The 540,683-nt window shown below is 43.2% G+C and overlaps 13 protein-coding genes and 11 non-coding genes across 37 annotated transcripts in view; 7 read left to right on the top strand and 17 right to left on the bottom strand.

Moving 5' to 3' along the window:
- SLC2A8 (solute carrier family 2 member 8) overlaps positions 1-545 on the bottom strand; it is a 24,394-nt gene extending 23,849 nt beyond the window's left edge. For 2 of the 3 annotated variants that reach the window (XM_040324013.1, XM_040324015.1), the window contains exons 1-2: positions 391-545; positions 1-29 (exon numbers count right to left, since the gene is read on the bottom strand). The exon at positions 1-29 is cut by the window's left edge and continues 55 nt beyond it. In XM_040324013.1, the coding sequence (XP_040179947.1) occupies positions 1-29; positions 391-464 (103 nt within the window). In that variant the 5' untranslated portion in view covers positions 465-545. Of the gene's footprint in view, positions 30-156; positions 370-390 lie in introns of those variants that run through there. The other variant, XM_040324014.1, reaches the window with a different exon arrangement.
- A 341-nt stretch (positions 546-886) lies between these two features.
- FBXW2 (F-box and WD repeat domain containing 2) lies at positions 887-25,711 on the top strand. Of its 3 annotated transcripts, none has more exons than XM_040324012.1 (8): positions 887-992; positions 3,360-3,414; positions 8,910-9,419; positions 12,764-12,958; positions 13,918-14,051; positions 14,956-15,042; positions 18,692-18,861; positions 24,778-25,711. In XM_040324012.1, the coding sequence occupies exons 3-8, from the start codon at positions 8,930-8,932 to the stop codon at positions 25,064-25,066; spliced, it is 1,365 nt and encodes a 454-aa protein (XP_040179946.1). In that variant the 5' UTR covers positions 887-992; positions 3,360-3,414; positions 8,910-8,929; the 3' UTR covers positions 25,067-25,711. The 3 variants fall into 3 exon arrangements, with proteins under 3 accessions (XP_040179946.1, XP_040179944.1, XP_040179945.1); XM_040324010.1 differs by having other exon boundaries at positions 12,749-12,958; XM_040324011.1 differs by lacking the exons at positions 887-992; positions 3,360-3,414 and adding an exon at positions 6,576-6,617 and having other exon boundaries at positions 12,749-12,958.
- A 9,375-nt stretch (positions 25,712-35,086) lies between these two features.
- On the bottom strand, positions 35,087-43,506 carry SURF2 (surfeit 2). Its single transcript, XM_040324009.1, has 6 exons — positions 43,372-43,506; positions 42,549-42,697; positions 40,466-40,569; positions 38,406-38,579; positions 36,188-36,300; positions 35,087-36,073 (listed from the first exon to the last, which is right to left on the bottom strand). Exons 1-6 carry the CDS (start codon positions 43,444-43,446, stop codon positions 36,002-36,004), a joined length of 687 nt encoding a protein of 228 aa, XP_040179943.1. The 5' UTR covers positions 43,447-43,506; the 3' UTR covers positions 35,087-36,001.
- Positions 43,507-43,528: 22 nt separating this feature from the next.
- On the top strand, positions 43,529-68,806 carry LOC120913793 (surfeit locus protein 1). Its single transcript, XM_040324008.1, has 9 exons — positions 43,529-43,635; positions 50,042-50,117; positions 52,431-52,555; positions 53,162-53,244; positions 54,626-54,817; positions 61,008-61,080; positions 61,367-61,529; positions 67,880-67,961; positions 68,421-68,806. Exons 1-9 carry the CDS (start codon positions 43,585-43,587, stop codon positions 68,485-68,487), a joined length of 912 nt encoding a protein of 303 aa, XP_040179942.1. The 5' UTR covers positions 43,529-43,584; the 3' UTR covers positions 68,488-68,806.
- A 9,256-nt stretch (positions 68,807-78,062) lies between these two features.
- LOC120913792 (sulfotransferase 1C1-like) lies at positions 78,063-91,747 on the bottom strand. Its single transcript, XM_040324006.1, has 7 exons — positions 91,545-91,747; positions 87,113-87,235; positions 83,209-83,306; positions 83,004-83,130; positions 81,672-81,766; positions 79,218-79,398; positions 78,063-78,332 (listed from the first exon to the last, which is right to left on the bottom strand). Exons 1-7 carry the CDS (start codon positions 91,669-91,671, stop codon positions 78,220-78,222), a joined length of 864 nt encoding a protein of 287 aa, XP_040179940.1. The 5' UTR covers positions 91,672-91,747; the 3' UTR covers positions 78,063-78,219.
- Positions 91,748-122,216: 30,469 nt separating this feature from the next.
- LOC120913791 (60S ribosomal protein L7a) lies at positions 122,217-127,821 on the bottom strand. Its single transcript, XM_040324005.1, has 7 exons — positions 127,680-127,821; positions 127,304-127,453; positions 125,900-126,040; positions 125,639-125,718; positions 124,305-124,435; positions 124,054-124,123; positions 122,217-122,373 (listed from the first exon to the last, which is right to left on the bottom strand). Exons 5-7 carry the CDS (start codon positions 124,400-124,402, stop codon positions 122,269-122,271), a joined length of 273 nt encoding a protein of 90 aa, XP_040179939.1. The 5' UTR covers positions 124,403-124,435; positions 125,639-125,718; positions 125,900-126,040; positions 127,304-127,453; positions 127,680-127,821; the 3' UTR covers positions 122,217-122,268.
- Positions 124,190-124,264, bottom strand: LOC120914794. The gene has a single exon (XR_005743801.1). It is a non-coding gene; the product is annotated as a small nucleolar RNA SNORD36 (small nucleolar RNA).
- On the bottom strand, positions 124,514-124,587 carry LOC120914789. The gene has a single exon (XR_005743796.1). It is a non-coding gene; the product is annotated as a small nucleolar RNA SNORD36 (small nucleolar RNA).
- On the bottom strand, positions 125,783-125,857 carry LOC120914792. The gene has a single exon (XR_005743799.1). It is a non-coding gene; the product is annotated as a small nucleolar RNA SNORD36 (small nucleolar RNA).
- On the bottom strand, positions 126,106-126,177 carry LOC120914797. Its single transcript, XR_005743804.1, has one exon. It is a non-coding gene; the product is annotated as a small nucleolar RNA SNORD24 (small nucleolar RNA).
- A 52-nt stretch (positions 127,822-127,873) lies between the features above and the next one.
- Positions 127,874-127,940, bottom strand: LOC120914800. Its single transcript, XR_005743807.1, has one exon. It is a non-coding gene; the product is annotated as a small nucleolar RNA SNORD24 (small nucleolar RNA).
- A 1,872-nt stretch (positions 127,941-129,812) lies between these two features.
- On the top strand, positions 129,813-168,762 carry MED22 (mediator complex subunit 22). 5 transcript variants are annotated; one of them, XM_040324003.1, is made up of 5 exons: positions 129,813-129,887; positions 153,049-153,178; positions 154,606-154,686; positions 156,546-156,754; positions 166,134-168,762. In XM_040324003.1, the coding sequence occupies exons 2-5, from the start codon at positions 153,056-153,058 to the stop codon at positions 166,306-166,308; spliced, it is 588 nt and encodes a 195-aa protein (XP_040179937.1). In that variant the 5' UTR covers positions 129,813-129,887; positions 153,049-153,055; the 3' UTR covers positions 166,309-168,762. The 5 variants fall into 5 exon arrangements, with proteins under 5 accessions (XP_040179937.1, XP_040179934.1, XP_040179938.1 ...); XM_040324000.1 differs by having other exon boundaries at positions 166,128-168,762; XM_040324002.1 differs by lacking the exon at positions 129,813-129,887 and adding an exon at positions 149,925-150,128 and having other exon boundaries at positions 166,128-168,762.
- Positions 141,380-149,746, bottom strand: RPL7A (ribosomal protein L7a). Of its 2 annotated transcripts, XM_040323998.1 has the most exons (7): positions 149,729-149,746; positions 147,341-147,446; positions 145,914-146,057; positions 142,908-143,048; positions 142,647-142,726; positions 141,820-141,950; positions 141,380-141,638 (listed from the first exon to the last, which is right to left on the bottom strand). In XM_040323998.1, exons 1-7 carry the CDS (start codon positions 149,729-149,731, stop codon positions 141,395-141,397), a joined length of 849 nt encoding a protein of 282 aa, XP_040179932.1. In that variant the 5' UTR covers positions 149,732-149,746; the 3' UTR covers positions 141,380-141,394. The 2 variants fall into 2 exon arrangements, with proteins under 2 accessions (XP_040179932.1, XP_040179933.1); XM_040323999.1 differs by lacking the exon at positions 145,914-146,057.
- On the bottom strand, positions 141,705-141,779 carry LOC120914793. The gene has a single exon (XR_005743800.1). It is a non-coding gene; the product is annotated as a small nucleolar RNA SNORD36 (small nucleolar RNA).
- On the bottom strand, positions 142,026-142,099 carry LOC120914790. Its single transcript, XR_005743797.1, has one exon. It is a non-coding gene; the product is annotated as a small nucleolar RNA SNORD36 (small nucleolar RNA).
- LOC120914791 lies at positions 142,791-142,865 on the bottom strand. The gene has a single exon (XR_005743798.1). It is a non-coding gene; the product is annotated as a small nucleolar RNA SNORD36 (small nucleolar RNA).
- Positions 143,114-143,185, bottom strand: LOC120914796. The gene has a single exon (XR_005743803.1). It is a non-coding gene; the product is annotated as a small nucleolar RNA SNORD24 (small nucleolar RNA).
- Positions 145,327-145,393, bottom strand: LOC120914799. Its single transcript, XR_005743806.1, has one exon. It is a non-coding gene; the product is annotated as a small nucleolar RNA SNORD24 (small nucleolar RNA).
- On the bottom strand, positions 147,520-147,586 carry LOC120914798. The gene has a single exon (XR_005743805.1). It is a non-coding gene; the product is annotated as a small nucleolar RNA SNORD24 (small nucleolar RNA).
- A 5,528-nt stretch (positions 168,763-174,290) lies between the features above and the next one.
- Positions 174,291-189,919, top strand: SURF6 (surfeit 6). 3 transcript variants are annotated; one of them, XM_040323996.1, is made up of 6 exons: positions 174,292-174,454; positions 175,968-176,035; positions 178,432-178,531; positions 179,362-179,508; positions 182,566-182,645; positions 189,075-189,919. In XM_040323996.1, the coding sequence occupies exons 3-6, from the start codon at positions 178,432-178,434 to the stop codon at positions 189,753-189,755; spliced, it is 1,008 nt and encodes a 335-aa protein (XP_040179930.1). In that variant the 5' UTR covers positions 174,292-174,454; positions 175,968-176,035; the 3' UTR covers positions 189,756-189,919. The 3 variants fall into 3 exon arrangements, with proteins under 3 accessions (XP_040179931.1, XP_040179930.1, XP_040179929.1); XM_040323997.1 differs by lacking the exon at positions 175,968-176,035 and having other exon boundaries at positions 174,291-174,456; positions 179,365-179,508; XM_040323995.1 differs by lacking the exon at positions 175,968-176,035 and having other exon boundaries at positions 174,292-174,456.
- Positions 189,920-199,339: 9,420 nt separating this feature from the next.
- LOC120913786 (histo-blood group ABO system transferase-like) lies at positions 199,340-233,910 on the top strand. Its single transcript, XM_040323993.1, has 7 exons — positions 199,340-199,690; positions 205,981-206,056; positions 214,014-214,070; positions 214,412-214,477; positions 216,318-216,353; positions 221,062-221,196; positions 232,919-233,910. The coding sequence occupies exons 1-7, from the start codon at positions 199,390-199,392 to the stop codon at positions 233,649-233,651; spliced, it is 1,404 nt and encodes a 467-aa protein (XP_040179927.1). The 5' UTR covers positions 199,340-199,389; the 3' UTR covers positions 233,652-233,910.
- Positions 233,911-241,593: 7,683 nt separating this feature from the next.
- On the top strand, positions 241,594-308,185 carry ZDHHC15 (zinc finger DHHC-type palmitoyltransferase 15). 2 transcript variants are annotated; one of them, XR_005743573.1, is made up of 12 exons: positions 241,594-241,801; positions 244,844-244,870; positions 247,847-247,941; positions 256,253-256,373; positions 258,975-259,044; positions 266,547-266,579; positions 272,746-272,866; positions 277,494-277,626; positions 299,158-299,284; positions 300,015-300,136; positions 304,766-304,860; positions 307,448-308,185. XR_005743573.1 is itself a non-coding variant. In XM_040323992.1 (12 exons), exons 1-11 carry the CDS (start codon positions 241,666-241,668, stop codon positions 304,807-304,809), a joined length of 1,029 nt encoding a protein of 342 aa, XP_040179926.1. In that variant the 5' UTR covers positions 241,594-241,665; the 3' UTR covers positions 304,810-304,846; positions 307,448-308,182. The 2 variants fall into 2 exon arrangements, 1 of the variants encoding a protein (XP_040179926.1); XM_040323992.1 differs by having other exon boundaries at positions 304,766-304,846; positions 307,448-308,182.
- Positions 308,186-321,385: 13,200 nt separating this feature from the next.
- Positions 321,386-335,935, bottom strand: UPRT (uracil phosphoribosyltransferase homolog). Of its 2 annotated transcripts, none has more exons than XM_040323990.1 (7): positions 335,579-335,935; positions 329,904-329,946; positions 328,714-328,783; positions 328,556-328,618; positions 327,297-327,458; positions 323,463-323,561; positions 321,386-321,841 (listed from the first exon to the last, which is right to left on the bottom strand). In XM_040323990.1, exons 1-7 carry the CDS (start codon positions 335,788-335,790, stop codon positions 321,735-321,737), a joined length of 756 nt encoding a protein of 251 aa, XP_040179924.1. In that variant the 5' UTR covers positions 335,791-335,935; the 3' UTR covers positions 321,386-321,734. The 2 variants fall into 2 exon arrangements, with proteins under 2 accessions (XP_040179924.1, XP_040179925.1); XM_040323991.1 differs by having other exon boundaries at positions 335,560-335,708.
- A 51-nt stretch (positions 335,936-335,986) lies between these two features.
- Positions 335,987-455,390, top strand: ABCB7 (ATP binding cassette subfamily B member 7). The gene is made up of 16 exons (XM_040323989.1): positions 335,987-336,216; positions 353,939-354,019; positions 355,482-355,568; positions 371,186-371,305; positions 409,331-409,463; positions 423,054-423,322; positions 425,691-425,779; positions 428,439-428,526; positions 430,274-430,448; positions 431,298-431,455; positions 433,681-433,844; positions 434,289-434,418; positions 436,573-436,744; positions 440,000-440,103; positions 447,014-447,121; positions 452,904-455,390. The coding sequence occupies exons 1-16, from the start codon at positions 336,076-336,078 to the stop codon at positions 453,120-453,122; spliced, it is 2,238 nt and encodes a 745-aa protein (XP_040179923.1). The 5' UTR covers positions 335,987-336,075; the 3' UTR covers positions 453,123-455,390.
- Positions 455,391-540,683: the final 85,293 nt, after the last annotated feature.

Genomic DNA, 540,683 nt, shown 5'->3' with positions numbered 1-540,683 from the left:
GGGGTTGGAGATCCTCGCCGTCCATCTTCCTGAAAAACAAACGTGCCATTATTAGCTGAATATGAACCCCCCTCCCCCACACACCTCAGTGTATTTATCAGAGATGTAGTCTCTAATCTGATTGGACAGAGACTGAACAGTTTGGATGAATAGTACCTGTATTCAGAGTAAAGAGCAGAGCACTGGATCTTAGAGCACAGCTCGTCTCATGATGTCACCATATCACTACGCTGTATAACACCCCCGACACACACAGATCATGTATCCTACAATCACCCCGATCCCCACTGCACTCCTCTAAATTGATGTGGACATACAGTGATCACATGATTCCTTTCACTGGCCAGCACGTGACACTGATTGGCCCCTCCCTGGAGATGGGACTCGTACCGCAGGCGCCATGTTGTTGTAGCCGCTAGGATGATTCTTGCGATAGGCTCAGTGTCATTCTGACGGGTCGCCATATCTGACGGAACACTGGTGTTCCTCACTTTGGGCGACTGCGGGGTGTAGCAAGATGGTCGTGAAGGAACGTCACATCCGTTACAAAATTAGACAGGTCGCCTAATCTGACGATTTTGTAACGCAAGTGACGTTGCGTCACCGCCATCTTGCTACACCCCACAGTCGTCCACAGTAAGGATCGCGGACATCTTGTTACACCCACCAAAATCTTGCATTTCACGCTCATTTTTAGCAGTAAACTCAGCTTATATATAGTGACATTTTGTATTTTGAAACCCGTAAGACTGTTCTGATGAACAACTCCACCACGACCCGCCCCATCTGATTACCCTAAAGCCAACATCAAGAGCCCTGCCCTCACCCATCATGGCGGATCCAGAGATTCTCGCGACATTTTCTCAGTCAGCCTTGAACAGAAGCAACGAGCGCGGGGAGCGGCGGCAGGGGGGCGGGACAGGCGGGAGTCAGAGTCTCCGCCTCCCGGTAAAGATGGTGGCAGTGAGGAGGACGAACCCATGGGGAACCAGGTACATTGACACCGGGGCCCTCGCTTAGGGCCCCAATACAGTGACAGCTTATTGGAGTCTCCGCCCACTTCCTGTCATTTCCTCCACACAACTCTGTAATTACGACGAGTGCCGCCCTGTGCCCTGCACTTCTCCCTCCCGGGGGACAGAGGCTGCGACAGTACATAATACACTATATACCCCCTTGTACTACACCACCCCCCCCAGATCATTTCTATAATTGTGTACACACAGTATATGCTCCCTTGTATATATCTAATTATATACCACCCATCATATATCTAATATACTGCCATCATTTATATGTCTAACAATGTACCCGCTCAGTTATACGATATAACCCCATAATTTATACTTAATTATATACATGCACACTATACTCCCCATCATATATATATATATATATACTTGTGTATGTACACTATGTACGAAGGTGACCAGATTTTTCAAATGAAATCTGGGGACATATTTTTTTCTTTTTTACTAGTAATGGTGGCAATCAGCGACTCTCTGCCCATCGCCACTGCCACCCGCCTCACAGCCTGTAAAGTCTCACTCTCCGGGCCCCGGCTACTACTGGGTGCGGTGCGGAGGGAGATCACTCCGCCAGGGAAGGCAAGGAGATAAGCAGGCAGGCGGCTGATCGGGACTTGTGCCAAGGCAGAAGAACATGCGAGCGGAGCTGGATGGGCATGCACCCGAAACTGAAGAAATATTCCCTCCGCTCCGACCAGCACATGATCATCAGAAAGGGGCACAGATAATGGAAAAAAAATAAACCCTCACTCCTACTAGCTAGGGGGTGTATTTTTTTATTTATTTTTTCAATTCTGCACTTAGGGCTAGTTCACACCAGACGCAGTTCAGTGTGCTTTTTTTCTGCACAAAATGCATGCACAGTGTTTTCCATGTATTCCAATGGCTCTAGTTCACACCATCCACCTTACCAACCGCTCTGTCTCTGCTACTCCTCTCTGTCAATCCCTCCACTGGCTTCCGCTCGCCCAACAAATTAAATTCAAAATACTAACCTACAAAGCCATCCACAATTCTGCCCCCAGCTACATCACTGACCTAGTCTCCAAATACCAACCTAATCACTCTCTTCGTTCTTCTCAAGACCTCCTGCTCTCTAGCTCTCTCATCACCTGCTCCCATGCTAATCTACAGGACTTTTCCAGAGCCTCTCCAAGCCTATGGAACTCCTTACCCCAAACTATCCGTCTATCTCCTTCTCTATTAGCTTTTCGAGGATCCCTGAAAACCCTCTTCTTCAGAGAAGCCTATCCTACCCACATCTAACAACTGTATTTTAACTTTGCCCACCTGATCACCCCCCACATCTACTACCCTCTGTTCCACTTGACCCTCCCTTCTAGATTGTAAGCTCTAACGAGCAGGGCCCTCTGATCATTCCTGTATTAAATTGTATTGTAACTATAATGTCTTCCCTGATGTTGTAAAGTGCTGCGTAAACTGTTGGCGCTATATAAATCCTGTATAATAATAATAATAATGCAGTCAGTTTCTGCACTGGAAACTGACTGCATTGGTGTGAACTAGAGCCATTGGAATACATGGAAAACACTGTGCATGCATTTTTAGTGCAGAAAAAAGCACACAAAACTGTACGGAACTGCGTCTGGTGTGATCTGGCCCTGACTGTCTTTGAAATTGCTGCAGCCCCTGTTCAAATCCAACCTGGGGACAGACTTGGTCCGGGGACAGTGTCCTCAATCCGGGGACTGTCTGGTCACCCTACTATATACCCCCTAAATGTAGATTTCCAATTAAATAGATACACTATATACCCCCTTCATACATATTATGTACACACACCTTACACAGTACATAGATTTCTATACTGTCCATATATGAAAGGCGTTCTATTATCCATTCCTGATCTGTAATGACGATTGCTGACAGATAAAGATGTGACTCTTCTTCATAATGACAATCGCTGGATTGGTATATTGAGTATTTCTCCATATTCCGTCACATATCATCTCTTCATAATCAGGAATTATTATCACACATTTATATCGTATCGCTGTGACTCTTTTTTCTTGAGTAAGCGAGTCGGATAAAATTTGCACCAAAGGAGCTCACATTCTAATGACCCACACTTATTATTCATTTATTAATTTTGTTCTGTCATTTTCTGCAGCACTTTACAGGGAACCCCCAAACCATTCATGTTAGCCTCTGAGCCTCCCCTTACACTGTAATGTCCCCACCACATGTATTATTAATATACATTTAGATAGCTCTGTCCTATTCTGTAGTGTTATAGAGAGAACCCCAAGCCATTTTCCTGAGTCTCTTTATCAGAGTGTTTATAATATGCCCTTTTGTCATTCTGTCCAGGCATCATCTATGCTGAGTCAGCGGTGTGCCGATTAGAGGAGACATTACTGTGATGGTGCGTATTGCTCCCCTGTTATCTATATGTTACTTGTGATAGTATAATTCTTTTGTCATTTATGCTGTATTTTTATGTACATGGAAACCAAAAAAGGGGGTTGGGACTTTGAGTGAGGCCTGTGGGTGTTTGTAATAATACGTTTATAGCGTGAAGCTAACCTGAGTGTCACAAGCCCCTAGGGGTGATTCATGGTAGTGATATAAATAAACATAATTAAAGTGGAGGTTCACCCTCAAAAAAATTTCTGACATCACATGGAGTCGAGCCATCCTACCGACAGAATGCCGGTGTTTTTTTTTTTTTTCTCAGCACATACCTCGTTATCACGATTTTCACCCTCCCCCCCCCCCCCCAGGCAATCCCGCAGGACTGGGCGTTTCAAAGCACTGCCTGTGATTGACAGGCTTCCAAACGGCGCATACTGCGCGTCACAGGTTGCCGACAGAACCCGAACGTCGGTGCGCAGGCGCCGTATAGAGCCGCACCTACGTTCGGGTTTTTTCGGCAACCTGTGACGCGCAGTATGCACCGTTCGGAAGCCTGTCAATCACAGGCAGTGCTTGGGAACGCCCAGTCCCGCGGGATTGCCGGGGGGGGGGGGGCGGGGGAATCGTGATAACAAGGTATGTGCTGAGAAAAAAAAAAAAAACACCGGCATTCTGTCTGTAGGATGGCTCGATTCCATGTGATGTCAGAATTGTTTTTGAGGGTGAGCCTCCACTTTAAGCAATATAATCAGGCATTTATGATGTAAAAAAACATTCATAAAGTTCACCAAAAGTTGATATAATCATAATACATTTATTGATAAAGGAATTGATCACTAATGTCGCGTACACACGACCGTTTTTCATGATGTGAAAAATGCCATTCTTTTTAAATGTCTTTAAAAACGATCGTGTATGGGCTCCAGAGCATTTTTCATGTTGTGAAAAATGCCCATTAAAAATTTAGAACATGCTCGCTTTCGTTTTTCATGTCGTGAAAAACGGTCGTGTGTAGGCTTTAACGACGTGAAAAAAACACGCATGTTCAGAAGCAAGTTATGAGACGGGAGCGCTCGTTCTGGTAAAACTAGCGCTCGTAATGGAGATAGCACATTAGTCACACTGTAACAGACTGAAAAGCGCATTTTTTTCACGATTGTGTGTAGGCAAGGCAGGCTTGACAAGAATCACGTTGAAGAAAAAAAAAACGTTGTTTTTTCTAGAGACCATTAAAAATGGTCATGTGTACGCAGCATAAAACATGATATGTGACAAACAGTAAAATTCACAGCATTCAATAAGTATATATACATTTAAACATATATGATATATACATAATTCACATGATTAATACAGACAGAGAACATAATTAGTTGAGGTTATTGGAGCAAGCGTGGCATCCCTGGATGAACACTCTATGCATTTCATGGCCTTTTGCCAATCGTCAGGAGTTGGATGCGTGTATATTACTATAAAATAATTGGTAATTATAATGGGTATCTAGGTGTTTTGCCCTGAGGATGAAAGATAAGGGTAGTTACTTTATTACTTACACAGTTGCCCATAGGTGGAAATGAGCTCCAGGGGTGGGATTGAATAAGGGACCGGTGAGAGTAGTAGGCTGTATATTACTGCGATGAGGAGTCCTGTATAAACTCCATACTACTGTTATGCAGGTATCACTCATCTGTAATGCTGTGTCAGCCAGCCAGGAGTTGCATGCCATGTTATAAAGTGACCACCACATCAGATAAAAATAAACGGGTTTCATAATGTGAAAATATAATAATGTTAATTTTTCTTTCTTTTGATTAGCAGACAGTCCTGTGCAGGGAATTTGTGGGAAAAAAACATTTTTGATTTTGGTGTTTGATCTGTAGAACAATAATATTTAGAGGGGTGCCAGTGTGGTATATGGTCCTCTCTAAGGCTTCATTCAGACAAAGTGGATCTGTCACTACAGAGTCCACCAGCTCAGCAGGAGATCTCTCTGTGGATCTCCGCTAAGCCGGCGGATGACAGGTCCCCTCTCTTCTCGCTGAGCGGGGAGGGGCTTGTCCAGCGTCGCTGTCTCCTAGATCGGATGAAAACAGACAGCATGTCCGCTTTCATCAGATCTCATCCAATCCGCCATGGACGGATGGCGAAGTATCGCCATACGTCTGATTTTAGCGGATGGGAGCGGACATGTCACCGCTGACATCCGACGCTCCATAGAGATGTATGGAACGGCCGTTCAGGTCCGCCGACAAAACTGACAGGCGGACCTGAACGGTCTGACTGTGTGAAAGGGGCCTAAATGAGGCCTTGTTTTTGTTTTTTCTCTTTTGCTATTATATTTTAATAATGGGGTTTAGGAGTTAGGTTTTTCAGATCAGACATATTTGGTTCCTGTAGGCATGCTCAGGTTCAGGATGCCTTGGGGGTTAAAATATATCTAAAGCAATATTTATTCCTTTCTTTCTGGATAGATTTTGAAATAATTAAAACTCTTGTCAAATTTTTATTTTATTTTTTTCAATCTGTATCCAATTTGGGAGATTTCCCTTCACTTTCTGTCATATTGGTGCAACAAGAAGTTGGAGAAGTTCTCTCTAAAGTGGGAGAAATAATCCCTTAGACCAGGGGTCTCCAAACTTTTTAAACAAAGGGCCACTTTATTGCCCTTCAGACATTAGGAGGGCCGGATTGGGGCCAGCAAGGGAAGAAAATGTCACGGACCCGGCATCAGTGAGAACAAATATGGCTTCAGGGTTGGTGGTCACTTGGAAGAGGAGTATTCCCTCTGTTACTAGGAGGAATAGTATCCCATCATTGGTATCAGTGGATAATATAGTGCCCTTTTGTTGGTGTCAATGGGAGGAATAGTGCCTCATGTCGGTGGAAGGAATTGTGCCCCAAGGGTCGGATAAAGGCTAGCAAAGGGCCACATCTGGCCCTCGGGCCGCAGTTTGGAGACCCCTGCCTTAGACCGTTGTCACGGAAACATTGGAACATTTCCTTTTTCATCACTTCCCTAGCACACCTCCATTATGAAGCTGCTCTGGCAATCTCTGTTCAGTTATGCAAGATTTCAATATAGTTAAAGCGGAACTAAACCCTCCTATCATTTACAGCTGAGGAAGCTGCCATCTTAGCCTCTGATTGATCTGCAGTTGCCATGGTGTTGCACATGTGATCAGCTATGACACCAGCCATTTGATGGCTTATCAGGTCAGTCAAGAGCAATTGTGACAGTTATCATTCATGGCATGCCTTCAATGTTACGGTTTTTTGAAACAAAGTTGGAACTAAGCTGCATTTTCCTTGAGGCTTGGTTCACACTGCCACATCCTGAAAGTGTGAACCGAGACTGACAGCCACGGAAGCTACCATCTTGGCCTCTGTTTGATCTACAGTTGACATGGTATTGTACACATGAATAGTTATGCCACCAGCCATAACTGATGGGACAATTCAATTGAGAGCACAAGCAAATGTGACAGTTATTCACAGCATTCCTTTAAAGTGGAACTAACCCTGCCTATCCTTTTCAGCCAAAGAAGTTGCCATCTTGGCCTCTGTTTGATCAACTGCCATGGTGTTGTACATGTGATCAGTTATGACACCGGCCATTTGATGGTTTGACAGTTTGGCTGAGAGCACAACCAATGTGACAGTAAGCATTCCCGGCATGCTGGGAAGGTAACTGTTTTTTTTTAAACCATTAAATTGATGGGTTTAGTTCTGCTTTAAAATAAACTGTTTTGGGAAATGGTTGAATCAGTGGATTTACTTACACTTTAACCTCTTCAGCCCTGGAAGAATTGGCTCCTGAATGACCAGGCCATGTTTTGCAATAGAGCACTGCGTCGCTTTAACTCACAGTTGCACAGTCGTGCGATGCTGTTCCCAAACAAAATTGATGTCCTTTTTTTCCCACAAATAGAGCTTTCTTTTGGTGGTATTTGATTATCTGTGCGATTTTTATTTTTTGCGTTGTAAACAAAAAAAGAGCGTCAATTAAAAAAAAAAAAAAAACACAATATTTTGTACTTTTTTCTGTAATATATAGCCCCAATTAAAAATAAATACATTTCCTCAGTTTAGGCCCCAAGACAATGCCTTTTGGTCTAGAATGGATTTTGAGGGGAAACCCCACGGCAATAATAAACGGCGTGCGGCCCTCTTCAAAATCCATACCAGATCCTTATCCGAGCATGCAGCTTGACAGGTCAGGAAGGGGGGAAAGGGACAAGCAGAGACACCGCTGCCATCATGCTCTGGGTAGTGATGTCACAAAGGGGTCTCCAGACGACATCACCAGATGGCCACGCACCATGGCTTTATAAGTAATGGCACACGCCCGAGCTAATACAACAGTGGGAGCTAGCGGAGGGAGGAGACAGCGAAAGGAAAAGAACCGGAGGGAGAAGACACATTGGAGCGAATTTAATAAAGGACTGTGTTAAAAATTTATACTGGTTTAATTTATTTTTGACAGTTTTTTGGGTGAATGAGTAGGGGTAAAATGTACCCCATACTCATTCACATATTTTGGGGGGCTGGGATCTGAGCGCTCGCTCGCCCAACCCCCCCTCCTGACCTGCTGGGCAGCGTGCTCGGATAAGGGTCTGGTATGGATTCTGGGGGGACCCACGTTTTTTTTTTTTTTTCTTTCGGTGTGCTGTTTCACCCTTAAGATTTATTCCAGACTCAAAGGGCCTGATATTGTCGGATCCTGTTTATGGAAGTCGGATAGGAAGTCGTCTGACTTCCATGTTGGAACAGTGTGGACCCGGTCTTAATCACATCTACCCAAGTTGTTTCTGCCATTATTTCGATTTGTGGATCTGGAGGTGTGGACTGCAGCCAATTGTAGTATTAAGAAAAAAAAAAAAGCTTTAACTTTAGCTACTGTTTCCCCCTACCCTTTCTTTTAAAAAAAAATAATTGTTTTTTCTGCACGTTGCTCTATTCTTTTGCTAATGTTCACCAGTTTTTGCTCTAGAAACTACAAGCTTGACATGGAATTTAAATAACGGGGAGACAAAAGAGCATACATGGGGATGGGGGGGATAAAACTGGAGTACTCAGAATCTGGTGCAGCTGTGCGTGAATGGTGAAGGCATAGAACACTTGTAAGGTTTTTAATGCAGTTTATATCCCACCATGGAGAAAGTTCAACATTTGACCTGTCACCAGAACAGAAGTAAATATCCAGTTACAATCACTAAACAGAATAATATTTAATCCAAAGGACTGACCTTGGGAGGGTCAGAAAGGGATTTTGTTTTCTTTTTGTGTGGCAGAATTGGCAGCAGTTGCCCTGGGAAGGGGGTGATATTTTCTTTCCTATGGACAAAAGTTGCAGGAGTTGAGAAAAGCTGAACTTGATGGTCTTTTAATCCTCATCAACTATGAAATATAAATTTGTATGTCTTTAAAATAGAAGCCTTTGTGTAAAATGAACTGCCTGGTTTACTAGATGACATTTTGGTTATTTTCCATCTGTTTTCCCCCCAGCCTGCTACTACCAGAAACCTATGGAGAAGAAGGATTTTGAGACATGGCTTGAAAACCTTTCCGCATCCTTCTTCACATTGACTGACCTGCAGAAAAATGAGACTTTGGATCACTTGATCAGCCTAAGCGGGGCGGTGCAGCTGCGGCATCTCTCCAATAATCTGGAGACACTTCTGAAGAGAGATTTCCTGAAACTTCTTCCACTGGAGCTCAGCTTCTACTTGCTAAAGTGGCTGGACCCGCAGACCTTGCTTACATGCTGCCTGGTCTCCAAGCAATGGAACAAGGTGATAAGTGCCTGTACAGAGGTGTGGCAGACTGCATGTCGGAGTTTAGGCTGGCAGATTGATGACACCGTGCAGGATACTCTTCACTGGAAGAATGTTTACCTGAAGGCCATCTTGCGGATGAAACAACTGGCCAATCATGAAGCATTCCAGACTGCGTCACTGATTGGGCACAGTGCCAGGGTTTATGCACTTTATTATAAAGATGGCCTCCTCTGTACAGGTGAGTGTCTGCTGTAGCAACATCCTGCAGGAAGAGAAATATTTTGTCTGGGAGTTGTATTATGTTCCTCCTCACATAGTCAGCAGTTCCTTGCAGCAGTATTGGTACTGTGATCCCCTTATGGCCTATACACACGATCAGAAAATCATACAAAAAATACAGTTTTCAAAGCCATCGTATGATTAACTGATCGTTGGTACACAGCTTTCGAGAGCCAATCACGACAGTTCATCCAGTATTATTTTATGGGACAAGCACAACATTTTTATTTTCTCCTACGATTTTGGTTTAATCATTGGTGTTATTCGAAAATACAAATACGCTACAACACATTACATTATTTTTTATTCTATCATACGAAAATGTCCATCGCTTTAAAAAATAGGCAATCATTCATCTGATAATCTTATCGTTGTGTAACAGGCATTGGAGTGCATTTCTTGTTCCAACATCTGTTCACAAGATCAGTGCCTGGAGCATGATATTCCCTAAATTAAAGATCGTTCAGCGTATATGAACAGAGGGCCGCTCCAATGGGTCCATACCACCACGTCTTCCAACAAAATTGTCCAGCCTTCGCTGTACTAGAGTGCACTGGCTTGTTAGTTGTGTACCCAACTGACCAAATTCTACAACATTTAAAAGCATAAAAAAAAAAATGACATTAGATGACTGTGCATTGAAAATGTAAACTTATTGAACACTTTTTAGGTTTCTTGTTCATTGAGCGACAATGAATTCAGAGACTGTTGAGTTATTCTTCTGCCTGCAAGAGAACTGGACACTTTAAACCAAAAAAACATCCCAGTATAAAACCTCCTACGCTAAGCACGCCTTCGTTTTTTAGCTAGTGGGATAGCTGCCGTTCTCTGCTCTGCTGAAAAAAGTCTAACCTCCTTGCTAGCTTCTCCTCTTGTTTTTTCCAAATCAAAAATAATTTCTTCAATTTTAAGATTCCTGTACAATGCTTGAGCTTCCTGTACAATATGCTTGAGCTTGTCTATATATGCAGCTATCTAGTCTGGTGTATCTTCAGCACTAGTCTCGGCACTAGTTGCAGAGACCGTAACCCAAACCCATTGGACAGACAATCGTGGGGCTTGCATGAAATGTGACCTTTGGGCACTGGGCTCTGCATTGTAATGCTTTCTGACCCTCTGTGTACTGTTATTACTTTCTGGGTTCAGGGCCATAACACAGACTGGGAGACTCTTGAGAAGCTGGGAGACTCTTGAGAAGCTTTTTTCACCTCCCAAATGATTGAGAGCCCTGTATCCATTTTGTTAAGAAGTGAGCAATTCCCGCTGTGGATCCAGCAGTAACCCATCTTAACAATACATTCAAGATCCCCGTGGAGGATGTGTCTGTTTTTAGGATTCCATCTTTAAATACTTGGAAATTCTTTCCAAGACCTTGATTTCTCTGGCAGGCCTAGACCTGCAACCTGCCTTTGCCATGATTCTAGTCTGTCAAACTATAGTGGACTGCGCTAAGGCCACGAGAAGGGATCTGGTCTTCATCCAAGCCAATCCCTTGCTTGTGTAGCATTTAGGTCTCATGTCTGAAGCCCTATGCGTCAAAGGATTTCTGGATGTCTCCTGACTCATTTTCCTTATGAGCCTACTGTTTGTGAACATGTGGAGGAATTTTTGGTTAAGTGTTGGAGTTTGGAGCAAGCATGCAAATAGTGGTTGCTTTGAAGGGATACTGCATCTTCGGAGCTGCGTCATCAAGAATCCCGGGTAAGTATAGGATCCCGGGTAAGCCCCAGCCCAAGAAATCTAGAGCTCAGGTTGGAAAATGTAATTCATAACCCTCCAATCCTTCTTTGGAGATCAAGAAGAGTTCCCTTTATTACTCCCAGGCCTCAAACTCAACAAACCAAGCCCCAGCCAGGGACCTAATTCAACTGCAAACATTGGGCTTCCAAGTCCGACAAACTAGCAGATGAATGCTCTTCAGCATGAAGGGTTGTCCCTACTTTCTAAAGTGGGAATCTGTTAGTCTGTGCAACATCTGGAAAGATGGCATTGCAGACCATGCAGCCCTTGGGGGTCTTCTGGACCAAGGGGGCATCTGCTCAACTACAGTGGCAGAATATTTCCAGGGGTTCTACTCAATCCTATTCGCGCAAATAAGGCATATGGCCCAGTTTGGATCTCAAGGCCCTAAATATTTTAATTCAAACCCATAAATTCTGCATTGACTCAGTCAGTTTTTAGCTTTGCACTGGGCTTTCAACATTTTCAGTTTGTGGCCTTGCTATTTAGCCTTTTCATGATGCCGAGGGTGTACACCAGAGTTCTGGCTCCCATGCTAGCCTTGCTGCATTTTCAGGTCATCCCAATTGAGGAATATCTGGAATATCTGCTTTTGATGGAACAATCTACACAGGTTCTGACTCACAACGTAGCTTGAACTGTCCAGACCTTGCAAGTTTCAGCTGGGCCCTGAACCTTCAGAAGTCCATGCAGGAACCACTTCATCATTTGGAGTATCTGGGGCTCATCCTAAATACAGCTCAGCCAGAATTGTACTTCCCTCGACCAAACATTAAACTCTCCAGATTCGGACTCTTCAGTCTAGGATTCTCTTTTTCTGCAGGAGAGTCCTGGGGTTGTTGGTAGCTTCCCTTAAAGCCTCTGCAGAATATACATGGAGTCCATTCTGGACGGGCCCAGGCAGATGTGGTGCTCTGATCTGATCAGACTCCTGGCAGATGCTCTGTAGGCTCTACACTACATTATCCAGGTTTTCTCTCTCGAGGACGGGTTTACCATCCTGCTTAATAGCTTGTTAAAGCCCACCATCCACCTGGTAAAAATTCTCCAAGTTTTACCAGATGGGGATGTTAAGGCCTCATATGATGGCAGCTTTGGGTATAAGGTCGTTCAGGTGGCTCTTTGAACTGCAGGCAACCCCCAGTTGTTTTTTTTTGGGGGGGGGGGGGGTTGTATGCGCCTGTTAGCATTTTGTTGCTTTTGCCCACCCCTCACTGGAATACTTGCTATAAAACTCATGTATTTTATTTTGAGGGACATAGGTGCACTTCTCTGTGTATGTTCTGTAAACTGATATGTACCAAATTAGGACATATTTGAGTGTAGGAGAGTTTACATTAAGCTGGTTTGTTTTTATATGTTTGCCAGTGTCCAATTCTCCTGTAGGTGGCAGTATAACCCAACAGTCTGAATTCTTGTGTCACTCAATGAACTCCCAAGAAATGTTTTTTTTTTTTTTCAGTAAGTACAAAAACTCCATATTCTTGTCTATCAGTCACATATGGATCTTTCTCGTACATGGATGTTTTGTCTATTGGCTACACATAGATATCTCTCATTCAGGCTCAGATGACTTATCCGCCAAACTGTGGGACGTGAGCACTGGTCAGTGTATATATGGGATCCAGACACACACATGTGCTGCTGTGACCTTCGATGAACTGAAACTCATCACTGGCTCCTTTGATAATACAGTGGCCTGCTGGGACTGGAGCTCAGGAGCAAGAATTCAGCACTTCCGGGGTCATACAGGGGCAGGTAAGTAGCTTTTACAGAGATACATTCAGGGAGGTAGGTGGAGTGGTTGTCACTTGTGAGTGAGGTGATTCTGTAGGCTGTACACAGGGCAGCACAGTGGTGTAGTGGTTAGCACTTTCACCTAGCAGCAAAAGGGTCGCTGGTTCGAATCCTGACCACGACACCATCTGCTTGGAGTTTGCATGTTCTCCCTGTGTCTGCGTAGGTTTCCTCCGGGTACTCCGGTTTCCTCCCACACTCCAAAGACATGCTGGCAGGTTAATTGAATCCTGGCCAAATTGGCCCAGTATATATATATGTGTGTATGACTGTATCCCAAGCGTGTTGAGATCCTACGGGGTAAATGACCGCACCAGCCAGGAAGACACTGGCTGCAAAAAGCGCCTAGAGGCGATTCAGTTTGCATGTGTAGCGCTATACAAGTCATCCATTCACACAAAGCTTATGGCTGGGGGGAAAAAAAGCTCCAAAATCACAGATTTTTTTCAGTCTGTGAAAATCTGCACTTCTATCTATAGGTGGGTACTGGTTGCCTGTATGTCCCAGGGGCTCTAGAAGATCATACAAATTACAGATAGTTACCCTCATAGGTATCTGTTACAAAAAAAGTGCTGCAGGGCCAGAGATATAAGCACTTATTTACTGTGCATGTAAAATAAACATGGGGATTGTGATTCCTTTATAATATGTGCACTAAAAAAGGGGGTCAGAAATTAGAGTGAAGTGTCTAGTGCTAGAACCAGGCTTCCAGAATTTACCCACAGCGTCAGTATAACTCAAGGCTTGTTCCATATAAAAAATTTTGGACATCTGTGCTTGTAATTGATATCTATAGGAAGCAAAGCGTTTGTATTGCCTTTAGCGATTAATCAGATTAGTGCACTGATGTGGGTTAGACTGTAAAAGAAATCGGCTGATTTGTTGTTATTTACAGAAGTGCTTTTCTCCATTCTTTGCAGTGTTCAGTGTGGACTATAATGATGAACTGGACATTTTGGTCAGTGGCTCTGCGGATAACACTGTGAAAATCTGGGCCTTATCTACCGGATCATGCTTGAATACGCTCACTGGACACACTGAGTGGGTCACCAAGGCAGGTTTCTGCTATAGTTATACTGGCAGACTGGTATCTGCTTTTACTAAAGTTCCTAGAAGGATTAGTACATTTGTGTCTGTTCCATCTAATGTGTGTATAACATTTTCTGCTGTGTAAGTTCAATGTGTTCATTCTATTAAGTAATAGAGTATGAACATCAACTGTCAGTATTAAAATGCATATCTAGAAAGAAGGGATAATGGGTGCTTTAAATCCTGCTTGAAGTGATTGTAAAGGTTTGGTTTTAAAAAAAATATAACAAAAATGTCATACTTACTTGCTGCAGGACCACAGATCTAAGAATTTAGCCACTATGCATGTAAAATAAATACGAGGCGTGCAATTCTGTCACGGTGGGGTTTATTTATTTGCAAAATCAGTCTCACTACTGCATAGAAACCAATTAGCTTCCAGATTTTATTGCCAAAGCTTAATTGAACAAGTTAAGGTTAGAAGCTGATTGGTTTCTCTGCAGAAGTGAGCCTGATTTTGCACTCTCCAGCTTTATTAAATAAACCCCATTGCATGTAAAATATTGGAGTCAGAAATAAGGTTGCAGTGTTCAGTGTTTTACAGACTTCCAGGATCCCCGCTCAACGTAAATGTATATCCAGCCTTGTTCCTGATAAAATATGTCGGACATATGTGTTTGTTTTTAACAACTGTTACTTGTACTTATTGTTTGAGGAATGCTGACCTCCGCTAGTACTGCGCCATCCACCAAAACTGACATTAATAATGGCCGCCAAACGTTCCCCCTCTCATTGAGTGTTCTTTGGGACAACCTCCAGACTTGGCTCCCAGTATTTATTACATGTGTGCTGTTCTCTATATACACCTTAAAGGAATATACAGCTGTATGTGTATGCTTAGCTAATGCAAATATTGTGTGTACCCATAGGTCGTCTTGCAGAAATGTCAGGTGAAATCTGTCATGCATAATCCTGGAGATTACATCCTTCTAAGTGCTGATAAATATGAAATTAAGGTATTTATGCCGTGTATATTTGATACTGTTTTTCTTTTCAGATATTTTGTTCCTGTGCAAACACCCCGTGTTGTCTGGATCTTTCTAATTACATATTTTCAGACTTTTTATGTTTTTTATCTTATAAAGATATGTTGAATTTCTGATATTCATTTTTACAGTTTACATTTTAGAGTTTTGGATAGCATGGGGAAGGATTAAAAACCCAGCTGAATTTCTATTGCTGTCTCTGTCCTCCTCTCTATTTGTCATCAAGGCTGAAAGTGGGAGTTTTCACCATAATAGAAATACAGGTGACATCTTCCAATAGTATCACCTATTTGTTTCCAGACCATGCATTTCAACAGCAATCTTCCCATTAGATTTTATGTGAATTTTTTTTTTCCCCCCAAAAAAATTCAAAGTTTATTGAGATGCAATCCAAGCACATACATCAAAGTGGACCAACAGTTTCCAATTAATCAACAGATACATGTTACATTTTCGCTTAATATACCTTTTCAACCTTGTAGCATGTACATACTCAGAAAAAAACATGGGTATAGCAGTAACTAATTAAGAACAGATAGGTACACAATCTATATCCCAACCCAACTGAAATCGGACAACAAGCAGTGACCTGCGCATTTATATAGAGTGGATATCATTCCCACCCTTCATGTCTATTCCGCAGATTTTATGTGAATTTAACATTTTATTTACATGTAAAAGTCTCTTGTGTAGACATCTAAAAGCCCTGAGATGGGTGCTGGGTGCCAACATCTTGGATTTGTTGTCAGCATTCCATCCCACTCAGATATCGCTAAAACTACTCAATAGTATTCCCCTTCACTCTTTCCCCATCACCTACGTACAAGAATATGTAAGGACGTGAAGGGAGGGGTGGAGATGCTGGACCAGCACAGGAAGTAATTGGAAACTCTAAGGCTGCTTTCACACTGGAGCGAGCAGGCGTTGATGGTAAAACGCTGCTAGTTTTAGCGACGCTTTACGTCAATTTAACGGCGCCATTCGGCTGTTAGCGGGGCGGTTTTAACCCTGCTAGCGGCCGATGAAGGAGTTAATACTGCCGCTGCCGAAACGCTTTGAAGGCGATTCTGCAGCGGTGCAGATTCATTTCAATGGGCAGGAGCGGTGTATTCACCTCCTTCACCGCTCTAAAGATGCTGCTTGCTGGAGTTTTTTTAACCACTTAAAGCGGGGGTTCACCCCAAAAAAATGTTTTACCATGACATTCAGCCAAGTTGTCAGAATGACAATCGGCTGTTTTCTTTTTTTTTTTCAGTGCAGCACGGGTATGTAATCTGCGGCACTGGGCGTCCCTAAGTGATTGACATCCTTCCGACCGTCGCATACAGCGCGTCACTAGTTGCCGAAAGAAGCCGGACTGCGAGTCCGCTCTATACGGCGCCTGCGCACCGACGTTCGGCTTTTTTTCGGCAACTAGTGACGCGATGTATGCGCCGGTCGGAAGGATGTCAATCACTTAGGAACGCCCAGTCCCGCAGATTACATACCCGGAAGCGGCGGTGAAAATACGGTATGTGCTGCACTAAAAAAAAACAGCCGATTGTCATTCTGACAACTCGGCTGAATGTCATGTTAACATTTTTTTTTTTTGGGTGAACCCCCGCTTTAAGGACCTTTGCTGTTTTTCAGACTTGGTGTTTACAAGATTAAAAAAAAAATTTGTTGCTAGAAAATGACTTGGAACCCCCAAACATTATATATTTTTTTCTAACACCCTGGAGAATAAAATGGCGGTCATTGCAATACTTTTTGAACTTTTTTGAATTAAAAAATAAGACAACAGTAAAGTTAGCCCAATTTTTTTATACTGTGAAAGATAATGTTACGCCGAGTAAAATGATACCCAACATGTCACGCTTCAAAATTGCGCCGCTCTCTGTGAATCTGGGCCTTAGTCGATAAACAGGAACAAGTATGCATACCTGTCAGGTTAATAGATGTATTTGTTATGATTTCTGAGTAGGGTTGTCCCGATACCGATACTAGTATCGGTATCGGGACCGATACCAAGCATTTCCCCAAGTACTTGTACTCGGGGGGGGGAAATGCTCCGATACTTTACCGATACCTGACTCTCCCTCCGTGCCGCTGCTGTTCTGCTCTCCCCCTTTGTGCCGCTGCCGTCCTCTGCTCTGTTCCCCCCCTCCGTGCCGCTGCCGTCCTCTGCTCTGTTCCCCCCCTCCGTGCCGCTGCTGCCTCTGCTCTGTTCCCCCCCTCCGTGCCGCTGCCGTCCTCTGCTCTGTTCCCCCCCTCCGTGCCGCTGCTGCCTCTGCTCTGTTCCCCCCCTCCGTGCCGCTGCCGTCCTCTGCTCTGTTCCCCCCCTCCGTGCCGCTGCTGCCTCTGCTCTGTTCCCCCCCTCCGTGCCGCTGCCGTCCTCTGCTCTGTTCCCCCCCTCCGTGCCGCCGACATCCTCTGCTCTGTTCTCCCCCTCCGTGCCGCTGCCGTCCTCTGCTCTGTTCCCCCCCTCCGTGCCGCTGCCGTCCTCTGCTCTGTTCTCCCCCTCCGTGCCGCTGCCGTCCTCTGTTTTGCTCTCCCCCTCCGTGCCGCTGCTTCCCCCTCCGTAATCTGTGTCCCCCCTCCGTGTCCTCCTCCGCCCCCTCTGTCAGGATGGAGAGCGGCGGTAGGAGCCGCTAAACCCGGCTCCTACCTGTTCTGAATGAACAGAGTCAGTGATCACTGACTCTGTCCATTCATATGACTGAGAATTGTAAACTGTGTTTACGATGCTTCAGTTTATGAATGGATAGGAGCCTCTGTTTCCTGTTCATTCATTTCCAGTGCAGCTGAGAAAGGGACTGGGCAATCTGTGTCCCTAGTCCCTTTCTCTGTCTTAAAGGGGAGATGTCAGAGGTCTGATATCCCTGATATCTCACCAAATATTTCACCTGATATCTCACCAAAGCCCCCCAACAGGGCTAATTAAAAAAAAATGTTTTTGTTTGCAATAAATAATTAAAAAAATAAAATGTAAATAATAATAATAGAAAAAAAACACACACTGACAATCCACTAACCCCCCCCCCCCCCTAAAAAAAAAAAAAAAAATCACTGTAAAAAAAAAATACTGTCACATGACATTTAAAAAAAAGTAACGGTATCGGCGAGTACTTGAAAAAAAGTATCGGTACTCATACTCGGTCTCAAAAAAGTGGTATCGGGACAACCCTATTTATGAGTGATTTATTTGCATACTTACTTGTTCCAGTTAGGGAAGAGAAAATATTGAAGCCAAAAGGTAAACACAAGAACCAAGAAAGCAGCATTTGCAAAGCTAAGAGAGAGACCACTATTTCCTACCCAGGAAAAGTTTCCTTTATTGCTATAGAGAAAAAGCCAGGCTCAGTGCAAATGTGACCCTTTTCTCGCAACCCACAGTCACTGTAGGAATTACAATTAAATGACACCCCACAGTATATTATAAATTATTAGCTAGATTCAGAAAGAGTTAGGCCGGCGTATCAATACGTATCAGCAGCTTTTTTTCAGCACTGGTGGCGCAGTAATTTTTTCACATTTCTATTTCAGAAATGTCTGACTGATTTGGTCACAAAGCTTCATATTTTTTCTGTATGCTGACTGTAGAGGTTATATTCAGGTTTATATTATGTTTGTGTTGCAGATTTGGCCTATTGGCAGAGAAATCAACTGCAAATGCTTGAAGACACTGTATGTGTCGGATGACCGCAGCATTTCACTGCAGCCACGCCTGCACTTCGATGGCAAATATATTGTATGCAGCTCCGCATTAGGACTCTACCAATGGGACTTTGCTAGCTTTGACATTTTAAGGTAAATAGATGTCTCTTCATTTCTGTTCAGATGTGATACAGCGCATCTGGAAAGTATTCACAGTGCTTCACTTTTTCCACATTTTTGTTATTTTACAGCCTTATTCCAAAATGAATTAATTAGTTTCCTCAAAATTCTACAAACAATACTCCATAATGACAATGTGAAATAAGTTTTGAATCTTTGCACATTTATTCAAAATAAAAAAAATCACATCCTTTGCCATAACATTCAAAATTGAGCTCAGGTGCATCCTGTTTCCACTGATCATCCTTGAGGCTGGGTTCACACTATACTACACGATATAGTAGGACTTTAATCCTACTTTGCTGTGCGACATTGGTCCTACATCCATCTGACTTGAATGAACAGGATACTACTTTGATCCGACTTTGTGATAGTCTGACTTGTTCTTTGACCAATCAAAATAATCCCAGTGTGAGATAAATTCCTTTTACTGCTGCTGTAATCACATGTCGGATGGTAAGGACAAGTAGTACAGGGAGCATTTTCAAAGTCGGACCGACTTGTGTCCGACCAGTTAAGACGGCTCTCTTAGCAAAACAATGATTTTCACACATCATGTGACATGAGCTCCCAATGTCGGAGCAGTGTGAACCCGGCCTGAGATGTTTCTACAACTTGATTGTGTCCACCTGTGGTAATTTTCAGTTGATTGGACATGATTTGGAAAGGCACATACCTGTCTATATAAGGTCCCACAGTTAACAGTGCATGTCAGAGCACAAACCAAACCATGAAGTCCAAGGAATTGTCTGTAGACCCCTGAGACAGGATTGTATCGAGGCACAACACTGGGGAAGGGTACAGAATAATTTCTGTAGCATTAAGGGTCCCAATAAGCACAGCCTCCATCATCTGTAAATGGAAAAAGTTTGGAACCACCAGGGCTCTTCCTAGAGCTGGCTGCCTGGCCAAACTGACCGATCAGGGGAGAAGGGCCTTAGTCGGGGAGCTGAACAAAAACCTGATTGTCAGTCTGACAGAGTTCCAGCATTTGTCTGTGTAGGGCAGAGGACCTTTCAGTAGAACAACCATCTCTGAAACACTCCTCAGTAAAAGACACATGACAGCCCGCCTGGAGTTTGCCAAAAGGCACCTGAAGGACTCTCAGACCATGAGAAACAAAATTCTCTGGTCTGATAAAACAAAGATTAAACTCTTTGGCCTCAATGATAAGCATCATGTCAGAGACATCCTTGATGAAAACCTACTCCAGAGCGCTCTGGACCTCAGACTGGAATGAAGGTTCATCTTCCAACAGGACAACGACCCTGAGCACACAGCCAAGATAACAAAGAAGTGGCTACGGGACAACTCGGTGAATGTCCTTGAGCGACCCAGCCAGAGTCTAGACTTGAACCAGATTTAAACATCTCTGGAGAGATCTGAACCCAATGCTCCCCATCCAACCTAATGGAGCTTGAGAGGTCCTGCAAAGAAGAATGGGCGAAACTGCCCAAAAATAGGTGTGGCATCATACTCCAAAAATACTTGAGGCTGTAATTGGTGCCAAAGGTGCTTCAACAAAGTATTGAGCAAAGGCTGTTACATACTTGAATACTTTGCAAAGATTTCAAGCAAATGTCTTTCGTGTTTTCATTATGGGGTATTGTTTGTAGAATTTTGAGGAAAATAATGAATTTAATCAATTTTTGGAATAAAGCTGTAACATAACAAAATGTGGAAAAAGTGAAGCGCTGTGAATACTTTCCGGATGCATTGTAGACCGTAGAAACCTTTTCTTTAGTGTCACAGTACACCATGCTACCCGTTCCACAGCTTAAGAGGACAAACGCAGGGTTTTACTTGTTGATAAACACCCATGTTCTACAAGGTTAGATATCGGAAGCCATAAAAACCATTAAATTGACTAGATCTCGTAGATGGATTTGCAAGTTAATCCATCACATTAAAAGACCATTGTATATTGGACATAGGCTGGCCATTGCCAGTCCTATTGGACAGCCCTGTGTGATATCTGGGCAAGGATGGGGGCTATTCATTGGTGCCTCCTAAGACCGGGGTCAGAAACCTGTCGACCACAGGTAGACCGAAAACAGGTCTGCGCCGCCGACCCAGCTACTGCTAGTGCCGGTCCTTCTTTTTCCGCCCCCAGCCTCCTCCGCTGCGCCTTCAGTTCTTCTCTCACCCTCCTCCCCAGCCTCCTCTGGGGCTGTGAACAGCAGAGAGCGAGAGGTAGCACGGCTCAGGGCGGGGGAGGAGCTAGCCAAGTTAACTTTTCAAGGTATCCCACAGGTGATTGGTTGCTAGGTCCTAAGCAAGCAATCACCAGCTTGTTAATATTAAAAATCACTCTGCCTGCTCCTGCCCCCTGTACAGAACTGTGCTGCTTCTCAGTCTCCTGTGTGCACAGGTAGGATGCTATGGGAGGGAAGGGGGGGGGGGTTATGTGAAGGGGGCAGTGGACACCCCCATAGCAGTGTCCTCTACCACACTTCACATCACCCCCCACCCAATCCCTGCCTTCTGAGCGCAACGCACTCCTGATGCCTGCCTTCTGAGCGTAACGCACTTCTGATGCCTGCCTTCTGAGCGTAACGCACTTCTGATGCCTGCACTCTTTTGTAATACTCTTTTTGTGTCCACTGGATCTGGGATCTATTTTGGGGTTAACAATGTATCGTCACTCGCAGTAGATCACAAAGGCCGTGCGTTTTGAACACTATGCAGGAAACGCACATGGAACATGCCTTTCTGGCATCACGTTCTGTGTGAACCGGCCCTAACAACAGGACACTTTGCCCGGTGACCTTTGACCTTCATCAATGTTGTTCAAGTAGATCTTCATCTCTCTATGGTTGCCTACCCCTGCTCTAAGATGTAAAGTATTTTCAATTCCATCAGAGCTTATTTTTACTCACAGACAAGTAGCAGTTCTGGGTGGTACAGACAAAAGGCAAACAATTCTTTGAAATGCAACATCCTGTCAATAGCAGCCCAAAGAATTGAGGTGACATTATCTGGTCCAGTTCTTTTTATCCAGATTGGGCAATATCTGACAACTATGGGACAGGCATATGCATGCTGGCTGGGAGCTCCTGGCAGAATTTCAGCCTGTCCTTGCTACTATTATTCCCTGAGATAAATTACCTCCGTCTACACAATTGAGGTCCCTGCTGAAATGGCCTGCTAAAGGCAAAGAGCAGATTGCAGCAACCAAGCAGCAGTTATACTTCAAGCAGTATTAAACCCAAAAGCAAACATTCATTCAATTTCACCTTACCAATTCGTTTCCTTTTTAGGCTTGCTTTCTTCTGTTTTCATCTGATGATCCAGCCAGTAAATCTGTTGTTTTTCAACAGAAAAGCTCTGTTGCAGTTACAGAGATGAGACAGACCAGGGGTGCTTAAAGTGGTAGTAAAGTCAATTTGTTAATGTTTTACCTACAGGTTAGCCTATAATAAGGCTTATCTATAGGTACTGTATATATCTCCTAAACATGCACCATTTAGGAGATATTTACCTGTGTAGCAGCCGGCGACGTCACAGCTCATGTGCTCTGAAAGAACAGCATACCAATGCCATTCCTAAATAAACAGTGACTCCCATGTGCATGCGCTGGATTGACGTCATTACGGCTCTGCCATTCAAAAGATTAGAGTCTGCAAACCTGAAAGGAAGACCGCGTGAAGATGAAAACCCTGTCAGCAGTGATAGTGCGCCTCTGGAGGGCTTAGTTTTAAGGTAAGTTTCACGTAATGTGCCAATATGCGATCCATACTAGCACATAATATTTTTTTGTAGGGGGGAAACGTTTTTTTTTTTTGTTTCGTTTTTGATTGTTTTTTATTAATTTTTTATTATTATTTATTTATTTTCCCGTTTCCTACTGCTTTAAAATGATAAACTTTTATTTACTTATGTAAAATCTTTACCCCAAAAATAACAAAACAAAAAAGGAATTGCTGCAAATAAAAATAAGCCTGGCAATACTGCTGTCCAAACCTGCGCCCTGTGCTCCTTCATTCAGAGTAGGGGCACTCAAATACAGGCGATGTATTACTGACCAGATCATCAGGTAAAAACAGAGGGGAAAAGCTTGCTTGCCTGATACAACCACTACATCTAATGATTGTAAGCTGCAATATATTATATTTTTGGTTTTGGATTTAATACTGCTTTTGCAATGTGATCTCAGTAAACTGAAAGTTTGGCTGCCACAGGCTTTAGCTCCACTCCTTAACCTTTGTCGAAACAAATAATTTAATAACAACCATAAATCAATGTTGCATTTTGTGTGAACACATCAGAGGTCTTATTTCTGTACTAATATATAAAAGGTAAACACAAATGAAATGTGTACAAAATTTGTCAGGGAAATCCAAGAAGTGCAGCTGTCACTCACACTCACCATGGCGAATTCATGCTAATCATACAGCCTCATTATAGTAGGCTTAACATTTATCAGGTGGTCAGTGTTAAGACCCCTTTCACACTGGAGGTGTTTTTCAGGCACTTTAGCGCTGAAAATAGCATCTGTAAAGCACCTGAAAAATTCCTAATCTGCAGTCCCATCTGTGCTGGCAAGACCTTAAAAAAAAGTCCTGCAAGCAACATCTTTGGGGAGCTTTAGGGCTCTTTCACACGTCAGCTCAGTTTTTTAGAACAGTTTTTTTCTTCATCAGTTGATCCGTTTTTCCATCAGTTTTTCGTCAGTTTTTCCATCAGTTTCTCCATCCGTTTTTTTGGGGGGGGGGCTTTTTACATATTTTGATGAAAAACGGATGTTAGCGGATCGGATGGTAAACGGATCATCCGCTAACGTCCGTTCCGTTTTTTTGACGGAAGAAAAATAGGGTTTTCTTCCGTCCAAAAAAACGGAACTTAACGCAGACGGATGCTAACGCGCTAACGGACGTTAACCCATAGGGAAGCATTGCGGTCCGTTAACGGACGAACGGAACGGACGTGTGAAAGAGCCTTTAGGAGCGGTGCATGCACCGCTCCTAAAGCGCCTCTGCCCATTGAAATCAATTGGAAGCGCCGCCAAAGGGCCTCGGCAGCGGTGCTTTGCGGGCGCTTTTAACCCTTCATTATTAAAAGCGTCCGAAGAGCGCCTCTAAAACGACAGTAAAGTGCTGCTAAAACTAGTGGCGCTCTCCGCTAATGCAGCCGTGCTGTCAGTGTCAAAAGAACAAAAAGCGGCGCCCTCTAAGCGTAGTATAGAGTTTAATAGAAAACACAAACAACAATAATTCTTATGAGGGGTTACTCACAAGACTGCAGGGGGTACAGGCAATAAAAATACTGGTGTCATCTGTGGCTGGCGTCCGGAGTACATGAACTCTGCTATGTTGGTCTTATCGCAGGCTTCAGGCAATCAGCGTGATGGATTATCCACAGGGTAGGGGCCGGGTGCGGCGTCTCTGAATGTCCCTGGGTGGTGACACAGCGCTGGTACGAGGGGAGAAACAGGAACGCCACATTCGGCGTGGTGGAACGCAGCCGTGGAGCGCAAGCAGCAGAGCGTCACTTCCGGATTCAGTCTCAGGGCGGTGCACGCGTTCGAGGCATGCGTGCCTCGTCAGGCTCTGTCAGTGTGAAAGGGCTCTTAGTCACTTAATTTTAGCTGGAGTCTGTTGGGCTGCTGCTTGCTGCATTCTTTGAAACCTCCGCGGGGAGATCTCTACGCTTTAGTTCCTGAAATGGATTCTACTATTTATGTTGCATTCTTGCCAAGCAGGCTGGGAAGCCCTCATAATAGTGTGTTAGATGTGAAGACCCAGGAACTCAAAGCAGAGATCTAACCGATGGATCCCTCATTGATGTAAGAAATTGTGGCGTTTGGCTGTCCAGCATCAAACCAAACACTGAAATGTTTGCATGCTTTAATGTGTATATATATATTATAATTATGTTTGTTTCTTGTAGAGTTATAAAAATGCCAGACTCCACCAGCCTCTCGCTTCTCGGCTTTGGGGACATTTTTGCTCTTTTGTTTGACAACCACCACTTGTACATCATAGACTTACGGACTGAGAAAGTGATCAGCCGCTGGCCCCTGCCAGAGTATAGGAAGTCCAAGAGGGGCTCCAGCTTCTTGGCCGGAGAAATGGCATGGCTGAATGGCTTGGATGGTGTTAACGATGTTGGCTTGGTCTTTGCCACAAGTATGCCTGACCACAGTATCCATTTGGTATTGTGGAAAGAAAATGGCTGAGAGCAGCGAACTGGAATCAGGTGTTTTTATCGGGACATTCAGACTGAAGTATCAGCAACCACTTTCAGAGCATAACTTGCATGAACCAAAGTCTCCCATCATGCACTGCACAATCATAGTTTTTTTTTTTTTTTTAGTTTGGGAAGGAAAGAACCTTTTATTGCCACAATAGCATTTTGCATGCTTTAAGGATCTCACTGCCTATTTTTACATACATCCCATGAACTATGTGCGTGATTAATGTCCAGCCACAGTCCTTCCTTTTGGATTGCTTTTAAAGAAAACAGGAAAAGAACGCTGTCCATGTATTTTCTCCATCACCCATTTGTACTATAGATTTCAGTCTTCAATAGTCTTTATACATGTAATCTATTTTATTACAACATAGACTAAATGATTTGCTAGTTTATCTATGACAGAAATTTCCCCATCAACATCACCACCAGCTTTTGCGTAAAAGCACTTAAACCCTGGACAAGTTACCTGTACGAGACTGCGTATGGATGTTGCACCTGGGTTTCTCCCACCACAAGCAATTGTGTCCAACTGTTAAATCGTGTAATGTCACCTGTATGCTGATTGACAGAGCAGAATCCACAGCCTTTTCTCTGCTTGTCACAATAAAGCTCCATATACCCAAATAAAGATCTCCGTATTCATTATTTCTTGTCCCAAATATATAAGCTCTGCCAGGAAAGAATCCTGAAGGGGATTTCTTCAGTGTTCATTATTTTTAGAACCCAACAACCAAAGGATTTAGACGTAGTTAGGGGAAAGTGGTCAAGCCTGAGGTTCATTCTCACCCTCCTTTTTTTTCCAGACCCACATGTCACAGAAGATCCAGGCCCAACCAGTTTAAAGTCGTTCATTGGGGGTCACATGAAACTGGGCTGTATGTACTCTGCTTGTTAAGAGGTTGGACACTAATGCCCCGTACACATGGCTGGGATTACCGACGGGAAAACTGCGATGAGAGCTTTTGGCCAGGAATTGCGACCGTGTGTATGCGCCATCGCAGTTTTTCCGGCCGTGTGTACCAGGGGCGGATCCGGGAGGGGCAACGGGGAAATTGCCCCCTTCGAGAAATTCATGACTGGCAGGAAAGTCAGTAGATGAGTGAGTGGACGGGAGGGCGAGTGTGCGGGTTAATGAGCGGGTGGGCCAGTCAGCGGGGGTCGGCAGCCGGCAGGTGAGAGAGAGCCTGAGCGCGCTGTGGGCAGGTCGGCAGATGAGTGACTGGGGGTCGCCAGGTGAGTGTGCAGGGCAGACATCGAGTGAGGGGGCTGGCCAGTCCACAGTGAGCGGAGAGACTGGCCAGTCAGTGAGCTGGTGGGTGGGGAGCAGAGAGATGACATCATCTCTCACCGCCCGCCCTGCATCACTGCAGTTCGGCTCTCACTGTACAGCCATGGGCAGTGTGAGTGCACCATTAGCCTCCATTAATAACTTAGAAACAGTTAGGCCTCATTCACACGGACGGACCGTTCGGGTCCGCCTGTGAGTTTTGACGGCGGACCTGAACGGCCAATCCATGCATTCCTATAAAGCGTCGGATGTCAGCGGAGACATGTCTGCTGACATCCGATCCGCTAAAAACAGACGTATGGGGGGCACGTCCCCATCCATCCAGTCGGATCGGGTAAGATCTGATGAAAACTGACATGCTGTCCGTTTTCATCAGATCGCTCCATAGGAGACAGCGGTGCCCAAGCCCCTCCCTGCTCAGTGAGCAGAGAGGAGCTTGTCATCCGTCGGCTCAGCGGAGATCTGAGGACTGATCTCCTGCTGAGCAGGCGGAGCCTAAGTTTGTGTGTACAATTCATTCTGCTCTATATAAACTCACTTTGTAGTCACCTATTCAGATGCATCCAAATACACAAAAGAATCACTGGCGCTAGATGAGGATAATAGTAACACAAGAAAAATAATAATAACTCATGTGAGATAGTCCGGTGCTGTGGAAATCGTGGTACCCGGAAGTACCAAAAACACAGAAAATACACAACAAATACGTATTTTCTATTCAGATGCATCAAGAGCAGAAAGTGGTGACGAGTGCAAGAACACATCCCCACAGTATCCCTGCTTGACACTGGATGCAAACTTTAGCTGTGCTGTGGTGACCAACTGCTTGATTACGGTTTCAGAAGCAGGACTGAAAACTTAATGAAGCAACCGATGTGCAGACTGCATAGCTAAAGTCTACATCCAGTGGCCAGCTCCCTCTCTCTCTTGCAAAGGATTTTATGGTGAGTACAAAATCCTATTGCCTCACCCCTCCAAAATGCGTTCTTAAAGCAACTATACTACCTTCCCTCTCACGCAGGGCCGTGCAAGGAGCTGGCCTGTCGCGTGACTGCGAGCGTGCACCAGCCTTGCTTTGTGCTCAGCGGCTTGACATCTTAGGGAACGAGTGTTATGCTGCAGCCAATACTGCCCACACTGCGAGTCAGCGTTGGAAGACTACACTAACCGAAATATCACAATCAAAGGGGTGTAATGCTTTATACAAGTCTCATTTTGTGAGTGTATTTTAATTTGTTTTTATTTCAATATTAACCACTTGCAGTATTACTGCAGCACAATGGCATGGCTGGGTGAAAAGACGTTACCTTACGTTGCTTCGCCTTTTAACCACTAGGGGCGTGTGCCGCCGGAGGCACGCTCCCACAACGTGTACACTGAGCTGATGCGAGTGTCTGGTGGGGGCGCAATGAACGTCGGGCACCGCGATCGCTCGTGACAGAGCGAGAACCGGGATCCATGTGTGTAAACACGCAGATCCCGGTTCTCTCAGGGGAAAGAAGACTAACTGTGTGTTCATACAATGATCTTTCTCTTCCCCTAGTCACTCCCATCCTCCCTACAGTTAGAACACACCTAGGGAACACAGTTAACCCTTTCCCTGCCAGTGACATTTATATAGTAATCGGTGCATTTTTATAGCACTAATCTCTGTATAATTGACAATTGGTAAAGTCTTTTGTTCTGTCTCTATGTATGTGTGTATATATATATATATATATATATATATATATATATATATATATATATATATATATATATATATCTTGTATAGGGCTTTACATGAGAAAAGAAAAAAAAAACATATAACAAAATAGCCATCCCTTTAGGAATATAGGGGCAGATTCACAGAGCAAGTACGCCAACGTAGCTACTGATACACCGGCGTACTTTCAAATTTCCTGCGTCGTATCTTTAGTTTGAATCCTCAAACCAAGATACGACGGCATCTGGGTAAGATCCGACAGGCGTACGGTTTCGTACGCCTTCGGATCGCAGATGCAATACTTTGGCGTCTGCTGGGTGGAGTTTGCGTCATTTTTTTACGCGTCGGGTATGCAAATGAGCTTTTTCCGACGATCCACGAACGTACGCGCGGTCGTCGCATTCTCTTACGTCGTCTGTAGTCGGCTTTTTCCGGGGTATAGTTAAAGCTGCTATTTTGTGGCGTATAGATAGACTTGCCATGTTAAAGTATGGCCGTCGTTCCCGCGTCGAAATTTGAATTTTTTTTTTTTTTTTTGCGTAAGTCGTCCGTGAATAGGGATGGACGTAAGTCACGTCTAAGTTAAAAAAAATGACATTGTTGCGACGTCATTTAGCGCAATGCACAGCAGGAAATTTAGGAAAGACGCATGCGCATTTCATTTGGCGCGGGGACGCGCTTCATTTAAATGAAACCCGCCCCCAACCCGCCCAATTTCAAATACGCCGCCAGAAAAACACTATGCCACCATAACTTACGATGCGAATGCTTCCTGGATTCGAATTTAAGCCAGGTAAGATACGGCGGCATAGCGTATCTCTGATACGCTGCGCCTGTCCAATTGTATGTGAATCTGCCCCATAGTTCTTGGTGCGATAATTTAACTACTTGGGACCCACTAGCCGTCAATTGACGGCTACAGCGCGGATCCCAAAATCCAAGTGGACGTCAATTGACGTCCGCCCCTTTGGGCAGTCCCCGCGCGCAGCGGGGAAAATCTGTGTTGGCCGTGTCCCTTGGACACAGCCAATTACAGATCGCCGCGAACGGCCAATCAGAGTGGCCGTTTGCGATGCGATCTGTGCGGCCAATGAGAGATGATCTCATATGTAAACATATGAGATCATCTCTCATTGCCGTTTTACACAGAGACAGCGGTGCTGTCTCTGGAGAGGAGACCGATCTGTGTCTCTTGTACATAGAGACACAGATCGGTCACCCCCCCTCCACCTACAGTTAGAACACTTTATAGGAAACATATTTAACCCCTTCCTCACCCCCTAGTGTTAACCCCTTCAATGCCAGTCACATTTATACTGTAATTAGTGCATATTTATAGCACTGATCGCAGTATAAATGTGAATGGCGCCAAAAATGTGTCCGATGTGTCCGCCATAACGTCGCAGTCCCAATAAAAATCGCAGATCGCCGGCATTTCTAGTAAAAAAAAAAAATAATAATTCTGTCCCCTATTTTGTAAGCCCTATAACTTTTGCGCAAACCAGTCGCTTATTGCGATTTTTTTTTTTTTTACCAAAAATATGTAGAAGAATACGTATCGGCCTAAACTGAGAAAAAAAATGTGTTTTTTTTTTTTTAAATTGGGATATTTATTATAGCAACAAGTAAAACATATTGTATTTTTTTCAAAATTGTCGCACTTTTTTGTTTATAGCGCAAAAAAAAAAAACCGCACAGGCGATCAAATACCACCAAAAGAAAGCTCTACTTGTGGGGAAAAAAGGACGTCAATTTTGTTTGGGAGCCACGTCGCACGACCGCGCAATTGTTAGTTAAAGCGACGCAGTGCCGAAAGCTGAAATTTCACCTGGGTAGGAGGGGGGTATATGTGCCCAGTAAGCAAGTGGTTAAGTGACTTATGCATAATACCTGTCAACCATCCACTCCTTTGCGCAAGTGCAGCATTACCTTGGGCAATACCAACAAAAACCCCAAATTTGTGCACAAAATATAAAAGATATGCACGGTCTTGTGTAAACCAACAAAAATATTATATTGTCACCCAAAACAGAATATTTCAACATGTGATTATTCCAACCTGACAACACAAATAATAAAACCAAATTCCACAAATTAAGTGTCCATGTGTATTTATTAAATCAATGTTCAAATCTTGCTCCAATAAATAATGTAAACCAATTCCAGTGACACGGTGATATTCAATCCGTTTTCCAAATATAACATTAAATGTGCCGCTTACCAGATTCCCGATGATCTCTAAGTTAAAGGAGATCATGATACCCATGAGGTGAAGTATGGACTCCTCCAGTGTGTAATCCAACCTCCGCGATGGATCAGTCAAACAGCCTGCTGATCAGCTTCCCAGCCCAGCACACTTCAATCTGGTTCACTCTGCGCTCAACACTCTGTGTATGTGTAGGGTTTAAAACAGGGAATGCTCATCGCGTATTATATAAAGAAAAAGGATTTATTGGGCTAAAAATATGCACTTACAGCATTGTAAATAAAAACAAGCGGTGGAGAGAGGGTAATTCAACCCAGGGATCATCAACACGTATGGATCATGTTCACGTCACAACTTCCGTCTCCTTCCAGCACTTTTCCCCCATAACAGGCTACGTCTGGGGAGTAGCGATGTCTGGCACTAATTTTAAAGCAGCTGAGACACCGGCAGTCAATTGTATAACCATGTTGACCAGGGTCACAACATATGATATCAAAAAATGTGTTTACCAGACACATTTTTGTTGCGTTATCTCCTTGGTTGCATGCTTCACACAAAATCCCAACTTTTCCCCTTTGTCTAGTTAAATACAAATTCTTATATAAATGATTTAAACAACCAGTTAGAACAGTAAAACGATATAAAAAAAGAATTTGATTACAACATTTAAAAGAAATTATTAATTTTTTTTTACCAAAAATAACGATCACATGGTTAATGCTTCTCTCAATAATATGGTACATACTAATTGCATATCTAAGAAAAGAATGTACCAAGATATATAAAAACTGTAATTGACCAAAACATATTCCATATGAATGTAGAAGCTGAATATAAATAAAAAAAAGCCAATTTAAAGGAGTAGGAACTCTAACTATATTATACTATTAAAAAAGGAATTAATATCCTACTCCACACTGAGACCACATGGACGGAAACTACAGGTCAAAAATCCAGCGGGTTTCACGTCTGGATATTTCCCTCTTGACATTACTTCCACGCCAATGTAGAATGTATCTCTCAATTCTAATTACCTCCAATGACTAGGGATTTTTCCTATGACAATAGGCAAAATGTTTGGAAAGACTGTTTCTCAAAACCTTTTCGTATGTTGGCCAGGTGTTCACCAATACGCACATTTAGTGCCCTGGTGGCCCTGCCAACTTATTAGAATGCATATGTACACCTTAGGAGGTAGATAACTCCTTTGGTGCTATATGTGATGAATTATTTTATCTTGTACTCTTTTTTGTGTGAGTGGATATAAAAGAAGTGGTACATAACGTTTTTGAATTCCTACATAACTGGATTCTTTCCCTGTAGAAGGTGCAAGGTATGTTCCCCAACATATTGGGTAAAATCAACAATATCAGGGGCCAAAACATTTCTAAACAAAAATCTCAGATTCTTAGAAATGTTTTGGCCTCTAATATTGTCAATTTGTCTCCTAAACCTAATATGTTTGGGAACCTAACTGGATTATTTCCCTGTAAAAGGTGCAAGGTATGTAGGCATTTAAAAACTTTACGTACCACTTCTTTTATATCCACTCACACAAAAATGAGTATAAGATAAAATAATTCATCACATATAGCACCAAAGGAGTTATCTACCTCCTAGGTATGAATTCCAATATGTTGGCAGGACCACCAGGGCACTAAATGTGTGTAATGGTAAACACCTGGCCAACAAACATTTTACCTATTGTCATTGGAAAAATCCCTCGTAATTGGAATTGAGAGATGCAATCGTAAGAGGGAAATATCCAGATGTGAAACTCGCTGGATTTTTGACCTCTGTAGTTTCCATCCATATGGTCTCAATGTGGAGTGGGATATTAATTCCTTTATGATGAATAGAGTTCCTACTCCTTTAAATAGTATTTTTTTTTAATTAAATATTTTCAGTTTCTACATTCATATGGACTATGTTTTGGTCAATTACTGCTTTTATATATCTTGGTATATCACCATTTTTGGTTAGATATGTAAATATTATGTACCATATTGTTTCTTGAGGAAAGCATTAACCATGTGATTATTATTTTTGATAAAAAAAATTAAATCATTTTTCTAATAATTGTTTTATATTGTTTTACTGTTGTTTAAAGCACAGCATACTAGCTCATTATGAAATACTTACCTTAGAACGAGATGTTGGTAACTCACCTGTTCCACGCCAAGGTAGCTGACATGTTACCTCGGTGTGTCTTCCGCGTATCGCGGCTCCAGCGCTCTGAGTGGCTGTAACCACGATGTCGTCACTACTGCGCATGCACGCGGGAGATTTCTTTCCGGCAAGATCCAGCGTTTTTTGGGCTTTCAGCCAAAAATCCCCTGTGCACATGCGCCGCTGCATTTAGCGGCTCATTGCGAGGGGAATAGCTCCAAAACCATACAGGTTTAGGAGATTTTTTTTTACCTACAGTTAAGCCTTATTATAGGCTTACCTATAGGTAAAAGTAAAAAAAAATGATTATACAACCACTTTAAATAATTTATATAAACAATTTGTATTCAACAGCAAATGATTCAGTATTTTGACATCATATGACCCCGGTCAACATGGGTATACAATTGACTTCAGGGATCTCAGCTGCTTTAAAATTAGTGCTAGACGTCCCTACTCCATCCTCCATTCCCAGATGTAGCCTGTTACAGGGAAATGAGTTGAAAGGAGACAGGAGTTGACTTGAACATGATCCACGCCTGTTGATCTCTGGGTTAGATTACCCTCTCTACTGCTTGTTTTTATGTACGATGCTGTAAGTGCATATTTTTAGCCCAATAAATTATTTTTGTTTATATAATACGCATTGAGCCTTCCCTCTGTTTTAAACCCTACACATACACTGAGTGGAGAAGGCAGAGTGAATCCAGATTGAAGTGTGCTGGGCTGGGAAGCTGATCAGCAGGCTGTGTGACTGATCCATCGCAGAGGTTGGATTACACACTGGAGCAGTCCATACTTCACCTCATGCGTATCATGATTTCCTATATCTCAGAGATCACGGGGAACTGGTAAGCGGCACATTTAATTTTATATTTGGAACATGGATTGAATATCACCTTGTCACTGGAATTGGTGTACATTATTTCTTGGAGCTAGATTTGAACATTGATTTAAATTAATACACATGGACACTTAAAGAGGAAGTAAACCCTGATGGATTTTACTTCCTCTTTATTTACCTGTCACTTACCTGAAACCGAAGCCTGCAATGTTACCGCTGTCCCCTCTGGCACGAAGTGTCCATCTTCACCCCCTCTTCCTTCTGGGGTCGCGAATTCCGGCTCTGTGACTGGCTAGAGTCGTGTGACGTCACTCGTACATTGTAAATATCTCCTAAATCGTGCAGGTTTAGGAGATATTTCCAGCACCTACAGGTAAGCCTTAATATAGGCTTACATGTAGGTAAAAGTAGCTGTACTGAGTTAACAACCACTTTAATTTGTGGAATTTGGTTTTATTTGTGTTATGTTGGTGTAATCATATGTTGATATATTGCTAGGTCACAATATTACATTTTTGTTGTTTTACACAGGAGAGCGCATATCTTTTGTGCGCAATTTTTCACCTCCGCATATTCAAGGAGTATTATAAGTGCAGCAGTCTTTTATTACGTGTAGGGCTGCAACGAACGATTATTTTCATAATCGATTAGTTGGCCGATTATTGTTTTGATTAATCGACTAATCGCATAATAGCCTTAAAAAAAAAATTGCATTTTTTTTTTTTTTTTTTGGGCCAATTTGTTGTCGGGCAGATTACAAAACACAAATTGCCACAAAAACACATGACATGCTTTTCTGCAGATTCTCTATTGAAGTATATTGAACCAAAAAAACACGAAATGGCACCATTTTGCGTTAAAAAGTCCTTGTCCTTTCCAAATACGCAGCAGGTGAAAAAAAAATCATGGATGTGAACGTGTCCCATAGGAAAACATGTAAATGAACTGTAGTGTGTTTCTGCAAAAAGCACCAAAAACACAGAGGTGTGACCCCGGCCTGAGATGTTTAGTAACATAATGGGGTTAAAAAAAAAAAAATAAGTACAAAAAGAGCAAATAATCGCTACTGTAAGAGATTTATTTTATTACTGTGGGACAGTGAAAGTAATATTTACAGTAGCAATTTGCTTTTTTGTACTATAAAGGGCTAATTTTAGTTTTTTTTAACCCCATTATGTTACTGGCCGATTAATCGGTTATGAAAATTGTAATCGATTCATTTCATAATCGATTAGTTGTCGATCAATTAGTTGTTTCGGCCCTAATTACGTGAGATTTCCTTTTTTTTTGTTTGAATAAACCATAAAGTACCAAGTGCATTTGATTAAAGCGGAGTTCCACCCAAAAGGGGCAGGGCTAGGGGGCTGGTCAGTGTCAGAAGTGTTTTCACCTTAATACATAGGATGCATTAAGGTGAAAAAACACATTTGCCCTACCCACTGAACATATCCAATAATTAAATGCTATCAGTATAATAGACCTGATGTTAACTGTTGGATAAGTATAAAAAAAAATACACACTAAAGGGCACTTTCAAAACAGATCATCTCAATCATACATTAGAAGCATTCCAAAATAATCAGAGCAAATACCATTGAAGTTCTTAAACCAGTTCATGTAACCTTGCTGGCTAGTTTTGGCTGGGATACTGTTTGGTAGGTTTATGCTTTCCCAATGTGGAAATCCTCTTAATTTTTACACAAGACAGCCTCACTAGTGCTCTTCATGGTTCCACCAATGCAGACCACAGAAATCATCATTTTGACCAAAATATTATGACAGACACGAGCACAAGGTAAGTGATTTTTATTTGGTACAAAGTATTTTTACTGGGGCAAAAATCTTCCTTGACTCCAACTTTAGGGAAATCTGTGATATTGCAGGCAGCCATTGCTGATCTCTTCTGAAAAAGTTAGCTGCATGGTCATACTGACCCAATGGTTACAATATTTGCATCGCAGACCTATAATAATTGGGTAGAGCAGGACTTCTGACTCCTGTTATGCAAAGTTTTCCCAGCTCAGAGACTCCAAAAGGATCAAAGCCAATGAATCAGCACTACAACCAGGCAACTGGTATTTTCAGAAATGCATATTAAGTTTCTCTGTGAATGAAGCCAGTACACAAAAACCGCTGTTCACCTCCAGGATTCCGCTTCTGTGTTCCAGTGCTGAATGGAAATGTCTGCAGATAATATAATCTACTTATAGGTCAATGGATCTCTGCAGGAAAGAGCTGGGCCTCTGTCTGGGTACCTGAAACCCCATTATGGATGTGCAGAATATGTGAACAGCATAATACTGCACAGAAAGTGAGCACTGAAGTGACCCCAGTATGTGAGTGAACACCCTCACCCTATGCACGATGCTGGAAATGCCACTTCCCTGCTGTAGATAGAGAGATAGATATATGTATCTCTATCTCTCTATCCAACTCTCTCAGCAATAGACATGTAAATATTTATCCTAAAATGGTTTTAAAGTTTGAGAGATTGGGTTCCTTACAAAAATGTACTGTATGCCACAGTACTTTATTTCACAAGATGGCAGCATAGAGGGCTAATCTGTAGATTAATGCCAGCTCTCACCTGGAATTTCTATCGTCTTCCACAGTATTCATAAACGACAACACATCATTCTGTCACCAGTAATATAAATGACAAAGGGGGTGGAGGAAAAAAAGTTAGAAAATATGATGAGATGGAATTCATTTTTTTGAGGGCTTCTTGACATTTTTATGTTGACTTTTTAACTTCTTTTGGGAAGGCCCTGCCTGCTTCTGTGGGGAGAAAGAGAACATCAGACTGACAATTATGGCATAATATATATATATATATATATATATATATATATATATATATATATAATGCTCTATAACCTAACACCTTAATACCTGTGTCCGTTTCCTGTGGCTATTAACAGTCTCCTCCACTTCCATTTCTTCACCGCTGTCTGCTTTAAAGTCGCCATTTTCTACCGCTATAGTTTTCTTTGTAAACATTTGATCTGCAAGAAGGAAAAAAAAGTTTTTTCATTTGAGAATAATTTTATATAAATTCCAAAGTTTAATATTAACACCCCAGCAGTAGAACAGAACAACAGTGTTAGTAAATTTCCACCTAGTAAAGGCAATTTAAAAGGGTAGCAAAGAAAAGCACAAGACAAACTAGTGATCAGAATTACATATTTGGTATATCCTACATAGACAGCAATCTATGTTCAGATAAGGTGTTGTACTGCAGAATGGGGATAGGAGAAACAGTATGGTCAGGTTTTGTGCTTCATATTGGATACAGGATAAAAAATAAATTAAAAAAGTATTCCATAAAATATATTTACGATACGGACTATAGGCCCACTGCGCCCACTTCCCTATGGAATACATGCCCTGTCCATTAGGATCCTGCAATCAATTACCAATCATGATCAGCTGGTCTCACGTAAGATCACCAATCAAATGATATTTAAGCACAGGGGAATGTCTGGCTGATGTATGCCCCAGTTGTGTTTTAACACGAAACCGGTCGGGCACATACATTGGCCCCAGCCATTCCTTGCTGTGCTATTTTCTTTGAATACAGGGTTTTTAATATTTTTGCATTTTTGGCTTTTTCCTTTGCTGTTGTTTTTACACATTTTTATTTGAGTGTGTTCATGTTTGGCTAATCGCCTTTTTTTGGACAATACATTTTGTACTTTTTACACTATGAGGAGGCGTCCTCTTTTGTTTTTTTCTTCTCCTATGGTGAGTCCATCCTATGCCTTATAAGGAATAGTGGTTTTCCACTTCCACGTCCAGGATCGAAGTCATTTTCGGATCACTACCAACGTGGAGAATCACGGTCCAGAGCCACTGAGAGAAGCCATTCCCCATCCACTGGGTTGATTAAGCGTGTCTGACCCACCACCGTACGGTGCTCCTGGGTCCACCACATCTGGTAAGAGTATTTAATCTCTTCTCACCCTGTTGATTGAAAACCTCTCTGAATGGTTCCATCGGGAAATTAACAGACATTATTTCTCTCATAAGCTCTGATGGCTGGATTCATGTGGATGGACACTATATACACAATTTGATTGTGTTTAACAAATTTCATTATTCACTAATGAACTTTATTATTTCTTGTGCTATTTTCACATGTCAGATGTGTGCTTAGATATATCGCATTAGCGTTTTATCCTCATAACCTTACCTTTACATGGTTAGGCTTCATGCTTGGCGCTGCACTTTTATTTTTTATTTGTTTACACAATTTATTCCTTTGTTGTGTTGGCTGCCACTTTTGACACTATATTGGATGAGCGCAGTATATATTTTTTATATTAGTATTTTCAGAAGCAAAAGAGGGAAATGGCAGTCTCCATAAATCCTGCCCGTCTCTGGTTACAATAATGTGTCAGTCACCAACCAGGATTTGTAAGCAAATGAGGAAAGTCTGAGTGAAGTGGGCAAACCTGATCTGTCAGTGACTCTACTGAATCCTTTGCATCACATTTAAAACCAGAAAACTAATATTTTCAAATGCAGAGGCAGGACATGGCAGCCTCCATAAATCCCCACTACATACAGATTTTGAATTGTTAAAGAATATGTGGACCTTATAAAATGCACATTTTTTTTTTTTTTTTTTAGGAGCCTGGAAGGCATTGCACCAGTAATCAGCAGATTTCAGGTCTCCTACAGACTGTCAGGTGTATGGACAGACAGTTTCACACTGACAAGAAGAATCAATGAACACAGCGCCATGGTAGTTCATGGAGAACCACAAGCTGAGGGTCGCAAAGGATGTCGGAACTTGTAGTTCATTCCTTCACAGAACTCATTGAATGAATGACGTGGGCGGAGCCCCCCACGGCTGTGCTCTTTAAAAAGTGATAGCATGTAGGGGGAACTCCACTGCAGGAACATGTTACGTATTCTACATCAAAATGGTTGGAACAAGCAACATGTTGCCAAAGCTGAACTTATCCTTTAAAATACAAAAGGAGCCACTTTAACATCTGATGCAAGCATTACTACAAACACGGAAGACTACAGCTTTTTGTTCAATCTTGTGGCAAATAAGCTGGCAGTGGATTCATGGGCTGCAGTAGCAAGTGATTACCAATACCTGGATAAAGGTCACTCATACTGTCGCCAGAGTCGCTATCTTCACCACTTTCATCATCTGGTTCCCACAGATCTTTTTTGGCAGGTTTTCGCTCATCCGCAAATTTCCGTTGCTTGGTTTTGTTCTGGAGACAAGCAGGCACATATTCCACCCCCAGCTTCTGGCATTCCTCATCTGAAAAGAAAAGTCAGAGACTGATTTATCAAACGCTAGCTACATGCATTATGCTCTGTGAAACTTTCCTGAATCCAGTCACATCTCATGCTTCTTGTAGAGTGTGTGGTTGGCTTAGGATACAACACACCCCAAAAAATATATAAATTTATGCACTGTATGATGTAATCTTCTAGTCCCCTATATTCAGAGGTAGTGGTGTATAGTGGTCATCAGCAATATTGAAAATAAATTGGTGAAAGAGTAAACTATTTTGCAAGAGATCACTGGAAAAGTCTGATTGTGTAGAAAGAAGGCATTCCCAGTGCATGAGCACAGTGGGAATGAAGATTTTACATGACAGACCTCATCATACTGCTGAGCATTATTCTTGCTATGGAGCAGCAGTCTAGGGCTGCAAGTAAACGATTATTTTCATAATCGATTAATTGGCCGATTATTGTTTCGATTTATCAGATAATAGCCATAAAAAAAAAAAAAAAAGCATTTTTAATTTTTTTTGGGGCAATTTGTTGTTGGGCAGATTACAAAACACAAATTGCCGCAAAAACACATTACATGCTTTTCTGCAGCTTCTCCATGCGAATATGTTGAACCAAAAAAAAAAAAATAGCACCGTTTTGCGTTAAAAAGTCCTTGCCCACCACAGCTGCGAGGTGCCTGATAGCACTTTATTGGAAGAAACCAATACCCCCACCCCAGGAAGCCCTGTATGCTAGGGTCAAGGATGTAGAGCTTATGGAAAAAATGACAGCTAGGATTCGGGATAGGCTGGAGGACCATGATCTGGTCTGGGAGAGGTGGCATTCGGTGGAGGACCCGCCGTAAGCTGACAACAGACCACCAAGGTACACTACCTCACCCGACACTCCTGCCTGCTCCCCCCCCTCCCCTTCCCCCAGTCTCCCCCCTTCTCTTTCTTTTTTCTCTCTTTCCTCCCCCCTTTTTTTTTTCTTTTCTCTTCCTTCCCCATCTTCTTCTTCTACTCTACCCTCTCACCTCTTCTCCTCTCCTCTTTGTTATCTAGTTGTTTTATACGTTACTGAATGTATAACCAAGAATGTGGCCGCTGTGTAAGCACATTCAGCTGGAATTTTTGTATTACCTCTATTATCTTACACTTGAAATGCTGCTACATTTTGTATTGACCTTTTTTCAAAATAAAAAATTGTTATTTGAAAAAAAAAGTCCTTGCCCTTTCCAAATACGCAACAGCTGAAAAAAAAATCATGGAGGTGAACATGTCCCATAGGGAAACATGTAAATGAACTGTAGTGTGTTTCTGGAAAAAAACAACAAAAAAACAGAGGTATGAACCCAGGCCTGAGATGGTTATTAACATAATGGGGTTAACAAAAAAAAAAAATAAAGTACAAAAAGAGAAAATAATCGCTACTGTAAGGGGTTCATTTTTTTATAGTGGGACAGTGAAAGTAATATTTACAGTAGAAATTTGCTTTTTTGTACTATAAAGGGCTAATTTTTGTTTTTTTAACCCCATTATGTTACTGGCCGATTAATCGATTATGAAAATTGTAATCGATTAATTTCATAATCGATTAGTTGTCAATTAATCGATTAGTTGTTTCGGCCCTACAACAGTCATTTAGATGGCGTTCTCTAGTGCTAGCTCCAGAATGTCGGTGTGCACAGCAGAGGAGTATAAACAATGGGCAAAAAAAGCTCTGCATGCACCTTCCACAGAGAGCAAAGAAAGAAATCCCGGCAGGAGGCCATATGCCCAGAAAACACAATCAGGAAGTCATCTTCTGCCAGTTCCTATAAGCAGAAGGCTGTGGACAATGCAAGTGCTGAAGAGTGTCGTCATGTCACCATTGCTCATTTATTCACAACTAGAGCTGGTGAGGAATCTGCATGGAACTCACATTTAAGTAGCGCTCGCTGGTAGCGTTTTCCATTTACGTGCCTCTCAACTTCTTCCAGGCGCTTTGTGATGTGACGAAGTGTCAGCTTACAGAACAGCTGCCCTCTGGAAGGAAAATAGCGATCATTTAGTCACATTTACAGTATTTTCATTAGTCTAACAGATAAAATCAGCCTGGCTATCAACGACAGTTATACCTAAAGATTTTTTTTATAACAACCCGCCAAATTCCACCAGTGACCTTTCTAGGTTAATAAAAAGTAGAATCTGACTTGTATCTGTGGATGGTTTCCTTCCGATGTTCAGCCATATCCAACACACTGCGATTTTATGGGCACCATGTCGGACATGCTGGAAAACCGTTTGATGAATTTTCTTGGGAATTTCTTTTTGTTTCTTTTTTCTAACCCTCAGTAGGTGTTTGGAAGGAAACCTTCTATTACACAGTAAGACCATGCATATGGTATCCTGGCCAAGATTCAAGCCAAGGACCCGAGTGCTGCAAGGCGTTAGGTGCCAACCATTAAGCCACTGCTCTGCCCTCCCAACCTACAGCAACAAGTTAAAGTGGTTGTAAATCCCTGTCATGAAATTTGAACTAACCACGTATATCTGTGGTGTTTGTCTATCTACAAAGCTGAGTGTCATTTCTTTCTAGTGCTTCGTTCCCGTGTTATCAGCATGAGTCACTTCTGAGAAGTTTTCGTGACACATAAATTTGTGACAGGGAGGGAGCTCAGCACACAGCTCTACATGTTCCTTTATTCCTGTGCTTTGTGTGAGGGGAAGGGGAGTCCTAACTGCGGCTCACCGCCCCTGACAGAAGAAGGATTTTATCACAATTGTGTACTTTTGAAGGTATGTAGGCTGCAGATAAATAAGTAAAACTTATGTAGGATGTTTTGGTTTCATCTCTGTGTATCAACCATGTCTATTCACTTCACTGGGTATATGTCAGGCCCCGTACACACGTCCGAGGAACTCGACGGGCAAAACACATCGTTTTGCTCGTCGAGTTCCTTGTGAAGCCGCCGAGGATCTCAGCGAGCCAAGTTTCCTCATTGACTAACAAGGAAATAGAGAACATGTTCTCTATTTTCCCCGACGAGATCCTCGTCTGTTTCCTCGGCCAAAAGTGTACACACCACCGGGTTTCTCGGCAGAATACGGCTCCGATCGAGTTTCTGGCTGAATTCTGCCGAGAAACTCGGTCGTGTGTACGGGGCCTCAGGGTTTACAACCACTCTAATGTAATAGAATGTCATTATTTTCAGCAAGTGCCTAATTTCAGAGTGTGTTTTTTTTTTCTTTTTTTGCAGTTTAGTTTTTAATATGGCTTCAACATTTTTACAAGCTTGTTCTTACAAATTTGTTACTGAATTGAATAAAAATAATTGTATTTTTATCCCCTGGACATCCCCATGAAAGCCTTAGTCGAAGATCCAAGTGCAGGAAAATCAGATAATATAGCAAATCCCCAAATTATTATCCAGTAGGGGTTTAGAAGTATAAACTCAATAGAAAAAATAGCCATATGCATTTTTTTGTCAGAAGAGATAGGGAGGATGCAATATTTCACAAACTATAGACTGTGCATGTATATCAGCTGGCTGATATGTCACCTGTTTAAGGGATTCGCTCTCTGTACCTGTCCCAGTGACACCGTGACAGCTGAACAGTAAGGCCCCTTTCACATGTACCGATCTCATTGATCCCCGCTGAGCCGGCAGAGGTCAGGGCGGTCCCTGCACATTGTGCAGGGACCGCCCTGTCAGATCTTCGCTCTTCCCTATGGGGGGATCGGATGAACACGGACCGTCTGCTCTGCAGACGGATGGAAAAATAGGATTTTCCTCCATCTGCAGAATCGGAGCACAGCAGACACCGATGAGATCGGGTGTCAGCGGACCCGCTATCTCATAGGGATACATGTATGTCCCTTTTTCATCCGGAAACGGATGGATGAAAAAGCGGACATACGGTATGAAAGGGGCCTAAGGTGGAAATCACTCCCCCAAGTGGAAATTGTAGCAACAATAAAAATACTAACTCTTCAGTACAAAATAAGACACCAGTTGACCTACGTGTTCTTGGTGCTGGGGACAATGTGGGGCTCATATTTGCTGCCATCAAATGATACCTCCAGCTTATTTTTGTATTTCTTCCCAGCGGTGAAGTTCTGCAGTTCAGGGAGTCTACATGGCAGCTCATGTCCAGTCAGAGTGAAACGGACCTGGGGAGGAGAAGATCAGGTTAGTGAACTACACAAGATGGACACGGCAGGAAGCCCCAAAATGAACCCCTACTAGGCGGATCTATTAATGCTGTAGAGTGCAAAATCAGGCACATTTCTGCATAGAAATCAATCAGCTTCCAGATTTGAGCCCTCGTTCACATTGAATGCGGCTTTGAAATCGTGCAACTTCATCTACAAATCGCACAATTTCAAAGCCACGTCATTGCAACAACTTGGAAAACACCAAAAGTAGTGCAGGAACGACGTTTTAAAATTCATGAGGCACTGAAAAGTCACACAGATTTGAACAGTGCCATTGCAGACAATGGGGCGCGACTTGACACGGCAAGTCACTTCAATGTGAACGAGGGCTTATTGTCAAAGCTTTATTGAACAAGCTGAGGATAGAAGCTGATCGGCTAGCATGCACAGCTGCACCAGAATCAGTAAATCTACCCCATGGTGTCATGGAGATGCAACACATGAGAATAAATCTTAGCTATGCTATGTCCCTTCATTTCATCACCTATTCATACTGGAGGATTCCTCCTGGGTACAGGACACATCTATGACATCATACATGTCCCATGTAACAGCCCTGGGCCAGGTACTCCTTAATATCACCAAACTCCCCCCTCCCTGGGACAGGCACTCCCCAAGCAGTTGGTCACCTTGTTTCCCGGGACTGGCTGCAGCTCAGGGTGTTGAAGAAGAAATCCCCGCACATCCTCCGCCAGCTCCTCCATGCTGTCAGCACGTGTCCCCCGTCCGCAAGAGGAAGAAACCTCTCATCTGGACTACGATAAGATGGCCGCCACACAGCTGCTTCTCGCCTCCATGGTGACCGGTGCACGTGACCCGGAAGTGGCGGAAGGAGGAAAAGAATGGCCGCGGTGTGGTTGTCACTTTGTCGGCGGGGCGTGAGAGAGGGGAAGGTGAGGGTCAGGGAATGGCTGAGTGGGTGTCGGGGGACTACTTACCTCACATGCAGCCGTCATTAGATAGGTAAATGGTCTCAGCAGTCACAGGCACCTTTCATCATCGTGCAATTCCTTCCCAATACACTTGACCTCTGGAAGATTTACCCCCCCCCTTCATGACCAGGCCATTTTTTACAATCTGGCACAGTTGTTCATGTGTGTTGAAGTGGAAGCAAGTGTAAATGAGTCCTTACTGATAATTGCGCGGTCGTGCGATGTGGCTCCCAAATAAAATTGATGTCCTTTTTTCCCCACAAATAGAGCTTTCTTTTGGTGGTATTTGATCACCTCTGCGGGTTAAATTTTTTGCACTATAAACAAAAAAAGAGCGACTATTTTGGAAATAAAAACTTGGCGTGATTGTAGCCGTGTTAGTGCAATTGTGACAGAGAAAATTGAGTACTGTCCGTGGTACTTTTTTTATTTGCACTAACATACAATTTTTCAGGACAAGCTTTTGGGGTGTTTCCCCTTGAGTACTGCTTGGACCTTGAAGAAGGGGAAACACCCTGAAAAATTGTATGTTGGTGCAAATAAAAAAAGTACCACGGACAGTACTCCATTTTCTCTGAAAATCAAAACAATATTTTTTACGTTCTGTTATAGAACATATACCGGTACAATAAAAAACAATCCAAATTTATTCCAATATGCATTCTGTTACATATTTTTGCTTAAAAAATTCCAATAAGCGTATTTAGATTGGTTTCAGCAAATGTTATAGCAACTACAAACTATGGGATGGATTTTTTTTTTTTTTACTAGTAACTGCGGCGATCAAGGACTAATAGTTGGACTGCGATATTGCGGCGGACATTCGGACACTTTGTGGGAACCAATGACACCAATACAGTGATCTGTGCGAGAAATATGCATTGTACTAATAACACTGGATGGGAAGGAGTTAAACATCCAGGGCGGTCAAAGGGTTAACTGTGTGCCTAACCAGTGTTTATGTCAGGGGTCTCAAACTACCTGAGGGCCACAAGACAAGTTTTCATGGGGGGCCGCATGCAAACTTTCAAACTTCAAAAACAACAGTACTGGTGTCAGTGAACACATTATTAACCCCCAGCACTGGTGTAAGCGGACGCATTTTTACCCCCAGCACTGGTGTCAGTGGATGCATTATTAACCCTGACCACTACACACTGAACACTACACACCCCACTGACCACTACACACTGACCACTCACCATCAGGGCACAGCACATCAGGGTACATGGGGCACATCAGGGTACATGGGGCACATCAGGGTACATGGGGTACATGGGGCACAATCAGGGTACATGGGGCCACAATCAGGGTACATGGGGCCACAATCAGGGTACATGGGGCACATAAAGTCACATCAGGGTACATGGGGCACAATCGGGGTACATGGGGCACAATCGGGGTACATGGGGCACAATCGGGGTACATGGGGCACAATCAGGGTACATGGGGCTACAATCAGGGTACATGGGGCTACAATCAGGGTACATGGGGCACATTAAGTCACATCAGGGTACATGGGGCACATCAGGGTACATAGGGAACATGAGGTCACAATCGGGGTACATGGGGCACAATCAGGGTACATGGGGCACAATCAGGGTACATGGGGTACAGGTCAGCGTTTACTTGTTGTCTTTTTCCTTCACATGCAGAGTAGCGCAGGAAGCGTCTCTGTCATAAGTTCACTTCTCTGTCTCACGCTGCGGCTGCTCCCCGCCCCCCCCCCTCTCTTCTCGTCCTCCCCCCCTCTCTCTTATGACAGAGACGCTTCCTGCGCTACTCTGCATGTGAAGGAAATCTACTCCCCCCCCACTTCCGCGGCACCCTCCGCCCTGCCTGCGGGCCATTTATAACCGGTCCCGGCCCAAGGGCCGGTACTTTGAGACCACTGGTTTATGTGAACTGTGTGAGGTGCTTTTATTGGGGGAAGCGCAAACTCCATTCTTTCCCACCTGTCAGAATGGCAAACTGCCCAACGATCGGCAGGTGCCATAGAACTTCGAGTACCATGCACCTGCCAATCGGCTTACGCTGTGCGTAATTACAGCGGAGGCAAGCCGCCAGCAGCGCACATGCCTGCCCTCTACCCAGAAGTGTCAGGGCTCTCTCTCTCTCTCTCTTAGCTGTTGACTTTACATTTTTGGAGGGGACTAGAGCTTTAAAGCAGAGTTCCACCAAATTTTTTATTTTTTTTTAAAAGTCTGCAGCTGCTGACTTTTAAAATAAGGACACTTGCCTGTCCAGGGCGTCCGCAATGTCAGCACCCAAAGCCAATCTGTCCCTCGGGTGCTGCCTCTGCCATCTTCAGTAAGGGGTTCAGGAAGTGAAGGTTCCCTACTGCGCATGCTCGAGTCACGCTGTGTGAACTGAATGGTCCCTGCTATCTTCTGGGACCTGTGTGTCTCCCAGAAGACAGCGTGGGGTGAGGAGGAGGCACCAGACGTGGCATAGATATCCGCAGATAACTATGCCTGGAGGTGGGAGTAAATACCTGTATTACACAGATATCTGCTCCCCCCTGAAATGTGGCAAATATGACACCAGAGACGTAATCAACCCTTTAGGAGTGTCTCACCAATACTGACATTTTTGTTGCCGGGGATGCCAAAAACGTGACTTGTATCTTGGTGCAGACTTTTAGGAAAATCACTGCGCCAAACAGAAGCAGGAAATGAAATTTCTGAGGCTATTCCTTACAACGCTGTATGGGACACCTCCAGGTTGCCATACTGCATTGAATGGTATTGCTTTATACACACGGGCAGAAAAAAATGCTGCGTTTAGATGCGTAAAGCAGATAGTTTTGTACACATCTAAAGGCATCACTATAGCAGTCGGTGAGGCCACACACAACTGTGTCTAAATTTTAAAATGTGCGCTGTGTTTAGCCAAGCAAAAAAAAATAAAAATTGGACATAGCAGCTGATATTATGCGCATAGATCTGCAGATTTTACTAAAGTACACACATAAACACACGTACTTTAGGCACATATTTTACACAGGATCTTTCTTTCATGCAGAAAATACACATCTAAACGCAGCATTTTTCTGCCTGTGTGAATGAGCCCTTACAGGCAATTATAGAGCTGCAGATTAAAAAGAAAAGGTAATTTTTACATTCAATTACAGAATGGCTTGTGTAGTGATTGTATATGCTAGATCATTGTGTTTTTTTTTGTCTTCTATATTTTTTCCCTGCATTGGAGTTTCCCTTTAGGCCCCGTTCACACCATGTCGTCAGTTATTCTGCAAGGGCACTATAATAGCAGGTGTTCTCTATTTGTCCTGTTTACACCACAACACAGGTATCACCTGCAGGGTTTTTCTGTGCAGGAATCTGCATCTGCAAACATTTATTTTTTGCTATAATAAATATCCCCCAAAAAATCTATAAAAAAAATATATATTTGTTCCACAGTTTAGGCCGATAAGTAGTCTTCTACATAATTTTTTATAAAAAAAATCGCAATGAGCGTTTATTGATTGGTTTGCGCGAAAGTTATAGCATCTACAAAATAGGAGATAGATTTATGGCATTTTTATTAATATTCTTATGGCAGCGATTTTTATTGTGACTGCGACATTATGGCGGACACTTTTGACACATTTTTGGGACCATTCACATTTATAGAGCGATCAGTGCTATAAAAATGCACTGATTACTGTGTAAATGTAATTGGCAGTGAGGGGGTTTATCAGTAGGTCCCAGGGAAGGGGTTAAGTGTGCCCTAGGGAGTGATTCTAACGCTTAGGGGGCATGGGTACGAGTGGCACGTCGCTGATCTCTGCTCCCGATGAGAGGGAACAGACGATCCGTGACAGTGTCACTAGGCAGAATGGGGACTAACTTGCCTCTCCCCGTTCTGCAGCTCTGTGACCCGATCGTGGGACACCGGCAGACGAGTCCGCGGGTCCCGCGGGCAGGGTCACGGAGCTCACGGCAGGGGCGCGCCCGCCCGGCGAGAATTTTGTGACTTAAATATACATTAATTTGCCCAGCCGTGCCGTTCTATCGACGTATATGTAAAGGAGTCGGTCGGAAACCGGTTAAAGATCCATGGTGTGCTGGCAAATCCCTACACTGTACCAGGGCACATAACTGACACACATGAAAACTGATGTCCAAGTGCATAAAAACTCACTGAAATGCACATGTAAACTAATGTCTTTGCAAGTAAAATCTGCATGGTTTTCTCATCAGATTTCTTGCATGTATGGTGTGAAAGAGCCTCTTTAGAACAGCGACCCTCAGGTCTTCTATACTGCTGTCAGGGCTGTAGAAATGTTCTGCCATGGGGAGGTCCATCTTGCTGTTATTAAAATGTTACTAAACCCACAACAGTAAAATCACTGTATATGCAGTGAAGCATGCTTGTTATTAGGGTTGTCCCGATACCACTTTTTTATCACTGAGTACAAGTACCGATACTTTTTTTTATGTACTCGCCAATACCGATACTTTTTTTTAAATGTGCCCACATATACAGCCATGTCCCCAACATATGCAGCCATGTCCCCAACATATGCAGCCATGTCCCCAACATATACAGCCATGTCCCCAACATATGCAGCCATGTCCCCAACATATACAGCCATGTCCCCAACATATGCAGCCATGTCCCCAACATATGCAGCCATGTCCCCAACATATGCAGCCATGTCCCCAACATATGCAGCCATGTCCCCCACATATGCAGCCATGTCCCCAAACATATGCAGCCATGTCCCCCACATATGCAGCCATGTCCCCCACATATGCAGCCATGTCCCCCACATATGCAGCCATGTCCCCCACATATGCAGCCATGTCCCCCACATATGCAGCCATGTCCCCCACATATGCAGCCATGTCCCCCACATATGCAGCCATGTCCCCAACATATCCAGCCATGTCCCCAAACATATTGCAGCCATGTCCCCCACGTATTGCAGCCATGACCCCCACATATCCAGCCATGTCTCCCCCATATCCAGCCATGTCTCCCCCATATGCAGCCATGTCCCCCACATATGCAGCCATGTCCCCCACATATGCAGCCATGTCCCCCACATATGCAGCCATGTCCCCAACATATGCAGCCATGTCTCCAAACATATGCAGCCATGTCCCCCACATATGCAGCCATGTCCCCCACATATGCAGCCATGTCCCCCACATATGCAGCCATGTCCCCAACATATCCAGCCATGTCCCCAAACATATTGCAGCCATGTCCCCCACGTATTGCAGCCATGACCCCCACATATGCAGCCATGTCCCCAAACATATGCAGCCATGTCCCCAAACATATGCAGCCATGTCCCCAAACATATGCAGCCATGTCCCCAAACATATGCAGCCATGTCCCCAACATATGCAGCCATGTCCCCAAACATATTGCAGCCTTGTCCCCCGTATATCCAGCCATGTCCCCCGTACCTACTGTTATGATGCCGCCACCGCGCTAATCACCGCGCAGGGAACATTACAGTCAGCGTTCGTTTGAATAGCTGTTTTCCCCGCCGCGCTGTGTATAGAGACACTCCCCCTTGCTCGCGATTGGACAGATCCGTCCAAGGGGAAAAACAGCTATTCAAACGAAAGCTGACTGAAATGTTCCCCGCGCGGTGATTAACGCGGCAGCGGGGGGGGGGAGTATTCTATTTTAGCATTGGCGGTATTAGCGGGAGTACGAGTACTCCCGCTAAAACTCGGTATCGGTCCCGATACTGGTATCGGGACAACCCTACTTGTTATGATTACAGTGGAACCTAAGGGGTTTATTCTGCGCATTGTGTAAAAAGGCTGTTTGACCCTGTCTTCTCTGATTTTCCCCTTCTTCCACAGTCCCCAATCCATCTCCTGATAGTACAGAGCCTTGGGGGCACTCTGAACATGCTCAGTTTGGTGTGTATTGCTAGAGTTTTTACTTTCTTGTGATCAACCCAGTGCCAATCGGCACTACCCAGACAGAGGATCAGGGGTCATGCAGCCTCATAGGACAATAAGGAGAATGAAAACTCATACACGCTTTAACTGGACATTGATAGAAGTCAGAAGACTGCTATATACTGCTGATGAGGAAAGGTATTTAGCAGGTTAATATTTACTAAAATTATTGCATTTTCATGTACTGTGGGAGACCAGATATAGTGAATGCAGGGTCCTGGGTTTGGTAGCAATTTAATGGTCGGTGGATAGGATAGGAGTTTATTCACTGCTGAGGAGCCATCTTCCCCACTCTGTATGGAGGTGCTATGACTATCTGCTCCAAGTGCTGGCAGGGCTTTCCCATCTTCTCTGCATCATCTTTCAGTCAGATCCGTAACACTCCTATCATGTCTGTGTGTAATTCTAATCTGCTGCACTGTTCCTTCTTCCAGGTCCTCAGCTCTGCCCTGTCTGTCTCCCGGGCGATTACCCCCCATGTCTGCTCTGGTCCACTTTATTTAAAAAGGGGTAAGTGACATATACTTCAACTATAAGGGGGACACAACCTCAATGTAACCCACATATTGCAACTGGAAAAACAGTTACTTCTTCTTAGTACAGGATTCTGTTCCTCATCTTGCATCACTGAGGAAGTATGAATAGTCAGTGTGTCGCCCCACAAAGAAATACAGTATTCTTGGAGCATGTTATCACTAAGGAAAGAAAAAAAAAGGGGGTTACATCAAGTACTTGGGTTTAGTCCAGGGGGGGGGGGGGGATAGTGGCATAATACAATTAGATAATACTAAGGGAACTAGGAAGAGAGATCAAAAGAGAGAAGGGGTAAAAAGGGAGGTTAGGGTGAGCCTAATTTCTTCATCTGAGTATAGATACCCCAACAATGACAATTCCCATCTCATTTTCATCCCTTAAAATGTTACATTAGTTCAGCCATCAGGGATTTGCATTCACTAGAGAGCTCACCAACAGAAGGAAGGGGGCCCTGTCTTTGTTATATAGAGCTTACGTTAGACCTCATTTAATACAGTGTGTCCAGTTCTGGAGACCCCCCTTTACAAAACAATATTGATAAAAGGTAGGTAACACACTGCAAGAGTTAAACGCTCATGAGGTCCAAGGATAGAAGAATAAAGTGTAAGACATAACCCTTATTCCTTACTATGGCAGACTCACTCCTGTGTTCCAAAGCAGCCTTTTTCAACCAGGATGCCTTCAGGTGTCCTCAGAGGGGTCTTGGCAAAATGCCTAGAAACTGCCCAAAAAATTGTATACAAGCCAGCAGGTGGGTGAAGCCTGCCTATTAGTTACATAAAGCCAAGGGTTTTCATTGTGCACTATTACAACCTTCTAGTTGCCAGTGTCTTAACAATCAATGACATCATCGGTTTATAAGGAGGACATTTGGCACCTGCACAGCACCCTTGTGTGCCCCTCTCCTTCCCCTCTCCATCGGCACTGGTGTGACATTAGCTGAGGGAGAAGAGAAACATTGGAATACTAGTCCGTACCAGTGGGCAAAGGTGTTTGCTTTGGAAGAATATATCAACGATAATGTTGGGTGTCCTACGCATATGGGTGTTGCTGCATTATGTAAAACTATTAATTTTTAGTTTTTTTATACATTTTAGAATTGACTGCCTTGAGATTGTGTGGAATTGTAAAGGGTGCCTTGACTTAAAACAAAAAGGTTGAAAAACACTGGGTCCAAAGACTTTTCTCTAAGGTGCTTGGTGGTCGCATCAAGTGCAATGCAGGGCTAAAAGTCTTGCATTGTATGTAAGGATGTTGGAGAGAAGAGCTGACCAGCAGCCAAGAGAGCGAAGATTAGGTCAATATAACAAAAGGTAACACGTTTTTAGTTTTGGATAGAATGGAGAGGGATTAGAACACCAGTCAGCTTTTTATTGCTGTCTGTGCCCCCATTAGGGAGAGTCACCCTCTGTGTTTGTTCTGTATACTGTTATCACTGGGAGAGAAAATAAAAGGAAATCCCAAATTGAGGGTTGTCACCAGAACAAGAATAGAGTGAAAATTTGCTATTGGGGCTATTGATTTGTTGACCCTGGTGACAACAAGGGATTCACTCACTCTGGAATGTTTGGCTATGGGACAGAAAGTGAAGAGAAATCTCCCCAATGGCAAAAATGTAACTTGGCAGAGGTTATAACCCTCCCTTGCTCTTTCCATAATGTGGAAAAAAAACAAAAGTTTTGCCTTTAGTACCACTTTAAGTATTACAGACTCTTTTTTTGACCCCCCTAGAGTTATCAAGCACTTACCCTTGCAGCTCCCCCTGCTCTGCAAGAGTTATTTTTGTTTATTTAGGAAATCGGCTTTAATTGTATGAACAACAATCTGGAGGTCAATATTTTTAATAGGGCTGTTACTGATTAAAAATTATCGATTAATTATAATGCGCATTCATTTTCGGTGCTTGCTTAGTCTTACCAGAGAAGCCAGGTGATGACGTCAGCGCGTCGCTCTAGGCTCACCTAGGCCGCCGCCGGGTGGACCAAGATGGCCGCTGCTCCGGGAGCTAGGCCGAAGCTGTGGCCTTTCCTATGGCCGAGGCAGCAGCGGAGCTCCGCGGATCAGGTGGTGTGCCAAACCTGCATATGGTGACCCGTTCGGATGACGGATCAATATGTTTTGTAGTAGAAATGGCTTCTGACATATTTTGCATGTCGTTTCCACCGTGGGATGTGATTTAATTTTGTGCGCGCTTTATTATTTATCCCACCAGCTGAAGATTTCAGTTTGGTTAATGTAGGTGCAGATCCTTTCAGGGACAGAGCCATTTATTTTCTGTGTGTCTTACAGGTCCTGAGCCCCAATCGCACAGACTCTGCACTTCCTCCGCATCAACTGAATCCAGTGAAGACCAGTTTTTGAAATGGTTTCTGCTGCTTATACCTGTTGCCACCTTTAGCCTGGGCACCTGGCAGGTACAGTGTCTGACTTTACAATACACCAACACTCCTAGCAAGGAGAAGCAAGCCCCTGAAAACACCCTTTATAAACCAGCCTAGAAGTGTCTGGTTTGCTTCACTGCAAGGGTTAACTGTTTGTTTATGTCTGGGGGACCAGGTACAGCAGTTTTACTTACCTGATCTTCTGCTCCCATAGGCTACTCTGCACTGCTAAACCAGCCCCTGTGGCCTCCTACGCCCTGCCCTTTGGTGATCATATGCCTCTCATGTTGTCAAGATCATTGCAGGGACCATCACTCTGCAATGGACATGAGGTCGCCGAGGCACAGTCCACTGCTAGAGCGTAGAGGAGCAACTTCTGCTGGGGAAGCAGAGGATCGTGTAAGTAAAAGTGCGTTTCCCCTCCCCTGGACAAAAAAAGCTGTTAACCTTTGCATTGTGGATGAGGTCCCACTGCAAATGAGGACTTTTAGTTTTCCTGGAGTTGGGCTTTAAAAACATTTATGATTACTGAGACATTCTATTTCATGAATGCAGTGTTTTCCTATACTGCAGTTTTGGAATCTGAATGGGAAAAGGGTGATTGGCCACTGTAGCAATTTACCATTATCTCTGTTCCAGGTTCAGCGACGGAAGTGGAAGCTGAAACTCATAGAGCAACTGGCGTCTCAAGTTAACGCTACACCAATCCCTCTTACAACTGAGTGAGTCTTCCTGACTTTGCATACATAGTTAAGTATGACTGGCCTGATGATGCTAAAAGGATGATTACTTTCCTTTCCTTTTACAAGCTTCATCTAGGCCAATGTCTCCCAGATTGTTGCCCTCAGGGGGAAAACACAGGTGAGGTTCTTCAGACTTTCAGGTAGCAAAATTTCTAAGATAATCGGTAACAGGTAATGCTCTTCAGATAGCGGCAATGCTGTATGCTGCCCTAGGCCAACAAGACCCAGGCCTAGGGCAGCACTTTGCAGGGGGGCAGCACGAAAAGAGTCCCCGCCGGCTTGCGCTACACTGTTAGTATAACGCAAGCTGCTTTTAATTTTGACTGTCCTATCATCCTGGACCACAAACCTTCCTCACTGTGCTATATGTTTTCTGCTGCACCATTGGCATGGTTATATCTTAGTCCTCTCCATAAAATTATCAGAAATTTGTACTTAAAGTAGAACTATAGGCAACCCCTTTTTTTTTTTTTAATTTTGAATGAATGACTTGTATAGCGCTACACATGCAAACTGAATCGCCTCTAGGCGCTTTTTCCAGCCAGTGTCTGCTTGGCTGGTGCGGTCATTTTACCCCATAGGATCATGACACGCTTGGGACACACAGTCATACACACAGATATACGTGTATATATACTGGGCCAATTTGGACAAGATCCAATTTACCTACCAGCATGTCTTTGGATAGAGTAAGAGCCCATGTCAGTTTATTTTTTTACCATCCCTGTCCCATTGCAGAGATTTCCCTTCACTTCCTACCCCATAGCCAAACAGGAAGTGAGAGGAATCTATGTAAATTAAAGTGGAGGTTCACCCTAAAACAATTATATACCATTCCAACCAGCATACTGTCGACATGTACAGTATGCTGTTTGTTTTTTTTTGTTTTTCTTTCGCTGTTCATACCGTTTTATCGTTCTTTTTCTTTTCGGACTCCCGCGGGGAATAGGCGCTCCTATGAAAAGGCGTAGATGATTGACATGCGGCTAAGGCATGTCACGCGTTCCGAAAATAGCCGGACTGGGACTCGGCTCTATGCGGCGCTATACGGCGCCTGCGCACAGACTAGGAGCTGACTGCGCAGGCGCCGTATATAGCCGAGTCCCAGTCCAGCTATTTTCGGAACGCGTGACGCGCCTTAGCCGCACGTCAATCATCTACGCCTCTTCATAGGAACGCCTATTCCCCGCGGGAGTCCGAAAAGAAAAAGAACGATAAAACGGTATGGACAGCCTTGGGCCTTGACAGGAAGGGTGGGTCATATTTAAATTAGTGACAGGACATTACTAATGTAGCAACTACTAAGGTCACAACTCATTGTCTCTGTTTCTATTATTGGCTCACTTCTATGTGTCTTTAGCCCAGCAGAACTGGAAAAATTGGAGTATCATCCTGTGAAGGTGAGAGGTTACTTTGATCACTCCAAGGAGCTGTATATACAGCCCCGCACACTGATGGACCCAGCGAAGGAGGCTCGAGAGGCCGGGCAGATCACATCAAACACTGAGAGTGGGGCCCATGTGATCACCCCATTTTACTGTACTGACTTAGGGTATGTCATTTTATAGCTCTACCAGAGGGGGATTGATATGTCGGGAAAATAATAGTTGATCTAAGACTGTATAATACTGGGAATATACAGTGCATCCAGAAAGTATTCACAGTGCTTCACTTTTTCCACATTTTGTTATGTTACAGCCTTATTCCAAAATTTATCAAATTCATTATTTTCCTCAAATATTTTAAAACAATACCACATAATGACAATGTGAAAGAAGTTTGTTTGAAATCTTTGCAAATTTATTTAATAAAAAAGGAAAAGAAAAATAATCACATGTACATAGGTATTTACAGCCTTTGCTCAATACTTTGTGGAAGCGCCTTTGGCACCAATTACAGCCTCAAGTCTTTTTGATTATGATGTAACAAGTTTGGCACACCTATTTTTGGGCAGTTTCTCCCATTCTTTTTTGCAGGACTTCTTAAGCTCCATCAGGTTGGATGGGAAGTATTGGTGCACAGTCATTTTCAGATCTCTCCAGAGATGTTCAGTTGGGTTCAAGTCTGGGCAACTCAATGGCATTAACAGAGTTGTCCAATAGCCATTCCTTTGTTATCTTGGCTGTATTCTTACGGTTGATTTCCTGTTGAAAGGTGAACCTTTGCCCCCGTCTGAGGTCCAGAGCGCTCTAGAGCAGGTTTTCATCAGAGATGTCTCTGTACATTGCTGCATTCATCTTTCCCTTGATCCTGACTAGTGTCTCAGTTCCTGCCGCTATAAAAAAAATTCCGACAGCAGGATGCTGCTAACCCCCATGCTTCACTGTATGGGTGGTACCTGGTTTCCTCAAGATATGGCACTTGCCATTCAGGCCAAAGAGTTCAATCTGTGTTTTATCAGACCAGAGATGTTTCTTATGGTCTGATGCAGCGTACATACGATAATTTTTCGGCATGAAAAAAAACGTTGTTTTTCAGCATGTCCAAAAAACAACGTTTTTCCAACTTCATCATTAAAAACAACGTTGCCCACACACCATCGTTTTAAAAAAATGATGAACAAAGCGCAGTGACGTACAACACGTACGACGGCACTCTAAAGAGGAAGATCTATTTGCCTTTTGGCTGCTTTAGCTGATTCCGTGTTAGTAAAAGACGATTCGCGCTTTTCTGTCTGTTACAGCGTGATGAATGTGCTTACTCCATTATGAACGGTAGTTTTACCAGAACGAGCGCTCCCGTCTCATAACTTGCTTATGAGCATGCGCGGGTTAAAAACAATCATTTTTTCAACCCGAAAAACAACATTTTTTTAAACAACGTTAAAAAATGCAGCAGGTTCGAATTTTTCTTGGTCGTTTTTCAGAAGCCGAAAAATGATGTGTAGCCCACACACGATCATTTTAAATGACGTTTTTAAAAACGTCCTTTTTTTCATGCCGAAAAATGATCGTGTGTACGTGGCATGAGAGTCCTTCAGGTGAAAACTCCAGGTGGGCTGTCATGTGCCTTTTACTGAGGAGTGTCTTCCGTTTGGCCACTCTACCATACAGGCCTGATTGGAGGAGTGCTGCAGAGATGGTTGTTTTTTTGGAAGGTTCTCCTCTCTCCAAAGAGAAATGTTGGAGCTCAGAATGACCATCGTGTTTTTTGTCACCTCTCCGACTAAGGCCCTTTTCCCATTATCGCTCAGTTTGGCCAGGCGGCCCGCTCTAGGAAGAGTCCCGGTGGTTCCAAACGTATCCATTTACGGATGATGGTGGTCACCGTGATCATTGGGACCTTCAATGCTGCAGAAATGTTTCTGTACCCTTCCCCAGATCTCTGCCTCAATATAATCCTGTCTCGGAGGTCTACAGATAATTCCTTGGACTTCATGACTTGGTTTGGGCTGTGACATGCACTTTTACTGTGGGACCATAGATAGACAGGTGTGTGCTGCGTCTAATCAACTGAATTTACCACAGGTGGACTCCAATCAAGTTGTAGAAACATCTCAAGGATAATCCGTGGAAACAGGATGCAGCAAAACTCGATATTTGAGTGTCATGGCAAAGGCTGTGAATACTTACAGTATGTGTATGTGATTTTTTTTATTTTATTTTCATCTTTTATGTTTAATAAATTTGCAAAGATTATAAAAAAAAAAAAAAAATCTTTTTACGTTTTCATTATGGGGTATTTATAGAATTTTGAGGAAAACAATGAATTTAATCCATTTTGGAATAAGGCTGTAACCTAACAAAATGTGGAAAAAGTCAAGCGCTGTGAATACTTTCCAGATGCACTAAACATGGATCGGCCATAACATTATGACCACCCACCTAATCTTAAATAGGTCCCCCTTTTGCTGTCAAAACAGCCCTGACCCATAGAGTTATGGTCACCACTAGGGATGAGCCGAACACCCCCCCGGGTTTGGTTCGCAGCAGAACATGCGAACAGGCAAAAAATTTGTGCGAACACCGTTAAAGTCTATGGGACACGAATGTGAAAAATCAAAAGTGCTAATTTTAAAGGTTAATATGTAAGTTGTCATAAAATGTGTTTGGGGACCCGGGTCCTGCCACAGGGGAGATGTATTAATGCAAAAAAAAGTTTTAAAAACTGCATTTTTTTCAAGAGCAGTGATTTTAATAATGCTTAAAGTTAAACAATAAAAGTGAAATATTCCTTTAAATTTCATACCTGGGGGAGTCTATAGTATGCCTGTAAAGTGGCGCAATTTTACCCGTGTTTAGAACAGTCCTGCACTAAATGACATTTCCAAAGGAAAAAGTCATTTTAAAACTACTCGCTATTACTACTACTTCACTATCATGAATTGTCGTGTCCCGGCAATACAGATAAAAGTAATTTTAAAAAACGGCATAGGTTCCCCCCCCCAGTCCATTACCAGGCCCTTTGGGTCTGGTATAAATATTAAGGGGAACCCCAAACCAAAATTAAAATAAAAATTGCCTGGAGGTCCCCCCCAAATTCCATACCAGGCCCTTCATGTCTGGTATGAATTTTAAGGGGAACCCCGCGCCAAAATAAAAAAAATGGCGTGGGGGACCCCCCAAAAATCCATACCAGACCCTTATCCGAGCACGCAACCTGGCAGGCCGCAGGAAAAGAGGGGGGATGAGAGAGCACCCCCCCCCCCTCCTGAACGGTACCAGGCCACATGCCCTTAACATGGGGAGGATATCTCCATGTTGATGGGGACAAGGGCGGGGGGCTTATCGGAATCTGGAAGCCCCCTTTAACAAAGGGGACCCCCAGATCCCGCCCCCCCCCCCATGTGAATTGGTAACTGGGTACATTGTACCCCTACCATTTCACAAAAAAAAGTAAAAAATTGTAAAAAACACACAGACGCAGCTTGAGACAAGTCCTTTTTAAAAAAAATTCAGCGGGGGTTTCCACGGGGCATTCCTGTGTCGTCAGAGGGGGCGGGGGACACCCGTACACGTCGCGGGTGGCCCCGCCCTCAGCTATTTAAGCGCTGTCACGGCGGGTGTAGCGTCATTCGGTGGGGGCCTCCCATGGAGGTGAAATTGGATTGTGGCGGCATGTTTTTCCGTATCCCGGGTCGAGGAAGGATTACATCGCTGGAATATTTTTTTTCTTTTTTAATAAAGGACTTGTCCCAAGCTGTGTTTGTGTGTTTTTTTTACCATTTTTGACACTTTTTTTTTTTTTTTGTGAAATGGTAGGGGTACCCCATTACCAATTCACATGGGGGGTTTCCAGATTCCGATAAGCCCCCCCCTCCGCCTGCAGACCCCCACAACCACCGGGCAAGGGTTGTGGGGATAAGGCCCTTGTCCCCATCAACATTGGGACATCCTCCCCATGTTGAGGGCATGTGCCCTGGTACGGTTCAGGAGGGGGGCGCTCTCTTGTCCCCCCTCTTTTCCTGCGACCTACCAGGTTGCGTGTTCGGATAAGGGTCTGGTATGGATTTTTGGGGGGACCCCCAGGCAATTCCTTTTTTTTTTTTTTTTTTATATATATTTTGGCTTGGGATTACCATTAATATTCATACCAGACTCAAAGGGCCTGGTAATGAACTGGGGGGGGGGGGGGCATGCCGTTTTTTCCAATGACTTTTATCTGTATTGCTGGGACCCAACAATTCATTATAGCCGCGAGTAGTTTTAAATTACTTTTTTTTTTCTTTTAGAAATGTCATTTTGTGCAGGGACTGTTCTAAACACAGGAAAAATGCACCACTTTACAGGCATACTATAGACACCCCCCAGGTACGAAATTTAAAGGAATATTTCACTTTTATTGTTTCACTTTAAGCATTATTAAAATCACTGCTTCCTTTTTTAAACTTTTTTTTTGCATTGATACATGTCCCCTGGGGCAGGATACAGGTCCCCAAACACATTTTATGACAATAACTTGCATTATTAACCTTTAAAATTACCACATTTGATTTCTCCCGTAGACTCTTAAAGGGTGTTCCGCGGCTTTCAAATTTGCTGGGAGCACCCCAAATTGTTCGCTATTCAGCGAACAGGCGAACACCCAATGTCGACTTGAACATCGGGCTCATCCCTAATCACCACATTACCTCTGATAGTATGGTGTGATATCTGGTAGCAAACCATCATTAGCAGATCCTTTTAAGCCCTATAAAGTTATGATGTGAAGCCTACATGGATCTGACTTTTTTTCAGCACATCCCACAGATGCTCAATTTGATTGAGATAAGGAGAATTATTTTATTGCTCCGTGGTCCAGTTTGATTGCTCACATGCCCATAGTAGGTGCTTTTGGCTGTGGACACGGGTCAGCATGGACACTCTGACTGGTCTGCAGCTATGCTGGCTTTTATACAACAAACTGCGATGCACTGTGTTCTGACAACTTTTTATCAGAACCAGCATTATTTTTTTGTTAGCAAATTGAGCTACAGTAGCTCTTCTATTGGATGGGACTACACAGACCAGCCTTCACTCCCCATATGTATCAGTGAGCCTTGGCTGCCCACGACCCAGTCGCTATCTCACCAGTTTTTCTTCCTTGGACCACATTTGGTAGGTCCTGGCCACTGCACACCTTGAACACTCTCACAATGGCTGCAGTTTTTGAGTTTCTTTGACCCAGTCATCTAGCAATTACAGTTTGGCTCTCGTCAAAGTTGAATCCTTGCGCTTGCCTATTTTTGTCTGCTTATAACACTTCAACTTCAGGGACAACATGTTCACTTGCTGCCTGATATATCAACCTACATTCAGATGCCATTGTCACAAGATAATTAATGGTATTCACTTTACCTGTCAGTGGTCATAATGTTTTGGTTGAATGGAGTATAAGGGGTGGGGATTATAGTAATGGGAATTTTGGTTTTAATACAGAGTGGAGGGGGAAGTAATGAGAATTTTGATTATATGTGGGGACGTATAGTAATAGGAATGTCATCGTATATCCAGTGGGAGTATAGTGTTTGAAATTTGGTTGGTATGTGGTGTGGAGGGTATGGTACTGGGGGAGTTTGGTTATAAAAGTGGTGGGTCATAACTTGGTTATACATATTAATAGGGATATGGTTATAGTAATAGGGATTTGATTATATATGGGATGGGTGGCATAGTACCGGAATATTGGTTATCTATGGGTTGGGGTTGCTATTACTGAGGATATGTTATGCAAATTTGATTATATATGGGGAGACGGTGTAGTAATGGGATAGTATATGGTGTGGGGGATATAGTACTGAGAATTCCGTTGTATATGTAATGGATGGGAATTTTGTTGAATATAGGGTGGAGGTATAGCAAGGAGGATTTGTTTAGTTTATGGTGTGGAGAGTATAAAACTGTACATTTTTTTATTTTTTATTAAAGGATTGGAGGTTACAGTAATTTGGATTTGTTTCCTGAATTTGGCTGTATATAGGGTTTGAGTCTAATAATGACACTTGCATTACTGTATATATGGAGTGGGTGTTTAGCAGTAGGAATTTTTTATATATTAAGTGGGGAGGGTACAATGATGGGGATTAGGTTGTATATAGGGTAGGCATATGGTAATAGAAATATAGTTTTATATTTTGTAAAAGTTTTATAGTTCTGGCTTTTGGTAAAAATAATTTTGGGGTGCAAGAACCCTTCCACACTCTAGCGCGGCCATGTTGGCGGTACAGTGCTGCTAGTTTTAGTGGTGCTTTACCGTCATTTTAGCTGCGCTTTTTGGGCGCTAGCTGGGCACTTTTAATTATGTCTCTCCTTCTCTTTCTCCAGAGTGACAATCCTGGTAAACCGGGGTTTTATCCCCAGAAAGAAGATCAATCCTGAGACACGGATAAAGGGGCAGGTGAGAAAAACAATATAAAATGCAGAAGGAAAGGACAAGTGAGGCGTACAGTATAGTTTGTAGGGGGAAGTGACAGAAATGGTGTACAGTATGCATTGAAGGAAATGACAGGGAGAGATAACAGTATGAGTACAGTATACAATGCAAGAAGAAGGTACTGGTGACATTTACACTAGACATTGAAGGGGGAAGGCAGAAGTGCCTTATGCTATATACAATAAAGTGTTTATCGTATATACAATGCAGGAGGAGAGTAAGTTGCTGTCCTGTGTCTATTTTCCTGTAGGTAGAAGGAGAAGTGGATTTAATCGGTATTGTGAGACATTCAGAGAAGCGCAAGCCATTTGTTCCAAAAAATGATCCTGAGAGAAATAGATGGCATTACCGGGATGTGGAAGCCATGGCAAAACTGACTGGGGCAGAGCCTATACTTGTTGATGCCAGTCTGGGTAAGACTGACAAGATTTTATGTATGCCAATTAATCTGTGTTGTGTCATTACAGGAAATAAAGCCCTTCTTCCTCCCCTCCCCTCCTCCCCTCTCCCCCCCCTCCCCTTCCTCCCCCCCCCCCCTTTCCTTCCTTCCCCCCCCCCCTTTCCTTCCTTCCCCCCCCCCCCTTTCCTTCCCCCCCCCCCCCCTTTCCTTTCCTTCCCCCCCCCTCTTTCCTTTCCCCCCCCCTCTTCCCTCCCCCCCTTCCCTTCTTTCCTCTCCCTCCCTCTTTCCGTCTCCCTCCCTCTTTCCCTCTGCCTCCCTCCCTCTTTCCCTTTCCCTCTTCCTCCCTCCCTCCCTCCCTTCCTCCCTCTTTCCCTCTGCCTCCCTCTTTCCCTCCCCCCTCCCTTCCTCCCTCTTTCCCTCTGACTGCCTCCCTCCCTCTTTCCCTCTCCCTCCCTTTCTCCCTCTTTCCCTCTCCCTCCCTCCTTCCTTTTCCCTCCCCATCCCCATGCTCGAAGCGGGGACATTGTACACTGATCACTGTTTATAAACCATTGTGGTGTTAAGAGAAACACACAGAGCACAATGGGATCCATTTACTAAAACTGAAGCGTGCATAGTCTGGTACGGTTGTGCATATTAGCCAATCAGATTCTAACTTTAGCTTGTTCAATTAAATTAACAAAAAACCCTGAAGGTTTTACACTCTCCAGTTTTAGTAAATCAACCCCATTGTGTACTTTACTTTCCAGCATGTTGTAGTTAAGTCTTATAAGAAACTTATTTTTGTTTGTGTAGAAGTGTTAAAGTGATTGTAAGGCTTCACTTTTTTTTTTTTAAATAACAAACATGTAATACTTACCTCTCCACTGTGCAGTTAGTTTTGCACAGAGTGGCCCCGATCCTCGACTTCTGGGGTCTAGTTTCTCCCCCGCATCTTATAACCCCCCAGGAGAATCGCTCTCCTGGGGGGGGGGGGGGGGGTTACCTTGCGGGCACGCTCTCGAGTCCAGCATTTGCCTCCATAGAAGCAGAATGCTGGACTCAGCCCCGGTGCCCACGTTATTGGATTTGATTGACAGCAGCAGGAGCCAATGGCTCTCCTGCTATCAATCTATCCAATCAAGAGCCGAGACAACGGGCAGAGGCGTGTCTCCGGCGCGGGAATTACAGGACTCATATATGTCTGTTTGTTTTTGTTTTTTATTTCTTTCTGTCTCTTTAGGAAATGTCTTTGCTATGTTCTGGTGACCGTTGTGCCTGGAATAGAAAATGAAAAGACAATTTTTCTCTTTCGTTCATGGACGGACACAGCCTTAATCTTGACAAAGTGGGTATTAGCCTTCCTTTAGGAGTGATTAGGCAGAAAGTGTTAACAACTTCAAAGCTGAACAGCCCCGTCCTACTGGCTATGTCCCCTCAGCCTGCACTAAGCAGCTGTTTTTTTCTGCCTAGCTAAGGAGAAGACATGGCTCCCTTCGGGAGGCTTTTTATTCCAGATTGAAATTGTATTATTTTATTTTTTTTGTTCCTGTGATCTTCGATCAACTGCCGACTGGGCGACAGGCTGGATCCCAGGTCCTTGTAGTCCCCCCCAGTTTCGGCCATCGAGCGTGTGCCGACCATAGTACGCAATGGGTCGTCCATGACATGCCCGTTTCTCTACGGGTGGCCGGTGAGCTATACGCTCCAGGGCTTGCATAGGACCGGTCTACAGGGCCGAGTCACAGTAGCCTGGCTGACAGTCACTTCCGTCACCATGCGAAAGATGGTCTGTCTGAGATGCTTCCAGCACAATCCTTAGGAAGGGTAAGTATAATCCCCTGCTTCGGCAGGAAGACAGAGCTGGGCATTCCTGGAGAGGTGAGTAAAAAGGTTCTATCCTTCTTTTCTCCCCTCCCTTCCTTCCCTCCTGTCCAGGCTCTCTGAGCTAGCATATACAGTGCCTTGCCAAAGTATTCGGCCCCCTTGAACTTTGCGATCTTTTGCCACATTTCAGGCTTCAAACATAAAGATATAAAACTGTAAAAAAAAAATTGAAGAATCAACAACAAGTGGGACACAATCATGAAGTGGAATGAAATTTATTGGATATTTCAAACTTTTTAAACAAATAAAAAACTGAAAAATTGGGCGTTCAAAATTTTTCAGCCCCTTTACTTTCAGTGCAGCAAACTCTCTCCAGAATTTCAGTGAGGATCTCTGAATGATCCAATGTTGACCTAAATGACTAATGATGATAAATAGAATCCACCTGTGTGTAATCAAGTCTCCGTATAAATGCACCTGCACTGTGATAGTCTCAGAGGTCCGTTTAAAGCGCAGAGAGCATCATGAAGAACAAGGAACACACCAGGCAGGTCCGAGATACTGTTGTGGAGAGGTTTAAAGCCGGATTTGGATACAAAAAGATTTCCCAAGCTTTAAACATCCCAAGGAGCACTGTGCAAGCGATAATATTGAAAAGGAAGGAGTATCAGACCACTGCAAATCTACGAAGACCTGGCCGTCCCTCTAAACTTTCAGCTCATACAAGGAGAAGACTGATCAGAGATGCAGCCAAGAGGCCCATGATCACTCTGGATGAACTGCAGAGATCTACAGCTGAGGTGGGAGACTCTGTCCATAGGACAACAATCAGTCGTATACTGCACAAATCTGGCCTTTATGGAAGAGTGGCAAGAAGAAAGCCATTTCTTAAAGATATCCATAAAAAGTGTCATTATAAAGTTTGCCACAAGCCACCTGGGAGACACACCAAACATGAGGAAGAAGGTGCTCTGGTCAGATGAAACTACTTTTTTCGGTGGCTGGTCCCATGAAGGGCCCAGTGGTCTCATAGGCCACCATTTCGAGGTGGATCCGACAGATCGTGATCAGGCTTGTCACGATGCATTCGACCAAGGCAATTGGTGCCTCTTGGGCTTTCTGACATCAAGCGTCTGTCTCCCAGGTGTGTAAGGCGGCGACCTGGTCGCCCGTTCACACTTTCACTAAACTTTACAAGTTGAGGTGAGTGCATCTTTGGATGCCTCTTCGGCCGCAAAGTTTTGCAGGCGGCTGTTTAGAGTTACAACTCAGTTGAGGAGCTCTGTTTTGTTTTGGGGTGAAGTTTATTTTCATGCTGTTCCCACCCCTCGTTTTTGACACTGCTTTGGGACGTCCAACTTTGTCAAGATTAAGGCTGTCTGTCCATGAACGAAACCGAAAAATAGGATTTTTGTACTCACCGTAAAATCCTTTTCTCTGAGTTCATGAACGGACACAGCACCCACCCCTCTTTTTTTTTTTTTTTTTTAGGGGCTGTTCAGCTTTGAAGTTAACACTTTCTGCCTAGTCACTCCTAAAGGCTAATACCCACGTTGTCAATATTAAAGCTGTGTCCGTCCATGAACTCAGAGAAAAGGATTTTACGTTGAGTACAAAAATTCTATTTTTTCAGTAGACACTATAGTAGGAGGTGAGAGGAAAACTGAGGCTTTTTTGTGATCGCCTCCAAGGATGGGATTTTCGGCTTCATTTGAGGAGATTTCCTAGGTCTTCCGGTTGTGTCCTTAGAACAAATTCCCCAACCAGTGACAAACACTGCAATAATATCTGACAGAGGTCCTCCTAACCCTTCTCCACTTCCTCCAAAACTGAAAACAATGTCTTGGCTTATCTCCATTTTAAGGAAAGCTTCTTATACAACAATCCTACATTAAATATTAACAAAATCCAATTTTCATGGTGATTGGATCTGAGCCATGTGTTCATTACTTGATTCACATATCTGTAGGCGTAAATTTACTTCATGGTATCATTATAATTGGATTATGTTAATTAGAAACGTGTTTTCACAACACAAAAATCTGCCTTCACACATTTAATGACACCATGGTGATTGGATTAAGGTGACTAAGTTACGTGTGTGCTTATAAATGCAGGGGTATGTTCCCAAAATTAATTAAAAGTGAGGAAACTGCATAGATAAGTTGGCGGAACATCTTCAGCATTACAGAACAAGTCCAGTGAATGTGACTGACTACTGCTAGCTATAATGTGTCCTGTATAAATTATACTGGCACACACATACCTTTCAGATGCATCTTTTGAAAAGGATGTTTAGGCGATATTCTGATTTATTGACTATCAGCACTATGAAAGCTTCTTTCCTGTAAAGTTAGAATTAGCCAGGCAGATTAACTTCATAATGTCATTCTCTCCTGACCCACTGGGAAATCTGTCTTTGTAACCAGGATGTGCTGCAAATCATTTTTTTTTTATGCCGTAATATATTGCATTTTTGGAAGTTTTGTGGGCACTGTGCGTTTTTTACATATAGAATTATCATCCAATTTATTTCACCTGCTTAAAGTGGATGTAAACCCAAATTTTTTATTTTTTTTTGCTGTCACAATGTAGAGTATAAGATTTCCTATCATCTGTGCCGAGTCTTGCCACAAAGAGTTAATCCAGCTCTAAGCAATCCTCCTTTTCTTTTTTCAGTGAGATAAATGGACAAACAGGAGAAAACTTTTGTCCATTCTTCCCCCTTGCTGTGAATGACAGGTTATTTACATATCTCATGCACTAGCCTAAGACGGGCATTATTTTTTAATTCACACCCCCACTTTTCTGAAGTCATGTGGTTACTTTTCTGGGATTTGCCTGGATGTTGGTGATCATAGCAGAATTTAGTGTAAGGAATACATAGGAGAAAATGCATGTTGACAAGGGGAGTGTAGAGGTGGGCGGGGAGTCTACTGACAACATCACAACTCCACCCACAGAGCTCCAGACAACAGACCCACCCACAGAATCTGCAGTTTTTCAGTTCTCATAACAGACAGAGGGGAGACATTTGACAGGTAAGGATACATGCAGGAGTAATGTATATCCTTATAGATCAGCACTATGGCAGTAGTTTAGAAAGGATGAGAGTGGCTTTACATCCACTTAAATGTGGCTGTGATATTAAAGTGGTAGTAAAAAATAAAAAAATAAATCAAGGTTGTGAAAAGTAAACATCTTCATTTTTTTTTGTTTTTATAAATAGGTGGAATCGAAAACGTGCCATAAGTGTCAGAATTTTCATGTAACCTTCAAGCCAATTTATAATCCTGAATGCTCTGTCCAAAGACATAAAAATTCAAAAATCTTCCAGAGTTAGATGGAGGGCAGAAGCCTTTTATTTTGTATGTGTAAAGCTGCTGCCTTTCAAAGACTGGACAATATGCATGTGCATAGCCACTAGGTGGGGCTCTGCCTCTTCTTTTTTTTTTTAAACAATTCATTTTTTATTGAGATTTTCATAAAACAAAAAAAAAAAAAAACAATACAAAATTAAGGGCCTATAACACGTGTTCAAAGTTATACATGTTATATATTATAGGTACAATATAACACCATGAAATAAGTATGTTTCTGAAATACAGTGTTCAAGATAGACCAAAGATCATTACACAGAGTTACTTGATTGTTAACAGTTTTCTCATTTCACATAAAGAACGACGAAGACGTGTAGTATGCGTCACAGAAGAGTTAAGTGTGACACGTATATAGGCCACAACCTTTCCCCTGTTCCCCATAAATAGGGGGGGGGGGGAATAGGTGAAAAGAAGACAAAAAACAGCCAACATTGTAAAGACGTAAAAACAAATACACTGTTTAAAACTACAGTGCAATAGGAACACAACAACACGCCTCTGTATGTCAAGGTATAGTAAATACACAATTGTAGTAAAGTTTATTATTACACTAGACCAGAGGACACTCCTCCACCTAGAATTCTATCTTTGACTAGTTGAAAGGGAGCCAGACGAAAAGTTCCCAGCCAATTGGGGCTCTGCTTCTTTTGATTTGCATACTGTACAACCTCCTTCAGCCAGCAGCTATACCCATAGCAATGACTTACTGGGAAATGAAAGTGCATTAAAGTCCTGCATGCTGCAGAAACCACACAGGGGTTGATTTACTAAAGGCAAATCCATTTTGCACTACATGTGCACTGCAAGTACACTTGGAAGTGCAGTTGCTTTAGATCTGAGGAGAAGCTCTGAAATGAGGGGAAGCTCTGCTGATTTTATCATTCAATCATATACAAGCAACAGTGCTGTTTTTTATTTTTCTTGTATGTCCACTTCAGATATACAGCAACTGTACTTCCAAGTGCACTTGTAGTGCAACGTGGATTTGCCTTTAGTAAATAAACCCCATTGTGTAATAGTAGTCAATGGGATCCACCTAAAACCGTGTGTAGAAAGCACATACAATTGCATTGCACCCAGACCACAGCTCACCAATTTGAACATGTCCTAACAATATTCTGTTTGTGTATAATGCAAAGGGGCAACTGTGTAATTAACTGTTTGCATCTTATCACAGCCAACACAGTTCCTGGTGGACCCATTGGAGGACAGACGAGGGTAACATTGAGGAATGAGCACATGCAGTACATTGTTACATGGTAATTATATTTCCCTTTTTTATTAAGGAAGCATGGAAAAATGAGCGCAGAATTCATGGAGTCAGCCCAGTGTAGTACCGTAAAGAAGAATGCTTCCATTGGCAGCATCAGAAATGACTTTTAAAAAGTCAGGTCCCGTATACAAATCTGTAAACCACTGACAACTGGGAGTATGTTTTCTCCAGAACTGATAAAGCAATAGTTTCTTAAGAACTATTGTACTGGTGCAGAACCCTGGCACCCAGCAAGTGCAGCTTGTGTGCTGGTTATAATTGGAAAAGTGTGTCCCCCTGTCAACCCCCCCCCCCCCCCACACACACACACATTTTTAAAAATCTGCCCATAGTATCAGAATAGAAAGGCTTTTTCACCAGTAGCTTGTTATTAGTAGAAAGAATTTTTTTTCAATTTGGGGCCAGTCAAACTGATTAATTGTGGAATGATCCTTTTCTTTTACAGGTATGGTCTCTCTGCTGCCACTACATTTATGTGGTTCAAGAAATTCATACAGAAAGTTCCACTTTAGCTGATGAACATTCTAAAAAACAATCATAAATACAAGACAGTATGTGGCTCTGAACTGACATAGATCACTGATGTGTGGTTAGAATGGACAAGGACTGACTGTTGGAAGGAGGCAGAGAATTACTATTATGTATAATTTCTGGACGTTCTAAATTATATATTCTGTCATTATTAAGATCTAACTGAATTGTGCTCATTTTGGGTTTCAGTAAACAGGTGTATGTATAAACATGGGTAAGGGACAATAGCAACCTTTATTTTTGCAGTGTGTGAAATGAGTATGCCCAATTTATATTAAAGTATTTTACTTTCCTATGAAAGGGTGTACAGTTCAAAAAGTTTATGGTGGTAGAGATTGGCAAAGTGGACCTACAGCATAGGGTAAAAGAATGTGTAAACATGGCAGAGGGGTGGAGGGGGCAGAGTTTCCCATCTGTTCATGTGGCAGTGCGAAACTGATAGTGGCAGAGACCGACAGTCTGTACTTATGCCAATAAGGTGATGGTGGTAGAGGCCATCAGGGTTGTGTGCATGGGGCAGAGAGGTGAGAGACTGGTAGTGTGTGCATAGGGATGATGGGATGAGTTCCGATGTTTCCACCTTTTGCTGTTCTGTTTGTTTGATACATTCTAACAGATAAAATCTAATTATGGGGAAAGTCTGTAACCAGTGTTAACACAGCAGTTTTTAAATTAATCATTACAATATAAAGAAACACATTTTGGTGGCATATATTTCAAATGGCCTCTAATTGGTCAATGGGTGGCAGGCCCAGCAAATTCAACCCAAGAGATGGCTGTATCATTCTAAACAGACTCTCAAAACAACCCTAGAATGTACTGTAATTTACTGTAGCAGAGTCTGCAGATAATGCTTGCTATAGTATCAAAGTGAATGTGTCCACAATCAAAGGGCGCACCAATCCAATATGCATGGGAGGTGTGCCAGGAACAAGCTTTAACTGTCCAAAAAGAACATTAGGGCAAGACCACTGTTTACCACTGATGGGCATAGACCAGGCCTTATGGAGCAATGTGTTGTGGAGTGATAAAGCAAAGATAGGGTCGTTTGGCCACAGTAAGAATAGAGATGTTTTTGCAAAGCAAATGTGTGGAGTGTTTTGCCGCTTTGGGGCCTGGGCAGCTTGCAGTCAGTAAGATACATTCTGCATAATATCAAAGTGTGCCTAATGAAAAGTTGAAGTTGAACTGGAAATGTATTTATCAACATCATAATGATCCAAAACACATTAGCAAATTCATCAAGGAATGGCTAACAAAATAAAAAGAATGGTTATGGACTGCTGTGGTCAAAGCCCTGATTTGAATTTAATTACGTGCCGTGATTTTGCACAGAGCAGCCTGTATCCTCCTCTTCTCGGGTCTCCCGCTGGCGCTCCTGGCTCCTGCCGGGTGCCCCCACAGCAAACATTTTGCTATGGGGGCACCCGAGCCCCTGCTCTGTGTGTCCATTTAGACTTGGAGCCACGGCTCGGCCCCACCCCCTCAACTTTCTCTTTGGCTCACTGGCTGTGATTGACAGTAACTGCCGCTGCTGTCAAAAGCCAATCAGGTTTTTGACTTTCATGCATCGAATGCATGAGGGGTAAAAAAAACTGTACCTTTCCAACCACTTTTAAATGTCGAGGAGGGAATTTGAAAAGGACATTTCATGCAAGTCGATGTCAGAGACTGATAGCCAATTTATACAATAAATACAATTTAGGCTTAAAGGCGTTCTTCAGCCTAAAAAAAAAAAAAATTAAAAGTTAGTAGCTACAACAGCTTGCAGTCGGTAACGACCCTATCTTTGCTGTATCACTCCACAACAGCTGCTGACTTTTAATAATATGACACTTACCTGTCCAGCACTGCCCCTTCAAAACGGAGGTACTCCCGGTATGGGAGGGGTTATATAGGGGAGGGAACTTCCTGCCTTAAGGGCATGCCAGTGTCCATCACCTGAAGGTAGACTCTATAACCCACATAGTAATTACTATGCTTTTCTGTGTCCCGTGATGTACTCCAAGAAAAGGATTTTTACAGGTAAGCTGTTATAAAAATCCTATTTTTCGCCTAGTGCCAGGAAACCATAAAGAAGTGACAACAAATTTTGTTTACAGATTTTGTGAATACCCTGGAGCCTCTCCACAGTTTTTCATTTTGGCTTGGTTCCTAAGTGATTCAAGGTTACAGAACAGCTGAGCAGCATTGTGTACAATGGTCACATAAGGTCACTGTTTGTTGTGTCATTTTCCTTCACAGCATGTGACAGCTGAAAGCTGAGCCAGCAAAACGAGCAGGAACTAGGTGAAAATAGATGGCTTGTAAGGGTGTCAGGTATAGAATAATAGGATTTTTAATAACGGCTTACCTGTAAAATCCTTTTCTTGGAGTACACCACGGGACACAGAGCCTCTATTCATTACATAGTGGATTGTATGGTCACCAGAGGTGATTGGACACTGGCACAACCAATTGAAGTCAGTACCCCTCCCATCAGGGAAGTACCTCAGTTTTGTAGCAAAGCAGTAAGGTTCCCATAAGAAGGGGGGGACCTCTGTGTCCCATGGTGTACTCCAAGAAAATGATTTTTACAGGTAAGCTGTTATTAAAAATCCTATTTTCTTTATCATACACCACGGGACACAGAGCTTTTATTCATTACATAGTGGAACGTCCCAGAGCAATGCTCAATGAAGGGTGGGAGACATAGATCCAAGCAGGCCATAAACAGACAAGAAGCCCTAGACTGCTGCCTGCAGCACACTACGCCCGAAGGCAGAATCCTCATGTCCTCTTACATCTATTTGATAGAATTTTGTAAATGTATGGACTGAAGACCAAGTTGCAGCTTTACAGATCTGAGCCATCGAAGCATGGTGATGCACTGCCCATGAAGCACTCATAGCTCTGGTTGAGTGCGCCTTAACAGAAGAAATAGGAATCTTGTTCCTTAAACCATAAGCTTGAATAATTACTTGTCGAATCCACCGAGAAATGGTGGATTTTGATGCCACTTGTCCCTTCTTGGGACCATCTGGCAAAAAAAACATCTGTTTTGCGTATCTGAGCGGTTGCCTGCAGATACGTCTTTGCTGCTCTCACCACATCTAGAGAGTGAAGTAACCTTTCCTCCGCTGTCCGCGGATCAGGAAAAATGACAAATTAAATAAGGCTCTTTACAAGAAAGAGCTGCTAATTCTGATACTCTTCTAGCAGAAGAGATAGCAATCAAAAAGGCCAGTTTCCTGCTCAAAAGAATGAAAGGAATATAGCGAATAGGTTCAAAAGGTTGCTTTTGCAACACTGACAATACCAAATTCAAATCCCATGGGTATAAGTGAGACTTGACTGACGGATTGATCCACTGTACTCCCTGGATGAAAGCCCGAACTAGGGAATGAGATGCCAGCGGTCTTTGAAAAAAGACTGATAGAGACGATATTTGACCCTTAATGGTACTAAGGGCTCATTTCATATCCACTCCTAGCTGGCAAAAGGCGAGAATCCTACTTATGTCATACTTCTGAGAATTCCATTTCTTAGTTTCACACCATGAAACATATGCCTTCCAGACTCTTTAGTAGATAAGCCTGGAGGCTGGCTTTCTAACATTAATTAGTGTAGAAAGCACTGGACCCGAGATCCCTAGTTTCTTCAAAATGTGGGTCTCAGCAGCCAGACCATCAAATTTAGCTTCTGTAAGAAGGATGAAACACTGGACCCTGCGACAGCAGGTCGTGACAAGGTGGAAGTTTCCAAGGTCTTCCTACCACCATCTTTATGACCTCGACGTACCAGGGTCTTCTGGACCAATCTGGGGCCACTATGATTACTGGAATTCCCTCCTTCTTGATCCTGCAAAGTAGCCTTTATAAGAGAGCGATCAAAGGAAATGCATAGATCAGTGAGAACTGATTCCAGGGAATTATTAGAGCATCCGATCCGTAGGCCAGAGGATCTCTCGTCCTGGATACAAAGTTGACTAACTTCCTGTTGAACTTGGAGGCTAGCAGGTCTACATCCGGGGTCCCCCATCTCTGGCATATGGCCTGTAAGACATCAGGGTGGAGAGACTACTCTCCTGGTGATAGTTGCTGGCGACTCAGATAGTCCGCTTGCCAGTTTTCTACCCCCAGAATGAAGATTACAGAGAGGCAAGGAACATGTTCTTCTGCCCATGCCAAAATCCGATTTCACCTCTTTCTGAGCGCCCTGACTGCGGGTGTCTCCCTGGTGATTGATGTAATCTACTGCAGTAGCATTGTCGGATTGAATCCGCACTGGGTGGCCCTGTACCCTTTAGTGTCCAGACTCTAAGTGCTAAGTATACTGCCCGCATCTCCAGTATATTGATGGGCAGGTTCCTTTCGCTCTTGGGCCAGGTTCCCTGGGCTGAAGCTTCTTCTAACACTGCTCCCCAGCCCCTTAGGCTGGCTTCCGTAGACACCACCTTCCAGGTGACTGGGAGAAAGGATTTTCCTTTCCGCAAGTTCTTGGTTTTTAACCACCAACTGAAGCTTTGGCACACTTGTGGAGACAGACGCATGTGTAAATCCAGAGCTTGGATCTTCCTGTTACAGGTGGCTAAGATACAGCCTGAAGTAGTCTTGAATGAAACTGGGCGAAAGGGACCGCCTCAAAGGAGGCCACCATCTTAGTAGCCTCATGCAAAGGCGAATAGACAGCCTTTTCTTTGCCTTGACCTTGTGGATCAGGTCCTTTTAGAGACTTGATCTTTGGCTCTGGCAGGAATATCCTGCTTTGGGCTGTGTCTATAATTACGTCCAAATACTCTAAAAAATTTTGGGCTTGTAGAGAGGATTTTTGTAGGTTTACAATCCATCCTAAATGCTCCAGGTATTTTTTTGTGGTGAGCACAGCGTGATCTAATCCTGACTCTGACTGATCTATCACAACTAGATCATCTAGATAGGCCATTATCGCTATGCCCTGTGCCCTCAGATTTGCCAACAGAGGGGCTAGTACCTTTGTAAATACCCGGGGGGCGGTAGCCACACAAAAGGGCAAAGCCACAAACTGGAAGTGGAGATGTTCTACCGCAAACCCTAAGAATTTTTGGTGAGCGGGATGGATAGGCACATGTAAATATGCGTCCTTGATGTCTATAGACGCCATGAATTCTCCGCCTTGTAGGATGAGGACCACTGATTGAATAGTTTCCATTCTGAAATGGCGAATGTTCAGAAAGTGATTTAGAGATCTTAGATCCAGCTTGTTTTTCTTCTTCTCTGGCAGAAGGGTAGTTTTACCGCTCGATATTCTTTGGATATACTTCTCCAAATCATCCCCAAAGAGGTGTTCGCCATAGAAGGGGAAGCTGGCCAAAAGCTTTTTGCATGGGGCTTCTGCTGACCAATGTCTTCGCTAAAGAATTCTGCGCATATGCACCAGCTGGAGCGTGAGGGCGGGATGCCTGTTGGATCGAATCTCTAATGGCATCCACTGTAAAACATAAGGCCCTAGGCATATTCTACCAAAACTTGATCTGTTCAAAAGTCAGATCTTTCATCCCCTGTTTCACCTGGTCCTTTAAGACCTGACACATACCCACCGCCGCTACAGCAGGTTGGGTTACTGCGCCTGCCAGGAGGAAGGAACATTTTAGTAAAGATTCCAACTTCTCAGAAGGATCTTTAAATACCTGGGCATTGTCCACTGGACAAGTTAGGCCTCGTACACACGACCGGTTTCCTCAGCAGAATCCATCAAGAAACTTGGTGGGAGATTTTTTTTGCAGAGGAAACCGGTCGTGTGTACATTTTTCAGCGAGGAAACTGTCGAGGAACTCGACGAGCCAAAAAGAGAGCATGTTCTCTTTCCTCGACGGGAATGGAGAAAATTGGTTCGTCGAGTTCCTCGACAAGCCTAACAAGAACTCGACGAGGAAAACTATGTGTTTCGCCCGCCGAGTTCCTCGGTCGTGTGTACGAGGCCTTAGGCTTTTATTTACACAAGAAATAGCTGCATCAACAGAAGGCAGACTCCACTTCTTGGTAAACTTCTCCTCCATAAGATAAAGCACTTCAGACCTCTTAGGAGGATAAAAAAACGCTTATCTGGGTGTTTCCAGTCTGCGTAAATCAGATTCTCCAATAAAGGAAAAGGCACAATCAGCCTGTGGGGATTTTAAGGAGCCCAGAGAGGAGACAGGTGATTCAGTTAACTCCTTAGAGGGTAATCTGAATGGGGAGCGCACTGCTTCAGTATAATATTGCACCTGTAACTTTAGAACCTGGGAAGCAGAAAAAGGTTCCTCTAATAGCTCGGATCCCTCCGAATCCTCCCCAGATGGGGCCTCATCTTCCTCAGATCTTTTTGCAAGGAGATCTAAAACAATAGGAGATCTGCTTCGCTTTTTGTCCTTTTCTGAGGACTTTGCGATTAACACAGCGATTCTCCCTTCTAAGTTGTTTAGGGCTGTCGCCAAAGAGTCTTCAGTGACATATGCAGGCATAGGCACCACAGGAGAGGCTGCTACTCCTGATAGAGGTAATGGGTCATCCTGTATAAATACGTCAGGTATTACAGGAGAGGAAGGTACCGAGCAGGCGCGGCTAGCTCCTCCTGTCATAGGCGGCGATGCTTTTTTGCTTCTAGTCCTAGAGCCCTTTCTTTGGGAAGACATATTGCCAAACAAAGCCAAGGTACCAACAAATGCATATACTACTGTGCTAGTTTAGCAATCTACATATAAGTATGCAACTAATAACGCACAGTTTCATGCCAGAGTGGGTGTCTTATCCTTTGGGAGTGCTCAGCCAACCACATGGAGATCTTACGTGCCCTTCAACGCGGCTGTGTTCCTTGCAGGGAAGCTCCAGGCATGTGAGGTTCTTCCTTCTTGCCTGTTTGCCGGTTATTAGACGTGCCCGAGCCCGCCCCCATGCCTGTCCAGGCCTGCCCCCCCCCCCCCATTGCAAATGTCATAAAGCGCGCACGCCCTAGGGAAATGCACCTGATATTCCCGGGCGGTTAATGGCGGTCTCCTAATGTGAGGGAGATCCTCCAGATTATTGCCTGAGAGGAGGAGGGCAGTGTCTATGGCAGAGCTTATGCAGCGGAAGGAGTGTGCTGTCCGAGGGAACTGACACTGCTTTGGAGCATGGTGAGTCAAAACTCAACTCTTTACTCCTCCCAGTTGCGGCCAGAAAAATGACACCCACTCTAAATAGGAAAGGTCCTTAACCACTTCCATACAGGGTATTTTCACCCCCTTCCTGCCCAGACCAATTTTTATTTTTCAGCGCTGTCGCACTTTGAATGACAATTTGCGCAGTCTTGCAACACTGTACCCAAATTAAATATTTTTGTGTTTTTTTCCCCACAAATAGAGCTTTCGTTTAGTGTTATTTGATCACCTCTGCGGTTTTTATTTTTTGCACTATAAACAAAAAAAGAGTGTAAATTTTGAAAACAAAAAAACAATTTTTTTTACTTTTTGATTTAATAAATACAACAATTTAAAAAAAAAGTTGTTTTCCTCAGTTTAGGCCGATACGTATTCTTCTACATATTTTTGGTAAAAAAAAAAAATCACAATAAGCGTTTGATTGGTTTACGCAAAAGTTATAGCGTCTACAAAATAAGGGATAGTTTTATGGCATTTTTTTGTTTTGTTTTTTTTACTAGTAATGGCGGTGATCTGCCATTTTTATTTTGACCATAACATTGCGGCGGACATATCGGACACTTTTGATACGTTTTTGGGACTATTCACATTTACACAGCGATTAGTGCTATAAAACTGCACTGATTACTGTGTAAATGTGACTGGCAGGGAAGGGATTAACATTAGGGGCGCTGAAGGGGTTAATATTTTCCCTAAAGTGTGTTCTAACTGTAGGGGGGAGGGGACTCACAAGGGGAGGAGACCGATGAGTGTTCGTCTGTACTGGGAACACAAATTGGTCTCCTCACCGCTGACAGGACATGGATTTGTGTGTTTACACACACAGATCCGTGGTCCTGCCATGATTGCGGCGAATTGCGGGTGCCCTGCAGACATCGCGGCCGCCGGGCACGCGCACCGGGTCCCAAGCAATGCGGCGGGGGCGCCCCCTAGCCGCCCGGGAAGCCAAGAACGTCATATGACGTCCACCCGGAGGGGGGGAGGGTTCCCGACGATGTCATTTTACAATGACTCAGCAGGGGAAGGGTTAAAGGATCACTAAAGGATTTTTTTTTTTAGCTAAATAGCTTCCTTTACCTTACTGCAGTATTGGTTTCATGTCCTCATTGCTTTGATGTTGCTGTAAAACTGCTCTGATATCCACACTTCCTGGTTGTCCGTTTCCTTATAACCATCATACTGTGTGTAAAAAACTTAACAGAACCAATCAGATTAATTTTAAAAACAAAACACTGCCCTGGATTTGTTTGTTTTTGTTTTGTGTGTCTCTCTAGTTCACAGGAACATGAAACCAGTTTAAAAGTGAAACTAAACTGCAGGCACATTATATGATTGATTTTTATCTATTTGTAATCATTTTTAAAAGGAATCAGTTAACTTTTATGTCTCTATACCCTGTAAACAGTCATTTCAGCAAAAAAAAAAAACATTTCCTTTAGTGACCCTTTAAGTTTAAAACTTAGGACCTTTTTCCTAACTCACCTTGTCCCCGCCGCAGGTTTTCTGGCAAGCAGAACCAATCTTCCCCCATCACGGGCGGGGTCTGCGTGCCAACCTTCAAGGGTATGGGTTCCTACTTAAAGGAGACCTCTTCCCTGGGCCTTGTAAAAGACTCTGCCAGGACTTTTAGCATATAAAGCGAAAGTGCTGGACCCTAGAGCCCAGTCTTCCGAAGAGAGACATTACAGGCGACACCTCGTCCACAAGGCCCGGATACCATCCAGTTTTGGCGTAATAATATAAGCATCTTGGATGGACCCGCAGTGTAGCTCTCTACCCCATAGGGTCTCTTTGGCAGAGCTTCCTTCAGCACATCTTACTTGCGTCCAACACCTTACACACTGGCGAAAAAACTGAGGTACTTTCCTGATGGGAGTTATATGGGTTATATGGAGGGGAACTGTCTTTGATTGGTTGTGCCACTATGTAATGAATAGCGGCTCTGTGTGCCGTGGTGTACGATAAAGAAAAGCTTTATTCTCTTTTTGTAATTACATGGAAAGTAAGGAAACACATTGGCGTTGATTTTCTAAAGGCAAATAGTCTCAGATCAGTTGCGCTAGATCTGAGGGGAAGCTCTGAAATGAGGGAAAGCTCTGCTGATTTCTATCATCCAATCATGTGTAAGCAAAACATTTTTTTTATTTTTCTTGCATGTTCCGCTTAGATCTAGTGCAACTGCACTTGCAATGCACAGACAATTTGCCTTTAGTAAATCAACCCCATTGTATGAATTTTCACAATTTGTATTGATATTTGTGTTATTCACTGTATTTACTTTTGTATTTTTCTAGTATTTATTTGTTGGTCCAGGGTGCACGGTCTTAGGAGGTTTCTTTCCTTGTATGAATGTATTTAGTGACTGCAATTCCTGCTTGTATGAGAATGGAATTTGCTTCAATAAGACCAGAGATAGACACATTCTTAAAACCATACCTATGTTTTATTTCCATGGTGTAATATGAAAGAACATAGGACTTTATTAACTAAACTGAAGTGAGGGGGCATTGAAGGTAACCGATGTCCAGGCCCAAAACAGGGACTCATCCTAATTGCTAGCAGCATCCATATACATTCTTCACTTCAGATCTGGGAATTTCAGAGTGGTGTCACTCATCTGACGTTCATAATCTAATTGAAAGCTCTTGTTCTGTTCAGTGGTGAACGATGTCTTCCAATCTCCAACTTTACCTGTCGGCACAAAAATATCTGAAAATGTCAGTAACAGTTTTCTGCTCCCCCCCCCCCCCCCCCATTTTAACCATCCTGTAGAAAATGTAAGTATGTTTATGCGATGATTAGGGAGCAATCCACCTAGACCCCATCTTCTGTTCTTCATTTATACAGTAGTTGCACCCAGCAACCCATAATTACACAATGTTCTAGGAAGATTTTCTTACGCCACCCACGGCAATAAGACCCCTTTCACACTGAGTCGGTTTGCAGGCGCTATAACGCTAAAAATAGCACCTGCAAACCAACCTGAAACAGCCGCTGCTGTCTCTCCAATGTAAAAGCCCCAAGGGCTTTCACACTGGGGCGGGGCGGTGCGGTGCGCTAGCAGGAACGGTAAAAAAAAGTCCTGCTAGCCGCACCTTTGGAACGGTGAAGGGGTATACTTCTCCACAGTTCCTGCCTATTGAAATCAGTGGGGCACCGCGGCTATACCGCCTCTGCAGAGGCACTTTGCGGTGGGTTTTAACCCTTTCTTGGCCGCTAGCGGGGTTAAAACCGCCCTGTTAGCGGCCGAATAGCACTGCGAAATTGATGGCATATCGCAGCTAAAAAAGTGGCGCTTTACTGTCGATGCCACCCCCCACCTAAATGTGAAAGGGGCCTAAGCTATACATGAAGGGTCCAGCAGCTGCAAATAATTCCCACGATATCCCCTTCTAGAATTCATACCAACCCATTGAATTCAACCATGTTCCACACTACTTCCCTTTTTGTAGATAAATGATGCCGTTAATATAAAGCACTGATGTGTATTTAGGGCAGCACTTTACTGGCTGCACACAGTCTTGATGTTCAAATTGATAAAATCATTAGTACCCATTTATCAAAGCTACAGCCTACCTTTTCTCATGAAGCCTTTCTCCGATTGGTCAAGAAGTTCCTTAGGGAATTCAGAATAATTGGCCATGGGGTTATTCTTCATGTGTTCAAAGGAGCTGAGTTTCACAATTTTGGTTACTAAATCTTCTGACAGTTCTTTACCTAGAAACTTTGCCACTTTCCGAATCTCCTGTGAGGGGTTCTGAGAGAGAGCAATCAAAATATATGAAGAAAATTAACTACATTGTTGTACAAAGAACAGGATGATATCAGTATTATCTTGAATTTGGGATCAGTGTTAATTTTGGCAGCAAATTTCGATTTAGTTTTAGTCTTATGCCGCATACACAAGACCGTTATTCATGTCCTTGAAAAAAACAATGTTTTTCTTGATGGGATTCCTCTTAAGCCTGCCTTGCATACACACGATGCAAAGCACGGTGACGTACAACACGTACGACGGCACTATAAAGGGGAAGTTCCATTCGAATGGCGCCACCCTTTGGGCTGTTTTTACTGATTTTTTGTTACCGCGTGTTAGTAAAAGTTTGGTGAGAGACGATTCGCTCTTATGGTGCAGGAATTCGCCGGCTGAAGGGATGGATATCTGAATGATGCCTGTGGCTGCAGGCATCTTTCAGATATCCCCACTGAAAGTCCAGGACGTCATATGACGTCCTTGGGCTGGAAGTGGTTAAAGCCTACACACGATTGTTTTTCACGACGTGAAATAAAACAACGAGAAAAAATAGAGCAGGTTCAACGTTTTTAACGGACATTTTTCACGTCGAGAAAAATGCTCTAGAGCATACACACGACCGTTTTTCACGACCAATTAAAAAAATTGCATTTTCTTGTCATGAAAAACAGTCGTGTGTACGCGGCATTAGTCTTGGGATTAAAATGGCATTTTAGTTTTAGTCCCAATTTAGTCTTCTGCAATTGTTTAAGTTTTAGTCGTATTTAGTCGACTAAATCTCCAGTACATTTTAGTCGACTAAAATGTAATAAGTTTTAGTCTACTAAAACTAATTTTAGTCGTCTAAAATGGGAATGGGTGTAATTAAATTGTAATGCATTCGTTAATGCCGCGTACACACCATCACTTTATGTGATGAAAAAAAATGACGTTTTTAAAAACGTCACTTTAATTGACTGTGTGTGGGGGAAAACGTAGTTTTATGTCTTGTAAAAAACGACCAAAAAAAATTTAAGCATGCTTCAATTTTATGTGTCGTTTTTCAAAAGTGCACTTTTTACTTCACAGAAATTGACCGTGTGTAGCAAAAAACTTCGTTTTCTAAGACGTTTTTTCATCCACGCATGCCCAGAAGCTACTTATGAAGCAAGCTTCAATGGTAAAACGTGGTGGAACGTAACCTCACTTTGCAAGATCATTGTGAGAAAACGATGGTGTGTAGGCAACTTCGTCTTTGAAAATTGAAGTTTCAAAAACGTCATTTTTTACTTCACAGAAAATTTCGGTTTTTTTCATCACATAAAGTGATGGTGTGTACGGGGCATAAGATTTCTCTACAATTTCCAAAAGCATTATACACTGCTGGAGTGAAAAATCGATGTTATTATTTATGGTATTTAAATATGACCAGTGTTAATTTTGAAGTCAAATTTCAATTTAGTTTTAGTCTTTTCATTAAAATAGAATTTTAGTTTTAGTCCCATTTTAGTCTTTTGACTAAATTGCCATTTTAGTTTTAGTCGTATTTTTGTAATTTCAGTTGTTTTAGTTTTAGTCGTATTTTAGTCGACTAAAGAAATATTCATTTAGTCAACGAAATTAACACTGTTTGGGGTGATTTTACCATCAGTATGGAAAAGGTTTCTTGGATATGAGCCTTTAAAGCGGGGGTTCACCCAAAAAAAAAATTATTTTTTTTTTCAGTGCCGTACATACTGTATTTTCACCGCCGCTTCCGGGTATGTATTGTGCGGGACTGGGCGTTCCTAATTGATTGACATCCTTCCGACCGGCGCATACAGTGCGTCACGAGTTGCCGAAAGAAGCTGAACGTTGATGCGCAGGCGCCGTATAGAGCCGACTAGCAGTCCGGCTTCTTTCGGCAACTCGTGACGCGCTGTATGCTCAAATCAAAAAGGTTAAAAAATGTTGCGTGGTTTTCTTACAATGAAGGCTAATCAGTTATACAGAATGGCATGGGAATATTCTGAGCCACAGCATTGATCCAAAAGCCTTTGTAGGATCAGGAAGGGTTATTTATTCCATTTAGCCTAAACTGTCCTACATTACTTTGGAGGTTTGTTTTGCCAGCACTTGACCTTAAATGGCTGGATTTTGTGTGAGGTTGAACCTATAAGACATTAATTTAATTCTCTTTACTATGCGAATCCAGCAGAAAGTAACATAAGAAAAGAAAATCTTTATATACCCAGGTCTCCTCCCATTCAAAATCAGGTTGTTCATTTCATAAAATATATGCCTGTTTATGTGCTCACCTTTTTGAGATCTTCAAAAAAAACATATAAGATGTTGTGTTTGTCTTTCGCTGCCCAAAAACCTTTCACGTGATCATACCAGGAGCCCCAGCCCACTGCGCAGATAGAAAACAACAGGTAACGGACACAAAAGAACAGATAAGCGAAATCTTATAACCTATCTACACTACAGTCTTTACTTGCGGGATCCAGTCTTAGGTGTCCTTCTACAAAGCACAATTCTTCAAGACACAATTGACATTACAGTGTTCACTGCAGTATTCAATCTTAGCTGTCATACTACACCGTTTATTTCCTCAGAATACAATCCCACCTGTTCATTCTTCCCTGTGGACTCCAAATGTGACCCTTGCTAGGTTTTCTTGGAAATGTCTCAGGATTTACATAATGGCTGCACGTAATATTTACTAAGGGATTATATATATATTTTTTTAAAGATATTTTTATTGAGTTTTGTACACAAAACACCACCAAACACAAAAAAGAAAACCACGACAGTACATACAGTCAAACAGACAATGTTCTCCTACATCAGTCTATACCAGTAACAGCAACGAAGGGATTATATTAATAATATGTATTAGTAATAATAGTATTAGTATAATAGTCGCCACATGATACAGCCACACACTAAACTGTAATCTCACTGGAAAATCCTGCCAAACAGGCGCAAGCCTCTAGGAGCTTTTAGCTTTGAGTTACTTCATATACGCACCATTTCATCTACAGATGGTGAATAAAAGATCGTAATTGGGAATCAGAAATAATTTAATATATAAAGATATTTTCATTTATCAAATACAAAATATTTCCCTGTAGTTACCAGATAGGGTTCACATACTTTTTAAATCAATGACTGCTGATTAATGTTGTTCATGCTTTGTTTTATTATACCTAGCTGCAGTTCTTTATTGTAAGTTCTTTCATACTTGGTGTTTTATGTCTCACAGAGATCACATTACTCCCCCTTCACCTTCCTTTCTGTAAGGATAGCTCCATCTTTTTTCTGGTTTTATCCAGGGTTACTATCTACTCCTTGAGTAGAGATGCCTCCCATAGATGATACAATGATGTAAATCTCAATTTCTAGAGGAGGGGAGACTAAATTAATTATTTCACCTGCCTTTTTTTTTTTCCTCTACAAAAAAACTTTTTTTATGTCAAAGTTCTAACTAGGTCAGCTTTAAATAAGACTACCTCTATTATGGATATGCGATCACACCCCATGAGCCATCAGAAAAATTCTAAAAGGGTCAAAAACATTTTGTCACCTGCTGCCTTGTGCCTACAGATTTAACCCTAATAGACCTTAATGTAGTCTTTCCCCCTCACCGTCTCCCTTCATAAACCTCTGCACGTAGTCCTCAAACAGTCCTGGATCTGGGTGGAACTGCACAAGATGGTCAAAGTGGTAGAAGGAAGTCAGAGTATCTCTGGCATTGCGCGCCACATAAATGACCTGTGAAGAAAATACTGTGATTCCAGTTAATGTCGCTTCTGCAGTGTAGGATTCATCAACATTGCCCAGTGCAACTACCTTGCAGTTGTGTTTCCAGAATGATGGTGGAACCAGCTGGTAGGGCAGATGGCTCTTCAGTACTCGTGGTGATGGCCTGGCATTCACCTCTTCAATCCCTGCAATGTAGTCAGAGATAGATGTTTTACTGCCTGAGTTGTCTGCCTTTGCAAAATATATCCATCTGATGGTGAAGCAAGAGAATATTTCCTATAGAGAGCAAAATATGGCAACCTCCAACTGCTTATTACTTTATTATGAGAATCATCACATGGCTACAAGCAGCCATCTATTCCTTGTTAGCCTGACGTCACATGGGTGATCCTGATGCTATAGCGGCACTTTGCTAGTGTACAGATCGCCAAGAGACCATCTACTAGTCTATATGGAATTGCCCTCTTGCTAGCCAAACCAGCGAGATGTTCTTCCCTTGTTCGCAATAGAGAGATCCTCAGCAGCCAGGGCTAGTAGGAGTGCGATTTCAAAGAGGTAAGTGGAAGGCTCTCCTGCGTGACCCTGCCACTGGCAATTTATTGCTAGGGGCACAGTTACCTAAGTGTCACCAATCTTAGGGCCAGATTCACGTAGAATCGCGGCGGCGTAACTTATCCTAGATAAGTTACACCGCCGCAATTTTTCATCGCAAGTGCCTGATTCACCAAGCACTTGCGATGAAAACCTACGTCCGCGGCCTCCGGCGCAAGGCGGGCCAATTCAAATGGGCGTGTGCCATTTAAATTAGGCGCGCTCCCGCGCCGGACCTACTGCGCATGCTCCGTTTCCTAACTCCCGCCGTGCTTTGCGCGCCGTGACGTCATTTTTTTGAACGGCGTACTTCCGTATTCCCGGACGGCTTACGCAAACGACGTTGATTTTTAAATTTCGACGCGGGAACGACGGCCATACTTTAGACAGCAATGACTAAAGTTAAGGCACCAAAAAAAAAGTGTAACTTAGCGACGGGAAACTATACTAGCGGCGACGTAGCGAACGCGAAAAAACCGTCGTGGATCGGCCGTAACTCCTAATTTGCATACCCGACGCTGGTTTACGACGCGAACTCCCCCCAGCGGCGGCCGCGGTACTGCATCCTAAGATCCGACAATGTAAAACAACAACACCTGTCGGATCTTCTGGCTATCTATGCGTAACTGATTCTATGAATCAGCCGCATAGATAGAAACAGGGATACGACGGTGTATCAGGAGAAACGCCGTCGTATCTCATTTGTGAATCTGGCCCTCAGTTTTTACAGCAACATGTGCAAGGATCAGATTGATGCATGCAGGCCCTGAAGGGTCAAGTACTGACCCCACACAGAAGACATAAAGTTGTTGTAAACCGCAGACATAAAGTATGAACAAAGCATATACCTCTACAGTGTGTACTTGTCTCAATTAAAGTGGAGGTCCACACAAAAAGTGAACCTCCGCTTTTCAGAACCCTCCCCCCTCTGGTGTCGCATTTGGCACCTTTCAGGTGGGAGGGGGTGCAGAAACATGTATAATACAGGTATTTGTACCCACTTCTGGGAAAAGACTGCTGTGGGAGTAACGCCTCTTCGTGTCACCCCCGCTGTCTTCTGGGAAACACACTGATCCCAGAAGACGGCGAGGACCAGTGAGGGAGCGGATCGCGCATGCGCAGTAGGGAACCGGGCAGTGAAGCCGCCAACGCTTCACTTCCTGATTCCCTCACCGAGGATGGAGGCGGGGGCAGCTGAGAGACGATCGATTGCTTGGCCTCGGCTGCCGACATCACGGGCACGCTGGACAGGTAAGTGTCCATCAGCAGCTGCAGTATTTGTGCTGCAAAAATTCGGGTGGACCTCCGGTTTAAGAGCACTGTTATTTCCGTCTACTGCTTCATTTCTCCGCATGAGTCACGTCTGACAAGTTTTTCTGACACCAAGAGAAGAAAGGTGACAGGGGAGGAAGCTCCAGCTGATTGACAGCCTCAGCTCTGTTCTTGTGTGCTGTTTAACCACTTCAATACCCGCATGTTGTCATATGACGTCCGCAGGTGGGATCTCTTCCCGGCAGCATTGGGGGGGCAACCCGCGATTGCTAGTGACAGAGCAGGAACATGGATCTGTGTGTGTAAACGCACAGATCCATGTCCTGTCAGGGTAGAGGAGACAGATTGTGTCTTCCTAGTATATAGGAACATAGATCGGTCTCCTCACCTAGCCAGTCCCACCCCCCCACAGTTAGAATCACTCCCTAGAAAACACATTTAACCCCTTGATCGCCCCCTAGGGTTAACTTCTTCCCTGGCAGTGACATTTACACAGCAATCAGTGCATTTTTCTAGCACTGATCGCTGTATAAATGTCAATGGTCTCAAAAAAGTGTCCAATCTGTCTGCCACAATGTCACAGTCACAATAAAAATGCCATAAATCTATCCCCTATTTTGTAGGCACTATAATTTTTGCGCAAACTAATCAATATACGCTTATTACGTCTTTTTGTACCAAAAATATGTAGAATACATATCGCCCCAAACTGAGGAAAATTATTAAATAAAAATTGGGATATTTATTATAGCCAAAAGTAAAAAATATTGTTTTGTTTTTTTTCAAAATTGTTGCTCTTTTTTTGTTTATAGCGCAAAAAATAAAAACCACGGAGGTGATAAAATACCACCTAAAGAAAGGTACAGTGTTGCATGACCGCGTAATTGCCATTCAAACTGTTACAGGAAGGGGGTGAAAATGCCCAGTATTGAAGTGGTCAAGAGGGGGATTCCCTACCAATCAGCTCTCAGAGCTCTCCTCACTGATCTCTGCAATGTGTTATTTTAGCACCCTGCCCCCTTTTTTCTGACATCTCAGACAAGCTTTATTCATTCTGGACTTCAAATGGCTGTAGAGAAAGAAAACTGCAGATAAGCAGGTACAACGTATGTAGTAGCATTTGTTTCATCTCTGTGTATCACCTGAGGCCAGTCACTTCACTGGGTATATGTAAGGGTTTACAACCACATTAAGGCTCAATTCACTAAGCTCCAACAATTGTTATTTGCCGTTTAATTCATTATTTTCTGTAACATGGGTCAACGAAAGCTGAAAATAATATGCCAAATAACACATGCCTTATAGTTCAGAAAATTGAGTTTACACCTGAAAAATGACAAACATGGCTCACAGTTTATCTGGGGATAAAATGCACCTTTATTGACACATTTATTGATAGAATGCCAAGTGTAATTTCACCTACGTCTGTTAAACCCATTGCTGCTGTGTGGCATAACTATCCTAAGCCTCTGGGCTTTTCTGTATTACATATCAGGAAGGGAAATGATGTTTGCCATAATAACCAATGTAGCATATCTTGTAAGAGAATGCTCTTATATCCAGTATTGTTTAAATTCGTTCTTTCAATATGTCTTAGGCTTGCAAAAAAGGCCTGATGGACAAATGCATAACAAGTAAATGATTAACAAGATTACTGGCTGCTTGATGCCAACCTGAAATAACCTGTGCCATGTCATCAAACCCATGGAAACATCCCAACTCTGGGCAGAGAGTAATGAAAAAACACCAGATTTCTCTGATAGTACAGCTTGTTCTGCCTGGTAATATGATGAAGCTCTCAGCAGGATCTCAAGGATTTTGTCTGGATGTGCCTGTAACCATCCAGATATTCATACCCACATTTTTATCGTAGATAAAGGTTCCAACAGCTACAGCATCTGGTTTTCATGTGATCACAATATTTGAGCCCCCTGCTTGATTACTGGGCAGGCATTTTGAGCTCAGCATTTAATAAATTGTTCTTCACAGACCACTCTCCCTTTACTTATCTCCAAAAACCCACCTCTGCTAGTTTTTGGTCTGTAAATGGTCAACCACCCTGCTATGGTGGCACAATGAGGATGTGTGTACATACAATCATCGGTATAGTCTCACAATGTCTCCTGACCTGGCTTCATCAGATGAAGGAGTTCAATGAAGGGAATTCTGTCATATACTGGTGCTCTCATGCATATCTGCTCATCACCGTCATGTAGGATCAGATCCACCGTCTCCTGCATCCAAGTGGTCCCTGAAATTCACATGTTCTCTTATCAAAGACTGAGACATAGCAAGCATCACTATATATACAAAGAGATGAATCTGCACTATGCAATAGTTATCCTTGCAGAGGTTTCCCATAACAATAGACATCATATAACAGAAATGGGTAAAGGGCTACTCCACCCAAATGTGTCACATTTTGCACCTTTCAGGGGGGAGAGGGGAGCAGATACCTGTGTAATCCAGGTATTTTGCACCCACTTCTGGGCATAGATACCCGAGCCATCCGCAGGTATCTACGCCCCTTCTCCACCCCCCCCCCACCACTGTCTTCTGGGAGACGACACACAGGTCCCAGAAGACAGCAGGGACTAGTGGGATAGCGCAGCGCAAGTTGTGCATGCTCAGTAGGGAACCAGGAAGTGAAGCCACAAGGCTTCACTTCCTGATTCCCTTACTGAAAATGGCGGTGGCAGCACCCGAGAGCCAAGCGATAGCTCGGCTTCGGGTGCCGACATCGTGTGCGCCCTGGACAGGTAAGTGTCCTTATTTCAAAAGTCAGCAGCTGCAGTATTTGTAGCTGCTGACTTTAAAAAAAAAAAACGTGGAACTCTGCTTTAAGGAAGGTGAGGGGATTTTCCATATGTTAACCCCAGCAGTTTCCCCATCTTCATTCTCCTCCTTAATAATCATCTCCCCTTTAAGGTGCGGTTCACACTATGAACCACATGTAAATGTGCACAGGAACCGCACTGCTTTTCTGTTCAATTCACATGTGATTTAGTGAGGTGTGATTTGAGCTCATTCATTTTGAATGGCCTCATAACACACAGCATCACATGAAATAAGTACAGGGAGCAATATTTTAGCGCACTGCAACCAAATTGCATGGTTGTTTTGTACCATGCAATCTGGTGCCAGCAAACCCACTGTGTTTATGACCTGAATTTAGGGTGACGTTAAGATTGCGCTGACACCCACTGTGGATTGCAAGTGCAGTGTGATTTGAATGCAGTGAGAAAGATGCACATGGATCGCAGTGTTTCCTGCACAGTATTAGTGTGAACATAAACTAAATGTTACATTCCCCATTTGTGGCCCCTTCTCCTGTCTGTCTGCACCCCAACCCTGCTCTGCTCCTTTCCCTAGTGTCATTAGTGCCCCCCCTCTTATGTGCCAGCTCTGCTCCATTCCCTTCTGTCGGTGCCTCCTTCTTCTGTGCCCACTCTGCCTCTTTTGCCTTATGTCAGTGTCCACCTCTTCTGTGCCAGCTCTGCTCCTTTGCCTTCTGTGCCAGCTCTGCTCCTTTCCCCTCTGTCGATGACGACCTCTTCTGTGCCAGCTCTGCTCCTTTCCCCTCTGTCGATGACCACCTCTTCTGTGCCAGCTCTTCTCCTTTCCCCTCTGTCGGTGTCCACCTCTTCTGTGCCAGCTCTGCTCCTTTCCCCTCTGTCAATGGCCACCACTTCTGTGCCAGCTCTGCTCCTTTCCCTTCTGTGCCAGCTCTGCTCTTTTCCCCTTGGTCGTTGTTCACCTCTTCTGTGCCAGCTCTGCTCTTTTTCCCTCTGTTGGTGTCCACCTTTTCTGTGCCAACTCTTCTCCTTTCCCCTTCGTCAGTGTTCCCCTCTTCTGTGCCAGATCTGCTTCTTTCCCTTCTGTGCCAGCTCTGCTCTTTTCCCCTCAGTCGTTGTTCACCTCTTCTGTGCCAGCTCTGCTTCTTTCCCCTCTGTTGGTGTCCTCCTTTTCTGTGCCAGCTCTGCTCCTTTCCCCTCCGTCAGCGTCCACCTCTTCTGTGCCAGCTCTGCTCATTTCCCCTCTGTCAGCGTCCACCTCTTCTGTGCCAGCTCTGCTCCTTTCCCCTCTGTCAGCTTCCACCTCTTCTGTGCCAGCTCTGCTCCTTTCCCCTCTGTCAGCTTCCACCTCTTCTGTGCCAGCTCTGCTCCTTTCCCCTCTGTTTGTGTCCACCTCTTCTGTGCCAGTTCTGCTCATTTCCCCTCTGTCAGCATCCACCTCTTCTGTGCCAGCTCTGCTCCTTTCCCCTCTGTTTGTGTCCACCTCTTCTGTGCTATCTCTGCTCTTTTCCTGTATCATCTGTGTCCCCCTCTTCTGTGCCATTCTGTTCCTCTCTCCAGTTGCAGCAGTGTCCCCCTCTTTTGTGCCAGCTCTGCACGTTTCCCCAGTGTCATCAGAATAGTTAAAGTAAAAAAAAATGCTAAAGAAAAAAATATATATGTAAGTCCAATCTTGAATGGAAATCAACAATAAAAAACAATAAAGTGAAAAATATAGATTTAAATGCACAGTCCTATGATAAGAGGCTGTTGTTACAGCAGGTAAAAGTACATGATTTTGCGCTGAAGGGCCACCCTGCCGCAGTATATATGCGTGGGGCAGTCCGGAAGCTGTTAAATAATTTTCTACCATGTTGCACCTCGTTCAGTTCCCTCTCCTTCAACCTCCTATCCACCATCAATTACCGTTCCTTCTCCTTCCTCCCTTATCCCTTCTTCCACCATTAAAGAGGAAGTAAACTTCCTCTGCTGACATTTACCTATAGGTAAGCCTATAATAAGGCTTACCTATAGGTGGTGTAAATATTTCCTAAACATGTATAGTTAGATTCAGGTACAGTTACGACGGCGAATCAGTAGATACGCCGTCGTAACTCTGAATCCGCGCCGTTGTATATTTAAGCGTATGCTCAAACTGAGATACGCTTAAATGTTACTAAGATACGACCGGCGTAAGTCTCCTACGCCGTCGTATCTTAGCTGTCTATTTACGCTGGCCACTAGGGGCGTGTACGCTGATTTACGCTGAGAATATGTAAATCAGCAAGATACGCCTATTCTAGAACGTACGCTCGCCTGTCGCATGTAAGATACGCCGTTTACGTAAGGCGTTTTCAGGCGTAAAGATAAACCACCAAAAAGATGGAGCAGCCAATGTTAAGTATGGACGTCGGAACTGCCGTCGAATTTCACGTCGTTTGCGTACGTCGATTCAGAATAGGGCTGGGCGTAGGTTACGTTCACGTCGAAAGCATTGACTATCTGCAACGTGATTTGGAGCATGCGCACTGGGATACGTCCACGGACGGCGCATGCGCCGTTCCTTCGAAGCGTCATGTACGCGGGGTCACGATTAATTTACATAAAACACGCCCACCTCTGATGGAAAAACGGATCAACTGATGAAAAAAAAACTGATCTAAAAAACTGAGCTGACGTGTGAAAGAGCCCTAAAAACTGAGCTGACGTGTGAAAGAGCCCTAAGAGCCCTAAGCCCTGGTTCACACTGGGTACGATTTGGAACGATTTGAGATGCGATTTGACATCTCAAATCGGCGGCAATTGTCGGCAATGGCACTGTCCTAATCAGTGCGACGCCGCATCTGCGATTTCAAAAAGTAGTTCCTGTACTACTTTTTGCGATTTCGGGCCGCGATTTAGATTAAATTGCGGCCGAAATCGCGGCAAAATCGCGGCCGCGAAATCGCAGTAAAATCGCGCATTTTACCGCGATTTTGAATTCGCAGCAGTGTGAACCTAGGCTAAGGGCTCTTTTAGCTCAGTTTTTTAGATCGTTTTTTTTTTCATCAGTTGATCCATTTTTTCCATCAGTTTTTCGTCCGTTTTTCGTCCGTTTTCCGTCAGTTTTTCGTCAGTTTTTCCATCAGTTTTTCCATCCGTTTTTTTTTTTTTTTTTGGGGGGGGGGCTTTTTACATATTTTGATGAAAAACGGATGTTAGCGTTTTTCGTCCGTTCCGTTTTTTTGACGGAAGAAAAATAGGGTTTTCTTCCGTCCAAAAAAACGGAACTTAACGCAGACGGATGCTAACGGACGTTAGCGGATGCTCATCCGCTAATGGACGTTAACCCATAGGGAAGCATTGCGGTCCGTTAACGGACGTCCAAAAAACGGACGAACGGAACGGACGTGTGAAAGAGCCCTAACTCTTACTGACACAGATACCAAGCAGGGTATACTGAAAATATTTCCCACAATAGTCAGCATTGGTACTGCATACACAATAAATTGTCATCCAAATGTTTGCTCTGGGTGTCTTATTATAAAAGGGCGCACTAAGGTTAGCCACATAGCATTTAGATATTCCTCAGCTATGATCCAAAAACATGCTGTGAATTATGGAAATAGGAGGACCTTCCTAAGTATCTAATTACTTCCAATACACACAGTATTTTGTAAGTTTCACTAGTCTAACAGCTCTAATTTAAGAAATAAATCTACGCTCTGAAAGTCTTCTCTATGCAGTGTTAAGTATAAACCTAAGTAGATATCTTCTAGATTAAATTAGAGTTTGCTATGTGCTTACCAGATTTTGGGTAAGTGTCTATCAAGATGTCCCCAGGTCTTGCTTGGAAGTTGTAGATTTGCTCCCAGTTTGCAGCAATAACTTCAGCCACAGCCATGCCCTCTACAACAGTTAGTTTGCCTGCCATGGGGATGCCACGTCAACAAGTAGACACAAGTGAAAACTCAGCCTCGGTCGTGCTTTGCACTGGACTGAGCACAAGTTCCAGGGAACTTTATATACAAAGATAAGAGGGAGTGGCAGCCTCAGCATTATGAAGCAAAAACACACATTAGGCAAGCTTTCCTCTCAAATATTAAGCTGATCCTAAAACTTGGCACAGACACCCAGTTTATATATGTGTGAGGAATTTGTGTTAAGGGGAAGGAGTGTAACTATATTGAAAACGTGAACACAGGGGTATCATCCCCTATATAGTAGCAAAAAGGGAGAATGGATGTTGGGACTTTAAGTATACCCCTGTGTGCATAATAACATAGAAACAGATACTAAGAACATACACTATTTCTAAAATAATTTTGTCTTTATTTTACACAATATAAAAAGCATATGTTGCTATCAATAGAATACATTACAAACATATCTGTGCATAAGGTCTGCTAGAAGGGTCAACGCGTTTCACGGATTATCCGCTTGGTCAGGACCAGTAGAGTTAGGCACATTGAGATTGATAAATCAGACAATTTAAAAACAGATCTATAACAAAAACAAAGAAAATCATACATCATATTAAAAAACACAAACATATTATTAGAGTGTTGGTACAGGTCAGATTATAGCATTGTGTCCACAAATAGCTATTCTTCCCATTCCTCTTTAAAAAATTGTTTGTCGTTATTGCATATCAATTCAACCCTCTTGGAAAAAACAAGCACACTTATCCCAAATTGATGTAGTATAATATACTAGGTGTCCATGGAAGATAAAGGGTCAATGATCTCGAAATATAGCCTGCCGGCCCATGGAAGGGCAATCATCATGGAATTGGAAAAAAATCCTGGACTGCCGCACTCTGTTAAACGACTTTATTATTGGATAAAATCAGATCAAAACATAATCCAAAATGGTGCAGTCAAGATTAAAAAAAAGGGGACAACATGACAAAAAATGTCTAACATGTTTCACATCGTGAGATGCTTACTCATAGTTATGAGGGCAATCATCAGGTTAAAGTATCAAGGCCAGGTAAACTATATCAACCAAAAAAAAGTAAAGGTATTAGCTAGCAAGAGGGTTCATTACTGTATCAGAATAGACCAAGCTAGAGATGTACTACATGGCCCCTATTTGTCAAAGCCTGTATTTCCTGACAGACTCCATGGCAGCCTACGTGTGGGTTAATCCCGCCTCCTCTCCAATGTTAGGGGAAAGAGACCGCCGCTCCAGATGAGTGCACCTCGATGGTAAGTATGGACTTAGCATAAATAGAAGCAAAAAGGTATGGACAGCAGCACTCCGATAAATGTAAAAAACAATAAAAGCCTTTAATCCAGTAAAAAAACACTGCACAAACAGAGAAACAGCAAACGGTGGTATGATATAGCTGACGCGTTTCACATTGTTATACAATGCTTAGTCATAGCTAAGAACAACATAAAAAACAATCTCATTTATAGTATTCCAAAGAAAAAAGAAAAAAGTCATGTGGTGAGTCCAGTTTGTGATTGGTCCGAACTGATTGCAGTAATCCCATACATCTGTGGATAGACACAGCGGAGAGAAACTACACCCATTAGAACCAGGTGGAAAGGAATTCAAAGATCAGCTGACAAAAAGCAAAAAAATTATTATGATGGATAAAAAAGAGAAACCGTAAAAAAGTAAAAAACACACGATTAAACATAGGTCAATGGAAGTAAAGTGACAACAATCATAGCATCTGCTCATGTAACCAGGTATAGGTGTGAATGTGAATGTGGGATGGAGTAAATAATAAAAAATAGTAGTGAAACCATCCGATTGATATGATGTGTTTGTATGTGGAACCCCAATATCACGATATATGTAAAAATATGCTCATAGATCATGCTGCTAGCCAGCATACTGACAATTTTTTACTACTGCTGGTTCATAACATGGACAGTCATGCATATAGTTTCAGTACTATCTTTCACAGCGAGTAAACTTGTCGTGAAATGGATCATTCACTTTGTATGCTCATAGATTGTGTTGCTAGCCAGCATACTGACAATTTTTTAGCTTTCCGTGATTCACGGTTTTCACCTTAGCTCTTACACGTTTTTACCTTATACCCACATTAATCAGCCCTTTCACTGATCACCACACCTTGTAGCAATCCTGCGCTCACATATTTTTCTCTTCTTCCTGCTTGTTACACATTTACGCACTATTTCAGTGCTTACACTTGGTCACTCTTTCTCACGCTATTATGTTAGTTCAGTGAGTTCACACACTGCAGTGAAGTATACTACGTGTTTATTATCCCCCATTCACGACAATTTCATTTGCAGGATACTATATCATCCAGCATTTTTTTACATATATCGTGATATAGGGGTTCCACATACAAACACATCATATCAATCGGATGGTTTCACTACTATTTTTTATTATTTACTCCATCCCACATTCACATTCACACCTATACCTGGTTACATGAGCAGATGCTACGATTGTTGTCACTTTACTTCCATTGACCTATGTTTAATCGTGTTTTTTTACTTTTTTACGGTTTCTCTTTTTTATCCATCATAATAATTGTTTTGCTTTTTGTCAGCTGATCTTTGAATTCCTTTCCACCTGGTTCTAATGGGTGTAGTTTCTCTCCGCTGTGTATCCACAGATGTATGGGATTACTGCAATCAGTTCGGACCAATCACAAACTGGACTCACCACATGACTTTTTTCTTTTTTCTTTGGAATACTATAAATGAGATTGTTTTTTATGTTGTTCTTAGCTATGACTAAGCATTGTATAACAATGTGAAACGCGTCAGCTATATCATCCCACCGTTTGCTGTTTGCTGTTTCACTACAGCCACTACAACGGTCACAGCTACGGAACCGGGATATAGTGGAACACTTAAAGCACCTTCGGACAACCCTTTAAGAATTAACCCTTTGACTCATATTCCATCTACTAGCGAGGACAGCAATGCATCTATGGCTTACATGTTTAAAAAATTGGAACAATTAATGGCGAAAGAGATCAAATCGTATCGGGACACACATTTTCTGACAGAGTACATCTCTTTATCCCAAATCCCCCGGGGGCTACGAATTAAGAAGTTTCCCTCCTCTGAGCTTTTCAATGATGATCTCAAACAGGAATGGACCAATACTTTAAGCACCTGCTCTCTCAAGCTTATGGACATTCTTACACAGGCCAATCAAAAGCAAATAGAGAAACTACAAGGAGAAATGGATTCTCTGCAGAAAGATCTCACTCCGCTACAGACCCACGTTACATTTGCCACACTAGATGGACATCTCAATAAAAAATTTGACAGATTGGAGAAATCTGTCATTGAAAACAAAAAAAATAAAATGAACCGGGACAACACGGATTATGAGAATGGTAACGGGTATGTGTGGAAGAGATCACATTATCCATCAGGTCGTCCACACAGAAACCGTGCACTTAAAGTCAGCTTTTCTGACCCTGAATCTGAGTATGCATACGACACCCTGGGCACTACTGGTTCTGATTCGTCTCCTGAACAACCAGCTACTTCATCCACACAGGGTTCCAATGAAGAAGCCCACCCTCATGTACACCCTCACGCACCGGATCAAAGGTCAAAGAAGAAAACATCTCTTTCAAAAAAACACGGAGGGGAGGCAAACGACAAAAAGGCATCAAAGAAACCTCACTATACTCTCTGGGGACGGATGAAAAGATAATATCCAATGTTTTGAATATTTCAAATAGGAGTCTCAGCTCTGAAGAAACTAGTCTACTATCGAAAGGACTTAATTTTTGTCCCACGACACATTTCAATCTGTTTAGCATTTTTTTAGATGTTAATACATTTTCAAGGAGCCTCACCCTAAAGCAGTGTTTCTCAATTCCAGTCCTCAGGCCCCCCCCAACAGGTCAGGTTTTCAGGATTTCCCTCAGATGAAAAGGCTGTGGTGATTACTAAGGCAGTGAAACTGATCAAATCACCTGTGCAAAATAATGGAAATCCTGAAAACCTGACCTGTTGGGGGGGCCTGAGGACTGGAATTGAGAAACACTGCCCTAAAGAAATATTTCTATTCAACTACACCTGAAAATACATCTGCCCGTTCTGAAAGTCCGGATGTCGGTGAGTTTTTACCCCCTCCCCTATTTTGTTTAAAGACGTCTGTGCATTACAAGATCTCACTGATTTAGCCTCTGAATCTGATCCATGTGCCATTGACCCCATAGATTCCAATAATCTACTGACATTCAAGTCACGGTCTGAATTTTATCCTGTGGGATCTAGGGGTAAAGACTTGGATCTTTTTCAAAAGATGGTTGAGAAGGACTTAGTCCGGTTAGCCCAGAATTGCCATAAAGATACCTCCCCCAACAATTTATCTAAAGAAGAAATGCTTGCATTCAAAGCACTGAGCTCTGATACCAGCATCACTATTAAAAACTCTGATAAAGGGGGCACTGTGGTGATTCTGGACTCTCTCACATATAAAAATGAGGCTTTACGACAACTGTCAGATGTGCACACATATCAGCTTTTGAAATCCAGCCCCACTGTTCCATTCTACAAGGAATTGGTCATACCTCTGGATCGAGGTGTACAAGCAGGCATTTTCTCTAGTAAAGAAAGAGACTCTTTCATTCCCACCAATCCTATCACACCCATTTTCCATCATTTGCCTAAGATCCACAAAGGTCTATGCCCGTTGACTGGCAGACCCATTGTGGCAGGCATTGGGGCTTTAAATGAAGACCTTGGTGAATGGGTTGATAGTCAACTTCAACCGTTGGTCATAGAACTCCCCAGTTATCTCCGTGACACTAAGGATTTACTCACCAAACTTCACGACTTTAAATGGGGTGTCAATCATAGATGGATCAGCTGTGACGTCACCAGTCTTTATTCCTGTATTCTCCATCATTTGGGGATTCAGGCAGTTAACAGCTTTTTGAAAGACTCTGGCAAATATTCACTGGTGTTACAGGAGTTCATATTACAAGCACTTGAATATCTCTTGACCCATAATTTCTTCATGTTTGACGGGGGTTACTACCTCCAGAGATGCAGGGCCTCTATGGGAGCCAAGTTTTCCCCCTCCCTTGCCAACCTCTACATGGGCTGGTGGGAGAGGTCCCGCATCTATGGATATGGTAGCCCCCGCCGTATGGATACCTCTTTTTACTGTCGGTATATTGATGACTTACCTGTTCATCATTTCAGATGATGACATTAATTTGAACAATTGGCTCCTGTATCTCAATGACAACAGTCTTAATCTCAAATTCACAGGAAACCTACAAGACACAGTCATTGATTACATTGATGTTAAACTTACAGCAATTGATGGTGGCATCACTACCAGTCTTTTTAGGAAAAAAACAGCAGGCAATGCCCTCCTTAGGGCAGACTCTGCACACCCTGGGCACACCATCCATAGTGTACCATATGGACAGTTTTTAAGGCTTAAACGCCTCTGCAGTTCACCGGACGATTTCTCAAGAGAGGCTGACAATATGTCTCATAGATTTTTGGATAGGGGTTACCCCACTAAAATCATTAAACGAGCCCTCTCTAAGGCAAATCTTGTCCCCAGGGAGTCTCTATTGGGCACTTCCACCCGTGATTCCACTAAGAACTTCAAAGACACTCCTGTTTTTTCCACTCCGTATAGCCTCGAGTTTAATAAGATCAAACACACCATTGATAAATACCTGCCCATACTGTATAATGATGCAACATACCAACAGATTTTACAAAAAGGCATCAAGACAGTGTCTCGCACCTACACTTGGTGGTAGACTATCACCTAGTCTATTTCTATTTCAAAGCCAACGTGCAGGCATCAATTGGTTGCAATTCCAGGGCACTTTTAGATGTGGCACCAAAGACTGTCGGTATTGCTGCCACATTAAAACGGGTCAACATGTACATTCGTATTCTTGTGAAAAAAGTTTTGAGATTAAACACTTTATCAACTGTAACACCAAGCACCTTATATACGTAATCAGCTGTGATATTTGCCAACTTCAATATGTAGGACGAACCATCCGTAGGCTCAAAGACAGACTATCTGATCACTTATACGATATCGAGAAGAGCCACAATACCAATGTTGCCAACCACTGGAATGATAAACACTCTAAAAATGTGTCCAGCCTTACCATCCAGGGCATTGAAAAAATTGTTACGTCCACCAGGGGAGGAGATAAGTTTAGGATCCTATGCAAGAGGGAAGTATACTGGATCTTTTCTCTCCACACCAGGATCCCCAAAGGAATGAACTTTGAATGGGATGTATCCCACTTCTATGAATAAGGGGACAAACATCACATAAACAAAATATATATATATTTTTTTGTGTTGATGTTTTTCATGTCCCTTCCCTGTGGTTCACCCAGTTGGTTCCACTCTTATCCCTCTTGATTTAATCATGCTAGAGGTTATACCATGTATACACATTGATGTACCTTTCATACATGCCTGTTCTCTATTCACACACTGAAGCCTGTCAAATTTTGGTCAGACCGTTTTACTATTGTGTGTGTCCGAGATTACAACCCTCTATTTAGCAGACACCTGGGAGCCATTCGATTGACCTTTTAGAATATTCTTTCAGTCCATCATTTTACCCTTCAAGTTTGCCCCATACTTGAATCTTTTTTGCAGTGTCCCACTTAACCTTTTGGGTTATCCATGCACCTTACGTTTGTCAGGACAGTCTAGTCACTATACACTTTTTTTTTTTTTTTATGTCCTAGACACACTGACATATGTGCATCATTTATCATACAGACCGTATGAATATAATTGACTTTATTAAGGTTCTACTATTAACAACTTCTAAATTAAGCAATTTCTACATTAACAGCAAATATTGCCTAGAATTAATAATGGGATTTTTTGGCTTCATATTTAACATTCACATGTGTACTCCTCTATAGGACACTTTTCAGTGAAATGTTTTTTGATTATAATTATATTTATCATTATTTACACCTGACTTTATGTACGAGGGGTTTTATACTCTATCGTGCACAAGCTTTATTCACATATAATCCCTCTCTTACTTTTTTCTAAATTTTTTCACATTTCCAGTTTATTTTCTTTCTTTTTTACCATATTTTCACTTTTATTTTCCATGTTCATGGCATCCAGCCGGGTGTTCTGCATATTTTCCACATATGTGCATGGTAGATCCACATGCCCTTTTATATATCTGTCTTTAGTGACATGTTTTCATTCATAGATCTCTTATTTATGTGTATAATTTTTTTTACTACTGCTGGTTCATAATATGGACAGTCATGCATATAGTCTCAGTACCATCTCTCACAGCGAGTAAACTTGTTGTGAGATGGATCATTCACTTTGTATGCTCATAGATCTTGCTGCTAGCCAGCATACTGACAATTTTTTACTACTGCTGGTTCATAACATGGACAGTCAAGCATATAGTTTCAGTACTATCTTTCACAGCGAGTAAACTTGTCGTGAAATGGATCATTCACTTTGTATGCTCATAGATTGTGTTGCTAGCCAGCATACTGACAATTTTTTAGCTTTCCGTGATTCACGGTTTTCACCTTAGCTCTTACACGTTTTTACCTTATACCCACATTAATCAGCCCTTTCACTGATCACCACATCTTGTTGCAATCCTGCGCTCACATATTTTTCTCTTCTTCTTCCTGCTTGTTACACATTTACGCACTATTTCAGTGCTTACACTTGGTCACTCTTTCTCACGCTATTATGTGAGTTCACACACTGCTACGCCCTTGGATTGCTGACCCGTCATCAAAACAGAATTGGTGCAAAATTCCCTTTGAGGGATCGCCTCTGTTTGGCAACAAGCTGGATGACGCCATAGCTAAGGCTACGGGTGGAAAATCGGGCTTCCTCCCCCAGGACAAGCGTCAGCCTGGAAGGAAGAAACCTAAATTTTGAAGACGTAGCCCGGAGCGTTCGAGGGAAGCTCGCTTCTACAGACCCGGCAGGAACTTCAGGAGGAATTGGAGCAGAGGTCAGACGTCCTTCTGCAAGCCAGTGACGAGCCAGGCGTCAAATGGGCACGAACAGGCAAAATCCTTTTGAGATTGCGCCCTCCCAGGCGGGTCGGATGGGAGCCCGCTTGCTCCTCTTCTGGCACGTCTGGGCGGCCTCGATCTCGGACTTTTGGGTCGTCAGGACAGTGTCATCAGGTCACGCATGGTCCTTCTCCAGCGTTCCTCCCCCTAGATTCATCTCCACCCTACTCCCAAGTACGGGAGAACAGAGGCAGGATCTACTGTCCTACGTGGACTTGTTAAAATCCCAGGGAGCAGTAGTATGTGTCCCAAAGGACAAACAGTTTTGAGAGGTATACTCCCCCCTTTTCTTAGTGCAGAAGAAAAGCGGTGCCTGGCGTCCAGTTATAGATCTAACTTACCTGAACAGGTTCATAAGGCATGGGAGGTTCAAAATGGAAACCCTGTCAACAATTCAACAAGCCATACAGCCAGGCGACTGGATGATCTCGATTGATCTAAAAGATGCTTATTTCCACGTTTCAGTGGCAGAGGAGTTTCAAAGGTACCTCAGATTCCACGTCGTGCAGAAACACCTACAATTCATTTGCTCACCCTTCGGGTTGACGACTTCTCCGCAAGTTTTCACCAAGACTCTATTGGCAGTAGTGGCCCTCATCAGGCTAAAAGGGGTATGCCTTTTTCATTACTTGGACAACCTCCTTGTCTTGTCCCAAGACAGAGCTCATCTTCTAACGCAAAGAAATCAAGTAATTTCGACCCTATCCGAGTTTGGATGGCTCCTGAACTTAGAGAAAAATCAACCTGGATCCAGCCCAAAGTTTAAGATACTTAGGGGCTCAGTTCGATACGGTGAAGAAAACTATCTCCCTTCCGTTAGAAAAGATTCCTGTGATTCGGGAGAGAATCTCTCGGGCTCTGGATACCCCTCACGTGAAAGCATCACAGTGCCTAAGAATTATCGGCACAATGGTCTCCACGACCCCCATGGTGAAATGGGCGCTGTGGAGGTTACGCCCTTTCCAGCCCGGCTTCCTCAAGCAGTGGAAGTCAGGGAACAGGAATGAGCTTATTCGCATATTGACAATGATGAGGAACAGCCTCTTTTGGTGGCTCCAGCAGAGGAACCTGCAGAATTTCAATTCCATCGCCCCCGTCTCCTGGGTCACAGTAACGACCGATGCCAGTGGTTCCGGCTGGGGGGCCCTCTGCGGGGCCAACATAGCGCAAGGAAAATGGGATGCTCGCCTACACAATCTGGGGTCGAACGTCTTGAAGCTTCGGGCGGCTTGGTGTGCCCACCAGTCCTTCTCCAGGCTCCTGAAAGGGGAATCGGTGTTGCTGAGGATGGACAACACCACGGCAGTGTCCTAAGTGAAGAGACAAGGGGGGACACGGAGTTCAACACTTCTGCAGGAGGTCGAACCCATCATGAGGTGGGCCCAGAAAAAGCTGGCCAACATATCGGCAGTTTTCATCCCTGGGGTGCAGAACTCCCAGGCGGACTTCCTCTCGTGCACTCAGTTGGACATCAACGAGTGGTCCCTCCACTAACAGTCATTCAGATGGATCCTGTCCCTGGGAGTCAATCCCCAAGTGGATCTTTTCGCTTCCCCCTACAACTTCAAGGTGGAGAAGTTCTGTACAAGGGGTCATTGCGATCAAGCGGTCGGGACGGACGCTTTGACGGATCGATGGAGGTTCAAGAGGGCGTATGCCTTTCCCCCAATCCCAATAATTCTCAAGTTCCTTCGGAGACTTCAAGCAGAGGCAGTCGAAGTAGCAGTGGTGGCCCCCTACTACCCGAACAGGCCGTGGTTCCCTCTCCTGGTCCAGCTGAGCTATCGAGACCCAGTACCTCTACCTGTCAGACCAGACCTTCTCTCTCAGGGGTCATTCCTACACCCTTGTCCGGCTCTGATGAGACTGACCGTTTGGTTTTTGAGAGGCTGGAATCCCTCGGTTGCGCCTCTAGAGTGATTTCCACGCTGATGAGCTCGAGAAGAACAATATGTATATGGCACAATCTGGGCCAAGTTCGTAGAGTTCTCCTCTGCTTCGGGCAGGTCCAACAGAAATCCAGAAATACAAAATATCCTCCGCTTCCTTCAAATGGAGTTAGACCTTCCCCTGTCCGTCAGCTCTCTGAGGGTTCAAGTCTCGTCTCGGCCCTGTCAGCCTTCTCTGGGATCTCGTGGGCAGTACACCCACTAGTCAGGCAATTTTTTCGAGGAGCGCCAAGAATGAAGCCTCAAAGGAAGCCAAGATTTCCCAAGTGGGATCTTCCCCTTGTTCTCGATTCTCTGAATGGACTCAGTACAACGGGGCCTTCTCCGTCCTCCATAAAGGACTTTTCAGCTAAAGTGGCCTTCTTAGTCGCAATTACCCCGGCCAAGAGGGTTTCCGAGATCTGGTCTCTTCGTCATAAAGAACCTTTCCTGACGTTTTATCCGGATCGGGATACTAGGGTTGTCCCGATTCTGAGTATTTGCGGGAGTTCTTGTACTCCCGCAAATTCCCCCGATGCCTCATTCGATACCACAAACACCCCCCCCCCCGCCGTTACGCCGCATCCCGCCGCCGTTACGCCACATCCCCGCTGCCGCCGACTGGTTAATACGGGCGGGGAACATTACAGCTTTCATTTGAATAGCTGTAGTGTTTCCCGCCGTGCCGCGTATAGACACTCCCCCTTGCTCGGGTGAACTGTCCAATCCCGAGCAAGGGGGAGTGTCTATACGCAGCGCGGCGCGAATCATTACAGCTATTCAAATGAAAGCTGTAATGTTCCCCGCGCGTATTAACCAGTCGGCGGCAGCGGGGATGCGGCGGGATGCAGGTAAGGGGGACATGGCTGCATATGGGGGACATGGCTGGATGGGAGGGGACATGGCTGGATATGGGGGGGAGACATGGCTGCATATGGGGGACATGGCTGGATATAGGGGGGAGACATGGCTGCATATGGGGGGACATGGCTGCATGGGGGGGACATGGCTGGATATGGGGGGACATGGCTGCATATGGGGGGACATGGCTGGATATGGGGGGGACATGGCTGCATATGGGGGGGACATGGCTGCATATGGGGGGACATGGCTGCATATGGGGGGGACGTGGCTGCATATGGGGGGACATGGCTGCATCTGTGGGGGACATGGCTGCATTTGTGGGGGGACATGGCTGCATTTGGGGACACATTTAAAATAAAGTATCGGTAATCGGTATCGGCGAGTACTTGAAAAAAAGTATCGGTACTTGTACTCAGTCCTAAAAAAGTGGTATCGGGACAACCCTACCTGATACCCATGATGGGTTCAAATCCAAAGGTATCTTCAGTTTTCCACGAGAATCAGGAAATTGTTCTTCCTACCTTTAAGTCTCCAGAGTCCAACGAAACTCACTCCCTGGATATAGGCAAGATTCTTACTGAGTACCTTCTGGTTACTTCTCCCTTTACGCTCCGATCATCTATTTATCCTGCACTCAGGCAGTAATAAGGGAAAAAAAGCCTCATCCAGGACAATCGCTTCTTGGATCGTCCAGACAATCCAGCAGGCATATAGGGCTAAGGGCTTGGCTCCCCCACAGAGGCGGTGACGGCACACTCCACCAGAGGGATGGCCGCTTCCTGGGCAGCGGCTCGCCATGTGGCCCCGGACGTCATCTGTAAAGCGGTCTCTTGGTCCTCCATAAATACATTTATGTCTCATTACTGTATTGAGCCTGCATCTCTTTCCTCTGTGAATTTTGGTTTGAGAATCCTGTCGGTTGACGGGACAAATTAAAACAATTTTTTGTTCAGCATACCCACCCGTGTGGTCTGGCTAGTTATTTCCCACACGTAGGCTGCCATGGAGTCTGTCAGGAAAAAGGAAAATGTATTATCATATACTTACCGTAATTTTCCTTTCCTGATGGACTCCATGGCAGACTGAGTTCCCACCCTAAAAGAAAGTAGTTGGCTAGTTACGGAACACAGTACTGGAAGGTGAGCTGACTTTTATGGGTATGGGGTCCTATAGCATTGGAGAGGAAGCGGGATTAACCCACACGTAGGCTGCCATGGAGTCCAACAGGAAAGGAAAATTACGGTAAGTATATGATAATAAATGTTCCTTTATATAGAAGGGGAGGGAATGCTTAACCAAGATCTGAGTTGATATGTATATGATATCGTAGTGAATCAAAGATGAAGTCCAAGTAGATTGTAATGCATGTACTGTGATTGAGGGCCCACCACATTATACTGACATGAGAAAAATCCAAGCTTAGACCACTCATATAAATAAAATGATAGATTGATAGCACTTTCTCAAAAAAAAAAAAAAAAAAAAAAAGGTAGGTAACTATGCTTACCCTTAGGTGTGAAAGATAGACGTATGACACATAAAGCGGCAATAATTCAAAATCCCAAATAGGGCCCAATTTGGGATTTTGAATTATTGCTGCTTTATGCAGATGTGTCCATCTTTCACACCTGAGGGTAAGCATGCTTCACGGTTCGGATGGTGTTCTTGGGGTTGTATTAATCCTTCTTCCTCCAAACACGAGTGGAGTTTAGACCAAAAAGCTATATTTTTGTCTCATAGACCACATGACCTTCTTCCATTCCTCCTCTGGATCATCCAGATGGTCATTGGCAAACTTCAGACGGGTCTGGACATGCGCTGGCTTGAGCAGGAGGACCTTGAGTGCGCTGCAGGATTTTAATGCATGACGGTGTAGTGCGTTACTAATGGTTTTCTTCCCTCACCTTCCTCATGATCATTGATGCCCCGCGAGGTGAGATATTGCATGGAGCCCCAGAACGAGGGAGACAGCCAATTCTAATGTTGAGGACAAGCACTGTATTGTGGAAATAATGGCCCAGATTCAGGTAGAATCGCGCAATATTTGCGTGGGCAAAGAGCAAAAATTTTTCTCTGCGCCCACGCAAATATTGCGCTTTGCCCGCGATTCACGGAGCAGTTGCTCCGTAAATTGCGCGGGCGATATGCTAAATAGCCCTGCGTAAGGGCGCCTAATGTAAATGATCCCGCCGGGGGCGGGAATCATTTAAATTAGGCGCGCTCCCGCGCCGAGCGAACAGCGCATGCTCCGTCGGGAAACTTTCCCGACGTGCATTGCGGCAAATGACGTCGCAAGGACGTCATTTGCTTCTAAGTGAAGCTTCACGGTTCTAAGCTTCACGGTTCTAAGCTTCACGGTTCACTTACGTAAACGACTTAAAATTTGAACGTCGCGAGCGGGAAGCGCAGCTATACTTTAGCATTGGTTGCGCCTGCTATTAGCAGGAGCAGCCTTATGCTAAAGTGGCCGTACGGAAACTCCGTACCTTGCGTGCGCAGGGCCCGCGCAACTTTTGTGAATCGGTGGTAGTATGCAATTTGCATACTATACGCCGATCACAATGGCCGCGCCCCCTAGCGGCCAACGCAAGAATGCAGCCTGGGATGTGAAGGCATAAGGAGGCTTATGTCTGTCACATCCTAGGCTGCAGTCGGTGTAACGAGGTTCCTGAATCAGGAGCACTCGTTACACCGGAGCAAGTAAGCCCTTGCGCCGCGCAACCATAGGGCGCAAGTGCTTCTTGAATCTGGGCCAATATGTTTTACATACTGCATCTGTAATTTGAGTGCTTCACACACATTTAGCCCCCATTCACACCTAGGCGTATATACGCCTGTAGTGCGACGCCGATGCAGCCCCGAGACGCCAGAGGGATGATTTAACATGCACCTCTATGGAGATGGTTCACATCTCCACGCCGAACGCCGTATGCCTGCCGCCTGAAAAAAAGTCCCGGACCTTTTTTTCAGGCGACTTTCGGCGTTCGGCATAGGAGATGTGAACCATCTCCATAGAGGGGGTGAAGGCTGCATTTACAATCGCGGCGTTTTGTCGCCGCAAATCGCGGTACAAAACGCTGCTATTTGTCGCCGCAATTCGCGGGACAAAACACCGCAATTTTGTACGCCGAGGTGTGAATGCAGCCTTATACTTCAGGCCTGTAGTGTTTTCATGCACCCAAATATCCCATATATGGACATGCACGTATTTCACTATAGTAGGGGTGACAGCCATCACAAACTTTAAGGCTCCATGCACACTGGGCTTAAAAAAACATCTGTTCCCTTTGTATAAAAAAAATGCTCTATATGAGCGTTTTTTTACTCCAAAGTCTAGACGAGTTTAGGAGAGTTTTACGTTTTTTCTGCCAGTAAGCTCCAATCAGAAACGCGAATGAGTTTTTTTTTTCCTGCCTCCAAATGTTGATCTCAAAATATGCCTGTAATCGTCCTAATGTGCATGGACACATAGGATAACTTTGAGTTGCTTCTACAGGCAGAACACAAAACTCCTTTAGAAGCAATGGGCTAGATTCAGCAATGATTTACGCCGGCGTATCCATAGATACGCCAAGTAAATTCAAAGCTGCGCCGGCGTATCTTCTTTCTGTATTCAGAAAGCAAGATACGCCGATATTAGCCTAAGATCCGACTGGCGTAAGTCTCTTACGCCGTCGTATCTTAGGGTGCATTCTCACGCTGGCCGCTAGGTGGCGCTTCCGTCGTTTTCGGCGTCGAGTATGCAAATTACCTAGTTACGCCGATTCACAAACGTACGTGCGCCCGGCGGTAGTTTTTTTACGTAGTTTGCGTAAGGCTTTTTCGGCGTAACGTTGCTCCTGCTTTTATGAGGCGCACGCAATGTTAAGTATGGACGTCGTTCCCGCTTTCGATCTTTGAATTTTTTACGTCGTTTGCGTAAGTCGTTTGCGAATAGGGCTGGACGTAATTTACGTTCACGTCGAAACCAATACGTCGTTGCGGCGTACTTGGCAGCAATGCACACTGGGATATGTACACGGACGGCGCATGCGCCGTTCGTAAAAAAAGTCAATCACGTCAGGTCATCACACATTAGCATAAAACACGCCCCCCCCTTCCACATTTGAATTACGCGGGCTTACGCCGGCCCCATTTACGGTACGCCGCCGCAACTTACGGAGCAAGTTCTTTGTGAATACTGCACTTGCTCCTGTAAGTTGCGGCGGCGTAGCGTAAATACGATACGTTGCGCCGCCGTAAGTGATTAGGGGAGATGTATTTAGTCAGAGCTAGGCAGAGTAGAAGCTCCAGTGATTGTATTGTTATATTGTAGTGTGTGTCTGAGGTCACCTGATCACAGTTGCAACATTGCTTTCCATCACCAGGATGTGTTATGTGGGGGAGGGATGGATTTCTCCCTTTTTATAATTACACCTAGTAAGGCTGAATGAGCTTAGGGCCAGTTCACACTAGTGGGCTGTGCGAGATCGCATGTGATTCGCACCGCACTGCAGCGCAAATCACATGCGATGTCCATGCAGTGCGATTTCAGCCAGATAGTATGGCTAATATCACGCTGCATTCGGACCAAACTCGCACAGGACCCTTTTTTGGTCGGCACCAGAATCGCATAGGTGTCCACACCTATGTGATCCGATTCATGTCCTGTCAGTTCGCAGTGCGATATGCGAGCTGAAATGGGGGTGTCGTTAACATTGTATGACAGTGTGAACTGCTGTGTGAGTCGGATGCGATGTGGGAACCCGCAGTAGATTCTCGCACCGCATTGCTGTTTAGATCACATGTGATGTCTGTGCGATGCAATTTCAGCCATACAAACTATGGCTGAAATCGCATCACATTCGGACCAAACACGCGCAGGACCCTTTTGTTTGGTTCACACCTATGCAATCCGACTCATGTCCAAAAAAAAGGGTCCTGCGCGTGTTTGGTCCGAATGTGATGCGATTTAAGCCATAGTTTGTATGGCTGAAATCGCATCGCACAGACATCGTATGTGATCTAAACAGCAATGCAGTGCGACTCACAGGAATGCGGAGTGTACAGTGGTGGGTAGTGTGACGGTATCGGTATGATATCCCCGTCAAGCATTCCCTCCTCTCCATACAAGAACATCACAGGATCCCCCACACATGAGTCAAGACTGGATGCTGGAACCAAGACTCTTTATTGACACAAAAACTCAGCTTATATGTGGTTACAACCTGTTAGGAACGCCCCCCTCACACAGTGGGGTTTCCCATACAGATTATAGGAGACAAGTCGGAGCCGACCATGCAGACACGTTTCTTTAGATAAAGACATCAGTGGAGTTAATTAATACACTGAAGCAATCAGAATAATTAACATACTACTTCTCTAATCATTTAGCCTGATGATACAATACACATCTTTTAAGGGTAAACACAGATCTTCTTCACACAACACAATAGATCAATTAACCTTTAGAATAGTGAGGGGACATTAGCACGTCAATAACCTGTCAGAGGAATGAATCACACATGAAATTCCTTTCTACCTCTACCCATATGGCTAGCAGGGAGCAGTAAACTGAGACATATAGGCAAATGTATCACAGGTAGTATGTGCAGGATTGTGTCAGGATAGTGGACAGTGTCAAGATTATTTTTTTATTTTTTTAATAAAAAAAAAATTCAAAAGGTTTTTTGGGACCAGTGGATTTTTTTTTTTTTTTTGATTTTTACAATTGAATTATTTTGATTATTTTTTTTAATTTTGTACTATTGATGGGAGGGTGAGGTTTTCTTTTTAAAAATATTTTTTTTACAGTGCTTTTGGGAAAGGGGGTGGGGGGATGGGACAGTGGGGGTAGTGGTCGGTGTCAGTGGGGGGTAGTGGTCGGTGAGCTCTGGACCGATGTCGGTATTGGGGGGGCGGTTGTGGTGTCAGTTTTTTGGAATTTTTTTTATCAGCCCTGTTGGGGGTGTTGGTGACATGTCAGGGGTCTAAACAGAGACCCCCGACATTTCCCATTTGAGAAAGAACAGAGGCCCCAGCCCTTTCTCTGCACAGAAGATGAATGGAGAGAAGACAGCGGCTCCGCTGTATTCATAAACTAAAGCACATCGGTAACGAACGCTCTGTGTCCCATTCAGAAAAGAGAGGGGCTGGTAATTTACATACCAGACCCCCTTTCTCCATCCTGACAGATCAGCCCCCCCCCCCCCCTCGCAACCCATTGGAGTGGAGAGGAAAGCCGGCAGCTGCCGAGGACTTCACAGCGGCGGGATATGGACACACGGAGCAGGACGAGATGAGCAGAGGATGAACACACGAAGCAGGACGGGGGGGGGGGGGCGGAGGAGAAAAACACAGCAGCAAGGGGGGGGGGATGTGGACACAACAGAGAGGGACAAGGAGGGGGGCGGAGAACAGGGCGCTGGAGGAAGACACGTCAGCTGTGAGCACCAATCTCCCTGCATGGCTTTTCAGGTGTAAGCCGCGGGAAGGAGGGGTGGGTGGGGAGTCTGCTGACATCATGACTCCACCCACCAAGCGCCGATAACAGACCCGCCCACTGAATCTGATGTTTTGGGGGCTTCTAACTGCTAAACGGGACACATTTGACAGGTAAGGATAAATGTATATCCTTATAGTTCAGCACTATGGCAGTACTTTATAATTGATGAGAGTGTGCTTACATCCACTTTAAAGGTTGGAAGACAACCTTTATTACCCATATATAATGCACTTAACCTTTATTACCATTATATAATGCACTTTACAATGTTCCTGACATATTTTGGCTTCCTGGATTTTTTTTTCCATCTGGCCTTCAGATGAATTTAACATCCATGTGTCGAAATGAAAAGTATGCAGTTCGCAATAAACTTCACATAAAATAGTTAAGGGGTTGTAAAAAGGTACATTTTTCCCCCCTAGTTTCTTACCTCAATGCAGGCCTCCTTCACTTACCTCATCGTTCGATTTTGCTTTTAAGTATCCTTATTTCTTCTGAGAAATCCTCACTTCCTGTTCTGTCTAACTCCACACAGTAATGCGAGGCTTTCACCCTGGGGTGGAGTGCTTGTCCCCCAGACTACAGGAGACTCAGGGTGCTCTCTACGTTGCAGATAAAGGAGCTGTGTGGTAGTGGGTGTCCTGACTCTCCTGTAGTCCAAGGGAGGGGGGTGAGCATGACACTCCACACCAGGGAGAAAGCCTTGAATTACTGTGTGTAGTTACATACAGAACAGGAAGTGAAGATTTCTCAGGACATTTAAAAGCAAAAATCGCAAGGTGCATGAAGTGGTGACTGAGGTATCTTCGCTTGCTTTGGAGTTCTCACCAGCGCAGTACCTACTCTATCTCTCAAAAATTCCCCGTAAGAAATACTACAGATCACTAGCTATGCATATGGTCAATGCTGCCAGGCTTTGCCTACCAGTACACTGGAGGTCCCCTTCCACCAAAGAATGGGTGTTGCGGGTTAATCAAATAGCAGCAGTTGATTTGTACCGCCCAAGACAGAATAGAGCATTTTCCGGTAACATGGGCACCTTGGCTGGAATACCGAAACTCACAGCGGCTTCAAGACCTTATCAGAGGCAACCCTTGAAAGGCGTACTAGAGGTCACCAAACCTCACATCACTGGGTGTTTATTGGGTAAGGCAGTTGGTGACGATTCCACCCCCTCCTCACATATTTCCCCTGTAGTGCCTCCCTCGTCTTCTATTCTCCCCTCAATCTGCTTTCTCTTTGCCCTACTTCTCTCTACTGTCCCCCCCCCTTTTTTTTCCCTCTCTCTTTTTGTTTGGTTTTATGTTGCAAAATATGGGCGGTCAATTCCCGACATAGCTGTCAGGCATTACTCTTACACTTTGCATGTCCCTTAGTACTTACAAAAGCTGTATTTAGTACCTTGACTGGCAATTTCCTATCCTTGCATGAGTCCAACGGGCCTTTAGTACACTGCACTATGTCCTCGATTGATGATTCCCTGCCACTTCTAGGTTCCTTATGTTACCGCGCCCCCCCGTTTTTTTTTACTGGCGTGACCTGGAGGCAGTATCTTTGGGCTCATTCTTTGCTGAATATTGAACCTAAAGCCTTCCCTTTGGTTGGAACTATGTACTCATACCTTTTGCTGTATGTTTTATAGTACTATGTATACAATCTATGAAAAATGTAATAAACATTTTGTGAAAAAAATAGGAGTTTTGTACTCACCGTAAAATCCATTTCTGAGTTCATGGACGGACACAGCAGCCTTTGACCTTAGGGTTATATCCGCTTCCTTCCAGGAGAGTTAGGCAGAAAAAAAGCACTTTAAGTGTTAACACTTTCCTCAGCACAGCTCCTCCCAGGAGGCGTATAACCCACACACTCTGCCTCAGCAACTCCAGTTCGTAACAAGCAGTACAAACAGAGGGGTGGGCGCTGTGTCCGTCCATGAACTCAGAGAAATGGATTTTCTCTTCTGTTCATGGACAGACACAGCAGCCTTTGACCTTAGGGACGTCCCCAAGCAGTGTCAAAAAATTTGAGGGGTGGGAAAACACAGCAAACCAAGCTACACCCCAAACAAAACCGGAGGAGTTACTCAACGGAGTAACCCGATAGGCCCCGGTCCTTCAACACCTGGCTCTCAACAGCCACGCCGTTAAAGCCAGCGACTGTAAAGCAGGGTGGAAGATCGGACCCTGCGACACAAGATCTTCTCTCAGAGGTAGACGCCAGGGGGCGTCTGCCACCAGACGCATCAGGTCCGCGTACCAGGAGCGGCGCATCTTGGGCGATCAGGATTGTTGGAATCCCTTCGGCTTCCACTCTGCGCAGGAGGCGAGAAAGAAGCTTCAGAGGAGGGAAGGCGTAAATTAGGCAATGTGTGGTAGGTAGGGGGCGCTAGTTTACCACATTAATGTCTAGGCTAAATGACAAAATAGTGTTAAACAAAAAATCTTATCAATAAGTGATAGCAATTACAAATTCATGTGATATCAATTAAAAAATAAACCAACACGTATCAATCAAAACTAAATAGCAAAGACCCAGTTGGATCAATAGTGAAAGAAAAGATTCACGAGAGAACCTCTATTGAAAGAGTGATGTGCTCCCAAAACCATAAATCAAGAAGAGAATAAATTCTTTAGTGATAATGTCCATATATTTCTGTAGTAGTAGTGAGCCACTTAAAAATAACAGAGTAAATCTTGCAATGGACCAGAGAATAAACATGCAATCTTCTCAAGAACAGCAGTGCTTCAAAATCCTTCCACCAATTCCGCCAAACGACACCCAAAAGTGTAAATAATATATGCGCTTACCACAGCGCTTTGACTCCTTTAGCTAAAAAGAGAGTCAAACACGCTTGTGCAGTTGTGAATGTCTGCAAACATATAATGCGTCCTCCAGTGGTTGACACAGGCAAATCTTCTCCCAGTAATCTCAGGAATGGAATACAAAACAGAAAAACTCCATAGTGCAACCGGTTTTTAATAAAAAGTAGTAAAACAAATCATGGGCCAAGTGGCCACTTACATTAAAAGGTGCCCATCCCGGCACTGGGTCTGTGGGCCTTTGAATAGAGGAGGTAGCACCTCAGTTAGCGTGCGGCGTGTGTCTCCTCTTGCCTCGCCAGCTCACATGGGTCGGATGATGGGGGTAAGTAAAAAGCGTGACCAGGCTACGCCGCCGACGATCGTTTCGTGTAAACGTCTTCAGGGGGGCGTGCCTGGTCACTGGGGTCACGTTTACTTATTTTGGAGCAATCGGAAGTACTCCGCTTGATTGACATGCAATCTGGCCAGTTACAGCACAGTTGCGGTCTGGATGAAACCCGGAAGTGGCCAAAGCTAATGGACAAATGCTGCAGCCAATTACAGCACAGCATCGGGACACTGGGGGCCGGATGAAAAGAAGAATGATGGACACAGATTCTAGCCAATCACAGCGCAGTCCCAGTGTTGGCTTCAGCACTTACATATAAGAATTTGTTAATTAAAAAAACGACATTGCCTAACAACATTCTCTACTCATCAACAACCTAATTTCTGATGATAACCACATTTACTCCTAAATCTCTATCTAGGAAAAAATGAGAATGTAGTTTAAACATAAAACGGCAATTGTATTAGAAGGATATAAATAATAGGATATATATAAATATTAAATGGCTGTCTTCTAATAAAAAACCACAAGATGGCACCCTATATTTAATCAGAAGAAAAACACCAAATAGATGACACAAAATGTTGAAATGGTTTAAAAATTATAAGACAACAAAATCTCATTAGATTTTAATGTCAAAAACGACAAAATATATATAACTAGCTAATTAACTCCATATAGGAAAAGGATATATATATATATATAGATGATATTGCACATATGACTATATTATATATATGTGAAGAGAGATTAAGGAGGCCCGCTCAAAGGCTAATTTGGCCTAACAGACTGACTCACATGATGAATGTGGTAAATCTAGACATTGGCTTAGTTTGCAAATTAATAGCACAAACTAATAATAAAAAAAGGGATAAAAAAGATGGACCTAATGAACTGTGTACATATCAAGGAAGAGGCACACACAAAGCTCAATCATTGGATAAAAAACAGTTAAGGTCGAGTTCGATGTTCAGGCCCAAGGGCTGCATACTTCTGAGCTTATGTATCCACATGGTCTCATTCTGAGAGATAGCTCTTCTCATATGAGTACCCCGCCAGTGGTTCGATATCTTGTCAATTTCGTAGAACTGACAAAGAGATGGATCACTTTGATGATATTTTTCGAAGTGTCTAGACACACTGTGGTTAGGAAATCTCTTTTTAATATTCGCTAAATGTTCATTTACCCTCACTCTGAGTTTACGAGTGGTACGGCCTACGTACTGGAGCGAGCAAGGGCACTCCAGGACGTAGGTAACATGATCAGAATTGCAAGTGATCAATGGTTTCATTTTAAACTTTTCTTTAGTTACATTAGACTGGAAATGTGTTCTTTTCTTTATGGCTCCAGGTTTTCTTGTAATCTGGCAGGCCTTACAGCGTGTACAATGATGGAAGCCAGAGCCATCTAGGAAAGCCATTGCAGACACTTGGGTCAATACTTTATTTAGATTTACTTCAGAGTAGCCTTTTTCTAGAAATTTATTTGTCAATACTTCTGCTTGTGCTTCAAAATCCCTTTGTGTGGCACAATTGCGTCTTAAACGCATGTATTGGCCTTTTGGAATGGCTCCTACCCACTGGGGGTGGTGGCAACTAGTAGTTGGCACGAAGCCATTCCTATCGGTTGCTTTGAAGTATGTTTTTGTTTCAAATAAAGTTGCATTTTTTGTGATGGTGAGATCTAGGTAGTTCACTGTCTCCATACTCGTCTCAGCTGTGAATTTAAGGCTATACTTGTTGGCATTCATCTGGGCAAGAAAAACTTTTAAACTACTTTCTGGACCTTCCCAAAAAAGGATCAAATCGTCTATATATCTCCGGTAGAAATACAAAGACTGATTTCGGTTGGAAAAAATGCTTTCGTGTTCCCATTTATTGAGAACTACACTGGCTACACTGGGAGCATATCTAGCTCCCATAGCCACTCCGCTGGATTGATTGTAGTACTGTTGATTTGCCCAGAAGAAATTGTTAGTCATAGCTAATTTAAGACCCTGCACCAAAAATCTAATCTGCGCTTTTTTCAGGACAGATTGTTTGGTCAGTGCCCATTTTATTGCTTGAAGTGCATCTGAATGCGTAATATTCGTATATAACGATTCGATGTCAACTGTCACTAGAATGGTAAATTCTGTGGCTGGAAGGTTTTTAAGTGCAATTATAAGGTCCTTGCTATCTTTCAAGTAGGAGGGATTTAATGGGACTAGTGATTTAAAAAAACTATCTAAATATTCTCCCAATCGGGAGAAAAGCGATTCTATGCCACTGATTATTGGCCTGCCGGGAGGATGTTCTCTGTCTTTGTGCACTTTGGGCAAAATATACATGACAGGAACTTTAGGTGCATGGATTATCAAATATGCTGCCTTTTTCTGATTAAGAATTTTGCGAGCCACTCCTTCTTCAATCCACTCAGAAAGTAGATCTTTTAATTTCATTGTAGGGTTCCCATACAAAGGTTGATACGTTGATGTATCCCTCAGTAATCTTTCCATTTCTGAATAGTACATTTCTTTATTCAGGATCACTAGCCCTCCGCCTTTGTCGGCGGGGCGTATCACAATTTGTTTGTTTGCTTCCAATAGTTTAATCCCTTCCCAAATTTTATTGTTAGATGCATGTTGGGACACTTTTAATTCTCGTACATCTTCTTGAACCATAGTTCTAAAGGCCTCGATCTGATGGTTCATACCCTTTTTAGGATTGAACGTTGAATTATTTTTAAGTCCACTATGTTGATAGATGGGGTCCTCATTATTTCCCTCGTTCATAGTGCTCTTCCCAGCAAAATATTTTTTTATGTTTAATTTGCGAATATATTTTTCCACATCGATAAAAATTTCAAACTTATCGATGTTTTTTTCGGGTGCAAATTTTAATCCTTGTTGTAGTACTTCTAATTCGGGTTCCGAAAATTCTACCCCTGCTAGATTGAAGATACCATCACTTAGTCCACTTACTCACTTACTGAGGGATACATCAACGTATCAACCTTTGTATGGGAACCCTACAATGAAATTAAAAGATCTACTTTCTGAGTGGATTGAAGAAGGAGTGGCTCGCAAAATTCTTAATCAGAAAGAGGCAGCATATTTGATAATCCATGCACCTAAAGTTCCTGTCATGTATATTTTGCCCAAAGTGCACAAAGACAGAGAACATCCTCCCGGCAGGCCAATAATCAGTGGCATAGAATCGCTTTTCTCCCGATTGGGAGAATGTTTAGATAGTTTTTTTAAATCACTAGTCCCATTAAGTCCCTCCTACTTGAAAGATAGCAAGGACCTTATAATTGCACTTAAAAACCTTCCAGCCACAGAATTTACCATTCTAGTGACAGTTGACATCGAATCGTTATATACGAATATTACGCATTCAGATGCACTTCAAGCAATAAAATGGGCACTGACCAAACAATCTGTCCTGAAAAAAAGCGCAGATTAGATTTTTGGTGCAGGGTCTTAAATTAGCTATGACTAACAATTTCTTCTGGGCAAATCAACAGTACTACAATCAATCCAGCGGAGTGGCTATGGGAGCTAGATATGCTCCCAGTGTAGCCAATGTAGTTCTCAATAAATGGGAACACGAAAGCATTTTTTCCAACCGAAATCAGTCTTTGTATTTCTACCGGAGATATATAGACGATTTGATCCTTTTTTGGGAAGGTCCAGAAAGTAGTTTAAAAGTTTTTCTTGCCCAGATGAATGCCAACAAGTATAGCCTTAAATTCACAGCTGAGACGAGTATGGAGACAGTGAACTACCTAGATCTCACCATCACAAAAAATGCAACTTTATTTGAAACAAAAACATACTTCAAAGCAACCGATAGGAATGGCTTCGTGCCAACTACTAGTTGCCACCACCCCCAGTGGGTAGGAGCCATTCCAAAAGGCCAATACATGCGTTTAAGACACAATTGTGCCACACAAAGGGATTTTGAAGCACAAGCAGAAGTATTGACAAATAAATTTCTAGAAAAAGGCTACTCTGAAGTAAATCTAAATAAAGTATTGACCCAAGTGTCTGCAATGGAAAGAGAATCTTTACTTATCACCAAGCCGAAAAAGTTATTTGAGAGCCAAGTTCCTTTCATCTCAGGATTTCATCGACAATATCGTCAGGTAGAGACCATATTTAAAAGGCACTGGCCACTACTTCTGAAAGATCCTGATTTGATGACATCAATTACATCAAAACCAAAATTCATATACAGAAGAGCGCCGGGGCTTAGAAATCGGATAGCCCAAAATGTACCAGATCCCCCCAAAAAATTGAGTACTTTCCTAGATGGCTCTGGCTTCCATCATTGTACACGCTGTAAGGCCTGCCAGATTACAAGAAAACCTGGAGCCATAAAGAAAAGAACACATTTCCAGTCTAATGTAACTAAAGAAAAGTTTAAAATGAAACCATTGATCACTTGCAATTCTGATCATGTTACCTACGTCCTGGAGTGCCCTTGCTCGCTCCAGTACGTAGGCCGTACCATTCGTAAACTCAGAGTGAGGGTAAATGAACATTTAGCGAATATTAAAAAGAAATTTCCTAACCACAGTGTGTCTAGACACTTCGAAAAATATCATCAAAGTGATCCATCTCTTTGTCAGTTCTACGGAATTGACAAGATATCGAACCACTGGCGGGGTACTCATATGAGAAGAGCTATCTCTCAGAATGAGACCATGTGGATACATAAGCTCAGAAATATGCAGCCCTTGGGCCTGAACATCGAACTCGACCTTAACTGTTTTTTATCCAATGATTGAGCTTTGTGTGTGCCTCTTCCTTGATATGTACACAGTTCATTAGGTCCATCTTTTTTATCCCTTTTTTTATTATTAGTTTGTGCTATTAATTTGCAAACTAAGCCAATGTCTAGATTTACCACATTCATCATGTGAGTCAGTCTGTTAGGCCAAATTAGCCTTTGAGCGGGCCTCCTTAATCTCTCTTCACATATATATAATATAGTCATATGTGCAATATCATCTATATATATATATATCCTTTTCCTATATGGAGTAAATTAGCTAGTTATATATATTTTGTCGTTTTTGACATTAAAATCTAATGAGATTTTGTTGTTTTATAATTTTTAAACCATTTCAACATTTTGTGTCATCTATTTGGTGTTTTTCTTCTGATTAAATATAGGGTGCCATCTTGTGGTTTTTTATTAGAAGACAGCCATTTAATATTTATATATATCCTATTATTTATATCCTTCTAATACAATTGCCGTTTTATGTTTAAACTACATTCTCATTTTTTCCTAGATAGAGATTTAGGAGTAAATGTGGTTATCATCAGAAATTAGGTTGTTGATGAGTAGAGAATGTTGTTAGGCAATGTCGTTTTTTTAATTAACAAATTCTTATATGTAAGTGCTGAAGCCAACACTGGGACTGCGCTGTGATTGGCTAGAATCTGTGTCCATCATTCTTCTTTTCATCCGGCCCCCAGTGTCCCGATGCTGCGCTGTAATTGGCTGCAGCATTTGTCCATTAGCTTTGGCCACTTCCGGGTTTCATCCAGACCGCAACTGTGCTGTAACTGGCCAGATTGCATGTCAATCAAGCGGAGTACTTCCGATTGCTCCAAAATAAGTAAACGTGACCCCAGTGACCAGGCACGCCCCCCTGAAGACGTTTACACGAAACGATCGTCGGCGGCGTAGCCTGGTCACGCTTTTTACTTACCCCCATCATCCGACCCATGTGAGCTGGCGAGGCAAGAGGAGACACACGCCGCACGCTAACTGAGGTGCTACCTCCTCTATTCAAAGGCCCGCAGACCCAGTGCCGGGATGGGCACCTTTTAATGTAAGTGGCCACTTGGCCCATGATTTGTTTTACTACTTTTTATTAAAAACCGGTTGCACTATGGAGTTTTTCTGTTTTGTATTCCATTCCTGAGATTACTGGGAGAAGATTTGCCTGTGTCAACCACTGGAGGACGCATTATATGTTTGCAGACATTCACAACTGCACAAGCGTGTTTGACTCTCTTTTTAGCTAAAGGAGTCAAAGCGCTGTGGTAAGCGCATATATTATTTACACTTTTGGGTGTCGTTTTGCGGAATTGGTGGAAGGATTTTGAAGCACTGCTGTTCTTGAGAAGATTGCATGTTTATTCTCTGGTCCATTGCAAGATTTACTCCGTTATTTTTAAGTGGCTCACTACTACTACAGAAATATATGGACATTATCACTAAAGAATTTATTCTCTTCTTGATTTATGGTTTTGGGAGCACATCACTCTTTCAATAGAGGTTCTCTCGTGAATCTTTTCTTTCACTATTGATCCAACTGGGTCTTTGCTATTTAGTTTTGATTGATACGTGTTTGTTTATTTTTTAATTGATATCACATGAATTTGTAATTGCTATCACTTATTGATTAGATTTTTTGTTTAACACTATTTTGTCATTTAGCCTAGACATTAATGTGGTAAACTAGCGCCCCCTACCTACCACACATTTACTAAAATCTAATGAGGTATTGTCCTCTTATATTTTTAGGGGAGCAGCTTTCCATTATATATAATTTTTATTTTATTATAATAAGTTAAGTTTATATGTTCCACACTTTTTTTGGCGCGAAAATCAATCCTCAAGTAAATTAGGCAATAATGACCCCAAGGTGCCACCAACGCATCTGCCCACGGGACTTTTGACCTGGCCACGAACCGTGGCACCTTCCGATTGAGACAGGACGCCAGAAGGGCCACGTCTGGAGTGCCCCATTTCCGGCAGACTCTGAAACACCTCCGGGTGGAGTGACCACTCTCCTTGGTCCAATGTTTGGTGACTTAGGTAGTCGGCTTGCCAATTCTGTACCCCCGGAATGTACACTTCTGGATATTCAGAAGCCAGCCGAACTCTGAGTCTGACACTTGATAGACACGTCCTCTTCTGAGCCTGGTTAAGCTCTCAGGAGAAGGTCATCCAGGTATCCGATAGCAATCCCTCGCTGCCTCAGCAGGGCTAGGATGGGGGCGCGAGCACCTTGGTGAAAACCTGCGCTGCCGATGCCGAACGGGAGGGCCACAAATTGAAAGTGGTCCTCCCTGACCACAGAAACCTCTGGTGCCTTGTGCATATGGGAACATGCAGGTACGCGTCCATATCAAAGGACGCCATAAAGTCCCCCTGATGGAGCGCTGCTATTACTGAGCGAACCGACTCCAGCCTGAACTTTTGCACCTTGACAAAACAATTGAGGGCCTTGAGGTACAGGATTGGACAGACCCCTTCCTTCTTGGGGACTACAAGCAGATTGGAGTAAAACCCCTGAAACCTTTCCGAGGAAACTGGTACAATCACTCCCCAGCCCCTGACAGGTAATTCCTGAAGCTCGCACTGCTCCCAGCCTTTTCACGGCCGCCCAGCTGGTCTGTTCCTGGAGCCTGCAGCCGCCAACTCAGCCTATTCTGACTGCTGAGGAATGTGAAGTGGGAGAGGCTGGGGAAGACCCCATCACCTGATTTTGGCATAGGTGTCACTGCTGCGAGACGCCACAGAGCTGGAGAGACAGTGATTATAGTTGCCATTAAAAGTCCCCACTACAGTTCTCAGATCAGCAGATGACCTTCATCAAGAGCACCTAAGCTGGCTATTCAGAACCCCCAGCAGCGCCACTCATCCCATTCCCCCACCAAGGAGTAAGGAGGAACAACAAAAAAAAAAAAAAACACATGGGAGAGAAAAAGAGAAAGAATTAGAAAGCACAAGAAAGATGGCCAGAGAGGGACAGGGAGAAATAAAAAAAAATTAGGATAGAGATAAAAAGAAAGGCGAACAGAGAAATACATGCTAAAATGTACCATAAGTAAGGGGTTTTAATACTGTAAAAGTGGAAGGGACATGGGAGCGCTAAATGTCCACGGGTTAGGGGCGAAAGTCGCTTGTCTGTTCTTGGATGCCAACAACCCACGCTCCAAAAATGTTGCTGTTAGGGGTCCCCACAACTTGGGATATTTTATCAAGAGGTCACAACACTAGTGAGGTTGAGGACCACTGTTAAAGAAATTGTTCTAAGAAGGTATTGTACCAATCTCCCTAAAGCAAGGCTTAATCACACCCATCCTAAAGAAACCCAACCTCGACCCCAACCACCGCAGACTGATAACAAGCTTTAAGATTATCTCCAAGATTGAGAAAGCAGAAGAAATCCAACGCCATTTGGACACCCACAAACTCCTGGACCCACTACAATCAGGCTTCCGCCCAGGCCATGGCACTTCTCAAAGAATGGGATGACTTTCAAAGCAGCATTCGATAACAGATCACAAAACTCATTTATCTTAAAAGTAGCCGGAGTCACAGACTCAGACCTACCCTGGTCCACATTCCTAGAAAATCGTTCAGAGAGTGAAACTAGGAGCCTTTGCTTCGGAAACACGGACCATTTCCTGCCGAGTGCCTCAAGGACCACCCTTGTCACCTGTGCTTTTCAAAATCTACCTCTGCCCACTCCTCAAAAATCAGCGAACAGGACCTGTGCTACCACTCCTACGCCGATGACACTCAACTTGACTTTCGCATCACCAAAAAATCTGACCAATATCAGTTAGAAAAATGCCTGGCATTGATTGATGATTGGATGACAGAGCTCCCTCAAACTCACTGGATCCAAAACAGAACTTCTCCACGCAAACCAAAAGACGAAAGCTAGGACCTCATGGACACCACCCACCATCCTTGGACAGATCACCCCCCCCCAGCACCAAAGTCAAAATCCTCCGAGTCATCTTTGACTCAGATGTCAATGGATGCACAAATAGGATCAGTAGTCAGTGAATCCCACCATCTTCACCTACACCTCCACTTCATTACGGCAGAGGATAAGCGGGAGTAGTCGGAACAAATCAATTCTCAACTACACAAACTCCCTCTACTTAGGACTACCTAAATACCAGATTTCATGACTACAAGTCTTCCAGAACACGGCAGCCCGACTGGTAACAGGGAAAACCCTGGGACTCATCACCCCGTCCCTGAGGACCCTCCATTGGCTTACCGTAAAGCATCAGGTGACATTCAAGACCCTCTGCCTCACCCACAAATGTACACAAGGAAAGGCCCCTCAATACTTATGCGAGAAAATAAAAAACTACCCCACCAATCGCAGTCTTCGATCAACCAACCAAAACCTCCACATCCCCAAATCCCACCACAAATCTAAGGAAGATCGAAGATTTGCAGTCCAAGGAACACGGCTATGGAACGCTCTTCCCACAAACATCCACATGGAAGAAAACCAATCAGGCCTTCAGGTGAAAAAAAAAAACACTTCAATACCCACCTCTTCTGAAGTATAAGGACAACACATGGAAATAAGCGCCTTGAGGAAATTTAGTTTAACATTTGTAGCGCTAAACAAGTTACTATCAGACTGCATGGTATAGTATTGCTAACAAGATTAAATATGCAACACTCCTAGAAGAGTGTTGCAGACTACTCCATCCCTCACCCGCTTGCGCTGGCACCCTGTCTGCATGCCATTAACCCACATTTTTATCTGGTGTGAGGGGGGCTCCCACCTGAACACAGGGCAGGACTTGGGAGCTTGACCAAATGTGAGTTATGGGACGGCTCCACTAGAGCCTCCGCTACCACAGGGATAGTTGCTTTTCCAGTGGAGGAGCCTTAGGGAACACCAAAAAAGGTTATGGGGAGGAAAGGTCCCTAGTATGATAAAACACCCCCAAAAACTGCGTGGATCGCCTTGGGCACAATCAGCAGGTCAGATTATTAGAATGCTATAGCCACTAGCAATGATTACTGTGTTCTCCCAGGGTGGACAACTGGCCCTTGGGCCCCACCCTGCGAAGGCACAAAAGCAACACAGGAGGCATTCTACCCCCCCCCCCCCATATCAACTGACTATTGATGGGGATATAAAGCAAGTTCTAACATCTATGGCCAGCTTTACTTGTACAAATCTTTCACAAATCTTAGCCTTTGTGTAAAAAAACAAAAAAAAAAAAACAAACACACATAAGCAACATTGAGGAAGTTTTATTATGTACAGAACAAGACACACGCCCAGTACATTTAGCCCAGTTTTGTGGCCAGTTCCCTGGCCTTTGCCTTCTCCAGCTTGGCAATTCTGGCCACAGACTTGGGCCCCAGGATTCCTCCGCCCCAGTGACGACGGATCTGCAGGAAGAAAATAAATATGTTATAAAATATAATTAAATTCCGAATAAGATTAAACACTACATACAATAAAGTGCACCAGAAGACAATTTAAGTTTACAAACAGCACAGACAAGGATAAAGGCATTTCATGGTTTTATTGCAGTCTGTGGCCCCCATTAAGGATATTTACAGCATTTGTCCTGCTGGGACTAAGCAATTGGTACTTCAAAGTTTTGAGTTGTCGCCAGAAGGCGAGGGGGAAACACTTGACAATTGCTCTGGGATTTGCCTCATTTGAAATATTTTGTCTACAGGACAGGAAGCAAACCTCTACATAATGGGTCACAGATTGCAAAATTGGCAATGTTTACGTCAATTTTTTATTTTTTAAAAATTTAAGACATTTAAGATATGCCTTAGCACAAAATACAAGAGCCAATGTGAATTTACAGAGCTAGACCATATCCAATAAATATAAAGTTATAGAAATACATAGACTGCTCGGTGCCTTATCTTCTGAAAATACTAGATGACTGGTCACCATGCTGACACAGCTTTAGTGCAATTGACCCAGAAGTAAACAAACAGATTGGGTGATATCAGCTCACCCACTTTCCTGGTCTGAATATTTAACAGTCAGGCAACCATGCTTTTAAGAATTAGAATAGGTCTGCAATGGCAGACAGGCCTAGGGCTCATGCATTTGAGCAAATATAAATAATGTATTGTACATTCTATGCAATCATCTGAGGAAATTTGTAGCCCACAAATTGTGCTTGCTTTTACAAACCAACTTGACACATTTATATGCTAGAAGCAGATTTCATCCCCAGAAATTAACTGACCGAGCAAACATCTTAAAAAGCAGCAGAAAGGAATTTAATGTGGAAGTAAACCCTCCTATTGTTTTCAGCCAAGGAAGCTGCCATCTTGGCCTCTGTTTAATCTACAACTGCAATGATGCTGCACGTGATCAGTTATGACACTAGCTATTGAATGGTTTAACAATCTGGTTGAGAGCACAACCAATAGGAGTGTTACATTCCAGCATGTGCCGGAAATGTGACTTATTTGAAACGGTTAAATGGACGGGTTTATTTCCACTTTAATGTAGCAATGTAAGCAATCCTTTAAGATCTTTGAGTAACCAGGGAATTTAGAACACTTGCACAATTTGATTTTGTGCATCACAAAAAGTGCCAATTCATCAGCAACTTGCCTGTGTAAAATGTATTCAAGCGCATTGATTGGAACTGCAGTTCTCCCCAAAAAATTAAAGTGGTTGTGTTTGGATGGAAAGACTGACACCCAAGCACATTCAGATGTCCGGCACACAATTCATATAAGCAGTAACAGTTTAACACCAAGAGGAATTTTCCTGCATAAGGAGCTCTAGTCAGTGCAGGCAGCCATATATAGGACTGCCACATGCTTATGAACAGATTACAACATAATTCACAATTAGATGTGAGGGGCTGTGAAATAAAATTTCTTCATATCTAGATTACACATTTCTGATGAAGAAAAAGCTTTTCTGTATAATACACACTGTTATGACTAAAAGATTTTAAGGCAAATGCGATTTCAATCATCCCAGCAACAGACAAGCATGCACAACAGAATATTTATAATATATATATATATATATATATATATATATATAAATAAATAAAAATGTCACTTTAGCCCAACTTTTACCTCATCATGTCTGTCATTGTAGTTGGTCTTTACTGCTTCCACCAGTTTGGCAAGAGATCCTTTGTCTTCACTGTAAAAGGAAAGTAAGTGAGTGTAGGTCTACCACACAGGGTTTATAATTAAACACAAATCCTTGGCTGCTCAGGGTTAAAAAGCTCTAAAACCACACGGTGAGATTTCAGGTGAAGAAATTCTAGTTGCATCATTGCCAGAAACATGCAAGACTCTGCAAGCAAGAATACGATACTTACGGATTGACTTGTGTGAAAGCGACGCTGGTGCACGTCTTTCTGTGTACTAGGCGGCCCAGCCTGGCTTTGCCCTTGATGATGCAGTAGGGCACTCCCATCTTCCGACACAAGGCAGGGAGGAAGACCACAAGCTGGAGGACAAAAAAAAGATTACATGAGACCATGCTCTAGAAGACAGCGCTGTGACCACCCAGAAGGCTGTGACCACAATTGCTCAGGGTTAAAAAGCTCAAATTTACTCTTCACAGTAGAATCAGGTGAAGAAATTCTTACATCATTGCAATCTATGGTCGCTAAAGTCAAAGCACACATTAAATGTCAAGTCTCAGAACTCAAACCTGAAACTCCGAAATTGATATTCACATTTTTAGGTCCACTAAAACAGATGTACCAATTGTGGGGGGGGGGGGGGGGGGAAGGAGAAGTGGGAATTTTATCGATTCCCAAAATTAGGGTATTTAACTCACTAAAGCCACAGTTTAAATATTAGTAGAGCCGTGTTTTGTATTAACATTGTAGACTCAGTCAGCCCCTTTTCAGAACAATTCACAGAACTAGCACTTGTAATATATGCCGTCTTGGCAGGCCTTTCATATAAGGTTAAAGTGGAGGTTTACCCAAAAAACAAGTATTTACCATTAAATCCAGCATACTGCCGACATGTACAGTATGCTGTTTTTTCGCTTTACATACCGTATTATAGGTATTTCTTCCCCCGGCTTCCGGGTAGTGAATCCCACGGGACTGGGCGTTCCTATTTAAGACTAAGTTATTGACGTATGACAAAAGCTTGCCCCCGGCGCGTCACCAGTTTCCGAAAAAAGCCAAACGTCGGTGCGCAGGCGCCGTATAGCGCTGTCTCGCAGTTTAGCTTCTTTCGGCAACTCGTGACGAGCATTAAGCGCAGTGGAAAGCTTTTGTCTTCACGTCAATCACTTAGCCTCGAATAGTAACACCCAGTCCCGCAGGATTCACTAACCGGAAGCCAGGGGAAGAAAATACCTATACTACGGTATGTAAAGCGGGGAAAAAAAACAGCATACTGTACATGTCGGCAGTATGCTGGATTTAATGGTAAATACTTGTTTTTAGGGTGAACCTCCACTTTAAACCCGTTTATCCAAGTGCAAATAGTTTGTGTCTTTTGCATTGACCTTAAACAAAAGAACTTTCCACTGACCTTCATTTGATTTGTTTATGTATTAATGCAAGCTGATCACTACACCCACCCCCTTTGCCAAAAGTTGTTTGCGCTTTGTGACAATCATTGCTCGAAGTGGGACAACTGTCCAGCTACAAATCAGCCCAGAATAGCAACCCAATGTTGTACACACCTCAATGGGATCCACATCATGGGCGATCACCACCAGTTGGGCTTTCTTGTTCTCCACCAGAGTGGTCACTGTGTTGACACCTGCAAAGATTGACACGTGTCAGCTGGTCACATGTTAAAGGGCCTAGCATCAGAAATAGCAGTCAATGCTCAGGGTTAAAAAGCTCATGTTAAGATCCACATAATTTTTTCAGGTGAAGAAATTCAGACATCATTGCAGTGACAGAAAAACAGCATCCCACATGCAGCCAATACAACCCACCTGCTCTGACAACCGGGGGCCTCTTGGTAGGAACATCTGGTTTACCAGCAGCTTTCTGCTCTGCACGGGCCAGCAAACGTTTCTTCTTCTCTTGCTTGGTTTCTGGTCTGTACTTGTGTGCCAGTTTAAAGAGCTGAGTGGCTGTAGGAGAAAACAATTAGTTTTCATTCACATCAGATGAACCCTCACCTATAGGCCTCAGTCTGTGCATCAGGGATCTTGGTGGAAGAGTGTAATCACAGCTCTCAGATAGCAAATATTATGTATCATCATGTGCACAGACCCAATTTAATTCCCACAAGCAAACATTTGTTACACAACTACTTTATAAAAATGTTAAAGCAGAATCAGACATGTGCAGATCCTTCCAAGCCATGATTCCTGGAAGAGTAGAAATAAGTCAGCAATGGCAGACCCATCTTCAGAAAAGTTTCCAATAAAGGAGAACAATCTAAACCTCTAGGAGTTGGCATATTGCTAAACAAAAAAGGTCTCCTGTACCTAAAAACACTGATGCCTTTTTGGCAATTTTTAGCTTTCAGCGCTGTCACACTTTGAATGACTATTGCGGTCATTAAACACCAACCAAATTTTTATAATTTTCTTCCCACAAATAGAGCTTGTTTGGTGGCATTTGATCACCTCTGCAGATTTTTGCACTTACCAAAAATAAAAAACTGATGGGCAGCACCGAGGGGCATGCACTGATAATCAATGTGCCGATTATCAGCACAGAACCCCAGCCCCACACCACGATCTGTGTTACAGTGTGTGGGCTCGGGCTGGCTTTTTATCCTGATCAAGTCATGACATCCATTTAGGATAACTAAACCACTTTGCTGCCATCATATTGCTATATGGCGGGTGGCAAGTGGTTAAAGGATAAGACCACCTTTTGTAACATGTTACTCCCATAGTCAGGGTGCAACATGTTACAAATGCACCATCCCTCACCTGCATGATTCAGTGCTCTGTGAATGGGAAAACTAAAAGTACCGACAGCCTTTGCAGCTGTGGGTTTGTAGTTCTAAACTACCACTGCATTGTTAAGGACTCTGGTAGGCCATTGATTCTTCCTGTCAAGAGTAAATGCCTGCCCCTATCAGAGGTAAGGACAAGCAGTCTCTGCAGGACTGTGGCATTACACCCATGTCCTGTTGATCATGAATGCAATGCTTTACATGCCAAAAAAAAAGGGGTGGGCCCCCCCCATTATTTTTGTAAAAGTGAACTTCTCCAAATTCTCAGTACATGTCATCTAGAAAATATTCAGCTTATGTCCAACAAGGATGTGGGTTAAGGGTCTTAGGAATCTGGTGTCCTAGGCCCAAAGTGTCTTTAGATACTATACGCAGCCACTGTAAACAAACCCTCATCCTATCTGCAAGCAGCACCCTCAGTCACCTGTCTGTCGGTCCAGAGCCTGGGTGAACTGGTTGATTGCTGGTGGGACCTTCAGGCGTTTGTACAGGATGGATCGCTGACGCTGAAGCCTGATGTAGCGAGGCCATTTCACGAAGCGGGTGAGATCTCTTTTGGGTTGGATGTCTTGGCCTGCAGGTAATAAAAACGGATTAACAGTGTGGAAATACTACTGTACCTTCAACAGAAGCATCTAGGACTACAGAGGACTTAGGCTCTCTGGTCAAGCTGAATGCAACGCTATGGCGGAGCATCTCACAACACTGAGTAGCACAGTAACCTACAGCAAAACCCTACATTTTCCAGTGCGATGACCCCTGACTGGCCGTCGCCATGGATTCTCAGGCAACTCACTCACCAATGCCGAAGTTCTTGGGCCTCTTCTCGAACAGAGGGTTCACCACCTTCTTGGCTTCAGCCTTCTTGACCACAGAAGGGGCCGGAGCCACCTTCTTCCCCTTGGCCTTCTTTCCTTTAGGCTGGTGGAGGACAGAGATGGACAATTAGTACAACGATGGCACATCACCCTACCAGGGGCACAGCACCTACAGACGCATCAGTGATCTTGGTGGGTAGTGTAATCACAGATCAGATAGCAAATATTGTGTCATCATTTGCATCTTTAGGGACTCACCCAGGAAGTTACTACAAGGAGCTAAAAAACATGACAAATCCCAGTCATTGACATGAACCCAGGATTGTGTTGGGGCAGGATGAGGGTTCATCACCAAGCATCCAAGGGTTAACATTTTCCTTTGAAATTCCTTTTTTTTTTTTTTTTTTTTAATAGTGACCATTCACTCACATGTGCTACATAAATAGGTGGACTTCATTCTAAAGCGGTGGTCTCCAAACTGCAGCCCGGGGGCCAGATGTGGCACTTTGCTTGTTTTTATCTGGCCCTTGGGGCACCATTTCATTTACCGATAGCAACAGGGCACAGTTCCTCCCAACAATAGGGCACGATTCCTCCCAATGACACCTATGATAGGGCACAATTTATCTCAATGACACCAAAGATGGTATACCATTACTCCCACTGAAATGGGGCATTATGTTTTTCACACTGTCAGGACCTTTTCTACTTCCAATAGCCACAGTCTGACCCCCCTGAAGTTTAAAGGGCAGTAAACTGGCCCTTTGTTTAGAAACCCCCTATTCTGCAACATAACAGCACTATACAGGCAGACTTAAACTGCAGACGACAACAGGAAGTGAGAGGAAATCTACCCCTAGGAAGGGAAATTCACTCCTGTAAGAGTTATGGGGGAAAAAAAAGTGTCTACTGAAGGTTCATCACCAAGGCTTGTTTCCACAACAAACCAAAGTTTTCAAAATCCAATTGTCATTGGGACAAAGTGAGGTGTAGTCTTCTGAACGGGGCACAGAAATGCTACCCAAAAAGCTTACAACTTTTTATCGCTGGAGCCACGCTAAATTGTTATTCTTGTTCTGACTTACAGATTCAACCTAACAAACCTACTACTCCCCCCATCATGTATGTAACCCGGGACCACCTGTAGTGTGATCTGGGCATATAACACTGTATTGTCTACACACTGATCATGTGCAGATCAATGGACATGGTGTGATTAAACCCTCAGCAAACCTAGAAACGTCACCAACACAGTCGAACCCTAAATCCCCGTGTACAGAGCCTACAGCTTCTGGGGGAAGGCCCAGGCATTAGTAGCTGTATAAAGGAACCAGATCTAGGGAAACATCCCGTGATTTAAAGAACAGCACTGTACATCACACACAGCAGAAGGCCTGATCACATACTGACACACTGCAGCAACCATACACACACTGCACAGACCACCATGTGGAGGAGAGGCAGCACACTGTAGAGTATACAGAGAACACACACAATGCCTGAACACATACCGTCACATATAGCTGACTGCAGCCAGGAACAGACTATACAGAGCACACAATGAGGGGGCCGTACACAGCCCTGAGCCGGGCGCCATCCCTCATTGCCGGCACTGTACAGCCCGCTCTCCTCCCCATATCCCCGGCAGTGTGGAGGAAATGACTAGGAGAACACAGCAGCCCAACGCTAAGCTCCGAGCCGGGCACAACAACAGAGGATGGCGGCAGATAGAGAAGGCCGCAGAGGCGCACAGCACTCACCATGGCGGACGGGGGAGAGAAAGGAAGAGGAGAGAATTCTGGGTAATATAAGTATCCCGGACCGGATGACGCGATATCTCGCCTACATCACTGGGAGGAGCGCCATCTAGCGGCTGATGAGTGGGGGAGCAGCGCTTTCTCTATGGCCGTGGGGTTAAAGAGCGCCATCTGCTGGAAGTTGAGAGGGAGTGCAGGTTCAGGACACTGCTCTCAGCGCAGCGCCGATGTCACACCTGGACGCACTCGAGTCTAAACCAATCACCTTCTTTCATGTACAACTGCTGCACAAAATCTGCGCTGCCCCTTTAAGGCTCTATGCCCGCCTGTTCTGGTGAGGCAATAGATCAGCGCGGAGAGGGCGGGGTTCCGGGTGGTGAGTGTCAGTGCGGCTGTAGTCGGTGGACGGAGCGAATAGAAGGGGTGTGAGGAGATCTGGGCACAGCTTCCATCCTAAAATGCTATAAGGCAGTGGTTATCAACCCTGTCCTGCAGGGCCCACTAACAGGCCAGGTTTTATGTATTACCTTGGGGAGATGCAGTCTAGAATACTGCAATCACTGAGCAGCAAATGATATCACCTGTGATGTATTTCAGTTATCCTGCAAACCTGGCCTGTTAGTGGGCCCTGCAGGACAGGGTTGATGACCAATGCTATAGTAAGGCATCAGAGCTGTGTTATAGTGTTTGGAAGTATAAGAGTGTTGGGTCACTACACTGCCCAGCATCACCCGCTCTGTACACCGAGAACGCTGTGCGTTATCAATTGCTGCAATAGCGCGCCAATTCTTACACTTTTCACATACATGTAAAAATCTACATTTATTTTTTTGCTAGAATATTGGTTAGAACCCCCCAAACTATATATATTTATATTAGCAGAGACCATAGGGAATACAATGGTGTTTTTTTAAATGCAATCTTTTGGGGGAAAAAATACACTTTAATGAATAATAAAAAAAAGTAGGGATGCACCAATGCCGTATATATATATTTTTTTTCACCGAATATGAGTACTGATATTTTTTTGCAGGTATTCTCCGATACCTATTGCCTAGGAAGAGGGGTGGTTTGGGAGGTGGCAGGGGGTTGTTGTTTGGGAGTTTGGTAATGACAGGGTGAAAGAGGAGGGGTAAGTGAGAGTGGGGTGAAATAGGGATTGTGAGGTGGGAGCTTTGGTATGGAAAAGGCTGTGATTGCTGGGTGGAAGAGGACGGGGATAGGAGAGTAAGGCCCCTTTCACATTGGGGCGTTTTTCATGCGGTACAGCGCTAAAAATAGCGCTGCTATACCGCATGAAAAATCATGCCCTGTAGTCTTCAATGTGAAAGCCCGAAGGCTTTCACACTGAAGCGGTGCGCTAGCAGGAACGCTCCAAAAGTCCTGCTAGCCGCATCTTTACCGCGGTATAGGAGCAGTGTGTTCACTGCTCCTATACCGCGCCTTCCCATTGAAATTAAAAACTCACCGCTAGCGCCCGAATATCGCGGTAAATACGACGGTATAGCCGCGCTACAAATAGCGTGGCTATACCGTCACCGAGGCTGCACGCCTCAGTGTGAAAGCAGCCTTATAGGGAGACATGGGAGCAGAGGTGACAGCTGGTAGCGGGAAGGAGGAGGAGGCAACAGGCAGAAATGACTGCAGGGATGGTACAGGGAGAGAGCCAGAGACTGCAGGCATGGTACAGGGCGAGAGCCAGAGACTGCAGGCATGGTACAGGGTGAGAGCCAGAGACTGCAGGCATGGTACAGGGCGAGAGCCAGAAACTGCAGGCATGGTACAGGGCGAGATCCAGAGACTGCAGGCATGGTACAGGGCGAGAGCCAGAGACTGCAGGCATGGTACAGGGCGAGAGCCAGAGACTGCAGGCATGGTACAGGGCGAGAGCCAGAGACTGCAGGCATGGTACAGGGCGAGAGCCAGAGACTGCAGGCATGGTACAGGGCGAGAGCCAGAGACTGCAGGCATGGTACAGGGCGAGAGCCAGAGACTGCAGGCATGGTACAAGGCGAGAGCCAGAGACTGCAGGCATGGTACAGGGCGAGAGCCAGAGACTGCAGGCATGGTACAGGGCCAGAGACTGCAGGCATGGTACAAGGCGAGAGCCAGAGACTGCAGGCATGGTACAGGGCGAGAGCCAGAGACTGCAGGCATGGTACAGGGCGAGAGCCAGAGACTGCAGGCATGGTACAGGGCGAGAGCCAGAGACTGCAGGCATGGTACAGGGCGAGAGCCAGAGACTGCAGGCATGGTACAGGGCGAGAGCCAGAGACTGCAGGCATGGTACAGGGCGAGAGCCAGAGACTGCAGGCATGGTACAGGGCGAGAGCCAGAGACTGCAGGCATGGTACAGGGCGAGAGCCAGAGACTGCAGGCATGGTACAGGGCGAGAGCCAGAGACTGCAGGCATGGTACAGGGCGAGAGCCAGAGACTGCAGGCATGGTACAGGGCGAGAGCCAGAGACTGCAGGCATGGTACAGGGCGAGAGCCAGAGACTGCAGGCATGGTACAGGGCGAGAGCCAGAGACTGCAGGCATGGTACAGGGCGAGAGCCAGAGACTGCAGGCATGGTACAGGGCGAGAGCCAGAGACTGCAGGCATGGTACAGGGCGAGAGCCAGAGACTGCAGGCATGGTACAAGGCGAGAGCCAGAGACTGCAGGCATGGTACAGGGCGAGAGCCAGAGACTGCAGGCATGGTACAGGGCCAGAGACTGCAGGCATGGTACAAGGCGAGAGCCAGAGACTGCAGGCATGGTACAGGGCGAGAGCCAGAGACTGCAGGCATGGTACAGGGCGAGAGCCAGAGACTGCAGGCATGGTACAGGGCGAGAGCCAGAGACTGCAGGCATGGTACAGGGCGAGAGCCAGAGACTGCAGGCATGGTACAGGGCGAGAGCCAGAGACTGCAGGCATGGTACAGGGCGAGAGCCAGAGACTGCAGGCATGGTACAGGGCGAGAGCCAGAGACTGCAGGCATGGTACAGGGCGAGAGCCAGAGACTGCAGGCATGGTACAGGGCGAGAGCCAGAGACTGCAGGCATGGTACAGGGCGAGAGCCAGAGACTGCAGGCATGGTACAGGGCGAGAGCCAGAGACTGCAGGCATGGTACAGGGCGAGAGCCAGAGACTGCAGGCATGGTACAGGGCGAGAGCCAGAGACTGCAGGCATGGTACAGGGCGAGAGCCAGAGACTGCAGGCATGGTACAGGGCGAGAGCCAGAGACAGCAGGCATGGTACAGGGCGAGAGCCCGGATCCAGTGCTCTGTGTGGGGAGACAGGGCTTGTGGGCTGTTAAGCTGGGGCAGGCCTGCACCTTGCGATGCCACTGGAAAGGGGGGGGGGGGGCGGGGATGGCACTGTCCGGAGGGGAGGAGGAGGCGGTCCTCTTTCAAGCGACGTCACTTCCGGTACCGGTTTCCAGAATCAGAGCATTTTCGTGAGTAACGAAACTCGCGAAAATGGCTAGTATCGGTGCTTTCCTAGTATATACCTATATTTTTTATATAATATGAAAGCTGTTACGCTGAGTAGATACCTAACATGTCATGCTTTGGAATGACAACAAACGATGGTACTTTAAATTATCTATAGGTGAGGCTTTAAAAGCAGGTAACCAGTTTAGATTTACACAGGAGATCTGGTGCTAGAAGTTTAGCTCTCACTCTGAGGATTGCGGTGATACCACACGTGTGGTATGATCGCTGTTTACATATGTGTGCGGGACCGATGTGTGTGTTCACCACTGCGTGTGAGCACAGGGTGACGGGTGCTCTTTATACATTTTGTAGTTTACATTTTTTTACAGTGTTTTGGAAAAAAAAAAAAAATATATATATATATATATTTTTTTTTATAACTTATTGCTGTCACCCCACTCTCTCCTTTGGGTGGGCCCCAGTGAAGCTGATCAGACACAGATCGGTCACTTCACTGGCCGCTATGCAGCCTGTAAACAAAGAACCAGATGCGGCTGTGACGAAAAAGGTCGCTTCCTGGTTCTGACGTCACACAATGGACAGAACACTTTCAGTTCCTCTCACTGTGAGGCTGGAGATGGATGCCGTCGGCCGCATTGATACCGGGCTTCCCGTTCACCTTACCGGTAATGGTGTCGGGAACGGGGTGGGACCCCATTCTGCTACCGGTTAAAATAAATTCAGTGGCTGCCCAGCCACTTGGGTTACTTCTACCTGAAAGAGAATCACCAGCTGTAAAAAATGACACCGGGGTCATGGTTGTAGCCTCAAACATAATCCCGGTATAACCGCTTTCCTGCCGCAGTGTATATATGCTGTGGCTAATAGGGAAGCAGTTAAAATGTTATTTTGTGTACAAAGTTGCATTTGCATGCATTTATGGTGTGCACACATTGATGTGTGTTTGTGGTGTGGGGAAATGCAGTATTCTGCACTGGCTGGTTCACATTAGGAATTGTACAGAAGCGCGCTGCATGTTCCCAGTGTGGTGCCATTTCAGCCCATTCATTGTGAAAGAACTTAAGTCACACTCACTGCACCAAATGTAATGCATGCACTATGTTTGGGAACACACTGCAACTGGATTGTGTGGTACTTCTGTACCATGTGATCTGGTGCAGATAAACACGAAGGGCCAATTCACACTGTGATGGCCTGTCTGTCGCCACAGGGACACACAGGAAACAGCTTTTTCCTATGTGTCCCATTCACACTGCAACGCAGCCTAGTGCTGTGCTAAAATGCATACAGGTTGCATTTTATCGCAGCGCACCAGCTCAAATTGCACTGCAATGTCGGGCAGGGCTGCCCGGCATTGCAGTGAATAAAGTGTACATTTTGTACACTTCAAATAAAGCTGGTACAAAAAAAAAAGAAAAACAGTGATGATGCAGTATGCTGAATCGTGAACCACACTGCCTCCTAGCCAGCTGGCAAAGCAGAGCTGCTGGAGTGCTGAATCGCTTTGGCTGCTCTGCAATAACGGTGTGAACTGGCCCTCAGGACTCTTTCACGCGGGAATGCAAGGCAGTGAACCCACATTCCATGCACATTTCTTGTGTGATCTGCAGCGGGCGCCAATATAATCCTAACAAATGCAGATCACAAATGCCATGTGTTTATCTGCACCAGATGGTATGGTACTGCAGTACAATGTGATCTGGGCATACACTTTGTGAGAGCTGATTGAAGGAAAGGCACAAACTCCCCTCCACAGAGGCAGAGGAAATGAGAAAATTGCAGAGCAGTGCTTGGAAAATAGACAAGCTCTCTGTTAATCTATTTATAGCAACCTCCCAACACAAATTTTCAGCTGCTTTTATCTCCTGTGTCTGAGAACTTGTCAGAAGTTATCATGCTGATAGCAGAACGGAGAAGCAGAAAGACACGACACTTAGTGCTTTGTCAAGAGATAAGTAAACACTGCATATATATGTGCCCAGGTCAAATTTCATGAATGGATTTACATCCACTTTAAGCTTCGGAAAATTTTAGCCCCTTCAAGGCCAGACAATTTTTTTCTTTTCAGCACTGTGCTACTTTAAGTGGCAATTGCTCAATCATGCAACACTGTACCCAAATGAAATATTAATATATTTTCTTCACACAAATAGAGATTTCTTTTTGGTGGAATTTGATCACCATCTGTACTTTCTTTGTTACAATTTTTTTGGAAAATGCAGAAGTTAAATAAAATGTTCAGTTTGTTTTTTTTATTTTGTTTTCTTTTAAATTTTTTTGTTTTTTTTTCTATCAAAGTAGTTCAATGTCCCCATATAAGCACTGTACTACTCTGGGGGGGAAGATCAGGGATTTTTTTATTTTATTTTTTACATATTACATATTAGATTTGAGCAGCATTTTGGTTTTACGCCAGTTATTCATTCACTTTTCACTGTTGGCTAGCGCTGTAGTTCATTCTTAGAATAAAAAGATGGTGTAAAGATATTCCTAATATCTCTAACCAAAGTTGGCAGGGATTTTTATCTCCTATTTTGATAGTTATTTCTTCTAGGGAGAAACATATTGAAGTGAGATACTTTCTAAGAATAGATGGGGAAGGGGACATAAGGAGTCTATTACAGCTTTTTCATCTGCGGTCCTATCTGGGTTCTTCAGGAGTGCTGTGACTAAATGCCTAAAATTGCCCAAGTATTTTCCATAAGCCAGTGGGTGGCTCAAGTCTAACTTTTTTTGGTGACACAAAGCCATGGGTTTTTATTTTGCAGCATTAACAACCTTGGGCACTGTGCAGGCCAGCCACTGGCATTCTAACAACCGATGAGATTATCTGTTGATGTGGAACAGTGGGAGCCTGCACATCGTCTTAGTTTGCCCCTCTCTGTCAGCATTGGGGTTGTATTATCTGTGTGAGGGAAATAAATTGAAGAGAAATGCTGTAGCATAATAGCCAGTACCAGTGTGCAAAAGGTATAACTGCGTTTTAAAAATAGGTTGCTTTTAATGTTTGGTATCCTACTTTTGTGGATGCTGCCGTGTTATGTACAACTATTACTTTAGCTTTTTACATTTTAAAGTTGTTGTAAAGGCAGAAGTGTGTGTGTGTGTGTGTTTTTTTTTTTATTAATGCATTAAGATAAAAACATTCTCTGTGCAGCAGCCCCTCGAATACTTGCCTGAGCCCATCTCTATCCAGCGATGTTGCAAGAAAGACTTGGCTGTCCTGAACTCCCCTCCTCATTGGCTGAGACAGCAGAGGAGCACCATTGGCTACCGCTGCTGTCGGTCAAAGTCATTGAGCCAATTAAGAGGGAAAGGGGGCCGGGCCGCATCTCTTTGTCTGAATGGGTACATGGAGCAGTGGCTCGGCTCAGGTGCCCCATAGTAAGCTTTGGGGGCACTCAACAAGAGTGAGGGGCCAGAAGCACCAAAGAGGCACCCGTGAAGAGGATGATCCAGGCTGCTCTATGCAAAACCACTGCACAGAGCAGGTAAGTATATTGTGTTTTTTTTTTTAATGAAATAAAAAGCAATACTTAGGGTGTCTCGAGATTGTGCATCATTTTAAGGGTGCCTTGGCTGAAAAAAGATTTAGCAACACTGTTTTCCACACATACCTGCCTGCTTAAGATTGGTAAAAAAATCCTGGCATAAATTTCAAAAACATTATGGTATCTGCAGCATATGATACAGGCATGTGAGACGGTCAGGCCTTTCAAGACACAGTCAAACTGCTTGGCGATGGTCTTGTAGCCCATTCCAGCCTTGTGTAGGTCTACAATCTTGTCCCTGACATCCTTTGACAGCTCTTTGGTCTTGTCCATGGTGGAGAGATTGGAATCTGATTGCTTCTGTGGACAGGTGTCTTTTATACAGGTAACAAGCTGATATTATGAGCACTTCCTTTGGCCGGGTTCACACTAGTCCGACATTGGGAGCTCATGTCGCATGACGTGTGAAAATTAATGTTTCCCTATGGGAGCCATCTTAACTGGTCCAACACATGTTGGAGCGACTTTGGAAATGCTCCCTGTACTATTTTGGTCCGACTTTGATCCTACTTCACTCCATTGAATATCATTGAAGTAGGATCAAAGTCGGCTTGCAGTCTTGCACGCTCCGACTTTGGCATGCGACTTGTACTCTGCTGATCTTGAGGGGGAATTCCACACCAAATTTTAACAAAAAAAAAACGGCATAGGTTACCCTCCAAGAGCATACCAGGCCCATGGGTCTGGTGCGGATTTAAAGGGGAACCCCCTACGCAGAAAAAACGACGTGGGGGTCCCCCCAAAATCCATACCAGACCCGTATCTGAGCAGCAGCCCGGCCGGTCAGGAAAGGGGGTGGGGACGAGCGAGCGCCCCCCCTCCTTAACCGTGCCAGGCCGCATGCCCTCAACATGGGGAGGTAGGTGCTCTGGTGCAGGAGGGCGCCCTGCCCTCATGTTGATGAGGACAGGGCCTCTTCCCGACAACCCTGGCCGCTGGTTGTCGGGGTCTGCAAGCGAGGGGCTTATCGGAATCTGGGAGCCCCCTTTAATAAGGGGGCCCCCAGATACCGCCCCCCCCCACATGAATGAGTATGGGGTACATCATACCCCTACCCATTCACCGGGAGGAAAAGTGTCAAAACAAATAAACACACTACACAGGTTTTAAAAATATTTTATTAGTCAGCTCTGGGGCTCCTCCGACTTCTCCGCACTCCCGGGCTCTTCTTCGCTGTCCCGGGGTGGTCTTCTGTCTTCTCCGCTCTCTTCTTCTGCTCTCCGTTTCCCGGTTCTTCTCCCGCGCTGCACCTCCACTGCTTTCTTCTTTGTAGCTCTTTTACTAGCGGCAGCGGCCAGCCCAGGCTTCCTTGTCGCCTTCTTCCCTCTTCTTTTCTTCCGGTGTTGACTCAACGCTCCCTCCCGCTGTAATGCCGGGTGCGTGGCTCGCACCGATTTATATAGAAAAAAAAAAAATATAGAATGTTCTTGATCCCTTACCTACTGAATGGAGCAAAGGCAGTAATACCAAAAAATTGGAAGAAAGAAAGCGCTCCATCGGTGGAGGAATGGCTTAGAGAGATGGGCAGAATGGGGGAAATGGAGGAATTACTCTCAATTCAAAATTAATATACACCAAACTTTGAAGAGACATGGAGAGTTCAGGAAGACAGAAACCTTTATCAACACTTTAGGTGGGTAGGAGTAACAGAGAAGCATGGCTTTCTTTTTTTGCACAAGTACTTTAGAGACTGGAGCACGGAGGTGGGGTTGGGGCTGTTGCGATAGTCCCCTAATTAGTGCCCTATATTGGGCTAAAGTCTAATACACTCTAACTTTTGCACAAGCACTTTTGAGATTGGAGCGCGGGGGGGGGGGGGTTTAGGGGCTGAAGGTATAGTCTCCCCCCCCTATTAGAGCCCTATATTGGGCAAAAGTTAGGACACTTTGTTAACAATGTTTTTTTTTATCCTGCACAAGTACTTTAGAGACTGGAGCACGGAGATGGTGCTGTTGGTATAGTCCCCCTATTTAGTACCCTATATTGGGCTAAAGTTAAACACACTTTTTCAACAAGGAGGTATTATATTTTTTTGCACAAACACCTCTGAGATTGGAGCAGGAGGGTGGGCTAGGGGCTGAAGGGATAGTCCCCCCCCCCCCCTATATTGGGCAAAATTTAAGACACTTTGTCAATCATGGGGTTTGCTTTTTTTTTTTAACGCACTTATTGAATACTTGTGAGAGGTTTAAACCTTGGCACCATAAATAAAGCATTACACATGGAATAATTTGGGGGCATCATTATGGCATGGGGACAACACAATTCACTTCCCCTTTTTTTTTCTCCTCTATACTCTTTATTTCTTATCTCCCCAGTTCCTCCCACTTCCCTATAAGTATGTATTAAGGAGATCTGGACTGTTTGGCAGAAGAATAAAATTTGGTGAACCCTAGGCCTAGACTGGGGGGGGGGGGGGGGGGGGAAAAAAAAAAAAGTACCCTAGAGTAGATTAGGAGTTCGGGATCAGGAGGCCTCTTACATGCTTTGAATATAGTTAGATAAAGAAAAATACATTGAGACTGGTTTTTAAATTGGGGAAGGGTAGGATATGTATTCGAAGATGTATAATATATATGTATATAAGATGAATGTTTGTTATGAACTGAAATGAAAACTAATAAAAAGAGAATTTATAAAAAAAGTGGGAGGGGCTGGGGAAGACCCCCTCATCACCTGATTTCAGCATAGGTGTCACTGCTGCAAGACACCGCTGAGCTGGAGACAGTGATTATAGTTGTCATTAAAAGTCCCACTACAGTTATTAGAAAGCTTTAGCCACTAGCAATGATTACTGCGTTTTCCCAGGGTGGACAACTGGCCCTTGGGCCCCACCCTGCAAGGGCACAAAAGCTCCGCAGGAGGCATTTCTCACCCCCCCCCCCCCCCTATCAACTGACTGTATTGATGGGGATATCAAGCAAGTTGTAACATCTATGGCCAGCTTTACTTGTACCAAAGTTTCACAAATCTTAGCCTTTGTAAAAAATAAATAAAAAAAAAAAAAAAACACGCAATCAACGTTGAAGTTTTATTATGTACAGAACAAGACAACACACCCAGTACATTTAGCCCAGTTTTGTGGCCAGTTCCCTGGCCTTTGCCTTCTCCAGCTTGGCAATTCTGGCCACAGACTTAGGCCCCAGGATTCCTCCATCCCAGTGACAGATCTGCAGGAAGAAAAAAAAAAATATATATATATAATTAAATTCTGAATAAGACTAAACACTACATACAATAAAGTGCACCAGAAGACAATTCAAACAGCACAGACAAGGATAAAGGCATTTCATGTTTTTATTGCAGTCTGTGGCCCCCATTAAGGATATTTACAGCATTTGTCCTGCTGGGACTAAGCAATTGGAACTTCAAAGTTTTGAGTTGTCGCCCGAAGGCGAGGGGGGGACAATTGCTCTGGGATTTGCCTCACTCGAAAGATTGTCGACAGGAAGCAACCCTCTACATCAGGGATATGCAATTAGCAGACCTACAGCTGTTGCAGAACTACAAGTCCCATGAGGCATAGCAGGACAGCCACAAGCATGACACCCGAAGGCAGAAGCATGATGGGACTTGTAGTTTTGCAACAGCTGGAGGTCCGCTAATTGCATATCCCTGCTCTACATAATAGGTCACAGATTGCAAAATTGGCAATGTTACATCAATTTTTTTTAATTTCAAAATTGAAGACATTTTAGATATGCCTTAGCACAAAATACAAGAGTCAATGTGAATTTACAGAGCTAGACCATATCCAATAAATATAAAGTTATAGAAATACATAGACTGCTCGGTGCCTTATCTTCTGAAAATACTGGATGACTGGTTGCCATGCTGACACAGCTTTAGTGCAATTTACCCAGAAGTAAAAAAACTAATTCGGTGTTAAATATTCAGACCAGGAAAGTGGGTGAACTGTTAACAGCAACAGTCAGGCAACCATGCTTTTAAGAATTAGAATAGGTCTGCAATGGCAGACAGACCTAAGGCTCATGCATTTGAGAATATATCTCCATCATAATGTATCGTACATTCTATGCAATCATCTGATGAGGGAATTTGGAGCCCACAAATTGTGCTTACTTTTACAAACCAACTTGATACTCTATATCAGGGATATGCAATTAGTGGACCTCCAGATGTTGCAAAACTACAAATCCCATCATCATGCCTCTGGGTGTCATGGTCGTGGCTTTTAGAGCCTTGCTATGCCTCATGGGATTTGTAGTTCTGCAACAGCTGGAGGTCCGCTAATTGCATATCCCCGCTCTATATGCTAGAAGCAGATTTCATCCCCATAAGTTAACTGACCGAGCAAACATCTTAAAAAGCAGCAGAAAGGAATTTAAAGTGGAAGTAAACCCTCCTATTGTTTTCAGCCAAGGAAGCTGCCATCTTGGACTCTGTTTAATCTACAACTGCCATGATGCTGCACGTGATCAGTTATGACACTAGCTATTGGATGGTTTAACAGTCTGGTTGAGAGCACAACCAATGGGAGCGTTCCATTCCCAGCATGTGCCAGAAATGTAACTTATTTGAAACGGTTAAATGGACGGGTTTATTTCCACTTTAATGTAGCAATGTAAGCAATCCTTTAAGAAGATCTTTGAGTAACCAGGGAATTTAGAACACTTGCACAATTAGATTTTGTGCATCACATGTTAATCTGCATTTTTTTTTTAGGCAGTTTTAAAACAAAAAGTGCCAATTCATCAGCAACTTGCCTATGTAAAATGTATTCAAGCGCATTGTTTGGATTGGAACTGCAGTTCTCCCCAAAAAATTAAAGTGGTTGTGTTTGGCTGGAAAGACTGACACCCAAGCACATTCAGATGTCCGGCACACAATTCATATAAGCAGTAAAAGTTTAACACCAAGAGGAATTTCCCTTCATAAAGAGCTCTAGTCAGTGCAGGCAGCCATATATAGGACTGCCACATGCTTATGAACAGATAACATGAGAATTCACGATTAGGCGTGAGGGGCTGTGAAATAAAATTCCTTCATATCTAGAATACACATTTCTGATGAAGAAAAAGCTTTTCTGTATAAAATACACACCGTTATGACTAAAAGATGTTAAGGCAAATGTGATTTCAGTGATTCCAGCAATTACCTCATCATGTCTGTCATTGTAGTTGGTCTTTACTGCTTCCACCAGTTTGGCAAGAGATCCTTTGTCTTCACTGTAAAAGGAAAGTAAGTGAGTGTAGGTCTACCACACAGGGTTTATAATTAAACACAAATCCTTGGCTGCTCAGGGTTAAAAAGCTCTAAAACCACACGGTGAGATTTCAGGTGAAGAAATTCTAGTTACATCATTGCCAGAAACATGCAAGACTCTGCAAGCAAGAATACGATACTTACGGATTGACTTGTGTGAAAGCGACGCTGGTGCACGTCTTTCTGTGTACCAAGTGGCCCAGCCTGGCTTTGCCCTTGATGATGCAGTAGGGCACTCCCATCTTCCGACACAAGGCAGGGAGGAAGACCACAAGCTGGAGGACAAAAAGACGACATGAGACCATGCTTTAGAAGACAGCGCTGTGACCACCCAGAAGGAGGTGACCACAATTGCTCAGGGTTAAAAAGCTCAAATTTACTCTTCACAGTAGAATCAGGTGAAGAAATTCTTACATCATGGCAATCTATGGTCTCTGAAATCCAAGCACACATGAAATGTCTAGTCTCAGAACTCAAACCTGAAACTCCGAAATTGATATTTACATTTTTAGGTCCACTAAAACAGATGTACCAATTGTAGGGGGGGGGGGGGGGGGGGGAGAGAAGAGGGAATTTTATTGATTCCCAAAATTGGGGTATTTAACTCACTAAAGCCACAGTTTAAATAGTAGTAGAACCGTGTTTTGTATTAACATTGTAGACTCAGCCAGCCCCTTTTCAGAACAATTCACAGAACTAGCACTTGTAATATATGCTGTCTCTGCAGCCCTTCCATATGTTAAGGTTAAACCCGTTTCTCGAAGTGCAAATAGTTTGTCTTTTGCATTGACCTTAAACAAAATAACTTTCCACTGAACTTCATTTGATTTGTTTATGTATTAATGCAAGCTGATCACTACACCCACCCCCTTTGCCAAAAGTTGTTTGCGCTTTGTGACAATCATTGCTCGAAGTGGGACAACTGTCCAGCTACAAATCAGCCCAGAATAGCAACCCAATGTTGTACACACCTCAATGGGATCCACATCATGGGCGATCACCACCAGTTGGGCTTTCTTGTTCTCCACCAGAGTGGTCACTGTGTTGACACCTGCAAAGATTGACACGTGTCAGCTGGTCACATGTTAAAGGGCCTAGTATAAGAAATGTCAGTCAATGCTCAGGGTTAAAAAGCTCATGTTTAGATCCACATAATTTTTTCAGGTGAAGAAATTCAGACATCATTGCAGTGACAGAAAAACAGCATCCCACATGCAGCCAATACAACCCACCTGCTCTGACAACTGGGGGCCTCTTGGTAGGAACATCTGGTTTACCAGCAGCTTTCTGCTCTGCACGGGCCAGCAAACGTTTCTTCTTCTCTTGCTTGGTTTCTGGTCTGTACTTGTGTGCCAGTTTAAAGAGCTGAGTGGCTGTAGGAGAAAACAATTAGTTTTCATTCACATCAGATGAACCCTCACCTATAGGCCTCAGTCTGTGCATCAGGGATCTTGGTGGAAGAGTGTAATCACAGCTCTCAGATAGCAAATATTATTTATCATCATGTGCACAGACCGAATTTAATTCCCACAAGCAAACATTTGTTACACAACTACTTTATAAAAATGTTAAAGCAGAATCAGACATGTGCAAATCCTTCCAAGCCATGATTCCTGGAAGAGTAGAAATAAGTCAGCAATGGCAGACCCATATTCAGAAAAGTTTCCAATAAAGGAGAACAATCTAAACCTCTAGGAGTTGGCATATTGCTAAACAAAAAAAAAAAAAAAAAAAAAAAAAGTCTCCTGTACCTGAAAACACCGATGCCTTTTGGATCAGTAAAACTGTCAGACATTGCATTTTCTATAGCTTCAAAAATTAGGCACTAGCCCCTTGCCATCAGGGCAATTTTTAGCTTTCAGCGCTGTCACACTTTGAATGACTATTGCGGTCATTAAACACTAACCACATTTTTATATTTTTATTCCCACAAATAGGGCTCGTTTGGTGGCATTTGATCACCTCTGCAGATTATTGCACCAACCAAAAATCAAACATTTAAAAAAAAAAAAAAAAAAAAAAAAACTGATGGGCAGCACCGAGTGGCAACTGAAGGGACACATCTTATGGGGGGCTGCATCGATAATCAATGTGCCGATTATCAGCGCAGAACCCCAGCCTCGCCCCACCCAATACCACGATAGGAGTTACAGTGTGTGGGCTCGGGCTGGCTTTTTGACTGAATGAATGACTTGTATAGCGCAACGCATGCGTACTGAATCGCCTCTGGCCGCTTTTTCCAGCCAGTAACTGCTTGGCTGGTGCGGTCATTTTACCCCGTAGGATCATGACACGCTAGGGACACACAGTCACACACATATATACTGGGCCAATTTACCTACCAGCATGTCTTTGGAGTGTGGGAGGAAATCGGAGTACCCAGAGGAAACCCACGCAGACACAGGGAGAACATGCAAACTCCAGGCAGATGGTGTCTTGGTTGGGATTCTAACCAGCGACCCTTTTGCTGCTAGGCGAAAGTGCTACTCACTGCACCACTGTGCTGCCCTTTTTATCCTGATCAAGTCATACGACATCCATTTAGGATAACTAAAGCACTTTGCCAACGTCATATTGCTATATGGCGGGTGGCAAGTGGTTAAAGGATAAGACCACCTTTTGTAACATGTTACTCCCATAGTCAGGGTGCAACATGTTACAAATGCACCGCCCCTCACCTGCATGATTCAGTGTTCTGGGAATGGGTAAACTAAAAGTACCGACAGCCTTTGCAGCTGTGGGTTTGTAGTTCTAAACTACCACTGCACTGTTGAGGACTCTGGTAGGCCATTGATTCTTCCCGTCAAGAGTAAATGCCTGCCCCTATCAGAGGTAAGGACAGGCACGGTCTCTGCAGGACTGTGGCATTACACCCACGTCCTGTTGATCATGAATGCAATGCTTTACAGGCCATTATTTTTGTAAAAGTGAACTTCTTCAAATTCTCAGTATATGTCCTCTAGAAAATATTCAGCTTATGTCCAACAAGGATGTGGGTTAAGGGTCTTAGGAATCTGGTGTCCTAGGCCCCAAGTGTTATTAGATACTATATGCAGCCACTGTAAACAAATCCTTATCCCATCTGCAAGCAGCACCCTCAGTCACCTGTCTGTCGGTCCAGAGCCTGGGTGAACTGGTTGATTGCTGGTGGGACCTTCAGGCGTTTGTACAGGATGGATCGCTGAAGCCTGATGTAGCGAGGCCATTTCACAAAGCAGGTGAGATCTCTTTTGGGTTGGATGTCTTGGCCTGCAGGTAATAAAAACTGATTAACAGTGTGGAAATACTACTGTACCTTCAACAGAAGCATCTAGGACTACAGAGGACTTCGGCTCTCTGGTCAAGCTGAATGCAACGCTACGGCGGAGCATCTCACAACACTGAGTACCACAGTAACCTACAGCAAAACCCTACATTTTCCAGTGTGATGACCCCTGACTGGCCATCACCATGAATTCTCCTTCCACTTACCAATGCTGAAGTTCCTTGGGCCTCTTCTCGAACAGAGGGTTCACCACCTTCTTGACCACAGAAGGGGCCGGAGCCACCTTCTTCCCCTTGGCCTTCTTTCCTTTAGGCTGGAAGAGGACAGAGACGGACAATTAGTACAACGATGGCACATCACCCTACCAGGGGCACAGCACCTACAGACGCATCAGTGATCTTGGTGGGTAGTGTAATCACAGATCAGATAGCAAATATTGTGTCATCATTTGCGTCTTTAGGGACTCACCCAGGAAGTTACTACAAGGAGCTAAAAAAACGTGACAAATCCCAGTCATTGACATGAACCCAAGATTGTGTTGGGGCAGGATGATGGTTCATCACCAAGCATTCAAGGGTTAACATTTTCCTTTGAAATTCATTTTTTTTTTTTTTTTTTTTTTTTTTTTAATAGTGACCATTCACTCACATGTGCTACATAAATAGGTGGACTTCATTCTAAAGCAGTGGTCTCCAAACCACAGCCCGGGGGCCAGATGTGGCCCTTTACTTGTTTTTATCTGGCCCTTGGGGCACTATTTCATTTACTGATACCAACAACGGGGCACAGTTCCTCCCAACAATATTCAAATTCTCAGTACATGTCCTCTAGAAAATATTCAGCTTATGTCCAACAAGGATGTGGGTTAAGGGTCTTAGGAATCTGGTGTCCTAGGCTTCAATTGTCTTTAGTAACTATACGCTGCCACTGTAAACAAACCCTTAGCCTATCTGCAAGCAGCACCCTCAGTCACCTGTCTGTCGGTCCAGAGCCTGGGTGAACTGGTTGATTGCTGGTGGGACCTTCAGGCCTTTGTACAGGATGGATCGCTGGAGCCTGATGTAGCAAGGCCATTTCACTAAGCGGGTGAGATCTCTTTTGGGTTGGATGTCTTGGCCTGCAGGTAATAAAAACGGATTAACAGTGTGGAAATACTACTGTACCTTCAACAGAAGCATCTAGGACTACAGAGGACCCAGGCTCTCTGGTCAAGCTGAATGCAACGCTATGGCGGAGCATCTCACAACACTGAGTAGCACAGTAACCTACAGCAAAACCAGGGCTGTGGAGTCGGAGGAAATTTTGGGTACCTGGAGTCAGAGTCGGCAAACAATGCACCGACTCCTACTGAAATTTAGATTGGAAAAAAAAAAAAAAAAAAGCAAGTTTAAATGTCCCAATTCACAAAAAGTTATAATTAATGACTTCTCTACTGTAAGAATAAAGACCAATGCATGCAGTGCCTCACGTAACCGCAAAACGAACAGGTTAAGTGACCGTGAAGAAGCATGCTTTTCATGTGCTTCACTATATGGCACGCAGCGCACAATTAGGAGCTGCAATACTTATACTTTCCATAGTGTTGTGTTCTGCTTTTACAGGGAACGCATGTTAGAGAACCAGTAAGTGTCCAAATAAAAAAATTCCAACAGGAGTTTTATAACGCACTAAAAGAAGTTGAAAAGTATGATCGCTCATCAAAACGTACTGTTGAAGAAGCCATCCTTGTTTATCCAGAGATCGTTAGTGATGTGGCCAGAATAGTTACTGCAATGCCACCCACCCAAGTCAGTGTCGAAAGATTATTTTCAGCCCTAAAAATAATAAAGTCTGACTTAAGAGCCTCTATGAAAGAGGATCTGGCAGAGGCAATTCTCTTCCTTAGAACTCTACATTGAATTGATTTGCATTTGCTAAGCCTAGAACTACATTTCAAGATTAATATAAACCATTTCTAGGTTTTACAGATTTTGTTTTTGGTTCATTATAGATAAGCTTTGTTTTTGTTCTAAAACAACCAAATAATGTGGTTTGTATTTTTGAACTGGTAAAGATCCTGTTCCTGATGTTTATGCCTGCTGCTACTATCCAGACACTTGATTGATTAATATATTTTTTTTTATAAAACTTTGTTTTCATTGTGTTTGTCTTTTGCTTAAACTGTGCAATACAGTAGACTGTTGGCTTCCCAGCCAGTAGTCCTGTGGTAGGTTGCGTTTCTTTCCCTCAAGGAATGTATAAAATACATTTGCATATTAATACAGAGGAGTCGGAAGTACATAAAACTGAGGAGTCGGAACATTTATCTACCGACTCCACAGCCCTGAGCAAAACCCTACATTTTCCAGTGCGATGACCCCCGACTGGCCGTCGCCATGGATTCTCAGGCAACTCACTCACCAATGCCGAAGTTCTTGGGCCTCTTCTCGAACAGAGGGTTCACCACCTTCTTGACCACAGAAGGGGCCGGAGCCACCTTCTTCCCCTTGGCCTTCTTTCCTTTAGGCTGGTGGAGGACAGAGACGGACAATTAGTACAACGATGGCACATTACCCTACCAGGGGCACAGCACCTACAGACGCATCAGTGATCTTGGTGGGTAGTGTAATCACAGATCAGATAGCAAATATTGTGTCATCATTTGCGTCTTTAGGGACTCACCCAGGAAGTTACTACATGGAGCTAAAAAAAAGTGACAAATCCCAGTCATTGACATGAACCCAAGATTGTGTTGGGGCAGGATGAGGGTTCATCACCAAGCATCCAAGGGTTAACATTTTCCTTTGAAATTCATTTTTTTTTTTTTTTTTTTTTTTTTAATAGTGACCATCCACTCACATGTGCTACATAAATAGGTGGACTTCATTCTAAAGCAGTGGTCTCCAAACTGCAGCCCCGGGGGCCAGATGTGGCCCTTTGCTTGTTTTTATCTGGCCCTTGGGGCACCATTTCATTTACTGATCGCAACAGGGCACAGTTCCTCCCAACGATACCAATAATAGGGCACGATTCCTCCCAATGACACCTATGATGGGGCACAATTTATCTCAATGACACCAAAGATGGTGTACCAATACTCCCACTGAAACAATGGGGGCATTATGTTTTTCACACTGACATCAGGACCTTTTCTACTTCCAACAGCCACAGTCTGACCCCCCCCCCCTAAAGTTTGGAGGACAGTAAACTGGCCCTTTGTTTAGAAACCCCCTATTCTGCAACATAACAGCACTTTACAGGCAGTGCCCTAGTTACAAACATCGGACATAAACTGCAGAAGACAACAGGAAGTGAGAGGAAATCTACCCCTAGGAAGGGAAATTCACTCCTGTAAGAGTTATGGGGGAAAAAAAAACATGTCTCCACTGAAGGTTCATCACCAAGGCTTGATTCCACAACAACCCAAAGTTTTCGAAAATCCAACTGTCATTGGGACAAAGTGAGGTGTGGTCTTCTGAACAGGGGCACAGAAATGATTACAGGGGTGATAACCCTTCCCTATGCTACCCAAAAAGCATACAACTTTTCATGGATGGAGCTACACTAAATTTGTTATACCTGTTCTGACTTAAACAGATTCAACCTAACAAACCTACTCCCCGCCCCCCATCATGTTTGTAACCCAGGACCACCTGTAGTGTGATCTGGGCATATAACATGGTATTGTCCACACACTGATCCTGTGTAAATCTATGCAGATCAATGGACATGGTGTGATTAAACCCTCAGCAAACCTAGAAAGGTCACCAACACATTCCAACCCTAAATCCCCGTGTACAGAGCCTACAGCTTCTGGGGGAAGGCCCAGGCATTATTAAAGCAGGGGGGGGTTCACCCGGAAAAAAAAATGTATCATTAGATTAAGGCTAATTACAGGAAGCAGAATCGGGTGTTTTTTTTTTTTTTTAAATCAATGCAGTACTTACCGTTTTAGAGATTGATCTTCTCCGCCGCTTCCGGGTATGGTCTTCGGGACTGGGCGTTCCTATTTGATTGACAGCCTTCCGACCGTCGCATACAAGCACGTCACGAGTTGCCAAACGTCGCTGCGGCTCTATACGGCACCTGCGCACCGACGTTCGGCTACTTTCAGAAACTGGTGACGCGCTGTATGCGACGGTCGGAAGCCTTTCAATCAAATAGGAACGCCCAGTCCCACAGACCATACCCGGAAGCGGCGGAGAAGATCCCTCTCTAAAATGGTAAGTACTGCATTGATAAAAAAATAAAAAAAACACACACACACACACACGATTGTGCTTCCCATAATTAGCCTCAATCTAATGTTAAAAAAATCGTTTTTCGGGTGAACCCCCGCTTTAATTGTATAAAAGAACCAGATCTAGGGAAACACATCACGTGATTTAAAGAACGGCACAGTACATCACACACAGCAGAAGGCCTGATCACATACTGACACACTGCAGCAACCAGTATACACACACACGTGACATGTATACACTGCACAGACCATGTGGAGGAGAGGCAGCACACTGTAGAGTATACAGAGAACACACACACACACACAATGCCTGAACACATACCGTCACATATAGCTGACTGCAGCCAGGAACAGACTATACAGAGCACACAATGAGGGGGCCGTATACAGCCCTGAGCCGGGCGCCATCCCTCATTGCCGGCACTGTACAGCCCGCTCTCCTCCTCATATCCCCGGCAGTGTGGAGGAAATGACTAGGAGAACACAGCAGCCCAACGCTAAGCTCCGGGCACAACAACAGAGGATGGCGGCAGATAGAGAAGGCCGCAGAGGCGCACAGCACTCACCATGGCGGACGGGGGAGAGATAGAGAGGAAGAGGAGAGAATTCTGGGTAATATGTTCCGGACCAGATGACGCGAGATCTCGCCTACATCACTGGGAGGAGCTTTCTCTATGGCCGTGGGGTGGGGTAAAGAGCGCCATCTGCTGGAAGTTGAGAGGGAGTGCAGGTTGAGGACGCTGCTCTCAGCGCAGCGCCGATGTCACACCTGGACGCACTCGAGTCTAAACCAATCACCTTCCTTCATGTACAACTGCTGCACAAAATCTGAGCTGCCCCTTTAAGGCTCTCTGCTCCGCCTGTTCCGGTGAGGCAATCGATCAGCGCGGAGAGGGCGGGGTTCCGGGTGGTGAGTGTCAGTGCGGCTGTAGTCGGTGGACGGAGCGAAAGAAGGGGTGTGAGGAGGTCGGTACAGGGTGGGAGGAGATCTGGACACAACTTCCATCCTAAAATGCTATAAGGCATCAGAGCTGTGTTATAGTGTTTGGAAGTATAAGAGTGTTGGGTCACTACACTGCCCAGCATCACCCGCTCTGTACACCGAGAACGCTGTGCGTTATCAATCGCTGCAATAGCGCGCCAATTCTGACACATTTCACATACATGTAAAAATCTACATTTATTTTTTTTTTCTAGAAAATTGGTTAGAACCCCCCAAACTATATATATTTATATTAGCAGAGACCATAGGGAATACAATGGTGTTTTTTCAAATGCAATCTTTTGGGGGAAAAAATACACTTTAATGAATAATAAAAAAATAGGGATGCACCAATGCCTTTTTTTTTTTTTTTTTTTTACAGTGGGGTGAAATAGGGATTGTGGGGTGGGAGCTTTGGGATGGAAAAGGCTGTGATTGCTGGGTGGAAGAGGACGGGGATAGGAGAGGTATTGGGAGACATGGGAGCAGAGGTGACAGCTGGTAGCGGGAAGGAGGAGGAGGCAACAGGCAGAAATGACTGCAGGCATGGTACAGGGCGAGAGCCAGAGACTGCAGGCATGGTACAGGGCGAGAGCCAGCGACTGCAGGCATGGTACAGGGCGAGAGCCAGCGACTGCAGGCATGGTACGGGGCGGGAGCCAGCGACTGCAGGCATGGTACGGGGCGAGAGCCAGCGACTGCAGGCATGGTACGGGGCGAGAGCCAGCGACTGCAGGCATGGTACGGGGCGAGAGCCAGCGACTGCAGGCATGGTACGGGGCGAGAGCCAGCGACTGCAGGCATGGTACGGGGCGAGAGCCAGCGACTGCAGGCATGGTACGGGGCGAGAGCCAGCGACTGCAGGCATGGTACGGGGCGAGAGCCAGCGACTGCAGGCATGGTACGGGGAGAGAGCCAGCGACTGCAGGCATGGTACGAGACGGCAGGCATGGTACAGGGAGAGAGCCAGCGACTGCAGGCATGGTACGGGGCGAGAGCCAGCGACTGCAGGCATGGTACAGGGAGAGAGCCAGAGACTGCAGGCATGGTACAGGGAGAGAGCCAGAGACTGCAGACATGGTACAGGGAGAGAGCCAGAGACTGCAGGCTAGTATCGGTGCTTTCCCATTCTGCTACCGGTTAAAATAAATTCAGTGGCTGCCCAGCCACTTGGGTTACTTCTACCTGAAAGAGAATCACCAGCTGTAAAAAATGACACATGATCCTGGTGTAACCGCTTTCCTGCCGCAGTGTATATATGCTGTTGCCAGTAGGGAAGCAGTTAAAATGTTATTTTGTGTACAAAGTTGCATTTGCATGCATTTATGGTGTGCACACATTGATGTGTGTTTGTGGTGTGGGGAAATGCAGCATACTGCACTGGCTGGTTACCATTAGGAATTGTACAGAAGCGCGCTGCATGTTCCCAGTGTGGTGCCATTTCAGCCCATTCATTGTGAAAGAACTCAAGTCGCACAAACTGCACCAAATGTAATGCATGCACTATGTTTGGGAACACACTGGGTGTGCGATCTGCAGCGGGCACCAATAAAATCCTAACAAATGCAGATCACAAATGCCATGTGTTTATCTGCACCAGATGGTATGGTACTGCAGTACAATGTGATCTGGGCATACACTTTGTGAGAGCTGATTGGAGGAAAGGCACACACTCCCCTCCACAGAGGCGGAGGAAATGAGAAAATTGCAGAGCAGTGCTTGGAAAATAGACAAGCTCTCTGTTAGTCTATTTATAGCAACCTCCCAACACAAACTTTCAGCTACTTTTATCTCCTGTGTCTGAGAACTTGTCAGAAGTTATCATGCTGATAGCAGAAGAACGGCGAAGCAGAAAGACACGACACTCAGTGCTTTGTCGAGAGATAAGTAAACACTGCATATATATGTGCCCACGTCAAATTTCATGAATTGATTTACATCCACTTTAAGCTTCAGGGATTTTTTTTTTTACACTTTGATATTTGTGACAATGATGATCATTGACACAGCAATTTTTTAAACTGTCATGAATGAGTTTCGTAGTGATCTGTGATTGGCCACAGTTAATCACATGGTACAGAGTACTGTGATTGGCTCACTAGGCAGTGTGCTGTTAAACGAGCAGACACAATGACGTACTTGTACATCATTGTGCCTGCATGAGCTGACGCCCACATTAAAATTACAGTAAGCACCTGACTGTGTCTGGTGTCAGTAAGTAGCTAATATGTGTACTCCATATCAATGTGTTGATGTAAGCTGCATGAAAATAATACAGGCATGAGCTGAATGGTGTCATTTTGTGATACTTCACATAAAGTTGCATAAAAAAAAGGAAAACCACTTGATGTGCTTTAACAGTGCCTAGCACCACCTCTCGCTACTCCTACACAGCGCACACCAACGGCCGCACATTGTAGCTGGTTGAGCTTAGCAGTAGTGCTTGGGGTTAGGAAAAATACACTGCAATACAAGCCCTGGACTGAGTATCCATTGCATTGTTTTAGGAAAAATAATGTAATGTCCAAGCTTAGCCTTAGTCCACCGTTTGCAAAAAAAAAAAAAATACGTGTACGCATATTTTTTTATGTAAAACATAATTTTTTATTTTTGCATTGGAATCTGCAATCATTACAACTGTGATCAGTGGTTTGGGGTTCAATGTTCTGGCTTCTGCAGACTGTTCTTCCAGCTCAGGTGTAAGATCATTCACAGATCTGACCAGCTGTGGAGTCACACACAACTGTACTTAATTCAAATAATGACTGGAACTGGCAGGGATAAGAACCACCAGATGATGGGTTCATGAGAACCCAGGTTTTTGTTCAACTCCTGTGATAAGCCTGTGACATCGGGGGGGTATTTTTATGTGGAATGAAGTCATGCTTTTCTCTGCTCTTCCAGTGACATCATGTCTCAGCAGCGGGCTTTACCTCAAAGTAAGGAAACTTTGCTCCAGTCCTACAACAAGCGACTGAAAGATGATATTAAATCCATCATGGACAATTTCACAGAGATCATCAAAACTGCCCGGGTGAGTGTTTAACTATAACCATAAATAATGATAAAGCTGAAAGTGGTTGTAAACCCATTACAACCACTTTAACCTACAGGTAAACCTAGATTAAGGCTTACCTGTAGGTGCAACAAATATCTCCCAAACCTAAAAGGTTTAGGACATATTTGCAGAAAAGATTAGGAGCACTTCCTTTGGCCGGGTTCACACTAGTCCGACATTGGGAGCTCATGTCGCATGACGTGTGAAAATTAATGTTTCCCTATGGGAGCCGTCTTAACTGGTCCAACACATGTCGGAGCGACTTTGGAAATGCTCCCTGTACTATTTTGGTCCGACTTTGATCCTACTTCACTCCATTGAATATCATTGAAGTAGGATCAAAGTCGGATTGCAGTCTTGCACGCTCCGACTTTGGCATGCGACTTGTACTCTGCTGATCTTGAGAACTCCACGCCAAATTTTAACAAAAAAAACGGCATGTGTTCTCCTCCAAGAGCATACCAGGCCCATGGGTCTAGTGCGGATTAAAAGGGGAACCCCCTACGCCGAAAAAACGGCATGGGGGTCCCCCCAAAATCCATACCAGACCCATATCCGAGCAGCAGCCCGGCCGGTCAGGAAAGGGGGTGGGGACGATCGAGCGCCCCCCCCCTCCTTAACCGCGCCAGGCCGCATGCCCTCAACATGGGGAGGTAGGTGCTCTGGGGCAGGGGGGCGCCCTGCCCCCATGTTGAGGACAGGGCCTCTTCCCGACAACCCTGGCCGTTGGTTGTCGGGGTCTGCGGGCGGGGGGCTTATCGGACGGCCTAAGGCTGGGTTCACATTACTACACTACTTTCATCCTACTTTGCTCTGCTACATTGGTCCTACATTTATCCTACATTGGTCCTACATCCATCCTACTTTCATGAACAGGATACTACTTTGGTCCGACTTCAATGATATTCAATGGGCTGAAGTAGGATCAATGTAGGACCAAAAGTAGTACAGGGAGCATTTTCAAAGTCGGACCGATTTGTGTAGGACCAGTTAAGACAGCTCTCATAGGGAAACATTGATTTTTACACGTCATGCTACATGAGGCTCCCAATGTAGGACCGTTTGTCGGACAAGTGTGAACCCAGCCTAAGAGAGTGCTCCTAATCTCCCGCTAGTTACCTGTATAAAAGACACCTGGGAGCCAGAAATCTTGCTGATTGATAGGGGGTCAAATACTTCTTTCACTCATTTAAATGCAAATCAATTTATAACTTTTTTGGAATGCGTTTTTCTGGATTTTTGTTGTACTGTCTCACTGTTAAAATAAACCTACCATGAAAATTTTAGACTAATCATTTCTTTGTCAGTGGGAAAACGTACAAAATCAGCAGGGGTTCAAATACTTTTTACCATATTGAAACAAATATCAAATTCAACTGCATTTATTAAAAAATTTTTTACAGATTGAAGAAGAGCATCAAGTGTCGCGCTCAACTCAAGGAGAGCAGGATAACTATGAGATGCACGTCCGAGCTGCTAACATAGTGAGTATGGTAGGCAGTGGTAGTGGGTGATGGGTAATGTACCACTGCTGAAGTTTATAGGGCTGAACACCCTATATCAGTGTTTCTCAACTGGGGTTCCGCAAAAAGTCCCCAGGGATTTCGCCACAATCTGCCCATCAATCAGACAGCTGACAGGTAGATCGAGTCTCGGCCAGCATGCAGAGTAGCCCTGTAACAAAAGCTCTCTCATAGCACGATACTTCCAGCCTGCTCCTCCTTTCCTCCCGTCCACCCCAGTTGATGTCATATTGGAGCGCCTGGGGTGGACGGGTGGAAAGGAGAGGGCCGGCCAGAAGGATCGCGCTATGAGAGAGCTCTTATTACAGCTGCTTCCCGTGCTACTCGGCTTTTAAAAAAAACTCCTGTACCCTGATGTGTGCTGGATTCCCTATGTGACATGTACCCTGATGTGTGCTGGATTCCCTGTGTGTCATGTGCCCTGATGTGTGCTGGATTCCCTGTGTGTCATGTGCCCTGATGTGTGCTGGATTCCCTGTGTGACATGTGCCCTGATGTGTGCTGGATTCCCTGTGTGACATGTACCCTGACGTGTGCTGGATTCCCTGTGTGACATGTACCCTGACGTGTGCTGGATTCCCTGTGTGACTGTAGCCTGATGTGTGCTGGATTCCCTGTGTGACTGTAGCCTGACGTGTGCTCCATACCCGGTTGTGTGCCCTGTACTGTGTGTGTGTGTGTGTGTGTGTGTGTGTGCGCGCGTGTGTGTTTCAGAAGAAAAACCACACACGTTTCACATAAAATAGGTAAGTCCTAATATTTCTATTATTTAATGCTATTTCTTAAAATAATTGTTTTGTTCTATCACAGCTCGCTATTCACATCAATGTTCCGTGAGCTGTAGATCTGAACGCTATTTTCAGGGTTCCCTGAAAGCTCAAACCTTTTTCCAGGGGTTCCTCGATGGTAAAAAGGTTGAGAAACCCTGCCCTATATAATGGCCTATCCAATGCCTGCATTGCCAACCAAACAGTATTTCTATGTTCAAAGTGCATCACATTACCCTTCCTGTACTATGCGCAAATCTTTATTGCAGAGAATGCCTATAATTCATGTATGTTATGGCGCATGGTCTGGTTGGCATCTGTTGTTGGCGCTAATACCTGAGTGTCATTTTAAATTGGCTGCATCATTTGCAGTATAGAGTAGATCATCCAGGTTATTTGGGTTAATAGTAATAATATACATATTAAAAGAGATTGTGCAGATCAGCTTTATAAATAAGAAACTATTCCAATTTATATTTTCCTAAAGAGACAATAACCAGTTTGACTTTGAGTCCTAAACTAAGGTCCCTTGTGCAGTTAGGGGTAAAATGTTCCTTTTAGATGGGTCTCTATGGATCACTGTTCTGGGTCAATACTGATCTTGCATAAGGTGCCCCTACACAGTCTGGTAAATCTTCTTGGGAACATTGTTTTCCTGAGCTGTCATTCTCCATTGTTTTTATTTAGTGTCGGAGAATATAGTTTCCTGGAGAAATTCAGCTGAGCCCAGGTGAAATGCATCCCTTCTACAACCTTTTGCAGCACAGAGTACAGCATCTTTTTTTAAAGGGGTGCAGAGTGGTAAAGTCACTACCATTTTCGTGCCAACTAAGAATTATGTTTGATACAGATCCTTGTCCACAGTAGGGCATGTTTTGAAGGTAACCCCCCCCCCCCCTTTGCACATGTGGGTTGTGTCCCGACATACTTTTGCAGATACCACAAAACCTAATCGGAGAACAAAACTCCCAACAGATTTGGGATCACCAGTTTACCATTCTGAAAAGTGTTGTTGGTAGATGAACCAATCACTGTTCTTCTCATGCATTTTAGGTGCGTGCAGGTGAATCTCTCATGAGGCTGGTCTCCGATCTGAAGCAGTACCTCATTCTGAACGATTTTCCTTCTGTGAATGAGGCCATCAATCAGAGGAACCAACAGCTGCGAACACTCCAGGATGAATGCGACAAAAAGCTCATTTCTCTACGGGACGAGATTGCCATCGATCTTTATGAGCTGGAAGAGGAATATTACTCCTCCAGGTATAAATAGGGGCCTGGGTGCAGCTCCAACGGAAAATGGCATTTTGCAGGAAGCGTGCCTTTTGTCAGCCATCTTGGACTATGTAGTTTATATTGGTGGCTGGAGTGACGGCAGACATATGTGCCTTAATGAAATAACAGATGGCTTTAGCCAGTGTTTTGGGTTATCTATTTGCCTATGGACCCTGTAGAATCACTGTTGTGTGCCATCTTGTAATACATACTAGATAGTAAGAATTACAAAAGTTAGGCCTCAGTCTGGGTAAAAAATACACTTTAAATTACAACTATGGTCTCAATTTAAAATATGAAAAAAAATGTGCTGCAGCACTTCATTATAAGTGCATATGTACTTTGTTTTCTGTTCATCCCCATGAGAAGTCCCATAAATAGCTGTTAATCCTGCCATTGAAGTCCCTATAATGTAGGATCATGTGATGGTGTGACAATGATGCTGCACTACTCCTGAAATCAGTGAGTTGGAGAAATGTTGCAAGAGATGTGGTTATGAGCATTGTCGCACTAATTCACAAACCTGTAGCTTGTCAGTCAACACCTGTCCACACCTAGTCCTGTTCACTGCTTTCAGGATTGTTAGCCCTGCCTCTGTTACTGAAACTCTCCCACTGTGATATGCAGTCAGGGAGGGAGAGCGTGACGCACATATTAAAGGGGATTTTAGCTTAGCAGGGAAGGTGAAGCTTTTTACTTTGTGCACCTCATAGTAACTGGATTTGAGACTTGTTCGTTCTTTCCTTCATAAATTTGCAGACTGGGGCCCAGGACACTTTATTCCATCTGTGATATTCTGCTTGCTATTCATGGGGATATGTCATTTATAATGTATTCAGGGATTGTGTAATAATCAGACTGATATTCCCCCATGACCTTATAATACACATGGGGTTTGTTTTCTAAAGTTTGAATTTCCTAATTGTACATCACATGAAACCATCATGGGTCATGCTGCTAGCGTCTAAAGGTGATGCGTGCTTCTGTGAGTCTCTTCGAAGATGGTTTTTTTTTTGGGGACTTCGTTCCTATTTTCCTGGGCCTGTTTCTTACACCCCTATTTGGGAAGGGATGGGCTCTATCCGTATCAGTTGCTATAGCCAGCAGGCCAAGAGTGAATGTACAAGGACCCCACATACAAGACTGGGGATGGTCAGGATTGTCGGAGAGGGAAGAGGGAGAGGGAATAAGGACAATGGAATCCCTAGATTCCCCTATTGGGTAGGGAGGTCCCCTTGCAAAGTTTTTCCTACAATGGCTCCCTCATGGGTCAGAATAGCTCTGATACCCTCCCCTTATCTGGTACCTGTGCTGTTTCAGGGGCACAATCCTCCACTTCCTTTGTGTAAAGGGAGGAATTCTCTGCAGTCTTAGCTGGACTGCGAGATTGGCTCTCGGTGGTGCTCACTCTCCAGGAATGCCTGGGACACAAACATGAGTGTTCTTCTTCCCTTCCCCTTTTTGCTGGAGTATGAAGCGTCTGAGGAAGTTCCTCTGGACTTGGAAGGAGTAGAGGGTCAGAAACGCTGTATAGATTGGCTTTCTGGCAGATGTGGTTCACACTAACCTTCAGTTTCCTGCTACCAGAATTCTCTTCCCCTAAGGTCAACTGGTTTTGGGGCCTGACCCCAAAACAAATTCTCAAGTGCTTTCCAGTGTACCCTGACTTTCCGGAAGGGAAGTATGCTGATTGGCTTCACTCACAGAAGGTGTTTTCGCCACTGAAACGGTTAGCTTACCAGAACCCCATAGAGAAAGAAGATGGAGAATTCTACAAAAAATGGGGTTTACCTAGCCCTTTCCTATTTGAGAAACACCCTGATGGTCCCAGTTAAAAGATATCTCAGTCTTTAAAGACGCCACAGATAAGTGGATTGAGACCCTCTTTGAGGTGTTTTTCTCAGCTGGGAGCTGCTTTGCAGCCTGCAGTGGCTGCAATAGAAGTGTGCTATGCCCTTAAAGTGGTTGTAAACGCACTTAAAAAAAAAAAAAACCTGCAAGACAAAGGCATAGCATACTAGCTCATTATGAATTACTTACCTTTAGGGCTGTGCAAATTAACTTTTAATTAATCGATTAATCTTTAATTTTTTTGATCGATTCAAATTCTTTTGATTGGTACTCACCTCTCCGCCGGCTTCTGGGCCTTCAGGGAGTTCCGTCGGAGATGCAGTAACGTCACGGACACCGGCGGGGCTTGCCGTGTCCATCTGAAGGGCTCCTTTGCTGTGCCTTCATATCTGCGGGACCTTACTATCTGCCACACGCAAGGGCTGTTACACTTCCCTCTATCACTTCCCTCTATCAACCTGGGATTATACAACCATCCACTGGGAGTTGTGATAGTTCCCTTCATGGGACATCTACATGCCAACGGACTGATGTTAACCTCTACTCATCTGGATTCAGCAGTGGTATCGTTGTACACATTTTTATACCAGTATCATACTTGGCTACATGTTTTTATCACTGCTTTTGGTACCGTTTGGTATTATGTGCACCATTTTTACAGTTTATGTAGCTACATCGATTTTATCTCCAGTGCAAAAATTTTTTTGGTTACCTACTTGAAGACTATAAAAGTTTTAATGCTATCCCCATCGAGCGCTGCCTTTGTGTGTTTTTTGTATCTTGCTATCCATTTTTCCAGTGGTTGGTAGCTGCACTGGGAATCAGCCTGCAAGGAGATCAGCAAAAAGTAGTTGGATCTGTATGTGCGTTATAATTAATCGAAATTAGTCGATTTATCGATAAAAAAAAAAAACGATTAATCGAACAGAATTTTTTTTATAAGTAACAGCCCTACTTACCTTAGATTGAAGCCCCCCTGCATCGGTCCTCGTACAGCGCTCCAGGACATTGCTTCCGGAGTTACCTCTGGCTTCGGTGTTGTGATTGGCCGGAGTCACGATGATGCGCGGGAGCCGCTGGTAACAGCATACTAGCTGAAGCAATGGCACGGACGTGACATTGCTTCAGTGCGCATGTGCCGATGACCTCGGCACATGCTGATACATGTCTGAAGGAGTGGCACGGGTGCATGTACAGTAAATATATGCATATACATCATTGGCTACATATATAGTGTATATATATCTCCTAAATAGGACACATTTAGAAGATATTTATAGTACCCATAGGTAAGCCTTCTTTTTTTTTTTTTTTTTTTCCTCCCTGAAGTCAACACTAAAATATAAGCCAGGTTTTAGACAACCATTACAATAGAAATGTAAGAATTGGTGAGATACTCCCCAAGGGTTAATTACTTCTGACAGAATACAGACACTGCAGCTTTCCTCATTCGAACATTCAGCTAATTCAACCAGACCCCCCCCCCCCCCCATTCAGAATAAATATGCGATTAGTTGGGTGAAGCAAATGGCTATTTCTTCACAACAAGAAAAGGTAGGGATTTGCTACACAGTTTATTAAAATTCCTGCAGTGTACATTGATCACCCAGAGGGGTTTATTTTTTCTCAACAAAAGTGTTGTTACTCTTTTAAGTGTTGGTTGGCAGAACTTCTATCCAAGAAGCAACCTTAGAGGCTGCCCTTTTGAAAGCAAATGTTTATTAGGACTGTCCTTGGATGCCAATATTCAGAAGATAACTGTAGGGAAGAGTACTCTGACCTCCTTAAGAAGGCTAAAATTACTGGTCAGAAGTCAATAATGTCTTCGGAGTCCAAGAAGAGTTATTTTGTAAGAAACCAGTATTGGGCTCAAAACAGAAGCCCACATCCCAGTTTCATGGAAAGAATTGGAACCCCAAGCACCTCCAGTTGTGGAGACAAACCCTGCTTTAGATAAAGGGGTGCTCCAACTCGCTCAGGTGGTGGGATGTACCTTTGCAACCACGCAGACTTGAGTTAAAAAATTACTGCATGGTATCCAGAAGAATACAAACATTACTTTCCCTCTTCATGCTTTTTGCTTTCTGATCCACAAAAAAACATGTTCCTTGTAGCTCTGGAAAGACTACTGTCCCAAGGGTTCATTGCACTTTTTGCCAGTAAAGGGCGGTCTCGAGGTTCCCAAGCCAAATAGAAATATCTATTTTGTACCTTAAGGATCTCAAGATCCTGAAAATACAAAAATTCAGAATGGAGTCCTCCCACTCACTGATTGCTTTACTTCATCAAGGGACTCTCTGGTGTCAGTCAGCAAGGATGCCTACCTACATGTTCCAGTTTTCCAGCTTTACCAACTATTTCTGAATTTTCTGGTGGAAGATCCCTTCAGGCTATCCAGGGTCTTTATCGAGACGTTGGTTCTAGTTTGGTTTGGGATACCTGGAGGGCTTGCTCAGCAGTTGCATTGAAGGCTGACATGCTACATTCAGATGACAGTACAAGTCCTGGAGAGGTTCGGCTGGGCGCCAAACCTTCATAAGTCAGCTTTGGTTGCAACCCAATGCCTTAAGTATTTGGGTTTAGTCCTGGATATGACTCAAGCTTGCGCAGAAAAAATGCTTGTGCTTTGAGCCCAGGCGGGAGTCTAAGGACATTCAAAGAACCATCAATCCAGACAACATGAGTGTTGTCTCAGGATCTGATACTCCATCTTGTTTTACAGTCGCTGGCTTTGCTAGCATGGCTGTTGAACCCCAGGTCCTAAGAGGCATGGATGTTTCTGACTCTACAAAGTTGATGTCTAGAAAAGTGACATTGTACATGAAAGGCATTTTTTTACTTGGCGTGAAGTTCAAAAGTTCCATCACGTTTTTTAGCTATTCTCTAGTCTGTTCTGAAGGTGTCCTTTGGCTTAAATTGCCATCAAATGACAAAACTCAGACTGACTATGCTTTTTAAAATGCTAATCTCTCTTAAATCTGGCTGAGAGATTTCCCTTATCACTTTTCTACACAAAATAAGGCAGTGTTGCTGCCTCCATCCTCTTTCCTGTCTAAGGTGGTTTAATTTGTTGCCATCCTTTTTGTCCTACTGCTAAGCATCCAAAAGAGGGGGTACTTCACGCTTTGGATGCTGTTTAAATTTATCTGCGACTTCATTTTTGACAGTCTGATTTGCTGTTTGGTCTGCTTGAAGGACCTTGTAAGGGTCAGGCTGCGTCTAAATCCACTTCTAGGTGGATGTGTCTGCTCATTTCTCAGGCCAATGGGATCAGAGCTGCTCTTTCCCAGTTAAGGCCTATTTCATGAATGTATGTTCTTTCTGGGCCACTTGGCACCAAGCTTCTATTGTACAAGTTATAAGGCTGCTTCCTGGTATTCTCTTCACACATTCTACCAGGTTAATGTTTTTTCCCTCAACTAATGCCAACTTCGAATAGAAGGTCTTACAAGCAGCTTTGGAGGGGGGGGGGTTTGCCTTTTCTGTTTTGAGATTGGCCTTGTTGCTGTGTTGCCCTTCCCTCAGGTGAATTGCTTTGGGACATCCCTGACTATTAACTCCTCTGTGATGTATGATTAAGAAATTTGGGGATTTTTGGTATTCTCCAGGAAAAGGATTTTACAGGTAAATCACTCACAGGACATGGCGATCTCTCCCTTCAGGCTTGTGTTTCCTCATTGCTTACTACAAAACGGAGGCTGGGCTGGGAAGGGTTATGCCCTGGTGGGAACACCTGCCTTTTTTTTCTGGCCACCAAGGATGGGCTCAGGCGTGTTCACCGCTCCACATGCCTAAGCTCTGCGCAAACAGTTGGCGCTATATAAATCATATATAATAATGTCCGAGCCTGCTAGGAAGCTGACACTCCACAGCGCTAATTGCAGGCAGTGAGACATTTCCCGATCTTTGCAGCTGCGGATCAGGAAATGTGTCCCTGCCTGTGATTAGCACTGCGGAGTGTCGGCTTCCTGGTGGGCTCAGGCATGTGGCGTTGTGAACATGCCTGAGCCCATCTTTAACACTGTCCATTCACCTGAAGGTGGCAGCATAAATTATGTATTAATGATTATTAACTACTGTGTCCTGTGATGTAGTCCAAGAAAAGTTTTTTACAGGTAAACCAAAAATCCTAATTTTACACTGTTTTCCCGCAAGAACTATTTTTGCTGCCCCAGGATTATTTTAAATGTAGTTTGCAGACAGACACATTTTATGAAAACTTTATCAGCACCATGATCCATCAGTTTGAGTTTAGTGTACAGAAAGGAGGACCTTTTCTCAGGGTGGTGCAATGTGTTTTTTCTTTGACCCTTATAAATAGGCCCAGTGTATGGATTTTTAATTTTTTTGTATACGTCAGTCAAGTTATGCCTGTGGCTTTTAATGCATATATAATTGGTTTATATTATGATAGTAATATATGAAGAATAAAGCTGCGTTGACCTCCCTAAGTGTTTCCATTTTGCCTAACTTGTCTTAAGGTGGCCACACACAACCATTCTTCTCTTTCATAGTATTGCCAATATCTGCATGCTGATTAGAGTGTTTAATACAAGTTTAGAGGAATGTCGGGAGACAAGTTGTCCAGGGGTTGGCTTTAAGTAGGAATTGAGTAAGGAAAACTTTGGGGGTGGTTAGAACACAAATGCAGTCTTGCACAACTCTTCTAAATTTTGAACATGGAAAGTGGAACTTCCGCTTAAACCACTCCTTGCCCCCTTACATGCCACATTTGACATGTCCATTTTTTTTGAGGGGGGGAGTGGGGGCTTCAGTAGGAGTGAGACTTCCTGTCCCACTTCCTCCTTTCGCCCAGGGACTGCTTAGGCGGCCCGTCATATCAACTACGGCGGCCCCTTCCTGTAGGCGATCGACTGGGACACATGACAGGTCCCAGGAGATCGTCTGACCACTCAGAGCGCAGCGCCACTCGCGCATGCACAGTGAGTGCCCGGCCGTGAAGCCGAAAGCTGTCACGGCCGAGTGCCCACACTAGTAATGAAGATGCCGGCCGGAGCTCTGCTCCTCTCTCCGGCCGGCGCATCGCTGGACCGTGGAGCAGGTGAGTGTATGTTTATTAAAAGCCAGCAGCTACACTTTTTTTTGTAGCTGCTGACTTTTAATAAACATAAAAAAGCCTGGAACTCCCCTTTAATTATCAATTAGAATTATAACAACTGTTGAAATATGACAGGAGTGATACATTTATTTACACAGCAGAATTTAAAACGCCTGCCCTTACACACACGTGAACGTTAATGGCATCAGTGAAGCGAAGCTGGCCCCCCTACAATCGGCACAAATAAAAACTCAAGTGTGTTTCTTTAATGCTACGTTTGTGCTGTTTTGTGCCACAAAAATTTACATTTGTGCTGCTTTTATTTTGAAGATATAAGCAATTGTTTTTTTTCCAGACTTTGACATCACCTAGCCCCCTTACAACAGCCAAATGGCACAAAACTGGTCTCATTTGTTAGTGCTACGTTTGTGCTGCTAAAATTGCCAGTCTATCTTTTATCGTTTTTGCATTTATTAATAATATATTAAAGGTCACTCAGCCCCCCTACAACGCCCAAATGACACAAAACTGGTCTCGTTGGTTAGTGGCATCCAGTCTTGGTTCGTAGGGTTCAATATTGAGTTGGCCCACCCTTTGCAGCTATAACAGCTTTAACTCTTCTGGGAAGGCTGTCCACAAGGTTTAGGAGTGTCTATGGGAATGTTTGACCATTCTTCCAGAAGCACATTTGTGATGTCAGGCACTGATGTGGACGACAAGACCTGGCTCGCAGTCTCTGCTGTAATTCACCCTTAAAGGTGTACTATTGAGTTGAGGTCAAGACTTTGTGCAGGCCAGTCAAGTTCCTCCACCCGGAACTCACTCATTCATGTCTTTATGGACCTTGCTTTGTGCACTGGTCAAATCATTTGGTGGAGGGGGGGATTATGGTGTGGGGTTGTTTTTCAGGGGTTGGGCTTGGCCCCTTAGTTCCAGTGAAGGGAACTCTTAAGGCATCAGCATACCAAGAAATTTTTGACAGTTTCATGCTCCCAACTTTGGGAACAGTTTTGGGATGGCCCCTTCCTGCTCCAACATGACGGTGCACAAAGCAAGGTCCATAAAGACATGGAAGAGCGAGTTTGATGAAGAGAAACTTGGCTGGGTCCTGAACTCAACCCGAACACCTTTGGGATGAATTGGAGCAGAGACCGTGAGCCAGGTCTTCTCTTCCACATCAGTGTTTGACCTCACAAATGTGCTTCTGGGACAATGGTCAAACATTCCCATAGACAGACTCCTAAACCTTGTGGACAGCCTTCCCAGAACAGTTGAAGCTGTTATAGCTGCAAAGGGTGGGCCAACTCAATATTGAACCCTACAGACTAATACTGGGATGCCATTAAAGTTCATGTACATGTAAAGGCAGGTGTCCCAATACTCTTGGTAATTTAGTGTATGTGCATGTTTCTAAGAGTCCACAAATGAATGGGCTCATCTACACAATCACTGGGGAAGGTGTCTTTCTACAGCTTCTTTCTTCTCTATGTACACATGCTGTCGGATATGAAAGCATATACAGTATAGAATCATTTTATTTAAAAAAAAAAAATCTCTTGTATGTCTTAGGATTATCAGACTGGGAGCAATAGAATATTTAATGTTAGATCTTTTAAAGTTGCACTTCTCACCAACTGTTTCTTCCCATATTTGGTTCAGTTTGATTCTTAAATCACAACCTCCGTGTGCAAGAGTCCTGCGATAAAGACCGCAGTTTCACAACTTCTCTAGCCTGCCAATCTCAAGGCACTGGATGACAGTACATGTAATCTTAAGTGGTGTTGCTTGTTAGTAGAATGCAGCACACAGGGAATGGCAGAAGCTTAAAACTGTGTTATATTATATAGGTACACACAAACCTGACATGGCACTATAGAAAATAAGGTTTTGTTTCAATGACCAGTCGGTAAGTTTATAGAGTGTAAGTATTGTGTATCACCATAGGCAGCTGATGCTGGGAGATGAGGGCGTCCCTTCTGGCAGAGTTAAGCCTTTGCATTGAACCCATGTGATGTATGGCATGCCCATAGATGATCCAACTTCCATACTATCCATTGAAAATAGTATTTCTACATACAGCATATGATTGTGTTGTTTTTATCTTGTATTCTAGCAAAAATGTAGTTTTTATGAATAACGGGAAGTAAATATCTCATGCTCATAATATAATAAAGATCGGCCATATATTTGTACTTGACCTTTTATAGTGACTATTTGCATCTTCTCCCAGCACAGGGTGTAAACTGGTGACATATAAGTGACAGCACTCCCATATGGCCAGCTGCTGCTCCATGTAGTTATGGCATATATGAGGATCGTTATCTCAGTCCTTAATGAAATGAATTCTTGCTGCTGTTTTCTTAACCCTTTACTTCTGTCTTACTTTTCTCTCCACTTTCCTTTTGCTTCCCGGACACTCTCTGCTTTACCTGTTGGCCTTTGTGTTGTAAGCTACAGTGTGTGTGAGCCAAGTGATCTCCCGCTGTGTGAAGCCTACTGGAACTGCGACAGCCTGGACTCCTCGCCTCCGGATTTCTCTTCGCCATTGGTATTAGAGGAGACCGCTTCCAGCAATAACCAAATTCATGCATCTCCTCACCTAAATGGCGGAGGCATGGTGGAGCACAGCTGAGTGTTATTTGTCCACTTCCACATCCAGGTCCATCATCAGCATGTACATAGATGGTCACTAAAGACTCACAGCTGCCCATTCTGTTCCACATTTACACATAGGTAATGTTCTATATTCACTTGTAATCGGGTGCAATATCTGCATTTTGGAGGGTGGGGGCAACCAGGTGCTTAGATCTTCCATTGCCAACATTTCTCCTGAGAAGCTCCCATGTCTCCCACTTCATTGTATTTGGTCATACAAAGAGAAAAGATCACCCACGCTCCATATTGTTGCCCACCTGTTTCCCCAACTGGTAGTGGAGTATCAGTTGGTGAGTCTGCTGATGTTTTTGTCAGGCCTCAAGCTATATCGGCCATCATGTGTATTTTGACTCTAGATCTTGGATTTCATACAGAGAAAGGCAAAGTCTGGCACAATCACTTGAAATCGAACTTTGTGGTAGCGCCAACTCTATAAAGGTGGACATTTTCCAGAGTGAGTGCTATATGTCCTCATGTTCAATACAGACAACAACTTTGTGCAAAAACCCAGCTTCACTATAGACTGTCATTAGAAATGTTACATTTGGATGATGTTGGGCTGGATAATCCTTCCCTTGATAAAGGGTTTGGGGTGTCAGACGATATATGGCTCACCCCTGCTTTATCTTTGGCCTTCTACATGAGAACCATGTGTGCAGCAATCTATTACAAAGCCTTTCCAATTGATGTCATGGGGCTTTAAGCCATTGGGCTCCAGTTTGGAGAGGCTAAACTGAGTGCTGTCCATTTAAACAAGCGGCTAGCTGTCTTCCATAATTTTCAATGCTACTTGAATCTTGAGAGCCCACTGAAGCTTGATGGCAGCCTGTTTAAGGTGACAGTCTGCACTCGCAGTAAAATTTTAAATGTCACCGTACTGCAATTGAGATACTTTACTTAAAAGGAGAAATACAACCAAAGCTCATTTGGCTGGCCTTCTCCTGTGGATCACAGGAGTGCAGTTCGTTCACTCCTGTGAACAGTTTTTCAGCAGACAGCAGGCTGAAGCCCACTGTCGGCTGACGTCTCAGAGCCGGTCCAGGTTTGGGCAAGATCACAATGGAGTTGCGATATGCCCACTTGCCTGGACCAGCACCTGACTCAGCCTCTGAGCTAGCCACTGAGAGTCTGAGCTGACCGCTCTCGCCCCCTGCACAAGCCCAGCACTCCAGTCAGCAGCTCTCTGCTCACGGAGCTGTGAGAACCGAGGGATGAGCAGTTTTTGATCGCTCAATTCTCAGTGTCCGAGGTGCCAGGGGACAGATGCAGCATCCACCTAGGTAAGTATAATTCTTAAACAAACCCATACATCTTTTTTAAAGGTTAAAATAAAGCTAGCTTTAATGTTGCTTAAAGCTTTGTCAAAGCTTGTTGAACACCTTGCTATTTCGCATACTGAAGCCGGTGTGTACAAGGACTTGGGTTCCTTTTCACACTAGCGGTATCCTGTAATGTCCCGCTGAAAAACCATCTGCAATGAATGGCTTTTCAGAGGGCAGTGAAAGGCCTTTCAGCCTAGTGTTCAGTAGGCAATACTGATATCTGTTGCCTTTTTTTTTTGCTGCTGAACGGCAACTTTACATTGTGGAACTGCACCGCAACTGTGAGCCAGTTGTTTGGCTTGTGGTTGCGGTGTAATCCCAGTCACTTACATGGGAGAGTTAAACAGGCAGAAATGCTGGTCAAACTCTGCATGTAGCATTAAAATTGCGGCAACACAATGCAAAGCATCACAGTCACAACAATGTGTGTTGCTTTGAGCGGCACCATGTCTGCTTGTAGGTTGGGTGGTGGTAAAACTGCAGTTTAACCATCTGGTTTTACTGCCCTCTGACTGTCCATGTGAAAGTAGCCTAAATGTTACATTTGATAATGCAAATCTGATGAAGCTGCTATTTGTTAAAGATAGTAGGGTGATTGCTCTCCTGTGATGTGTGGTACACAGGCTTTATTCACTCCTGCCCAGGGACCCCTTGCCTCATAGAATGCTGGGAATTGCAGTTGGGCAGCACATATGGTGTTAGTAAATGTCCCCGCATGGGGGATTGGAAATGGTCAGTATTTTTGTAACTTTCAGTGAACAACCAGTAGGAGACGCAGCTTACCTGTCTGGCTGTACAGACTCCAAGCTGGAGATGCTTCCTTTTTTTTTTTTTTTTTTTTTTTTTTATTGTGATAGTGTCTATGTGATCAGTGCTTCACTGAGCTGTGTGCTCTGGGAAGAGAAGGGTTAACTGCCAAGTGTGAATATTTAAACTTTTTATTTCCAGACTGTCGGTAAAGTGCAGTGCACTACGTTTTTGTTTTGTTTTTTTTATATATTTGGTTTCCATGTAGACAAGTAACACTGTTGCTTGACAGTCGAGTTTTTTGGTTTTGTTCTGTATATATTGTAGAAGGTAAATTAAAAATTAAATACTTTTTTTTCTAACATTGTGTTTTGGATTTTATTTTACACAGTCTGTATCCCTGCTAGGTGCAGATATACGGCTTTTATATTTATAGACAGGGCATTTTACAGACCACATATAGAACATAGGCTGTGTAATTGTAGCGTGCATTAAATGAAAGCTGTGTCAAAACTTTCTGTGTCAAAAATTCTGTCTTCATACAGCGAGGTATATGGTATACAACCTCCACCTGTCCACAACATGCATAGTACCTAATCTAGCAACCTTATTCAAAAGCCAGAAATATGGTAATATGAAATGTGCTTGGTTGCTAAGCCTTTAGCCCTTTATGTTAAAGTTCATACGTATGAGTCGACATTTAACCACTTAAGGACCGCCTCCTGCACATATACGTCGGCAGAATGGCACGCCCGCGACTCGGTCCGAAGCTACGGGACTCGCGGACCTGATCGCCGCTGGAGTCCCGCGATCGGTCCCCGGAGTTGAAGAACGGGGAGAGCCGTGTGTAAACGTGGCTTCCCCGTTCTTCACTGTGGCGATGACATCGATCGTGTCATCCCTTTTTATAGGGGGACACAATCGATGACGTCACACCTACAGCCACACCCCCCTACAGTTGTAAACACACTTCAGGTCACACATAACCCCATCAGCGCCCCCTGTGGTTAACTCCCAAACTGCAACTGTCATTTTCACAATAAACAATGCATTTTAAATGCATTTTTTGCTGTGAAAATGACAATGGTCCCAAAAATGTGTCAAAATTGTCCGATGTGTCCGCCATAATGTCGCAGTCATGAAAAAAATCGCTGATCGCTGCCATTGGTAGTAAATAAAAATAAAAAATGTATAAAAATGCTATAAAACTATCCCCTATTGTGTAAACGCTATAAATTTTGCGCAAACCAACCGATAAACGCTTATTGCTTGTTTTTTTTTTTTTTTTACCAAAAATGGGTAGAAGAATGCGTATCGGCCTAAACTGAGGACATTTTTTTTTTATATATATTTTTGGGGGATATTTATTATAGCAAATAGTAAAAAATATTGAATTTTTTCAAAATTGTCGCTTTATTTTTGTTTATAGCGCAAAAAATAAAAACCGCAGAGGTGATCAAATACCACCAAAAGAAAGCTCTATTTGTGGGGAAAAAAAGGACGCCAATTTTGTTTGGGAGCCACGTCGCACGCCGCGCAATTGTCAGTTAAAGCGACGCAGTGCCGAATCGCAAAAAGGGGCCTGGTCTTTTACCTGCATTTTGGTCCGGGTCTTAAGTGGTTAAACAATAAAAGCAACAATCGGCGCACAAATAATACAGTTAAACTAAAAATATTGCAAGCTGAACACAAAAAAAGGTAATCACGACCTCAAATGTAGCAAATGAAAAAAGTATGTAAGTGCAGCGCAATAAAAAAAACATAAAAGTAACTGAAGATGACACCCAGCGATACAGCGAAAACTCTTCAAACGAAAGTGATGTAACCGCCACCAACAAGAGAAATGCTTCCTTACCAGATGGGATGGACCATTTGCATTAACAACTGGTCAAAACAGCTTGGTCTCGGCATAGGAGAGAAGATGCGGATGGATCCAGCAGAATGGTAGGTAATCCGATCAGATATAAAAGAAACAGAAAACACGATCTCAGTGTAGACTGTATTTTATTCCAAGGGTAAAAAAGTTCACTATACAGCAAAAATCCTGGACTGGACAATAGGCACAGGGAAATCCACTGGAGGACTACCGTCTGGTATAGCGAATGAGATTAAAATCATAAAGCATGGCATGTAGCCGTGGTGTACAGCTGCAAACAGCAATCGAAAGGATGCGGGTGACGTCACAAAGCTCCTCCCCCGTACGCACGTTGCGTCCGATTGGACTTCGCTATTTTGACCAGTTGTTAACGCAAATGGTCCATCCCATCTGGTAAGGAAGCATTTCTCTTGTTGGTGGCGGTTACATCACTTTCGTTTGAAGAGTTTTCGCTGTATCGCTGGGTGTCATCTTCAGTTACTTTTATATGGACTTCTTAAGTGGTTAAAGATTACACTGAACTGAGTGTTTTTTGGTTTATGGGAAGTGATCACCGGTGTTTAGCACACACAGCCCATTTGGAGCTTTGACGTGGATGAAGAGGGCTGCCATACATGCAGGAAATCCTGGTCACTGATCAGACCAATGTCCAGCAGCTTATTTTTAGTCATATGGCTAGATCTGTCCCTGAGATTGGTGGGTGGGGTGACTTTTTCTTGCACAAGTTATCTGAGTGTTTGGATTCTTAAAGTGGATGTAAACCCAATTTATTTTAATTTTTTTAATTAAGGCTTGTACAGTATAGGTTTGTATGTCATCTGTGCCCAGTCTTGCCACGAAGAGTTAATCCAGCTCTGAGCAGTCCTCTTATCTTTTTTTTCAGTGAGCTAAAAATGGTCAGAGAAATAGGAGTCTGGTTCTCCGCCTTGCTGTGAGTGACAGGTGAATTGCATATCTCATGCAAGGAGCCTGCGAGAGACATTCAGTGTACTTCAGATCCCCCCTCCTTTCTTCTCCAGCTCTGCCAGGATTGGCTGCTCCACACCTCAGCATGATTGGGCATGAGTAGATGTTAGTGATCATAGCAGAAGTTCAGTGTAAGAAATACAAAGGAGAAAATGCACGTGGACAAGTGGAGTGTAGAGGTGGGTGGGGAGGCATTTGACAAGTAAAGAGGCATGTATATCCTTTTTAGATGACCACTATGGCAGAAGTTTAGAAAGAATGAGAGTGGGTTTACATCCACTTTAAATTATACGTGTGCTTCTTGGAATGATTGGTAGTTTTATATAGATAATGGGATCAGCCCTGCTTGAGAAATTGCAACAAAATGTAAAAATCTTTATGGGTGGAATGACTTTTTTCCCTGTTTTACCATCATGTTAGTGCGATTGGAGACCTTCTAACCTCTACTGCTGTCCAACCATACAGCTAACAAAGAGATGTATATCTATTAAGCTAGGATTGATGGTGCTCGCTGACAACCAGTGTCACTAGCATAGGAGGGGGTGCATGTCAGTTTGCCAGTAAGCTCCCCTGTCCCTCGGACACATAGGGGTTGATATACTAAGGCCTGTTTCACACAGGCTTTGGCTTGTATAAGGCTTGGTTCACACTAGTGCAAATTATGCTTTCTGGTTGAATTGTATTGACAACCACAGCTGAATCCCACTGCTCCTGCAAGACGCGTGGGGCTGCCATTCATTCTGAATGGCACCCAACGCATCTCTGCTGCAGAGCAATGGTAGGTGCAGGAACCACATGGTCAAAAAGACTGTGGCCAGTGGCCACATTTAAAAAAAAGGGCATGCACCTTTTTTTTTATTGTACATTTCACGCCATTTAAATGAATGGGCTGCCATGCCTGAGCAAACGCGGGATGCACGGCCTGCACTAGTGTGAACTGAGCCTAAGAGCAGTGTGAACAGCAAGTTGATAAAGTATTTGCAGAGCTTTTAAAAGGAATCACAAATCATAATGGGAGGGTTGATTGCCACTTTAAACAGGCTTCCTAGCAGGCTTTCAACAAGCTTCAAAAGATCAGAAGTCTGCTAGCAGCTTGTTTAAAGTGGCAATCAGCACTCGGAGTGCTGCATTTATATTTTTTGGTTTATCACTGAAGGATATACAAAGGCAATATACTTCAGTAAATTGCCTTTGTATTTGCCAGAAGCGATCTTACTATTTAGGTGTATAGCGCTGACTTTTTAATGTGTTTTGGAACCAGCATTCAAATTGGGATCTGTCTTCAACATTTACAAACTGGAGCTGAAAGCTAAATGCTTCAACAAAGCTTGCTAAAAGCTCTGCAACTGATTTATCAAAGCTTGCTGTTCACATTGCACTTGTATCAGCTGAAGCTCATGTGAAACAGGTCTAAGGCCAGGTTCACACTTGTCCGACAAACGGTCCTACATTGGGAGCCTCATGTTCTAGCAATCGCACTGTGTTTTGCAATCCTTTTGTTGGGGTGTCGTTAATCTAAAATTGACACCCGCAGCAGCTCGCATGGACGCCATGCTATTACTATGTAGGGAAACGCAGCGGATCTTGTGTGTTTCCCGCATCCCATCAGAGTGAAGCAGGGCTTAAGGCTCATGAGAGTTCTTCACTACACATAAGCCAAACTGCACTGTCTCCATAGCAACCACAAGACTTAGGGCCTGGGTTCATGTCAGATGGGTTTTGTATTCCCACACAAATCTAAGGAGATACAAAACCCACCTGGCGCAGGTGAAATGCAGGTCCAGTGCACCTGTCAATGAGTTCTGATCACATCTCACAGTGGGGGCTCTTTTCAGGCACTTAATACTTGCTGCACTCTAAAAAGCATTGGTAGTCAATTGCTTTTCAAAGGGGTGTATAGAAGCGGTATTCAGAAGATTCAACTGCCACCTCCTGGGGCAAGCTTTTTCCCCACATTAAAATTACCAGGTGCCAATCAAAATCGCAAAGCATTACTACAGCCGTGGCATGTATAGAGCCGGTGTATTGTCACATTCTGCTGCCTATCGTAGAATGCTGCGGAAGTCACGTGGCGGACAACTGCGCATGCGCAATGCGCTCCAACCGCAAGTGTGATGCGTTCCACAGGATTTACGACACTACCCTTTAGTGAAGCCATCACAATTTGTCACGGAAGTGACGTATTACCATAGACGGAGCGGGGGGAGAGAGAGAGAGAGACACACATTCAGAGCGAGAGAGAAATAGAGATACTGAGAGAGAACCGGGCTCAGGGAGGGGATTACCTCCTCTATGTGCATTACTTCCGTTATATAAAATATATGTACACGATCTCTCTCTTGCTCTGAATGTATCTCAGTATCTCTATCTCTCTCTCGCTGTGAATGTATCTCTATCTTTCTCTCACTCTGAATGTATCTCAGTATCTCTCTCACTCTGAATGTCTCTCTCTCTCCCCCCCCGCTCCGTCTATGGTAATACGTCACTTCCGTGACAAATTGTGATGGCTTCACTGAAGGGTAGTGTCGCAAATCGCACTTGTGGTTGGAACGCATTGCGCATGCACAGTTGTCCGCCGCGTGACTTCCGCAGCATTCTACGATAGGAAGCAGAATGTCACAATACACCTGTATAGCTGTAATGTTGGCAAGACCACAGTCTGGTGCCTGTTTTTACTGCCCTCTGGTGGGAGTGTGAAAGTGCCCTCATGCCACTGACATGCTCACACACCCCTCTACAGAGGCCCCATTGACCTCCTGCAGAAATTGGTTGACTGTCTGTCTTGCTGATTTTCCAATACAAGGCCATGACGCCTCCTAATCCTAATCTGCATATTAATCCCAGGTCACAGATTCTCAGTACTAAAGCTAAAGGACGGGAGCCAGCACTTGATCTGCGGCCTTCCATCACACACAGGCTCCGCTCTGACCTCTACTTATCCTGCCTGAGTGAGTGCGGGACAGACACGTCACTACATGGCGGGGGGAGGGGGCGCGCTGACACACCCGTACACCAATCCCCGGACAGATCGGCGCTCCGATAGTCGGGTCTGGCAGGCCATGTGCGGCGCAGAGGGGGGACCGGAAGTAGTTGCACAGCAGGCGATGAGGGCTGGAAGTGGCTGTGCATCGGGTTCTGCTTGTAGCGTGTGTGAGGTGATGATTCCTCATATACATCGATAGAAGGGGGGCCGTGATCCGTTATCCTTCACACGGTATGGTGTTCCCGGTAGATCGCTGTTTGTAAATACCTGTAAATTGTACTCCACTCTGTTATCGTGTTGCTCTCCTGACACCTCCAGTACCATGTGGTCACAGCTACCATCATCTGAGGAGAATTAGGAGGAACATCTACAAAGAGTTCAAGAGGAGAATGCAGCGTACAAAGTGCCCCCCGTGTGTTCATAGTATCGTTTATTTTTTTTTAGGGGAACCTTTTTCCATCTATTTTATACAGAATCGGGCCATGGGGTACACAAGCGACAAATACCCCATATCCTGTATATCGGTGGGATCAAATAATCCTCAAACTGATTAAAGTGCTTGTAATCCCAGTTACACCACTTTTACCTCCACATAAGCCTACAATAAGGCTTGCCTCAAGGCACCGTGAATTTCTCCTAAATGTGCACCGTTTAGCAGATATTCACTGTATCCGCATGTGCTGATGTCATCGACACAAGAGCTCGCTTGTGCCGTTTCTTCGTTAGTCGTATCATGACCAGTGGCTCCCGCGCGGGAGTGACGTCATCGCGGCCAATCACAGCGCCCGCGAACCTGGAAATAACTCCGGGGCCGCTGCAACAGCTTTGATCTAAGGTAAGTATTTTCTGAGTTTACAACCACTTTAAGCCCCCATTCTCATTGAACGCGGCCTTGAAATCGCATGATTTCAGAGCCGCATTTCAGTGTGACTTGAAAGACAGCTGTGCCTTATGCACACATGTCTATTGAAGTCGTAACCGAAATCGGCAAAAGTAGTACAGGAACTACTTTTGCAAATCAATGCAGCACCGTAAAGTCGGCGTCCCACCAAGTGCCATTGCCGGCAATAGGCTGCGGCTTGGCAAGTCGCTCTGATGTAAACAAGGGCTAAAACGCTATTAAATCCCAAAAATGTAACATATTGCAGATTACCAGCCATTAGATGTGGTGGCTGAATACTGTGTGTTTTTTTTTTTTTTTTCTAACGGCTTGAGCTGGAGATCTGGCCAGTAACACACCTCCTGTGTTAAGGCCCATACACACGATCGGCCTTTTCAACAACGGTCCAACAGACCTGTTTTATCGGACAATCTGACTGTCTGTATGGCCCATTGGACAATTGTTGCTTTTTCAACGGACAAATGTTCGCTGTGCATGCTCTCAAACTTTTCAACAACAAATGTCCGATGGAGGATAATCCGATCGTGTGTTCACAAGTCCATCGGACTGAAGTCCAAAGTACAAACACGCATGCTCAGAACCAATGCTAAACATCAGCCAACAATAGCAGAAGTTGCCCAAAGGGTGGTGGTAAAGAGCTGAAAAAACACGTAATTTGGTGAAAGTTGGCTGAAAATGTTCTGCCGTGCGTATGCATAACAAGTTCACAGCCAACGCCCATTCAGACAAAAATCCACAGACGGCAGCATTGTCAATCGGGAGGGGGGGGAGGGTGGTGTTAGATGTACTAGCAGATTTAAATACACTAACAAACTCCAGCTCACATTTTTTATTTTTCAACCGAAAGGCAGTTCTGTGTTAACAAGACGATAATAAAGAAACAGTGGTATACCAGTAAACAAAGCATAGGTACATCTAAGCAATAAGTCGAATCAGGACACCAAAATGTAACAATAAGCATTTAGGTTGCACCTATGAGATATAAGTAACACTTTGGGGGTTATTTTCGAAAGGCAAATCCTTTTTGCATTAAGGCCCCTTTCAGACTGGGGCGGGAGCTGCGGTGGCGGTATAACGCCGCTAAAAATAGTGGCGCTATACCGCCGGAATTGCCGCGGGTATCAGCCGCTAGCGGTGCGGTATTAACCCCCGCTAGCGGCCGATAAAGAGTTAATATCGCCCGCAATGCGCCTCTATAGAGGCGCATTCGCGGGCGGTATTGCCGCGGTTCCCATTGTTTTCAATGGGAAGGAGCGGTATACATGCCGCTCCTCTCACCGCTCCAAAGATGCTGCTGACAGGAGATTTTTTTGTCTCCCGCCAGCGCATCGCCTCAGTGTGAAAGCCCTTCGGCTTTCACATTGAGGTAGCTGGGCAGGAGTTTTTCAGGCGGGATAGCAGCGCTATTTTTAGCGCTTTACCGCCTGAAAAACTCCTCAGTGTGAAAGGGGCCTAAGGCTTCATTTCCACTGGCGTTTTTACAGCCACTGTTGTTAGCCTTTTTTACAGCTTAAAAACACCTGTCCATGTTTATTTTCTAAAAAAAAAAAAAAAAAAATTCTTTTTTGTGAGCTGCAGCTTTAAAAATGCCGCGGTAGCGTTTTCGCGCGTTTTTTAACGTCTGGCGTTTTTACAGCTCTACTCTGGAGCTTTAGAACGCCCTGGTCCTGCGTTTTTTTTACAGCTCGAAAACGCCAATGCCATTTGCAGCTCAAAAACGCCTATGTGGGCATGATGCCATAGAATAACATGGACAGGCGTTTTTAAGCTGTAAAAAACGCTCAGAAAAGTGGCTGTAAAAACGCCAGTGGAAATGAAGCCTAAAAGTTCACTTGAAAATGCATTTGGATGTGCAGTCTCTGTAAATCTGAGGGGTAGATCTGAAATTAGGGGGAAGCTCTGCTGATTATATTATCCAATCATGTGCAAGCCTCCTTGGATCTACAGTGACCTCACTTCCAAGTGCAATTTCAAGTGGACTTTACACTTGTAGTGCAAAGTGGATTTGCCTTTAGTAAATAACCCCCTCTATGTCCGTATAGGACTAGGAATGATCGTAAAACTGGATTCTCTAGGAATCATGGACTACCCAACTCATTTTAAGTATGTTTTAGAAGGAGTGCAGAAAGATGGGCGAGGTAGATCAGCCGGTCAGGAGGAGGGTAGAGCGCTCGTACACATGATCAGATTTTCAGACGAACGTTATTCCGTTTGTTTTTTTTGCATTGCTAGTCTCATGTCGAAAGGGAAGAGTTTACTCACAATACGAAAATTCTCGTACGGCAGACTTCAACATCAGAAGTTACCTGTTTTGTATGTATTCTTTCAATTCTGAGCATGCGTAGTCTTGCTCTTACGATTTTTTTATAATTTTTTTGGACGAAAACTGTACTAATGAAACGAAAATCGAACGTCGAGTTCACTCACGACAAAAATTTTATAGTCTGCACATCCAGCTTTTGTCTGAAGAACCAGAATTGACTGTTAAAAGCACCGTACTAGCGATCCAAAAATTGGCAGGTCGTTCGGACGAGATTTTACTTCCGATTTTCATATTGTGTGTACGGGTCTTAAAGCGGAGGTGCAGATTTAAAAAAACTATTTTTAAGTCGGCAGCCACAAACACCTAAAAAGCACACTTGGTGCTCGTGATGTCAACCGCCCGAAGGCCGATCCGTCGATCGTGCCAGGTCCCGGCGCTGCCATCCTAACTAAGGGTAACAGGCAGTGGAGCCTTGCGGCTTCACTGCCCGTTTCCTACTAAATATGTTCTGTCAGCTGGTATAAGTGATTTTTATTCCCATATCAGATCCTTAGCCTAGCTATATCATCCTGTATGGGTGAATGTTATCTCTGTATTAAATAATTTGGTATCAGTGATTAAGGAAAAAGGGAGTAGCCGCTCCAGGTGGGAACCCAGATGAAAATCCTCCGCTGCAGATAACTCAGGTGCAGGCAATGCACTTAACAAAGCAGGAACAAAAGTTGTTTCTGGACAGCCGCACTCTGAACAAATTGTAGCCTTTATTAAAAGAAGGACAGCACTACAAGTCACAGCAAAATAAAATAAAACCCGACTGCTGACACGTTTCACACTGAAACTAGTGCTTAGTCATAGCTGAATCAGTGATTGTTACACCTAGGTATATCCTGTATAAATGATTGTTTCTATTGTGTCCTTATTACACATGCATACATACATCATCCAGTCATTATTTACATATTGTATTGTTATGGCTCCCATCCTAAATGATGCCATTTTACAGTCAATCTGTATCATATGACAATATTACTTTTATTTTCAGATGGCAATGTCTTCTCTGGCCAGCAAGGATTCCTACCTACAAAGTCTGGGCAGAAAGGTTTGTGCTCAGGAAGCTACAGAACCTCGCAAACGCAAAATAGGTGAGTCAAACTACCATAGATGAGCAGACATGACCTTGGCCATTGTGAGCAGCCAACTGCTGTTAGAGTTGGAACATCCAACCCATTACAAAGGACAATAGACTGGTCTCCAAGTCAGTGCTGATACCACAATGGTGGAGGAGTTACAGTTTATATCATTAAATATTTAGGTATTACAGAATGCTTGACCTCCCTCTGTGATGTATACATTGTTATAAGATAATCATGGAGAAATCCCCACCTGAGCAGCCTGCCATACATTAGTAAATTTTTTTTTAATTGAACGGGAAAAAAATTACATGATTCTCCATCCACACACTCAAGGTGAATGGGGGAAACACTCCTGCTGAGCTGTTGTGTTCCAGCACTTCTTCTGTTTATAATAATCACTGGTCCCTCCGCAAACAGCAGGCTAGGCATTACAACTGTGCACCATGGTGGCGACTCAGGGCCATTCAAACTCTGCGTATGCAGTGTGCTCTTCCAGTGTCGGCTACGGGAGGAGAGCGGACTGCACAAGCGTACATTTTGAACAGCCTGGAGCGGGGAGAGCGCACTGTACAGGCAAAGTTGAAAGGGTCTCAGGGGGTTGCACAATTATAATGTCCTGTAGACTGGATTGAGGGGCCAGCAGTTTTTGTGGAGTAGCCCCTCCAATGGCTGCATGTGTAATGGGTGGATGTCCTGGTATGTGCAGTACTGTCTAAGAGCATATGGAATTGCATAGGGGGATTTGGGGGAAATCTTGTAAAGTTGGGGATTTTAAACAATGCTGAAGGATGTGTTTTAGCAGACAGTGTGCTATAATATGTCTCCCACCTCTTCTATAGCAGTTGCTGTTGATGGCACTGAGAAGCTTGCTACCGCAAAGAAGAAAAAGAGGAATAGAAACCCACAGAACCTCAGACATGATATCCGCATGCAGAGATTTCCTCCCAAATTGTCTAATCCCGTCTTCCCAAAATCCCAGAGGAAAGGTGAGTAATGAAATGGACTATGCCAGGCCTCCCTCATCTCTTCCCTATGACTGTAGCTTTTATTGGAGGTAACTTATTGCTGGAGTCTTTCTGGAAATGCTTTTTGCTGGCTGATCCAGATCACGCATGCTATGAATTAGAGCTGCATGGTTAATTATTTAAAAAAAATTGCGACCTCGATTCAACCCCCCTCACAATCTTAATCTGGCATTTCCATGATTGATTCATGTAACAAGTGCAGAGCTGTTCTCTGCTCATTCACAGCTGTCAAAAAATAAATAAAACGGCTGGCAAATGTTTATCAACATTGCTAAGCGCGGAGATGCGATAAAAGGAAACATTGGGGGTTATTTACTTAGGGAAAATTCACTTTGCACTACAAATGCAAATTGCACTGAAAGTGCAGTTGCTGTAGATCCAAGGGGGACATGCAAGGAAAATAAAAAACAGCATTTTAGGATAATAAAATCAGAAGAGCAACGTGCAATTTCATGTACACGTTGCACTTGTAGTGCAAAGTAGATTTGCCTTTTGTAAATAATCCCCATTGTATAATTTTTGGTTCTTTTCGCTCAAAGGGATGAACTTGGGTCTGTAAATGAGGTCAGCTTAACCACTTAAAGACTAAGCCTTTTTCTGACACTTGTTTCTTACAAATTAAAATCAGTATTTTCTGCTAGAAAATTACCTTGGACCCCCAAATATATATATATATATAATTTTAGCAGAGACCCTAGAAAATAAAATGGTGGTTGTTATATTTTAGTCACTCTGTATTTGCGCGATGGTCTTTCAAATGCAATTTTTGGAGAAAAAAATACAATTCAATAAATTAAAACCCAACGAAACAGTAAAGTTAGCCCAATTGTATGTATAATGTGAAAGATGATGTTACACAGTGCGAATTGTGATCTTTATTCTAAGCAATCGTGCAGTTCTAATATGAATGAGTGCGAGAGATAGAGTAGGTATAGAAAATAATATTTTATTGCTTTGCAGCCTTAAAAGAAGACAGGCACAGTTTTTGTTTTATCCAGCTGTATTTACACATTGCAATTTATAACATCAAAGTGAAAGATATAACACCAACATGTCAGAATAAAAAAAATCCCAAAAGAATCACCCCCTTCCTAAAAATGACTTGCAAACTCAATTAGGTGTAGCTAATCACCTTCTCAATGATGCACAAAGCCATTTGACTGTCATCAGCTGTCATTTTGCTTAGCTCAGCATGAAAATAGCTTTCCTGGATAATTTCAGTCCTTGGTAATGCAACTGAAGCAAACCATCTATTATGGGTGGAAAGGTGCTGTCCTCAGGATCTCTGGGATAAAGTTATGGACAGGCACAAGTCAGGAGATGAATGCAAAGTCGAAGGCTTTATGCTTGCCTAGAAGCAAGAGTGAAATCTTTTATTAACCACCGAAATACTGGGCACTTTCACCCGTTTACTTTTCAGGCCAGCTTTCAGCGCTCTCGCACGTCATGCAACACTGTACCCAGATTAAATTTTTATAATTTTTTTTTCACACAAATAGAACTTTCTTTTGGTGGTATTTATTCACAACTTTTTTTTCGCGCCAAAAAAGAGCAAACATTTTGAAAAACGATAATTTCTACTTCGTTTTAAAAATCCAATAAAATCTAATTTTGTCATAAATTTAAGCCAAAATGTATTCTGCTACATGTCTTTGGTAAAAAAATAATATCCCGTTACGTGTATAATAATTGGTTTGTGTGATCACGGACATATGTACGCAGATGATCATTGGGACAGATGATTTTACTGGGACATATGTGGGGGACAGGTGTTTTTACTGTGTGTTTTAACACAGTTGTGGTGACACTAGGCCGGTAAACGGTGTGTAAAAGCTGTAAAAAAAAGCTTATACTCACTGATCGCCAGCTGCAACGATCCACTCTCCCTCTCCTCATTGACAACTTCCATGTGAGGAGAAGAGAGCTGATCGCCTAGCAACCGGCTCTCTATTTGTCACATGATGGCTGTGATTGGACACAGCCATCCTGTGATCAGGAGAGCCAGTCACACAGCCGCCCTGACGATCTGAGATGCACCGTGTCCGGGTGCCGCGAGCGCATTGCGATCCCTCTTTCTGAAGGACATTCCTGAACATTCACTCAGAAGGAAATGCCCACACAGCCGTATATATGCAATGGCCGGGTGGGAGGTGATTAAGAAATGGAAGGTATTTGGTACAACACACTCTCCCTGGATCAGACCAAATTGGATGAAAGCCAGGAGGAATCTTGTCAGAGAGGCTACCAAAAGGCCTACAACAACTCATTGAGCCCATTGAAAATCTGTGGAATGACTTGAAGACTGCAGTCCACAGACAGTCACCACTAGGAATGAGCTCTGGCGTGTTCGCACAGGCCATGTGCAGAGCCCGCCAGGAAGTTTGCATGGCGCTGCGCTAACCACATGCAGGGAGACACTTCCCGATCTCTGTAGCCGAGCATCGGGAATATGTCTCCCTGCCTGTGATTAGTGCAGCGCCGTGCAGACTTCCTGACAGGCTCTGCACGTGGACTGTGCGAACACGCCGGAGCTCATTTTTAACTGAACTTGAGCAGTTCTGCAAAGAAGAGTGGGCAAATATTGCAAAGTCTGGATGTGCAAAGTTAGTAGAGACAAATCCCAACGAACAAAAGGCTGTAATTAAAGCAAAAATAGTTCAACAAAATACTGACATAAGGGGTGATCCTTTTTCCAACTCTTCAATTCTTGATTTTTTTCACTTCGATAGTAAATACAGCTGAATAACGCAAAAACTGTCTCCATTTCTGGCTGCAAAGCAACAAAATGTCAATATTTTAAAGGGGGTGATTCTTTTCTATACCCACTGTAAATGTAAAACTCTGCAACAAGTGGGGTCGCCCTGTCATTTGCAGTTTTTGTGGTTAAAAAAATATCAAGCCAATTTTTTTGTTTTACATAGTGTATGGATGAGTTTAAATCTAGGATTTAAAAAAATAAATTAAACATTTTCGTTGTTGACCTGTAATTTTTTCATCATACTTGTTTTTTCTTTGTAGATACCCCTCTGAGCTCCTTTTCCACAGTTAATTTATTAAAGAAACGATTACATGAGAAGATTGAGGAGTCACGTGGACAGGTGAGGGCACAGTACAGACAGCATCCATATAAATACGTTTTTGTAATGGGTTATTATATGGAAACGGAATACATTTTAATGTCAATAGCTTCAGTTTTTTGCTTTCTTTGGCTTGAATTATTCTACAGCAGAAACGCAGCACTGCCATTGCAGGAATTAAAGTGATCTTAATCTTTTTTTCATTTAACTATAATAAACATGTTCTACTTACCTGCTCTGTGCAGTGGTTTTCCACAGAGCAACCCAGGTTCTCCACTTCTTAGGTCCCTCCCAGGCACTCCTGGCCCCTCCCGCCGAGTGCCCCCGCAGCTTGCAATGGGGGCACCTGAGCCGCTGCCCCGTGTGTTCATTTAGACATGGAGCTGCAGCTCGGCCCACCCTCTCTTTCTCCTTATTGGCTCACTAACTTTGACAGCAGTGGGATCCAATGGTGTCTGCTGCTGTGTCTCAGCCAATCAGGAGGGAGAGTCCCAGACAGCTAAGGCTCTCCTGCAACATCGCTGGATCGAGATGGAGCTCAGGTAAGTATTAGGGGGGGCTGCTACACACAGGTTTTATATCTTAATGCATTAAGATAAGACACCTTCTGCCTTTAACAACCACTTTAAAATAGAACCATGGGCAAAACGTTTCTTTTCATTTTTGGATAGAGTAAGGGAGGGTTAATAACCGCTAACAGATTATTTAATTTTTTTCACCATCTGCAGAGATTTCCCTTCATTTCCTGTCCTATAGCTAAACAGGAAGTGAGAGGTAATCTCTGAAAATTGTATGTAATTCCTTGGGGACCCCCAGGTCACCAGAACTAGTGTCCTTATTGAAAGACTTCCCCTCTATTACTTTTCTGGGGACAACCCAACATTTGGGACAAATAGAGAGGGTGAATAGCCTTAACAGAGTGCACTGACGGCGATAAAAACCTGACACGTGTTTATAATTTCTCTCCACCCTATCCAAAAAAGGTTTTCCTTTTAGTTGGGAGCAAAAGTTTTGGTTGCACTTGCTTTGAAAGCTCTCTGCTCTTGTAAGTCAAGCTCTGCAATGGACTAATTCTGCGATATCGGTTTATTAAACTGCAGCTAATTGAACTAGTGAAATTTAAAAAGTAGGATCCTGTATTCCAGAATCAAGTTCTGGCGGAACACTTACAAAGTTTGCCTTCCACTCTACTTTTTTTTTTTTTTTTTTTTTTTTTTTGTCTCTAGGACTGGGTGCACACTGTTGCACTGAGGTAGTGTGTGCATTTTTGGTAACCTTCATTCTTTTTTTTCTTCCTATTCTTTATTTTAATATTTTTTTTCACAAGGATAATCGTAATACATCTTTACAAATAAACCAACTTATGCATACATTCTGCTTATGTTACTCTTGAACACATTTAATTTCTTCTGTCCCCCTATTTACTACTTTATATTTAAACTTATATTGTTTTAATTATATCCTTGTAATTTGACTATCCTTCTTGCCCTTCCACTGCGTACTTCCCCCCCCCCCCCCCCCCCCCAAGAAAGAAATAAACTAAAAATATCGGTTTAATCTTATAATAGTTAAACAAAAAAAGGGGGGGGGAAAGCACAGTCTCGCCCCTTTCCCCCCTTGCTCACCTTAAATCTTCTTTTCCTGTTCCTACCTCCACTCTCTCTTCTCTCCTCACCCCACCCACTCCCTATATGCGACGTAAGGAGCCCAGATCTGTCTATACTTGTCCTCCTGCTCTTTCATACTCCATAGTAAGATTTTCCATTAATTGTACTTCTGATATTTTTGCCATCCATTGTGCTTTACTTGGCACAACGTTACTTTTCCAAAGAGCTGGAATGCATGCTTTTGCCGTCGACAGCAGATGTCTCAATCGAGAATTTTTATCATTTTTCCACAGACAGGAGAAATATCAAAAACAAGGAAGGCAGCTGGATTATCTCCAAGTGACACATCTATAATTTCTTCTATTGTATCTGAAACCATTCGCCAAAAATCCCTTATTTTTGAGCATTCCCAGAAAATGTGTATCATAGTGCCCACAGTCTCTTGGCACCACCAGCAGAGATTCAAAGTCTGTGGATATATCCGCTTGAGTACTTCTGGTGTTCTGTACCACCTGCTCAGAATCTCATAGCTTCCTTCTTGATACCTAGTTGCTATTGACACCTTATGTGTAAACCTAAATATCTTATTTTTTTTTGTACTTCTGAAAAAGTGACCCCCATCTCTCTTTCCCATGTCTGTATGAAACCAAAGTTCTGCGGGGTCTTCAACTCGATCACCCAAGTATATAATGTTGATATTGCGTGTTTCACTGACTCTCCTTTTAAACATACATTTTCGAACTTAGACGATATAGCTATTTCTCTTTTTCGCATAGAGATTGATCAAAGAAATGCGTTTAACTGCATTCTGCTGAATAGGTCTAAACTTTCTCCAAACTCACGGTTCAACTCTTCTCTAGATATCTACTGTGAAATGGATAAGTCTATTTTTACCCTGTCGATTTAGAGTCATAAAACTTTTATCCTTTTAGGCCCATTCCAAACTCTGGGTTGCCCAGGATAGGAGTCATTGGGTTCAGCAGGTTCGACATCTTAACTTTTTTTTGTAACCTTTTGACTACACTAAGTGGCGCTCCTACTGTCGGATGTTACTTGCGGTATAGTCGTGTTTTTAAGCCAAATTAACCCCTCCAGGGGTATCTCCACTATTGCTTGTTCCATGTGTACCCATGGTTTTTCTTTTTTAGATGCACACCAGTCCAATACTCTTGCTAGGTGTATTGCCTCGTTATACCCCTCTGGGCCTGGAAATCCTACCCCTACCTCTTTTGGTAAAGTCAAAATATCTCTACGGATTCTGACAGGTTTTCCGGCCCATACAAGTAACCTTCATTCTTAACAGTACCCCAAAGCACCTTGCTAATGGACGTGCATTGCAACGTACCACAACTGTACATTGTTACAAAATATATATAAATTACACTTTTTTTGGTACTTTAGGCAGACCATTTAGATTGGGCCACCTTGGTGCAACTCTGTGCATGCATTGCCACACAAAAGCTGTGTGAGCACAGTCTAAAAGTCCATTCTCAAATATCACACATGTTCACTGGTGACAACTGTTTTTACGCTAAAATGAGAGCAGGAAAAGTGCTATTTGAGGAGATGGTTAAATTGGTTCTAAAGGCGTGGGGTGTGTGTTTTTTTTTTTTTTTTTTAATATATCCTTATGCATTAAGATAAAAAACCTATGTACAGCAGCCCCCCTAGTACTTACCTGAGCCCCATCTCGATCCAGCGATGTTGCATGTGAGCCTTGGCTGTCCTAGACTCTTCCTCCTGGTTGAGACACCAGCAAGCGCCATTGGCTCCCGCAGCTGTCAGTCAGTGAGTGGAGAGAGAGGGTGAGTCAGAGCCGTGGCTCTGTGTCTATATGGACACAGCAGTGGCTTGGGTGCCCCTATAGCTAGCTGCTTGCTGTTGGGGTAGGAGGGGGGAGGGGGGCTTGGAGTGCCAGCGAAGGACCTGAGAAGAGGACGATCTGGGCTGCTCTGTGCAAAACCACTGCACAGAGCAGGTAAGTATAACATGTTTGTTTTTTACTTATTTGTTTAAATGCAAAACTTTAGTATAGCTTTAAATAATTAATCAGAGAATAAGGCTTTTATTCAATTTAATGTGATGATTCAAAATTTAAGCAAAGGTAATGTTTGCAATTCGAACATATTTGTCTATTGTGGGATAAAACATTTTATTCATGTATTGTGAGATAAATTAGGGAACTTACTCAGTCTATGGCCATGCTGTTTACATTAAATTATTTGCCATGTTCCTAACAAAAAGTTAAATAAGCATGTCCTCACTGACCTCTGGAACCGCAGGCATTGTGGAGCAATTCAAGGAGTAAATCTTTTTTTGGGTTCTCTGATGAGGTTTTAGCCAGGGTAAAGATGTAAGGCCTGGAGAAATGAGGCCATTCTCCAGATGGGTCCATAGCTGGGTAGAATGGCCATGGTACCAGTCAACCACTTTGAGCAAAGACGCTGCATATGAAGGTACAGATAGCCCTATTTAGAGTTCAGAAAAAAACAGACTTTGGGGAACAGGGATGGCCTGAAAGGTGTACAATAATTTTGGTAAGGTGTTCATCTTAAATGGCACTTATGCGACCAAACCACAAAATATGCAGTTTGTCGTAGGATGTAAGACAGGTACGAACCATTGAAGAAGGGGGGTATAATTAAGGTCTGCCATAATGGGCAGTAGAGATGGAATTTTAATGGCAAGATATTTGATGGTTGTGTGTTGCCATTTTAAGGCAAAGATACGTCGGAGGTGAGATAGACGATTGGGATAGAGAGATATTCAAGGCCTCCATCTTATTATAATTAACGAATTGCTCAGTGCACCAAATTCCTCAAACGTTCGTACAAGAAATGGAATAGAGATAAGAGGGTTGATGATGTATAACAGGACATCTGCATACAGGGAAAGCTTTTACTGATGGTGACCTACTGTAATGCCTTGAACATCAGGGTGTTGATGTATGGCAATTGCAAGATGTTCCATGGTGGGTATATATATCAAGGGATATGATGACACCCCTGACGAATACCAGTGCAGATTCAAATAGGACCTGAAAGAAGGCCATTGGAGAGCGGCTTCTCACCAAGGGGCATGTTTATAAAGCCAAGATTTTAGCCATCAACTTGGGGCCGACACCAATCTGTTAAAGTGTGTGTTGTAGAAAGTACCAGTGAACCCCGTCAAATGCTTTTTCAGCATCAACCAAGAGTGGACGGGCTGGAATATGGCAGTTCTGGGCATTTTCCATTAGGATGATTGTTTTAAGGGTATTGTCCCCAGCCTCCCCACTAGAGGTAAACCCCACTTGATCAAGATATACAAGATCAGGAATCAATGGTTTAAGCTGGTGTTCTGTCGGATAGTGCCCGCTATGCAGTAGTGCCCGAATAACATTTTATGTTGGATTGTGTCCTGCGCTGGCGAGGGTGTGCTCGTAGCCGTGAGGGGCGGATTAGTACACGAGGGGGCGGATTTTTAAATGAAGGCCAGTGCTGCAAAACACATTTTTCAAATAGAAATATCCGCCCTTCAGTTGACTAAACGCCCCATAAGCGAAGAATAGCAGAAAAATGTGTTTTGCATCACTGCCCATCATTGAATAATCCGCCCCCATCATGTACTAAGACGCCTCGCCAGCGTGAGGCACAATCTGACAGAAAATTTTCTTCTGTCGGCCATTGTGCGCAGGCGCCGTCTCACCAACAAAAAAGCTGATTGTAAACTCAGCTGTTGTGCTTTTCCGTATGGCACGTGTGCCATTCTTCCCGGGCACTTCTCGATAGAACACCGGTAAGTAATAATTTGAGTACAATCAAATGTCTGTTAGGGAGATGAGATCTTTACCCGGTTTGGGCAATACAGTAATGTGTGCTTCAAGTGCCTATGTCAATAAAGGGTAGTCATTAGAAAACGCATTGGTCATAAAAGGGGTAAGGTTTTATAAAAGCAGGCAGAATACCCATCCTGAAAAATATGCAAATACTTAAAGTGGTATTGAATCCAAAAACAAAAATGTAATATGTTGCAGTTTATCAAAGTGGCGGCCGCATTTGTTTTCTTTTTTTTTTTTTTTTCTGCTGATCTGGCCAGTGACACACTTCCTGTCTTTAGGAGCAGCGAAGACACCTTTGGACAGTGCAATTGTTGGTCTAGGAAGAGGTTAGCGTTGTATGCGCTAGCAGATGTAGATAAACTTAACTTAAAGAAATAAAGCTGAACTTCAGCTAAAACTCTTTAAGCCATTACAAAAAGTTCTTTTTTTTCTTTTGGGATAAAGGATTTACAGAAATGAATAAACACTGACCATTGTAAGTACACCTGTCAGTGTTTAATGGTTTTTCATGCCTCTGCCACTTTGCTGGACAGCTTGGTCTGTTAATGGATGTTGAAAAAGAACAGACTTGCTTGCTGGATCACCAGGTGAAAATAAAGAAATAAAAAAAATGCAGCTACCACATCTAATTGGTAACTTGCAATATTTTTTGAGTTTACTTTAAAATAACTCATCCATCTTAGTTAAATGAGCATGCTGGGTGCAATAAATGTGGCCCAGAGCCTTTCCTGACACAAGCTAAACTGAGATTTGTGTCTGATTAGTGTGCTTTTAGGGGCAATATTCAACGAGCTTTGCACATCACAGCCTTTTGGCTGTAGCTCTGGACACTAAGGAAATGGCACAGGGATGTAGAGCTTAATTATTAGCACGATAGGAGGGGAGCAGGAGGTATGAGGCTGGATGCTTCTGTAACAGAACCTTAGTAACTTATCATAGTCAAGTTGCTTAGTCTCCTTCTTTCTATAAACAGAACCCTTCTAACCAATAATGGCAATCATCTAACTAACTATTTTTCTACAGTTTTCCAACAAATCTCTTTCAGTAGATGAAATTGAGAGAAGACGCCAGAGGAGGAAACATGAGAGAGAAAGGAAGAAGAGAAAAAGGAAGGAGCTGAAATTAAAAGCTTTGCAGGAGCCAGAAGAGGGTGAAGCCACTAAAGTGGAGCAAACTGTAGCAGAACATGTAGAAGAGACACATCAGGTCCCACTAGTTTTTAACAAGGTGGAAGTCCACGATGAACCTCTCAATAAAATCATGCAGAAAAAAGAGAAAAAAGAAAGGGTAAAGGGGCAAATAACGCCCATGACTGGCAAAAACTACAAACAGCTGCTGAGCCGCCTAGATTTGCAAAGGAGTAAGTTGGAAGAGCTAAGGGCCAAAGACCAGGATAAAGCCAATGAGTATGAATCTAAAATTAAATGGACTAATGTGTTGTATAAAGCTGAAGGACTGAAGATCAAAGATGATGAAGGGATGTTAAAAACTGCCCTGAAGCGCAAGGAAAAGCAGCGGGAGCAGAGAAAGAAGCGCTGGGACAATCGAATGCTGCAGACTACGGAGAGAATGCAAAAGCGGCAGGAGAAGAGGAAACGCAACATCAAAAAGAAGAAAATGGGCAAGATAGAGAAGAAGAAAACCAGAGCACGCAAGAAAGGGCGTATAATGCCCGAGGACCTGGCCAAATCTAATGTCAAGTGATTTTTCTATTACAAAGGTTTTTTAATGTCTTGTGTGTAAATAGTCCATGCTTTGTAATATGTACTATGTGATAGAGCACTGAGAGGCCAGAATATTGATTTTAATATTATGAAAGGTGACTCCGTAAAGCAAGCCCTGCTTTGAAAATAAACTGAATTACAGAAGCCTTTTGTGTGTAGAATATCTACTTTGAGTATACCCGTGTCTTTAGTGCATCAGAAATCTTTAGAGTATACAACGTAAAGTGATTGTAAAGGTTAATTTTTTATATATATATATATATATATATATATATATATATATATATATATATATGTATATATATATGTGTGTATATATGTGTGTATATATGTGTGTGTGTGTGTGTGTGTATATATATATATATATATATATATATATATATATATATATATATATATATATATATATATATATATATATATATATATATATATATATATATATATATATATATATTCAAACATGTCCATACTTGCCTCTTCTATGCAATGGAATTGCACAAAGTGGGCTTGAATCTCTCCTTTTTTTTTTTTTTTTTTGGGTCCCCCATCAACGCCGCTGGTCCCTCCCCTCTGTCTGTCCAGTGTTCGCACCTGAGCCCCGCTGCTGTGTCCATTGGCACAAACAGCGGTATTCGACCCCGCTCCCTTGTTACTGGCTTTGATCGGCAGCACTGGGAACCAATAGCTCCGTGTGCCCCAGCAAAGCCAGTGAGACCTGGAAGTGAGGTAAGAGAAGAGCTGCAAATGTGCACAGCGCTGGATCAAATGAGGGCTCAGGTAAGTAAAAATTGGGGGGGATGCTGACGCCTAAACATTTTTTACCTTGATGCAAGGAATTCACTCAAGCGGAGTTCCACCCAAAAATGCAACTTCCCTTTAAGCATGTCCTTTTTTGGGGGGGGGGGGGGGAGCGGGTACTCTGTTTCCTCGTTAATTTTCCATTGTGTTTTTAATGTAACACCAACAGTTGTATCTTTGATCCTAAAAACTCAGGGATAATAGTGTTGTGGTAACTTCCCCAAAAAGTCTAACAACCATAATAATATTCATATCTCTACAAAACAAATGCCTTTTTAAAATAAGTTTGGCATAACTACATCAGTATCACCAGCAAAGCAGCTCGATTATTACCCCATTAAAGATGAGAATGTGCGCTGCATTTTGACATTTCGTAAATTAGCGTGTCACGAATGTTAATTCTAGATTATGAACAGTAGTTTACAAGACCAAACTCTTCCGGGACTTCTGTGTGACGATTTCTGTACGTTGAGCTGTCGTTCCTCAAAAAATTACTAGTCTGCGCATCCAGCTTTTGTCTTATGAAAATCGGATATCGAAAGGAGCATACTAACGGTAAGAATTTCGGACGACAGGCCGCCGAACGACAATTCCCTTCTGTACGGGCCTTTACTCATGTAAAGCACTTTTGACAATTTAAAGTGGACGTTGACTTCCATCACTGACTAAGGCTTACCTATAGGTAGTATCAATATCTCCTAAACGTGCACCATTTATGAAATATTTACTGTACATGCAGCCAGTGAGATCACTGGCGCATGCGCTCTGAAGGAGTGGCCACCCAAGCTGTTCCTTCAGAGTCCTGTGCCTTAAACGGCATTGTGGCTCCAGCCAATCACAGAGCCGGAGTCCGTGAACCCTGAAGCAAGATGGATGAAGATGGAAGCGGCTGACCTCTCAGCGCGGGAGGGCTTAATTATAAGGCAAGTTTAAAGAGGAAGTAAATCCTGATGGGCTTTACTTCCTCTTTTGCCCCATGAACAGCCTGCAAATGTAAAGCATAATGGGCTAGTATGCATCGCATATTAGCCCATTATGTGACACTTACCTGCAAAGGAATCCAGCGATGTCCCAGCTGCAGGAAGCGTCCATCTTCTGTCTTCTCTTCTTTCTGGGCAGCGGACTCCGGCGCTGTGATTCGCCAGAGCCTCGTGACGTCACTCCAGCGCATGCGCACGAGAGCCGCAATTCACGTCAACCGGCTGGGGAAGAAACTGCACTTAGTTTTGTCTCGTCCCTGCGCATGCACCGTGGGTATTTTCGGCGGACTACAAGTGAAATATCTTCTAAACGGCGCACGTTTAGGAGGTCTTTCCGCTACCTATAGGTAAGCCTTATTCTAGACTTGCCTATAGGTAGTAGTAGTCCAAAAGGGTTTACAACCACTTTAACATAATGTGCTAGTATAAAATGCATACTAGCACATTGTTTTTTTTGTTTTGTTTTTTACCCTGCAAGTTAAAAACAATATTCAGCATACAAACGCTTTAATTCCTAGGGGTCCACATTGTAGGGTAAGAGGTTGGAATTCCTACTTGACATAAAGTGATAACACTGGTTACTGCCACTTGATACCTTTTTATATGTGGAATACCTGTAACAAGCTTTTTGACCATTGTTTAGTAAGCATGGTCCACATAGGGTAAGAGGCTATAACTTCACTTTAAGTTGGCACCAAATTTCACATTCATTTGCACTGGATGGTTATCTGCACATCATTGACAATTTCCTTCATGAACTTTTTTCTCTTTCCTACTTTTCTGCTATTGATGAAATTGGACTTTTATAATATATATTAAGGATTTTTATGAAATGGCGGACAATTAATTTAAATTTGTTCTGATTGATTTAGTGCTATACAATTTTTAAATACACGCACATGAACTTTAATGGAATCCCAGTCTGTAGGACTCAATATGGAAATGGCCTACCTTTTGCAATTATAACCGCTTCAACTCTTCTGGGAAGTCTGTCCACAAGGTTTAGGAGTGTGTCAATGGGAATGTTTGACCGTTCTTCCAGAAGCACATTTGTGAGGTCAGGCACTGATGTGGACGAGAAGACCTGGCTCACGGCCTCTATCCAATTCATTCCAAAGGTGTTCTATCGGGTTGACGTCAGGACACTGTGCAAGCCGGTCAAGTTCCTCAACCCCAAATTCACTTATCCATGTGTTTACTGACCATGCTTCGTGCACTAGTGTGCAGTAATGTTGGAACAGGAAGGGGCTGTTCCCACAAAGTTGGGAACATGACTTTGTCCAAAATGTCTTGGTATGCTGATGCCTCAAGTGTTCCTTTCACTGGAATTAAAGTGCCAGGCCCTGAAAAACGGCCTTGCACCATAATTGCCTACTCCACCAAATGATTTGGATCAGTGCACAAAACAAGAGCCATAAAGACATGAATGAGTGAGTTTGGGATGGAGGAACTTGACTGGCCTGCCCTCAACCCAATAGAACACCTTTTGGGATGAATTAGAGTGGAGTACCCCATCTCCTCTAGATCTCCTTCCATAATTTCCTTGTGGATGGTGTCCCCCTCTTCTGCCCAGTAAGGGCAGATTCTGAGTTGCAAGAACCTTTTTGTGCAAAAGAACAGTAGGTAAGGTAGACAACAGTTCAACCTGTGTAGGTGTGTGTAAGAAGGAACTGGTTTAGGAGGTACTGGGGCTACAAGAGTAGGAGGAATAATAGGTCCCACCAGGGAAACATTAGTCTGTTACCTAAACACTTCCCTTTGGGCAAAATCCCCAGAGTCTCTCACAACTTATTTTTTCTTCTCTGATGCTTCCTTGTCCCACTTCATTAGCTTAATCTTAAGCTCCCCGGATAATTTAGAAAATTCAGGGGCCTCTTTGAAAGGCTCTATCCTGGTTTTGATCTCTTTAATGTGAGTTTCCAATGTCCTCATCTTTCTTTATTTCCATTTTAATAAAAATTCCACAACCTCTACACCTTTTTTTATTAAAGAAATCGTATCATTCCTCTAATGATTCATCAAGCAGGCCGTCATTATGTGGAAGTCCCATCTAAGTCTACTAGGGGCTAACTTGGAGGAAATATATTGATCAAAAAAAGCAATTTCCTCCCAAGTTTTTATTTTTTTTTATCACACACATGCCCAGGTTTTTTTTTTTTTTTTTTTTAAGGATTAAACTAAATCATTTGAGCCACTAGAGGGTTTTAACTCAGAGAACGCCTCATCCAATTAAACCTCTCTCTGTTCAAGATATTGAAAAACATCCATAATGAATGCAGCTGAAAGGTAGTGAAATATGACACATACAAAGAAAAAAGATTTAATTAGCACAAACACAAAAGTGATTCATACAAAAAGTGGACAAATGGAATAGCAAGCTGGAAACCAAGGATGATTTCACGTATCCCCAACAGAAAAAAAAAGTGCAGCGCAAATATATATAGAGAGCAAATTTATGCATAAGCCAATATCATTCACAGAGATACAAAGCCCAATGATGATAGATAGAGTCCGTAAATGGCGTAATATTCCACATGAGAAACTTCAGATGCAGTGGCACCCTGGGTGAAATGAGCCTACCACCAGCACACAGATTGCTCACTCATCTCATACAATTGGCCCCTGAACCAAAAGGAAGATCAATATCAGCTTGTTCCCACAATCGGGATAATTACTGCAGTATACCTCTGTTCACGATAATCCCAAAGTTTGCATCCACCCCGGTCATATGAAAGATAAACAGATGTGAATGCTCTCCATTGATTTTAAAAGGTCACGCTTTATTACATAAAACACTTACACGAGATGCATCTTGTTCTCGACATAAAAGGTACATACAGCCGGGCTCCAGCTCGGATAGCAGTGGGTGACGTCACAAGCCGTGGCTCCTCCTCCCCTATGCGTTATGTCCTATGGGACTTCGTCAGCAGGGAGGAGCCATGTCGTCACCCGATTTATAAATAGAAAACCATAGCTGCTAGGACTACAGTGCAGACGCATTAGTCACTTATCAAACCTTCTCAAACTTGCCAGCTCCAGATCGGCAATAGGAGGCTGTAATCCGAACGGGGACTGTGAGCAATGCGGTACAGCCCTAAAGCACACCATTATATCTGGATATAGAAGTAGTTTATAATATTTAAATATCTAAAGCACCCGCGGCTATCCTTTACAAACCAATATAAAACATTCACCGATATACAATCAAATTAAAACTGCAATTAAAAAAATCATTACTTATTACTTAAATACCACACATCAATGGAATCCCTTTACCAGTACGAAAAAGTAAATAACATACATTCTGGTGCACAAAACATATTACCATAGAATATGAAGAGCACCATGTTTTAAAACCCCAGCTACCTGTCAGAAATCAAACAATTTAAATTAAACTCAACATTCCTAAGGGGGTGAGGACTCAAAGATCCAATAGGCTTCTCTCTGGCTTAGGGGTCTAATGAAATTCCCCCCTCTCCAATGTTTGCAAACTCTTTCCATCCACAAAATCTCAGCCCTCCAGGGTCTCTATTGTGGCAATTCCTAAAATGTTTAAAAACACTGTGTGATCTGAGGCCTTTTTAAATACTATTTACTATCTGTGTACTGAGTGTCCCGGAAGTACTACCCACGTATTGGAGGCCACAATCACACTCCAACATGTAAACGATCCCTGTTATATTATAAGTGATAAGGTTTTATCTTTATTTGTAACCGAGGAAGAATATTCTTTATGCTTTTTATTGTTATATTTTGGATGTCTACATGCTGAACATCGTCCACAGGAGTGAAAACCAGACCAAAAAAAAATGGAACAATCGATTCTCTTTTACAATAGGGGGATCCTCAACCCCAGGGGCAATCGCAGTTCTAAGAGTAGGAGCCTGTCTGTATATGAACTGCAGAGTAGCAGGGAGAACCGGTCCTAAGGTCCGGTCCCGACTCCGGCATCAAAAATCTCCCAATGTTTTTTGATGATCCTTTCAAGTTTCTTGTACTGTACGCTATAATACATCACCAATCTATATTCATGCTTGTTCTAAAATAGTCTGTTTTTCAGGAACAATTCCTCCTTAAACTGACAAATTGTCCCCTTTGGATATTGCATAGCCATGTTCTATGGTGAAAACTATCTTGGGGCTAGTTCATGTCTGTGGGCTTAAAATAGCTTTGAGTCCTAAGCTGGTCCCCTTGAAGATTTTTTAAATCCAGAAACACCATACGTTTCATATCAGTGTTTCATGTGAGGACAATATTCTTATTCATTTTATAAAGAGATCATCTACAGGTGCATCTCATAAAATTATTAAATATTATCAAAAAGTTAATTTGCTTCAGTAAATCAATTAAAAAAGTGGAACTCCTATATTTTATATAGATGTGTTACACAGAGTGATATATTTCAAGTATTTATTTATTTTAATTTTGATGATTATGGCTTACAGCTAGTGAAAGCCCAGAATTTAGTATCTCATAAAATTAGAATATTACATAAGACAAAAAAAAAAGATTTTTAATGCAGAAGTGTTTGCTTACTGAAAATATGTCCATGTACAGTATAGTATGCACTCAATACTTGGTCGGAGCTCCTTTTGCATGAATTACAATGCGGTATGGCATGGAGGCAATCGACCTGTGGCACTGCTGAGGTGTTATGGAATCCCAGGTTGCATTGATAGTGGCTTTTAGCTCATCTGCATTGTTGGGTCTGGTGTGTTTCATCTTTCTCTTGAAAATACCCCACAGATTCTCTATGGGGTTTAGGTCAGGTAAGTTTGCTGGCCAATCAAGTATAGTGATACCATGATCAACAAACCAGGTATTGGTACTTTTGGCAGTGTGGGCAAGTGGCAAGTCCTGCTGGAAAATGAAATCAGCATCTCCATAAAACTAGTCAGCAGAGGGAAGCATGAAGTGCTCTAGAAGTTCCTGGTAGAGGGCTGCGCTGACTTTGGACTTGATAAAACATAGTGGACCAACACCAGCAGATGACATGGCTCCCCAAATCATCACGGACTGTGGAAAATGTTGCATTTCATCCAAGTTGCACGAGGTTCAGTGTGAAGTTTCCACAGTCAATGAACCACATTGGATCATAAAAAATGGCGGCGTTACCACCTCTCGCATCACTTCTGGTCCACCGGCCACTCTGACCACACCCTACGTGTCGTGTCATGTGACTTCCTCAGGGGTAGTCTTCCCTGAGGAAGTTACGTGATGTAACACGTAGCCGGAGAGGCTGGCAGACCGGAAGTGACGTGAGAGGCGGTAATGCTGCTGTTTTCTATGATCCAATGCGGCTGTAACTTTATTTGATGTAAGAAGTCATTTGTCAGTTAATAGATGGTGACGGTTTAATTGATTTTACACTATGGAATGCATATTGTCTATTTTATTCTAATATATGGACTGGAGGGACCAGGGATGCCTCATGAGCTAGGATTTCCTAACCAACACAGAGGAGACCTAGGAAAAGGCTACCCTAATGAAGGAGTATCAGTCCAATGCTGAAACCTGATCTTAAAGTGGATGTAAACCCTCACATATACCCAGTGAAGTACACAGCCTCAGGTGATACACAGAGATGAAACAAATCTCCCTACATAAGTTTTTTACATGTATATCTTCTGTTTTCATCTTTATATACTGTTTAGAAAGTACACATCATGTTAGATTTTCTCTTTGTGGTTAGCACTGCAGTGAAGCCTGGGCATACAGCCTCTCTCCTCATAGGTAGAGACTTTCAGCTCTGTTCGTTGAATAGTCCAGCACGCTGCTAATCTATTTATTGCATCCTCCCCAACACAAAACTAAGGCTGCTTTTATCATATGTGAAGGAGAACTCAGGAGTAATCAGGCTGATAACAGAAGAATGGAGCAGGAGACAGCTACGGGATATAGTCATTTGAAGAGAGATAACAAAACACTGCAGATATATGTGCCCAGCTCAAATTTCATGAATCAGGTTTACATCCAGTTTAAGGCTTTTATTATGTGGCAATGAGGTGAGTTATGTTAGCACTGAGATGATTGGTGCAAGCACAGAGATCCATTGTTTACACTAAAGAAGAATGGAGTACTTTATTGGAATGATAACACTTGGACACTTGTCAGTTACTGTGCAGTTATATGTTTTTGAGGATATTATTTACCACCACTTGTCTATGTATTTTGTTTATCATATATTCTCTACATATATCACGTGGCATTATGAGGACTTCCGAGATGTTTTTTTGTAAAAAAGCTGCTGATCGTCTGCCCTTCCCATCATTCCTAGTATTGTCCCATTGATCTTTAACCTAGGACTATTCCACCTTGGGTGGGGCCTTGTCTACCCCCTCTTTGTTCTGGAAACTCAAGCCATGTCTGAGTACGTTCAGGAAAAACTACAAAAAGGATTAATCAGAATGTCTAATGCTCCTGCTGGGACTGTCTTTATTACGGAGAAAAGGGATTGTATGCGTTGACCTTGCATTGATTATAGAGTACCCACCACCCTTGATCTCTGAACTTTTTAATAGGCTTTGCGATGCTCATATCTTCACCAAGTCAGACTTTTGAGAAACATACAATTTGATTTGGATCCGAGAGGGTGATGTGGAAGACAGGTGTCAACATGAGAGATGAGCTCTATGAGTACTAGTACCAGGAGGGGGTGAGCACGTTACTGACCACCGCAGTAAAGAAATAGAGCAACTTCTGAGCAAAAACGAACAATGAGGAAGTGAAAAGAGGAATGTCTGCAAGTAAAGGATGCTTATTATGAAAAAAAAAATTCCTTTACAACCCCTTTAAGCACTATGTGGAGCTCTTTCTTTTTTACATATACCAGTGAAACAATGCCTTTTGGAGACACAAATGGATTGGAAGGAGGACATTTATCTGATTAGTCCTGGTATACTAAAAAAAAGCATGGGTTTGACCGAATTTAAATTGTGAGGTCACACATATTGAGGTGAGCACATACCATATAGGGAAGCACTAGGGTGAACATTTTTGGCACATATTTGCACAAGAAGATTTAAAGAAAGTTCACAAGACTGTATTTTGCACTGAAGCACTTTATGTATTATTTTCATTTTTATCGTTATGATTTTCAAAAATTTGACTTTTTGATTATATATATATATATATATATATATATATATATATATATATTATACATTGTTAGGCATTGTATATTACACTTATGCCCTGTACACACGATCGGTTCATCCGATGAAAACGGTCTGATGGATTTTTTCATCAGATATCCGATGAAGCTGACTTTCATCAGTCTTGCCTACACACCATCAGTTAAAAAACCGATTGTGTCAGAACGCGGTGACGTAAAACACAACGACGTGCTGAGAAAAAAGAAGTTCAATGCTTCCGAGCATGCGTCGACTTGATTCTGAGCATGAGTTGATTTTTAACAGATGGATTTCCCCACAGACAATCGTTTTTTTTCAATCGTTTTTTTAACCATCAGATAATTTTAAAACAGGTTCTAAGTTTTTTTCACCGATGGGGAAAAAAAACGATGGGGCCCACACACGATCGGTTCGTCTGATGAAACCGGTCTGTTTTCATCAGAGGAACCGATCGTGTGTACGCGGCATAAAACCTCTTAATTGTTGAATGATTTGCAAAGGTTAATATCAATTAGCGCAACTGATTTATTATATTTCAGTTTATGTAAAGCCTCCATTTTGAAATGACCTGCCCAAGCCCCATGGCAACATGAAGTCTGATATGTGTCTTTATCATTTGAATTACATGGTTGAAGGTGCGACCTGCCCACTGAGAATGCTGAAAAAGCGTATTAAATTTCATTCTAACAAAAAGAACTAAATGAGAAACATAACAAAGGTATTTCCCCAGCAGAGCCTGCCTCTAATAATAGTCGTGTTCTTCCACCTGCTGCGTCCATTCCCAGGAGTCGCTTCAATCTACCTGGAGGAGGCGGAGCCGCCACACCTGTCTCTATTCATTCCAACATTTGATCCCTTCACTCAACTGTTTATGGAAGCTAATGGATCCTCAATCCAGAATTCTATAATTCGTGACCCCAGTGGATCCCAGTCACAGACTTCATGTACCAGAGACCCTAGTGGATTGCGAAAGGCACTTAATGAAATGTCAGTGGAAATCTGTAAGTACATCTGATCCTTCTAGTCAAAGGCTGGAAATCTCAAACCTTCTACGATGAGATTTTCCGGTAACTATATATGGGCAGTAAGAGGCAACACGACGTCATGTATAAAAACATGAATATTTTAAGGCAATTTAAATGTACTTATTGTTTAATTTAAACCAACTTTTTTGTTTTAAACTGTACACAATTTCATGTCAGTATTTCTGTCTTTTATTTTACATTATTTGATCATTTTAGACTTTTGGAGAGACTCAACTTGATGAGCCTCACAGTGTCAAATGTATTGCCACTGCAGATGATTTTCTAACATTACTGCTCCTGCAATGAAATCAGCCATTTCTTCATTAGTTAAGCACAGACAGCCAGGCTTAGATGAAATGACACTGCATGTACAAACATTATTTGACATTTTGACTTTAAATTAATTTTCCTCACACAAACTAAAGCTAAACGAGTGGTTGTAATTTATTAAGGCACAAGGTACTTTTTTTTTTTACGTTTCATAAAAAGCTGGTGAATTGTTTTAACTACAATCTCCTACATATTTGTTCAGATCCACTGTTAGCAAAGCAGACTTTGCATACCACATATTTTCTTAAGAGTGCTCTGGGTGTTCCCCGATGATGGATGCATGGAGAAAAAGGAGAGAAGGGTTGGATGGAGGTATGGTTAAACTGAGGAATGAAGAAGTAAATAAATTTAATGGAAAAAAAAATTGGACACTGCGTAGTGTTCTGTACACTGGTTGTAATTCTCAAAATCAGTAATTATTTTGCATGCATTGACACTGCACAGTGGCACATTCCTTGTTTTAAAAAAAAATTGTGTAGGGGTCCCTCCAAATTCCATACCAGAAGGTTCAGGTCTGGTATTGATATTAAGGGGAAACAATTTTTTAAAAAAATGGCGTAGGGGTCCCCCTTTAAAATTCATACCAGACCCTTCAGGTCTGGTATGGATTTTAAGGGGAACCCTGCGCCAAAATAAAAAAAATTGCGTAGAGGTCCCTCCAAACAAGGTCCTCATCCCCACAACCCTTGCCTGGTGGTTGTGGGGGTCTGCGGGCAGGGGGCTTATCGGAATCTGAAAGGGGACCCCCAGATCCCGGCTCCCCCATGTGAATTGGTAATGGGTACATTGTACCCCTACCATTTCACCAAAAAAATATGACAAGAGACAGCTTGGACAAGTCCTTTATTTAAAAAATAAAAATGTCCAGCAATGTAAATGAATCTTGTCCCGACGACCGAAAAAAAAAATAGGAGGTGGCCACCGAGTGACCCTTCTCCCACCGTGACAGCTGTTATATAGCTGAGAGCGGGACCACTCTGTGACGTATATGGGTGACCCTGCCCCCCTCTGCGCCACAGGGATACGCTGCAGGGCCACCCGTTGACGTATACTGGTGACCTCGCCCCCTCTGATGGCACAGGGAAACCCCCGTGGCGTCAGATGGGGTTAGGTCACCCGTATACGTGACCGGCAGGACCTAGGTCCCACTTTTTATGACAATACCTTGCATATAAGCCTTTAAAATGAGCACTTTTGATTTTTCATGTTAATCTCCCATTGACTTTTAAACAGCGTTCCCTGGCTTTCAAATTTGCCGCTAACACCGCCTAATGTTCGCTATTCGGCGAACACCAAATGTTACGTTCGACTCGAACAGCGGGCTTATCCCTATTCTGTATGTACATGTATAGATAGTTAGATAGATAAAGCACAGTGTCCTGCATACTGGGTGTATTTGTAAATCCGAACGTTTGTACGATCCATCGGACAATTGTTGTCGGATTTTCCGACAACAAATGTTGGATAGCATGCTTTCAAGTTTTCGATGTGTGCCATCGAAAACAAGTCCGAGCAGAAAGAGGATATACGGATTTTCCGACAACAAATGTTGGATAGCATGCTTTCAAGTTTTCCGACAACAAATGTGTGCCATCGAATTATCCGATCGTGTGTACACAAGTTTGTCTAAAAAAAAATACAAAGTACAAACACACATGCTCAGAAGCAATGCTGACCATATCACAACATTAGCAGAAGTTGGCCAAAGAGTGGCGCTAAAGAGCTGAAAAACCACATAGTTTCGTATTTGTTGGCTGACAAAGTTTTGCCGTCTATATGCAGAACAAGTTTACGGCTAACGCCATTCGGACAAAATTCCACAGCTTTGTCTGACGAAAATCCGATCGTGTGTATGAGGCTTTAGGCTGCTTTCACACTGAGGGATTTTTATGAAGTGCCTTTGTGTTTAATTTTTTTTTTATTCTAGAAATTCAAGAAATAGAGGACTTATGTGTAAAGTGGAATGATTTTTGCCAATCCACCAGAGAAAGATCTTTGTCCAGGTCTGTAGACCATCTCCTAGTGTAAGGGGGGGAGTTGATCGTGTAGCAATGCATGTTGTAGTGATTACATAGAGGAGAGTAGATGCCGAGGCGTTTCCGAGAGAGAACACAGCTGCTCAAATACCATTAGAGGTCTATGAATTTGGGAAGAAGAAAACAAGTCCGAGCAGAAAGAGGATATACGGATTTTCCGACAACAAATGTTGGATAGCATGCTTTCAAGTTTTCCGACAACAAATGTGTGCCATCGAATTATCCGATCGTGTGTACACAAGTTTGTCTAAAAAAAAATACAAAGTACAAACACACATGCTCAGAAGCAATGCTGACCATAGCACAACATTAGCAGAAGTTGGCCAAAGAGTGGCGCTAAAGAGCTGAAAAACCACATAGTTTCGTATTTGTTGGCTGACAAAGTTTTGCCGTCTATATGCAGAACAAGTTTACGGCTAACGCCATTCGGACAAAATTCCACAGCTTTGTCTGACGAAAATCCGATCGTGTGTATGAGGCTTTAGGCTGCTTTCACACTGAGGGATTTTTATGAAGTGCCTTTGTGTTTAATTTTTTTTTTATTCTATGTGTTCACACTGGGGCATTTTGCTTCCCTTGGGGTGTAAAAAATCATGCTTGCAGCATTTTTTGGTGCATGTGCGATAAAAAACAAAAAAACACCTCCCCGTTGAAATGCATTAAAAAAGCAGCAATACTTTTACTGTAAAAAAAAAAGCAGCAATAACGCATCAAAAACACATCTGTGTTGTGTTTTTGATGAGGTTTCTGAGTCATGTCCTGTAAAAAAATGCACTAGAAACATGGAAAAATCACAGTAAAAACGCATATGCATTATTATGCGCTTTTGCTGTGGATCAGTAGCCTTATTCTCTATGCATAGAACCTAATAAGTAGCAAGATTCATTTTTCTCAGTATCTTGTAGCCAAGTAGAAAATTAAGTGATTTGTTTTTTCGTGAAAATCAATAAATATGTTGAAATTCTCCAAGATTCTTGTAGAGATGTAATAAGTCTAGCTACAGATGTGTAAACACAACCGATAGTGATTTAATTATAAAGGAACACTAAAGTAAAAAAAAAAATTGTTGTAAAATAACAAACATGTTAGAGTCGAACATATTTTTATTAACATATTTGAGGAAACAAAGTACCATGACATGAGAAAGGCACATAGGATAATTACATAGAATCAATAACAAGGATTACATGGTGAGTAGAAAACACAACGTCAGTCCTCTAGGGTGTAAATAATCATCACATAAGGTATACAGTGAAGTCGGGACGATTTACATCATTAAATATCAGAATCCGAAATAAAAAAATAAAATAAAAACATATCCGTGCACAAAATAGAAATAAGGAAGAGACAGGCATAGAGGAAAGCAGGAGGAAGAGGAAAAGAAAGAGAAAAAAAAAGGGAGAAAGGGGCAAGGGGGTAGGGGAGGGAGAGGTAGAGGGGGAAGGACAGAAGAGGGTTTGCAGATCAAATGTGGGGGAGGGGACGGGAGGTGGAGGGGTGCTGGGCAGACCGAGATGTTGGAGCCCCACATAGCGGATTCACGACACACATCCAGGCTGATCATAGGAGTCTAACCTCGCTTTCAGGGAATCAGAGGTAGAGTAATCTATCCAGAGAAGCCAGAGGGATTTAAATTTATCAAAGGTATCAGTGTCTAAGGCGATCATCTCCTCCATTCGCATGAAATCATTGACCAAGGAGACCCATACAGTCAGAGGTGGAGTGGTGGTGGTCTTCCAAAACAAGGATATGAGTTGTCTAGCGGCTGATAGAAAAAAACGTAATAGGGAGCTTTTTTGAGAAGCCATCGACCCAGGGAGCATGGACAACAGGGCTATTTCTGGGGTAGGTGAAGTTGTACGATCATAGAGACCACTATATATGGCAAAAAACTGTAACCAGAGGGGTTGGACCACCGTGCACTCCCACCAAACATGCAAGTAGCTCCCCTCCGCCAATCCACATCTCCAGCATAAGGGAGACACGGATGGGAAAATGTTGTGTAGAGTTCGGGGGTCCCTGTACCATCTAGAGAGGAGTTTAATTTTTTTTTTCCTGAGAGTAGCAAGAAATAGAGGACTTATGTGTAAAGTGGAATGATTTTTGCCAATCCACCAGAGAAAGATCTTTGTCCAGGTCTGTAGACCATCTCCTAGTGTAAGGGGGGGAGTTGATCGTGTAGCAATGCATGTTGTAGTGATTACATAGAGGAGAGTAGATGCCGAGGCGTTTCCGAGAGAGAACACAGCTGCTCAAATACCATTAGAGGTCTATGAATTTGGGAAGAAGAAAACAAGTCCGAGCAGAAAGAGGATATACGGAGTGCCGTGAGCCAATTCCCTGAGGAGCCCGGTAGAACGGGGGTACCCAAAGAAGGGTTCACAAAGGAACCCGCCATGGGCCAGGTAGACCGTGAATATTTGCCTACCATGTTGGACCCCATACCCTGAGGCAGAGAAGGAAGGTCGAACAATGAAGTAAGAGGCGAGGGGTCTGTGGATAAAAGGGGTAATAGGCCTTTTTTATACCATAGGGTTAAGGCAGCGAGTGTTAAGGGGGAAGACGAGGAAAGCAGATGTAATTGTCGCCCATAGCCCCATAATAAAGCCTGCAAGTCATATGGGGACAGGTCCTGTTCCACAGAGGTAGATACTTTAGGGAAGGGGCGAGGAAACCATTCCAGTACCCGAGATAGTAATGCCGCCCTATGGTACAATTCAAAATCCGAGAGACCCAGTCCTCCCCGTGTTTTAGGGTAAGTGAGTAGTGTGTAGCGGATACGCGATAGTCCCTGGTTTCATACAAATCGAATGGACATGGAGCGCAAGGAAGTGAAGAAGTGTTTAGGGACAGAGATGGGTATCGTTTGAAATAAGTACAATAGTTTAGGCAGGGTGTCCATTTTCAGAGAATTAATGCGGCCGAACCAGGGTAATGAGGAAGGGCGCCAGGCGTCTAGGTCCTTCCTAATCCGGGCTAACATAGGGAGATAATTAAGGGCATATAAGTCTGACAAATTAGAGGGGATCATTATCCCCAGGTAGGATATACCTCTGGTTCCCCAGTGGAAAGGGAAATTAGCCTTAACCCTGGCGAGGGTAGAGGGCGGCAAGGAAACATTGAGGGCCTCCGTCTTAGACATGTTCAACTTAAAGTTGCTAAACTCCCCAAACCTATGGAATTCCTGCATCAGCAAGGGTAGGGACGTGTGTGGTTGCTGAATATAGACCAGTAGGTCATCCGCGTAAAGGGAGAGTTTGTGGGTAGCAGAGGGTGTCTGTATCCCCACAATGGAGGAATATAACAAACATGTTATACTTACCTCCACTGTGCAGCTCGTTTTGCACAGAGTGTCCCCGAACCCTGTCTTCTGGGGTCCCTCGGCGGCTGTCTCGGCTCCTCCTCGCAAGAGCTTTCCACCTTCATACGAGCAAGCTCACATGGTGGAAAGCTTTTGCGGGCGTGCTCCCGTGATACAGTGGCGGGGATAGCCGCCGACTGTATCACTCGGCCCCGCCCCCCAGCATGCCGCATCATCGGATGTGATTGACAGCAGCGCCAACCAATGGCTGCGCTGCTATCAATCCGTCCAGCTTAGCCAATCAACGGACAGGCTGGGAACCGAAGAGGATCACGGGGACGAGCGCAGGACTTTCGAAGGGTTAGGTAAGTAAAATGGGGGTTTGGGGGGGGCCGGTACCGTCGGATGTTTTTTCACCTTAATGCATAGGATGCATTAAGGTGAAAAAACATTTACCTTTACAACCCCTTTAATGCTAATCCTAAACTGGTGTGTTCTCGTTGTCTGACTATAATACATGCAATGTAAAATGGGATGTTTTGGGGGATCTGGGAGTTCCATGTTTGTTAGACCTTTTAACTGATTTCCTCTCCCTCCAGATGAGAAGAAATGTGGGAAGAAGAGATACTGTCTTCTGCTTTATCTGAGTATCCTTCTGCTCTGCTCCATCTTCTGGTAAGATTTGGGTGGGGGGGGGGGGCTATTTTATCATGCCATCCCCAATTTGTGAATAGCACTATAGGTGGATAAACAGTTGTGTGTACATACAACATGTAGAAGATACATACAGTGGGCCAGATTCAGATAGGAGATACGACGGCGTATCTCCTGATACGCCGTCGTATCTCCAAGGCCGGCCGGTCGTATCTATGCGACTGATTCATAGAATCAGTTACGCATAGATATCCCTAAGATCCGACAGGTGTAAGTGACTTACACCGTCGGACCTTAGGCTGCAATTCCAGGCCGGCAGCTAGGTGGCGCTTCCGTGTCTTTTACGCATCGAATATGCTAATGAGCATTTACGCCGATTCAGAAACAAACGACCGCCCGGCGCTTTTTTTTTACGTCGTTTGCGTTCGGCTTTTTCCGGCGGAAAGTTACCCCTGCTATAGCAGTGGTAAGTGCGGCGTATCCTATGTTAAGTATGGCTGTCGTTCCCGCAACGAGTTTTGAATTTTTAACGTCGTTTGCATAAGTCGTTCGCGAATACAGCCGGATGTAATTTACGTAAACGTCGAAACCAATGACGTCCTTGCGACGTCATTTGGAGCAATGCACGCTGGGAAAATTTCCGGACGGCGCATGCGCTGTTCGATCGGTGCGGGGACGCGCCTGATTTGAATAGTACACTCCCCCTAGCCGCGGAATTTGAATTCCGCCGGGGGATTTACAAAATGCCGCCGCAAGTTTTGAGATAAGTGCTTTCTGAATTAAGCACTCGCCTCAAAAACTTGCGGCGGCAGATCGTAAATCAGATCCGCTAACCTATCTGAATCCGGCCCACAATGTTTCTATGCCCTGCTATGCTATTCAGATAAAAATAAAATCATTGGCATGTTGCCTGTAAAGTACACTATATTTCCAAAAGTATTGGGGCTCCTGCCTTTACACGCACATTAATTTATTTTTATTTTTTTAACAGAAACGTTTTTATTTATCAGATAAAAATACAAAGAAAATAGCAAGGTACACATTACACTGGACAGAGTAATTTGCAAAACAGAAAGAGGTTCTTCTTCAGCATATATCATACATTTACACACAAATCAAATTGTTAGAACAATTAGGGGAGAGTATTTGGGAGAGAACAAAATTAAGAGTTCTGGATAAATGAAACAGCACCAGAGGGAGGCAAGGGCAGGTGGGGGGAAAGAGGGAGAAGAAGGGGGGAACGGAAAAGAAAAAGAAGGTGGTGGTGGTGGGGGGTGTATGGCAGTTAGCATGTGGTGAGTGTGAGTGGAAACAAGAAGGGGGAGGTAGAGAGGGGAGAGAAGGGGAGTGAGGGCGGTGGTGTCAAAGGCATCACATCATTTAAACATTCTTCACCTGAACATGGCAGCATGCAGTACACCATGGGTAGGCTTCAGGAGGCCCCAGGCCTGACTTTCACCCAAACCCCCCAGATCTTATCAAACATTTGCAGCTCATATATGTTCATTCATAGAGGGGTAGAACTGCGTGAACTGTCGATCTCCACTGCAAAACTGTAGGCATATGTTTGAATATGATACTGGCAGGTTATAGTGCTATGCAAATAAGTGTGGATTTTCTGAAAGATCTGTGTGGATTTTCTCATAATTTAGACTTAATTTTCTTTTTTGTTTGCCGATTCCCATTGGATGCTCATGTGAGATCTCTTGTGTATCGATTTATTTATGTTTGCATATGATACCGGCAGGTTATAGTGCTATGCAAATAAGCACTTTATATCTGTGTGGGTCTTAGTAAATGACCCATATTTGATCTTTTTGTCGTTTACATATGTTTTTATTTTATTGTGTTTTGCATGGGGATCATCACTACCTATGTGGCTGGAGTATGCCATTGGTATGCTCTGTCTACTTGAGATTTTTTGCCCATACAGTTAGTTAATTTTAAATTTTTGTTTTCCAGTAGTTAAGATGGCGTTATATCTATTGTATGTATTTAAGCGGTGAATAAGAACGCCACCTGTATCACGTGACCACGTCCCTCTAGTGACGAAACGTTGGAAGGGACGACGTTCTGACGTCACTGCGTTGTGTGCCAGACCCGGAAGATACGGGCTGCTGAATCGAAGAGCCGGCCCGGCTTGATTGTATTTTATATGCCTTATCTAACTTCTTCGATGTAGGTGTGCATTTTTATGTTACTTATTACATTTTTAAGGGTTTTACGCTATTGTCAGGACCTGGGCTTGAACCTGGGACCTCTTCTGTGTCTGGCATTGTCTTTTGCCACTGAGCTAACTGGGATGCTGGACGGCTCCCTGTCTGATCTGCTGGACAAACCTATCTGATCCGTTGGACATCCCTGCCTTGTGTCTTGATTGCCTTGAACCTTGAACCATTTGCTCCTCCCATGAACTTTCTATATAAGCTTTGTCTTAGCACTTCCTCTTTGCCAGGTTATTGTGCCTTCCCAGCCAGTGCCTTGCAATTTGTCTGCTCTGCTGCCATTTGTACCTGCAACCACCTGTGTTTGACCCTCGGCCTGTTCCTGGACTACTCTACTGCCTGATCCCAATCTGCAACCACCTGTGTTTGACCCTCTGCCTGTTCTTTGACTACTCTTGATCCCAGCCTTCAGCCTCTCGTGATTGATCCCTTGGCTTGTTTACTGACCACGCTTCTGTTTGAACCTTATCTGCTTATCCGTTACTGGACCCCAGCTTGCTCACCTCCTGGTGGCGATCCTGAGGACCGCGACCTGGTGCTAACACGCAGCAAAATCCATCTCCACCGTCAGGAGCTCTGGTGAACACCTGTTAGCACTTAGACTCTGCACCTCAGGTGAGCCTGTGTCATCAGCCAGGGTGACCTGTGTGAACATCTGCTCTGCTGCTATTGCAATTGGCCTATAAGCCCGACGCCTGATGGTGACAGAATAACCTGGCCTAAAACATGGAGGCCTCTATAGCAAAGGCTGTGGCTCCTCTCAGGCAGCAAATTTTGGAGCTGCAGAAAGAAGTTCTGTTACTGAAAGGTACAGTACACCCAGCCCTGGAACCAGCATGTCCTGAGCCATTTGTGGTGATGCCAGAGAGGTTTGATGGTAGCCGTGCATCATTCTTGTGCTTCAAGATGGATTGCGAGCTGTTGTTTGCTCTTAAGCCTAGGAACTATGCCACCGATTATATAAAGGTTTGCGCTATAAACCTGCTCAATGGACCAATCAAAGCATGAGTTCATCAGGTATTACAGGAAAGGAGTCCAGTCTTGGAGAGCTGGGAAGCATTTATGTTAGCCCTGGACTCTCACTGTACAGTTGCCAAAAAAACAGGGTTCCCAAGTCTGCTTCTAGCTCATGTGGCCTACGGGGACCCAGGGACAGGAATACCCTGTACAGGAACGACTCCGAGCCATCCCAGTATGTGCCAAGCCGGGAAGCCCTAACACCACAAAGCCTTGGCGTTCCTGTGGATATACACACACCTACCCTGGAAGATGTGGAACCTATGGAGATAGGGGTCATCCAGACCAAGCTGTCTAAAGGTGAAAGAGAGCGGAGGAGAGGCTGTGGCCTTTGTTTCTATTGTGGAGAAGAGAGGGCACCTTATCTCCCTCTGCCCAACTCGCCCACCTCGGCCAAAGGCTCTTAAAGTGTGTACTATTGGGACTCATCCTGCTATCCCTGCTGTTCGGCCTGTGAACTGCCAAGGTTGCTGTAAGGCTTGTCCATGTTCAATGACACAAGTGGGTTCCCGGACTATAGTGATCAACAATGCTAGTGCCCCTCTTGAACCCGCAACCAATACCCCTGTGAAACCCCTACCATCTGGCCTAGAGGCAACTCTGCAACCTCCCGACAACAAACCAGTTCCAGTAGTCATTCCACGCTCCACAGTGGTAAATGCCGCAACATCACCCTGTCCTGCCAAAGAACCACAGCCTGCTCCAGAGACCCCTTTGCTACCTCCTGAGAAAATGTCTGTTCCTGATAGCATCAATACTTCCTGTCCTGCCAAGGAAGTTCTACCACCTGACTGCACGTATGCCTCAAATGGCACCATAGTCCGTAAGCAGGATCTGGTGGAATTTGAAAAAGCCTTGCAAGCAAGGAGAATCTCCCCGGCAGGAACTTCTACAGGAATAATAAGGTTCACTCCCCTAGATTATCAAGAGTATTCCACCAGAGGTTTCCTCACAAGCCAAGACCTAGCACGTCTGGAGGACATCCTGAGAGGAGGGGAGTACTGTCAGGACCTGGGCTTGAACCTGGGACCTCTTCTGTGTCTGGCATTGTCTTTTCTCACTGAGCTTTCTGGGATGCTGGACAGCTCCCTGTCTGATCTGCTGGACAAACCTATCTGATCCGTTGGACATCCCTGCCTTGTGTCTTGATTGCCTTGAACCTTGAAACCTTTGCTCCTCCCATGAACTTCCTATATAAGCCTTGTCTCAGCACTTCCTCTTTGCCAGGTTATTGTGCCTTCCCAGCCAGTGCCTTGCAATTTGTCTGCTTTGCGGCTATTTGTACCTGCAACCACCCGTGTTTGACCCTTGGCCTGTTCCTGGACTACTCTACTGCCTGATCCCAATCTGCAACCACCTGTGTTTGACCCTTGGCCTGTTCTTTGACTACTCTTCTGCTTGATCCCAGCCTGCAGCCTCTCGTGATTGATCCCTTGGCTTGTTTACTGACCACACTTCTGTTTGATCCTTATCTGCTTATCCGCTACTGGACCCCAGCTTGCTCACCTCCTGGTGGGGCAACCCTTAGGACCGCGACCTGGTGCTAACATGCAGAAAAATCCATCTCCACCATCAGAAGCTCTAGTGAACACCTGTTAGCACTTAGACTCCGCACCTCAGGTGAGCCTGTGTCATCAGCCAGGGTGACCTGTGTGAACATCTGCTCTGCTGCTATTGCAATTGGCCTTCAAGCCCGACGCCTGATGGTGACAGCTATGCTAGTCCCTTCCTTTTTTTATGTGGTGCATCCTGGATTGCTACGTTGTTTGAGACATGTTCTATGCAATATTGAACCACACTGAGGGATTTTTGCTACCAATAGAGACCCCAGGCTGGGCTATCAACCATATGCGCATATTGATCGCCTATAATTAGAGATCACGTCCATCTGGTAAGCGGCAGTGTTATTGTTTGGTGAAGGCACTATCCTGTCAGCACTTTTACCTGGACCATTGGATTCGTTGAACACTGGGGATATTTAAGTTTATATGGACACTAATGCATTAATTTTTATTATATTCACATTTTTTGCCTTGGCGCTTTGTTAATGGTATTCCTAAGGTTTTATTTGGTTTGTTCACACAGACTGATATTTATTCACTTGATAATTCTCAGGTTTCTACCTAATTTAGGAATTAACCCCTTCTTGTTATCCTATTGAGGTCTCACAGACCTATTTACAGATATAATTTTTTTTCACTCAGTCAGTGTTTCATAATTTTAATTGATACTTATCTAGTATTTCATTATCACTAGTGTCAAATTTTAGCTTAAAACAGCACAGCTCTTCCTTTGACCATTATTAGTGTTGAATAACATTTTAGTTGCCACTTTACTATTTATCGAATTAGCGCAGTACACCCCTCTTTTTCAAAACTGTAGGAGGGTCAGCTTGTTTTCACATATACAGAATAGTTTTGCTGGCGAATGGATCCCATTAGTCCTAACCCTAGCTGTGGGAGATCTATAGAGCAGCTGTATCCAGGAAATGAACTTGGGCCCAAAGCCAAATCTCTTTAGTACTTGCCACAGAAAGGACCACTCTACGTCAAGAAAGGCCGCTACACCAGAGTGGACACTATCTTCAAGGTGAGCAATATTGATATGCAGTCGGCAGACATTGATATCGTGCCCTTGCCAGGCATGAACCCAGACTGATCCTCATGTACCAAGGACAGTATCATCGAGTTGAGGCGATTAGCCAGGATTTTGGTAAAGACCTTGGCATCCACATATAGTAATGAAATCGGCCGATAGGACACACACAGTTCAGGGTCTTTTCCTGGCTTGGGCACCATAACAAACACTGCCTCTGTCATAGACTGTGAGATCCAGTCTTCCTCTAGCACAGTAAGAAGTACAGCATGGAGGTGGGATACTTTGACCTCAGCATGTTCTTTATAGAATTATGTCGGTAGTCCATCTGGACCCGGAATGTGGCTACTGCAGTCTGTACTTCTTTTAAAGTAAAAGGGTCTTTCAGTCTATGTCGGGCTTCAACAGATAGTTCCAGGAACTCCACTTTGTCTAAAAAGGATAGTATCCTCTACCCTGGAGGATTAAAGCCGTTCGTAGAATTTCAAAAGTTGAGTGTTGATCTGAGCTGGGTCAGAGTGTAGTGAGCCATCATCTATAATTTTAATTAGGGCAATATGGGCAGTCGTGGAGCGTTCCCTAGCAAGCCAGGCCAGAAATCTACCCGTCCTCTCACCCTGCTCAAAGATTCTCTGACACTAAGACAAAATCATTTTTTTAAAGGACGTAGCAGGGAGGACAGCCATTTCTTTATGGGCCACTTGTAGATTTCTATATACGTCCTGATCTCTGGTATTCACGTACTAGGCCTCCAACCACTGTGCCTTGACCTCTGCCTCCACAAGGGCCAAGGAGTACTCCCTTCTTACTTTACATACAGTCAACTGATATTGGCCACGAGCATGGGCCTTAAAGACATGCCAGACCACTGCAGATGCCGCCTGGTCCCTGTTTCGCAGCCAGAAATCACCTATTTCAAAGGTCATCAATGTGGTAATACGTTCATCCGACACCTAGAAACAAGACAGCCTCCATAAAGAAGGGCCATAGATAAGGTCCATCTCCAGTCTCAGAAGCACAGAGGCATGGTCAGAAATACCACGGGCAATATGGAAACCTCCAATGTGCGAGATGTCAACGGGTTACCTAAATATATAAGGTCTATGTGACATAATGTTGCATAAGTAGTAGAGTGACATATAATTGTCGCTCCTTTGAATGTTCCCATCGCCACACATCACATAACCCATAGGTCTCCGCCAAGCAAGATAAGGGAGAATCTATACTAGGGTCAAAATTAAGTTTAATAGGAGCATATTAAAACCACCGACCAGGAGGATCTGCACAGTAGGGTATTGGGCAATGCATGAATCTATGTATTGTTGATTGATGGGTGCAGGAGAGAGGGGGCGGCACTCCTGCGCCCACTATGGATGCACCGCCACTGTGTTTAATACTGCTTTGAATGCATTTAGGCGAAAAACAGCTCCTTTTCACCACGATGAAGAGTGGTACTGCTTCAAAACATTACAGCACAAGCTTATTTTTATAGAAAACAGTTCTGCATTATAAAATGACAATTATTTCTCTTTTTGATATGATAAATATTCACTTTTCCTTGGATACATTGGGGTTGATTTACTAAAGGCAAATAGACTGTGCACTCTGCAAGAGCAGTTGTTGCTCCAGAACTTAGTAAAGCAGCAGAAGCTCTGCTGACTTCCATTATCCAATCACGAGCAAGCAAAAATGCTGTTTTTTTTTCCCTTGCACGTGAATGGGTATTCTATGCAAAGTTAAGCTTTACCTCATTTACAAAGCTCGGGAGCAACTGCACTTTGCGAAGCGTACAGTCTGTTTGCCATTAGTAAATCAACCCCACTGTTTTTTGTTTTTTTTCTGCTTGTTCACACAAAAAAATGCTGTCAGTCAACGGAAAACACAAGTACTGGTGTATATAGATTGTATTAAACTGTTCATTTTTTTATTATATCAATTCCATTTACTGGTGAATGCAGAAGTTCCTTATGTGTTGCTAGTGTGTGCGTAGGTTTGGTGTTTTTTTGCTGTTTTTTTTTTTGTCTTCTTTTTTTATGGGGTATCTGTTTTTGCAGATGATTGCAGCCGATTTTGTATAAATGTATATCCAATTAATACATTTTAACACCACATTTATCTATGCTACATTTTTGTGATTTCAGGTACACTCTCAGACACAGCCAATGGGACACTAGTGCATCATACTTCTGTAATTTGCAGTAAGTAGGTCATTTTCTAAAAGTGTTGCAGAAAAGCCGATTGTTGTTGGTTCCCATTATGTTGGCATTTCCAGCCAGCATTTAATGAAATCTACTTTGTATCCTCTGTGGTTAATGCTGGGCCCTGACCCATCAGCTGCCCTTTTCATTTGGTGATGTACTTTTACAAACAGCCTCAAGTGTGAAGGCTGCAGCCCTTTAATAACAGTACATTGCAGACAATAAATAAACATTAGCAAACATAAGGATTCATAAGTGAAAAACAAACCATATGACTGCAGTTACACATTTTACATCTCCTTTGTGAGCTTTTTGGTGTAATGCTCCCTTCTTCCATACAGGGGCAGTACCATTCGTGACATCAACACCTCCCGGCTGGACCTTGTGAAGAGTGTCACACTGCACAGGTGTGTCTTCTGTCTGTACTGAATACTAAGTACATTTCCTAATGAAAGCTGTAGAAATGTTTGTTTTGTTGGCTTCAATCAGCTTGTCTTGTTTTTTTTTTAAGTGACCAAATCTTGCTTTTTGGGGTGGGGGGAATGAACTGAAAATGCCTTGTGGATGCTTCAGTTGAATCCTATTGGCTAACACAACAGATGTCTGGCTTGCATCCAGTATGACCCACTCTATAAGGTAAAACAAATACTCCTATCCTGGGCCTTTCTTTACCTTTCTGACAGCTAAAGTGTTACTAAACCCAGGACCCTGCATTTACTATATCTGGTCTCCCACAGTACACAGAACATGGAAATGCAATTATTTTAGTAAATATATTGGCCCTGCACCCTACCAAGGGAAAAAAACCTCTCTAGCAATAAACACCAAACTGAGCATGTTCAGAGTGATTCCAAAAGCTCTATCTAATCAGAAGATGGATTGGGGACAGTGGAAGAACGAGAGGATCAGATAAGACAGGATCAAACAGCCTTTTTACACAATGTGGACGATTTATCACTTAGATTCCACAGTGAGTATAACAAGCATACTTTAATGCATATACAGACTGATTTTACTGTTGTAGGTTTAGTAACACTTTAAACAGACTCTTTGCATGAGTTTGAGAGGAGTTCAGGAACAAAATATGTTCTGCCTTATAGAAGGTGCCATGTTTCAAACAGAAGAAAGGGTGATTTTGGTAATTTTTTGCACATTCAGTGACCATGTTCCTAGAAGCATTCTAGTTCCTCATTCACTTTTGCAGTAGCACAATGTACCTCAAATTATCCATGTTCCACGTGTCTGACTCGTAAGAAGAAGAACTTGCTGTTGTGGTGTCCCTAGGAATATCATTCATATCTCTGACTTGCCAGTGTAGTGTCCAAGGAATATTCATCCCCATTTCTGACTTGCGTGCAGTGTCCCATAGGAATATAGACCTCCATTTCAGACTCACCAGTGTAGTGTCCCTGGGAACACGCTGATGTGCCAGTGAGGGGAAAGGTAGTTGATTGCCATGCTCCTGGCATTTAAGGGGGTGGTTTATTTTAAAGTGGAGGTTCACCCGAAAAGTAAATTTTTAACATTAGATTGATGCTCATTTTGTCAAGAGAAACGGGTAGTTTTTTTTAAATCGAAGCAGTACTTATCGTTTTAGAGAGCGATCTTCTCCGCCGCTTCCGGGTATGGGCTGCGGGACTGGGTGTTCCTATTTGATTGACAGGCTTCCGAGGGTCGCATACATCGCGTCACGATTTTCCGAAAGTAGCCAAACGTCGGTGCGCAGGCGCCGTATAGAGCCGCACCGACGTTCGGCTTCTTTCGGCTACTCGTGACGCAATGTATGCGACCGTCGGAAGCCTGTCGGAAACCTGTCAATCAAATAGGAACGCCCAGTCCCGAAGACCATACCTGGAAGCGGCGGAGAAGGTCGCTCTCTAAAACGGTAAGTACTGCTTTGATTTTAAAAAAACTACCAGATTCCCCTTGACAAAATGAGCATCAATCTAATGTTAAAACATTTTTTTCGGGTGAACTCCCGCTTTAAGTGCCTTGTCACTGCTGTTCGGGAGAGGAGTTTTAGACTGGTAATTCCTGGTAGGGGGCCCTTCTCAATGGTGTACATCTGGTGTGGTGGTGTACGCCTGGTGTATTTGTGGGAGGAGGAAGTGGATGGGCCTGTTTGACTGATATGCTCTTGGTATGAGAAGAGGTGAGGGGGCATCTGAGTGGCACCAAGTGCCTACTCCTGTGAGTGGGGGAACTTATCCAAAGAATTTCTGAACGTTCTATCCCTTCTTCTTGTAGGATGTTGTATGAGAAGCCAGATGCTATGAAGCCTCTGTAAGTAAATTACTTTTATTAGTAATCAGTAATTTTGGTCTGTATTTACATTGAGTTCCTGAATACTAAATGTGCAGACAACAGATCAATGTTGGACAGCATCATGTGTTATAGATGTTGAAGTGAATTGTTCAGTATATAAACATAGCAATTGTTTACACCAGAACACTTGTGTAAATGCATGTTGCCTTACAACACATATTGCTAGTAAAATATTTTACAACTCATCTGGTATGAGCAAGCCCATTGCTTTGCTGGACTGTTAAAGCGGATGTCCGCTGAAAAAAAAAATATTAAAAGCCAGCAGCTACAAATACTGCAGCTGCTGACTTTTAATATTAGGACACTTACCTGTCCTGGAGTCCAGCGCCGTCCGCAGTAGAGGACGAGCGATCGCTCGTCACTCTGCTGCCCCCCCCCCCCGCCATCCTCGGTGAGGGAACCAGGAAGTGAAGCGCTTAGGCTTCACTGCCCGGTTCCCTATGGCGCATGCGCGAGTCGCGCTATGCCTGACGATTGGCTCCCGCTGTGTACTGAGAGCCGAGTGACGTCATGCCCGCAGTCTGGCCGAGACTGTGTGGCCAGAAGTGGGTGCAAATTCCTGTCTTTAGACAGGTATCTGCACCACCCTCCCCCCTGAAAGGTGTCAAATGTGAAACCAGAGGGGGGAGGGTTCCGATCAGCGGGAGTTCCACTTTAGGGTGGAGCTCCGCTTTGAGCTATATCCACAGATGTGTAGTATTAAAGGGGTTGTAAAGGTTTGTTTTTTATTTTCTAAATAGGTTCCACTTAAAGGGGTTGTAAAGGAAAAACATGTTTTTCATAATAAGCATCCTTTACCTGCAGACATTCCTCTTTTCACTTCCTCATTGTTCGTTTTTGCTCAGAAGTTGCTCTATTTCTTCTCTGTTCTGTTCACTTCCTGCTTGTCTGATTTTACTGACCACCGTGACGGGAGGCTTTACTGCGGTGGTCAATGAACGGTGATCTCGTGGCGAATCCGCCGCGGAGACCACCGTTATCGTTTACAGGACCGCTCAAGGAAAAGATGGATATGACGGTTGTGGCAGCAGCTGCTGCCGTTACCGAGATACCCATCTTTAAAAACAGGACGTATATAGTCGTAAGCGGGTCCTTAAGTGGTTAAGCTAGTGCATTGTTGGTTCACTTACCTTTTCCTTCTATTTGCCTTCTAAATGTTTTTTTCTTTGTCTGAACTTCTCACTTCCTGTTTCTCCTCAGTAAGCTTGCCCCCATGTTCTGGCTGGGGGTTAGTCAGCCAGAACAGCTTACTGAGGAGGAACAGGAAGTGAGAAATTCAGACAAAGAAAACAAAGAAAAAAAACCCATCAAGGGCCAGATTCTCAAAGGACTTACGACGGCGTACATGGCGCTGCGCCGTCGTAAGTCCTAATCTGACCTGTCGTATCTATGCGACTGATTCTTAGAATCAGTTACGCATAGATATCCATTAGATTCAACAGGCGTAAGTCTCTTACGCCGTCGGATCTAAACTGCATTTTTTTTCACCGCTAGGTGGCGTTTCCGTCGAATTCCGCGTCTAGTATGCAAATTAGCTAGATACGCGAATTCCCGAACGTACGCGCGGCCGACGCAGTAAAGTTACGACGTTTACGTTAAGCTTTTCCCGGCGTATAGTTGCCCCTGCTATATGGTGGCATAAGTGCGGCGCATCAATGTTAAGTATGGGCGTCGTTCCCGCGTCGAAATTTTAAAATTTTGCGTCGTTTGCGTAACTCGTCCGTAAATGGGGCTGGACGAAATTTACGTCCACGTCAAAACCATGCGCATGCATGCGCTGTTCGTGAAAAACGTCCATCACGTCGGGTCACAGTAGATTTACATAAAACACGCCCCCCTGATCCAAATTTGAATTAGACGGGCTTACGCCGGCCGATTTACGCTACGCCGCCGCAACTTACGGAGCAAGTGCTTTGAGAATACAGCACTTGCCCGTGTAAGTTGCGGCGGCGTAACGTAAATTGAATACGTTACGCCGCCGCAAAGATACGCCATTCTACGAGAATCTGGCCCTTAGAAGGGAAAGGTTAGTGAACCAACAATGCACAAGCTTAAAAGGAACCTATTTAGAAAATAAAAAACAAACCTTTACAACCCCTTTAAATGCAGACTGTACCAGGATTTACTGTTTATAAAGACTGGCAGAACCAGCTAAGAAATACCCATATGTTGATGAGATCTTAGCATTGGCTTTACTGCAATACCATTAAAAATGTACTAAAGTGTGGTGTACATCACAATACACATTTTTTGTAAGTATGGGATAAATTAAATATGTTTAAACAAGCATTCTGATTTAACTGCAAGATGAGGGATAGTGATTAAAAAAAAAAAGTTTATCTGTGACTGATGTAACCCTTAATGTAGAGCTGCACAAGGAAGTGTCTTCACTCTGCTGGCCAATAACTTGCCACTGAGGCCCCGTACACACGAGAGGATCTATCCGCTGGAATTGATCTGCGGATCAGTTCCAGCGGATAGATCCGCTGGTGTGTACAACCCAGCGGATCTGTTTCCGCGGATTTTTATCCCCTGGGATGGATTTCAAGCGGATAAAAATTTGAAGACATGCTTTCAAATCTATCCGCTTGAATCCATCCCAACGGATTGATCCGCTGGTCTGTACAGACTCACCGGATCAATCCGTCCGAATGGATCCCCCGCATGCGTCGTAATGATTCGACGCATGCGTGGAATTCCTTATATGACCGCGTCGCGCACGTCGCCGCGTCATCATCGCGGCGACGGCGCGACACGTCATCGCGATGGGATTTCGGCGCGGATTTCGATTCTATGGTGAGTACACTCCATCGGATCCAAATCCGCGGAAATCCTCGAGAGGATTTATCCGCGGAAACGGTCCGTTGGACCGTATCCACGGATAAATCCTCTCGTGTGTACTAGGCCTGAGTGTGAGGATTCCCTCTCATTTATTCACTGCAGCTATCCTGTGATGTCATTACCTGAGCTCCACATAATGAGCTTGAAAGAGTGACAATCTGAGAACCAAAAACTGAAGATATTTCTGCACTGCACCACCAAATATTTCCCTTTTAGGAGACTTACAATATCAGAGATGGCAGGGTAGGGGTGGGGATATGTTCAGGTGGCACTTGATAAAATAAGATGAGTTAGATGCTTGGATGACGATCATGATGGGCAGTTAAATATATAAAGCAGACACCATTGTACCTCTACATATTTATTTTAGAATTTGAGAAAGAACCCAAAAATATATGTAGCGCCCTGCTCCTGTTGAGTAGGCGCTATTTTGTAAATTTAGTTATGTGAGCTGTAGTTTAGCTCAGAGTTTTATGCCAAATTATGGGTCTCTGTTCCAGCTCGGCTGCGTTGCGCATCTTCCGCCTGACTGTCGCTGTCACCAGTGGTCAAGGTTGGAACTGCAATGGGCTGGGTGTATTGGGTGCTTCTTGCCCAGAAGCAGCTCAGTGGTGTGGTCCCAGCCGCTGTGCATTCTGGGGAGGGGTACTTAAGGGGCAGACACCGTTCTGGCGGGGTCTTCCGATCCTCCTGACCTGAGGGCCCTCCTGGCCTCAGGGATGTGTTAGCAACCTTTTGGTCTCAGGGCCTGCTGGCCCGAGGCTCCGTTACTGCAAGTAGGCCCAGAAGTTTCTGGGGCCTACCAGTCCAGGGATGGTTCTATGCTGTCTTCTCTGCAGGAAGAAGCCGAACAATAGAGGATTCAAGTAGAGGATGCATCCTGGCCAATTATCCCTTTACAGTGTGGCCGGTTTGGCTGAAAGATCCTGGCACCGTGAGCTGTGTGATTTCTTTGAACTTTGCAAGGTGTACGTGTGGTTGCATGGTCCTGTGGCAGAGGACCATGTAACGACTCGACTGAATTTATCAAGTCTGTGGCAGAGACTTTTTAGCGAGTTTCGCACCGGCTGCTAGATCAGTGAGAGAGGCCTATCCGGTGGTGCTGGACCCAGTGTGGGAACAGTTGTCCTCTGGATCCAAGATTATACCCGCAATCCGCAAAGCAAGGTACCTGAATCTTCCCTTACCCTCTATCCCTCTAACGAAACTTGTTTAATAAGAAGCTTGAAGAAAAAGAAACCAAGTGTTGGTATGGACAGGGGCGGACAGACCATGGAGTCACTCGGGCACTGCCCAAGGGCCCCATGCCACTAGGGGTCCCCATCAGGGTTGCCAGGCTCAGTAAAAGCAGGGACAGTATGTAAAAATCTATGTTTATTTTACATCTGTCCCTGATATGTCCGAAACCGACATGTTTTTGATGTGAAAATGCAGAGATTTTAGCTGCCCCACCTCTGCACTGCCTCCTGGCGTGGTGGCCATCTGTAAGCCCAGGGGCCCCATAATCTTCTATTGCCCGGGGGCCCCATGAGTTGTCAGTCCGCCCCTGGGTGTGGACATTTATAACTCTTCAAGAAGGACCCCTAGGACAAGAATGGTGAACAGTAAGGTAATGGCAGGCCCAAATCTAAACCAGCAGCTCCTTTGGGGGTAGTGCTACATATAAAATTGCTGAAGTTGTTCAAACATAATACCTTGCTCATCATGATCCTGAAATGCAGTCCTGTAGGTCCATAACACAGATTTGGTAAAACCTGTAGGACACTTTGTGGGTAATGTGTTAACATTGTTGAGTTATCGCTCTCTGTTTTCCACTCTGTTCTAGGAGGATGGATGTCCTGACAATGACGCCTTGGTTTGCTCCAATTGTTTGGAATGGCACCTATAACTTAGACATATTGAATGCACAGTTCCACCAGAGAAAGGTCCACATTGGCCTTACTGTATTTGCTATTAAGAAGTAAGTGCAATTAGTAAATCCTGTGTCATAATATATAATTGTCTATTCCTCAGAGGAAATAGTAATAGTAGACTTTGGGGAAAAGGCTTGCATAAGCTTCTCAAAATTTCCTTCTGAACATCCCCTCCACCCTGACTATAACAAACTGGCAGAATATACATATATTAGGGAACCTCTGGATTACTACAATTTTTTTCCCCTTTGTAGTCAGAAAGACAGTGCTCTATATGAACCTGCTGTTGTGGCCAGTGGCCACTATGGTGGGAGATCCTGAAGAAAGGAATCTGCCTAAGTTCCAGGCTCCAGAACTAAATTCCTTCACTCTACTGGACCCTTTACATGACATGTAGGATGTTGACAATAATTAACTGTTTTGAATATGTCCTTCTGTAAATCTATTAAGGCTTGCTGTGTTTGCTACTAACCTTCTGTTGTGCCAGTAAAAAAAAAAAAAAACAAGTACAGGTAAGCATGCAGGAGGTAATGAGAAAGACATTAGCCAACCACAGTCTTCACATGGATACCTATAACCTGCGGATTAAAGGCCCAAGATTAGGATTATGATATAGACCTCTGAGCAGTTGGATAAAAAAATATATTTTATTTATGAATCTAAAAAAGTATAAATCAAGTAGTCCATGTGACCTTTTGGAGAAAAGACCCCCCTCAACAGACTAAAACTCAAGTAAGACCCAGGAATAATGATCTACAAGTAAATAATAGGTAGCACCCCAAGCAGGTAACATTTTTATTTTCATATATATGAAGGATAGCATCATACAAAGACAAAACAGTCCAACAGAGTACATGCACAAGACCTCCACACAGTTCCTCATCTAGACAAAGACAAACTCTCAGCTGCAAGCAATATATTTTTCATTAGAACAGGGAGGAAATCCAGGCAACAAGTACAGCAATTATCAAACATCAATACACATAGATACCAGAAAAAAACCTTTAGCTGTCATGCAGGATCAGGTGGAGGTGAGCATCACAACATTTCAGAGTAAAAACCCCTCCCTCAAATGAGATCCACCAATATCAGTATAGTAAATGATAACAGCGCATAAAGTTAGCAATACTATCTATATATAAAACCTCAAACGTGAATCCTTATGGTATTCATTTACTCCTAAAATTAATAAATCACAAGGTCCACAGTTGATGCACCAGCACTGTCAATCCTACTTATTTTGTATATAGGTATACATTTCATTCCATATATTTTTCAACCAGTGCTTTATTTAAAATCACACGTGATGTCTTGCCCGTGCTCCACTACACTCCAAACCAATGAGTGCTCCACTTCTGGGCAGATTACACACTCGCCTCAAGACTTAACCCATATGTTAGTTAGGTTTAATGCACTTTATCCTTGACCTAGAAGGTGGGTGTCCCTTTAAAGGATCAAGCTCAAATCACATTGCAGGGGCAATGCTCAGAAGAAGGAATATATTGTCATTAATAAATAAAATAAGTTTTAAAATGAGCCTTTTTAAATTAATAAAATTGCACTCACAATAAAACATATGCAACAGGCTCAGCAGTAATATACACAGTTGAAGTTCCTCACCAACATCTGGTTTTGAATCTGAAAGTGACGTCACCTGGCTCCCTCCGACATGTTGCGTCATAGATCACATTCTTCAGGGGATGGGGCTGGGTGACGATAGCTAGACATTAAACATGCCAATACCATCCTATTACATTGAAACTCCAAACTACTGTGCTTACTAGGCTCAGACATTGTGTACTAAATAAAGGCAGCACTGCACCCCAGAATGTTACAATGAACAACAAATAATAGTAAACAGATAAATAAAAATAACCATAAACAAACTCCTGCATAAATGATAATCCTAGAAAAATGTAGACCAAGCAAATTTGTCCACATCACTGACAACCTCATGTTTATCTATCAGCAAGGTATCTCTATCAATATTGAAAATATTAATTGTATCAAGGCACAGAGTGGTCCTGTGGATACAAGGAAGTAAACAGTCCCACGTCCTAATAATTTGACATAAATATGGAAAATAGGGCTTGGACTTTTTAGGCACACACAGTCACATATATATAAAAATATACATTTTATTACAGGTAAAAAAATAATATTTTACAAAAATCTCTAAAAAAACACATAATTATATCAATACAAATAGCTAGAGCACCGCTGATGTACACAACCATCAATAAACTACATGGAGACCCAGAAATGAATAACAATTATTCCATAGTGGTAGTCAGTACAAGAGTGTGGTTAAGTTACAGATAAGCGGTAGAAAGGTGTTCAAATACTTGCTTTACATGTTACACGCTCTCATGTGCTTCTTCAGGAGATTTAAAAGTGATAGTTGTTGTGGAAGCTATGATGCAACCGATTAGAGTCTGGACAGGCAACACGGCAGCTGGCTAGGGGATAAGGTAGATAATGGTCCTAGCTCAAAGGATTAGCAGAACTGGAAGATATCAATACTGTAGATGGTTCAATTGAACAGAGGAGGGCCAGGGAGAAATTATAACATGTCTGTAGAAGATTGAGAAAATACCTTCCCAGGTAAGGGCAGTAAGTAAGTGAAAACTCATTCAATCATTCAGCCCATCAATGGGAGCCAGGCCCCCTGGCTACCATGCACTAGTGTTCTCTTAAGGGGGGCTGTTGGATGCTAGGGGGTTCTTCTTTTTAGGCACATTACCTACCTTCTAAAATCAGGATATACCAGCATACTTACACTTATGACTCCCTTTGAGAGAAATGGGCTGAATGATTGAACGAGTTTTCACTTCCATCTTCCCATCAACTCTAAGCAGCTTCCCTGTCCCTGCTGAAGTAAAGCATCTCCACAACATGATTCTGCCACCACCATGTTTCATGGTGGAGATGGTGTGTTCAGGGTGATGTGCAGTGTTAGTTTTCTGCCACACTCAGGGAGTTACTTACTAAAGGCAAATCCACTTTGCACTGCAAGTGCACTTGGAAGTGCAGTCGCTGTACATCTGAGGGGGACATGCAAGGAAAATAAAAAACAGCATTTTTGCTTGCACATGATTGGATAATAAAATCACCAGAGCTTCCCCTCATTTCAGAGCTTCCCCTCAGATCTACAGCGATCTACAGCGACTACACTTCCAAGTGCACTTGCAGTGCAGAGTAGATTTACCTTTAGTAAATCAACCCCATAGTGTTTTTCTTTTAGGCCAAAAAGTTCAATTTTGGTCTCATCTCATCAGAGCACCTTCTTTCACATGTTTGCTGTGTTTAATTAATCTGTCTAACTGTTAATTTGGTTTAGTGCTTCTTTGGTTTGGTATTTTTGAGCCTGGTCTTTATGGTAAGAATTTTTATATTTTCCATATATATACTTAATCACATATTGCTTATCGCATCTCATTTAAAATCCCAACCGTCCATATTTTGAAACCCTTACAGGGATGGAGGCCTGTGGTGATGGAAACCACATGCCTCATATAAAGTCCCAACCCCACTTTTTTCTTTTAACATTAACTAGGGATGGAGATGCGATTTCAGGAGTGTTACATATTGCCTCCACAGATCTGCCACCAACAAGTTCATTTATCCATTGTCGTTTTTTGACTAGCTGACCCAGTTTGATGTGGTCCGCACCCAGTTTGGTGGTATTTTGGTTTGGTAGGCATGTATTGGTCTCACCCCTGTTTTTTGTATTTTGTTTTTTCAGTGCTCTCATTTGCCAGACCAACCATAGATAGGGGCGGTTCTAGTTGCCTTCTGTTCCCGATCTATTAATTAGCACACCTGGGTTCCTCCTTTGGAGGCCTTAAAAATCATAGTTAGGACTGCAGTTACACAGAGTGCCGTGACGCTGGCCTGCAGCTTCCCAGATATTTGCAAATAACTGCAACTAAACCTCTGTTTTAATTACATACAGTTAGACAGATTAATTTGGTTTAGTGCTTCTTTGGTTTGGTATTTTTGAGCCTGGTCTTTATGGTAAGAATTTTTATATTTTCCATATATATACTTAATCGCATATTGCTAATCGCATCTCATTTAAAGTCCCAACCGTCCATGTTTTGAAATACCTGTCTAGTGTGTTCCTTGGCCTTAACCATGCTATTTGTTCACTATGGTTCTCTAAAAAGCCTCTGAGGCCTAGGTTCACACTGGTACGACATGACAGTTGTACAAACAACTTTGTGTCTGGTAAGAATCTTTAGGGGAAACTCCACGCCAAATTGAAAAAAAAAAAAAACTGGCATGGGTTCCCCCCAAAATCCACATCAGACCCTTATGCGAGCATACAGCCCGGCAGGCCAGGAAAAGGGAGGGGCCGCCCTTAAGGAGCTTACAACTTAAGGTCCCTAACACACATACATACATACAGGTATACTAGGGCCCATTTAGACAGGATCCGATTAACCTATCAACATGTCTATAAAGAGAAAATCATTTTTTTGGACTTGGAGACGTCTCCATTAGTATGGAGAAGAGGAAGATCAGTACAAAAACTTTCTGTAACTCAGTCAACCAGAATAGTTAAAAAACCTTTTTATAGCTTCCATTATACCCAGTGGCTCATCAATAAACCAAAGGGACAATTATTAGGCTTAGAATAAATTGGGATGAAGGATGACTACAAAGATGACTACAGGTGAAATAGGGCGAAAGTTTATCCAGAAGGGAAATTTAATTTATTCAAAAGAAGATCAAAGAAGTTGGTAATATGGAAAGATTGAAACTAATTGAAAATAGAACTGAGAGAAAAATGTTTGTAACATGCCCATTATATTGAACATAAAGTAATAGAATATATATTTAAGAAGCATTAGCATATACTGAGAGCTGACAAGCATTTAAAAGAGAGATTACCTGACCTTTTCAAGTTTACATACAGAAGGACCCCGACATTCAGAGATAAGTTTGTTAAAAATGTGGTAGAAACATCCACTTAGAGGAAAATGGTCCTTCTTTTGATGGGAACGGCTTTTTACCCATGCAAAAGATGTTGTGCGTGTATAAAAACCAATTGGAATAAAAAGGAGGAATTTATAGCAAATGCAACTGCAAAATGGTACAATTTATTTAATGCAAGACAGAGGGAATTGTATACACACTGCAGTGTCCATGTGGCCTGCAGTGCAGTAGGAAGAACAAAGAGAACCCTCTGGAAAAGAATAAGGGAGCATATCCAAAATAGGGCTTTAAAAAAACCTATTGTGATATCTTCTTTCTTCTGAGCATTGCCCCCAGCCACTGTAATTTGAGCTCTAACGCTTTAAAGGGAACTACACACCCACCTCCTGCATCCAGGGATTCCACCTTTGTCGAAGGGACAACACACTTACCGATATGACATATGGGTCAAATCTTTAGATGAGCATGTAATCTGCACAGAGTTAGAGCACTTATTGGATGGGAGTGTAGTGGAGCATGCACAAGACATTACGTCTGATTTTTTTAAATTAGGCACAGGTTGAATAATAAATAAATTGCAATTTTTTCCTCTATACAGATTAAGTTGGATTGACAGCACTGGTGTTGTGGCATCAATTGTGGTTTAATCAAACTCAGGAGTAATTGTATACCATAAGGATTCACGTTAGATGTTTATGAAATTTTCCACATTTTGTTATGTTACAACCAAAAATGTAAATGTATTTTATTGGGATTTTATGTGATAGACCAAAACAAAGTGGCACATAATTGTGAATTTGGAGGAAGATTATAAATTAGTTAAATTTTTTTTTACAAATAATTATCTGAAATGTGTGGCGTGCATTTGTATTCAGCCCCCTGTACTCTGATGCCCCTAACTAAAATCTAGTGGAACCAATTGCCTTCAGAATTTACCTAACTGATAAATACAGTCCACCTGTGTGTAATTTAATCTCAGTATAAATACAGCTGTTCTATGACACCCTTATGCCGCGTACAAACGATCATTTTTCGTCATGAAAAAAACGTTGTTTTTAAAAAATTTAATTCAAAATGATCGTGTGTATAAATACAGTATTTTTCTGGTTCTGAAAAACAACCAAATATTTTTTCGAACATGCTGCATTTTTTAACGTTTTAAACAATGTCGTTTTTCGGGTTGGAAAAAATGATTGTGTGTGGGCTAAAACGACGTTAACCCACGCATGCTCAGAAGCAAGTTATGAGACGGGAGCACTCGTTCTGGTAAAACTACCATTCGTAATGGAGTAAGCACATTCATCACGCTGTAACAGACAGAAAAGCGCGAATTGTCTTTTACTAACAGGAATTCAGATAAAGCAGCCCAAAGGGTGGCGTCATCCGCATGGAACTTCCCCTTTATAGTGCCGTCGTACGTCACTGCGCTTTGCTAGAGCATTTTTTTTTTTTCATGCCGAAAAATGATCGTGTGTATGAGGCATTAGAGTTTTTTTTAGAGAACCTTAGTGAACAAACAGCATCATTAAGGCCAAGGAAAACACCAGACATGTCAGGAATAAGGTTGTGGAGAAGTTTAAAGCAGGTTTAGGTTATAAAAAAAATATCTCAAGCTTAAAACATCTCCTGGAGCACTTTTCAATCCATCATACGAAAATTTAAAGAGTATGGCACAACTGCAAACGTACCAAGACATGTCCACCTAAAGTAACAGGCCAGGCAAGGAGAGCATTAATCAGAGAAGCAGCCAAGAGGCCCATGTTAACTCTGGAGGAGTCGCAGAGATCCACAGCTCAGGTGGGAGAATCTGTCCACAGGATAACTATAAGGCCCCGTACAGATGAGCGGACAGTCCGATGAAAACGGTCCGCCGGACCGTTTTCATCGGACATGTCCGCTCGGAGATTTCGGTCTGATGGCTTGTACACACCATCAAACCGAATTTCCCGTGGACAGAGGTGATGTGGCGGTGATGTGGCGGTGACGTTGACGCCGCCACATCACCAAACCAGGAAGTAAAATACTTCCACGCATGCGTCGAATCCATTAGACGCATGCGGGAGATATCTGTCCGCGGGTTAGGTGTACTAACCAGCGGACATGTCCGCTGGACAGTTTTTTTAGCAGACATGTTTCTTAGCATGCTAAGAAACATTTGTCCGCCGGATATCTGTCCGCTAGCCTGTACACACGATCGGATCTGTCCGCTGACACTGGTCCGCTGGCCAGTTTCAGCGGACAGATCCGGTCGTGTGTACAAGGCCTATGTCGTGCACTCCACAAATCTGGCCTTTATGGAAGAGTGGCAAGAAGAACGCCATCATTGAAAGAAAGCCATTAAAAGTTCAGTTTGCAGTTTGCGAGAAGCCATGTGGGAAACACAGCAAACATGCAGAAGAAGGTGCTCTGGTCAGATGAGACCAAAATTTAACTTTTTTGCCTAAAGCAAAATGCTATGTGTGGCAGAAAACTAACACTGTACATCACCCTGAACACACCATCCCCACCATTAAACATGGTGGTGGCAGCATCATGTTGTGGGGATGCTTTTCTTCAGCAGGGACAGGGAAGCTGGTGAGAGTTGATAGGAAGATGGAGGGAGACAAATATATGGCAATCACTGTGCCATGCCATCAAACGCCGCCACTGTGCCATCAATTTTCACCACCAGTGGCGGCTGGTGCTAAAAAAAATTGGGGGGGGGGCGCAAACAAACGAAAAAAAAAAAAAAAAAACAATTGCAGCCACTGTGCCCATCAAATGTAGCCACTGGGCCCATCAAACGCAGCCACTGGGCCCATCAAACGCAGCCACTGGGCCCATCAAACGCCGCCACTGTGCCATGCCATCAAACGCAGCCACTGTGCCATCAATTGTCACCACTGTGTCATGCCATCAAACGCAGCCACTGTGCCATGCCATCAAACGCAGCCACTGCGCCATCAATTGTCACCACTGTGCCATGTCATCAAACGCAGCCACTGCACCATCAATTGTCACCACTGTGCCATGCCATCAAACACAGCCACTGTGCCATCAATTGTCACCACTGTGCCATGCCATCAAACGCAGCCACTGTGCCCATCAATTTTCGCACTGTGCCATGTCATCAAACGCAGCCACTGTGCCATGCCATCAAACACAGCCACTGTGCCATCAATTGTCACCACTGTGCCATTCCATCAAACGCAGCCACTGTGCCCATCAATTTTCGCCACTGTGCCCTTTTTTTGCCACTGTGCCCTTTGTCGCCACTGTGCCAGTTGTCACCACTGTGCCCTTTGTCGCCACTGTGCCAATTGTCGCCACTGTGGCATCAATTGTCACCACCAGTGGCGGCTGGTGCTCAAAATTTTTTGGGGGGCGCAAACAAACGAAAAAAACTAAATAAAAAAAACAATTGCAGCCACTGTGCCCATCAAATGCGGCCACTGTGCCCATCAAATGCAGCCACTGGGCCCATCAAATGCAGCCACTGGGCCCATCAAACGCTGCCACTGTGCCATGCCATCAAACGCAGACACTGTGCTATCAATTGTCACCACTGTGCCATGCCATCAAACGCAGCCACTGTGCCATGCCATCAAACGCAGCCACTGCGCCATCAATTGTCACCACTGTGCCATGCCATCAAACGCAGCTACTGTGCCATGCCAACAAATGCAGCCACTGTGCCATCAATTGCCACCACTGTGCCATGCCATCAAACGCAGCCACTGTGCCCATCAATTGTCGCCACTGGCCGGGCAAGGAGAGCATTAATCAGAGAAGCAGCCAAGAGGCCCATGTTAACTCTGGAGGAGTCGCAGAGATCCACAGCTCAGGTGGGAGAATCTGTCCACAGGATAACTATAAGTCATGCACTCCACAAATCTGGCCTTTATGGAAGAGTGGCAAGAAGAACGCCATCATTGAAAGAAAGCCATTAAAAGTTCCGTTTGCAGTTTGCGAGAAGCCATGTGGGAAACAAATCAAACATGCAGAAGAAGGTGCTCTGGTCAGATGAGACCAAAATTTTACTTTTTTGCCTAAAGCAAAATGCTATGTGTGGCAGAAAACTAACACTGCACATCACCCTGAACACACCATCCCCACCATTAAACATGGTGGTGGCAGCATCATGTTGTGGGGATGCTTTTCTTCAGCAGGGACAGGGAAGCTGGTGAGAGTTGATAGGAAGATGGAGGGAGACAAATATATGGCAATCACTGTGCCATGCCATCAAACGCCGCCACTGTGCCATCAATTGTCACCACCAGTGGCGGCTGGTGCTAAAAAAAATTTGGGGGGGCGCAAACAAACGAAAAAAAAAAAACTGTGCCCATCAAATGCAGCCACTGTGCCCATCACATGCAGCCACTGTGCCCATCAAATGCAGCCACTGGGCCCATCAAACGCTGCCACTGTGCCATGCCATCAAACGCAGCCACTGTGCCATCAATTGTCACCACTGTGCCATGCCATCAAACGCAGCCACTGTGCCATGCCATCAAACGCAGCCACTGCGCCATCAATTGTCACCACTGTGCCATGCCATCAAATGCAGCTACTGTGCCATGCCATCAAACGCAGCCACTGTGCCATCAATTGCCACCACTATGCCATGCCAAACACAGCCACTGTGCCCATCATTTGTCGCCACTGTGCCAATTGTCACCACTGTGCCCTTTAATTGTCGCCACTGTGCCCTTTTTTTTGTCACTGTGCCCTTTGTCGCCACTGTGCCAATTGTCTCCACTGTGCCAATTGTTTCCACCGTGCCCTGTAATTATCGCCACTGTGCCCTGCCTCCTTCCACGGTCCCTCAATGCCTTCTCCCGCCCTCGATGACGCTTCAGCCAATCAGGTTAACGGTAACCAGAACCGGTGAACCTGATTGGCTGAGATGCCTGTCAGTCTTATCCAAGGAACGCACCCCCCGTGCGTCCCTTGGATAAATATTTGGAAGCCGATTACAGCCTTATTACAGCCGTTGGCTCTGATAGGCACTTTCACAGCCAACCAGCTGCCGTTATTCAGATGGCCGGCGCTCACCAGGGGGCCGGCCATCTGAATAGTCGGCGGCAGCGGCAATACATAGATTCATGCAATGCATGAAACTATGTATTGTATCAGTGGTGGTGTGGAAGCGAGATGGGCGGCGCTCCGGCGCCCACTATGGATGCACCGCCACTGGACTTGAGACTAGCGCAGAGGTTCACCTTTTAGCAGGACAATGACTCTAAACATACAGCCAGAGCTACAATGGAATCATAGCATATTCATGTGTTAGAATGGCCCTGTCATAGTCCAGACCTAAATCCAATTGAGAAACTGTAGCAAGACTTGAAATTTGCTGTTCACAGAAGCTCTCCAAACAATCTGACAGAGCTTGAGCTATTTTGCAAAGACAAATGGGAAAAATCTCCCTCTCTAGATGTGCAAAGCTGGTGAAAAACGGCTCTGAAAAGACTTGCAGCTGCATTTGCAGCGAAAGGTGGTTCTACAAAGTATTGACTCAGGGGGGCTGAATACAAATGCATGCCACACTTTTCACATAATTATGTAAAACAAATTGAAAAAACATTTATGATTTTCCTTGCACTTCACAAATATGTACCACTTTGTGTTGGTATATTACATGAAATCAAAATAAAATACATTTACGTTTTTGGTTGTAACATGAAAAAATGTGGAAAATTTCAAGGGGTATGAATACTTCTTTCAAGGCATTGTATTTTGGAGATTGACAGTTTATTTTTGTTGGGATTTAGAGATAGACCAGTGTATTATTGTACACGCAGCAAGTATAATGAACAATCAAAACTCCTGACTTGTGATACAAAAAGTATTGAAGTCATTGCATCAGCATTAAAGCCAGCATCTTCCACTGAAGTTGAGCTCACCCATTAGCAGCCAGGAACTAGAATTCTGGTATTCCTTTAAAAATAAAAGGCATTCTAGGCAGTTCAAACTTATTGAAATCTGTAAAATGTACTCCCATATCAGAATTCTTATGACAGATAATACATTCTAGATACCCTAGCCCTCACTATAGACCCACAGTATCCCCAGGCCTCTCTGTAGAAGGATTCAACCCCTGGCCATTTATATAAACTTTTAAAGTACTCTGCTTCATTCACAGATCCAGAGAACTGCCAGTCCCCTCCATAGACCACCGTACTTTAGTTACTCTATAGATGGCTCTGTCCCAAGCCTCCTCTGTAGCCTAACGTATCCTACTGGCACATACGTAGGCTTGGAGAATGCTCTGCCCCCCCCCCCTCCACACCCTTGCATTATCTTCAGGCTTCTCCAAGGACTGATATAGCTAAATTAATAGATGTATCGAAGTATCTATATCCCTTATGGGAAATACCTTCATCACTCTACAGTATAAAGCCAAAGTTTATACATACACAAATGGGACTCTCAATTGTACCAGTGTCAATACAAATACAAAAATCTCTCAGATTTGTATGAGTATGATTTTGAATCATAATGGAATAAACATGATGGATTTTATGATAAAGCATTTTTATTAACATTGACAGCCTTTATCCTGTGCTTATGGAACCCTCCAATGCTGAAGACCTTCTGCACCAAGCTCAGTAGACTCCAAAATTCCCCACAACTCACTCATAAGTCAATAGAGAATGGCTTCCCAAGTAAGCCTGTAGGTAGATCCATATACTCACCTATTTTTTCCAGCCCCCACCACCCCCATAGATGGAGCTAGGAAGTAGTCGCACAGTTTCTATGCGACACAAGTGAAAAGCCCAATTACATCTCATTCACTCCACATTTCTTAATTTATGACTCTGTTTTCTTTGATTCATTATCTTTCAGGTATTCAGTCTTTGTTCAGACATTCATAGAAACTGCTGAGAAGTTTTTTATGGTGGGACATAAAGTCACCTATTATATATTTACTGATCGAGTCAGCGACATTCCCGCCTTTACCCTTAGTGCTGGCAGAAAACTGGTAACACTGGAAGTTCCCAGCTACCAACGTTGGCAAGATGTGTCCATGCGACGGATGGAGATGATTCGTGATCAGTCCCACCAGAGATTTATCCATGAAGTGGATTACCTGGTGTGTGTGGATGTTGATATGAGATTCAGTGATGAGGTCGGGGTTGAGATTTTAGGAGGCGTGTTTGGGACTTTACATCCTGGCTTTTTTAGTGCATCACGGGAACGATTTACATATGAGCGACGACCAGAGTCCACAGCTTACATTCCCACAGACGAAGGGGACTTTTACTATGCTGGTGGATTTTTTGGGGGTACAGTAGAAGAAGTCTACAGACTAACCAGTTTCTGCTATAATGCTATGATGGTGGATAAGGAAAAACAAATGGAAGCCATTTGGCATGATGAAAGCTACTTGAATAAGTATTTTCTTTATCAAAAACCCACTAAAATTCTTTCTCCAGAGTACCTGTGGGATAATAATTTTGCAGTTCCTGATTTTCTCAAGAGAAGAAGATTTGTTGCTGTTCCCAAGAACCATAATGCAATTCGCAGCAAACGAGCACTGCAGGGTGTTTCAGGAACGGAAGGAACGTTTTATATGTGATGAGATTTCATCTACTGCAAGTCACAAAACTGTCCAAGCAAACTTTTTTTTTTGTAGAACTAAACTCACCCTATAGTAGTTGGATGTGTTTGTGGTCTATCTAAGAACACAGAGGGCATTTAGACAATGTCCGACCTGGCTGTCTTCTTCCTGAGGAAAACACATTCTATGCAATACACACATCTTAGACTGTTTTCTATACTGTTGTAATATATTTTTTGTGGTGTGGGATCACAATAAATGTCCAGTTAAAAATGTTTATCTACTGACCAGTGAAGATAAATTCACACCTGGGTCTCCTTTTATAATTCATGTTAATGCATTAAAGCCAGCATCTTCCACTGAAGTTGAGCCCACCCATTAGCAGCCAGGAACTAGAATTCTGGTATTCCTTTAAAAATAAAATGTTTTTATATTTTCTGCTTATGGATTAGCTAGGGATCCCTTTTAGGTCATTGTTGACATCAACTTAGCAGAAGGAAAACATGAGTTGTAAGATGAGCTTTGTAAGTCCAGTTTTCCGTTATCATAAACTTATTTTTGTGAGTTTTGGTTAGAGAAATAGAAGGGTCTGTGTCAAGTATTTATTGCTGCCTGTTCCAATGCAGAGACATTCCCCCTCTATTTGCTCTGGTGACTATTTTCAGCAGGACAAAAAGGATGGGAAGTCCAACAATTTACAGGTGAGAATCAAATCTCGCTGTTGGGGCCACTGTCCCTCATGACAACTGTCTAAGGGAATATTTCATTTTTATAAGAAAATGTTCTCTCCTTGTCTGATCTTCTCTTGTTTAACTCTTTTATACCCTTTTTGCTATTTCTGTTGTCATCTGACATTGCACCTAGCATATGAGTATGGATTCAGACGACAGTGGGCTAAAGTCTTGGGACTGAGGGACCGAGAGACACTGCAACACAGGGACTTGGCTCTACTCACAGATCCTGCCAATGATCAGTCCAGAGATGCAACCTCCAGCAGAGTAGCCCAGCTTCCAGTCCAAGAAGGGAAGTCCAAAGGCAAGCAGTCCTCCTTCCCTTGAGCACATGGATCCATCCCCGCAGGGGGACAGAAGACAATTATTCCAGGGTTCCAGCCTAGTTAACAGTAGCCCAGCCACTATCAGGTCAGACCTCTCTAGGGATTAGCTTGGCCCTATTAAATATTCATACTAGGTATCTGAATTCTCCTGCCCTAACCTCTAGAAACGTCTTCTGAAGGCAGGGGTTAGGGGGAAAAAAAAACCCACTGGTGGTACTGTGGTGCTCCGGACTGATTGCTGCAGTTCCAGTGTCCACCAGCAGGCGTCTCCCAGAGGCCAGTAGGCCCCAGTAATCAGTCCCAAATGGTCTTGGCTGCTAGCAGAACATATAATGATTCTCCCACTAGCACACGGTGTGTCAGGGTTTTGATTGCCAGATCCTTATGCCTGTGTATCCTGCTCCTGTTACCTGTGTCTCTCATTTTGTATATATTTTGTATATAGTTAGTTGTCAGGTCTCTGTTAGGTTAATTATGTATTTAATTATGTATTTTGTAGCTAGAGTTTGTTCATGTTTTACTGTTTTCTGGTGTGTGATTGTCTTTTGTTTCACTGTAAATAAATCTCACTTTAAAGATATATACATATTGTCTGGTCCTGGTTTATTTTTGTAGCTACATATATCTGGTCATCACCCAGCTGCTGACTCCTACTTTGGACAGACTACACCAATCAATTACTGCTTCAGTGAATACAGCAGAAGCTCAAAACACTCCACTTGCCTAACAACTTTTTGCCTAACAAAATATACATACAAACTTCCCTGCTGAAAAATAATTCAATTCCATAACCTAAGCCAACCACCAACAGTGCCAGGACAAATTCATCTGGCAAACTGAAAACTGCAGTTTCTACAGTAAAGCCCCCCCACATTAACACTTTTTGAAATAATAACCCTCAGCATTGGTGCAATTTTTTTCAATTACACCCCTAGCTTAGTGTCAGTAGCAGCAATATTAACCCCCAGCATCAATTCTAGTTTCTGCAATAATAATCCCCGGCATTGGTGCCAGTTTACAAAATAATAACCCCCAGAATAGAAGGCAATTTCCGTAATAATAGTTATGCAACATCAGTGACAGTTTCTGCAATAATAACCCCCAGCATTGGTATCAGTAACAACCATAAAAACCACCAGCATTGGTATCAGTAACAACCATAATAACCCCAGCATCAATGCCAGATTCTGAAATAATAACCCTCTAGCTTTAGTGCAATAATAACCCACAGCATCAGTGCCAGTTTACTCAATGACTACCCCCAGCATAGATGGCAGTTCCCATAATAATAACCCTGTGGCATCAGTGCCAGTTTTCACACTTGGTGTGAATATCAACAATCATAACCCCCAGCATCAGTGCCAGTTTCTGAAATAATAACTCCCAGCATTGGTGCCAATTTCTGCAATAATAACTCCCAGCATTGGTGCAAGTTCCTGCAATTTTAACCCCCAGCATTGACACCAGTTTACGCAGTAATAACCCTTAGCATTGGTACTGGTTTCTGCAATAATAACCCCCCCCCCCCGCATTGGTGCCCAATTACGCAGTAATAACCTTTAGCATTGGTACCGGTTTCTGCTATAATAATCTCCAGCATTGGTGTCCATAGCAGCAATAATAACCCTCAGCACTTGTGCCAATTTTCACAATAATAACCCCCAGCATTGATGTCAGTTTCTTCACCAACAATCGCCAGCACTGGTTCCAGCTTCCGTAATAACCTCTGCATTGGTGATAGGTTATGGAATATTAATCCCTAGCATTGGTGTTGTGATGAATCAGGTAAAATGCCCATTTTCTATGCATTCTTGTTTATACCACAAAGCCTATATTTCTGTATATAAAAGTGCTTTCTTATTCCCAACTAAGAACGGGCCGCTAGTAGCTTTTCTGACTGCCCGTGTGAGGTATCATGTTTCAGTACAGCAGCGGACTTTTATCATTAACTTTTTACATCCCTGGCTCAGCTTGCATACCAGTCAGCTTTCTTCTCTGTCTTTATCACAGCAACAGGTGATTCCAGCATCACAGACTCTCCAGCAGCACCCCCTCCCATCGAATGAAGAATGTATAAAGATGGCGCCTCCGACCAGGATTAAGCCCAACTTGGTGATGCACAGAACCTGGAGGAAGTTCACCTTACATGGACCAATCGGGAGCTACAAATACCTAGATAACATTATGCTAATGATACACATGCTCATAGCATCAGTAGCTCGCCTATAAAACCCCATGCATCTGCAAGCAAATAAAGAAGCAACACAAACCTTGAGCACGGCTCCAGTGTGGTTCTTCTGATGCATGCATCTAACTACATAAGGCAGATACTCACCAGACGAGATCCAAAACAGTGTCAGTAGCAGCAATAATAACCACCAGCATTGTCGGTCAGTGGAATTCTTCACTGCTTGCTGCCTGGCCACAGTACATTTACTGCAGTGGGGTGGCACAGGGAGGCTGAATCAAGTGCATGTACATCATCAAGCCTGTTCTGGGTTAGGGGTACGCATGTGCGTGCCTGCTGCTAGCCCGTGTTGTCATTTGCTACAGCGGGATTTTGTCAGCAGGTCCTGGCCAATGATTTATGGTCAAGAGCTGCTGATTGGCTGTAGCAAACCACAGCACAGAGCCCTGTATTTTTACATACACACAGTACACAGACTGGCGATCTGGCTGTTCTTCCCCCTGCAAAGTAGGGAGAAAAACAGCCAGATTTGTTAGAAAAAAAGCACATATTACACATTGCACAGGCACACTCTAAACCCCTTGATTGCCCCTAGATGTTAACCCCTGCTAAGCCAAGAATACATTTTAGCCTAAATTTATGAAGAAATAATATTTTTTGTTTACATTTTATTGCATATGTTTTATAGCAGAAAGTAGAAAATATTGTTTTTTCAAAATTTTGGGAAGTTTTTTTCATATATATATATATATATATATATATATATATATATATATATATATATATATATAAAATAAACCCAGTGGTGATCAACTGCCATCAAAAGAAAGCTCTATCTGTGTGAAAAATTCATATAAATATAATTTGCATACAGTGTTGCATAACCACGCAATTTCCAGTTAAAGTAGCGCAGTGCTGATTAGCAAAAAATGGTATGGTCATGAAGGGGATAAAACCATCTGGAGGTCAAGTGGTTAAAGTGTAATTCTAGATTAAACCTAACTAACCCTAAAAATGGACTCTCTGAAAACATGTGGTGTGGCTTCCAAGATGCACAATAAGGAGGCACTTGAAGAAAGATGGGCTGCATGGTCGAGTCACTAGAAGAAAGCCATTACTACGCAAATGCCACAAAGTATCCTGCTTACAATACGCAAAACAGCACAGAGACAAGCCTCAAACCTTTTGGCACAAAGTCAATTGGAGTGATGAGACCAAAATTTATCTTTTTTGGCCACAACCATAAACGCTACGTTTGGAGAGGAGTCAACAAGGTCTATGATGAAAGGTACAGAGGTGGATCGCTGATGTTTTGGGGATGTGTGAGCTACAAAGACACAGGAAATTTGTTCAAAATTGTTGGAAAAATGAATGCAGTATGTTATCAAAAAATACTGGAGGAACATTTTCATTCATCAGCCAGGAAGCTGCGAATGGGACGTTCTTGGACATTCCAACGTGACAATGATCCAAAACAGAAGGCCAAGTCGACCTGTCATTGGCAACAGCAGAATAAAGTGAAGGTTCTGGAGTGGCCATCTCAGTCTCTCGCCCTCAATATCATTGAGCCACTCTGGGGAGATCTCAAACATGCAGTTCATACAAGACAGCCCAAGAATTTACAGGAACTGGAGGATTTTTGCCAAGAGGAATGGGCAGCGGGCAGGGAACTTATTGTAATCTGGAAGCCACCTTTAACAAGGGGGCCCCCAGATCCAGCCCCCCCCCCATGTGAATGAATATGGAGTACATAGTGCCCCTACCCATGTACTTAAAAAGTGTAAAAGTGAATAAAGACAGTACAAGAGTTTTTGCCAATTCCTTTATTAAAAAAAGCAATGTCCCACGATGTAGATCCATTGTCAATTGCGACACCGAGGCCACTGCATGACCCGAAAAACTAAACAAGCCACAAGCCTCAAACGCTCCCGTGACCTGCCTGACCCGCCATGTGACGTTTCTTAAATAGCTGCGATGCGGGGGCCACTCGGCGACATCACTTTGTTTTTTAAAATGTTGGCAAAGGGCCTGGTATGGATTTGGGTGGGACCCAACACTGTTTGTTTTTCATAAATGTTTTAGTCAGCAATTCTTTTTTTTTTCATTAAAGGGTCACTAAAGGAAAAAATATTTTTAGCTGAAATTACTGTTTACAGGGTATAGAGACATAATAGTTAACTGATTCCTTTTAAAAATGATTAAAAATAGATAAAAACCAATCATATAATGTACCTACAGTTTAGTTTAGTTTTTGCTGTTGTTTCCTGGTTCTCTGATGTACAGAGCCAGAGAGCCAATAGAGGGCAGTAATGGTTTGTAAAACGAAACTGGATTGGTGCTGAGGGGTTTTAGACACACAGTAATCACACCTCCTTGATTAGTCACCACAGTGAGAAATCTCCCAGTACTGTGGTGATCATGAAACAGACAACCAGGAAGTGTCCAGAACAGAGAGGAATTACAGCAACATCAAAGCAAAAACGAACAATGAGGACATAAACCAGGACTGCAGTAAGGTAAAGGAAGCTATTTAGCTAAAAAAAAAATATTTGCATGCGCCGTCTGTGAACGTATCCCAGTGCGCATGCTCCTAATCACATCGCAAATAGTCAATGCTTTCGGCGTGAACGTAATTTACGCTAAGCCCTATTCGCGAACGACTTACCCAAACGACGTAAAATTTGGCGCTGTCCCGACGTCCATACTTAACATTGGCTATGCCTCATATAGCAGGAGTAACGTTACGCCGGAAAAAGCCTTACGCAAACGCAAAAAATCAGCCGGGCGCACGTACGTTTCTGAATCGGCGTATCCAGCTCATTTGCATATTCTACGCTGAAATCAACGGAAGCGCCACCTAGTGGCCAGCGTAAATATGCACCCTAAGATACGACGGCGTAGGAGACTTACGCCGGTCGCATCTTAGCAACATTTAAGCGTATCTCAATTTGAGCATACGCTTAAAGTTGCGACGGCGCAGATTTGGACTTACGACAGCGTATCTACTGATACGCCCATCGTAAGTCTTACTGAATCTAGCCCAAAGTCTCTGCCACAGACCCTTTTAAATGAATGTCAGAATATGGAGATAACACTCCTAGGTAAAGTTACGCCTGGATCCTCTTTTCTTAACGTCGCCACAGGTACCGACTGAAAGAGGAGTCAATCCTTCACTGTTCGGTCACCTCGATCCCCGGTGGTTTGTCAGAATCCTATTGGACCGCCAGCCTCTCATTGGCGCTCCTCAGATGGACTCCCCAGCGAACAGCTAAACTCGCTTGGGATCTTCGAAGTGGGAACCCAGTCAATCACTGGGTCCCGTCCTGCTCAAATGCTCCGGACCAACTTAGGCCCGAAACCAGGAACACCGCATTGTACGCACACTCCGGCCAGGTAGACCATAACACCAGAGCGCCGTGATGTGGCCACCCCAAAGGTGGGTGCCACACCGGAAGAAGACCACACAAAATGGCGTCTGCTTCATAAGTACCCTCTCCCAGCATGTCCAGTGAGGCCCAAAACCTCCCTCGCTGGGAGAGAACACCCAAACCTCAGCTCCACTGCTGCCACCTACCACACCGGGGTAGGAAAACACCCCAGCACGACAGAATGAGCCCACAGCACAGCCAAGCCGAAACAGAAGCCCTAATCAAATGGTTGCAATTGGAATCAGAGTCACTTACCCCTTACATTTCAATAGCACCGGTTACCTTGGAAGTAACCAGGCGCTACATTTAGGTTCCTGGTGTTGGCATCCTATCTGTGGGCAGCCAGCTATGCAGCTTTCGATATCACAGCCGGCTGCCCATGTGTGAGCCATGCTGCACCTAAAACGTGTCCAAGAAGACTGCGGGGAGGGAAGGGGAAAGGAGAGATTCTGCTTGAATTGCTTTGATCCAAGGGGAAGTGGGAACTGGTAACTGTCAAAACTAGGTACCTGCTCCCCCCCCCCAAAAAAAATAACATGCCAAATATGGGACCGAAGTGGGGGAGAACTTAAAGCAGAACTTCCACTTTTGGGTGGAGTTCTGCTTTAAGAAGTCCACCCATGATCATCGCCCCCTCTACAAAGGTCAGGGGGGCATTAACGTGTTGGGTGTGATTAGGAGGAGGTATAGGGAGGCCAGGGTGACCCTATGGCAGTCTAGCTCTCCTTTTAGGACTAGGAATCGGCCATTAGGGTCAACTTTCTGGTCCATGAGCTTCCAGCCCACTGTCCTGGAAATCTGGTCATCAGGTAATTGCAATTGCAATATGGTTTGTTTAGCAATTGTATATACTCTATTACTTTTTCTTACTTGCTATATTTTGTTTATAACAAAGCAGAGTTATCCTTTAACAGATATGGTGTTAACGAGACTTTAAAATGTGCTCAATCGGGTGTGTAATTCACCTAAAAACTGTGGGCGGATGGATAGGTGGGTGAGTGAGTAGTCGGATAGATACGACAGATACGGATAGTAGTCGGATAGATGCGGTGCATACTAGCTGATTATGCCTTTTGCCTTGCAGGTTTGAAAATAAATAAATTGTTTATGCGGTTTACAACCGCTTTAATTTCCAGATAATAATAGATTATACGTGATTGGTGGCGAATAATGGTATTCTTAGTTTTCAGGAATATTTGCTTACCCGCCCCTAGGTACAAATTGATGTAATAGTACCTGTACGCCACCAGATGTCGCTACATTTAAACTCGAATAGGAGTCACATGCGCTCCATTTCCGAGTGAATCGAATGCCTACCAGGAAGACCAGACTAGAGGACAACTGATTTCACGGATCAGGATGCAGACTGGCTGCGGAATGGCTCTGTCCAGGGGACTGAGGTGCTGCCAGCGAGTCCTAGCATGGGTGCCTGTAGTCATTATCTCCCTGGTCGTGCTTTGGTCGTATTACGCCTATGTGTGTGAGCTGTGTCTAGGTAAGCAGACAACGTCCTTAGCAATGCTGATTTTGTCGGTGAGGTGAACTCCCTACAGCCGGTGTAGGAGGAAGCAACATTTCCGCCTTCCTTCCATGTCAGGTGCTGGGATTACAGCCTTTGTATGGAGGGGATGGTTGAGCCCGGCCAGAGATGTCCTCCTTCCACTTCACCATGATGTGTGTTATATTCTGCATGGAGGACTCTGCACACTCCTTACTGTGGACCAGACCCATCCACCTATCTGTTCACTCGTCTGTCCACCTACCTATCCATCCACTCACTTGCCCATCTGCCCACCTACCTATCCACCCACCTATGCGTCCGCCCTCTTACCCACCCACCTATGAGCCCGCCCACTCACTCACCCACCTATGAGTCCGCCCGCCCACTCACTCACTCACTCACCCACCTATGAGTCCGCCCGCCCACTCACTCACTCACTCACCTATGAGTCCGCCCGCCCACTCACTCACTCACCTATGAGTCCGCCCGCCCACTCACTCACTCACCTATGAGTCCGCCCGCCCACTCACTCACTCACCTATGAGTCCGCCCGCCCACTCACTCACTCACTCGCCTATGAGTCCGCCCGCTCACTCACTCGCCTATGAGTCCGCCCGCCCACCCACTCACTCGCCTATGAGTCCGCCCGCCCACTCACTCACTCACCTATGAGTCCGCCCGCCCACTCACTCACTCACCTATGAGTCCGCCCGCCCACTCACTCACTCACCTATGAGTCCGCCCGCCCACTCACTCACTCACTCGCCTATGAGTCCGCCCGCTCACTCACTCGCCTATGAGTCCGCCCGCCCACCCACTCACTCGCCTATGAGTCCGCCCGCCCACCCACTCACTCGCCTATGAGTCCGCCCGCCCGCCTATGAGTCCGCCCGCCCACTCACTCACTCGCCTATGAGTCCGCCCGCTCACTCACTGGCCTATGAGTCCGCCCGCCCACTCACTCACTCACCTATGAGTCTGCCCGCCCACTCACTCACCTATGAGTCTGCCCGCCCACTCACTCACTCACCTATGAGTCTGCCCGCCCACTCACTCACTCACCTATGAGTCTGCCCGCCCACTCACTCACTCACCTATGAGTCTGCCCGCCCACTCACTCACTCACCTATGAGTCTGCCCGCCCACTCACTCACTCACCTATGAGTCTGCCCGCCCACTCACTCACTCACCTATGAGTCTGCCCGCCCACTCACTCACTCACCTATGAGTCTGCCCGCCCACTCACTCACTCACCTATGAGTCTGCCCGCCCACTCACTCACCTATGAGTCTGCCCGCCCACTCACTCACCTATGAGTCTGCCCGCCCACTCACTCACCTATGAGTCTGCCCGCCCACTCACTCACCTATGAGTCTGCCCGCCCACTCACTCACTCACCTATGAGTCTGCCCGCTCGCCCACTCACTCACCTATTTGTCTGCCCGCCCACTCACTCACTCACCTATGAGTCTGCCCGCCCACTCACTCACTCACCTATGAGTCTGCCCGCCCACTCACTCACTCACCTATGAGTCTGCCCGCCCACTCACTTATGAGTCTGCCCGCCCACTCACTCACTCACCTATGAGTCTGCCCGCCCACTCACTCACTCACCTATGAGTCTGCCCGCCCACTCACTCACTCACCTATGAGTCTGCCCGCCCACTCACTCACTCACCTATGAGTCTGCCCGCCCACTCACTCACTCACCTATGAGTCTGCCCGCCCACTCACTCACCTATGAGTCTGCCCGCCCACTCACTCACTCACCTATGAGTCTGCCCGCCCACTCACTCACCTATGAGTCTGCCCGCCCGCTCACTCACTCACCTATGAGTCTGCCCGCCCGCTCACTCACTCACCTATGAGTCTGCCCGCTCACTCACTCACTCACCTATGAGTCTGCCCGCTCACTCACTCACTCACCTATGAGTCTGCCCGCTCACTCACTCACTCACCTATGAGTCTGCCCGCTCACTCACTCACTCACTCACCTATGAGTCTGCCCGCTCACTCACTTGGCTTGGGCGGGAAGGTGCGTAAGTGCCCGGTATGGAAAGTGGTTAAATCAACTCAATTAAAATAATCATTTTTAAAGAGCAATTGCCATCCCTGTCCTGCAACGGCTCCTCCTCTGACCCGCTGTTGACTCACCAACAGTCACATTCACTTTAATGGGAAGGTGCTGCCATGATGGATCTGAAATGACAGGTGCTCTTTAAATGTAAGGACTTATTTTTGCTGGTAGCTAGAATCTTTAATATTTGCAAATAACATGAACGTTTCCTATTTAGAATAATAAGCTGTCTGGTTAGTAAAACAGCAAAATGATCAGAACCAATTCAATCATACAATTTTGTAGTGTACATAGATTTGCAAAACAATGGGATAAAGGAATATTCCTGAACTTTGGTTTATCTCATGGTTACTGTGACATTGTGTGAATGCATCAATGCAGTCCATGTTGTCTCGGCTTGCAGAGCTTGGATTCATTGAATGAGTTTACCAAAAATGTAAATATTGCAGAATATAAAGCCTCATGCTACATAACTAAGCTCAATTTCATGCTGAATAAACTCAATTATTAATGTATCTTAAATGGAAAGCTATCTTTTGATTGATTTTGTTTTAATCAAATGTATTTAATACAATTCTTTTGAGTAAAAATCTATTTAAAAACAAAAAATCTGATTTAAATAATAATAAAAAAAAAAAATCCAGATTTCTATCCACCCTGGTCATGTTGCTATTGCTGATTGGTGTATTGTATGGCGAGCTTTACTTTGGATGTATCTCTATTTGACTCTGCTTCCTCTTAAAGTGCCTAAAGTAAGGGGGTTGCAGAATCCCATAGAAGTATTTGGTGAGCTTGGATTCAATGCAGACTGTATAGCATCCCAGTCACCAATGGCACAATTGTGTGCAGTGCAGATACCATTGGGGCTATATGTGTCATCAGCGCTGATTTCTTTCAATCTGTGTGATTTGGCTTGTGTAGATAAATAATGTCTTTTTTTTTTTTTTCTTCCCATTCAGTGACTATCGAAAATGCTTTAGAAAGAGGTAAGTCTGTGTAATGTTATTGTAAATATGTCTGACGCTGTGCTGTATAGCAAGATTTCCTCCAATGTTTCGCACGGCTGGTCAGTTCAGATCTGCCTGTCAGGTTTTCAGGTGGATCTGAACTGAAGCGTCATGTAAGTCTATGGGCAGTTGGAAAGACAAGCAGTTATTACTATCAGATTATTGTTGGGTCCATCTAAATCCGATGAGGGAAAAAACGAACCCCCAAGATTAGTTCTGTGATCAGATGTACTTTAATGTAAAGAGAAATAACTATTTCCATACGCCCTTCCCATAGGTTAAATATGGATATGGGCCTGTTAGGGTTTGGGTGGAAAAACCTGCTCCAGTTCAGCAGATCTGTTAATGGGTTCCCTGCTTATTGGAATGGACACACCCACTTTACTCACTGGTGAAATCAATGGACCCCTTTATAGAATGATAAAACTGATCTAGATACTTCATTCTCTACATCAGCCTTTTTGAATGCAGGTTCTGTGGAACTAAGGGGCTCCTCCTTGAAGTTGGCGTTCCATGAGCAGGAAGCAATCTCCCACCTACAATGATCACCAATGTAAGGGGCACTTCTACACTGATCACTGATGTTAGACCACACCACAATTCTTACTGTCTGCGTTTTTCCGTTATTTATTTAATTTCAAGTTAATTATTGGAAATACTTTTCTCTATATAGAGTGGGAGAGTGTTAAAATGATCTTAAACAAACATTCTGCATGCACTTAATGGCAAAGTGTAAAGCTGCATGCAATGGGTGTAGATATACAATAAATAACAAACATTTCAGCACTTAATAAAGAGTCAGTATAGACAAAAATGATTGAATCAAAACATTGTTAATTCTCTGGGTTGACTGTACAGCCCTGATCACCGTGGTTTAATTGCGGGCCTCCTTCATATGCTTCTATCCCCTCTACTCTTCTGTCCTCACCCCCTCACCCCACTCTTTGCATGCCAGCTTGTGTCTGCCGCTTCTAGTAAAATGTAAAAAAAAAAATCCTCACTGCCAGTCCTCTATTATATCCTGGCAGAGCACACTGTACCTTTTTTTTCTTTTAGAAAAACGAGTGCTGCAAATATCATTTTAGCGATGTCTTCAGGCCGGTCACATGACTCTCAGCCGGTTTCTATGGCTACTGCAGGAGAGGCTGAGCAGCCATGTGATCTCCCCAGCTGATGTCATAGGGAGATCACGGCCCCTCCTGCAGTATCCATTCATCAGAGCTGTACAGCGGCCGTGAGTAATGTGACCGGCCTGAAGACGGCTCTAAAGCAGTATTTACAGCACTCGTTTTTCTATAAGAAAGGTACAGTGTGCTCTGCCAGGCTCTAAGAGTCTGGCAGAGTTTGAGTTATGTGGGTTAACAAACCCTTTAAGATAAAAAGCCTTCTGTGTGCAGCAGCCCCCCTAATACTTACCCGAGTCCCCTCTCGATCCAGCAATGTTGCACAAGAGACTCTGCTGCCCAGGATTCTTCCTCCTGATTGGCTGAGACGGCAGTAAAGTGCCATGGTGAACACATTTTTGTGAAGGATCATTCTACACATTCGGAGGATCACTAAATATATGAACTGTTGTAGCACAAATTGAATATCTGTTTAGTATCTACCCGTTTGGACACTTTTTCACTCTACACCAGCATTAATTGATTTACTAATGTTTTAGTTCTATAATTTTTGTCTATACTGACACTTTACTAAGCGCTGCAATTTTTGATAGTTAAAAATGATCTGCCCTTCCACTTTATTTGTTTATTCTAATGTTTTAATAATGTATCGATCACAGTGATGTACCATGAGGTATTTGAATAATCCATTTTTAGCAGGTGTTCCCATAGACCTGAAAAATATTTCAAGGCTTTCCTTGCGGTAAAAAGATTGAGAAACACTGCTCTACATTCTAATGATTACGGATGATAAAAACTATCTAGCAGTGTATGGGGGAAAGAACCACATTTCTTTTGCTGTGCTTTCTGAATAATGAAAGAAAGAAATGTGGTTCTTTCCCCCATACACTGCTAGATAGTTTTTATCATCCGTAATCATTAGAATGTAGAGCAGTGTTTCTCAATCTTTTTACCGCAAGGAAAGCAGGGACACTGCTTTGCTTGAGCAGCCATCTCCTGTACATGTAGGACCAATGTAGTCCATGGTTAATGTGGGGATTAAACAAATCTACAGTGATCTAAAAAGCCCCTTAATTGAAAAGGAGAAAATATATATATAATATTATAAAATTATTTTTTTTTTTTACACCCTTAGGGGCATATTTATGGAGCAATGAACGTGATTTTTCAACAAACATTCACTGGGGATGAATCACTATAATTGAAAACGCTTGCATAAGGATGATTCACCTGCAGTGATTGTCGTATTACCTGCTTTATAAATATTTTGTACTACTACCAGGTAGTGGTGTATGCAATTATTAAAGATACGATGCCAAATGCTGACAAAATGAATAGAAGTTAAATGGATGTCATTTAGTTTCAGTGACTACAATCAGCTAAAGTGTCAGGTCAGTTTTAATTTTTAGGAGTTTGTCCGCACATTAAAGTACATGCCAGTGTTTGGTATATTTTGTGTCTTCTGGCAGCAAAATGTTGTTACCCCAGAATCCACAGCCCCGCCCAATCACTGTATTCATCATGAAAGGGTATCCGTCTGTCATCCCGTCTTGTCATTTACTATGGAGACTGCAGCAAATATAGTGTGAGCTTTTTGCTGAGGTATGAGTAGCTCTCCTCCGTAGAAGTGGCAAGTAGTAGGAATTTTCCTTGAATAGATCTCACTGCTACAGTGCCAGAGAAGTAAGAACAGCCAGTCTGTGTTTCAGCATACTATGCCCACCCACAAATGAATGATCACTTTCAGCCTTACATTTTATTGTTTGCATTTTATTTATTTTCTGCTACTAATATGTATCTTTATTGTATCCTCTGTTTTTTCTCTCCACAGCATTATACCTCTTCATATTTCATATAATGTTTTTACTCTTCGTTTGGACATACTGGAAAGCAATTTTTACTTCTCCTAAAGAGCCAACAAAAGAGGTGGGACACTCCTATAAACTGTTTAAATCCAAAGTGTCAGTAAATCCATAACTCGTACTTGAAATTTGGGATCGATGGCAAAAAGTTGAAGCACTCCGCTTCATGGGTTTATTTACTAAAACTGGAGAGTGCAAAATCTAGCGCAGCGCTACATAGAAACCAATTGGGTCTTTTTTGAACAAGCTGGGGTTAGAAGCTGATTGGCTGCTATGCACAGCTACACCAGATTCTTCACTCTCCAGTTTTAGTAAATCATCCCTTATGTCTCTCTGGCAGTGGGATCTTTGCACCAGTTCCCAGCTACTTCTACCTGATGCAGCTATTTTAAGAGAGTTCTACTCTGCATGCCCATTTTCCTGTACTGAATGCAGCAGTAAGAGTGAACCTCTGTCACCTGGGTAATGCAGTACTTGGAAGTTCAGCGTGTAAATCTTTCTGCTTAAGCACCCAAGAAGCTAGTGGATATTTCAGCTTGTAAACGTCCATGTATAACTAAAACACACATGTTCCTTTTTGTTTAGCCTTTAAACACTTCTTGCCCACATGACACCATATGACATTGTGGACTTTGGAGATATCATGTGTTTTTTTTACAAAAAAAATCAAAGGTGCTTTTATTGTCAAAATGGGCAAGACAAGGCATACAGATTGACTAAGAACAAAAAAATACAAAATGGATTTCATACAAGAAGCAGGGAAAGAAACACAACCGTAGTTTGTCAGTGCAATTAATTGCATACTAGACAATCTAGGTAATCGCAAACAGCAGCAGGTTTTAAGAGGTGGAAGAAGACTCGGTTATATCTTCCCTCCCTCCAAAAGCTTCTAGGTGCTGGTCCATGGGGCCATTGACATCCCCTGTTTATATAAGTTATTCTGTACATGGGCAGGGCAGTGTCTATCAAGGCTTCCCACGAGGAAAAATAAGGGGGGGTTGGGGGCGGGGGGTGGCAGATGGAGATCCATTTCAGGAGAATCTCCTCCTTTTTGTCATAGAACAGGAGATGGGATACCAGCAGTTTTAGATGATAGGAGCGCTGTGCATCATCATGAATCCCCAATAGCGCCAATTTGGGTATAACTGGTAGGGACAACTGCAGCTGAAAATGTATTTAGCTGAAGACCTCTGTCCAAAACAGTGTTATAATCGGGGGTTCCCAGAACATATGGAAGAACGTCCCCACCTGTGTCCTGCATTTGAGGCATAGGGGATCCCGGTCCAGGAAGATATGGTGAGTTTCTGGGAAGTGTAGTAGATTCTGTGCAGGAATTTTACCTGAATAAGCTTATCCCTAGAGGAGATGACTAACCTGGGACCATGTTCTAAACAATCATCCCAGTCCTCCCTGTCCAGTGATGGTATGTCACCCTCCACAGCCCGTCCATCTTGGAGGAGTCAGTGCTCAGAAGTGCAGCATATAAGGTTAAGGGCTTGTCTAAGTCTCCGGGGGATACAAGTTCCTCAATAGGGTCAGCCTGAAGGAGTGGCGGCTGGTGAAACTTTGCTCTAGCGGCATGTTGGAGCTGTAGGTATTTGAAACCGCATCCACAGGGGTAGCTGAAATTTGTGAAGTAGGTCATTCATCGGAATCAAGACACCCTGAGACATAGCATCTCCCAGGGTGATGACACCACATTTGGCCCAAACCTGGGCATCCGGCAGAGTGGAAAACTGTAGTAGACTGGGATTACCCCAGAGTGGGTGTACCGGAGACCACTAGTCAGGATGCATGAACCTCCGTCTTGCAGCCACCGCCACCCTCCAAGTAGCCCATGTTGGGCCAGGAACCTGCGCGTATGCCTTCGCGTCCCTATACACAAAATTCTGTAGATCTGCCAAGGAGCCCAAGCTAACTTCCTTTAAACAGGTGGCCGCGTTTGACTTGGAGCACATGAACCACCACTGGACTGTCACCAGCATTCCAGCCCAATAGTTGGGCAGAGCCAATCCACCCAGGTGAGCCGGAAGCCACAGGGTAGGACCCCACACATTGTTCGATTTCTTTAAACGGTGAGACCAGGATCCATATCGGACAGTTCTGGAAGAAGTAGTTAAATTTAGGTAGCAACACCATTTTTAGTATGTTAATCTGTCCCAGTAGATTAAGGGGGAGGTTAGCCCAGGAGGAGCATTTGGCTTTCAAGGTCGCCAATAGAGGGAGAAAGTTCTTCTCCATATAGTTTGTAGGATTTTAAGTCGCTATAACTCCCAAATAGCTGAATTACTCTACCCACCGTAGAGGGGAGGAGGCAGCATCTATAGGGAATAGAACTGACTTGGACCAGTTTATTTTAATACCTAAGAAACTACTCAAATTATCAAAAATACGTAGGGTGGCTAACGAGGGGCCAGCATCATTAAGATACATCAATACGTCATCCGCATACAAGGACAGTCGCTCTTCCAACTTTCCCATCCGAAGGCCCATAACATCTGAAGCAGACCTGATCAAAATGGCCAGGGGCTCCAGTGCCAGGGCAAATGGACTGGGGGAAAGCGGACAGCCCTGCCGCGTACCGCGGAAGAGACTAAAAGGGGCAGAAAGACAGTTATTTGTACGGACCCTCGCTCTATGGTCACTACATAGTAATTTAATCTTGTGTATAAATTTAGGGCCAAACCCCGAATCGGTGAAGGACCTCGCAGACCATTCTACGGAATCGAAAGCCTTTTTGGCATCTAGGGAAGCAATAACCCTAGAGCCTTGATTGTCGTGGGGAACAGATGGGTTTAAATAGAGTCGCTTGATGTTTGTTGGTTCCCTTCCCTGGCATAAAGACTTTGGAGATATCTGGATGATCAGGCATCATCCAGATATCTTTTATTTCTTTTATTTCAGCCAGCAATTCCCTCTAATGTAAAAGCCATCCTAGCAGTTTATTGGCTACTGGATTGCTTTTACAGGCAGCGGATGGGGACATTCCGAATGGTCCCCAGCCATCTCTATGAGGCTGGGAGCAACATCATGACATCACTTCCAGCTCTGGCAGATGCAAACGCTATCATTATTATTTTTTTTTTTTTTTTCGTGCTTTTCAGGGTAGAGGAGATATCTGGAGTTTTTTATAGACCACAGATCTCCCCATAAATAGGACATGTCATGCCTTATTTCTATCACAAAAGGATGTTTACATTTCTTGTGATGGGAATAAAAGTGAAAAAAATAAATTTAAATTCAAGGGAATTTTTTTTTATTTTTTTAAAGCTTCCCAGTCCCCTCCTGCTTGCACGCAGAAGCTAATGCATATGTAGGTAGAACCCACATATATAAACCTATGTCAGCTTGAGCGCGAAAATTCTAGGGCTAGACCTCCTCTGTAACTCTAAACTGATAAACTGTAAAAATGTTTAACGAGCCACCTATGAAGTGTGCGTAATGTAGCATGTGCAATTTTAAAGCGTGACATGTTTGGTATCCATTTACTTTTTTTTGCATTAAAATTCATTAGTGTATTTTTTCTTTAAAAAAAATAAAAAATTGCGTTTGAAAAATTGTTGCACAAATACCGTATGACATAACAGATTGCAACAATTGCCATTTTATTCTCTAGGGTCTCTGCTAGAAAATGCTCAGAATCCCCCAATCATTATAGATGGGGCTTTTTTTTAGCAAACAAAATACAGATTGTTACATGTAGTAGAGAAATGTCAGAATTGGCCTGGGTGGGAACTGTTTAAAAAATGTGGCATTGTTCAGTGTACTTTCTATCTGTGGTATATTGTATATCAAATATAGTATTTTAAAGTGGTTTAGGAGATTGCAACCTCCTGTTTTCCTGCCGGAACATTTTTCCTGTAGTAAAGAATTTAGCTGAACAGTACATGATCTACCAGTGAGATATCACCCCTCACCACACACTTTGGTCTACACAAAGTATCCAGCTTCTAACATACACTTGCTTGCTCCCAGTGATGCCTGCACATGACACACACAGCTCCCTCCCCTGCATCCTGCATCCGTGTCAGTATGGTGTTTTCAACACACACAGCTCGCTCCGCAATATTTGACACCAGTCCGATCTATATCCCAGTACGCACAGCTCGCTACACATTATCCATACCACCAGTAAGATCTACACTCCAGTACGCAACTTGTTTCCAGGAATCCTGTGAGATCTGCGCCACTCTACTTGTCTCTGTTCCCCAAATCTATGTAACTAGAATGATTCCAGGACATACTCTCTTTAAAGTAATACATGCGATCAGTGAAGCGTACACTCTAGTACACAACTTGTTTTTTCATTATCTATACTACCTGTAAAACCTGCTCTTCAGCTTGCACAGCACACTCCCTTGTATCCAAGGCACCAGTGAGATTTGTATACAGATGCTTGCACCTTGTGAGGTTTAATAATAATTTAGTGCATGCATACCATGTCACCTGTGTGCAGGGCCAACACTCCTGCTAGGCGAACTAGGCAGCACCCTAGGGTGCACTGCTGCCTATGGGGGGGGGGGGCGCAGCTACGGCCACTAACTTCCCCATTAGCCTGGCTGGGGAATACAAGGGGCCCTACACAGGGCTGGAGTGCTGACTGATTCTACGGAGAAAGTGGCAGCCGTGTAGGACATCTGTCATGGCTGCTGTGGAGGTCAGCAGCAGCTCAGCCTGTTGGACAGGCATGAGGTCAGCGAAAGAGGCAGGCACCATGTCTCTGAACATAGCTGCTGAGTCCGACAAGACTGACGACTCCCCTTGCCTAGAGCATGAAATAGTTAAGCATCAGCCCTGCCTGTGGGATGTACACTCGGCTCACTTTCCAGTATCCATGCCGCCACTGAGATATAAAACTTGAAGAGGAGATATGGACAGCCGCACACCAAAAAAAAATTGAAAAGGTAGCCTTAAATGGTAAAAGGGGGGGAAAAAGCACTACAAAACACAGCAAGCAGTGGGGTGTATAGCTGATGCGTTTCGCACTAGGGTTCAGTGCTTAGTCATAGCCACTGAGATATACCCCAGTATCCCACCAACAGCCAAACTCTTTCATTTAAAAAACCTATATGCTGACTTTTTTTTTTTTTTCTTTTCTTTACAGCCACTTTCTCTCTGAGAAAGTGTACACGCCAATCTGATTTGTCCTGTGCATACATGGGCACACTTTTTGCTAATCTATAACCAGTAGCACACTTCCTGACCAGGGTGAAAACTCTCTCTCTGTATCTTATCTATTTAGAAGAAATGCTGTGACCCTAGGACAGGACTTCCAAAACCTTCCCTCTCCTCCATAAATAAAAGGGGAAGTCTGTAGTCCTCAAAGATAACTGGGAACTATGTAATTCAGGGTTTGACAAATTTGCTTTGAATCTAGTAGTCTAGGAGCCAATTTTATTATTATTATTATTATTTTTTTTTAATCAACAAAGCTTATGGGTGGAACATGTAACATGTTTCCAAAGGTGAACGTATACTTTAACCACTTAAGGACCAAGCCTCTTTCTGAGATTTGATGTTTGTTTATGACCCCTTTCACACAGTCGGACCGTTAAGGTCCGCCTGTCAGTTTTGTCGGCGGACCTGAACGGCCGCTCCATGCAAGCCCAAGGAGCGTCGGATGTCAACGGTGACATGTCCGCTGACATCCGATAAAATCAGAGGTATGGCGATACGTCGCCATCCGTCCATATCGGATCGGCATGTTGTCCATTTTCATCAGATCTCTCCATAGAAGACAGTGGTGCTCGACAAGCCCCCTCCCCGCTCAATGAGCAGAGAGGGACCTGTCATCCGCCAGCTCAGCGGAGAGATCTCCCACTGAGCTGGCGGACTCCGTGGCCTCGTCTGAATGAGGCCTACAAGACAAAAACGGTTTTATTTTTGCTAGTAAATTACTGACCCCAAACGTTTATATATATATATATATATATATATATATATATATATATATATATATATATATGTATATATATGTATATGTGTGTGTGTGTGTGTGTGTGTGTGTATATATATATATATATATATATATATATATATATATATATATATATATATATATATATATATTCTCCTAGAGAATACAATGGCGGTTGTTGCAATACTTTTTGTCACACCGTATTTGCGTAGCGGTCTTAAAACCGCACTTTTTTTTGGGGGGGGGGGGGGGGGGGGATCACTTTTTTTAATAGTAAAAAAAATAAGACAACAGTAAAGTTAGCCCAATTTTTATATTGTGAAAGATAATGTTATGCAGAGTAAATTGTTACCCAACATGTCACGCTTCAAAGTTGCGCCCGCTCCTGGAATGGCAACAAATTTTAACCCTTAAAAATCTCCCTAGGCAACGTTTAAAAAATTCTACAGGTTGCATGTTTTTAGTTAGAGGAGGTCTAGGGCTAGAATTATTGCTCTTGCTCTAACGATCGTGGCGATACCTCACATGTGTGGTTTGAACACTGTTTTCATATGCGGACGCTGCACATGTATGCGTTCGCTTCTGCACGCAAGCTTGACGAGGCGCTTTAAAAATATATATATATTTTCTTATTCACTTTACTTTATTTTTTAGACAATTTTTTTTTTAAAACATTTTTTTGTCACTTTTATTCCTATTATAAGGAATTTAAACATCCCTTGTAATAGAAAAAAGCATGACCGGTCCTCTTAAATATGAGATCTGGGGTCAAAGACCTCAGATCTCATATTTACACTAAAATGCATTTTAAAAAAATGGCTTTTGTAAGAGCATTGGGCGGAAGTGACATTTTGACGTTTCTTCTGGTATTCCTCTTCAAAGTAGCGACGTATAATGATGGCGGGTGGTCCGTAAGTGGTTAATTGTTTTACTGCCAGAGGAGTTTTTCTGCTTTTTTTTTTTTTTTTTTTTTTTTTTTTGCACACGTTTAAAAAGTAATTTTAGGCCTGAAGACTACATAAAACCCCCAAAACATTATATATATTTTCTGAAAGCAGAAACCCTACAGAATAGAATAGTGGTAGATCCAATTTTTTTATGTTGCACTATAATACTGCAGCGGTTTAGGAAACTCAAAATGTCAGCAAAAAACACAAGTTTATTTTTAGAGGGCACAAAAATGTAATAAATTTTTTTTTGTAAAACCTAAAAGCCAAGGTTGCACTGAGTAGATAGATACCCAACGTGCCCTTGAAATGGTGACAAACTTCAGTACCCTATTTTCAATAGGAGATGCTTTAAAACTTTAAAAAGCCCACTATTAGTCATTAGTTTATAGCATTCTGAAGAAGGTCTGGTACTGGAATTATTGCTCTCACTCCAGCTTGTGGCGATATGTAATGTGTATTTCATTCAAAGTTTTCAGGCAAAGGCATCCCATGCATGCATTAACATTCGTATGTGGGGGGGCCTCCAATATTTATACATTTTTATAAAAAAAAAAAAAATTTGGGGAGGGGATGTTATATGCTTGAGTGTAATTTTTATATATATATATATTTACATTTTATTTGTTTCCCCCATCACATAAGGGACCAAACGTCCCCAATGTGGTATTTATTTTTTATTTGTTTTGGTGACAGGTTCTCTTTAATAAGACCTCTGATGTCTCCCCTGTGCTCCACTGAATGTAATGCAGTGACCATGGAAACTGAACGGGGATCCGGAAGTGACGTTTTGCACATCCACTTTTGGGCCAGCAACAAGAAGGGGGGGGAGATCAGACGTGTCCCCTCACCTCCCTCCTCCTCTTCCCGGTGGCATCCGCTATGCCGGTCCTGAAACTGCAGATGGCCAAGTGGAGCCCGGGATTCTTGGCGGGGGGGGGGGGGAGGGGAAGCACAAACATTTGGATGGTAGGCCAGGCGCAAGGGCGCAATTTCTTGTTGCCATGGCGACCTGACGCCTGGGATTTGTCGAGCCTTGGTGTAACTAATATAACTGCAGTACAAGCAGAGAGTACATCAAGTTGTCACATGACAGGATTTCTGGCAAGATCAACAGGTAATTATTTTGCAGTTCTCAAACCGATATAACAAGACATTTTCCATGATGTGTTTACCAGACCAAAAGGATGTTAATTATAGCAGTTCATTGCTAGGCTTTGCATACCTTTTTACAAAAATATTATAGGCCAGAGTACTGCTGTGAGACTGGGAAGACGAGTGCACTGCCATGGATAATTGTTGCGCTAATAACATTGTTTTTTTTTTTTTTCTCCCAATAAATGAGAATGCCTAATGCATATAATGACCATGTACCACAGGCAATTATAGTAAAATTATAGGACAGTGTTAACTGGGTTTTTATGGATGCTCGTAAACTAAGTGCATAGTTTTACTGTGACCCTAGCAAGAGTTGTGTAGTTGTATGACTAAATCCATACTTGTGGTTTCAGTTTTTGCTGCCTTATGCTGAAAAGGAGCGATATGACAGCGAGGAGCGCCCAGAAGTTCAGAGGCAAATCCTTGCTGAATTTGCAAAGAAGCTACCTGTTTATACCCGGACAGCAAATGGAGGTTAGCCAAGCACATATTTGTGAATGTCTCTGAGATAACAATCCACTATTCTATTAACAATCCAGTCTCTTGAAACTCCATTTCCTTGCCTTATGTGATTGTCCAGTATAAAGGGGCACAGACAGTACTTGTATCCAGTGGGGGGGGGGAGAAATGTGCTGTCTGCCTGTCGGTTCGTTGCTTACCACATGTAGGTGGAAGCCAGCAGCTCTGGTGTCCTCTCCTCCAGCACAGTGGCTTCCGCCGCGCATCTTCCCTCTCCCCCCTCCTTGGTGCTAGACATCCGGAAGGGTCACCTGATGTTTTGGCCAATCTAGAAACTGGTCTCAACACCTGCTTCCTGATTGGCAGGAGGAGATTTAGTGAATACTCATTCGCTATTGTCACACAACTGGGTGGGATCACTGCACCCCGAGCCCACCGTTTTTTAAATCCTCTGGTTCTAATCACATGCTTCAAACCCCCCCCCCCCTTATTGGAATACATAGTCCGCTGCTGTATGTAGATCAGGGGGCCGGACGCATGGATGGGGCAGATTATATTCTTTATCTGTCATATGACTTTCCATGCACTGTATTTGCCAAGACTGGGAGGGGAGGGTGTCAAGTCCCAGTGGTTTGGCGAGTCGGATGACAGATCTTTCATCAGCAGTTCACACTTTTTTACCACACGCAGTTCTGTTTTTATACATTTTTTGTTTGTCAGTTTCTAACACAATTATTATAGTGGTTGTTAAATATATATATATATTTTTTTTAATAATAAACCTGCTCTATGCTATGGTATTGCACAGAGTGGCCCTGAGTCTCCTCTTCTGGGGTCCCCCACTGGTGCTCTTGGCTCCTCCTGTTCTCTTTGCATCCTCATAGAAAGCCAATGGCTACCACTGCTTCCTCTGTGTTCTATGAGGAAGTACTGCTGCAGATGGTGCACAATGCTGGATCAAAATAGGACTTGGGTAAGTAAAAGGGGATTCAGGTAACAATTGGCCATGTATGTGCCATACCTGGGTGTCCCTGCAGACAGACCCGGATTTCCCACAAGGCCACTGAGGCCAGGCCTTGGGGTGGCAGGGCGCCAAGGGGCGGCAGTGGCATGGAGTCCCCCGACGCCCGGAACATACAGTTAAGGGTGGTAAGTTATGGTGGAATCCACTCGCTCGTTAACAAGTGATTGTAAAATGTGTGCTCCCGTCCGTCCTCCCCTCTTCCCCCACATACCTCTCTTTGCTGGCTCTGTCTTCGGGACTCCGTCCTCCCCCCGGCCACCGAGTCTGTCTCCTATCCCTGCTGCCGATGTACACAGTGAGAGGGGGTGATCTGTGCTCTTCCCATTTCAGCTGTGACAGGAGTTCTAGCACAGTGCTAGGACTCCTGTTTTGGAGGTGACAGGGTCAATAAAGAGAACATGTCGCCTCCAATTGCTATCACACAGGGAATTGTTTTCTCCTGAGTGATAGCAAAAAAGTTAAGTGAAAAAAATTAATAAATAATAAGAAATAATAATTAAATTAATAAAATAAAAATGTAAAGAATAAGAAAAAATTAGGAAAGTAATGAGAAAATTATACAAAAATTAAAAAAAAGTAAGCGACAAGCTACAAAAAAAAGTGATAGAAAAGTAAAAAAAAAAAAAAAAAATTAAACTAACCGTGCCGCCCATTCTCCGTTGATTTGGGGGGGGGGGGAGTTTGGTTGGCGGGGAGGGGGTGCATTGCGGAACCTGGCCTTGGGGTGGCAGGGAGAGCAAATCCGGCCCTGCCTGCAGAAGCTGAAAATTGCTGTAGTTGGCACCAATTCTACAGTGATGGCTACTAGCTTTCAGATCCCATTCTGAGCAGCTGCCCTGCTGCTTGGTGAACAAAGGAAGTCACTCGCTTAGCACGGGCACAATTCATGTGGAATTTGGGTAAAGAAAAAATGCGATATGCACTGCGTTACTTCAACTGACAATTGCGCGGTCATGTGTCGCTGTACACAATAAAAGCGCTTTATTTTGGTAGTATTTGATCACCTTTGTGGCTTTTATTTTTTTTCTGTAAACCAAAAAAAGCTGACTATTTTGGAAAAAATATTATTTATGTTCTAAAACGCATGTTTTATAGCGTCTACAATCTATGAGATATTTTTATGGAATATTTATTCTTTGCTAGTAATGGCGGCGATCAGCGACTTATAGCAGGACTGCAATATTGCAGTGGGCAAGTCGGACACTAAGTGACACTTTTTTGGGGGGGACCAGTGACACTCGTACAGTGATCAGTGCTAAAAAAAAAGCACTGTACTAATTTTTCATTTCAGATGTTTACAACCACTTTAAACAAAAATGTATGAAAACAGAACTGCATGCAGCACAAAGGTGTGGAAGGGACATTGGTGGTTCTTGCCAAGACTGAAGGTTGATGAAAGATCTGTCAAGTTGTTTGACTTGCCACATCACTGAGACTTCCTCATCTCGGAAAATACAGTGCATGACATCTTAACCTTGCTCTACTGATGTAGATGAGTGTTTTACTTCTGTAAATACATAAACATTGCCATACACCCAAGTATTACAGTAAACGGCACTGGATTCTGACACATACTGCTTCATATATTTCAGCAATTCGTTTCTGTGATCGGTGCCAGGTTGTGAAGCCCGATCGCTGCCATCACTGCTCTGTGTGTGGGATGTAAGTATCTTACAAGGGGTTATAACCTTCCCTTACTCTATCCAAGGTGGGGGGAGTTTCTTTATCGTACATCACGGGACACAGAGCGGCATTCATTACTATATGGGTTATATGGAGTACCTTCAGGTGTAGACACTGGCAATCTCAAACAGGAAATGCCCCTCCCTATATAACCCCCTCCCATAGGAGGAGTACCTCAGTTTTTACGCCAGTGTCTTAGGTGTTAGTCATGGTTTAGTTTGCCTCCGCATCCTTGGGATTAGGTGAGCTACCGGTTCTGTCCAAAAAAGCCTCAGCGCTAAAGTGGTCAGTAACCGGACCCCAAACCCTTGGGGTATAGCCCATAATGCTTTTCTTTTTAGAGAGCTGGACCCTGGGCCCAGAACTTAGAAACCTTTGGGTACCTAAAGTTTTCTGTTGCCAGGGTGCTATATGGGCCCAGGACAGTGGATCCTTCATAGGAACCCAGGGCCTGAAGGTCTAGACATCCCCACGGAGATGGGGGAAGATTGGGCCTCTTGCTTGGCAAAGTCCTGCGGCATGGAGCAGGTAAGTGAGGGGAAAACTTGCGGAACTTGGTTCTTAGCAGGTTTTTTTCTGGGGGGTCACAGGGGACATGCCTAAAGTTATGCACTGCATCTGGCAAACTAGTCACATATCATAAAGATAGGATGGCTCTCTATGTATTATTCCCCATAAGATGTGACCTCCCTTGTAGTGTTGGAAAAGCATTGAGTGGGGCCTGTGTTATATAAAAATATATGTGTGTGTCAGAGAGCTTTGCTTACCTGCAGGCCTCCAGGCGATGCTCCATTCAGTCTTCCTCCTCAGAGCCTGCAAGCAGGCAAAACGCTGACCTCCTCATGGTTCCAGGCTGCAGGCTGCAGTTTGCTGGAACAGAGAGGTCCCTTCCTCCCAAAATCCCCCCCCCCTCCCCCTGTCGGGAGGGGCATTTCCTGTTTGAGGTTGCTGGGGGGGAAGGGCGGGTCAGTGGCTTAAAGGAAGGGGCGGCCCTTCCTTGTTTGTTCCATCAATACGTTGGAACTGAGGAGAAAGACCAGAGCGGCAGCACGGGGCGCCGAGGACACACAGTGGCCAGAAAGGATATTGCAGTCTTCAGAGGACTGTTTTTTCAAGCCTAGAAATAGGCTGTTTCTTTTCCATCTCATAGTTTTTCTTTGCAATACTACTCAGGGGGACAGAATGTTTTTTCTTTCCTGGATTTGAAACAAAAACGAAAAAAAAAAAAAAAAAAAAAAAAGTCATCTAGGGGAGAGGAAGCATTTTTTTATCCCCCAAACAGGTGTTTGGACAATTAACTTTTATAGTTCCAAATACCAATAGGTAGCAGGTGTACCTCGGTATTGTACCATGGTATGCCGCTGTTTTCCCTACAGGGAGCCTTGGGGCCATCGGGATCTGGGGCTGGAGCTGACGCGGGTCAGTCCAACCCTAAGATGGTCACGGAGGAGGTATTACTCACCTCTTTAAAAGAGATGCAGAAAAGCATGGGAAAAATGATATCCGCAGCTATGCGGGGCAGTAAGCGGAATAGATCTCCGTCGCCCGAGCGCGGACCCTCAGAAGAGGAGGTCCTTTCCTCAGGGGAATTGGACGACCTCTTGGACACGGACCAAGTAGGTTCAGGGATCGAAGACCCGGATACAGAGGAGTCTGGGGCAGTCTCCCTGAGGGAGAGCTGGTGGATTCAAGGATTGTCGGACTTGGTCCATAGGACATTCTACTTGCCAGTACCAGATCTCCAGGTATCGACGGTTTCAGCTTTGGGCTCACTGAGGGCGCCTCAAAGCAATGCTGTGTTTCCGATCCATCCTCTATTAGAGGGAATTTTGTTCCAATTTTGAACAAGCCAGATAAGATCTTCTTACCACCTAAAAGGTTCTCTGTCCTATATCCTATGGAAATTTTTTTTTCCAAAAGATGGGCTACTCCTGCAGTGGACGCAGCCATCTCATGTGTTAACAGATCGTTAACATGCCCTGTAGAAAACATACAGGTGTTCAAGGATCCAGTTGATAAACGCTTGGAAGCACTACTTAAGAACTCCTTCACTACTGCAGGGGCAGTAGTACAGCCAGCTGTGGCTGCGATTGGGGTCGCTCAAGCATTATCGGATCAATTTAAGCAGATGCTTAAACTTATTCCGGCCCAGCAGGCAGAAAAATTTTCGGATGTCCCTAAGGCCATATGTTTTACGGTAGACGCAATCAAGGATTCTATCCAGCAAGCGTCACGTTTATCGTTATCCCTTATCCATATGAGAAGACTCTTATGGTTAAAAAGCTGGGAGGCTGAGCCCCCATGCAAGAAGCTCCTGGTAGGGTTCCCCTTCCATGGAGGACGACTCTTCGGAGAAGACCTAGATAAATACATTCAGACCATTTTAAACGGCAAGAGTACTCTCTTGCCAACTAAGAAGAAGGTTCAGGGACCTGCGTTTAAACGACAGTATTCCCCTGGGCAGGGGCCCTCTAATGCCAAGCAGTATCGACGGCCTCCTGCAAAAGCAAACTTCGGCTTCAACAGCAGATCACAAGGACAGGCTGTTAGAGGCAAAAGGCAGTGGTTTCGCAAACCAGCAAAACCAGCCCCCAAGCCAACCTTATGAAGGGGCGCCCCCACCCACGAAGGTGGGGGGAAGGCTGCGACTCTTTTCAGAGATTTGGGAAGCCAGCATGCCCGACGAGTGGGTACGGTCTTCCGTGGCCACAGGCTACAAATTAGATTTCCTAAGGTTTCCTCCTCCTCATTTCCAGAAGTCGAGGATTCCAAACGATCCGGAAAAGGGAGCCGCATTAAGATCGGCATTAGATCATCTACTTTCCCAGGAAGTAATAGTAGAGGTACCAGTCCTGGAACAGGGGCTGGGTTTCTACTCCAACCTATTCATCATCCCAAAATCCAATGGAGATGTCAGGCCAATTTTGGACCTAAAGATGGTAAATGCATATCTAAAGATCCGCTCATTTCGGATGGAATCCGTGCGGTCAGCAGCTGCCACACTCCAGAAGGACGACTTCATGGCGTCCATAGACATAAAGGATGCCTACCTTCATGTTCCAATTTATCAGCCACATCAAAGATATCTACGCTTCATGGTGGCTTCGCGTCACTTCCAATTCGTGGCGCTTCCCTTCGGGTTGGCTACGGCCCCCCGGGTGTTCACGAAGGTCCTAGCTCCAATCCTAGCCAAACTAAGGATCCAAGGGGTCACGATCCTAGCATACCTGGACGACCTCCTAGTCATAGATCACTCGTCTCCCGGCTTGGAGCGAGCAGTGGCCCTCACGGTCCAATACCTCGAGAGGTTCGGCTGGGTCCTAAATCGAGAAAAGTCAGCTTTCCAGCCCACAAAGCAGTTGGAATATCTCGGCATGAGATTAGACACAGAACAACAAGGAGTGTTCCTACCTCTGAGGAAGGTAAAAGCCATCAAGGAATTAATCCTACTGGTTCTAAGCAAGAAAGAACCGACTATTCGCCTATGTATGAGGTTACTAGGCAAGATGGTGGCCACATTCGAGGCGGTACCATACGCCCAGAGCCACACTCGCATCCTACAGGCAGCCATCCTGTCAGCATGGAGCAGAAGGCCACAGGCCTTGGATATCCCGTTGCCGCTCTCATCAAGAGTCCGACAAAGTCTGTGTTGGTGGTTAGACCCTCAGAATCTACTGAAGGGGAGGTCTTTCAGCCCAGTGGCTTGGAAGATAGTGACCACAGACGCCAGCCTGACGGGCTGGGGAGCAATTTTGGATGGTTGCACTCGCCAAGGTACTTGGGCAAAGCCAGAGAAGCAGTTGCCCATCAACATCTTGGAGCTCAGAGCTGCTCGACTAGCCCTCAGGGCTTGGACGTCAAAATTGCAGGGGTTCCCGGTGAGAATTCAATCAGAAAATGCCACGGCCGTGGCATACATAAATCACCAAGGGGGAACCAGGAGTCAAGCCGCTCAGAGAGAGGTGAGCTTGATTCTTCTATGGGCAGAGGCTCATGTGCCCTGCATATCGGCAATATTCATTCCAGGAGTGGACAACTTTCAGGCGGACTTCTTAAGCCGCCAGACTCTATGGCCGGGGGAATGGTCTCTGCATCCACTAGTCTTTCAAGCACTCTGCCAAAGATGGGGAGTGCCGGACGTGGATATCATGGCATCGAGACTCAACAAGAAACTAGACAGGTTCATGTCCCGCTCAAGGGATCCGATGGCCTGCGGAACCGATGCGTTGGTTTGCCCTTGGCATCAGTTCAAACTTCTTTATGCGTTTCCCCCGCTCCAGTTACTACCCCGCCTGCTGCGCAGGATCCGGGTGGAGCACATACCAGTCATCCTGGTAGCTCCAGCATGGCCCAGAAGGGCATGGTACTCACTAATCTTAAGGATGGTAGTGGGAGACCCTTGGACTCTTCCTCTACGGCCAGACCTGCTATCGCAAGGTCCGATCCTCCACCCTGCCTTACGGCATCTAAATTTGACGGCCTGGAAGCTGAATCCCTGATTCTCAGGGGTAGAGGTCTGTCTCAGAAAGTAATCTCTACCCTAATCAGAGCCAGGAAACCGGTCTCTAGGGTGATTTATTACAGGGTCTGGAAGGCCTATGTAGGCTGGTGTGAGTCCAAGCGATGGCTTTCTCGCAAATTTACCATCGATAGAGTATTAAGTTTTCTCCAGCTAGGAGTGGATAAAGGATTGGCATTAAGCACAATCAAAGGACAGATTTCTGCTCTGTCAGTGTGGTTTCAGCGGCCGCTGGCCACCCACTCGCTGGTTAAGACCTTCCTTCAAGGGGTCTTACGTATTAGACCTCCAGTTAAATCCCCGCTTTGTCCGTGGGATTTAAATCTTGTTCTGTCAAGTTTACAGAAACAACCGTTTGAGCCGTTGGCTGATATTCCTTGGTTCTACTGACAAGGAAGTTAGTATTTTTGGTTGCCATAGTTTCCGCAAGAAGAGTTTCGGAGCTGGCAGCCTTATCCTGTAAGGAACCATATCTTGTTTTTCATAAGGACAGGGTCGTTCTCCGCCCTCATCCTTCCTTCCTTCCGAAGGTCATATCCAGTTTTCATTTGAACCAGGATTTGGTATTACCATCCTTCTTCCCTAAACCTACTTCCAGAAAGGAAGGGTTGCTGCATACCTTGGATATTGTCAGGGCCATGAAGGCCTATCTTAAAGCTACAAAGAAGATCCGGAAGACAGATGTGCTGTTCATTCTACCGGATGGGCCCAAGAAGGGGCAGGCAGCTGCAAAGTCCACCATTTCTAGGTGGATTAAGCAATTAATCACTCAGGCCTATGGCTTGAAAGGGTTGCCTCCTCCAGTATCATTAAAGGCTCATTCTACTAGAGCCATGGGCGCCTCCTGGGCAGCACACCACCAGATCTCTATGGCTCAAGTTTGCAAGGCGGCAACCTGGTCTTCTGTCCACACGTTTACAAAATTCTACAAGTTGGACGTAAGAAGGAATACTGATACTGCCTTCGGGCAGGCAGTGCTGCAGGCTGCAGTTTGAGACCCTCGGATTCCGGGGGCTCCTCTTGTTCGAGTTAAATTTAAAAATTTTATTTTTCTCAACTAAGTTGGATTTATTATGATTTGAGTATATCTCTAAATTAAATCCTTTTGTCTTGGAGATGTTCTCCCTCCCCTCATTGTAAGCATTGCTTTGGGACATCCCATATAGTAATGAATGCCGCTCTGTGTCCCGTGATGTACGATAAAGAAAAAGAGATTTTTAATACAGCTTACCTGTAAAATCTTTTTCTTGGAGTACATCACGGGACACAGAGCTCCCACCCCTCTTTTTTGAGGACCATTTTGGGAGGCATACTGCTTGCTACAAAACTGAGGTACTCCTCCTATGGGAGGGGGTTATATAGGGAGGGGCATTTCCTGTTTGAGATTGCCAGTGTCTACACCTGAAGGTACTCCATATAACCCATATAGTAATGAATGCCGCTCTGTGTCCCGTGATGTACTCCAAGAAAAAGATTTTACAGGTAAGCTGTAAATCTCTTTTTTGCTTATAGTTCTACTTTTAAGTAGAGGCTCGTGTACAGCTTCCATTCAGGCATAAGTCAAGGCTTTGTATATAGTAACTTGCCCAAGATGCAATTTGGCAATAGTCTCATCAATTTCTATACACCAAAGGTACTGGCACTCACTACAAAGTACCTACATGTTGGCAATATTGTTAGTTTTGGGTACATGAACATAGCTGACAGATTTAATTTACCATTCTTTTTATTCCATCTTGTGTGGCTAAACATGTTTTGCTGGATAATTTTAAATGTCTAGCAGTTTTCTGCAGGACTAGATGTTGTTTAGATTGACATCTTGGTGTAGTGATACCCTCAGTATGGACAGTAACATTTCTGACCACCTTCTAAGGGTACTCGGTGGCGTCACTAGGGTTGGTGTCACCTGGTGCAGTAAAACATGGTGTCGCCATATTGTCCTGCCGCTGCTCCTAGCACAAATTTCCCTCTCATGGTACAACACCCCCCCCCCAATCCACTCTCGTACTACAAACCCCCCCCCCAATCCCTCCTTTTAGCACAAATGACCCCCATGTCCCCTCCTGCGCAAACCTCTCATCTGAGCACCAATGATTGTTACCCCCCCCCCCCCTTCATTGTGTATCATTGCTTTTGCCTCTCCCATTACCTACACATTCCATACCTAAAAATAAGGCTTTGCATTTTCCCCCTTTACCTTTTTTTCACAAAAATTAATGAATGGCGATTGTTATTTTTTCATGTCTTTAAGTTAACCTGTAATAAGAAAAATATGGTGAATATTGCTGACCTCTTTCTGAAAATGCTACTTTCCTGGCCATTATACCGATCTATTAGCTTAACGCACTAAAAAAATAAAAGGTGCAAGCTCTAAAATTTTTATTGATTCAGAGCAAGTATACAGATCAATAAAGTCATTATGCTTGCTCTGACTTACTGATTTAAGTGGGATACACACTATGAGAAAAGCAGACTAGCGGTTGTATTTTTTTTATTTATTTTTTGTCCATTCAGGTGTGTAGCCTGATGTAACAAAATGCAAGCGTTCTTTTCTTGTGTATGATTTCTGTTTATTGCCACCTAGGGTCGTTCTTTGCTTCTGATCACGTGCGTTTTTTTTTTTTCAATTTATTTTAATGCGATTTAGTGTACACACTGACTGAAAATTGAACATTGTGTTCATATACAACAACATTTTAGAGCTTGCACTTTTTTTTTTGAACAGTCGGAATTGGCTGTCAAAAGCAGTACACTAATCAGATAATCGACCAATCTTTCCTTGTACAGAATTTTTCTTCCAATTTTCTTATAGTGTGTACCCAGCTTTGGCGTATTAAAGCCAGAGGGTTGTTGGGCAACTAGCATTTGTAAAATTAGATGTTAGTGATGACAGTCTCAATGTTTCTCTCAGGAAATGTTTCTGCTGCTGGTGTATTTTGATCTTCTGTCTCTTTTGTCATAGGTGTGTCTTAAAGATGGACCATCATTGTCCATGGTATGTATCTGTAATAATGCTTGTATTGTGCACTCTGCAAAGAAAATGCCACCCAACACTGAAGCTTCCATAGTTTAAAGCTCAGCTCCAAACAAAACCTTCTACTTAGTTTTATATTGTTTCTTAGTTGCAGTTCTAGTGTAAAGCCTAGTACTCATGTGCTCAATGTCGGGCAACATTGGCTGGTTCAATAAAAAACAGTCGCCATTCGCCCCTTGTGTATGGCAGCCGGTCCGACAGAAGCCGGCTGAATAGCTGGCTGGCTGACTTTTGTCAGATGAGCATGCTGGAAAACCAGCAGCCGATCAGTGCTCTCAGCCAATGGCTGGAGTGTTTCAGCAGGGGAGTCGTCACCTGTCAGAACACAATAGTTTAGCAGGGGGGTTCATTGTACTAACATCGGATTGTTTGTACAGCGGCTCTGAGCTGTCAGGGTTTTTTTTTTCTTTCATTCAACCCACTGGGTTGAACACGAAAAAACTATTGGTGTGTACTAGGCTTTAGATTATGGAATGTCAAAGCCTTGGTCAGGTTATTATTGGGGAAACATCCCTATACTTTGTCCCCATTGGAAAGAGGTCTCATCACCTCCTGTCCTGACAATGTAAAGGATTGGAACTTTGACAGTGCTTATATTGCGGTCTGTGCCTCCCTGTCCTGGCGACAACCACACCCCTCATTTTGTTGAATTGGAGTCACAGGTAGAAAGAGTGAGGGAACAATTTCCACAAATGTATAACTTTAATTTCTGGAAAGTATTTTTGGAAAGGGAACATTAAGGCCCCTTTTACACAATTTTGACACATTTTTGGGACCATTGTCATTTTCACAGCAAAAAGTGCTATAAAAATGCATTATTTACTGTGAAAATGACAATTGCAGTTTAGGATTTAACCACTAGGGGGCTCTGTAGGGGTTATGTGTGACCTCATGTGTTTCTAACTGTAGGCGGGCGGGGCTGGATGTGTGACATCACTGATCGCCTTTCCCTATATCGGGGAACAGACGATCAGTGACATTGCCACTGTGAAGAACGGGGAAGGTGTGTTTACACACACCTCTCCCCGTTCTTCAGCTCCTGTGACCGATCGCGGACACCGGCAGCGATCGGGTCCGCATTGTCCCACGGTCATGGAGCTTCGGAGGCGGTCCTTAAGTGGTTAAGTCTATTATCTCTGGAAAGCCTTGATGCAGCTGGTGGCGGTTCTTTCCAAGTTTATCTGGCTTTCACTCCCTCTGAGGTCTTCTTCTGTTTTTGGGAAATCCAGTGATGTTCGTTCATCTTCACCTTTTCATCTCAAAATATTTGGCCTTTTGCATGTCAGTGGATTGAGATTTTTATTTGAACTTCTTTTTTTTTTTTTTTTTTTTTACATTAACTATCCATTTGGTTCAAATCATTTATGGTTGTCACTTACGTACATATTTTATATCACTTTTTTTTTTAATAATTTATCTATATGGTTCAATTCTCTTATGGTTGTCACTAATGTACCCGCCACAATGTGTTTTTGTTAACATCTTGTGAACATATATATGAGCGCTGCACTTTGTTAATTATATAATGCAATCCTTTGCTTGCGAAAAGAGTATTAGCCAAAGTACAACAGTAAGGCCCCTTTCAAATGGGTTATTTGATCAGGTTCGCCTGTCAGTTTTTTAGGTGGACTTGATTGGACCCTCCAGTTGCAGTCCACGGACACCTGCTGCCATCCAATCCTGTCTGCCAAAAACAGGTGGCTAGTGGTCCTATTCCCCATCCGTCCGGAAGATCGGATGTCATCAGATAGAAGCGGACAGGCAGTCCGTTTCCATCCAATTGCTCCATAAAGGAGAGCAGGACTGTCATCCGCCTGCTCAGCGGAGAGATGCCCTGCTGAGCAAGCGCATTACACCTGGCAGAGGCGCCCATGTGAAAGTAGCCTAAACCTCCAGCATGCTGACTTTAGAGGCAGTCATAAACAAAAAAATATTTGACAGAATTCATTATTATTTTTTTTTTTTTTTTGAAAGGGGAATGAACATACACTGGTTGTGGAATGGAATAGAGCATCATGTATGGATGAATTCCGGACATCTCTTTTCTTTGATCCAAACACCTCAAATGTATTCTTCATTTGAAAATGCATCTTTCCAGTCACTCACTATTCAGTGTCTGTGCTCTTCTTCTTCTTTTTTTCATATTTTAAAGGCAGCTGCCTCCTCTATCAAGAATTATCACAGCAGTGGAATAATTGCCCTTAATTACTTCAGTTTCTGAGGTACTCGCAGCACAGCATCCTTTCCTCAACAAACTTGCTTTCTCAGTACTTTCTCAGACACTTCCCAGGGGATAACCTAGGCTCCTTCCACGATCTTCCAGTGTGTTCCTCTCACACCAACAAAAGATAATTTGATTGCTTTTCTGAACTTAATAAAAGGTTTTAGCATTACTAATTCAATTAAAAACCAATTATTTTAACGCGATTAATTAAGTATTAACTAAAAGTTTATCTTTAGGACACCAAGGAAATGGCTTCTAAAAATTGGGCTTTGAAGTTTATATAAATAATACATTTTGCATTAGATATTTTAAGCAGCAATAGCCGTTTGCTAAATTGGTAATCCCGAACCTTGACTACATTTTTAAATAGTATATTTAAAAAAAAATATAAGTTTTTTTTTTTAAATCAAAATGGTTCTAAAGCCTAGACGTTTTTACCTTAATGCATTCCCTACATTAGGGTAAAAAATATACCAGTGTTTTTATCGCCCCCTCACTCCCCTTTATACTTACCTGAGTCCTATCTCGATTCATCGCTGTGCTTGTCTGCAGCAGCTTCCTCCTCTCTCTCTCTTTCTTTCTTTTTTTCTTTCTTTCTTTCTTTCTTTCTTTCTTTCTTTCTTTCTTTCTTTCTTTCTTTCTTTCTTTCTTTCTTTCTTTCTTTCTTTCTTTCTTTCTTTCTTTCTTTCTTTCTTTCTTTCTTTCTTTCCCTTTTGGAGTAAAAAATCTAAAGAGTTTTTCTATTTAAGATACATTAACAATTTAGTTTAATCTGCATGTTATGTAGCATTAGGCTGTATATTCTGCAAGATTTACATTTTTGGTAAACTTATTCAATGAATCCAAGCCCTGCAAGCTGAGAACATGAACTGCATTTATTCATTCATCAATTTCACAGTAACCATGAGATCAAACATGAATATTCCTTTATCCCATTGTTTTGCAAATCTGTGTACCCTACAAACTGAATGATTGAATCGGTTCTGATGTGGCTGTTTTACTAACCTGACAGCTTATTATTATAAATAGGAAATCTTAATTTTGTTTGCAAATACTAAAGATTCTAGCTTCCAGCAAGAATAAGTCCTTACATTTAACCACTTGCCGACCTCCTCATGTAGATATACGTCAGCAGAATGGCACGGACAGGCACATTGGCGTACCTGTACGTGCTCTGCTTGACGTGGGTGAGGGGTCCGATCGGGGGCCCCCCCCCCCGCTACATGCGGCGGTCGGTAAGCCTCGGGGAGTGATCCGGGACGACGGCGCGGCTATTTGTTTATAGCCGCTCCGTCGCGATTGCTCCCCGGAGCTGAAGAACGGGGAGAGCCGTGTGTAAACACGGCTTCACCGTGCTTCACTATGGCGGCGCATCGATCGAGTGATCCCTTTTATAGGGGAGACTCGATCGATGATGTCAGTCCTACAGCCACACCCCCCTACAGTAGTAAACACACACTAAGTAAACACTAAATGTTACAGCGCCCCCTGTGTTTAACTCCCAAACTGCAACTGTCATTTTCACAATAAAGAATGCAATTTAAATGCATTTTTTGCTGTGAAAATGACAATGGTCCCAAAAATGTGTCAAAATTGTCCGAAGTGTCCGCCATAATGTCGCAGTCACGAAAAAAATCGCTGATCGCCGCCATTAGTAGTAAAAAATAAAATAAAAATAAAAATGCAATAAAACTATCCCCTATTTTGTAAACACTTTAAATTTTGCACAAACCAACCGATAAACGATTATTGCGATTTTTTTTTTTACCAAAAATAGGTAGAAGAATACGTATCCGCCTAAACTGAGGGGAAATTTTTTTTTTAATATATGTTTTTGGGGGATATTTATTATAGCAAAAAGTAAAAAATATTGCATTTTTTTCAAAATTGTCGCAAAAAATAAAAACCGCAGAGGTCATCAAATACCACCAAAAGAAAGCTCTATTTGTGGGGAAAAAAGGACGCCAATTTTGTTTGGGAGCCACGTCGCACGACCGCGCAATTGTCTGTTAAAGCGACGCAGTCCCGAACTGTAAAATCCCCTTGAGTCTTTAGGCTGCATATTGGTCCGGGGCTTAAGTGGTTAAAGAGCACCTGATTTCAGATCCATAATGAAAAGGACGAAGACTGGACAGCCGCACTCCAAAATCACTTAAAGAGATGTCTTTTTATTTTTCAACTGTACATACAGTCACTGCAAACCAACAACATACAGTATGGCTGACGCGTTTCGCACTGGCAGTCAGTGCTTAGTCATGACTAAGCACTGACTGCCAGTGCGAAATGCGTCGGCCATACTGTATGTTGTTGGTTTGCAGTGACTGTATGTACAGTTGAAAAATAAAAAGACATCTCTTTTTTAAGTGATTTTGGAGTGCGGCTGTCCAGTCTTCGTCCTTTTCATTGTTGCTATCAATAGCATTGCCAGCACCTTGGTGGTTCAACAGCCCTTGATTGCCTACTGGGCTCACCTGGAGCGGTGAGAAAATTTGTCTGATTTCAGATCCATCACTGCAGTGCCTGTTAGTAGGCATCCATTCACCTGCTGCCGCCACGTCCCTCACCTTGTTGTATCACTGCCACATCACCAGCCGTCCCATTAAAGTGAATGGGACTGTCGGTGAGTCAACAGCGGGTCAGTGGAGGGACCGCTGCAGGAAAGAGATGACAGTTGCTCTTTAACCACTTCAATACCAGACCCCCCCCCCCCCCCACCTTCCTGCCCAGGACAATTTTAAGCTTTCAGTGCTGTCACAATTTGAATGACAATTGCGCAGTCATGCAACACTGCACCCAAACTAAATTTTTATAATTTTCTTCCCACAAATAGAGCGTTCGTTTGGTGGTATTTGATCACCACTGATGTTTTTATTTTTTTGCTAAACAAACGAAAAAATCCCAGACATTTCGGTTATAAAATGTTATTTTTTTTCCCTTTACCAACGGGCACTGATATGTAGAACTAATGGGCAGCACCGATGATGAGGTACTGACAGCGTTACTGTAGGACACTGTGGGCCCTAATTGGCACTACAGCCATTTCTGATGGGGAACTGACTGGCAGCTGATAGGCATCGTTTTGGCAGCTGTGGTGGCACATCTGATGGGGCTGTGCTTGATAATCAATGTGCTGATTATAAGCACAGACCCCACCTCTGACGGGGAGAGCCGCCAATTAGCTCTCCCTGTTAGCGTGAATAGAGGAATGCCGTTTACAGGCACTTACCGGTTCATGTGATGATCAGCTGTGATTGGTCGCAGCTGATCATGTGGTAAGGAGCCTCTGTCGGAGGCTTCATACCATGATTGGCGATGCAGTGTTAGACTGACAGCGCCTCCAATCGCCATGCTGCACGCCGGCATGTTATCCTGCTGGACGTCATATGACGCCCAGTCATGATAACTGAACCACCGCCCAGCCATCATTCTGCTATAGGCTGGGCAGGAAGTGGTTAAAAAATTATCATTTTAAATCAAGCCTTTTTACTAGTGATTTATATTAGGGCTGTTGCTGATTAAAATTTTGTTGGATTAAATTGTTTTTTTTTTTTTTTTTTTTTTGATTGATTAATGGACTAATTTCGCACATACATTTTTCGGATCACCACCATATATAGTCCCCACTGTAATATCCACAGACCTCTCCCCACTGTAATCCAGACATGTGATTTTAATTACCCTATCCTCTGCTCTCCCACGCTGCGGTGGTCTGCTCTTTTGGCATTTTCACATCCACTGCAGGGTTATCCACCCTGCATTGCTCCTGATGGTGATAAATGATATGGAGACGGCTCTGATTGCAAACATATTATTTATTTCTTTATATTGTCAAACTCATGACATTTTCCCTAGCCTCTACAACCTATTTTGTTGACTTTATCTTTTTTTTTTTTTTTTTTTCAGGGTAAACAACTGTATTGGATTTTCTAACTACAAATTCTTCCTGCTATTCCTGGAATATTCCATGCTGTACTGTTTGTACATTGCTTCTACAGTTTTTAAGTACTTCCTTCTTTACTGGACGGTAGGTATTTTACTGTCTTTACATGTTTCCTGACTGTTGGAATCTTTAGGGCTGTTTAAAAAGCGTTGTGTAGTTATGCCATCAAGGTAATGGATATGTTCTGTCATAGATGTTATGTACTGGTGGAGGTACATGACCAAGGTATTTTTTATACATTTTTAGAATGGCACTAAATGTATAAACCAAACAAATCAGGATCTTTGCACTAATACACTAATTCTGACAGGACACAGGCAGAGTATTCATACACTGTGTGATAAAGGTGTGTACCTTCAAGTGATTGGACATTGGAAAAGCTTTAGAGGACACACACCATGAGAGGCACCTCTCCTATAACCCTACACCGCTCCGAAAGTCCTCAGTTTTGTGCTAGTACCGGCAGCTAAACTGCACTATGACAAGGAACAACCAACGTGACCCTGTATTTCAGGATCGCGTTGATACAGAGCAATTCAAGCAATTGCCTTCTGCTATGCTTTTTCAGTGTGGATGTCCTATACATAGAGGCACATTTTTCCTGAATGGCTTTAACCTGAAGCTGCTTGCCAAAGGTGCTTCACATGTATGCCTTTTCAAGGAAGACCGCTGATTGGTGAGGTACTTGATTAATTAATCAAAGGGGTCACAGGTGGGAATGTTTTTACTTTCACAAAAAAAAGTCCAAAGGGCCTTCTTCCCGGGAGGGGTTGTGCTAGTACTGCCACCAGATAATTTTAAACAGTGGGGAAGTTATCAAATGCAAGTCTTTCAGGCAGAGGAGGAGTATTCCAATCCCTTAGTCAAGCTCCCCATCTTGGAGCTCAGAGTAGTCAGGTTTTTCCTTGCAGCATTGGCTCCCCCCCCCCCCATTCTGAAGAGACACTATCGGGGTGCAGTCAAACAATGCCACGGCAATGGTCTACAGCAATCAGCAATTAAAGCGGTATTTAACCCCTGAATGTAAACGATTTTTCTATTGCATCCAATTATTAGTTTTGATGGCTGTGTTAGTTTCCGTTTTAGGCTTTCTTCTATTATCATCTAGTGATCCAGCCAGCAAGTCTGATTTTCAAAATACAAAAACATACTGGGGGGGGGGCGGCACACCCTAAAAATGCTATAAATCTAAGATGGTGCTGCTATAAGACCAAAGACAGTACGAAACAGATTATAGCGCAGACATGCAAAAATTACATTTAAAATGATCAACTTTTTATTTATTCATGTAAAACCTTCTTTATCCCATAAGGGGAAAAAAATGCTGCGGCAGATTATAAAGTGTGAGCTGGAGTTGATCACCCTCCTCCGACTGTCAATGTAGCTGTCTGCTGTGCTTCCTATGCTCATAATTCCCTAATACAGGAGGTGTTACCTGCCAAATCATTGGGTGAAAACAGAGGGGGGCAAAAAAAAAGAAAACATACAGCCACCACATCTGATAGGCTGCAATATAATATTTTTTTGGGGGGTTAAAGGGGTTGTAAAGGTTGCAAACCACTTTGCTGTCACGGCCTGCCCAGTTTGACTTGCCCGAGCCTGTTCACCTGCTGTGCCCGTCCCCCGGTGTCCCCTTCTCCTCGGAGTCTCAACGTTGATTGGATAGATTGATAGCAGCGCAGCTATTGGCTCCCGCTGCTGTGAATCAAATACAAAATTAAAATAAACCTTTACAATTACTTTAATACCACTTTAAGGATACACCAGGAGTCTGTGTGTGTTGAAGGATCTTCTCTTGGACAGAATTTTATTGTCCAGTGATCTCTGCAATTCACATCCTGGGAATGGGTAACTGGAAGGTGAGTTATCTCATCCGCCATACTTGGATCAAGGGGGTTGGTCTCTTCTAGAGGTTTTTAATCTAATATGCCGTGAATCAGGGATTCCAGATGTGGACATCTTGGCCTCCAGATTCAACAACAAATTACTTCTGTTTTGTTACCAGAACTTTGTATCCTCTAGCTGTAGCCTCCAATGCCTTGATAATATACTTCCCTCCAGTGTGAATACTACTTCCTCTGCTCAAGAAAATTGAAGCATAGAGGAAATGGCGAATAATTGCAGAAGAACATCGAACATAGACATACTCAGACCTGCTGCTTAAGGCCTTCTGTTCCAGTCTGCTTCTCAGGCTCTGACTTTAATGGCATGGCTGTTGAAACCCAGGTATTAAAGGATATAGGGGTTTGTCAGGCAGCAGTGACATCAACCGTTTCAGAGCAGGCACATTAAAAATGTGTCTGACAGCTTCTCTTATCTTCTGATTTTGGACATCTGTCATGTCTCAAACATGCTGACAGCTCTCATCCTGAGAAAGGGGGTGGTAGATCTCTGAAACCAGTAGATGAGTAGCTGTCAGACATTTGTTGCATGTGCCTGAGCTGGAATTCTCCTGGGTGTCATTGGTGTCTGGCCACTAGACAATCCGCTCCATTTTTAAAGCTCATGAGCCCTGGATATTTCAATTGACTTTTAAAATCTGTGTCAATCCTAAGGAAACCTACTGATAAAAACACTACCCTGAGTACTCCTGCTACTCCCTACATTATTTGCCATTACCTGCACTTTCCTTTCTGTGTCCTATGGTAGCATTGATTCAATAAGCTGTCAGTATGTAACCAGAAACTGTTGCATTGTTTCTATCTGCATTCATCACACAAAGACCAGGACAGTTCTACTTATATATTTTTTTCTTGTACTTGATAATGCCTAATATCTAGAAATCTAATATAAACGCACAATGTTCAACTACAGTGTTGATGTGTATTGATAATGCACATATTTTGAGGTTCCTGTACTCAGTGTAAAAGAAAATAATTTCTTGAAGATGTTTTGAAGTAGTATTAATAATGCAAAATACATTGTGCATTTAGCAAACTGCACTTTTTTTTTTTTCTTTTTATTCCTTCTTTTTTTTTTTCATTTGTCATTTTATAATAAAAATCTGAACCAGGCATTAAAACTCTGCGGCAATTAAAAGCTTTATATCATAAAAATCTACAGACTGGTAATATGCAGTATATCGTGAGTACACCCCTCACATTTTTGTAAATATTTATTTTGTTCTCTTTTCATGTGACAACACTGAATAAATTACACTTTACATTGTAGCAAAGTAATGAGTGTACAGCTTGTATAACAGTGTAAATTTGCTGTCCCCTCAAAATACCTCAACACACAGCGATTTAATGTCTAAACCGCTGGCAACAAAAGTGAGTACACCCCCTAAGTGAAAATGTCCAAGTTGGGCCCAAATTGTCAATATTTTGTGTGGCCACCATTATTTTTCAGCATTGCCTTAACCCTCTTGGGCATGGAGTTCACGAGAGCTTCACAGGTTGCCACTGGAGTCCTCTTCCACTCTTCCACTCCTCCACGATGACCTCACGGTGCTGGTGGATGTTGGACACCTTGTGCTCCTCCACCTTCTGTTTGAGGATGCCCCACAGATGCTCAATAGGACTGGAGATTTTCTTTGCCAGTCCATCACCTTTTACTCTCAGCTTCTTTAGCAAGGCAGTGGTCGTCTTGGAGGTGTGTTTGGGGTCATTATGTTGGAATACTGCCCTGGGTCCCAGTCTCCAAAGGGAGGGGGATCATGCTCAGTTTCATTATGTCAGGTACACGTTGGCATTCATGGTTCCCTCCTCACCTGGTTGCCACCACACATGCTTGACACCATCTGAACTACATAAGTTTATCTTGTTCTCATCAGACCACAGTTCATGGTTCCAGTCATTCATGTCCGTAGTCTGCTTGTCTTCAGCCAGCAAACTGTTTGCAGGCTTTCTTGTGCATCATCTTTAGAAGAGCCTTCCTTCTGGGATGACAACCATGCAGACCAATTTGATGCAGTATGCAGCGTATGGTCTGAGCACTGACAGGCTGACTATACCCCCCCTCACCCCTTCAGCCTCTGCGTCAATGCAAACAGCACTCATTTATCCATTTCCCAAAGGCAACCTCTGGATATGATGCTGAGCACGTGCACTCAACTTCTTTCGTCGACCATGAGGACTGTGATGAGTGGAACCTGTCCTGTTAAACCGCTGTATGGTCTTGGCCAACGTGCTGCAGCTTCGTTTTGGGGTCTTGGCAATCTTATAGCCTAGGCCATCTTTATGTAGAGGAACATTTCTTTTTTTTTTTTTCAGATCCTCAGAGTTCCTTGCCACGAGGTACATGTTGATCTTTCAAGGACCGGTATGAGAAAGCGAGAGCGCTGACACCAAATTTAACACACCTGAGACCTTGTGACATTAACAAGTCACATGACACCGGGGAGGCTAATTGTCCCCAATTTGGACATTTTCACTTAGGGGTGTACCCTTTTGTTGCCATCGGTTTAGACATTAATTGCTGTGTGGTGTTATTTTGAGGGGACGGCAAATCTACACTGTTATACAAGCTGTACACTCACTAATTTTATATTGTAGCAAGTGTCATTTATTCAGTGTTGTCACATGAAAAGATATAATAAAATATTTACAAAACTGAGGGGGTCTACTCACTTTTGTGAGATACTGTAAAATGTTTACCTTTTTAGTTTAGATACTTTTAGAAGATGTAATTTAACAGGCAGAGGTGCACAGTAGGTACATGTAAATTAATGCTGAAATGTTTTTATTATTTTTTTTATTTTTTTACACAGGGCGAGCTATCAAATAGTCGTGCAAAATTCCATGTCCTTTTCCTGCTTTTTGTCGCTTTGATGTTCTTCTTGAGCCTAATGTTTCTCTTTGGATATCATTGCTGGTTAGTGAGTCTAAACAGAACTACCCTTGGTAAGCTGCATTGTAAACTTCCTATTACCATTTGCCCATTTGTGAGGCATTATAACTCTAGAGCTTATAATTATAAATGTAAGTTTGCTTAAACACACAAATTGGCATTGCAAGCCTTTGCATGTTTTTATTGGTTTCCCCAAAAGAGGGGAAGAACACACACCGTGTCTCCTTTTTCTCTACATTCTATGCATCTATTATTGTTTTTCAATATGTTAGAGAAAAGGATGGTAAGTTAATGATAAACTTCATGAAATACAATAAATTAACCAGAATATCCGTTATCCTTTTTATATCATTGGAAAAAAGCATGACATCAACTGCCGACTGTAGTCCACCTTGTCATCTTTTATGTGTGTGCTATTCTACACCTGCTGTAAATTTATTTTTCTATTGGAAATCATCCAGCTAGCGGGTGACCCTATTAATGCACGTTGCCAAGGAGATTTATAGATTTCCTAAAGATATGGTGAACATTAATGCCCTTCAATGTGGTTATGTAAATTTACATTATGCTCATAACTAGTACAGACTAACTGGCACAGACAGACTTAAATGTAGCTACTTCATTAGTGTAATTTGACAAAGGTGCTTGGTACTTCTTGCATTGGTAGGCAGGTCTTAATTTAATTATAATAATTTGTGTATAATTTTACAGAAATGGGACCTTCATTCAGTGGGCATATGATTAAAAGAATTCTATTGGGATTACCAACCTGAACCAGTACTCTTTTATGTTCAAAGACTTCTGAGAAAAATAGGGTTTTGGGGCCAGGGTGGCCCAAACAGTTTTTAATGTGATGGTAACACCAGATATTCACTGCAGGCAAATCTTCCAGGTGCATGTGTTTTTTAAATGAAGGATTTATTCCTCGCCAGTGAGTAGAGAATTTCACATTGCTTTCTTTATGAATATTATCCAATTAGGAACACCTGCGCTATTACCAAATTTCGGGCTGTATTAAAATGTAATCTAATAGAAGCCGCTAAAACACCCCTGTGTTACAACTTAAACCACAAAATGAAATCAATAAAATAAAGTCTGCTGTATGAACTGCATCTTTAAAAATATTCCACAGTTTCCTGTTCATTAACCCTATTGCTTTAGTATGGATTCCAATTTCCTGTAGTGTTGAAGGCCTGTGTTAATAAACACATGGTGTAAATGTTAAATTTGTAACAAGCTCAAACCACATTGATAGTTTGGACAGTAAGGTTCTAATCTTATCTGTGTCATACGACGCGGGACACATGGCAGGCTATAAATCATGACTAGCTGGGTAATGCGCCACCTCTTGATGAAGGTACACTGGCACTGACAGCAAGTCCTTCCCTATATGCAGTAACTCTTCCCATACAGGAAGTGCTGCAGTTTTATTTTCCACCAGTGTGTTGAAGGTGATGGTAACTGAAGCGCAGCTATCTGTATGATATGACCAGCTTCTTAAGTGATTCCAGCAGGGAATAAGATTAGTTGACAGTATCTATTCTTATTGATGGGAGGCTAAGATGGATGGTACCCGGGTCTGCTGTGATGAAGACCAAAGTTTTAGCGGGGATTGCCTGTAATGCAACCTTTTTGGCGCTGCACCCTGCGTTTATAAAACCCAGCGCGGTTTGGTACTGACCAAGGTGTTATGGTAGGGTGCTGTACTGGTCCAGGGCAATTGACCCCAATGTGAGAAAGATCTGTAGTGACAACTCATCGTGATGGGTGAAGTCCTGGGTCCCTGTCCTTTAGGCAGGATCCTGTTGCAAGAAATAAGTGAGTGTTCTTTTACAATGGGGGTTCTTTAAGTATGACCCATGTTTGGGCTGCCTGGAGGTCCTTCCTCCTTTCACTGGGGGCAGGGTAGTGGTCTGTGTCCTGGGTTGCTGCTGAACCCTTGTGCTGTCTGTGAGTGGACTTGTTTTATGTCACTGCTGGCACACTGGTGTAGTGTTTATCCTGGTCCAAAGAGAGCTCAGGGTTTGTTTTTGGTATTTCTCTGTAATCGAGGCTTGCATGGTTTTACTCTGTTGACACGTGTGCATGAGCATTGCGGACTGGACTGTTTCAGATTGTAAAGCTTTTAAGTGCAGCAGCAGGGGGTTTTGCTGGCATATCGGCAATAAAGGCAGCTTCTTTATTCTGGGACATGTGAATACTACCTTTTGGGGATGGACATTGGCAGCCAGATTGTTCTCTAGGCTGGGTGGATAGTGAGGAGGAGGAGCACAGCTGAGAAGGGCGCAGGTGCACTGCAGTCAGGTCCTGAGCACTCTAGACATAGCCCTGCTGTGTTTACATTTCCTGATAGACCATAAGTGACTGGTGCATCTGAGCCACTGTGTTTGGTATTGTGGCACTGCAGGGACCTTAACCTATGTCACAAAGGATGAGTTGGCTGTAGCATTGGCAGGCCCAGAAGGAACAAATCCTGGAAGTGGTCGGAGTAGAATTTTTAAGGAAGGTCAAGCAGTGGTGTCTACCTCTGACTCCAAGCCAGAGGAAACTCATAAGCTTTTTGTTTCTCAAGCTGAGAGGATGTTTGTACAATCCCTTTCTGAGATGGTTTGTTCTCACTTCAGGTTACCTCCAGCTGAGTCGTCATCATTCATTCATTCAGATATTCCTCTTTGGGATCACTGCAACCAACTCAGAGTTCACAAGCCTTTCCATTGCACCCTCTTTTTGTTACGACCCTGATTCTGAGAACACTCTGTCTCAAGTTTAGACTCCAGCTGTAGAGGCCTATCAGAATTAACCACCAGCTTACTCTCACTGAACTATAAGAGTATGGGGTCTATATCATCATATCCTCTGATTGGAGCAAAACATGTAGTAATAGTTTAATACTTGTTAAACTATGTAGTAACCTTTGTCTAGAGAAATGACAAGGATAAGTCTTTAGTAAGTGCTTTCTGAATATATAGGTAGTGGACTTGAGTCATGTAGGAAATTAGCACTCCTGGTATAACATATAGAAGCAAACCTCAATATATTTAGAGCAAGTATCTCAACAGTTAATATGTATTTCTGAAAGAGAGAGATGAAGGTAGTCCAGACTATGGGTAGCAACACTAACTGTATGACAAAATAGTCTTTAAACACAAGCAGTTAAAGAGGTAGTGTGGACCAGGTCAGTTTGCATAGGAGTAGATGGTAATCCCAATGTGCAGTAATATGCTCTATATAATTATGCAGTTTAAGAAGTAGTGTAGACCAGGTCTGTTTGCACAGGAGAAGATGGTAATCCCAATATGCAGTAATATGCTCTATATGCTTATGCAGTTTAAGAAGTAGTGTGGACCAGGTCTGTTTGCACAAGAGAAGATGGTAATCCCAATATGCAGTAATATGCTCTATATGCTTATGCAGTTTAAGAAGTAGTGTGGACCAGGTCTGTTTGCACAGGAGAAGATGGTAAACCCAATATGCAGTAATATGCTCTATATGCTTATGCAGTTTAAGAAGTAGTGTGGACCAGGTCTGTTTGCACAGGAGTAGATGGTAATCCCAATATGCAGTAATATGCTCTATATGCTTATGCAGTTTAAGAAGTAGTGTGGACCAGGTCTGTTTGCACAGGAGTAGATGGTAATCCCAATATGCAGTAATATACTCTATATACTTGCGGTTAGGAGGTAGTCCAGACTGGGATAATAAGCACAGGTGTATAGCTGGTGGTCCATCTATCTAGTATAGCAAATAAGATCTGGATCCAAGTATCCCACAAGTGAACTTCAAGGTTGGTGTGAGTTGGTGGAGGGTCTCCAGGTGGCGACAGGGTCCAACAGGAATATTCCAACAACCTGTCGCCAGTGCTGGAGGTTTAAATAGCCCGGTCTCCCATGCACGCCGAGCGCCGCACACTGGAACGCACTTCCGCGTTCCAGCGTGGAGCGCAGACGTCCGCGTACCGGAAGTGACGCGGATGTCTATGTGAATGGAGCGCAGCTGTCATAGTAGGTAAAGCTGCGCTCCTAGTACCCAAATTTACGCTAATAGCGTTACACTTTTAGAGGAGATATATGGTAAATGGGATCACCCGAATAGGGTGTTTGTGCCGCCAAAAAGGTTTTCTCTTCTCTAACCAATGGAGTTAAGGGTGGCTTTTTTTCCCCCACACTGATCAACAGGAATACTATCTTTTATGTAAAAGTGGAAATGGATATTTTGTAAACATTGACCACTAGCTGCACAGGCTAATTCTGACATTTCTCTCATACATGTAAAAATCTGAATTCTTAGCTAGAAAATTACTTGGAACCCACAAACCTATTTTTAAGCCGAGGCCCTATAGAATAAATTGGTAACATTTTTGCAGTTTTTATGTTGCACAATATTTGCACAGCGGTTTAACAACTGCAATATAATACCCAATTCTTTTGAAAAAATATAAGATAATGTTGCTCCAATGAATTGGATACCTAACATGTCACGCAATAAAATTCTGCATGCACATGTAATGGTGGTAAACTACGGTACAGAAAATAATCCATAGGTTCCATTTTATGGTGATCCCGATATGGACCAAGACGATGTTCCATTCGGACCTGCAGTCACGCCTTTTTAGGAGCTGCCAGTCTCTGTCACTGCCCCCTGTCACATATCCCCCCCCCACATTCAACCAGAGTAGTGTCCTCTGCCCCCCTTCACTCTCCTACCTCAGACAAAGCAGTGTAGGAGGCTTAGTACAACATTGAACAGTGTGGGACCTGCCAGGGTTAACTTTTATTAATCATCAAGTGATTGGCTGCTAGGACTGCCCTGCAGCCAATCACCTGCTGGTTAACTCGAAAAGTTGATCCAGAAATGCCCTGCCTCCCACTCCACCCACCCTCCATTCAATGCTGTACGAATCCTCCCACACTCTGCCCAGAAATACTCTGCTTCCTGCTATCTTCTCTGTCAAAGGTAGAGTGAAGGAGGACAGGGGACACTACTCTGGCTGTGTCTGGCGGTCAACTGTGTGCAGTGACCATACAGGGGAGTTTTTGGGCTAGCTGTGGGTGTTTACAAAGTGTACCTTTTTTTTTTTTCTTTGCTTGTGTCTGGCTTTTTTTTACCTGTATGATGGTGCACGATGGTTTGCCATTTTGCCCTGGTACACCATGGCGCACGTGCGTTCGCAGGAGTGCTGCCATGCACAGCAGTTGTTTGCTGGCCATGACGCACATGCATTCGCAAAAGCACCGCTGGACTTGGCAGTTTGTTTGGCGACCATGGCGCACGTGGCTTTGCCACACATGCGCAGTAGCCCTTATGGGCACATAGAGATTCGTGGTGTACGCGAATACAGCCATGCCCATTTGCTGGGACCGCGCATGTGCATGTGTACGCACACACAGAATGTTTCGGCGCACAGCCAGCTTATTTAAGCTGTGTATGCCAAGCATGAAGTGCTTCCAGAAGGCAGTTGTGCGACACAGAGCAGACTCTAAAACCAGGCATTTGCAGGGGTTAATTTCTCCTTACCCGGGTCAAATGAGTCACCAGTTGTTGCTTGACAGGCTAAAGGTGCTTGGCAGGATTGTTGCATAGGGGCTTGGTGAGCCCTATTAAAGGGTCTCCCTTCTGATGTGTGTTTAAATCTACACCCAAGTACTCCCTTTTTGTGGCTAGTAAATGTCTTCAAAAAAGAGTAGCAGGACTAACCCTACAGGGAAGGGCACACCTATATCAGTAGTTCCTGATGAACCTAGCCGTGTCCCTAGTGTTGTATCCCCTGAAGGACCAGAGGCTCCCGGGCAATCTGAGCCGCTGCTTCACCCTCTATCACTAGGGATGAACTATCCTCAGCCCTAGCTGGGTTGGAGCACAGGATTGTTTTCATGATTGCCTCCATCCTGCAGTGATCATTATTAGTGCAGTATCTAGTCGAACAAACTGTGAATATTTGTCCTCAACATACATTAAATATAATCAAACCATAAATCTGATTAAAATTAAAAAAATTGGTCCAGACATGGACAACATTGAGTTTTTTAAGTAGATCTAAAGGACAATTTTTGTTTTTTAATATTGGATAGTGTAAGGTAGGGTTATAACCCCTGTCGGTTTTATTTTTGCCATCTATGTCCCATTGGAAATATTTGCCTTCACTGTCTGCCCCATAGCCAAACCAGGAAATGAGAGGAAATCCCTCCAAAGTGAGGGAATCCCTGGTTGTCACCAGAGTCAATAGAACTATAGTGGCCCCTTTGAAAAATCTCCCTTCTATTCTTGTTCTGGAGACAATCCAAAATTTGGGGGTTTATTTAAAATTTTTCTTCGGTGATCATTGTCATGTTTACTAATAGAGAGTGCAAGGCTCCCTATCTGGGGCAAAGACAGCAATACAAATCTGACCAGTGTTCTTATCCTCCTCTCTCCAAAACTAAAAAGTTTTGCCTTTTAGTCAAGGATGTATAGATGAGAGCAAGAAAATAAGTATGCATCAGTACTCAACTAACTTTCTAGCAAGTAGTATTCTGGGCATCTGGTTTGTTTAGGGGCTTCGGAGGCTGTAGAGGGATCTGCCAGCCATTTGGACCAGACCTTGTCATATTTTTGAGGGCAGCCTCTATTGGCAGAAGTGTCTTTGTATATGCTTAAAGGAGTTGTAAAATAATTTTTTTTTTTTGCTGAAATGACTGTTTACAGGGTATAGAGACATAATGGTTAACTGATTCCTTTTAAAAATTATTAAAAATAGATAAAAATCAATCATATAATGTACCTGCAGTTTCTAGTTTCGTTTTTGCATGTTGTTTCCTGCTTCTGTGATGTACAGAGCCACAGAGCCAATATAGGGCAGTGATGGTTTGGAAAACGAAACTGATTGGTGCTGAGGGGTTTTAGACACCGTAATCGCACCACCTTGATTAGTGACCACAGAGAGAAAGCTCCCAGTACTGTGGTTATCAGGAAACAGACAACCAGGAAGTGTGGAGATCAGAGAAGAATTACAGGAAGCTATTAAGATAAAAAAAAAATCCTTTACAAACCCCTTAAGCTGTTGATCAGTTTTTTCAGGGAGAGGGGAGGGGTGTAAGTTTGCGCCAGCTGAGGGCTATGGCTTTGCAGGCATAGAATAGGAGCAACGCCACCAGGGTGCATCCCGCTATTGTAGTGCTTAGTTGTTCTATCAAGCCTAACATGCAGATTGCCATAGAAGGTTGTAACTAGTATTGTTGTAATTTTGAGTTATGGAAGCCAATATCTCTTTCCAGTACCTGACAATAGCCGTGCATGCCCATAAAATATGGGCAAAGTCTCTGGGAGTCCCCCCACAACGCCAACACCCAGGGGGGAGTCAGGATTAATTTTGTGTAGTCTGTGAGGGGTAAAGTATGCCCCGGTGTATCATCTTGAATTGAATCAGATGATCTCTTAGAGAGACGAGGGAGCTAAAAGAGGAGGCCCATATGTTGCCCCAGTCATTGTTCTCTTTAGTTATACTTCAGCAGGTTCAGATCTACTGTGATTATAGTTGCTGCCCTGGAATTATGCAGCCCAGATGGCAGGTTCCCTTTAGTGACATGAGCAACGGCTTGTATGCTTTTTAAAATAAGATGCTCACAAATGGAACATGACAAAAACGATACTTCCTTTTCCTATCATTCATCTTATATGGCATTTGTGGATGTCCTATAATAGCTGCATCATTTTCTAGGGCCTAAATATTATTACCTCCCACCTTCCCTTGCTTCTTTGAAAGCATGCCAGTTATGAGTCTGTATCTGCACGATAGTCTTTCCGTGACTGCTATGTTGCAATTCTGTGCTTGAAAGCAGCAGCAATGCCACTAATATTATAATGGTATGTTGCTGTGGCAACCCACTCATTGATTTCTCAAACTCCTGAGTAATTATGAGCCTTTATTGCGGGGGATTATTGCTTAATTAGGAACATTCTGTGTGCAGTGTCTGCACAGTATTTTCTAGGTTGTGCATAACTAGTAAACATTATCCCACACTCTCTTGAAGGACCCCTTGTCTGCAGAAGTGTTTCTGCAGTACAGTTTGTTACTAGGCCTCTAGGGCAACAAAACAGGATTACTGATTGACTCATTGACAGGAATACAAGCTGAAAGGCATGAGAGTGTAGAATGAAGCATTAGAACACACAGGTAAAATGCAGTGTGTGTGTGCGCTGCTCTCCCCCCTCCGTGCCCTGTACCATTCTCTCTTGCCGCTGCTCTCCCCCCTCTGTCAGGATGGAGAGTGGCGGTAAGAGCCGCTAAATCCAGGTCCTACATTTTCCGAATGAACAGAGTCAGTGATCACTGACTCTGTTCATTCATATAACTGAGCATCGTAACCTGTGTTTACGATGCTTCAGTTTATGAATGGAGAGGAGCTTCTGTCTCCTGTCCATTCATTTCCAGTGCAGCTGAGAAAGGGACTGGGGAATCTGTGTCCTTAGTCCCTTTCTCTGTCTCAAAGGGGAGATGTCAGAGGTCTGTTGAGACCCCTGATATCTCACCAAAGCCCCCCAACAGGGCTAAGAAAAAAATAAATAGCAATAAATAATTATTTGTAAAAAATAATACATATTAAAATAAACACACTGACACATCCACCCAACTAAGAAATCATCACAGCCTGATACTATCGGACAACGCCACAGCAGTGGCTTATGTGAACAAACAAGGGGGCACAAGGAGCCCCTCTCTAAGCCACATCTCCAACCAGATATGTCGATAGGTAGAAGGGAACCTACTATTGCTGGAGGCGGTCCATCTAAAGGGGTAAAACAACCAAGTGGCAGACTTCCGCCGCCAAGAGATCTCCCAAGAGGAATGGGTATCCTACCCAGAGGTTTCAGGGAAATTACAGCCCGCTGGGGAGCACCAAATATAGATCTGTTTTGCATCTCGGAAAAACACTTCGGTGAATCCTTTCTTCTTGCTAAACCAGCAAGATCAGCCAAGATCAGCCTCTTGGGATAGACTCCCTCCAAAACCTATGGGATTTCAAGATGTGCTATGTGCTAAATTCCTACAAGAGCTGACAAAACTCATACTGATAGCACCATATTGGCCCAAGAGCCTCAGTCTCTCACTAGAAGAACGGTGGATACTTCCTCACAGGAACGACCTGACAGGCCGAAGACAAGGTTTAAAATGGCCGGCCTGGTTACTGAGGAAGACATCTTGCGATCCAAAGGACTCTCAGATAAAGTGGTGGCAACGCTTCTGAGTGCTAGGAAGCCGAACACCAGGGCCATCTACCGGAAGACCTGGAGAAGGTTTAACAGCTGGTGCGCTGAAAGTAACAGACAAAAGATGGATACACCGACTATTCTTGAGTTCCTACAGCAGGGTGCTGATAAAGGTCTAGCGCTCAGTACGCTGAAGGTCCATATAGCAGCGCTGTTGGTGTACCGTTGGTCTCTCGCTTTTGCAGAGCGTTGGCAAAATATTTGTACATCAGAAAACTTCTGAAAATTCTTGTGCTTCCAGCGAACATCGGAATGTGCTCTGCCAAGAGGGATATTAACCACCTCAATACTGGGCACTTAAATCCCCTTCCTGCGCAAGCTATTTTTCAGATTTCAGCACTGTCACACTTTGAATGACAATTACGCGGTCATGCTACACCATGTGAAAATGTTATCATTTTCTTCACACAATTAGAGCTTTGGTGATGATATTTAATCACTCATAGGTTTGTTTTTTTAAATAAAAAAATAGACCAACATTTTTGAAAAAAGCAGCACTAACTGGCATCACGTTTGGGCACTGGTTGGTGGCACTTAAAGTGGTTGTAAACCCACTATTTGGACTTTTACCTACAGGTAAGCCTATAACAAGGCTTACCTGTAGGTAAGGAGAATATCTCCTAAACCTGCACGGTTTAGGAGATATTCCCCCTGCAATATTCCCACGGCTGAAGGACCGGCATCCGCCGGACCCTGCCGATTTTAAATCTCCCGCGCGCACGTGCGGGAGTGACGTCATCGCCACTCCAGCCAATCACAGCGCTGGAGCGGCGATACCCTGAAGACACGCCGGAGCAAGATAACATCCTGCTCGGCGTGGACCAGGTAAGTGGTACACACCTCGTTCCCAGGTAAGTATTTCATAATAGGCTAGTATGCGGTGCATACTAGCCTATTATGCCTTTTGCATTGCAGGTTTGGGAAAAAAAAAAAAGTTTATGCGGTTTACAACCGCTTTAATTGTAATCGGGGCACACTGTGTCCTAGAAAAATGTTGTTCTGAGCGGCCGTCATATGACAAACATACTTCCACTGTGCAGTTTGTTTTGCACAGAGTTGCATCTCCTGGGGTCCCCCAGCGGCTCCTCCCTGCATTGGTTAACCCCCTGGGAGAAGAGTTTTTCCCTGGGGGTTACCATGCGGCCATGCTCCTGAGTCCAGCATTTGCGTCTATAGACACAGAATGCTGAACTCGACCCCACCTGCATCATTGGATTTGATTGACAGCAGCGGGAGCCAATGGCTGTGCTTCTATCAATCTATCCAATCAAGAGCTGAGAACCCCGGCCAGAGAGGTAGAGCATGTCTCCAGGGGAATGAATGGGCTCAAGTGAGTAAAAAAGGGAGACTGGGGGGCCAGTCAGTGTCAAGCTTTTTCCACTCTGGTAGTGCCTGATCGGTCCACTCTGGTGGAGCCTGATCGCCCCACTCTGCTGGAGCCTGAATGGCCCACTCTTCTGGAGCCTGAACAGCCCTCTCTGCTGGAACCTGAACGGGAGTATCGCATTCTACTGGAGCCTGAACAGGGGTGTTGCACTCTGCTGGAGCCTGGACGTGGTCGGCCCACACTGGAGCCTGAAAGGCCCACTCTGGTAGTGCCTGATCGGTCCACTCTGCTGGAGCCTGATCGCCCCCCTTTCCTGGAGCCTGAATGGCCCACTCTTCTGGAGCCTGAACAGGGGTGTCGCACTCTGCTGGAGCCTGAACGGGAGTATCGCATTCTACTGGAGCCTGAACAGGGGTGTTGCACTCTACTGGAGCCTGAACAGTCCACTCTGCTGGAGCCTGGACGTGGTCGGCCCACACTGGAGCCTGAAAGGCCCACTCTGGTAGTGCCTGATCGGTCCACTCTGCTGGAGCCTGATCGCCCCAATCTCCTGGAGCCTGAATGGCCCACTCTTCTGGAGCTTGAACGGGAGTGTCGCACTCTGCTTGAACCTGAACGGGAGTATCGCACTCTTCTGGAGCCTAAACAGGGTGTCGCACTCTGCTGGAGTCTGAATGTGGGCGACACACTCTTCTGAAGTCTGAATGTTGGCGACACACTCTTCTGGAGTCTGAACGCGGGCGACACACTCTTCTGGAGTCTGAACGCGGGCGACACACTCTTCTGGAGTCTGAACGCGGGCGACACACTCTTCTGGAGTCTGAACGTGGGCGACACACTCTTCTGGAGTCTGAACGTGGGCGACACACTCTTCTGGAGTCTGAACGTGGGCGACACACTCTTCTGGAGTCTGAACGTGGGCGACACACTCTTCTGGAGTCTGAACGTGGGCGACGCACTCTTCTGGAGTCTGAACCGCGGGCGACGCACTCTTCTGGAGTCTGAACCGCGGGCGGCGCACTCTTCTGGAGTCTGAACCGCGGGCGGCGCACTCTTCTGGAGTCTGAACCGCGGGCGGCGCACTCTTCTGGAGTCTGAACCGCGGGCGGCGCACTCTTCTGGAGTCTGAACCGCGGGCGGCGCACTCTTCTGGAGTCTGAACCGCGGGCGGCGCACTCTTCTGGAGTCTGAACCGCGGGCGGCGCACTCTTCTGGAGTCTGAACCGCGGGCGGCGCACTCTTCTGGAGTCTGAACCGCGGGCGGCGCACTCTTCTGGAGTCTGAACCGCGGGCGGCGCACTCTTCTGGAGTCTGAACCGCGGGCGGCGCACTCTTCTGGAGTCTGAACCGCGGGCGGCGCACTCTTCTGGAGTCTGAACCGCGGGCGGCGCACTCTTCTGGAGTCTGAACCGCGGGCGGCGCACTCTTCTGGAGTCTGAACCGCGGGCGGCGCACTCTTCTGGAGTCTGAACCGCGGGCGGCGCACTCTTCTGGAGTCTGAACCGCGGGCGGCGCACTCTTCTGGAGTCTGAACCGCGGGCGGCGCACTCTTCTGGAGTCTGAACCGCGGGCGGCGCACTCTTCTGGAGTCTGAACCGCGGGCGGCGCACTCTTCTGGAGTCTGAACCGCGGGCGGCGCACTCTTCTGGAGTCTTAACAATTTCTTCCAACTTTTTGGCAATCTTCACTCCCAAAAAAGCTGCACCCCTCCCATTTAAGTGCAGTCCATCTCTTCTATAGAGCCGGTAACCAACTGCAAAGTCAGACCAGTTCTCCATGAATCCAAACTTCTCTTCTCTGCACCAGTTCCTCAGCCACTTGTTAAGCTCTCTAAGCTCCTGCTGCCTTTGTGGTGTGGCTTGAGGTGCAGGCAGTATTTCTGAAAATACTGCCTTGAAGGTCCTTTTTTTCAACATAGTCCCTATGTCCCTGAAATCATTTTGTAGAATGCTCAATCTTCCTCTAACTTTGTCATGGGTACCAATATGTACCAAGACAGCTGGGTCCTCCCCAGCCCCACGCAACAATCTTTCCATCCGATCTGCAATGTCCCGAACCCGAGCGCCTGGTAAACAACATACTGTTCGGAGGTGACAGTCTTTGTGACAGATTTCCCTCTCTGTCCCTCTAATAGTTGAATCCCCTACCACCAGTATCTGCTTATCCTTTCTTGTAACCTTGCTCCTATCTTTACCAGGGGAGATGTTTCCAGGGTCCGCCTGGCATTTTGTTGGAGTCACAATGTCTGGTACAGCCCCAATGTGCACATCACACTCTACTGGAGTTTGCACATAAGCATCATACTCTGCTGGAGTCTCAACATTAGCGTCACACTCTTCTGGAGACTGAATGTGAATGTCACACTCTTCTGGATTCTGTACGTGAGCGTCACACTCTCTTCTGGAGTCTGAATGTGGGCGACGCACTCTTCTGGAGTCTGAATGTGGGCGACGCACTCTTCTGGAGTCTGAATGTGGGCGACGCACTCTTCTGGAGTCTGAACGTGGGCGACGCACTCTTCTGGAGTTTGAACGTGGGCGACGCACTCTTCTGGAGTTTGAACGTGGGCGACGCACTCTTCTGGAGTCTGAACGTGGGCGACGCACTCTTCTGGAGGCAAAAAACCACAAGGATTTACAACCCCTTTACCAGATTCCAAGACCTTTAGGAAAGGTCTAACTGTGCGAGAAGGAGGAATAAATGTTTTTTTTTTTTTTTTTTTTTTTTTTTTAAATCCTGCCCTAAGCTGTAGACTAAGATGCAAATATTTTCTGGGGTAGTAGGCTGTGGCTGGTTTCTTTTTGTCTTATTGCTTGTTTTTTTTTTTTTCCAAATAACAATTTTTTATTTTCGAAAAAAGGTCAATACAGAATGTAGCAGCATTTCAAGTGTAAGATAATAGAGGTAATACAAAAATTCCAGCTGAATGTGCTTACACAGCGGCCACATTCTTGGTTATACATTCAGTAACGTATAAAACAACTAGGTAACAAAGAGGAGAGGAGAAGAAGTGAGAGGGTAGAGTAGAAGAAGAAGATGGGGAAGGAAGAGAAAAGAAAAAAAAGGGGGGAGGAGAGAGAGAAAAAAGAAAGAGAAGGGGGGAGACTGGGGGAAGGGGAGGGGGGGGGAGCAGGCAGGAGTGTCGGGTGAGGTAGTGTACCTTGGTGGTCTGTTGTCAGCTCACGGCGGGTCCTCCACCGAATGCCACCTCTCCCAGACCAGGTCATGGTCCTCCAGCCTATCCCGAATCCTAGCTGTCATTTTTTCCATAAGCTCTACATCCTTGACCCTAGCATAAAGGGCTTCCTGGGGTGGGGGCGTTGGTTTCTTCCAATAAAGTGCTATCAGGCACCTCGCAGCTGTGGTTATGTGTCTCAGGAGTTTCTTATAGGGTTTAGCTATGCGGGGTTGGGATAGGCCCAGTAGGAACAGCTTCGGGGAGAGGGGTATGGGTGCCTCCACGAGGCGGGTCAGGAGCTCTTGCACCCGAGTCCAAAACTGGACTATCAATGGACAGGTCCAGTAAATGTGGAACAATGTGCCCCTGGCCTGGTTGCACCGCCAGCATCGGTCAGAGGTGGAAGGATAAATCCTGTGGAGGACGTCTGGGGTCAGGTACCAAAAGAACAGCACTTTATATGTATTTTCCTTATAGGGGTGCAGATTGAGCTCTTGGCCGCCTGCCTCCAGACCGCCCTCCACTCATCCTCTTCGAGCTCCCCTCCCAGCTCCTTCTCCCAACGGAGCATGTAGGTGTGTTTGCCTTTAGTTTGTAAGGGGTATTCATTTAGAATTTGATAGATATCTGATATGAGGCCCCTGCGGGCTGTGCCCTCGAGTATGATGCGCTCAAATGGGGTCGGTTTTGAGAAAAGGAGCCGGGGGGCCATCGTGTGGGCGTAGTGGCGGATCTGTAGGTAGCTGAAAAAGGCTTGTCGTGGAATGTCGTGTTTGGCTTGGAGCTCAGTGAAGGAGTGCAGGGTGCGGGATCTGGGGTCTACTAGGTGACCAAAGTGAAACAGATTTCGCGATGCCCAGGGCCATGACATCTGGTGGGTGAGACTCGTCGGTAGTTTAGGGTTATAGAGGAAGGAGGTCAGCAGGGAGCTATCAGACGTGAGTCGACAGTCTTGGGCTAGCCTCCTCCAGGTACTTTGCAGCTGCCGCATGGAACCCAGCAAACGTCCGGGTTCCACCGTCGCGTTTGCGTTCCATAAAAGATTATTGGGGTGTATTGGGGCCAGCCAAATCTTTTCCACCTCCGTCCACCTGTTGTAGGACTTCTGGGGAAACCAAGATGCCACCGCTCGAAGTTGCGAGGCCTGGTAATATTTGACCAGGTCAGGGAAGGCCAGTCCTCCCTCGGTGCGCGCGGCCGTCATGACCGAACGTGGGATCCTGTGGCGCTTGTAGTTCCACACATACCGGAGGAGGTCCGCTTGTAGGGCGCGCAGGTGAGCGTACGGGACCGGGATTGGTAAGGTCTGGAAAAGGTACAGCAGTTTTGGCAGGATCACCATCTTTATGGCTGCTATCCGGCCCAAAAGGGATATCTGGTGAGACTTCCATTTATGGATCAACGCCCTTATTGAGCTGTATAGGGGGGGAAAATTGGCCTGGTACAAGGATGCGAAGTTCGGGGTGAGCTGGACCCCCAGGTATTTCAGGGAGGTTCGCTCCCAGTGGTACGGGAAAACGGACTGTAAGTGCAAGGCCTCGGGTCCGGGCATATTAATTGGCATGGCCATAGACTTGGACGTGTTGGTTTTATAACCCGAAAGGACCCCGTAGCGTTCCAGTTCCCTTTGTAAGTTGGGTAAGGAGATGCGGGGACGCGTCAAGGTCAGAATGATGTCGTCGGCAAAGAGGGAAATTTTAAATTCCCTTCCCCTTACTGGGATACCCCGAATATCCGGGTTGCCGCGAATCGTTGCTGCTAGAGGTTCTATGCAAAGGGCGAAGAGGAGGGGGGACAGAGGGCACCCCTGGCGAGTGCCATTAGTAACGGGGAAGGTGGATGAAGTGGCAAAGGGAGTTTTCACCTGTGAAATCGGATTAGTATAGAGGTGTCGGACCGCCTGGAGGAAAGGTCCCCCAAAACCCATGTGTCTTAACGTGGCGAGCATGAAGGGCCAGCCAAGGCGGTCAAACGCCTTTTCTGCGTCTAGACTCAGGAGCAAGGACTCCGAGCCCTCCCTGCCCGCCACGTCAATTAGGTCAATCACCTTTCTCGTGTTGTCTCCCGCTTGGCGGAGGGGGACAAAGCCCACCTGGTCTTTATGGACCAGGGAGGGTAAGACTACGTTTAAGCGGAGGGAGAGGACCTTCGTAAAGATCTTAAGATCTGAGTTCAGCAGGGCTATTGGCCTGTAGCTGGCGCATAATGCGGGGTCCTTGTCTGGTTTAGGGATAAGGGTGATAAATGATCGCTGCATGTCTTGTGGGATGGGGGTGCGTTGTAGAAAGGCGTTGAAGAGCTTCGTCATATGGGGAAGGAGTGTGGGGAGGAAGGTCTTGTAATATTCGTATGGGAACCCGTCTGGGCCTGGGGATTTGCGAGCGGGTAGGGCCTTAATGGCCAAGGTCAGTTCCTCTCCTGTAATGGGAGCGTTTAGGGAGGCCAGGTCCTCCGGTTTTAGCCGAGGGATGCCCGCCTGTGTCAGGTATCGTGTCATCCTATCTAACAGGTCCGGGGAGGGGGGGTTATGGGGGATTTCTGGCTTGTTGTACAAGTCCGCGTAAAATGCTGCGAATGCATCCGCAATACTTTGGGGGTGTGATACAATATTACCCGATCTGTCCTGGACCTGGTGCGGGGTGGAGGCGAGTGCGCGGTCTGTTAGTTTCCTTGCCAATAAAGCTTGCGCCTTGTTGCCCTTGTCATAGTATACCTGTCGTAGGCGAACTAGGGCTTTCTCGACTCGACCCAGCGCCAGGTCCCGGAGTGTTGACCGTACCAGGGCGATACGTTTAAGGAGCATTAGGGAGGGTGAGGTCAGTAGGCGATTTTCTAGGGTTCGGAGCTGCGTTTCCGCCTGCTCTCTAGCCGACTCAGCGTTCCGTTTTAGGGCCGAAGAGATGGCCATGCAACGTCCTCTGATTACCGCTTTATGCGCGGCCCATAGAGTGGCAGTGGAAATGTCCTGGGTGTCATTTTCGTTAAAGTAGAGTTGAAGGGCAGAGTCTATTTCCATTTTAGAGGGGGTGTGCTTGAGAAGGAAATCATTTAGACGCCAGTTATAGGGCCTACGGGTGGGGGCGTTCAGGTCAAGGGTCAAGGTAATGGGGGCATGGTCGGACCAGGAGATGGGCAGAATCCGTGCTGTCTCAGTAACACGTAACGTGGTGTTGTTTAGTAGGAAATAATCTATGCGCGAGTGCGTATGGTGGGGGGATGAGTAAAATGTAAACTGGCGGTCCCCTGGGTGAAGCGCCCTCCAAGCATCAAACAAAGCATGCCTCCTCGTTAGCTGACGGAAGAGCCTAGAGTCCCGCAAGGCCCTTGCCTGCGAGGCCCGAGGATTCACCACCAGGCGATCCCAGGTAGCCGAATGAGGTAGATTAAAGTCCCCTCCCACTACCAATAGGTCGTGGGGGGATCTGGCCAGACGAGCAAAAACCCGACCTAGGAATCTATGCTGATGTGCATTGGGGGCGTACAGCGTGCATAGGGTTATGTCCCGTGAGTGCCACGTTCCCCGCAGTATAATGAAGTGGCCTAGGGGGTCTATGTAGGAATCTGTGCAGGTGAAGGGGGTGCCCTTTTTTACCAAAATTGCTACCCCTGCCCGTTTCCGTGAGCTAAAGGCCTGATATATTAAGGGGAAATATCTGGACGCGAACGCAAAGGAGTCGCCCTTAGAGAAGTGCGACTCCTGTACCATTACTATCTCCGCCCCTGACTGCCTAAATTCCCTAAGTGCCAGATGACGTTTCCTGTTGGAGTTAAGCCCGTGGACGTTCAGGGATAGTAACTTAGCCATACTGTGGGTGGAGTGACCGTGGTTCATACTTAGCTGGAGTCAGATGCGTTGCATTCGGTTCTGGGAGGGCGAGTGGAGGAGCCGCCGGGCCGACAGCCACCTGGACGCGCCGTCGGGTCCTGCCTGCGGGGGGGGGGAGAGAGAGGTGTCTGAAAAGAAAGAGAAAGATGAGAGCAAAAGACCAAAAAAAGCACACATCAACATTCAACAACGTGGGCCCGAGTGGCCTAGGGGCCCTCAGGTCCCAACAGTTCCTTAAGGACCTCCCGGCCGAAATGTCCAAAAATGTGGGTCGGGGGGGCAAGGGGGTGGCGTGGAGAGGTTCCACTAGGGGGATTGGGAAGGAAGGAACTCTCAGGCTATCAGCCATGGGGGGGGTCCGTACTCAGAAGGGCAGCCTCTACGGTGTCTCGTCCAAGACAGGCCCGATGTGTAGCGTTAAGGTAGGGCTGGGGCAACCGGGGGGTAAAATAACTGAATAATAACAAAAAAAAATAAAAATAAATCAAGAGGGCTTCATGTAGATTTCTGGGCGGCTCTTGTGGCCAGGGCGGCCGTCTCAGGTGGGGCTGTGCCTGGGGGATTTTCGGGCAGGGTCACGTCCCCTGGGGCGTCTGGGCGGGGGGACTCTCTGCCAGACCACTGGTGGAGGGGGTGGCGTGGCCACAAGGTCCCAATCCGGCAACTGGGGGACGGGGATGTCCAGGGTTCTGCAGAAGGCGTCTAGGTCCTCCGGGTAACGCAAGGTGGCAGAGGTCCCCTGGTGGGTGGCGGACAGGCTAAAGGGAAAGCCCCATCGGTAGACAATGTCTCTGTCCTGTAAGGTACGGAGCAGGGGTTGTAGTAGCCGTCGTTTCTGCAGGGTGATCCAGGAGAGGTCCGGGTAGAGCTGTAGTGGGTTGTTGTGAAAGATTAGGTTGCGAATGGGGCGCGCTTTACGCATTATAGCTTCCTTCATCGGGTAGGAGTTTACACGGCATATAACATCGCGCGGTTTGGAGGCAGGACCCTTTGGCTTAAGGGCTCTGTGGGCTCTATCCATCTCAATGGGCTTGTCAGCTGGTGCGCCCAGTATGTCGTTGAATAAATTCTGGAGGGTCAGCTGGAGGTCCTCCGCCCCGTCGACTTCGGGGAGACCGCGTATGCGGATATTGTTGCGGCGCCCCCTATTGTCCAGGTCTTCAATGTGCCGCTGCATGTCCCTGAGCATAAGGTGATGGTCTGATGCCTGAGTTTGGGTGCGGTGCACCGCCAGTTTAGTCTCTTGTATCTCCTCCTCCGCCATCTCCACTCTGTCAGCTAAGTGCTTGAGGCCTGTGTGTAGGGCCTGTATTTCAGTGCGGCATGTCGCCTTAACGTCTTCAATCAATTGTTTGAAATCCTCTTTCGTGGGGAAGGCCTGCATATAGGACTGCCATGGCGGGGGAGGATATTGGGGAGCTCCTCTGGTGCCAGTGGGGTTATAAAGTGGATCGGTGGGGGACGGTCGGTGGCTGGAGACCAGTTCTGCGTGCCTTCTGGGCTCTAGGGGGGGGGGGGGGTTGATGGGATGAGTCCCATGGTTCGGACCAGGCCTCAGCCTGATCCCCCAGTGAGGTGGGGGCCCCTCCGTGCCACGGGGTGCTATTGCTGGCCATGGCTGCATATGAAGGGGGAGAGATCCCTCTCCGATCTCCGACCTCGGGCTGGATGGCCTGATGGATCTGTCCCCTGGCTGCAGGGGAGGTGTATTGAGGCCTAGCGCTGGCTGAGACGCTGCCCTGCTCTGGGGAGCTCATGGAGGCCTGGGAGTTGGTGGGGGCTTGGAGAGCCGGAAAGTCCTCCCCAGTGAACGTGGGAGAGGAGGAGTGCTGGGCCCCGTTTTGGAAGTCCTGATCCGGGGCGGTGCGGAGCAGACGGGGGAAGGCCCCCGTACATTGGGTGTCCCGGTCCCGGGGGTCGGGGATGGTTGTGGCCTGTGCCGCATGGTCCGCGGCAGGGGGGCAGGGGTGCGGGGTTCCACTCACCCGTTGCTGGGAGCCATCCGGGCTCTCAGAGGAGGCCGAGGTCTGCGATCGGGTCGGGGATGGCTCTGGATGGCTGGTCTGAGGTGAGCGAGGGGGAGATGTCCCTGTGTTGAACGTGGCCGCGTCCGGCGCCATCTTGTCCCCTTCACCCGGCGGCATGTCGGGTGGCTTAAAGTAGCGCTCGAAGGTCGTGGAGGAGCCTGGCGGGGGTTGGGATGATCCCCGTGCCTTTGTGGATCTGGTGGTCCGCGAACCGCCCATGGATGGCTGCAGAATCCCCCGGTTTTCTGCCTAAGTGCTGCGGGCTGGAGAGGAGCTCTCAGGGGATGCTTCCTTCCAGGCTGGCTTCCGGTCACGCCCCCCCCTTATTGCTTGTTTTATTATTACATATGCCTTTTGGAGAAAATTTTAAAAGGGTGTTAGCAAAGTATTGCAACCATTGGGATAAAACTACTGAAATCCATCTTCACTGTAACGCAATTGTCTCGTAAAGGCAATGGAACTTTGCAGTTAATGTCAAATCGTCACTATAGTTGGCCTACAGTTACCATTAGGAAACTTTCTCTAGAATGTTGGCCATCTGGAGCTCGGTCATGTGTTTTGCCTGAAAATGTCTGAATTTATAGCCAAGAATTTATAGATCAAGACATGCATGCAGTTTCAATGCCCATCTTTTTGCCTTCAGAAGGGCAGGATATTTATTGTTGTGAAATACACAGTAATACCTGATTTCTGTTTTTGTGTGAGTTTTCGTATATTCGTTTTTTTCACTCCAGCAGTATATAATGAGTTTGGCAATTGTAGAGAATGCTTAAATAATGCATTTAACTACACCGTTAGATTTTAGTTTTGGTTGACTAAAATGTACTGGAGATTTAGTAGATTAAAACAATTGCAGAAGACTAAAATGTGACCAAAACGGCAAGTGCCATTTTAGTCAAAAGACTAAGACTAAAACAAAATTTTCTGCCAAAATGAACACTGCTGGAGCACCTCTTGAACTACTTCAATACTGGCCACCCCCTTCCTGACCAGGCCAATTTTCAGCTTTCAGCGCGGTCTCGTTTTGAATGATAATTGCGCAGTCATGCAACACTGTACCCAAACTTCATTTTTTATTTTTTTCCCCCACAAATAGAGCTTTCTTTTGGTGTCATTTGATCGCCAATGAGTTTTCATTTCTTGCTAAACAAATAAAAATGTAAATAATTTTTTTTTTTCTCCTGCTTTTGTGTTCATCCCTGGTGGGTCTGCACTGATAATCAATGCACTGATTAATCGTGCACACCACCCCCCGTCAGAAGAGCCGCTGATTGGCTCTTGTCAGCACGAATAGAGAAAAAGCCGATAAACAGCACTTCTTGGTTACGATGTGACCAGCTGTTATTGGACACAGCTGATTACATGGTTAGGAGCCTATGTCATAAGCTCTTTACCAAGATCGGAGATGCGCTGTGTCAGAGCGTCGCACCGTACCACTGGTTCATCCTGCTGGACATCATATGACACCCAGTCAGGATAACTTGACTACTTTTCGGCCTTCATTCTGCTATATGGTGAGCGGGAAGTGGTTAAATTTATATAGTTCAGTGGTGGGCAACTTGAAAATTACAAAGGCCCTCAAATGGGGCCCCCGACACTTCCAGAGGGCTGCACAATAGCAGCACATTTTTGCATCTCAAATTTCTGTCCAGCTGCATGTTTTGCAGTGTATCGCAATTAACACTGAAGAAGTTGGGAGTACAATTATACCCAGCATTGGTGCCAGCGAATGTATTCATGACTGCCAACATTGGTGTCCAATGGACGCAATAATATCCCCCAGAACTGGTGTCTGTGATATTAACCCCCCCCCCCCCCCACCCTTCTGCCACGTGTTGGGCACCAGTAATATAGTTACTTAATTGTAACAGATTTCGATTGAATATTTTCTTTTTATATAGTCTAAAATAAAATGGGAACTGTGTGAGCTGAGAAAGAGATATTTGTAATAACTGCTTTTGTCCTTTTTCTTACCTTCTATAGAGGCCTTCTCGACCCCAGTGTTTCACAGTGGTCCTGATAAAAATGGCTTCCACCTGGGCATTAGAAAGAACTTGGAGCAAGTGTTTGGGAAGCAGAAAAATCTATGGTTAATTCCTCTCTTCACAAGGTAGGCTAGCAGGTTTTTGCATACTTTTTTTTTTTTTTTTTTTTAATAATATTTTATGGTGGTGTTGGTCAGCTTACATGGTATAGGGTGCCTGACATGTGGAGCCTAACATCCCCAAGGGGTTGCACGTAATACGTGTGTGTGTGTGTGTGTGTGTGTTAAAGCCTAACCCTAAGGGTCCAGATTTTGTCAAAGTTGGTAATTCTGCAGTCATTTTGTTCATATTAAATTCGATCTTCACTTTGTCCACCCCCCACCCCTCCCTTTCTCTTCTGCCCATGATCAGTCCCGAACTACCATCTTCTCTGGTTAAGTCATCAGAAAGCTTCCAGCTTTTCTGGATTCAGCTGCTGATTCTCCAATGACATGCTGCTAGCCCCTACCCCCTCTCTTATCTCAATGAAAGGCTAAGCCTACTGGGATATATGACATACTTTACATAGCCCAAGAGGCAGAGCGGACAAACTGCAAGTCAAACTCATAGGCTGGCCAGATCGTTAATATAATAAAAAAAACAACCCTAAACAAAGGAGAGAGAGAAAAAAGCAAGATTTGTGGAGGGAAGGAGTGGTGGATGCAAGGCAATATTATAATTCAGGTTGATGATCTTTAAAGAGTTCAAATCGATGAGAAGAAATACATGCGTTTAACTTGTTTTTAATGTTTCTTCTGCATTGTATTCTTTACATCACTATACACTGTTCTGTGTATTTGTTTTATTTTTTCTTAGTATTGGAGATGGACTATCCTTTCCAATGAGAACAGTTTCAGAATCTCAAAACCCTTTGCTGTCTAGAGAGAATCGGTGGGATGATGATGATGATGATGATGGTACTGATGAAGAAAATCCAGGTGAGGCTTTCAAAACACTGAAGTAGCTTAGAATTGTGTCAGGTATTTGGGAGTTTCTGAAAGATATCTGTTCTTAAGATAGAAATGTCAAGCTAGATGGTCCTACCTCATATTTTTACTCTTTGCTAGAAATTGTAATTTCCTAATCATACAGTACAAGACACAGGCAGATTCAGAGACAACTAGGTTATAGGCAAGTACCTTCAGGTAATTGGACACTGGCAAAAAGGACTGTGAGGCCACCCCTATAACTCCTCCCACTCCCAGTAAGCTTCAGTTTATCGCTAGTGCCTTTAGGTATTGGGTGTCTTCTCTTCTCTCTACACTCTAGTGGGGATTTTATTTTATCGGTCATTTGTTGCTCTGGTATGACTGCGTCTGGCATCTTACACCGTTTCCAGATTGGTGCCCTAAGTGAGAGCTTCAGGAGGCCGTACCATTACCCCACAAGAGAAGATGCATGCCAACCTTTAAAGGTACTTTGTGAACTTGATATTTTGTTAGGAGTCCACCTTGGCATGTATTGCATGCTGGGTTAGCTACAGGCTGCTATACTGGTCCAGGGCAGAGGTGATCTGTACCAATGTGACCCAGTCCTTGAAGGCCCCTTCTAAACTGGGTAAAACTGGTGTTAGGAAGGGTTGGTCCCCGTGTGGAAGTGAATGCCCTGCCCTTCTGCCCTGGCGGGGTAACCCCCAATCCTCTCACAATGGGCTTATGTCCACGCTGACCTCCTGGTCATCCACCTTTCCTCTTTCAATGAGTATTAGTAGTGGGGTTGCTCAAGGCCAATAACTGACGCTCAGTCAGTTAAAATGTTGTTAAGTCCATAAAGTGAAGAGATGAATAATGGTGAAAAGAAATGAACTGGATCAAGTGAAGAAAAACGTGCTCCTCGTGACATCAAATGTTGAGTGAGTATACAAAACGACCACCAACGGTTGTGAATGGACTCAAAATGGGCATACGCTCAATGAGTCAACAAGGCTTCTGGTGTGAACACCAATACATGGGACATCCACATTTGTACTTCTGACCAAAGTGGAAGATGATCCCTCTGGCTCAGATAAACACTTTGAACCCATAAGTATTCACAGCCTTTACCATAATACTCAAAATTGAGCTTGGGTGCATCCTGTTTCCACTGATTATCCTTGAGATGCACAGATGCAAAATGTGGAGAAAGTAGAGCGCTGTGAATACTTTCCGGATGCACTGTATTTGTGCTTCTAAAACCCAGTGGAGACGTGGGCGCCATCTTGGACCTTAAAGTTCTTAACAGTTACTTGAGAATCATGAAATTTCACATGAAATCTGCAAGGTCAGTCATCACCTCCCTTCAACAAGGGGTTTCCTGGCTTTGCTGTACATCACAGATGCTTATTTGCATGCCCCCATTTATCCTCTGCATCAATACTTTCTGGGTTTTACCCTAGGCGAGCAGCACTTTTAATATGTGGTGCTTCTCTTTGGCCTCTCCATGGCTCCTCGGATCTGCATAAAGGTATTTTCTCTGGTACTTGCTCTTTTTTGTTCTTTGGGTAAATATTTGGGGCACCTCGATGACCTACTGTTGAAGGCCCTATCTGGCCAGGATCTGTCCCACAACATTCAGCAGACGGCTCCACTGTTGCAGGCCTTTGGCTAGATCCTTAACCTCCAACAATATGCCATAACTCGCACGCATCCTGGACCTTGTCCTGAATATGACTGGCTTAAGTGTTTCTACTCCAACAAAAATCATGTTGCTGAATCTCAGGCATGGACACTCCTATTCCATCATTGAACCTGAGTGCCGTTATGCATGAGGGTCCTGGATCTGTTGGTGGCCTCCTTCAAGGTGTTGTATGCTCAGATTCACTCTGGGCCATTACAACACAGTATCCTGGCTGTGTGAGACAAACAGACTACTTCTTTGTATTGACCCATGTACCTGCCAGCAGAGGCCAGACTTGGTAGCATTATGAATATCCAATCTGGCACTGGAGTTGTGCGAGTCTCTTGCCAGCCTCTTGAGCTTGGAAGGTGTCATCAGGTCGGCAACAGTGCTGTGTATATAATAAATAAGTAAATATGACTTCCCATCAATATTTTGGAACTCAGAGCCTTTTACCTCACCCTTTTGCAAGTGGACATACTGCCTTCAGGGACTGCTGACATGGGTTCAATCACAGTGCCATGGAAGTGGTTTATATTAACCACCAGGGCAGAATCGGAGGTCGGTCTGCACAAAGAGAAGCAGACCTGATTCTGTAGTAGACAGAATGTCATGTTTAAGCCTGAATGGCACCACACATTCCAAGTGTGGAAAATTGACAGGCAGCTTTTCTCCTCCACCATCAGCTTAACTCAGGATGGTGGTCCCCACCCTTGGAATTGTTTGGGACATTTGTCAGAGATGGGGGACAATGGATGTGGATTTTCTAGCATCCTGATTTAACCACAAGGTAGAAAGGTTCATGTCTCGATTGCAGGGCCTTTTGTGGCGCATGCCCTGAGGACCCCATGGGATCAGTTCTCCCTGAAAATATACATTTTCCTCCCCAAAAAATCCTACCTTGCCCGCTTCAGTGAATAGACAGAGTGATTCTCTTGGTTCCAAACTGGCCAAGAATAAAATGGTAAGTAGATGTTCCTGGGGTTCTGGAAGATATTTTGTGGCTGTTACAATACCGTCCGTATCTACTGTTTCAGGTTCAGTGTTCCAATCTGCTTTTCTGTTACTGGCTTTAACGGCTTGGCTGTTGAAGCCCAAGTCATAAGAGATAGGTCTGTGTGAGTCAGTTATCACTATGCGGTTAGAAACCAGTTATGACCTGAAGGCACCCACTGCGGCATGCCTAATTATACATACAAACAAAATGGCAATGGTCATGGGACATTAAATGAGGCAGGACACTGTAAAAATACAGTTTTTAAATTTATTAAAAGATCATATTGTAAACATTCCATAAGCCTAAAAGTCCATAGTGGCAGTTTCCATTGTGATGGACATATATTAAAATTTGAAGAGCTGACATATGCGATTCATATTGGAATACATTCCTAGTGTTCTATTACATAATGGTAAATATACAATAAAAAATACATGATTGACACAAATCGCTATGCGGTTAAGTGCCCCAAAAATCTAAATTCTAAAGTCTATTATCACATCGAGAAGGTTTTTTTTTTTTTTTTTTTGGCCTGGTGGGAATAGCATAAGGTTAGACCTTGTCAGTATTCCATGGGAAATATCCTGGGTTTTCTTCAATCGGAGCTGGATCAGCAGTTGGTTCTGAGTAAGATTTAGGGCACAATACCATCTTTGGGCTACACTTTTTCAAAGACCATTAGCATCTCATTCCCTGAATAAAGGCTTTTGTACAAGGGGTTATACATATTACTGCCCCCAGCCTTTGGTAACACCGTGGGACTTGAATCTGGTAATTTTGGTGCTGCAGGTTCCCCCTCTTTTGAGCCTGTTAGAGATTTATTTTTAGCTGACCTTACTCTTAAGGTGTCTTTTTCTGACAGTGATTACCTCCGCTAGGAGAGTGTCAGAGCTGGCAGACTTATCTTATGTCACCAGGATATGGTCATCGTTGGGCCCAAGTTCTCTTTATGCTAATATGGTGTCTTTCTTTCACCTTTCCCTGCATTTTGTTCCACCATTGTTTGGGTGCAACGGTCAGGTTATGGTGTGGGCCTACTCGGCCAAACATATAGGGCTCCTCTCTTTCCAGTGTCTTCTCACTCAACTAGTTCTGTCAGTGCATTCTGGGCTCTTCAGCTTTCAGCATTGCAGATTTGTAAGGCTGCCTCTTGAAGTTTTAGTGGGTAGATGTTCAGGCTTTTGTTGATGCTGCATTTGGTCGCAAGTTTTTTTTTTTTTTTTTTTAAATGTGTGTGTGTGTGTGTGTGTGTGTGTGTGTGTAGGCTGGTTTTGTTGTCGGTCTATCTACCCTCATTGATATTGCATTGGGATGCCCCAGTCGTCTCTGAATCTGCTTGTTTCATGTACTGTATGCATAAGAAAATGGGGAAGGGATTTCAGACTTTACTGTACTCCCAAGAAATAGATTTTAAAGATAAGGACACAGGTCACCCTTCCCTTTGTGGTTCTCTTATTGCTTGCTTAAAGAGCTGAGGTTTTCTTGAGTGTGAGAATATTTGCAGTCTTTGCTAATGTCCGTTCACCTCAACATACCTGCCTATATCCTAGTCTTCTCTAAATCTTTCTGTGTCCTGTCTTGTACTGTACTTGGAGAAATACATTTTACAGGTAATGCAAAAAATCCCATAAAATGACCTATTTCAATCCACCGACATCTGGTATAGCTAGAGGCTTAATTCACCCATGTGTTTTTTTTTTTATAAATTCCTCTGAAAAGATCTTTGTATTGGAATTCTCAGCTATACCCAGCTAGCAGCTGTAGGACCTAGACTTTTGATGTTGCAAAAAAGGTAGTGAATGCCCCAAGGTGACTCCGTACACAAGCATCTTTCTCTCTTTAACAAACCCTTGGACTAATTCTAATTTAAATTACGTAGGTGTTTTTAGCTTTCACACTATCTCTAAAACTGCAATTATTGAAGAAGGCAAATTTGTTCAGAAAATCAGTTGTTTTGTATCCTTTTGTACTTCAGGTCCTCATGAGACGTCACACATAGCCATAGAAATAGACACATAGTTACTGGCACAGTTGAAGCTGAAAATGCAAAGTTAAGGTATGTAAGTTAAGGTATGTATGTTATATCACACTGGTGTTAAACTGTGTTTCTAAACACATATAAATGCATGTAATAATTTCTCATTAGTATCTTTGAATGTTTATTTGCAACCATTTAACTGCATATAGGGAAAATAGAATTGTGTGCATCCAGGATCTGATCAGAAACGCTAAACCCACTTCAAAGCGGAAACATCTAAAGACAGTGAACTGGGAAGCCTAGAAGTTGTTTATACTTCAGGAATCATTGAGCTTGTCATATGTGAAGAATATGGTATTGTTCTTTTTTTAATCACCATGTGCTATTGCTAAAATGTCCTCTGTATGTCATTCTGTAATCCTTAAAGGGAAAGTAGATGTCTTTACCCTGTATCCACCAGGTATGTATGCTTGTAGTTAGAAAAGTCAATACAACTTCCTTTTGTAAGTGCTTCCTTACAGTTCAGGTGTCCCCAGCGGAGTGCTTCCTTACAGTTCAGGTGTCCCCAGCAGAGTGCTTCCTTACAGTTCAGGTGTCCCCAGCGGAGTGCTACCTTACAGTTCAGGTGTCCCCAGCGGAGTGCTTCCTTACAGTTCAGGTGTCCCCAGCGGAGTGCTTCCTTACAGTTCAGGTGTCCCCAGCGGAGTTCTTCCTTACAGTTCAGGTGTCCCCATCGGAGTGCTTCCTTACAGTTCAGGTGTCCCCATCGGAGTGCTTCCTTACAGTTCAGGTGTCCCCATCGGAGTGCTTCCTTACAGTTCAGCTGTCCCCATCGGAGTGCTTCCTTACAGTTCAGGTGTCCCCATCGGAGTGCTTCCTTACAGTTTAGGTGTCCCCATCGGAGTGCTTCCTTACATCTCAGGTGTCCCGTCCCCCCCTCCCGGAACCCTTCTATGGCTCAGCAGTGGTGTCTCCACCGCCATAACTGAAGGCAGAGGCGAGGGGGAACATATTAGAGGCGGAGCCGGCCAGCTACAATATAGAAATTGAGCTGCGGTACCACCCACCCACCACCCCTTTCTACAACAGGTTACAGATGACAGACAGACCGGGGGCGGCACCAAAGCTCTATTTCTATTTGGGCAGGGCTCCCTTCATGTTCTGGTCTTCAGGAAAATGGCGGCCGGCCGGGACATTATCTCCGCCGGCTGCGGACCCCCGAGTATTACTCGGGGCCCTACAGAGCTTGCGTAGTCTGCATATAGGGCGGATCGGCCCTGCACAGCTCCAATCCACACATGCAGAGGAGAACACCAACCGTAGAAATACAAAAAATGCTAATTGAGTTCTAGGTGTATTAATATGTGGCCAAAAGCAATACGAAGGAATATAACACAGATGGAAAACGAAATGTGTGGATAACTTCTAAGCATCTACAATACCACAGTCGTAAAATGCCTAATACACGTAAAAGGAAAAAAGGTGGCTAGCGCTGAATCACACTAATGCTAAACACTGGTCAAATGCTTGCTATGGGGGCTAGGGACATTTTTGTGCATCTAGGCACTGCCCCCACTCCTTCCTTACAGGATTTGACTGACACAGCAGGAACCAATGGCTCCCGCTGCTCTCAGTAAGACCCCTTTCACACTGAGGAGTTTTTCAGGCGATACAACGCTAAAAATGGCGCTGCTATACCGCCTGAAAAACTCCTGCACTGCATACTCAATGTGAAAGCCAGAGGGCATTCACACTGAGGCGATGCGCTGGCTGGAGAGAAAAAAATCTCCTGCCAGCAGCATCTTTGGAGCGGTGAGAGGAGCAGCGTGTATACCGCTCCTTCCCATTTAAAAAAAATGGGAAACCGCGGCAATACCGCCCATTGCGGGTGAGATTAACCCTTTATCTGCCGCTAGCGGGGGTTATTACCGCACCGCTAGCGGCTGAATCCCGCGGCAAATCCGACGGTATATCCGATGGTATATCGCTGCTATACTGCCACCGCGCCTCCCGCCCCAGTGTGAAAGGGGCCTAAAGCCCTTGAATGCAGAAAGAGAGTGGGGGCTGCTGGCAGGGACTGTGCTGGATCTAGGAAATTGTCGGGTAAATGTTTGGGGAAGGGGGGAGCAGAGGCACAGACAGTGGATGCGTTTTGTTTTTTCCTTAATGCAGAGAAAGCATTAAATAAAAAAATTGCCTTTAGTTCCCCTTTGTTCCATGAATCAGAGGTTTTACCACAATGGTGTGCAAGAGAGGAGAAAAAAAAACATGCCTGTCTATTTCCCCTGGCACGTGGAAAATCCTCAAGATGTCTACCCATTGACACAAATTCTGTCCATGTGAGAAGCGTAGACAAGTTAAAGCCATTTAATAAATCTAAGACCAAAGCCATGTAATGTTTGCCACAAGTAGCCCCATTCCACAGAATCAAATCGAAGTCTTATGTTAAGTGGACAGGAATAGGGGAACAATCTACTAATGTGGACACATTTCCTGTTTCCACTGACAGCTGTGTACTGTTCTCTTTAATTATGTATATGGTGATATTTTGCTGAAGTTTAGAATTTACGGGGGATAATGGTGTTTATCTTAATCAGTGCTGTTGTTTCCTGAAGTAAGTTGACTTCTTCTGAAACTCTGACTCATAGACCTAAAATATTTCCTTCTCTTGCATTCTAGGGGTCAGAATACTGGGAAAGTTTGCACATAGCATCCGACAGCCAATATCCAGGCACCCTTGCTCCACATGCAGACATTGTACAGCTTTAGAACTCCATCCCCAGGAGCCATTCAGGCTGTGACGCTGTTGGACAAATCTGCTGCTTAAGTTGGGCAATTATTTGTATTTGGTGGGTGGGAGAAAGGAAAATGCGATTGTTTTTCTTCTGCACTCTGAGAATTCTTTCTATGCAAGAGGAGTTTTTCAGTAACAGTGATTTTCATTATGTACTTTAACTTTTTGATATTCTAATTTATTGGTTGTTTAGCCAGTTGGCGTTTTGTATAAATACAGTTTACTAATCATTTTATGATGGAGGGTTATTTCAATCTAGTGTTTCCTGAAGGTATTTTACTTGGTATGTAAAACCCGGAGAAGCTGTTATAGGCATATAATAGACTGGAGGTCATTTCCTGAGCTGTAGTTGAGAATTGCACTGTAAAAACAATGCTGCTCATATCCACATTTTCCCACAGCTTCATGCTCCCTTTGTCACTGGTTTGAGGTTAATATGACAAATGCCAGGCTTAAATGCCAAGTTCAGCTTTGTTTGTCTTTTTTTCCTAAATTCCAGCTCCCCTATGTAGCTATATAGCATTAATGTACCTCTTTTGCAAAAATAAAACCACTTTTCATTTATTCTACACATGCTTACATTACTGTCTTCACGGCTGTTTAAAAACACTGCTCCATTACTTCTGCCTTAAAGGAGTTGTAAATAAAAAAAAATGTTTTGCTGAAATGACTGTTTACAGGGTATAGAGACATAATAGTTAACTGATTCCTTTTTAAAAACAATTAAAATAGATAAAAATCAATCATATAATGCAGGGCTCGACAAATCCCGGTCGCCATGGCGACTAGAAATAGGGTCCTGGCGACTTGGCTTGGAAGGGGGGCAAAAAAAAAAATGTTTTTGTGAGCTGGCGCCATCTGGTGGTGAGCCGTTGGTATTACAAGTTATTACCACCAGATGTGTAAGCTGGCACCATCTGGTGGTGGCCGTTGGTATTACAAGTTAAGCATTACAAGTTAAACAGCAATTCTAATGTAATTTTTCACTATTTTCACTGCCATCTTCTTCCCTCTAATTAGAACCCCCAAACATTATATATATTTTTTATCCTAACACCCTAGAGAATAAAATGGCGATCGTTGCAATATGCGGGCGCTGCTCACGTATGTGTTCGCTTCTGCGCGCAAGCTCGTCGGGACGGGGTGCGTTTTCTGGCTCCTAACTTTTTTAGCTGGCTCCTAGATTCCAAGCAAATTTGTCAAACCCTGATATAATGTACCTCTAGTTTCTAGTTTTGTTTTTGCATGTTTCCTGCTGCTCTGCTGTACAGAGCCATAGAGCCAATACAGGGCAGTGATGGTTTGGAAAACAAAACTGATTGGTGCTGTGGGGTTTTAGACACACAGTAATCACACCTCCTTGATTAGTGACCACAAAGAGAAAGCTCCCAGTACTGTGGTTATCAGAAAACAGACAACCAGGAAGTGTGGAGATCAGAGAAGAATTACAGCAACTTGAGAGCAAAAACGAACAATCAGGACATGAAAACAGCACTGCATTAAGGTAAAGGAAGCTATTAAAATAAAAATAAAAAATCCTTTACAAACCCTTTAATTCCTGGACAAACTATAGATCGTGACACAGGAAGGAGTTGACTAACTGAGGGGTAGATGATGCAGGTTGTGTGCTAATGAGATCAACTCCTTTCTGTGTCATGACCTACAGTCTGTTCAGGAAGTAAGGCAGAATTAATGGAGCAGTGTTTTTAAACATCCATTAAGAGAGTGAGGCAAGTGTGTGTGGAATAAATGGATACTTGTTTTATTTTTGCAAAAGAAGTTACAGTATTTATCGGGGTATTGTGCGCTCCGGCGTATAGCGCGCACCCCTAATGTGGACCTGCATTCCTGTAAAAAAAACATTTTACTACTTAGTTTTGGTGTCTTGCGTGGCATCCATCGGCGGCCTCGTCGGGTCCGTCTGCGGCTTTGGTGGTGTCCTCCTCGTCGGGTCCATCTGCGGCTTCGGTGGTGTCCTCCTCGTCGGGTCCGTCTGCGGCTTTGGTGGTGTCCTCCCGCGCTGTTACCCGTTGAATCGCCGCTTCCCGCGCTCAGTTTGAATGCCTGCGCCGACATGTGCAGTACACTCGGCTACATTCGGCCAGGCTCCGCGTTGCTCGTGCTCACGTTCTGTGACGTTTATGCATGAGCACGAGCGAAGCCGAGCCTGGCCGAATGTAGCCGAGTATATGTCGGCGCAGGCATTCAAACTGAGCGCGGGTATCGGCATATATCGCGCACCCACGATTTTCCCCTTTATTTTAAGGGGAAAAAAGTGCGCGGTATACGCCGATAAATACGGTAATTAATGCTTAATTGGTACATAGGGAGCTAAAATTTTGAGAAAAAAAAGGTGAACTTGGCCTTTAAAGTGTATTTCCATGTTTGCCGCTGATTGGGATAACAACTACTTATATTTGTTACATGTTTCCATTCACCTAGCATAAAAATATACAAAAATGCTGTTTACCTTTTTACTTGCTTACAAATCCTACCTAGTTTAGGGTGCTGGGGAGTTATGCTTATAATTAACTCTGCCTGTACTGTGCTGAAAGAGCCTTATCCGTTTTATACATGGTCTGTCTTAAAAAACATCTAGAAAGCTAAGAAATACAAATTCTTAATTTAATTTAGATATGTTCTGTGTATGGAAACACAAACATGAAGTAGCTGTTTCTCAAATGGGACAGCCCTTGAGGTTTAACATGGAACTTTGCCTGAGCACATTGGTATTCATAAAGATGGTGTGAGGAAGGGAGATTATAAAGCCATGACTGGTAAGAATGTTGGTCATTCCTGTACCAAAGCTTCATCATCTGCTGCTGTAATTGCAGAAATCACACAATCAACAAGGACACTTTAGGTTCACATCATTTGTGCTTTTGTTTGTCAAAAAGCAAAAACTGTCAAACTGATTATTTTTTTGGTTGTTTTAAGGTCAGAAATCAAGCAAGCAGTCATTTTCTCATTGTTTTATACAAACTGTTCAGCATACTGGAAGACCTTTTAATTAAAGCTGCAGATTAGGTTAGAAAGTGGTGAGTGATGTTTGAATCTTCACTGGATTAGCTGGAAACGATGTCCAGCATAAGATATTAGTGGTGGTTTTATTTCTGTAAGCTACCAGTATTCATGGTTGCTGTGCATTGACTTAATTACCTCTTAAAGGAGGATCTGTTGGTGTAAGTGAATGTGCGTCTGTGTGCGCTCCTTTGACGGAGTCTTGTTTTTTACCATGTGTATGTACTTGCCTGCTAAATGTGCATTTTTTGTAACTTTCAAAATGTTTCAGAGCCATCATTTATTGCTTAGTGGCCTTTTTACCAGTTCTAAATGCATTGGAAATAACACATTGCCATAAGCAGCTTGACCATTAGCTACCAGCTATTGGTTGATTCTGCTGAAATGTAGTTCTTAATTGGTTGCATTTTATACTGCTGTTAAATAAGTTCTGTTATGCTTCACAATAACTGGAAAGTGGAACAGGTTTTAGCTCCGCGGCTCTGTAAATTCAAGCTTTGAAGCCTCAATTTTGACTGCAAAATATGCAAACATTATTTTGCTCTGTATAAGTCTGGATTTTAAAAGGATTTGCCTCAGTTTGATCAACACTGCATTAATATACATCAGCAGTCTGACTAAAGCCATTTATATGTATGTCCATCTAAAATAAAAATTTAGATTCATAGCCTACCAAATGAGAGAGACACAAGTTATTTTAATGCACCACTATATATAATATGCATACATTTTGTGGACTGAATCCAAAATCATTTGGAATTCAGCCAAACAATTGGCTACAAAACATAAATCCGGCTTCATGAATATTTATCATGCAGTGTGCTTCAGTGATGCCAGTCATTCTGAGTAAGTGGCATTCTGATCAATGCTAAATGTGCAGAAAAATCGTTTTAAGTGACAGGTGCACTTTAATTATCAAACATGTGGTCATTTGTGTTATGATTAGTGCTTTTACAAACAGGAAATGCAACAAATATTTTTTTATTTTTTTTGTACAGTTTTTTTATTTTTACACTCTTACAAGGCATTTTTAAGGGCCAACACTCCTATTTCCATAATGTTTTGCTGGATCTGCTGCCTGCGAATAAAATTATGTCTGATTTGTAAATACTTGGCGTGGTGTTTTTTTTTTATTTCAAATACACATGATTAGGGCCAAAACAACGAATCCATCAATTGACAATCGATTACAATTTTCATAATTGATTAATCGGCCAGTAACATAATGGGGTTTAAACAACAAAAATTAGCCATTTATAGTACAAAAAAGCAAATTATTTGCTCTTTTTGTACTTATTTTAGTTTTTTTAACCCCATTATGTTAAACATCTCAGGCCTGGGTTCACACCTCTGTTTTTTGCAGAAACACACTACAGTTCAGTTACATGTTTTCCTATGGGACACATTCACATGTTTTCCTATGGGACACATTCACATCCATGACTTTTTTTCAGCTGCTGCGTATTTGGAAAGGGCAAGGACCTTTTAACGCAAAAAGGTGCTATTTTTTTTTTTGTTCAATATACTTCAATGGAGAAGCTGCAGAAAAGCATGGAATGTGTTTTTTTTGCGGCAATTTGTGTTTTGCAATCTGCCCAACAACAAATTGGCCCAAAAATTTTTAAAAATGCTAATTTATTTATTTTTTAAGGCTATTATCTGATTAATCGAAACAATAATTGGCCAACTAATCGATTATGAAAATAATCATTAGTTGCAGCCCTACACATGATTCACATTAGTTGTTCTATTGCCCCTGGACATTAGAAGGGCTAGCCCGTAATTCTATTTTGAGGCAGTTAAAATGCACAGTCCACCTTTTGCAAAAAAATTGTAAATGCAACAGCACTGATTTTTATTATACTTTTTTTGCATTACACCTGCAATCAATGGGTTGTGTGTGTGCGCACGCACACACAATGCATGGGTTCTTGCAGTGTTTGCCTTTAGCCCCCAGGTCTATAATGAAGGCTGACGTTCTGTTATGGGGATGAAGGAAGTACGGCCTGACTCCAATTGTGGTGATGTCACAGCCCTGTGCCGAGTCCCCTCTGCTGCAGTGGCAAATGGGAATTGTGGTTCAGTTAGTAAAAACAAATGAGGCTGTGAGTGGCTAAATTTTACCTTTTTTAAAGTTGTATTGAGTAAACAAGATGATAGAATGAAGAAATTACAAGTACAGCATATACGTTGCAACGTAGGTACAGAATGTTGTTGTCACAAAACAGAAGTGAGTGACCTACATCAGGTAGTGGGGCATAAACCTGGAAGCGAGTACCTGGACAACATATAGTATACCAAACTTTTGAACAGAGGAGTCAATGTGAACCATACATGAAGAAAGAGACAAAACAGTTGCAAAGCCCCCTATGGCCTAAGGTAGGCAGGCATTGAGAGTATTCTAGGGAGGGCGTGCGTGGCAAAATTTTGTATTTTAAAGAGGAATTTTGACTTTCTTGTAAACTCCATATTTTGGTGTACAGTAGGACAGCCCTCAAAATTTCCACTCGCCTACTAGCATTTGGCGAGTGGATTTAAGCTGGGGGCGAGTGATGACAGGGCTGTATGACCAATCTCCCTCCAATCTGTGCCTACACTTAGAGTCCCGATGAGATTGGCGGCCGAAGAGGAAAGGTGCATGCTTGGGAAAAGTAGTCTGGTGAGCCGCGCACAGGCAGAGCAGTACACAGGTGCTCTCCTTACAATTCTCATTAAGCCATGGGACCTAACAGTATGACCTCTCTGAGCCTTCCCCCCTCCCCCGACCAATGTAGCTGGAGAGCAGAAAGTAATGAGTGAGGTGGAGGATTGCAAAAATTACCACTCCGGTGCAGCGCTCACTGAAAGTTGCCCTGACATGAGAGCGGCAGTTTTCTTCTCCTTGTGCTCTATGTAAGTATCCAACAGTTTAGCCTGAGCACTGTGAACAGACTGGTCTCAATGTGTGCTGTGCGCTGTGCTATGGTGTCAATGGCTGTGCAGTTGTGTGGATCTCAGCGCTGGATTGTACTCCCTCCCACTGTGCTGCAGCTCCTCTCCTCTCTGCCAGCCTGAATAAAAGGGGGAAGTGGGGACATGCAAGCGTGGAGCCGCACACACAGGCTCCCGATGATGAGATGAATGGGAGAGAAAGAGAGGATGGATGGGAGTTGCAGAGGAGACAGCAAGAGAATGGGGAAGAGACCCAGTTCTAGTGCCCTGTCCCTCTGGTCTGCCCCCAGTGCCCTGTCCCTCTGGTCTGCCCCCAGTGCCCTGTCCCATTTTGTTAAAGTTGTTGTTGGTAATATTTAATTTTGTAACTTGATTCTGCATAAAACATTGTCATTCCATGAGAAAATCTACGAGGGCGTGTTTACGGGTGCAATTAGGCGCAGGGCAGTGTATGAATTAGGTGGGGCAACTGGTGGCGAGTAACTCTTGAGGCCTGGCTAGTAGCTCAGGACTTGAAATTTTGAGCCCTGCAGTAGGAGACATAGGCTGTATAGTGAGTGAGTGAAAAACTTGTAAAGCGCAGCACATGCGAACTGAATCGCCTTTGGGCGCTGTTTCCATTCCATGGGAAAGGAACCCCCTTGACCTCAGAAGAGATGGGTTTTAATCTTTCTCCTGAAGGCCAAGTGGTCCGACTCCAGTCGGATGGTTGTTGGTAGCGCATTCCACAGTCGAGGTCCTTGGACTGCAAATCTTTGATCTCCTTTGGACTTGTATCTGGCTTTGGGTATTTGGAGTAGGCTTTGATTTGTGGATCGCAGAATGCGATTTGGGTTATGGGCTTTTATTTTTTCGCATAGATATTGGGGGGTGTTACCGTGAATACACTTATGCGTTAGGCAGAGTGCCTTGAAAGTGATTCTGTCTTTTACTGGCAACCAATGAAGGGATCTCAGCGAAGGTGAGATTGATTGCCATGGTTTTTTGCCAGTCACTAATCGAGCGGCTGTGTTTTGAACGACTTGCAGACGAGTGATTTGGTATTTAGGGAGTCCTAGATAGAGGGCATTTGCATAGTCCAGTCTGGAATTGATGATTGTTCCCACCATGACTGCAATGTCCTCTTTCGGGATAAAAGGGGTGAGTCGGCGTAGCAGATGATGGGATCCGCTGACTACAGACCCTATTTGTGCATCCATTGTCATGTAGGAGTCGAAAATGACTCGGAGACTTTTGAGTTTGGTGCTAGGGGTGATAGTTTTACCCAGAATGGGCGGGGGAGTCCAAGTTGACGCGGGGTGACATTTTTGGTTGGCGTGAAACACCATAGTCATAGACCCTGGGTTATACTCGGCTACCTTTAATGTGATTGGACATCGCAAAGCTTTTGGTGGACCCCCCACCCCGGGCGTACCTCTATAACCCTACTCAAACACCCTGAGACCTCCTGTTCTTTTATCAAGCAATGCAGAGTAACACAGAGGGTGTCCTGTACTGTACCCCCATGATATGAAGTTTAGAGTTAAATCGAAATCCTTTTATCCTAATCGTACAGGACACAAGCAGGTTTTTTTTTTGTTTTGTTTTTTTAAAGACCCTGGGAATACCCCCAAGCAATGAATTAGAAGGATGGATAACAACAAGGCAAATGGAACCATGCCAACAAGCCAAGTAAAACAGAAACCCTACTCAGTTTCACTGAAAGAACCTGCAATTGAAAACTGCATTCCCAAAAGTGTGGCCATCCATATATTAGAACTTGGAGAATGTGTGAACTGAAGACCAGGTGGTAGCATTAAAAAAAAAAATAAAAAAAATTAGTTGAGATGGGTGTCAGCGCTGGTTGCAACAGTGGCATAGAAATAAAAATATGCTGGTCAGCCACACTCCAAAAAGCCACTTTTTTTGTTCATAAAAAGGACAGAGGTCCAAGGTATCCAAGTACACATGTACCAACACGATGATGATTAAAGAAGAAGTAAACCCTGATGGGTTTTACTTCCTCTTTATTTCCCTGCAAAGGTAAAGCATAATGGCCTACTATGCATCGCATAGAAGCCCATTATGTGTCAAAACCTAAAACCAAAGCCTGCGATGTCACTGCTGTCCCCACTAGCAGCAAGCATCCATCTTCACCCCTCTTCCTTAAGGGGCTGTGAACTCCGACTCTGTGACTGGCTGAAGTCGCGTGACGTCACTCCCGTGCGTGCATGCATGCAAGAGCCGCCAGCCACGGCATGACCTCATTTATAAACGGCACCTGTGCTGTTTCTAAAGTGTGCCTGCGCCGTAGACATTGTCGCATGTCTCTATTGTAAATATTCTCAAAACCGTGGAGGTTTAGGAGATATTTCCAGCACCCACAGGTAAGCCTTAATCTAGGCTTACCTGTAGGTAAAAGTGGTTGCATAGGGTGTACAACCACTTTAAGCACCCTTTTGGTGTTGGTACATGTGTACTTGGATGCCTTGGACCTCTTTCCTTTTTATGAAATAAAAGGTGAATTTTTGGAGTGCGGCTGTCCAGCATATTTTTGATGGCTGAATGCCCAGAAAACCCTGACTGATCTGGAGAAGTACCTCAAGGGTACTGTTGGTATTGCACCTTGTAAGAACCCTGTTGGCAGAACAATGTTTTTTTTGCATGGAGGTTGAATGCATTAGAGCTGTCGGATTGTAAAAGCCACAATGTTTGGCAATTTCCTTGGGAAGCTTGGTAACAGGGCACAAGACAGGTAGGACAATGTCTTCATTAAAGTGGAGGTCCACACAAAAAGTGAACCTCTGCTTTTCAGAACCCTCCCCCCTCTGGTGTCACATTTAGCACCTTTCATGGGGGGTGCAGCTACCTGTATAATACAGGTATTTGCACCCACTTCCGGGCAAAGACAACCGCAGAATCTGCGGGGGGTCTACGTTGCATCCCGTCGTCCCCCGCTGTCTTCTGGAAGACAGGAGGGACCATTTTGATTGCGCATGCGTAGTAGGGAACTGGGAAGTGAAGCCGCAAGGCTCAATTTCCTGATTCCCTAAGCGAAGATGGTGGCGGCAGCATCTGAGGACCAAGGCACGGGTCGGCCTTGGGTGCCGTCATCGTGGGCACGCTGGACACCTTGGGGAGAATAAGGGGTTTTACAAAAGAGAGAAGCCGAAGGTATTTGGAATAGGATAAAACATGTCCCTTAAGATTACTTAGACAAGTTTTGGCCAAGTTCCAACTGCAGAAAAGCCTGGATACAAGGTACTGTGTTGAAATACTTGTGTTCACACCAGGCACATTTAGTAGATTTTTCTCCAAGTGGCTTTTCTGGTCTTGAGTAATATGGGAAAGACAGTCAGATATTATACCCCTGTCCTTCATAACCAGAGCTTCCTGGAAGGTTGCCATCTGCTGGAGACCTATTGATACGCTTTGTAATTTCTCTTTTAAACATGAGTGCATATTTATTGTTTTTCATTTTTACCAATGTTTTAATAAATGCTTCACTTGGGAAGTGGCGTTTTTTTCTGTCTATATTTTGGAGTGGAGACACCTAACCATCTTGTTTGCTTGAAGGAAACGATTGATGCAATCACATTGCATAGCAGATTGAATTGGATGTGGTGGTGTTTTGAGTAGCAAGTTATTTTTTATTTTAGGGGTGAGTCATTTAACCCTTGAAGGGGATGGGACACTGGGTGTTTTTTGCACAGATTAAATATTTTACTTACACCAATTTTTGCACTTCAATGGTGGACTATGGATTAACCACTTCAATACAGGGCTTTTATACACACATCCATACCAGGCCTATTCTGGCACTTCTCTCCTACATGTACAAATCAATTTTTTTTTTTTTTTGCTAGAAAATTACGCAGAACCCCCACACATTATATATGTTTTTCTAGCAGACACCCTAGGGAATAAAACAACGGTCATTGAAACGTTTTATCTTGCACGGTATTTGCGCAATAATTTTTCAAACGCCTTTTCTTTGGAAAAAAATTGTTTCATGAATTAAAAAAAAATAACAAAACAGTAAAGTTAGCCCAATTTTTTTGTAAAATATGAAAGCCGATGTTACACCGAGTAAATAGATACCTAACATGTTACACTTTAAAATTGCGCACACTCATAGAGCCAACTTGCCACAGTATGATGGCGGCTGGTAGGCAAGTGATTCTCAACCCTGTCCTTAAGTACCCCCAACAAGCCATTTTTTGCAGGTTTTCCTTTATCTTGCACAGGTGCTTTAAATCTGACGCCAATTTTGTTTGGGAGCCACGTCGCACGACCGCGCAACTGTCAGTTAAAGCGATGCAGTGCCAAATCGCAAAAAGTGCTCTGGTCTTTGACCAGCAATATGGTCCGGGGGTTAAGTGGTTAAGCATATGTACCAACATGAGACATGCAGAAAAAATGACAAGAGGCTTACATCACACAGCTGAAGCCGACGTTCCTAAAGTGGAACTAAAATGGTTCAATTTTTATTTCGTCCAGCCTGAAAAAAAACCCACGAACGATTCCCCCCATTTAAAGTGGATGGGGAATCCTCCTTGCTGTGCCGTTATTGCATGTTGACAGGGGGGTAGACTTCCCCCACTGTCAGAATACACAGATGAAACACTGCAGTCTATTACCACAGTACTGATCAAGTGGCTTTTATCCAACAGAGCAGTTGAACTTGACTTCTGTTCAACCGCAGTGGCCATACATGTCCGGTACTTGCTGAACTGGTCAAATTTTGATTCCCTGTAAAGCTACCTTATCCTTTACAGTCAAGGAAGCAATCTTAGCCTCTGCTTGTCTGCAGTTATCATTGTGTGGCGGCACATATGATTTTTTTTTTTTTAATTATAACATTTTTTTATTGTTGTTTGCATACAAAAAGTAGTACACCAACTTGCATAGACTTAAAGCGGTTGTAAACCCACACACATCAATACTATATTCATAATATTCTGAAAGGCAAATTAAGTATGAATCGAATGACCACTTTGTGTATATATAAATATGTTAGCTTACAGCATATGTTCTTAATAATCCAAACCTTATTTCAGTACATTCGCCAGCGCCATCTTCACTGTGGTCTTTTGCATCTAAATCTGCTTTGTATTTCCGCCCACAGAACGTCCTTCTCTCGATAATCCCACGCATGCGCACTAGTAAAGAGACATTCCAAGCCTTGTTTCCGGTTACTATGGAAACGTATAGAAAATAAATCACAGCGTGCTTCAGAAAGGAGTGACAATACCTCCGGGAGCACGCTGTGTAAGCACATTCCTCAGACACATTCCACGGACTTTAAAACTGGCTGTCTGTCTGCCGTCTGGCTCTCCTGTACCATGTGACGTACAGGTCACATGGTAACCATGACGCTCTTGTGCATGTAGTATAGCAGGATGTCGGGGCTGACGTCTAAAGCAGGAAATGACGCAGCCCCGACATGGACACTGAATCTTTCCGGCCAGGTCTCAGCTGGCCGGAATGAAGGATGACACGGCGCATGCGGGGTATACGTAATGACTCAAGAAAATATCGATAACAGGGACAGGAGGCAGGTACAGAAAAAATGACTCATGGCAATTCATTGTTAAAAAAAAACTACAAAATGATATGCAAAGATGAAATTTTGGGTTTACAACCGCTTTAACATAATACATACACAAGCATACATTTTTCCCCTCCCCCTACATCATTATGATTAAGTGAAAAAGCCTCTTAAATTCCAAATTGTCTTCCCTTATGTCCACCGTCCCCCCCCACCACCCCTCGCCCACCCATCACACCATGGACCGTTTTTTTAGGTTAATTTGCTTCATTAGATTAATCCTCCCCATAAAGGGATGTCCGATAGCGGGTTAAAGTATATATTAAATTTGAAAGACGTCATCTTCTTATATAGAACATATGATTAGTTATGACACCAGCCATTCGATGGTCTGACAGTTTGGTTGCGAACACAAGTAACAGTTATCAGCATGCCTTGAATGAATGTAGATGTTTTGGAAAACAGTTCAATTGATCAGTTTAGTTCTGTTAAAAAAAGGATTTTAACAAAGTAAAAACTGTTGCATCTTCTTCCCAAGAAACCAATTTGAAATTGCTGCTTTCAAATGCAAAGAGCAGGGTTTTTTTTTTTTTATCCCACATATACAACACACTAAGGCCCCTTTCACACTGGGGTGGGTGCCGCGGTGGCGGTATAGCGCTGCTAAAAATAGCGGCCATATACCGTCTTAATTGCCACGGGATTCGGCGCTCGCGGTGCGGTATTAACCCCCGCTAGCGTCCGATAAAGGGTTAATACCGCCCGCAGAGACGCATTGCGGGCGGTATTACCGCTTTTTTAAATGGGAAGGAGCGGTATACATACCGCTCCTCAGATGCTGCTTGCAGATTTTTTTTTTCTCTCCTGCCAGCGCATCGCCTCAGTGCGAAAGCCCTCCGGCTTTCGCATTGAGGTTGCTGGGCAGAAGTTTTTCAGGCGGTATAGCAGCGCTATTTTTAGCGCTGTACCGCCTGAAAAACTCCTCAGTGTGAAAGGGGTCTTAGTAGCAAAACAATCTTTTTGCAGATGGTTTAAAAAAAAAAAAAAAAAAAATGCACAACACAAAGTCAAGATTGCAAATGTTAGGGGCACTTTGTAAGGTTTATTTTAGAAGACAAAATAAATCTTATACTTCAGGATTGTTTTTGCATACAATTAACCCGCTAACCCTCTATATATTTAAAAAAAAAAAAAAAAAAAAAAAAAAAAAAAATGTACCTGTTTGTTTTCAAGCATTTTTCCTCTGTAGCATGCCATGCAAAATTGCTAGTGACATGAACAGATCATGGCACAGTAGGATAACAATTGCCATCAATTAATCATCATCATGAATTTAAAGAGTGGAGATTTAGAACATATTGTAGTATCACAATGTTATGCTACAAAGTTATATACTTGAAAAAGCAAGTTAATAGTTAAAAATGAGGTTACGTAAATTATTAACACTTTTGGTGCCAAAAGTATTTATTTTTAACCACTTCCATACAGGGCATTTTCACCCCCTTCCTGCCCAGACCAATTTCTAGTTTTCAGCGCTGCCGCAATTTGAATGACAATTGCGCGGTCGTACGACATGGCTCCCAAACAAAATGGACGCACTTTTTTTCCCACAAATGGAGCTTTCTTTTGGTGGTATTTGATCACCTCGGCAGTTATTTTTTGCGCTATAAACAAAAGAAGAGCGACAATTTTGAAAAATACACAATATCTTTTACTTTTTTTTAAATACGTATTCTACATATTTTTGGTAAAAATAAATAAATCGCAATAAGCGTATTCAAATCGGTTCGCGCAAAAGTTCTAGCATCTACAAAATAGGGAATAGAATTATGGCATTTTTTATTTTTATTAGTAATGGCGGCGATCTTTATTGTGACCGTGACATTGCGGCGGACATATCAGACACTTTTGGGACCATTCACATTTACACAGCTATTAGTGCTATAAAACTGCACTGATTACTATGTAAATGTGACTGGCAGGGAAGGGGTTAACACTAGGGGGCGCTGAAGGGGTTAAATATGTTCCCTAAAGTGTGTTCTAACATTAGGGGGGGGGGGGGACTCACAAGGGGAGGAGATCGATGTGTGTGCCTCTGTACTACGAACGCACATCGGTCTCCTCACCGCTGACAGGACATGGATCTGTGTGTTTACACACGCAGATCTATGGTCCTGCCGTGATTGCGGACATCGCGGCTGCCGGGCACACGCCCCCTAGCTGCCCGGGAATGCAAGGACGTCCAGTCTGACGTCCTACAATGACTCGGTAGAGAAGGGGTTAATAGTGGCCTATAAAGCTTACCAACGATAAAAGCAGAAAAGACACAGTGACAAAGATCTTGCCATTTTTTTTTTTTTTAATATTACCAAGTAGCTATAATAGTCATACAAATAAATAAATAACCGATGCCCTGGAACGCCTCAGCACACCCATACAAGCTGCATTTGAATGGAATGTGGACCCTTGGTGGGGTGTGTAAGCAAAGAAAGTCAAGGAATACCATTCAGTTTCTGGTGGCTAGGCAGTAAATATTTCATAAAAAGCTAGAAAAACATATACAGTAAAAAGACTGCATAATTCAGTGTCTTGTGCAAGTTTTAGGCAGCAGTGCACATTATTCAGGGCACTGAGACAAACACTGGGTCATAAGCAGCCTCTGAAGAGGCAGGATTACAATAAAAACAAGGTCAGTCTGTCCCAAAATACTTTTGTCCAAAGTGTGTAGGGGCCACTGGGTGGACTTCGGTGGTTAAAATTGTTATATCAGGGAATTCTTGAATGATGGACATTGCACCTGTTAAAAGGAAAAAAAAAATAAAGATATTTACCTTTTTAACAAACATGCAGATGGATTTATGCGATTTTTGGTTTTTTATGTATACCTGTAAAGTCTTTTTCTTAGAATACATCACAGGACACAGAGAGAGGTAAAATAGTTCTAAAGCCTGGACATTTTTTTACCTTAATGGAGGGCATGTCCCAGTAATTGTTATCGCCCCCCTTCACCTACCCAAATCCTACATTCATCCAGCACTGTGCCCGTCGGTAGCGGCGTTTGTCCGCGTTCCTCTCCTTGCAGGACAGAGGCAGTAGCAGGTTTTCTGATTCTCCATGGATTCCACTTCGTCCATTGGAGAAGGAACTTCCTCCGAAGCAGAAGGAAGGAGAGTGGCCATGTTATGTCCCAGGCTAGTGTAAACCACCGAGAGCTGATCTTGCAGACCAGAAATTATGCAAAGGAAGACGAGGAATGTGCCCCTCAAACAGTGGAAATACCAGATAAGGGCAGGGATTCATAGCTAATCTGCCCCATGGGGGAGCCATTGCAGGGCAATCTTGGCAGGAGCACCTCCCTACCCGACAAATGAATCTGGGAGCCCCCATTGTCCTTCTCCCCACCTCTGTGCCTGCAAGAAGCCATGGCCTGGTGAGGAAGGACAGGCCTGTAACCTAGCAAAAAGCAGCCATTCAACTGAAAGGAGTGTCAGCCTATGCCAAAAACTAATGCGACAGCCCCTACCAAATAATACACAGGCCGCTGTACTTGGTGTGCTCCCATGATTGGAAGTCAGCTTGGTTAGTGCTACAGCTTGTATATCAACCCATAAGGGGAAAAACATGTCCGAATGTCATCCTATGCTTTAAAGCACCACACACAGAGGGAAGACTAATGGGGGCATCCCACAAACACAGAGGCACTTACTAGTCCATGCTGCAGGGCCTAATAGGCCCAAACATTACCCATCACAGTAGGCATGTCCCACAGGATCACTGTCCTGGACCTGTAGATCACCTTGCTAAAGAGATAGGGTACAGGGCCTTGAGATCCAGGATTGGATTTGTGTTGACTTAATTATTGAAAAGGTCAACTTTATTGTGCTTTATTAAAAAGATATCACCTTCATCTGTAGATGATGTATTTAGTGTGTATGGGGTGTACTTGGTGAGTAAATGGCAATTAGGATGGGGTAGCTTTTTAGGCAAGTGCAATACGGGGGCTGCCATTGCTGATGACCTTTCTGTAATGCTGACTGCCTGGCTGTTCTGGTTGACCCACCGCTTCAATACATCATTAATCCACACGTTCACAGATGAGCAAATTAATGTTGGATGTTCTTATCTGCATTCCTGTTCCCGATTGGTGTCTTAAAATACTGAAGCCAGGTCACTAACAGCCAGACAACTAGCATTTTTCAGGCCAGGTCAGCAATGACAGCCTACACAATTCTTTCCGTACAGGTTTTTTTTAAGTCACGATACTTGCACTGCCATTGTCAAATCTTTCAATGTGCACAAACTAAAGGCTGCTATAGTGGCTGGATTTCTGTGCTCAAATCGACTCCCAACTTAATATTTACATCTGCATTGAAAAAATGTATATGAATTTGTGTGTGTAAAATATCCAAAAGTCTTACCATGTGGGGTGGAGAAGAGACTGAGAAGTATAATACAGCTAGGTTGGACTCCATGTTCAATCAAAACTTTAACTGCTTCAATAACAGTATTGCCAGTACCTGCAGAAGAAATTTAACACAGATGACGACAGGGAATAACAAAAATAGGTAAGGGAAAAACCCTTTTAAAATTTGATCTCAACACACACACACACACACACACACACACACACAGAAAAAAGGGAGTACACCCCTCACATTTAAATATTTTATTATATATCTTTTCATGTGACAACACTGAAGTAATGACACTTTACTACAATACGAAAAGTAGTGAGTGCACAGCTTGTATAACAGTGTAAATTCGCTGCCCCCTCAAAATAACACAGCCATTAATGTTTAAACCGCTGGCAACAGAAGTCAGTACACCCCTAAAGTGAAAATGTCCATATTGGACCCAATTAGCCATTTTCCCTCCCTGATGTCATGTGACTCAGTGTTACAAGGTCTCGGGTGTGAAATATGATGTTATTGCTCTCACTCTCTTATACTGGTCACTGGAAGTTCAACATGGCACCTCATAGCAAAGAACTCTGAGGATCTGAAAAAAGAATTGTTGCTCTACATAAAGACCAAGCAGGTCTCCAGGCATAAACCCTATTGAGCATCCTCAAACGGAAGGTGGAGGAGCCCAAGGTCCCCAACATCCCCACCAGCTCAGTGATGTCCTCATGGAGGAGTGGAAGAGGACTCCAGTGGCAACCTGTGAGGCTCTGGTGAACTCCATGCCCAAGAGTGTTAAGGCACTGCTGGAATATAATGGTGGTCACACAAAATATTGACACTTTGGGCCCAATTTGGACATTTTCACTTATGGGTGTACTCACTTTTGTTGCCAGCGGTTTAGACAATAATATCTGCTATAGTATCTGCTTGCCTGTACAGGAAATGACTACATAGATAAACTGACAGGCCTGCAGGAGACCTGCATAACAAGCAATCTGCTGATCGCCGGTGCAATGCACCACCATTTGGCTGCTAATTGACCGGTCAACTTTTTTGCGATTCAGCATTGCGTCACTTTAACTGACAATTGCGCGGTCGTGCGACGTGGCTCCCAAACAAAATTGACCCCCCCCCACACACAAATAGAGCTTTCTTTTGGTGGAATTTGATCACCTCTGCGGTAAAAAAATGTTGTACTATAAAAAAAAAATAGAGCAACAATTATGAAAAAAAGAAATAAAAATTCAATATTTTTTACTATTTGCTATAATAAATATCCCCCCAAAAAATATAAATAAAAAAAAAAAAAGAAACGAGTGACATGTCACTGATTGCTGCTCCCGATGAGAGGGAACAGGCGATCCGTGACAGTGTCGCTAGGCAGAACAGGGAGATGCTTGTTTACACTTGCCTCTCCCCATTCTGCAGTTCTGTGACCCGATCGCGGGACATCGAATCCATGGGTCCCGAGGGCATGCATGGCAAAAAAAAAAAAAAAGAAGACTATAACATAATATATATTGGAAAAAGTTCTGAAATTATTTAACTGTATGTATGTATGTATGTATGTATGTATGTATGTATACAGGCATACCCCACTTTTAAGTACACAATGAGACCAGAGCATGTATGTAAAACGAAAATGTACTTAAAGTGAAACAATACATTTGTTCACTTCTAGGGACTGTAGTGGGGGTGTCAGAAGCTGTAGTTGAGGTCTCAGGGGCTGTAGTGGGGGTGTCAGGGGCACACTGGAACAGGGCGGGCTATGCTCTTGGAGCTTCAGCTCCTTCTACTGCAGCTGCAAAATGTCTGAACAGTACTTGTAAGGCACTTTACATACACTTGCGGGTATGTCCTTACTCGCGAGTGTATGTAAAGTGAGTGTACTTAAAGCGGGGTATGCCTGTATATATATAAAACATTTTTTTTTTTTTTTTTACATCAGAAACATGACATTTAACAGGGGTGTGTAGACTTTAAAGTAGAAGTCAGTACACACCTGCCATAATTTTAAAGTGCCTCTGTTTAAAGCGGAGGTTCAATTTTTGTGTGGACCTCCGCTTTAAGCAGAGGCACTTTAAAATTATGGCAGGTGTGTACTGTCTTCTATTTAACATGCGTTTAAATGCGATTGCTTATTTCTGAACACAGCTACATCCCCAGTTATAAGTTATAATATATATATATATTTTTTTTTACATCAGAAACATGACATTTTAGCAGGGGTGTGTAGACTTTTTATATCCTCTGTATATATTTGACAACTGCATTCCCAGAAGTGTTGATATCCATCTATTAGAACTTGGAGAATGTATGAACTGAAGACCAAGTGGTAGCATTAAAAAGACAAAAAAAAAAAAAAATCACTGCTCTAAGACAATTGCCTCTCCTTGGATCAGCTGTCTCTGGTTGCAACAGTGGCATAGACACAAAAATATGCTGGACAGCCGCACTCCAAAAAGTCACTTTTTTTTTATAAAAAAGGACAGAGGTCCAAGGCATCCAAGTACACATGTACCAACACGATGATGATTAAAGAGGAAGTATACCCTGATGGGTTTTGCTTCCTCTTCATTTCCCTGCAAAGGTTTGGAGTGCGGCTGTTCAGCATATTTTTGATGGCTGAATGCCCAGAAAACACCCACTGATCTGGAGAAGCAAGTACCTCAAGGGTATTCGTGATATTGCATCTTGTAAGAACCATGTTGGCAGAACAAAGTCTGTTTTTTGCATGAAGGTTGAATGTATTAGAGCTGTCGGATCGTAAAAGCCACAATCAATGTATAGCAATTTCCTTGGGAAGCTTGGTAACCAGGCACAAGAAAGGTAGGACAATGTCTTCATTAAAGCGGAGGTCCACACAAAAAGTGAACCTCCAATTTTCAGAACCCTCAGGTATTTGCACCCACTTCCGGGCATAGACTGCCGCGGGGGTCACGCTACTTCCCGTCTCCCCTTCTGGGAAACAAACAGGTCGCATTTCTAGGTAGGGGGCGTGAAGTTGGCAGCTCACTCCCACTGCGATTAGCGGGTACCACAGACTCAATGTCTGCCGGCACACGCCGATCATCCCCGCAGAGAGGCAGAATGGCAGTTTGCTTATGTAAACAAGGCAGATTGTCGTTCTGACAGGAGGAAAGGCATGGATCCCGCACCTCCCACACTAATGAAAAAAAAAAAAAAACACACACACACAGTTAACCCATTGATCGCCCGTGATGTTAACCCAGCCAGTGTCATTCGTACAGTGCATATTTTTAGCACTCACTGTATTAGTTTCACTGGTTCCCCCCAAAAAAAGGAGAATATTGCAGAGGGGATCAAATACCACCAAAAGAAAGCTCTATTTGTGTGTGTGTGTGTGTGGGGGGGGGGGGGGGACACATCATTTGGGTACAGCATCGCACGACTTGCAATTGTCAGTTAAAGTAACGCAATGCTGTATCGCAAAACATGGCCTTATCCTAGTCCATTCTGGATTCTGACCCTTTGCCTTCCACCTCCTTAACCACTTCAGCCCCGGAAGAATTTACCCCCTTTCTGACCAGAGCATTTTTTGCGATTCACACTGCATCCCTTTAGCTGACAATTGCACGGTCGTGCGACATTGTACCCAAACAAAATTGATGTCTATTTTTCCCCACAAATAGAGCTTTCTTTTGGTGGCATTTAATCACCTCTGTGGTCTTAATTTTTGGCGTTATAAACACCTGTGAATGTGCAGCATGGACCAAATTAGTGTGAATGTTCAAGCCATCAGTTACTGTTTATCGGTATTGCGATAGATTAAAGCTTATGCAAACTAAAAAACAGTAAAGAAAACAGAGGGATAAGAAAAATCCTTACTTAGTATAGGGTACATTAGCAAAACCTTCCTCCTGTAAATATCTGGTGGGAACTTTGCATAATAGACTTTGGCACGTTGTGTTTCTTCATCACTCTGGATTAAAATTTTTCCAATGCGAATGGAGCGGCAGCAGTCACGCAGACCCTGTTCCATGGCTTCACCTATACCGAGAAATAATGTGAGAGATAAGAATTGGTTGGGAATAAAATAAAAAAGGCAGTTTAGAGGAAATTGGGGAGTCGAGTTCTGCTTAAAAGCAGTTGAAAAAGGGTTCCTTCCCCCCCCCCCCCCCGGGGCAGGGAAGCCGGAGCGCTTCACTTCCTGGTTCCCTCACCGAGGATGGCGGGGAAATTTTTTTTTTTAGAGGAGCTCCGCTTTAATGGAGCCGAGTATTAAAGTATTAATGAGATGGTATTTGGTTCCTTCTTGCCTAGTCAGGATGTACCCATCAACTTCAGCAGACTGCGCCTTGTGGGGCACCACATCTGGTGGGAATGTCCCTGTATCAGGAGCTACTGGAGTCAAGTCTTCTCCTAGATCCGCGAAATAACGGGGATTCTGGTAAACCAACAGCCTTCTATTGCTCTGCTAAATTATCTCCCGAATGGTATCCTACACCCTGTGAAACAATTTTATGCTTCTTGTGGCTAAGATAACAATCGCGGCAGCGTGGAAGTCATCCACTGTTTCCATTTGCCACATGAAGCATAAAATATCCTGCATCATGATACGTGAAAAAGGTGGCTAGTGTAATAAATGACAAACAGGCCCTCTTCGAACATATTTGGGAACCATGGGCTATGTACAGGTACACCTCTCCCCTATACATGGATGATTCCTAGAGATTGGTATAGTCTGAGTTCTAAGTCTACTTCTCCCCCTTTTTTTTCCCTCCGTCTTCTTTCTGCTGCTTTCTCTCGTTTCCCCGATTCTTTTATAAGGTTAAGAATGTTATGAAATCAGCCAATGCCTTATATGCACTGGGACCTCTCCAATATGCTGATTGTTGAAATCCGTCATAGCTATGGATAGCTATCAATAAGAATCTTGCAGCAGCTCCGATGCTCGGACGTGGGCACTAAGATCAGGGCTCAATTAAACTAGGCTTCTCTTAGTTAATAATTCATGCCGGTGTTACAAACTGGTATTCCCTTTATCATGTGGTGCCCAACAATGGAAAAACATTTAGGAAAGACCTGGAATCAAAAGTGTATTTGTTCAAATAAAACTAACTGAACCTAGCATGGCAGTTACTTACCACTCCTCATAATGCTCACACCACAGTTTCCTTTTTCAAATTTCACTCCCTCATATTTGTACCCTACAAGGAAAAAATAAATAAAAAAATATATTTTTTTAAGCAAAACAAAGACAAAGAAGAAGAGGAAGAACAGACATCAGCAAAGAGGATGTTACCTGTTGGAGTAGTGACGGTGCATTCTGTATATGGTAGTTGGTTCAGACCCTCCTCAACCACCAACCGAATCTGCAACATCAACATAAATATACATTAAACCTATTAATCAAATAATGTGTAAATAGGAAAAACAGTAGCCCTAAAAAGTGATACACAATATAACACCAACTATAAACGATGACAATATTGATTTATAACGTGACACACCACTCCCTTTGAGACCGCACTTACTTTCAGAGGGAGTGGTGGAAGATTTAAGATATAAGAAGATTTGGATTATTTGCATTCAATATCTTCACTTCAACATTTGTTTTGTTTATTGACTATAAATTTGTCACATGTCACTGGGTGATATTTCTAATATCCACGTTATACATCAATATTGTCATCGTTTACAGTTGGTGTTATATTGTGTATCACTTTTTAGCACTACTGTTTTTCCTATTTACACATTATTTGATTAATAGGTTTAATCTCAGATATGTATAATTTTCACCAAGTGGCTGCTTTAACCATTTTCACGTTAGTTCTCATTGGCGCAGTGGTGGTATAGGTTATCAGGGACGGTCGCATATCCAATACCAACAGTATATAAATATACATTAGTCACCATTGGTCTCCAAACTGCGCCCCCTGGACTGGATGTGGCACTTTGCTTGCCACTATGTGGGCCCTTAAGGGACTGTTCTTCCCTCGGCTATTCCTCTCACTTTTTTTGCCATCTGTCCCATAGTCATACAGGAAGGAAGAAGAAATCCCTGCAAATTAAAAAAAGGAACTCCTTGGGGACGCCCAGGTCTTCAGAACTAGTGTCCCCACATTGGATGATTCCCCCCCTCTCTTACTTTTCTGGGGACTCAAAATATGGAAATGATGATGGTAAACAAAATAGAGAGGGTGAATCGAATCCTTCTCCACTCCATCCAAAGCAGAGAAAAAGCTTTGCCTTTAGTTATACTTTAAAGCTGAAGTAAAGCCATTAGGCAAGGAATATCCTTTTTGTTTTTTTTAGGCTTTAGGTAACCTTAGGCTTTAAATGAAATTGAATAACTACAGTATTTTGATCATTATATACTCAGTTAAAGTTACAAAAAAACAAAAAAAAACAAACAAACAAACAAACAAACACACACACACACACACACACACACACACACACACACACCATATTACTGGTAAATACACGTACCAACCGATCTGCAGAAAATACAAAATCTCCTCTGCTTGTGGTCCTGTAAAACAGAGAAATGCAGAAAATGCATTACCATCATGTTACTGTAATGATAGCCACACCAGAGCATGATGTCAAGTATTTCCTGCCCACATGAGGTTTATCCAACGTCCTCTGGAATCCCTAGTTATTTACCACCAGAACCAGCAGTATAATAAGATCTCCCAGTGTACTGCTAGATCCCTTTTCTGCCTGCCATTTTAGAGGTCCATCTTCTGGCAATTCTTTTTGTATAGTGGTTAAAGTGACGCTTGTCACCAAACTAAAAAAAAAAGCCCAGGCTCTGCAAAATACTTGACGTTAAACTTACCTCGTGTCTCCCATCCTCCCTCTGATGGAACACTGCAGCTTTTGTTAAACCCTTTGGATTCAACAGTTTGGAGTGTGCCAGATGCCTATGATCTCCGAGATTGACTATAGTCCATTCCTCCGATTCCTGCAGCCTTTATGTTGTTAAAGGACATAGCAGTGATGTTGGATGGATCCACGCACATGGCGGCCGACACATGCACCTGCCACTCCCAAAAAAATTGAACGTAAAATAACCTGTTAAAGCCTACAGCAGCCAGAAAAGACTTGCTATTAAGAATTACTTTGGGCAATGACAACCACTTTAAAGCATAGGAGAATGGCTATATACAAACACTCATGGCCAAAAATATTGGCACCCCTGCATTTGTCAGATAATGCACCACTTTGCCCTGGACATTGTTGCAATTACAAATGTTAAGGCATTCTCAGGTTTCTTTTCTTTGTATTGGTACAACACAAAAAAGTGGAGAAACAAAAAACCAAATCTGACAAATTCCACGCATAACTCCAAAAATGGACAGGACAAAATTATTGCCACCCTCTATTTAATATTTGGCAGCACACCAACCTGAAAAAAAAAAAAAAAAAAAAAAAACTAAAATCAAATCGCTTCCATTAACCATCAATGAGGTTCTTAAACCTCTACTGGAGTTTGGCCACTCTTTTTCCGCCAACTGCTCCAGGTCCCTCAGATCGGAAGACTTCCTTTTCCCAACTGCTGTTTTGAGAGCTCTCCATGGGTACTCTATGGGATTTAGAACTGGACTCATTGCTGGCTAGTTTAATACTCTCCAGCACTTTGTCTTAAAGCATTTCTGGGTGCTTTGGTTTCATTGTCCTGCTGTAAGGTCCATGACCTCTGATGGAGACCCAGCTTTCCGACACTGGGCCCTACACTGCACCCCAGAATTATTTGGTAATTGTGACAGGAGTCACTTTAGGCAGGGGGAGGGGGGCCATGGAACTCAGAATCCCTTGAGCGGATCGGTTCAGTATGCTATGCTATTTTGGGTGTTTCCATTATGAAAGTGTACCATAAAACCGAACCGTACCGCACCATTCTGGGTCCTGCTTCAGATGTGGGGCCATAGAAAATGGAACGGTTCGGTTAGGGCAGAGCTACAATACATTCCACTGATTGGTGGACACGCTAGGCATTTTTTCTAAACTCTGTATGGCCCCCGACGGCCTGATTTGCAGTGGAAACTCTCACCAGAATAGACCGGACCATTCTAACCATTCCAAACTGTACCGACCCAAACCGTTCCGTGGAGACGAGGCATAAGTCAATCTGTGTCTATTAGGGGCACAGGGGAACCGAGAAAAAAAAAATGGACAGCTGTTTAATTGACAATGAGAAGGTGGTTACTTAAAGTGGTTGTAAACCCTTACAGACCACTTTCACCTACAGGTAAGCCTAGATTAAGGCTTACCTGTAGGTGCTGGAACCTACACGGTTTAGGACATGTGACAGACTCACCTGGGACAGAGGTTTTTGGAGGGGACTAAATGCTAGCCTCTTACATTGCAATCATGGGCCCTGGCATTTGGGGGAACGTTGGTCTTTGTGAACTGTATGTCTGGGGACCCTGTATATGCCATTAGAGTGACTTATTCATACTGTTGGGACATACAGTGTAAGGAGATGCTAATGCCCTCACACCCGGCCATCTGTCTGTTCTCTGTGCTAATTGACCCTGCTATTGTGTAAAGATGTCCTGTGTTTATGATAATGTGTATTGTATAGCAGGTGAGCGAGGAGACACGACGTCTACTATGAGTCGCCTAGTCTGGGTAAATGATTAGTTAATTAGCTCATGTTAATTTATGTTTTGGTTGCCTCCTCTTTAAACTGTATATAAGGTTGTATTTTTGGTTCCATTAAACACTTTATGTTCAGCAGACAAAACAAGTATCGTCTCGTTGTGTGCTTGAGAGCAGCTGGAATATCTGATATCTATATCCAGACTGATAGGAAGCGGTATATGACGGAAGCACTCAAGCGGAGTGTGGGACGCGGTGTCAGGGCTCAGCAGCCGTGACATACCGTGGTCAGTTTGTGCTGTATAACTTGCTTTAATGGAACAGGATCAATATTCATTTATTTTTTTAGGGTAACAAACGCTTTAATTATCAGGTAAAGTGGGGTAAACAGCAGTTGTAAATAACCAGATGTAAAGTCAACTCACAGCTGTGGATTAAACATTTTTTTTTCTTTTTTTGCAGGCTTCCTGGCGGGTTTGATCTGAAAACGCCCAAGCTCATTCTTACTGAATTGTTCTCAATAGCCAGAGCATGGAGACATGTAGCTATTATTCCCGTATATAGTACACAAAACCATTCACTGACATCATAGTTGAAAATAAACTACATTTAACACCGTACATACATTAAATATATAAATGGGCAAGATTAAAAAAAAATGCTAAAGTAAGAATTAAAATCCTCTCCAAGACAGCTTTGTACATTACAAGGATTTTCAAAGTTTAAAAGCGGAGTTCCACCCTAAAGCGGAACTTCCACTCAACTGATTCCTCCCCCCCTTCAGTGCCACAATTGGCACCTTTCGGGGGAAGGGGGAACAGGATACCTGTCTTTGACAGGTATCATTTCCCACTTCCGGGAGGCTCAGCCGTAGGTGGTGACGTCATGGCTATGGCTCCCTACTCCTTCCCCGGCCGCTGGGTCAGTAGGAGAGAGGAGCGGGACTCGCGCATGTGCAGTAGGGTTCCTGGCGTGAAGTCGAAAGGCTACACTGCTGGGTACCCTTACCCACAATGGTGGCGGCAGCACCCGACAGCTGATGGAAACATCAGCTGTGGGTGCTGACATCGCTGGACTCCAGGACAGGTAAGTGTCCTTTTAATTAACAGCCAGCAGCTGCAGTATGTGTAGCTGCTGGCTTTAAAAAAAAATAAAAAAAAAATTTGGGGGCGGAACACCGCTTTAAAGCAGATCCTAAACTCGAAGGTATTGACAGCCGCACACCAAAAAACATTTGAAAGGTAGGTAGCCTTTAAAGGTATAAAAGGAAAAAGCACTACAAAACACAGCAAACAGTGGGGTATGTAGCTGATGCGTTTCACACAGGGGTTCAGTGCTGAGTAAAGCAGATCCTGGTTTCTGTTCTACAGATGCTGACATTCCAATGTACTTGCTCATCATTTTATAAGTTAGGACTAAGCGGGTGATCTGCCTCCATAAGTCCCACATTTCTATAAAGAGGCATTGTTTTCGGACAGACAAATCTTTTTGTTCTCTGCTAGGATGTTCCCCGTCACTGAAGGGCAGCAAGGCCACGGTTACCGTTTTTGACATATGTGGAAATTCCCATGCGGAATATTGACTAACTGTCAGACAATCCACCCGTGCGCAGGAGCTTGTGTTTTTTGTCTATAGTTTAGATTAAACCCATGCATTTGAAACCAAGCATACAATATAGAAATCATAAGCAAAGTTTAACTTCAGTGAAAACCACAAAATGGTCTGTGGAACTAAACACACACACAGTTTATATACAAATATCTGACTAATCCTGTAAAATGTAAACGCTAACCTTGAATTAGACCCCAATCACATCCAGAATGTCACTACCGGCTTTGTTGTACAAGCAGCCACATTGGTGGATTAAGCATTTAAGTCATCAGAGGCTAGACGTGCTAAAAAGAAATACGAGGCCAAGTTCTGGACCTGCTGTAGGTACACTTCAAAAATAAACAAAGAAATACAAAACCTAGAAAGAAGGTAGCAATATAGAAGAACCAAAAAACCCAAATCAAAAATCTGATAATAAATTATTAATAATAATAATAAAAAACAAAAAACAACAAGTAACATGTTCATCCAATACCCTTGGAGCATGCCGGACCACCAAATGATGCATGAAATCACACTTGACTCATCACTAAGCAAATACTTTATGACATCATTGCAACAGCTGCTGCCATTCCTACAAACACTCAGCATGTTACAACATCAGCTGAAAGTTCTGCTAAACCAAATAAATCATCTGAAATTCAATGCACCAAACATAAAAAAATAAAAACGTGTTTGAAATGTATTCCTCGTCTCAATGTTCTGAGCAATACTTCCCAACAAACGTAATTCTACAAAAACTGGAAACCGAGTGCGATTATTATGCACTTCAATGTCGGCCGTTACCATGAAAAGGGCACAACTATTTTTCTAGAATTAAAACACCTTTCAAGTGGCTAATCGATCAAGACAGCTACACTTAGGCGGTTTGCAGGCGCTATTGCGCTAAAAATAGCACCTGCAAGCCGACCCTAAACAGCGGCTGCTGTTTCTCCAGTGTGAAAGCCCCGAGGACTTTCACAATGGAGCGGTGCGCTAGCAGGACCGCTCCAAAAGTCCTGCTAGCAGCATCTTTGGAGCGGTGTGCTTACCGCTCCTTCCCATTGAAAGCAATGGGAAACCGCGGCTGTACCGCCAGCAATGCACATCTGCGGAGGCGCATTGCCGTCGGTATTATCCCTTTTTCGGCCACTAGCGAGGGACTTCCTCCATTTTAGCTACGAGACCCTCAAAGCCGCTGACATTGAACAAATATCCGCACGGCGGTGTGAATTTCCGGTCCAGGTCACAGTCTTCAAACACTAAAAAGGGCAGCGACTGCTCGCGTTATATATTTATTGGGAAGGTGCGGCAAACAATCCACCAGCCACCACCCCCCACCAACCCCATCTAGGTCACGCGCATTGGCTTCCCCCTGCGTCTCCTACTCCTGGCAGTTCACGACAGCTTCTCCTGGGCAGCCAATAGGATCGCTTCTCCTCTCAGCCAATTGAGTGACGGGTCTCAGGACACACTTGCCAATTGCCAGGGAGGAGAATCAAGACGACATTCGTTATTGTCACAAAACTTTGTGGGTTCTGCCGTTTTTTTTTAAGCCTATTAGAGCCTCTGGTGTTAGTTACGTGCTTCTAAAGAAAAAAACGAAAGAGACCCCATTGGAATTCATGTGTCTGGTGCCCTGCATGTAGATTAGGGGGCCGGACGCACAGATTAGGGGGCCGGACGCACAGATTAGGGGGCAGGGCCCCTGCATGGATGGGCCGCCACAGAATTAAGGTCAGCCAGGAAACAAGCATCTTCAGAGGGGCAGCTCAGCAATGGCAGCCTCCAGATTCAGTGCTTTTCTCTATGGATGGTTCCCCCAGTCATACTAGGGAGCTGGCTCTTCATTCTGCGGGTGAAGAAGGGTTCCATTCCCAGCAGATACATTATAACTGTGTTCATTCCTAATAAAGGTGATGAAATCCTCCATAGCGCACACACATACCATGGCGAAGTCCGCTCACCTGTCCCGGATGATAGTCTGCAGCTCCCGGATCTGGTCATTCATAGGGAGAAGTTTGAGTTGAGGTCCCACCTGCTGCAGGTGATCTTCCTCCAGCTCGGGGCTCTCCTCACTCTCCTTGTCAGTCTCATTGCTGCTCCCGCTGCCATCAGCGAAGCGGATCTGCCGATGGACGGGCTCCGACTGCTGCTGTTCCCCCGGCATGTCTTCCATGCAGCCCGGCTCTGACACCACACAGCAGCGTGCAAAGCTTAGCAGCCTCTCGCGAGCATCCCGGACTGCGCGGCTCGTTGGTCTCCGCGGCTGCCAATCACAGTGTGCCCTCACACCAACGACGTGATTGGCTGCATTCCAGGAACTGGAGGTGGAGCTTTGCCCGGGAATGACCAGCGATGTATTACAGAAGTCGCACAGCGGGGAGGGGCTGTCTGGCCTCGTTACTCTATGGTGTGGGAGGACTAGGAGCTTTCCAGTCCTTCAGACCCCGTGACCCCGGACATGGCGCTGCTCATGGTGCTCAATGTTCCCCGCAGGAGACCGGGGTTACTGTGGCAGCTCAGGAGGCCTCTCAGCTGCTACTATCAAGGAGAACGGAGGTGGAAGTCCAGCAGTTCCCGGGCAAAGGGGGAGCAGAGCCAGGTGAGTGATGGGGGGCGGGCTGCAATCAGGGGGATAGAGGGGCCCCTACTACCGGCAGAGCACATGAAGAGGATCTGTCATAATGTTGTGGGTGGAAGAGCCTGACAGGCATGTGATCAGGGACATCTCCATTCAGTATGACAGAAGGCAGAGCTCAGCTTTCAGTGTGGAGGGATCAGAACACCTGTCAGCTTTTATTGCACCCTGGTGATCGTTGTCATTGAGAGAGAAAATCCCAAATTTCGTGTTGTCCCCATGACAGGAATAGAGGAGAAATCTTCCAACGTGGACACTAGTGATGGTGACAACCAGGGATTCCATCACTTTGGGGAGATTTCCTCTCACTTCCTGTTTTGGTTATGAGACAGGAAGTGAAGGAAAGCCTTACTAATGGGGCACAGATGGTGGAAAAAACAAAAAACCTGACAGGTTAGCTGCAAGATTCTGGCTAAAATGAGAATCACAATTTTTTTGCTTAGAATAAAGATTATGATTCTCACGGTGTAACATCATCTTTCACATTATACAAACAATTTGGCCTAACTTTATGGTTTATTTTTTAATTCATTAAAATTGCGTTTGAAAGACCGCTGCGCAAATACAGTGTGACATAAAATATTGCAACAATTGCCATTTTATTCCCTAGGGTCTCTGCTAATATATATATATATATATATATATATATATATATATATATCTATATATATATATATATATATATATATCGTATTTATTGGGGTATAGCGCGCACCCCTAAAGTTGCAGCGGATTCCTGTGGAAAAAAGTTTTTTTGTACTTACAGTTTTGGTGTCTTGCGCGGCGGCCTCATCGGGTCCGGCGTCCATCTGCGGCTTCAGGTGTCCTCTTCGTCGGGTCCGGCGTCCTTCTGCGGTGTCCTCGCGTCCTCCCTGCTAGTTTCCCGCGCCGAGTTTGAATACTGCGCCGACATATACAGAGCGCAGTACACTCGTGTATTGTCGGGCAGGCTCGGCAACTCTCGCGCTGACGTCCTGTACGTCCAGGACGTGAGCGCGGAAGGAGCCGAGACTGCCTGACTATACCCGAGTGTACGGCGTATACCGCGCACCCACAATTTTGCCCTGATTTTAGGTAATTTCAAGCACAAAAAAATATATTTTAACAGGGACATGGATCTATGCCTTCCCTAAGTAAAAGCTCCTCCCTTACTACTCTAAAACACCGGCTAGGCGCACATTTAAACCCTTTGATCTCTTGATGTTTAACCCCTTCCCAGCCAGTGTCATTAGTATAGTGACAGTGCATATTTTTAGCACTAATCACTGCATTGGTGGCACTGGTTCCTAAAAAGTGCCAGAGTGTCCACTGCAATATCGCAGCCATTACTAGTAAAAAAAAAATGAATATCCCATAGTTTGTAAACAATATAACTTTTGCGCAAACCAATCGATATATGCTCATTGGTATTTTTGTTACCAAAAATATGTAGCAAAATACATATTGGCCTAAATTGATGAAGATTTTTTTTTTTATTATTTTCTTTATTTGATATGTTTTTTATAGCAGAAAGTGTAAACAAAATGTGTGTGTATATAATATATATATATTGTGTGTGTTTAAAAAAATTGTTAGTTTTTTTATTTTTTTTGGTTTATAGCGCAAAAAATACAGCAGAGGTGACCAAATGCCACCAAAAGAAAGCTTGTGAGGAAAGAAGTTTTGCAAAAAAATGGCCTGGTCAGGAAGGGGGTAAATCTCCTGGAGCTGAAGTAGTCAAATTAGCTAATCATGTAAAAAGCTAATTCCTGTGTACTTATCTCATCTGCACCTGATTGGATGAAGGGGAGTATTCAGGCAATCTATTGTGTAAAGATTCACAACTATTTTTGGTTAAAGGGGTTGTAAAGTCAGAATTTTTTTTATCTTAACCACTTAAGGACCGGTTGGATTTGCCCCCCTTAATGACCAGGCCATTTTTTTGCCATACGGCACTGCATTACCGCGCACTTTTTTGCCCTGAAAATCAGGGCAAAATCGTGGGTGCGCGGTATACGCCGATACCCGCTTTCCCACGCCGAGTTTGAATACTGCGCCGACATATACCGAGCGCAGTACACTCAGGCAGTCTCGGCTCCTTCCGCGCTGACGTCCTGGACGTACAGGACGTCAGCGCGAGAGTTGCCGAGCCTGCCCAACAATACACGAGTGTACTGCGCTCTGTATATGTCGGCCAGTGTTTCCTCTTCAGCTTGAGTGGTGCTTCCTGTTGGGCTGAGCTGCACTCTTGTAATGATGTGTGAAGTCTGCTTTGTTCCTAGCCCAGGTTACATGATGCCCCTCTGGGGTGTGGTGCATCCACAATAGCCTGGGCTGAGAGGAAATCAGCCAAATCAAATTAAGTGGCGCTGAACCTCGGAATGGCGAGTCTTCAGAGGATAGCACCAGAGAACAGGCAAATACTGCAAAAACTATTTTTTTTTTTTGTATCTGGAACTCAGCTTTAACCCATTGCCTCTGCAAAGAAACAAGTGATCAAAAAAATAGAACTCTGTCTAAAATAATTACTTTAAGCCGCTGCCTCAAATGTTCCAAAGATGTACACTCTGCTCTTTATGGGGTTATCACTATGGGATCAGATATGGCCAATATGACCAAAATGTGATTGTGGTCAAATGCTCTAGGTGCTCAGTATTTGGTAACCAATGGTTATAGCATATACATATTGTTGGTTTAATAGAGGGAAAAATATTGTACGCCAGATAAGGACCCAATCAGGCATGCTTATGACAAGATTGCTGAAAATGCGGTTACTATTATCTTGTCATTGGATTCTCAACCAGTCCTGAAGAAGCTTTATGAGAAGCACGTTGACCTAAGGGGACAATTGTTACAAAGCAATACCTGTAAAATATTCATGAAATTTAAGATGGGCACATATATCTGTAGTGTTTTCTTATCGCTTTTCAAAGCCCTAAGTCCCCTGGCTTTCTCCTACTCCGTTCTTCTGTTCTCAGCATAATAACTTCTGATAAGTTCTCCGTCAACTGTGATAAAACCAGGCTGAATTTTGTGTCAGGATGGGTCCTATAAATAGATTAGCAGAGAGCTGGTCTATTCACAGCACAGCTCTGCATGTTCCTTTTGTTCCTCTGCCTATGTGGAGGGTGTTGCCTTTCCTCCAATCAGCTCACACACAGTATGCCCAGACTCCCCTCCCACTGCTGAAATGGGAATACATTTTTTTTTAAACACAATGTGCACTTTCTAAAGAGTCTACAAAGCTGTAGACAACAGATATACATGTAAAACTTGTGTAGGGAGATTTGTTTCATCTGTGTATCATCTGAGGCTCTTCACTTTACTGTGTATGTGTGGGGCTGACATCTACTTTAAAGATGAATTCTGGGTATGGTATATTTTTGCAGGATTTAATTGGTCTAATTTGGACCAGTGTAACCATGTGTATATCATTACCTGGCTGATGCCCCTGGAAGCTGGAAATCACTAGACACCGCTACTCCAGTGAACTCCACTTGCTTCCTGGTCCTGTGCTGAGCAGCTGGCCTGTTGCATTCTAAACAAAGTAGACTGGCTGCTCGGCACGGGTGCAATTCAGACAAAGCTTTGAATTCACTGAAGGAATACAAAGTGTTTTCTGATTGGACAAGGTGGGGCAGTGACATTAGTGAGCACCAAAAGGGGTGCGCACACTTGCATTGAGGGATAAAGGTACCAAGCTCTCGGCTTCAGGCTGGAACTTTTTGGACTGTAACAACCTTATGTTCGGTGCCTGTTATTGTGAAAGTTTTCATTTTGTTAGTGATAATTTTAGTAGGTGTCCAGCTCCTGCACTCAGATTTGGAGGAGGGGGGTCAGCACTATTGCTTTATACAGGGCTAGCAGTAAAAGAATATGAGCACAAGGATGACCTCATCAGTGCATTGCTCCTCACTTGTTTAGTTAGAGGGCTGAAGATGATTTATTTGCCAGGCTGTACTGCTTAACTGCACAGGAGGTCCAGGATCTGGCTCTGCTGTTTGGCAGGGGTGCCTGACTAAAGCCCACTGTCAGCTGACATCACAGAGCTGATCCAGACTCTACATGGAATCTGAAAACAATGCTGGGATCCGTCCAGATGCTTGACTGGCAGTTGGCTCCGCCTCTTAGTGTACTGTTGAGCGCTGGAAGGACAGACTGTCAGTCATCGGCGTACTGAAGGTCTTTGATTGCTCAGTTCTCGTGTAGAGCTGGCGGCGGGGTACAGCTGCCGCCATCTACTTGAGTATATATGTTTGTTTTAATGTAAACGCGCACTTCTCTTGATGCGTTTCATACTTTGACGTCCCATTTTCAGCATCCTGTAGATTACCTAGATATTCTATACAATGGCACATTTCACACATTGACAGTAATGTGTATGTCGGCTTTTAATTTTTTTTTCTTTTTATTGTAAATAGCCACGTGTATTTTAAGTAAAGAAAGCAAGCTTATTAGACAAAGGAGACAGTATGTCCTCTCACAGAAATGCTATTTAACAAATTAAGTGGAACAACATAATGTTCTTCTTCTATGTTCTAACTACTCTACATGATTACAAAAGCTGAAAATAATAACTCCCATGGATACATTAAAGGGGCCTTGACTGGCCATGTGTTAGGAAGATAATTGTGGAATAACACAGTTTGTGATCCCTATTTCAAATCTCAATTTCTTTAGTAATAGTAACCAGCAGGGTTCCAGGGCTAAAACCTCAAAGATCCATTGCTTACTACAATAAAACAAATACAGTGCTTCCTGGAGGATAGCGAGTAGATACTGTGAGCATAGCTTTCAGGCATACTATGCATAGAGTGGGTGGACAATGTGAGGCTAGGGAAGAGCACAACAGGAAATATGGTGTAAAATACCAATACAGCTTTCCCCAAATCAAGATATGTTATACTGGATTGCAGTTGACGTGTATGTGTGGTTTGATATAGAGATACAGTATCTCACAAAAGTGAGTACACCCCTCACATTTTTGTAAATATTTTATTATATCTTTTCCTTCCCGTCCATCGATTAGTTGTTTTTGCCCTAATCTCCACAGTGTCTATGGGTTATCGACTGGAATTTGGGGGGCTCCCGTCATCCCATTTCCTAAGGTCAAGTATCCGGTAAAAAGAGGGCCTTTGTTCCTGGCATTGGATCACCTGTTGTCCCCAGGGGTAATCATAGAGGTTGTCTCGGAGGAACAAGGCTCCTTTTCTGAACAATTATGTGTAGTCAAAGAGGTGGATTTACTGCAGGCAAATGGCTGTTCATTTTTAAGGTACATTTAGCTTAGTGAATGAGGTGAAGCTCTGCTGACTGCATCCAGTCATGTGCAAGCAGAAATACTTTTTCTTTTATTTTCCTTGCAGCTGTTTGCAAAGAATACCCAATGTGAGTTTTCACCAAATACACTAAGCTTAGGGAAAATTCTCTTGCAAAGCGAATAGCCCATTTTGCCTTTAGTAAATGAACCTCATAATACATGGATTGTGTGGTTACAGGGACATCCAAACATGCTCAAAGTGGTTGTAAAGCCACTGTGTGTTATTCCTGCAACCCCCTGTGTTACATTACATTATGTACCCCAGTGTATGTGCTTTTTAAAAAATATGGCACTTTATACCTTATTTCAGAGTGCCACTCGGCACTCACGTGACTGCCTGACGCTCTTCCTCTCCTGATAACTAGGAGCTGAGAATCCTACACTGACATCAGCCAGGTGGAGAGCAGTGGGCAGTCAGGTGAGCGCCGATCAGCGCTATGAAACAAGGTATAAAGCGGCATATTTTTTAAAATGCGCACACACCGGGGTACATAATGTATTGTAACACAAGGGATTGTAGGAATTACACAGTTATGATAGCAGCAAAAGTCACTAGCTGACGGGGGGAGGGGGGTCAAAGAGAGACAGAGGCATGTAAACTGACAACGGTATCGTGGATCAGCAGACCTGATAAACGTGGTCACGAGGCCCAAATTACACAGCACAAGCACTATGCTTTAACCACTTCCAGACCTCCCTCCTTGGCAAGCGGTCGGGCTGCGCGAAACGATGTAACTGTACGTCACTTCGAGCAATAGCCTCTGGGGGCGTGCGTGTGCGGATTTCACAGTGGAAGAGCCAATCGGCGGGTTCGGCGACCGCAATGTCTGCCGGCCACCCATGGTCGTTCCCCAGAGGCAGAACAGGGACCTGCCTATGTAAACAAGGCAGATCGCCGTTCTGACGGGAGAATTTGGAGATCTTGTATTCTGCTAAGCAGGAACATGGATCTCTGTGTTCTCCCAGTCAGAGCGTTCCCTTCACCGTTAGTATGCACCCCCTAGGGACACACTTCATCCTTTGATCACCCCTGGTTTTAACCCCTTCCCTGCCAGTGTCATTATTACAGTAACAGTCAGATTTGTCAACCACAATGTCGATCACAGTTAAAAAAAAAAAAAAAAATCCATAAAAATATCCCATAGTTTGTAGACGCTAGAACTTTTGTGCAAACCAGTCAATATGCACTGGGATTTTTTTTACCAAAAATATGTAGCAGAAAACATATTGGCCTAAATTGATTAAGTAATTCGATTTTTATTTTTTAAATCTTTTTATTGGATATGTATTCTAGCAGAAAGTAAAAAAAAAATGTTGAATTGTTGCTTCTTTTCGTTTATAGCGCACAAAATAAAAACCGCAGAGGTGATCAAATACCGCCAAAGGTATAGCATCGCACAACTGCGCAATTGTCAGTTAAAGTAATGCAGTGCCATATCGCAAAAAATGGCCTGATCATGAAGGTGGTAAAACCTCCCGGGGCTGAAGTGTTTAAAAAAACAGGATAATTTTTTATTTTTTTTCCCCCCTTAAGGTTACAACTGCTTTAATGTTTAAATCCTTAAATTCCAACTAAAAAAACAACCAGCTTACAATCTTCAGTAGATGATAAAGTCAGTTATTGTGTCTGTGTAGTCCAAATTCTGACTATAGCGTGAATATTATGTAGATTGCTAGGAAGTTGGCTGGACAGCCTATTCCAACAACACTGCACCTGAACCACTTTCTGGATGGGAAGATTCAAAGTCATGCAACTGATTAAAGTATCCCTTGCAAACAGATATGCCATGTAAGTGTTAGTTTTTTTTTTTGTTTTTTTGTAGAATACTTAAAATATTTATTATTTTTGTTGTCAAATATGTTTATTGAGTTTAAAGTAAAGAGAAAACAGTAGATACAATTGGCAATAAAAGATTACAGAAAAATGGTATCGTGTAATAAGAGTATTTTAAACATAGAATAATCTAATAAATATTTGTAGATCCTATGAGAAATATTAAAGGAATCATTAAAGCAGGTTAATCACTTAAGGACCGCCTCCTGCACATTTACGTCGGCAGAATGTCACGGCTGGGCACATGCACGTATAGGTACGTCCTGTGCTAGTACCCAGTCGCGGGTGCGCGCCCCGGTCCGAAACACCGGGACCCGATCACCGCTGGAGTTCCGCGATCGGTCCCCGGAGCTGAAGAACGGGGAGAGCTGTATGTAAACGCAGCTTCCCCGTGCTTCACTGTGGCGGCGGCATCGATCGTGTGATCCCTTTTTATAGGGATTTACAATCGATGACATCACACCTACAGCCACACCCCCCTACAGTTGTAAACACACATGAGGTCACACATAACCCCTTCAGCGCCCCCTTGTGGTTAACTCCCAAACTGCAACTGTCATTTTCACAGTAAACAATGCATTTTAAATGCATTTTTTGCTGTGAAAATGACAATGGTCCTAAAAATGTGTCAAAATTGTCAGAAGTGTCCGCCATAATGTCGCAGTCACAAAAAAAATCGCTGATCGCCGCCATTAGTAGTATAAAAATGCAATAAAACGATCCCCTATTTTGTAAACGCTATAAATTTTGCGCAAACCAACCGATAAACGCTTATTGCGTTTTTTTTTTTCTTTTACCAAAAATAGGTAGAAGAATACGTATCGGCCTAAACTGAGGAAAACATTTTTTTTTTATATATATTTTTTGGGGATATCTATTATAGCAAAATAACAAATTTTGCATTTTTTTCAAAATTGTCGCTCTATTTTTGTTTATAGCGCAAAAAATAAAAACCGCAGAGGTGATCAAATACCACCAAAAGAAAGCTCTATTTGTGGGAAAAAAGGACGCCAATTTTGTTTGGGAGCCACGTCGCACGATCACGCAATTGTCAGTTAAAGCGACGCAGTACCGAATCGCAAAACCTGGCCGGGTCCTTTAGCTGCATTTTGGTCCGGGTCTTAATAGTCAAACCTATCATCATTTTAGTCTATTACATTTGAACTCATATAAAATATTATAGAATATTATGATATAAACGGAACCAGATATAATTATGATATGAACTATAGCTATGGAGCAATTGTAATTTTAGCAATGAATCGTTTCAAAAACTAGCCCAAATAGGGGGGGAGAAGGATCTTATTCATGTTAATTATTAAAACCATGAGAGCAAAATTAGAAATCGTATTTACATATTCACATTTACCATTTTATATAATGAGCTAGCTTGAGTTATATATGTGAAGAAGTGAGAGATAAAAAAGAAAGGACAAAATGTGGAGTATAAAAAGTGGAAAGTGATGAAAACAATAGGATAGGAAAGGCTCCGGGATCGTTACATAATAGAGATAGTAATAATATAGATGGACTGTATCCAGAATGTTACTGGCTTACAATATCTTACCAAGGTCTCAATAGAGAATCATCTGGGTTAGATGAGATGGTATAGGTCGCCCATGGGTTCCATATTGTTTCATATATGTCTATGGAATCATTGGTTATGGCTTCTGATTTTGAGTGGAGCATGGCTTGATGTACTCTATTTCTGGTTTCAGAAACTAGAAGCGTAGCTGTTTTCCAAGCTTTGGAGATGGTTTGCTTTGCGGCTGTGGTGATTTGTAGGAACAGTTTAAATTGAGCATAGGAAATACAATCCGGTTTTACATTTAGGAGTGCGGTAGATGGATCAGGAGTAATGGATTTCTTGAAAACTGCTGAAATCATGAGGAATATTTCTTTCCAGTAATTTATTGTAACAGGGCACTCCCAGAAAATATGTAAATGTGTTCCCGGATCACCACAGCCGCGAAAACAAAGCGGGGAATAATGGGGAGCAAATTTTGCGATTCTAACAGGAACCAAATACCAGTACATGAGAACTTTATAATTTGTTTCCATAGCAAGTATATTTTGGGAGGACGTTTTAGTATTTGACCATACTTTATTCCAGGTAGATATATATTTATATTGAAACCAAGGTCGTTCATCCATATTTCAGCATATGAAGGTAATTTTGCGGTAAGCTTAGTACTTAGTTGGCTATACAGTCCCTGACAAAAGTCTTGTGGCTTCTCTATTTTGTAGAAGTTTTGTCGCCTATACAGAAATTGAACAACTTTACTGAAAATCCAAAAATATGTCAGAAAATTAAGTAGTTGTGCTGTGAGATCCAAATTTAATATCTTGTATGACTTCCATGAGCTTGAAGGACAGCATCCATGCGGTTTGGCAAGGATTCATACAATTTATTGATTAAGTCATCAGGAATAGCAAAGAAAACAGTCTTGCATGCCTCCCAGAGTTCATCAATATTCTTTGGTTTCGTCTTCCATGCTTCCTCTTTCATCCTACACCACATATGCTCAAGGATGTCCATGTCTGGTGACTGGGCTGGCCAATCCTGGAGCATCTTGATCTTCTTCGCCTTAAGGAACTTTGATGTGGAGATGGAGCACCATCCTGCTGCAAAATTTGTCCTTTTTTATGGTTGGGAATATAAGAGGTAGCCAAGATTTCTTGGTATTTTAGACTATTGATGTTACCTTCCACCCTGCAGATCCCTCGCACACCCCCATACTGGATGTAACCCCAGACCATGATTTTGCCTCCACCAAACTTCACTGTTTTCTGGGTAAATCTCGGCTCCATGCGGGTTCCAGTAGGTCTCCTGCAATATTTGCAGCGACTGTGGTGTTCTTCAACAGAAGATTCATCTGAAAAATCCACCTTCTGCCACTTTTCCAGAGTCCATCCTTTTAGCGGGCTGTGGCTCTTGGCAAATGCCACACGGTTTTTCAATTGTCTTTTTGTTTAGTGCTGGCTTATGGGCACTGATTCGACCATGGAGGCCATTTCGAGACAGAATCCGACAAACGGTTCTGGTTGACACAGGGACTTCAGGTGACCAGGTCTCGTGGAGCTCTGCTGCAGTGGAAAATGGGCTGGCCTTGGATTTTCAAGCCAACAAACGGTCCTCTCGAGCAGTTGTCTTGCGGGGTCGGCCTGACCTGGCCTTGTCCAAAACGTCTCCAGTCTCTTCAAATCTTTTTTTTTTATCCTCTGAACTTGACGCTGAGACACATTGAAGGTGTCTGCCACATCAGCAGTGGATCTGGTCTTCAGCCTCCTGATAATCAACACTTTAGTCTCCGGGTGAATCTTAGGCATGTTTGCAGAGGTCTAGTTGCAGTTGAGAAGGTCTAGTGTACTGGTGTTCTTTTTATACACACCTGAGACCTAATTGATCCATTATTAGTCACAGGTGAAGCTCATATAATAAGGCGACAACACTTATGTCTTGGCAAAAATGTACTCAATGGGCTTTACCAACCTGTGAATATTAGAATACTTTTTGTCAGTTTCGTTTTGCACTGCAACATTATTACAAACGCTGTTGGGATTAAAATGACCCATTTCTTGTAACAAAATCTTGATTAGAAATATATTTTAGTGGCACTTCAGGTCAATTTGTACACAAGCGACAAGACTTTTGTCAGGGACTGTATAGTATTGAAATGAGTCCTCCTTGAATGAGGATCTCGTTTACATATTCGTTCAGACTGCGTCATGTCACTCAATTTTTCTATACCTTGTAAATATGGTGCAAAGAAGTTTTTAATTTGTAAATGGCGAAAAATTTCTGAAGCCGGAAGTTTAACTTTCACGTATATCTCTGAAAAATGTTTTAAATGAGGCAGGTGATAAAAAGTCACAACATTGTGTTGGACCCGCTGAAATCCATCTTGTGAAGAAGGTTCTAGGAAATGTGAGGGCTGGGTAAAACTTTGAGTTTCTCATAAGATATAAGGGGTACATGTGGGGATTGTAAACACTGGGTCATTTGAATCTTTCCCAAATAGAGATTGTATGTTTATTCACTTTTATATTTTTCTAAATTGGAGTGCTACTTTCACCATATTTCCACATACATCTATGTGTGTATGTGTGTGTGTGTGTGTGTATATGTATATATATATATATATATATATATATATATATATATATATATATATATATATATATATATATATATATATATATATATATATATATAATGTTTTCTAAGCAAAGTAAACAATGGTGGCAGATTCCAGTAACATTTGATTAAATCTAGGACATGCAGATCTGACCGCCTTTGTTGTCTGCCAGAGAATTTCCTGTGTATACCGTTTTTTGCATTCAGATTATCTGGAGAGATGTGTTTTTTTTTTATTTTTTTTTATTTTTTTAGACCTTGCCTGTTGATAATTTGGCCTCCCCAATGACCTACTGCTGATTTTCAGATATATTTCATGAAATGCAAATAGGCTAATGCAATGTATAATGCCTGGTTGACACCTATGCATTTTTAGTGCTTTTTGCAGATTTGCACTACAGTCCCTTATACATGGTTTCCTATGGAACACAATCTGTAGTGCAAATCTGCAAAATGCATAGGTGTGAATCCAGCCCAAGGCCTGATTTACACCTATGCATTTTTTTTGTGTATTTTCAGTTTTTCAGAAACACACTACAGTCAATTTATGGGCTGATGCCTAATTCACATATTCCGAGTGCCTCTATTTTTTATTATTAAACATTTTTTTTGGTTTACTTTTATTTTTTACTTTCTCGCCACCAATTATTGGTACTAGCAGCCGTTACCATCCTATCCTCCGGTGTGCCCATCTTTCCATTAAATTCTGGATGATGGTACATTAAAGCAGGGTTTGACAAATTTGCTTGGAATCTAGGAGCCAGCTAAAAAAGTTAGGAGCCAGAAAACGCACCCCGTCCCGACGAGTTTGCACGCAGAAGTGAACACATACGTGAGCAGCGCTCGCATATGTAAACTGTGTCCAAACCACATATGTGAGGTATCCCCGCAATTGGTAGAGCGAGAGCAATAATTCTAGCCCTAGACCTTCTCTGTAACTCAAAACATGCAACCTGTAGATTTTTTTAAACGTCGCCTATGAAGATTTTAAAGGGTAAAAGTTTGTCGGCATTCCACAAGCGGACACAATTTTGAAGCGTGACATGTTGGGTATGAATTTACTCGGCGTAACATTATCTTTCATAATATTAAAAAAAAAAATGGGGATAACTTTACTGTTGTCTTATTTTTTTTTAATTAAAAAAAGTGTAATTTTTTCCCAAAAAAGTGCGCTTGTAAGACCGCTGCGCAAATACGGCGTGACAGAAAGTATTGCAACGATCGCCATTTTATTCTCTAGGGTATTAGGATAAAAAATATATATAATGTTTGGGTGTTCTAATTAGAGGGAAGAAGATGGCAGTGAAAATAGTGAAAAATTACATTAGAATTGCTGTTTAACTTGTAATGCTTAACTTGTAATACCAACGGCAACCACCAGATAGCGCCAGCTCACACAAGGAAGAGCTGAGGACTTGCCCACCTTCCAAGCCAAGTTGCCAGGATGCGATTTCTAGTCGCCCTGGCGACCGGGATTTGTCGAGCCCTGCATTATACGATTATTTAAATAATCTAATCTGAGGCTATACTCAAAATGTTTGCATACAGTCAATTTAACATGGTTTCCTATGGATTTAGTTCACTTCTGTGCTTTTTATGGAAAGGGCTTTTTTTCCTTGTTTTTGGTTCTATAGATTTCAATGGATCAAAAATGTGTATTGAAATATGCAAACTGCAACCTGCATAGGTGTGAATCAGGCCAAATTGATAAAGTGCTGCTTTTGTGCAGTTGCCTCCACAGCCTTCATTTAGTATCATTCAGCATACCCTTCCTTGTATGTCAGTGGCTAAAAAAAAAAAAACAACGGCAGAAAATGCAAGAAAAATGCATCCCTTTAAATCCTATTGAACTCTTCACACCAGTCGGCTGCGTTTTTAAAAGTCCTGCTTGCTGCATCTTTGAACTTTTTGAAAACCACTCCAAAAACGCATCTCTCCATTGAAATGAATAGAAAAACCATCAAAAATGCACATCGATTTTTGAGTTGCATGACCGTGTTAAACAGGTGCATGCTGGGAGTCAGGGAACCAGAAAGCGCAATAGTAACGCAGCAAAATGCGTATGTGTTCTTCATATATTTTTATTTTTTTCAACAGAGCAGTGTTAAAGCAGCCTCCGAGTATGCTGGACATACATGTAAAGAGATTGTATTCATTTGCAATGGCTCACCCATCTGTAACTCCAGTGTTTGTTAGATACTGGCTTTTATTATCTTGGTGTCAACATTTATCAGTTTTCTGGTGTGTGTTGTGAAAACGCAAGGCTTTATGAATAAGGTGGAGCTTATTCTGGGCTTCTGTTTCACCATGATAACAGTCCTGGACTTACATTTGTGTAGATTAGGATAAAGTTCCCGTTGATGTCTTTTGGCATTTAGTTTGTACACAGCATGTATGTTTTATGTTTAAGCGAGAAGCAATCCACCTAATGTTACATTTTCAACTTTCAGTACATTTGTAAAGGATTAGGCAATGTAAACTGAGACTGATAAACTTTACTTTTACTCGCAGAAATAATCATCACCCAGGCCAAAGAAACTGCTAGACAACCATTCCCTGTAAGGCCTGGTTCACACCTATGCATTTTTTAGTGCGTTTTCTGTTTTGCAGAAACACTCTACAGTCTATTTACCATGGTTTCCTATGGATGTAGTTTACATCTGTGCATTTTATGGAAAGGGTCAGGGACATTTTTTCTGGTTTTTGGTTCCATAGAGTTCAATGGATGAAAATCGTGTATTGAAAAATGCACCCTGAATATGCAACCTGCAACCTGCATAGGCGAGAACCATCCTAAATGCTCGGTATAAAACTTGGCCTGACAGTCAAAAAATCGCACACTTTTTTGAACTCCCACTACTGAAAGTTCTCAATAGATATGAATACTTGTTCCTTTTAAATAAATATTTTTGTTTCACGTGAAATCTAATCTTTTAGGCTCGATTCACACCTATGCGTGTTGCTTTTTAGTGTTTTTGTGGTGCTTGCTGTTTTTTTCGACACACATTTTTACCGCGACTTGTGTTTTTGCATTTATTTTTATTTTTTTTACATCTTATTTAACAATAGGCTATAAACACGTTAAAAAAATACGTAAATTGCGGCAAGAACGCGGTACTTGCGTTTTTTTGGATGCGGGTAAATTGTGTTCTATTACATGCAAAACGCTGCCTTTTGCAGGGGAAAAAAAGTCCCCGACCCTTTTCAAAAATGCAGAGGCACAAAAAAGCATTCATGTGAACATGTTCCATAGGAAACTATGTTTAAAACTTTGCCTGCATTTCTGCAAAATTCTTTAAACGCATTGGTGTGAATGGAGCATAAGAAATTGAGCTAAGTGTTTAGTTTTATAGATTTGATTCTCTATCTATTTGGGATTTTTTCCACAGTAGTATTTGTATGGCACATACGCCAAAAGATACTCCATCTATAAAAGCTGAATTCTTGGCAAGCAGCTAAAAATACAGCTGAGAACATATATGTGAACCGTACACCAGGGCTCCTGAGTTACTAGCCAGGCCTCAAGGCGTACTCGCCACCAGTTGTCCCACCCAACCCCTACAATGTCCCGCCCCTAGACACGCCCTCATAAATTATCTCATGAAATGACACTTAAATGTTTTATGCAGAATTAAGTTATAAAAATAAATATTAACAACAACTTTATCCGTGCCCAATAAATGGAGCCTGCCCATGTCCCCAGTGCAGCAAAAAGTCCCCATATTGCAGCCTACCTGTGCTGGGTAAGAGAGGAGCCGCTGCCGCCGCCTGGTTGTTCAAAGCGCGGGGAACATAACGGCTTTCAATTCAATAGCTGTGTTCCCCGCCGCGAGCCGTCATATACAGCCCCTCCCCCCCCCCCTTGTCCGGGAAACTTTGAAAGACAGATCACCCGTCCAATCCTGGGATGGGTGATCTGTCTATCAAAGTGCCCGGACAAGGGACGGGCTGTATATGACGTTGCGCGGTGGGGAACACAGCTATTGAATTGAAAGCTGTTATGTTCCCCGCGCTCTGAACAACCAGGCGCCGGCGACAACAGCGGTGACTCTCCTCTCCTTGCTCGCCCCCCCTGCTCCCAGGCAGCCCACACTTGCCAGCCCTCAAAATTAATTTGCAAAATGCGAGCAGGCGAGTGTAAATTTTGAGGGCTGCCGTACACCTTTCAGAACTATTCCTTGAACAGCTGATAAGTTGAGGTTACATTTTGACTTGTAGTGAAGTAGAGCTCCACAGGGATCAATGTGAAGACTAAAGCCGGCTATAGATGGTTCGAACCATGTATGGACAGGCTAAATCTACCCAAGTTGATTGATCAATTTTGGTACAACCAGCCCACTGGATTTTACATGCGATTATTGCTAGCGGCTGTTGTAGCCACTATCAATATTCGCTGTGCTTTCCCCAGCCAGGCTCACTCAATGGCTCCTAGGGAGGATTCCCCTGTCAACACTGACTGTGTTGATGGGGAATTTAGCAATTTTTGCCACAAAGAGAGATTTATTTTGGTGGTATTTTACCACTGGGTTTTTTATTTTTCTTCTAAAAATAAATAAATAAAAAGACAGACAATTAAAAAAAAAAACAAGTTTTTCTTTAGTTTCCTGTCATACAATTTTGTAAATAAGTAATTTTTCTCCTTCACTGATGAGGTGGCATTAATATGCGGCATTGATAGGTGGCACTCATGGGCAATGATGGGCGGCACTGATGAGCCAGCACTGAATGGGCACTGAAAGACAGCACTGACTTGCATCACTGATGGGCACAGAATGGCCTCGCTGATGGGCTCAAATTGGCATCACTGATGGGCACAGATTGGTGTTACTGATGGACACACTGACATCACTGCTGGGCACTGTTTGCCTGTTTGCTCCTCCCTTGTGAGGGGATGCTGCTGATCGGCTCTCCTCTCTTCACACTCGTGTCGTGTTTACATCGGGCGTGATTGGACACAGCTGATCACCTGGGTAAAGAGCCGTATTATCCGCTCTTTACCGAGCTTGGGGTCACATTGTGACCCAGGGACATAGCACGATCACCAAATGACGTCGGCCCAGAGCAAGAGGGGATCCCACCGTCATTTGTCTATACAGCGTGCGGGTTAAGCTTGGTACAAACTAGGGAGGCACCGAATAGGGTTTTTGGTGCCGATACCGAAAATAAAAAATACACTAGGTCAAAAACCGATACAGAAACGGCACCGATACCGAAAGTGACTGTTTTTAAAAAAATATTTTTATACAGGAGATGGTCAGAGACTGGGGACATGGTACAGGAGATGGTCAGAGACTGGAGACATGAGCCTCACCAGTGCCCATCATTTGCATATACACATACACATATACACACACACATACACATATAAACATATGCACATACACATATAAAACGCACGCATACAAACATATATAGACAGCCTTTTTAAAAATCGGCAGCTGCAGCACTGTATCTTCAATCTCCATGCCGGGTACTGCTTTCATTTTCAGAGTAAATGCAGCGTTGACCGAGCTCCTGCAAAGCCGATTTACAGATCGGCTGAGGATCGGAGAGCCCGGTTTCTTATGCAGCCACCGCTCGGGGATGGGGGGGGGGGGCACATGGAGACCCCACAGGCTGTCTGCAGCATGGACAAGGAGGCAGGGGGAGAGAGTAATGACGGACGCTCCAGAATGACATCCCTGTGATGGGCTGCACCAGGGGCCCCGCTCAGCAGGCCCTGCCCCGTTTTCAGTGCAAATTCTCTTTTGGAAAATTGCCGACAAGGCCATTTTCAGACGATATGTTTCGGCTGCCGAAATTTCAGTGCATCCCTAGTATAAACGTTTTTTTTTTTCCCCCTCATAAAAAAAAAAAAAAATCCCTGACAGATCCCCCATCAACACAATGTGTGATGCAGGGAAATCTGCTGCCGCATTATTGTATTCTGACAGAGGGGAATTTAGAAGGGAGCTGGTAGCTTTTTGGAAAACATTCTTCTAAATGAACAGTGTAAAGAAGAAAGAGTTTTAGTCTCTTACTCTTTTTGCCATGCAGAGCTCTTCACTAGGGGATGTCCACTATAATGCTCTACCTGTAGCTTTGTGTTCTTCTGTATCATTGTACCTTTTTGTAGGCTATGAATATAGTCTCTGATAATGTAATGGGACTCTGATTTACAAAGAAGTAAAGACTGCTGGTATCTAGAGACATGGAAGCTGCGGTGGCACAAAGGGCCCTTTGTCATTTTTGCATTTTTAATGTTTGTTTTTAATTTGCTTTACACCTGCTGCCTGTGTTCTTCTGGCTCTGTTTCAGCATTATATTCTGTGCTTTCCTCCTGGGTATCGCAAAGCATTAAAGCAGAGGGAAAATGGTGCTGCTTGAAGAGCTAATATTCCCTTTTGTGCTAATATGACCTTGTTTTTCTCCTCAGGTGCTGCACACACTTCCAAGGCAGACCGTTTGCCGCATTTGGGGGAGAGACAATTCAAGACACTTGTTAGAGGCTGCAAAGGTATTAATAGCTTCCTCCTATTCTGAAAGCTTGGGGATAAGATGGGAAACACTTTGAGAGCTTTCACCATTTTATTCTGCAACATTTTGCATAATGTCTCGTTTTATGTGCATGGAAAAAGGTGAATCCTCTGCCTGCAGCACAATTAAATGGATTTTGTGCTAAATGTAATATGTTTCACATCTGTGGTAAATGGTATGTTATGTAAAAATACACCTGCACACATACAGTACATACTATACACATAGGGGCAGATTCATTAAAACTGGAAAAAAGAAGGCCATAGTAGTATAATTGAAGATGTTGCCAATAGCAAACCAGCCAGTGCAGAGATGCTGGCAGCCACACACCATTCCCGGTCATGCAATTAATCGTTAAAAGCAGCGCCAACTTGCTCCATCTAAGCCAGGCGTGTCCAAAGTCCGGCCCGGGGGCCATTTGCGGCCCCAGTTCCAGTAGTGGTAATTTGGATATATACTGTATTTATCGGCGCTGCCTCGGAGGGGACAGGGAGAGGGGGAACGAGTGCTGTCAAATTACATACAGGAGAATCTCCTGTTTACTCGACATCTGTAATAGGAAGTCCCGTCTCCTGGGCTGCCATTGGACGACTCCTCTGTCTATCATAGGAGACGGGAGAAATTGGATTAAAGAGGCTGCTGTGTAAACAGGAGATTCTCCTGTATGTAATCAGTTGGTGCTCACCCCCCCCCTTCCCTCGGAGGCTGCAGATGGACATCGATCAGGCTGCATTCATGGCAATGGGGAGGCTGCATTCATGGCAATGGCGAGGCTACAGATGGGCACTGATTAGGCTGCATTCATGGGCAATGACCCTTATTTTGCTTCAGGTTTTTATTTACATTTTTTTTCCTTGAAACTTCCCTCCTAAAGTGAAGGTGCGTGTTATACGCCGTTAAATACGGTATATCCAAATAACACGCCCATGCTCATCTCTTCACCACACACAGCCACAAAGGAAAGAGTATTAGTACTCGAACGAACACACTTAGACCAAATTTTAATGGTTCAAAGAATGTCAGGCAAAATGGTCGGCCCTCACGCATGTTCACTTCATCAAATCTGGCCCCCTTTGAAAAAAGTTTGGACACCCCTGATCTAAGCCATGCCCCCAACACGTTTTGTTCCCCCCCCCCCCTCCGAGCTTAATCATGGTTAATACGCCAAAGAATGGGACACATAAGGCAAAAAACTTCCCCTTGCGCTATCCAAAATGAAAGAAAAAGATTTGCCTTTAATTCTGCTTTAATCATATTTCTAAGTATTCGTAAATGTTTTGCATATTTTTTTCCTAAATGAAATTCTGACTTGAAAACCACAGAGGATGTATGGCTTTCCAATACCTTTCCTTTACACAAATAAAGGCAGTTGTTTTTTATGTAGCTGTGCCATATGACCAGGAAGATGTCTACCTTTTTAAAAACGTGTTCTTCTATTGTAGGTACTATCGGGATGGCCTTCTACCCATATAAGATCATGCTGGCATGGGACTGCAGGAGGTGGACTTCACACAGATCCCAAAGAAGGGGTAAGAAAACCAGCCATTTTTAGTATGCATTAATTTCCCCCCTAAATATTCTTACTTGGATAAAATGTTTTGTAATTTTTGACTTTTCATGTAGCAGTTGTGGGTGCTAAGCTTATCAATTAATGGTATATATATACTGTAGGCCTGTGTGCCTTAATCCATAGTAACCAATCAGATTTCAGCAGATTGGGTCTTGTCTCAGAAAAATGTATACTGGATCTGGATTTTCCCAATTTTATTGGCATTACGATAAAGCCAAGTGTTATGTTTTCTTGTCAACAGTTGTTCGTGTGTCTGAACCCGAGAACAAAACTCTAATTTACCAGTCCTGAAAAGTGGTGGCTGCATTCCTTCTTTTATTTTTTTTTTTTAAGGCTTGTTTTACTTTGCTTGTACCTAGTGAATTTTGCAGTAACATGCTTTCTTCTGTACCTGGATAACAAAGTTTTTGCTCAGCATTCTATATATTGTACTGTATATGGAGGAGCAGCAATAGTACAGGGCTACAGAATGCCCATCCTTTTTTTCCATCATTACTTAGGAGGTGTTTTATAGTCCAAAGAGCTAGCAGGGAACAATGCAACTGATAAGAGTGCATCACAGGCAGCCTGTCTGAAGTTTCCTCATTGGAAGAACACAGTGATTATTGCTAGCGACCATAGCAGCCGCCAGCAGTATTTGCATGTAAGATTCGGAAGGCTGGTTGTAGCCAAGTCTATCTATCAACTTTGGTACATTCATCCTGCCCATACATGGTTCTAATCTCAGCCGGTCCCAGCTGAACAGCCGAGGTTCACACTGTCTATGGCTGGCTTTACAGAGAACATATATCAAAATGCCCTCAATAGTATATTTAGGAAGCAAGGGTAAGGGATGTTACTTGTTCAGGTTTAATTAATGAAGCATGAAATTTAGGACTGGGAAACTCCAGGATTTCTCCATCTTTAAGCCATGCCTGCTTTTTGGTAGCATCAGCTCTGTAATTAATATATTAGCTCTATTTTGTAGCTGGGTTTTTAGAAATCTTCTTGGATTCTCCTCTTCTGCTGTATTCAGTAATTATGTGGCAAGAGAAAACATAACGGGCTGCCATTCACAGATCCAAAGGTCCAAAGAGACCGTAAGGAGTGCGTCACTGCCATTTTAATGACCTTTAAATGACAGAAATTCTGAGACACAGGATTCCCAGTATATTGGTTTAGAAGTGCAGACCATTTAAAAGGTGATATTAAATGCTATTTCTAACCAAACCCGGATGTTGCTTTAGTTTAACTGAAATTTACATTTGCAATATATAGTACATACTGGGTTTGACAAGTCAGAAATTGTAGTAAAATAATGATGTATCTTGTAACAATGTTACTATTTCATAGACTATACCTAATTAATTACAATGTATTTGCTTAAAAACAATTCATTAAAGTTTGACAGCGGAATAAATCCAGATCTGGGTAATAGGATTGCTGTAAGGAGGAAATGCCAGGACAAAGGCTAACAGGCATTTGTGGTTGTTGTTGTTGTGTGTTTTTTTTAGTTTTTGAGACATTTGATGTTAAAGCGGAGGTCCACACAAAAAGTGAACCTCCGCTTTTTGGAACCCTCCCCCCCCCCCCCCGGTGTCACAGTTGGCACCTTTAGGGGGGAAGGGGGGTGCAGATATTTGCACCCACATGCGTAAAATAGACTCCTGTGGGAGTCGTGCCCCTTCGTGTCAACCCCGCTATCTTCTGGGAAACACACTGGTTCCAGGAGACAGTAGGGACCAGTAATGATGCACCGCGCGACTCACGCATGTGCAGTAGGGAACCGGGCAGTAAAGCCGCAACGATTCAATTCCTGATTCCCTCACCGAGGATGGCGGCATGGGGGAACAGAGAGATGAGCGAAGCCTCGGCTGCCGACATCGTGGGCACGCTGGACAGGTAAGTGTCCATTTATTAAAAGTCAGCAGCTGCTGGCTTTTTAAAAAAAAAAAATCGGGTGGACCTCCGCTTTTAGTGAACACGTGTGGCAGACCGGCATAATGAACTATTGGTATTGCATCAAATATGTTGGTTGTGAAACTGAAAAAACAAGAAAGATGTGACAAGAAATCCATAACGTAAAATAGTAATCAACAAATCTGCAGTAAAGCGTAGGAAGTACAGATTTTATGTACAGTATATACAGAGTATAAATTCTAAATTAGCAAGGTTGTATGCAAGGTAATATGGCTATGAGCAGAACAATTAGAAATCAAAGCTGGGCTGCGCCATTGAAGCATCTTACTGGCTGGCTTGATCCCGAGTCCTCTGATCCCAGTAAAGGTATTCTCATGACACTGGGGGTTATTTACTAAAGCTAAAGTGCAAAAGCTGGTGCATCTCTGCATAGAAACCAATTACCGTATATACTTGAGTATAAGCCGACCCAAATATAAGCCGAGGCACCACAAAAAAATGTGAAAACACATTGACTCGAGTATAAGCCTAGGGTGGGAAAATGCAGCAGCTACTGGGTAAACAATGCCCATTTGCAGTCTAATTGTGCCCACAGTCAGCAGTAAAATAGCGGGTCTGCCGCTGTTTTACTAATGAAAAGGTACGGCTGCGTATGGATTAAACAGCGTGTGCCTGCCGCTGTATAATCCAGTCTGTTCCAGTCCATTGTAAGAAAGCCCCGCCACCTCCTCCTCGTCCGTCCGTGATAGAGGAACACTGATACGATGCTGGGAAACTGTATCAGTGTTCCTCCTATCACAGACACGGGGAGGAGGTGGGGCTGTCTTACAATGGACGGTCGAACAGACTGGATTATACAGCGGCAGACACACGCTTTTTTACTAATGAAAAGGTACGGCTGCATATGGATTACACAGCGGCAGACCCACTGTTTTACTGCTGATTAGAGTATAAGCCGAGGGGTTAGTTTTTCAGCCTAAAAAATGGGCTGAAAAACTCGGGTTATACTCAAGTGTATATATGGTAGCTTCCAGGTTTTATTGCCAAAGCTTCATTGAACAAGCTGAAATTAGAAGCTGATTGGCTACCATGCACAGCTTCACCAGTTTTAGTAAATCTCCCCAATTGCTTTCTAAAATCTTGAGGAGTGCCTAGGGGCATGAGAATTTGAGGCTCTATCTAAGTTTGGCCTTTATTGAGAAGGTCTGGTGTAAAACTAAACAACACTTTACATTTTTGGGCTATACTAATTATATCCATATTTTTAACAATAACAAATAGGCTGAACTTCAAAAATGACAGGGACTTATCAACTGGTCTATGTATGGTCTAAAATGTATTCCGCAGCTATATAGTGGTAATATGTTGAAAGATTTTCAGTCTTTGAGAGAAGAATTTAGCCTGCCCAATAACTTGTTTTATCAATACTTACAAATCAGACATGCCATTTCCTCCCAATCTAAGGTGTACCTTTTTGGAATTCACTAATCCTACAGTACTTACACAATTGGTGGTGTCCGAATCCAGAAAGGGACAAATATCATCACTGTATGGTTTCTTCATAACTCTGGTTTCTAAAGCCATGTCTTTCTGATGCAGAGTAAAATAGTCAGAAGACATAGGTAATATCTCTGATGAGGAATGATCCAATATACTTGATAATGGGTTCTTCACTGGTCTGGCTCATGATAGGACATGAACAAGTGCCAGAAGTTATATTGTCTGTTTTGGTGTCATCAGCATTAGGGACACATTGGGAAGTAGACAATGAACTTGTAAATAGGCAAATGCTCACCTTAACCACTTCACCCCCTGGAAGAATTGGCTGCTCAATGACCAGGCCATTTTTTGCATTACGGCACTGCGTCGCTTTAACTGACAATTGCGTGGTTGTGCGACGCTACACCCAAACAATATTGTCGTCTTCCCCCCCCCCCCCCCCCCCCCTCTAATAGAGCTTTCTTTTGGTGGTATTTGATCACCTCTGCAGTTTTTTTTTTTGCACTATAAACCAAAAAAAAATAGAAAAAAAAACACTATTTTGTACTTTTTGCTATAATAAATAGCCCAAATTTTTTTTCTTTTAAAAAGTACATTTTTTCTTCAGTTTAGACCGATATGTATATTCTTCTACATATTTTTGGTAATAAAAATCACAAAAAGCGTATATAAATTGGTTTGCATAAAAGTTATAGCATCTACAAAATGGGGGATAGATTTATGACATTATTATTTTAGCTGTGTCCGGCGGCCCGATCTTCTGCCCGATGCTCTGTGTGTTCCGGCTTTTCTTCCCTGCGAGAATCGCGACACAGGGGGGTGGTAGTGGCAGAAAATGTTAATTGTATAAACCACAACACACACAATACATTGTAATCTTATTGGATTACATTACTATATAAAATAATTTGACCTCAGTTTGCCAATTCCCCCCCCCCCCCATTGCTTTGACCTGCATTTTCACTGACCTTCCTGTCTGGAAACTGGAAAATGACCATGGCATCAAAGTGTGCCTCTACCTCCAAAAGCGGTTTATGATTTGCTGGAAAATAGCGATACAGAATCGCTTGCAGAATTGAGTGGTAGGGGGAAATTCGTCGTCTGACACAGAAAGTGATTTCAGCGACGATCCTGCGACTGACCTCAGTGATGCGCGGACTTGGTGCTCTATTGACAGCGGTACGGACCACACAGCGCTCCCCAAGATTCCCATTTACTGGAGCACCTGTTATCAAAGTAGATGTTGAAGATGACAACCCCTTGGCATACCGCCAACTATTTTTGACCAATGAGGTTATTGAAAAAATTGTTAGATACAATTCTGGTACCAGGAGCAACAAGCTGCTACGCATCGGAGGTTTTCAAGGAGCAGAAAGTGGGAACCAGTGACCAAAGAGGACATTTGGAAATTTCTGGGCCTACTAATTCTTCAGAGAGTGGTGGGGAAACCCCTGCAGAAATTGTATTGGACAACCAATAAATTACTAGTCACTCCATCCTTTGGCACGGCCATGTCGGAGTACACATTTTCCCTGATAATGAAGTATTGGCACTTTGAAAATAATGAAGAATTTGATGAAACTACTCATCCAGCACCAAAATTCAAGAAGATTTGGGAGGTATCTCAAATGATTCAGAAGAATTTCCAACTGAGCTATGTGCCAGATCAAGACATCAGCATAGAACAGAGGTCTCCAAACTATGGCCCTCCAGTTGTTCAGGAGGGCCATTTTACAATGCCTCATGGGACTTAGTTCCGCAACAGCTGGAGGGCCGTAGTTTGGAGATCCCTGGCATAGACGAAAGTCTAATGGACTACTAAGGGAAGGCTCAGCTAGATACAATATATGACATCAAAGAGCACGATTTGGCATAAAATCCTTCATGCTATGTGAATCGAGCACTGGTTACGTTTGGAATTCTGTCCTATACACTGGGAAAGGAACCAAATTCAACCCAAAATACAGTAGTTATGGAATGGAAACATCTTCCATTCTTTCACTGATTGAGCCAATGTTAAAAAGGGCCTATTGTGCGATCAGGGCTTTTACACATCTCCTGAACTTTGAGTTCCTTCTACAGAACAAAATGGATGCCTATGGAACTGTTAGGGCTAACCAGCATGACATGCCGCCAATCTTTGGCAATAAGAAGCTCAAGACAGGAGAAATGGTTGCCTGGCAGAAAGGCAAAATGATGGCAATGCAATGGCGTTACAAAAAAAAATGTGTGCCTAATGAGTGCAATTCATAACACCTCCACTATCATGGTACACACAAAAGGTGGGACATCATGAAAAAGTGGTGTACAACACCATGGGAGGTGTTGATAGTCGACTAGGCAATGAAATGTTATCCAGCAATGAGAAAACAACAAAAAAGTATTACATTCTGAAAAAATACAAAAAAGTGACAAGCCTGTGGTTGATGCTGACTTTGTTTGGAAAGTTGCCGAACTGATCTTTCTGAACCACCAAACGCCAACGGCTGTGAATAGAGCTGGACGTAGTGCTGCTGGGGTTTGTCAACCCAGAACGCCTGACTGGTCATCACTTCATGAACCACATCCCACCAACTGAAAAAAAGTCTGCACCCACAAGGATGTGCGTGGTTTGTTGCTCAAAGCGTGATGAGAGTGGCTGGAAAATCCGAAAGGAACCCATGTTCTATTGTCTTGATTGTGACGTCAGACTTTGTGCAGTCCCATGTTTATCATACCTGGGATGTTTACTGAAGCAATATGACTATCAATATTGCACCCTTGTTTAGACAAAAAACAGTTTCAGTGATTTTGATTATATTATTGACTAAAATGTATTGACTAAAATGTATTGAATAAAATGTATTATTTGTTATTATTTATAGTTTGTTGTTATGTTATAATTTATGATTTTGTGTTTCAAACTTTATCATACCCGGGATGTGTACTAGACTCTAGTTTGGACAGATTTAAGTGTGTTATTCCTAAGAATTACAGGCCTACAATAAAAAATGCATGCAAAACAATTGTACCGCTTTCAGCATCAAACACCTGACATCATACCGCCAGGGAGGTTAATAAATGACAGGAGTTCTGAAAATACTGATATCGTGGTCATTGATACATAGAAATGTTTGTTTATAAATACGTTCTTAAATCTTTTAGGTGATAAACAAACGTTCTTTGTGCTTTTGGACGTAAAAGTTACCAGTGAACTTGCAGATTACATTTTGCACTGCATCCGCCTTTTGCAGGTACCTCATGTCCCTGTACCCCACAAATCGATCATTACATTGACTGACTACATATGTTAATAACTGACCTTTTTAATGTATATAAATAAAATGTCCATCTTTCAGTGTCTGTGTGCAGCATGATATAGATTACAAATGAATGTTTGCAAGGTTGGCTGTGCAGTTTGCCCTTCAGTATTTACGATTTGTGAACCTGTGCCGTGCAGACAAATACCTATTTCGCAATATTGTCTGCCTCCCCCCTTCCTAATCACAATCTTGACTTATCCTGACTAGCCTGTAGCAATGTATAATTACATACACTCTCTCTTCATAGGGTTCTTTTATACCATCACAGCATCCCTTCCACTTCCAGCTCCTCATGTTTCTCATAGACCCGGTACCAACTGTGCTTGGATACAATAAAACTATTTATGCATATCCTTACTCTATATACTGCGATGAGAAGATGGATTTGTAGCTAAAAGCTGTCGCTGTGCTCTGCTTTTTCTTTCTCACCCAGGTACAGATGAGCATAAATGTCTCATTTTGTTACTTTTTTTTTTTTTTATCTTCAAATGGTCTCCTTTGTTTTTTGGTGCTTTTATTTTTAATATGATTTTCTTTGTGGAATGTGTTAATTATGAAAGCACTTATTTTGGAAATCTTAGCGCATGTGGCGCAATTATTTTAAGGATGGACTTTTATCCATTTAAAATTGGAGATGTTTATGATTGAAAGCAATGTTTTTTTCTTATTTATGTAAGAGAAAGGGCGTGTCCGACACGGACACAAGTAATTTGTGTGTTGAGATATAGTGTGTGTGTGTGTGTGTGTGTGTGTGTGTGTGTATATAGATATATGATAGAGCGAGAGATATAATCCTTTATACCCAGGTAAACCTGGCAGCATTTTAGCATGCATGAACTGTTATGCAGCTTACATTTTCACAAAGCTGAAGAACACTGTTTAGTACACCTGACATAGCAAGAATAACTTCATGTTTAAAGTACAGCAACCAAATCTTCAGGCAAATGACTAAATATACAGCTCAGAGACACATTTGTGCTCCTAGGATTCTATAGGATAACGAAAGTGCATACTCTGTGTTGTAGGGGATAGTACTAGGGATTTAACTCAATATAGCCCAACTTTGGGGGCTTCTAAGGGCCCCCAACATTTTTATTGCAAACCAGGCAACCGGCTAACTGTACTGTTATGCCCTGTACACATGATCGGTCCATCCGATGAAAACGGTCAGGTATCCACCGGTTAAATTTAAAACAAGATTGTTTGTTTTTTTTTGTTTGTTTTTTTAACCTATGGATAAATAACCGATGGGGCCCACACACGATCGGTTTGGACCGATGACAACTGTCCATCAGACCGTTGTCATCTGTTTAACCGATCGTGTGTACGCGGCCTTAGAATACTTGAACTGCTTTAACTGTCGATGTGTCATTTTATTCAGCCATTGTTTTGGTTTACACTGCAAATTTACTCTGCAAAGCCAGGATGGTATTTCAGTTTTCCACTTACGTTTACCACTTTCCTGTTCAACGGACATTGAATCAGAAGAGCTCAAATGGCGCCTTATTCCGTGGTCAAACTGCTGTACAATTTTGAAAGCTTCCTCTTCTGTCTTGTGTCTCCTGGTTTTCTTCCAAACATTGAACCATATTAGCCATTTTTTTTTAGAAGTCTATACAATTTTACTTAAAGTGTTTTTGTTTGTGTCCCTGTTGGGAAGATTTTCTACTCTCGACAGCAATGACAATAAACTCAAAGTTCTTAACAAATAAAAAATGTTGGCATCTGGTAAGTGACCCTGTCACCATCTTGGATACTTGGAGTCTGCTTTTGCAAATTAGTGCTGCAATGCACTTTTAAAGTGTTAGGTAAAATTGACGTGTGGCAGTGCTTGCCATCCCCTTTGAAAAGCCTTTGACAGGCGGTGACATGTCTCCTCCTTACTGTCTGTTTAAACCCTGGAGGTGCCGTACCATTATGCTACAACTGCATGCATTACAGCCAGAGCATTGCGACCATGGCATGTGTACACCCCATTCAACTGGTTTTGCAACTTAACAGGTTTTTACCACCTTCAGCCACAAGTGTAAATGAGCACAAAGTGTGATTTTACTCCTTTGCTGATCCACTATTTATGTTGCGTTTTTGGAATTTTGACTTGCATTGGGATGAGCACTATTAAAGCTGGAAGGAAGATTCTTAGAAAACCCACATTATTTGTATGTCACAGCCAGCGGCTAACTGAGCAGAACTGTGCTTGGTAAGCTGCTTTGGAGGCCAGGAGAAACCATGTTTTTTGTTAATATAGGTTTGATACATTTAAAACTTTTGCACGTACAAGATGTGCAAATTAAATTCCTGGAATGCACTGCAAAAAAATAGTTTGTGCAAGAGCATTGTTGTGGTGGAGGATCCACTTGTCGGGCCAGAGTTTCAGTCTTTCCCTCTGAAAAGATTCCTGTAACCTTTTCAGAATTTCCAAGTAATAAGAATGTTGAACCATTCTGCCATGTTCAGAATTTTGCCATGTTCAATTATCCCTTTGTGATCAAAAGAACACACTACCATGAATGTACAAGGATTTGCAGACTGTCCACATTTGCATCCTTCCTTTTGTGTCTTTGGCTGCCCACTTCTTGCTTCATCGTGGACATCTTCCCGCCCCTCCTTAAAGCGGAGTTCCACCGTTATTTTTTTTTAAGTCAGCAGCTATAAATACTGCAGCTGCTGACTTTTAAAATAAAGGACACTTACCTGTCCAGGACGCCTGCAATGTCGCTCGGCTCTCGGGTGCTACCACCGCTATCTTCGGTAAGGGAATCAGAAAATGAAGCCTTGTGGCTTCACTTCCTGGTTCCCTACTGCGCATGCGCAACTTGCGCTGTACATTCCCACTGGTCGCTGCTGTCTTCTGGGACCTGTGTGTCTCCCAGAAGACAATGAGGGGGGAGGGGCGAAAAAAGTGCCGTAGATACCCACGGGTGGCTCGGGTATCTAATAGAGCTGCACAATTCCGGCTAAAATGAAAATCACAATTTTTTTTGCTTGAAGATTGATTGCGATTCTCTCACGATTCTCGTGGCATAATATCGACTTTCACATTAAAACAAAAAAAAATTGGGCCAACTTTACTGTTTTTTTTTTTTTATATATATATTCATTGAAGTGTAAGTTCTCCCAAAAAAATGCATTTGAAAAACCGCTGGGCAAATACAATATTGATTTTGACTTGACCACTTCAATACCGGGCCTATTCTGGCACTTCTCTCCTACATGTACAAATCATCATTCTTTTGCTAGAAAATTACGCAAAACCCCAAACATTATATATGTTTTTTTAGCAGACACCCTAGGGAATAAAACGACTTCTCTTGCACGGTATTTGCGCAATAATTTTTGAATTGAAATTTTAAAAATTTCATGAATTAAAAAAATAAAACAGTAAAGTTAGCCCAATTTTTTTGTAAAATATGAAAGATTGTTACACTGAGTAAATGGATACCTAACATGTCACGCTTTAAAATTGCGCACACTCGTGGAATGGCGCCAAACTTTGGTACTTAAAAATCTCCATAGGCAACGCTTTGACATTTTTTACAGGTTACCAGTTTAGATTTACAGAGGAGATCTAGTGCTAGAATTGTTGCTGGCACTCTAACGCACCCTGCGATACCTCACATCTGTTTTAAACGGCGTTTACATATGTCGGCGGGTGTGTGTTCTGATCACCAGTCATCTCTATGCTTCCTAGCCTGCGCTGGACGATTCTTTCTCCGGGCCCCAGATGGCACGGGAGAGCCCAGAGAAGCACCGGATGGAGGGGGGGGGGAGGGATGTCCCCTCCCGCCGCCTTTAAGAACGATCAAGCAGTGGAACCGCCACTATGATCGTTCTTATGTTGCACAGAATCACCGGCAGTAACAAATGATATCTGAATGATGCCTCTGGCTGCAGGCATCATTCAGATATCCCCCCACAAAGCCCAGGACGTCATATGACGTCCACCCAGGTCAAATGACTATGGGCGGGTATTGAAGTGGTTAGGAAACAAGTGTCAGAAAAAGATTTGGACTTTAAGTGGTTAAACTTCCAGCATTTTTTCTCTAAGAAGGAAGTTGGTTACAATGTTTCATGTTAAAAACTTGGCAGACTGCCCAGACTTTTTCTTTACACACCCAGAAGTTTATCCCTTTAGGCTCCATGCACACTGCACACTGGACACTAAAAAAAGCTATAAAAATGGCAGTAGCTTTGCAGGGAGCCTTTCAAAGTTTTTTTTTTATTTTTTTTTACATTTTTGCAATTGCATTATTTAGGGGTTTTTTTTTGTCAATGAGCTGCGTTTTTGAATGTTTATTAGCGTTTTTTAACGCCAAAAAACAGCACTTTGAACACTATTTTTGGGCTGAAGAGCAGAAGTTCCATTTTTGGGTGGAACTCCACTTTTAAACCATCTATGCCATTCAAAAACATTTGATTTATTTGTGGAATGTTCAACATAAGCCTGTTGTAACAGAGCTAAAGTTGCACTTTTTCCAACTTTCACTCAAAATTTCATATTGTTACCGTATTTATCGGGGTATTGTGCGCTCCGGCGTATAGCGCGCACCCCTAATGTGGACCCTCAATTCCTGTAAAAAAAATGTTTCGGTACTTACAGTTTTGGTGTCTTAAGCAGCATCCATCGCCGGCCTCGTCGGGTCCGGTGTCCGTCTGCGGCTTCGGTGGTGTCCTCCCGGCTTCTCCCGCGCTGTCTCCCCATCTAATCGCCGCTTCCCGCGCTCAGTTTGAATGCCTGCGCCGACATATACCGAGTGGAGTACACTCGGCTACATTCGGCCAGGCTCGGCTTTGCTCGTGCTCACGCTCTGTGACGTTTATGCGCGAGCACAAGCAAAGCCGAGCCTGGCCGAATGTAGCAGAGTTTACTCCACTCGGTATATGTCGGCGCAGGCATTCAAACTGAGCGCGGGTATCGGCGTATATTGCCCACCCCCACGATTTTCCCCTTATTTTAAGGGCAAAAAAGTGCGCGATATACGCCAATAAATACGGTAATTCACTGCTGCAGATTCCTGACACTCATTTTCAACCAACAGCGCAACCCACACACTTGTTTCTTATACTAATCCATAAAGACTGAGTCAACTGGTCTGCGACCCAGGCGAGTGCAAATTAGAACATGTTAGATCACGTTCGAGTGCGAAAGGCTGACTCGCCACCATAGTGCTGCGCCGCAGACATTCCATTAATTCAATCGTCTCACCTCATACTGTATATTGGTGGTGTTGCACATATAAGTAAAAAAATAAATGTCAGAAAAGGCAAACCTGCAAACGAAAAGAGTGAATAGCAAACCTTCTTTTTTTTTTTTTTTTTTTTTATTTTATTTTGTTTTTAATGGCAGGTGCTTTCCAAAACGCAAACGGGTAACTTGGTGATACTGGCAATAGTGCAATTGAGTTGTTCAATGTGTTTTGATGCACAAGCTGTAAGGAACGACTGCTGCAAACAGTAAACCCTTTTTTGCCCTCAACCGTTTTTCCATGTTCACCGCCATTTCTGTCCAACAAGGTTAAATTAAAATTTGCATTAAAACCCAATCCTCATAGAAACATTAGGCTTTCCCCCTCCCTTCCATGCTTGATCTTGAGTTTCTTCTTTAAATAGGTTGTACTCCTTTTTGAAGAGCTCATTTGGGAACCTCTGCAATACACGTTTAACCTTTAAATATAGTCTTGTGCTTTATAGCTTAATGGACTCATAATGCATGATTACACAAGTTTAGAGCCAGCCCTGTTAAATGAAGTGGTGACATTTTACGCACAGTTAGGCAAGCTAGAACAATTCTCGAAGCTTTTAGCTGTGAATTCACTGCAGTGTGCACTGAAAAAAAATCCAGCTTCCATTGTAGATTATATTCACAGAAAAGACTGCGTTTTGTAACGACAATAATTAGTCCTGGCAAGCGCACTAACCAGATGGAAATCAAAGGACTGGAGATGCAGTGCAAACACTCTAGGTGTGATCTGTCACCTCCTTTTACTACTTGACTATTTTGTCAAAAGTTAGTGGATACATACCTTCATCTTTTATGCTTACAAATTATCTTGTACAATGTTAAGTCAGCAACCTGATCAGTGAAATAAAGACTCATTTGTGCTGGGGGGGAGGGGGGGGGGGGTTTATATTGTTTTTTTACTCCTTCGGTGTAGCAACATTTCCGTTTTCAAAGCTGTTTACCCCAATGCTAGAGAGTTGAGAGCTCTCCAGTCAGAAGGGACCGATAGCTGTGTTTTTGACTCGGAAGTGTGCATATGTTGGACTGCTGCAGAGAGACTGCTGCTTCCACACAGCATCAGTCCTTCTCTATCGCATGCTGACAGTAGGCAGGTTTTCTACTCTGGATATGGCTGCTTTACGAAGGGAATGAACTGAAAGACTTTGACCATCTTTTGTTTTGAATGTATTTGACATATATAAAAGGAAACTACAATTGGGCTTTAAGATACTTTGGTACTAAAAGTACCTTTTTTTTAAAAAAAATTTATTTATTTATTTTGGCACTAAATACCGCTGTTTTCACTGAAGATATTTTATATGTATCCATTGTAAATCATTTGTCGTCTTTGAAGACTTCCACATCTACAGTAGTCATTGGGCAAATAAATATAATATTTTTTTTCTTTGTAACCAAAACATATCGGACTGGTGGCTAAAAAGAGAGAGGTCACCGATAGAACAGTACATTATCAAACTGGCGATGGGAGAGCATGTATGGACCTCTTAATGTTATAGGAACATATCTGTAATGATATATATCCTTGTACAACCGTATGGTGGCTGGTGTGACTATAGATGAACCTTTCTGAAGCATGGGAGCTACCATTGCTGGCTGCTTTTTAAAGGTAAAGAAGACTCAAGGGCAGTTATCTTAATCTACTCTTCACTAACTGGTTTGGACAATTGTGTGCATATTGAGTGTCAGGATACCGAATATGTACAAGCTTGTTCTGGGACATTGACTCTCTAAGTACTGAAGGAAGAAACACTATGATGGACCAGTGTTTTTCTTCATACGTACAGGAGCCGCTGTCTGTGGTCCTGAGACATGGAAAAAAGCAGATGTCAGCCAGCACACCCAAGATACTTGGATTAATATTCTTGGGTTTACTTTGTATGCCCAATGTCCAGAGCGCTACCAGATCCTTGCAATAAAATGGCAACCACAGGCACCCCTCAGTGGTGAACAGACATGAGCCTATTGTGCCAAGCTGAACTAATATTTTGCCAGCATGGACTATACATTTCAGCTCATAAATCATTAAAGCGATACTAAATTCTGATTTAAAAAAATGATACCATTCTGTATTCTCAAAGCAGAGTTCCAGGCAAAATTTTTAACTCCTTAGAAAACAAAATCACACCTTGTTTGTTTTTGGATTTTTTTCATTTTGCTTGGCTTTTTTTTTGTGACTTCCGTCCCACAGGACCGTGGCGACATATGTCATTTAACCACATGCCGCACGCAGATATACATCGGCAGAATGGCACGGGCACGCACATGGATATAGATAGATAGATAGAATATAATATATCCCCTTTTAACAAGCGGCATTGTGGACGGGAGCTCCGTGACTCTGACCACTGGTCCCCCGATCGTGTCACGGTAAGGAAGAAGGGGGAAATGCTGATGTAAACAAGCATTTCCCCAGTCTTCCTAGTGACAGGACAGTGTACACAGCTTCCTGTAATCGGAAGCTGTGATCACTGTCGTGTTTCACATGGCCCATCCCCCCTAGACTTAGAACACATCCCTAGGCACACATAACCCCCTTCAGCGCCACCTAGTGGTTAACCCCTTCACTGCCAGTGTCATTTTCACAGTGATCGGTGCATTTTTATAGCACTGATCACTGTAAAAATGACAATGATCCCAAAAATTTGTCAAAAGTGTCCGATGTGTCCGCCATAAAGTCAGTCACAATAAAAATCACAGATTGCCGCCATTACTAGTAAAAAAAAAATAATAAAAATGCCATAATTCTATCCCCTATTTTGTAGACGCTATAACTTTTGCACAAACCAATCGATAAACATTTTATTGCGATTTTTTCATATGTAGAAGAATACGTATCGGCCTAAACTGAGGAAAAAAATGTTTAAAAAAAAAAAAAAAAAAATATATATATATATATATATATATATATATATATATATATATATATATATATATATATATATATATTATATAAAAATAATTTTGGGGGGGATATTTATTATGGTAAAAAAATATTGAATTGTTTTCAAAATTGTCACTCTATCTTTGTTTATAGCGTAAAAAATAAAAATCGCTCTATTTGTGAGAAAAAAAAAGGACGTCAATTTTGTTTGGGAGCCACATGGCACGACCACGCAATTGTCGGTTAAAACGACGCAGTGCCGAATTCGCAAAAAGTGGCCTGGTTTTTGACCAGCAAAATGGTATGCGGCTTAAGTGGTTAACTCAAAGTATCTAATATTGGTCCCATTGTATATAGAAAGCCACCCTCTCTCATTCACTCCTGAGATGGCCTAAGGACTATGAGTTTTTTCCTTTGCATAGAGCAGTGCACATGACTGCAACTAAATGCACTGCCTGTTCCCAACAAGTGTAAGTGAGGAGGAAAAGGAGACGTTCAGAAGCTCAAGCAGGATGTTACCGGGAGGCAAAAAAAATTGATTACAGGGCCAGTAAGTAGTGGTTGTGTATTGATGATAATTTTTGAAGAATAAGGATATCGTTTAGCGTCGCTTTAATAAAGGTGCATTGTTGCTCAGTTTAGGGGGGGGGGGGGGTATATATGCAACTGAAATGCATTTTACTTAATGCAAATATGACCCAATTAGTACAGACTCACTTTATTATTATTATTATTTTTTTGTCTTCCAACAGCTGAAGGAGGTGGATTCAAGGAAAATCTTAAAAGCTATGTTTTCTTATGTGTGGCCCAAAGACCGGCCTGATTTACGAGCAAGAGTTGCTATATCCCTTGGGCTTTTAGCTGGTGCAAAGGTAAGTGATCCTACGGCCTTTATCCAGAAAACCATTAATCATGTCCATTGGGAGGCTGAAATAAGTGCCTGCATGTGGGAGGAATGACCCCATAGGTCACTTTTTTTATCCATATCAGTGGCACAACAGTTTGGAAATATTGGAAATCATAGGATTAATACTCTAGTGCTCTGCTTCCTCTTGTACAAAATGTAATCTAAACCGGAGACAAGGAGCCATTGGCAGCAACATGTTTAACCCATTGGTGGTCATTTTTAAACAAGCATTTTCTTTTACACAGCACTTGATGTTCTAATTTCTTCAGACACAACAGCAGACCTTTGGAATTTTCAGATCCCATATGTTTGTGACAGCTTATTATTTATTTGAGACTGCCATTTTAAAGGTGCTAAAATATCAATAAAATATTGAGGTACTGAAAATTACCTGGGAAAGGCTCTCTTCCTTTTCTGTTTCATTGATTCAGTTGCTTTTTTTGTTGAATAGGATGTAGTTTGTGTGTATATAAAGCAGAACTTTACCCATAACAATTTGATAACCATTAATGTTATTTTTACAAAAGAACATAATTTCCTTAATTATGCTACCCACTTAGTTTGTGCTGTGAATTGCCTCCAGCTTTTCACCTATTTTCTCCAGTTGTAGGCTGTCATTTTATTGAAGCCCAAATCATTCCCTTCCTTATTGGAAACTCTCCCCCCTCACCTTTTTGATCTCAAAAACTATATGTCACTTTTGTGACCCGTTTTCAGCAGACAGCGGGCTTATGTCAGAGAGCCATTCCAGGCTCGGGAAAGATCGCGACCATATGGTCGGGATGTGCCCACATGCCTGGACCAGCACCCAACCCAGGCTTACTAAGAGCCTGAGCTGCCCACTCCTGCCCCCTCCACAGCACAGCACTCCAGTGAGTGCCCATGGGGGGGGGGGGGGCAGTGCAGAGAGACCGTAACTGACAGTCACAAGCTCTCTGCTCATGGAGCTGAAAGAACTGAGCGATTGGTGGTGGTTGATAGCTCAGTTATCATTGTCTCCGAACACAATAGCTCTGCTGGATTCATTTTCTTTTCTGCAACTCATGGTTTTCAAAACTGGTTGGGCCAGTGTTGTGGGGAAAAGGCCTTTGTCCTCAACATGGGGTTAAAGTGCTAGGGAGAGTCACATCCCACCCCCGACTCCGTTGGAGGCTGTTGGCTTGTCTCCCTCACACCTCATGGCCCTGACAGGCTACATACCCGGACAAGGATCTGGTATGGATTTGGGGAGGGGGGGCCCTCATGCCACTCTTCTATTGTTTTACATTCTGCGGTCGGTGGGGAATCCCGCCAATATCAGATGAGTTATGGTTGTGAAGGACACGGCAGGCGCCGGCTACTTGACAACCAGCTGACATTTCATACATTCTGTAAATATTATATGCACGGGCCACTACTTATTTAACTCCTGCATTTTTTTTTTTTATGAATTGACTCTAATGCTGTTTTGTGCAGTATTTGCGGAGCGTTTTTGCTTTTTGAGGTAAATATTGTGTAAAGAGATGGTGAATTGGCATTTTCAGTATTGCATATAGGGGTGCACCAAATGGAAATTTTGATACCGAAAATGACGGATGCACTAGGCCGAAAACCAATACCGAAAATTACAGTTTTTAATAAATATTTATATTTTTTTATATACAATTGTATTATATTTGACTTTTTAATTGGACTTCTCAATTTAAATTAATATGAATTTATTGTTGGTCATTATTGGCACCTTTAGTGCAAGAAAAATGCAGTCTGCAGTCTCTAACCATCTCTTGTATCAGGCCCACAGTCTCCAACCATCTCTTGTATCATGTCCTCAGTCTCTAACCATCTCTTGTATCAGGTCTTCAATCTCTTACTTAAACACACTGCTAATAGTATTAGCAAAATTTCCATTTGGTGCGCCTCCATTCGAGCAGACATGTAACAGGAGACGGTCAGAGACTTCAGACATGATACAAGAGATCAATGCAGCCTCACCAGTGTCCATCTAATGCAGCTTCACCAGTGCCTGTCAGATGCAGTAGCCTGCCTGTGCCCATCAGATGCAGCCTCACCTGTGCCTGTCATGCAGCCTCGACATTGCCCATCAGATGCAGCAGCCTGCCTGTGCCCATCATGCAGCCTCGCCTGTGCCCATCATGCAGCCTCACCAGTGCCTGTGCCCATCATGCAGCCTCACCAGTGCCTGTGCCCATCGTGCAGCCTCACCAGTGCCTGTGCCCATCAGATTCAGCAACCTGCCTGTGTCCAAAACAGAGCGGCGATCTCCACGTGTACCGGAGCTGGATTTGAATTGCCCGGGGTGCAGTAACAATGTCCCGCCTCTTGTGATCATCTTGCACTGATTCAATGTCCCGCTATTGGATCAGTGTGCCGTCTATCACAGGAGGTGGGACATTGTTACCATGGCCCGGACAATTCATCTAACTGACACAGGGAGATCGCCGCTCTGCAATGAGAGGAGGAAGAGGGAGGGGAGGACAGGGCCCTGACCAGGATAACACTCTGCAATGGATGGCACCCTGCAGCGCGGTCACAGTTACTGCGTGCACGCGCCATTATCTGCGCAATTATAATTTTTTTTTCTTTCAGCAGCATGCCGAAAACACAATTTTCCGCAGTGTTTTTTTTTTTTCATTTGCCAAAAATTTCAGTGCATATACTGTAATATTTGGGGGAACTGTGTCATGTGGCCCAAATAGCGCAGGATATGCTTTTGTGAATTGCCCACTCTCATCGTGTACAACTAAATTTCAACCAACTGAGAGGAGATCCCGACTTCAACAGCTGCCTCTTACCACTCTGACTTAAGAAGCATAGCTGACCACATAGCAGCTCTTGACAGAAATGCCTATGTTCTCTTCTTGGCAGAAACATCCCAAGGGTACACAAGGCACGCCAAGCTGACGTACCATATGTCCAAGGCCTAGACCTTGGCTGGGTCATCATAGCAATGTCTGTCTGGGTAATGTCAGGTGGTCTTCCGCAGTTTCTTCTTTCAAGACATGTCCTGGTCACTACTTGTTTTGAACAGTTCCCACATCACTACAATGTAAAAAAAAAGACTTTGCAGTAAAGGCCTGCAACAGTTCTTCACCCATGGCGATAACAAGGCCCTTTTCTGTGATGATAATATTGGCACCACAGTGTTCGATGTACCAAATAAAGACTGTGGCAACCGCTCAGTGGCACCACTACCATTTTGTGCCTTAAGAAAGAAACTACTAAATAATGTTCAGCATGCAGAAGCACAATTTACTTCTTTACAATGCACCCTGAACAGACAAAAATGGCAACCACCCCAATTTGTAAATGGCTTATGCAGCAAGGAGCACATGGAAGGGCAACGCATGTCAAGAAACAACAAACAGAAATTCCCAGTTCACTTGTGAGGCAGCCTGCAACAAACCAAATTACCTTGTCCAAAAGTTCACATTAAAACAGGCGGTTTGACAACCCTGAACAGAAAACCTGAGATGAAAAAACACCTTGTTGACTTGTGTGAGAGATCATGGGGAGCCTGTACCACCCCTCAAGGAAGGAGAGGAATCCTGGTACCATTCTCGCAAGCCAGGTTAGATCAGGGTGGTCTTTGAATCAAGTGCTTGATATGAAGGTGTTTTGCTCAACAATATCCTTTTCACATGGCCTAATCTGAACAACAACCCTATATACATTTTTCTCTGCTTAAGTGGCTTACATTCAGCAAATGTTACACTGTTTCATCATTCGAGAAGAAAATGGTAGCTTCCTCAGATTCTGATGGTATCGCAACAATGATGAACCTATCACACTTCACAATATGTCTACATTTGAGCTGGGTTACTCTTGAGTCTGATAAAAAAAATCTGAGCTAATACCATTACAGTCAACACCTTGTCGAAGACAAGGTTGAGTTCTCACCATTTTGATATGCTTTTCAAAGTGGCTTTCTGCCGTATAAGCTGTTGCACGACTTATACATGTTGCTCATTAATTTGCAACCAATACTGAAGACCATTAGACCCCTTTCACATTGAAGTGTTTTACAGCGTTTTAGCGTTAAAAATAGCGCTATTAAAACGCTCTCCATGCATCTCAATGGACCCTTTCACACGGAGTCCTGCAAGCAGCATCTTTGGATCAGCTTTTGGGCACTGAAAAAAACGCTCTAAAACGCCCCTCTCCATTGAAATTAATTGAAAACGCTGTAAAAACGCCTTACCCTTTTACACTGAGGCACTGCAAAAGGTCTTAGCGGTGCTTTACCAGCACATTGGGATTGCAGATGAGGCTTCGCTCGAAAAACGCTCCAGTGTGCAAGGGGCCTAAATAGTGTTATGGATTGCACATCTGTAAAGGGCCTCTCACCATGTAGGAAATTTTACAAGCGGAAAATGTCATAATTCGATGTGTTCAACATGAAGCGTGGTCACAGGAAAATGCTAACATATCAAAGGGACTCAACCTTTCTAAGGATAATGATTGAACACGACAAGCTACTTGGAGTTGGAGGTCACATGGGGAAGTTTAATCAGAAACACAATCCCCTTTATTATTGTAGATCTACATTACATCACATCACTGCATTGCTGGTTCGACATCACCACAAGCAAGTTAAGCACCAAGGACATGACTTTACAGAAGGAGCAGTAAGGTCTGCAGGGTTTTGGATTGTTGGGATAAAAAGAGGCATATCCCCCAATTCTTCACATATGTGTCAATTATCCTAAATGGCAAAGAAGGCACAAAAAACAGCAAATTGCAGAGCTGACAGATTAAGCACAGGACCGCCCTTATGTCCGTAGGCGACAGTGAAAACGGGTTCAGCACCTTACCAATTACTTCTGGAGTCATTGGAAGGAGGAGTACCTTTTTCAAACTTTATAGTATGTTAATGTTTGCATTATTCCATGCACTCCCCCTTTCTTCTTTTTCATGTGTACATGGCATAAAGTCTTCACAGAATGTTTGGACTTTATTATTAATTGTTTAAAACCTTGAAATCCTAGATTTCAATGGAAAGTATCATTGTTTTTTTGCCTTAAATAATTTTGTCTTCCTCACTTCGTAGTTAGAAGATGCTCTGTATTGCTAGTCTCCCCATCTTTTCAGTGCGTCTTTAGTATCTGTTCTGAATAATTGCTGGAGCTGCACACCAACACATAGCAGCACCCCAGTCTCAAATCTAGAATTGCATTTTGTAAGTAGCTTGAAGAGCATGCTTATGACACTCCCAGTAGCACTGAAGCCCTGATCATTTTATTTAGTGATACATTGAGCACAGATAGACGAATTAAGACATAGTGCTGTGTCCCGTACCTTGCTTGCACTAGCCTACCACGTGATGATTTCAGGGTATTTGGGTGTGATTCCCCACACATTTTTTTTCATGCCTGTATCAGTGCAGGGGCCATTGAAAATCATATTGCACTGCCCTTTGCTGTTGTGCAAAGCTAACACATTACAGATTGTGTACAGGTCGAGTGAGATTATGTAGCTGCCTCAGGCAGCACAGTGCTTGGCTGCTTCTTACCAGACATTCATAACATTTTAATCATTTTCAACACCACTTCTAAATGATCTCACCTCGTTTAAGCACACTGGCAAAGAACCTGCTTTAAGATGGGCAACAGAATTTCAGACCACAAAATACCAAAACATTTGCTGTGAGTTAAAAACAAATTGCTGTGATTCTTTTATATGCAAGTATGGGTATACTGCAAGTCGGCTAGATCAGATTTGTGACATGCCTTGTTTAAAAGCCCTCCAGCCTGGTTTCTTGAATTTAAATCCCCACAGATTTCCCCTTTTCCACTTATATGCAACTGTAATATATGACATTTCATGCAGAGAATGTAGCAGGAAGGTTCATGCGGACAGAGGAATTAATTTTCATTGCAGGATAGGGGCAAATCCAGGAATCCCACCTCAAGGATTAGGTCTTTGTCCCTAGTGCCCCCCCACCCACAAACAAAAACATTATTTTCAGCCAGGTGGAATGTTTTAAGATGATGGATTAAAACAAAAATATGTTATTTAACATATTATTTTTTTTTAATGAGTTGTTAATCTGAATTTCTGTAATGATTCTGCTTTGAATTTTCGCTGATTTGGTTGAATGAACTTTTAAAAAGCTTTCTCTGTTGGACGCATGAAGTTTGAATAAACTTGTTTGAAGTTTGAATAAACTTGTTTGAAGTTTGAATAAACTTGTTCTTCACGAATCTGTAGGGGGGGAAAAAAAAAAAAATACAAGTGAAACTTAACAATCTAAAAGATATGAAAATTAGGTAAAGTTCTCCTTTTAACTGTGCTAGCTGCTTATGCAAAAAATATTTTACCTACAAAGTGTTATATAAAAACGTAATAATAAATAATAATGTGTTTTTTAACATGTTCACAGTCCCTATGGTATTTTAACTGCATCTTCCAGCCTCTAGATGTCACTGTTGGGAAGGCATGGTGTAAGATAAAATATATACATGATCCCTGACCAACAATTACATGACATTATTTACATATATTTAGGTTTTATAAGTGTATCTGTAGATATGCTAAATATATTTGAACTTTTCCTACAAGTTGATCTAATCTTTTACTGTTATGAATTTAATGTAATCTCACTATGTAGTCCATATACCCAGCTTATATTTGTAAGTAAGGTTATGCATTAGTGCTTTTCTTGGATGAAAACCTTTTAGAGGGACATGAAGGAATATCTTGCAGAAGGGGAAAACCATTTTTTTTTTAATATTTATGCTGAGAATAGGTTAACATTTTGAAACATTGTATTCAAATATAAATAATCAGTAAGTAGCGTTGAGTGCACTATAAGCTGGCCTGCAGAAGGCCCAGTATGAAGTGCATAAAGACATTAAAATACATCTAAAAACAATGGAAATCTGCACAAGGGTTTTCAGTACCTTGACGTAAGAGATTTTAACCTCTAAAACAGATGTTAAGTCTCCTGGAGACTGTCACATTACAGTTTGAGGGATATAGGGGTCCTTAAGTACCTGATACACAAAGATGATGATCTACTTAAAGCGAAGTTCTGGACAATTTTTTTTTCTTTTTATTGATTCTAGCATTATCACTAATTAAATACACTAACGATTGTACAAAGTTCATTATGTATTTATTAAAAATATTAATTTCTTACTAATATATTCTCCCTCCTGTTGTGGCGATTGCCATCATGATTGTGGGCATGTGAAGCCCAATCGATATCTCTTCCTGGTTTGCTTTAGAGAGGTGCATGCTGGGTAACCAGCATGCACCTCTCGATCTTACGCATGTGTTATTCGCCGGCGGCTGTAGTGCCGATTGTTGCTAAAGCTGCCATAACAGGCCATGACGGAGTAAGGTCCCGCCCCGTTGTCATGGAAACATAGATGAACACATCTCGGCGCTGTGATCCGCCCTTAATTGTGTCATTTCCTGTCAAGAAATAATTGATTTTTGATCACAATACTGCCCACAGACTCCTGAGAAATTGCGCATCATTTCCCAGGAGCACAGGGGAGGGAGGAAGTGACAAAGAGCTCCGCGGACCAGGAAGTGGCAGATTAGGAGCCACCACTTAGCAACAGGACGATTCTGGTAAGAAAAAAATATATAAAAATCTTATGGGTATAGTCTGTGGCTGTAATAGCTGCATGGTGATGTATACATAAGTTGGGTGGTAGGAAAAGAAAGGGGTATTAAGGGTTAAAAAGGAAGGCAGCCATCCAGAACTCTGCAAGAAATGTGAGGGGGGAAAAAACAGGCAGGGTGCAGACCTGAGTGTAGTATTAAAATGATGATTTTAATAGGATATGATTAAAAACACTTACTAGATTATAAAAGATGCATGCTTGTCAAAGTAAAGTGCAGTCCTGGCATTCCACGTGGTTCTGCAGGTCCCACTGTTCTGGGTAGCTAGAAAGGATTGTGCAGCAGGCTGGAATGGATCAGTGATTCTCCAGGAACCAGGAAGCTCCACGCTGACCCGGAAGTGACGTCACCGGCATCTGTTTGGACCAAGGCAGGGCTGGAATCTTGTCAATCAGGACAGCAGTGGTGAAGGCTATGCGATCGGAGCTGGCTGCGCCTTCTAATGGCCTTTTATTTTTGTGATAAAGGTTTTACATGAATTAAAACTGATGAAAGCTGACCCCTGCCAGTGTTAAAAGGTTTATCTCATCCCTGTAAACTGATACATCTGGAAGAGTGCTTACTGGCCAGATCACCAGATGAAAATAGAATGCCTAGAAAAGAAAATTAATGAATCACATCTAAGAATTTATAAGCTGCAATATAATGTTTGCTTTTGGGTTTAATGCTGCTTTAAACCCTTTGCTAAAGTTCTCACAATACAACAAAGCCTGATAATGGGCTCATTGATCCTCAAAGATAAGGTTGTATTTATCCCCCATCGTCAAGCTAGCGATAACATACGAAGGACATCACTTCTATTACATGCAGCTCAGAAAAGGAGTATACCAGCCTTCATTATTTGACAAACAAAAAATGCATTTTATTCAGTTTCATTGGCCTTCGCTATTCTGAAATGCTGGGGCTTCGACCATAACTTTTTAAAATGGGTTTGGGCTTTCTTCTCTGATGCACAAGCGTACCTGAAATCCTCTGGGTACAAATCTGACTGTTCTCTTATAGAAATAGGCACTAGACAAGGTTTCCTCCTATCCCCCTTGTTCAATTTGGTTACTGAACCACTTGACCACTTATTTTTAACTAACCCAAACATCAACGGAATTGAAATTGCAGGACAGCATCATAAACTCAGCCTATTTGCCGATTGATGTCGTCCTATTTATAACATTCCCACACGCCTCTACCCCACTTTACTTTATTTACACAAATTACAGGTTTAGAAGAGAATACATTTGAAGTCAAAAGCCCTTAACCCATCCCTCCAGCAACAGGATCTCCTCTCTTTTTGTAGTCTTCCTTTTCCTTCACCTGGACATAACATCGCCCATCATATCTTAAATATAACTTAACCAAAGTCTATAGCCCCATACACACTATCAGTTTTCCTGCAGGTTTTTGTCTTCAGGTTTACCAAAACCATCTAATATGAGGTCAAGCCTTAAGAGTTTCAATTCGTATGCAATCAGGCAGGCCCTTGCACTACATGGTTTTGGTAAACCTGAAGACAAAAACCTACAGGAAAACCGATAGTGTGTATGGGGCTTTTGACACTCTTTACCAAGTGAATTACCCCCTGATACTCACTCAATTAACTTCTCTAATGACACACTGGGCCCCTAACTGTCAAGATGACTTTATTAGCCAACGTTCTATATCTCTTTTGAGTTTTCCCAGACTCTGGTCCAGTTTACTATCTAAAAATACTACGGAGCCAAGTTGTTTACTACAACTGGGGGCAGCTAAACCAAGGCTCACTAAATCTGTCCATCCATGGTTTGAAATTCAGCCGATTCAGCAGGGACTTCTTATCCATCTATGGGCTAGCTGGTTGTACAAAAGTCGATCCATCAATCAATTCATGTAAAACCACCCTGACGTTTTCTTCCAAACGATCAGTGCCACTGGCTATAGGCGGCAACACTAATTATTAAATACTGCCAGCGGAGAAGGCTCCCCACCCGCAGAACACAATAATGCTGCGAGAAGGATTTTCCCATCAGTGTGTTGATGGGGGATTCGCCACAATTTTCTTTTCTTTCAAACCCGCTGGTTTATCAAAAAAAATGTATACTGCATGACTGTAATGCTTTGCGTCTATCTATTAAGGTTCTTGCGGTAAAACCAAGGAAGCTTAGACTTCTGTAGTGTATCCATGCTTTACTAAATAGGAAAAATCTGCACATACAACTGTAGGATGCACAATACAACACAATTCATAGCTTACAAAATATATATGCCTACAAATACAAGCATGTGCAATATGTTCGCATTAAATTAACTAAACAGTTACTCAACTTAGTGTTTAAGATGTAATGTCCTTCATGGTTCCTTGCTCAGTGTCCAACTCAAAAGTTCTCCAGCTTTCGACAGCCATGTGTTTCTCTTCGTCCTTCTTCCAAACACATCTCTCCTCTTTCTTTCAAAAGCTTCCCAAACGCCTCCCACCCATTTCCTGCATACACCAAACCTCCTGCAAAGAACTTCCTGTCTCAGTTATTTACATATCAATGGGGGGAAGGCCCCTGTAAACATATGCTCTTATTAAACCTAACTCTATATTATTGCAATAAAGTCACTATACAAATGGTCTGTCTAAGATGACACTATTCTGACTTGGAGTACATGGGGACATGGGACTCGCTAACTTTGAAAAATATTACCACACCCCACAAATGGCACAATTAACAAAACTTAATGTCACCTGGGAGACACTGATTTGGTTAGTACTCAAAGCAGTGTACTGTGATCCTCCACCCATCAAAAACATTCTTTGGTTAACATAAACAGAATAGAAAAATATCATTAACCCCATCACCCTACACTTGCTGGCCCTCTGGGATCATTTTAAACCAACTGCCAGATTACTGTCCCTGCACTTTCCCCTGCTTTCATCTTTGTGAAACCCCTCATGTTATCCAGGCTATATATCTTCCACCTCCTTTGCAGGCTGGTCTGCACTAAACCTGACTGGACTATATCAACTAGTGGACCCAAATGGTAATACACATTTCTGTGCACGACAGGAGACCTACAACCTCCTGAGCTTGGTAGTCTTCAAATACTTACAAGTCAAGCATTTTTACACCAACATTACTCAAACCCCTTACATCCAGCTTTTCTTCTTTGAACACAAATATATTAAGGACCTCCATTCTGCTAGCTATGATTTATTCAACCATGTTTGACAAATATCTTCCCCACTCTCATTCTATACTAACAAATGGACCACTGACCTTTGTATCACTTCAAAGAACAAGGACTGGAATGAAATCTGGGTTACTACTTAATCCTGTTCCTAAAATATGGCAGCCCTGGAAACAAATTAGAAAGTACTATATTGATGGTACCTAGTCACAACTAGACTAGCTAAAATTGTTCCCAAGTACATTCCTTCTTCTTCTTTTTTTTTTTTTTTTTTTTTTTTTTTAAGGGCTGCAAAGGCGTAGGCATCCATTGCCATACATGGTGGACCAACCCAATAGTTAAATACTTCTGGTCTAGCATCTTTGCCCCAAACTTGTGCATAGCGCTTCTCAATTATACATCCTCCTGACCTCAGAAAAGCACAATTTCCATTTATGTTACAAGTCACAACAGCAGCAGTAAGCTATAGCTAAAGCCTGGAAATCTGCTAAACTTTTCCTTACCGAAACCAAGAACACAATCGCTGAAGCCGTAATACATGAAAAACAATCAAGATCATCATACATGAAAGGATTTCTATATATGCTAAGGTAAGGCAACTATGGATTGACAAGTGCCTACAACCTGATCTCTCTTTTAGATAATTCCATTAACCAACTACGATCAGCATCTGCAGAAACCAAACATTAAAATGTGCCCCCAAGAACCCCTTTTCACCCTCCCCTGCCTACTCAATCATCTATTTACCCTCCCTCCTACTCCTATTGTTTGGGTACAAGCACAAGTGTTGCTTAATTGTAAATATTTTAAATTTAATGTTAAATGCAGCAGACTGCAACAATGAAAAGATTGATATGGATAGCTATATGTAGAAACGCAGGCATGATAGGGTGTAGTATGAACAGTGAGGAGACTTCAAGAGCAGCTACTGCAGACAGTGAAGGAAGAGCTGCCAGAGAACAATGCTTAGATGGTTGATAAGGAGCCTCAAGAGTGTAGTGTTGACAGTGAGGGGCAGTGTAGACATTGGGGAAGAGAGGTTATCAGAGAACAAAGTGAGAATTGGGTGGGGGAAGATGCTAGAAAACATGATGCAAGCGGCAGGGAGAGAGATACTAAAAATGTTACTACAGATAGTGTTGAGAGCTCATCCAAATGACACTAGGGATAGAGATGTGTCAAAGTAGTGATGTTGGCACTGCTGAGGGAACAATGTGGGGTGAGGTTCTGGATGCCCAGCAAGTATTTTTCTTTGCTCTAATACGTTTTTTCTTTTTAACAAGATTCTGTTGCTGCTGCAGAGCCACTGTTACTCATTTTGACATTCTTGGGTCGGTTACACGCCGACTCTTCCCTGGGGAACCGTACCTGTACCTCACCAGAAAGAAGATGTGGAGCAAGCCTGTAATGTTGTCCTCTTTACATTGGACTCATTTTCATTAAGTGCTCACCTAGGCACATGGTGCAGGGTATTGAGTTAGCCACAGGTCCAGGGTTGTAGTACACCTGCCAGTGGAACCCTGTCTAAAGACTTCTTGGGTAGTATGCCTACCAAAAGGGCGAAAATTGCTGGATGGGGCTATATCTCAAACATCCTTCAGCGCTGACTGGTTGAACCACAGGTCTGACTGCTGTGGTAAGTCAGGACTATACCTATCTGGGAGCCTGGGTGTTTTGCGCTCCACACAGATGGAATGCACCACTGCATTTGCACATAGAGATGGGCTCGGGTGTGTTTGGGATCCCACCTGGCCTATCCCACACAGCTAATCACAGGCAGTGAGACCTTTCCTGATCTGTGCAGCTGCGGATCGGGAAATGTCCCACTGCCTGTGATTAGCGGTGTGCAGTATGCTTCCTGGCGGTATTGGGCAGGTGGGAACCCCAAACGCGCATGAGCCCATTCCTACCAGACAGGTGCATGCACACGCCTTCTTTGGAAATTTGCATTCGGACCCAATGCAGTGATTCTCTGACCTCTCTTGTGCTCTTTACTGCCCACAAAAGCTTAACCCTTTCTACCCTTAACCCTCTTTCATGCAACTATCAAGAGAGGAATTTTATGCCACTAGGTTTGAATTGATGGGAAATGTTTGCCCTACTAGAGATCCATTGTTCTCTTCCCCTTGACTCCATCTCTGATCTTTTGCTGGTTGCTTCCTGGTTAGTTCAGTTTGCAGACATATCTCCCAAAATTAAAGATACTATTTCTTCCCTTATTAACGCAGTCGGCCTAACCCAAAGGCCACTCACTAGCCTGGGTTCCCTAAATATGCCATGGTCTGCTAAAACCATCTCTGTACACATGCTTTCACAGCCTGTTATGTACAGCGACCGGCCTCCTCCTGAGAAAATATTTGCTCCTCTCAAACATTTTGCTCAGCAATATCCTATTTAACAGTTCCTGTTTAGAATATTTTAGTATTCAAGACCCTGTGGATATAAAACGTTAGAAGACCTTTTCCAAAATCTGGTTCGCCCCTGTGACTCTTGCTAGGCAGCCTGTTATTACTATGTCGGTCTACCAGACTCTGGTCCAAGAAAAAGGCTTGGAACCATGCATCGATACTTACTGATCCCTCTGTTCTCCAACAACTTCAGCTCTTGCCTGTGGCCCTGTGCTATTGTGTCAATGGGCTAGTAGATACACTTCATAAAGACTGGGTCTCCTTTTTGGACATATTAGGAGGATCCTTTTGGCTTAATTGTTGGACTGAAGAACTTGTGTTTGTCTCCTGCAGATGCCCATTAAAGGATATATCCCTTTTTAGTAAATCCTTGGACTCCTGTATCTAGGAAGTCACTGAAGGGGGGGGGGGGTCCCCTTGTATTCCTGAAAAATGCAAAAAACTCCAGCAGGTAAAGATTTTTTTCCCCAAGAGTCCTTCAGGATAGCACCTTTTGAGAGACCAGGATCCACCCCATGTTTTAAAGGGCAAGCCTCACCGCTGGCTTCTCAGTTCTGGTGTTTCTTTTGACAGGGAGACACTGCAGGAAACCATGACTGTTTGCGAGATTTAGATACTTGGACATTTGTACACTTTGCACAGGGAGATGGCTTGTGGTGGCCTATCCCAGCAGATGGGGCCCAGCCCGACTCTCTGCAGCAAATTCGTGCTTGTTTATTTCAACACTCAGCCTCCCCTCTGATGGGTGGGGGAAGCTCTGGGTATCCGCTACCACTTTAGTGCCCAGTAGGGTAAGTACTGAAGCAGGAGAAGGCTTCCCTGCGGTGTTCAGAGCTTCTATAGCCGGAACCCCTGAGTTCCGGTCACGGAGAGCAGGTAACATCTTTTCCGGGAGGGGCCAAACTTCCCCCAGGTGCTTTGCTTCTTGTGATTGCGGAGCTCAGTGATAGCGGGTCAGGTGTGGGCTGGTGTTGGGGTCTCTGGAGGCACAGTGGTGGTAATTTTGGAACTCTGTTGGTGAGTTGCCTCTACCTCTTCAAGCTGGCCATGCCAGCATGTCGGAAGTAGGGAGCTCAGGTGCCGCAAGCACCAGCAAATTCTTGGTCGAAGGAGCCTGTAGAGAAGTGACTCTTACCTGGTTTCTTCCCAGTTGCTCCTTTTTTGGTGTTTTTTTTTTCTACCTAGTTTCTTACCAGTTTTCCCCTTGGTGGTCAGATGTGGGGACTGGATGCTTGGAGTTCTGGGGGTGGGATCTTCTGAGCGCTGTGGTGGTTGGTGACAATCAATTTGTTTAATATGGATTCCCTGTGTTGTATTTTTTTTTTTTTTGCAGTGGAAAGCCCCAGGAAAGCTTAAGCCTCCTCGTTTATGGGATCAAAAGGAAATGCCCACGGTCTAAGGACTTTTGTAGCCTTAGTTAAACAGGTATTATCTAGCACTTTGCAGTCCCTTCGATCCCTTTTTAACCCAGTATTCAGCTTCAGTAGTCTCCATCTAGTAAGCAGTGCTTAATGCCGAATCTGGCAGTTGCCCCATCTACTAGCTCTGGGAGCCTTCCAGAACCTAGGGAGGAGATGGCAGAGGATAAGTAGGGGTGTCTAGTCACTGTCTCCCAGGCAGTGTTGGAGGGAGGACTAGAAGGAGAGGTTAGGGGACTCTTTGGAGACTTAGGAGACCTTTTGGAAAGCACACCTTTTGGCAACATACATAGGACAGATGACTGTCCATTAGCATTCCCTTGCTGGATCCTTGGCCTGTATGAAATTGAAAGCCCTGTAAAGCCAGAAACTCTTGCATTGTTCCATTGGTTCAGTCATTCACCATAGTGGAGAATGATCTGTAAGAAGAACTGTAGAACTGTTTGCCTATAAATTAATGTCTCAAAAACCCTAGCACCCACTGTATGGCCAGACACTCCCTTTCCACAATAGAATATAGAATGCCAACATCCGAGGCATCTATCCATCTATCTGTGCAAGAAATTGTTGACTGAAATTGTGAGTGTTTAACCACAGACCCTTATATAGTGCTGCATTTAGCTCCTGAAAGGCTATCTGACTGTTATTGCATTTCACCATAATGGACTTGCTCTCTTTCGTGAGATTAGTAAGTAAAGCTGTTAAACTAGCAAATTTAGACACCACTCCAGTCGTATCATACAATCTTACAAGGCTCTAATGATTTTTTTTATATGGGTGGGGCCAACTTTTCATTAATTTATTAATATTCCTTAGGAATTTTGTACCCCCCCAACCAGTATAGTAGCCCGGATACTGGGCTTCTTCCAGGCCTATTGGGCATTTTTGGATTTACTTTTTAACAGCCTTTCAAATGCTGTGAATCTCAGTCAAAACTAAACACAACATTATCATTCAGATATGAAGACTCGTTTGCTTTGCAGGACTTTAGAATGTGATCCATCATATCTTTTGGAATGGGGTTGGAGCTCAATGTAAGCCAAAAATGAGGACCATGTAATGGACCAGCCCATCTGGTGCTGAAAAAAGCTTTTTCATTGCCCTGGCTTTTGGGGAACCTTCCCACTACTCTTTAGTAAGATCTATAGTGGTAATGTATCTGCCGGGACCCAACCTTTCCATCAACTTGTTCATGTGGCATATTTGGATATTTCATTTTGTTTCCTGAATTCATTTTAGAACCTTGTAGCCATTTGGCTTAGGGATGAGCACCATGCTCCTTGACCACTTGCTTATAGGCTCCTCTATGACCCCAAGGCTTAATTTTTAATTTTTTTTGTACTTACTCTGAAATGGATTTTCCCTGAATTTTAAGGTCTTAACTTTACACTAAAGTAAGACAATGTCAGGGTAGGTTGTTTGGCCAAGTAATTCTATAAACGTCTCTCTGCAAGAAATCTCTTATTTTCTGAATATGAGTATCAGACAGCATTTCAGACACCCCAACCTCTGTTATGCCTGTTGCTGGTTATAATTTAGGGATGCTTTCTGCTCAAAGAGCCCCATGATCTTTCCGGAGTTTTATTATTCAAGTTTGACCAAAAACAAATTTTGTACATTTTGCAATGTAAAAATCGGTTGCCTCTAAGTTTCACACATCTTATTCAGAAAAGGCTATGCATTCTTTGTTCTGTGAATGGAGGAGATGTGGATGAATGTCACTATCTCTGGTACCACATATGTGTATGTTAATTGTTGTTTGTACTCATAGTAGGGCTCAGAAACAATGGTGAGCATGTTGTATTTTTTTTTTCCTGCCTAAAACACACTGACCTTCTACCCAAAATATGCTGACCATGACCTTTGACCCTAACACTAACCCTGGCAAACCTTTTATCTTATTTTTCTCTTATTTTTCTCCTTTATATTCATTTTTTTTCTCAGTTGTTTGTATATATCTTCCTCTCCTACAAGAAGAATAAAATGCAATGCATCTTCCTCTTCATTTAGAAGGCTCACAGAGACTAACCACTGTGGTAGCCAATCGGATGTTATCACAGCAATCAGGTTACCCTATTGTTAATACAAGACTTGGGGTTCTTGGTGAGAGCGTGTTTCCAGCACAAATAAAGATTCACATATATGTGGCCCCATGGATAAAGATCCACTTCCATGAGGCCACATATATGCTTACAGTAGGTGGGAAGGGGTTAATAGTCCACACATTTGTTATAAACACAGTCCATGATAGAATTATAGTGTCTTCAATATAAAAAAATGGAGACCATCCACTGTGCAGAGTAAAGGAAAGGTGCCACTTATCCGCCATCCTGTATGCACTCATCAGACAGTCAGCCACGTATAAATGTAGCAAACGCAGCATATGTTGTGAATAATCAACTCCACAGGAGCACTCATCTGAGATTCACCCAATCTTCACCAGGGGAGACTCCAGCCAGCTGAAATTACTAAGATGGCCATCGTCTTAGTAAGTGCAGCTGAGTTTTATGATTTTATAGTACTGATTCTTTTTATTGGGATCCCAGCTTTAGAATCTGTGTATTTTTATGCTGCGATTCATCACTTTAATAAATACTACACTATATAGTATATTCTCTTACTCCACACAGTGAGCTTTTTCTTATACAGTCCCCCCTCTGGCTAGCGTGTCACCTGGTGAAGATTGGGTGAATCTCTGAGTTCTGCTGCGGAGTGGATTCGATTTACAGAGGAGGTCTAGCGCTAGAAACACTGCTCATGAGCTGACGTTCATGGTGATACCTTCTATATGTCAGACAGTTGCTCTTTGCATGCGTATGGGACCGACGCACTAGTTCACCTTTTTGTGCTAGCACAGGGGGGATGGGGACACTTCAGTTGTTTTTTATTTTTTTACATTTAAAAATGTATTTAATTGTTTTTTATTTTTACACTGCTGCTATTAAAAAAAAAAGATATCGCTTTTCTTAATGTCAAAATTTGTGACAGCAATAAACATGTGACAGGTACCTGAAATTAACATGGATTGTTTGAGGATCTGCATCTTTTAATTTACAGAACATGCCCACTAGGGATGAGCTCCGTTGTGTTCTCACACCCCATGTGCAGAGCCCGTCAGGAAGTCTGCACAGAGCTGCGCTAATCACAGGCAGTGAGACATTTTCCGATCTCTGCAGCCTAGCATCGGGACAATGTCTCCCTGCCTGTGATTAGCGCAGCGCATTGCCGACTCACTGGCAAGCTCTGCATGTGGAGTGTGCGAACACACCGGAGCTCATCCCTAATGCCCACAACTTTGAAGATGTGTGTTTTTTTTGTTGTTTTTTTGTGCAGCAAATAACAAATGGGACAAAATAACAGAAAAGGTCAATGTGCATAACTAGTCATCTCCCTAAAGTCAGTACTTTGTAGAGCCACCTTTTGTGGCCATCACAGCTCCAAGTCGCTTTGAATAAGTCTCTATGAGCTTGCCACATCTTACCACTGGGATTTTTGCCCATTCCTCCTTGCAAAACTGCTCCAGCTCCTTCAAGTTGGATGGTTTGTGCTTGTGAAAAGCAATCTTTAAGTCTGACCACAGATTTTCTGAATTAAGGTCTGGGCTTAGACTAGGCCATTCCAACACATTTACATGTTTCCCCTTAAACCACTCAAGTGTTGCTTGTGGTCATTGTTCTGCTGCAATGTGAACCTCCATCCTAGCCTCAAATCACACACAGAGTGGTACAGGTTTTGCTCAAGAATATCCCTGTATTTAGCACCATCCATCTTTTCCTCAACTCTGACCAGTTTCCCAGTCCCGACTGCTGAAAAACATCCCACAACATGCTGCCACCACCATGTTTGGGATGGTGTTCTTTGGGTGATGTGTTGAGTTTGCGCCAGACATAGTGTTTTCTTTGATGGCCAAAAAGTTAAATTTTAGTCTCAGACTAGAGCAACCTTCTTCCGTACATTTTGGGAGTCTCCCATGTGCCTTTTCGCAAACTCAAAACGTGCCTTTTTTTTTTTCCTGAAAGTATTGGCTTTCTCCTGCCCACTCTGCCATAAAGCCCAACTCAATGGAGTGTGCAGATTGTCATCCTATGGGCAGATACTTCAGTCTCTGCTGTGGAACTCTGCAGCTCCTCCAGGGTTACCTTGGTTCTCTGTGCTGCCTCTCTGATAAATGCCCTCTTTGATATGTCCATGAGTTTTGGTGTGCGGCCGTCTCTTTGCACATTTGCTGTTGTGCCATGTTCTTTTCATTTGGTTATGATAGATTTGATGGTGCTCCTAGGGATCATCAAAGATTTGGATATTTTTTTATAACCTAACCCTGACTTGTACTTCTCAACAACATTGTCCCTTACTTGTTTGGATAGTTCCTTGGTCTTCATGGCAGTGTTTGGTTACTGGTGCCTCTGGGGCATTTCAAAAAGGTATGTGTATATGTAATGACAGATCATGTGACACTTAGATTGCACACATGTGGACATCATGTCACTAATTGTGTGACTTCTGAAGGTAATTGGTTGCACCAGAGTTTTTTATGAGCTTCATAACAAAGGGAGTGAATACATATGCACGTGCCAATTATAATTTTTTTATTTCTGAAAAATAGTTTTATGTATATATTTTTCTAATTTTACTTCACCAACTTAGACTATTGTGTTCTGATCCATCACATATAATTCAGATTAAAAAAAAACATTGAACTAAAGGCTGTAATGTAAAAAAGTAGGTAAAAAGCCAAGGGGGCAAATAGTTTTGCAAGGCACTGTATAATAATCTACCAATACCTATTGGCAAAAAAACATTGTGTTAAAATGTTTCCATAAACCCTCAAGTTTATGCCACAACCATCTAATTGTGACTATTACTGGTTGTTTATTTTATATGACATCCTTGAATGGTTTATTGTATGCTATTTTTATTTACATTAAAGACATTTTTTTTAAATCAAATGTAAAGCCTGATTAGCTGCAGTTAGTATCAGCATAATTTTTTTCCTTATTTCCAGTTTTTATAAACTGTTCCCCTTAAATTGCAGGTAGAATTTTTTTTGATTGTATGTAATATAGCTGCTTACATATAGCTGTCATTTTGGTGACATCAAATTTGATGATATACAAGGACCTTACAATGTCTGGCATGCAAGTAGTTAACTTTCTGTCAGTGGTGAAGTGCATGTCACTTTTAAAAAGCAAGAAATAGCCTTAATGATTCGTCACCCTCCTTGGAGTTGCTGTCCTGTCATTTCAATGTGTCACAAAATGTATAGGTGATGCTCTTCGCCTAGCAATAATAATAGCAGAGTCAGAAATTGTTATTGAATGTTTGGCACCTGCTTACATTGACATGCTCCAGTGCAATAATTGCAGACGGTTAAAATCGCTAGTCCAATGGATTTAATTTATAAAGATTTAGGCTTCTACAATAGACCATTTGAGTGTGAACAACCATAACCGATATACACACATACATCTTTTTGTCTAGAGTGAATTTCGTAATGCCCACATCATCACACCATTCTGGCAATATACAAATTGCAGTGCATTGCTGTGTGTTTTTGTTCTTTCTCTTGGACCTTAAAGGTCAAAATATACTTCCTGGGAGTTTAGCTTTAAAGGGGTTTAAAGTAGGGCTGTTACTGAATAAAATTTTCGTGTTCGATAATTTTTTTTTTTTTTTTTAATCAATCGACTAATTTTGATTAATTATAATGCACATACAGATCCAACTAATTTTAGCTGATCTAATTGCAACTCTGCATTAGTCAGTGGTAATTGTGGTATACACAATCACCCGACACTAGTTAGTTTCCACAATCCATGACTTAACTTCACAGTTCACACAAATGCATTTTAAATTCAAATTGTAGCACTGACATAAGTATTTTTTTTTCTTATTAAACTTAAAGAAAAACCTAGAAAGTTAGTTTAACTTTAATTATAAAACGTATCTAGTATATTGACTGTCAGTCACTTTATAGTAGGCAAGTAGGCATTACTTTAGCCAGTCACGCATACATACCAGAGTGTTTACATTTTTTGGAAGCAGACATGACAATATACCCTGAAGAACTGAACAGTCTTTCGCACGGAACAGATGTTACCGATACATAAAGAATTGTCTGCACAAAACTGCTTAGGACAGAAAAACAATGGATATTTTTGCCCCCGTCCCCTGATAGAGCCCGATGCATCCTCCTGCTCCGCAGATGCAAAGGTACCTCAATCCAATGGGTGCAGTTTGCTCGCATCGGGTGACGTCAAGAATTTTTAATCGATCAAAAGAATTTTGCCTACCATGAATTCAGTTGAACTGTCCAAGCCAGCTGAATTCTAACATATCAAAGGGACAGCTCAAGACCCTTTGATGTGTTTAATATTATGCAAGACTACCTAGGTGTGAGGTATGGCCTGTTAACCTCAAAGGGTACATTGTTTACATACATAAGGAAGTATTTATTGATGGTAATTAGACTTGAGGGGGTATTCATTCATGGGAAACATTTGGTTGGGGTCATTATCTGTCGCTCTGAAAGACAGGATGTAGATCAAAGACAGCCAATCAAATTGCTCAGCCATTCAGTGGATAGGCAATATAATATAATAATTCTGGAGGTCAGTCTTGTCACTCAGAATATTCTCCGTATATTCTCTGAATATGGCACAGGTCTAGATTTGATCCAGTCAAATGGGACTTTGAATTACTCTGTTGGTTTTGTATCATCTGTGGAATTTGGACTTTGTTCTGTATTGCAAGTCAAATAAATGCACTCTCTGGAGAACCTGGAGTATTGCTGCGGAACATAATTTATAGTCATCATACTAATACCTAAATATCAATTATCTACTGGACACTATATATTATATCACTACACTACTTTGGATCTTATGGTTCTGTGTTAGATATATAACTTCACTACACACTAGCTTAAATGAACCTATTTAGAAAATAAAAAACTAACCTTTACAACCCCTTTAAACTAAACTCCCAGGAAGTATATTTTGCATAATTACATTGGGCCAGCTTGACTTCATGTATAAAGTGTGCATATCTAATATCGCGATTGGCCACTGGGGATGCTGTAAATCACTGAAGTAGTCTACACTAACATACAGTAAGAGTTAAGATTTTTGGGGTTCTGTGTGAGGAGCTTCCACTCTGCACACTGACCCCAGGGGGTCGATCACTTGGCACCCCCACCATTTATCTGCTTAGTATCTTTTTCTGTGGATACAAGGCATCCCTGATTGGACGTGGTGGTGACAGGGTGTTCTATAAATGTGACCCCCTATGATAAGTGTGCAGAGGGGAAGCCACTTGCACACAACTCAAAATATCATGGATTTTACTGTATGTTAACACAGGCTACAAAAGTGATTTTACTGTATCCCCAGTAGCCCTCCAGATATCAGATATTCATAATTGCATCAAGCCAAGCTGGCCCAATTTGGCTATGCAACAAACACTGATCCTCCTCTTATCCCTCGCAAGACTGGTGATATGGTACAGCTTAACATTGAGTTTTCTAATATATTGCTAAACATCCATAAATGTTTTGAACTTATTAAACTTAGGGGGAGGAGCTTTAATCCCTTGTTGAGGTTTTTTTCCTCCCTGCTTAATTTTTAAGTCTGGAGTCTCCTCCCCCCCCCCCTTCTGGTGCCCTTTTTTCCTGCTCTTTTTTTTTTTACCTTTCTTAATTCACTCACTCACTCAACCCAAATAATCCAATCTTTAAGAGCCCTGTGCCTGACTGGGCTTCCTCCAGATCTCTCATAGTTGGAGTTCTGCTGTAGGACATATTTCCAATCCCTGCTCGTATGAGCATAATATAGTCCTCCCATTCCAATCCTCAAGGTGAAGAAACTATTCTGTGTCAGCATTTCTCTCTCATGACGAGCCCTCCTATATGGTGAATTGGTAACCTCCTAGGTCCCATATATTTCCTGTTCGGGGACCTATAGCAGATTTTCCTTCTCCCATCAGGGATGAAGATCAGAACTGTTCATCTGAGGTAACCCCCCTGTTTTCTCCAGGTGTCATTATCCCCTTTCTCCTTAACTGGAGTTCTTCCTTCACTCTTTTCCTATTGGATCTCATCAGATGATGGGACATCTGTTTCTTCTTTTGCAAACTGAAAAGAATACCACATTTGTGGTCTGTTTAATGCCTGTTTTTTCTTAAATTTTTCTTCATACTCTTGAAGTCTGGAACATGTTATAATTTACACCCTAAATATGAGTACAGGCAGCATGCGCCAGAAGGTGAATTTATCCTTTTATCTGGGCTATTATACATGGAGGGTGGGAAGGTCTGCTGCCCAGTCACATGAACACTGTGATTGGCTGTCGCAGTGGTCATCATTACTATAAACCAGGAGCTGGCCTTGATGACTCGGTGTGCTCTGGGCGCACTCTCCATGCGGAACTTCTGCTGCCCATGAACACACATGTGGCATGTGTGCGTTAAGGCATCACCTTCTTTGCCACTACAAATATGCGCAACAGGCTAAGCAAACATTTTTTACTTAGGATTACTGTTTTCCCACTTACTGGTTCTGTGGGGCAAAGGTGATGTAACCCTGGCCTCAGTTTCATCCTGGAAAGTTCCTGATCACATTCCCTCTGTTTTAAGCTGCATAAGAGCTGGGGAAGGAGAAGCAGCAACACACTGATCTTCCCAGTAAATGATCATTGAAGGAGAGCAGGCTGAGTTCCCAGCACAGCTAGAGAACTGACCACGTGTGTCAGTTCTGCTTAGTGTGGTCGGTATTTAGTAGAAAAGCAGAAAGACTGAAGGGAACACCAGGTATTTCACACAAATGAAGCAATACAATAAGAACAGGATACGTTTTCATAGTACATGTTACAGCAGGTTCATATCGGGAATATGAAATGTTGGATTTACATAATTTTCATGTGTGGGGCATTTGTTCTAATAATAATAAAAAAAAAAAATCACTTTGATCAATTCATTTTTTTTTTTGTGTTTGAAGATTAAGATTTCTTTACATGTTTTACACAGGAACCGTGAGATCTGGCCCCTTAATAATAATAATAATAATAATAATAATAATAATAATAATAATACAGGTTTTATATAGCGCCAACAGTTTGTGGCTGCGCTTTAAATTCATGTTAGGGGACTGCAAGATGACAGTTAAAATCTGATTGGTTGATCGGGCAGCAGTTGGTTCAAAGATACTTTTGATGAGGATTGAAAGTATTTTTTGCTCAGAATGAAGGGGCTCAGAGGGTAGAAGGAAACTATGATGTTTTTGCTGAAACCAAATTTGGTAGAATTATGACCAGCATAGACCGTATTATGTATTACACAACTAAGTAGATAGAGAGAGGAAGAGGCTATATTTTAACTTTGGTGGTACTATATATTAACTGGTATTAAACAATCAAGTTTAGAAAAATTCCAAAATGTATTACAAAGAATATAAATAATCACATATTCATAGAATAGATCATGACAAATAGAAAAAAATGTTTTGTACATCCTATCTTTACAAATAGAATATAGATACCATCTATTTAAGGTGTTCTACATGTTTCGTGGGTTTATATTGGCCACTTCTTCAGGAGCTTTCTGTAATTGGATGGCATATAAAGCGTTTTTCATGTGACTAGAAAATAGAAAAGGAACATATACATGTTATTTATAAAGTACATTTTGTGAATACACATAATCATAGTTTTGTTAAGTAATGACATGCGCTATACCACAAACCCCATCTGTAATTGCCCCCTCTGTAATTAGTTACATCTTTTTTTCCGGGCCCCCGGTTCTGGCTCCCTCCTGGTAATATATGGTGACTTACAAATGGGGTTTGTGGAATAGCGGATGTCATTACTTACCAAAACTATGATTATTTGTATTCACAAAATATACTTTAGAAAAGGAACATATACATGTTGTTTATATTTTCTAATCGCATGACAAATACCAGTTAATATATGGTACCATCAAAGTCCAAATATAGCCTCTTCCTCGCTCTATCTACATATTGATGGGACAAAGGTACCACAAATAATCTTTTCTTTACTTATGGCACTTCTCTAATATTACACAACTTAAAAAAAAGTTGGTGATTGCACTGTGGTGGTAGTACTAGAATGATGATCTACCAAATGTATATCTATATCAATTTTTTTTTTTTAATAAACATGTTCTACTTACCTCCACTGTGCAGTTAGTTTTGGACAGAGTGGCCCGATCCTGGTCTTCTGGGGTCCCTCGGCTGATGTCTTGGCTCCTCCCCGCAAGAGCTAACCCCCTTCTTGGAAAGTGCTCTCCCAAGGGGGTTATAGCCGCCGACTGTATCGCTCGGCCCCGCCGGCGCGCTGCATCATTGATTTGATTGACAGCAACGGGAGCCAATGGCTGCGCTGCTATCAATCTCCAATGACGAGCCGCGTCAAGCTGGGGGAAACCATTGCGGGAACGAGCCCGCGATGTTTCGTGGCTTAGGTAAGTAAAACGGGGGGGGGGCTGGGGGGCCCGAGAGTGCAAGGTGTTTCTTCACCTTAATGCATAGGATGCATTAAGGTGAAAAAAACTTGAAGCTTTACAACCCCTTTTTAAAGCGGTAGTAAACCGCTGCAAAAAACAATCTTTCCCCTGCAAAATAATCGCATAATGTGCTAGTATGTATCACATATTGGCACATTATGAAATGCTTACCTTAAAGCATAGCTCTCCAGCAGTACACTGTCTTCGCTGAGAGGGCTTCCATCTTCCCCCGTTCTTCCTTCTGGATTCGCGGGAGCCCTTGGTTACAGCATGGTGCTCTGAAGGTTTATTATAGGCTTACCTGTAGGAAAAAAATCAAAAAGCGGACTTTACTACTGCTTTAAAGCCAAACTCCAGTCACCAAATAAAATAATTTCCCTTGTCCCTCCTGTGCTCCTATTTAAAAAAAAAAAAAAAAAAAAACTCCTGCCAAATACCTTTAAAAATAAAAGTTGCAGTCACATGGCCGCTCCATTATTCTTCCCACATTCTGCTCTGTATGTGGATGGAAAGCAGCTACACATGTACTAAAGGGCACCTTCACAGGGACTACATGTGCCATAAGACATTCCGCCTTGCATGCAGGAAAAGGAGTGACCATGATAGGAAAAGAACTGCGCTACAGCAGATAAGTATTTCGTTTAAAATTGGAGTTTAATTTTAATTCTGGCGTTTGATGTTCCTCACTCCAAGTTGCCTTTTAAACATTATTTCAGACTCGACAGCAAAAAAAATTGGGTGTTTTATACAAAAAGGAAATATAATATATTGTGTCATACCTAGACTACAAAAACACAAATACTGGTGATTCTTGTGCTTATCATTTCCATTTGAAATTGTGTGCTTATGTTGCACACCTAAAAATGTTCTTAGAATGATCTTAAAAACCTAATTATGTCTGGCTAATCAAAGATTTTCTCAAGAGTTTGGCATTATTTATTTTCTGCTATTTCCTTTCTTTTATATATCTCACATTCTACTATAAATTGAATTGCATGTGTGCATTTTTATTTTTTTGCCTTGAGCAGGAGTTTGCATGGCATTAGCCCTCCATCCACAAAGCATTTAATTTAAAACGTAAACCACACAGTTTTGCTCACACATCTCTGCCTCTTTCAGCCTAATCCCCTCCTTGCGATATTAATGAATTTCAAATCAAGGCAAATTTTGCTGATGAGAATAAATCCTCACTTGATTATGAATGAAATGGAATGGTACTTGGCCTTATATATATTCATGTTTTACCCTCAGGGAATCCACTGCACTGAAATCCTGGATGTCGGCTTTAGATGTTATTAAAATGTGTGCAGGATACTTAGGAATATTCCTGTTGAAAGACTTATCTAAAGGATATGTTGAAGGAAAGGGGCACAATTGAATTTACTTGCTAAAAGGATATTCTTTTACTTAACTGGCACATTTATACCTATATTCTGTTTCTATAAAATGTCAGGTTTATGGCTCCATGGTGGGATTTGGAATTGGAAAGACAAGCAATAGAGCCATATCTCCATAACTGAAAGCTATTAACGCTTTTTCCTTTAATGATAATCACACTGCAGGATATTATATTACAATGAATCATGCTTCTTAAAATATTCAAATATCTCTTCATTTTGTTAGCCATCTCGGTTACAGCCTGTTATTAAAGTTAACCAAAATCACCATTGTGACAGGATTGGGGACATGCCCAAAGTCAATGCTGTCAGCTATTACATACACACCCAAGCAGCTTTTAAAGTGTGGATTTTTTTTTTAAATATTGCAGATTAGTACTATTCTAGGTAGGTGGGTGACCAGGTGTTTATTCCAAACTGCAGTGTTGAAGATGTATGCTTGCTGGTCATTCTGCACACCCTGAACCCGGAAGAAGGGAGCGGCATACAGGTACGTCGCTATGCCTGTATGACCTGCCTGCAGTAAAACGGCATCATACCTTAGTACAGTGTACTAATGGGCAATTTTTGGCACTGATCAAGACAAAAAGGAAGGTGGTTGAAGTTGCCACAAAAGGGCCCAGTATATGTCAAGTATAAGGCACTGTATGTTGCACCTATTAAACTAATAAGTCAGTTCACATAGATTATTTATTTTATCTCATAACTATTGTGTCCTGAAAATATTCAGTGAGCCTTTAAGCATGAAATCTTATATATTAATAATACAGTACAGGATACAGGATAGACCATGAGTAATATGCTGGCTAGTGATTGGCAAAAACTTTGCAGGAACTGCTCTTATGGGCACACTTAAATAACCCCGCCCAGTTCTCCTTTTATACACTTCTGTTAAGATCTGACTACTTACTGCCTGATTAACTTCCCTGATCCATTACTCCTCTTATAACTTGAGTCCATACCTGGACCCCACTGTGTGTGGGGGGGGATGGCCTGTTTGCTTTTGGGTACTGGATCCTGTGTATAAGAGTGCTGTACAAGTTCAGAGCCATTGGCTATCTCTTTGGTTCTCGGACACCAAAGTCCCCTTGGGGGGTATGCACACCATGATGGGTGAAACGTGGGCCTTTTGTGGGTACAGCAACATGAATAAGGTAAGAAATTAATTCCCTGTACTGTAGACCAGTTCATAACCACACCAAAACTTTTAGCTTGGCATTCAAGCAGATGCTCTAATTATTTTTTTTGTGCTAATCCCCTTTGCACTTGTTCATATTGCTTCGATACTATATAAGTAGGTAATTTTGACTGCAATCTAAAATTGTCAGTCTCCTCCCATCTGGATGTTGTTTCAGGATGTGATGCAGTTGCAACATGTTTTCTGGCTGATGCATTGCCATACCTGCACAAAACTTGTGCAACATGTTTACTACACTTCCTGCCACCTTCTGCTACAGAGACCGATAAAGTCGCTACTGCGATATACATAGCATCTCCTTAATTCCACATATGCAAAACCCCATACATTCTATATCTATTCTTTGAGTTCCCCACTGAGTATCCCCTCACTTCAACTATGGTGGATCACAGGCATAAGGGAGCTAGAACAAAATAACCAAATAATGGACTCCAGGAAAGGAAACACAAACGCCACTGATGGCTGTTCCCTTGTCCTGGAACAATTACCTACTATGACAACATTTCCTTCTTCTGACTCCAGGTCCCTCTCAGGTGCACAAATGGTGATTTCTCTGCTATGTGTCTGAATTCTTCTAAAAAATATTTTGTCCCTCCTAGAACCTTCCAGAGAACAAAAACACTAACCATCTCCTTCGTGACATTGTTCTTGAATCAGTAATCAGAGTATTTTATAACCCTTGCAGTTTATGAGCTACGTATTGTGGCTTCTCGACAAATGCTTTTCACTGTCGATGTACTGATTGATGCAGGGCTCCACTTGCCTTTGCCTAGCAGTACCTGATACACTACAGCAAAAACAGGTCCCTATGGGTACTGAATGGCTAAATACAAAAAATGACTTTTCCTAATCATGCACAGATTAAATGTGCGCTATGAGCATTGGCCCAATCAAGAAAGGAGACATAGGGCCAAAGCTCATTTGGCCTTGCCTCTTCTGGGGATCACAGGAGTGAACTTCGTTCTGCACTGTGACCCATTTGCAGCCGACAGTGGGCTGACTTCACTTGGCTGGTCCAGGCTCTGGTTTAATCCTGACTTTAATGTCACAATCCACCCAAATGCCTGGACCAGCAGCTGGCTCGGGTTCTGAGCGAGCCACTGGGAGACTGACCCAGCCTCTCCCACTCTTTCCACAGTCCAGCGCTCTAGTGAGCACTGGAGGGGGAAGAGTAGAGAGTCGGTGACTGACAGCTAGCCAGCAAGAAAACAATTGGCTCTAACAATTTTGCTTTAAATAACTGGTTCTAATTGCACAACATTTGCATTTCTGTGCCTAATTTCTCCATTGCTATATATGTTCCAACATGGAGACTCTCAGACTAGAGTTAAGACCACACTATACTGAGGGGCCTTCATGAGGCAGTGCATATTTTTTATTTATTTTTTTGCTGGCTAACTAGATATCAGTTGTGGCAGTTGCCAATTTTGTTTAGCTTTATGGATATGGCACAAGGACACATTAGATGCCTTCAGCTGCCATTTTGCACTGCTGATCTTCTGCTGTGTACTTGTTACTTGAAGGAAGTATGCTGCAACATTGAGACTCCTATAGACTAGAGCAGGGGTCCTCAAACTTTTTAAACAGGGGGCCAGTTCACTGTCCCTCAGACCGTTAGAGGGCAGGGTCCTTCACCGCCGCCCCCCGCCCAAAAAAAACTGAAAGTCCCCCAACCCGTGCCCATCATTGCCGCCTTACAATCATTGCAGCCTTACCGTGCTCTCACTGCAGCCTCACTTTCAATGCCACCTTGATGTGCCCTCATTGCAGCCTCCCTCACCATCATTACAAGCCCCCCCCCACCATCATTACAGCCCCCCTCACCATCATTGCAAGCCCCCCCCCACCATCATTGCAAGCCCCCTCACCATTATTGCAAGCCCCCTTCACCATTGCAGCCCCCTCACCATTATTACAAGCCCCCTTCACCATTGGAGCCCCCCTCACCATCATTACAAGCCCCCCTCACCATTGCAGCCCCCCACCATCATTACAAGCCCCCCTCATCATTGCAGCCCCCCACCATCATTACAAGCCCCCCTCGCCATTCTAGCCTCCCACCATCATTACAAGTCCCCCACCATCATTACAAGCCCCCCTCACCATTCCAGCCTCCCACCATCATTACAAAGCCCCCCCACCATTGCAAGCCCCCCTTACCATTGCAGCCCCCCCTTACCATTGCAGCCTTACTGTGCAAAACGATGTCTCACCAGTCAGTGTGTGCATCGGGATCTCCTGCTCCTGCTGTGTCAGAAGCTCACTGAAAAGTTTGGGCGCGCTGTGAAAGTAGTCCTGCTCTCCTCCTAGACTAGCTCATGTGATAGACAGAACACTGCGTCTATCACACAACCTGGTCTAAGAGGAGGGCGGGACTTTTATCACAGCGCGCCCAATTTTCAGTGAGCTCCTGACACAGCAGTCTACCGGCCCTGCGTGCAGTGGGCCGGATAAAGGTCCTCGGCGGGCCGTAGTTTGAGGACCCCTGGACTAGAGATAGGACCATACTATACAGAGAGGCCTTCTGGCTTCCACATATGTTTACAAATGTGCAACTATAACCTCAGTTGGTAACGCAACTTGTTAGACCGTGTGAATTTATTTATCTATTTTGTTGGTAAGTGTGCTGGGAAATATATCTTGTCTTGTTTGCTGTGTGTGAAGAACTGCCATGTGCACATTTCTCTCAAAGCTAGTTATAAATTGGGGTGATTGCCTTTGTGTTTAGCTTGATGAGCTATGCCTTCCCTCTGATAAAGATTCTTCCTTGGCTCTTCTGTGCAAGATAGATGTAAAAAGGTTCTGGTTGCATCATAACACTAAATTGACCCAGTTCGATGTGGTACACAGTCATGATCGGGCTCCTGGAGCCATGGCATCTTCCAAACAGACCAAATTAATGGCACAAGACCCTCTATTCGACCTTGTTTTTCAGTCACTGGCTTTAACAAGCATAGCTGTTGAAACTCAGGGCTTGAAGGATAGGGACATATTTGATTCATTCATGCCCACCTCACTCAGAGCTAGGAAATTAAATCAACTTTTTGCAAGATCTACTATCACACATGGAGCGCGATTTTTGCTTGGTGCGAGGAAAGAGGCTTGACTCCCTGAGAATACTCTGTTGCTTCTACACTGGCCTATCTTTAATCTGGTCGTAAAAGGGTGCTTAGCCTTGAGCATCAATAAAGTGTACCTAAATCCATAACTGTAAAATCAATGTGTATATGCAGTAAAGCATGCTTGTTATACTCACTGTGGAACCTAAGTGGGTTAATCCCTCTGCATTGTGTGAAAAAGTCTGTTTTGATCAGGTCTCCTCTAATCCTCTCCTCCTCCTTCCAATGTCCCCAATATATTTCCCGATAATACAGAGTCGGGGGGGGGGGGGGCAGGTTGCACATGCTTAGTTTGGTGTGTATTGCTAGAGAGTTTTTTTTCTCTTGGTAGGGTGCATGTGATCAGCACAAGGCCAGTCAGCACTGTCCACACAGCGGGTCAGGGGCCCTGCATTCTGATAGGACAGTTAGTACAGAATGAAAACTCCTCCTACAAGCTTTAACCAGACACTCAGAAGTCACAAGACTGCTATATATGGCATGGTCCCTGGATTAGCAACACTTTAACCACTTAAGACCCAAACCAATATGCAGGTTAAGGACCCGAGGTGTTTTTACAATTTGGCACTGCGCTGCTTTAACTGGTAATTGCGCGGTCATGCGATGTTGTACCCAAACAAAATTTGCGTCATTTTCTTCCCACAAATAGAGCTTTCTTTTGATGTTATTTAATTGCCTCTGCGATTTTTATTTTTGGCGATATAAACGGAAAAAATTATATTTTCTACTTTTTTGTTATAAGAAAAATCGAATAAACTAAATTTTAGTCATACATTTAGGCCAAAATGTATTCAGCCACATATATCTTTAGTAAAAAAAAAATCTCAATAAGTGTATATTTATTGCTTTACTGTTTTCGCAAAAGTTATAGCGTCTACAAACTAGGTTACATTTTCAGGAATTTACACAGCTTTTAATTTGACTGCCTATCTCATTTCTTAAGGTGCTAAAATGGCAGGGCAGTACAAACCCCCCCCCCCCCATATGACCCTATTTTGTAAAGTAGACACCCCAAGGAAATTGCTGAAAGGCATGTTTGAGTCCATTGAATATTTTTTTTTTTTTTTGTCCCAAGTGATTAAATAATGACAATTTTTTTTTTTTTTTTTACTTAAAGTTGTCAGTAAATGATATATTGCTTACACATGCCATGGTTATATGTGGAATTGCACCCCAAATACATTCTGCTGCTTCTCCTCAGTACGGGGATACCACATGTTTGGGACTTTTTGGGAGCCTAGCCGCGTATGGGGCCCCAAAAACCAAGCACCGCCTTCAGCATTTCTAAGGGCGCAAATTTTTGATTTCACTCCTCACTACCTATCACGGTTTCGAAGGCCATAAAATGCACAAACCCCCCCAAATGACTCCATTTTGGAAAGTAGACACCCCAAGCTATTTGCTGAGAGACATGTTGGGTCCCTGGAATATTTGTCATATTCCCGCCACTTGTGGCAAAATATAAAACAGGGTTTTTTTGTTTTTTTTTGCACAAAGTTGTTACTTAATGATATATTGCTCACACATGCCATGGGCATATGTGGAATTGCACCCCAAAATACGTTCTGCTGCTTCTCCTGGGTACGGGGATACCACGTGTGTGTGTGTGTATGACTTTTTGGCAGCCTAACTTTTCCAGATTCCCTTTTTTGCTGCTGAAATCTGACTTTCCGTTTTTAGAGGGTGGTTCCGTTCATTCTCCATGGTCCCACTGTAAGTAGTAGTAAGTAGTAAGTAAGTAGTAAGTAGTAGCATAGCCACTCTTCTCTTGCTAGCTTCTCTTGCTTCTCTAGCTTCTCTTGCTAGGGACTATAAACTGTGGGATTTGTAGTTATCATAGAGCAGTGCTTGTGACCGCAACTTAGATTTCGTTTTTGTTCCAAAGAAATTAAAGTAAGTGGAAAGGGAGGGATTTGAGAGCTCACAGGCATTACAAGATGGCAGAAAACATAGTAAGAAACTATTTTATGAAAAATCAATTTCATGGTTACATAGGTTGGACTTGATGGACTTTGTGTCTTTTTTTTCAACCTCACCTACTATGTAAATATGTAGTGGATGTGTTTGGATTTTTTTCAGAGAATAAGGATATCGTTTAGTGTCACTTTAAAGGACATCTCTCTGCTATCCTATCCATCCTTTTTCCAGAAACCACTTGCTTCACAGTCCTTAATCGGGACCTTTTTGCAAGGTGTCACATAAATCCCCTAATTGCCATGTGTCGCCATGGATCTGAACACCCCCTTTTGAGCTGATTAGAGATATCCCCTTGAAAGATCTTACATGTAAGGTTGCCTTCTTCGTGGCAATTACATCTGTTAGGCATGTTTCTGAGCTTGGCAGTCCTTTTCTTAGATTACACAGGAACAATTTTGGTTATGAACAAAACCAACTTTTCTACCCAAGGTGGTCCTTTCCTGCCACATGAGGACATTGTCCTTCCTTCCCTTTGTCCTGCCCAAAACACGGCAAAGAAATTTCCTTAAAGTGGAACTTCACTCTTTCGTTCAATATTGACTATTTTTGATTCTTATGCTGCTAGCATGGTAAACAGATATGAAGGTATATCATATATGCTTGGTTTAAATATAAGCCTGTGCCTCTAAACTAGGTTTTCAGGTTTAGGCAAATTTATGTCATGCATCCCAGGCAGGCAGGAGGGGTTTTCTCTAAGCTAAGCACCGCCATGCCTGAGCTATGTGCGTATGTATTTCAGAAAGTAAATAATTCATGAATCATCTGCCCTTACTCAAGATGGCCACGACCAGACATTTTAAAGGGGTATTTCTCAGCAAAATAAAGCAAGGAGACATGGGTGGATGGATGTTTTTGCTTGGAATATTAAAAATGAATTGGTTTGTGGTGTTTAGAAGCAGTGTACATTGGAATTTCGGTTTACGAGTAATTCAGTTAACAAGCTTTTTGAAAGACTTTTTTTTTTTTTTTAAAGAATTCCAACTCTGTTTGCGAGTGTTGTCTCGCAAATGACCAGAATTCAAGCTAATGGGGCCTGCAGTACCGCATTTGGCCTGAGGTGGGGGCGCCGGAGCCGAACGTCGCCGATCGGAAATGCATTAAAAGGCCCGAGGACGGCTCAGCTGACCTCGGCAAATCTCAAGAACAAAGTCTTTCTGAGGTCAGCCGAAGTGTTCTCAGGCCTTTTCGGCCGTTTCCGAGGCTCTCCTGCGTCCCCCGCCTCTGGCCGCATTCGGTATTGCATGCCATTGAGGTCAACGCGCAACAAATAATTTTTGTTTCCATTGACTGGATTTTTTTTTTTTTCGTTTCCATTCCATGGGGAAACTCGCTTGCGTATGCGAGTACTTTGGATTTACGCACATTCTCCTGGAACGGATTATGCTCGTAATCCAAGGTTCCACTGTAGTTCCATTTTTTCACTGCCTGGATGTTGTCATAGCTATTCAGGATGTCGAAAGGGACATTCTTGCCTCCCGCTCCACCATTGCTAGGTGGAGCAGACAGCTTATTTCCTATCAGAGCTCATTCCACCGCGTCTGCTGGTGTCTCTTGTTTCAGCATTTGCTTTCCAGATTTTCAAGGCTGCCCCTATGTTCGCACATTTTCCAGGTTCTATCATGTGGAAGTTTAGTGCTTGGCTGATGCAAGATTTCAGCCGCAAAGTGCTTTAAAGCGGGAGTTCACCCATAAAACAATTTTTCCCCTTAGATGGATGCTCGTTTTGTCTAGGGGAATCAGCTAGTTGTTTTAAAATATGAGCCGTACTTACCGTTTTCGAGATGCATCTTCTCCGTCGCTTCCGGGTATGGGTCTTCGGGAGCGGGCGTTCCTTCTTGATTGACAGTCTTCCGACGGTCGCATCCATCGCGTCACTAGTAGCCGAAAGAAGCCGAACGTCGGTGCGGCTCTATACTGCGCCTGCGCACCGACGTTCGGCTTCTTTCTGAAAATCGTGACGCGATGGATGCGACCGTCGGAAGCCTCTCGGAAGACTGTCAATCAAAATAGGAACGCCCAGTCCCGCAGCCCATACCCGGAAGCGGCGGAGAAGATGCATCTCGTAAACTGTAAGTACAGCTCATATTTTAAAACAACTAGCCGATTCCCCTAGACAAAACGAGCATCCATCTAAAGGGAAAAAGTGTCATGTACGGGTGAACCCCCGCTTTAAGCTGTTTTTTGGGTTTTTACACAAATTTTCCCATGGGATTGTTGGCAGTTCTGTTTGCCTTCTTGTTATCCTCGTTGCTTGAGGATGTCCCATTGTCTATGAAAATGTTGTGTGTATGATTTATGATAAATGGAAATTTGATTTGCCTCTAAATTCGATAACTTGGGCCATCACTTTTATCTCATGTGATCGCTCCTTTTAGCTTACAAAAAAACTGGAGTGGGTGGTGTTATAAGAGTTTAAACCAAGTGGTGGCCCCAGCAAAGTTTTTGTCCAGTCATATGAAGAAGGCCTGCACATAACCCATGAGATCTATGAGAACAAATCCTGTGTCCTGTACTGTATTCCAAGATGGGGTATTTCCTTATTCCACTCAAAATGTGTGTTTAACTTTTGAAGTCCATATTTGCTTATTGATCATTTTATTTTGCAAAGTGTTTTTTAATCATTACCTTATTCATCTCCTTTTTTTTTTTTTTTTTTTTTTTTTTACTCCCTCTGTGGACATATCATCGAACCTTGGTGATCAACAGTTTGAAGCTAGCTGTATTATTGTGCCTTTATCTTCGTAAATAGTTCGAAAGAAAAAAAAAAACGTACTGTGCATGCAGTATATTCTGCTGATCATGCAGTGAGATACATTTTGGGGGGATAAAAGAAAGCAAATGACTTTTGGTAATAAAAACATTCTGTGCATTTTGTGAATTGTGAGGCTGTTTTCACACTTTTGTATATATGTACGGAGTGCTTTGTAAATGCAAACTTGCCGTCATTTTCTATTTATTCTGTGCATCATTGGATCTAAATTTAACTAAAAGCTCACCTATAAATTAAAGCAGTTTCCTTCCCACAAACATTCTGCACATTCATGATATTAAAAACCCCCATACACACTAGTATGTCCAACATACATTCCCAAAAGGGGAGGCTGTGTTTCATTAATTAAAAACAATCAAGGTCATTTACTAGCACATGGAACAAGGAACCAGAGGAAAAAAAAGTGGTTGCTATTAACCTTATATATAGAAGACTGGAATTTAATTTATGGCTAGTAACCCATATTAGTGCATGTTGAGGGGCCCCTTGAAACCTGTAGTCGTTTTAACATGTCAGTGTGCATCGACAGATATTGCTTTAAGTGTAAATGGGCTTCTCAACACATGTAAAAATGCTCCCGACACTTGTTGCAATGTACATATGAACCTGAACTTAGAAAAGTTGTCCACATGTATCCTTACCATGTGGGGGAGGGGGGGCCCTATTTAAATGCTCGTTAAGTTTAGGGGGAAGGTCAAAAGGGCAGTATGGCACTGTCCTCCCAGGTGTTTCAGACTATGGGCAGTCTTTTGGCATCTTCATGTGCAGTGCTGGGACTGTTAACTCTGAATTGTACGTGAAAGAAGCAGAAGTGGGACCGTATTCCAGAGCACCCTAGAAAGGAGGCAGTAGAGAACCAGTAGCACTGATTGAGGGAGCCTGCCAGAACATAGAGTATGGTACTTCTGATTCCAGCACTCCTAGACTTAACAAGCAGATAACTTTACAGTGTGGTTGAGGGTGGCACCGTGCAAGAGTACATATTGCCAAATCCCTGGAGTTCAGTTTTAGGTGTACTAAAATGCAAACTCGTAGCCATGAGCTCCAAGACCCCAGCTTTAACCACTTCCATACCGGGCACTTACGCCCCTTCCTGCCCAAGCCAATTTTCAGCTTTCAGCACTGTCGCACTTTGAATGACAATTGCGCGGTTGTGCTACACTGTACCCAAACAATTTTTTTATCATTTTGTTCCCACAAATAGAGCTTTCTTTTGGTGGTATTTGATCACCTCTGCGGTTTTTATTTTTTGCGCTATAAACAAAAGAGTGACAATTTAAAAAAAAAAAACACTATTTTTTACTTTTTTATTTAATAAATATCACAATTTTTTTAAAAAAAACGTTTTTTTTCCCTCAGTTTAGGCCGATACATATTCTTCGACATATTTTTGGTAAAAAAAAATCGCAATGATCATATATTGATTGGTTTGCGCAAAAGTTATAGTGTTTACAAAATAGCTGATAGATTTATGGCATTTTTATTTTATTAATTTTTTTACTAGTATTGGCGGCGATGTGCGATTTTTTTTACTGTCACCGTGACATTGCGGCGAACACATCGGACACTTTTGACACGTTTTTGGCGCCATTCACATTTATACAGCGATTAATGCGATAAAAAGGCACTAATTACTGTATAAATGTGACTGGCATTCAAGGGGTTAACACTAGGGGGTGAGGGAGGGGTTAATATGTATACCTGTATTGTGTTCTAACTGTGGGGGAAGGGGGGTGACTGGGGGAGGTGACCGATCTATGTCCCTATGTACAAGGGACACAGATCGGTCTCCTCTCACCCCTGACAGGACGTGGAGCTCTGTGTTTACACACAGAGCTCCACGTCCCTGCTCTGTCGTTACCGATCGCGGGTACCTGGCGGACATCGCGACCGCCAGGCACGCGCATCGGCATCTCGGGGACGCGCCGGGCGCGCGCCCCCCAGTGGCCGCAGGAATACAGGACGTCATATGACGTCCTGTTGAATATTCAGAGTCACCGTGGAGCCGTCATTTGACGATGGCCCGGTACTCTACTGGTTAAAATGCATGTATGTCACTAATATATTATGGTTATTGAAGTGATGGCAAGGTACAGTTTTTAAGATGTTGTTTTATCACTTACAGATTTTTTCAGTTTTTAAACGAGTCATAGAAATTATCTGTGCTAGGTTTATATGTCCTCCCACATATTCAAACCAAATAAATGTATTACATAATGTAATGGGTTCGTGCAACACAATTATCCATTCATGCATTGACAATTTTTGTACTATTTTTTTTTTGTTTTTTGGTAAATGTTTATATTCATACTTTTACACAAGAATAAAAAGAATTGGATAAAAAAAAAAAGGTAAATTTTAGGCACGTATTCTTTCTCTTCATGGACCACTAATACTTTTGTTTCTTTGCAGGGTATGAATATTATGGTGCCGTTCATGTTTAAATATGCAGTTGACAATTTGAATGAGGTATCTGGGAACATACTGAATCTAGCAGATGCACCAAATACTGTGGCAACTATAGCAACATCTGTTTTGATTGGATGTAAGTACTACTATGATTAAAACAACATGCAAGTAAAGTTGTACCTTTCTTTAAAAAATGAAGAACTTTAACCACTTAAGGACCCCTCACTGTATATATACGTCATTTTTTTAAAGATGGATATCTCGGTAACGGCAGCAGCCGCTGCCACAACCGAGATATCCATCTTTTCAGTGAGTGGTCCTCTAAAAGATAACGGTGGTCTCCGCGCCGGATTCGCCGCAAGATCACCATTTTTTTTTATTAGGTTTAAAACAAACCAACAAACGGAAAAACATACAAAAAAAAAACCACCAGACGACAAACCTGGTCATAAACGTTAGGCAATACACTCAAACATAGAAAAGTAAACGGACATCGGTGCAAAATATAAAGTAGGCACAGTGGTAAAAGGATCAGGTTGAATACCTGGATATAGCAAAAGCGGAGGTCCAGACATTAGAGATCCGTGAGGCACGGCCCATCAATGGTCAAGCAAGAGTAGTACTATCAGTGCTGGGAGAGGGTTAGCGGACTAGCCAACCATCTACCCCAATTTTTGTGGAAGGTTTAGTTCCGTTTCCGGAGTTCAAAAGTAAGTTTATACAGTGGGATAGCGTCATTAATAAGTTTTAACCAGGGATTTCAGAGAGATCTGTGTGCCCTTCCAGGAAGTATACGGAGCAGTCTCTTGGCATGTGATGATAGGTGTAATTCGCCAAAAATGCCTAATAGGCAGTTCTTGGGGTGGATTATGTTTGGGAGGCCTAGCACCGATGAGATGAAAGCACCCACTTCTTCCCAGAAGTCCTGGACTACCGGGCATGTCCAGAAGCAGTGTAAGAAATCGGCCTCCCGGCCACAGCCGCGGAAACAGGCAGCTGAGGGCAGGAGACCCATCCTGTGTAACCTAGCCAGAGTAAGGTGGGTTTGATGGAAAATTTTGACCTGTATGATGCAGTCCCGGGAAGCGATAACAGAGGTTTTATACGTATCACTAAATTCTGACCAGTCCTCGTCTACCAGGGAGTTGTCCAGAGAGGTCCATTTTACCTGAGCTTTGTGAAACCTGGGGTTAAAGTCAGTCATAAGGGCTGCATAATAGGTGGAGACAAGTTTTTAGTGGGATCTGGCTGTCTGAGCAGTTTTTCCAATGGGGGCAGGTCAGTGGGATCATCCAGGGAGCCAAACTGGGCACGGATAGCGTGCCTGAGCTGGTAGTAATAAAATAGGTACGATCTTGGTAAATCAAAATCTAAACGTAGCTGAGAAAAAGATTTAAAGCCCTGAGCATTGTACAGGTGGCATAAATATTTCACAAGATCACCATTATCGGTGGCGGGAGAGGGGCCGCCGCCTGCTCTGCTGGGATATGAGTGAGGGCAAGATGGCCCCCACCCGTCTCCATAGCATGGCAGAAGCGACGTAAAAACGTCACTTCCGCCCATGCTTCTTAAAGGGACATTTTCTTGTAATTTTTTCAAATGACAATTTTTTTTTCTTTTTTATGCATTGTAGTCTAAATATGGGATCTGAGATCTCATATTTAAGAGGACCTGTTTATGCTTTTTTTCTATTACAAGGGATGTTTACATTTCTTGTAATAGGAATAAAAGTGACCCATTTTTTTTTTTTTGTGTAAAAATTTAATAAAATAAATCAAAAAATATTTTTTTTTTTTAAAGCGCCCCGTCCCGACGAGCTCGCGCGCAGAAGCAAATGCATACGTGAGTAGCGCCCGCATTTTAACCACAAGGTTAAGGTTTAAGGACCGAAAGGATTTGCCCCCTTAATGACCAGGGCATTTTTTAGGACTGCTGCGCAAATACGGTGTGACAAAAAGTATTGCAATGACCGCCATTTTATTCTCTAGGGTGTTAGAAAAAATATATATATAATGTTTGGGGGTTTTAAGTAATTTTCTAGCAAAAAAAAACTGTTTTAATCTTGTAAACACCATATCTGAAAAACAGGCAAGGTCCTTAAGTGGTTAAAGCGGGGGTTCACCCAAAAAAAAAATTCTAACATTACATTAAGCTCCATTCAGACATTGACTGTACGCTGATCTTTTTTTTATTTTTTGCCGTACATACCGTTATATCTGTATTTTCTCCCCTGGCTTCCGGGTAGTGAATCCTGTGGGCGTTCCTATGCACAGGCTAATTGATTGACGTATGACCTAAGCTTCCCCCGGCACATACGGCCACGTCACGAGTTGCCGAAAGAAGCCGAACGTCGGTGCGCAGGCTCTGTATAGAGCCCACTCGCAGTCCGGCTTCATTTGGCAACTCGTGACACGGCCTATGCGCCGGGGGGAAGCTTTTGTCATACGTCAATCAATTAGCCTGTGCAAAGGAATGCCCACTCCCGTGGGATTCACTACCCGGAAGCCGGGGGAGAAAATAAAGATCTAACGGTATGTACGGCACAAAAAAAAAAAAAAAGATCAGTGTACAGTCAATGTCGGAATGGAGCTTAATGTGATGTTAGAATTTTTTTTTTGGGTGAACCAGCTCTTTTAAGGAAATTTTTTGTTCCCCACCCACCCTGTCTGCCTGGAACTGGTGTAATAGATGTACACAATGGTGGACACAGATGAGAGCGCTCCTGCACGGCATCTGAGGTTTTGCTGCTTATAAGGAATTTTAGGGTAGACCTTTCGTTTTGTTTCAATGGTTGTTAATGCACATGTTTCCTTTACTGAAAAAGAACACGTTAGACCAGCCATTCTCAACTTTTTTTACCTTTAAAGAAACCCTAGAAAAAGTTTTATGAATTCGGGGGAACACTTGAAAATAGTTTTTTGATCTACAGCTTGCATGACATTAGTGTGATAAGTAAGTTGTTGATACAAAAAGTGTTAAAAAAAACACACTTCCTCTTAACTGCTTGCCGACCAGCTGCCGCAGTTATACCCGTCAACTCTCGCGCAGGCCACTCCCGTGCCCGGCGCTACGATCGCCGCCGGGCACACGCGATGGCTCGTTACAGCTCCCGGTCCTGTCAGGGAGAGAAATGCTGATCTTCTGTTCATACAACATGAACAACATGATCAGTCATTTCCCCATGTCAGTCCCACCCCCCCTACAGTTAGAACACACCCAGGGAACATACTTAACCCCTTCCCCGCCCCCTAGTGTTAACCCCTTCACTGCCAGTGGCATTTTTATAGTAATTCAATGCATTTTTATAGCACTGATCGAAATAAAAATGCCAATGGTCCCAAAAATGTGTCAAAAGTGTCCGCCATTATGTCGCAGTACCAAAAAAAGATCGCCGCCATTACTAGTAAATAAAAAAATCTTAATAAAAATGCCATAAAAATACCCCGTATTCTGTAAACGCTATAACTTTTGCGCAAACCAATCAATAAACGCTTATTGCGATTTATTTTTTTACGAAAAATATGTAGAAGAATACGTATCGGCTTAAACTGAGGAAAACAATGTTTTTTTTTATATATGTTTGGAGGATATTTATTATAGCAAAAAGTAAAAAATATTAATTTCTCGTCCGTTAATGGACGGACACAGCACAGAGATGTAGGCCTTCCACGTACGATGGTAAATCTTTCTCCAAAAATGCAGGAAAAAAATCAAATAAAAGCGAGAAATCGCAAAAAATCTCCAGAGCACATGGGCTCCAGAAGGGCCATGTCTTCTCCTATCGCTAGGCAGAAAAAAACCTGAGGCTGGATGTTCCAGAGAGTGGGATGTACCCGGAGGACACGCCCCCTGGGAGGTGCTGTACTGAGAAGTGTTTTTAACACTTAAAGTGCTGTTTTTTCTGCCTAGTCTCTCCTGAAAGGAAAGGTATATAACCCTAAGGTCAATGCTGCTGTGTCCATCCATGAACTCGGTGAAATTGATTTTACGGTAAGTACAAAAATCCTATTTTTTTTTCAAAATTGTCGCTCTATTTTTGTTTATAGCGCAAAAACTAAAAACCGCAGAGGTGATCAAATACCACCAAAAGAAAGCTCTATTTGTGGGGGAAAAAGGACGCCAATTTTGTTTGGGAGCCGCGTCGCTCGACAGCGCAATTGTCAGTTAAAGCGACGCAGTGCCGAATCGCAAAAAGTGCTCTGGTCTTTGACCAGCAATATGGTCCGGGGGTTAAGTGGTTAAGAAAACACCACATTGGACCATGAGCCATGTTTGTAAGGCTAATAACTTTTAAAACAGAATGGTATATTACATGCTCATAGCGTCCCTTGGCGTTCAATATAATTTTTACATGGCAACATCCAAATCCTATCTCTCTGTCCCTCACTTACAACATCAGTCTCCTCACTCATCGCTAACCTACTGACCAAAATATCTGTTTGGATGTCACACCACTTCCTCAAACGCAACCTATCCAGCACCAAGCTCATAATATTTTTACCCCCATGTGCCCTTTTCCTGACTTTTCCGTCCAAGATTAATGGCACAGCCATCAATCCGTCCCCCGTGCCAGGGTGTAGTCCTGGACTCTGAGCTCTCCTTTCAGCCCCACATCCAATCCCTGTCCCCTGCAACATCCCCAAAATACGCCCCTTCCTAAACAATGACATTTCAAAGCTTCTTTTTCACTCTCTGGTCATCTTTTGCCTCGACTACTGCAACTCTCTCCTTATTGGATTACCTCTACATAGGCTATTCCCTATTCAGTCCAGTCCATCATGAATTCTGCTGCCAAATTTGTCCGCCTTACCAACTGCTCAGTGTATGCTACCCCTCTCTGCCAATTCCTCCATTGGCTGCCACTCCCCCAACACATTTAAATTCAAATACTAACCATAACTTACAAAGCCATCCTAACTCGGCCCCCAGCTACATCACTAGTCTCAAAATACCAACCAAATTGTTCTCTTAGTTTCTGCCAAGACCTTCTGCTCTCTAGCACATCTCTGGATAAGTATGTTAAAACTCCTGAGAGAGTGATGTAGTAATCCCAAAACTAGAGTGGGCATATGACTGGCGGCTAGCGATGTCTGCTGGCCACCCACAATCGCTCTACAGAGAGCCAGAACGGGGATCTGTGTATGTAAACAAACAGATCCCCATTCTGACAGGGGAGTAGAGAGAGATTTGCTGTTCCTAGTGATCAGGAACAGTGCTCCATCTCCTCCAGTCAGTAGACTCCCTCCACGGTTATAAATGCCTCCCTAGGAAACACTTGACCCCTTTGATCGCTCCCTAGTGTTAACCCCTTCCCTGATGAGTGATCAGTGGCTTTTTTAGCTCTGATCGCTGTATAAGTGTCAATGGTCCCCAAAAATCTGTCCGATCTGTCTGCCGCAATGTTGCAGTCCCGCTAAAAATCGCAGATTGCCACCATTACTAGTAAAAAAAATCCATAAATCTATCCCCTATTTTTGTAGATGCTATAACTTTTGCGCAAACCGATCAATTTACGCTTATTGTGATTTTTGTTACCAAAAATGTAGAAGAATACATATTGGCCTAAACTAGCCCTTTTTTTTTTTTTTTTTTTTTTTTTATAAATGTCGCTTCCTTTTTTTTGTTTTGTTTATAGTGCAAAACATAGAAACCACAGAGGTGATCAAATACCACTGAACGAAAGCACTATTTGTGTGGAAAAAAGGGAAATGCATTTTGTTTGGGTACCACGTCGTACAGCCGCGCAATTGTCAGTTAAAGCGACACAGTGCTGTTTTGCAAAAAAATGCCCTGGTCATTAAGGGGGCAAATCCTTTCGGTCCTTAAACCTTAACCTTGTGGTTAAAATGAATAAAAATGTGCAAAACAATTGAGAACTCCACAAAACACCACAGGTTCCATGCCTGCATTTTAACAGTGAGCTTTAAATGCAGACTTTGTTATGGCTGATGGCCATGTCCACTCACTCTTATAATGAAGCCTCCTAGTGCTTGTGCATGGCAAAGCTATCCTTGAATTGGATGAAATATTTTTTTCAGTTTACTAGTATAATTTTCACAGCTAAGTTAGGGTAAGTTCTCTTAATTTTCTATGATGTACATTATACATTTTGGCCTATGTTACCTGGCATCTTAAACAAAAAGCAATGTATCTGCTATAGCAGAATCTTTCCCTTGTAAATATAATTTTTGAGGACATTAAGTCCTGTTTTAAATATTATTATTATTAATTAAACATCCAATTCAATTAAGTTCTTGTCAAGACCTAATTCATCTGTCAAATGCAATGTTTGCAGTGATTACCAAGTAACCTTTCTGGTTTGACCCAAAGGTTAATGATTTCTGGACTATAGAAGGTTTTTACTTTCCTTCTGTCCTAACATTGTTTTAAATATATTTACTTTACTGGTGTATTTAACCATTTGTTTTGTTTTTGTGTGTGTGTGTGGGGGGGGGGTTCATATATAACCTTTCTGCCTAACAGAGATTTGTTTCTAGGTTGGCTGATTTTGTTTTATCAATGTATCCAAAAAAAAACAACCTTTTCCATCATTTCTTTGTCATGTGCCACCAGAACCACCTTTGACAAATCTGTTCTTGTTCTCAGCCTGGATGGGCTATTTTCTGCCAACATATTCTCCCCAGCTACACTGAAAATTATCTGTTGTATGTCCTGAAGCTGCTAATTGAAGCTCTGCAGTCCCTTCCTGCAGATCCCATTCCTTTTTTCTGCTTGGCTTAGGATGGCTGCTCCACTCACCCAAAAAACTCACTGCCCATTCTGAACACTACACTTTTCTGAACAGCTAGGGGAGCCCATAGAAATTGATGTTTTTCTGTTTAAATCTTTATGTTGCCTCTAGTGCCTGGCAGGGTCTGCTTGTGTGAGCATATTCAAATTTGCTCATTCTGGTTGCAGCTGCCAGGCCCTAGAAAAAGCATGCCGATTTAAATAACTAGCTGCAAGTGTTTCCTTGTGTGCATTTCTCCATTATATGTGCAGTTATATGCCACCTGAATTATGGAACAATACCTAATGAGGGTACATGTTCCACAATTTGCAAACCCTGAAATTACATAATGTTTTTATTATGAGACTGTATAATAAAAAAAAGTTTTTTATTTTGCAATTAAAATATAAACAATCACTTTCACTACAAGTTTTTTTTTTTTGATTTGACGTCCATCTTTCTGTTTAATTCCAGTTTATGAACATGGTTTGGTTTGGATTTTCCTGTTTTTATTCCAATGTTTGACTAAATCGAAGACAAAGACTTGTATGTTTACATGGAGTCTAGAAATGTATTATGCACAAACTGTATAAGAAGGCTAAGGGGAAGGGGCCTGCTGTTTTTTTTTTACGCATAAGAATCAACAAGCAGCTTTCTCCGTACTTTAAAAGCACTTGGCTAACAAAAACAAAATAGAAGTGCAAAATCAACAAATTGTTAATCCTTTCCAGCTTAATGTGTTCTCTTCCCTTTTCTGCATTTTCTGTTATGACTGTAATTATTGGATTGGCAAGGTTACCATAGTCGTGCTCATTTATTTTACGTTAAGACTTTTGGGTTGTTTTTATTCTTGATATATTATTTTTCTGAAGATGTGTGCAGGCTTCATTTTTATACATTATTTTTTTCAAGCTAACTTCGGGTTGTTATGCAGCCTGGCATTGTTTGGAGTTTGTATTTTATGCAAAATTGGCAGCCTAACATGATTATCACACAATGATCATAGTTGTCCTGGTATTACTTTATGCACAATAATGTGTCCAAACTAAAAGGGATCTAATTGATGGCCTTCTTGGTAAACCCTTTGCAATAGAATTTGTCATAGGTGGAAGGAAGTTTACCAGATAAAATTCAGCATTTTTTTTTAGGACTGGTTTACTCAAATGATTCCATTTACATAGCATAAAGCATACTAAAGCCCTCTACACACGATCGGTCCATCCGATGAGAACCGTCTGGACCGTTTTCATCGGTTAACCGATGAAGCTGACTGATGGTCAGTCGTGCCTACACACCATAGGTTAAAAAACTGATCGTGTCAGAACGCGGTGATGTAAAACACGACGACGTGCTAAAAAAAAAATGAAGTTCAATGCTTCCAAGCATGCGTCGACTTGAATCTGAGCATGCGTGGATTTTTAACCGATGGTCGTCGCCTACTAACAATCGTTTTTTTTTTCTATCGGTTAGGAATCCATCGGTTAAATTTAAAACAAGTTGGCTTTTTTTTAACCGTTCTCATCGGTTTAATCGATCGTGTGTATGCAGCCCAACTGTTAAGAAGGCATTTCCCCAAAAAAGGTGTTTTTATTATTATAATTCCTGCCCTTACTCATGGATTGAAAATTATCCCAGAAATAAAGGGATCTTAAGGCCACTTTCACACTTGTACAACTTCAAAGTCAAGCGACTTTGCCGTGATTTTGCGGACGCAATTTCGCCACGATTCTGGATCAGTACTACTTTGCCACAACTTTGGCATTAACCAATGAAAACATACATGGTGTGAGGTAATTCCTTTTACTGCCATAGTTGTTTTCAGTTCCTGTTTGTTTCCTGGTTGTTGTGGTGTGCAAGGAAGTGAATGTGTGCTAGAAAAATGTGCTTGGGAGGGGCTACTATGTTGAAAGGATTGGGTATGACAAGGGTCAAAAAGCTGCTTGTGCTTACAAAGTCATACTGAAATTGTGTCTATATTATTCAGGTACGATTTGCATGCTACTTGAGGGTTTAACATTGAGGTCTATGGACATCAACTCGCTTTGGAATTTGGACCAAAGTAGTGCAGGGACTACTTTTGAAGTCGGCACGACTTAAATTCGTGCCAATATGAGTGGAAGTCATTGAAAATCATGGAGAATAACTTGTCATGCGATTTTTGCACTCCAAAATCGTGGGACAAGTCGTATAAGTGTGAAAGGGGACTAAAGCATTTGTTAACCTAAAAAAAAAAAAAGGATCCCGTTCCTTTAAAGCATGAATAACCACACAGTGCTTGTGCTGTGTAATTTGCCCCCCTGTATCACCTGAAATACCTGGTTGATCCTGACAGTTTCTGCCCCCCCCCCCCATGTAAACTGACCACAGTTAATCATGGCTGCTGAGCCCTGACACCGTGCCTCACCTGCCATGAACATAAAAAAAAAGAAAACTGAGCTTCAAGGGTCGTAGCTTGGCGACCTGGGGTCATAGAGCCCGCCACATGTAGGAAGTAAATAACCCAAGTGCTACCCCACCACTATTAAAAAAAAAATAAATTGGGGCTCCTGTGACCCATGGTTCCACAGATATGGGGCTCCTTGTGCCGCCTGTCAGAAACTTAATACAGAGCGGCCACTTTAAATACAACCTGACACACTCTGCAGCAGACTGAGAGGATGAGCTCACAGTGCCTCTCACTTCTTGTCAGAGCACTGAGCTCAATAAACAGCTTGGAGTCTTGGACCAATAGTAAAGTACCATTTTGTCCCAGCTGTCCAATGAAAATGCTGCAGTGTCATATAAGGGGCTTGATTCAAAAAGACAAATGCTCCCTTCGAGCCCAGCCCTCTTAAAAACAATAAATATGGGTTTATGGGTATAAGATTTACCCACAATCCTGTGTTTTTCTCACACAGTTAAGAGGGAGAATGAGATTATTCTGCCTGCTAAAAGGTACTGTTATAATCAAGCTAAATCATATATTTATATGCTATATGTTATATGTTATAACATAATCATTTTATTTATCTATTTACTGTGAAATTACTGGTTGGAAGTTATAACTTCAAACTAAGTAATTTGTCTGTAAAGACCTTCTTGAGTACAGTTTTTGAAAAAAAAGTAAATTACCTTAAAAACAATATATAATAATTATTTGTATATTACTTATGGTAATTAACCCCTTGCCACCCATGCCAATTCTGACACTTCTCTTTTACATGTAAAAATAATTTTTTTTTTGCTGGAAAATTACTCAGAACCCCTAAACAGTTTTATATATATATATATATATATATATATATATATATATATATATATATATATATATATATATATATATATAGTGTTTTCGCAGATGCCCTATGGAATATAATGGTGGTCGTTGCCACTTTTTATGTCACACGGTATTTGCAGCATTTTTTTTTTTTTTTTTATTAAACTTTTTTTGTATGTGAAAGATGATGTTACGCCAAGTACATAGATGCCTAACATGTCACACTTTAAAATTACACACACTTGTGGAATGGCGCCAAACTTCAGTACTTATAAATCTACATAGGTGTGGCTTTAACATGTTTTACAGGTTACATCTTTAGCGTTACAGAGGAGGTCTAGTGCTAGAATTATTGCTCTCGCTCCAACAATTGCGGCGTATGTATCCTGTGTGTATCTGGCTCTGATACTAGCCGGTGCCTCACCAGCCACTGACCTCGCCACACGTTCCTGGTTTACGTGCCTCCGTCATCCGCAGCCCTGCTCTCTTCTTTCCTCTGTCTCCTGTGTCTTCCTCCCCCTTCCCCTCCCTGCCTGTCAGTCTGTGTGTGATCCACCCCTCCTCTCCCCTTGTAGCACCACTCCGAGCAGTGCACAAATTTCTGCGCATTACTGCCAGCCCCACTGCAGTATAACCTGAAGTATATACTGTATGCCCTTTTTGTTAAATTCTTCTTCTAAATACCTTATTTCTTCTCCCCGATCAGCAGTTAAGTGATCGCCCATCGCTCTTTTTCTGATGTATACTCTAGGGAGGGAGGTCACATGACTGCCCAGCAGGCATCAGAGAGAGATTGGCAAAGGATTGTTCATTTATAACCGGGAGAAATCGTTTAGAGTTGCGGCTTTGTGTGTCTATCAGTGGCTGATGGTACACATATACAGCTTAGCCGATGGTTATAGTCTGGTTGAAAAAAGACACAAGTCCATCTAGTTCAACCAATAGAAGGGTGATAGATTACACAATGATCAGCAGTGGCAGGTTGATGCAGCGCAATATCATCCATCAGTTGGGCTGTATATGTGTTTTTTTTTTTTTTGTGAAGGGTAGTGCTGGTCTCCAGAACAGCCCCTCCTTCTACCTGAGACCAGAGCTGTCGATCACAAATTGTCTCCTTTTTAGCAGTGTGGGGGTAACCTCACTACTCTGTTTAGAAACTAAGGGACGGCTTTAAATGGGAACAATAATTCTATTCATTTGGCTACCGTAGGGAGTTAAATATCTTTATCTTTTTAATAACAGATTATGTTCTGGCTTGAAGAAATGTATCTGGTTCCTGATGAACCTGGGAAAATTCACTTTTCAAGTGGCCCTATTGTGCCCCTGCCAATCCAACATCTCTAGATTAAAAAGTCAAAAGTCACACAGTCCGTTCAGGTCCGCCTTCCAGTTTTTTTAGGCGGACCTGAACGGGCGCTCCGTGCTCCTCTATGGAGCCACAGATGTCAGCGGTAATATACCCGCTGACATCCGCTCCAATGTGACGGAGGAAAACCCTACTTTTCCTTCCATCTGGCAGATCGGATCGGGTGACAACGGACTCTATGGTCCGTCGTCATCCGATCCCCCATAGGGGAGAGAGGCGCTCTGACAGGTCGTGCCATGCACAGTGTGCAGAGTCAGACCTGTCATCTGCCTGCTCAGCGGGGACCGACAGAGGGATCCCCACTGAGCAAAGCAGAGCCCACACACGGATTCGCTCCATGTGAAAGGGCCCTAAGGCATAAAACTGTTGGCCATACAGCAGCTGCATCTAATCGGAATACAATAGTGTAGCCGGGGGATTCATCCATCCACGCTGTATAGCCTGGATGGAGTCATCTGCTAGATCTTTTTCAGTTCACTTCACAAAAAAACAATCTAATAGTGTATTGCCAACTTTATTCTAATATTTATTCCCTGCCTTCTGGACTACAAACTATTCCCATGTGGTGTGTTTTTTTTTTTTCTTTAGACAGGACACTGTGGGGGTTATTTAATAATGGCAAATCCACTTTGCACTGAAAGTGCAGTTGCTGTAGATCTGAGGGGGGACATGCAAGGAAAATAAAAAACAGCATTTTAGCTTGCACATGATTGGAAGATAAAATCAGCAGAGCTTCCCCTCATTTCAGATCTACCCCTCCGATCTACAGTGACTGCACTTCCAAGTGCACTTGTAGTGCAAAGTGGATTTGCCTTTAGTAAATCAACCCCAGTGTGTCCAAAGGTGTTCTTTCGTGCCGCTGACCACATTTTGACAGGCTAATCAATATAATGCTGTTATGCAAGACAGCACTGGTCTCTTATCTTTTTGAAAGCCATGGTGGACTTGATTACTGTGCTCAAATATATTTAAAATGATTCTAAAGGAAAATTCTTTTTTTTTTTTTTTTTTCAAATAACAAACGTGATACTTTTTTTTTTTTCATAGAGCAGCCCCGATCCTCTTCTTCTGAGGTCCCTCTTTCCGCGTCCCCCTCCTTTTTTTTTTTTATGTTGTTTGTGCTTATGAAAGCATACAAGATAACCTACTGTCAACTACATTTGTCACTCTCAGCAGTATAGTAACATGAGAACACACACATTTTGTTTAGTTTTTTGTAACCTTTTCCTTCCAGCTATATTTATAACTTCTAACGGATGCTGTCTCGCTTATGCCCATCCAGTATACACAGTGAGGTGTCTTGCTCTTTGATCAGAAAGAGATTGATGTCCGACCTCTTCACCCGTTCCTCTGCTGTGTGCCTTCACACTTTTTATGTTTTTCTGGACATCTTTAACTTTAGTAATGAGTATTTTTCTTATCTCGGCTCTAAGACACACAATATTTGTTGAAGTTCATTACTGCAGTTTTCATGCATCAATCTTTTTAGATCAGTATATGCTAATTGGATGGATTGGAAATTTTAAATCCATAACTCTGTAGAGGTATAACGGTGAAAGTAGGGAAAATAGACAAAAAACTTGGATTAAAAAAGAAAAAAAAATGAAGAAAAGGGGAAAGTTACTTGAGCACGGCACTACTAAGGGACCCAAAAAAGTTGCGTTTTCCAGTTATCCGCTCTGTTGCTAAAGGAGTAGTTGCTTTCGGTATTTAAACTATATCTCCATGTATTTAAATATAAAAAAAAGTCAGCATGTGTTCTTAAAATCAACATAAGAAAAATAGGTTAACTGAAAGGATAAGTTCACGTTTGGTAACATGTTGCACCCAATGTTACTGTTTCTAGTCTATTCCTATAATTGAGAATGTTATTAAAGTTTGTAAACTTACCTTGTTGAAGATTCTCTCACAATGATTTCCTTGAATTCTGTGTGACACATATTTATTATACCCATGTAAGTAGGCACTGTTGTGTCACACATTTCAGAGAGCCTGCCTTCTGAACTACAAATGTACTGAGAAGAGTAGATTCAGGAGGCGAAGGGAGTACAAGAATCAAAGATTGCAGGCAGCAAGGTACCATGGGATGTGTAGTCATTAGAAACTGAAAGTAAACCACAGAGGAGAAGCTACAAAGTCTGCAGGGAATTAATGTAGTTGTGAAAAGAGATGGCCAGCAGTCTGGCAGAGCTCACAACATAAAAAGGAGGTTTTTAAGAAAGTGAAGAGCTTTTCAAAAATAACTATATTGTTGTTTTTTGTTTTTTTTTTTGTTTTTTTTTAATGCTGATGTTTTTAAATTAATTTTTTTCTGTGACCATAGAAAGTGTTTTTTTCTCACATTCATTCTGTAATTCTTTTATTTATTTTTTAGATGGTGTGGCTAGAGCCAGCTCTGCTCTTTTTAATGAACTGAGAAATGCCGTGTTTGGAAAGGTGGCACAGAGTTCCATCAGGAGGATTGCAAAAAATGTATTTTTACATCTGCATAATCTGGACCTTGGTTTCCACCTGAGCAGACAGACGGGAGCTCTCTCTAAAGCCATCGATCGGGGTACAAGAGGCATCAGCTTTGTGCTCAGTGCCCTGGTGTTTAATCTGGGGCCCACAATGTTTGAGGTTTTCCTTGTTAGCAGCATATTGGTAAGTTCTGTCTTGTACCTTTTTAAACCTGTTTTTAGTCTTTAGGTTTTTTTTTATGTAAAATGAGGAACACCAGAGTCTTCCAGTGGGTTTTTTTTTTCTGTTTTTTTTCATACAATCTTTACCCATGTAAGGGAATTAACTCTGGCTGTTTCTATATTGTGTATATTGTACCCTCATGAAATCCATAATGTGCTTTTGTATAAAATAGACTTTATTTAAAGATACTCGCCCAATAAAAAGACGCCTTGTGTTAATAGTTTGAATAGCACAGTGTGGTATTCAGTAAAGGAATTCATTTACAAATGTAAAAATCTCCTGTCCTGACATTTTGTTAAACGACACACAGTTTGATGTGCACGCATAGTGCAGATCCTGCCTGCATTGGATGTTTCACAGAATTCAGGCAACCCAACCACCTTTTTCAGAATGCTTTGTAAGTTTGCACAGCATTACATTAAGAGTCAAATCACACTATTGCCTTGCGTTTGCATACACACTTTGTGTCGCGTTATGCTACAAGTAATGTTTTGCTTTAAGGCTGCCCATTCATTTGGTGGGCTGCCTTAAAGCGGGGTTCCAACCACAATTAGCGTTTTTTAAATGTATGTGTTTTCATCATGAGTTTTTATAATATAAACCTGGTCACTTACTATTTTACAATCCGCCGCCGCTCTGCATAGTTATTCAAAAAAGATTGTTTATAAAACTATGTCCACACCGTTGTCATTTTGCTTGTAGGCATTGTGAAGCCCACAAGCACTTACTTCCTGGAAGTCTTGGATGGGGAGTGATAATTGGGTAGTGCACTGCATCCTGGGAAATGATGACACACGTTTCCCAGGAGCATTAGAGGGAGATGATGTCAGAATCCTAGGCGATTCCAAAGGCAGATTTCGTGGGACTGCATAGCAACAGGCATTTCCAGATGAGTAAAAACATGAGCACAATAATGAAAAAAAAAATTTGGGATGGAAACTCCACTTTAAAGCACCAAAAAAGATGAATGTAGCATTTATAGTACGCTGCAATACACGTTTGCATGTATTGCATTGCTGCAATACAATGGTGTGACTGGTCCCTTGATCTCTGCACAAGCTTAGGCTGGGTTCACACTACGGTTTTCCCGTCCGTCAGCCGCATACGATTTATATGAAAAACCGTATGCGGCTGAAACGGACGGGAACGTATGGCACCGCACATATGTGCGTTTTCCATTAACATTAATGTTAAAGGAGAATGTATGCGTTTGCCATACTGTTTTAAAAACGACCGCAAAACCGTGGTTGAACACGGTTTTGCGTACGTTTAAAAAACGTTTTGCCAGCAAATCGTACGCACCCGGATGCATCCGAGTGCATACGATTTGCAATGCATTCTCTATCTATACGTTTTCCCGTCCGGGCCCGTACGTTTTCAATACTGAAATCGTATGCGGCTGACGGATGGGAAAACCGTAGTGTGAACCCAGCCTTACATGGCTACTTGGAAAATGGAGGAAACATGCTGTTTTTTTTATTTTTTTACAACAAATCAATTTTTTTCAAACTTTCTTAATTGTATTTCTGAATACCTCATTTAAAAAAATTATCAGTTTCATAGTTTTGCTTTGGGGATCCAGCTGGATAAAGAGTAATTATAGCAGCATTGGTATAAATAAAAGCTGTAAAATGTAAAATAGTGGATGTATGCAGATGAAATCCTGATACAGCAATACATTTAAATCCCATACTTTTGGTTAAAACTTATTTTTAGATGTTTTTTTTGCCATCTGGGTCTCATAGGGGAGATTTGCCTTTACTTCCTATCCTGTAGGCACATAATTAAATTGGAAGAAAAGTGAGAGAAATGCCCCCTTTGTCACCAGAACATTTGAAGATTTCCCTTCTATCCCTGATCTGCTGACAGCTCAAAGTGACAGCTTCCCCTTAAAATGCACCTCAAATGTACGCCCTGCCAAAGAAAACATCTGGTGACATGAGGACCGGTGACATTTTTTACTTCCATCAAGGAAAATTCCAAAAACCTCTTCTTTAGGGACCCCTAGTTTGACAAAATTCAGAGAACCTGTCGGCTCTACCCAGGCTTAAAGTGGTTGTAAACCCTTAAAATTTTAAAAAATAAAAACCTGCAAAACGATGGCATAATGAGCTAGTATGCATAGAATACTAGCTCATTATGTATTTCTTACCTTAGACAAAAGACAACTCACTGTTGGGCTAATTGAAAGACTGTGTGCTGTTTGTATAGCCATGGTCATTAATACCTTGCATATTGTTTGACTGCTATGAATGTATGTTTTCTGCAGTTACAGGTAATTTTGTGTTTTTATTTTGCGTATGTCTTGTGTTTTTCCCCCTCCTAACAGTATTACAAATGTGGAGTCCAATTTGCAGTTGCAACTTTAGGAACGCTTGGAGCTTATACAGCATTCACCATTGGAGTCACACAGTGGAGGTAATTTTTTTTCTGTCATAGGGCTCAATTATACTTCAAAATGTAGCATTTAACCACTTCCCGCCTGGTCAATAGTCAATTGACATCCGGGAAGTGGTTCTGAAATCCTGACTGGACGTCTGTTGATGTCCTGCAGGATTACATGCCAGTGCGTGCCCGTGGGAGCGCGCGGCGATCGGTGATGCGGGGTGTCAGTCTGACACCCTGCATCTCCGATCTCGGAAAAGAGCCTCCGGCGGAGGCTCTTTACCATGTGATCAGCCGTGTCCAACCACGGCTGATCACGATGTAAACAGGAAGAGCCGTTGATCGGCTCTTCCTCACTCGTGTCTGACAGATCGGCGGCTCTCCTGATGGGCGGTTCGCGCTGATTGTTTATCAGCGCAGCCCCTCCTCAGATGCCAGCACTGGACCACCAGAGAGTGCCCCCTGGTGCTCAATAGAGCAAAAATAGACACAAAAAAACAATATTTTTTTTTTTTAACACAATCGATGCTAATCAGTGCCCACAAATGGGTACTGACTGGAATGATGCCCAGCAATGCCATCAGTGCCACCCCTCAGTGGCCATCAGTGCCACCCAGTGTCCATTAGTGCCCATCTATGCCCAATGCCCATCAGTGCCACCTATGAGTGCCCATCAGTGCCGCTTCCGCCTACCAGCGCCGCCTATCGGTGCCCATCAGTGCCGCCATATCAGTGCCCATAATTGATGAAGAAAACGTACTTATATACAAAAAAAGTTAACAGGAAAAAATAAGAACTTATTTTTTTTGCGAAAATTTGGTCTTTTTTTAGTTGTTGCGCAAAAAATAAAAATCGCAGAGGTGATCAAATACCACCAAAAGAAATGCTCTATTTGTGGGGAAAAAAATATAAAAATTTTCATTTGGGTACAGTGTACCATGACCGCGCAATTGTCATTCAAATTGCGACAGCGCTGAAAGCTGAAAATTGGCTTGGGCAGGAAGGTGCGTAAGTGCCTGGTATGGAAGTGGTTAAACTCTTTAAAATAAATAACTCTGAATGCCAATCAATGCACCTCTCACTAAATAAAAGTTAGCTTACAGTCTTGTTCACAATTTTGAGTTTGCATTGCTGCTTTCCTACAAAAATGATACCCCGTGTCGCTTTTTTGGTACTTCAAAGTGTCTTCAAAACCTACAAAGCTTTAATCACAACACACTCTTACACGACCTTCAGCATTTGAGAGGCTGTAGGTAGCAGATATCCTATAATGAACTGGGAAACCAACAAGTGAGCCAGAAAGACATCATCGGTAATCACTTCCGGTTCATGTTCAAATGTGCGTGTATTTTTTTTGCACTGCGGCCTGTAAAGTATTGCACCCTGCAATCAGGGACTGGAGCACAATAACACATGTAACACCTGTAATATGGGGTGTACCCAAAAGGTAAACTTCTCCTTTAACTGTAAATGATGTAGGAGAATGGTAGTGGTTTTTACATTTAATGTGCATAAATTAAACTATATAGTATATTGCCTTATTAAACCTGAAGCCCATCAAAGTCACAAAGCTTCCATTTGTGTAGCCTATACTTTTCTGTTTCAGCAGTTGTGAAAGCTGTCTGAATACTAGGAATGAGCCCGATGTTCGAGTCGAACGTAAGTTCAACTCAAACATCGAGTGTTCGCCAAATAGCGAACAATTTGGGGTGTTCACGGCAGTTTCGAAAGCCGCGGAACACCCTTTAAGGGCAGAAATCAAAAGTGCTATTTTTGAAGGTTAATATGTAAGTTATTGTCATAAAAAGTGTTTGGGGACCTGGGTCCTGCCCCAGGGGACATATATCAATGCAAAATAACTTTTTAAAAATGGCTGTTTTTTCAGGAGCAGTGATTTTAATAATGCTTAAAGTGAAACTATAAAAGTGAAATATTCCTTTAAATTTCATACCTGGGGGGTGTCTATAGTATGCCTGTAAGTGGCCCATTTTCCAGTGTTTAGAACAGTCCCTGCACAAAATGACATTTCTAAAGAGAAGAAAAGTAATTTAATTTAAAACAACTCGCGGCTATAATGAATTGTCGGGTCCCGGCAATACAGAGAAGTCATTAAAAAAAATTGCAGTCCATTACTAGGCCCTTTGGGTCTGGTATGAATATTAAGGGGAACCCCAAACCAAAATTTAAAAAAAAACATTGCGTGGGGGTCCCCCCAAATGCCATACCAAGCCCTTCAGGTCTGGTATGGATATTAAGGGGAACCCTGCGCCAAATTAAAAAAAGATGGTTCGGTCGGGGTTCCCCTTAATATTCATACCAGACCCAAAGGGCCTGGGAATGGACTGGGGGGGAACCCATGCCGTTTTTTTCAATGACTTTTATCTTTTGTGAAATGGTAGGGGTATAATTTACCCCATTACCAATTCACATAGGGGGGCCAGGATCTGGGGTTCCCCTTGTTAAAGGGGGCTTCCAGATTCCGATAACCCCTGTTTCATGTTGGTGCAATTGAAAGTATTGAAAACGGTGGATTAGCATGAACAGACTGCCAACAAACATTTTGGGAGGTGAGGACAGCAATGACAACCTTCACATTTTTTCAGTACATGTTTCCTTTAGGAAATTCTTCATCATAGCATTAAGGTCCCTCAATTGCATTACTGATGTACTGTTTTGCTGAATATTTTTATAGGACGAAGTTCAGAATAGAAATGAACAAGGCTGATAATGAAGCTGGAAATGCTGCTATAGATTCACTTCTAAATTATGAAACTGTTAAGGTAAGAAATAATAGTTTGTAAAAACATGTTCCTTTCAGTTCTATGGCAGTCTCATGGTATACTGTGTTTACTTTGTGTTCAGGTTCAGAGACATGTTGCTGATTTCCTGTCTGTACTTGGGGACACTGTGCATTTTTCAGGGCAAAGTGACAGTTCCTGTGTGACACTGCCCTGCCTCACTGATACTTACTGCCCCAGCGCTCCCCTCCACTCCTCCTTCTATGACAGGTGGCACCAAAAGACATGGTGTAGGATTTTGTCGAATCCTAGCAGAAGTGGTCAAATCAACTTCCTCCTTCACCCCCCCCCCAAATGTTGACGCTCAGAGGGAGCAGTGTCTTTACCTCCTCCAGCCACTAGGCCAGTGCGTTTCATACTGGGAGCGGGGGTCTAATGTTTTTCCATACCTGTAAGCACTGGGTGAGCATGGATCTGAAAGTTACATCTACAGTTGCTTTCCAGTTAACTTACAGTAAGAACGCAAAATGTGCACCCTTAAAAATGTACTGATAGCTTTCCCTTTAAATGGTAAACATCATGCTACTTTCTCAGTAATGTTTTATAAATTCAAGTACAACAGCAACCCCTTAATTATGGTTTAGCTGAGACATCTGATATGTGAAGGACATCTGTCAAACGTGTTACGAATTAATTTAACCATCAGTTTTATGCATCTGCAAAACAGGTCCAGTTTATTGTTCGTGTTGCTGTCCGGCAGAAGCAGGGCTGTATTGTACTGTGGTAATGGTTTGTTCTGAAGGGTTTGGCTGGGAGGGGTGTATGTACTGGGGGAAGAGGAGGGGTGTCTGTACTGTGGGATTAGGCTAGAAAGGGGGCCTGTACTGAAGTTTTGAGCTAGGTGCAGGGATTCAGTGCTATGGGATTAGACTGAGAGTGAGAGGTCTGTAATGAGGGGTTAGGATAGAAGGTAGGGGTCTTTACGGAGGGGTTCTCCACAGTGGGGAGTCTGTACTGAATGGTTAAACTGGGAGGGTAGATCTGGGTAAGGGAGTCTGTACTAAAGGGTTAAGCTGAGAAGGGGGTTTGTACTGAGGTGGTTGGCTCAGGGAAGCCTGTGGGGGAAAGATCTGTATTGGGGGGGGGGGGGGGGGGTCAAATTCTGTACAGTAGAATGTATGTGTCCTACTCATGAGCCCTGCTCCATATTATGCACATTATGCACTCCTGGGAGTGTAGGTACAAGTACTGTGGCATATGTGTGCTGTGTATACAGTGAATAGGCTCAGGTTTTATTTAACTATAGACCTTTAAGCTCCTCCCGTTGTTAACTCAACTTGGTTACGCCCATAACTCTGACCAGCCTCGGGTGCCAGATATGCTAAGTATGTCAATTGGCCCAGTAAACGTATATTTAATTGCTAGGAGCTGCTGCTGTTGGGATTACTGTGTGTGCACAATAAGATATTTAAAGTTCCTCTGTGTTAGGTGGATTAGCCAGCTAGGCTGCCTGTCAGGCAGGCTGTATGAGGCCCAACAATTTTGAATGGTGGCCTTGCAAACCAGAAGTAAGTATCTGTAAATGACAATTCATAATTCGTAATTAACAATATATGAGCATTAAGAGCAGGTTTCGCACCTATGCCTAACTTTTAGATTCAACTAGGTCAATAACTAGTTGGCTGTGAAAAACTTTTAGCTAGTGTACCTTTAACTTGAACATTAGCAGAAGGCCTTGGCTGGTTTTGCTTTAATTTTACTATTTTGCATTCTTCTTCTTTTGTGACAGTACTTTAACAATGAGAAATATGAAGCGGAGAGGTATGATGGCTATTTGAAAATATATGAAAATTCTTCTCTGAAGACTACCTCAACACTTGCCATGCTGAACTTTGGACAAAGTGCAATATTTAGTGTGGGCCTCACAGCTATCATGGTGCTTGCAAGCAAAGGAATCCTTGCAGGTTGGATAACACTAGATTGATCACACAAACTTTTTGTCTGTAGAAAATATAAGAAATGTAGTGTACTGGCATGAATAGCATACAGTCAAAAAATGAAAAAAATGTGTTGATCATAAAAGGTGTTCGATTAATTGTAAATGTGCACATAGCATTAAAATAGAAGCATCCATATAAATCAGACTTATTTTTCCATATCCAAAAATAACATCCAATATAATTTGGCGATGTTGAAGGTGCAAGAAACCTTGTGGACGTCATAACAAGAATGTTCCGGTTGATACTTGTATTCACAAAAGCTGGTCATTTGTGAATACTAGAAATGTGCTTTAGTTTCAGATAAACCCATGTTTCGTAAATGGCCAAACTACATGAAACTTTTAGAAGCAGTATTGCTACTACTGATGCTAAATTTGTAATTTTTTTCACTCAGGCAGGTTATTAGAGAATTGGGTATAAAAAATGCAGGCACTTCCATTCCCAGTGACTGCTTGCTGTGAATCTCTGCTCCCGGGTGGTCTATATTCAAATGTGGTTATACCATATCTGTTTACATTCAGCTGTCAGCTAGGGAGCTTTGCATTCCTGATTTGTCATCAAGAGCAGATTGTGTCTGTGCTTGGGGTGTTTTTTCTTTCAGGGGGATGTGGTTCATAATGATGTGGATCTATGTTGCTTACTTTGTGGGACTTTTTTATTTTTTTTTTATTTTTTTATGACTTTTGTGTCTGTGTTTTTTAATTTCTTTACAATTTTTTTTTTTTTATATGCACTGTAATATGTTTATATATACATACACACACTGTGTATATACTTTGGATTTTTGTGCATAATGCTATTTGCTCTCTTCAGGAAACCTAACTATCGGGGATCTGGTTATGGTAAACGGGCTGCTGTTCCAGCTTTCCATGCCCTTGAACTTCTTGGGAACAGTCTACAGAGAGACAAGACAAGCTCTAATTGATATGAACACACTTTTCACTCTTCTGAGTATAGACACAAAAATTAAGGTAATTCTTCTTGAGTTGATTTGCATGTGTAATATTGCGTAAAGCGCCAGATGCACACAAACACTGCTAGTCTGACTTTAGGAACATTCATGCTCTGTGCAGCCATTTATCTCTGTAGGTAGCTGTAAGCAGCACCAGGAACTAAAAATATACACAAAAATACGCTAGGTTGTTCACGCTATACTAGGGAGATGTGCCCATGTGCATGCCCCCTAATCATTATAGTAAGTTTGATCTTATTCAATTGTGGGGTGTGGGATGCTGAGTAGTTGTAAAGCTCACACTTTCATAACACTTTGTGTGTGATTATGGAAAAGCTGCCACAGGTTAAATCACTTATTTTTATAACTTTGTTTAATCTGTTTGCCAGGACCTAGCCAGTATTTTCACATCTGATAGTAAGAGTGAAATAGGTCTGTACACGTTGGGATCAGTGGGGTCTTTATTTACTAGGTTTAATAACAGTGTTTTATATTGGCTGTTGTCATAGATGGTAGAAGGTGTTGCCATTTTCAGAAGCTGTGGAACATTCTGCATAGCATTTATAAACTCGTCATCACCAGGGTTCTTATGATTAGAAACGGATTCTAAAAGCATTTTTTTGCTGTCTGTATTTCTTCTAAAGTAATAGGGAGTCTAATAGTGTTTTGATGTTTTCCAGATAGTTTTTTTTTTTTTTTAAGGTATTATCTTGTACATACTGGTGTAAGGATTCCTCTGATTGGGAGATTGTTGTCATTTTGCAGGTCAAAAAACAGGCTAACTCTTGTAGTACCATATTTGGTGAGTTAACTACTTGTCCCTCTAGTGCAGTGGTTCTCAACCTGGGGGTCGGGACCCCCTTGGGGGTCAAATGACGATATGCCAGGGGTCACCAAATCCTGGGCTGTTCCTGAAGCCCTAACTGCTCTCCTATCCTTTTTGCAGCCGCCCAACAGGGCTGTCCCTGGAGCCTGCGGCTGCCCACTCAGCCTCTTCACAGCCACCCACTCAGTTCACGGCATGGCTGGGGGGCAGAGACTAGAGGTCAGCTGACTGGTAAAGAATGAAGTGGGAGGGGCTGGAGGAGACCCTATCTCCTGATTTCGGCATAGGTGTCACTGCTGTGAGACACCACAAAGTCGGAGGCACAGTGAGTAACACTACCTGTGATTATAGTTGCCATTAAACAACAAGAAAGACGGCTAGAGAGAGTGATGGGAGAAAAAAATTAGAAAAGAGAGATAAAAGGGAAAGAAGGGAGAACAAAGAGAAAGAGTGGTACATCCTAAAATGCAGCATAATGGAATTTAATACTGTATGAGTTGAAGGGACTCAGGGAGCACTAAATGTCCATGGGTTAGGGGCACAAATTACTTGTTTTGCCTTGGGTGCCAACAACCCACGCTACAAAATAATTTTACTGTTAAGATTTCCCAAGTTGTGGGGACCCCTATCAAGGGGTCACGGCACTATAAGGTTGAGAACCACTGCTCTAGTGTAATTGGTGCACCGATAAGGTTAAAGGGTTTTTTGCGATAGAGATAACAAGTGATCAGTTTTCACTCCCCCTTTTAAAGGGAAACCAGTTTACTAAAGAACCCCTTACTCTCTTTGGATGCAGTAGATAAGCGCATTAAAACATCCTGTGCAAACATGCATCTCATGTAGAAGTATTGAGATTAGAAACATATTTCCTTTCAAATTGATGTACCTGCTTTTCCACCCAACTTTTCCTTAATACAGTCACTTTTGACACCATTTATTTCAAAAGTAAATACAGCTTCTCCCGTAGGAAGGTTTCAAACACTTCCCAACAGGTAAGTAAATCAGAAAAAGGATCATGGACCCTAAAGCATTATGTTGTCTGTAGTTCAATAGAATCATGTGAAGTAACAAAATTAAGCCGGATTACTTTTAGTTTCCAAGAGACCCTGGTAAGAGTATTATGAGCTCTAGCTTTAGGATACATAATGAGGGGAATGTGGTCTGAGATTCCTCTAGGACAGGGATATGCAATTAGCAGACCTCCAGCTGTTGCAAAACTACAAGTCCCATCATGCCTCTGCCTCTGGGTGTCATGCTTGTGGCTGTCAGAGTCTTGCTATGCCTCATGGGAATTGTAGTTCTGCAACAGCTGGAGCTCCGCTAATTGCATATCCCTGCTCTAGAACTTATTCTATTCTGCTCACTTGTGGGATGCATTTTTTTGCTGCCACCCAGCATTTTTCTTCTGTTTTCCCTAGAATAAAGATTTGGCTCCCTCAATAGTGGTCACTCCTCAGACTGCAAATATTACCTTTGATGATGTCTACTTTGAATATTTGGAGGGACAGAAAGTCCTAAATGGTGTGTCTTTTGAAGTTCCTGCTGGAAAGAAAATAGCAATTGTTGGTGGCAGTGGCTCAGGGTAAGACGCTGTCATTTGTTTTTAAGTTTCTGATTTGGAAATCTTTTCTTTAAAATAGTGTAATAGTCTTGGGTTTCTTTAAATGATATTGTTAATTCTGAGTTAATGTCAGGTAACTCACTCCCAATACCTTACCCTTTCCACTCCATTAATGTCAGATGGGAATAAAGGAGGGTATGCAAAACTATTCTAATCCTTGCTTTTTTACCTAGTGATTCACTGATTTGGAACATGCATACAGCTAGTGTAGTCTGAACTCTCTCTGCATGCATGTTTCTGGTTGATGACTTGCTAGATTATAAGATCAGGATGAGGATAATGACCTCTCCACAGCTTAAACCTTTTACTTCTGTCCAGATCTGTTACGTTTTTATTCTTACAATTTATCAAATTTTGTGGAAATGCTCCCATTTTCATTGTAAAATCTTTTCAATTATTTTCAAGCAAGAGCACCCTGATCCGACTTTTGTTCCGGTTTTATGAGCCTCAGAAGGGAAACATATATGTGGCTGGTCAGAACATTCAGGATGTCAGTCTGGAGAGTCTGAGAAAAGCCATTGGCGTTGTTCCTCAGGTATGATTTATGTCATAGACAAAACTTTACTGAAAAGAATGAGTCAAAGTTTCATATGTTTTTAGTGAGGAGGCAGACTTGTATCTTCTGCTTTATTCAGAAAGTTGAAATTCTACCCAGTGAATAAGCTATCATTACTAGCACAGAATGTAAAAGGGCAATAGCAGTAATATTGGTTAAAGTCGGCAGACATCTTTTAGAATACCTTCCATATATTCAAATTAATGGTAGTTTAAAAATGCATAGTTTACATAGGTAACTGCTATTTTGCAAAAAGTATAAATATATCCATGTAGCTGTATATGGTACAAAGAAGATGCATAACACATTGTGGACAGGGTAGCTGTATTTGAACACTAAGGAACCACATCGGTACCCATCAAGGGGCAACATAGGCAGGATTACGTTGGATCTTCCCAGGCTCATTATATACATGCTGTAACCTCACAGCAGTGAGGTAAGAGTCTACCTATTACCACAGTGGAAGGCACGGAAGAGTGCATCACCCCACATTTTGTGTGTGATTGTGTTCACCCAAAAGCATTGGACAATACATTTAATATCCAAGGATCCATCACGTTTCACCCTGTGCACACCTATGTGACAGTCACTGTATCATACATCTTGATTGCATTTTGGACCTTACTCTGTATGATTATTTATATATTTCTTGCACTTTATCACCCTTCAGAGGACTAGTTGTCACTCTTCAGAAGGTTTTCGTTCATGTAACGTTGGAGTTCATCCGCATGTAGTTTTTTTTGCACATTTAATTTATTGTCACTTTCACTTTACATATTGCCACTTGCACTTTTTTTAGTTGTGTAATTTTATGTCATTATTCCTGTGGATATTAGTGGGCATTTCCCACACTCATTAGCCAGAAATTTTCCAACAGCTCAGCACAATTCTGTTTACTCATTTCATTTAGATTGTGGATTAACCTCCCATTACTTTGTAGCAGTTGACCCATTTCCCTTTTTTCCTTTTTAGCTGCTGTTCAGCAGTTCCAGTAACGCGTGAATATCTTATATACATATACTCTGCCTATAGTTACAGGTGCATTTTAAAAACATTGACTATCATCAAAAAGTTAATTTATTTCAGTAATTCAATTCAAAATTTTAAACACCTTAATTTATATAGATTCATTACACACATAGTTTGGCAGACACTGAGCAGTTGGTAAGGTGGATAAGTCTGGCAGCAGCATTCATGATAGACTGAAGAGGGGAAAGCCTGTAGAGAGGCAGGCCAATAAGAAGGGAGTTGCAATAGTCAAGGCGAGAGATAACAAAGGAGTGGATGTGGAGTTTGGTGGTTTCATTTGTTAAAATGGGGCGAATTTTAGAGATGTTACGGAGGTGAATTCTACAAACTTTTGACAACAATTGGACTTGAGGCTGAAATGACAAATCAGAGTCTAGGATTACACCTAGTACCCTGGCATGAGGGGAGGGACTGATGGTTGCATTGTTGATTTTGATGGAAAAGTCATAGAGGGGGGCACGGGCAGGGGGGAATATTAGTATTTCAGTTTTAGAGAGATTTTGTTTAAGCAAGTGGTGCGAAATCCATGCTGAGATGTCAGTTAGTAATGTGAGAGGAGACTGAAGGAGTGAGGTGAGGAGTAGACCAACATATTTGGGTGTCATCGGCGTATAGGTGGTATTGAAAGCCGTGGGCGGTTATCAAGTGACCAAGGGAGGAGGTGTAGATAGAGAAGAGAAGTGGTCCAAGAACTTTTTGAATTGAATCACTGAAATAAATGAACTTTTTGATGATATGCACATTTTTTGAGATGCACCTGTATATGGGGATGATTCTGCTGTAGAATTTAAAGCTCAACTACAAAGACAATTTGTATTTATTCTCAGAGTGGGGAAAGGCAAGAACCTTTTGTCAGGTTTTTATTGCGATCTATGTCCTCCCTGTGGGTATTTCCCCTCACTTCTTGTCACAGTGAAAAACTGTGACAGGTTGTCGTCAGAATAAAATTGTAGTGGTCATCTTCCCAATGAGAACACTGACTGTAATATAAACATAATGGATATGTCCCCATACTCCCTGAGATAAAGATAATGTTTCAGCTGGAGTTGGGCTTTAATTGTTGACTGAAGCTACAAATAATATATTATGTTTATTTCTCTATAGGATGCTGTACTTTTCCATAACACACTTTATTATAACCTGATGTATGGAAATATCAATGCCTCACCTGAAGAAGTGTATCAAGTAGCCAAGTTGGCAGGATTACACGATGCCATTCTCCGGATGCCTCATGGTTACAATACTCAAGTAGGGGAACGAGGGCTCAAGCTATCAGGTAATGTCCACCCTAAAAACAGTGGGGTAGATTCAGGTAGGGGCGCGCACTACTACGGCGGCGCAGCGTACCGTTTTAACGCTACGCCTCTGTAAATTACTGGAGCTACGCTTCATTCATGAAGCATTTGCTCCGTAATTTGCGGCGGCGTTTCGTAAAAGGGGCCGGCGTAAGCGCGTTTGATCATTTAAATTAGGCGCTTTCCTGCACCGAACGTACTCCGCATTGCGGTAAATGACGTCGCAAGGACGTCATTTGCTTCGACGTGAACGTAAATGGCGTCCAGCGCCATTCACGATCCACTTACGCAAACGACGCAAATTTCAAAAATGAACGACGTCCATACTTACCATTATGGGCGCGCGTACGTTTGTGAATCGGCGTGAGTATGCAATTTGCATACTCTACGCTGACCACTACGGGAACGCCACCTAGCGGCCAGCGTAAGAATGCAGCCTAAGATACGACGGCATAAGAGCCTTATGCCAGTCATATCTTAGGCTACAGTCGGCGTATCAAGCTTTCTGAATACAGAAAGTCGATACGCCGGCGCTACTTAGCAATTACGCTGCGTATCTATGGATACGCAGGCGTAATTGCATGCTGAATCCACCCCAATGTTCACAAAGGATTACCACTGGTTAGCGAAAAGGTAAAAAAATAAACACTATGTAATTAATTGAGAGGCCAGTAATATTTGATATTTTTTGCTGGTAGTGTCTGATAAAGACTGTTTGTTTAGTAAGCGAAAAATAAGATTTGTACCAATTTTTTATGGTTACAATAGCTTAGATAAGTGAACCCTTCAATAAAGTCTTTGGTGTTAAGTGACTTTCGTGTGTAATTAAATTCTATGTCTCAAATCACAGAGGGTTTTTGAGTAGCACAGCAAAGGATTTTGATGTGTTTGTTACCGGGCACACTGCCCACTTGGTGGCATCAATATTATTTCTTATCAAAGGCTAAAGAAACCATTGCTGTTCTTTCTTTGCCACACACTGTTGAGGCCTAGATGTGGGATTAGCAGTTTATTCATGATTCATAAAAGCATTTGTTTGATTTAGATGAATTACTATTTCCTGTAACTGGGTTTAATAAGCAACTTGCTGCTTGTGCCCCAGTTTCAGAATATCTTTTAGGATGGACTGTAAAAAAATGTTTTTTCAACATTGGGCTTTTTTTGTAAAAGTAGGTCAACATAAACTTTACATTTAACGCACCCTTAATTCTAAAATGCAAGTTACATAGAGGAGAGCAGTGCTCTGACAGGTCGGTCCCTGCACAGTGTGCAGAGACAGACCTGTCATCTGCCTGCTCAGCAGGGATCGATGGAGCGATCACCACTGAGCAAAGCGGAGCCTGTACATGGACACATCCGCGTGAAAGGGCCCTTAGGTGTAAGTAGTATCAATACCATTCAGATTTATTTTTAATTTTTATTCCCCTATACAGCATTTGAGGTATTTGCATTCACTTTAAAGCTACCTTTCCTCTATTTTTTGTTTTTTATTTCATTTTTTTTAGGGGTTGTAAAGGTACAATTTTTTTTTTTCCTAAATGGCTTCCTTTACCTTAGTGCAGTCCTCCTTCACTTACCTCATCCTTTGATTTTTCTTTTAAATGTCCTTATTTCTTCTGAGAAATCCTCACTCCCTGTTCTTCTGTCTGTAACTCCACACAGTAATGCGAGGCTTTCTCCCTGGTATGGAGTGTCGTGCTCGCCCCCTCCCTTGGACTACAGGAGAGTCAGGATGCTCTCTACGTTGCAGATAGAGAAAGAGCTGTGTGTAGTGGGCATCCTGACTCTCCTGTAGTCCAAGGGAGGGGACGAGCACGACACGCCACACCAGGGAGAAAGTGTTGCATTACTGTGTGGAGTTACAGACACAAGAACAGGAAGTGAGGATTTCTCAGAAGGAATAATAAGGACATTTAAAATCAAAATCGAAGAATGAGGTAAGTGAAGGAGGACTGCACTAAGGTAGAGGAAGCTATTTAGGAAAATCAATTGTACCTTTACAACCCCTTTAAGAAGGCATAGCAAAGTGTATGTGCAAAGCCCTTTTTTGAGATTACTGGACAGGAGGCTTATATTTTTTCCTATAGCAAGAACGTGATCACAATTCTAGGCTTTTTTTTTTGGTTGCATTTGGTAATTTCCTTTTGATTTCTTATTAAGAAAAAAAATGAAACAAATATTTGGCATTTCACACATAAAAAGTACTAAATGGCTGATGTAACTGACTACCAAATATATTTTGCAATTTCTGTTGTCAATATTATTGATAAAAAAAACTTATAGTGCGCTAGAAATCCTGTGACGCAAATTAAATATTTAGTTGTGAAGCAAATATTAAATACGAAAGTAAAAAATATATATATATATATATATAAAACCGTTGGATCATGCATAAACAAAACACAGAAGTCACAGTACTCCCACCGATAATGTAATTTCTTCTTTTTCCTGAATGCCATCATCATAGTCGGTATTTAGTTCTTGAATTGAAACTCTGGTTTAGAGATGCCATGAGCATGTAAATCCAGATGCCTGTGCAGTTTTTGGCTGTGTTCACAAATGTCTGACACACGTCACTGTGTCACTGGAAGAAAAAACTTAGTGGAGGTTCAGCCTAAAACTAACTATCTCTCAATCTACTCGCAGCCACATTCTAAGACTTGCCTATCCAATCCTGTAAAGCAAAAATTTTAATACTTGCCTTTTCTGAAGCTGGTTCATTCCGGGCCCCAGCGGCAGATGCTGTCTGCAGGAGACAGCCGGCAATGGCTGGGAATTGACGTCACCCATAGAGTTACTATGAAGCTTCCGTTGTTGGCTACCTCTTCTGCATACCCCCACACACAGAAGTCGCTGCTGACAGCTCAGTGTGGGACTGGACCGGAGCGCCTTCAGAAAGGGTATGTATAGCAATTTCTTCTTTACAGGGCTAGGTAAGTTAGTCTTGGAAAGCGGCTGCGAGTAGATCGAAAGTTGGTTAGTTTTAAGCTGAACTTCTACTTTAAGTAATTCTTCTGCTGCCTGCAACAGACTGATGCCATTATGTCAGTTTAGGTAAAAGTAACTTGACAGGATCCCAAAGACTGCTTTTTAAGCACAAAAATGTATTTTATTTTTTTTAAATTGATGCTGCGCTTTATACTGTGGCATTTTAGGAATTTATGCTGACTTGTAGATTTAGTTAAATATCTACTTTGCTATAGTTTAGCAATTACATTTTTGTGATTTTTCTTAAGGTGGAGAAAAGCAGCGAGTGGCAATTGCCAGAGCAATGTTGAAGAACCCACCAATTATTTTGTATGATGAAGCCACTTCTTCCTTGGACTCCATTACTGAGGAGGTAAGTTCATGGCTTTTTAAGATTTTTTAAGTTGGAGATGAGACAAAGAAAGCATATGTACAAAGGAACAACAAGAACGGGCAGAACATACCTGCTAGCAACATAAGCCTTTTAGCATGGACCAAGATTGTGGATGTCAACTGGCGGTCTAATAACTAATCACCAATGTTGCCTGTTGGCTCTCTGCAGCTTATTCCCACTGCCAGCATGCCTCATTTTGCACTTGACTTGTCTGTGTTTTGCTGTGTAGAAAACATCATCCATTTTTTTTTTTTTATTATAATATACAATATTCATAAATAGAAAAAAAATCATTTGAGAAGAAAATAGACCGTTTTCAAAAATATATATGTTCGTCTATTTTTTTTAGCCTAAATCCTTTCCCACCCGCTTCACCCACTATCCTGTATCCCACCCACATTACCCCCCACCCCAGACTGCTTCTCCTCACTTTGTATTCCTAATTTCACTGTATGACTTAGTTAGTTTAAACTCTTTCCAATCATCCCATCTCTTGGAAAATCCTTCTCTTGTGTCTTCATGGCTATGTCTAGGATATTCCATATTTCGAGTCTCTTCTATTTTATCAAACCACTCCACTATCTTTGGGCTGTCTACTTTTCTCCAGTTTTTCGGTATCGGGCTTTCTGCAGCATTCATCATATGAATTATCATTGAGTTTTTGTATTATTTTATCGGGATATCCACTCCGTGAAACAAACATGCCCATGGTTCTTCTGGTATATCCGTTTTAGTTATCTACTTTTATATACCTTAATATTTCCCTCCAATATGTTCTAATTTTGGGGCATCTGCACCAGATTTGAGCCATGTTTCCTGTTTTTTTGTCCTATTTGGTACTTTCCTAGATTATCTGGGGTTCTGTACCACCTAGAAATACATTTGTAATTAATTTCTATTGTCCTACTATTTATTGATGAACCATGTACCAGTTTCAGGATTTTATTTTTTGTTTTTTCCCTCGTTCCCCCAGTTCTTTCTCCCAATTTTTTATATATGTCGGCACTTCCAACTCTTGCGTTTCTATAAGGATTTTATATATGCTAGAAAACATCTTGATCAATGAGCAGGGTTGTGCTTTTTCATGTCAGACCCATCCTCCTAATGAGATGAAGAAAGCACATATCCACTCATACAGCCAACTCTGGTGGGAAAGACTGGAGTTATGCTTACGGGACATTGCTAAGGGGCCACGAATCCACAGACAGCAGCTGCCTAGGTGGTGGAACCATTACAATGCCACAGGAGGGGAAAAGAGCACTTGTATTGATACAGAAGTAGCACAGGAGGAAAGGGGGATCAGGAGGAATCGGGATCAAGATGTGTAAATTAGAAACAAGAAGACCCTTGACTACAAGTCATCAGGTATAGCATTCTCCCTATCGGGCCCTCAGAAAAACTATGATAAGCATAATAGTTACATTGCCAAATGTCACTTCTTTGCAAAGGAAGATGCATCAATTCTCATGAGGACAGCGGTCTCCAGAGGCAGGAGTGGGCAGAATCTGGCTTAGATTATGTCACAGTGCCGGTTTGTATGAGGCTTCAGGAACATTAGTGCCTAGGCAGTGTTGCATGTCAAAGTCTGCTGCAACTGTCCATGAGAAACTTGCAGTCTACCCTAGAAGACAGACAATTTCTGACTTTTACGAAGCCTTGGAATTTGACTATGCCATAACTTTTTTTAAGTTTTCACCGATTTGATTTGACTTAGAAGTTAGAAGCTCAAGAGAACAAAAATACTTTAATTTTTCTACATGTTCTTATTGAAAAGGAAAAATAGTACAGGCATACCCCGCTTTAAGTACACTCACTTTACATACACTCGCGAGTAAGGACATACCTGCGAGTGTATGTAAAGTGCCTTACAAGTACTGTACGGACATTTTGCAGCCGCAGTAGAAGGAGCTGAAGCTCCGAGAGCATACCCCACCCTGTTCCAGTGTGCCCCTGACACCCCCACTACAGCCCCTGAGACCTCAACTACAGCTCTTGACACCACCACTACAGTCCCTGACCCCCCACTACACCCTAGAAGAGAAAAAGGGTATTGTTTCACTTTAAGTACATTTTCGTTTTACATACATGCTCTGGTCCCGTTGTGTACTTAAAAGTGGGGTATGCCTGTATAGGACAATGCCTTCAGGTTTTTAAACACTGGGAAAAAAAGCTGCAGGAACCCATCTATATAATCCCTTCCACTCCAAGCTAACATCAGTTGTTATGCTAGTGCCCTTAGGTTATAGATATCTTTATTCTACTGAGTGAACCTTAACTCCGTTATGTAAAGGGATTTTCATGTTTCAAATCTGTCTATGCCTTAGTTTGCCAAAAAGCACTGATGTGTCACAGCCATGGAATGGGTGCAATGGCTGTTTAAATTTTGAAGCCATTTTCACAGCCTTCTGTTTTAAGTCTGCACCTGAATGACCTCTTCTTCAGTGGGTTCTCTGCACAAGCTATTTTCTTCCTTTTGCATTTTTAGGTTCACCCTAAAAACAACTTTTTCTTATTACACTGGCCCCCCACATTACAATACGATTATGCCTGTTAGTTTTTTTTTTGCTGCTGTACATAACTTGATACAGCATATTCACCCGTGGCTTCGGGGTTGCGAGTCCCACGGGAGTGGGCGTTCCTATCATGCTGGTGATTGACGTTTTGACAAAAAACAAGCTCCCCCCGTCGCTTAAGCCGCGTCACGATTGGCGAAAGGAGCCGAACGGCGAGTCGGCGCTATACTGTGCCTGCGCATCGCCGTTCGGCTCCTTTCGGCAATCGTGACACGGCTTACGCGACGGGGGGAGCTCGTTTTTTGTCAAAATGTCAATCACCAGCATGATAGGAACGCCCACTCCCGCGGGACTCGCAACCCCGAAGCCACGGGTGAATATGCTGTATCAAGGTATGTACAGCAGCAAAAAAAAAATAACAGGCATAATCGTATTGTAATGTGGGGGGCCAGTGTAATAAGAAAAAGTTGTTTTTAGGTTGAACCTCCCCTTTAAGCATATTCCCTTATCTGACCTCAGTCACAAGGTAGCATTTCTTGTTGCTTGTCAACTTTACATGGACAATTGGTTAGCGTTCGTGGCCTTAATACTGTAAAGGACATTTCCAGTACTACACAATAATAGGGCTGTCCTAAGGCCAAAATCCTTTTTTTTTTTTTTTTTTTTCTCATATGGGGGGTTTCCTCCTTTCATTTTAACTAGGCCATTATCCTCCCCTCCTTTATGTCCTACTCCAAAACATCCCAAGGAAATATATATCCACTGTCTTGACATGGTATGAGCTGTGAGAGTCTACCTGTTGGTTACAACCTCTTTCAGGAAATTGGATTCCCTCTTTGTGCTTCCCGATGGTTCCGCAGGTGACTCCCTAAATCTTGCTCTCCATTGCTTGGTGGATTATTGTAATTCAAGCCTATGGTCCAAATGATGGGGTTCCTCCCTTCCCTGTTAAGGCACACGTTGGCAAATGCATTGGTGCTTCATGGGTTTTTTAGTATCAGGCATCTGTTTCTCAGATTTGCAAGGCTGCCACTTGGTTAAAGTTAAATATGTGAACAGATGACCAAGTGGCTGTCCAGGTCTTCTCTGATGCCAGTTCTGGACAGAAGGTGCCACAAGCTGCACTTTGACCAGTTTGTAACATGGGCCTGTTGGAATTTGTATGCTGTATTGCCCACATCTCCCCTGCTGTTAGGCCAGGCTTTTGGACATCCCATGGTTTAAGACTAAAGATTTTGTGTACCGTATGTCTAAGAAAATATAATTTTGGACCTAAAGGCGTTCTATGGTCACAGCCTACACTTTCATTTCATAACCTCCGCATTGTAATAGTAATACAAACAATAGTTCTTTTTGACAATCCAATATAGGTTTACTTGAAAAAAAATCTCCTTTCATGTTGCAAGTGCTGCATGCCGGACATCTGTTTACACAACTTCCTGGATTCTGTGCATGCTTTGCAGCTTCTCCTCTGCTATTTATGTTCATATGAAAAGGACTATATGACCCATGGTACCTTGCTACCTGCAAGCTGTGATTCCTGAAACTTCTCTTAACACCTCTGTAACTCAGAATGCAGGCTTTGTGAAATGTGTGACACAGCAGTACCTACACTGGCTCCCGATCGCAAAACGGGTCGAGTTCAAGGCTCTCTGTCTGGTGTATTGGCAACTAGGCCCGATGTACTTATCGAATATGACACAACACTACTGTCCACCCAGAGAGCTTTGTTCCACTGACGCCCTGTTAGCGATTATTCAACCTAGTCGCTTGGCTTCAAAGGGTGGCCGCTGGCTCCAAACACTTGGGAATTCTCTTTGGAACCAGTTCCCTCATCGGCACCGAGCATCCTCCTCCTTGATGGCCTTCCGTAAAGGCTTGAAAACACTGCTTTTTTCACAAGGCTACAGATAGACACTTGGCCATCCAAGCTCTTAGCAGGACGCTGCCTTAATCCCAGGCTGCGGTCCATGGTCAGGGAGTAGGGATAGGCTCCTTGTGTCCTGCCCCCCCCCTCCCTTCTTTTTATATTTTTGTTTACTTCTTGCTTGTTCCCCTCTTATTTAGATGTCCTAGTCTCTTCTCTTTGCTTCTGGGAACTGGATACCCCCAGCTTGTTGGTAAGCGCTTAGACGCAAGTTTCACAACTCGCATTCGGCGCTCTATAAGCATTTATTCCAATCCAATACTGAATATGTGTCACAAAATTCAAGGAAATAAGTGCGTTGGGTTCGTCATAGAGTAAGTTTAGGATTGTTGAGATTAAAACCCTACCCTCTGTTCTTTATGATCTCCTTAGCTGGGAGTGGGGTTATATAAGGGAAGTCACTGCAGTTTAGTGTTATTGTTTTTTTTTGGGGGGGCTTGCTAGTGTCCAGTCACCTATGGGTAGATGCAAATAATCAATAATCAATGATTAGACCGCTCCAAGAAACAGATTTTACTATAAAGTAAAAAATCCTATTTTGTTATTAGCAACAGGAATTCTTCAATTTTTTACCTTCACTAGAAGTTTCCCTGATCCCCGTTTACGTCAAGACTGATCCCCAGTGCTTGCACTTTATTGATTCTGTTTTGGTAAATAGTTAAAGCAATAACATTACACTTAGTTTACATATTCATAGCTAAAAAAAAGTGTCAGGCCTTGTTCACATCTCTCCATTTTCGCTGTCATGCATTTTTACTTATGTTTTTTTAAATGCTCATTTTTGAGCATTGTGCCTTTTTTACATGCATTTTCATGTTTGATGTTAACCAGTGAGGATTCTTTTCTTATAGTGACATTGAGGAATGTGTTTACCTGGCTTTCAGTGTATGGCATTTAGGAAACTTGGCTGATTTTATACTGCCTTAGCAATTCTCAGTCTTCATTGTAGCTGATGTAGCACATGGCTGGTATCTAGGGAAGGTGCTTGTAACCATGGGATATTAAGCTGTCATGTACTTAACCACAGCAGGTTGAAAATGAATGAAAGTAAACGCATGAAAATGCACAATATGTGTATTTTTATGTACTTTTATAAACTTCAGTAGGCCAAACAAATCTGATGTAAAATTGAATCTGCTGCATTTTTAACACCGCGCACAGAACTCGATGTATTTTCATGTCACATGCATTTTTATATGCTGCAAAATGCATATACAAATGCAGAGGTGTGAAACAGGTTTCAGTGGCAATGTGTTAGTGTTAAACAGCCTTTCTCTGTTTTTTTTTTCTTTTTCTGCACACAAGTTTAGAGCAATTTTCTGCAACTTATTATTTAGACATCCATTTAAAAAGCAACTTTACTTTGGTGCATGCTCTTCTGCAGTAAAGGGTTGTAAAAATCTTGCTCAATGCCATAGATTGCTATTATCTCTAAATCAACACAGTCATGTATGTTTGCCTTAGTAACTGTTGATCCTTTCCCTTTTAACACAAGGATATCCACAAGGATTTTTCTTTTAAATCTTAAAGGGGTTGTAAAGGTTCGTCTTTTATTTTCTAAATCGGTTCCTTTAAGCTAGTGCATTGTTGGCTCACTTATCTTTTCCTTCAATTTCCCTTCTAAAAATTTTTTTTCTTTGTTTGAATTTCTCACTTCCTGTTTCTCCTCAGTAAGCTTTCCACCATCATCTGAACGGTGGAAAGTCTTTTAGAACAGCTTACTGAGGAGGAACAGGAAGTGAGAAATTTAGACAAAGAAAACAAAGAAAAAAACATTTATAAGGGAAAATGAAGGAAAAGGTAAGTGAACCAACAATGCACTAGCTTAAAGGAACCTATTTAGAAAATAAAAAAACAAACCTTTACAACCCATTTAAGCCATGCTTGGTCTAAAGAAGATGTACAAGTGTTTACTAGCCTATGTAGCCTACATATAACTATGATCATTTTGATTATATTTGATTTTCCATGAAAGGCAAAAGAAATAGCTAGATTTGTACACAGTATTTATTACCACTCAAAAATTGAAATCAAAATTAATTTGTTCATTCAAAATGAACAAGCTCAACTCGCACTGCACTGAACAGAATGTCAGAATGTGAATTGCACAAAAACATGCAGTGCGTTTCTGTGCGATTCCTATTATGAACCGACCCTCAATCACACCTTTTTAGCTTTTAGTTTTGCTTTTTGCACCAAGTAGCTAATTTAGGCTGCAATAGAGTAAATTCACGTAAGTTTACTTCTAGATTGCAAAGTGTCCATATGAAGCTGAAGGTTTTACAGTGCACATTTACTTATTTCCCAATTATATATACTGCATATTTAGTAGCAGGATGTTAAAATACATTTGAGTTTAGAGTACTGGTTCAGTACAAAATGTAAATTTTACCTTTAAAGGCTGACAGTTTAGCTGTGAAATCATTGTTTTACAACTCTATTTTGACAGAATATTCTCGGCTCGATGCGTGATATGATAAGACACAGGACCTCTGTGTTCATCGCTCACAGGTTGTCCACCATTGTTGATGCAGATGAAATTGTAGTGCTGGAAAAGGTAAGCAGCACCTAATTACTTATATAATGGGTAGTTCAGATTAATAACTGCAGGATTTGCTAACTGTAGATTTACATTGAAAAGATTTTGAGTAGGGCAAGGGGCATGTGTGAGGCAAGAGGCATGTGTGAGGCAAGAGGCATGTGCGTATATAATCTAATTTATAAATATATATATATATATATATATATATATATATATATTGCGGAACACACCCATCATGCCCACAAACCTTTAAATTAGCACCCTTCCATACCTTTTGTGGGACTTTATTCTACTCCTCCCATGGTCCAGCACTGCAAAACTGAATAAGAGGAATGGCATAGTCATGTGATCTTTGATTCATAAGGCAAGCAGAGTGCAAAAGTTAAGTTTTACTTATACCTGTCACATAAGGAATTATGAGGAACATAATGAAAGTTTTATTTTATACTGAGATTGAGCTTGAACACCAGAAAAACACTGGATCCTGTGCATGCTTTTTTATATGCTGTCTGTTTAGTGGGAGAATGACAAAAGCATAACCTCAGCATTTTAAAACCTACTGGACACATGCTATCGGCCATACACACATAGATTTATTTTGTTCACTGTGGGATAAACAAAAGAAATCAAACACATTCCTCTGAACAACTATTTTGTTGCAGGTATTTTATTCTGACAGCCAGTGCCCCTGTGTTTCAGAATACTAAACAGTTCCTGCATCTTATTGGATGCAGACGCTGTTCGACCGACAATTTTCCCCCTGACTTATGATTTTTCAGGCGAATGGTGTTTTGGGCAGCATGGTGCTGACAGAGCTACCGACTGATTGACCTGTTTATTAGAAACTGGCTTTTTAATGTCTGTCTGGCCATCAGGTTTCCTGGATCACCAAGGTGCCGGGGAATACCTGATTGGGAATTTACACAGTTGTCTTGATTCCTTTACAAACTGCAGGAATATAGACTAGTCTAGATGCGATTCCTTTTTTCTGTGTTCTGCAGTACACACAAACCTCATGGTATTTTAATAGTCTGTTCATGTGAGTGAGGACTGTTCTCAGCTGTAATTTGCATTGCACGACACCACCTCCATGAAGTTTGCATGTTCTCCCTGTGCCTGCGTGGGTTTTCTCCCACATTCCAAAGACATGCTGGTAGGTTATTTGTCTCCAGTCTAAATTGGCCCTAGTATGTGAATGTGAGTTAGGGACCTTAGATTGGTAAGCTCTTGATGGCAGGGATTGATGTGTATGCACAATATACATGTAAAGTGCGGTGTAAATGAATGGTGCTATATAAGTACCTGTAATAAAAATTAATTGCAGTGATTCTGAAAATATACTGCGGTTTAGTTGTGCAGTAAGTTTTGTGATCAAGTTGTCCTGCCAAAACAACACAGCCTAGTCTTTGAACTCCCCTGCAGCAGCCACGTGACCAGTCAAGAACACAGGATAAAAGCACACACACCCTCCTCAGCCTGTGGATTAGACAATGAAGGAGTGGTCTCCCTTTACAGACCTCCTTCTGTTTGTTATACTTGTGAAACCTTTGAAAAATTTGGGCAGCCCTATGTAAACTATTGAATTATAATAAATATGGGGTAGTACACATTTTAGAATACAAATGATGACTGTTGGGATACTATAGACACTCAACAGGTCTGTAGATGTAAAGTGGAACTCTGTCGTTTTCTATAATGTGTATTAAATGTATGCCTTCAATAGCAAAGGTGCAGACATCTTCTGTGTTTAGTAGAGTGTTTTCCTTTCTGGTACCCAGCTCTTCAAGCACATGCGCTGACTAAGGCTTCATGCACACATGGCGTTAGAAAAAAAAAAAAAAGACGAGCTCCAAACCCATGTGACTACCAACGCCAGGAGAAAGTAGCTGTAAAAATGCACTATTAGTAGCTTTTTGCATTTGTCGTTAATGCGCGTTTAGCCGCATTCGTTTTTAGCAGCGTTCCTCTGCTTCTATTCAAAATCAGTGGTTCCCTATGAAAACTGTCTTTCATCCAGCTTTCAGACCATTTTTTTTTTTATAAAAGTGGCATCCAAGTCCAAACATAATCTGACTTGTGGTGTGACTTGGGCTCTGAGGACCTTTGAAGGGGAACACCAGCCAAAATGTATTTTAAAAAGATCCATACCAGGTGCTTTGAGTCTGGAACGTGCTTTGATTCTGGTATGCGCTCCCCACCCAAAGCACCTTGTCCACATATTGATGGGGACAAGGGCCTCTTCCCGGCAACCCTGGGCGGTGGTTTTTAGGGTCTGCGGGCAGGGGACTTATCGGAATCTGAAGGCCCCCTTTAAGAGGGGGGCCCCAGATCCTGCCGCCCCCCTCTGTGTATGAGGTACATTGTACCCCTAACAATTCACCCCCAAAAAGGCAGTGTAGTGTAAATAAAAGCAAGAGATGGTTTTGACAAGTCCTTTATTAAAAATCTTCCTCTGGTGCTGTCTTCTCTGCCACTGCTGTCTTCTTCGCATCACTGTTCTGCTTCCCCAATCTAAGCATTTTAAGTGTGATCAGAATGTTGGTTCAATTTTACATTTTTTCTGTAAAGGAAAACTTGCCATTTAGGTGAGCACAGCTTCATCTCGTACACTAAGCTAAGTGAATAGCCTCAAAGTTTATCAACCCTATTATGTCACTATCGGCTATTAGAATAGTTAATGCAACACACAAAGGTGAGTACTGCTTGTGTTACTGTCCATTGTGTTCAGGCTACTATGAGCTTCAGTTTATAAAGGGACATACTGTTTACATCAGGGATCTTCAAACTACGGCCCTCCAGCTGTTGCGGAACTACACATCCCATGAGGCATTGCAAGACTCTGACATTCATTGATATGACTAGGCATGATGGGAATTGTAGTTCCTGAACAACTGGAGGGCCATAGTTTTGAGGACCCTTGGTTTACATGGATGAATTGACACAAAAAAATGTACTAAAGTCTTTAACATGAAGCCAAGCAAATGTACATTAAAGTTGTTGTAAACCCACATTTGTAAGTTTTACCTATAGGTAAGCCTATAATAAGGCTTACCTATAGGTAGTGGAAAAATCTCCTAAATGTGTGCCGTTTAGGAGATATTTAGTGTACACTGCAACGATGGGGTCATCGGCGCATGTGCTGTGAAGAAACGGGCCTCCGTGCCGTTTCTTCACTCGTTTGTGCCGTGACTGACAGCTCTCGGGCGCATGCGTGGGGAGTGATGTCACGTGGCTCCGGACAGTCACAGAGCCAGAGTCCGCGACCCTCGTAAGGAATAGAGCAGAAGATGGATCCGGCCACCAGCGCGAACATGTGATGCATACTAGCCCATTATGCTTTACTTTGCAGAGGAACCATGAGGAAGTAAAACCCGTCTATAAATTGGTTAATAAATAATGCTAAGGTTTGGGTTATTACATTTGCATTTTTTTTTTATTTAAACTGATATTCCTTTTTTAGCAACATTCATTTAAATGTATGTCCATAGTATTGTGATAAGAAATGTCTGATGGTGATCATGTATACATTTTCCTCCTGTTAATTGTAACTTCTATGACTCTAGTTATTTTTCCCAGTAAGGACATCTGTTGGCAGTTTAATTTAACATTAAGAGCATAATGTGTGTCTTGTCCAGCTAACACCACAGCCTTGTGGGGTGTCCATGGGCAATTTGTTTCTTGTTTTAGAGACAAATGTGGTATTTTACCTGCCGTTTTGCATGTGTTTCTAAATTGTAATTCATATGATGTGCAATATGCCAGCCACAGTTGTAATGTGAAAACAGAAATCTGGTGAGCCTGTTTGATAGCTATGTGGTATAATGCAGGTACACGAGTGTATAGAAACATTACATCACTGTCTTTTCTGTTAGATGTGTGCATAGTGAATCTTGTTTTCGAGCCAAATTCCTGCTGTTATACATTGTTTCCTGCTGGCGTGGCATTCACACTAGCCCCATAGGAAGGCAGCAAGATCAGAAACTCCGACACATGGCAGCACAGGAGTGGGAAGACCGAGAAATTCTACTGTTACTGCAGTCTCTCTTCATATATGAGGCATGGATGAGCCCATCCTTTTCTTCAATTATTTGATCACTACCAGTACAATGAGTTATTTAAAACATAATGTTTTCTAGGGTTTTGAGTTATGCCTTTGAAAAGATGACTTGATTATTCTATGAGCAATGCTATCTACTGATTGAAAAGCTGTGAGCAAGACGGGTCTCAAAAAATGACTTGTATGGTAATAAATAAGTACTATGTATGATGGGGGCAAGCTTACTGAGGAGGAACAGGAAGTGAGAAATTCAGACAAAGAAAAAAAAACATTTAGAAGGGAAATCGAAGGAAAAGGTAAGAACCAACAATGCACTAGCTTAAAGGAACCTATTTAGAAAATAAAAAATCTTTACAACCCCTTGAAGTCACTTTCTGTTGCTGTGATTTAATGTATTCCTTGTTGTACAGTATAAGTCAGGCCTCGACAAAATCCGACAAGAAATTGTGACCTGGCACCCGGGAAGCTTAGGCCTGCAGAAAGCCGCGGCATCAATTATCGGCCAGCGCACGCCCGCTGCGATCGCAGGGCGGGGGAGGTGGGGGCGCACGGAGACACAGGATCCTGTGTCTCCGTGTGCGGCGGGCCCGCCTGTAATTGAGGTCACGGCTTTGCTGACTTCTGCAGGCCTAAGCTTCCTTCTGTGATCTGGCGCCATCTTGTGGTGGCCGTTGGCATTACAAGTAAAACAGCAGTTCTAATTTGTTTTTCACTGTTTTCACTGCCATCTCCTTCCCTCTAATTAGAACCCCCAAACATTATATATATTTTTTTATTCTAACACCCTAGAGAATAAACTGGCGGTCGTTGCAATACTTTCTGTCACACCGTATTTGCGCAACAGTCTTTCAAGCGCACTTTTTTGGGGAAAAAATACACTTTTTTTTTTTAATTAAAAAACAGTAAAGTTAGCCAAATTTTTTTTTTATATTGTGAAAGATAATGTTACGCCGAGTAAATTCATACCCAACATGTCACGCTTCAAAATTGCGTCCGCTCATGGAATGGCGACAAACTTTTACCCTTTAAAATCTCCATAGGCGACGTTTAAAAAATTCTACAGGTTGCATGTTTTTAGTTACAGAAGAGGTCTAGGGCTAGAATTATTGTTCTCACTCTACCAATCGCGGAGATACCTTACATGTGTGGCTTGAATACCATTTACATATGTGTTCGCTTCTGCGCGTGAGCTTGACGGGGCGTGTTTTCTGGCTCCTAACTTTTTTAGCTGGCACCTAGATTCCAAGCAAATTTGTCAAACCCTGGTATAAGTGTTGTAATACTTCTTGTTCGCTTGTTCATTTCTCACGGCAAATGAGTCATGGGTGCGAAGAAAGCGTCAAGTTTTGGAAGCATGATCTATTTGCTGTATTTCTGATCTCTACAACAATTCACACTTAGGCTGTAACCATTGCTGAAACTAGTACATTTGTTTTGCTATGGTCACTTGTATGCATGGATGAGCTGCTCACCCATGATAGAAGTACTGGAGAAGAATCATCCATTAATATACCCCTTTTATAAATAAGCAGGAGGGCAATGCTGGAGGACTAAATGTATATTATAGTAATATTTTGGGGGTCCATTGTAATAAGTAAGTTCTTGGCTTCTTTGATGTGAATTATTTGCCTGTTTTTGAATTTGACATAAAGCCTTTTACGTGCTAATTAACCTTGATGCAAAACAAAGAATGTTTCATTTATTCTAGCCTGACTGTAATTTCTGTTCATCTCGTGGCAGGGTAAAGTGGCAGAGAGAGGGACACATTTTGGACTTTTGGCAAACCCTAGTAGCCTTTATTCTGAACTGTGGCACACACAGAGTAACAGGGTCTTAAACAGTCAGAGCAATCAGAAGTCTGCGAAAAGTAGCCAAGAAATGTCCAAAGAGGAGGAACGAAAGAAGCTGCAGGAGGAGATAATTAACAGCGTTAAAGGATGTGGCAACTGTTCCTGCTGATGAAATGGACAGCCTAAACTGGAAACGGAGCTTCATCTGCCCTCAATATTATTTCCCCCCTCATCTCTTCACTTTTAGGAACAAATCTTTTTTTTTTTTTCCCCTTTTTTTCTTCTTCCCATAATTTTTTTTTTATTTGTGTGTAAATATATATCTGCCTGATTTCTTCATAGTGTAACAAATTCTTCCTGAAATATTTGAAATATATTTTCTTACAAAGATTGTCTCCAGTAGTGACATTGGGCAAAACCTTGCTGATTTTACAATTGTTATTTTCTCCATCACTATTGTCAGTTTCTCTACAACTGGTCCAGCAATTTAACGTCTGAAAAATGGTTGCTAATGTACAGTGATTAGCTTTGATAATAGTAAAGAGGTTTTATAAAATACTTTAACTGATACTTTTATTGTTTGGTTTGTTGACTGTGTGCTGCTCACAGACTTTTTTAGGAAATTTAATAAAATTAGAATCATGTTTTCTAGGGCAGCGCGTTGGCTAGTTATTTATTTCGTTTAGATCCCACTAAGAACACTGTATGGTATTTGCATGCACTTCCTATATTTGCATGCGTTTCATTCGAGTAATCCAGTTCCTTACAACTTAATAAACATATAGCATCAGATTTATTGACATGAGATCAGTTTTGCCCTAGAGCATAATCATCTGTGGTAGGGTCAGTTGCCAATAAGCCCCCTCAGGGATAGGAAAGAAGGTAAATATTTACGACTACTCTGTAAAAGTTTACAAGTCATTATAAATAGACATTTTCAAAACCATTTCCCTCAAACGATTTCATGATCAGTTTAATATAGCTGGATTCAAAGCACCTATTATATTTATTTTTTAGGTCTGGTTACAAATATACTTGAAGCATATCAGTTATTTGCATAAGAATGTACCCTCTACCTCTTGGTCTTTTCCACATTTGTATTTTTACAAGATGGAACTAAAACAATTTTAACTGGGATTTTTACTATTTGATTTACACAACATTTCTAAAACTTTGAAGGTGTGAATGCTGTTTGGCTTGATGCCAAATTAAATTCACATATAAAGATATGCAGTCAGAGAGAATTGGCACAAGTAGCCTCCATTTTCACAGTCTATTCTTCACTTTCTTGCTACAGTTGCACATGGTATCTAAATAGTCATATCCGAAAGGCTGCAGAGTTAAGTCAGCCATACATGGATCAAAACTTGTCCGGTCCCTGCTAAAACGGTCAAATTTCAATCAATATATGGGCACCAATTGACTTGTGTACAATCAGCCTGTCCGGTTTTTCCTGAAAAATTGGTGCCGCCAGCTATAGCTGGCAATACTAATCATTGTATTCTGCCGGCAGGGAAGGCTCCAACTTGTAAAGAGCGTAAAAGACAAGACTTTCATTAGGCTTTAATGGTTTAAAAAGAAAATAGATTTCTACTAATCTTGCCTATTCTTCTTTGAAATACTGTATTACTCTGTATCTGTGAGTTTTGATGGGGGCTGTTGGTGGAAAGGAATAATTAGAGCTTGACACAGATTCTGAATTGGACTGAGGTCTATGGTATTTCCTACTGGAAGGTGAACCTCCACCCCAGTCTTGTGGTTTTCTCCAAAATTGGCCTTTAAGTGGCTTGAACCTTCTTGCCTTCAATCGTAGATGAAAGCATCCTCACGACAACATGCCACCATGGCCTCCTCTAGGCAGATTTGTGGCTGTGCCATATTTTTACATTTTTTTTAACGATGGGTTTAATGGTGCTTCTTGGGGTGTTCAGTATTTGGGATTTTTTTTACAGTATACAACCAGTTAGTGAATCTCCAGAGCTTTATTCTGTCTATATGTTGGCGCTTGTTAAGATATTTTCTCCAGCAAGCTATAGAAAAAATGTTTACTTGGTTTCATTTGCACACACATGAACTCTCTTTAGCAAATGACATGACTTCTATAGGTTCATAGCTTGGGTAAAATGTTTTTTTATCCCTTTTAATATATTTTGTAGATTAGTCACAAAAACGCAATAAATCTCTTTTCTAGCCCGTAACACTGTGTGGGCAAAGTAATGGAAGAAACAAATTGGTCACTCTACTCTAATCAGGATTCTATAATATCAATATTAGAACTGGCCATTTATCATATACAACATTTATATGTGTTTCCATGTTTGTAGTGGGAAATGTAAGGCCTTCTTGTACAGTTGTGCCCAGGTTTTCATACCCCCTGGCAAAATTTGTAAGATGTGGATAATTTTTTTTAAAAAAAAACATGAGTGTTCAGATCAAATGTTGTTGTTTTTTATTTATTTTTTATGTGGTATGGTATGTTTTATAAGGTATCATTCATTACCCAAACCATAGCTTTATAGGTAGGATAACAAAATGGCCCTGTTGAGAAGTTTGCATTCCCTTAGTTAGTTACATCATATATCAGCCCTCTTTTAGCATCAATAAATACTGTAACTTTTTGTAAGAGTTGTAAATGAGGCCCCTTTTAATTTGTTTAAAGCTTCCTTTCATCCATATCCACTCTAGGTCCTGTAAACGTTGTCTAGCATGAGCTGCATCTTTGAGATGTTCCCAAAGTGCCTCAATGATGTGGAAAATGGAATGGCCATTCTAGAACCTTCAGGGGTTTTTTTTCACTGTTGCCATTGAAGGGTCAGTCTTTTGTTTTAAGATTGTTGTCATATTGAGAAGTTTAAGTGTGCGTCTGAAGCTTCCAGGCTCATGAATGCAAATTTGTCTCCCAATATTTTCTGATCATATGCTGCATTCATCTTGGTATCATTTTTTACTAAATTCCTGTGCCACTTAGGAGATGCGGCTTCAAATGCAGAGATCCACCTCTGTGTCATAGTAGGGATGGTTTACTTCCCCTAATGGGCTTTGATGACTCTTCTCCAAACATAGCATTTATGGTTGTGAACATAAGTTAGATTTTTGGTCTCCTCATTCAAATTGATTTGTTCCAGAAGTTTTGAGGCCGCTCTAGGTAATGTTTGGGATCTTGTAATGGAGTTGTTTTGTGGTTTTGGTGCAGCCAAAATGTCTAACCTCTTACAAATTCTGCCAAGGGTATGTAAACTTAATAACACAATTTACATTCTATGTTGCAAAGCTTTGGACATGTATAATTAATATTTTGCAAGTTACTAGTTATTGTATTTTTCATATACAGTGAGGTTGTGATAAATGGGCACTTGGAGACCTTTTTGGTCATAAATTTAATAAAGCACAATTGATTCAATATCTGTTCAAAAAAATTGTTATCATACGAAAAAGGATTAGCAATGTAAGTCAATGCGCATGTATTTCCTGTGTGAGCAATGTACTATTATTGTCTTCGTGATCTAGAGATTCTTCTAGAATAGAAGATTGTCCTCTACTATGTGCATTTTTTTTCTGTAACCATGTTTATAGCTGTTTACACATAGTGGCTGTTAGAGTAATGCTGGCCATGGATGGCATGTTCAACTGGCTTTTCCATTACAGAAACAAACTGATGACTGCAACTTGCCAACAACAATCGTGGCAATGCCCTGAAATTAAGTATTGTATGTGTCTTTCCTTGGTATGATAACTTTTGTGGCTTGGCAATATTTGGAGGGGAAAAAAAAAATCATATGCTGTACATCAGGGGTCATCAACCCCCGGGCCGCGGCCCACTGCTGGGCTGTGGCCTGTTTGCAGCCGGGCCTCGAAGGCTGCATTGTCTGACGTGCGGTGGTGGAGCGAGTAGAGAGATGAAATCTCTCACCGCCGCCTGCAACACCGCTGTTCCACCCTCACAGCATGGCAGAACACCGCTACACTGCTGGAGGTGAGGCAGGGGAGCAGAGAAATTAGATCATCTCTCACCGCCTGCCCCCCATTACCGTTCTTCTGCCCACACAGCGCAGCAGAACACTGCTACCCCGGGGCTGCTATAATGCTGAAGGTGAGGCGGGGGAGCAGAGAGATGAGATCATCTCTCACCGCCCACCCGCATCACTGCTTTTCCGCCCTCACAGCGCAATAGAACACCTTTACACTACTGGACGTGAGGCAGGGGATCAGAGAGAGAAGATCATGTTCTCCTTCACTACTCACTACTTTAGGCTTGTTTCTGGACTAATGCGCACGCCTGTGTTGCCACTACTGCAGAGGCAATCTTCATGTGGTGGCAGGTGACGATCCACATCTGGTGGAAGGTGACAATCCACATCTAGTGGCAGGCGGCGTGGCAAATTACAAGCTGCATCTGATGGCAGCAACATGACAAGCTGCATGTGATAACAGGCGACGTGGCAAATGACACGCTGCATCTGATGACAGGCAAAGTGGTAAGTGATAAACCGCATCTGGTGGTAGGCGACGTGGCAAGTGACAATCCGTATCTGGTGGCAAGTGACAATCCGCATTTGGTAGCAGGCAACGTGGCAAGGGATAAAACGCATCTGGTGGCAAGCGAAGTGGCAAGTGACAAGCTTCATCTAGTGGCAGGTGACGTGGCAAGTAACAATGCGCATCTGGTGGCAGGTGACATGGCAAGTGACAATGCGCATCTGGTGGCACATTCTGCATTATGGTTGAGTTGAACTATTTCATTCTATATTACAATGTAATAATAGAAATAATGCGCTTCAATCATCTTGACACCATATCAACCATGGTACCGTGATGATTGGAGCGCCAACACCAGCCATTGCCCCGATAAATTGCCAGCAAAAAGCCGCATACAGGCCTTGGCACAATTTTCTTCCACAACGACGGTCCCTGGTGCCAAAAAGGTTGGGGACCACTGCTGTACATCATTTTGTATACATATACATTTTCCTGTGGTTTATCCATTTAAAATGCTTTAAGTATAGAAAAACAATCGGTCACCCTGACAAAAATGTAGTAAGGTCCTAACTTCTTTTTAGTTGGCTGAAAACTCTCTGTTGCATGGAAATGCCAAACACCATTACCAGCTCTTACTGTAGGGACTACAGAACTCTTCCAATCCCTGACCACTCTGTTCCTCTCCACATGCATATGATGAATTATTTTTCAGAAATACAATGCAGCTGCCTTAATTCCCGGTTCACAAATGCGCAAATTAGATGCAGGTTTCCTTGCATCCAATTCGTAAGATATGCAAGTGTGCCCGGCTCACACATGTCTGGGGTGGCCGGGGTCAGCATTCCAAAAGGGTCCTGTGCATGTTTGGGTCCGGTTGGTATGCGAATTCAGGCAAAGATTTGGACCTGTTTGCACCTGAATTGGTGAACAGGGATGCACCAGACCCCATGCTGGGAACCGTAGTGGCACATATGCGAACCCAGCTTGACAAAAAAAAAAGCCTGCCCTTATACTATGTGTAGAGAAAGCTCTGTTGGAAGTTGTATTTCTGGGTGCTGTGCCTATCTTAATAAGAACTCCCCTCCCAACAGCTGCACTTGCAAGGATTTCACAGCCAGGTGATGAAGTCACAGGGAGTAATATAAACTGTTTCTTGCTACTGGAACAAGGTCAAATAAAAAAGAATCTGTATGTTGGGGTATACTCTGGAGGGGGAGATGGAGATTTGAGGGTAAAATTGGGTCATGCCCATACATATGCTTTAAGTTGTTTTTGAGATTGAAAATGGGTTGTAGTGGCCAGCATTACTTTTACTGCACATGTTCTAGACGGCTCTTCAGGAGGAAAGCATAAACAGGCAAATGTGCAGCCTCTTTCAATTAAAAAAGAAAATCTTACTTTTTTTTTTCTAGAAGATATGTTGTATGTTATTTATGATATGAAATTAAACTAATATGGTTACATGCTGTGTGTACTTTACATTGGCTAGTATAGAATGCACAGCCCACTGTTGTCTTTTGATAAAGAGTGAGTTAACACAGCTGGCATGCAGAAAAGCTCTGTGAAAGAGATTTTCAATTTCATGTGTAAGAGTTCCTGGCACTCAAGTGTCTTCTATCATTGCAGTGAGTCCATATAGCTCTGAGAGACAGAAAATGACCTTAATCATTTTAAGTCATGTAACATACGTCAATGGACTTAAATTGTGATCTCCATCTAAATCCAGGTCCTGAATCCTTATTTCCCAGATGACCTGCTGACATCTCTGCTGTCTTCATTCATTCTTCATTTTCTTGATTTGCTGCCCTCTTGGTACAGGAGTCCTATTCTCCATGCTTGCTGGTCTTGTCTTGCAAATCGCCTCAGGAAGGACAAATGAGCGCTGTCTGTGTGTGACTTGTCTATTCTTACCTTTGTTAATTATGTTTTTTTGTGTTTTTTTTTTTTTGCATAGTTCAAAACGCTTATGATTGAGGCTGGCTATAGAAAGGCTTAGTTTGAGAAGATTTGATGAATATTCACAGAATGTTCAGTGAGCACAAGTGACTTTGCAGCATTTACAAAATTGATCACACGTACATCAATGAACAACCGTTAAAACAAGATATGAGTCAAATTGTTTTCCAGCTTGTTGGAAAATCATTTTCTGTAGACGATTGATTGAGAAATGTTATCGGTACAAAGGATCATTTAGCATATAGGGTAATTACAATCTGAAAGATATATATTTTAATGTCTTATCTTTTTAATGTTCTAAAAATCCTATGATACAAAGTGATTGTCCTAAAAGTGCAGCGCTAAATAAAATGACCATGTGCAAAACACCATATATGACAGTGCAAAACCTTTGAAATAACCAGAAAATCCAATCAAAATATTTATTCAATCTAGAAATGTCCTTATGCAAAATATAATATATTTCTAAAGTGCAAAGTTCATAAATCGATCACTAAAGTGCTCCTGTGCAAACAGTTCATGCATGCCAGTCTCTCACACTGGATAGATCAATCCTGACGGCACAGTGCTCAGACATTCACCGTTGTGACACCTTCACCATAAATCAAATGGGAGCTTACCAGACCACCAGTGATCTTCCTTACTCATGAAGATAATTCAGCACTTATTGGGATCTCTGATCCTCAGATGGAAATCCGCCAGCCTGTTATAGTGACAAAATGATCCAGCTCACCAATCGCAAATGGGATGGATGGATGAATATACGTTTAAAATGGGTAAAAAAACAGGGAGACTCCTCATGTGCACTTGCATATAAAACAAAGATGCTGCTGCACATATTCTTTTTGAATTAATGACTAAAGGATAGCACTGGCTGTAGTGGAGAGATTTACAGCCAGCAACATCTTTGTTTTATATGTAAGTGCACTGATTTTAAAATAAAACGGTTGAGACCATACTACACCATGAGGCGTTTCCCTGTTTTTTACTCATTTTAACTCTGAGGATTCATCCATCCATCCCATCTGAGACGGTGAGCTGGATCACCATAAGGGGAACACAGTGAGGCTGGCGGGGGAATAGTTGCAGATTTCCATCCGAGGATGGTGTCACAGCGGTGAATGTCTGAGCACTGTGCTGTCAGGATTCATCTATCCAGTGTGAGACACTGGCATGCATGGACTGTTTTGCACAGGAGCATTTTAGTGATCAATTTATGAATACATTATTTTTTGCACTTTTGCATAAGGACATTTTTGGATTGAATAATATTTTGATTGGATTTTCTGTTCACTTCAAAGGTTTTGCACTGTCATATATGGTGGTTTACTTTTGTCAAAACACTAGTGCAATTTTTTTTTTTTATATATATATAGTACTTGTTTATATAAAATGAATGCAAAAGGGGCTCGAGTCATTAGTTTAGTTATGATTATTTTAATAAAGAATCTTCTTAGTATTTTCAAAAAATCTGTCCCAAAAACATCCAGTTCATGGGCAGCTTTTAGTGGCAAAACTAAAACGTGCTCTAAAAACCTTTTTTATTAAATTTTTAAATCACACCGTAGCTCTTGCGTTATACCCTTTATAGACCAGAGCAAGGTTTACATTTTTCTTGGGGCCTATTGATTTGACAAGAGCTATGCGATTGCTTAAGACAGGGGTGTCTAACCTTTTGAAGAGCGAGGGCCACTTAAGCAACTTGGTAACCAGTCGCGGGCCACAATGAGCGGAGCAGGCGGATGACAGGTCACAGCTACTCTATAGGCCCTCCAATCCGATCCGCCCAGAAGGAAGGGGATGAATTCCTTTTTTTTTTATTATTAGAGGATAGAATTGGAGGTAGGCGGGCGTAAAAGGACAACAGTCTGTTTCCATCTGCTGCTCTGTAGAGATGAATTGAGAGTCCGATTAGGTAGGGCCGATCGTGTAAAAAGTGCCTAAAACTGCTTTTACAATAATGTGCTGCAGTTTACCCACACCGCGGATGCAGCGTAGTGCACCTGTGTCTATCCTGCAGGTAAGCTGAACTTTGCCATAGACTCTGCCCTTTAGCAAAATCCGGGGCTGTACAGGAAGCATCGGCTTATGGGGCTCTACTCCGCCGCCGTTTTCTCTTTCTCTACCACCAGCTTCATTCACAACACTGATGCTGTGGTATGACGGGTCGACAACCTGTGATCTGGGCTTGCCAACCCACCATTCCAGAGAGGGAGGTCGCCAGCCACATCAGAAGGCTCTGCGGGCCACTGGTTGGCCACCACTGGCTTAAGATAATGAAGTAATGCATATGCCCCCCCTTTTTTTTTTTTCTCGTACCAGCAGTTTTTTTTTAACTAAATTAACTTGAATATTGTAACTATTGTGCATTCTATAGATGAAAGGGCATGGTAAGATTTGTTTTCTTTAATTTGGCTAATGTTGGTTCAAGTTCAAAGTAGAACTATAGGCAAAACTTATTTTCTCTTTCGTTCATGGACGGACACAGCCTTAATCTTAACATAGTGGAAATAGCCTTCCTTTAGGAGTGACTAGGCAGAAAGTGTTAACAACTTCAAAGCTGAACAGCCCCGCCCAGGGGGCGGTCCTACTGACTATATTCCTTCCGCCTGCACCAAGCAGTTCAGTTTTTTTCTGTCTAGTTAAGGAGAAGACATGGCTCCCTTCAGGCCCATAGGCTTGGAGGCTTTTAGTTCAAATTTATTTTTGGATTTTTTATTTAAGTTTGTAATCGTTCCTGTGATCTGCTATCAACTGCCGACTGGGTGACAGGCTGGATCCCAGATCCTTGTAGTCCCCCCCCCCCCCTCCAGTTTTGGCCATCAAGCGTGTGCCGACCATAGCTACGCACTGGGTCATCCATAACAGGCCCGTCGCTCTACGGGTGGCCGGTGAGCTATACGCTCCAGGGCTTGCATAAGGACCGGTCTGCAGGGCCGAGTTGCAGTAGCCTGGCCGACAGTCACCTCCGTTACCATGCGGTAGATGCACTTTCCAGGATGCTTCCAGCATAAACCCACAGGAAGGGTAAGTAGTTACTACCTTGCTTCAGCAAGAAGACAGAGCTGGGCATCCCTGGAGAGGAGAGTAAAGGGCTCTATATTCCCTTCTCCCCTCCCCTCCTCCCTAGGCTCCTTGAGCTAGCTGCTGGGGCGGGAGTTCACCTGGGGGGAACCAACTACCTTCACTAAAATAGTGTATAAGTGTCAGAAGAGATTGCTTACTTGTGTCCTGCTCCATGCTGTCGGCGGCCATGCTTGGTGTGTCCATGCTGCATTTCTTTACTTGCGCAATGTGTAGAGCTGCTAAGAGATTCTGCTTACTGTGTGTCCTGCTCCATGCTGTCGGCGATTATTTTTCATGTGATCCATGCTGGATTGTTTGTATACACTGGTGGCCCTTTTCTTGTAGCCACACTGTATTTGGCCTCTGACGTTCGGCGGCCATACTTTTGGTGTCTGCAGGTTTACTTTCTACACTGGCGGCCATTTTCTTGTAGCCGCACTGTAATGGTTACTTCCTGGAGTTACATTGCAATTTTGCCTCTAGTGGCCACCTCAGCGGCTATTTTGCCTAGGATTCTGGAGATGTTACACAAGTCGGGGCCTCTAGCTCCCGTTCGGCGGCCATTTTTTGTAGCCTGATCCTATCTATATAAATAACACTGGCAGCCATGCTTTTAGGGCCTCAGCGCTGTTGGCCTCTAGCGCCTGAGTGGCGGCCATCTTCAGATTTAAATCAGGAGCCAGACAGAGACACGCTGCTGACTAGCAAACAAGAGCTGATTAAAGCTGCAGCCTTTTTAAATAGCAGCCATTACAGCAGACCGACCGACAGACCCTAGATGTGTTAGTATTCAGCAGACAAGAAGCAGCTCAGCTAAGAACGGCACCCTTTTACTGGTTCCTGGGTGGTGAGTCCTCTGGGGGGGAACCCCTCATCTCTGCTGCAGCTAGGAGGGTGGGTTAATGTACCTTGTTTGGAAGTCCCTGTGTCAGGCGTGTGGGCAGCATGGCGTCAGAAACAGACGTTTTTTTCCCCTGAGATTCCTGAGCTGGCAATTGATGCCCCTGCACCAGATGTATCGGTGGACGCTATGTCGGCAATCTAGATGCCTTTGTTGCCAAGGTGGAAGCAGCGCGTGGGAGAACGAGGGCTAGGAAGCACCCCTGCCATCTGCTGGGGACAACTCAGATGCGGAGCCGGGTCCAGGGTTCATGACCCTGACTCTGGGGTTTCTGACAATGCGGACCAAGATCGCACAGACAGTGAGGACGACCTCGGACCCAGGTCAGCACGCGATAGGGCTCTAGTAAGTGACCTTATCCCCGCAGTGCGAGATACTCAAAAAATAGAGGGGTCTGCAGAAGCGCTGGTCCCTTTTGGGTTCCGTAAGGCAACCCGCACTGTTAAAGTGTCTCCTTGTGTGTCTTATATTAGAAAAACTTTTATACAAGGAGTGGGATAAACCACAGGTTTTTTCAGTCCCTAAAAATTTTAGCGGTGCGTTACCCTCTTGAAGCGTTTCTTGAAAAGATGGACCTCACCACGGCGGTGGCATATGTCCACCATCAAGGAGGAACAAGAAGCTTGGCTGCAGCGTCAGAAGTCGCTCACATCCTAAGGTGGGCAGAAAGGAGCATACCGGCCCTGTCGGCCATATACATTCCGGGTGTGGAAAACTGGCAGGCGGACTACCTAAGTCGCCAGAGGCTGGACCAAGAAGAATGGTCTCTGCCCCTGGAGGTGTTTCAGCTCCTTTGCCCAAGATGGGGCACGCCAGACATAGATCTCCTGGCATCTTGACTCAATCGGAAGGTATTGAGGTTTGTAGCCAGTGGTGGGCGGACGCAACAGATGTGTTAGCGGCGCTGTGGAGTCAGTACCGGCTAATCTATGCCTTCCCTCCTCTAAAGCTCCTGCCTCTTCTGCTTCGCAGAGGGGATTCCTATGATCCTAATTGCTCTGGATTGGCCTCTGCGTCCTTGGTACGCCGATCTAGTGCGGCTAGTAGCAGACGTCCCTTGACATCTACCGCTGAGAGAACCTGCCTTCACAAGGTCCCATACTGCATCCTGCTTTACAGTTGCTGGCTTTAACGGTATGGCTATTGAAAGCCAGGTACTAAGAGACTGGGGCCTATCGGATTTTGTGATTCCTACCATGAGAAAGGCTAGGAAGTTATCCTCTAGGAGGATTTATTATCGCACTTGGAGAGCTTACTTGGCCCTTTGCGAGGAAATTAAGTGGAATCCACGGACTTATATCGTGTCCAGAGTCCTGCTGTTCTTACAGTGCGGGGTGGACCAAAAAGCTTGCTTTAAGCACGATTAAGGGGCAGATATCTGCCCTGGCTGTTTTCTTTCAGCGACACCTGGCGACTCACTCTCTAGTGAGAACATTTGTACAGGGGGTTCGGCATATGGCCCCTCCGGTCCGTCCTTCACTACCTCTGTGGGGATTTGAATAGCAGATGCACCTTGGCGTCTACCGCTACGAGAGGACCTGCCGTCGCAAGGTCCCATAGGTCATCCTGCTTTACAGTCAATGGCTTTAACGGCATGACCTCTAGGTGCCTCAGAAACCACTGTTTGAGAACATCAGTGGTCCTTTTGGTGGCTGTTATGTTATGTTAGTTAAGAGGTTCTGAGCTGGCAGCCTTGTCATGAAAGGCTCCCTATTTGATCTTCCACAAGGATAAGGTGGTGCTGCGTCCGCAGTCTTCTTTTCTTTCTAAGGTCATTTCGACCTTCCATCTCAAGGAAGACATTGTACTGCCATCCTTGTGTCCTCATCTGTCGAATACTAAGGAGACGACGTGGCATTCCTTGGACGTTGTCCGAGCTCCGAGAGTATACTTGCCTGTTACTGCTCCGTTCCGGAGTTCAGACTCACTGTTTGTTTCGGTGACTGGTCCCAAGAAGGGCCCAGCGGTCTCATCGGACGATATTTCGAGGTGGATCCGACAGATCCTGCTTAGGCTTGCGCCATAAGGGGTTGGCCGCCTCCCTGTTACGATGCATTCGACCAGGGCAATGGTGCCTCTTGGGCTTTCTGACATCAAGCGTCTGTTTCCCAGGTGTGTAAGGCGGCGACCTGGTCGTCCGGTCACACTTTCACTAAACTTTACAAGTTGTGAGTGCATCTTCGGATGCTTCTTCTGCCGCAAAGTTTTGCAGGCGGCTGTTTAGTTACAACTCCTCAGTTGATGAGCTCTGTTTTGTTTTGGGGTGAAGTTTAATTTTCTGCCGTTCCCACCCCTCATTTTGACACTGCTTTGGGACGTCCCACTATGTCAAGATTAAGGCTGTGTCCGTCTATGAACAAAAGAGAAAATGGTATTTTATACTCACCGTAAAAGCCTTTTCTCTGAGTTCATGGACGGACACAGCACCCACCCCTCTTTTTTTAAAGTTTGTACTGCTTGCTACGTACTGAACTGCGTGGTGCAGCCTGAGGGGATATAGTCAGTAGGACCGTCCCCTGGGCGGGGGCTGTTCAGCTTTGAAGTTGTTAAAATTTTCTGACTAGTCACTCCTAAAGGAAGGCTATTTCCACTATGTCAAGATTAAGGCTGTGTCCGTCCATGAACTCATTTTGGATAGAAAAAGGGAGGGTTATAATCCCTGTCAGATTTTATTATTATTTTTTCACCACCTGTGTCCCATTTTTTGTAGATTTCCCTTCACTTCCTGTTCTATAATCAAATAGGAAGTGAGAGGAAATCCCTGCAAATAAAATTCCTTGGGGAACCCCCAGGTCGCCATGTTTCTACATTGGAAGATTTTCCTTTAATTCCTTTTCTGGGAACACAAAATTTGGTATTTTATTTACTTTCACTTTCAATGATAATGGTAAACAGTAACAGAGAAGGCGAATCTCCTTAATGGGGGGCACAGATAGATGTTCTAATTTCTAAAAAAAAAAAAAGTTTTGCCTTTTAGTTCTACTTTAAGGCCCATCTCCAGGAAAAAAAATATTGAAATTGTGCATCAGTTACCTTAACTCCTCAGTCTTGATTCCAAACACTTCTTCCTAAACCACCTTGCAGTGTAATGAATTAAAGCTGATTCCTACCCTGGAGATCAGGAATTTTCCCTGTACATTATCTTCTTTGCACTGGTCCCTCAGTCCACCCCGCCTCTGGAAGCCTATGAGAAATGACCATGCCCCTGGAATTGTTGCCTCTATCAATAGTAAATTGGCACAGCAATCAGGCAGGAGTGTGGACACCCGAAGAAGAACCACAGAAAGCAAACCGAAGAAGAGAGAAGGAACATTATATGACCATGGCTTCAAGTAAGATGTGCATTTGGATGGCATATTTTTTTTCTTTTTTACCAGCTCTAAAATTACTGTAGATAAAAAAAAAAATGCAAATTTTCTTCTACAAATTAAAAAAAGGTTTAAATAATAATTGGTAAAACAAAGAAAAAAAAAAAGGAATGACCCAAGTTAACTAAGTGTTAAATTGGGGGGGAAAAAATATGAAACTTTCCATTTCGTTCTTTTTTTTTTTTATTTTTTTTTTGTACTTGTAAGGATACTTTAACTTAGGGTAACTCAACTATGGTTCCTCCAGAGGTTGCTAAGGTTTCCTTGAGCAATGGGAAACTTCTTCCTCTCATAAGTTCCCACTGACACTATTGATCCTTTTAGCTTTCTGTAAGGGGGGAGTTATTCCCAATGACTACAAGTGTAGGAGCATTATTCCCAGTGACCATCTCAATAATGTAGCAAGAGTTGTAGTTTATAGTCCTTTTTAGTAGGGGTTTCTTGAGTTTTTGAAAAGGTTGAGCAAGGCTGATTTAACTGATGTCATATAAAGATCACCCTATTGATCTGCTCAAGAATTGAAACCGTAAATACAATGGAACAATTCTTTATCATATTCCTAAAATACGTATAAAGATATGATTTGTAAATTTAATTTTACAGGAAGGGCTTCAGTGAAGGGAGCATGGAAGCTGCTATGGGAGAACTTTGCTGCGCCCAAAAAAGGTGAGCAGTGGACAGAAAGTCTAGTAGTCTCTAGTTTTGTCTGTGGTGTCCCTACAGCAGATTTATTTCGCCATTCCTGGGTGTGTATTTGTGTACAGGCAGCCATTATGGTAGAGGTATGGCTGTTATTCCTCATATCAGAGCTGCTCCCTGATGACTGCTGCTCTGATGAATGGTGGGGTTAATAACCGAGAGGTAACAGGAGTCATTCAGATAGGACAGACCCACAATATGTATAAAGCAGAAACGGGGAGATTATTGCACTGCAGATATACAGTAGATTTCTTTCCAGCAAGATAAACAGTAGAGCAGCGTAGTAACATCACAAAATCTCACTTCAAATCTTGTGAGACTAGCAGAAGTACAGTGCTTTAGATCTGAAATGCAGATGTACAGCCAAGAGGCTTATGGGACAGGAGCTGCACTGCTGATTTTCAGGAGGAATTCAAAACAAAGGGTAAATGTGTTCAGGGTATTTCTTATACTCAATGTTTCTAAGATCGCAAATCTTTCATTTTCAGTTTGGTCCACTTAAGGATTTTTAATGTAGGAGATGTGGTTCAAATACTTCCACAAACTTTCTAGATTTCTGTATCACATGTTCAGCTTTTCTCTTCCCTGCCATTAATACTAGTAATTACTGACTGTCAAAACAACAGTCAGGAATTGGTATCTATCATAAAATGCTCCTGTGTAAACTTACATTTGTAGATAGTCTGTCAATGATGGTGTCATTAAGTAATATAACCTGTGATCTGCACTTGACATCAGGTAAACCTTACAAGTTAAATGTATAATTTTTTAAAATAAAATATCTTCCTATTTAGCCATGTTATAAACCCTTAGGTATTCTTAAAGTGTTTGTTAACCTAAAAAATAAAATGGATCCTGTTCCCTTAAAGCTTGATATACAGCACAGTGCTTATGCTGTGTAACTTGGCCCCCCATATCACCTAAAAATACCTGGCTGATCCTGCCTGGCTATGCCCTCCCCTCTGTAAACTGACCATGATATATCATGAGCCCTGACACCATGGTCAGTTTACCTGCCTCCGTGATCCAGAGCATTGTTCTCTGCTTTCCTGTGTCCTCCTCCCCCTCCCTGTCTGTAAGCTCTGTCCATTCCACGATCTTACCTTCATTGTGCAATCAAATCTTTACTATGATCATGCTATCCCCTCTGTTATTTAACGCTATGTGTCACACATCCCCCAATATCAATGGACAAATTGTAATCATGTATGACATCCATAAGCAGTAACTGGGGTAATGACTGTGCAGATCCATGCCAATGTATAATGTTTATGATTCAGCAGAAAGGCTCTTCATCATTTTTTAAATTTGAATTAATGAATTATGAGAGCAGTGTACATTCCCCCATGTTTTAACTTTGTACTCCATTATTATATACAGTGCTCAGGATAAATGAGTACACCCCAACAGATTTGTCAGAAAACTTTCACTTTTCTTTCAGAATCAACATTTTCTATGGGAAACTACTATACAATGGCCCATATTCTCTCTAAAAATCCGCGGGCTGCGCTTAAGGCACTTACACTCCGCTGTCCCAACTTACAGGAGCAAGTGTTGTATTCCCCAAACACTTGCTCCGTAAGTTGGGACGGCGGAGTTTAAATGCCCCGGCGTAGCCTGGCGGATCTCCAAGGGGCGGCTTGTATTCAAATTAAGCGCGCCCCCGATTCTAATGAACTGCGCATGCGCCGGGCTTCAAAAAGCCCAGTGCGCATGCTCCAGTTCTCGGCGGAAAACGTCAATGACGCCGACGTGTGCGTCATTGACGTATAGTCGTATTCAAGAACGACTTACGGAAACGACGTACCCGACGAAAAAACACGACGCGGACCCGACGCCATCCGTAACATGGCCTACGTGGGACTTGCGGAAACTTACTCCTCATATAGCAGGAGTAAGTTTCCGCTTACGCAAACGACGTTAGCGATGGTTACGCGACGCAAACTCATTCGGGAATCGGCGTAGAAGGATCATTTGCATACGCAAATGAGTCCTTCACGTAAATGCCATCTAGCGGCGGCCGGCGTCATTACATTTAAGATCCGCCAGTGTAAGTGACTTACAGATGGCGGATCTTAAGTGTATCTATGCGAAAATGATTCTAAGAATCAGTCGCATAGATACACGGGCCAAAAAAGGGAGATACGATGGAGTATCCTGAGATACTCCATCGTAACTTCTATGAGAATATGGCCCAATATGCCCACAAATGCAGACCATTGATTGCAACCAGGAATTGTTAATTTGCACACACACAAAATACATTTTCCTAACAAATGCATTCCAGACCATGTTGCAAAAATGAATACTCCCCAAAGTATTTTAGACAAAATCCTACTTAACAAAAAATTCAACTTCAAGTGAGTCTATTAAACAGGTGTCCAGCAGACAGTTGATTATAAAAGGGCGTTATTTGACAAAGAAAAACCCCTTCCCATTTCATGCTGTCAGCAATGGCATCACATAGAAGAAAAATGTCACAAGGCCTGAGAAAGAAAATAATTTCTTTACACAAGAAAGGTGAAAGCTACAAGAAGATCAAAGCTTTATTTGTCAGTCAGAAGACCATAGCAAATGTGATACAGAAATTTAACAAAGATGGAACTGCATCCATCACACAGAGACATCTAGGCCATCCACAGAAGTTAACACCTCGACAGGAGTGTCTTGAAGGGCTGAGGAAAAATACAAAAAGGAAAACCTTTGGCCGGACTGTAAAGGCAACATAGGATGCATTGTTTCCATAAAGAACATCCTTTTATTAGTTGTGACAAACGGCCCCTGTCAGGATTCCTCCTTATTTATTCATGCAAAAAAAAAAAGTTTGCTGTAACTGATTATAAAGTGTGAGCTGGAGTTTGGCTTCAATTTGTTAGTGGTTCTAAATCTGCTAATATATCTAACACTATCCTCTTCCCAGACTTGCAATACTGCTGTCTGCTGTGCCTCCTATTCTCATTCCTCCAGAGTTGTGTATCTCTAATACAGGACAAATCGCCAGGTGAAAACCGAGGGGGGGGGGGGGAGCCTAAAGAAAATAAAATGGATGCAGCCACCATACCTAATAATTGGTAAGCTGCATACATTTTTTGTTTGGGCTTTTTCTTTACCTTTTATATTGGTGGTTTTAATGAGGGAGGGAAATGGCTGTTCATATGTCTATGAAATGCAGGGTAAAAGTATTAAGACAAGAAGCACAACATGGAAGTGCTGGAGTGGTCTGACCTATCTATGGTTATTCTACATGGTGGTTTTATGAGTCGACGGTAAGTCTTAGTTTCTCAGAGATGCAATTTTATGTGCTCATATTCTTTGGGTTGCATGTTCTGTGTGGGGCTAATGGATTTAGAAGTTGTATTAAACCTTAATGTTTTGCAGCAGGCACTTTTCTTTTTCCTGCTGCTAACATTTCTCGAGAGTTGACATACAGAAAAATCATTGTTGTAGTTTAGTTTATTGCTAGTGTAACATTTTTAAAGAGTGCTTACCCGGAATGGAAGTCAAGGACCTCAAGATTTTTTAAAATACAATATATTCATGCAATGTTCTGTTTTGAATAATAAAATATAACATTATAGATGCAATATTAGATAAGTGTTTTTAGTCCTCATTCAAGGTACTCATCGTCACCAATGAGCATTGCTAACTCGTGCTGCTGGTTACTGCCCTTCATGCTCAGGTGATGGCAGTTGAAGTGCTTGGTCTGGCTGTTGTGTTGCCTATGTCAGCAATTGGGAAGGCAGGGCAGCTGTGTGCCATCAATATGGTGCCTCCTAGATACGCCAATTTACGAACGTACGTGCGCCCCTCAGAGTAAAGATATGCAGTTTCTGTAAGAGATACGCCGCGTAAAGATAAAGCTGCCCCTAGGAGGCGTAGTCAATGTTAAGTATGGCCGTCGTTCCCGCGTCGAAATTTTACAATTTTACGTTGTTTGTGTATGTTGTCCGTGAATGGGGCTGGACATAATTTACGTTCACATCGAAACCAATACGTCCTTGCGGCGCACTTTGGAGCAATGCACACTGGGATATGTACACGGACGGCGCATGCGCCGTTCGTAAAAAAAAAAAACGTCAATCACGTCGGGTCACGAGTAATTAACATAAAACACGCCCCCCATCCTCATTTGAATTAGGCGCACTTACGCCTGCCGCATTTACACTACGGCGCCGTAAGTTAGGAGGCAAGTACTTTGTGAATACAGTACTTGCCTCTCTGACTTAAGGCTGCGTAGCGTAAATACGATACGCTATGCCGTCTTAAAGTTGTGGCGGCGTCTTTGAATCTAGGTATTAGAATACAAAATGCTTAAAATGCCTCTCAGCAGAGACCTTGGTCTATCCACTTTCCAAAAAGGGGTATTGGTACTGTCCTGGCATTTTAGGGCCTCCAAAAATGTGATAGCCAGTCAGGAAATCGAATGCGTAATTACCACACCTTGAAAAGCTGAAGGTGCTCATTGGATTTTGGGCCCCTGTACGTGGCTTGGTTTTCTGCAAAGCAAGCATCAACAGTTAACAGTAACACACAGTAACAATATAAAATAAATTCCATAAAATAAAAACTTTTTTTCCCTTTTTTTTTTTTTTTACTTTTGTGGATACTTAACTTTTTAGAACAATAACCCTTTCAGTCTTTGATTTATAGGGTCTCTCAAAATGTGATAGACCGTTTCCTGACTACATCTTTAGAGACCGTTCTTGTGCAGAATTGTGTGGACCCCTATACTGTGCCATGCTGTATCTTAGACTAATAGTTCTCTATAGTGTGGTAGTGACGGAAGCAGTCCTTGAAGAAGAGGCCAGGTCAGTCAGAACAGGAGGAATAAAAAATTGTGTGTCAAGCTTTATTCCGCATATACCACAGACACATCTTTTTTGGGGTGACCTTTGTGTTGCAGTAGGTTGGAGGACATCTGCAAAATGCCTCTCATGCAGCCAGCTAATTGCATCTGAATTTGGGCCACAGCGCCTTCTGGTTACAAAAGAGCTGAGATGATTGCTTCCTGAAATTATAAGAAGGATTCCGTTCTTCCAGTAGCTTTGTAAATAACAAGCAAATTGTATAAATCCAACTGAAATAAGTAAATAGACACATTTTTGTACCAGTGTCTAGCTCTGTAGGATGCTAAATATGGCTTAATCATTTGGTTGTCGAAGCTTACACCTTCCATATTTAGATTATATTCATGGACGCAGAGAGGCCGGCGTGTGAATTTGGACTGACGTTTCTGGGTGAATGGAATACTTCACATTTGTTCTTCCATTTTACTGCTATTAATTCTTCATTCCGCAAGCAGGCTTTCTCCCCCTTTCTATGTAGGGTGTTACCAAGCCGTTGGGGGAAGCCCCTGTTGCATTGTGTCACAGCCCATGTAATCTGGGCATCTGGGGGACTTCACTTGATTGTATTTTCCCTCATAAATTTAATTGCGGTATGAACAGCCTGTGGCCCTCTCACAGAAAAATTATACTAACACTGCACTTATGGGGGTGGGGGGGGAGCTAATTGCAAGTTCTGGCACTGATCAGGACTTATCCTGCTAACACTGTGTTTTTTGAGACATTAGTGTAGTTCTGTCCATGACCAGGAGGATGACAGACACTATATTCGTAATGGCGTGATAAGTAACTTATACTGTGACTATGATAGTGTGGCAAGGGACTCTCTATTTTCCCGGGTTTATTGCACAGGAAGGCATTTTAGAAAAACAAAGTAGTGTAAGAAATGGTGTTTGTAAAAAAAATAACTCCTTTATTAAAAAAAAAAAGTAGTGCAAAAAAAAGTGAAAATGATGAGCATAGCTTACAATCATATTAGCATTACTGCTGGTCAGAAAAGCAAACCCCTGACTGTTTGTTATGAGTACTACCTCTGTTTCCCTTGCTCCAGTTATTTTAGCCTATTTACTTTGTACAGCAGCAGCCTAGAATAAACTGAATAATTTAATAATTATTGATTTATTTATATATCACCTACTTGACTGGAGGGTGTGCTTGCTGCAGAGATAAATATATATATATATATATATATATATATATATATATATATATTTGCCAGAGGTATGTAGTATTCATTTGTGACAAATAGGACAAGTTGGTATGCTTTATTTTGTTCAGTTCTATATAACTTCACCATGATTTTTTTGTCTACTGTTCACTTTGCATCATAATATATAGTTGAAACGCATCTAATTTTCATTTCAGTACTAAACAGAGTAACAATGGATGTTGGCAGCACAGGATGTACTTTTAGTGTTTTTTTCAACTCTATTATTTGTTATTTGAAAAGTTATTCAAAATATTGTTTTCTTCATAGTTTACAATTGAGTTCAGGAACAAATGTACAAATAACACGTAGAAAATATACCCTGCCTCAGATCTGCTGGACTGTTGCCAGGATTTTATGATTTCTCTGATCTCTGACCAGTTGAATCTGAACCTCTCTCTCTTTTTTTTTTTTTTTCATATTACATTAAAATTGTATCTATTAATAAACTTTCTAAGTTAAGTACCAAGTTTTAGTGGTTAACTCCTAAACTGCAATTGTCATTTTCACAGTTAACAATGCATTTTTTAGCACTTTTTGCTGTGAAAATGACAATGGTCCCAAAAATGTGTCAAAATTGTCCGATGTGTCCGCCATAATGAACAAGAAAAAGTATCTTAAGCGCTGGCCTTAAGTGAAAATAAAATAAAAAATAAGTGCAATCAAACTGCTGCTCAAATCTATATGTGCTAACGACAAAAAAGTGGATTGAATAGGTGAAAGGTGATGACCGCAATAAACACTGATTAAATATATGCAAACAACAATAAAATGAATAGAACCAAGTAAAAATTATAATGAAAATTATAATCAAATAAGGAATGTGAATTGATTCCAAAACACTAAATAGAATTGACACCAATCAAATAATGTGTCAAACCAATAAATCTACTGTATGTAACAAAACCACACAAATGAGTAAAGCTGAAAAAATTCCCAATATAAAGTACCATCCAAAAAACAGCTGTCATATGAAGGTGGTTAAATGGCAATATAGATGTGTCTTCACAAATGGTGGGCTCTAGCTGTATACCATCATCGGAGCCTTCAAAACGCTGCGCATCCTCCTGCAGTATGTACCCAACACTGTGGTCAAACAGTTCGGGGGACTCCTCAGGAGGACATGGTGGGGCTAGGGAAGGAGTAACTGATGCCATTGAGCAGAGGGAAGAGGCCGCGTTGGCAGCTGCTTTGCCAGACAAAGTACCCTGAGCCTGGGTGAGAGAGGATGAGGACGGCTTAGTCATCCACTCTACCAAGTCTTCGGGATGTTGCGGCTCAACGCAGACAGCTGCCGAAAAATGTGCAAAATTTATAGCGTTTACAAAATAGGGGATATTTTTATTACATTTTTATAATTTTTTTTTTTTTTACTACTAATGGCGGCGATCAGCGATTTTTTTCGTGACTGCGACATTATGGCGGACACTTCGGACAATTTTGACACATTTTTGGGACCATTGTCATTTTCACAGCAAAAAATGCATTTAATTTGCATTCTTTATTGTGAAAATGACAGTTGCAGTTTGGGAGTTAACCACAGGGGGCGCTGAACGTGTTAGGCTTCACCTAGTGTGTGTTTGCAACAGTAGGGGGGTGTGGCTGTAGGTCTGACGTCATCAATTGTGTCTCCCCTATAAAGGGGATGACACGATCGATGCGCCGCCACAGTGAAGCACGGGGAAGCCGTGTTTACATATGGCTCTCCCCGTTCTTCAGCTCCGGGGAGCGATGGAGACGGAGCGGCTATAAACAAATAGCCGCGCCGTCGTCCCGGATCGCTCCCCGAGGGAATCCGCCCGCCACATGCAGCGGGGGGGGGGGGGGGGGGGGGTCCCGATCGGACCCCCGACCCGCGGAAAGGCAAGGACGTATATATACGTCCTTCTGCCTGTCCGTGCCATTGTGCGGACGTAAATAGTCGTGTGGTGGGCGTTAAGGGGTTAATGTAATGTCTGGTCCCTGCAATATGGATGAAAATCATTGAGAAAAATAGCATGGGTTCCCCCCCCCCCCCATCCCCCAGGTCATTACCAGCCCCTTTGGCCCTATATGCTTTGAACAGCAGTATACAGGCGGTGAAAACAAGACAGGCACTGTAGGTTTGTTGTTAAGTAGAATCGGTTTGTAATTTTGAACTGGTACTTTTTTTAAAGTGTAGCTCCAGACAAAACATCTATTTTTAAGCTTTTTGGAAAACATAAAGAAGGGTTATCACCCCTGTAACATTTGTTTTGCTGTCTGTGCGCATCTGTTCAGAAGATTGCACCTCACTTTCTGTTCCAATGACAAATGTTTTTTTGAAAATGTTTTTTTTTTTTTTTTTTTTTGTGTAACAAGGATTGGTGATAAAGCATCAGTGGACAGGAGACACCTCTTACAGAAGATAATTTACCTTCCTAGGGTAGATTTCCTCTTACTTCCTGTTGTCTCCTTCCGTTTGCAAGTAGGAGTCGTTTGTAAGTTGAATATTTGAAAGTAAGGGCCTGCCGAACTTACGAAATTTGGGCCCTAGATGTTGGTGTTGCCACAACACTGTGAGCCCTCACAGTTAGTCTTGGTGGGCGCTGGAACGCCCTGCTGTGAACTATTATATCAAGAATTGTAATTACATGCCATTGTTGAACAGTGGTAGAAAAATTGGGCCTTTGGTGCTAGCGCTGGTGCCACAACACTGTAAGTCCTCACAGTTACTCTTGGTGGGTGCAGGAATGGGCCCTGCTGTGAAATATTATATCAAGAATTGCAATAACATGCCCCTGTTGAACAGGGGCAGAAAAATTGGGCCTTAGGCACTGGTTCCACAACACAGCAACCCCTCACAGATACTCTAGTTGGAGCGCACTAATGAGCGCTGCTGCAAAGTATTGAATCAAAAATTGTAATTACACGCCCCTGTTAAAGAGGGGCAGAAAAATTGGGCCTTAGCCACTGGTGGCGTTGCCCAGAACCGATGGATGGGAGAGAACTTCTTTTGGCGCTGGGGCAGGAAAATTTGCCTGGTACAATCTGACGTTGGTGTACCAATGGTAGATTGCCCGCAAGTACTTGGCTGTGACACACCTAATACTACACCTTCAGTCCTATCAGTGCAGGCTTCAGAGAGGACTGAGGGTATAGTGGGGTTGGAGATCCCAGCTGATGAGGAGCAAGGAGAGATCCGCTTTGTCTTTGGTGTGGGTCTTTGAGGTACGCTTGCCAATGAACTGCATGGCAGGTCGACATATGTCTGGTCAAGCATGTGGTGCCCAAGCGGGTGATGTTTGGCCACGAGAGATACGCTTGCGACATATGCTGCAAATAGTAGCGGTGCGATCTGATACACTCGTCTCAAAGGCCCACACCAAAGAACTTTTAGAATAACGCTGAGAGACAGCAGCGCCCTGCACATGCGGAGCTCTGCATTGTGATGCAGTCGGTGTGCTACCCTTAAGCTGGCCCCTGGAGGGCATCCTGCCTCGGAGATGTGCCTCCTCCTCCTCTCTCCTATCAGGAGTCAGTGACCTCATCATCCCCTCCCTCCTCATCACTGTATAAAACCTGGCAGTATGCTGCAGCTGGGGGAACATGACTGCCAGATTTCTGCCCCTCTCTCTGGGCTCACGTTACTGCCTTCCTCTAGCTGTATACCATCATCGGAGCCTTCAAAACGCTGCGCATCCTCCTGCAGTATGTACCCAACACTGTGGTCAAACAGTTCGGGGGACTCCTCAGGAGGACATGGTGGGGCTAGGGAAGGAGTAACTGATGCCATTGAGCAGAGGGAAGAGGCCGCGTTGGCAGCTGCTTTGCCAGACAAAGTACCCTGAGCCTGGGTGAGAGAGGATGAGGACGGCTTGGTCATCCACTCTACCAAGTCTTCGGGATGTTGCGGCTCAACGCAGACAGCTGCCGAAAAAAAGGACGAGAGTGTCCCACGGCCACGTGCTGATGAGGATGCACCGTGTTCACGACCAGCACTGTTGCCTCTAGACACAGAGCCTGCTTGCCCTCTTTTTATCGGCTTGTGACTCTCTGCCTCTCCTTGTTGTCCTTCCAGACATACTAATGGCCTGCAGAGAGATGCACAAATACTGACAATACTTGCTGATCACTGCCTGTGTTATTAATCTGAGAACACCAGCAATTGTATTCACGTAGCTTTAGGTGCACACTGTGCAGAGGGCACAGTACACCACGTGAAAATACTTGCAGATCCCTGCCTGTGGTAATAATCTCAGAACACCAGCAAATGTATTCACATAGCTTTAGGTGCACACTGTGCAGAGGACACAGTACACCAAGTGAGAATACTTGCAGATCCCTGCCTGTGGTATTAATATGAGCAGATCCCTGCCTGTGGTATTAATATGAGAACACCAGCAAATCTATTGACGTAGCTTTAGGTCCAGACTGTGCAGAGGACACAGTACACCAAATGAAAATACTTCAAGATCCCTGCCTGTTGTATTAATATGAGAACACCAGCAAATGTATTCACGTAGCTTTACGTGCACACTGTGCAGAGGACACAGTACACCAAGTGAGAATACTTGCTGATCAGTCACTGCCTGTGGTATTAATATGAAAACAGCAATTGTATTCACATGGCTCTAGGTGCACACTGTGCAGAGGACACAGTACACCGAGTGAGAATACTTGCAGATCCCTGCCTGTGGTATTAATATGAGCAGATCCCTGCCTGTTGTATTAATATGAGAATACCAGCAAATCTATTGACATAGCTTTAGGTGCACACTGTGCAGAGGACACAGTACACCGAGTGAGAATACTTGCAGATCCCTGCCTGTGGTATTAATATGAGCAGATCCCTGCCTGTTGTATTAATATGAGAACACCAGCAAATCTATTGATGTAGCTTTAGGTGCACACTGTGCAGAGGACACAGTACACCAAGTGAAAATACTTGCAGATCTCTGCCTGTTGTATTAATACGAGAACACCAGCAAATGTATTCACGTAGCTTTACGTGCACACTGTGCAGAGGACACAGTACACCAAGTGAGAATACTTGCTGATCAGCCACTGCCTGTGAAATTAATATGAGAACAGCAATTGTATTCACGTGGCTTTAGGTGCACACTGTGCAGAGGACACAGTACACCAAGTGAGAATACTTGCTGATCAGCCACTGCCTGTGGTATTAATATGAGAACAACAGCAATTGTATTCACGTGGCTTTAGGTGCACACTGTGCAGAGTACACAGTACACCAAGTGAGAATACTTGCTGATCAGCCACTGCCTGTGGTATTAATATGAGAACAACAGCAATTGTATTCATGTAGCTTTAGGTGCACACTGTGCAGAGGACACAGTACACCAAGTGAGAATACTACAGCTAGCACAATCACCTGCCTGTCTTTCAGTATATTAGGAAAAGCGGATCTAACTAAACTCAATACAGTGTATAAATATATATACAACACCTGGGATGCATATATATCCTCTACACACTGTAACTGACCTGCCTGCCTGCTTTATCTAACTTTAAAAAAATTACACTCTCTCTCTCTGTCTCTCTTTGTCCACTCTTAACCACCGCAACACACTACACAAGGCCGACTTCCATGCGGCCTTCTATAGTGTGGGGCGTTTACTAAACCCCCCTGAGCCATAATTGGCCAAACTCTGGCTTTGGCCAATTATGGCTCTCCATTTTTTGCGCACTGTGATTGGCCAAGCATGCGGGTCATAGTGCATGCTTGGCCAAACATCAGCCAGCAATGCACTGCGATGCCACAGTGAATTATGGGCCGTGACACGCCACTCAAATTTGGCACGAACGGCCCATAACGTTCGTATTTCAACGCTCATTGAAGCTCATCCCCAGTCCCAGGGCTCTTCTCCCTCAGTCATAATGTCTATTGAAACCTCTGGTGGTGGGGGGGACTAGTTTGCCAGTAGAAATAACAAGGGTCTTTAGAACTATGCAACTCAGAGTAATTTAAAATTGGGAATGTAAGCGGGGAAATGGAGGACTTTATGCAGGGCCTGCCTATTTCACAGTTATCAGAAAATGATAGGGCAGCGTTGGAATCTCCGATTTCCTTGGAAGAATTGCAGAAGGTGGTAGCAGAGACGCACCATAAGACACCAGGCCCAAATGGGCTACCAAATGAGATTTGCACTGAATATGGAGAATTAATGCTGCCAGAAGTATTGCCAGTATCTATGACAGAGGCCACGATTATTGTTATACCCAAGGAGGGACAGATCTTTGTTTTGCACGGATGTCAAGATATTGGAAAAGGTGCTAGCAAACAGATTGAGTAAAATAATCTATACCATAGTTCATCTTGACCAGTTTGGCTTTATTATGGGTAGATCAACAGCACTAAATATCGTGAGATTATTTTTGAATCTACAGGTTCCTTTTGAGGAATTGAATCCTAGGGCAGTGTTGTCCCTCAAAACTGTTAAAGCATTTGACAGCGTAGAGTGGCAGTATCTATGGGAGGCTTTGTCGGCTTTTAATATAGGCCCTGTATTCATAGAATGGGTAAAGCTGTTGTATTGGGCCCCAAGGGCAAAAGTGAGAAATAATGAAGAGATCTCTGAATGTATTCTGCTGACCTGGGGGATAAGGCAGGGGTGTTCTTTATCATCCCTGCTTTTTGCCCTGGTGGTGGAACCCTTGGCATTAGCTATTAGAACAACGGGAGCTATTAGAGGCTTTTCTGGTCCTGTCCCACTGTTGCTGGGTTCTGGAGAGACTGGGTGAGCATTATTACAGTGATACTAAAGCCTCTCTTTGGTGCGCCTGGCCCCTTCTCCTGTTGAGTATACCCACAGCAAGCAGTTTGTTATGGGGGCACCTGAGCCGAGCTGCAGCTCCCTGTGTCCATTCAGACATAGAGCTGTGGCCTACCCCAGCCCTGCCTCGTTTCTCTCCTCATTGGCTCTCTGACTTAGACAGCAGCGGCAGCCAATGGCACTGTGCTGCTGTCTCAGCCAATGAGGAGGGGAGTTCCAGACAAGAGAGTCTCTCGTGCAAAATTGCTTGAAGTAGGTGGAGCTCAGGTAAGTATTAGGGGGGCTCCTGCACACAGAAGGTATGTTGAAAATGGAAATTAGTCTGAACTATTAGAATGGACTTTGGACGGTACAAGTAATAAATGTAAAAAATCTATAAATATTTATTCATAAAAGAAAGTATATAAAAGAGAATATACAAATCTTCGTGAGGACAATACAACATCGACATACTAACAAAAAAGCTTATACTTATGCAAATATACTCATGACATGAGATCAAATAGCACAGAAGGGTGTATGTAAACTTTTATTCCTTGAAACTGAGTTTGGTGTGCGGAATGGTAAGTCTTGCTTTTACTCTCGACATGTTTCGCGTACAGGACGCTTCATCAGGAGCATAGAGGTCTAGTAGTCAACCTACATAACACGAACAAAAAACATCAAAAGATGTCAATTAGTTAAACAATTTTGTACATAAAACACATAACCATATAAGAGAAAATAAACATTATTAAAAACTGCCAATCATCATTACCGGTGCAGTGCAACAAGGTGACCCGTCTCCCAAAAAACCTGAAAAATAGGCCAAGAACCACCCACCAGAAGCAGACCTTTAAAGAAGGAGAAAAATACCCAATGGGATACATTAAATGACCCTTAAAAAACTATGAAAAAAACATAAAAAATGTAAAAGTTGTCCAAGATCTACAATTACACTGAAAGTAGGATTTAACCTGGATGGAACATGGCTGGTCCACCCAAGAAATTACCCAAGGACAAGTAGTTCAGTGGATGTTGAAAAACAGTACCATAGATAGAAAGTAACAGAAAAAATGGGATTAAACTTACAGGTTAAACAGGTCTCCGCACAGGTTTGTGGAGCAGACCCGCTTTATAAAGACACTTATCACGCAGTCGGATTTTCCGACAAGCAAAGTCCGATGTGAGCTTTTGGTCGGAAATTCCGACCGTGTGGAGGCTCCATCTGACTTTTCCTGTCGGAATTTCCACCAACAAAAATCTGAGAGCTGGTACTGAAATTTTGCGGCGGAAACATTTTCAAGCATAAATTACGATCGTCTGTAGCAATTCCGACGCATGCTCGGAAAAATTTGACGCATCCTCGGAAGCATTGAACTTCATTTTTTCGGCTCGTCATAGTGTTGTACGTCACTGCATTCTTGCCGGTCGAAAGTTCAGAGAACTTTTGTGTGATTGTGTGTATGCAAGCCAAGCTTGAGTGGAATTCCATCGAAAAAAACATCCAAGGTTTTTCCAACTGAAAATCCGATCGTATGTACACGGCATTATACTAACCAACCGATTGCGAGTAGCAGAAGAGGTGCCCAATCAAGTGGAACTACTGGCTTTCTCCTGTTGTCTCCAAAGTCCCACCGGTCAAAACGATTGGTTGCTAGCATCCTAACAACCAATCAGGTGCTTGGAGGACCCGGCATTTAGAGGAGGAAGATGTAACTTCCGACTTCCGACCTGACAATGGAAGGGAACAGGAGAGGACTTGCTGTTTGCTCTGGGACACTTCTGAGCTGACTGGCTGGGAGTATGAAGGGATCTTTGTGCTGTCTGGATCTGGACACTGCTGATGATTTGAGTGAGGGTCCTGGGGAGAACGTGAGCAGAGGAGTCCGGCACTCAGAGCATGGGGAGGGGTCAGGGATCACACTGAACAAGTGTAGAGGGAGCACATGCTTTCCCAGGTCCTAGAGCTGTGTACACTGAGCTGCAACATCTCCCCCTCTACAGAAATGTAGAGGGATGGGGGAGCCATTCATCACCACACCATCCACAGTACCTGTACCATGTCTGCAGTCTCTCTGACCCTGTCCTTGCCATGCCTGCAGACTCTCTGACCCTCTCCTTGCCATGCCTGCAGTCTCTCTGACCCTCTCCTTGCCATGCCTGCAGTCTCTCTGACCCTCTCCTTGCCATGCCTGCAGACTCTCTGACTCTCTCCTTGCCATGCCTGCAGTCTCTCTGACCCTCTCCCTGCCATGCCTGCAGTCTCTCTGACCCTCTCCTTGCCATGCCTGCAGTCTCTCTGACCCTTTCCTGTAGGGTTTCTAAAGTGGGCATGGAAATGTTTGTTCAGGGTCCAATTAACATTAGATGACCCTGCATACCATGTATGATCTGAATAAAATATGATCATTTACAAAGGGCGGGGTTGAGTGGGGCAACTTGTGGCGAGTAACTCTTAAGGCCTGGCTAGTAACTCAGGACTTGAAATTTTGAGCCCTGATCTATGGTAATATAAGCTATGTTCTCTCCTAAGCTATGCCCTTTAAAGCTAATTCCAGGGACAAAGTTAGTCGGATGCATTCCATTAGAACAAAATTATCAAGCAGAAGAAATATCACAACCAGTATATATTTCCTAGGGATTGTATTCGCAGAAGTCCAATGATAAAGCATACTGAGACAATATACCTTAACAGTGGATTCAACAGTAACAAGGGTGCTTACAATGCCTAGGAAACGTTGATACAGAAGCACTCGTATTACAATGTATGATACATGTTTAGAAGGGTGGTGCATGTAAAAGCAACACCCACATGACTGGCAGGACCCAAAGTTTCCTAGCAGAACATTGCCTAAAGCAGGCATGTCCAAAGTCTGGCCCGCGGGCCAATTGCGACCCCTGTTCTGGTTTAATACGGCCCCCCTGGTGATTTGGATATGTATATCTTTTGTGGCCCCCAGGGCTACAAAAGATATATACCGTATTTATCGGAGCTGCCTTGGAGGGGACAGGGAGCATGATCCCTGATCGATGCCCATCTGCAGCCTCGGAGGGGACAGGGAGGAGGCGGAACGAGCGCCGACAGATTACATACAGGAGAATCTCCTGTTTACTCGGTGGCGTCTATAATAGGAAGTCCCATCTTCTGGGCTGCCATTGGATGACTGTTCTGTCTCTTATAGGAGATGGGACTTTGTCTTAAAGAGGTCGCCGAGTAAACAGGAGATCATGCTGTATGTAATTTGTTGCCGCTCGTGCCGCTCCCCTCCCTCTCCCTCCGAGGCTGCAAATGGGCATCGATCAGGCTGCACTGATGGCAATGCTAAGGCTGTGTTCATGGCACATGGCACAAAAGTCACCACTAAAATGTAGGAAAAAGTGGAAAAAAGAGAGGGAGGGGGATCGTAATCAATGATGTGGGGTCTGAGCCTGGTGCAGCTAGATGGAAACCATAGCTGGGGGATACGAATCAAACAATACAAAACAAAACAATCCAGCGCTCAACGGGTTAAAGAAGTGTTAAGTCCCACGACAAATGAAGGATCGTAAAAACAATTTATTCAATGAGGGGGAGGAGCCAGAGCAGACACCTGCTGCTACAACACCGGCCCGGATATACCAGAAAATGTGAGTGCAGCCCCCCTCCTGTAACTTGGATAGGAGGAGCAGTGGGGGCGGCTGCATATAAAAAATCTTTTTCTCCATCTCCCTTCTGCAATATTGGAATGCCTGAGGCTGCGAGAGGTAGAGGAAAAGCAGGCATTTCAATACTGCAGAAGGGAGATGGAGAAAATGATTTTTTATATGCAGCCGTCCCCACTGCTCCTCCTACACCGCTCATACTCTTTGCCTCCTCATGATTTCCACCTCCCCCCAGAGCTCTCTGCCACCCCCCAGTGCTCTCCACCTCCCTCCATGCTCTCTGCCAACCGCCAGTGCTCTCTGCCACCCCCTCCCCCCAGTGCTCTCTGCCACCCCCCCCAGTGCTCTCTGCCCCCCCCCAGGACTCTCAACCTCCCCCCAGAGCTCTCTGCCACCCCCCGGTGCTGTCCAACTCCCTCCATGCTCTCTGTCACCCACCAGTGCTCTCTGCCACCCCCCAATGCTCTCTGCCATCCCACCCCCCCAGTGCTCTCAACCTCCCCCCAGTGCTCTCTGCCTCCCCCCAGTGCTCTCTGCCACCCCCCAGTGCTCTCTGCCACCCCCCCAGGGCTCTCTGCCACCCCCATGGCTCTCCAACTCCCTCCATGCTCTCTGCCACCCCCAGTGCTCTCAACCTCCACCCCCTAGTGCTCTCCGCCACCCCCATGCTCTCTGACACCCCCTAGTGCTCTTTGCCACCCCCCTCCAATGTTCTCCACCACCCCCATGCTCTCTGTCACCCCCCAGGGCTCTCCACCTACCCCCATGCTCTCTGCCACCCCCCAGTGCTCTCCACCTCTCCCCATGCTCTCTGCCGACCCCCAGTGCTCTCCACCTCCCTGCATGCTCTCCACCGCCCTCCCTGTGCTCTCCACCTCCCCGCATGCTCTCCACCTCCCCCTATTTTCTCTGCCAGAGGTGTCGGTTAGCATGTCATGGGCTGCTTAATCCAAAATGCCTGGGCCTATTTTTTGTCCCAGTCTGGGCCTGCCATAGGTCCACTGAGCAATAAGGAGACGACAGTTTGTAGATGTAATCAAGTCCCTTGCAGCAGGGGGAGGGGGCACCAGTGCCCCTGCTATGCTGTGGCCGAGAAAAAAGGAGCCTGCTCACTGTGTACATGTTCGTCCAGCGTGTAGGAGGAGGAGGAAATGGGAGCAGTGGTCAGTGGAGAGATGGGGGAACACCTCTGTCCCACGTGTGCCATTGACGTCAGACCTGCTGGGACATCGGGGGAGGAGGAGGGATACCGCGATGCTGTGATGGGATTGCCATTGGTCTCTCCTAACAAAACACGTAAAAAGCTGATCAATGCTTGTAGAGTGTATGGTCACAACCAGATGCTGGAATCAGAGCTGGGCTGGCTAACTGGGATAGCTGTCATGGCCTCTCGTGGTAGCCAGAGATGATGGTGGTGGACAACCAGATGGAGCATGGTGACCCGCAAGCTGTTCTAAGGTTGCCTTGATGAGGCGTTTTGCGCACATGTGTTTTGTGACAGTCATAGGCTTAGGCAACCAGGACATTTGTAATCTTGTGAAGTGGAAGGGAAATGATAAATGGTTTTCAACATTTTTTTTACAAATGAATATGTGAAAAGTGTGGCGTGCATTTGTATTTAGCCCCCCTGAGTCAATACTTGGTAGAACCACCTTTCACTGCAATTACAGCTGCAAGTCTTTTTGGGGATGTCTCTACCAGCTTTGCACATCTAGAGAGTGACATTTTTGCCCATTCTTCTTTGCAATATAGCTCAAGCTCTGTCAGATTAGATAGAGAGCGTCTGTGAACAGCAATTTTAAGTATTGCCACAGATTCTCAATTGGATTAAGGTCTGAACTTTGACTGGGCCATTCTAACATGATATACGTTGATCTAAACCACTCCATTGTAGATCTGGCTGTATGTTTAGGGTCACTGTCCTGCTGGAAAGTAAACCTTCGCCATAGTCTTAAGTTTTTTGCAGACTCTAACAGGTTTTCTTCTAAGATTGCCCTGTATTTGGCTTGATCCATCTTCCCATCAACGCTGACCAGCTTCCCTGTCCCTGCTGAAGAAAAGCTTCCCCACAACATGATACTGCCACCGCAATGTTTCATGGTGGGGATGGTGTGTTCAGGGTGATGTGCAGTGTTAGTTTTCTGCCACACATAGTATTTTGCTTTTAGGCCAAAAAGTTCAATTTTGGTCTCATCTGACCAGAGCCCCTTCTTCTATGTGTTTGCTGTTTCCCCCACATGGCTTCTTGCAAAACTGCAAACAGAACTTCCTATGGCTTTCTTTCAACAAAGGCTTTCTTCTTGCCACTCTTCCATAAAGGCCAGATTTGTGGAGTGCATGACTAATAGTTGTCCTGAGGACAGATTCTTCCGCCTGAGCTGTGGATCTCTGTAGCTCCTCCAGATTTACCACGGGCCCATTGGCTGCTTCTCTGATTAATGCTCTTGTTGTCTGGCGTGTCAGTTTAGGTGGATGGCCATATCGTTGTAGGTTTGCAGTTGTCCCATACTCTTTCCTTTTTCAGATGATGGATTGAACAGTGCTTTGTGAGATGTTCAAAGCTTGGGATATTTTTATATAACCTAACCCTGCTTTAAACTTTTCCACAACTTTATCCCTGACCTGTCTAGTGTGTTCCTTGGCCTTCGTGATGCTGTTTGTTCACTAAAGTTCTCTAGCAAACCACGGAGTGGTTCAAAGAACAGCTCCATTTATACTGAGATTAAATTACACACAGGTGGACTATTTACTAATTGGGTGACTTCTGAAGGCAATTGGCTCCACTAGATTTTAGTTGGGGTTATCAGAGTAAAGAGGGCTGAATACAAATGCACACCACACTTTTCACATATTTGTTAAAAATTATGAAAAACATTTAGCATTTTCCTTCCACTTCACAATTATGTGCCACTTTGTGTTGGTATATCACATAAAATCCCAATAAAAGACATTTATGTTTTTGGTTGTAACATGAAAAAATGTGGAAAATTTCAAGGGCTATGAATACTTTTTCAAGGCACTATATATAAGAGAATACATAAATGTGATAGAATTTGTAAGAAATTTTAACATGCTGGCTTGATGAGTCACACTGTAATACAAGGACAAGTAAAGATGCTGTCACACATATACTAACAATTAGCATTCTGACTCATGCTGCACATCAAGGTTATTACCTTAGAGGGATTCTGTAATCAGGTAATCATATTTATAATTCATACACAGCCTGATGCATGTTTTAGAAGCACTCTTGCTGTGAAATACTTCACAATAGTAAAACAATAACTGTCTCTAATCATGTACAAAGTTGTCATCCAACATTGCAATGTGTGTCCCATTGGAACCAGTGATTTGATCTAAGCTCTAAAAAGCTGGACATTTTATGTCTGATGTTCAATAATATAGAACAAGGAGATTTGGGACTTTAGAATGAGGTTCGAGACACCAGCCCATAGAGGTAATCCAGCCCTGCGTGTTGGCTGCCTGTGGGCAGTCACCCCAGTTTCCGGGACGTGACATCCTCCTTTTGGCTACAGCTCAGCACTTGCACACTCCCACCAGCTCTTGGGTATGTAAGCATAGGACTGTCATCCATGTCCTTGTCCATCTTTCCTGATGACACAATAGCGAAACGTGTAGAGGCTGCTTGGACAAACACAAGGAGGGGGAAGCGCATCAGCACGCCAGGATCCCTTTGTAGCAATACATGAGAGTAGCGGGGTATGCACACCTTCTAAGACGCCATTTAAAAGCTGGTCAGCGGCTTTTAACAGTTGACACTGCCAAAGACACTCAGTGCCGGTTAGAGGCACTCCTAATTGTAAGTGCAACTTTTTATCTTTATTTTAATAAATAAGTTTTAATATACTACACCATGATGAGCCCCTTGTTTTTGAGGATATCTTGTAAAGGGAGAAGGAGGCAACACCCACTGACGGACAAAGAAAAGACACCACTTTGGGGCCTATTATTATCTGGGGTCTGGTGAGTGTTGAGTTTAACCATTGGTGATGGTGGCACATCTTTGTCGGGTGGAAGAGACAGTTGCACCTTTTTGTATACAGCATTACCAGCACTGAACTCTTGTTACACTGGAACCTATTGTATAAAAGCAAGATTGTCTGTCATTGGACTATTTTCAGTATAGCTGACACATTGCACAATTCACTGATTATTTGAATTGGTCAGCATTGGATTACTCACAGTGCAGCTGGCACATTGCACATTTTTTGGAATAGTATTTATTTGTATATATTTATTTTCTTTGCATTGTTTGTTTTCATTATTTTAGTTGGCTAGTAGCATCAACGGTAGCCATTGTTTTTTCCTCACAGGAGCACTATGGTATACTGATATATCAACCAAGACGTTTTGGCTCACGTTTAAAGTATTGGGACATACTAGTATTTATATATTGTTTGTATTTAGTTTATCCACACTGAGTATTGGGTACTTTGTGTCCCTGATACTGTTTATTATACACAGTCCACGGTTTATATCTCCAGAGATTGTACTCTCTGGATAAATTATATCAGCGCAGTAACATTTTTCTTTACATGTCCAGTTATGTTTTAAGTTATCGTAGATTTTAATATTATCTTATCCTTCAGATTTGGTAGCATGAGCCCCTGATGAGTGCAATAGCACGAAACGCGTCAGGCCATTCAAGGATGCCAATTTACTCCATATCTGACCCACCAGCCATCACAATCTACTACTCTTTACCTCATGTCCTTTATCGCACTGTGCCACTTTAAGGATTAATATGTGTGTTATCTCCTATTTATGGGAAGCTGTCCATTGTTTTTCATACTGTTTTGCAATTACTATTGATGACATTGTTTATCCCTGTGTCCATGTTTCATATGTAAAGCCATGTGTCATGAGTTTCCTTGTTGATATTATCATGCATCTCTAATGTTCATTCCAGCTATGTTTCCCTTTCCAGCCCCCTTGACCCAGTGAGTGTATCACACTATATTGTTCATGTCAATAAACATGTTTTCCTTTTATATACTCCCACCCTGTCTCGAACCTCATTCTAAAGTCCCAAATCTCCTTGTTCTATATACACAATAGGGATGGAGGCACAGACATGTGCTTAATCTAAAGTCCCACCTATGTGTTTGCATAGCCCCCCTTTTCCTTTGATGTTTAATAATAATGTGCATTAATGGGAGGATAAGCCTCCCAGTTATTGACCACAGTTTACTCACTATGTTTTGTGATATATTTGTGATATTACTTCCAATATTTGTGATATTAAAAAATAAAGCATAACCCAGGAAAAGGCAAACTTTATTTTGACACTTCATAATAATATACATTTAATTACACAAATCTACCACAAACCCCATAGTCTAATGTATAGATAAAGAAATTACAGAGCGAGCACTTGACTAAAGTGAGTATATAGCACCTACATCCCTATAAGAAAAGTTGTATAGAAACCCCAAAGACGGGGAGATGCGTGGGACTTTAACGGTGTTTGATTATATAACTTAATGAGATTGAACAAAGAAAAATTAAATAGGTTGTATAAAAATATATAAGGTTTATTCATAAATTACATAGCATTAAAAAAAGGGAATGAGAATACAATGCAGTGCACTCTCTCCTTGTAAGTCACCTACATGTTTCGCCTGATTAAGGCTTCTTCAGGGACGAGTAGGGACTTTTTAAATTAATCTAAAGAGAAATATAAATAGTTTATAGATACATGATTTACATATATATTTTGAAATAATACTATTCATAAATGTTATCAAACATATGTTTCTAAAGTAATATAGATTAATACCTCTAGACTCATGGGAGCCCTCCAAACAAAAAGTGTGCCCCAGTAATAGACCAAATAAACTGGGAGCACTTTATGGAGCAAAAGGCATCTGTACTGACACGTATCCAGGTCCAATACTGCCTGCATAGAACATCAAAGTGATCCAAATGGGGATAATGAACTAGGCACCTTTGCTAATGCAGCCTTAGGAAGATAAGCAAAAAAGGATTTTAAACTATTGCAAACGGTCAACAAAAAAAGGGATGAACAAAGTCAGTAAAAAGATACTCTTAAGGACTATGTAATACATAAATATATGGGCTTACATGTTGGTAAATCAATGGCTGCGTAGTCTGGAAGCCTTGGAATCACAGAACAGCAAACATTTAATACATGGAAGAACCATTAAAGTGTATTCTATATCTGTCAATGATATAGTTAAAAAGGAATACATTATTTGTGAATGAGAGTGCTGCAAGGTCTAACCGAAATGTAAAAAACCCCGAAGCCCATTCAACCAAACAAATACCTTGAGGTTAAGTTGGAAGCCTTTAAGTACTTATGATTGGAGTGAACTTTAAGGCATGTATAAAGCCGTCGGACCAGTGCAATCTATATGGACAGAAAAGCATGAGTTATATAAGCTGGGAGACAGACCAAGTCTTCAAGCTTAAGGCTGCTGTGGTAGCACGTACCTGTTTGCTGTGTGTGAATAACGTAGCTCCCAGAGCGGATCCAATGAAGGCAGCATCGCCATCGTCGGTCCTATTTGTATCTACATTGATGTATTGGCCGCGCCGCGTGTGACGTCACTACGTCGACGGCACACCTACGGGCACTGGGTGGTGACGTACATGGTGAAGTAAACACCAAGGGAGAGAGAGAAGAGCCATGCGCAGTGGCTGCCAATGGATGGAAACTGACGCACAAGCGTCACTGTGTGAGCAGTGTATTCACCGCTATTTGTCTCCCAGTGCACATGACCATCTCGTCTACCTGATCGTCACCTATTCGGACAAGCATAGCATCTGTGCCTCCGCTCAGGTTCAGCAGCAATGTGCGCTGTTCTGATGGTTGCCCCCGATCGCCCGTAGTGGACCTAAAGATGAATTACAGGCTGATGGAAAGGATTATGTGTGCAAAGATGCAAAGTGCTCCCAGTTTATTTGATCTCTTACTGGGGCACACTTTCTGCTTGGAGGGCTCCCATGAGTCTAGAGGTATTAATCTATATCACTTTAGAAATATATGTTTGATAATTTATGAATAGTATTATTTCAAAATATATATGTAAAGCATGTATCTATAAACTATTTATATTTCTCTTTAGATTAATTAAAAGTCCCTACTCGTCCCTGAAGAAGCCTTAATCAGGCGAAACATGTAGGACTGCAAGTTGGTGACTTACAAGGAGAGAGTTCACTGCGTTGCATTCTCTTTCCCTTTTTTTAAATACAATATAATTTATGAATAAACCTTATATATTTTTATACAACCTATTTAATTTTGCTTTGTTCAATCTCATAAAGTTATATAATCAAGCACTGTCAAAGTCCCACGCATCTCCCCGTCTAATGTGTTTATGGAAATCACGTGAAATTAAGCTTACAAGTATGTTCCAAACACAATAGACTGGGACAATTTTCTTTGTGAGAGCAGGGGGTATGGGAGAGGAGGAGGTAGAATTGAGAGATATATAGAGGTAGAAGTTCTCCAGACCAGAGGTCAGATTAGGGAGGGCCAAGGAAAAAGTGGAGGATGGTGGGTACGGAGAGGGGTTTATATGAGTTGGGGGACGGGCCTTATGGGGGTGTACTGGGATGGGGTTGGCAAGAATGAAGAGTATAGATGAGGAAAATAGAAATTAATGCAATATAAGATCAGCAAGGGCAAGCAGTAGAATTGGTCAGGCTTGGGGAAAACACGGCTCCTTTGGGATACACTAGAGTGGGAGTGGATTTTTAGTCAAGTTGTTTCTGATATCAGAATTGTGCCTTCATCTGAAATAATTAAGTCATTACAGGAGAACCAACTTTTATAGAATATATCATGCTTGTTTTGTAAGGACAAGACAAGGTCTTCCATCTTCTTAGTCTCCTCCAGCTTAAAGCGGGGGTTCACCCGAACATACAACTTTTTACCCTTAGATTCCTGCTCATTTTGTCTAGGGGAATCGGCTATTTTTTTTTTAAATCGAAGCTGTACTTACCTTTTTAGAGAGCGATCTTCTCCGCCGCTTCTGGGTATGGGCTGCGGGACTGGGCGTTCCTTCTTGATTGACAGTCTTCCGACAGGCTTCCGACGGTCGCATTCATCGCGTCGCGATTCTCCGAAAGTAGCCGAACGTCGGTGCGCAGACGCAGTATAGAGCCGCACCGACGTTCGGCTACTCGTGACGCGATGAATGCGACCGTCGGAAGCCTTTCGGAAGCCTGTCGGAAGACTGTCAATCAAGAAGGAATGCCCAGTCCCGAAGACCCATACCCGGAAGCGGCGGAGAAGATCGCCCTCTACAACGGTAAGTACTGCTCGGATTTTAAAACAACTAGCCGATTCGCCTAGACTAAATGAGCATCCATCTAAGGGTAAAAATACATTTATGGGTGAACTACCGCTTTAAGGGCCCTTTCACACGGGCGGATCAGTAATGATCCGCCTCCGTGTGTCCGCTTTGCTCAGCGGGGATCCTCCGTAAAATCCCTGCTGAGCCGTCGGCTGACAGGGCGGTCCCTGCACACTGTGCAGGGACCGCCATGTCTTTCCTTCGCTCTCCCCTATGGGGGATGGGATGAACGAGGACCGTATGTCCGTGTTCACCCGATCCGATCCGCCAGACGGAAGAAAAATAGGATTTTCTTCCGTCCGAAAAATTGGATCATTGTGGAGGCGGGTGATTACGGGTGTCAGCGGATGGTCATCCGCTGACACCCGCAATCATATAGGGACCAATGTATGTCCCGTTTTCATCCGCAACGGATGGATGGAAATGCATACATGTGAAAGGGGCCTAAGTATCCACATGGAGATCAATGGTGGACAAGGACATTTTCACTGTAATGGAATGCAGGCTTTTGCAGCATTAAGAAGATGCTTCAGAATGGACCTGCAGTAGGTTTTCCCTGGAAAGTGAAAAATGTAAATAAAAGAATGATCATTCATGATTTCAAAGTAGGACACATGGCCACTTTGTCCTTAGATGTACAGAAGTCAATAGATGATGGGATGACCACTATTGCTCAGCATAAAGCTAAAGTTGTATCATAGTTAAAACAAGAGCAGAGTTGACATTTTGCTTGTGTGTGTGTGGTATTAAACTGGAATATGATCAGGTGTCTGATCTGTAAAGAGTCATGCAATTTAGAAATCTGGGCAATCGTGACTTGTGAATGGCATCTCTAGACCACAGATACCTACATTCATATAATCAGGACAATAAAGAAAATTGCTGTTGACTGGTTTGCCTGCTTTTTAAACTGATTTATTTAGAACAGAAGACATCTGAAAAAAATACAAATATTAATCTGATTTCAGTTCAGAGAAATAAAGTAAATATATGTAGACAGGAGTCCACCTCTATACAGATATTATTGGTATAGTATTGTTAAATTCCTAGACAGTTACACTATATGGATTTATGTGTTATTCCTTTAAACTCAAATATGTACGGAGCACATAAATCGTATCTTTACTATGTGAACTTCCGTTAACTTTACCACCTTTGTTGTACTGGGAATATGCATTGGAGATATACATTTATAGAAGTATATAAAATAATTAAACAAAGTGATTTGTCAGCTGTCTATACTGTTTATCAGTAAATGATAATTAGCAAATACTCCGACACCTTTCTGAAGAGTCTAAACGCTTCTTCCTGTTACATTTATCCCCAAGTAATAAAGTGTTTTCTTTCTTCCTTTTTTTTCCTTTTACATTTCAAAAATCTGTTTAGTAACAACTCCCCTGATATATCATATCCATAGAAACAGAGAAATATAGTGAATTTCTGATAAGTACATATGGCTGGTAAATAGCTTCAGGATTGCTCTCCCGAAAGACTCATTACTGCATCCAATGCTGGTGACCCTTTGACAGCTTTATAACAGATCTCATTAAGGCTTTCTGTATCCAAACGGTCTGGTTTATTTTTACTTTCACATGTACTCTGTGAGTAAGACTAAGCAGTAAACAGAAGTAATATCAGTATGTATTGCTCAGCCTGGCTTGTAGGAGACAGGTGACTGATATCTTCTTTTCTACCATCTGCTACTAATAAACTCAAGTCTGAAACCCTGTTGGGCTGGAGAGGCCTGGGCTGTGTACACTTTGGCCTGCGTGGGTATTGTAATCTAGTTGCATAGTGACACACTTCTGTTGCTCTGTCTACATAAATGTTAATTTTGTCACATTGTTGCAAAGCAATGCTTATCGTGCTGCTATTTGGGAAAGAAAATCATGCAGGCTACTGATAATGAAAGGACAAGAGAGATGTTTCGATGAGATTCTGTCCTGCTGTTTTGTCAAGGCTTTAACCCATTCTGTGCTGACTGGCCTGGCCTGGTTGTGTCTCAGCCTTATTTAAAGGCTCTCCCTTGCAGTGAGAGGGTTACAAGCAATCTCATTATGAAGACGTTCACAGGTCACATCATAATGTAGCTTGTGCTGATTTGACACATAATTATGGTGAATAAATTACCGCATTGGCAGGCAATTCCAATACCAGGGCTATACGAGGAACATCAGCAATGAATCCACCAGTGTGCTGAAGATCATCTCTTTATGGGCCATTAGTTGTTTGCTCTATTAAAGCTGTATGTGACTTTAAGTTGAAGGATGCCAATTACATGGTGTTGGCTTTATAGAGCATTTTCCGCTTTCAGTGCTGGCATGTGGATCCACAAGATACTGGCTAGAATGCAATTCTGGTTATAACAATACTTAGTCAGATGAGATGGGATATACAAATATTTCACACTGGACACCAAGGTTTTACCAATTCTATGAAGTGAACCCCCGAAAGAGCTGTTGATGTATGGACCCCCTAATTCTGGATGGCGACAAATCTTCTGGCAATATTACTCCCCTTGACACACCAAGGCTAAAGAAGGTGAGTTAATTCGGAAAATACACTTAACAAGGCAACAAAACAGAATATAAATATCAATAAATTATAACAAATAAGAAATTTGTTCAACACCACAAACAATAAGAGAACCAAATGTCTTTGCACCTGAACCCTGAATCTATGGAGGTCCTACCTAAAGGAGGAACTGGAAGCCAAAAGGTCCTTTAGTCTCTCCAAACCCCTCTCACAGGCCAGTATATTTCTAATCATTGGGGCTCAAAGTTCCTGCATTGGAGTGCTCAGCTTAAAGTGGATTCCATGGTACAGGATGTAAGTACCCGAATTATATCACAAATTAGGGGTAACAAGAAGTGGGTAAGGAAGTTGTGGTCAAGGGTCTCTCACCATTAAGAAGTCTGTGATTAAGTTTCCTCCTGCTCTGACATCTGAAACCAGTGGTACTGGTTAAGACTCGGAACCAGGTAGTGGTGATTGCTCATAGAACCAATGATTCCCCCTTCACCCAGCTTATTGACATCTGATTCGTGCAGATGTGGCAGTCCAGTCTCTCTCTGACCTAGCAGCAAACACTCTAGATGTGCAGTTCTCTCCAGTGGTCTTCTTATTTTTTCCTCACAAGACTGCTCCAAGCCCAGGCTTCTTGTTCCCTTTTCCATTCCCTGGCCAGTGGGCAGGGTTCTCCTCTGGTTCTCTCTACAGCTACCACAGTCCTGCCAAATGTGTCCTGTGGCCATTTCTCTCTCTCTCTTGCACATTCTCTCTCCTCCGCCTCCCTCAACAGCCACTCATTTGCTCACTGGTGGTTAGGGAGAGGGAAAGAAACCTGTGTGTGGGCAGCTACAGTGTCACAGCCTGGTTTGTGTGGCTGCTTGTCAGTAGTAACAGACTGGGCCGGGCGGCTGTGGACCAGATCTATGTCTATATTCTCTTTTTGGCTCTAACTTTAATTTCTCATTCTGCTTAATGAGCTCTGAGCACACCACGTAGAGATCACTAAAGAAAATGCCAACAGCATGCTTTGTTGTCTCACTGTCATGGTTTGAGCACTAACATGGTTTAAAAGGAAACTGTTAGATTATGTGTTGGGAATTTGCCATTGCTGGCTTGTTTTTGAAGCTTGGACCATTATATCTTACCCATGTCACTAAGACTCTGACCAGAAGCAAGCATGTGCATATTAACTGTCAAAACACATTGTTGGCTACATGCATGTCCTGGGACCATGACCCGTTTACTAGTAAATGAGTAAAGATTACTTTTCCAAGGGCTTGCACCTTCAAAAACAAGTCAACAGTGATTTATACTTCTATCCTAATCCTGACCAGGAGTGTGTCTGCATGCAGGGGTGAATCCATAAGACCCTGCAAGGGAATGGAGCCATCCTAAGGCCCCTTTCACACTGGGGCGGGAGCCGCCGTGGCGGCCGATAAAGGAGTTAATACCGCCCGCAATTGCAGGTGGTATTGCTGCGGTTTCCCATTGTTTTAAATGGGAAGGAGTGGTATACACGCCGATCCTCTCACCGCTCCAAAGATGCTGCTGGCAGGAGATATTTTTCTCTCCCGCCAGTGCATCACCTCAGTGTGAAAGCCCTCGGGCTTTCATATTGAGTATGCAGTGCAGGAGTTTTTCAGGCGGTATAGCAGCGCTATTTTTAGCGCTGTACCGCCTCAACAACTCCTCAGTGTGAAAGGGGTCTAAAACAGAACATGTGACATAAATCAATTGTTTGATCAGCCACAGCCACTGATCAGTGTATTCTGACAGCTACAGGTCCAGCTTTCAGAAAACAATGCCCTGGCGGGTGTTTCCTCTATCCATCTAATTTGCTGGCAGAATTAAAAAAAATAAGGCTGGATACACACTAGTTTTCTTTGTTTACCCAGCAGGCACAACAGAAAAAAAATGAGAGATTGCTGTACTAACACAAATGATCTCTCTCGCTGTGCCTTTGTGTTCTGACAGGGGGGTCCCCCTCACCACTGATCAGCATTGGCAGACATTGGCTTTCAGAGCTGGTTGGATGCTGGTTTTCCAGGTTTGCACGTAACACTGTCTTCTGTAGAACAGACAGCTGTACACACAAGCCAAAAGTTGGCTGGTTCCTGCCAAAACAATCGTTTTCAGTCCGTGTGTACCCAGCTCAACAGTGTATGTCCAGCTAAAGGCAAGAACTAAAAGTTTAAAATCAGCTGCTGAAATTGTTTAAAACAATTGAGTGTTTAATTTCACTTTAAGCAACCTCATTGCGTTGCCCTGTGTGAGCAAAGTAAAAAGTTGTTTCAATTGTGTACAGAACGGGGTTTAGTAACATCTTTACAGGAGAATAGGGACTGCCAGTCTGAAGATGTACACATTGGCTAATTATTTCATATTCAATATTGAAAATGCATAGCATATTATTTATAGTATACAGTATTACATTTTAAGCACATAAAACAGGCCTCGACAAAATCCCGGCGCCCGGTCGCAATTGCGACAAGAAATTGTGACCTGGCGCCTGGGGAAGCTTAAGCCTGCAGAAGGCCGCAAAGCCGCGGCCTCAATTCCCGGCCGGCGCGGGGCGCGATGGCGCCGGGCCCGCCCACGGGCCGGCCGGTAATTGAGGCCGCGGCTTTGCGGCCTTCTGCAGGCCTCAGCTTCCTTCTGCGCCATCTTGTGGTGGCTGTTGGCATTACAGGTTACATTACATTACAGGTAGCAAAACAGCAGTTCTAATGTGTTTTTCACTGTGTTCACTGCCATCTCCTTCCCTCTAATTAGAACCCCAAAACATTATATATATTTTTTATTCTAACACCCTAGAGAATAAAATGGCGGTCGTTGCAATACTTTCTGTCACACCGTATTTGCGCAGCGGTCTTACAAGCGCACTTTTTTAGGGAAAAAATACACTTTTAATTTTAAAAAAAAAACAGTAAAGTTAGCCCAATTTTTTTTATATTGTGAAAGATAATGTTGCGCCGAGTAAATTGATACCCAAAATGTCACGCTTTAAAATTGCGTCGTGAAATGGCGACAACATTTTACCCTTTAAAATCTCCATAGGCGATGTTTAAAAAATTCTACAGGTTGCATGTTTTGAGTTACAGAGAAGGTCTAGGGCTAGAATTATTGCTCTCGCTCTACCAATCAAGGCGAAAACCTCACATGTGTGGTTTGAATACCGTTTACATATGTGAGCGCAACTCACGTATGCGCTCTCTTCTGCGCGCAAGCTTGGCGGGACGGGGTGCGTTTTTTGGCTCCTAACTTTTTTAGCTGGCTCCTAGATTCCAAGCAAATTTGTCAAACCCTGACATAAAAGCATACATGTTTTCTCTTGAATAACTCCATTCTTTTGACAAACATGATAACAACTTTGGCTTGAGTAGAGGGAGTTAAGAAGCTACCCATCAAAAGATGCAAATGCTAAGTGGGAGCTGGTAGTTCCTGATCTGGACACGGAAGACTGGGAGGATGTCTGGGATTCACCATTTACCAGACTAACCTCAGCTCGTGACCAGTTGATTCACTATACATTTTTGCATTGGATATACACCTTTACCTGACCCCAGCAAAGATAGCCAGAATTTTGAATTCAGTCGCCTCTGCTTGCTGGCGATGTTCTGTAAATGGAGCTGACTTTATGCATATCTTCTGGGACTGTCCAGGTTTACAGAAATATTGGAAGGGTTTCTGTGTGTGCAGGAGGTGACCACTATCCCGTTAAACCCCTCTGTAAAACACTGTCTGCTCGGGTTGGTAGATGACCTTGCCCCTACTACGGCAATACAAACCCTACTCACTTTATAATTTTTTCATGCTAGGAAACACATAGTTTTATCTTGGAAGAACACTACACCCACATCCGTAGAGTCCTGGAAGGCCTCCGTGAATATGACCCTGTCCTTTTACAAAGCCACATATTTGAGCAGGGGGGCGCTTCCTTAATTTGATAAGATTTGAGAGGGGGCGTGGATGGCCTCACCTCTCACTGTAATGGATGAAAATTTCACCATTGTATGAAGTAATCCCGTCTCTCCTATTAGTGGATGCTATATGCACCTCACTGCCTGTGAAGGAGCGGGTACACCAGGGGTGCCCAACCAGTGGCCTAGGGGCCACATGTAACCCGCGGAGCTCTCTGATGTGGCCCGCGACCTCCTGCTCTGGGATGGAATGAAATAGAGATGACTAATGTTATTAGAGTTAAGTTTATTACTAAAATCACAGCGTATATATGGGCATATATTCAGTGAAAGGTATAAAATTACTAGAAAACAGCCCAACTGTGCCAGTCCTATACCAAAACAATGCTAATGTTGGTGAATGTTAAATGGTCAACCCCACAATAATGGTTTTGGATAGATGATCAAGTGCAAAAGAGTCAAACAGTGTCCATGGGTGATCCTATAGAAATAGACAGCGTGCACCTTCCACCGAAAATTCCTGGTCCACCTTGTGAGAACACCCCCCCCCCCCCTAAGGGGTTTAAACTCATCAGAGCAAGTCAATAGCCAAACAGTAAGCAGGGAATCAACATCAGATAAGATACTGCACTCAACATCAGCCAGGGAGAAAATAAAGTGCTGCAGGCTCCAACCCAAATATACAAACAAGAACAAGCCAACATAGCATAATTCCGTTTATTTATATAAAATATAGAAGCCCCCACATAAACAATCCCCTCATATATTGCACGTACTTGAGTTAATTTATAGTGAGCAGAACTTCACCGTCTCCTCCAGGGGGAGAATCGACAATCAAACCTTCCTTCCTGTTTCCGGGTAGGGCTGCGGTGGAGCGCACGCGTCACTTCCGTTTGCGTCGTTTAGGTCACGCCCTGAAGCGTTTTGTCATATCCTGACTTCAACAGAGGGCGTGACCACACAACTAAGACGCAGGCTTATAACGGCACTCCCCCATTACCTGCACCAATCAGCACAGCCATGGCGTGGTGATAGGTGCTCATCCCTACCACCATGGCAACCACCAAGGGCCTATTACAGAGCAAGGGGAGGTCCAGAAAAGCCACAACTGCACTCAATGTCCCCCTGGGAGACCAATAGTGAATGGGATAGGGTCGATAACATCTCGGCTGGGACAGTATTTGGATCTCTATTTGCAAAAAAGTGTCGTGAAAACACAAGCCTATCTCAAGGACACTAAGAGTTTTGTTACAGATGTTGCAACATATTGATCTTGCGGGGAAGGAGCAGGTGTATATGGTGACCGCCGATGTGTCATCCTGTATCCCCCATAATCAAAAAAGTGTTTCTGAGGAATGCCCTGGATTTCTGTTTAGGCCATAACTTTTTTTGGTATAATGGGAATTGTATTCCCAATGTAAAGGCGTTGCTATGGGGACTCGTTTTGCCCCCAGTATAGCAAATCTTTTTATGGGGGAGTGGAAAGACAAAAAAAATTTCAATACCATGCCCACAGTTATTATTTTATAAAAGATATATCAACAAATTGTTTTTTATTTGGGAAGGCCCACTTTTTACTCTACATGCATTTTTAAATGAACGTAACTGTAACTCTAATAACATTACATTGACTAGCGATTTTAGCCTCAGTGATATCCATTTTTTAGATGTTCATATTTTTAGATATGCGAATATGCTGTGCACTAAGGTTTTCTTTAAACCCACCGATTCCAACAGTTATCTGCCCATGAGTAGTGGCCATCACCCTATGTGGCTCAAATATATTCCCAATGTATGATGCAGATTTTCTTATTCAAGCTGAAATTATAAAGAGTAAATTTATTGAAAGGGGTATCATGGGGAAGTACTTGACTCTATTATACATGAGTTAGCTATACTCCCTAGGGAAGAGTTCCTCCGCGATTGGGAAGGCCCCCCTTCCGATAATGTTGGGCAGTGGAATTTTATTTCTGGATTTCACTCACAGTATTAAGAGGTGGAGGAGATCTTTGCGAATCATTGTTATGTTTTACGTATGGATAAGGTTCTATCTACAGTAGGGATGAGCCGAACCCCCCGTTCGGTTCGCACCAGAACCTTCGAACGGACCGAACGTTCACGCAAACATTTAGAACCCCATTGAAGTCTATGGGACTCGAACGTTCGAATTCAAAAGTGCTCATTTTAAAGCCTAATATGTAAGTTATTGTCGTAAAACGGGTTTGAGAACCCGGGTCTTGCCCCAGGGAACATGTATCAATATAAAAAAAGTTTTAAAAACGGTTGTTTTTTTCTGGAGCAGTGATTTTAATGATGCTTAAAGTGAAAAAAAAAGATTGAAAAATTCCTTTAAATATCGTACCTGCTGGGTGTCTATAGTATGCCTGTGAAGTGCCACGTGTTTAGAACTGTCCCTGCACAAAATGAGATTACTATAAGAAAAAAGTCATTTAAATCTGCTTGCGGCTTTAATGTAATGCCTGGCCCCTGCAATATGGATGAAAATCATTGAGAAAAATAGCATGGGTTTCCCCGCCCCCCTCCCCCAGGTCATTACCAGCCCCTTTGGCCTTATATACTTTGAAAAGCTGTATACAGGCGGTGCAAACAAGACAGGGACTGTAGGTTTGTTGTTAAGTAGAATCTGTTTGTAACTGGTACTTTTTTAAAGTGTAGCTCCAGCCATAAAATCTATTTTTAAGCTTTTCTGAAAACATAGAGAAGGGTTATTCTGTCCCCTGGCTCACAGCGTGCTGCTCCAGTCTCTCCCTCCCTCTCTTTCCATTAAAATTGTGCATTTGTCCTGGTTTCTCATTGGTCCCTGGCTGCAGCCAATGGGGAGGCAAGAGTAATCAGAGCGGGCGGTGATCTCTGAAGGGGGTCGAGTGGGGGAAAAATACTGACAGCCCACGCTCGCTTCTCCCCTTGTCACAGCTCCGTGGCACTTCTCCCTCCCAGCTTCACTGTGCATGAGTGGGATTATAGAGCGCAGGCAGTGGTGGCGGCTTCCCAGTATAGCTGGCGTACCCACAGAGAGGGCTCTGCATGCCAGCCATGGCACGCATTCCATAAATTTGCCATCACTGTACTAGGTGATCAAGCATTTGTATAGCTACTACCTACAGCCATGACAATACATTCATAATGGCAGTCTTTTTGTGCTTTAAATTTCCTCTGCGAATGGTATACTGTGACTGAAACTGCAGTATGTATTGGAAGCAATCACTGCATTGCCAAACAGACTCAATGCTGATTATAAGGTTAAACGCATTTCTGAAATGATTAAGTTAAGTACACAACTATTAGTAATTCTTTTTATTGCTATTTAAAATGAAACCCCTTAAAAGCCTCTATTTGTTTTCTAGCTCAACTGCATATTATTCATGTCAATTTGTTCTTTGCTTTAGAAAATGAGTCCGCAGTCTTGTTTGGCAAAACATTTTCAGTGGTCAAGAAATCTCAAACAAATTGTAGATAGAACATGAACAGGAATTCTTGATAAGACACTTGTAAATGCAAGGACTTTATGTATGTAAACCATTACTCTACTTGGCCATAAATGCTAGCCATGACTACCCATTCTGTATGGGGCCAGCAGGGTGTTCATGTGGATTTCAGCTCTGTCACTAAAATCAGCTGGCTTCAACAGTAGGACTAGTAGTCCACCACCCTTTTCTATAAGGCTCTCTTATCATCCTCCCTCACTTTTTTTTGCAGAAGGCACAGGTAAAGAAGCTCTGCTATGGCTGACTGAGTGGAGAAGGGAAGGTTATGACAATCATTTGACTGGACAGATCCTGGACCATGTGATCTCCTACTGCTGTGAAACAGATAGTTCAGTGTTAAAATGGAAGCATAAAGTATGTTTTTGGAAGTGCAGTTTGTTGGTGATGTTTCAAAAACTACCATGATAAAAAAAAAAAAAAAAATCCACATACACAAATCCTCCAAACCTAAATCATTATTGTGGAAGGAAAGATGGAAAGTTTACTTTTGCTTATCCTTCCTGCACATTTATTTCTTGGCAAAAAAACAAAACAAGACGGTACAATACAAAATTGGGAAATCCAGAGACATTGTCCCTACTGGCCTCATAAAAAAAACAGTATATTAAAACTATTATATTATTATTTGGGGGGGATGACGCCAGTGGTCGAGGCCACGGCCTTTCCGGGACACCGAGGGAACCACACAGCCTCATTCCTTGCGACCAGGACGCCATACCCTGGGGGAGGAGAGGAAGGGAGGCGACACCTGCACCTAATGATTCCAACCCAATTAAGCCCATTAGATAAATACCAGGCTGCAGTAGGATCGATACATGATCCCTTGCACAACCTGGACGGATATTTTTCCACATAGACACGGCTCAATGTAAGTACAGCACCTCCTATACAGGATAACAGGCTTTCCTGATGTAATAGGCTTTAAGTCAATCTAAGCTGTAACTAATAAGCATATTTAATAAAACATTAACAAAACAATTAGCATTTATAACCAATACCTTATTCAGCTCTTTTCTTTGTCCATACAGCCTTTATCTATCATGCATAATTCTAGTTAGGTCAAATACCTAATTGTTATTGATAAACCTATTTTCACTCTCACTTACACTCTATGTAATAAATATTTGACCATTCACTCTTCACCCAATCCACCTCCAATTTTATTATGTTTGCAGTGAGATGCTCATACTCATACTATATACAATTTTTGTTACAGATCTATTTAGTTTTTTTTTTTTTTACTCCCTCACAATTGTTTTTCCATTTTTGGCACACATTTGTGTCACCACCTATCACCACGCTATTTACAATTGCTTAACATCTACACCATTAAATCCCTCTTATTTTGTTCACTAATGCACAACTTTTGTCATAATAACCACTTCTCTTATAAAATAATAATTATTGTATTAATTCCATTCATTATAGGACACTATTTTCCATGCAATGACCACTACATTGATAAGAATATCTATAGTGGATGTACATTTTGATATGAACACCGATCAGGCATTTATAGCATCAGGAGTTCAATCATCTCTGATTCCCCCTTGATACGTTGCTCAAATATTCATTCATTTGCTGAAGGTGCCGTTTTTCTCCTTCCTTCGGTAGGTGTCTAACAGTGTGGTTTCTTGTAAGCCTTTTTGGCTGCATTCCTCTCCTGGAGAGGCCAGGACAGCCATGGAGTCCACTGGATCATCCAACCAATTTTAAACATTTCTGGTTGTGAGGTCTTTCATTTCATTCTTCAGAGGTAAATATAACAGCATTGTGCTTGTGAAAATTGGTGCATAATGTAAGATATCTCAATAAAACTGAGATGTTTAAATATATTTATTTAGGAGCCAACCATTCCCCAGAACAAGACCATGACAAATTAGGTTGAAACATCGGGACTTTCATGCAGTTCAACCACTCATGTTATGCTGTATGATCATATGGTTGCTTGACTGTATTATGGCATGATTATTGTATCCTTCCAACCAGAGTTTATATTTTTACACTGACATGTATCTGTAAATTATTCAAAAAAATACCATTTTATATAATTTTCATACTTTTATTGACCTATTTTGCTGCAATAAAGCCCCCTGGGGGAACCTTCCCACATCATTCTTATATTATTATTCAAGTTGATTACAGGTGTGTAAAAGTTGCACACTATGTTGAGGTGCAGCAAACTGGCACTGGGACATATACCTGCACGTTTATTCAGCAATGCAGAAAACACAGGTTCAATGCAGGAGTTCTTAGTACAGTAAGTCCATAAAATAAAACAACTGCTTGTCTGAGCCACTAACTACTGGATTTACCAAATGAAGCACGCAGCCTTTCTACGTTTCTAGTATGCTCTTAACAATCAGCCTTTTCTCCCAGCAGCAGGCTCTCACAGCATCTCACATGGCCTGTGAACAGCAGAGACTTAAAAGAGAAGTTGGGGATTTTTTATTTATTTTAGAATTATACTTACCTAGGTGGATGCAGCATCGATCTGATGCTACATCTGTCCTCCACTGACTCCTATGGCTGAGAACAGAGCCATCAAACACTGCCAATCTCTTGGTTCTCAGAGCTCCCTGAGCAAAGAGCTGGTGACTGTGGCGGCACACTGGGAGACTGAGCTGGGTGGCGGTTCAGGCATGTGGGCGGATCCCATCCATATGTTTGCAATCTTTCTGGGGGCTTGGACCAGCTCTGTATGCTGAAAACAAGTGAGCACTACCCCCGAAGGAGCTGCTGAGTAATTTTGGGTGGCACATTACCTCTATGTTCTCGCTGTCCAGGGTGGTAGAGAGAGTTGAAGAATTCTAATGTCCTCACAATGCACTTCTTTTTCTGGTATTTATTTGTAGAACTTAGTAGAAAAGAAGTTGGAGGGGTGGAAGGGTAAGTAGGTAGGTTCAGGTGTATAATCACAGATAGCAAACACTCCTGCTTCCAGCATACAGTTCTCGTCGCCACTCTAGCCAGAGTGAGTATTGCTCACCCGGATAGGTCCCTCTCACTGGCCTAGCAGCCGGAATGGTGCACGGAATAAAGTACAGTCTCTGCCACAGACCTTCCCTTATGAGGGGACACTTTTGGACCAGAATCCCTGACACAGTATTCAGCACCCGGATCTCTCCAGATTAACTTTTGTAGAACTTAGATCTGACAGGCGATCACCATCGAGCCTCTCAGGCCTCGTACCCACGACCGGACATGTACGCTGAAACTGGTCCGTGAACCAGTTTCAGGGGACAGATCCGATCGTGTGTACAGGCTAGCGGACAGATTTCCAGCGGGCAAATGTTTCTTAGCATGCTAAGAAACATGTCCGCTGGAAAGCTGTCCGGCGGACATGTCCGCTGGTTAGTACGTTTAACCAGCGGACCAAAATCCCGCGGATGCGTCGAATTGATTTGACGCATGCGTGGAAGCATTGAACTCGTGCGAGAGAGAAAGTCGGTGTCGTCTACATCACCGCGTTCTCTGTCCGCGCGGATTTCGGTTTGATGGTGTGTAAAGCCATCAGACCAGAATCTCCGAGCGGACATGTCCGATGAAAACGGTCCGTGGACCGTTTTCATCGGACATATCCGCTGGTGTGTACGAGGCCTCAAAGTATGGTGCATCCTTCGATGAAGTTTCCAGGCCTTCTCCCAAGATACCAGCCTCTTCCATGGTCCTCTCCAGGATAGGTCCTCCCCTGGCTTCCTTCATCAAGTGGCTTCCTCCCGCAGGACGGACAGCACAGTATCACCCTGCAAATGCAGACCCAGTCTGACTACTGGGTCTACCAAGCAAAGTCGCAACCCCGGACCAACATGGTCCCGGAGTCAGGATTCAGGAACACGCACCCCAGGCCAGGCGAGCCATGAGGCGCGAACAAGGGCCCCACGTCAATGGTGTCTGTCCCTTAAGTACCCCTCCCCAGCATGCACAGCGGGGGACCACTCCCTATGATTAGCCATCAAGGGGGGAACTCCCAATACACCCTGACTTTGCTGCTGCCACCCTTGGTCTGGGATGGTAATAACACCCCCAGGAGAACAATGATGGTTACTCCCAGCACAGCCATGGCTGGAACAGAGGCTAAATTGCCCCCAATCATATTTGTCTGAGCCAAATAACGACTCAGACCCACCCCCCCTCTAAATTTACAGCAGCGCAAGTTCAACAGGAGCAGGCAGCTATACAGGTAACAGGAGTGCAGAACAAACTGCACTCCTGTGATTCACAAGAGAAATACAGCCAAACAAGCTTTGGCTGTACTTTTTTAATATTGGGGCCTGGCTAACAGAAAATATGTGGACCTAGGAATGGAGGCTTTATCCTAGTCCTAGCTCTAAAAGACCTTCACGCTCCAGGACACAGGTCACAATTTTTTAAAGTGGTTCTAAAAGCAAAAGCTTCTTCTTGTTAAAAAAAAAAAAAAAAAAACAAAACAAAAGGAAAGTTTACCTTTACAGAACACATAATAAATACACATTTTTTTTTTCTGCAGGAGCCTGAAAAGCATTGCACCTGTGATCAGTAGATCATGAGTGCAATGTGAGCCCTCACTTTCTGCCTGTACCTCTGTACACGCTTTCTGTTTAAAAGCCTGTGGAGTGTGGACTACAAGAACGCTCATTAGCACTCCCGCAGCCCACTGAAACTACAAGTCCATCTGCCACAGTGGAAGATGGTACTTGTAGTTTATTCATTAATTTACAGGAATCTATAGAGCCCCACACAGGCATATACATTTTCTGCATTATTAATCCTCTCTCGGACCATTGTTGTCCCATGTGCAGCAGCGCTGCTTCTTACTACCTGCATTCACAGGAATCTCTAAAAGCAGTGGGACGCACATGGCTTCCGCTCACCAACGGCATGAGTACTCCCTCAGCACAGGACTTGTTGAGGGCGCACTTGGAGATTGGAGAAGAGGAGGTGCAATCAGCACTGGTGGGGGACCCCAGAAGAGGAGGTAAGGGACCACTGTGTACAATACTATTGCACAGAGCAGGTAAGTATACCCTCTTTTTTATTTAATTTAAAAATATCAAAAATAAACATTTGAAGGCTGCAGTAGTGTAAGCAGGGTTGTTTGTTTGTTAAATTTCATTCATACCATGTTTTGAGTAGTCAGCAAACAATCATCAGCAAGCTAGAACATTTTATACACTTCCAAAAAAAAACTATCCCCATGCTATTCTTTCTGTACCACTAGAAATGTAGGTGTCTGCAGCTGCTTTGTATACTACTTATAGCAATTGACATATGTGTCTTTCTGAGTCAGTTTGCCTTGTATATTGTGTATATATTTGGAAATTTATGGGCGAGAATCTGTAACTCAAGTGAAGGTACATTGCACATCTGCCTGTCAGCTTCTCATAAGCATGATGGAGTGCAACTACGTAATCGGGAGCACTGAAAATGAGCGTTATTTTAATCACTAGAATTTAACCCATGCCATTCCAAGAAAAAAATTCAGAGTGAATAGACATACAAGAATCAAAATATCTGGCATTTATAAGCATAGTGTACTTACAGATTAGTTTTAGTAATTTATATTGAAATTAAAAGTCAGCAGCTACAAAACTGTAGCTGCTGACTTTTTATAAACGGACAGTAACCTGCTCAGGGATTCAGCCCTGTCCTCCCCCAAACCTGTTTCTTCACTGGTATTTGGGTCCCGGTGCTGGCATGTGCTGGCATGTTAACTGTGGTCATCTGGCTTTGACTACTTGCGGCTTCACTTTGGGCTGCGCACGTCCAAGCCACGCTGCACTTTGAGAATGGTCCTGCAGCCTTCTGCGACCTGTGATGTGTACCAGAAATCTCTGGACAGAGAGGTGGAAGGAAAACTTCTGCTCAGATTGCCTAGGCAATCCTGGTTAAAGTAGGGGTGGGTACCTGTCAACTAGGTACCCGCCGCCTCCTCCCCTCTAAAAAAAAAAATCCAAATGGGGAAGAGGAGGAGGAACGGTACAAATTCCCCTTTTGGGTGAAGTTCCATTTTATGTTGTAGCTTTTTTGCTTAACTGTATAGCTAATGGAGGCTGACTGTGTGTATGGTGACAGCTAGTTATCATTAGCTATGAATCAAGGTGAAGAGGCTGGGAGTCAAGCACAGTGATCATGGCTGTATTACAGTGTACATTAGGGATGCACACCTCTGAGCAGGCACTTATGATCGTGCTATTAAAGCATCTGTAAAGTGAAGGAAATGGGGCAGGAATTTATATCTGTGGGGTAATATGAACATATAAATGCCACAGGTAAACCTATAATAGTATGGTACATACATTCCCGAAGTCTTTCCTTGCAGAAATATGACTGCAATAGCTGTAAATTAGCCATTCAAAACTGGCGTGCCGCAGCACACGATCACACATTTCCAGCATGGAGCCTGAGCTGTCACCATCAGTCTGTCACCTTATCTCAGAATAATACCTGGAAGCTGGATTGGCTCCCAATCACATGATCTCTGTAATAGCTGATCACTACTTTTAGAACCCACCCCTGCACTGTTTCTCCTCTGTGAATCTCTTTCTCCTCACTAGATAATATATCGTTGCAAATATTTACCACCAAAGGAAGGCCCAGTTTGTACTGAAAAACAAATTTAAGGTGCCTCGAGGTACCCTTTTAAAGGGAAATTTTTTGAGAAACAATGCCTCAACTCTTTGCAGCTAAAAACGGTGGCGTGGTCTTTGTATATAAGAACATAAAAGCTGTGGTCTTTGTATAAAGAGTGGCTGATAAATGGGACTCTTGATCAATAGTTGGGAATGAAAGCTTTCTTTGGCAGCTTGGTCACTGCTCTGGGAGCATCCAAAACACATGCTCTCAGCACAAAGATCTCTTCCTCCCATGGATGCATATGTGCATTAAAGCCCACTCTCGTTGCCACTTCACATCATATACATTATCTGAGCAGCAAGAGGTTAAAGTGGTTCTAAAGGAAAAAGTTTTTTTTTATCTTAATGTATTCTATTCAGCTCCCGCCCCCTAATACTTACCTGAGTCCCATCTTGATCCAGTGATGGATCCTCGGTGCTGTCAATCAAAGTCAGGGAGCCAATAAGAGAGATGGGGCAGGGCCGAACCACGGCCCCCTGCCTGAGGAGACACACAGAGCAGCGGCTCGGCGCAGGTGCCCTCATAGCAAGCTTCTTGCTATGGGGTAACTTGGCAGGAGGGAAGGGCTAGGAGTGCTGGCAAGGCACCCGAGAAGAGAAGGATCTGCACAGTACATTTTTATAGCACTGATCGCTGTATAAATGTCAATGGTCTCAAAAAAGTGTCAACAGTGTCTGATCTGTCCGCTGCAATGTCGCAGTCTTGCGAAAAATCGCTGATGAAGAAATTTGTTTTTTTTTATATTTTTTGTGGGGGATTTTTTTTTCAAAATTGTCGGCCTTTTTTTGTTTATGCTAGACTTTGATTGCTATGCCCTTGGGTGGCAATCAACACCCTGAATATAAACAGTGCCACATCCTAATATCCTAATGTTTTTAGAAGATATGGTAGAAAAGACGGACTTTATAGGCACTACTTGTAGCATATGTCTTTATTTTCTTTTTTCTGTTGTTATTTTCCTTATGTTGTAGTTCAAATACTCCTGAGGAAACGGCTTGAATCCGCGAAACATGTCGGGTAACTCTTGAGCAACCTTTACAAGTGTCAAGACTTTGATGGTGTCGACCCAGGCAATATCAATCCCAATCGTCACACTTTTGGCGACAGTGATAACAACAATATAGCCTAAACCTGTGGTTTCTTCACCTGGTCTTATACTTTGACATTTTGTCTTGTTTTTATTTTGTGTTTTATATGTTTCAATAGATGCATTTGGCATCTTCGAATTGTATATACTTGCAGATTATTAAAAATCTATTTTTTATATTTCTAAGTAGTGCCTATAAAGTCCATCTTTTCTACCATATCTTCTAAAAACTTTTTTTGTTTATATTGCAAAAAAAAACAAAAAACGGAGAGATGATCAAATACCACCAAAAAAATATTATATTTGTGGGAAAAAAAGGACAATGTTTTTGGACAGCATTGCACAACCGCGCAATTGTCAGTTAAATCAACGCACTGCCGTTTCGCAAAGAAAAATGACCTGGTCCTTAATGGGGCAAGTCTTCCGGTCTAAGGCCCCGTACACACGGGCGGATAATCCGCTGAAAACGGTCCGCCGGACCGTTTTCAGCGGACATGTCCGCCCGGAGATTTCTGTCTGATGGTTGTACACACCATCAGACAGAAATCCGCTCGTAAACAATACGCGGGGCGTGGCCGCGCCGTCGCCGCGACGATGACGTGGGGACGTGGGTCGGCCCTGGAAGTTCAAAGCTTCCACGCATGCGTCAAATCAGTAGGACGCATGCGAGGGATGGCGGTCGGTCGGACGTGTCCGGTGAGTCTGTACAGATGACCGAACACGTCCGACGGACAGGTTTCCAGCAGATAGATTTCTTAGCATGCTAAGAAATTTTTATCCGCTTGAAAAACGGTCGGCTGGACAAATGTCCGCCGAAAAATGTCCGCTAGGCCGTACACACGACCGGATTTGTCTGCTGGAACTGATCCGCGGATAAATTCCAGCGGACAGATCCGGTCGTGTGTACGGGGCCTAAGTGGTTGAGCAGTATTGCTTGCCTACCTCCCCAAACAAACTTCTGGGCTGCCTTCCCCCTTACTTAACAACTGCTGCTATTCATGAAGCGTTCCATTGTTTGAAATGTATTTAAAGTACTGTTTTCTGCAGGAGCCATGGCTGCAAAAAGCAGATTTAATGCAGAGAGAGGGCCACAGAAGTGTGTTTGCTGAGCCATTGTTTGCTAAAGCCGCTTTATAATGCCAGTGCTGCTTAGTTTTATTAACCCTGCCTGGAATGACTGACAGCAGCTTCTGTCTGAAGTCATACTGACAAAATTTAGAGAATCAGCACACAACAAAGAGATATTATGCAGAGAATGATCCATACTTCCTCAGCTGCTGAAGGCAAATGTGGCAAGTGAGGTCACCAAAGCACAGCAGTAGATGGCTCTCTACATAAAGGGCCAGATTCACATAGAATTGCGGCCGTGTAACGTAACCCGTTTACGTTACACCGCCGCAAGTTTTCAGTGTTAGTGCCCGATCCACAAAGCACTTACCTGTAAACTTGCGGCGGTGTATCGTAAACACGTCCGGCGCAAGCCCGCACAATTCAAATGGGGCGGGTACCATTTAAATTAGGCGCGCTCCCGCGCCGGACGTACTGCGCATGCTCCGTTCGCAAATTTTCCCGACGTGCTTTGCGCGAAATTACGGCGGCGCGACGTGTTTGTGAATCGCGACGTGCGTAACGTACTTACGCCGGGAAAAACAAAAAATTCAAAAGCGACGCGGGAACGACGGGCATACTTTAACATGGTGGAGTAATTTTACACCATGTTAAAGTACCCCTAATTTTGCGAAGGGAAACTAAGACTTGCGCCGACGTAACGATGGGAAAAACCTTTGTGGATCGCCGTAACTGCTAATCTGCATACCCGACGCTGGAATACGACGCAAACTCCACCCAGCGGCGGCCGAGGTACTGCATCCTAAGATCCGACGGTGTAAGTCAATTACACCTGTCGGATCTAAGGGCTATCTATGCGTAACTGATTCTATGAATCAGTCGCATAGATACTCTTATGCCTAGTACACACGATAGGATTTATCCGCTGATACGGTCCTCCGGATCCGTTTCCGCGGATAAATCCTCTGAGGATTTTGATCCGATGGAGTGTACACACCATCGGATCGAAATCCGCGCTGAATTCCCATCGCGATGACGTGTCGCGCCGTCGCCGCGATGATGACGCGGCGACGTGCGCGACGCTGTCATATAAGGAATTCCACGCATGCGTCGAATCATTACAACGCATGCGAGGGATGGGTTCGGACGGATCGATCCGGTGAGTCTGTACAGACCACCGGATCGATTCGCTGGAGCCGATTCCAGCGGATAGATTTCTTAGCATGCTAAGAAATTTTTATCCACTGGAAATCGGTCGGCCCGAAATATATCCGCGGATAAATATCCGCTGGATCGTACACACCAGCGGATCTATCCGCTGAAACCGATCCGCGGATCAATTTCAGCGGATCGATCCTCTCGTGTGTACGGGGCCTGAGAATGCAACTGACAAATGAATTTAAAGCAAGTTACATTTAAATTGTATTTCCACGTTTGCTGCCAAATTGGGATAATACCTACTTTATATTTTTATATAGCATTGCATAACTTAAAAAAAAACATCTCTTGTACTTGGGTGTGAAGCTTACATCATCAATAGACAAGGTATGCTCTGCCAACTTCCCTCCTATTCTTCCTGTTATTTGGGAAGACCTTCACAAAGCGTTGATGGGTAGAAATGCCATCCTCAAGATGAACATCATGCCCAGAATCTTATATTTATTTCATACTCTACTGATACTTATTGGGTGTATGAGTGTAGCGCTTAAACAATACAAAATATGATACCAAGTATTGTATACATTGAAAAGGTATGACACAAAATAGTGATAACTAACAGTGACAAAGTAGTGATAACTCACTGTAACATAAACAATCCAATACAAAATATAACATAAAATTGTAAACTAAAGTCCATAAAGAAATAAATAGTCCACCAAGTGCTGAGAAAAAATGAAATATAAATGAAAAGAGGAAACAACTTCCTGTTTGTGTGTTTAGGTAACATTTGCCGGTTCAATGTATACAATACTTGGTATCACATTTTGTATTGTTTAACCACTTGACCACTGGGCACTTAAACCCACTTAATAACCAGACCAATTTTCAGCTTTCGGTGCTCTCCGGTTTTGAATGACAATAACTCAGTCATACAAAACTGTAACCAAATAAAATTTTTGTTCATTTTTCCCACAAATAGAGCTTTCTTTTGGTGGTATTTGATCACCTCTGCAGTTTCTATTTTTTGCGCTATAAACAAAAATAGAGCGTACATTTTTAAAAAAATTCAATATTTTTTACTTTTTGCTATAATAAATATCCCCCACAAAATATATATATAAAAAAAAAATTTTTTTCCTCAGTTTAGGCCGATATGTATTCTTCTGCATATTTTTGGTAAAAACAAAATCGCAATAAGCGTTTATTGATTGGTTTGCGCAAAATTTATAGCGTTTACAAAATAGGGGATTGTTTTTTGCCATTTTTATCAATATTTATTTTTTACTACTAATAGCGGCGATCAGCGATTTTTTTTCGTGACTGCGACATTATGGCGGACACATCGGACACTTTTGACACATTTTTGGGACCATTGTCATTTTCACAGCGAAAAGTGCTATAAAAATACACTGATTACTGTGAAAATGACACTGGCAGTGAAGGGGTTAACCAGGAGGGAGCGCTGTAGGGGTTAAGTGTGTTCTAAGGGAGTGTTCTTACTGTGGGGGGGCGTGGCTGTGCGTGTGGCGTCACTGATCGTCGTTCCCTAACACAGGGAACAGACGATCACTGACCGCAGCAGGGAAAATAGATCAAAGGGATAAGGTACTGGTCACTGATTGAAAAAATTCACAGGGTTCTCAGAAATTTGAAATATAATGGTTAAAAACACTCAGATTAAAAAATTAATTTTGTGTTCATGGAACGCTCGGGGAATGGGGGATTCAGAGAAAAAAGCAGCGGTTCTCCTGATTGCAAAGACATATGGGGCAGCTATCTTTTGCTTACAGAAGACACATTTTAATAAAACCTCCACTTCTCAATTGAGGTGGAGAGACTATCGAACGCAATTCCACTCAGTTCACACCTCCTACTCTAGGGGGTGAGCATCTTGATTAGATCCGGGCTGACGTTTACCTGTATGCAGTCTAAGCTGGATGAATTAGGGAGATACATTTTCCTATTCTGCAATATAGCGAACAGAACCTGTGTGCTGGCAAATGTATAAATCCCTCCCCCTTTTGATGTTCCGATCCTTTGTGAGCTGACTAAGTTTGTCCTGGATAAGCCAGGGTTCCCGGTGATAGGGACGTGGGACTTCAACATGGTAATGGACCGGAATTTAGAAAGATTTCCCCTAGGGACACGAAAGGGTAACTTATTGGATAACCGTCTTTCCAACTTTTTGAAAAAAATAAACGGCCTGGAGGACATCTGGCGAGTACGGAATCCGGAGGCCTGACGGTATTCGTGTTTCTCCAGGATGGACTTAATTCTGGGAAACGAGGAGATGGTGGTTTTGATAAAGAACGTGAAAAACATGCCGAGGGGCTTGCCGGACCACTCCCCGGTGACTGTGTCGCTAGAATTGGGCGAGCATAGTTACCCTGGGGAGTGGAGGATAAGCCCTTTTTGGATCGAACTGATGGGGATCCAAATGAGGTGATGTCGCCCTTGAGAGAGTTTGTTGACCTGAATAGAGGCACTGCCTTGGAGAGAATAGTATGGGACACCTTGAAGGCTTTCCTAAGAGGCATATTGATCCAACAAATGGCAATATTTATGGAGAACTATGGAAGCTGCCCAATTTGGACTGGGGTTTATCAACTGGGTAAAAATGAACACCAGTGGCTAGAGTAAAGATGAATAACGAACAGTCTGGCAAATTTCGATTGGGGAGGGGGACGAGACAGGGGTGCCTTTGTCACTCCTTCTCTTCGCCATCACAATGGATCCTTTGGCCATTGCTCTTAGGTCTTCCACCCAGATAAAGGGCTTTAGAATAGGCGAGCTGGAAGAGAAAGTTGCATTATACGATCTCCTGCTGTTCCGTGGCAATATGCAGGACTCCCTCCGGGAAGCTATGGGTATTATCAATAAGTTCGGTCGAATCTCCGAACTTAAGATAAACTGGGGAAAGTCTGTCCTCTTGCCAGTAGACCCCTTGGAAGGTTCTTTACCTAGAGAGTCGGTCCAGGTACAAATAGTGAATACATTTAAATATCTGGGTATAAACATCTCTAGAGACCCACAACAGTACATAGAAGATAATTTAACCCGACTGCTGGTTAAGTTTAGGGGGAAAACAAAAGTATGCAAATGCCTACCAATGTCCGTGGCTGCTGTAAACTAAATAAAATTATTTGGATGCTGCAACTTCTGTACGTATTACACAATTCCCCAATCTAGGTGTATAAAAAGTGGTTTCAAAAGATAGATACTGTCTTCAGGGATATGATTTGGAAGAGTGGTTCCTCAAGAATACGTTTAAGTATCTCTCAATTACAGAAGCAGGAAGGAGGAGTAGGGCTCCCACACGCCTTCAGCTATTTTTTAGCATCACAACTTCAGCATATGGCAGGCTGTAATTAGGAAGGGGGAGAGGTAGGGAGGAAAATGCTTCTGCAGAATACCCCACATGGTTTGGTAGTGGAAGCCCTGGAGGTGGGATCTTTCCCCCTGGGACTTCCAACATTAAGATTGAAGATGAGAATGTGGGATACAGTGAAGGCAATACTGAAGTATAGAGGACTCACGGAGTATACCCCCCTATGGGAGAACAGCAAATTGGGAGAAGTTCAGAAGATGGGGGTGGTGAGGGAATGGGAGAGATGCGAAATAAAACATGTTACTCAGTTATACCAAGATGACACCTTGAAAATCTTCCAGGTATTGAGAGAGCAATTTGCAGTGCCAAACAAATCCTTTTTCAGGTATTTACAGGTTAGGCACGCATTAGAGGAACAGTTCAGAGGAATGACCCTGGAATGGAGCACGAAATCTGTGCTCCAAAAGATAATCAAAGAAGAAACAGGGAAAGGCCTTATCTCCGAGATATATCCATAAATAAATAAAGGGAGATTGGGAGGGTCAGAGATCCCTAAGCACAAGTGGAAGTGGGTACAAGACGTGGGAAACTTATCTGAAATACAATGGAATCGAATCCTTGAACTTGCTCCAATGGTATCGCTCTCCCCCTCCCAAAGGATGTCACATCTGTTTTTATCATTTTATTATTACTTTTCCAGTTTAACTGGAGACCGGACGCAAGTTGTTTTAGGTGCAGGGATATAGATGTTTTGTCCACATGTTTTGGAGATGCCCGAAGTTGTTTCGCTACTGGAGGGAGGTAAGAGGAATCATCGGCCGGGTATTTGGAACCTCTACAGAGTTGGAGGCGAAGCATTGTCTCTAGTAGAAGGGGTGGGAAACCCCCAGATCGTGGTTCTGAGATGCCTATTTCAGGCCAGGAAGCTGATCGCTCTGAGATGGCAGTTGGCACTACCTCCATCCAGCAGCGAATGGGCAAATAAGATGAATGTGACAATTCTCAAAGAGAAATTGGTATACGTGATGCAAGGGGGACTAAAGAAATATGCTAACATCTGGAAACCCTGGTGGAAAGCAAGAGGGATTGACATTTAAATAACAAATAGTGGACTTTAGAACTCAAGTGATGTAGGAGACCCAACAGGGAAAAGAGAAAAGGAAAAAAAAATTTGGACCGGGCTAGAGGAGAGTGAAAAGGAAGGATGAATGGGTGAACTGACTGGTGGTGAGTGGGTTAATGATTGGGTTAGGATATCAGGGCTAAAAAGAAGAACTGGACAGGGCTACATGTACAGGTATATACCCCCCACTCAGGAAACCCCCATGGCCTTAATTGTGAATCTTTTTAGATATTTTTTATCAATTTTGTAGGAGGGTGGGAGGTTGGGATGTTGGGGGTATGCTTTGCTTATCACTTGTTGGTGAATGTTGCAAAAATAAAAAAATGCTTCAATAAATAAATAAAGTAAAAAAAAAGAACAAACCTACAGATCCTATCTTGTTTGTAACCCGGGGACTGCCTGTATCCAAATTACCAGTGGGACCGTATTAAACCAGAACGCGGCCCGCAATTGGCCTGTGGGCTGGACTTTGGACATGCCTGGTTTAGTCTCTGTGAGGACAAAGACACTGAGACTGCCCATAATTTCTTAGGCAGGACACAGGTTGCAGGAAAGAAATTTGCATGATTCCCCCATTAAAACAGACAATGCTGACAGGGGGTTCCTCTTGCCCAGTAATTGTCTGCTCCTGGTGGGGGAAGACAGTGATTATCGCTAGCAGCTATAGCAGCCGTTATCGATAAAAGTGAATCTGGCAGATTTATCAAGCAAGTAAACGCTAAATTAAAAAACCTCATTTGGAATAGTAAAAAACCCAGAGTAGCATTCTCAATTCTGACTTCCTATAAATATAAGGGGGGTATGAATCAACCTGATATACAAAATTACTATAATGCCACGCTACTAGACCAATTAAAACACTGGGTCCTTTCCACTGATGATAAACTATGGCTATCAATTGAAAAATAATCCACTAAAAGGTAATTATCTGTTTACTTTAGCAATAGCATATACTCTGTTCCCTAAGGTTATTATACCTAAGTGTAAAATAAAATACATCTATCAAAGCTACATTGTTAGCATGGAAATTTATCTTATCAAATTTTCACCTTTTTGGTGAAGTACACAATATACCAATTCCGCTTAGAGCCTTAGATTATTGTAAGGTGCAACTATTGATGGATAAATGGATTAACCAAGGATTTAACTTTTATGATAATCTTTTTTCAGAGGAAAAGGAAATTTTGATTAACAAACTTCATAAATACAATCACTTGAAGAAATTCAGCCCAAATAAAGGATGGTTGTCATGTTACATGATATTATTTTTATTATGTACTGTCTCTTTAATCCCTATCTAGTTTGACTCTTGTGGCATTCCTTAGTTTGCATGCTGCTCAGTCTCCTCCCCCTCTTTTCTGTATCAGTCATTTCAATGCTGTACTTCATGTGACCTGTATGTTTCTTCTACCTGCATGTAAGAATCGTTCTTTTACCTGTTGTAACTTGCATTCTACGGATCATACGACGAATAAACATCGCCAGATCTTCTTTCATGTGAGTTGTGACTGAGTAAGCTATCTGGAAAGGTGATTTGGGATGGATAATCTCTTCAGGGCAATGAGCTCCATGTGCTACTGAAAAATACATTCATAGCCTTTGTAACCGATTCAGAATAGTAAAAGAACGTATCCAGCAGCCTGCACAGAGATAACTGCGTCACAGAACAGATCATAGTGAAGTGTAACTGTGTGTATTGCATGAGAATTCTGCATACAACCCCAGCACAGCTTGTTACAGCTCCTCACAGTATACAGACACTCTTCACTGCTACAGTCAAGCCTGTGTACTGCAGGCCATCATGAGTGGAAAGGGCTCAGTGTGTGATGAAACACCACAGCATGCACCACACAGAGAAAGCCAGGATGAGGACCCAGAGTCCACTGCATTGACCAAACGCTCTGTGAAACCCACTTGGAAGGTTATAGAGAACTATGAATCCATGAGAACTGAACTAGCAACCAGTTTGAAGCAGATTTGGGATAAAATCCTCACCCACATTGATGTGATTTCATGTCCCAGCCATGAGGTACTGCAACTAGAGGGCGCCATAAAGCATCTCTCTGCCTCATACGAACTGTACCAGACTACAAGCAAGAAATATAAAACTATTCTGCAAAGCATCAACACTGAGGAGTCCTTAGAGCAACTTAACAATGCCCAGCTTCTTAATGAGGAAAGAGAAAGCTTTATCCAGCGAACTAAAGCAAAGGCAGAAGCAAAATTAATGCTGCCACGGGACACTGTATCTCACAAATCTGTATCCACCAGACTTTCTAAAGGTTCCTCTAGATCCCGAAGTTCAAGGCACTCAACGCTTAGTGAACAGCTAATAAATGCCCGCGCCGAAGCAGAGGCTATCAAGGTACGGGCCGCATATGCAAAAAAGAGAGCAGAAATGGAAACCGAGGCAGCGCATCAAAAGGCAGTAATGGAAGCCGAGGCAGCGCATCAAAAGGCAGCAATAGAAGCTCAAACGGCACGTCAAAGGGCAGCAATTGAAGCTTTAAAGGAACAGAGCAACTACGAGGCAGCTGCAGCAAAACTAAAGGTTTTGGAACAAGCTATCGGTGCAGATGAAGATGCTAGCGAAAGGGTCAGCGTCAAGGCAGATGTAGAAGATCCTTTTGAACGCACTAAGAACTATGTTCTAAACCACAGCAGTGAACACTCAATTACCTCCACGTTTCACGGCAACGCAAGGACTTCACCACATCATCAGGTAAAAGCTGTTCCAGCCACTTCCTACATGCAAACCCACCCCAGTGCAGCTCCCGACTGTCATGCTGATCCCGCATATGTCACAAAACGGCACACTAATCCGCAAGCAAGTCGCCAGCCTCCTGCTAACAGTACTGTTCCAGACCTTCACCCAACAATTCAGCTGAATGCCCTTGCTGCACCATATCTTCCCACGTCTCTTTGCAACGATACCATAAACAATGCTATCCACAACAATCAACCAGCAACCTCCTATGTAAAGTCAGAGGCAACAGAGGTAGTAAAGTACTTACTTCGACATGAGCTCGCCAAGTCAGGCCTAGTAAACTTCGACGACCATCCTGAAAATTATAGAAGCTGGAAAGCCGCTTTCAAAACTACATTAGGCGGTATCGGTTTTACTGCCGATCGTGAGCTGGATCTGCTGATCGGGTTGCTTGGCCCACAGTCAACAGAACGTGTCAAGAGCCTCAGGTCAGTTTACATCGACAATCCAACTGCAGGTCTCACCGCAGCATGGGAGCGTCTAGAACAGACTTACGGTAGTCCTGAAGCCATAGAGAATGCATTGCTCAAACGATTGGAAAATTTCCCAAGGATATCTGGTAAGGACAATATAGAGTTCCAGAGACTCAGCGACCTTCTTCTCGAAGTCCAGCTTGCCAAAACTGACCCTAAGCTACCTGGCCTCAGTTACCTGGACACTGCTCGAGGAGTTAACCCTATCGTTTGCAAGCTTCCGCATGGCCTACAAGAAAAGTGGATCCAAGTTGGGTCATCATACAAACGGGAAAACAAGGTTTCCTTTCCCCCGTTCTCCTACTTCTGCAATTTCGTCAGGAACATTGCTGACACCAAGAACGATCCTAGTTTTGCATTCAGCGAGTTCAATACTCCCTCACCTAAAGGTGACAACCTACATACTAGCTACAGGAACCGCAGAGGTCCCGTGTCCGTTAGGAAGACAGACATTATTCCCACTCCCGCCCCAAACAAGAGCGGCAAGATCGAAAACCCAAACCGATTATGTCCCATCCACAAGAAGCCTCATCCCCTCAAAAAATGTATCGGTTTCAGAAAGAAGCCCCTACAAGAACGAAAGGAACTCCTAAAGACTTTTGGGGTATGTTATAGATGCTGTGCTTCCACCGATCACTTTGCCAAGGAATGTAAAACTCCTATCAAGTGCATAGAGTGCGGTTCCGAGGACCACGTGCAAGCACTCCATCCCCTTGAGTCCAATCCTTCACAACATGCAGACCTTCCTCCTGGGCAGAACCACAGCGGGAAGAGTACAGATCACGTATCTAATTCCACCATGGTATTTTCTTCGTGCACTGAAGTCTGTGGGGAAGACCACTGTGACAAATCTTGCGCTAAAATATGCCTAGTGAATATTCATCACAAGGATCAGCCAGAAAAGACTTTAAGGGTGTATGCTATCTTAGACGATCAAAGCAATCGATCGCTTGCACGATCCGAACTGTTCGATCTATTTTGCACAAAAGGAGAGGTTCACCCTTACACCTTAGGCACTTGTAGTGGAACTACAGAGGTTTTTGGAAGAAGGGCTCATGGATTTATTGTGTCCTCCCTAGAAAATAACCTACAATTACCCTTACCTACACTTGTAGAGTGTAACCAGATACCAGCCAACAAAGAAGAAATACCTACACCAGAAGTTGCCTTCTACCACCCTCATCTAAGGTCAATAGCCAGTGAAATCCCACCACTTGACAAAGATGCTAAAATCCTTCTTCTGCTGGGAAGAGATATTCTAAGGATCCACAAGGTACACAGGCAGGTCAGCGGACCTCCAGAGGCCCCATTCGCCCAGTACCTGGACTTAGGCTGGGTCATCATAGGCAACGTCTGTATAGGCAAAATGAAAAGGCCTACTAACATTTCTTCATTCAAGACAAATGTATTGCCAAATGGTCGTAATACTCACTTTGAGCCATGCCCACATCACTACTGGGTAAAGGAGAAGGTAACTAGCTGCAAGTTGCAACATTGCAACACAAACCTTTCCCGCACCTACGATGACAGCTTTGGTTCTACAGTTTTCAACGTAAGCAGTGAAGACGACAAGTTGGCTCCTTCGGCAGAAGACAAAGAATTCCTTAAAGTAATGGACAATGAGTTCTTTCAGGAAGATTCCAATAGCTGGGTAGCACCCCTACCCTTTCGCCTCCCGAGAGAGAAGCTACCAAACAATCTACATCAAGCAGTCAAAAGATTCTCCTCCTTAAAGCGTACCTTAAGCAGGAAGCCAGAGATGGAAAGACATTTTGTGGACTTCATACAGAATATCTTTGACAGGGGTCATGCCGAACCCGCACCCCCATTGAAAGAAGGAGAAGAATGCTGGTACCTCCCTTCCTTCGGTGTGTATCACCCACGAAAGCCAGACCAAATCAGAGTTGTCTTTGACTCCAGTGCCCAACATGAAGGCTTCTCACTTAACGACATGCTCCTCACAGGGCCCAACTTGAACAACAACCTCATTGGAGTCCTAATTCGCTTTCGTCAAGAACCTGTAGCGGTGATGGCGGACATTCAACAAATGTTCCACTGCTTCATCGTCAAGGAAGATAACAGGAATTACCTCAGGTTTCTATGGCACAAGGACAACGACATCAACAAAGAGGTAATTGATTACCGAATGAGGGTACATGTCTTTGGGAACAGCCCTTCCCCAGCTGTAGCAATCTATGGACTAAAAAAGACAGCTCAGCTTGGAGAAGCTGAGTATGGATCCGATGCTCGTCAATTTGTTGAAAGGAACTTTTATGTAGACGACGGGCTCAAATCCTTTCCTACTGCTAAAGAAGCAATTAATCTTCTTACCAGAACAAAGGAGATGCTAGCTGTAGCAAACTTGAGACTTCACAAAATTATATCTAACAGCCAAGAGCTAATGAATGCATTTCACCCTGAGGACTATGCCGCCAGTGTGAAAGACCTTGACCTTGGGTCAGACACACCCCCTATGCAGAGAAGTCTAGGTCTGCTGTGGAACATCAAAGTAGACACATTCACCTTCCAGGTGTCAACCTGTGACAAACCCTTCACCAAGAGAGGAGTCTTGTCCGTAGTGAACAGCATCTACGACCCACTGGGATTTATAGCCCCAGTCACCATCCAAGGTAAGATGTTATTAAGACAGCTTACTACTGATAACCTAGATTGGGACACTCCGTTACCTATTGAGAAACAACAAAGATGGGAGAAATGGAGAGGTTCTCTGAAGACATTAGAACAGCTCCAAATTCCACGTTGCTATGCCCCAGTCTCCATCTCAGCCGCTGTCCAGAGGGAAATCCATATTTTCTCTGATGCATCAGTTGAAGCTATAGCTGCAGTGGCCTATTTGAAGACCTCAGGAGTTAATGGAGACATACACTGCAACTTTGTTCTAGGCAAGACAAAGCTAACACCAAAACCCGCACATACCATACCCAGACTTGAACTTTGTGCAGCTGTGCTAGCAGTGGAAATAGCTGAAGTCATAATGAGTGACTTAGGCAGGAGTACCGGCTATACCCGCTATGGCGGGGAGAATATCACTATCACTATTGACTGTGCTACTGTTGAAGTCCCACGATTACAAACGATAGACTGCAGGACTCAAGCCATCTGTTTTTTTGGACGTCATGTTTCATTGTTCATTTACTGCGTACCTTCTTGTGTTTGCGGGTATCTCGTATCTATGGTTTACACACCAGTTTTACCTTTAACGTTTCTTCCCCTACAGGTTCAAGTTGGACTTATCTTTATATATGTAATAGACTTTGAAATCTAAAGATTTCAGGCGGGGAGTGTCATGTTACATGATATTATTTTTATTATGTACTGTCTCTTTAATCCCTATCTAGTTTGACTCTTGTGGCATTCCTTAGTTTGCATGCTGCTCAGTCTCCTCCCCCTCTTTTCTGTATCAGTCATTTCAATGCTGTACTTCATGTGACCTGTATGTTTCTTCTACCTGCATGTAAGAATCGTTCTTTTACCTGTTGTAACTTGCATTCTACGGATCATACGACGAATAAACATCGCCAGATCTTCTTTCATGTGAGTTGTGACTGAGTAAGCTATCTGGAAAGGTGATTTGGGATGGATAATCTCTTCAGGGCAATGAGCTCCATGTGCTACTGAAAAATACATTCATAGCCTTTGTAACCGATTCAGAATAATGGTACATTCCAACATTAATTTGTAATTTGTAAGCATCTTTCTATCAACAAAGATTTAATAACTAAAGTCATTGCTTTCTTTTATAAGATGTTGTCTCATTACCCCAAGTTTGGGAAAAAACATAATATGTTAAAGTGGGAAAAAAATAGCCTCCTGTTGCTGAGTTTTGGACAGAGTCCACATCATCGAGGTATGCGGCAGCATAGGCTCGATGAGGCCGAAGGGTCTTATCCATGGTGCGTTGAAACATGGCGGGAGCATTCTGTAACCCAAAAGGCATCCTCCGATATTGAAAAGACCCTGGACGATTGGGGGACCTCTCTTATGGCAAACATCAGGTAAGGGAGCAGTTAATCCCAATTCTTTCCGTCTTTATCCACCACCTTCCTCAACATTTGTTTTAAAGTTGTATTAAACCTTTCCACTAACCCGTCTGTTTGAGGGTGATATACTGATGTACGTAATTGGGTCACTTTCAGGAGTTTACAAAGTTCTCTAGTCACCCTAGACATAAACGGGCTGCCCTGGTCAGTTAGAACTTCCTTAGGGAGACCCACACGGCTGAAAACCTGAAATAACTCTTTAGCAATGGTTTTAGCAGAGGTGTTTCTGAGAGGAATCGCTTCTGGGTAACGGGTGGCATAGTCCATTATTACCAAGATGTGCTGGTACCCTCTAGTGGACTTCAGTAAGGGGCCAACCAAGTCCATGGCGATCCTCTCAAAAGGGACCTCAATAATAGGCAGGGGTACCAACGGACTACAGAAATGTGGCATGGGTGCAGTAATATGACACACTGGACAGGAAGATGGGTCTTCCAGGCCGCTCTCGCCAACCACTAGCAGTGGTCCCGATAATACCTCTAGTTTTTCTTTGGTCCCTCTCTCCACCCCCAACCCTTGATGCAGTCTTACCTATAGGTAGGGAGGGTCTGGTCTTGGAGTGGAAAGTATGTGCTGTCTGGGGAAAGGGGACAAATTTTCTGTTGTTAGGTACCTTTCGACCAGGTCTACTAGTTTGTCTGCGGTTTCCGGACCGCCATGGCTCACCCATTTCTGCAGGGTGTTAGGAAGAGACCTAAGAAATTTGTCCATGACTACTCACTCCAAAATTTTTGGTCCGGGCAGAGTTTCTGGCTGCAGCCATTTCCTGGCCAAATGGATGAGGTCATACATCTGCGATCAAGGTGGCTTCTTCAGCTGATAACTCCAATTGTGGACCCGCTGAGCACGGACAGCCAGGGTTACACCAAAACGTGCCAATATTTCCTCTTTTAACCGATCATAGTTTTTTTTCATCTGCAAGCTCCAAATCAAAATATGCCTTTTGGGCTTCTCCAGATAAGAGGGGCCACTAGTCCAGCCCACTGTTATTTAGGCCAACTCTCTTTTTCCGCTGTTCTCTCAAACGTGGTCAGAAACATCTCAGGGTCATCATCTGCAGTCATCTTTGGCAATAAGTGGCTTACCCGAAAAGTCGGTATGTCACTGGCCTGACTCCCAACCTCGGCCTACTGTCTCTGAAGCTGTTTCATGATGGCCTCCATTTGCTGCTGGTGTCTCTGTTCCAAGCCTGCAATGCTCTCTTGGTGAGCTTGTTGTTGAGCTGCAAGGCTCCTCTGCAAACATGCATTTGTCTGCTGTTGATTTGCATTTGCCTGCTGTTGATTTGCATTTGCTATAGCCAGCTGCTTCAGTATCTCCTCCATTTTGGGTTTACTTTAACTGCCCGCGGCACTCCACCATGTGTAAGGGGTTAGCTCGGTAGCGGGGGTGTGTGACCTCCTGAGTGGGTTCACTACACACTCAATTTATACAGAGAGGCAGCCGTGGGTGGTTGAAAAACAAGGGTTATGGTTTATTCTTCCATATTGCTGGAAACAAGTGCAAGCATCAAAACAGCATAAACAAAACAAAACATAAAATAAACCCTGGCCACTTGGGCCGTCTACCTTCACAACACAGGAACCTACCTATGGAGTCTGGCACAGCCTACTGCTGGGCAGACACTGCTGGTCTTCCAGCAGAAAACAATAGTCTTTATGATTTTCTTATCACACAGCAAAAATATCAACCACCACTTCACCTTCAGAAGTCTTCCTCAGCTCACTGCTCTCCTTAACTCAACAAGCCTCAGGATGCAGCATTGAGTAGTAATCCTCTGGACAAATTATAGAGGCCTTAATTGCCTCATTCTGAACAGCTGAAGCTATCCAACGTCCTTAAACCTTTCTGGCTACCTCTGCAGCCGACACCTGATAGTAATTGGTGAATTTTCTAAACAAGGCAGAAATGTATCTCCCGTCTGTGACAACACCCCCAGATTTACCTGACTTCCTGTCACACATGTTATCTGCTTCCTACTTGTCAAATGGTATGCAAATTGCTATTCATGTTATACGCCCTATTTATAGTTAGTTTCCATAGGGGTAAATAGTGTAGTTATGTTTAAAGTTATCCTAACCAATGATAGTGTTCACACTTAAAGGCTTTTACTCGTTATAAGTATTACTTTGCTATACCTATAAAGTATTGTTTGAATACCAATTCTGCTTTTCATCTATAAAGCATACTTTGTTATTTATATTTTCTTTTGTAAACCCGCATTTATACCAAATAAAAAAAATTGAAAGTAAAAAAAAGTGAATCTGACAGGCTGGTTGTATCCAAGTTGATTGATCAATTTGGTACATTCAGCCTGCCCACACACGGTTTTAGATTCGATCCGAAAATGGCCAGCCTTAGAATTAGTCACCTTCTGGCACCTTCCCCTTAGAAACATCTGAAAGGAGAGAATAATTTTTCTATTATGCTGCGTGAGTGGGAACACATAACAAAAAAATAGTGACGTTTTCTCAAGTTTGACAGCAAAAGTGAAAATACCCTTTAGGATGTTCATATACTTCATGGTTAAACTACAAGCAGAAAAAAACACAAATTAGGCCCCTTGTACATGATACTCTACTTTTTCAGATGTGTTTCTTTTGTATGTGCAGCCTTATTGTTTCCCCCTAGTGTTTAGTCTGGACTCTGTGCTGTCACTTCCTGAATGTAGAGTGACTGAGCTCTAAAAGCAAAGCATCTAGTTCAGGAAGCTGGGATTTCACTTCTAGCTGGACTGTTTTGAACTATAACTATCAGAAGGCTGGGAGAGCATATAAAAAGGCTGGGCTAGGCATAGATCGCTCTCTTGGGAACCCAGCCTGGATGTAAGCGACGTCCTCGTCGCCGATTGCGTTCCAAGCTGGAACTCATTCGGCAGCCGCGCACTGACATCATTGCCCGGCGCCGTATGCGTTTCACACTGGAACGCGGAAGTGCCCAGTGCAATCAGCGCTTCCTGATACACATGTCTTGCTGCTATAAATTGATTGCACTGCCAGTACACAGCGTTCCTTTATTGTCAGCCGTAGCCTGCTGAACCGCGGTCCACGCTATCATCAAACTACTGGTTACTACTATCCCCCAAAGAATTAAGCACTCTCAACCTGGATCCACGCTACCAGCAATATTCTACTTACTGTGGGGACACTCAAAGATATTTATCTGCAGGAGACTCCCACTACCTGAATTAATTGAGGACAAACAAAACTCTTCTATTACTGGGAACCGTCATCCTCTGCAAACCGATAAGTACCCTTGCTATACTACTTTCAATGCTTGTAAAAAATATTCTTTACTCATACTACATATATCATCTGATTATTTTGAACCCTGCTCTGTTTAAATTACCAACTAGCTTCGGATCAGCTACTGTGGATTCATGCTACTATTGTGGGACTTTTCATACTAAATGTTCCTTGAGTACTCATGAAGATTACAGCTTGATAGGATGTTGTATTTCTGGAAGGGGGCATTTATCCCTAGCTTACTATGTTGATTCTCACATTGACGTACTATCACATTCCTTTTGTTTGTCTTTCTTTTTGTTTATTTGATATCTAGCTCCTATGTGATTTATTTATTTTTTGAATGCGATGTGCTGAACTGTGGAAGTGATTGTTATTAATAAAAACCTTTGTACAAGAAGATTACAGCTTGATTATACGTCTTGCCTATATATTAAAGGGACATACATTCTTAAGCCATTCATATAATCACCACCTGCCTCTCTCCAAAATATATTTTCCTGGCCAGCCTCACGTCAGCACACAATGGGTTAACCCCTACCTCCGGTCCTCCAGTACCACCTTAATTTAGCTGATAAATAGGGGGCCCCTCCTCCCTTGCCCTTGTTCCTTTTTTTTGGTTGGACTCCAGGCCACCAGACACGCTGAAAGAAAGAAGCTGAAGACAAGAAAAAAAAAAACCCTGCCAAAACCAACCCACCCAGGTTCAAGCCTCTCCTGGGACTGGAAGGTCCAGAACTATAAAGGTAGTACCTTTTTCTTACACTGGACGCTCCATGTGCAGGAGCTATGCGACAATGCAATTTTAAAATGCGACATGTTAGGTTTCTATTTACTCAGCGTAACATAATATTTCACATTATACAAAAAGATTGGGCTAACTTTACTGTTTTGTTATTTTTTAATTCATGAAACCTTTTTTTTTTTTAAAAAAGGCATTTGAAAATCTATTTTGCAAATACCGTGCGAGATAAAAAGTTGCAATGACCGCCATTTTATTCCCTAAAGTGTCTGCTAAAAAAAGTATATATATATACTTTTTTCGGCGGGGGTAGCCTGGTTTTAGGCGCATATCTGTTTGTGGGTCTGGCGCACTGATACGACGGCGCACATTTGCACTTACGTTGGCGTAACTTGTTATACGTCGGCGTAAGTGCTTTGTGAATCTGGGCCATAGTGTTTGGGGGTTCTAAATAATTTTCAAGCAAAAAAAATATGATTTTTGCATGTAGGAGAGGAGTGCCAGAATAGGCCCGGTATGGAAGTGGTTAATGGCATCCTAAACACAAGGTGATTTTGCCAAGTTTGTGCTGCAAACCGTATTTTAATCAGAAAAGAGATATATATCAAAGTCATTGAGATATGATCACTATTTACCTACTAAGAGATACAGAGTAATTTTGACATTCTCTTGACTTTTTGCGGTAGCTGCATTATACTGTTAGTGTGTTTTGAAGGTGAGTCTCCTAAAGTCACTTATAGGGCCACAAATGGAATTTGCTATGTTACTATTGTTGTGCTTGTTATTCTGGTTGGCCAAGGCCATCACACAACAGAACACTGTGTGTTTATGTATCGTGATTTGACATTTTTTTGATCATCAGGAAGTTTTCATTTAAAAAGAACAATAGATGGTTTTACAGAAAATAAAGAAAGCAACAAGTACATATTGAAACAAACTGACTTTTAGTACATAGCGGGGTTTAAGTGAGTCATTTAAATGCCTAAGTACAGACATATCGTGCAGAAACTTTTATCATGACCATGGAGTATAGCACAATAATAGACCGTACAATAATTTTAATAGAATGCTATAATTGATAATAAAAGGATACATCCAATAAAGACTTTTTTTTAATTTTGAAGAAACCATGGCTTAAATTCCAATTATTTCACCAATCATGCTTAGTAGTATACTGTATATAGAAAAGATAAATTGTCTTACCTAGAGACAATATTATTTAAATATTCTGTTCATACTTAAAGCAGGTGATGCAAGGGTAGGGTCACTAAGCCATTCATTTCAAATCTTTTCAAAGTTTTGACAGCTACCTTTACTCATGTAAGTTAACCACTTAAGGACCAGCCGCTGCAATTATACAGCGGCAGGTTGGCTCCCCTGAGTGAATCGCCGGGCGCGCAACGACAGAGCCCATGTGCGTGGCTGGTGGGCACGATCTATCCTGACAGAACGGAGATCTGTCAATGTAAATAAACAGATCTCCATTCAGTCAGGGGAGGAAAGACAGATCTGCTGTTCCTACTGATTAGGAACAGCAATCGGTGGTCTCCTCCAGGCAGTCCCATCCCCCCACACTTCCTAGGTAACACATTTAACCCCTTGATCGCCCCCCTAGTGTTAACCCCTTCCCTGCCAGCTATATTTATACAGTAATCAATGGCTATTTTTAGCTCTGATCGCTGTTTGAATGTCAATGGTCCCAAAAAAGTGTCAAAAGTGCCCGATTGGTCCGCCGCAATGTTGCAGTCCTGCTAAAAATCACCGATCACTGCCATTAAAAAAAATGTATTTATAATAAAAATGCCAAAAATCTATCCCCTATTTTGTAGAAGTGATAACTTTTGCACAAATCAACCAATATACACTTATTGCGATTTTTTTTAACAAAAATATGTAGAAGAATACATATTGGCCTAAACGGATGAAAAAAATTGTTTTTTTTTTAAATTGTGGATATTTATTGTCAGAATGTTTATACTGAAATAATAAAACAGTATTGTATTTATGAAATTATGAAAATCTTGTTTCAAGAGATTTTACCACAAATATAAACAAGAAATTCAAGTTCATTTATCCGTGCTATTTTGGAGACAAGTGACACAAATGATATGCTTAAAAATATATATTTATTAACTAAAAATACAGTGCAAATTAATATCAGGTATATTTCGCGTTAATACAAAAATATTGATATATTTTTACTAGGGTTGTCCCGATACCGATACCAAGCATTTCCCCATGCTCCCCCCTCCGTGCCGCTGCTTCCCCCCTCCGTGATCTGTGTCCCCCCTCCATGTCCTCCTCCGCCCCCTCTGTCAGGATGGAGAGCGGCGGTAGGAGCCGCTAAACCCGGCTTCTACCTTTTCTGAATTAAGTGATCACTTCATATGACTGAGAATTGTAAACTGTGTTTACGATGCTTCAGTTTATGAATGGATAGGAGCCTCTGTCTCCTGTCCATTCATTTCCAGTGCAGCTGAGAAAGGGACTGGGGAATATGTGTCCCTAGTCCCTTTCTCTGTCTTAAAGGGGAGATGTCAGAGGTCTGTTAAGACCCCTGATATCTCACCAAAGCCCCCCAACTGGGCTAATTAAAAAAAAGAAAAAAAATGGCAATAAATAATTTAAAAAATAAAATGTAAATAATAATAATAATAATAATAATAGAAAAAAATACACACACTGACAATCCACTACCCCCACCCCCTAAAAAAAAAAATCACTGTACTGAACTTCGTGAGATAATTGGTCATGCCAAGAAACCTTTGCAATTCATGTTTGTCCTCTGGAGCAGGCATTTGATGGATGTTTTTTTTCTGGGTCAGGCTTGACCCCTTTATCCGTGTGCAGGTGTCCAACATATGGCACCTCTGAGACCTGATGCGACATTTGGTAGGGTTGAGCTGCATATTAATAGCTTTGACACGGTCTAGTATGCGTTTAAGTTGTTTGTCATGTTCCTCATCAGAGGATCCCCAAATCAAGATATCATCCACGACTATTTCACATGGCTGTCCAGCAAAGAGCTGTTCCATACATCTCTGAAAGACTTTGCTTCCGGTTTAAATTCCATATGGCATTCGTAAACATTTGTATCTCCCAAATGGGGTCATAAATGCTGTGAGTAATGATGATTCCTCATTCCAAGGGATTTGCCATAATCCAAATTTTGCATCTAGGATGCTGAAGACCTTTGCCTGTGGCATATCAGTGATCACTTGCTCTACAGTCTTTAATGGGTGATAAGGCCGCAGGAGAGCCCCATTGAGGTGCACAGGAAAAATGCATATGCAGACAATGCCACCTTCCTTGACTGCTACTGTTATGTACGAACGTACCTGGTATTCAGAGCCTAGTTTGAAGGAGAAGGCCTCTCTTACAGCCCTGGCTCGAGGGTCGCTGAGGTGGGAACAGCAAGCTCAAGAGCGCAGTGAGGTAGGAGTGCCGGTTAGGAGCGGTGGTCAGGCACTGGATGATGATCCTTCAGGGAGGCTGAACTGAGGACAGCTGAAGCAGAAGTGGTGGATCCGTGGTTCAGGAACTGGCGATACTGGAACAACGGCAGCAGGAGCTGGTGAGGCAAGCTGGGTTAAGTTTAATCAACAGTCAGTAGCGAAGTCAGACTATCTGGGTCAACTAGGAAAGCAGGGAGCTGATGCGGATGACTAAGCGTAGTCAAGGTTCAGGCAAAGGGTCTGGCAGAGCAGGTGAGCGAGGTCAAACAAGCCAGGGGTCAAGGATCGGAGAGGTTCGGGTAGTCAGGTAAGCCGGGTCGGTGCCGGTAACAGATAGACAGAGATTCAGGACACTGGTACAGAGCTGCAGATCAGACAGCACTGTATTGATGCAGCCACCGGCCTTTTAAAGGCATAATGGTGCCAAGCTGCGTTAACACGCACGCGCTCCTGTCGTGCACGCGCACGCCATTGTCACATATGCGCGCGCATTTGCCACGCGTCGGCACACAGGTCTAGATGGCGGCTGTTGCCTATTTTGTTGAGCAGCATGTGTGCGCATGCGTGCACATTGAGTTCGGGTAACAGGTCCCTGACAGCTACTGTCATGGCAGACACCCAAGGGTAGCCTTCTTCACTGGTGCAATGGTGCCCGGTATAGTCATCCTTTCCAACTCTTGCAAGACTTTGTCTTTTATAACCAGTGGGATCCTTCCAGGGGCACACACAGTAGGCTGTACCGTTTCATCTAAGTGCATGTAATACATGACTGGAAGCTTACCAACAGTGGGGTAGATTCAGGTAGATTTGCCCATTTATTACACATGCGCAGCGCAGCTCAATTGCGCTGCGCCGGCGCAATCGTGCGAGATTGCCACCTGATTCAGGATGCCTTTGTGTGTAAATTTGCACCTGCGTAAGATAAATTTGAGGGCGCAAGCCTGCGCAAGTGAAAGTGGGTGTGCCCCTATGCAAATGATGGTCTGTCCGTTCAGCAGTGGCTTGCGCCCGGCGCATCCTTGACGGAGCATGCACAGATCGAACGCTTCCGTGTGCGCATGCGTGCAACTGCGCCTGTCCTACTTCCTGGGCTACGCCGGCCCACCTGCTTGCACTGAGCAAATAAATAGGGGCAGACATGCGCAGGTCCTGTGCAAAATTACATCCTGCTTTTTTTACCCCCCCTGAGCAAGGTAATTTTGCCCCTTATTTGCAATGGCACCTCCTCAGAGATGGAGATTATGCTGGCGGCACTCACTAGACATACTGCTGCCCTGTATGGTGCCCAGCGCAAACACACCACCATAGCCCAAAGGAGGGCAATCTATGATGCGATAACGCTGGACATCAATGCGCTCGGGAATGAGGAGAGGACCTGGGACGAGATCCAAAAAAAATTAAATGACATGCGGCGTCGGGTCCGGGATAAACTGGTAATAATCCGCAAACATACCAGGGGCACGGGAGGAGGACCAGCCTGCCCATTGCGATTGAATGCGGAGGAGGAGGAGGTGATCGCCCAAAGTTTATCGCTGGAGCAGGTGGAGGGAGTCCCAGGCTATGATTCCACTGTTGGGGACTTGTGTGTTTTATCTCCTATTTGCTGTGTATCATGGGAGGGGATAGAAGGGAACATGTGAGGGGGTAGAAGGGAACATGTGACAAGTGTGTGGCTCCAGCAACATGTGTTTTTTTTTGTGTCATCCACAGATGTTGAGGATGAAGCTGGGCCGTCGTCGGCTGCAGGGCGACCCACGCCATCCCCACAACATCATGGGGTCCAGTCAACCCCCATGCAGATCCTGGCCATGTTGGTGGAGGAGGAGAGCACCCATAGGCCATCTATGGAGGAGGAAGTGTTGGAGGAGTTGATTGACCTCCACCAGGAGGACTCCATATACCTCCAGGAGGATCCCACCATCCCTGACCAAGCCACCACCCCCCGACCATCACGTCATCCCCCTCCAGTGTCCCTCCCACCATTGTCATCCCCTCCAGTGACCCTCCCACCATTGTCGCCCCCTCCAGTGTCGCCCCCTCCAGTGTGGCCCCTCCCCTTCTTCTCCCTCAGTCCGTGCCCCAGCCTCTCCTCCCAGTAAGGCTCTCTCGAAAACGAGGGGTGTCCCCTCAGGCCTCCGAGAAGGGCTGCAGGAGGAACAGGGCCGGCAGACCAGTCATATAGGGGCTATGGTGGGAGATTTGAGGCGGGTGGCAGACAGCCTGGCCTCCTCCTCCTCCTCAGTGCAGCAGGCCCTCACCCTGCATGAGGATCTGGGGAAAAAAGACTGAGAGCTTGCAGGAAGTCAGCTCCAACTGTCTGGCCATGATCACCTGCATGGTGGAGCAGCAGGGCGCCACCGCTTTGCTGACAGCGGAGGTGAGCAGGTTGGCAGGGGCGGTTGAGGCCAACACTGCCGCTGTGCGGGGGGAGGGGAGACTTACCTGCCGGCAACAGCAGCACAACACCACCCGGCAGCTGCGGATGCTGGCACAAACCAACTGTGTGCTCACCCGCCTGGCCAACGTCATGGAGGGCAGGCAGGCACCACCTGCCAGGAGTGAGGAAGTAGGGGATGCTGCTCCCCCCCCCTTTCATCCCCACCCTATGCTCCATCCCCACCCCAGGCTCCATCCTCAGCCCATGCTCCACCACGCCGACTGAGGAGCCAGAGCCGGGGCACCCTTGGCACCAGGATGTCAAAAAGAAAAAAGAAAATTTTCATGCGTTTTTTTTTTTTTTTTTTAAATAGCGATTTGTGCTCAGATTATGAGCTTTTTTTTAAATTTGTATAATGCTCAGATTATGAGCTTTTTTTTTTAATTTGTATAATGCTCAGATTATGAGCTTTTTTTTATTTATTTTATGCTCAAAGTTTGAGCTTTATTTTTATTTTGTAGTCCCTACACACGGTGAGAAGTGTATACTACAGTGTGACTGGTGTGTGAATGGGGGGGGTGTCACTCCTGCTGGAAAAGGGGTGTCACCCTCTGCCATGTGAAAGGTGTATGAATGGACAGCAACATAATTGGAGCCTTGGCGCGGCGTTGCTGCTCCCTAATACCATGTGGCATCCTTGGGTCTAATCCAATTTTGGGTGCATGTGGGGTGTGTGTGCTAGGGACCACAGTGGTGCGCACGCGTGCATTCTACTTGTGACATGATTAATGTGTGTGTTTAACGTGCAAAGATACGTTCCACAAGACCACTCCTGATTGCTCTTCCCTCAGTAGACCGGGTAGAGTTATTTGGGGGGGATTGTGTGGTTGGGGGGTCAGGTCATCACGTATGTCAATCTGCAGGCCCTTTCTCTCGGCAAAGTTGTGCAGAATGCAACATGCACCGATGATCTGGCACACCAAGTTTGGGGAATACAACAGGGTACCCCCAGACTTATCCAGGCATCGGAAACGGGACTTCAGGAGGCCAAAGGTGCGTTCCACCACTGCACGGGTACGTGCGTGTGCAGCATTGTATCTTTCTTCTCCTGGGGTTTGGGGGTTCCGGAATGGGGTCATAAGATGGGGTCCCAGTGCATATGCAGAGTCACCTGGAAGGGAAAAGACAGGAGGATGTTAGTCATGCATGTGCCCCTCGTGATGTCTGCATCATGGGGGGGGGGGGGACAGTCATACACATTCTGTTCAAATTCTGTTGGGATGCTGCTCTGACGGAATATGAAGCTGTCATGACAGGACCCGGGGTGTTTGGCACGGACGTGCCATATGAGGCCTTGGGCATCCACTATCACCTGGACATTGATGGAATGCCAATGCTTCCTATTACAGTATATATGCTCTATGTCATGGGGGGCCGTAGTGCCACATGTGTGCAATCAATGGCCCCCACGGTGCGTGGAAATCTGGCAATTTGATAGAAATCTGTCACTGCCTTCTGCCGCAGGTCATCCTGGGTGGGTTTGATGAAGTGGTGGGACATACGTCTCAGGATTGCAGGGACAACCTGGTGCACACATCTGCTCATGGAGGATTGTGACATCCCAGCCACAATTCCACCTGTACGCTGAAAATATCCACTTGCCAGGAAATGCAGGGTTGCCACTACCTTGACCAGTGGCTCCACTGCATGTCCACGATGTGTCTTGCTGGTGATGTCATCATGCAGGATTGTGGCTAATTCCAGGATGACTTCAGGGCTGAATCTAAACATGCGATACACCTCCGATTCCCCCATGTCAAAGATGTTCCTGCGCACTCGGTATATCCTCTCCCGTGCCCTCCTACGAGTCGGTTCACTCAGTAGTATTGCTAGGACCATGGCTGCCCCTGGCATGTTGGCACACAGATGTGAGGTCCTGCAAGTGTGGGTGCTCTGCTTGCTTAGCTCGTCCGTATTGGTGCTGCTGTAGTTGCTCTCCAGCTGACCTGTGGATGTCTGTTGCTAACTTGCCCCTGCTTTTATAAGGAGCAAGTTTGCCCTGGCCGAACAGCTTGCGCGCTTTCTGCGCAAACTGCGCCTCACGCGCAGGTTTTTGAATCAGCGTTAGTTCCTCATTTGCATATTTGCTGAGGAAAAACAATGAGAGCGCAAGTTGCACCCTGCGCAAAAATGCACATTACATGCGCCGGGGCAGAGAAACTGCGTCCGTAGGAAGAAGCCGAATTTCAGGCTTAGCTCTTTTTCTGGGTTACCCGTATAGTTGCGTGGGCACAAATCCGTACTTACGCGGTGCAAATCGAGAATGCGTGGGCGCAAGTCGTACCTGAATCTACCCCAGTGTCGGTTCCAAATAAGTCCTCATAATTGGTCATCTCAGAAGCCTGTTGTTGTACTGCATGTACTTCTGGACTGAGTTGGATTTGATTTAAGCGCATTGGTGTCTGGAATACCCTGGCAGGCTCTTAACATTTCTATCCGAAATGTGGAATAGCAGCTTGTACCCTGATAGATCCATGGTACAAGTGCCCAGTGTCTGAATTGTTAGACTGCCATGAGCTATCAGGTTTACTTTATTTGACTGATCAATTTCAGCTTAGGGGTCAATGCTGTGCAATGTGGATAAGGACATGACACTGCATTTGGCACCAGTGTTAAAGGGGTTGTAAAGGTTTGTGTTTTTTCACCTTAATGCATCCTATGCATTAAGGTGAAAAAACACCTCACTGTAATGGGCCCCCCCCTTTTACTTACCTGAGCCCATTAACCTGCTGTGCTTGTCCCCCGGCGTCCTCTTCTCCACCGAGTCTGGCCATTGATTGGATAGCTTGATATCAGTGCAGCCATTGGCTCCCGCTGCTGTTAATCACATCCAATGATGCGGCCACGGGGGGGCAGGACTGAGTCATACACTCAGCGTCTATGGACGTCAACTGTATAACACGGGAGCGTGCCAGCAAGCTAACCCCCTCAGGAAAGAGCTTCCCAGAGGGGGTTAGCTTTAGCGGGGAGGAGCAGAGAAAGCCACCGTGGGACCCCAGAACAGCAGGATCGGGGCCACTTTGTGCAAAACAAACTGCACAGTGGAGGCAAGTATGACGTTGGTTATTTTAAAAAAAACACAAACCTTTACAACCCCTTTAATTTTCAACTTGACATGTTTGTTGCATGCTGTTGAGAGGGTGGTGAATATTCCTCCTTTATTAGGAGGAATTAGGTCCACACTTTCACAATGAAAACAATTTTGCTGATCATCACTTTCCACTTCATAAATTCTGTGCACATTTTGGTGTTTAGTATGACTAGATGGTGTCATCCACGCACCTCTATTTTCAGGCTTGGACCTAAAGCATTTTGAAAAATGATTCCATTTGTTGCATGAGTTACACCTTTTGTTAAAAGCTGGACACTTGTTGCGCTCAGTAGTGTGTTCACTACCACAGTTGCTGCATTGCCTTTTATTCTGTTGCACTACAAACACTTCTGCCTCTCTTTTTAGTTCCTTAGTGGCCCTTTCAGAATTCATATTCTGATGGTTGAGTCCAGTGTCAAATCTTTCTTCCTTAACCACTTCAGCCCCGGAGGATTTGGCTGCCCAATGACCGGGCCTTTTTTTGGCGATCTGGCACTGTGTCGCTTAAACTGACAATTGCGTGGTCGTGCGACGTTGCACCCAAACATAATTGACGTCCCTTTTCTCCCACAAATAGAGCTTTCTTTCGGTGGTATTTGATCACCTCTGAACTTTCTATTTGTTTGCGCTATAAACAAACTAAGAGCGACATTTAAAAAAAAAGCAATATTTTTTACTTTTTGCTATAATAAATATCCCCAAAAAATATATAAAAAAAATAGATTCTTTCTCAGTTTAGGCCGATACAAAATAGGGGATAGATTTATGGCATTTTTATTAATATTTTTTTTTACTAGTAATGGCAGCGATCTGCGATTTTTATCGTGGCTACAACATCATGGCGGACACATCGGACACTTTTTGACGCTATTCTGGGATCATTGCCATTTTTACAGCAATCAGTGCTATAAAAATGCACTGATAACTGTGTAAATGACACTGGCAGGGAAGGGGTTAATCACTAGGGGGCGAGGAAGGGGTTAAGTGTGTCCTAGGGAGTGATTCTAACTGTGGGGGGGCTAAGCTACGAGTGACATTATAGTGATAACTGCTCCTAAAGACAGACAAATTCAAAGCAACATACAGGTACGTTGCTTTGCGCAGCCGTGCCATTCTGCCGACGTATATCTACAGGCGGCGGACGACAAGTGGTTAACAACTGAGCATGAACTGCAGAGATGATTTATGGCTATTTGACAATGGCAACCTCTCCAGTGCCATGGTATTTGTGTAACTATAGAGCTTATTGTTTAGGACACTTTTCATGTGTCTTTTAAAAAAAGATATGTATTTTAATATGTTGTTGTAATAAAATATAATATTTTTTACACTTATTTTGGGTATCCCTAGCCTGTGTACGGTACCATGAAAGTCCATTTATAGCTTAAATTTAGCATTTTCTACATAATTGGTAGGATGTAGGTAACATCTTTGTATCCTCTTATTACAAGTTGGCACTTCTTTAATCATTACATGGTAATAATTGAATGGGAAACCTGCAATCTCAATTGAAATGTCTCCCATGTAAACCCATATGCCAAAATTCTAGTTGTGCAGTATGTTGTTTGCAATTACAAGGATGTCACTTAGGTCAGATGGTGAATAAGTATTCAGTGCCAAGTGCTTTGTGCCCGGGTCATCCAAGTAAACTGGCCATGTATAGTAAGGTGACCAGATTTTTTTAATGAAATCCGGGGACATATTTTCTTTATACTGGTAATGGTGGCAATCAGCGACTCTCTGCCCGTCGCCACTGCCATCCGCCTCACAGCCTGTCACGGCCCGACTACTACTGGGTGGGGAGTGGAGGAAGATCACTCTGCCAGGGAAGGCAAGGAGATAAGCAGGCAGGCGACTGGCCAGGACTTGAGCCAATGCAGAACATGTGAGCAAAGTTGAATGGGCATGCACCCGAAACTGAAGAAATATTCCCTCCGCCCCGACCAGCACATGATCATCAGAAAGGGGCACAGATAATGGAAAAAAATACACCCACTAAGCTAAGAACGGCAGAGCGGCGATGTGTAATTCAGATTATTTTTTTTATTCTGCACTGTGTTTGAAATTGAAATCAATCCAGGGACAAAACCAGGGACAGACTTGGTCCGGGGACAGTGTCCTCAATCCGGGGACTGTCCCTGGAAAACCGGAGATGTCTGGTCACCTTAATGTATAGCCCAAATAGAGATGTTGCATCATCCATCTGCAGTTATTATTATAATAATTGGGGTAGAGTCTTATGCTTAATGAAAAGGATCTAGATGACATAGCACTGCAAAAATCTTATCTCATTAAATCATACAAAAAATATATTGTACAGTTTAAAACTTCAGAAAATAGTTTAAAATAAATAAACTGCTAAAATGAGCTGACAAGTGTTAAGCAGTGTAAAGGCCAGTTCTGCCTGCACTGAACTCTTGCAGTTAAGAGGGAACTGGTCTGTTATATTTTCTGCACATGAAATAAATGTAGTAGGAAGAAAGAGATAATTAAAATATCTGTTCTACTGCTCCTCTACTCCCTTTAATCTTGTCACAGAAAAAAAACAGACACCCTCCTGTGAATAAAATAATTGCTTCAAATCCTGAAAGTCTTTTTGCAACATTCTGATGGACGATAAATCGTGCAGTGATTTACAATGTTAAATATTGGCCAGACTGCAGACATACTGAGCTGTTTGCTGTGAGCTCAGTTTCTCATTACTAATATAGGGCTAGATTCAGAAAGAATTTACGCTGGCGTATCTATTGATACGCCGCGTAAATTCAAATCTGCACCGGTGTATCTTCTTTCTGTATTCAGAAAGCAAGATACGCCGAAATTAGGCTAAGATCCGACTGGCGTAAGTCTTACGCCATCGTATCTTAGGGTGCATATTTATGCTGGCCGCTAGGTGGCGCTGCCGTCGATTTCAGCATAGAATATGCAAATGAGCTGGATACGCCGATTCAGAAACGTACGTGTGCCCGGCGGATTTTTTTACGTCGATTGCGTAAGGCTTTTTCCGGCGTAAGGTTACTCCTGCTATATGAGGCATAGCCAATGTTAAGTATGGACGTCATTCCCGCGTCGAATTTTTAAAATGTTACATCGTTTGCGTAAGTCGTTCACGAATAGGGCTTTGCGTAAATTACATTCACGTCGAAAGCATTGACTATTTGTGACTTGATTAGGAGCATGCGCACTGGGATACGTTCACAGCCGGCGCATGCGCCGTTCGTGAGAAACGTCATTTACGTGGGGTCATGTTTTATTTACATAAAACACGCCCACCTCTTGACAATATGAATTTGGCGCGCTTACCCTGGCAGATTTACGCTACGCCGCCGCAACTTACGGAGCAAGTGCTTTGTGAATACTGCACTTGCCCGTCTAAGTTGCGGAGGCGTAGCGTAAATAGGATACGCTACGCCCGCACAAACTTGCGTCCCCCTACGTGAATCTAGCCTATAGTCTGCAGTGGTACAAACTTGCTGTCCTATGCTTACACTGACCAGTTCATTGTTTTTGCAATTCATTGCACAACTTATAGTTTTCTGACTTCATAACTCTTAGTTCTCTTTTCAGTGACTTTTTAAATAGATTAAAAAATGACTGCCTTCCTTCTCCACTCCCAGCTCCTATTGCAATGTAAATTCAGTATAACTGTCTTCGCAGACAGTAACTCTCAGGGGCCGATTTACTAAAAGCAATGCGCTGTGCCGGTTCATGGCTTAATTGGTACGCAGGATGAATACTTAATTAGGCGCATGAACCAGTGTAGCACAGGGCGCAATGCAATTAATCTGTAAAGCCGCCAAACTCCTTTTAGAAGTCTATGGGAGAAATCAAAAGTGTTCATTTTAAAGGTTAATATGCAAGTTTTTGTCCTAAAAAGTGTTTGGGGACCTGAGTCCTGCCCC

This window comes from Rana temporaria, chromosome 9 (genome assembly GCF_905171775.1).
Source record: "Rana temporaria chromosome 9, aRanTem1.1, whole genome shotgun sequence".
Taxonomy (NCBI): domain Eukaryota; kingdom Metazoa; phylum Chordata; class Amphibia; order Anura; family Ranidae; genus Rana; species Rana temporaria.
This window is presented reverse-complemented; position numbering and strand designations above follow the sequence as displayed.

What these genes read in the sequence shown, in the direction of transcription:
- RPL7A (XM_040323998.1), bottom strand. An exon ending in GCCCCCAGTTGTCAGAGCAG is followed by an intron (nt 142,727 to 142,907) that starts GTGGGTTGTATT and finishes CAATCTTTGCAG; the next exon opens with GTGTCAACACAGTGACCACT. An exon ending in ATGATGTGGATCCCATTGAG is followed by an intron (nt 141,951 to 142,646) that starts GTGTGTACAACA and finishes TTTGTCCTCCAG; the next exon opens with CTTGTGGTCTTCCTCCCTGC.
- SURF2 (XM_040324009.1), bottom strand. Translation starts at nt 43,446, where the DNA reads ATGGAGGAGCTGGCGGAGGATGTGCGGGGATTTCTTCTTCAACACCCT. An exon ending in CCAGCGAGCGCTACTTAAAT is followed by an intron (nt 38,580 to 40,465) that starts GTGAGTTCCATG and finishes TTTTCTTTTCAG; the next exon opens with ATGAGGAATGCCAGAAGCTG. An exon ending in GCCACAGGAAACGGACACAG is followed by an intron (nt 36,074 to 36,187) that starts GTATTAAGGTGT and finishes TTCTCCCCACAG; the next exon opens with AAGCAGGCAGGGCCTTCCCA.
- LOC120913792 (XM_040324006.1), bottom strand. Translation starts at nt 91,671, where the DNA reads ATGGCAGGCAAACTAACTGTTGTAGAGGGCATGGCTGTGGCTGAAGTT. An exon ending in AGACACTTACCCAAAATCTG is followed by an intron (nt 87,236 to 91,544) that starts GTAAGCACATAG and finishes TGTGAATTTCAG; the next exon opens with GGACCACTTGGATGCAGGAG. An exon ending in TTTTTGAAGATCTCAAAAAG is followed by an intron (nt 79,399 to 81,671) that starts GTGAGCACATAA and finishes GCTCTCTCTCAG; the next exon opens with AACCCCTCACAGGAGATTCG.
- MED22 (XM_040324000.1), top strand. Translation starts at nt 153,056, where the DNA reads ATGTCTCAGCAGCGGGCTTTACCTCAAAGTAAGGAAACTTTGCTCCAG. An exon ending in AGATCATCAAAACTGCCCGG is followed by an intron (nt 153,179 to 154,605) that starts GTGAGTGTTTAA and finishes AATTTTTTACAG; the next exon opens with ATTGAAGAAGAGCATCAAGT. An exon ending in ACGTCCGAGCTGCTAACATA is followed by an intron (nt 154,687 to 156,545) that starts GTGAGTATGGTA and finishes CATGCATTTTAG; the next exon opens with GTGCGTGCAGGTGAATCTCT.
- SURF6 (XM_040323996.1), top strand. Translation starts at nt 178,432, where the DNA reads ATGGCAATGTCTTCTCTGGCCAGCAAGGATTCCTACCTACAAAGTCTG. An exon ending in ACCTCGCAAACGCAAAATAG is followed by an intron (nt 178,532 to 179,361) that starts GTGAGTCAAACT and finishes CCTCTTCTATAG; the next exon opens with CAGTTGCTGTTGATGGCACT. An exon ending in TTGAGGAGTCACGTGGACAG is followed by an intron (nt 182,646 to 189,074) that starts GTGAGGGCACAG and finishes ATTTTTCTACAG; the next exon opens with TTTTCCAACAAATCTCTTTC.
- UPRT (XM_040323990.1), bottom strand. Translation starts at nt 335,790, where the DNA reads ATGGAAGACATGCCGGGGGAACAGCAGCAGTCGGAGCCCGTCCATCGG. An exon ending in CAGACTATCATCCGGGACAG is followed by an intron (nt 329,947 to 335,578) that starts GTGAGCGGACTT and finishes TCTGTTTTACAG; the next exon opens with GACCACAAGCAGAGGAGATT. An exon ending in TGTGAGCATTATGAGGAGTG is followed by an intron (nt 327,459 to 328,555) that starts GTAAGTAACTGC and finishes TTCTCGGTATAG; the next exon opens with GTGAAGCCATGGAACAGGGT.
- LOC120913791 (XM_040324005.1), bottom strand. Translation starts at nt 124,402, where the DNA reads ATGGGAGTGCCCTACTGCATCATCAAGGGCAAAGCCAGGCTGGGCCGC. An exon ending in GCTTTCACACAAGTCAATCC is followed by an intron (nt 124,124 to 124,304) that starts GTAAGTATCGTA and finishes TTCCTTTTACAG; the next exon opens with TGAAGACAAAGGATCTCTTG. An exon ending in ACAATGACAGACATGATGAG is followed by an intron (nt 122,374 to 124,053) that starts GTAAAAGTTGGG and finishes TTCTTCCTGCAG; the next exon opens with ATCCGTCGTCACTGGGGCGG.
- ABCB7 (XM_040323989.1), top strand. Translation starts at nt 336,076, where the DNA reads ATGGCGCTGCTCATGGTGCTCAATGTTCCCCGCAGGAGACCGGGGTTA. An exon ending in ACACAGATCCCAAAGAAGGG is followed by an intron (nt 355,569 to 371,185) that starts GTAAGAAAACCA and finishes GTCTTCCAACAG; the next exon opens with CTGAAGGAGGTGGATTCAAG. An exon ending in TCCTTGTTAGCAGCATATTG is followed by an intron (nt 423,323 to 425,690) that starts GTAAGTTCTGTC and finishes CCCTCCTAACAG; the next exon opens with TATTACAAATGTGGAGTCCA.
- LOC120913786 (XM_040323993.1), top strand. Translation starts at nt 199,390, where the DNA reads ATGAGAAACATAACAAAGGTATTTCCCCAGCAGAGCCTGCCTCTAATA. An exon ending in TGAAATGTCAGTGGAAATCT is followed by an intron (nt 199,691 to 205,980) that starts GTAAGTACATCT and finishes CTCTCCCTCCAG; the next exon opens with ATGAGAAGAAATGTGGGAAG. An exon ending in CTGCTCTGCTCCATCTTCTG is followed by an intron (nt 206,057 to 214,013) that starts GTAAGATTTGGG and finishes TTGTGATTTCAG; the next exon opens with GTACACTCTCAGACACAGCC.
- FBXW2 (XM_040324010.1), top strand. Translation starts at nt 8,930, where the DNA reads ATGGAGAAGAAGGATTTTGAGACATGGCTTGAAAACCTTTCCGCATCC. An exon ending in AGATGGCCTCCTCTGTACAG is followed by an intron (nt 9,420 to 12,748) that starts GTGAGTGTCTGC and finishes GGCTACACATAG; the next exon opens with ATATCTCTCATTCAGGCTCA. An exon ending in CCGGGGTCATACAGGGGCAG is followed by an intron (nt 12,959 to 13,917) that starts GTAAGTAGCTTT and finishes CATTCTTTGCAG; the next exon opens with TGTTCAGTGTGGACTATAAT.
- ZDHHC15 (XM_040323992.1), top strand. Translation starts at nt 241,666, where the DNA reads ATGCAGACTGGCTGCGGAATGGCTCTGTCCAGGGGACTGAGGTGCTGC. An exon ending in CGAAAATGCTTTAGAAAGAG is followed by an intron (nt 244,871 to 247,846) that starts GTAAGTCTGTGT and finishes TTCTCTCCACAG; the next exon opens with CATTATACCTCTTCATATTT. An exon ending in ATGGACCATCATTGTCCATG is followed by an intron (nt 266,580 to 272,745) that starts GTATGTATCTGT and finishes TTTTTTTTTCAG; the next exon opens with GGTAAACAACTGTATTGGAT.
- LOC120913793 (XM_040324008.1), top strand. Translation starts at nt 43,585, where the DNA reads ATGGCCGCGGTGTGGTTGTCACTTTGTCGGCGGGGCGTGAGAGAGGGG. An exon ending in TCCACTTTATTTAAAAAGGG is followed by an intron (nt 50,118 to 52,430) that starts GTAAGTGACATA and finishes TGTGTCTTACAG; the next exon opens with GTCCTGAGCCCCAATCGCAC. An exon ending in ATGCAGTACATTGTTACATG is followed by an intron (nt 67,962 to 68,420) that starts GTAATTATATTT and finishes TTTCTTTTACAG; the next exon opens with GTATGGTCTCTCTGCTGCCA.